The sequence below is a fragment of the Lissotriton helveticus genome, chromosome 2_1 (genome assembly GCF_964261635.1).
Source record: "Lissotriton helveticus chromosome 2_1, aLisHel1.1, whole genome shotgun sequence".
NCBI classification, from domain to species: domain Eukaryota; kingdom Metazoa; phylum Chordata; class Amphibia; order Caudata; family Salamandridae; genus Lissotriton; species Lissotriton helveticus.
Genome location: NC_136059.1, coordinates 543,422,454 through 543,999,169, shown reverse-complemented (window position 1 = coordinate 543,999,169; position 576,716 = coordinate 543,422,454). Strand labels below are relative to the sequence as shown.

The 576,716-nt window shown below is 45.3% G+C and overlaps 1 protein-coding gene and 1 long non-coding RNA gene across 2 annotated transcripts; both read right to left on the bottom strand.

The window, feature by feature from the left end:
- Positions 1-14,883: 14,883 nt before the first annotated feature.
- LOC144819419 (uncharacterized) lies at positions 14,884-116,728 on the bottom strand. Its single transcript, XR_013607357.1, has 3 exons — positions 115,881-116,728; positions 15,412-15,600; positions 14,884-15,001 (listed from the first exon to the last, which is right to left on the bottom strand). It is a non-coding gene; the product is annotated as an uncharacterized LOC144819419 (long non-coding RNA).
- A 165,999-nt stretch (positions 116,729-282,727) lies between these two features.
- ARSB (arylsulfatase B) lies at positions 282,728-550,232 on the bottom strand. Its single transcript, XM_078675211.1, has 8 exons — positions 549,737-550,232; positions 503,740-503,926; positions 454,351-454,541; positions 428,914-429,121; positions 364,170-364,413; positions 316,611-316,681; positions 298,995-299,123; positions 282,728-283,148 (listed from the first exon to the last, which is right to left on the bottom strand). The coding sequence occupies exons 1-8, from the start codon at positions 550,034-550,036 to the stop codon at positions 282,883-282,885; spliced, it is 1,596 nt and encodes a 531-aa protein (XP_078531337.1). The 5' UTR covers positions 550,037-550,232; the 3' UTR covers positions 282,728-282,882.
- Between the last annotated feature and the right edge of the window lie 26,484 nt (positions 550,233-576,716).

The window sequence follows — 576,716 nt, the reverse complement described above, 5'->3', positions numbered from 1 at the left end:
GGGGAGCTGAGAAAAAAGGGGGGTCCCAAAACGTGTTTCCTCTATGTTAATTTCCATTGGAAACTTTAGACAAGGCTACAGGTCGAACGGGTGAACAGAATTACCCCAAATTTGGCAGGGAGAAGGGCCTTGGTCTAGAAAGCACGCTTTTGATTATTTGGTGTAAATCCGTTTACTTGTTTTTGAGAAATATTGAAATTTACAGATATCGATATTTGGGAATTCTGCCATCTGATTGGCTGAGGCGTTACAAGCTTGCTGCTTATTGGTTGTGAGCGCTGCAAGCGGTTGCAACTAGGAAGTGTTGGCCGCCATTTTGTGATTCCGTTGAAGCGAGTAAGGGAAAAAAAGACAAAAAAAGTAGGAAAGGAGGGTAGGACCACTGTAAACTCTGTAGGGGAGTGTGAAGCGAAGTAGTCACTCCTACCGGTCTGAAAGTACGGTGTTGGTCAGAGTGACATGGTGCTGAGATGATATGCTGCTACACTCGGGTATGAAACTGAGAGCCTAAACCGTAAGCTCATTGTTGTAAAGTGATGTGCTTTATTCTTTGTAGCATACGTGTGCAAGTAGTGTTAGTACGCGTGTATTACATACAGGGAGTGTGAAGCGAACTACTGACCGCTATCGTGGGTTTATACTATACCGGAAGCGGGAAGCGAAGTGCTCACGCCTACCGGTGTGAAGACTTGGGGATCAAACCGAGGTGATTGCTGTAAAGGGATGGGCTCTGGGCACTGTAGGAAACTAGCCACTGTAGTATAACTGTGTAAGTAGTGCGTTTATAGTATATAGGGAGTTGGTAGCAAACTACTTTCTCCTACTGGTCTGAAGACTCGGGGATTAAACCGTGAGCCTAAATCGGGAGCTCATTGCTGTAAAGTGATGTGCTCTGGGCGCTGTAGTATACCTGTGGAAGTAGTGTTAGTTTTTTTTTTTAATATATTTTTATTGCAGAATCAGGAAGAAAAAACATCCAACAAACCAACCCGTACACCAACAGTCCCCATCACACAGTGCAATAATAATACAGTACACAGCCGATCGGCCCACATCCCGGAGGCTGGGCGGCGTATCAATAAGTCAGTACACTGGGGGTACCTCGGTGCATGCCCTATTCGGGACACAGGTCAAGTATAACACTTCTTATGCGCTTTTATCCCACAACAACCAACCCACAGTCTCCATCAGAGCCCAGGCCACTCTAATGTCATGTCACTAAAGCATCATAAGTACTATCCTGGGCCAGTCAGTTCTGGGAGGTTGCCGCTAGTCGGCATACCACTCCTCCATACAACTCCCTCCCAGTGCCCCCCCCCCCCCAAACTGCTGCTAATGCGGGATCCACCACCCCGTACTGCTCCCGGGTGACAACTATCAGGAAGCTTCGATAAGCAAGCAGCCACACGGAACCCTTGGGAAAACTAAGCAGTGTCCTCGCTTTCGGTGAGATAGTCCCTCAATGCCTGCACCACCAACTCCCAGGACCGCGCCAGTTCCAAGCACTTCTCGTTGCCAGCCCTAGTCGCCTGGCGCATTCGTAACACACTCTCACAGCTCGACCACCTCACCAATTCATTCTTCCACCTCCGTACGGACGGCCCCTCTTTAGACTTCCAATGCCACGTGATCTCACGCTGCGCCAGTATCAGTCCCAACCCAATGAATTTGCTCGTAACCTTGGTCTTTTTAGTATGAGGGAACCAAAGAAGTAGGCATGCGGCCATGTCAAAATCTACCTCCCGATCCGTGCCTGCATTCAAGAGGTCCCCTATCTCAGACCAGTAGTCCCCCAATTTCGGGCAACCCCACAGCATGTGGTCAAGATCCACCCCAGGTTCCAGACATCGCGGGCACATGGCATCAAGCACCTGGAAATGTCGCCGCAGCCTCTCCGGGGTCAAATACGCCCTATGGAGCACAAAATAATGCACCTGTTGGAATCTCGCATTCCTCGTCCCCTTCCAGGTCCTGTGGAGCACCTGACCCCATACCGAGTCCGGGATTTGCCTGCCGATGCTGGTCTCCCAACGCGACTTCAGTTCAGCCAACGGGGCCAGACCCTCATTTAACATCCTATTGTGGAGGCAGGTCACCGCCTTAACGGTGCCCGCGGCCATCACTACATATTGGCACACCGTCGTCACCTCCGGCTCCGTCAATCCGCCCCCCCAATGCCTCTGCAGGGCTGCAATAACCGCCGCGTGCAACAGGAAGGTACTACTCGGCAGGCCGAATTGCTCCTGCAAGGCTCGGAACGGGGCCAACGCCCCGTCCACATAAAGGTCACCTACCATCTGCAGTCCCAGGTCTTCCCACTCTAACAATTGGGACCAATCACCCCTGTGCGGTAAGGCAGTGAGAAATCCCAGCGGAATCTCTGGCGCGTACGGTCGGCGCTTCCCAGCCCTCTTCAGGTGCCTGTTCCAACATAACCTGAGCGTCCATTCCTCCATCGTGAGGTCCCTACTGGCCAGTCTCTGTTGCATCACGATGGATGACAAGACGTACCTCCGAATGCCAACCTCCCGGCCATCGTCAGGTCCCCTGAACTCTCTGGCCACGTTCTGTGTCAGGACCTGGAGCTGCGCTGCCAGATAGTATAGCTCATAGTCGGGGACTGCCACCCCACCCTCACATTTGGGTCTCATCAGGGTGGTCAATGCCACCCGTCTGCGGCTACGGCCCCAGAGAAAGCCGGTCACCAACGTCCTCAGCTCCCGAAAGACACCCTGCGGGATCCACACCGGAAGTGTTCTAAAATAATAGAGGAGCCTCGGGAGTGCCACCATTTTCAATAGCGCCACACGGCCCAACACAGATAGCGGGAGAGAGGCCCAAAAGTCCATACTGCCTCGTAGCGCCCTAATGCAGCGCCCCACATTCCCTTCAAGGAGGTCCACCGTGTCATGGTATATACGCACTCCTAAATAAACAAAACAAGAGGGCTCCCACACCACCGGCCTCGTGAGCTGTGGGCAGAGCGTGGTCTTCCGCAGCGGAAACACACAAGTCTTAGTCCAGTTCACCCTGAGGCCTGAGAGCCTCCCGAACCTGTCCAGCATGTCCACCGCACCCTCAAGAGCCCTCCCAGAGTCTGCCAGATACAGTAACAAGTCATCGGCATACAACGAAATATAATGCGAGTCGAGCCCCAGCGCAATCCCTTCAAAAACAATTCCCTGCCTCGCCTGCGCCGCCAGCGGTTCCATTGCTAGAGCAAAGAGCAGAGGAGACAGTGAGCAGCCCTGCCTCGTGCCCCTGCAGACCGGATAAACCGAGGACACCAAGGTCCCCAACCGCACCCTCGCCTTAGCCGAAGAATAGAGCACTTTCGTCCAGCCCCGGAACCCCTCCCCAACTCCGAACTTCAACAGCACACCATCCAAAAAATCCCATTCCAAACTATCAAACGCCTTTTCAATATCAACCGTCAGCACTACCGGGCCTGGGTCTGCCAGGGCAGCACTATCAATAACCCCAATCAGCCGGCGGATGTTCATCGAAGTGCTCCTCGAGGGAATGAATCCCGCCTGATCCCTATGCACCAAAGAGGTCATCAGTGGGAGGAGCCGGGTGGCCAGGATGCGGCTCAAGATCTTGTAATCCACAGTCAGCATAGACAACGGACGGAAGGAAGAAACATCCAATGCATCCCTGCCCGGCTTCAGCAAGGGCACAACCAGCGCCTCCGTCATAGAGTCAGGCAGCCGCCCCAATTGTTCCGCTTCCGCATAAACAACCTGTAGTCTGGGAGCCAACACTTCCATAAATTTGGCGTAGAACTCGATCGGCAACCCATCTACCCCAGGAGTTTTGTTCCGCGCCATATGACTAATCGCCCCTCTGATTTCCGCTAGTGTTACAGGGCCCCCCAGATCCCGCGCGTCCTCCTCATCTAGTACCGGTAGAGGGATCTGAGCCAAATAATCGCCTATGTCCGCGGCATCCACTTCGAGGTGGCTGGTGTATAGGCTCGCGTAGTAGGACTGAAAGCGCCCCAGGACCATCGATTGCGAATAAACCACCTCCCCATCCTCCTGGCGCACACTCATAACCGGACATCCTCTAGGGTTCGGATCAACCAACTTCGCAAGGAGCGTGCCCACTTTATCTCGCTCGTCATGCACTTTCACCGCATACAACTTATAATCATAGCACCGCAGTCTCTCTGTCTCTGTCGCCACCGCCTCCTTAGCACGCAACAGGCTAGCCTGCAGCTCCGGCCGCTCGGGCCGCCACCGTTCCACCCCTCTCAGCACTGCCTCCGCCTTCGCGAGGTCATTCAGCACCGTACCTCTCACAGTCAGAAACCGACCCATACACACCCCCCTCACCACCACTTTCATCGCGTCCCATTCATTCGCTCTGGTCTCTGTCGACCCAGCATTAACCGTGAAGTATTCGTCTATACCCTGTCGGACCGTGTCACAGAACGCCGGATCCTCCAGCGTCTCCGGGCGAAGTCTCCACGAAGGGACCGCCGATCTCGCCAGCTGCCATTGCACAGAAATCAGCAGTGGGTTATGGTCCGAAATGGTCCTAGACAAATATTCAGAGTGAGTCACCGTCAGCGCCAGAGACTCACAACACAGCACTGAATCCAGTCGAACATGCAGATCATGCAGGGCAGAGTGAAAGGAGTAATCTCGAGTTTCGGGGTGCTGCGCCCGCCATACATCCACCAAGCCCCACCTCTCCTGCCAGTCCCGCCTATGAGTTGCAAGTCTGCGCACTGGGGAGTCAGCTAAAGGCGGGTGCGACCTGTCCAACAGCACATCCGAAATAGAGTTAAAATCCCCCGCTAGCAATATCGGGCCCGCCAAATAATACGCCAGTGAGCGCGACAATCCCTCAAAGAAATGTGCTTGATCAGCATTGGGGGCATAGATGTTACACAGCACCACTTCCCTGCCACACAGCCTCCCCTCCACCACCACATAACGACCCTCCGGATCAATCTTCTGACTCGTGACCTGGAATGGCGTGCCCGCTCTGATCCATATTAACACCCCTCTGGCGAACGCCGAGTAAGTCGTGCCGAACACCTGACCCCGCCACCTCCTCTGCAACGCCCCACACTCCTGCTGTGTCAAGTGAGTCTCCTGAAGCATCGCTATCTGAACTCCCCGCCTCACCAAGTAGGCATGCACCTTGTGGCGCTTAACCATAGTTCGAATTCCCCGGACATTCCATGTGACACATTTTAAATTAGGTAACGTCCCCATAGAGCATCAATCCCAACAGTGGCGCTCGCCAAGAACTGTGACCCGCATTGCAGCAATTGAACAACCCCTTAGAAACACACCCCATAACTCCCACTCCCCCCTCCCCAGGACAGGGCCTAATAACCCAGCTTCAGCCCCGTTCCAAACCTCAAACACCCAACACATCACACTAATCTGTGGTCGACACCACAGAAGACCTTAAGGGTCTAAAGAGGGCTATGGGGCCCCGAGCCAGGACGACAGAGCAACCACCCCGCGCCTACAGTCCCATGCTGCTAATGCAGCCCCATACCTGGCAGTCCAAACGAAGTCAGGAGCGTCCAGACCCGACAAAAGTTCAGCAACCACGAACTTCATCCATTAAAGATACCATCCGAAGTCTGCGGGGTAACCTCTGGCCCCTGCGCTCCCCCCCCCTCCAAATCTTCGTCGCCGGTCTTCTCACCTTCACCGTCCTCCTCCGATGCCGAGCCCCTGGAGGCATCATCCCGTTGTGAGCCCGTGATGGTCGCCGTGGCCTCCAACGCACTCTTCCTATCTGCAAGTATTTGCGCCTCACGCTCGGCCCGTTGGCGCCTATTCCTGGAGCGGATGCGCTGCGACTTCCTGACCCTGACCGGCTGCTCACGTTCCCTGGCGGGCCGGTGAGCCCGATCCGTACCTGCACGATATAGTTCCAGCCAGGACCACGCTTCGTCAGGCGTCTGAAAAAAGTGCGTCCTCTCATCCACGATGATCCGCAGCTTGGCCGGGAAAAGCAAGGAGTATTGAACCCCTTCCTCTCTCAGCTCTTTTTTCACCGGCAGAAAAGAGGCCCTGCTCCTCTGTACCTCCTGCGTATAGTCCGGAAAGATCGTCACCCTACTGTTGTCCACCTGGAAGGGCCCACAATCTCTCGCCCTTTGGATCAGCAGATCTCGGTCTTTATAGTGCAGCAGTCTGGCCACCATCGGTCGAGGTGGTCGGCCCTCCAGAGGAGGCCTCGCGGGCACCCTGTGCGCTCTTTCCAGAGAGAAGAAGGGGGAGAGGCCCTCCGGCGCCACCACCGTGCGGAACCAGTCCTCCAAGTAGGCTATCGCATCGCCTTTCTCAATTTTCTCTGGTAGCCCCACTATCCGCACGTTGTTCCGGCGGTTGCGGCCTTCCGCGTCCTCCGTGCGGCGCTCCAGATTCGTTAGTCGCCGGATAACGTCATCGATTTTATGCTCCGCCGTAACCACCGCCGGTTTCAGCTCCTGGAGCAGCAGTTCATTGGATTTCACACGGTCAGAGAGCTTGGAGTGGTCCGCCCTCAGCAGGCCGAGGCCAGACGCCACCTGCGCAATGTCTTGGCGCAGCTCATCCTTCGTGGCAGTGATCGCGGCCAGGATAGTATCAAGGCGGAGGTTCAGCCTCTGTTCCTGTGTTGAGGCCTCCGTTGGGAAGCCGCCACTCGCATCCTCCGACCCCCGGCTTCCCTTTTCAGACGGTTCGGCGGCGCCATTCCCCTTCGCGGCCATCTTGCATGCAGGGATCCAGCCTCCCAAGCCGCTCCCTCGGAGAACGGCGAGGCGCACCAGAAACGCTCAGCGGGGTGTCCCAGCCTGCGCGGTCCACCAATCCCCAGGCAAGGGAGAATGCGCGGCGCCAACTGCCCTCACACCCGGTCAGTCAACAGTATCCAATTCAAAGGAGCATCCCATGCCGCCTCAGCCTCTCATAGGGCGTCTGCCAGGCACCCCAGGGCCAGGGGGAGCAGATTCCGCCGAAGAGGCCGCCAATCAATGAAGTGGGTCCCAGGGCCCGCCGAGCACACTGTCCCCGGCAACACTGGTCACCGCAACACACCAAGCACAGCCCAGCACTTCGCTATTAGGTCGGCGCCTCCGTGCCCTCCACCTGGCAGGACCCGCGGCAAGGTCCAGACCCACGGCGTGTGCCTCTTGATCCGGGATGCGTGGGCGCCCTGGGCGGTCCCTCTCTCAGTGCCCCAGCCGCTCGCGGCACTTCTCCATGCGCTGTCGGCCCCCACTGCGGGTCGGCCGGCTGGCGAGCGGCCACACAGCAGTGCCTCTGCCGGCGCAGTGCACTCCCAGGCGCCGCTCTCGCCTCGATCGAGGGCCCGGGGGGGGGAGGGGGCCCCTCCCACCGGCAACACCTCCAATCCTCTCCGCAATCCGGGGCCCGCTCCGACGGGTCACCGCACCATCCACCGCTGCTCGGGGGTGCCGCAGGCGCCCGACGCTGCTCCTGCGTCCCTCACCGCTCCGCCTTCGGAGCTATCTCGCAGTGTGTGCCGCCATCTTGCCTTTGTCCTCTCGCCGGAGGGAGCCGAGCACCGCGGCCTCCCGCACACAGCATCCAGGGCTCCGCTCGGGTTCAAACGTTCCCCAGTAGGGCAGCGGCCCCTCCGGTCCTCAGTCCCAGCCACCAGGCGACCCGGGGCAACGTTTAGCAGGATAAAGGATGGGACGCGGCGCGGAGCAACTCGCTCACGCAGCCATCCCGGTCGGCGCCGAAACCACGCCCCTTGGAAGTAGTGTTAGTTTACGTTTATATAATACAGGGAGTGGGAAGCGAACTACTCACCCCTACCGGTCTTAAGACTCCTGGATGAAACCATGAGCTCATTGCTGTAAAGTCATGTGCTCTGTGTAGTATTCCAATGTAAGACATAGTAGAATGTTAGTATGTAATTCTACTAGAATGTAAGTATGTAATGTTAGAATGTAGGGCTGTCATGAGAGGAACCTTGGGGAGTTTGTACACGGTGCTGGAGAAGACGGTTGCCTTGCTGTCTGCTCCTGTTGTTGGGTGTTTAAGGTGTCTTGTTTTCCTGCAATAAATCTACTATCGGATCCACTGCTGTCTGTCTCTTCACTACATAAATTTGACGACGAGCGGGAGAAAGTAAATAGAAGGCAGCACTCACCAATACTTCAAAGTTGATTGCATTGTGCTGAAGACCCGTTTTCTTTGTGCAGCTGTTTCTACTCATCCCAGGGCCGTTGACTCATTGAACTATGTCATCCGACCTCTGGTAGGATTTCTATTTTTAGATTTTGCGCTTCCTCCACTACACTCTGGTCGCTGTACTACACCTGTGTAAGCAGTGTTAGTATGCGTTTATGCTAACCAATGGATCACTGTCCTAGGGAGTGCGACCTCCCAGGCGCAGCTCATACAATATTAATAGGGAAGCTTATAAAGCGCCTGGTTACGCACACCGGCGTGTCCCCGCGCTGTAGTGAGTGAAAAGCTACACGCCCTCAGCTGTGCTCCTATCGCCCCAATTTTATTGAGAGAACAGATGTGTTTTGAGCTGTCTTCTAAACCTGACCTCCGACGGTTCCAGACGAAGCTCAGGCGGGAGTTTGTTCCAAACCTCGCTGCCAAAAGCCGGAAGGATCTGCCCCCCATACGGGCCTTTTTGATTTTAGAGATCACTACCAGGCCAGTTCTTGTAAATCTGAGGGACCGGACAGGCCTGTAGGTTTTAATAAGGTCCTGCAAGGGGCTCAGTCCATTGCCCCTAATAATACGATGGCACATGCACAAGGCCTTAAACACGATTCTCCTCATCACAGGGAGCCAGTGAAGAGCCTCCAAGGCAGTCTTCGAGGCCGCTCTTCTAGGAAGCCTCAAGACCAGTCGGGCTGCCACATTTTGCAGCACCTGCAGTCGGTCTAGACTCCCAACCGTGGCACCTAAATACAGCAGGTTACCATAGTCTGAACGCGAGGTAACAAGGGCATGCACCAGCGTCCGTCTAGCATCAGTAGGGAGAAGGTCCATAATATTACGTAGACCTTTCAGGACACCAAAACACGTCCCAACCACACGACTGATCTGCGGTGCAAATGTGAGGTCCGAATCTATCCATACGCCCAAGTTCTTAGCCTGTTGACAAGGCATGGGGACCGGTCCTAAGCGGGATGGTCACCATGCGGAAGACCACACTGACGCCGCCCCCCCCCCCCCACCCCAACACGAGCACCTCTGTCTTGCTACCATTCAGCTTCAGGCAGTTGTCAGCCATCCAGGAGGCAAGCTCCTGCATGCAAGCTCTGAAATTGGGTGCCGCAAGATGAGGTGTCGGTGACAGCGAGATGACAAGCTGTGTGTCATCGGCGTATGACACAATTCGCATTCCATATCCCTCAACTATACTTGCTACTGGGGAGACATACAGGTTAAACAAGGTGGGACTCAGGGCGGAGCCCTGGGGCACACTCTGATCCAGTTTGATCGCTCTTGAATAGTGAGTGCCCTGTCTGACCTGAAACCCACGATTCGTCAAGAAGGATTGAATCCCTTGCAAAATCCGGCTAAATTGAAGATCATACTTAAGGGTCAGACGAAATTTTTTCTTTCAGAAATTAAAGCCAAGGAATATTTGGACACTTTATGATGCTCTATGACATAATGCATATTTTTTGAGTTGGCTAAGCGGTTGTATTAGAGTATTCTAGGAAGATCAGTGTCTATCTTTTCCTCTTTTGTGCTTTTAAAGAGATTTCATATGTATGAACTGTTCTCTTTCTACTCCTGGAGGGGTCTCTAGGGCAGGGGACGCGGTACTCCATCTGATCCAGGAACTGGTAGTTCCTGAGCCTCATATGTTGGGGAGGGTGGGGGGGGGTTCTGGTTGGGAGGGGGGTGGTGGGGTTGGGGATGGGGCTGGTGGTGGGGGTGTAAGGCAGAGGTAGTTACTAGTGTGTGGACATCAACACATATATTACGTTTGGTTGATTTTTTTGGTCCTTTTTGGCTATTGTTACAAGATGGATAAGAAAATAAAATGTTGTACCTTGAATATTAACGGCCTTAATGACCCGAAAAAAGTAGGGGTTCTCCGCAGAATAATACAATTTTTAGGTGTCGATTTCTTGTGTATACAAGAAACCCACGTTTCCTGGGATAAACGAGCCCTTTTAAAAAATCTGGGGCTTGAACTCTTAGTCACCTCTAAACAAATGGGTGTTAAAAGAGGCATTGCAATCTGTATGAAGAAAGGGGTGGGGGGGATGCCTCAGAACTCTAGCGGATAAATGGGGAAGATGGGGCCTTGCCGAACTAGTTGTGGAAGGACATAAATTTACCGTTTGTTGTATTTATGGTCCCAATCTGGACGATAATGAAGTTTTCAACATTGTTAATGCAGAAATTTCAACCTGGCCACAGCCTATAATCCTATGTGGGGATCTGATTATTCACATCGAAGCGAATTGGAATATTAGGTCTGAGAGGAAATATTGTGGTCGTAAAATGAGGACTTATAGAGCTTTAAGAGAACTAGTACTAGGAAACGGGCTAGTGGATGTATGGTATAAACTTCAAGCTAATGACCCTGGTTATACTTTTTTCTCGATCCCTCATCGAAAGTTTGTCCGCTTAGATTATTTTTTTGTTTCTTCTTCATTAATGGAGAACGTGAAGATCGAGGTGTTACCACAATTGGTTTCCGATCATAATCCAGTTATAATGGAATTATCTTTACCCTCTAAATGTGTAAGACCTAATATACAGTGGTCATTTCAGAGAAATCTACTACTTGATGAAGAATATCTTCAATTTATGGCTGGAATAATTATGGATTTTTTTGAACGGAACAATGGGACAGCATCGATACAAGTTGTCTGGGATACCTTTAAATCTATTGTTCGGGGGGAAACAATCAGTTATTCCAATTACAGACGTAAAAAGAACCAAGCCGATTTTAAAGATAGATTAGATAAAGTCCGGGAGGCTGAAGTTAATCTCGCTTCTGCCCTTAGAGACAGGCAAGGCTCGGATGAGGCTCAGAGATGTCTAGTGATTGAGCGGTCCATTTTGTACTCATATGTTGCAGACCAGGTAGCGGTCAAATATAAACAACATAGAGCTGAGTGCTATGAATATAGTGAGCAGACAGGGAGGTTCTTAGCTCAACGGCTCAGACAGAAAGCAACGCTAAATGAAATAATGGGAATTAAAGACTTAGACAGAGTATTTCAGGAGACTAAAGCAGGGATTCTAAAGGCATTCAGTAGTTTCTATAAGGTATTATATAACGATACCAATAACGAAATTAATAAAGATAGTGATCCACTGGACTATTTGAGGTATATAGTAAATACACCGCTGATCGAAGATGACAGATCTCTTTTATCAGCTCCTATTATATGGGAGGAGATTGAGAATGCAATTCTCAGTCTTGACGCCGGGAAAGCAATGGGGCCAGACCAAATCCTTCTTGAATTTTATCGTACCTATAGGAATATGCTTAAACCAGAGCTACTTAAGATATTCCATCAAGCTTTCCAAGGGAATCCAACTAGCTCATGGTCCTCGGCTACAATCGTAGTTTTTAGTAAGAAAGGTAAGGATCCCAAAGAACTAGGTTCATACTGACCAATATCCCTCATCACAGTAGATAGTAAGATTTTTTCTAAAATTTTGGCCAATAGATTAAATAATATGATGCCTGATTTAGTATCTAAGATTCAGCACGGCTTTATCAAGAATAGAGACACGACAGATCATATAAGGCGTGTCATTTCTCTGTTGGACTGGGCGCAGGCCACGGAATCTCCAGTCGGGGTTATCCTGCTGGATGCTGAAAAAGCTTTTGACAGGGTGGACTGGAGATTCCTGTGGTCTGTTCTGGCCTGGAAGGGCCTTCCGCTAGAGTTTATTATGGCCATACAGGCGCTTTATCATAGCCCTAAAGGAGCGATTCGTATAGGTACAGAAATCTCTGATTTTTTTTCGATCACTAGGGGGACAAGGCAGGGCTGCCCCTGCTCCCCTTTATTATTTGCACTCTATATAGAACCATATTTGAATAAACTTATTAAAGAGACAGGGATTCCATCAGTAAAAGTGCAAAATGCTGATCACAAGGTCTTCGCCTACGCAGACGATGTTGCCATTGTGACTTCAGATACTGCTTTAGCTATACCTAAAATCATAGAAATGGCACAGGAGTTTGGTCTATTATCAGGTTACAAGCTTAACATCTCTAAAACTCTAATTCTACACTCATCTGCCGGTCAACCGACAGGTATAGCTTTAGCTCCTAAAGGTACATACCTTGGAGTAACTATTTCGGCTAAGGTGGAGGACATAGTTGGGCTAAATTTGGATTCATCATTAATTTCTACAAATAGGACATTAGAAAGGCTAAATAATTTGCACTTGTCACTTTATGGCCGTACAAATGTGGTGAAAATGCAGATTTTTCCGAAATATCTTTTTTTTTTTCATACTATACCACTTCTTTTTCCTTCTTCCCTTTTCAACAAAATTGATCGAATGGTATCTAGGTTTTTATGGGGTTACCATCGTACCAGAAGGTCTTTAAAGTGGTGTATTTTGCCGAAATTGCGTGGCGGCCTTGGGGTACCGAGCTTCCGCCTTTATTATTGGGCAGTTACACTTAAACTTATAGGGATTCTATTATTTCATGATTTCAGTCTAGAAACATCTATGACACCATCCATATATGAAATGCTGTTGGGGGAGGAGGTCAGACAATGTTTGGTGACATTTTTTGAACCGAGCTATTATAAAAAAAAAAAATTCAAGATAATGATATCAGTATTTCAGATATGGAAACAAATAAATAAGAAGTTTCACCTTTTACCAAAGCTCAATTATTATACGCCGCTTTATGGGAATAGCCCTCTTTCTGGGATCTTTGCGGATTCCGCTATGCATCGGTGGCAAACCTCGCAGGTTTATCTGTTGGGGCAATTATATCAAAATGGTTCTCTTGCTTCATTTGCAGAATTACAAGAAAAGTTTGGACTTATAAGGGGTGATTTCTTTACATTTTTGCAGATCCGTAGCTTTCTGGAAACCAATAATTTATTATATACTGACTTAATGCAGACAAAAGATGTTCTAGAGAGTTGTAGAAAGAAAAATCGAATCGGTGTCGTTTATCAACTGCTGTTAGACAGGATGCAAGATGATTTAGTCTTTTATGCGGAGAAGTGGCAAAAAAACTTGGGAATCAAGGAAATAGATGTCTCTAGGGCCTTTGAGATATGTAATAGGGTCTTAGTTAATGGTTCTCTTAAAAGTCAGCATTTTATGTCTGCTTTGGATTTGTATTATACACCGTCAAAACTCGCTAAATGGAAAGCACTTAAAGGTACAAACTGCAGTCGCTGTGGGCTCTTTGCTGCTGATCTAAACCATATGTTTTTTTGTTGCCCTAGGTTGATGCAATTTGTATTTAAAGTTCAAGAATTTCTAAATATTGTGATGAAAACTAATGTGATTCCATCACCTGCACTTATAATTTTTGGAATCCAAACTGAATCTGAAGTGTTGTCGGCAGCTGAAGAAGGTTTTCTATTTATAACCATGGCTGTATTTCGATCTTGCATAACCTCACGGTGGCTAGATAAGGACCCCCCAACGTTTAGTCATTGGCAATCTAAATTGTTAAATATAATAGGATGGAAAAGGCTGTTTATAAATTTAAGGGACGGAAAAGAAAGATTTTTGCTAAAAAATTATGGTCCCCAATTGAAACTTGGATCTGAAAAAGCTATTGATGCAACAAATGTTAGGCCTCCCCTTAGTAGAAATATTCTAATGAATTCGTATGTGCCTTAGTGTTTTATTAGGCATTATCAATTGTTTTTTTGTTTCCTTTTCCTTTTCTTTCTGTTTCTTTATTTATTGTTGTAACTGTATTTGTAAATGTAACTTACCTCTGCCACAAAAAACTAATAAAAATATTAATAAAAAAAGAAGAAGGATTGAATCCACTTTAGCGCCGTAGCTGAGACACCGCCCTTATTCAGACACTGCAGCAAGGTGAAATGTGCTACAGTGTCAAAGGCTGCGCTCAGGTCCAGGAGGATGAGAGCCATAGTCTGTCCCTCATCCACTCCTTGTCTAATGGTCTCAATGGCCACAAGCAGAGCTGACTGTTGAATGGAGTGATCTAAACCCATACTGCGTACAATGTCCCGGGGTGTGCATCCGCAGGGCATTTATGTTTGCTATTAGAGGGCGGGTGCATGGCTTCCACCCTGTGATAGCAAATCCTTGTTTGACTAGTTGAAGCGAGAGGAGGAAAACCTTGTTATCGCTTTAAAAGAGCGGATCTGGATGGTAAAAATGTAGGAAAAAAAAGCGGGATCTCACTCGTTGATTTAAATTAGGCTCTTGGTGGGTAATGTTCAGTGGCTAATCCTAATATTATATTTTGGGGCACTGTAGGACTGGGGATCTTAATATCACATGTAAATTAGGTGTGGAAGGGCACAGAGATGTTTTGTAGCCTAGGGGATCGCCACCTTCTTGGGTATTGTTTACTAATTGTTCGGGGGGCTTCGAGGCCAACTGAAGTCCGTGGATTGCCCCCCCCATGGGGCTTTACTTAAATATGCAGGGTGGGCCTCTGCAGTCCCTGAAGTCGCGGTGGTCCCAGGCAGTGCCTTATAGGTTCTGTAATCACATGGGAAGTACTCATGGTGATACATGCATAGAACCCTTGCAGTTGTAGAATTACGCAGACTTCATTTATGTAATAGTCTGTTGGTTTATATTTTGTAGGTGCACCGCAAAGTTACAAATGTTTTGTCTCAAAACCTCCTATAAACAGACGATTTTCACAATAAACTAAAGACAAGTGTTGTCAGAAAAAGAAGACCTATACATTCACTTATTTATTGGAAAAAATAATCTTTATTAAAACAACACAAATAAATGGAAATGCATGTTTATTAGAACAAACAACAGTATACCATGAAATACGTGGGTGGGACTCCTCCGGAAGCAGCATACAAAACCTGAAAGACAAAAATGAAACATAAATATGTGTGCTATGTAGAAGAGGAAAAGAAAGGTAGTCCAAAAAAAGGAAGATAGTGAGAATGGGAGGGAGAGGGAGTGGGTGGAAGGGAGAAGGGAAGGGAGAGTCAAAAGAACAGAGGGAGGAAGGGACAGAGTGTCGGCCTATTGCACCCAGCCCTCAGAGTTTACATCCCATCACCCATTTGTCTAGGATGCAGGGGTCCGCGGCAAAGAGTGTGGTCGAGCAAGTCCTTAAAATGAAACATATGAATGAGGCCAGAGATTACATTATTAGCTACGGGAACATCACTTGTCTGCATCTCTGCACCCATGGTGCTGCACCCCAGCACCATCCCCCGCACTGTGTTCAATTGTAGGCCCTGCGCACTGAGGCTTCACAGCTCACCTGCCACCATCGGTGTGTCCAACGATGTGTTGGTGCAAGCTCCGAGTCGGGGTACCTTTGTAGGGTGGGAGGGCAGGTCTCCGGTCGGGGACGGTGTCTTGATACCACGATGGAAGGCGTCAGAATGCCAAGGGCATCATGACGGGTTGAGCACCCGCTCCACCCATTTTGGCTCAATCAATTCACTGTCTGAAAAGGGAAAAATAATTTAATGGTGGAAACGTCTGGAGGTAAATGAAGGTTTATTTCAAGCTTAATAGAAAACACCAGTTGAGTGCATCCTTTGTTTTTGGAGTACTATCTACCAACTGTTAATGGTAATCGTGGTTCAAAGAGGAGTTGGAGTGCACAAGAATACACAAGGTTAAATAATAATATGTTATGCTAACGTTTACATACAAAGGAACAGAGGGCATGCTAGAAGCATAATGTGCACGTGTAATGCAGTGGCGGAAGCCTGTGTGCATGTACACTTAGTAATGAGCTCACTACAGTGCCCTAAAAGCCAACGCCACGTGTCTTTAGGGCAGCGCTGCCCGCTGGCTCAGGCCTACAGTACGGTCCAGCAGGTCCTTAAAATGAGACAGAGATGAGACTGAATTAGGTCAGAGATCACATCATTACGCATGGAAAAAAAATTTGTTCGGACCTGCGTACCCAGGCTGATGCACCCTACCCCTCCCACAGCACCGCGCTCTACAAGTGTCTGTAGGGTAGTGCTGCCCACTGGTTCAGGCCTACAGTACGGTCCAGCTGGTCATTAAAATGAGACAGAGATGTGACTGAATGAGGTCAGATCACATCATTACGGACGGTCACATCGCTTGTTCGCACTTGCGCACCCAGGCTGATGCACCCCAGCCCCTTCCCCCGCGCTCAATTGTAGGTCCTGCGCACTGAGGCTTCACTGCCCACCTGCCACCATTGGTGTGTCCAACGATGTGCTGGTGCAAGCTCCGAGTCCGGGGTACTTTTGTAGGGGAGAGCAGGTCTCCAGTCGGGGACGGTGTCTTGATACTATATATATATATATATATATATATATATATATATATATATATATATATATATATATATATATATATATATATATATATATATATATATATATATATATATATATATATATATATATATATATATATATATATATATATATATAGAGAGAGAGAGAGAGAGAGAGAGAGAGAGAGAGAGAGAGATAGATAGATAGATTGATTGATAACCCTGTCTCGTTTCACCACCCTACGCATAGCTTTATCTCTCCCCTTTTCTTCCAGGCTAGTTTCATGTTAACGTCCTAGAGTATTCCTACCCTGACACATTCGATGTGGTCATATGTTTACAATGACAGAATATTGCATGTGAACCTTTATGTCAGCATTAAAAAGGATGTACTGTAAATAATGTTGATGTATAGAGCTAAAACAAAATCTGTTAAATATTGGTCATTGAAAAACAGCAACAGCTAAAGCTCAGTGAAGGTGGTTCCAAGATAAGAAGAGGTTGAATCAAGATTAGCAGAAGTTATTTTGGCAGACCTCCACACAAAAGGTCATTATTTGCTTCCTCTTTCAGGAAAGCCCATGCATACAAGCCAATATTAGTGACAGTGGCACTTATGCTGTCAACCACACCAGACATCAACAGAGTAAATCAGCAGCAAGGAGATAAAAGGCCCGATGGACTTCAAGGGTGTTCCCAAGATAGGACAGTCTGCTTCTGCTGCTATAAATAAAAACTCCATTTAGACTAAAATGCCTTTGTACCTTCATCATGTTCATTAAAGATGTGGCAGAAAAATTGACGCTGTCACTTGTGGAATAAATAGGCGTTTAACAAGGTTTATGCTCAGCTTTGCTTTCCTCGTTACTAGAAGTCACATTTTTCCACACAGGAATTTATTTTGAAGGGAGATATTTCCTCTTTCATTTCCTGTTTAACGAACAAAAGGAAAATCTCCAATAAAATCTGCACTATTTGCAGGGCCCGGAAATTCTAAAGTATGCAGTGGGAGCGGCCTACCCACAACAAGGGGTGGGCAGATAACCTCATTATATCCTCTTCCTGATTAATCCCTTAGGTACTGAACTGTGGCTAAGCAGCAGAAGTGATAAACAGGCGTATTCTAGTTTAGGAGCTGTGTGTGGGCGGCCAGTCACGTTACACAAAAGAGAACTTCATAATATCTCTCACAACACCGTGTGAATTAAAGCCACGAGGACTGGAAGAAGGATTGATACAGGGTGACCCCTTGTCTCATAATTCCCAACTCTGAATGAATGAACGAATAAGGTCTTTATTGCTTGATTAACAAAAATCATTGCAATTAAAAACATCTTAGTAATCGGACAATATATAAAAACATTAACACATGCAGTTATAGCCCAATAATAAAACGGTTTGTGAGCATCTTTTTAAAACGATGACAAAATATTCTTGACAATTTATAAATACGTTCATATTTATGCAATAAAGCCAATTAACTTTATATTCATTTTACAAATAAATTATAGAATCTATCAGACATAGGCTGGATCATTATATATTAAAGTGCAAACTTGCAGTAAACAGTAGTTCCATTGAGCAAACAGGTTATGAAAGGGCATCAATAATTTCTAAAGCAGGGTAACTTCCTTATTTGCATTTCTAATTTTTACCCTAGCAGCATAGGCACTAAATTCTACAAAAGGCCGTACAGTGCAAATAAGCAGAAAACAATGCATTCAAGATTTCTCTTGAAGCCATGGGATTTAATTATTATTCTATTTTTTAATTTAATGTTTGGTAAGTTTGCGAACACAATGTGCAGAATTATAAAAATTTGAACCTTGTAGACATAAATAGTATCATGGAAGCGCAAACAATTTTCTGCATATCATTAACAAACCCCTCCCCAAACCCCACCCAACTCCCTCTTTCAGAAAGTACAGCATTGCAATCTTGTGAACAATCTACATAACACCTTTCAGCCTACAGGGTGTTGAAGGACCACGCGTATTTACATAACAGTCTAGGTGAGTGCACATTATATCTATTGCAGGTCCGGGTTTTGAAGCAGAAACATAGAAAGGGGTACCCAAAAGTCTTTAGGTGGTGAGGCGGTGGGCAGCTCCTCCGCATAGATGCCCATTTGCTCTTTGCAATACACCAGGTCTCAAATCCATTTCCGAAGAGTTGGAGAGGACTTAGCCCCCCAATTCATTGCAACTGCACACTTCGCAAGCAAAGTAGAGATTGCGACTATTCACCTATTGCAGGGTTTAAGCTTTTTCACCAAGCCTACTAGGCATAACTCTGGTACACATGCAATGTTTTCTAGAGTTACTTTTGAGAGCACCTGTACAACCCTTTTCCAAAAGGCATATATTGCAGGACAGTCCCACGCCAAGTTTCAGTTCAGTTTAATCTTTATTTTGTTGACTTGCAACATAAAAAATGCAATAAAATATGACAAAACATGATAAAATTCACCATATATACAGCTTACAGTTCATTATGGTTCAGCACCCCGCTATAGGAGCAACATTTCATCATATTTGGACACACAGAATACAATTTTATATTTGGCGCAAAAAATGCATAAATATGTTAAAATGTTTAAAATCACATTAAAAAAACATTAAATTGATTATAACAACCGGGAGTTTGAGAAGACACAAATGGCTAGGCATAATTCATGATTTATAAGATATCAGGATGGCACTTTTCCTTATTTAAAATGAAAGCTTTAATTTCCTTCTGGTATAGTAAACGGACAATAGAAATTTACTGATTCCGAACACGAATACTTGGCTGGTGTCCGTGCTTAGGATCCTACCAGCTTCCCTATGCGAAATAGAACCAATGTTGCGGCACAGAGGGACAATCCATCTTTTCCTCGCCTTTACATAACTAGGGCAGAAAAATAATATATGATAGATATCCTCCCTTTGATTGTTGGTACATATGCTGCAGCAGTCATTATCTGTCTTCCCCCAACTTTTCTCTGTTACTTTAAATCTCAGCGTGCCATATCTAAATTTCAAATACAGAGTTTTGGCCAGTGGTGGCTCGATTTCATCTAGAAATTGTTCAAAAGATGCCTCATTTTTTACCATAAGGAATTTTTCTGTAAGAGGACCATGTGTTCTTATGTACACGGAATCGTTGCTCACGTATGACCAAAAAGACAGTTTGACTATTTTCTTAGAAACTGAGTTTAAAGAACCTGGCTCGTTCCAGAAGTGCATTAATCCTAGCTTGGTTAGCCAGGTTTTTACATGTTTAAACCAAAAGATTTTCCTGTCACTATCAAGTTCAAGGACCTATTTCAAGCCATTTTTATAATCTGATAGTTCAATTGTTGTCCATAGTCTGACCCACAACAATACTGGTCTCAATATTGCATGATGATCTGTGTGTTTAATGTTTAAGTCAAGAAATAGGGGAATAAGCGGAGTGTTATTAGGAATTTTTAGAAGACCCCTAATAAACTTATTCTCAAGTACTTCAAAAGTTTTCTTACATACTGGCCCCCAAATTTCCGCCCCATACAGTGAGGCTGATTGGACCTTATATCTAAAAAGCTCCACTGCTGAGGTGACCGCCTTATTGACACTTTTATTGTGTCTCTGCAATATGGGAAAACAATTTTGTTTAAACACCAGTTTTGATTTCTCTAGTTGTGGGCCCCATCCCATTAAAGAATCTAGCAGGACTCCCAGACATGTAAAGCTATGTTCGTAGTCTAATTTTTGTCCGTTTAACATTAAATTCCTTTTAAAAGTTTTGTGCGGGTTTAGTGCCATGTATTTAGTTTTTTTTATATTGATTTCTAGTCCTTTCAAAGTACAATACTGTTGGAACCTGTCTAAAAGGGTCTGGAGGCCGCGTGGTGTTTGCGAAATTAAAATTGTATCATCCGCAAAAAGGAGGGACGCAACACGTTCCCCTCCTAATCGGGGGGCGAATCATTCTCACAATTTTCCATATAGGCTGCAATGTCATTTACGTATAGGGAGAAAAGGGTGGGGGCCAGTACGCATCCCTGGCGTACTCCCCGTTTTATGGGGATTGGGTTTGTAAGTTCCCCATTTGGTCCCCACCTAACTTTAGCATAATTCTCCTGGTGCAAGCCCATTATGAGTTTTAACAATTCGCCTGGCAGCCCTTGCCTATTCAGAGTTTCCCAAAGTAGATCACGGGGAATTAGGTCAAATGCTGCTCGCAGGTCTACAAAGGTCACATACAAGTGGCCCTTGCGAATTATGACATATTTCCAATACAAGCAGCAAAGCCTAAATACCTGGTCTAAGTACTTGTTTTGTTCCTAAACCCCGCCTGATATTTGGATAAAACTGACTCATCCTCCAGCCATGAATTTATTCGATTTAAAATATGTCTAGCATAGATCTTCTGTGTTATGTCTAAAAGACTAATGGGGCGATAATTGGCTGGATCGCCACGATCCCCTTTTTTAAAAATGGTAATAATTTCTGCGCCGTTCCATGTATCCGGAATATGGTTGGTGGCTGCAACTATATTAAATAGATGGTTCAAATAGGGTGCCCAAACCTCAACATTGCACAGATAAAGATCGCCCGGAATTTTGTCTAGTCCGGGCGCCTTCCCTTTCTTTACCATGGCAAGTGCTGTCTCTGTTTCATGTATATTAGACACTACCGGGTGAATATTGGCTGGTATTATGACAGTGGGTGCATCTGTTGCATCAACACCAGTTAAAATTTTGGCTTCATATAGTGATGTGAAATGTTTTACCCATGTGTCCTCATCTAGATAGACCTCCCTAGAACCCTTCTCGCGGTTGTTTCCCTTAGCTGCTATTTCCCAAAATTGTCTCTGGTCCTTGTTTTTTGCGGCTGTTAACATACTGAGCCATATTTCCTCATCCCAGGAGGATTTAGCTCTTGCAATAATTCTATTGTAAGCCTTCCTTTTATCCCTAATTTCTAATGGACCTTCCCTTTTAACAGCATTGATCAGTGCAGTTTTAGCAAGACGGCATTCCTTGTTGTACCAAGGTTTGCCTGTGGCTTTTACATTGGTCATGCCTGCACCTTTTTTAGGTATTTTAGTGAGGAGTACTAATAGTTTGCTGAAGAGGGATTTATGCAATTTAATGAAATCTTTGGGGTCATAGCTGTGCGGACAGTATATGCTTAGAGTGTCTGCAAATGTGCTGTATATATTGGCTAATAGGTCCTCTTTTTCCAATACATAGGCCCATTTAACCGCCCTGCGATTATTACTAAGGACAGTGTTGTCTTTTATAGATGAGGATACTGAGCTATGGCCTACCTCCGTAGCTTCCGACCCCTTTAACATTCTTTGTTGAAAGCTTGTTTCCAAAGGGAAGTGGTCACTTTCATATCTCTTTTTAACATTTAGATCTTCTGTGAAAGGCCACAGGTCAAGAGAGACTATGACAAAATCTAATTTACTTTCATACTCATGTCTCTTAAAAGTAGGGGCTTTCGGGCTATCAGATGGCATGCGCCCATTACATGCTCTCAGGCCATGGGAAGTCAACAACCTTGTAATCTGCAAAGCCAATGCGGTGCCAGCCACCATTCTATTTTCATTCAGGGCTGGTATTCCATTGGCAGTGTCCTCGTCTTCGAACAATTGTGCTATATCTGTAATTGGTTCGAAGTTGCAGTTCAGGTCCCCACATAGGATGACACTTGCGCCTAGTCTTAATAAGTCCATAAGTGAGTCTAGCTTCCCTATGCACAATGATTCCTTATGGGAAGACTGGGGGCTGTTGTATACGTTAAAGAGGTAGATCACCCTATTGTCCGCTGTAGTTACTTCCAGACCGAGAATGTCTGGGGAATCAGTGTTAAGCATTTTTATGCCTATTTTGAGAGATACACTGATCCACACTAGTAGACCTCCAGATGCACGACCTCTTGTGGAAGGCACAGCCTCTATTTGATAAGTTTTATAGCCAACCCTGTGCAACTGTACTGTGGCCCATGTCTCCTGCAACACACAGATATCAAAGGAATTCATATATTCATTCCAGTCGGGATCACATAATTTCGCACGCACCCCCGCTATATTCCATGAAACAAGTGTAAGCAAGGGGGGATCCCTCCTTTGGACCATAGAGCGCTGCAGGTAAGACAGCAGTCGATCTACTAGTATCTTCATCTTTACTTGGACCAACAACACCTAAGCCCACCATAGGACCACTAATCACTTTTTCTTCGTTATATCTTACTATACATGGGTCCTTTTCAATTCCTCTTACATCATCTCTACTTTCTAACCTTATTTCAGGTATAAGCAATGGGGGTCCCTCTTTTCTCCCAAGAGACCCTGTGGGTGGGATAACAATCAAGCTACTATTCACATCATCAACTGTTGCAACAGTACATAGCACTGTCTTTGAACAACCAGTACCCATTTCTTTATACGACCTTGTGGTGTGTAGAACATTTTCAATCCTCCCGACATCCTCTGCGCTCTTTAAACATCAATCACATTCCTCCATACCACTGAATGCCTCAAACCTATTTGTTAACTCTAAAGGAGTAAATGGCATCAAGTGGGTCATGTTACCATTTTCTCCTATATTGCGGCTTGTCGGTATGGTATTCCACCCATGTGTTGCGGGAGTTGGAGCTGACTGGAGCATGTATGCGGGATTCCTGGCAGTCTCCATGTAGGAAAAGTGGTTGGTAAGGTGGGTGTTATTATTTAAATGTTGGGGGGGAAACACTGTGGCTCTTGGATAAAAATACGTCAAGGGACGTGGTATAATGCAATTATTTTCGTTACCAAAAGGCCAATTCAGAATGTACTGAACAGCTTTTCTGTCCCTGAAGTTTATAACAACAATGTCACCCCCTATATCCTTTGTTCTCCCACCCAGCCAAGACAAGCGACGAACATGGACTATTTCACCATTCACCTGGTTAGGTTTAGGTCTATACAATGATAGCCAGTGCATGATCTTGTTTTTTAGTTGGGAATAACCTTCCCGTTTGCCACTTGGGAGTTCTGGAACCCCGGTAAGTAACCACGTACGGTAGTGCTTCCGGCGGGAGTTCCATAGGTGGTCTCCTAGCCTGTCCCCCTCTTACATAGTTGATCTCATTCTCTTCTAGTCTTGGGGGTCTATTTGTAATGATACTTGGTTCCCTTACCTTGGTATTGGCTGGAGTATCATTGTTACTGATCAATGTTACGTTAGATTTACCCATAGTTGTTATTAGCTGTTTAGGCTTGGATTTGTCAGGAAATTTGCTAACAGATGATGACGCACCTGCGAGCAAAAGGTTAGAAGCAGCTGGAGTTGCTGCTATCTGATTGATGCCAGTAGTAGAAGATGTTACGACCACCACATCTTTTGGCAGGGTATACAGTGACGTAGCAATTTTTTGGGGGTGTGACACTTTCATGAGCTCTGGTGACCTGACAGAATTCCCAATTGTTGTCAAATCCCCCTCTATTTTTCCCAACCTTAATTCTATTCCCTTGAGTCTTTCAGCTAAGGCGAGCATATAGCTTCGCACAATTAGTTCTATGTTGTCCAAAAGAGTCTTCGGGGAGGCTGATTGCTGACCTTCTTCCATTGGAATATCCGTGATATCTGGCTCTATGACAGCTTGGGGGAATGGTATCGGGAATGTTGGGATGGTAGAAACAGATGCTATCGGTTGCTTGATGGCAAGTTCTCCCTTAGTCATGGTAGTAGCAGGGTTCATTTTCGTCCCAAATTCCGTGTGAATTAATTTGGGCTTACTTGTGTTGGTTATTTTTCGTCTCCTTTTAGGAGGTGGAGGCCCATATATTTTTTGTGGCAATGGCCCCAAGATTTTACCTCTCACTACCTTGCCTGGTCTAATTGTAGGCGAGATCATAGTTTTGGGAGTTTTAGGTGTACCAGGGAGGTCATTTGTCACAATTGGTAGTTCTGGTTGAGTTTGCGTAGGTGACACAGCAGGAGCTAAGCATTCTTTAAGTAGTAGGGGCACACTAGCAGTTGGTGATATGTTGCCTGTCAATGAGATGTTCAAGTCGTCTTCCAAGGTGACAGACATTATAGGTTCAGAGAGGGTCCTATTTTTAATACGTTCAATTGAACGACGACGGTCTGCCCGCCGCTCTGCTAGCAACAGTTCTTTATTGCCCTCGGGAGCAGATTTAAGAAAATAGCCATCCAGGGTCCGGTTTAGCATAACCCCATTTTTTTCCGATCCAGCAAAAGCAGGGCTAGTAGCAGCTGTGGCCATAATGCAAGGATAACAATAGCGGGCTATGGTATGAGATTGATCACTACTTACTCCGATAAAAATCAAAGTCCTCAGGCCCAGCCTAGCCTCTTCCGGCCGTAGAGGGCCCGCCCTTTGCCCGGGCTTCGCCCCGGGCGCTCCCGCGACACGGGGAGTGCGCGCAATTTCAAGCGCCTCCGGTGGCGGGAAATGACGATGGCGGCTCCTGCCGCAATGCCCCCAGGGAATTGTAGTCCTGCGGCCGCTGTGGTGGTGTGCGGCGGCGGGAGGACTGCAGGCAGCAACAGCGATGTCCCAAACAGCGGGAACACAGAGCACAGCAGGTCGCCCCAGAGAACAAGGTGAGCAGGGTTACACCCGCTCCACCGGGGTTACACGCCAAGTGTATAATGCCTGCTTCATCTTGCCCACATCGCACACATCTTGCATACTCTCGTAACCCGAATTTCTTTAGTTGACTGGGGGTATAGCACAGCTGATGCAAATACTTGAAATGAATAATACGGAGATTACAATTCGCAATCAAACGACCAGTCAATTCACAACAATACTCCCAGTTTTTTAGCGTCAGTGAGGATTCGATCATAGCATTGCATTTTTGTAGCGGAGGGGTCTACAAGTTCATTCTCTCGCTTGGATGCACTGCGTGCATAAATAATATAAGGGCAAGTCAGGTGCCTCAAATCCACCCCGTTCAAAGGGTTGTGTTAGTGTATTTCAACCACAGCATGGCTGTTTTCCAGCCTACACAAGCGACAACAGACAGGACTGAAGTGATTTGAAGAGTACCATGTTAAGTTGGCTTGGAGTGTTTACAAATAGATATAGCAACTTGGGTAGAATTGTCATTTTTACAATTGCAATTCTATCCGCCAGCGAGAGAGGTAGGTGGGTCCACCGTGTTTTTAGAAATGGCTCGCCCATAGTTCATGGTCAGTACCACATTGGGGTCTCTATGTATCCGTATTCCTAGATACTTCACCAGGTCGGTTTACCAGGACAACCGGAAGTCCAGCGCTGTTTCCTGAGTGCCAGCTGTCAGTTGGAACACTATGGATTTAGCCCAGTTAATACCTAGGCCTGAGTATCGTTCAAATACGATGTATTCATGCAGCAGAACTGGAATAAATGTTGCTGGTTCGCGGACATATAGCATCATATCATCCGCATAGGGAGCGACATCAAGTGGTCGCTGCCTAAACCTCAATGCAGCATGCCAATGCTTTTGATGAATTTTGCAAGCCACATGCTCAAGCGCTAGAGAAAACAACATCGGGGATAAGGGGAAGTCTTGTCGAGTGCCTCTCTTAATTGGGAAGGCCTCTGAGACCCATCCATTTACCCGTAGTCGGGCCACAGGCTCGGTATACAATAGGCAGATCCATTTTCTTTTTTTAAATGGCGGCATGGCCATTCTCTGCAACACTGTGAACATGTACCCCCACCGCAGTGAGTCGAAGGCTTTTGCAGCATCCAATAACACCACAACTGCCTGAAAATCTGACTCTAGTTAATGAAGCACAGCAAAGACCTACGCAAGTTATGAGCTGTGGATCTTTTAGGGACGAAGCCTGACTGATCTGGGAGGACCAACTTTGGGACCAGTGGTTGCAGCCTGTTTCAAATATTATGGCCAAAGTTTTAGCATCAATATTAATAAAAGATAAGGGTCTATATGACTCACATTTATTTGCTACTTTTTCAGGCTTTAGCAATATGACTATTAGTGCCTCTTACAACGTGGGAGGTAGTACACCTGTCTCATACGCTTCGGCGTATACATCCAGCAGTTTTGGCGCTAGCTCCTCGATGTAAGCCTTGTAGAACTCACTTGGCAACCCGTCAAGGCCAGATGCTTTCCACATGGGTAGGGACATTATAGCTTCCTTCACATCTTCCACATCAAAAGGCTGTGTAAGATACTCCCTCTGGCCCTCTCATATCCACCCAAGCGCAACATCATCTAAATAAGCAGCGATCTCTGCCACACTCACTGGCGACCTTTCCCCATAAAGATCAGAGTAGAAATCTAAAAAATCCTACTAATATCTGATGTGGAATGTTGTGCAACTCCCTCCCCATCCAGCATCTCTATATCATTTTCCTGGCCCTTCGGCATTGCAATTTTATTAGCCAGCGAGCGACTTGGCCTACCACCCTTTCCGTAATATCTCGCCTCACATCGTCTGGATCTGTGAAGGAGTTCCTGATCTGCTGTTTGATTATAATATATAACTAGGTCTCTGATTTTGGCTAGTGTTGCTGCTGTTGGCCTCACCTCAAACTCCCTTTCCAATACTGTTATTTGCATTGCCAACCCTTGCATTCTTCGGCGAAGATCCTTCAGCACCCCTGCCTTTTCTCCCTTTACACTCCCCCTTTATCATCACTTTAAAAGCTTCCTTCAGTGTCCCCGCAGTCTCGACCGATCCCTCATTTTTGACAAAGAAATTCCTTATTGCGTTCCCTATGGTATCCCGAAAGACAGGATCCATGAGAGAGGACTGTTGCAGTCTCCGCTGAAATGAGGGCTTCACACATTCCGGGACCTGTAACTCCAGCATCACAGGGGAGTGGTCAGAGAGCATTTTTGTCAAGTGTGTAATTGTGACTGTCCAGAGACATGCCTCCTCAGATGCCAGCCAACAGTCAAACCTGGACCATGACCCATGCACCGCGGAGACTAAAGTGCTCTCCCTTGTGGTAGGATTACGAAGTCTCCATATATCTCTAAGCCCTTTAGCATCCATCAATTCCAGCAATACCAGTGAAGCCTGTTTTCCCCGCCCTAATGCAGCCTTTGAGCGGTCCAAATCCTCATCTATGCACAAATTAAAAGCTCCACCCCAGAGCACCACAGCGGGCGGGTACATAGAAATCCTTCTCCATACATCATTAAAAAACCCAGGGTCAGCAACGTTCGGCCCATACACATTGGCCAGCAATACCATCGTGCCCCCAGCCTACCCATGACCATTGCCACCCTGCCCTGATTGTTTGCCTCAGATCTAATCTCAGTAAATGGTGTTCCTTTTTTTACTATTATCAACACCCCTTTGGAGTAAGAAGAATACGACGCAGCTACTCTCACTCCAGCCCACTTAGCTCCAACATATTTCTCAGTAAGTTTAGTAAGATGCGTTTCCTGAAGGAAAGCGATTTGGACATTCATCCTATCCAAATAGGCTAAGACAGAGCACATTTTTTGGGGGTGGTTAAGTCTGGGTAAATTCCATGTTAAAAGCTTTATAGTACTACAGAGACCTGTAGCACATTTTTACATTGTCTGCACATTTCCACTCGGGTCGTGAACGTAAATTGTAATCTATACAAGCCACGTGTTTATAATACTGCACCTGCTGCAAACATCTCCCACCACCCAAACCCCACCCACTTCAGCAACTCCAACATGCTAAAGACATTCCCTTCAAACAAAGACAACCCCCCCAGCGACAGAGCGCCACAATACACATATGGTGCACACCCACTGGGGAACACTAAAGTGCTATATACCTCCCGACTTAGCAGGAGGTGGCTGACCTGCCAAATCTTGCTAGAACCTTATTACAATTATAGCTCCTGTCCTGTAGCATTATTATGAGAGCACCAATTAAATGTAACCCTTACAAATCATGATCTCACATGCAGCACCCTGCAGACCACCATCTCTCCATGTACGTAACATACATTATAGTGAAAGAGTTACTGTTCGTCATCGTCGGTGTCCTTAGAAGCTTCTCGCCTGCGGCGTTTCAATGTTTTGGCATATTCTAGTGCAGCTTTTGGGTAGTTGCACCCTCTTGGCCAACCCTGAGGCGAGCCGGATATAGCATGGCATAGGGAATGTCTTCTGACATTAGGAGCTTCTTTACTGTTGTGAACTCTCTCCTGGCCGCTGTATCGTTGTCGTGAAATCTGGGAAAAAGGCCAGTGAATTACCCTAGTAGGTAAAATGTCCTTTCTCTCTGGCCGTACGCAGGATAGAATCTCGTTCTCTGTAGTTTAACAACCTAGCAATGATGGGGCGCGACGTTGCCCCCGGGAACAGTTGCGCCCCTAGTGAGCGATGTGCCCACTCTACTATTAGCATTGGAGATAAGTTGTCTGCCCCAAGTATGTCTTTGAACATTGTCTCCACAAATATCTCCATTTTACCAGTATTTGTTGATGTAGGCAGCCCGATAATTCTGATGTTATTTCTTCTAGATCTCACCTCCAAATCTTCATTTTTTGCTTAAATTACTGCCAATACCTTTTCCATGTTTAGCGATTTGTCTGAAAAGAAATTTTTTGACTGCAACCTGCTCAGTTTCCTCACCTCAAACGTGAGACGCGGTTACGACTTGTCCGTTTTTTCCATATTCCGTTTGTGTACACTTTTTTTTTTATGTGATCTTGGCGTTTGTGATCAGTGCCACACATACGTCACGAGCTGTCTGCACTCACCCACACCCGATTCACAACACTTCTTTCTGCGTATAGTGGCTTAATTCGCAGAGAGCACCACATCCACGCCTTTGCATTCAGGAGATCACCCTACTTCTAGCACTTGAAGTGCGACTAATTATACATGCTTCACCCCCTTGCGTGAACAGCTGTGCCCCTACCACGATAGCAGCCTATAGCCGCTTGTAGCTACACACATCTTTGCAGTCTATTCTTTGCTGTCCTTTAAGCACACCTCTATATCGCTGCTTCTAACTTGCAGGTTGTGTATTTTATCCTGCTGCGCACAGTAGTGCCTTTTTTTGCCGCACTCGCCTCGCGCTATTAGCTTGTCTTAGCTTTTATTAACCAAGGTGGACACACAAGCGGGGCCCAGTTCGCAGGATCCAGTTCAGGCCGCGCCACTGTCCTAGCCCTCCCGGGCTGCAATGCGGCCGCCGGACCTAATCTCCGCACACTTCACCCAGCGCAGTGCCGATCTGTACCGCTTCATTTTTTGCGCCACATTGGTCAAGCCTGCCTCACCAGCACACAGGGCTCCACTGCCACTCTCTCAGCAGGCTCCACCGCAGCGGCATACGGCACCAGGCGGCCAGTTGATCCCAGCTCTCCCTCGCACCTCACCTATGGGTATTGCGCCGCCTGCGAACGTGTTGCTGTTCACTTCTAGACGTTTCTGCTCCATATTTCATGCCGGGTGTGTTTCAACCTGTCTTTTCTGCCATTTTGCCTGCTTGGCCTTACCAGGATCACCACCCAGATTGCTCGGGTTCCAGTTCTTTCAGGGCTGCTGACTTCCTCACGACTGTCCAGGGCCATTCACATTGCCAATGTGTCCCTTTGGGTATTCTCAATTCCCTTTTTCTGCCCTTTTTCAGGGAAATGGAGCACACCTCTATATTGCCTCTTCTACCTTGCAGGTTGTGTATTTTATCCAGCTGCCCACAATATTACCTTTTTTGCCGCACTCGCGGTATAGGTTTGTCCGGCCTTTATTAACCGGGGCATATGCACAAGCGGGGTCTAGGCCGCAAGATCCAGTTCATGCCGTGCCACATCCCTACCGGGCTGCAATGCGGCCGCCGGGTCTAATCTCCGCACACATCATCCAGCGTGGTGCTGATCAGTCCCGCTTCAGTTTTTTTGCCACACCAGTCCACAGCACTGCAAGCCCCATGGGACAGACCAGACCGCCTCGCTAGCACACAGAGCTCTGCCGCTGCTCCCTCAGCAGGCCCTACCGCAGCTGCATACAGCACCAGGCGGCCAGTGGATCCAGCTCTCCCTCGCACCTCACCTCAGGTATTGCGCCACCTGCAAGTGTGTTGCTGTTCACTTCCAGACGTTTTTGCTCTGTATTTCAGGCTCGATGCATTTCAACCAGTCCTGTCCACCATTTTTCCTGCTGGGCCTCACCAGGATCACCACCCAAATTTCTTGGATTCTGGTTCTTTCAGGGCTCCCGTCTTCTTCACGACTTTCCAGGGCCACTCACATTCCCCAATGCGTCCCTTTTTGGTGCTCTCGATCCACCTTATTCCAGCAGGATTTTAGTCGGATAGTGGATCGGCCAGCAGAGCTGCACAGTTATGCAGCCATCTTGCCGTGCGCCCTCTAGCGCGCCCATGGGATTTAACTATGATACATCTTGAACAGTCAACACCAAACATTTTTGGCAGCAACTAAAAACTTTATCAATTGGCATAGCAGCGGAATCGACTCACCCAATAAACTGAGAATAGGGCCTGGCGAGCCGATCTGACCCCAACCTTCAAAAATAGGGATTCTAAAACGATACGCCGTATTTTAAGCAATTTGGGACACACACATACTATATGCAATAAAGATTCACATGGCCATCCACAGAGTCTACAATTTGTATCAGGCCACTGCTGAATCCAAGAGGGCGTACCTTCCTTAGTCGGGTTTATTCCCATTCTTGTTTTTAAAAATTTGTTTTTCATTTTTGCAGAGAAATGGGCATTGAGGTATGGCAGGAAGGGTAAAAACTGGTATGACTTAATCACATACCATGCATGAGTTTTTGGAGCTAAAACAGTTTACCCTTATTAAGGGATTTAGCTTTAATTTGTTTTTTAGGATCAATTTATAATTGGGCATTTTCAATTCATGAAGCCCAATTTGCAGGCCAATATCATGTGGTCAAGGTAAAATATGGAATCTCCAGGTAGCAGCATAAGCAGATTTTGTTATTTCTAGCCAGCAGTTTTTCGCTAGGGAAGCAGGGGTGGAAGAAAACATACATACATTTCAAAAAAGCCACGTGACACCAAGCACTGTCTTTGGAGACCAAACTCCAATCTAATTTCAGCTTGACCCACTGACTTGGGAATCCCAAAAGTTGCTCTGTAAGTCTTGACTACTAATAAATCCAGTAGCTTCGCACCTTTGCCCCTGGTAATGGGTGAGCCATTACCAGGAAGAAGTGGAAGAAATGGTTGATGTCACAACACTCTTTTTCAGTACAGTTAATCTTTCCATTTACGTGATTTAAAGAAATCAAATGTAGATTAACATCACCAGAAACCATAACACCGGCTTCTGAGTGCTGGATTATTAATGTACTTAGGATATCCCGCAAGACATACAACAGTGTAGTCTTATTTTTCCTGGCACTTAGATATACATTAAGTATAATTAGACAAAAATCATTATTCTGTAAAACAAGGCATTGTAACCAGTCTAAATCAAGATCAACCACTTCTGCTACTAAATTTAGGTCAGCCGCAATGTAGCACGAGAGCCCGCACTTTGCACGGCCTGACTTATTAGTATGCGCTGCCGGGAGATTATACTCATTTAACCCAAGCAAGGGTGTCGCTTGTTCTTTCCATGTTTCTTGGAATGGTAAAATTGCTAAATTATTTAAAAATAGAGTTGTATCTGAGTCAGACAGTAAATGGGCAGCACATGCACATTCCATGAACAAAGTCTCAATTGAACATCTTTATCGGTTGAAGCTAATAACATTCAATTCTCTTCTACTCGATGCACATTTGCAAGGTTAGCTGGTAGCCAAAACCAATCCTCCACTCGCATAATATTTTTAGATAACCATTCCCAGGTACGCCTTCCTGTTTGAGTATTAGTAATCAGCAGGCCTGCGTTGCAATATGATTTATCTGTTGGACCTGTTGCACCTCTAAGTACTGAATTTAACTTATTACTTTCCACCTTTATTCTTCCTTTTCCCACCTTAGAGGCCAATACCTCTAAGATCGGGGGTATTTTAAAGGAATCCAATTCCTAACCTTAATACCACATTCCATAAAATACACACTTGAGTCTTGGATTTTAGTCACAATTTCATTAGTCACAATTTCATTAGTGATCCAAGTTGTTATAGTGGACTCACAACGTGAGTTAGGTTGTATTTGTTTGAACTGCACAGAAAAAAGATCACTGGTTTTAATACATGATAAATCAGGAATGGTTGAGAGTATTTTCAGGATTAAAGTCCGATTAAGACTGTCATGTGTACCCCGAGATTCATACGGGGAATGTAGTACTAATTCCCACCTATTAGGGGTATTGTTTTCCTGTATAGTATGTGAGATCTTATTGGGCCTGGTTTGCTATCATTAACCAGATAGTTAATTAGGTAATGCTATATTCTTTAAGGGGTGTTAGACTCTGAGTGGCACAGGGCTTTATCAGATCTGCTGGACTGAACCTGTGTAGTGTGTGAACTACTTGATTATGGGACGGGAGCATAATCTCTTTATGTACTTGTAATTTAAACTCAGGTTGAGGATGAAAAATGATTTCTCTACCTGCGTATCCCAGTGTCTGCTTACTCTCACTCAAAATCTGGGGCTTGCTGTCATACCTAAACACACCTCCATTATTAATGCCGACTGTATCAAGCATCGTCATACCGGTGGAAGTGAGAACTTCTTTTTTACTACCCTTTACAGAGGGCTGAACTTCGCTGCTCAATTCAGGGTTCTGATGCTTCAATAGGTCAGAAGGGGACGCCATACCCTTGTGGGGTCTTGGTATTTCCGATTAGCTGATTTAAAAATGGGGTAACAGTCCTTGGATTTTGCGACTGACTTCTTAGCTTTATTCGAGCCTTCTGCAACCTTTTCCTAGCCCTTTTCCGATAGTTGGGGAACATAACTAGAGCCATCTCCTGAGCTTGAACATATGGAATGAACAACCTGGATTGTCTCCGTTTTTTCTTTTCCCTGAAAAGCTTGACATTCATCGATTATAGAGTGGCGAGGCCCAGACATACCTCTGACTCGCCATCAATCTACCCTGGTGCCCCAGTATTATCAAGGGGCACATCTCGCTGAGGTTGTTGCTGCTTCATTATCACAATGGGTTCCAATTCGTTATAAAAAATGGGGGATCGTTCCGGATAATATTTCCCAACTGTTTTTTTTAATTCTTCAATGAGTGACCCTACTATTGTCGGGAGGTCAGATACTGTATCTAAAATGTGTGAACATGTGCATCTGATTAATTGATTGTTGACCTCAGTCTGAGCCTTAACCCCACCAAATTTGTCAGATTTTGTAGTTTTGTATCAATGCCCGCCACATAAACTGCTAAAGTATTTAGTAGTTCCACCTGTATATCAAGCTTATTTGAATGAAAATGTAATGCTGTCGTTACTGGGTTCATTGTGTTTATCAAATTTTGCCAGACTCCATCATTATCTGCACTTTTATGTTTAGCAGAACGCTCATCAGTTATAGTAGAAACATCATATTTATCTAGGAACTAGAGGTCTGCAGAGTTCAGGGAATTATCTACTTGGGCTATATTCTTTAGATCCTGTTCAAAATGTGTAGATTTACTCTTTAAAGGGACTAAAGTTAGATGAACAACCCTGGACCTGTTCCCCATCACGTAACCCAGGACTACATGGATTTAAGACATTCGTATTATTCGGTGACTGAGTTCTAAATGTCCCTAGACTCTCGCAGACACTCTTAGTCCCAGTCTTAGGCAAACAAGATTTAAAAGAGCTATGGTTAGCTTGAAATTCACCCAAGCAGATAACAGAAACATCACAGTCGTTTGAGGCCTTATTACACTCGGTTATATCCCAAGGATTATCTTTCGCCTGGAGTGCACAGTTTATTCAGGGCAGCAAAGTACTTTGAGTTGACAACATGTTTACCTGACTGTCTTCAGTAGCATAATGAACTTAAGCTTTAGCTACAACTACATGCGAGTTACCCCCTCTATATTGGGTATTTGTTGCCGCAGATGCAGTCGAGGTCAAACATGTAAAAGCAGCAGACTCTTTCAAGCATTCTCTCATATTCCGTGACCCTGGGATAGGGTGCCATCACAAATGGCCTGAACTATTGATAGACACATGCTTTTAGGTGCAGGCGTAGACAAAGCCGCATCGGCTTCACATTGGGCTTCACATTGAGTTCTGTCTGACTGTTTAAAATGCTTCATTATGCTGGGCTGAGAGGTGGTTCCCCCACCGGTGGAAGTTTAATTGTACATTTGACCCACAACAGTTAATGTACACTCCGGACTTGATGATGGCCAATTACCGACTGATAGTTCCTCAAGATCTCTACCATGAACCTGCATTATATCCTTTTAGGAACTGGATTGAGTTTTCCTTGCAGCTTTACGCATTTTTTGTAGTTGATCTTGAAACGAAAGGTGCATTGGTACGCTTGTGCGACCTGATCTCATGATATGAGGCTTATTACTCCGAGCAGGCAGCAGGAAGGCAAATATCACAACCAAAGCTCTTATTGTGGACCGACAGAATTTGAAACACTGGTCAGCTCAAGACCTTATTTATACCGCAGGCCACAAGCGACAGTCCTCCTCCTCTCGCTCGTTCCTCGTGCCCCACCTGGCACACACTGCCAGAAAGGTAGAAATGAAAATATGCCACAGGAACCCCGCCTCCCCCGTACTCAGCAACCTCGATGCTTCCAAAGGCATGGGGAAAGGGCAAGGGCAGAGGCCAGCTTTGGAATTCACTTTCTTTTCACTCGCCTCGCCCCTGCTCCTTTCACCCCTCACACTCGGGGGGAGAGGCAGGGAGATACCTAATGACTGGAGGACGGCTCCGACTCTGAATGTAATACCAGTACACTGTTGGACCACAACCAAGATTGGACCGTTTTGGCAGCCTGAATGAGCTTTGCAAGGACTGCTAAGGTCATTTGCCGAATGGACCAATGCCCTCATCATCCTACATTCTCTCAGAGTCCTAGGCCCCAATGACAATAATAGTGAAACATGTGTCGGCCAAAGCTTTCGATTTGTTCAAGCCTTTTGGTTAGCATCTAAGTATGGCACAATATATGATTTGCCAACTACTGCATAAAAGTATGGATTTCATGGAAACTTGATGTCTTAAGATACTCGTCTCAAAATTAAAAAATAAATATATAGTATAGCAATTTAAGAATAGTTTATCCTGGAAGCTTAGTGATTTCTGGCACTTTCAGTGTCTCGCAAGTTCACAGCAACGGAGTCAAAGCCAATCCCAGTGGCAGCAGAAGGTGACACCACCAAAATTGAAACATAGCATGATATACATGCAACATAGGTAAGCGCTCTTCTTCAAATGCCCTTTTTTATCATTTTTCTGAATGTAAAAGAATGTCACGAAGGTACAGACAATCCTGTGTCACTTGAGCCCATGATTCCCCCGTGAGCTGTTTGCATGTTCACTCTACAGCTTGACATTTCTCTGCAATATCAAGTAATCTGTCCTCCACAGGGGTAGAACAGAGGCACAGACCTTTGCTGACCATCCCATTATGTCAAAGCTAAGAGCTCGACAGCGCAGGTCCACGTCAGCTGGCTGTGCCAATTTGAAGTTTGTTCCTAAGCAAAGGTGCACCCTTAGAGAGGGTAGGCTCACCCCAACTCTCTGACGTGGTGTGGGGGGCCACCACAAAGGCATGATCCATCACTCTATGCATAGTGCACCAGTCTCCAGGTCTAGCAGGAGCCGGAGCAAACTGACAAATGAAAATCTGAGACTTCATCCTCTGGTCTCTCCAAAGGCTTTGTGGGACACTTCTTGCCTTTGCCAAAGGTCCTCCACCCTTGGAGGTGACCTGACTGAACCACAGCCATGGCAAGACCTGTAATCTCTGCTGTGCCCCGGCAAGGGAGGATGGATTTGCCTTGTTTGCAAGGACAACCCTGTATATGAGAATACTCTCCTAATCTAGTGCCCAGATGGATAAAATCAGCCTTTACATCTCCAAGATACAAACTACACCCACCTGCCCAAATTACACAGCAACCAAGGAGTCAGTTAAGCTGGCTTGAGTACCACACATGTTTTGATCTTTCGTAGTTTTGGATCCATTTGTATACTTCTTATGTCACATGCCACTTCAGGACAAGGACATTCAGTCTGGAAATGTATTTATTTTACACATTTAGATAGTGTATGTGGACCCATGCATATCAGGGCGCTTCACAGAGAACAATGTTTATACCTTAGGAGTCAATGATGAGAAAAGGAAACATGCTAAAATGCTAGACCATAAGAACATTAAAGACAAGGTACCATCTCAAGCACACTTGTTTGATGAGTTGATGAGAATGTGACTCAATAGACGGGCTTTGAGATGTTTCCATAAGGTAGAGACTGGAGTTAGTGTTCTTAGTTTAAGCAGTAACAAGTTCCAAATGGAATTGACAGCTCCAGAGAATGATTGTGTCAGAGACACAAGAAGTCCTCCAGTTTGGATCTTCCAACAGAATGAGTTTTGACCCCTTGGTTCTCTTCAGCATCCAGAGATGTGAAGTAGTTTGGTGGCATATGGTGAATTATCATTGTGGATGGCTTTGTGAACAAGGTTGCAGATTTTGAATTGTATTTGCTCTGGAATGGAGGCCCGATGTGGTCCCTCAGAACAGGGGACTAGGGTCATGTTTCTTTACTGAGTTTATTAACCTGGTGACGGAGTGAATTGCAGCTTTGAGAGGGGTGATGTAAGTGGTCGGTTGCCTTCCACAATGGTATTTGCAAAGTCTAGTCTTTACATTACCAGTGCATGCATGCATGTTTTAAGGGGGCTGGGTGACAGCAATGGTTGAATTATCTTACGTTTTTGCCAGTGAAAGTTAGCTGTTATGGCAGTATTATCTATATATGAGATTATTTCACAAACGGAGAGGAGAATTCCTCTAGGCTCCATGGATTGAGTACTGACGAGTCGAGTTTGTTCTTGTTCGACTGGATAATAACAGGAATTCTATCTTGGTGGGGTTGATCATAAATCATTTATTTATAAGTGTAGTATAAATAAAACACCACCCTTCTGCCAACAGCATTTGTTTCGGATTTTCGAAAAGGTGACTTAGCCTGGCTTCTTTCCAATGCTTCCATTAGAATGGGATGAAATATACACGGGCTTAGATTCTGCGTCAGGGTTCCTTGGATGTCTCACGCACGCTCCAACTAGTCAATTTCCAACATATTTGACAGAATTGACCGTACATAGCATGAGCCCCCATCATGCATATAATGAGAGTGCTGGTTTTCATCTGCACACTATGTGAAAGCAGAGTATTGAAAACATAAGGATGTTATACCATGGCATGGCCGGTATTTATTTGTTGTTTAATTTAATACTATTATAAAGCATAGTGCTTATTTATTTTATTTTATTCAAAGCGCTGTGGATGTGCCAGAGTCTGTACTAGGCATGCAGGGCAATTGTACAAAGGTGGGCCGGGTTCGATGTATCTCAGATGCAAACCCCGTTTCCATCCATAGGCATCAATTGTAGGTGAGGGGGTAAATTAAGTACAGGAGATAAAACATCTGTGTGCTCACTAAGTTGAATAGTGTAATATAGCGCATCACGTTCTCGTATAAAGTAAGTTGCACGTTCCAATGTTTCATATGAATATAGGTAGTAGGGCTGGATGTGAATCCACCAACTATTGTTAAATGTTGTTGTATTGCCTTTCGGCTCAGACAACTATATAAAAGTAAACAAATTGTCGAAACCATTTGTTGTGAGCTCTTAAAGTAGATCGTTGTTTGCTGCTAACTCTGCTCACATACAGTTCCTGCCAGTCATTCGCTTGCATTATTCGCCCACCAGCAAAGCACGAGGCATACTTGAAACCAGGATCAGTACTGGCACAAAAGGTCAAAGGACCCTCAATGGTAACACACTCCAAAGTGCTGCCCTGGAGAACGAGAGCGCAAACAGTGCTGTGCACTTCCTGTGACCTCATCACCCTCCCCCAGGGACGGGAGCCAAGTCCTGACAAGTGGAAATGTGAGGTGTATTACATTTTCTTTAAAAGAATGTGACCCTTCGAAATGCAAAGATGATGGGTTGGTGTGTTAGTTATTTATTAATTAAAAGTATTTACATAGCATGGACACAGCTACACGGGCGTTATCAGCAATAACAGAAAGAGTGTCAATACAAAGGGTCTAGAAAGAAAGAAGAGAATTAGATCAGTGGAACAGAGAGACAACCACGTTTTAAGGTTGACTCTGAAGAGGTGAGTCGCTTTATTGTCACGGTTTGATTGGTCGACAATGTGATAAACTTTGGAACTCTCTTCAACTCTTAAATTCCAACACTATCATTAGACAACTCTGTGAGATATTTAACCTCCCATTATTTAAGCTACTAACAATGGAGTTTTACTGGTGAAATAAAAAAAAGTCTAATTTGAAGAAGGATTTTGTTTAGCTTAGAGCATTTGTGGTCTGATGCATCAAAGGGTTTTACTCATTCTGTGCCTATGGGGAACTGCTTAGATACATTAGAGCCACAGTTTTCAATGTTTAGGTTTCAATAATGTGCCAATGAGTCATCTTATTCTTGGAAGAAGTTTCTTTTCATAATTGACAATCATTGGATCATTTCATTGAGACCTTTGTTTCTCACTTCAATTCAATTGCTCTGAATGAACTGCTTCCTTCGAAGGATGCAAAAGTAAAATCATCGACAGTATTAAATCACTCCAAATAGTTTAAAATATGACTTGCCCTGGATTTCTTTTAGAAATTCCCTGTTTATTTGGTCTTCTTGTGTTTACATTCCATACAGACCATAAGGAAGGACTCTGAATTGTTCTTTGTTCTTTAATGCCTTTCAGCGGTAAGTTTCTTGTCTCCTACGTCAAATTTGCCAGAGAAAAGTAATCTAGACCAGATGACATGAGCAACAGGCCAAATGAAAACGAGGTTAGGTTACACTTCTACAATATCTCAAAGTGTATATAGTGCTCCAGTTCTTCGGTTTTACATCACCTGAGGAAAAAGACCTATTAGGTACTGTTCTTCTTCGTGCCCTAACCTACGTCTGCCCAATCATTCAGTAGGTCTTGATGCCTGGAGTCCCCCAGCGGAGATTTGCAGACTTGGTACAGCTAAATGCACACTTTCTATTGTGTCACCGTCATAACTGAGGTCTCTGTATAGTTGTGCCGCAATCGAGGACAATGGTACGTAGAAAAGCAGGTGTAAATTGCAATAAAGTCCGTCACCCATCTCCCCCACAAATCTGACTGGCACCTGTAGACATCACACAATGGATTTCAAACCACATCTGGCTTCTCAATGAAATTTCCTTTTATGTGGTGCAATATAGCACTTTTTTGATACAAGATGAGGTCTCCAAGCACTCTGAACTGAGTACGCTAGAATTTACCTTATGATATGGAGCTAGGTACTGGGAGTACTGTCTCCAAAAAGTGGACCTACCATTACAGAACAGTGACTTAGCAATTACCCGAACAGTGGGTGTTCAAAGGAACTACAAAGACGTACACGTGGTGATATGTAGATTATATTTAATGCCAGAGGGACACCAGAACAATCCTGAGGAAGTCTGCTGTGACATCTGCAGTGTGAGACGAAACACAAGTTGGCGAGGGGCGAAACTGAAAGATATTGTAAATATAAAGACTTTTGATACCACAAACTCAGCATTGACTCACTTCAGAATGCTGTGAGGCCTTATCTTGTACCATTTGGACTTGTTCCAGCAGGGAGAGCCAGGGTGGGGATATTTGATAGCATCTTCAGATACAGATATTTAGAAGTGTTCCATTACTGTAGGGTGTGCGCTCTTATCCCAAACCACCAATCCTGGTTATTATAGCGCGTTTTTGGTTGAGTCTGGATTGAACAGAGCATCATCAGATAGCTTCACAATCCATAGGCTAAGTCGTCTTTCACCCGGTGGTGGCTGCGATATATATTGCTGCTCCTCAAATAGTCTAGCTACCTGTCTGCTGATGTCAAAGGTGACCCCTCAGCCTGGTTTTGGTTCCATGTGTGAATTTATAGCTCCAACTAGTTCTTGTTGTCTGTCAGACATTCCTTAATATGCTTTTCAGCTCAACCCCTCTTGGAGTTTTAAGATTCCGTCTTTCTGGCACTCTACGTCCTTCATTCAAAGTGAATAATGATGGGAGGTCTTGTATTATTTGCAAGCCATGTGTTTACAGCATTCATCAATCTCAACAGGTAACAGTGCGTCCTATCCACATCTTCCCTGGCACACACACATTGTCCACACATGCGCACGACATCTGCTGTGTACATGAGGAATTATGGGTTCAGTGATGTGTTGCCTCTCCCGTGCCACTCATGGAATTGTCCCTTCTCAGGACTCAATGCCTTCTTCCACAATTTAATGATAGATGGCTGCATCACTGAGATACCCTGGCTAAGTGGAACCAACATAGATTTTTTCATGGGGAGCAAACAGAATGGGTCTCAAGGGTGGGGATGGAGCGGTGCTGGGCCAGAGGTCTGGAGTGGTAGAGAGGTGCCCTGGGTCAAAGGTGCACCTAAAGGAGTGGGTCTCCTCAAATGCCTGGTTGCAACTCATCAGCCCCGCCCCCCTTCCACCTCGATATACATTTCTAGCAGTTGCATGAGGTGCAGTTTCCTGAAGTGAAGCTGTGGAGAAGTTGGCATGATAGTAGAATGGATATATTTGTTGGTTTAGCATAATAGCTGTCTGCTTCTACCGTAGTAATGTAAGCGTGATTGCAATGTATCCATGTGGTAAAAAATAGACCTTAGTTCTTAGCACAACTCTTAAGTTTATAGCATATATATTTAGTTGTGGTGTTCTTGCTGGCCATGCTCAGCAAGTGGTTAATATTGCTGCAAGTGTCTTTAAATATTACAGGTTCAAGCGCTGGGAACGAGACGAAATCCACAAGAGGCATTCAGCTTGATGGGTGCACGTGGGACATCGCACCTGAAAGCCAGTGTGAGTAGTTTTGTATTGTTGAGGGTTTTTTATTAGTAAGGTTCAACTCAATGACAAAAAGAATCCAGTTGAAGGCACTTACAGCACATAACAAAACATAACATACAATTAAAAGAAGAACCCAACCCACAAAACATAGTTTCTAAAATAGATAAAACATCCAAAACACTAAGAACCCCAGCTCACAGCAGACCAATAAACAAAATACTCAGGAAGCACATAAAATATATTTTTTTAAACTCTACTGCTACCCATGACTAAATACAGTAAACATCCTTAAACGCACAGATTGGTAACTAAGAAAATACTAAAATAACCTGGATACCACAAACAGTCTCAACATCAGAAGGAACTACTAAAGTGCAAAGCTTTATTATATAAGAATCTTACTAAGAGATGAGCTACTACAGTGCATACAGGACTCTGGTTAAAATGATGAAGGTAGGAATCAAAAGGATGGAAGGAAGCAGGCAGCAGGTTCCAGGGTTTAGTGCCTTCCGCTTACAGCGAATGGCCACAAAACGTCACGCCTAGGCCATTTTAAGGTCGGTAGTTAGTTTTATTTTCTTTGCCACTGTGGATGATTACAATGATCGCTCCTGTACCCGATAAAGAATCTCTGTCTGTTTATATAACATCAATTGATATCTATCGCATTGGTGTCTGCCAATACTCTCTTCCTTGCATGTAAGAAAGTGGTGCCATGTTGTGTGTGCGTCTGCAGGTGTTTCTGTTGGGCTTTGCTGGTTTGATCCTGGTACGTATAATTCCATTTGAAGGATAGGGGTTAAGTTGCTCTTTTTTATATTCAACACAATGGTTTCTTTTATGGCTAATGCTTGCAGAACTTGCATGTATACTTCTCTGCTTTTGAGCCCGATTCATAAATCAATTTGCCCACTGAAACACTTCTTAGGTTTATGGGAAGGATGGTGGGTGAGGCAAGCAGTCAAACATCTAGGAACATTAGGGTTGTGGGTATTCACATCACCCTTGCAGATACTTTCCACCATGAAAAATGCATATAAGCAATAAGTGCATTCCTAGGTCAGGTTAAGAATAGGAAGGTGTTACCCTTCATATAGAACCGAAGTGTAGGGAAGGTGGATTCTTCCTAAGAGAACATTGTTTTCCCATGAGAAAAACAAGAAAGAGGAACAGGAATGAAATAAGAATTATACAACCATTGTAGTGCTACAGGAAATCTACAATTGCCCTAGGTTTGCTTAAGAATTCCTTGGCTTTATTTTCAATTCCTGATAGGTCGAAGATTTGCTCCAAACATAGGAGCAATCTTACTGGAGAAACCAACCTCACCACAGCCAGACACTAACAGGGTAGAAAATGTCCAGAACATTTTAACAATTCCTCCTGGAAATTAAATCAGAGGTGGGGACCATCAAGCCAGACTTTAAGATTTTCTATAAAGAACAGAAAGAATATGTTACTTCACTTGGACCATGAGTTGAGGACTTCGAAAAAATATTGGATGAGAGATCAGAAGAGCAGTATTAAATGTGGGGAATATTCCAAGAGTTGCAAAATTGGAATTCAGAATTACGAGATAATCACAAAGATCTAGAATACAGATCACATAGAAATATTATCCGTAGAACAGGCATTCCATGGAAAGTCACTCAGTGAGAGATTGGAATGCTCCCACTGAGATGGGATCGAACCCACTGTGTCAGACTGGGGCGCTTTGGAGCTACAAATAAGTGGATCGATTGACATTCCACATAAAATGGATAAACTGATGATCCAAGGCTAAAAAACTTCCTTTTGTTTCAATAGAATCCCTATCAGTGGGACCACTCCTTTTGACAGATATTTGTCTGGGAAGAAAACAAAATAGTTGCTTAGACCCTCAAAACAGTAAAATATGTCTGAGGGATAATGTAAAAGACTAAAACGAGTCATTTGGCTTGCACACAAAGTGAAATCCTGAGAACCACAAACACAAGATGGCATTGGGTAAAACCAAACAGTAGCCAGATGAAACTCTCATCAGATGATAATGCAGCATCCCGGGCAAAGGTGCTGCATTTCAGAAGCGCCGGAAAATCAGAGGCAGGAAACAGAAAATGTGGGCACTTCTGCCTTGAAGGCATGAATGAAGCCCAAGATACAAAGGTAGTTTTCAAAGTCAGAGATGGACATAACTACCTAGCAGGAAACCGGGGGACAATGAAAGGCTTAGCAGGATCCACATGGTTGGTATAATGGCTTTTCTTATTCTAGAACTGGCATGCCCAGAAGGGTGGACTTCTTTATTAAGTTGCAGATGACAGGGCTCATCCCATTGTTTATTTATCGAGCTTGCTTAAAGTTGTGTTTTTTTATTGGGATCGTCCACTTGATCATAAAGTATGTACACACTAAGAATCAGATAAACCAAGTACTTGCTGGAAGTCCTCCATTCTGCCTGAAGAATGGGACATGTGCAACCATGTTTTTTTAACATGACAAAATGTTTAAAATGTGTTACTTTTAATGCCAAAAAGGACTTAACATACCAGCCAGGTACTGTTTTTGCCTCAAATCTAGGTGTTAGGAAATGACTATCCTCACGCTCCAGCAAAACAGCGGGGTGGCAATTCTGATGGGTCAAAATGCTCCCAACAAAATCCTAGACATGATCTCAGACAATGCAGGCCATTCAGTCAAGCTATAGCTTGGATGAGGTGTACTGATATGCATGGTACCTACGATTTAAACACCCAACACACTGGAAGAAATGTCTTATAACCTCCATTGTGACTGTACTGGACGGGGCAACATGGTACCTGAAAATTTGAGGAGACTTCAGCTTTGTTATGGATGTGATGAGAGAGAGGTCCACACTAAGACTAACACAAAACAGCTTGAGAGGAAGTGGATGAGCACCGCTGGACTGATCGCCGCACGGAGAGCTCAGCACCCTGACGCTGTAGATTACTCATTCTATTCAGCTGCACACAAAACACACGGTAGACTACATTTTCTCATGGTGGCATTGTGACTCCTCCCCAGGGTAAAAAACAAAGAAATAAGCTCTCTTAGACCATACACTCAAAGAGAAAAGCATTACTTTACCAAGTGGCTCACTGAATAACAAAGAGACAGGGTACAAAAATATTCAGGGATAGGTTCACAGGAGAAAAAAATCAGAAGCCATTAAAAAGTATTTGTTAGAAAACAATAATGTAATGTTTTCTCAGTGAGAGCTTTGTCAAGACTGTTGGACATAAACAAGGCAGAGTACTCAGGGGCGGCTCCTCCGTTATGGTGGAGGAGCAGCGCCTCCCCTGCTGAATGCCAGTAGAGGCAAACAACAAAAATAAAATGATAATAAAACATCTTTATTATCATTTTATTGTTTGTCCTGCAGGCTGCGAGCTGAGGGAGGACCGGGGCCATCCATACTAACGCTGCAGCACCATGGAGGATGGGGTGATGGTGGGCGCTGCTAAACGTGCATGACGGTTTGGCCGGCCCTCTAGGGCTGGCCAAACCGTCATGCGCGCTTAGCCTTTCTCCTACCCAAGCTGTGTTGTACAGCTAGGTGGAGAACCAACACAGGCTCCCATTCAATGTCTGAGCGCCGAACCAGGATGCTTAGACCAATCCCCAGCATGACAGCAGCGCTGGGATCGGCATCTGGGAGCCTGCGCAGTATGCAGCAGTTGCTGGACGTCCGGGAGGCAGGGATCAGCAGCAAGGTGGCGGCCCTCGGAGCAGGTAAGTGCAATTTTATATATTTGTAATTTGGTCTTTTTTAGTTTGTATTCCCCCTTCCCCCAACCCACCACTTAGGAATATGAGCGATCACTGCTGAGGATACTTACTACTGAGAAATACACAGAACTAGCACAGTGGAGGCAACAGAGCAGGAAAATTGATAGCTTGGAAACTATTAGTCAAGAAGGCACAAGATAAGATAAATGGCATGAAATAATCTGCAAGCAACCTACACTATGAAGACAGAGGCTCAGCTAAATTCTTGAACACCTTTTTATAGCAAACTGTACACTACTAATCACAACTCCCCAACTACTAGCTCAAACACATGATCAAGTGACATATTTGGACATCTTAATCACGATGGAAGAAGAAATTTAGAGCATAGACAATCTGAAAATGGCTACATCTCCAGGTGTAGTGTTTTATCTAGGAACCTAAATCGATATTTCTATTTTATGCCCTTGTACGGTTATAATCAATAATATCCCTATAAAGGCATAGGAATCATATCCATATTTAGTCGTAGCCCATGCAGTCACATTAAGCAAGGCTACTTCCCCGGACTCCTAGAAAGCACAACGAGTTCTCTAAACAAACCAAACCTCCAGCAACCTGGGAAATCCCCCTTGCTTTTGTTTTGATTTCGTCCTAGAACTCCGGTGAAGCACTGTAAGAACGGCCAGTTCTTAGTGACATCTTTATTGACGTCTTATGTCCAACCTTACGTCAAACCCGGCACCTTTCAGGTATAAATATACCAACGTTGCCTTAAGCAAACACACGGTGGTGGTTTTGGAGCAGAGCAGCTATCTACTTGCCCGAGAGCCCAGCTGATGTGAGAGCCCACGGACCCTGCCCCTCCCCTTTGACGCACTGAGAGAGACGCTGTCTTTTCTCCTGCCGAGAAATCCAGCTCCGGTGTTTCCAGATACCTTCGCGGGTTACTGGGATATCGAGTCCTGGGAGAGAGATACAAGACCTCCTGCTTTCTATTACCCAGGTACGGAGCTGACTAAAACCTTAGAGAGAATTCTTGAGTCAGATTCTTGGCAAAACCAACTTAACTTAAACTGCTACTTACTTACTCCTTCCCACGTATTAGGCTTAGGTCAGGTACACCGGGGTAGGCGTATTTAGAAGCACCAGTTGAGTACGTTAGTCAATGTATATATGTATGTATATAATTTACATACTATTTTAAAGTATCATATGGCTCAGAAACCATATCAATGCTTTTACAGTATTATTTTATAATCCTCCTTTTACTGTACCCACTTTACTTTACTACGAGTATTGCAATCGTGGCAATTCATTTCTCTTGCATGAGAAAGAAGACTGCTCAATAAATAACACCTTTTTATTGAAAACGCCTGTCTCTCTTTTCTCCACACTCTGGTGAAACTAAGTATGCACACTTGACTGAGTGAAATAGCTGTCTATTGTTTTCACACGACTCTAGAGATACACTCTTATTCTGGGGGAGCAAAGTTGTCATGTTTGATGGTTGTCAGAAGCTAATCCCTTCTTGTCTATCCAGGGAGGTTAAACTCCTCCCCGTTTATTCGAGAAAGTTTCTAGTGACCTCTGAGCTAGCAGGCAAACCTTAAGTCTAATATAGTCAGTGGAGACCTAGTCGACCTCAGTCCTACGTCTACACTGCTGTTTATATTATTCCAATGCGCAGAGCCTATTGGGAATATAGGAACTACACTACATGGCGCCCAACGTTTGGTAAGGCGATAAATCTAACGCAAGACGTTAGAGTAACTCAGTCGTGCTTTTTCACACAGAACCCCTTTTTCCCGTAAATACTCCAAAAGACGTCTGGAGTGGGTAAAAGGTTAAAATCCGCCTGAACTTAGTAGGAAGAGATTCCTATGTATAGTTTTTGGTTTAGTCAACGTTGAAGGATACAGTGTTCCAAAATATTGTTTCCTTGAAACTTGATCTGCAACAAAAGACTTTCTGTCAGTAAAATGCCTGACGGAAACGAAGAAAGAGATGCTACAGCGTCTCAACTGTTGTTGGAAGACACAACTCTCCAACAGAATGACCCGAATGTTATACTCATTCCGGTCAACGTAAGAAGAACTATAACTATTAAACTTATAGAAAACGGATTGACATCAAGAGGTGGTACAGTCATATTCGTGATAGAGGCCCATGAATATCGGCAGACAGAGGTATTCTATTCATGGATAAACTTTCCAGCAGCAAACGCTGTCACACACGACTTCCACTATTACAAAATAGAGGAACCTCCGGAAGAGTACACCCCTTTCGAGGAGGTGGAAATACCATTAAATTACCAAGAGCACCTGCTCTGGTTTAAAGGCGCCCTAAAACATAATAATCACATCACCAGGCTCGGTCCACTAGGTAGACCAGGAGCAACGTGGCCGGTTCTAGCCAGTTACACACCACATCCAGACATCGAAAAGATGTCAGACCGGGAACTTTTAGCCCAGCTAAAGGTACTAATTAAAATACATAGACAATTAGTCCAATATGTAATGCGGACTTCAACATTCCAACCAGCTATTAACATTCCACAGCTGACCCCTCATCAGGGGAACACAAACAAAATAACACCACAGAACATACAAATCATGTCTGGGTAAAGTACCCGTAAAACGGGAACAAATTCCATTCTGGTTAGCACAAAAAATCACTCAAATAGAGGCAGTTTTTCCAGATACTACCCCTACTGAGAAACACAGAATTCTGACTGTCTTCCAATGGGGATCGCACCACATGTGGAGGACTGTGACACTTGGGGTACAGTTTTTGCTTCCATTTACACGAAAACACATGGTGTTCCGTCCATGGCGGTAATACCAGATGTACTAAGACAGATTCAAAATGAATACGGTCCAGAACCTGCTTTAACTCTGGGTATGAAATTACTGAAAGACTTCAAGCAGGGCTCGGCTATACTTTTAGCCAACATAAAAGGAGAAGCAGCATCTGTGGCGATCCGCCAGAAATTGAAAGAAACAGATATAGCAGACCAACCATTTGAACTTGCCAGCAGAATCATAGAAAAATCCTATGAAGAACTAAGAAGAGATAGTTTGGGTGGGAAACCAGTAAAACCCCAACTAACTGAAAATCCTGAAAAGATATTTATTAAAAATAATCTAAACACTCCAAAAAAGAGCTGGGATGGAAATAAACAATCCACTCCCAAAGAAAAAAGATTCCAGTCCAGAGGAAGGTCTCCTCGGCGGAGAGAAAGATCTCCGGACCAAGGACACAAGTCTCCCCAGAGGGAGCCCTCTGAGAAAAGATACAACCTTAGAAATAGGGATAATTTGAAGAAACCTGATAGATATCAAGATATTGATACACGCCCCTCTCGATCTTTTTAGACTTCCTCGCAGAAATCGGAAAGAAGAGGACGGTCAGAACACAGGGAAGAGCACGTCAAGTCCAAAGACAAGGAACCTGCTCAAAGTAAAAAATTACAATTTCCAAGAAAGAAGGTAGCCAGTATTAAAATAATCAAACATGCCGAGGATACGGAGGACACAGCTGAAAAACGGAGAGTGGGCCCAGACAATGCTAGACAGCGCAGCAGAAGTGACAATAGCTCGCAAGAACCTGATGAATCATCTGGAGACAGTGGACACGAATGAATACATTCAGGTGGAAACTGCAGATACCAGAGTTAGCAAACCTCATAAAATATACGAAATAACATTACGTATAGAGGGAGATAAGACTAGGAAATTAAGGGGTCTATTTTGGGATAACCTTTCCAAAGGCTATGACATCCTTTTAGCTGAGAAAGACTGGCCACCAGAGTTTGTCAGGGAGTGCTGTGGTAAATAAATAAATAATACCCTATTTTTGACTAGACATATATCATAACAGATAGCTCAATAAATAAGAGTCAAGATTCGAGGTAGTAGGAGTTTTGCAGGTTTAATACAGCGTAAGGACAGGAACAGGACAACCTGCATAGGAATAGGATGGCAGGGCCCAGCAGCTGCTGGGGCTGGATCTGGGATGAGCGCGCTGACTTCTAATAACAATACATGAGCATATATACATAACGCAAACACATAGCATTACATTGCAGTAGGCGTAGCAGTGGGTGGAACAGAAGGCGTGACGCGTAGCAGTCGCGAAAGATAAGGGTAAAAAGAGGTGTAACAGGGCGTATACATAGACATGTGATGCAAACGTAACAGAATATGTCATGAATGGGGCGGAAACCATGGAGGGGGCTACCTAAGGAGCCGGGACCTCTAACCTGATGGTGCGCGCAAACTGGCAATGACGTATCACTAGGAGAAGCTGGGGGCTATGAACTCTGTGCTAGGAGCAGAGACTGAAGTCTGGAGAGTCAGGGCGACATGTACCTAAACAGTATCTAGTATCTGATGTTTAGAGAACATGTTGATATAAACTATAAGTCAGGAGAGGAAAGGCTAACTTGATTCTAAGACTGGACCATGCATTATTCTACATGTAGTGCGTGATGAAGAATATTAAATGACCATTGAATGCAGTATTTCTCTAACGTGGAGACGTGAAGGCTAGACAATGACGGAAACTATTGATGCAGTTCAGTAGTTTTAGGAATGCAGAGAAGGAGGACTGAACTGATAACTGGAACTATAACATACTTTTGGCAGACTCAGAGGCTGAGCCAGGCTGGGCCGGGCACTGCAAGGCAGGAAGTAAGTGAAGGGTCGAGGATACAGGTGGGGGCTGTATCGCTCCTCAGCGAGGCTTCAGGAGACAGGAGCTGAATCTGGTGTCCAGGCCCTTTTGAGGCCTAAAACGGGGACTTTATAATAGAATAACGTGCACACTGAGAAACGTGGCAACGTAGCTTTACATAGGCCTGATATTCGTATTATTCACGAGGACTGGAAACTGGCATACTAGAGGGGGACACAACTGTAATTGCGTCATTAATCAGACATGGGGAGTACATATGCATATTTAATCATGCACACATAACATATGATGGATGACACGTAGGGACACAGAACATAGCAAAAATTACTTTTCCACATTCCCTCCTTGTCACTACGTTTCCATCAGGAAACATCAATATTCATGATACCATCTATCATTTCATACAGTATCATTTGCTCGTCTCGAATTATCCTGGAACGGGATTTAGAACGGGGCTTGGGACTAGGAATACAAGAGGTAGCACAAATGCCGCAAATCGCAGGGCCACATTGTATACAGAGGCAGCAGCTGAATATGATCGCTACTGCTATACCTAGAAAGGACAAGACTTTCCATCCCCAGGCGGAAATTATACCCCAGAACCAACCGGACCATGTCCAGGTGCCTGGATCTTGGTGTATCAGATGGGCAATTTTATGGAGTCTGGTTATAGCTGAATAAACAGACGGCGCGTTATTTGGAATGAAAATGCAGCAACTAGATCCGATGACTCTACAAGCCCCGCCCCTATCGGCCAGTATGACGTCAAGAACGAGACGATTTTGCAAAACGACAAATCTCATAGCAGATTGCTCTTCAGTTAAGTTACCTAGAGCAGAGGCAGTCTCATTTATTACAGCTTCAAGGGTTCTGGTTAACCTACGGATTAGCTTACTGTTCTGGATAGGTCCTATAAAGAAGAAGAAACCTTTATTGAAATCTGTATACTGTTCTAGAGTAGTTTCAGTATAATCGACAATTGGGGACTCCCTTCTATGTCTAATGTGTACTAGATGTGTATTTCTATGATAATCAGGTGGGGCTAGGAAAACTGGTGGCAGTAGGAAGGCAATGTAACAGGTTCCCTCCCAATCGAGGGGCAGACGAACATATGCAGTTTGACCACAAATAAAATATGAATGACGTGAAGCTTTAAAAATAGATTTCCCACTGTCACTATACTTGACAATAGTAGTACAATCACTATGTCCTACATGTACGGAACCATTATTTCGGACACATAATTCGCCTTTGACTGGTAGTACTGAAATAGCAGGTAAGTCTGGAGTAGTATCAGACTGAACATTCAAGACCATGAAATTCGAAGAATAATTACCTAAATTATACACTTCATTTTCTAGATCTAAACCTGTTCGGTGAGGGAGACCTTGCTTGTCTGGGAAACATGTACTGTTAAGAAAAGACATATCTGTTGAGGATGACGTTAACGTGGACCATGCTCCACACGAACCATTATGTGAAAAAGGATAAGGAAAGAGTGGCAGAACTCCCTTCGGTGTCTGGAAAGGGGGGAGTCGACCACACACCCAACAATTAGTGGCATTGCTGGTCTGGTGTGAGTAATGTAACATGCGGATAAAGGAATTATTTCGCATGGCGAGGCGGTAGGAGAGTTCATGAGGAGGCAGATCACTAAACGTGTGCTCTACTGTAGCATTAGCAGACTTATTTACATGTGAAACTGGGAAACATAGGTAAAATGCATAACTGGTGCAGGAAATCATAATGCTGAGAAATAATATGAAACATAGAAAACCGATACATCGGATTGAGTTTTGACTAACTCTCTCACTATGGGGGTCTATTTTATACATGTCAGAAACAGTCTAACCGTTTCACCTAGGGGAGGACTTAGACAATCAAACTGACTGACTTATTTTACTAGACCGTAGTTTCTGTTTATACTCCTGCTGCGGAGTTTTCTCTAACAGGGGAGGGGTTGTAGCAATGTCTTTTGCGGGACAGTCCTTGAGAACAATGCTTTGGCAATCCTTCAAATCCTGGGAAATGTTCTTTAAGACGGGTTTCAGTCCATTAAAAAGTTTGACATGAGAAAGGTGCACCCAGCCTTTGCGTCCTTCCAACTTCACGGCTGTACGGGTGGTGAGGAGGACCTGTCGGGGCTCTTTCCAACGAGGCTCCAGCGGACTTGATCTGTCAAAGTTGCGGACCATCACCATGGATCCTGGAACGATTTCGTGCGGTGCCACCTCGGTATTGTCTGGAAATGCGGCAGCAACCTGTGAACGACATGAGTTGAGGGCAGACATCAAGGAAGCTAGGTAATCTGTCAGCATATTACTTGAAACATCGGTAATACTTCGGGGTCTAGGAGTACCCCACATATTAGGGGGGCGGCCGAAAACGACCTCATACGGGGACAGACCTGATCTGGAATGTGCGACCATGCGCATATAAAATAAAGCGACTGGCAGAGCTACTAGCCAGTCCACACCCTTCTCTTTACACACTTTGGCAATTTGGATTTTCAGGGTCTGGTTATGTCTCTCAACGAGACCGGCTGCTTCAGGATGGCGTACACAATGGAACTTCCACTGGTACCCTAGCAAAAGGGAAACATGCTTCATGAGTTCAGATGAGAATGGCTGGCCGTTATCAGAATATACGACTCTAGGGAGTCCATAACGAGGGAAGAACTCACGAACCAACTGCTTGGCAGTGGTCGCGGCTGTGTAATCTGGGACTGGATATGCTTCTGTCCATCTGGACAAAGCGCATACAACTACAAGGACATACTTGAAACCTCGACATCGCTCCATCTGAATATAATCCATCTGGAGGACTTCAAAAGGGTGGTCAGGGGGCTGGAATCCACCTTGTTCCACCGGGACACTTTTACCTGGATTAAACTGACAACATATCATACAGGTACGGACTTTCTGCTTGGCTGCAGCTCGTAAATGCTTGTTGAACCAAATGTTCTGGATACTGTCTAACATAGCTTTTTCTCCTAAATGTGCTGGACTATGTGCGGTATTAATAATGACTTGAACCATAGAGTCGGGGAGAAACCATGTGGCTCTACCCTTCGTTACCCATCCTTGATCTGTCTGGACCCCTCCTTGTTCGGACCATTTCTTGATTTCTTCGGGAGTAGCATGTAACTGGATATCTATGACATCTTGTGTAGGGTCCTTAACTGTCATACATGTAGTCGGATCTGGAGTATGTGTCTGATTAACTGGAATGTCTGGAGTCTGTGCTGTAAGCTTGGCTGTGCGGTCTGCTAGATCATTACCTTGGGAAATAATGTCAGTAACTTTCGTATGTGCTTTGCACTTCATGATAGCAATAGATGTCGGTAAATGTATGGCATCTAACAGAGCTTGAATAAGGAGACCATGCTGAATCTTGGTTCCATGAGAAGTCATGAAACCTCTCTCCTGCCAGAGCACTCCGAAGTCGTGTACAACTCCAAATGCGTAACGTGAATCTGTGTAAACATTAACTTTCAAGTTCTTGGCGTGTATACAGGCTTGTGTCAGAGCAACTAGCTCTGCTGCTTGAGCGGACAGAGTGTCAATACGGTGTGTCTCAATAACTTTGGTGTCAGTAGTCACTGCATACGCGGCGACTAGTTCTCCTGTACTTGTTCTCATACATGAACCATCCACATAAAGTGTCAGGTCAGGATCTGATAACGGAATATCTGTCAGATCTTGTCTTGGCTTTGTCGTAATGTTAACTACTTCCACACAGTCATGTGGGTCAGGATTTGAATTAACTGATGGTAACAGTGTAGCAGGATTTAAAATGTTGCAGCGTCTGATTTCTATGTGTGGCTGGAACAGTGTCAATTCATAACCTGTTAAACGTGCAATTGTCAAGTGCTGAGTTTGTGTTCGGTTTAAAAGAACTTCCACAGAATGTGGAACTTGTACTGTCAAGGTATGTCCTAAGACTATGGAATCACTTTGTCTGATAGCTAGGGCTGTGGCTGCAACTGACTTGAGGCACGCAGGCAAAGCCTGGGCTACAGGATCTAATGTGCTCGAAAAATAAGCACAGGGCTTGTATTGTCCTGCTTGATCTTGTGTGAGAACAGATAATGCTGTACCTTCACGTTCAGTGACGAAAAGTGTAAAAGGCTTACTGTAGTTCGGTGTCGCTAGAACTGGAGCTTGGCATAAAGCTTTCTTTAACTCGTTGAAACTAAGTGTATGTTCAGATGTCCAAGGGAGGACAGTCGATACGGCTGCCTCCTGTGTCGTTAACTGTATCAGTGGTTTGGCTAGAAATGCATACTGGGGAATCCATTGTCTGCAGTAAGAAGTAAGGCCGATAAAGGCACGTACCTCCTTCTGGGTCTTGGGCTGAGGAAGACTCGCTATTAACTGGATACGGTCTGGTGTCAACTGCCTACCCCTCTTGGACAGTAAGTGTCCTAAGTAGACCACTTGCTGGACACAGAATTGAAGCTTAGAAGGGGACACCTTGTGCCCCATCTCGGCTAGAAAATACAAGACTGTAAGTGACGCTCGCTCGCAAGCACGTTCAGAACGGGCTGTGATCAGTAGATCATCGACGTACTGGAGCAGGGCAGTGTCAGTTGGCATGTGAATGTTGTCTAGTTGTCTCTTGAGTGCTTGACTGTAAATACTAGGACTTTCCGTGAAACCTTGAGGAGCTCGTGTGAACATATAGCTCCTTCCATTTAAACAAAATCCGAAAAGAAACTGGCTGTCTGGATGAATTGGAACACTGAAAAAGGCGTTCTTGAGGTCTATTACTGTAAAGAACGTGGCTTCGGAATCAATGGCTGTCAATAGAGAAGAGATGTCTGGGACAACTGGGTACTGCGGAATAATACATTTATTAAGCTCTCGTAGGTCGATCACTAATCGATATACTGGGGGTGCATTTGGATCAGTGCGTTTCATAACTGGAATGATCGGAGAATTACATACATTGGAGTCAGTTTCTACAACCACTCCTTGAGCCATGAGCTCGTCAATAATTTTGGATAAGGCTGCTACAGCCTCAGGTGGCAATCTGTACTGTCTGATTCGTGGTAACACTACACCTGGCTTGAGAGTCACACGATAGGGTGTGATTTGCATATAACCTACATCAGTTGGACCTTGCGCCCATAAGTGCTGCGGAACATTAGACAGTCTTGAATCAAAATCTCGTAATACATAGTGACCCTTAAAGTCACGTAGGAACAATCGTATTCCCTCTGGGGAACAGCATATAACTGCACCTAACTCTTTCAGTGTCTTAATGCCTAATAGGTTTTCTGGACATGACTTAGTAAGTAACAGATCAGTAGTGCGGGACAATGGACCTACTTCTAGAGTAACTGGCTTTGAAATCTCATTTACGATAGGTTTTCCTGAAAATCCAAGGGAAACATTTCTTGAGCCTGAGAGCGGAGCCCCTGGAACTTCGGCATGACTAATTGTGGTCCTACTTGCCCCTGTATCAATCAAAATCTTTCTGTCTTTCCCTAATACTTGACTGTGAACATAGGGACCTTCTTGATCTACAGGTATCTCAATGAGAGGCAAGCCTACCTCCCTCTCTAGGCTGTTTCATGAATACTGCTGGTACTCTGGATACTCAGACTGTGCATACTGGTACATCTGCGATGTAACATGCTGTGTTGCAGCGATAGGCTGCGGTGCGGTAACTGTCTGTTGTGCATTCTGTGGCTGAGGAGTCTGTGAAACTTGCTCTTGTCTAGGCGGACGTGGTCTTTCTTTAGTCTTACCAGTAGCTATGTTGTGTTTCAGAACTGCACACTCATTTATAAAATGACCTGGCTGTTTACAATAATTGCAGTTCCCTTTAACGGGAGCTGCAGGATGACTGGCTTGATTCGGACCCCTCTTCTGACTGTCTTGAGGAACAGATTGTGCAACTAGTACTTTCATTTTCGTATCTTTCATACGTTTTCTCTCGTGTTCTTGCTCTTCCCTGATTCTATTCTGGTGGTACTGGAGCATCTGGAGCATCTGGGACGGAGTATTAGCTTGCCAGGTGCTTTCGACTTTCAAAACTCGATTTTTAACTTGTGGGCTTGAATTCTCGACTAATTTAGTAACAAAAAGGTGAGGGTATGACTCACTACTTGTCTTGAGGCCGCTGTTGATACTGAAACATTTTTCAAATCTAGAATAAAAATCACTAATATCTTCCTCTTGTTTCTGTTTACAGGCTGAGATTGCATCCCAGTCTTCTTTTCTAGTTGTCAATAATCTGGGTAAAACTTGAATCAATAATTCTGGTAATTCTTTACATTTCTCTCCTAGACCAGTACCTGGTACTCGTGCCTTGTCTTCAGCTTCTAGAACTGCCCAATCGATCTTTTTCTCTCCCACCTCCCATTCTTTTTCCTTTAGCTTTTCATACACCCCTGCGGGCAACAGGACCTTTAACATTTTAATGATATCTGGGTAAGTGTATTCTCCCATACGGAGCATGTCTTTTAATTCTCTATGGAACCCTGCTGGATCTTTGTCATGACAGGGAATTAATTTCTTCATTTCGAGGAGTTCCATCTTTGTTATTGGAGTGTATACAAACACTCGTTGCATTTCACCATCCTCTGTCTTAACTGGATGCACTTCTCGTAACGGGTTCTGTCTTTCCATGTAAAATGGTTTACTTTCTGGGGGTGAGACATGAACAAAATGCGGGTTCAGAAACGTTCTATATTTGTGGCGCTGTTCTAGAATGACACTAATTAAATCGGTACCTAGACCTCTCCATCTATACTGGAGTAACTCGTTCAGGATATCGTGTAACGGACCTGGATCAGAGTGCTGACCCTCATACAGAGTAATGAGGTGCTGGATCATATACATACCCACCAGTCGTTGCTCGGCTGGGGGCAATTTCAGAAACATCTGTGCCACTATTTCGTCTGGAAAAGTGGTAGAATCAGTAATCCATCGGACTGCTGATCGGGCTAGTTCCTGTTCATGCATGGTACTTAACTCACTGTAACCGATTCGTGATTTTAGAATGTGATCGGTAGCTTGGAACACTTGTTCTAGGGAACCTTGTTCTGGTGCTGAATGATGGAAAATTGACTTGTGTTCTAGGCGTAAATGGCGATCTGGAAATCTAGATTTTCCTACATACGCTATTCTGGCGGGATTCTCGTCCTCTACCTCTTCAGTATCAGAGTTACTTTCTTTCTCGCTTACTTGTGCTGCTTTACGTTGTTCGTGTATCTTTATTATTTCTCTACGGATTTTCTTGTACATACTCTCCATGGCACTAATGGTATTGTGCTTACCCTCGGCTATATTATCACTCCACTTTGTCAGGGTTTTCATTTCGGCCGGATCTTTAGATGGGTAATCTTGTTCTCTTATTAGACAGTTAATTAAAAACTTTAATATCATACGCTGGATCTCAGCTTTCCTTTGAGACATGGCATCACTAATACTTTCTGGATCATCCCCTGTACGGATGAAACGATATATTCTGTCTAGATCTTCTTTCATATTGGGTAGGGTGACTAGATACTCGGTCACCCTCCTTACGCGTACTGAATATAAAACCATATTATTCTCGCCTGGGACTGGGTCATAGGCACATTCGCCAAGGGCTTGCCTGATTTCTGCAACAGACTTATTACTCTTGGGAGTACGCTGTGATGCTTGAGCATGTAATTCGAGTGCTGATAAACGCTTGCGTGGCGGCGGGGTTTGAGGAGGACCTCCTCCTGCGGCCCCTAGACTAGAATCGTCGACTGATATTCTTCGTGGCGGAGCGGGAAATTGAAATGCTGGCTGGACCGGGGGTACCGTAGCAGGTACTGTATGGGGTGCCCCGGTGTCTGGAGGAGCAGGATGTGCCTGATTTACAGGGACTGGCGGAGCGCGAACAGGATTTGCATATTCTGGGACTGTGTCGTCCAAATAGGACGAAATAAAAATATCAGCTGCGGTCTGTTTGTGAAGTAGCTTGGTCGGAACTAGTGGTGGCGGGAAATTACTGGATGCCTCCGGGGTCGCTTTTGGCAAGCCCTCGGCAAGAAGAGGATACATACCCTTAATAAGGGCATGCCTCTGTCTGTCTGACTGTTCGGCTTTGACTTGTTCACCTATCTCGATTAATTCTTTTTCTTGGGCTCGCTCTAAGGATTCTCTACTTAATTCTGACTTTCTGATTTCTTTTTCAGTTCTTTTATGAGCTTCTTTGCGCCATAACTCAATGGCATCTTTCTGTGACTGTCTGGCTTTCTTTTTCCATAATGCTTCTTCTACTCGCATGATGCACTCGGCATCCCATGTACCCGATACGGGCCATCTATACTTTTCTTCTAACTGTTTGGTATACTCTACCCATAAATCTAGATACAATATGGCGCTTATGCCATGCTTCTGATACATAAAGTGACCTGGACTGTCCCTCGGCGGAACAGGAACTGCTTCTTCTAACAAACCCTTTCTAGTTTTTAGCTGACGTAATCTCGAAAAGAGAGACATTGTAAACTTGAATCGGAACACAATACAATACACGAGAAACAATAACAATTTGGAAAACAATTCAGGCATACCACGACATTGGAAATACATTGAACAACATCATAACATAACAGTTCGGACAGAATATTACCTGGAATACTGAGAACAGAAACACAAGAATTTCTCGAGAACGGAACAGACTAGAGTTACTGGATGCACTGCTGAAACAGTACGGAACATACCGGTCCCATAAAGGGACGCATCAAGACCCGTATCCACCTAGATGAACACTTCGTTTGTGAGTCTGTGTACCACCAACCCACGGACCAGAGTCAATTTAGATTGACCCTGTCTAGATACTACCCCAGTAATGGTACTCACCGGGCAGCAAGAACGGAAAGCCTCGGACTGGACTGCTACGACGACGGACGACGAACTTCGGACTTCAGTTACGGGTGGGCCTCCGGATACCTCGGACCTTGGACTCTTGGCTTGGGCTCTGGTCGGGACTCGCCGCGTTCCTCCACCGTCTCGTTTGGATGCTGGACCGCCTCCTCCGTCTCCTCCGTGGGCCTGAGGGATACTTGAAGCAGAAATATCTGCCGGTGCACAGAAGAGTTCCGTCACGACTGCAGAGGGTCAGGGGGTCGGCGTGGCTTCACCGACGCGTGGGGAAAGGGCAAGTCCCTATTCGGGCGCCATTATGTGGTAAATAAATAAATAATACCCTATTTTTGACTAGACATATATCATAACAGATAGCTCAATAAATAAGAGTCAAGATTCGAGGTAGTAGGAGTTTTGCAGGTTTAATACAGCGTAAGGACAGGAACAGGACAACCTGAATAGGATGGCAGGGCCCAGCAGCTGCTGGGGCTGGATCTGGGATGAGCGCGCTGACTTCTAATAACAATACATGAGCATATATACATAACGCAAACACATAGCATTACATTGCAGTAGGCGTAGCAGTGGGTGGAACAGAAGGCGTGACGCGTAGCAGTCGCGAAAGATAAGGGTAAAAAGAGGTGTAACAGGGCGTATACATAGACATGTGATGCAAACGTAACAGAATATGTCATGAATGGGGCGGAAACCATGGAGGGGGCTACCTAAGGAGCCGGGACCTCTAACCTGATGGTGCGCGCAAACTGGCAATGACGTATCACTAGGAGAAGCTGGGGGCTATGAACTCTGTGCTAGGAGCAGAGACTGAAGTCTGGAGAGTCAGGGCGACATGTACCTAAACAGTATCTAGTATCTGATGTTTAGAGAACATGTTGATATAAACTATAAGTCAGGAGAGGAAAGGCTAACTTGATTCTAAGACTGGACCATGCATTATTCTACATGTAGTGCGTGATGAAGAATATTAAATGACCATTGAATGCAGTATTTCTCTAACGTGGAGACGTGAAGGCTAGACAATGACGGAAACTATTGATGCAGTTCAGTAGTTTTAGGAATGCAGAGAAGGAGGACTGAACTGATAACTGGAACTATAACATACTTTTGGCAGACTCAGAGGCTGAGCCAGGCTGGGCCGGGCACTGCAAGGCAGGAAGTAAGTGAAGGGTCGAGGATACAGGTGGGGGCTGTATCGCTCCTCAGCGAGGCTTCAGGAGACAGGAGCTGAATCTGGTGTCCAGGCCCTTTTGAGGCCTAAAACGGGGACTTTATAATAGAATAACGTGCACACTGAGAAACGTGGCAACGTAGCTTTACATAGGCCTGATATTCGTATTATTCACGAGGACTGGAAACTGGCATACTAGAGGGGGACACAACTGTAATTGCGTCATTAATCAGACATGGGGAGTACATATGCATATTTAATCATGCACACATAACATATGATGGATGACACGTAGGGACACAGAACATAGCAAAAATTACTTTTCCACAGTGCCCTCATGGCGAAGAAATGATTATGCCTGCCTTCTCACATCATATTTCAATTCATAAAAAATATACATATGCAAGAAAATGGGCAGTAGCCCAAGCTCCTGCATTATATAAAAATCATGTAGGATGGGATGAGGACTCTCCTCCTCACAAAATCCAGTTAAAATGTCAACCTACTGCACAAAGGCAGAATCCAATTAAGCAAGAAGCTAAAAAGCAAGTCAGGGAGATCTTAGATCAACTTGAATACCAGGGGGTGATTGAAACATGCACCTCACAAATGAACAATCCTTTGTTTCCTGTCTCCAAACCAGACGATTCATATCGTCTAGTTTTGGACTACAGACACCTTAACTCATGTTGCAAAACATTTGCAGTACAAAACTCACACAGTGCAGCACTAATGAATAACATCTTGCGCAAAAATTACAAAACAACATTAGACATCTCTAATGGATTCTTTTGTCAAAACATTGCACCTGAAAGCAGGTATTTGACCGCTTTCTCAATAATGGGGTTGCAGCAAATTTCTGTCGACTCCCACAGGGATTCAAGAATAGCCCAGGATTATTCTCAGCAAGGGTAACAGAGTTACTACTAATATATGATGATGAAGCATTATCATATTTCGATGACATCTATCTAACAGATGATGACTTGGATACTCACTTGAAAAGAGTAAACACCATAATACTTGGGTTTGCAGCAGAGGGTTACAAATTCAACTTTAAAAAGTCACGAATTGCCCATCTAACTGTCCTGTTCTTAGGATATGAATTATCAAGTGAAGGCAAAAGCCTAGCAGACAATTTCTTAGAGAAATGCGCTGTACTCCAAGCACCTAAAACGCTGAAGAACTTACAATCAATACTAGGTTTCCTGAATTTCGGAAGAACTTACATTCTAAATTATGCAGAGAGGGTTAAACCTCTCTATGAATTAATAAAACCTGATTTTAAACCAATCAATTGGACTCAAAAACACACAGAAATTTTGAGATCATTACAAACAGACATGTTAGCTAAAACAAAATCGCAAACTCGCGATAACACACGCAACCTTGTAATCCGAGTCACCCCAGGAAGATGCGGATTCACGTACCTGACCTCTAATGAGGGAGAAACGGTACCAATAGCTTACAAATCACATTTGTACACACAAGCTGAAAAAACATCCAGTCTTGCGGAAAACATTGTAAATGCGGTTCAAACAGCTGTAGCAAAAGAAAGAGCCCAAGCCGAAGGCAAAAGGATAACTGTTTTAACAGCAGAATCAGCCTTTGAGGCATTAACAAGCCCACGTAATTTAACTACAGTGGCATTAGATCCAAAATGGATACAATGGGAAAATTCTCTTGCTACAGAAAAAGTGAAATACTATTTTGACCCGAACATGAAAAAATTTAAATATCTAACATATGAAAGAGAATATCCTCTGCCAATCGAAATTCTGCCTCTACAACTTTACGCCTGTGTAATATATACAGACGGAACAGCACAACCCGCAGTTGGGGGTAAACAAGCTTACAGTGCTGCGTGTGCGGTTGTTAAATGCTGGTGGCACGATGGAAAATTGAAACCACTTGTCACTATAACTCAATCGGTAAAAGATTGTACAGCTCAACGAGCTGAACTACTAGCACTTAAGATGGCGCTTGATATTGCTGATCGTGAATTCCCGACACTAATAGTGTGCGATTCGCATTTCTGCGTCAAGTCTTACAATAATGACTTGCAGAACTGGGTTCAAAACGATTACAAAGATGACACAGGTGCCACAATAAAGCATAAAAAGCTTTGGGAACAGGTAGTTCTTTTACAGAAAGAACTACAAAAGACTCACGTGATACATACACTGAGTCATCAGCGTGATGGCGTTCACGTTGCAGGGAATTCATTGGCTGACACAGCCACAGCGGAAGCAACTAATCCGGCTTCCGTAGCCACAAAAAAGCGTTCAGAAAAATACATAGACGGGGAAACCATGCTGGCGGTAAAAACTTCTTCAAAGGGTGACTGTGCAGCACTACCCGTGAACTATCCACTCAATTATACATACATAATTGATGCAAACTCCGTTCCTTTTGCTCGAATCCCTGGAGTGGGGGATAGAGTAATTCCAAACACGAACAGGAGAATCTTCTTGATTCAAGAAGCACATAAGGGATTAGGTCTAAGGCACCAGGAGATCATGAAATCTCTGAAAGAATTACAATCAGAATACTGGTGGCCGGGGATGAGCCTGCACAACTACAAGTTTGCAATGGGCTGGTAAAACTGCAACAGAGATCGCAGTGGCGAACCAGCTGGAGTAATGCCAGGACCCTTCTTTTAGAAAGCATAAAGCTATCTATACGCAAAATCCAATAGGAGAAATGCGTGCCATTTATGTTTAAGACTAGATTCACTTAAAATGTAGACACCAGCGCTCGGCTGATGCCAGAACTGTTATAAAAGATTTGCGAGTCTATAACGGCACATACGCAATTGGCATGCTACATTCTGACCAGGGTCCTGCTTTTAGCTCTCGAGCTTATAAGGAGGCCATGACCAGCATGGGCATTGCATTGCGGTACTCTTGTCCCTTCCATCCTGAGGGAAATGGGATTGTGGAAAGAAAAAAACGGGATATAAAGCAATCTATAACGGCGAGGGTATTAGGTTCGGGTGATGGGTGGGTCCAACATTTAACAAGTGTCCAACGTAGTCTTAATAATCTGCCAAGAAAGTCTCTAAAAGGTTTCAGTCCGTACGAACTATTGTTCGGTACTAGAATGCATATTCAGGACTTAGATAGTCAGACTTCAGTGGTAGAAGAAAAATGCTTTGATATCAAAGATCGTTTGGCTATTTTACAGGACTTAAATGAAACAAGAAAAGGCCTGAGCAACGTAAAGTTAAAACAGCAGCCAACAGCCACTGAAGATAAACCACCTGTCCCAGCAAGGCCTGTCTGGATTCCAAAGATTAGGGATCTGGTCAGAGAGAAGATCGCGGTGAAGAAGGAATTTGGGCCTTCTTACAGAAAAGCAGTACCTGTCTTAGCTGTCAGCGGAACAAGATCAGTTGTACTACCGCCCCTTGCTGGTAAAAAGGAGAACCGAGTTGTATCCATCGACCTGGTAAAACCACAATCATGTGGCCAGTATTAAGTAGTAGGCCCAGTGGACTCCCAAGAAATAGCAGAGTACCAAAATTTGCTACAATACAAGAGGTTCAAACTGAGAGACTAATCACATTTGATAAACCTGCAGTGAATAAAAAAGGACTATGCAACAATGCCATGGAACTTGTGCCTCTTGAAACCCAAATTGCAACAGTTCGTCAAGAAACACCAGTCTACAACGATGTAGCCTCAGACTGTGCTAATGAAACAAAGAAAATTCCAAAAGCAAATGAAAATCCGGAAGCGATTCCAACAATTGACAGAACTGCATCTGGCTACTTCATCGATTTCGATAACTTTTCTGAAGATCCAAGCGAACCGGAAGAAACGCCAGCAATAAAAACTTTTAAAGACAAAGTAATAGAACTCTTTCATCAACTCAAAGAAACCTATCTGATTTCTCCATGGATTGAATTTTGGATTGTGTTAGGTGTACTTTTCCTCCTGCTTTGGCTCATCATGGTTCTTTGTTTGGGAAAATTCATTGAGGGAAAATACAGTACAATGGACACAGCAAGTCAGAACATCAACTTGGTCCTAAAGCCACACAAGTCATCTCACATCGAGAAAAGAGAACTATCATCAGTGAATGTCACAGCCAATCCATTACCCGGTGGGGTAGCTTGGGACAAAACGGATTACGAAATCTATGGCCCGTCGAGCTCTTGAAATATCCTCACCATTTCAAGGTTTCATTAAGTGACTTTGGAAAACCAAGCACATTCTCTGATGATTGGGACTTTGAAAGTATTAATGATATGATGTCAGATTTAGTAATGTCAGCAAAATGTACAGAACATGATAACTTACAGGGTTCATCTAATTATGAAGAAATGTACTGCTACAATCACTTAGCACACCATTATTTGCATAAATCTGCTCAACCTAGGAATGTTTTTAATTATAATCAATGGGAACATTGTGCAACTCCACCAAAAGGTAGTTCGAAAACATTTTATGAGAAATTCCCATACTTCTCAGGGTTTAACACAAGTGACGCAGAAACGTTTTATTTCAAAATGTTAAATAAGACAGGAATGAAAACAATGCTGACAAACACTAAATTAATCTATTCGGAAACATTTTATGAAAAAATGACTACATTTGGTTTTGATTTTTGGAAAAACAACATTGAAACAAAAACCATCTGGGGTACCAAAGATTGGCAGGTCCAAGGTTTAGAATCATTGACCAGGCCAGACCCTAGATACTCCCAGAGACAACATCCAGGGATAGTTACAACATACAGTGTAGGAAAACTCTGCCTCGAATGGCTACAGAAATCCACACTGGCTGAAATTAAGCAACACTTGACTTTACTTAAAGACGGTGCCGACTTGCGTGATTATATAATGGGACCACGCAAACAGCGTCAAAAACGTTTCATAGCGGCCGGTATATACGCTGCATACAACGAAGCTTGGAAAGGAACGTAAATTGAAACAGCAGAAAAAATACGGGAAATTGACCGTATTAATTTGGAAAAATCACTTTCTGTTGTGGACAATGGGTTAATGACTCTGTCCTCCAGAATATATTCACTGGACAGTATTGTATCATCTGCTATTGATATAATTGAGCAGGACTTACTAATGTTACAACACGGTCAGTCCCAATTACGTTCTATTGTACAGCTTGGCTGGAAGTTGCAAAATCTGCGTTCAGGCTACGTACCATGGCGTTTAATCAACACAACGTTATTATTTTCTATCTTTAACCTTACTGATAAACAAATCAGTTTGGCACAAAAAGGAGCAGTCTATACGATTCTGAGCATTGAAAAACTTGAGAGATTACCATTGACAATGTCAGAAAGACCTGTCATTGAATGGATAATACACGGAATAATTACAATTCCGATAACAACTTTCCAATTTAAATACTGTCAAGAGTATATACCAGCGGGCCAGTATGAAAGATTGGGTAAAGGGTACATTAAGTCATCATGGAAATTGCCTTACACACACACATGTTATAGTGAAAAGGAACAGAGTGCATTTCTTAGTGGTAACAATTGTAAACGATCACTAAGCGGTATACTTCTGTGTCAAGGTATTAACTTGCATGGGGCCTGTGAGGGGACTTCAAATAACCTTTCGTGTCACCAGCATGGCACACCTGCAACACAAATAGAGCCATTCTTTAGACGGCTTTCTAACGGGAGCTATATTCTAATAGTGGACCACAGCTGTTGTGGCATGGTGCCAGGAAAAGCTTATCTCGTGCGCGTTAGTTCCATGGTCACTTGCTGTATGCAAGTATTGTATCCAAACAGCACTCCAGATAGGCAGGCAAAAATGTGACCTTCTTTGAATATCTCTTCTACTAGAATTGATACTTTAAGCAGAATGAAGTATGTTCTTTTACAGACAACTGTGCCATTAACGTCAGCAAAAGAAACGTATGATCTGCAAGTTGCAAGGACAACGGCTGAGATACATACCCTTTTATCAACAAATTGCCCCGTGCATTTCGCAGAAATGCTAAGCCAAATCCTAAATATGTCTGATACCAGTGGAATCCCACATATATTTAAGACAATTTTTTCGGGACTGTTAACACCCTTCAAAACAGTTCTGGGCATTTTTCCTAATTTTGTCCATTCTGTCTTTGGCGGCCTACCACTCCTTTTGGGACTCGTAGCAGGAATTTTATTTTTGATACTTCTGCTCCGATATGGCAAGCCAAGTTGCAGATAAGACTCCAGCAACGATGGAAGAAACGATCCTAGCTATACGCTATCGGGACCGCATAACTAAAGCCCTTGGATTAGCCCGGCTAAGAGGTCTGAATATGACCTGGTTTCTTTCATTCAGACCCATCTGGCAGAATTGCATCTTACCTGTGCTTCGATGTATGCTATGCGGAGAAGAATGCGTGTTGGACGTCTGTCTTACACTACCATCAGCAGTACCATTGGATACAGATACTTTGCTAAGTCCTGTAACGGCTCATGCATAGTGTTGTCCCCAGCGGCTACCCATTCTGATGACGGCATTCGTTGAGACTTCACCACTACGATTAGGGAGTAGTGAAGTACGAGAGGAGAGCAACATCACCCAGGTACGACCTTCTGTGAGCATTGCTGATCCTGACATCGACAATAGCAATCATGCTCAAGACTGCACAGTTGCGGCATTTTCCAACTTGGTCGAACTTTCACCTGAAGCGGTAGACCACTTTTTTGAAAGTCTGTCTGAAATGATGTTCTCCCCTGAACAGAAAGAATAACTTTTTAAGCAACAAGCACACAGCGTTCCCTGAACTCTGAATTCGGCCTTGAGCTTTGTTAAACAAAGGCTACTGAAAATATTCGGAACTATTTTTTTTCTTCCCCTGAAAACAAAATTATTATTTTCCAATTCAAAAATATTTACCTATTTTCTGGCACTCATTCACTGCTTAAAGTAGAACTATTCTTAGAGAACAGAGCTTCTATTTTTAGGAACTCTAGAGACAATATATTACCTCAGCCTCTAGCACATTTACAGCGACTGTATTTATATGTGATGGAATGGTTTCGACCTTCTTTTCTGTATTAAGAGCCATTTCATGTGTAATTTTCGCAATTCATTCGGCTGATATTGCATCTTTTCTACTGAATGATAACACTGCTTGAAAAGCGTACGGTACCTATAATCAATTTCGTGTATTTATCATTTACCATTTCGAATGCAAAATATGTATTTTGGTGTAGGTTGGAATACACATGCACCTTTAATATGTTTACTATTGCTTAGTTTATAGTAATGATGGACATTAGATCGTGGAGTGGGTGTAGTGTTTTATCTAGGAACCTAAATCGATATTTCTATTTTATGCCCTTGTACGGTTATAATCAATAATATCCCTATAAAGGCATAGGAATCATATCCATATTTAGTCATAGCCCATGCAGTCACATTAAGCAAGGCTACTTCCCCGGACTCCTAGAAAGCACAACGAGTTCTCTAAACAAACCAAACCTCCAGCAACCTGGGAAATCCCCCTTGCTTTTGTTTTCATTTCGTCCTAGAACTCCGGTGAAGCACTGTAAGAACGGGCAGTTCTTAGTGACATCTTTATTGACGTCTTATGTCCAACCTTACGTCAAACCCGGCACCTTTCAGGTATAAATATACCAACGTTGCCTTAAGCAAACACACGGTGGTGGTTTTGGAGCAAACCAGCTATCTACTTGCCCGAGAGCCCAGCTAATGCGAGAGCCCACGGACCCTGCCCCTCCCCTTTGACGCACTGAGAGAGACGCTGTCTTTTCTCCTGCCGAGAAATCCAGCTCCGGTGTTTCCAGATACCTTCGCGGGTTACTGGGATATCGAGTCCTGAGAGAGAGATACAAGACCTCCTGCTTTCTATTACCCAGGTACGGAGCTGACTAAAACCTTAGAGAGAATTCTTGAGTCAGATTCTTGGCAAAACCAACTTAATTTAAACTGCTACTTACTTACTCCTTCCCACGTATTAGGCTTAGGTCTGGTACACCGGGGTAGGCGTATTTAGAAGCACCAGTTGAGTACGTTAGTCAATGTATATATGTATGTATATATTTTATCTATTTTAAAGTATCATATGGCTCAGAAACCATATCAATGCTTTTACAGTATTATTTTATAATCCTCCTTTTACTGTACGCACTTTACTTTACTACGAGTATTGCAATCGTGGCAATTCATTTCTCTTGCATGAGAAAGAAGACTGCTCAATAAATAACACCTTTTTATTGAAAACACCCGTCTCTCTTTTCTCTGCACTCTGGTGAAACTAAGTATGCACACTTGACTGAGTGAAATAGCTGTCTATTGTTTTCACACGACTCTAGAGATACACTCTTATTCTGGGGGAGCAAAGTTGTCATGTTTGATGGTTGTCAGAAGCTAATCGCTTCTTGTCTATCCAGGGAGGTTAAACTCCTCCCCGTTTATTCGAGAAAGTTTCTAGTGACCTCTGAGCTAGCTGGCAAACCTTAAGTCTAATATAGTCAGTAGAGACCTAGTCGACCTCAGTCCTACGTCTACACTGCTGTTTATATTATTCCAATGCACAGAGCCTATTGGGAATATAGGAACTACACTACACAGGGATGGATGGTCTCACTCCTAGATTTTATCAAATGTTTTCTACTGACCCCCAATCTTGACTAGATTGTTTAATTGTTATTGTTATTGTTAATATGGGCTTGTATAGCGCCAACTCACCGGCAGGTCTCAGGGCGCTTTGACCACAAAACATAACGGCCTAATCAACGTCAGGGAAGAAAAACAAGCTAAACTAAGTTCAGCGCTGCCCTAAACAGAATGGTCTTTAGGGTCTTTCTGAAATGAAGCCTATTTCCATCCCTACGAAGGGCTTCAGGTAGTTTGTTCCAAATCCTCGGCAGCAGAACCGAAAAGGCTCTTCCGCCTTTTGTGGCTAATTTAAACCGGGGACACACCAGCAATTGAGCCTCAGAAGACCTTAGCCTTCTTTCAGGTCGATAGATCTCCAACCTTTCCTTAACATATGCAGGGGCTTGGCCATAAATAGATTTATGGGCTATGCAGAGACTTTTAAAAACAGACCTCTGTGTCACTGGTAGCCAGTGAAGGCTCTGCAGCAATGGAGAAGCATGAGATTTCCGTGGAAGTTTAAAAATAAGTCTTGCTGCATCATTTTGAACCACCTGCAATCTGTTAGTTAATGTCTTTGGTAGGCCCAGATAAAGAGCGTTTCCGTAGTCCAGTCTCGAAAGTATAGTGGCCGAGACTACGGTACGGAGCATGGACTGGGACAAAAGTGGGGCTAATTTACGTAGTTGTCTTATAAGACCGTTACAGACTCCTACAACGGTAGAGACTTGGCTCTTCATTGAAAGAGCACTATCTATCTTGATGCCAAGGCTTTTTACCGAATCGGCTGGTTTAGGGGTAGAGCCCAATTCCTGGGGCCAATACAAGTCACTCCAAGGGGAACAAATGGATGAGACTATCAGCACCTCAGTTTTCTCAGGATTAATCTTCAGGAGGTTACTCGACATCCATTTAACTGTATATCTAAGTACCTCCTGTGCTTGTAGCTGGGCCCGTTCAGTGTCCTCCATGCTCAATAGCAACTGAGTATCGTCCGCGTAATTAAATACGCGGCAACCCATCTCAGTCAGAGTTTTTATTAAGGGTTGTACATACAGGTTAAATAGGAGGGGAGACAATGCAGAGCCCTGAGGGACCCCACAAGTAAGTTCTCCCACTCCTGAAACCATGTCTCCCAGCTGAATTCTATGGGTTCTCCCCAACAGAAAGGATTCCAGCCAATGATATGCTGAGTCCCGAAACCCAAAACCAGCAAGCCTATCCAAGAGTAAAGGATGACTGACAGTATCACACGCTGCTGACAGATCTAAGAGTATCAGCGCGCTTGGTTTTTTACTGTCAGCCATCGTTCTTAAATCATCCAACACCGAGAGCATAACCAACTCGGTGCTGTGATGTGCACGAAACCCTGCCTGCATCTCATGGAGAAGATGGTTAGACTCCAGAAACGATGTCAGGGATATCAACACATGTTGCTCCAAAACCTTGGACAGGTATGGTAGCTGGGAGATTGGTCTGTAATTTTTCAGCACTTTGGGATCAGCCCCTACTTTCTTTATTAGTGGTTTCACCCTAGCTTCCTTAAAGCTGGCTGGTAGTCGGCCTGTATCTAGTGATTTATTCAACATCGATAGGATGTGATCCTCTAGACTAAGGCGAGCTAGGCGAAAAACACTTGGGGGACATGGGTCCGCTGGAGAGCCTGACTTTATTTTCCTCATCAGGGCTTCAAGGCCTAATGAATCTAGCCGGGGGAAATTAGACATATAGGTTCCCACTAGAGTTTGAGATACCTGCGGATCTATAGAGCCGGTGGCATTATTTTTTATCTCATTCAAAATGAGGTCGACCTTGTCCAGAAAGTATGTCAAAAAGGCATCACGGCTAATTGTGGTGTCCATATTTTGAGCTCTCTTTGTTAATTCGGCAAGTATCCTAAAGATTTCCTTTTGGACATTATCCGCCTCGTTAATCCGCTTTTCATAACAAGCATTGGAAATGCAATAGGTCTCGCAGTAGTAAAGTTTGAGCTATAGGTGTTATTTATTTTTTTGTTTTTTATTTATGTGTTGTTTTTTCTAAATAGCTAAATTAATAGCTTTCTTCTTTACAAAGCCAATAGTTATAATTTGTGTAAATGTGACACCTCTAGCATTTGTAAAGCAACATGTTTTGTATTAACGGGACTTATATGTGACTTATATGTATTGATATAAAAAAAATCAATGGCTTAAAAAAAAAATTCATAATTAATACGTAAATAAAATGGATTTTAATTTATATTGCCAATATAAATTAAAGTTTATTAAATATATTTAGTGAAGATGCTGTGGTTGCGCTGAGTGAGGGTGAGTGAGGGTGAGGGTGAGTGTGCGATTGAGGGTGAGTGAGGGATTGAGGGTGAGTGAGGGTGAGGGGTTGAGGGTGAGTGAGGGTGGGTGAGGGGTTGAGGGTGAGTGAGGGTGAGTAAGGGTGAGTAAGGGTGAGTGAGGGTGAGTGAGGGTGAGTGAGTGAGGGTGAGGGGTTGAGGGTGAGTGAGGGTGAGGGTGGGTGAGGGTGAGTGAGGGTGAGGGTGAGTGAGGGGTTGAGGGTGAGTGAGGGTGAGGGGTTGAGGGTGAGTGAGGGTGGGTGAGGGGTTGAGGGTCAGTGAGGGTGGGTGAGGGTGAGTGAGGGTGAGTAAGGGTGAGTGAGGGTGAGTAAGGGTGAGTGAGGGTGAGTGAGGGTGAGTGAGGGTGAGGGGTTGAGGGTGAGTGAGGGTGAGGGTGGGTGAGGGTGGGTGAGGGTGGGTGAGGGTGAGTGAGGGTGAGGGGTTGAGGGTGAGTGAGGGTGAGGGGTTGAGGGTGGGTGAGGGGGTGAGTGAGGGTGAGTGAGGGTGAGGGTGAGGGATTGAGGGTGAGGGGTTGAGGGTGAGTGAGGGTGAGTGAGGGTGAGTGAGGGTGAGGGGTTGAGGGTGGGTGAGGGTGAGGGGTTGAGGGTGGGTGAGGGTGAGTGAGGGTGAGTGAGGGTGAGGGTGAGTGAGGGGTTGAGGGTGAGTGAGGGTGAGGGGTTGAGGGTGAGTGAGGGTGGGTGAGGGGTTGAGGGTGAGTGAGGGTGGGTGAGGGTGAGTAAGGGTGAGTGAGGGTGAGTGAGGGTGAGAGGGTGAGGGTGGGTGAGGGTGGGTGAGGGTGAGTGAGGGTGAGGGGTTGAGGGTGAGTGAGGGTGAGGGAGTGAGGGTGAGGGTGAGGGTGAGTGAGGGTGAGGGTGAGGGATTGAGGGTGAGGGGTTGAGGGTGAGGGGTTGAGGGTGAGTGAGGGTGAGGGTGAGTGAGGGTGAGTGAGGATGAGGTGTTGAGGGTGGGTGAGGGTGAGTGAGGGTGAGAGTGAGAGTGAGGGTGAGGGTGAGTGAGGGTGAGTGTGAGGGGTTGAGGGTGGGTGAGGGTGAGTGAGGGTGAGGGTGAGGGGTTGAGGGTGAGTGAGGATGAGTGAGAGTGAGGGGTTGAGGGTGAGGGGTTGAGGGTGAGTGAGGGTGAGGGGTTGAGGGTGAGTGGGGTTGAGGGTGAGTGAGGGTGAGGGTGAGTGAGGGTGAGTGAGGGTGGGGGTTTGAGGATGAGTGAGGGTGAGGGTGAGTGAGGGTGAGTGAGGGTGAGGGTGAGTGAGGGTGAGGGGTTGAGGGTGAGTGAGGGTGAGTGAGGGTGAGGGGTTGAGGGTGAGTGAGGGTGAGGGGTTGAGGGTGAGTGAGGGTGAGGGGTTGAGGGTGAGTGAGGGTGAGTGGTTGAGGGTGAGTGAGGGTGAGTGAGGGTGAGGGGTTGAGGGTGAGGGGTTGAGGGTGAGTGAGGGTAAGGGGGTGAGTGAGGGTGAGGGTGAGTGAGGGGTTGAGGGTGTGATGTTTCGGGTGTGTGACGGTGTGTGAGTGTGAGTGAGGGTGATTGAGGGTGAGAGGTGTTGTTAGGCAGAGGGTGTGTGACGGTGTGTGAGCGTGAGGGTGTGTGAGGCTGAGTGTGAGTGAGTGTGAGTGAGGGGGTGTGAGGGTGATGGGGGGTGAGGGTGAGGGGGTGTGTGTGTGTGTGAGGGTGAGTGTGAGCGAGGGAGTGTGAGTGTGTGTGAGTTGTTGAAGGTGAGAGTTAGGGTGTGTGAGGGTGATGGTGTGAGGGTGATTGAGGGTGTGTGAGGGTGAGGGGATGAGGGTAAGGCTGTGTGAGGCTGAGGGGTGTTGATGGTGAGAGAGTGTGAGGGGTGTGAGTGGGTGCGGCTGTCCGGTGTAGTGAGTGTGAGCTTGTTGTGAGGGGTGTTATTTTTTGAGGGGAGTGAGGGTGTGTGAGTGTGTGTGAGTGTGAGGGGGTGTGAGTGTGTGTGAGGGTGAGTGTGGCGGGAAGAGGGCATCAGCTGGCAAACCAGAGAGCTCCCTCAGACCTTGGAGCGCCAATTGGCTCTGAAATGAAAGGCCACTTCGCCACACACACAGTGTACACACTTCCAGCTGCTGAAACGTTGTTCATCTGTGCTTTCACACTTGTAATCAAAAGCCCGGGCCAACCGCGTAATGGCCCGACCACTCACGTCTTATTCCAGGCCGAATTGTAATGCAACAAACATTGTGGGGGTTGATCGTGTGTCTTGTTCTGCAGAGAGCTTTCTGTTTTCACAAGCTAGAAAGAAACCGGGACCGAAAAAAAACTTTAAAGTATGTGCCACACAGCTGTTCAAAAACTGATACGCATGGTTTCATTCTTCTTGAACGCAGTTATCATTTGAAAAACTGTAGTTTTCTTGAAAATCCAATATTTAAAATGGGACGAGTCGCAAAATACATAGAATAAAAAAGTTAATTTTCGAAATGCATTGCTTTACACATCTGTTTTTCACACGACTTTTAACGTGCATACCCATTGATGCAATTTAGGGTTGCATGCATGTGTCTGTGTATATATTTATATATGTGTACATACATGTTTACATTCATGTTTATTTTCCTGCAAGCACACTCACACGCTTAGACAACCTTCATACATGTTAATGTATCTATCTACTACGTCGAGTATGTGAAGCCGTGTCTTGCAGGCAACGTGAACAGTCCTAGCGTGTTTGTAGACTTTATGGTAACCGATTTGTTATGTGACCTTGAAGTCGTGTGTAATATATAACAGGCATGATTCTTTTTTTTTTTTTTGGTTTGTCTGCAAGAAAACGTTTATCACCTCCACGTGGTCGATGCAAAATCATGGCCCGTTGGCTTTTGAAACTTTTAATCTTGGAGGATTCGCTGGTTATAATGGCGCGGTAGCATATTTTTTTCAACACAGGCTCTCCATCCGTGAGAAAATATAATCTAAGATTTGGATCTCAGAAAAGCATATAGTGTAGCTGGAAACTACATCACGAGAAGCGGAAAGTGCCTGTTATTTAGAGCAGGCCAAAATATTGTTGTGGGACAAATTGTACATTCACTTTCTCTGGATCCGCGAGCCTCCTGTGAGCGTTCGGACTATCGCGAGCAGCTTACTGGGTGAAAATTCGCCGGTCCGAATGGACGTGCGTTATTTAATATACTGCTGTAAATTGCACACCCAAAAAATAACAAGACGGCAACATCATTCTGTCTCAGGGCTATAAATAGGAGTAAGTGCACGAAGAGAACCTGCTAGGGTGGAGGGGGGGTAGGGGGGAGCAGGGTATGCATTTATCTTTGTGGTTTTCCATTGCGCGAACAGGGCGCCAGAGAGCTTTACAAAACAATCAGCTTACTCAAACCAATGCAATAACAAGAGAAACACCGAGCACGGCGTCAGTGTTGGCATTGCTGGGGGGTAGGGGGTAAGTGGTGAACTGTGTGCAATTTGAAGATCATGGGTCCTGCGCTCACTAATGCAGCTCTCATTGTTAATGTGCTGTAACTTTCGTGAAAGTTGAGGTGTGTTCTCTAAAGGGAATGACCAAAAAAAGTGTAACTAGAAATCCTTTCTAAGATGCATGGCCTACGTAAACAAGGCGGGCAGGGGAGGGGGCGGAGCGGGGAGAGCAGCATGTGGGTGTTAAGAAGCCGGGCCTTTGAAGTGAAGCTAAGCTTCACTTCAAAAGGTGTCGGAGGAATGCGGGAGAGAGGAACAGATGGCGATTGCGGCTGTGCACGCGCTTTTAAGCTCAATGCACATGCGCATTGAGCTTAAAAGTCACGGGCACTGCAAGGAATCGCCACGATTCCTTGCTTCTCAGTTAAAAGTTGTTTAAGCCGCAATAGGCTCGCAAGCTCGATGCGCATGCGCATCGACAGGCGAGACCTAAAAAGTGGCCTTGGCTTCCTGTATGTGTTTTTTATAGGTGTGAAACAGTTTTCTGTATTCCTCATAGGATTTATCATCTTTTTTCTTCCTCCAGACTCTTTCTACGTTACGTAGTACTTTCCTATACTCCCTTAGAGTGGGGGTGAACCAAGGTGCGCCTTTCCCACCACTATTAATCTTCTTGGGCTTCTCTGGAGCGATCTGATTTATTGCTCCAGTTAGATAATCCATTAAAGCATTACACTCCTGATCTACATTAGCATCAGGGTTTATGGGTTGAATGAGATCCGTAAGTTTAGTGGTCAGCGATTGTAAATCAACATCTTTCCATTTACGGATCATTTTAACTTTAGGTGCTGGTTGCAAGGGTTTCATACCAATAGGAACATCACAATAAATCAGATGATGATCTGACCATATGCAGGGAAGCACTTTCACTACGCTAATTTTAGGATCTAAGGTCCATATCAGGTCAAGAATATGGCCCTTTGTGTGCGTGGGGAAGTTTACCAACTGTTTAAGGCCCAGAGAGGACATAGTAGTCTCTAATGATTTGGCTGCAGAGTCTTTCTTTTCCTTGTCCCAATGGAGGTTGAAATCTCCTGTGACTATTATATTTTTGTACCGGGAGCACATATCAGACATGGTGGACATGAATAGGTCATTAAAAGCCGAGGTGGAGTTAGGTGGGCGATACACAGTGAAAATGGTTAGACACAAATTGTCAAACATAATTTTCACTGCAAGCGTATCAGCCAGATCTAATGTGTCTGCCAAAATTTTGGTTACAGTAAAATGTTTTTCATTCCATGATACTGAGTGAATAGCTCCCTTCATAAGTGAAGCATGGTCACTGTCATAGATAAGCACGGAAAAGACAGCACACTTTGCAGCTCATAGAGATCAGAATCTATAATAAACATTAACACAAAGATCTACACTAGCATCTTAGCATCAAGACTTAGCCCTCCACAACTTTGGTCTGATAGACCTAGAACAGTCCTGGGTCATACATGGAAGACATTGAAGAGACGGCAGCAAACTTATTCTGCAAACTATTGATAACTAATATAGGACCTACTGATGAGCACTACTTCTCGCTCTACATGCCGAGAAGGAATTTCGTTGGGTTACCTGGATGTTTCTTGAGGACTCACTTGAGAAATTTGGAATGGATTCTACATTTAAGGTATGGATTCTTGTCTATACAAGAATTCCTCAGTTTTATCAGATTCAATGGGAATTGCCTCCCTATAGTTGTGGTACGGAGAGTTACCAGGCAAGGTACCCTCATCTCCATTATAATTTGCCTTATCAATGGAATCTCTAACTGAGAGAATAAATGGAAATGAAGAAATACCAGGTGTTCGAATCAGGGGGATTACTACCAGATGATTATGTATGGTGATGAACACGTTGGTACCAAAAGACCAAATGCCAGTGTTGCAGACTCGGTTTCCTTTTCAGTGGTCGGTGGGCAAAGATTAATCATATAATACGACAAAATATTCAACCAAACTATGCATCTCTACTGAAAGAAATACAGAAAGAACTACAAGCTTGGCAAATGGCGGATTGCCATGGCTTGCAAGGCTGGTTGTAGGTAAAATGACAATGCTACCAAAAAATGCTAATCCTCTTTCAGACCCTGCCTCTGCCTTTGCCGTCTAGCCTAATTCTGAAGCTCCAAAGGCTTTGTTTGGGATGGGAGTAAGCCAAGGGTAATCAGAAGACTTATGACTCGGCAACCTGTAACTGGAGGCCTGGGACTCCTCTGTATGATTACATGCTGCCAAGGATCCGTGCCTAGTAGAAGCGGAACGAACGGAGTCAGGAAAACAATTGTGCTTAATTACCTAGGTAACTGCAGGAACACAAATATGGAAAGTACCACGGTGGTGCAGTTCACTCCACAGTTGGGGTCTCTATTCCTCCCTGGTAACTAGGGCCCTCCTAGTGGACAAGCTGACACTAGATGGGATTCTCTCCTCACAATTGTCTCCCTTCATATCAATTCTGAGAAACCTGAAGTTTACCCTAACTCTAAAGGAGGACTCTTGCAATGAAAAGAGGGTGTGAGGCTGTGTCTGGGTAGGAGAAGGAATTAAGCCTTCAAACTTAAACCTTCTGCTTCTAGCAGGTCTGGTATTGGGTAATGCATACATCTATTAAACCATACACAACCAGACATACAGAGAAGTTGTAAGATGGCAAGAAAAAGAGTTTCGGAAGCTTACAAGCTGCTCTAACATTCCTGACGGTTGTGTAAATCCAGGACCGAAAAGATGGGAAGAAGAGATTGGACGTGAACGCATCGAGGAGGAACAGGAGGCAGAGTGATTGTAAAGACATACTAGACATGATTGACACGACTTTCCAAGGAATATTCAGATTTCCTGCTCACTACACCCTTCTGGACCTCTCAAATAGACAACCTTTCGAACTACACTCCTTACGGGGAAACAAACTTCACTTGCACTATCTGCAGCCCAACATGCAGTAGTACTTTGGGGTAGATGTATTGTCCCCGAACTGAGGGATTGCTAACTTAGCCTAAGGGACCTTCTGGGCCTAGTAAAGTTACCCATGAAATTGGAACAGAAGGGAGAAAGAATATTTTTAAAATTCCTTGAGCCCTCGTCTCATCCTTATCAACAGAATTTAGAGAACTTACCTGGCCCACGTTCTTCCAAGTACAGTGACTTCTCCCATCAGCCACATCACAAATGTCTTAAGCGCTGTGCTGGAATGGATGGATACAGAACAGTTTACATATTCAACATAGAAACTTTATGATTGAACATGCGCCTACGCCTAGCTTATTTTTCTTTAAACTGCTGGATGCTGAGGAGTAGTGGTGGGAGTTTGAATTTTTATGTTGTTATAATGACGAAACCATGATTGTTCTACTTTCTGTCATACACTGTTTCCACCACCTCTGGGTGGAGGTACAATGCATGTATACCAAAACCTAAATAAAAAAAAGATTTGATCGATAATTTAATATTCTAAAACACTCACTTCGAATCAATTTTATGAAACAAGTTAAACATCTCAGAGATGCATCGCAAAGAAAGCCACAGTGAGCACAACGTATGTCTCTGTCCCCTCCCATATCCTCGTCCACAGAGTGCAAACCTTAGGCGCTCTGATGGACTCGGTTCTGCTTATTTATTTGCAGTTATCTAGGGGGCAAACGTAGCCCAGGGGCATCAGAGCATTCTACAAGAGAGCAGGAGTTGAACTGCGGAAAACAGTCAGCATAGGCACACTAAGCACGAAAAACACTGGCGAGTTCAATCAGTGGAAATTGGGCAGTGGGGCTTGACGCCAAGAATGAAGTGGGGACTTCGAGGTCTTAATCAAAGAGTCTTTGAAAGAGGAGGATTTTTAAGTTCCTTTACATACTTCCTGAGGACTGTCAGATGCAACATTGTTGCTTTAATGGGGGAGGCTTCAGGAGGAGGAATTCTGCATTTCTTGAGACCTGTCAGGCATCAGAGATGTTTCAGTTTCTCAGCCAGTTAGGTAGGTGTGCAGAAGTAAAGGGCTTTATAAGTGATGCAAACAGCCTTAAATTGTGCTCTTTCATGTAACTGCGGTGATAAAAAGAGTACAAATAATCAGTTGTACAAACTCAAACATCTCAATATCAAATTGCTTGAACAACAGTAATATGATGATCGGTGCTCAACCCAAGAACCATATCTGAAAACTGAAAGTCATACAAAAACCAGGCTGTGGCCCGACTGTGCAAAGACAAACTGTATTTCAACAGCCTTAAAAATCCACCTGCAGAGCCAAGCACAAGGCACACTTTAGAACATTACCCCCTCTCAGTACATTCTAGTTCTTTCACAGCCCCATAGGCTTTGTCTGCCAAGCAAAGCTCAAATGAATAAAAGAAAGAGGCATATCATCAGGTGTTGGACAACACGTGTAGCATTTTCAATTTAACAATTACAACCCAAACAAACAACCTCATTTTCAAAAGAGCTGAAATATCATTCTTTGCAAATGCCTTCTGAATCTGAACTAGTTGTGGAAGAATGACTCCCTTTGTGCTGAGGAAACCTATACTGCCTGCATAAGAGACTCTACAGCTTTGTGAAAATCTGATTGGCAACATCAGTTGTTCTATGAATTTGCAGATGGAAGTGGCTGCAAAAGGACAATCTGCTATTCAACACGGATACTTATAAGCAGAGTATGTGGCAGATATAAACCCCTATTTTACATCTCTTTGAGTACACTTTTTTTCAATCCATACACCATTGAGGAACTGGTTGTCTACATTTGGCACCATACGTAAGCTCTCAATATGAGAGTGAACAGTTAATGGGTCTTGTATTACTCACCTGCCACCAAAACCCCCGGGAGATATAATTACCAGTCTAACAGTATATCCTGGAGTTAGAAAAATTGGCTTTTTATGAGTTGGACCCCGAGGTTCCACTTAGGAAAGCAAACTAACTGGTGTAATCAGATTTAATACATCCAATTTCCCCGGTTACTCCTCACTCCTTAATGGATTTTTACCCAGAGCATCACCATGTAAGTGTCTGAAACTGTAGTGTTTCTTGATTACTTGTATTCTCCGATGGTCCTTGTAATTTGTGTTACCAGGCCTATCATAGATTACAAGTAACCCATAATAAGGGCTTTTATCAAGAGTCTTTCACAATTCTACAGTCAGAGCAGACAATGTTTCACAGGAATAAATCATCATGCGTATGTTTTAGTTAAAAGGAGGCCTAATTGATCAGATCAAATTTTAGGGTTGGTGTGGTATTGTAGGGTAGGGTTTTATGTTGCTGACCCACTGGAAGCTCAAGCCATCCTTGAGTCTATGTACTGGTGAACAGAGTGCTATGTATAATCAGACACAGATACAGGAAGAAAACAGGAAATGAGAATAAGAGAGAAATTACCCCAACCCAGGAAGTGAGTAGGCTTGCATTGCCAGGAAGTTAGCGGTCTAGTGTTCCTGCCCGTCTCAGCTTCCCTAGTCCCATGCTCTGGAACTTCCAGCCCTTGGGTGCCTGTCGCCCAATCTGATTTGTGACACTCTCTGTGGTAACGTTGATTATCTAAAAGGTCCTGATCAAGAGTTACAGTGTTAAAAAATTATATGTAGTATTTAACATTCAATCGGATTTACAAAATCTATCAAATACATTTTGAATGGGAAAGGAACTGGGGAACCGTCTTAATCATTTCCCTATTTATACTAAATTATTTTGTTTAGTCCGTAGTCTGCCCACATGTAATTGCTGAATAAATATTTGAACAGAAAACCTGAATAGGATTCAGAAACATCTGCTTCAGCTCAACCTTATTAAGACTTTCCCAGCAGCTAGTGCAGCAGCTTCATTTAAAGGTTTAACTGATCTTAAGAAAGTGAACAGGGATTCTTTCCCCTTATGTCTTGTATTTGAAACTTAAGATCTAGTGATGCAACCACCAGATTGGAGAGATGCTGGCACAGATGACATGGAAACGACAAGCTGTAAGAATCAGGCCTACAGGCCATACCGTACGTGTTTGCTAAGCAGCGATTGTGCGGACCTATTGGTCAAAATTATTGTTTTTTGAGAATTCTTCTTTCATTTAGAAGTTTATTTTTTAAATACATCAGCCGTGAAACAAACAAAAAAATTGTGCACTATCGTAGTTAAATCTACCAGGGAAATGTGATTTTCATGAAATATTCTTTCCTTCAAACCACATCTATTAATTACCGTATTTTCTGGCGTATAAGACGACTGGGCGTATAAGACGACCCCCTACTTTTCCTTTAAAATATAGGGTTTGGGCTATATTCGCTTGCTCATAAAATGACCCCGGCGTATAAGACGACCCCCAACTTTTGAAAAGATTTTCAAGGGTTAAAAAGTCGTCTTATACACCAGAAAATATGGTAGTCTTCTGCATGATTATGAGTCATTTCACTTGTATTGTGGTCAAACACAATCTGCAAACGCTGTAAATATGTGACAACCAATCTCGGTGTATTCATCCTTGCACTTGCCAAGTTCTCCTAATTATCTATGTAAATTTAGCTACGGTACAATAATTAAGAAAATCACTTCAAGCCTGTATTTTTCCCCTTGTTAGTACATAATTCGAACTGTAAATATAAGAAGAAAACACTTTAAAATTGGATTATCCCACTTTGCCTCTTCTTGGTTTCAGTGATCACCATGCCACTTTAAGGGTATGCAAAACTAACACTGGAGAGTTTATTTTGTTTTCAATTTCGAGGTTTCTGTCTTCAATTTGGTATATGAGGATGAGTGCATTAAACAAATAGTAAGGCCTACTCCTTTAGATTCGTTTTTCGCTCTAGTTTGAGTCGTTTTTGTCAGATCATGAGCTCAGTGTTTTTATTGTATATTGTCTCATCTTATTTATTATATGGGTTATCATTTAGATTTCTAGGAAGTTTTTTAATCGAATTTGTATTTTAACAAAGAAATGTACTTCTGAATTATATTCTGGGCTATAACTTTATTTTATTGATATATGTATTTTTCTTTTTGAATAGTATCTGCTTGTTTTTATTACACTTTCAAAGTATATTTTTAAAGAATGTATTATTTTGTACCTTTTATGGTTCACTTGAGCCGAAATTAAGGAAGAATAATGATGCCTTTAAAATGTACTCTGGGCTGCCTTAATGGTGCCTGACTTATAAGAAAAGCCATGTAAAAATATATATATATATATATGCTTACATAGAATGTTCTATGAAAGTATCATGTCCAGGTCGTTGCAAAATCTTTAAACATAAACAAATGGCTGGCATTTTTTTCTGGGAAAAGTGGCACCCCTAACTGCCAGTTAACTGTAAAGTGCTCTACTGCAGCCTCTGTGATTAATCACCTGCCTACTCACCTTCATAAAGGATCCTTCTATTTGACAGAAACCTTGGTTAATCACCCTCGACCATACTTCAGTACTCTCTCCACCATGATCTGAACTACCTTCGTTATGAGACCCCCACCATCTAAACCGATGCTTAAACAGTGTACGACCTTCAAAAACTACGGCATTTGTCTCATGTGGTAGCTTCTGCATGCATCCACTGATGTAAACGTCTGAGTTTAATTACTGTAACTGTAACTTGCTGTAAGCCATCTATTTTGCTACTGTTGTAAGATGCTCTGATGCCTTTGGGCCATGTCCATGCTATATAAAATTGCAAAAAAACACAGAAAACAGGGGCAAGATGTACTCCTGTTCACCATAAAGGTCTCGACTCTGATCTCCGTATTCTACCTGTGGCCAGTACTTACTTTGTAAAAGAATAAGTGCCTGGGCCTCATGATGTGCTCAGAAGCCTACAGCTGGTGCTATCGGGGATACGGCTTCTGAGTCTTGTCCCGGAAGACCACGAAGTTATTGGCCCAGCACTCGAGAAGAGATTCTGTCAGTGATCAATTGACTGAAAACTGCAAAAACTTCAGGCAATTGATGGTCAAGGCTGCCATAGCAAAGCTGATCATGCTCCCTAGGTGCCTATATACATTCAAGGGCACTCTATATGTGATTCTCAGACATTACTTTCAAATTATAGATACTCTTACAATTAATCTGTTGTGGGCAAGCAAGCGGAAACACGTCTGATTGTCCACACATAAAAGGACCCGGGATCAGGGGGGACTAGAGGTCCCCAACATAGTACTATACTATATGGCAGCTTACTTACAGCATGCGGTCCACTAACTGGACCCTGATGACAATTGGGAGAAAAGACTACTGCAATGTTCTCATGATGGAAAGTCACTGCCTGTCTTGCTGATGAGGGGGAGGATAACCCCAGACGCAGCCAATATTATATGCTAAGTGTGTGGGAGGGGGCACAAGAGTGCTATGACCAGCCCTGTATGCCTTCGATATGCCACAGTGGTCCCTACAGCCGTTCCTTAAAATGGCACAATCCATGGCAGTACAGCGGTAGAAGGATTAGGGCTGTAACAAACTTGGGGACCTGTATCCTGGCGGACGGTTTGTCATGAGGGAAGACGTCAAAGACCCCGTTGCACTGGCAATAGGACATTACTTATGGTATGCAACGATCTCTGCAACAGCATGTGACCTGTGGCTAACCTTTCCGGAAGCACCACAACACTCTGGTACCTTGGTGACATTGCTGGACATGGCAGGGGGACTCAGAATGATCTCTCACATATACAGGCACTGCGAAAGGACATCCCAGGGGAGACACCTCACATCCATGCTCAATGGAAGGGGGTCCTAGAGGAACCTAAGACTGCAAAAGACTGAGGCAGCATGAGAGGGTGAGGACGGTTAGCTCCACATTTAAATTGATACAGTACAATTATGTGTATCAAACTTATCTTTTCCCCAAAACATTACATACAATATATAATACTCATGATGTGGTTTTGCTCGTCCCTGCCATCTTCCTGGCAGGCAGTGCTGGAGAACCTTAACAGAGCCACTGGTTGAATTATACAGCCGATGAGACAGGTATTGCCGGGGCTGATTCCCCTTCCTTCTAGTAAGAAACTTAGTAGAAAGTTTGTTCTGCTTGGCCCACTGTTAGCAAAACACTGCTTAGCTATAAAATGGCTGGGGGCGGAACCCCGAAGATATGTTGAGCGGCTCAGAGATGTTCAGAATGGGCAATGGCTGAGGAGGTACGCATAAAGCATGTCCGCAGGGAAAAAAAGCTGGAGGATGATTTGAGGGAATAGGCAGTCATGCTGTCCGATTTAAACAAGCATTGGCATAGCCAATAGGTCTCGCTTGTGGGACCTTATAAGTATTTCGTTACAAGGATATTGTGCTGCAAAACAAAATACTTATAAGGTCCCACAAGCGAGACCTATTGGCTATGCCAATGCTTGTTGTTTTGTTTTTTCATTTTAAGACGGACCGGTTTGTTGTGCTTTGTCCTCGAGCGTGAGCCCTTTTCATTAAAGGAAAATGCAAGCGACGTGCGTTAACTGAGATTGGACACAGAGCTTGGTGCAGGAAAATGCCTGAACACAAGGGCGAGTGTTCCCAGTGTTTTAGTCTGTGCCGGTGTTTGCAGGTAGGGGACGCCGGCTCTCATCTTCGGGTATTTTGACAGTGCAAGACGAAAAGGCAGGGAAGGGGAAGTTGACTAATGGAGAACGCGGAAATGAAAAAAGTACCGTCGTGAGTAAGATAAAAGATAGTGTAAGGTTGTAGAAGAGGCTGTAGTAATTTGTCAAGAGATTCACATGGATATGTGGGTAAACTCAGGTTACAACCTGCATTTCCTTGATCGGCAGCTAGTAACTTATTCTTTTGATCGAATCGTGTGTACTTTAAAGCCATAACCATTACAAGGAGCCCATTTATGAAACTTAATGAAGGCAGGCGTGGCCACTCGTTGTATTATTGTTTTTGTTTGAAGTAAAATACGTGCAACTCTAATATAGTGTTCACGCACGCTTAATGTTTTGACAGATTGCGCAAACGTGCATGGTGCGTGGGTGATGTGTGTTCAGACCACATTAAGTCAAGCGGGGAAGGAGGATTACAACCATTTTCCATCTATTGTTACTTGACCGCATGAACACCACACTTACTGAAAGTAAAATTACACATTTATTACATTACATGACAAATACGGCGTTAGTGTGCGTGAGAGACAACTGGCCGACTCGCCGAGGATTTGTAAGCCGATATTATAGAACAAGGGATGAGGGAACACGGCCTGGGGGAAGCTGGCTGGGGAGGGGGAGGAGAAATGCAAGGAAGGCTGTGTGCGGCGTAATTAGGGGAGGAGAAGCCGAGAAGCCGCAGAGCGCACGCTGGGCGAAGCCCTTTGATGTGCTGTGCGGCAAATGGAGGGAGGCTGATGCGCGTTCATGTTTGAACACGTGGTTCACATGAACTGCATGAAAACGCCAGCAAAAAGCTGGTGGTTTCACGAGAATTTTCGCCACTTGAATTCTCGCTCCGCTCGATGCACATGCGCGCATCGATAGGTCGCGAGACCTAAAGAACCCTCACAGAATACGCTCACTGGGGAACCAACAGTATAACACGCCAGAAAACTACAACATTGTCATGGTGGAGGGGGGTGGATCGGTTCCATTACGAGCAGGGATGTGTCCCAGGAAAGTGTTTACACCATTCTGATGCAACATGCTTTTGTTTATTCCTATGCCATGTACAAGTGCAGGGGTAGGGAAGTAGTTGGAGATTCGTTTAACTGGTCCTAATGAGGATTACATCAAAATTTCACAACGTATTTCTGTTGATCATGGCTGCTGCATATTGTATCCTGTGACACTCTAATAAAGATCATATATTTTTTTTAATTTGATGAAAGGGAGATTGTCATCTGGTCCCAACAAAGACGATGCAATTAAAATGAGAAAGGAAATGGAAATGATGCAGCGGAAGGACGTTATACATTTTCCATACACACAACCTTACCTACCACAAATCAAAATACCACAGAGTTTGGCCCAAATAAACTATTCATAACTAATATCAAACCAAATACCTTTACTACAAGTTTCCTCTGATCTAGCTAATAGGGGCTAGGATAATCAGAGATGGATGGACACTCCATCATGAGAACTTAGAATAAAGACATTCTAACAAGCAATAATACATGTAAATATCAAATGACTCAACACTAATAAATGGCATACACATGAATAGTCATAACTAGTGAAATCTTTATATAGGCTTCTAGTTGAATGGTCAAGGTACAAAAATACATTAGATTAATTTAATATTGGTTAGCAGTTGAATACAGGTAAATCACAATACATCACAGCTCAGAGCAAAATGCATCTTCGATATAATACCTGGAGAGAGAGAGAGAGAGAGAGAGAGAGAGAGAGAGAGAGAGAGAGAGAGAGAGAGAGAGAGAGAGAGAGAGAGAGAGAGAGAGAGAGAGAGAGAGAGAGAGAGAGAGAGAGAGAGAGAGAGAGAGAGAGAGAGAGAGAGAGAGAGAGAGAGAGAGAGAGAGAGAGAGAGAGAGAGAGAGAGAGAGAGAGAGAGAGAGAGAGAGAGAGAGAGAGAGAGAGAGAGAGAGAGAGAGAGAGAGAGAGAGAGAGAGAGAAGAAAAGAAAAAAGAGAGCACAATGCAATAACAGAATGCAATCGAGAATCATGCAAACCAAAGAATCGATTGCCGATTTATCAGGAATGGGTACTTGACAAGAGACCAGTAGGACGCTAAAGTGCAGCGTGCAATAGCCGGAGTCTTTAACATTTCAGCCAAAAGGTTTAGCCTGCTCAACTTCACCAGCTGGCAAAGAGCAGGTGAAAACAGGAGAGTTCAGTTCAAGGAAGTCAGGGTTCAGACCAACAGCATGAAAGACCTATAGAAATGTTTGCAAGAATAGCCCCCAGTCCTTTTCCCACTGGGCAGTCATACTCCCAACCATTCATAGTTCCATCCCACAAAGTAGCTTTTGCTCAGTTTGCATGATTTCCATTGGTCAAAGTCTATGGTCTGTCCATGGGGTGATTTTTACCTTACCAAAATGATCCAGAAACTATACGTAATGTCATTGTCCATGTTCATTATTTTACTAAAAGTTCAATTTCATTCCTCCTCCGAACTAGGTAGTTCATTTGTATCTTATCATGTCTGTTCCCAAGCACTCTCTTCTGAGCTTGCAACAAAGTTGACACAATTTTGTACTAACAGTGAGGGTGATATTTATTCGAAAACTAGAGAAAGACATTTTAGAAAAAGTCTCACAATGGGCAATAAAGACAGGTCAGCATATTCTAGTCTTTCCCGATAGAATTGATGGCAAAAATGCATTTTAAGGCCTATGTGAAGACATGCTAAATCATTATTATTTACTGAACGATATCAAATATTTAATTGTATAAAGATGATTCTATTTCCCTTTTGATTATACCATTCAATGAAACTAACATTCAAACACCATTTTATCTTCAATTAAACATGACCTCATTTGCAAATCATTTATAAATGATCAAGCACATTTCTCTTAACATTTGAAAATTGCAGGTTTTTCATAATAGTACTGCTACATGAGCAGAAATCAATTTATTCATGTTTTACTTCAGTTAATCCATTGTATCTACTAAATGAGCACTTATTTTAGCATTTTTTGTTAAAGGCTACATCATTACGTCACACATTATGACATTTAAAGGTTTTCATAGCACATTATTGATCGTGAATTCATTAACGTTATTAGTTTTCTCTCTCACTCATGAATAATTTTCTTCTCATTCCGGTTTGCAACCGTTCTGCATGCTTTTACGAAGCAGATTGAACTCTCACGAGGCTTACGAGTCACATTGTTAGTCATATTTCTTAAGCATGTATTAGTATCACACTATCCAATAAGCAGGAATTGTTCGAGGCAAATCACACTAAGAGAATTACGCTCCATCAGAAACATGCCTCGATATTTGGATGACAATGATATTTTGGACAGGGCAATCTTGAAAGAATTAGCAATAGACACCAATAGCCAAAAATACAGCATCTTAATGGAAAAGTCAAAATACTGTCCCTCATTATCACCAGGTAACAAGATCAATATATTTTTCATAGGCTGTTCTTACGGATCGAGGGTAAAGAGAAAATATGATAAAAAATTAACACATAGCATTGAGAAATTTGATGGACAATGACTCAATCGTGATAAATCCGTCCGATAAAGGGGCAATATTTTCCTCATACACAAAGAAGATTATATTAACGAAGCGCAAAGACAATTGCAGATTACAGCAACTCCAGAAAGCTGGCTACAAATCCCATCAATCTAATGACAATCACCCTCAACAAGAAGTTGAAGCAGTGGAATGAGGATTTATTAATAAATGATGATGAATACAAATTCATGTTGAATGAATTCCCTACGGTACTATCTATTTCTTGTGTAAAATTAATCAAATTCTCTGCAACCCCCCAGGCAGGCATATAGTATTGGCCTGTGACTCCCTGTTTGAGAAAGTTTCAAATTATGTCTATTATTTTTTGGCACCCATTGTTCGAACATTGAGTTCATAGATCAGAGATACAAATGACTTCTTGTGTATACTGGTACATGTAGAAGTGGTCGGAGTCTGATATAAACAGTAGCAAATATCTCAAAACATCACAAATTTTTCAGTGAATCACTTTCATTATATCCAAGCCACAAATGTCACTCGAAATAGAACAGGTTCATACATTCGGTGCATATTTATTTTGCACATGATAACTTATAAAATGCGTAAATTCCAAACTTTAAAGTAGAAAATATTGCAATTGGTGCATTGACAATATAAATGAAATTAGAAAGAGCACATTTCTATACAATAAACACATTCAGGTATGTCGACGCGCTCACGGTGCATAGAGAAAGGGTATTTAGAAGGGATGGGTGTGTGGGGGTAGAAGTGGGGACCGGGTAAAGGTGGTGTGACTAAGTTATAATCACAGTGAGAAGTGAAAGCCTTTACAGTCTATATACAGATCAATGGGTTCCAAAATAATCTCAAGCATAGGTTCCGTGATCATCCATTATTGAGTCCTATGCTTGGAACGATAAACAGTATCGGTTGTCGACGTTTCGACCCCTTAAGGTAAGGGTGATTCAGAACCTCAGGCTGGGGTCTTCATCAGGACGTGTGGTGTGGCAGGAGCGCCTATAAGTAATGCGAAAATAATGAGTGTATCTAATACTCAGATAAATCATTGGATGCACTCGAACTAAGGTGGTAAATTACCTACTTTTCATGGGTCCGTGTGGACCTTGAGCTTGGGACCTTCCAGGGTTCCTAATTTGTATGGTAAGCCTGTAATTAAGTGAGAAGATCATAGTTACAGTGGGCTGTCCAACAAGTGGATAGGGCACCAGTGTAACAACGAGACAATTTAAAATCAAAATCAAGGGGAGCACTTACTGGGAGCTTTTCGAAAATCCGGTTAAATTACGTGGGATTCTTTGGCCAACTGGACCAGCCGGTCCGTGGAAGGAATCCGTATGTCTCTGAAAGTGAAAAGTAGCAGAGGATCGATCTCAGTGCAAAAGCCAAATAATTAATTAACTGCCAATGCCGCATTGTAGTTACTTGCTAGTTGCGCGGTATCGAGCGTGAGCTAAAGGAAAAGAAAATACGGTAAAAATGTTGGGCCATCATGCTGGAAATTCATTAAGGTATGCCATCACCACTGGGTAGGGAAACGGTGTGGCAAACTGCTCCAGATGGAGTTAAGGCTGTGTCTGGTTCCCTGTCCACAGGGGCGCTCAAAAATAAGCGCGGGTGAATGCCAGTTTTAGTCCTGACTGAAACGGCGGTGGTGGGGCAGTGAAAGAAAAACCACACCGCCGGAGTTGGTGACTAATAATCAACTTTACTGCGCGTTGGGAAATGAATCATACCGTGATACATTCTACACGGTATTGTAACACAGACGGAACCGTGAAGCCCTCTGTGGAGCCTAAAAGACGCGCTGGAAAGCGTCAAAGGCTCACCTGTATTTTTCGCAGGGCTGGTCTGTCTCGCACGTCTCCTCCGGCTGTCAGCAGTGAAAAGAGCCGCCTCGAGGTGCCGGCGCTAAATGCTGCTTGGGGGCTCGCCGGGTCCTGGCCAATCACCAGCGAGTAAGCCCAGGGAGCGAGAAAAATCGTTTTCCTTGTTGGAACTCAATGCCAATCACAAGGGGATGCAGAACACATTCGTGTATGATATAACAGTATGCGTACATGAGCCTTCAACAGAGTAGAGAGCTCAATCACTTGGGGTGTTCAAGTTGGTTATAAGTTGGTTAAAAAAGGGGGTTAAAAAAGGGCTGCTTTGTGAATGATTAGACAAATCGGGTGACGTACCAAGGAGAAATGAACCCGAGTGGTATACAGTCAATGAAATAACATAGTGATGTATCCGTCCATGTGGATAACCCAAATTGTTGCGTGACTGAGAAACCACAAGACTGAAGCTGCATAAGGTGGCGCAATCAAAACACAATTTTACAGTAGATATTAAGAAAGGCCACTAATTTGCCTCAACCAATTACAGCCATCAATGACAGGCAAAGCAGTACAAGAGTATGTGCCCCACGTATTCTCTAGATTGCATGCTATAGTTATTTAGGTTGCAATGGAGTATAAAATGTCAAATGGCTCATTGTTTGGGTAGATTAAAGGTTGAGCTGGAGATGTCACTATTACATCATGAACTCGGACAGCAAATTGTTGTGCAAAAACAATTATATCGTGTACATTCGCTTATACGCCTTAACCCAATAAATACAATAATCTGTGATGTACATAGCAGTTCAAAAACATTTGCCCAACGTAATTACAAGGCCAGCCTCATGTTGTGATTATTTGGGTTGCCAAACAGTAGATAACCAAGTGGTTCACGATCTAGGTAGATTCAAAAGTTGAAACAGAGTACCCCATGGTCTATCAAGCCCGGGACTTGGTCTATAGTGTGCTTTCTAGCAAATGGTACACATTCCTGGTTCAATCTGGATCTAAAAGAGCCATCTGGGAGAATGTTGTTTCCAGTTCATTTAGGCCATGTTGCACAGAGTTGAAAGATTGCATCCATTTACATTCACGCACATTAAGGATGGCATTGAGATTCCCACCCCGTGGACCCAGTGTGATTTTTTCAATGACGACCCACTTGAGTGACTCTGGTGTATGTGAGTGGTCTTGAAAGTGTTCTACAAGGGGGGCACCCGTTGTTTTGCACCTTATCCTGCTGCAGTGTTGTAGCACACGATTCTTTATCTTTTGTTTAGTTTGGCCTATGTAAATCATTCCACAGGGGCAAAACATTGCATAAATCACCCCCTCGGTGTTGCAATTCGTGAACGACTTCAATGTCACAGTCAAATCATTGTGTGTTACAGTTTTAGTCTCTAGACACATTGAGCAGGCCTTGCAGTTGCCGCATTTGTGGTTACCCAGGATGGCAGGCAGGTTCCACATTGATTGTATCGTGGGGGCTACCGGGCTATCCAGCATGGAGCAAACTACAGAGTCTCTAATGCTCTTTGCTTTTCTGAACGCATGCATGGGTAGATGGGGCATCTGAAGAGTCTCTGACACGATGTTCCAGTGTTTGTTCACAATCCTGCGTACTGCATTGCTCTTACTACAGTAGGTGGTCACGCAGATCATCTTGTCCTCCAATGGTTGACGCTCCTTCGGTGACAGCAAGGAGTCTCTATTACTGAACCATGCCCTTTTACGTGCCCTTTTAATCAGTCTCCTCGGGTATCCTCTTTCTAAAAGTCGGAGGATAAGTTCATCCGATTCGTGGAAATAATCATCCTTCATCGTGCAGTTCCTCCGAATCCTGAGGAACTGTCCGAATGGCAGATTGTCCCGAAGGGCCCGGGTGTGGTGGCTGGAGTACTGCAGAAGCGTGTTTCTTTCTGTCGGTTTTCTATAAAGGGTGGTATAAAGTAGTCCTTCCCTTTCTTTGATGGTGATATCCAAAAAATCGATCGCTTCATTACTGCACGTGCTGGTAAACTGAATGTCACCTGATTGGGTGTTGAGCCAGTGCGTAAAGGCCTCCAATTCTTGCTTGTCACCTGCCCATATGATCAGTATATCGTCTATATACCGACGGTATTCCAAAAATTTTTCATGATATGGATTGGTTGGACAAAGGATCCTGTGTTGTTCATACTCATTCATAAAGAGGATGGCCAGATCTGGGGCAAAGGCCGCCCCCATGGCTACGCCTTTCATCTGCATGAAGAAATCGTCTTGGAATATGAAAAAGTTCTTTGTCATTGCAATCTCAAGCAAGTCAATGATAAATTCCGTGGGTACTTCTGCTGGTTGTGGTCTTGATTCCAAAGCCCTTCGTATAGTTGTCAGCGCCGGTTCTTGGGGGATGCTTATATACAAGGACACGATGTCCATAGTTACCAAAAGTTGTTTCTCTTTGTCAAAAACGCGTTGGTCTATCAGGTTGATCACCTGCATCGTGTCCCTCAGATAGGTAGTGGTGGCTTCTGCCAAAGGCTTCAGGAAGACATCAACGTATTTGCAGAGGGGCTCAAGGATGGACCCACATCCTGATATAATCGGTCATCCAGGGGGTTTCCTGGGGTTCTTGTGGACTTTGGGTAAGACATAAATCGTCGGTATCCGTGGTTGGTCCACATTCAGGTAAGCATGTTCTTTCTCAGAAAGGAACCCGGCTTCCTTTGCTTTGGCCGTGATAGCGAGGATCTGGCGTCTGATCTCGTTGGTTGGGTTAGTTGTTAGTGGCCGATAGCTCACATTGTCCCTCAGTTGTGAGTATATCTCTTGTTTGTAGTCCTCCGTCCCCATGATGACAATTGCTCCGCCTTTGTCCGCCGGCTTGATGACCAGCGATTTGTTGTTCTTGAGGCCATCCAGAGCTGCCCTTTCACTCTTAGAGATGTTGTGTCTTACATATGGCCTTTCCTTCCACATCTTGAGTACATCATTCATCACAAGGCTTTCGTAAGTGAGAATTCGATGGTTAATCATGGCAGTGTGGGGTGTGAAGGTGGAGGGTGGACGTAGGTTGGTAAAAGATCTGGTTTGGGTAAATGGTTTGTTTAGGAAAAAACTCCGCAAGCGAACCTTCCGGAAGAATCTCGTCAATTCCGTTTTGATGGTAAATAGATTCCCTTGTGAGGTCGGGACGAAAGAGAGGCCCTTACTCAGCACTCCTGTCTCTGCAGGGGATAGTATCTGCTGAGATAGGTTCATAATGGGGCTTACTCTGGTTACCAGCGGTACGTCTTCTTCTGTGTGCTGATTTCCCCGTGGTTGGCCTGCTGGAATCTCACCTGCTTGCTGTTGTAGCCATTTACCCAAACCAGATCTTTTACCAACCTACGTCCACAAGGCGGAGCAATTGTCATCATGGGGACGGAGGACTACAAACAAGAGATATACTCACAACTGAGGGACAATGTGAGCTATCGGCCACTAACAACTAACCCAACCAACGAGATCAGACGCCAGATCCTCGCTATCACGGCCAAAGCAAAGGAAGCCGGGTTCCTTTCTGAGAAAGAACATGCTTACCTGAATGTGGACCAACCACGGATACCGACGATTTATGTCTTACCCAAAGTCCACAAGAACCCCAGGAAACCCCCTGGACGACCGATTATATCAGGATGTGGGTCCATCCTTGAGCCCCTCTGCAAATACGTTGATGTCTTCCTGAAGCCTTTGGCAGAAGCCACCACTACCTATCTGAGGGACACGATGCAGGTGATCAACCTGATAGACCAACGCGTTTTTGACAAAGAGAAACAACTTTTGGTAACTATGGACATCGTGTCCTTGTATACAAGCATCCCCCAAGAACCGGCGCTGACAACTATACGAAGGGCTTTGGAATCAAGACCACAACCAGCAGAAGTACCCACGGAATTTATCATTGACTTGCTTGAGATTGCAATGACAAAGAACTTTTTCATATTCCAAGACGATTTCTTCATGCAGATGAAAGGCGTAGCCATGGGGGCGGCCTTTGCCCCAGATCTGGCCATCCTCTTTATGAATGAGTATGAACAACACAGGATCCTTTGTCCAACCAATCCATATCATGAAAAAATGTTGGAATACCGTCGGTATATAGACGATATACTGATCATATGGGCAGGTGACAAGCAAGAATTGGAGGCCTTTACGCACTGGCTCAACACCCAATCAGGTGACATTCAGTTTACCAGCACGTGCAGTAATGAAGCGATCGATTTTTTGGATATCACCATCAAAGAAAGGGAAGGACTACTTTATACCACCCTTTATAGAAAACCGACAGAAAGAAACACGCTTCTGCAGTACTCCAGCCACCACACCCGGGCCCTTCGGGACAATCTGCCATTCGGACAGTTCCTCAGGATTCGGAGGAACTGCACGATGAAGGATGATTATTTCCACGAATCGGATGAACTTATCCTCCGACTTTTAGAAAGAGGATACCCGAGGAGACTGGTTAAAAGGGCACGTAAAAGGGCATGGTTCAGTAATAGAGACTCCTTGCTGTCACCGAAGGAGCGTCAACCATTGGAGGACAAGATGATCTGCGTGACCACCTACTGTAGTAAGAGCAATGCAGTACGCAGGATTGTGAACAAACACTGGAACATCGTGTCAGAGACTCTTCAGATGCCCCATCTACCCATGCATGCATTCAGAAAAGCAAAGAGCATTAGAGACTCTGTAGTTTGCTCCATGCTGGATAGCCCGGTAGCCCCCACGATACAATCAATGTGGAACCTGCCTGCCATCCTGGGTAACCACAAATGCGGCAACTGCAAGGCCTGCTCAATGTGTCTAGAGACTAAAACTGTAACACACAATGATTTGACTGTGACATTGAAGTCGTTCACGAATTGCAACACCGAGGGGGTGATTTATGCAATCTTTTGCCCCTGTGGAATGATTTACATAGGCCAAACTAAACAAAAGATAAAGAATCGTGTGCTACAACACTGCAGCAGGATAAGGTGCAAAACAACGGGTGCCCCCCTTGTAGAACACTTTCAAGACCACTCACATACACCAGAGTCACTCAAGTGGGTCGTCATTGAAAAAAATCACACTGGGTCCACGGGGTGGGAATCTCAATGCCATCCTTAATGTGCGTGAATGTAAATGGATGCAATCTTTCAACTCTGTGCAACATGGCCTAAATGAACTGGAAACAACATTCTCCCAGATGGCTCTTTTAGATCCAGATTGAACCAGGAATGTGTACCATTTGCTAGAAAGCACACTATAGACCAAGTCCCGGGCTTGATAGACCATGGGGTACTCTGTTTCAACTTTTGAATCTACCTAGATCGTGAACCACTTGGTTATCTACTGTTTGGCAACCCAAATAATCACAACATGAGGCTGGCCTTGTAATTACGTTGGGCAAATGTTTTTGAACTGCTATGTACATCACAGATTATTGTATTTATTGGGTTAAGGCGTATAAGCGAATGTACATGATATAATTGTTTTTGCACAACAATTTGCTGTCCGAGTTCATGATGTAATAGTGACATCTCCAGCTCAACCTTTAATCTACCCAAACAATGAGCCATTTGACATTTTATACTCCATTGCAACCTAAATAACTATAGCATGCAATCTAGAGAATACGTGGGGCACATACTCTTGTACTGCTTTGCCTGTCATTGATGGTTGTAATTGGTTGAGGCAAATTAGTGGCCTTTCTTAATATCTACTGTAAAATTGTGTTTTGATTGCGCCACCTTATGCAGCTTCAGTCTTGTGGTTTCTCAGTCACGCAACAATTTGGGTTATCCACATGGACGGATACATCACTATGTTATTTCATTGACTGTATACCACTCGGGTTCATTTCTCCTTGGTACGTCACCCGATTTGTCTAATCATTCACAAAGCAGCCCTTTTTTAACCTCCTTTTTTAACCAACTTATAACCAACTTGAACACCCCAAGTGATTGAGCTCTCTACTCTGTTGAAGGCTCATGTACGCATACTGTTATATCATACACGAATGTGTTCTGCATCCCCTTGTGATTGGCATTGAGTTCCAACAAGGAAAACGATTTTTCTCGCTCCCTGGGCTTACTCGCTGGTGATTGGCCAGGACCCGGCGAGCCCCCAAGCAGCATTTAGCGCCGGCACCTCGAGGCGGCTCTTTTCGCTGCTGACAGCCGGAGGAGACGTGCGAGACAGACCAGCCCTGCGAAAAATACAGGTGAGCCTTTGACGCTTTCCAGCGCGTCTTTTAGGCTCCACAGAGGGCTTCACGGTTCCGTCTGTGTTACAATACCGTGTAGAATGTATCACGGTATGATTCATTTCCCAACGCGCAGTAAAGTTGATTATTATTTACCAACTCCGGCGGTGTGGTTTTTCTTTCACTGCCCCACCACCGCCGTTTCAGTCAGGACTAAAACTGGCATTCACCCGCGCTTATTTTTGAGCGCCCCTGTGGACAGGGAACCAGACACAGCCTTAACTCCATCTGGAGCAGTTTGCCACACCGTTTCCCTACCCAGTGGTGACGGCATACCTTAATGAATTTCCAGCATGATGGCCCAACATTTTTACCGTATTTTCTTTTCCTTTAGCTCACGCTCGATACCGCGCAACTAGCAAGTAACTACAATGCGGCATTGGCAGTTAATTAATTATTTGGCTTTTGCACTGAGATCGATCCTCTGCTACTTTTCCCTTTCAGAGACATACGGATTCCTTCCACGGACCGGCTGGTCCAGTTGGCCAAAGAATCCCACGTAATTTAACCGGATTTTCGAAAAGCTCCCAGTAAGTGCTCCCCTTGATTTTGATTTTAAATTGTCTGGTTGTTACACTGGTGCCCTATCCACATGTTGGACAGCCCACTGTAACTATGATCTTCTCACTTAATTACAGGCTTACCATACAAATTAGGAACCCTGGAAGGTCCCAAGCTCAAGGTCCACACGGACCCATGAAAAGTAGGTAATTTACCACCTTAGTTCGAGTGCATCCAATGATTTATCTGAGTATTAGATACACTCATTATTTTCGCATTACTTATAGGCGCTCCTGCCACACCACACGTCCTGATGAAGACCCCAGCCTGAGGTTCTGAATCACCCTTACCTTAAGGGGTCGAAACGTCGACATCCGATACTGTTTATCGTTCCAAGCATAGGACTCAATAATGGATGATCACGGAACCTATGCTTGAGATTATTTTGGAACCCATTGATCTGTATATAGACTGTAAAGGCTTTCACTTCTCACTGTGATTATAACTTAGTCACACCACCTTTACCCGGTCCCCACTTCTACCCCCACACACCCATCCCTATTAAATACCCTTTCTCTATGCACCGTGAGCACGTCGACATACCTGAATGTGTTTATTGTATAGAAATGTGCTCTTTCTAATTTCATTTATATTGTCAATGCACCAATTGCAATATTTTCTACTTTAAAGTTTGGAATTTACGCATTTTATAAGTTATCATGTGCAAAATAAATATGCACCGAATGTATGAACCTGTTCTATTTCGAGTGACATTTGTGGCTTGGATATAATGAAAGTGATTCACTGAAAAATTTGTGATGTTTTGAGATATTTGCTACTGTTTATATCAGACTCCGACCACTTCTACATGTACCTGATTAACTGACCCAGGTCAGAGAGTTCTTAGGGTCTACCCCGTTGTAACTCACCACTTCTTGTGTATACTGGCACACATTAGTTGGAATGGAGATTTTCTACTAGTAACTATCGATGTGGTATCACTTTAAACATTTATTAGACATGAGCTGGGATTAAAAGCATGTGAATACTTTTTGAAACAACGTAATGTTGAAGAATTGCAGTATACAAAAATGTTATTAATCATAAACGAAATGTTGCTTGACCAACAATGTGTTTTTGTTCAATCATGAGGTATACCACCAACAATATGAAACTGCAATGGGCATTTTAGTTCAGTTCAGTTCAACTTTATTTCGGCTAATATAGCCATAAAAGCAGGAAATACAAAAACAACAAGCATTGGCATAGCCAATAGGTCTCGCCTTTGGGACCTTATAAGTATTTAGTTGTGCAGCACAATATCCTTGGTGCAACAACATCAACTGTTGCATGGATAAACACTTATAAGGTCCCAAAGGCGAGACCTATTGGCTATGCCAATGCTTGTTATCTTAGAAACATGCTGAATGAGGAGTGTTTTCGTAAAAACCCACTTGTTTAGTTTGTTACGATCTTGTCCCTTGATTTGCTTCTGCCTGCAGCACCAGGACACTCTCTGAGTAGCCATGCGCTCTAGAAGTGTGCACATTTATTAATTATTTGATGCATTCATATTTTGATTAATCAATACCACCTTGATTTTTGTTTACTTTAAGCGATTAACCTTTAATAAATCTTCATAGTTTGAAACTTAAATATTCTCTGCCTTTCTTGTGGAACCTAATGTGCTTCACATTTAATGACTGTATTAATTGGTTGACCAGAGTCAGTTGTGAAATTGAATCCACCTGATAGGGCTTTATGGTCTTGGATCTTGCACAAAGAAAAAACGCTAACACACTCTACCATGCACATGCCATATACTTTCTTTATCGTCCTGTAGCTTCTGTGATGGGGAAGCAATGAGAGGAATGTGAGAAGCTGCTAACGTTCAAGATTTCAGCATCAGATTTGGGTTGAATTCCAGTGTCTCCCTTTGAATTAATTGTGAATTCCTGGGTATGGTTGTTTTCCCATGGTATTGGTGTAGGGAATACAGAAGGGAGCAAACAGAGAGAGAGAGGAACGTGGTAGGAACTAACAAACGGGAGAGATTGCAACACGTAAATGGGGGAGAAACAAACGGGTGAAAAAGGAACACAAAAGAGGGATTAGCACACAAGGACATGGATGAAGACCAGAGGCAAAGAGCGCAGCATAGGGGGAAACGCACAAAAGGAAGACGTCAAAAAACAAGGAAGAGGGAAAGAAAGGATGGAGGCTGAAGGCACGCTGAAGGGCGAGGGGGGAGAGGGAGGCGAGGGAGGGAGGAGATTGAGAAATGCGAGAAACGTGTGAAGCAGGGGGCGGGGGTAGCGGATACCTTTGAAGTGAAGCTAAGCTTCACTTCAAAGGCTTGTTGGCACAGCGCACGCTGGGGGATGACTGTGGGAGGGGGGCTGGTGTCTGTGCACGCGCTTTTTATGGCAATGCACATGCGCATTGAGCGAGCTTTCACGGGCACTGCATGGAATCGCCCGATCTCGGTAAGCTCTGTTTAAGCCCCTTTATATCTCGCTCCGCTCAATGCGTATGCGCATTGATAGGTCGCGAGACCTAAAAATGAAACATTTACAGACAAATATATACAGTGCCCTTTACCAACAATTAATCACATGAACAGGTTACAATTAATAGAATGGGGCAAAGTAACAATTGATCCAAAACAAGTAAATTTACAGTACTGCATTAAAAACTTGATCATTTAAATAAAAAGGTTATTTCCATGATTAAAAAGCCAGACTAAAAACCAGAGTTTAAAAACTTTGAAACCACACATTTTACAAAGGGTGAACTCAGTGCATTCTGCATTGGCTAATGCTGAATGGAGAAGGCTACGGGCTCCAATATTGCATTACAGCTTGTATCCAAGCCGTTTCCTGATGAGATACACGTTAAACAAGAACCTACTTATGCAAAAAACTACCAGTTGTGAGGTGTTAGACTTAATGATACGCTCTGCCTCTTTGTACGACCTGACACCCATATTTTTACAGAGGAGTCTAATCCAACGGTGCCTAGGTAACTTATAGGCCGAACAAAAAAACAGTAAATGGGCATCGTCTTCCTTTGCCTTTAATGAGCAGAGGGTACAGAGACCATTATCATTTTTACCTCCCCAATTGCATGATTTAACATCCGTCTGTAGTACCCCATATCTAAGTTGCAAGTATAAAGTTTTTGCTAATGGTGGTCCTATCTCATCCATGAATGGTTCGAATGCAGCGTTATCCTTTATGATCAAAAATTTCTGAGTCAATATTCCAATAGATGAACTATGGGATAGCTCGTCGTTGACATATGCCCAATAAGTAGACTTTAAAAGCTTTTTGCTCACCAGTGACATATTCTGGGGTTCGTCCCAAAGATGGGACAGCCCTAACCTGGTACACGAAAGGGAGATATGTTTTAACCAAGCGATTTTCTTGTACTCATCAATCTGAATAATTTCTATCAGTCCACTTTTATAGTTACACAGCTCCGGGGTTGTCCATAACCTTACCCAATACAACATTGGTCTAAGGGCTGCTTGGTAATCTGTCCGTTTAAGATCCAAATCCAAAAACACTGGAACTAGGGGAGTTCTGGTTGGTAATTTAAGTAATCTATGCAGAAAGTGGTTTTCTTCCCTTTCAAGGTTGCGTTTACAGTTATGCCCCCAAACCTCGGCACCATAAAGTGCCGCTGATTGGGCCTTTGCCTTAAATACTTTAAGTGCCGGCGTAATGGCTTTAGAATAACTAGCTCCATGCACTTTTAGGATGGGCATCGAACTTTGCTTAAAAGATAACCTACTTTTTACTAGATGTCCCTTCCATGAAACCCTTCCATGAAAGGTTACTATCCAACATAATGCCTAAGTAATTGAAACTCCCCACATATTCCAATTTTTGATTATTTAGAGCCAAATTCTTCCTAAAGGACTTTTGCGGGTTTAAGGACATATGTTTTGTTTTAGATGAGTTTATTTCCAACCCCTTCTTTACGCAGTAACCATAAAATGAGTTCTCCAGATTTTGAAGACCCTTCGGAGTCTGTGAGACGAGGATTGTATCATCGGCAAAGAGTAATGCCGTAATCGCCTCATCTCCTAGCTTCGGGGAGAACATATATATACATATATATATCTACCACCAATTTTGTCCTGCTCGAAGCGTGCACTTTGCACAGCTGGTGCGCGTGGCGAGGCTGGACTAGCCTCGAGCTTCCATTTCTCACCAAACAAAATTTCATGCAGCACTCTCTCAGGGGATAGGTTACAAAATAGTTTATTTCTTTAACAAGCCATTATTCCTTCCGCCTTCTTCGATTTTCACAGGATTTCTTTCAACCTGGATCTCATCATCCACGATGCCAGATTTTCCATGTTGGATTTGGTATACTGCAGCAGCCATTCGGCCAAAGAAGCTTATGTCTGACATATTAGATTCCAGGCAGAATTCTGAAGTCCTGCTGCCAAGCTTTGAACTCCGTGCTCCACACGACACAGTCTCAGTTACCACTGTGACGGAGTCCTGATGAAGGCTTAAGCCGAAACGCGCGCTGTCTATCAACAAACCACCAGTTCTATGACATCAGCATAAAGAAGGATGATGTTAATATTGATTGCATAACCAAGCGTTAAAGAACACTGTTAGTCTCTTACATATTGTGAAATTGAGGAATAGTGCTATTTGATGAACCTATGAGTATAAATGTGATACTAAGGGTTATAGAAGACTGTTAGTCTCTTACATGTTGTAAAATCGAGGAATAGTGCTATTTGATGAACTTCTGAGTATAAATGTGATACTAAGGTTGCTATGAACAAAAACAAATAGACATATGACAACTGTTAAAAATGATAGACGATGATATATTTTTGTAAGTAAAAAAAGATAACATACATATATATATATTATTTTTTTACTACAAAAAAAGGAAAAAAGTGAATAAAATGAAATATTTTCATTAAAAAATTGTTGGTTTTGGTAGTAATGTTGTCTTCATGCATGTCTGGAATTGATATACCTCTAATGTGTTTAATATTGCCTTACCTAGGTGTTCCCTTTCCCATAGTGTATTCACTTTCCTTTACTGTGTCGGGCATCCCACAACCCAATTCATTGAATGCTTTACACCACTTTAATAATATTCAGAATACCAGTAAGGAATTAAACTAGTATTAGAGGGAGTGGGCTACAGTGTAATCATTTTATTTAAGCACACATGTTAATATAATTTATGCTTGAAATTGAAATTGAAAATAATTTATAACGCGCAAAACAATAACCCGGAGGTATCAAGGCGCCTAACCATAAAATCAGAAAGTAGAACCATTCATCCATTACACATAGGCTTGCAGGAAGAGGCGAGTTTTAAGTGCACCACGAAATGCCTGTAACGAGGGCAAGGACCTGAGATACAAAGGGAGTTCGTTCCACCATTTAGGGGCAAGGGTGTAAAAGGCCCTACCACCCCATTTGGCTCTTCTTATGCGAGGGGCTGACAGAAGCAATTTCCCGGAGGAACGCAAGTTCCTTCCAGGGATGTAGTTGGAAATGATGGAGCTTACTCCCGAGTCACTGTTTTTTGTGATGACTTTATATGTCATACACAGGACCTTGAACCGTACTCGGTATTCTACCGGAAGCCAGTGCAGTGTTTTCCTGGCTAACGTAGCCGAGGTACGTCTGGGAGCATCCAAAACAAATCTTGCTGTGGCATTTTGAACCACCTGTAAGCGCTGCAGGAGGCTCTGTTTTAGCCCCGCGTACAGCGCATTACAGTAGTCTAACCGTGAGCCTATTAATGCCACAGCTACCTGTTTTCTGGATTGTAACGAAAGATATTTCCTAATCCTTCGCAGGGTGTGAATTAGGCCCCAACAGGTGGAGATGGTTCTGCTCACCTGTCCATTCATATCCAGGACTGGGTCTATCATCACCCCCAGATTCTTGGCAGATGTTGTGGGGGAAGGGCAAGCTCCAAGCGAGTTGGGCCACCAGCTGGCTGACCAGATGTTGTTGTTCCCTCAGAACACCATCACCTCAGTCTTCTCCCCATTCAGTTTAAGAGAGTTCTGAATCATCCAGTGACCAGCCACCTCCATACAAGATCTAAACTTGGAGGCGGTCTGCACGTCTGAATGGGAGAGAGAGACGAGGATCTGGGTGTCGTCAGCATAGGAGACTACCTCCATCCCGAAAGATCTTATAAGTCTGGCCAGTGGGGTCACATAGATATTGAACAGGGTCGGACTAAGAGCCGACCCTTGAGGGACCCCACATAGCACAGGTCGGGATGGAGATAGAAACTCACCCAGTTTGACTCTTTGCTCCCTCCCAGCAAGGAAGGAGGTCAGTAGATCTAAAGCTGCTCCCCCCACCCCCACGTCCCTCAGACGAGATGTAAGTACTGAGGGGGAGAGGGTGTCGAAGGCCGCAGTCAGATCCAAAAGGACCAGGAGGTGGTCTGGCCCCCATCCACTGTCCTACGGATGTTATCGAGCACAATGGTGAGGGCCGACTCGGTGCTATGTTCCCTCCTGAATCCGTGCTGGGAAGAGTCCAAGCAGCCCGAGCATTCCACAAAAACCGCAAGATGCTTGTTCAGATGTGCCTCAAGCATCTTTGCCGGAGCGGGAAGCAACGAGATTGGACGGAAGTTTTTTAAGACCTCCGGGTCGAGGGAGGCCTTCTTTAGCAGTGGTTTTACCACTGCCTTCTTCCACTCCAAAGGGAAGACACCATTTCTTATAGCTAGATTCATTATTTCTAGCAGCGGTGGTAAAAGGGTCTGCCTACACTGCTTGATGATTTTCAGTGGGCAAGTATCCATGGGGGAACCAGATTTGATCTTATTAGTCAAGATTTCAAGATCCTTCAGAGTAAGAGGTGGAAAGGAGTCCAGGGTGCCCAATGAAAAGGGGTCGGTGGCTAGCATATTTATCTCGGCCATGGCAGTAGGCACACTAATACAGGCTCTTTGTTTTTCAAGAGCTAGGTGGATGTCCTCTATCTTAGTGTGGAAAAAAGAGGCAATCCTATCGCATAAATCCTGCGAAGGTACGACGGGGTCAGGGGCTTGTAGATTGACATGGGAGTCAACAATTTTGAAAAGCTCCTTCGGTGAGGAAAGCGAGGATGTCAGGGTTACAAAGTAATCCTGTTTAGCCTGCACGATCTCGGCCTTATATTTCCTGATAAGGAGTTTGTAAGCCTCTTTATTCTTGAGGTCCCAGCTGCTTTACATGATCCTGCAACATGTAGCATTTTTTTTCATATTTCAATGGCTGTACTGGTTTGTAGAGTAAATTTAACAGAAGATTAGAGAATGATGTAATCGGTGATGTCATCAATTATGTCATTTGAGATGCCATCAATGATGTCTTCAATTATGTCGTGAAGTTAGTTCGTCTTCTCTGGCCCCAGCTGGGTGACCAATTCAGACAGTATGAAGGTCTAGGGGGTGTGGAAATAAAATCTATAATTATGCCCCTTCGCTGCCCTCTGTGCGATCTAATTATGCCCCTTTGCGCGATCCCCTTTGCGGATTAATAATTGCCCACATTAAAAGCCGGCACCATTTTGTTTTTAATTCACCCTTTGGTGTCCCAAGACCCCGAGCACGACACCCCTGCACCTGGCCTTCCTCATTTTCACCATCTGTCTCTGTGGTTTCTGCCAAGTCCGGGAAACCAGTACATGAGTTCCTGCTCCCCCGCAGAGATGGTTCATGTTTCTGACATGAAGCACGAGCACAAACCCCCAAATGAGGAAGCCTCCCCCTTCCAACTGTCAGACTATTTCACATCGCAAGTCCCCTCACGAAGCCTAAGACACGCCCCCATTTCTTCACACTCTGCTCCTCTTGCTGATCTTTGTTCCTCTATCTGCCACGACCTGTTTGTTCCTCTATTTTGCCTCGTGACCAAGACTGTATAAATATTCTGCTGTTGAAAATAAAAACACCCCACTTCAAGAGAGGGACTTGAGAGATTGCTCCTGTGCCCGCTTGGTGCTGGAAGCGCTCCCCTTAACTCGAGTTATTGGTCTTCTCCTCCTTTATTTGAGCACCACGGACTCCTCGCTTTGCATTGACAAGAAATTATGATTTATTAAGCATAGAAATTCAGAAATGAGGTAATAAGTAAATTTAATTTACCACATTATTTGGCGCCCGGAACAGGGACATTGCCTTTCCCCCACGCGCCGGCGATATTGGATCCGGTACTGTCCCCTCCTGACCGTTGACGGACTTCAAAAGTGCACAACGCGGGGAATTCCCGCTAACTCCCTCGCGGCGAAGAGGGGGACCGACTGCGGCCCAGCATCCACACGTGCGGTGAGGAAATAGCGGAACGTCCTGAACCAAAGCACAACCTGCGAAGCAGACGAGTCCGAGGTTCTACAAATCCCACCTTGAAAATGCGCGCCGCGTTTTCCCACAATCTTCAAGAGGCCTTCCAGTTATTTTTCGGTGAGTACTGCTGAAAAGTATAAAAACTAACCCACAGCTTTTGTGGGGGCGGTAAAGATACGCGTTTTGTTGGTTTCTCACCTATCTTTGGTGAGGACTACTAAAACTAGTATAAAAGACGGACTCACTACCTTGTGGGCACGGTAAAGATACATGTTTTTTGTGGGTTTCTCACTTATTTTGTGAGGACTACTAAACTAGTATAAAAGACGGACTCACCTAGATATTTGTTCTGTTTGTGTTTTTCTCACTTCTAAAATCTTTGAAAGTCTTGCCATCATGCCTATTTTCTCGAAAATACGTAAGATGGCAACCAAAAGGAGTATTCTTGAGAAGGAAATTCCCCTTCCTCCTCGGGATACTCCAGGACACTTCATGTATGTCGGTGCACTTATTTATTGTGATCTATGGGTAGAATATACTAAAGACCTAGAACTCAGATATAGATGGCCTGAAAATGGTAGTTTTGATACGGAGTGTATTATGAAATTAGAGGAACAGTTATGGAAGAAAAAGAGAGTCCGCCAGTCACAGAGTGACTCAGTAGAATTATGGAGAAAAGAAGCCCATAGGAGGCAACAGAAGGAATTGCATAAAGTTGAAAAGGGTAAGAGAATGCCAGAGCAGGCCAAGAAAGAACAGTTACAAGAAATAGGGAAAGAAGTAGTATGTGAAAGGAATAAAAGGGAACAATCAGCCATTTCTACTGGTTTTTATCCTCTATTGCCATCTGCACCTAAAAACCTTAACATTGCATCAGCACAGCCTACAGCCCCACTACCAGAGGATACTTTTACTAATTTTCTCTTAGATACTCCACCACCCTATGAAGTTCCAGTCATTCAACACCCTCTGCCTCCGCCACCCCTTTCACAACATAACGCACCACCTCTCACTCCAGAAGGGGGTGCCGTAGGTCCAGACCCAGGTAAAACAATTCCCGACTGCCCCTATGACCCGACTCCGAGCAACACAGGGGAGGCGGGCCGAATAAGTAAAATACTTCATGACTCCTGGGAAGAAATAAGACATCTACCAGCAATTGACACGTTTCTTCAAGCGGCCTCCGAGTTTCTTCGTACTGGAGAGAACTCAAGAGCCATTAACGCTATGACTACAAGAAGATCACACCCTGTAAAAATGCACATGTATAGGTTCCTCCTTTGCTGTTTCATAAAAACACATACAAGCAGAGGAAAGAAATGTACCAGTTTCACTTTTTGACTTATTAGATTCCGCATCCGACCACACTAGTCTAGAACTTATAAATGATGCACTAGACAGGTTCACCCGTAATGTGACCCGTATTCTGCAAAACTTGCAAACAAATGAAGAGAATAAGAAAATTGAGGAGGAAATTACTGAACCTACTGAAAAAGTCCTACCCGTTCGTTCTTCCGCCCCTAATTCACGAACACCCCCGCCTACATTCCTCCAAGGTCACACTTGAACGGTCATCTCCAGATGAGTTATTTGAAAATACATCCAATGCATTAGGCTACTGGTTAGACCAGGAACCTCCGCTTACACCGGAGGAGGAGGAAATAGCCAGAACTGCGACCCTATGGGTCTCTCAATATAAGATATATGACAATGATCTCATAGCCCAGCTTTTTCTAGCATTACCACGCTCACATCAAAGATTAGCAAGTCTCTACATGGTACAACATCTCATCACACTCAATGACACTCATTTCAAACATGATCCAAGACTCGAAGATTTTCTGTCTGACTGCGCTGGTAACATGTTCCTCCACAATAGTTCAGTTTTTCTCAACACATTTATAGATTTTAGACAGAAATACCAGAAAGTGACTGGATATAGATCTCCCCATAATACGTGTGGATCAACTAATAGACTTCCTCAAACACGCCAGTTCCCCATGAGAGAGGTCCACCCCAGAGCTGACACAAATGGAGCGCTACAACGCATCTTCATTTATGTACCCTTGCCAAAACTTGAGTTACTAAGGATGAGAGAGATGGTTCCCTCCCACTCAAAGGATCCTGCTGGATTCTTTAAGGAATTAGGAGATGTATTAATGATGGGAACATATACTCTTTCTGATATCACAGCAATTCTGAAATTATTGTTGCCATCAGGTATATATGACAAACTAAGAGAAAAAGATTGGGAAGTAGCAGGTGAACACATTAGATGGACTGAACTGAGTAGCAGGTCAAGGTATAGGAGACAGACTAAAAGCACTTCCTGGCACTATTTTAAAGGTGCTACCACAGTTACTAACAGTGAAAAAGGAGGACTGGGATGCCATTTCCTCCTGCAAACAGAAACATGGTGAAGACATAGGAGATTATTACACTAGACTTGAAAAGTGTTTTGCGGTAAATAGCGGCCTTACGCCGACAAGTGAAGCTTACCCGCATCTGTTTGTTTCCAATTTAGTAGATAACGCCTTGCCAGCCATTAAGGACAGAGTACTAAAAGTAGAAAGTACCTGGCAAGCATACACCTCCACAGGTGTTACAAATGCTACAATATCACCAGAATCGCATTAGGGATGAAGAAGAAAATGATAAGAAACGCATGAAAGACACAAAGATGAAAGCATTAGTAGCCCAAACTGCACCCCAGCGTCAACAGACACCAAGTAGCCAGACAAATATAAAAAGCACTTGTAATTATTGCAAAAAGATGGGACACTTCGATAAAGATTGCCCTGTCTTAAAGCACAATTTGGCTACTGGTAAGACCCAGCCACGCCCATATCAGCCAAAACAGAATGGTTCCCTAGACAGTTCAACACCTTCAGTTCCACTGACAACACAAATGGCCCAAATGAATATTATAGACAGCGCCTACACTGAATATTACCCAGATTTCTCATGATGTTGCCCAGAGAGAGAAGATGACAAACTGCCTCTAATCCCCATTCCAGTAGATCAGACAGGTCCATTTATAGAGGTCCGACTTCTTGGGGAGGATAGGAAGTTTCTGCTAGACACTGGGGCCAGTAAAACAACAATAAGCCATCAAGAGGTCCCAGAAGCTCCTCTCTCGGGTTCAAAAAGTATTTCTCTGGGTTTCTCGGGACAACCTGTGACAAACGTCACGTCAAAGCCACTGCCCTTGCAGGTTGGTCCCCTCATGACAACTACAGATCTTATATTGACAAAATCATGTCCAGAAAACTTGCTTGGTATAAAAACATTGAAAGAATTAGGAGCTGTCATTGTTTGCTCACCTACAGATGTCAGACTATTTCTGCGAGATTTCAAGGGCCACTACACAAGTAGAGAATTAGATGAGTGTTTGAAAGATTTGCCACACACCCTGTGGGCCACTGATTCCACCACAGTAGGATGTATGGAAATAACACCTCACAAAGTTACACTGAAAGAGGGAGCCCAACTACCACGCATAAGGCAATACAAAATTCCACCTCAGGCTGAACAAGCATTAATGTTAATTATTCAGGACCTAATACAGTCAGGTGTGATTAAGGAAAAAACTTCTAACATTTGCAATTCCCCTGTTTTACCAGTTCATAAAAAAGTGGAACCAGGAACACCACCTGTCTACAGACTAGTGGAGCTCAATAAATGTGTCGGTCCACAACACCCTGTGGTTCCAGACATCTCCACCCTACTCACAGCCATAGATGCGGAAGCAACGCATTTTTCAGTCATTGACTTGAAAAACGCATTCTTTAGCATACTTATTCACCCAGACAGTCAATACCTTTTTGGCTTCTCCTTACAAGGACGAAGTTTCCAATTCACAAGAGCTCCTCAAGGTTTCACAGAGAGTCCAAGCGTATATAGCCAAGCATTAAAAAGACAACTAGATACTGTTCAAATGCCCACGGATACAGCCATACTACAATATGTTGAGGATATCCTCATTACGGCCAGATCTGACGCAGCATGTGCTGAAGCATCACTACTAGTACTAGAATTCCTAGCTGCAAATGGCCATAAAGTTTCCCTATGTAAGCTCCAATTTTGTTTACAGCAAGTGGCATACTTAGGGCACTTGCTGTCAAAGGAGGGTAGGCAGCTTACACAGGAACGCATCCAACTCATACAACAAATACCACAACCAACAACACAGAAACAAGTTCGAGCTTTTGTTGGTCTCACCTCATATTGTAGACAGTGGATCCCACAATTTGCACTCATTTCCAAACCGTTAGTGCAGCTGACAACACTCGAAGCTGGCGCTACTCCACAATTACCCTGGACAGATGAACACACGCAAGTCTTTCAGTCTCTTAAAAAAGCTATGTGTCAAGCCCCAGTGCTGGCAACACCTAATTACACCAAAGATTTTACATTATTTGTAACAGAAAACTCAGGTACAGCACTATCAGTTCTGACCCAACTTCAAGCAGACAAATATAAACCATGTGGTTATTTTTCAAGCACATTAGATCCAGTAGCACAAGCATTGCCTGCATGTCTAAAATCAGTAGCAGCTACTGCACAAGCTATTAGACAAAGCGATTCTATTGTATTGGGACATCATCTGATAGTTCAGGTCACACACGCTGTAGAACTTCTGTTAAACAGAACACAAACACAGCATCTGACAATAGCCAGACTCACCGGATATGAGATGACACTTTTTCAGCCACACATTGAGATTAGACGCTGCAACATTTTAAACCCAGCAACACTGTTGCCACTGACCTCTCCTACTGAAGAAATTCACGATTGTATTGACATAATTGATTTAGTGACCAAACCAAGACCAGATTTACAAGATACTCCCCTTGCTAAGGCAGAAATGACACTCTTTGTTGATGGTTCATGTATGAGACTCCCCACAGGAGAATTAGCAGCAGCCTATGCCGTCACAAATGGTACAGACACTTTAGAAGCACACAAGATAGAGATACTGTCGGCACAGGCAGCAGAACTCATAGCCCTAAGACGAGCATGTCACTTAGCAAAAGGAAAGTCAGTTAACATCTACACTGATTCACAATATGCCTTTGGAGTTGTACACAACTTCGGTACATTATGGAAAAAGAGAGGATTTCTCACATCACATGGGTCCAGAATACAGCATGCTACACTCATCACTACCCTCTTAGAGGCCAGTCAGTTACCAGAGATAATCGCAGTGCTAAAATGTAAAGCGCACACAAAAGGAACAGATGAAATATCAAAAGGGAATTATTCTGCAGACAGTGCAGCCAAGTTAGCAGCAAACACAGAATTAAGTATACCACACCGCCAATATACAATACGAGACCCCTTTTCTGACATCCAGGATGTCCAAAGTCACGCCACACCACAGGAACTGCTAGAATGGAAGGAAAAAGGAGGGGTCCTTACAGATCAAGGCTGGATGACACCTGAAAGAGCAGTATGGTTTCTACCGGATGCCATGGTACAGGTTATGGTAAACACCATACATGGACCAGCGCACCTGGGAGAAAAAGCAATGTTAGACAGCATACAGAATATATGGCACAACAAACATTTGAGAGCTGCAGCCAAACAAAAAGTTAAAACGTGCATGATTTGTAATCAGTTTAACCCAGGAAAAGGCACAAAGGTGGAACAGGGAGGATTCCAACCCCCTGACCATCAATTTGAAGTTCTCCAGATGGACTATATCCAGATGGAGAGATGTAGAGGTCACAAGTATGTGCTAGTTGTAGTATGTGCTCTGACCAGATGGACAGAAGCCTATCCCGTCCCAGATTACACTGCAACGACAACTGCTAAGCAACTAGTAAGAGAATATTTGCCGAGATATGGGTTGCCCCTCATCATCTACTCAGACAACGGCCAGCCCTTCTCCTCTGAACTCATGAAGCAAGTGTCTCTTCTGTTAGGGTACACTTGGAAGTTTCACTGTGTAAGACATCCTCAGGCAGCAGGTCTAGTAGAAAGGCACAACCAAACTTTGAAGACAAAATTGGCCAAGATATGCACTGACAAAGGCGTGGACTGGATGGTAGCCTTACCGGTTGCCCTCTTCTACATGCGTATGGTAGCCCATTCCAGAACTGGCTTATCTCCATATGAAGTGGTCTTTGGCAGACCACCAAATATGTGGGGTACGCCAAGGCCTAAAAGAATAACTGATGTTGACAGTACTATGCTGACTGACTACCTGGCTTCCTTGATGTCTGCACTCCAATCTTGTCGTTCTCAGGTTGCTTCCACCTTCCCTGACAAAACCAACCCGGAAGAACACGCCATCCGACCCGGGGACTGGGTCCTCGTGAGGAACTTCGACCGGACCAGTCCCCTCCAGCCCAGGTGGAAGAAGCCAAGACTCGTACTACTAACAACACGGACAGCAGTGAAGGTCGAGGGCAGGAAGGGCTGGCTCCACGCAAGCCACTGCTGGAAACATTTTGGACAAAAAGACACTGTTGCTGATGGCCCTGCCAATCCCACTGACATTGTGACTGAACAATCTTTATTGCCTTTGGAACTAACCCCACAACAGGATTACAAATCAAAGTTAAGGTCTGCCATTCGGACTCTGGCTAATTAAGTCCATTAGGCGTCGGTCCAGTGGTGAAGCGGTTGGAGCATGGGAATGGATTTTAACACCTTGACTATGTGGGAGAAAAAAAAATGAACTCTAGAAAAAGACATAATGGTCCTATTATATGTTTGACAGTATTATTTTTCCTCATGGCAGTTATGACGTGTCTTGGTTGGATTCTCCACACTGTTTTTCCTCCAACACAACACACCTCTCATACACCCAACAGCACTCAGGAACACACCTATCACGACCTACCCCCTCATGAACAAGCCCATAGACTAGCCTTGCGAAACAATACCTTCATACAGATGCTACACCACACTCAGCAGGCCAGTAATAGCACCAATTGTTGGATATGTGGCCGCATCCCACCTCATCAGAAAAAGGGAGGGATGCCTCTTTTTCCTTTCCCATTCTCTTATAATGGAACTTGTGAAGCCTGGTTCGCCCTAATAACAGCTGACGATACTACCCCCACCTCCTGCCCCGACGGAAATAATTCATGCAAGAATGGGTGGCCTTGGGGGGATTTAAACAAGGTACTCAATACTGCCTGTTACCCTAATATTGTATTGTATTGTATCTGGGTTTTATATCGCGCCAACTCACCGACAGGTCTCAAAGCGCTTCTGACCAAGTACAACAACAGGAAAAAAGGTAGAAGAAATGCGGGAAAACCCGGCCTGTCTTACGGGAGTGTAAACGCGTCCCTGAAGAGTAAAGTCTTCAGGGATTTCCTAAAACGAAGGAGATTAGATTCTCTACGAAGCACCTCCGGTAGCTTGTTCCAAATGATGGGGGCTTGGACTGAAAAAGATCTACCACCTTTAGTTGCCTAATAAGGAGGGAGATCCTCAGGCGACCGGTACAGTCCTGTGAAGAATACAAGCACGGGAACATGACCATGTCCTACAAGATGTTAAATACCAAACCTAAAAAGAATGCTGGTCCCCCTTCCATCTCGGTCTCACCAGTAAAAGGACACCTGTGCATCCAGAAAAATGGCTCTGTTCCATTAGGACACAGTGACTGTCATACCACTATAAGTTTTGAAGACAGAGGAAAGTCCTCATTTCTAGCATCTCGCCATACTTATTTCATCTGTGGCCAAACGGCCTATGTGCAGCTGCCCTTGAACTGGGGGGAACTTGCTATATAGCATTCCTGTTACCCCCTGTCTTTGTGGCCCCATCCACTTACCACCGAGACCTCCTAGTGCCCCATGTCAGACATAAAAGAACGATCGATACCTCCTTGGTTGACCAAACGGAAACCTCATGGGAACAGTATATAGATTTTAACAAAGGGTTCTTCTTCTTTGTTGGCCCTGTACAGAACAGCAAGCTTATACGCAGGTTGACAAGGACCTTAGAGGCTGTTGTAAACCAGACGGCGTCTGCCCTGGGGAGCTTAACCCAGGAGCAGTCTGCCATACGATTGGTTACTCTCCAAAATCGCCTTGTCCTTGACATCATCTTAGCTGACAGAGGCGGAGCCTGTAAAATTATAGGCTCTAGCTGCTGTATATTTATTCCTGATAATTCCCCATCTGTATACACGGCCATAACAAAATTACACAAGATAGCCGTAAGTTTACATCAAGAACCTGGCACTTGGACGTGGTCTGACTGGTTCTGGAAGATAATATCGTCCTGGGGATGGCAACTGCTGTCAGCAGCAGGTATAATATTCCTGATAATAACTGGATGCTGCCTTTGCATCCAATGTGGTCCTGCCCTGTGCGGTCTATGCGCTGCAAAATGCATTCCTAAACCACTTGTCCAGCAGAGAGAAAGGGAAAGAATCATGTTACAAGAATGTATAAATGATCTCATGCAAATTGAGATATAATGTAGGTACACTCTGGGGCAAGGAGGGAATGTGGAAATAAAATCTATAAATATGCCCCTTCGCTGCCCTCTGCGCGATCTAATTATGCCCCTTTGCGCGATCCCCTTTGCGCGATTAATAATTGCCCACATTAAAAGCCGGCACCATTTTGTTTTTAATTCACCCTTTGGTGTCCCAAGACCCCGAGCACGAGCACGACACCCCTGCACCTGGCCTTCCTCATTTTCACCATCTGTCTCTGTGGTTTCTGCCAAGTCCGGGAAACCAGTACATGAGTTCCTGCTCCCCCGCAGAGATGGTTCATGTTTCTGACATGAAGCACGAGCACAAACCCCCAAATGAGGAAGCCTCCCCCTTCCAACTGTCAGACTATTTCACATCGCAAGTCCCCTCACGAAGCCTAAGACACGCCCCCATTTCTTCACACTCTGCTCCTCTTGCTGATCTTTGTTCCTCTATCTGCCACGACCTGTTTGTTCCTCTATTTTGCCTCGTGACCAAGACTGTATAAATATTCTGCTGTTGAAAATAAAAACACCCCACTTCAAGAGAGGGACTTGAGAGATTGCTCCTGTGCCCGCTTGGTGCTGGAAGCGCTCCCCTTAACTCGAGTTATTGGTCTTCTCCTCCTTCATTTGAGCACCACGGACTCCTCGCTTTGCATTGACAAGAAATTATGATTTATTAAGCATAGAAATTCAGAAATGAGGTAATAAGTCAATTTAATTTACCACAGGGGTCAATGGGTTAGATCTGGACAGTTGCCTGGCCATCAGAGCACTTTTCAGTCCGGTTACAAACTTTGCAGCACAAATACCATACACTTTAATGGAGTGGTGCATTATGAAAAGATGCTCCAGTTGCTGTGCGGTCGACCGGGGTGCCTTTGTGGCGATTCCTCGGTACAAGGGTGATATACGGTAACTTGAGCCACAGAGGTTGGGGTCCCACGATGTTCTCTTTGAGGCAGTAGAAGGCAAGCTCCTATTGGGCACAGCAGTTCGAGTGAAATTGTTTGGTGAGGGCTAGTGTCCCTCTTGGGCAACCAATCTAGACTTTGACGACACTCCCGGGCTTGACTGACTCAGGCGCAACTTGTTCTTGTTGAGTATTGGTCTCTTGGGGCCCCAAGCGGCATCTAGCAGCAAATTTTATCTGATGGCTAGCGACTTTCTGGCTTGTGCTTCATCAGCTCTTTTGCCTCTGGAACTGGTCCTAGGAGATCAGCTAACTGATCCTTGTAGTCCCTGCTTTGGTCTGGGGCACATCTTTTCCACATGCCAGGAGCCACCAGGGCCAGACTGGCTACTGAGCTTTGCTTAATAAACAATGCAAAACAAATGCTTTAAAAAGTAGGCTTTAAAGCTATTTGTTTTGCATTGTTCATTTGGAAGTGCCTGCAGCTCCCCAGCAATAAAATCATGCCCCCTGCAGTGAACCTGGGCCCCACCCTGCCACCCCAGCAAAAAACGCCCAGTTGCCAGTCCAGCCCTGGGAGCCACTGGCACAGTCCGAACTTTGCTAGCACAAAAGTGTAGCAGGTGCAGTACAGCAGATGGTGTAATCTCTCTTTGTGCAGTCCTGGAGCAGCAGGGCAGTTCTTCTTCGGTCCTTGTTCCAAATCCATCATGACATGAGGTTCAGGAAGCCAGGGGTGCTAAATTTACCCAGGAAAGTGCCGAGAGGGAGCCACACGGCCACTTGCCAATGGGCTACCAGGTTCCCTCCCTTCTGGTGATGACTTTCAGGCAATGTGTGGCACTTAGCAAACCCAGAGCGCACTATTTGGACTACTGCCAAGATGTCAGTACCCTTCCTCAGCTGTTAGGAGCTTGGTAGCCCACCCAGGAGATGTGGCTACTTGTGGGCTACATGCCTATGGGAAAACCGGTTTAGGCACTGGTTTAACACCTCTGGCCCTGCTTCCAGCTTGTATTCCTAAACAAAGGGCAACTCCTCAGGAGTGTTACTGTCATTTGCCCACCAAAGGTGTCTTTCCTTTTAAGCTTGCCTTTCGGGCTAACAACCAGAGTGGCTTATTGCAAGGGGGAGGTGACACCTCTCCCTGCAGTGGGCTTCTACTGTTTTTAGGCCTGGGAGTCATTCACACAACTCCTCAGACGGGCCGAATGCTGTGAGGCTACTGGACGAGCTGGGTCACAGAGTGGCAACTTTCTAAAAGTTGCTTTACTTTAAACATTAAATTTGACTAGTGTATCAGGTCAGGTTTAATGTCACAATAAATTTGATACTTTACAGACCCCAGTTAGTTAGTCCCATTCAGAAGTTATCCAGGCTGGAGTGCCATCCCGAAACCCTGTATTAGCCAATAGGTCTACTGACTTTTCCACAGCAAAATTACAATCTGAGGGGTTTTGCTGCAGGTACATATAGAAAAACACATCTCCCATTTAATAATATACCGCTCCCTGCCTTAGATTAGAGCTCTCTAGGTCTTCCTTAGGGGAGACTTACATACATTATTAAGGGAATAGGTGGTTGCCATTGGTCAGAATGGCAAAGTTGAACTGCCAGTGTAAGTCAGTACTTGCCAATTGGAGATAGCCAATTTGACACACTTTGAAAGGGGTTAGAACACTGGCACTGAGGTCTGGTTGCAGGCCATAGTGGACTATAAAAGTAAAAAAAATCAGCATCAGTCAAAAAATGTTGGGGTTTACATGCAAAACGAGGCATAACTTTACAGTCAATCTAGTAAAATATAACATAAACACTTATGAAATATTTGAAATAAATGTCCGAAAAAGGTCCGTACAACAGGTTTTGCAAATGTTATTGTGAATTGGGGAGCCCTCTGTTTCCTGTATGTTTTGCGCTCCATCCCAAGCTGTCCTAAAAGGGTGAATTCAGTGTTTAAATATGCTCAATTCATGTTGGGCGCAGTCCACTCCTAAGTTTTTAGACAACAGCTCTTTTCATGTTGGGATTTTTCGCTGTCACAATTCTCACCCCAACAACTGCAAGTCCCAGAATGCTACGCGCTGTTGGCTAAAAAGTCAGGGCTGGAAGAATGGGGTCATATATGGCGGAGCTGCACTTAGAGACGCCTCGGTCATTCATTTTCCGCATTGTTATTGGCATTGTTATTGGAGCCCCTTTGTTGTGTTTTCCTGGGTGTGTTTCATGATCGAGAGGTCCATGAAGGACAATAAACACGGGGGATCTGTCCAATGATCCTAGTCGCCATGGCTGGTGCCGTTGCTTCTGCTCTTTGTATTACCTTGTTTTCGTGGCTGCTGCCCCCACGCTGGCCCGCCCGGGATCATCCGCCGGCTGCTTCTCGTTGGCGGCCGCCATTGTTATTGGAACGGCTTACGAGTGTCTGCCGGGCTTCCGGTGCTCTCTGCCGCTCGGCTTCACGGCGCTATTGTTCCCGCTGAGCCCTCAGCTTAACATGTTTCACAGCTGTATCCTGACACGGCGTACCACTCCAATCAGCCCCAGATAGCTCGGTTTGGGTTGGATGACATAAGTGGCAAAACACAAACGCAGGCCCTGCTCACCCATAATAACCAATGGAGAGAGAGGGCTGGCGGACATCAAAGGCGACAGAATACGACAGTGGCCACGAGGGCCTGATGGGGACACAATCCGAATATTTATCTATGTGTCCCTGCCTGCAACAGGCGAGCTCCGGTAACGTCATATGTGCGCTTTGCTTTGAAACCGACTAAATAAAAGCGACTAGCATTTCGTAGGGACTTGAATCAGATATGATGCTGTGATTCATTTATCGTTTTTGCCAGCCACGTACGCAGGGACCCTCCCCTAAAGTCTTGTGAAGTTCTATATTTGGAAGTGTCCCTGATATTTGGATCACAACGCACAGAAGCCAGGCCACAGCTCCATTTGATGTTCCTGGTGATTAATGACTGCTGATTGCCCGCAGAGGAGTTTTTCGTTGTGGTCGCAGCTGTGGCAGATGCGGTCGTTTATACACACATCCTCCCAGTGCAGAGGGCGGTCACAGACATCTTGGCGGCCTTCCACTTCCAAAGTCAGTGCATCTGTGCACAGAACAATTGCAGCAGTGAGCTCATTATTTTGTTACCCTTTCGCAGCGCTATAAATATGGTAACCAGTCGCTTGTTAATTCCAAAGTCGCACTGTGAATTATTAGAAAACCCACAAATGCAGTTTTCTCAGGACTGTATCTTTAACTACAATGAGGGTAACTCAAACAATGGTATTGTATTTATGTAGTAGTTTTAAAATCCTTTGGAGGCCTACAGTGTTTTCCTGGGTGGTCCGGTTGTATTATTTCCATCGTGTTTGTAGGCGCCCTTTGGAGAGCATAGTTGAAAGGGTGATTGTGGTTTAGCGCCTAGATACCCTCGCGGATAAATCCTATTTGATGATGATGGTTTAGCCAGTATGGGACATGTTGGTGGGATGAGTGAGGTTTGATGATCCGGGTGCAGATTGCGCTGAGTGTCTGTACATAACCCTGGGAGTTGCAGAGAGCAACATCATCATATGTAGAAAACAATCAATCAATCAGGATTTGTAGATTGCGACTGATCCTGCTGCAGGATTACGCTGCTTGTTCCTATTGGTTCAGCATCCAGCTCTTGAGGTTCTTTCTGAACTGCTGGAGCGATGGTGAGGCTCTGTGATGCAGGGAGAGGTAGTTCCAGGTCTTTGCTGCCAAGTGGGAGAAGCAGTGGCCTCTGCTGTTTTCCAGGTGAACGCGTTGGGTTGATGCTAGTGAGAAGGATCCAGAATGGAGTTCCCTGGTCGGTTGGTGGAAATTCACTCGTTTGTTGAGGTACATTGATCCGTCATTGTGTAGTGCCTTGTAAGCGTGGGTGAGCAGCTTGAACTGGCATCTCTTTGAAATTGGTAGCCAATGGAGTTTCCTGAGATGAGGGGTGATGTGCGTCTGTCTAGGGAGGTCGAGGGTGAGTCTAGCTGCTGTGTTCTGGATGGTCTGGAGTTTCCTCATGAGTTGAGTGCTGATTCCTAAGTAGAGAGTGTTGACTTAGTCTAATCTTCTGGTGATGAGGGCTTGCATGATAGATCGCCTGGTTCTGGGTGGGAGCCATCTGAAGACCTTCATGAGCATTCAGGCGGTGAGGAAGCAAGCAGAGGAGACAGCGCTGACCAGCTTCTTCATGGATAGCTGGCTGTTGAGGATGATGCCGAGGTTGCAGGTTTGTTCAGTGGGTTTGGGAGGTCACCATTCATGTTATAGAGGGCGTCCTTGATGTTCCCGAAGATGAGTACTTCTGTCTCGTCTGTATTGAGTTTGAGACAGTTGTTGTTCATCCAGACAGCCACATCTTTCATGCATATTTGTTCCTTGTCTTTGATGGTCTTTGGGTCGTTAGTCAAGGAGAGGATGAGTTGGGTGTAATCTGCATATGAGATGATGTTGAGTCCGTGGATTCTCACGAAGTTTGCCAGGGGTGTCATGTATACGTTGAAGAGGGTGGTGCTGAGAGATGAGCCTTGAGGTACACTGCATGTGATGTTCTTAGGGAGAGAGGAGTAGGAAGGGAGGATGAGCGTCTGCATTATTCCTGTGAGGTAAGATGCAATCCACTTGAGGGCTGCTCCTTGGATTCCGATCTGATGGAGTCTGTTGATCAGTGCGTGGTGGGATACGGTGTTGAAGGCTGCTGAGCGATCGAGGAGACTGAGGGCTGCTGTTTCTTCGTGGTTTAGCGGGGAGGCCCCTAGCTCCAACGGGCCCCCACGGCACTGAACTCTGGCCGGGAGAGCTCCTGATTGAGCCCGGAGAGGGCCCCCCTAAGTAGCGTGCAAGGAGGCCCTCTCACTTTTCGTTACGCCAGTGGGTATAGCAGCATTCTGATGTTATCCATGGCTGTGACTAGAGCTGTCTCGGTGCTGTGGTTTGCTCTGAAGCCGGATTGGTAGGGGTCCAGAAGGTTGTGGTTCTCCAGATGTCTAATGAGCTCTATGGTGATAGCTTTCACGATGATCTTGGCTGGGAAGGGGAGCATGGAGATGGGTTGGGAGTTTTGTGAGTTCTCCTGGGCCTGCGGAAGGTTTCTTCAGCTACAGCTTCACGTCTGCATGTTTCCATTTCTGGGGGAAGTGGCTGTAATGATCGAGGAGTTGAGGACCTTGGTGAGTTCTTTGCTGATGGGTTGCTTGCCGATGTTGAAAGTGTGGTAGGGCAGAGATCTGCTGGTGTTCCGGAGTGGATGGATCTCATGAGGGACGCGGTTTCCTTATCAGTCAGGGTGTTTCACGAGGTGAGCTGGTGTGGGTGGGTGTCAAACGGCGTGAGGAGGTTGATATAGTACTCAGTGGGGTGTTGGGGTGTGAAGTCTTAGAAGATGGTGTTGATTTTGTCGTGGAAGAAGTCTGTGAGGGCGTCGCAGAGATCTTGCGAGGGTGTGATGATGTTTTTAGTTGCCATGGGGTTGGTGAACTCCTTGACTATGTTGAACAGTTCCCTGCTGTTGTTGGAGTTGTCACTGATGCTGGTGGCTAAGGCTGTCTTCTTGGTGATTTTCAGGAGGTGGTGGTATAGATGAAGGTGTCTTTGAATAGTTTTCAGTCCTCGAGGGCCATCTTCTTTTCTTCTGTCTTCAGTCTTGTTTCTGCGTTTTCAGTTCTACCAGGAACCAAGGGGGGCGTTGTGTTAGTTTCTTGGGGATGGTGGGATTCTTTGGTGCGACTTCCTCAGTGTTTGCCGTGATGTACTTCACAAACATTTTGGCCTCTTGTTCTGTGTCTTCGGTGGTGGTGGGTAGGCGGAAGTTGAGGGCATTGGTCCATTGTTGCTCTGATACATTTGACCAGCTTTGCTGTGTCTCGCTGATTGTGGAGGTGGGGGTGTTGGGGGGTTCTGAGATGACAAAGTAGACACAGTGGTGATCGGTCCAGGTGAGCTCCTCAGTGTAGGTGTATTTTACTCTGTTGTTGGTTGAGAAGATAGGGTTGAGCATGTGTCCTGCGATGTGGGTGGGGTCAGTGTCTAGTTTGAGTCCGAGGTTAGCTATGCTTTGTAGGAGGTTGGCCGTGTTGGCGCGGTCTTTGTTCTCAAGGTGAAAGTTGAAGTCTCCTAGGAATATGTACAGATTTGAGTCAATGGCGAAAGGGGCGATGGAGTTGGGGTTTGAGTTGCAAAGGACAGGGCGGGGTCCCGGAGGTTTGTAGGCAAGGGTGCCTCTTATGGTGGTTTTGCTGCTTGTTCGGAGTCGGAAGTAGAGGTGTTCTATGTAGGGGATGGAGTCATCTGTGGTGGATGAGCATTCAAGATTCTCTTTGTAGATTATGGCGCTGCCTCTGCCGTTTCTGTTGGATCGGTCTCTGTGAACGATCTTGTATCCTTTGGGGGTGACTGTGGTGATGTCCGGAGCGGATGCGGGGTTCTGCTACATTTCTGTGATGAAGACAGAGGCTGGGGCGTGGGTCGCGATGGTATTCCAGACTTCTACGGCATGTTTTCTGAGAGAGCATGCGTTGATCAGCAAGCAGTTGATCTTTCTGGAGGTGTTGGCATCAGCCTTGTTGGTGTGTGTGTGTGTGACGCAGGGTGGCTGATAGTAGAGGCATGGGTGGTATCCGTGGTGATGCAGGTGAAGCTGCAGTTCCAGCAGGAGAAAGGGCCTTCAGAGTTTGTGGGGGAAGCATGGGTGCAGTTGTTGGTGTCCTGCCACCCGGGGTTCAGGACTTGAAGTTGTCCGAGGTGAATTGGTGGCAGTCCGTGGGGGTTGGGGTATGGTCCAGGCATGCATGTGGCGGGCCCTCTGCGCACATCCGCTGTGGTCTACATGCCTTAGGGCAATGGGGTGCTGAGGAAGGCGGGAGGAAGAAAGTGGTGGAGACTTCAGCGGGGGGAGGAACTAGACACGGCGGAGGATAGGCCCCTGCAAATTTTTGACCACATAAGTTATCCACGCCAAATTTGCATTCTTTTCTTCCAACATCATGGGGATTTTAAAGGTACCCAGGGTTTCCAGAAATTAGCCAAAATACAGCAAATGTAATATTTTTTTTTTAAATGGGGAAAAAGTGCTGCTGATGAAATCGTCTGGTTTTTTCCCTGCAAATGGTATCAACAAGTGGTTTGTGGTGCTGAAATCACCATCTTCCCAGCTTCCAGGGACTGACTGACTTTTGTCAAAAAAACTAAATGTTTTACACAGTTTTGGAATTTTACGGGGACATAACCTATTTCTGCTATTTTTTGTGCTTTCAACCTCCTTCCAGTTAATGGTAAAAATGGGTATGAAAACAATAATGGATCCTGGAAAGCTACACATTTCTGTAAAGTAGATACAATTCTGAATTCAGCAAGGGGTCATTTGTGTAGATCCTTCAAGGTTTTTTCTTAGAGAAACTAACAGTTGAAAATAGAAAACATTGAAAATTAGTTGAAAAAAGCCATTTATGCCAACGTTTTCACCTGTAACTTCTTTTAATTATGAAAAAGTTTTGAAAGCGATATACTGTTACATTCGCTGGACCCTTCTAGTTGTGGAGATATATAGGACTTGTAAGTTCACCAAGAACCCAAGGAACCAAGAGCCAATAACTGAGCAGCGTCTTGCAATGGTATTTTATTGTGTACCGGATATTTAGCAATTCATTTTGGAAAATATAAATAGTGAATAATCGGTATGAAAGACACCTATGTATTTCTGAAATGGGAACAAAATATAGAGTTGAGGGCCATATGAATCAAGGTACCAATTAGCGATTCTGTAATAGCGATTTTTAAGAAATCTCTATTTCAGAATCACTAATTGGTATGTATCAAGAAATGTGCAATTTTTTAGCGATTTCTTGATATTCCTTAATTGCGAATTCGCAAGTTGCGAATTTGCAATTAAGGAATACTTTCCCATTCATTGCTAAGGGCCAGGAGGCCCATAGGAATGAATGAGAAGTTATTCTCAATTTGCGATTCGCAATTTGCTAATCGCAAATTGAGAATAATTTCAAGGGTGCAGGGATGTCCAAAGGTCACCCTGTTGCACCCCTGAAATATGCATGGGTGCACATGTGGCGCACATACATGCCCTAAGGGCATGTATGTGCGTCACATGGCACTTTGAAAAATACAAAAATGTGCATTTTTCAAGGAATTCGCAACTTACCACCAACTAGAAGTTGGTGGTAATTTGCGATTCCTTACGGCCATTTAGCAATTTATTTTGGCTTCTTACATAGCATTTAAGGAATCGCAAAATTTGCGATTCCTTAAATGCAATCGCAAAATAAGGAATCGCAAATTTTGCGATTCCTTACTTTGCACCGGATTTTCCTTCATACATATCATTTTGTGAATATGGCCCTTAGAAACAGTAGCTATTTGCACTTCTGCGAAATTGAGGATACCCAAACTAGCATGTGAATTATAGGATATTTTTCAAAGTGACTTCTTTTTTACACATTGCCTTACATTTGGAAGGCAGAAATGCATCAACAGTCAATAGGTAATAACAGTTGCTCTACAATTCTGTGTTCCCCTAAGTCTCCCAATAAAAATGGTACCTCGCTTGTGTGGGTAGGTCTAGTGCCCGCGAAAGGAAACAGCCCACAAGGCAATGTGGATATATCACATTTTAACAGTGAAAACTGACCCTTTTTTTGCAAAGTGCCTAGCTGTAGATTTGGAGCTCTTGCTCTGCCGGCACCTAGGGAAACCTAGCAAACCTATACATTTTTTACAACTAGACACCCAGGAAAATCTAGCATGGGGTGACTTGTGTGGCTCTCACCAGGTCCTGTTACCCAGAATTCCCTGCACACCTCAAACTTTGTAAAAAAATATAATAATTCCTCACATTTCTGTGATGTAAAGTTCTGCAATCTGTGTGCATCCACAAAATTCCACCCACCTAGCAATTGCCCACGTCTTCCAATAACAAGCATTTACAATGCAATGGTCTTGGCATCATTAAAGGTAGAGCTATTGGCATTGCTCATGACATTTCTTTTTTTTTCTTTAAATCATAAATAAATGGCATTGTCATTTACATTGCCAATACACAGCACTCTGCACTCAACAGCACACATCACTCTGCACTCAACAGCACACAGCACTCTGCACTCAACAGCACTCACTACTCTGCACTCACTACTCTGCACTCACTACTCTGCACTCACTACTCTGCACTCACTACTCTGCACTCTGCACTCACTACTTTGCACTCTGCACTCACTACTCTGCACTCTGCACTCACTACTCTGCACTCACTACTCTGCACTCACTACTCTGCACTCTGCACTCACTGTGATGGAATTGTTGGATGAGTAAAAGAGTGGCTGGATGGACTGCATGAAAGGGTGGGAGGAAGAACGTAAGAATGTATGTGTTGAAGGATTGATGGATGTGTGAAGCGGCAGATGGACAGATCGATGGATTGATGGATAGAATGAATGGGTGGATGGATGGACTGAGTGAAAGGGTGGATGTTTGAAAGTATCGATGGATGGATGATTAAAAGGATTAGTGTAAAGATAGATGAGTGAAAGAATGGCTGTAAGAATGGATGAGTGAGAGAGTCGATGGATGAATGAAAGGGAGGATGTATGGATGAAAGGCGGGATTTATTGACAAGTGAAAGAATGGATGGGTGAATGAAAGGATGGGTGAATGAGTGAAAGGGTGTTCAGAGGAATGGAAGAGTGAAAGGATTGAAGGCTGGGTGAAGGGTGGATGGATGAATGAGTGAAAGAACCAGGCAGCCCACACACACCCTCCATAGGCCACCTGAAGCGATGTAGAACCAGGCCCCCGCCACCTGAAGCGATCTAGAACCAGGCAGCACACAGGCTCCCACCCACCTGAAGCGATCCAGAACCAAGCTGACCCCCGCCCCCAAAGGCCAGCTGAAGCACACACACCCTCAATAGGCCAACTGAAGCGATCTAGAAATAGGCAGGCCACAGGCCCCGCCCACCTGAAGCGATCTAGAACCAGGCTGTCACAGACCCCCACTTCCACCCTTGCCTATCCTTACTTATCCTCTTCTCCTTGTCTTGGTGCCACGAAGGTACCTGCTCATGGTTTTTGGCGCTTAATAATCCACTCACATAAATAAGTCCACATTTTCGATCTCGCCATTTTTATGTTTAGAAAAAACACTAATTCACAGCAACAACGTCATCCCCGTTAAGAAAGTGTCTCAAACCCCTAGTTTTGTGCGGTAACAGTCGTCTGCCGAGCCATATTACAGCCAACAAACCTTCCAGGAATTATTAGGTAACTGGGTACAAGCTAGACCGCCCTGTGTACTCTGGGTACTGATGGGGTCAGAGGTCATCTGAAGGGCGTTGGGGGTTCGTTGTTGGCACAGAAGGGCAGAGCAGGCATCCACAGAAGCTACACACACACACTTTTCTGCAACAAAAGCAGTAAAATGAAGATATTGCCATCAGTCCGCATGCCAGGCTGTACCCGAGGGCATCGTCTGTGACCTTGTACCGTCCTGGTATCCCCTGCACGGCCTCTGGGGGTGTGCAGGGCGTCTGGGAGGCAGTCAAAGCGGCGTGTAAACAGAGGCCCCGCCATCTGACCCTGAACCCCAGACCCTGTAGGGGCTTCAGCGGCAGAGTTTGAGGCCGATAAACCCGCTCTGAAATCCCAGCGCCCAGACTAGGCCGCATCTTATGATAGTGGGCGTACGACTTTGTCACTACTGCATATCAGATCTAGCTCTGCTCGTGCGCCAAGAAGTGGACAGAATCCTCGAGGCGAGGACTCCAGGGCCGGACAGACGAGGTGGTACGAAGGAGGCCCGTTCCAAGCAGGGGCAATGCCAGTGTGTCCGGCACTCCAGAGCAAGGAAGCTCCCCGGCCGCTGGTTGTATCGTGAAATGCAACAATAACCAGGGTTTGCCTCTGGGCCCCGGTGCCACTGCACCTGCTGCACCTATGGGAGCCGGGCCTGGTGGCTCAGTGAGACTAATGCGTCCACTGGAGGGGCGTGGGTTCAATCCCGGCGGGTCCACTCAGCCTTTCATCCTTCGGAGGCCGATGAAATGAGTACCATCGAGTTGGGTAACAATAAAACATCTGTTAATCAGCGTCAAGATACCCTTCTGAATGAGCGTGCGATTTACAAAATACACATGTTACGTTAAAGGAAGCCGTGTCCATCCTCCCATGACGTACATGGTGCCAGCACGTCCTGCTGCTTGAACCTCGCCCCGTGCACAGCTGGCCTCAAAACAGGAGGAAACAGACATGAACATATCTGGGTTTCACAACAAGACTGACGCAAATAAAAGTGCTGCTTTCGATGACCTCACGGTGATGAAAGGCGGAGCCAATCTTTGACGAGATTCCACCCTACAGGTCTGGTGGTTTAGAATGTCTCAGCTCACACCCTTTCCAGCTGTGCGGTCTCACTTCTAAGGCGTTTACCTGCCTGCCGTATTACACGGTGAACTACAAACCCCAGGGTGCACTGCGTCAAGTACGTCAGGCAGGGTTGGTCCGGTCTTAAGTCTTCAAATGTTGATCCCTTTTATTGGAATAATTGAAATAAAAGGCTTTGGAAACAGGAGGGGCTAAGTCTTTCATTCAGAGACATCTGCCACTATGTAATTACGTCACATTTAGAGTGATGGTCTTTAAATGTATGCCAGGTCACACAATCTTTATAGCCTGGTTTTCAGTCTGTCCTTCTAGTCACCTCTTGTATCACCCTTAACCCCAATTCTTCCAGACTGGAATGTTTCGAAACGGGAACTTCTGACAGACCAGACATCTTTGTTCGCGTTGCATGCTGGTACTTGTAGTGTCACTCGACCCATTATTTCCCTATGCATAAAGGACTGCAGCTACCAGCATATGGTGACCTGAGCAGGTTTAGTAACTGTCACACCTGACAGGGGACACCTGGAGGGACCTAGGGCCACACAGACCCTCAACATGACAAAGCAAAATACAGCAGATACGACATGAAAAGAGCGAGTGTGAGGCTGGGGGGTAAAGCCAGGGACAGCGGCACATCGTCACCCAACGACCCCTCTCCGGAGCGGGACGGAGGAGAGCTGCGGGCGGAGGGAGGGGGGGGAGCACGACAGAGGAGAGCTGCGGGCGGAGGGAGGGGGGGAGCCGGACAGAGGAGAGCTGCGGAGGGAGGGGGGGGAGCCGGACAGAGGCGAGCTGCTGAGGGAGGGGGGGAGCCGGACAGAGGAGAGCTGCGGGCGGAGGGAGGGGGGGAGCCGGACAGAGGAGAGCTGCGGAGGGAGGGGGGGAGCCAGACAGAGGAGAGCTGCGGAGGGAGGGGGGGAGCCGGACAGAGGAGAGCTGCGGAGGGAGGGGGGGAGCCGGACAGAGGAGAGCTGCGGGCGGAGGGAGCGCGACAGAGGAGAGCTGCGGGCGGAGGGAGGGGGGGAGCCGGACAGAGGAGAGCTGCGGAGGGAGTGGGGGGAGCCGGACAGAGGAGAGCTGCGGGCGGAGGGAGGGGGGGGAGCCGGACAGAGGAGAGCTGCGGAGGGAGGGGGGGAGCAGGACAGAGGAGAGCTGCGGAGGGAGGGGGGGGGAGCCGGACAGAGGAGAGCTGCGGATGGAGGGGGGAGCCGGACAGAGGAGAGCTGCGGGCGGAGGGAGGGGGAGGAGCGGGACAGAGGAGAGCTGCGGAGGGAGGGGGGACGAGCAGAGCAGCTCTGGAAACCACCACCGTCTTTCTCCGAGGCAAAGCAGAAATGCCTCGGAGAAAGCATGGTAATTTTCGCATTCGGGGGCGTGTGTTTTGTTGTTCTGAGTGACGGGTGACGTCACTGGCGAAAGAAGAGCAAAATGTACGCCCCCAAATCCGAAAAAGACGGAGCCTATTCGGAGGGACAGCTCTCTCCTCCAATGGCTGGCCTCCATTTAGGAAGCCAGCCAATGGGAGAGAGGCAAAAACAGAGGCGGGACCAATAGTCCACACTAAGCAACATTAAATCTCGCTGCTTCCGGTTCTGCCTTCGGCAGACCGGATATTACCTCGACCTAAAAATGGTACCTCACCTGTGTGGGTAGGCCTACTGCCCACTACAGGGAACGGCCCAAAATGCAATGTGGACACACCACATTTTTACAGTGAAAATTGGTCCTTTTTAGGTCTCGGCTAGCGTAGGCTGCGCACATGCGCAGCCTCGCTGGCGAGATTTTATGTTTCTTAGTAGTGAAATGAAATGAAATGAAATGAAATGAAAAAGGTACTTCTAAAGCGCACTGTGGCCAAGCGGCTTCCTGGCGCTGGGGATCAACTCAATGTCTAACCAGAGGGCACGGAAAAGAGGGGTTTATTCTGGGAAAGCCTGGAGAAAAAAGAAAGTTTTAAGGGCTTTACGAAAATGAGAAAAGATAGGAATAGAGCGGATAGAGAGAGGGAGAGTGTTCCAAATCTGAGGAGCCCGCACAGAAAAGCGTGTGCCACCTGTGCGGGATTTGCGGAAGCGGGGGACGTGAAGAAGAGAAAGGGATGAGGACCGAAGAGTGCGGGTGGGAACGTGAGAGGAAATCAGAGAGTTAATGAAGTGAGGAGCAGAACGGGCATGCGCCCGAAAGGCCAAGCAGGCGAGTTTAAACTGGGACCTGAAATGAACGGGGAGCCAGTGGAGGGTTTTAAGGGCAGGGGTGATGTGGGAGAACTTAGGAAGACGAAGAACCAGCCGGGCCGCCTGGTTCTGGATGGCCTGGAGACGGCGAGTCTCGTAGGCTGGAATGCCGACATACAGGCCATTGCCATAATCCAGGCGGGAAGTGATAAGGGCAGTGATGATGAGTTTGAGGGCATCAACAGAAAAAAAACGGGAGATTTTGCGGATGAGACGGAGGGAAAGAAAACAAGAGGATACAACAGAGCTGATGTGCGCGTGCATGGAAAGATCATTGCTGATCTTGATGCCCAAAGTCCGGACGGCAGAAACAGGAGAAGGAGGGGGACCAAAAGAAAGGGGCCAATGGACTGAAGACCAGGGATTAGAAGGGCCACCAGTGAGAACAAGCTCAGTCTTGTCAGGGTTGAGCTTCAAATGATTGAAGCTCATCCACTGAGAAATAAAGACAAGGGTAGAGCTGAGCTTAGAAAGGGAGTGAGGGGGGGAAGAGAGGTCAAAGACGAGCTGGAGGTCGTCCGCGTAATTGTACACCGAGACCCCCAGCTCAAGAAGCGAGGAAATAAGAGGGCGGATGTAGAGATTAAAAAGAAGAGGAGACAAAGAAGAGCCTTGAGGTACACCACAAGTGACGGGAAGGGGGGGCGCCGAAAAGTGAGAGAGATGGACAGCCTGCGACCGTCCCTGAAGGAAGGAGGTGATCCAGGAGAGGGCAAAGCCCTGTATGCCCGCTGCGCTGACACGGTCAAGAAGGATGGCATGATCGACCGTGTCAAACGCAGCGGACAGATCCAACAGGACTAAAGCCTGGGGAAGATTACTGTCGGCCTTGCCCTTCAATTCATCCAGGACCGCAAGGACCACGCACTCGGTTGAGTGGCCTGGTCGAAAGCCAGCCTGGTGAGAGGCCAGGATGTTATTCTCCTCTATGTAGGAAGAGAGACAAGATGTCACATGGCTCTCAAGAATTTTCCCTAGGTAGGGAAGAAGAGAGATCGGCCTGAAGTTCGATGGAAGGGAAGGGTCCAGGCCGGCTTTCTTCAGGATAGGAAGCACGATGGCGGACTTAAAAGAAGAGGGGACAGAGCCCAAAGCCAAGCAGGAGTTAAGAAAGGTAAGAGGGGGGGTGGGACAGCTAGTGTAGAGGGTTCTAAGAATACGGGCAGGAGCACAGTCCGCCGGCGAGCCAGACTTGACCTTAACCAGAAGGTCAAGAAAGAGCTCTGGTGTAATAGGCTTAAAGTGGTCCAAAACAGAAGGGGAGGGAGGGGAGTGATCCGGCACGTCAGGATAGGGCACGGTCGGAATGTTGGCCTTAATGTTGATAATTTTATTGATAAAAAAGTCATTCAAGGAATGACAAAGAGATTGAGAGGGGGCAGGAGAGAGACCTGCACGGTCAGATGTGGCAAGGCTGCGGACCAGTGTGAAAATCTCGCGAGATTTATTTGCCGAAAGGGCGACGCGGTCCGAAAAATATTTCGACTTGGCGGCTAGGATGGCTGACTTGTATTTTAGAAGAAGAGCCTTATAGTTCAAACGAAGAGTGGGACAGTAGTCACGACGCCAGCGACGTTCAGACCGCCTGAGCTCTAATTTCAGGGATCTGAGGTCGCTGGAGAACCACTTATGGGCGTCGTGAAGGCGGGCCGCTCTGATCTTTTTAAGAGGGGCGGCCTGGTCGCAAGCCGAAGAAAGCCAAGTGCGGATAGCATCCGCCTGATTTTCCACAGAAAGGTCGGTCAGGGTAGGGGCCTATAGAGACAGGGAAGAAGAGAGATCATTAAGATCAACCTTATTCCAGCTCCGAGCCCAGATGTTTTTGGGCAGAGGAGCTTTCTCAGGTTGAACCAAGGGGATGGAGAAAGAGATCAAAGAATGGTCAGACCAAACACAAGGGCAGATCGAAGAGACTGTGGGGTTACACCGTAAGGACCAAATCTGGTCGAGAATGTGTCCATGGGTGTGGGTAGGAGTCGAGATGTGCGATAAAAAATTAAGGCAACGAAGAGTGGCAGAGAAATCCTTGGAGGAAGAATCCTCCCGTGGGTCACCCGGCCAAAAATTAAAGTCCCCAAGCAGAATTAGTGAGGAGTTATTTACGGCCAGGGTGGCCAGGAGATCCTGGAGAGAAGATACAAAGGAGGGCATGTTGTGAGGAGGGCGATAAAGAAGGATCACCGTAAGGGGTACCGGAAGATTTAGGGAGCGGGCCACCAGAAGCTCAACGCCAGAGATACAGGGGTGTGAAAGAAATTGGAACTGCAGGGTGCGGCGAGCTATCATCGCCACGCCGCCCCCAGCTCTGCCATCAAGGCGGTCAGCGCGGAGGGCATAGTGAGAGGCGGGGAGAATAGCAAGAAGGTCTGGGAGTGAATGAGAGGAAAACCAAGTTTCAGTGAGAAAAAGAAAATCCGGAGGGTCGGTGTCCAACAAATTAAAGAGAGCGACTTGGTTTTTGACAGCAGAACGCGTGTTGAGGAGAATAGCAGAGGCAACGGGGAACCGGGGGAGACTCGAGCAGGGAAGGGCATAGGAGGAGGCACAGAAGAGATTAAAGAAGGGGATGAGGACGGGGTCGAACCAGAGGGAGGGGAGACATAGATGCCGTGGGAAGATAAGTGTAAGGCTACAGAGGGGGTAAGGGAGATAGAGGCAGGGATAGAGGAGAGTTGTGCCGAAGAATATACCAGAGAACGGGCAGGGTCTGTGGCCCCTGGTCCCGGCCCGTCGCGGACGGGCGCAGACGGGCTTGCCTTAGGCGCGCCTTCGGCGCGCAAACGGCGCGCCCGCTGCGCCCGTCCGCTGCGCGAACGGTAGAAGCACATGATTTATAGTGCAGCCAAAGGGCGTGGCCAAAGAGTGGGCGTGGCCGGGGGAGCGTCCGCTGGAGGCGGCAGGAAATTGAGTGCGGGGCCGCAGCAGCGTCCAAATCGGCTGCGCGGGACAGGGGGTCGAGGACAGGGCCCCCTGAGACAAGGTAAGGGAAAAAAGTTTAAAAAGCGCAAAAAGCGCGAGCAAGTGAGGGTGGTGGGGTTAAAAACAAAGGCAAGCTAAGTGCTCCCGCGGTAGGCAGGGAGAGATCCAATCGACTGCGAGCTTGTAGTCAGCTCCTATGTAGCTACAAGAGTGGGCGTGGCCAGAGAGTGGGCGTGGCCGGGGGAGCGTCCGCTGGAGGCGGCAGGAAATTGAGTGCGGGGCCGCAGAGGCTTAAACCCGCCCCTCTTCTCCTTTGGCTGGCTTCCTAAACTGCGGCCAGCCATTGGAGAAGAGGTTTTAGTGATGTCATTTTTTCCAGCTAAGCCCCGTCTTTTTTGGATTGAGGGGTGTTTTTTTCGTTTCTTTCTCATTCTTCTCCATTGGCTGAAATGTAACAACAACAGTCATTCCAGCCAATGGAGAAGAGGGGAGAAAGAAAAACACGCCACCCAGTCTGAAAATGACAGGGCGTTTCTCAGATCCATTTCTGCTTGACCTCGGAGAAACATGGTGGTGTTCATGACGTGGTCTGAGGTTCAGCTGAATATGATCGGCGCGGGTGCCACCCCACTATTGGCTGCATCCCCTGCTCCTCGGTTACATCCCCTGCTCCTTGCAACGCCGTTATTCTTCAACCCCCTATACTCCAGCAGAAGGCCCTCATCACAGTTTTAGCAAGGCTGGCCTGCGAGCGGAGAGGGCGGTGCAGCGACTGCTGGCTCTGACTGAGGCGAGGGGAATCCATTCACTCCAGCACTCGAGAGGGATTTATTCTCCGCCGTTCCCCAGCTCCTGCACGTCCCTTTACCCTCATATCCCCGGACCCGCCATGTAGCGCTGGAAGGGCAGTGTGGCAATAGGTCACCGGCGTCTCAGTGGGCATTGGAGCAGCGGTGGCCCGGCTCCTCGTCCAGCACGGCATGAAGGTGGTGGGCTGCGCACGCAGCGTGGACAAAATAGAGGTAAATCATCATCAGGCTTCGCATTTGCAAACACAGCGTTGTGGGGTTTTCTGGAGCCGAGTAGGAGTATATTTTGAGGGATGGGAGGGCATTACTGGGGCTGGAAAGGATGTCTCCGGGCCCCGTGAAAGGGCTGCCGACAGCGTTGCCCAGGTCCGCCCAGCTGGGAGGCGGCGCCCCGGCAGCTCCATCCCTTCAGCAGCGCCCCTTGTCTGCCACACAGATAAGCTGCAGTTCCCAATAACAAAGGCTAGGGGGCGTGCGTCGGGTGCCGCCGGCAGGGAGGGAGGCCGGGGACAGGGGGACCGCTTGCCACTCCGGCAGTAGAGCCCAGCGGCCCACGGCATGTGAAGCAGCAGCGCCCGCTGCACGGAGAGGAGTCCCGGTGCCCACGGTGGCATTATCAGTGGCGGGGTGGTGCAGCAGTCCGACCGTGCCGCCATCTGTGGTACTGTGGGGGCTGGGCAGCAGCGTGCCCCTTCTCCCCCCACCATGACCCCGGCCGCGGGGGGCTTCATCTGCAGACGCTCGCGGGAGGTGAGCGCATGTGGTGTGTGCTGAAACGGATCCCTCCATCGGACCCCAAGCAGAAGTACAGTGGAGAAAACCCATTAAATGTTTTATTTCTTTTTTAACGCAAAATGAGTATTTACCTTTAATGGGCCTGGTGACCTCACCCCCAGAGAACCCAGTGTGTAGCCAACCTCACCCTCAGATAACCCTGTGTGTAGCCAACCTCACCCCAGAGAACCCTGTGTGTAGCCAACCTCACCCCAGAGAACCCTGTGTGCAACCAACCGCACTTTGCATTTTTGGGACTTGTAGTTTAACGTTCTTGCTCTATCGAACTCCCTAAGCAAGGTGCTGTTGGCTGAAAAGTGAATGGAAGGTGTTGTGTCACATGGGGCACGAGAACGATGTTCATCCGTTACTTCATGCGAGAGTGTGTGGGGAGAGGCGATCAGTACCAGTGAGTGAGTGTGATGTCTTTTGAACAGCACAATACTCACTGAACAGGCATCTTGTTTATTTCTTGGCACACAAAATGAAAAATACAATAACTTTCTGGGGCAATGAAGGGGTGTGCATTCCGGCAGTAGTAAAGTGGAGCGACGAGGGAGGAAAAGAGGGAGAGAGTAGACCAAAGGACCCCCTTGATTCAATGAAAAGCTGGTGGATGAGAGAGCAGCCATGAATCGTGATGAAAGGAGACTTGAATCGCGATGAAAGGGAAGGCCAGGAGTGACAGTGGGCATGTGATTACATAAGAAGAGTGTGAAAAATAATAATAGGGTTGATGCACAGCTGTGATAATTCTCACGTTACTCAATTTTTTGTAATGTTTTAGGTGCTCCACAAGTGGCGTCGAGTGTCCTACGACGTCATCTATAACATATGATGATTGTGGGGCCAGTGGACCACTGGTCCCATCCTTATGTGCACACTAATATTCCTCTCACACAATGGAGGTTTCACACACTTTTTAGTCGTTCAAAAATGTTTCATTGTCTTTTATTCCCATCAAGTATTTTTTGAAGAAATTCAACATCCAATATTCAAAACTTGATTGTTTTTAACATCTCACAATCCTTTAGTCAAGTCCAATGCATTTCGGGCCCAGACTTTGGCCCTTCATCAGGGAAAGGACACTATGAATATAAAACATAAACAAAAAAGCAAAAACAATCTGTCACTAAATATGTATACAACTCTATATTCTGGGGTTGGTGCATATGATGCTTGGAGTGTGATAAAATCACATGTGTAAGGTTAGGTGATCACCTTAAAAATCTAATAGCCCAAGTGAAATAATGATGACAGTCATGGCGGGTCTCTTACGTGATTCGCAGTTCTGTTAGGGCGCAATATGTCTCTGTGTTGAAAAGAAAGGGGGGAGCACGGTGTAATACACTAGCGTGATAGACGTAGTTCAAAATTTTAGCATGTTAACCATAGTTCCAAAATTGCTTAGCTAACGGCTAAGTGAGACTAACCTGCAAAAACTCGTCACGCTCGGTGCATTGATCTTCTGGTTCAGGACGCCGGTCAACACGGAAATGCCGGTTGCCGCGTTTAAAGCACTAGAAAAGTTTCGATCACATGATCAGTCGCAAGTGTAGATAGACTATGTATTGGGAATTAAAAAACGCAATACCTGGTCCTGTATATATGCCAGTGATGAGGATAAGTGTATTATCGTCATATATGAAAAAAGATTCAAATGTGCAAGCGCTCTATCTACGATATAAAAAATAATGGAAGTATATAAGAAAGGAAAATGAACCACACTGACGGAGGTTCGAACCGGTGCGGTGTGAATCTCTGAGCCCAAGGCTCTGTGGATGTGCTATAAGATTCCTTGGAGCAATGTGATGTCAAATGCTGGTGTGTACATACAAATGTCAGCAAACATAAATAGCTTAATTACAATAACCTAAATTAATAAATCATTCATCATGATAAAATAACATAACATGGCACAGGAATACTATGTCGCAGTATTGAGCAGTATTACAAGTAACACGAAAGTTCAATCCTGTCATTTAAACCCATAGGCTTCTGGGTCGACAGTTTGTATATCCAGGTATTCTCTCTTTGGAGCAGATATTTTGTGTTGTCTCTGCCTTCGGTTTTCAGAATGGTTTCCAATATAATAAACTTAATTTGGGAAATGTTATGTTTCAGTTCAACGAAATGAGTTGCCACTGATGACTTCATATTTTTGAGGCGAATGTTAGACTTATGTTCCGTAAGTCTAGTTTTGATTTTTCGTTCTGTTTTCCCGACGTATAGTTTACCACATGGGCATTTTAAAGCATATATGACATTGCTTGAATCGCAGGTGGCATTCACTTTGAGAGTGATTTCATGACCTTTCATGGGATGGTTAATTTTAGTTCCTTTGATGATATTATTACAATTCCCGCAATTGTGACAAGGTTTAGTGCCATCGTATTTCCTGATAGTTGTTGATCTGTATTGTACCAGTTCTCCTAAGTTGGGTGCCCTGGTAAATGCAAACAACGGTGGTTCTTCAAAAATCTGTTTAAAGTCAGGTTCCAAGTTCAAAAGTGACCAATGTTGTTGTATGATTCTTTTAAATTTGGTGCTGGAGGTAGAATATTTCGATACTACCACAATGCGAGTCTGTTCTTTTTTTGAACTAGGTTGAAGTAGTTGTTTCCTGTCTTTTTGTGAAATCTTCAATTTGGATTCTTCAATAATATTCTCAGGATATCCTCTCTTTCGAAATTTGGTGGCAGTTTCTTCAATTCTAAATGTCATCTTTGCTGGGTCTGATGTAATTCTTTTTGCACGTGCCATCTGGGAAAAAGGAAGATATTTCTTTAAGTTAGGTTCATGAAAACTTGTAAAGTGGAGCATGTTATTTCGATCTGTAGGTTTTGTGAAAAGATCAGTTTCAAAACCATGTGGATTAATCGAGACTTTGACATCCAAAAAGTTAACTGATTTTTCTGATATTTCCCATGTTACTTGAATTCGTTCATCAACTTGGTTGAGGTCAATAAGGACCTTCTCTAGTTCATCCTTGGTATTTTTCCAAATGATGAAAATATCATCAATATAACGTTTTAAAAGTTTCAAGTTGTCTGTCCATTTGTTGTTGGCAAAGATGTAGGTTTCCTCAAAGTATTGCATAAAGATATTGGCATATGCTAGTGCCGCCGAATTGCCCATCGCCATTCCAATAAGTTGTAAATACCAATTGTCTTGATTTTTAAAATAGCTGTGGTACAGTATAAAAATCATGAGTTCCATCAAGAATGTTTGGAATGGTATTTCCAATTCTGTGTTTAATAGTGCTTGTTCAATGGCTTCTATACCCAATGAATGGGGTATGGAGGTATAGAGTGAACGTACATCCGCTGTGCAGAGTATCAGTTTCTCTTGCGGTTCAAATGTTACATCTTGTAGAGTAGAGATAAAATGTGTAGTATCTTTGATGTACGTTCTCATAGATTGTACTGAAGGTTGGAGATACTTATCCAAAAATTGTCCAATTGGTTCATGGAGACTACCACATGTGGAGACTATAGGTCTCATGGGGGGATCCATCATATTTTTGTGAATTTTAGGAACCATCCTCAATGTTGGACTCTTAGGATGAAGTTTAGTGAGAAAGTTCTTGGTCTTTTGATTGATTATTCCATTTTCAAGTGCTTTTTCCAAAATGGCTTGAAGACTTCTCATAAATTCGGTTGTGGGATTGTTATCCATTTTCATGTAGGTGGTAGTGTCTGAGACATGCTCCATCACTTTGCTGTCGTACATACTACTATTCATGATGACAAGTGCACCGCCCTTGTCAGCTTTAGTACAGACGATTTGGCTGTTAGTTGATAGTCTTTTCAAGGTGTCCAGGTCTTTTTGCGTGATGTTTCTATGTTGCTTATTAGAATATTTGATTTTCCCAAGGTCTTGTTTCACTCTGTTTTCAAAAAGGTCAAGAGTCTTATGGCTAATAGGAGATTGGAAAGTGCTGGATGCTCTTAGGCCTAAGAGTTGATCCGACTCTGTAATGGTTTGTTGGGGTAATACATTCTCGAAAAAATGACGTAGTCGGAGTTTGCGCATGAGTTTAAAAAAACGTACTTCTATCTCAAGATTGTTTGTCATGGTAGTGGGTACAAAGGACGTACCTTTCTGCAATAGTTGGATTTCGTGGTCCGTCAGATGGTGATCACTGATATTGATGACCAGTTGTTCTATGTTGTGACTTTTTTCCCTTTCTTGTCCTTGATGGTCCCCGTTGCGCTTCTCGTTGTAGGTGGTTCTGTGTCCTTTTCCTTTTCTTTTGTTTTGTCCTCTCCTGGGTCTCCTTTTTGAGATTGGCCCTGTTCTAAAAAAGAGTTGGGTTCTTTCTGTAGACTAGTTGTTGGTTGTTGAGATTGTGTGTTGTCCACAATTTTGGTTGTTCATTGTGTTCTCCTGGTTCTTTGGGTGGTATCGCTATCCGATGATGAAGTCTCAGTATGAGAGGTATACGGTTTATTTCTTCTTTTCTGAGCATAAACTTCGGCCCATGTATAGACCTCTCCAAGTCTGTAATCAAGAGTATCCCTTTTATATTTCCGTATCTTGCGTTCATTAATGTCATTGGTATGTTTATCCATTTGTGTTTTAATGTCTTCTAGTATGGTATTTAATTCTTCCTCAGACAACATTTTTGATAGTTCAGTTGATACTTCGGTGATCTCCGTGGTACGTTCTTCAAGTATTCCTGATAACTCTTCAATAATAAGGAGGATCAAGTCCAATGAACATTTATTTAGGATTTCGTACCATTTTTCCTGGAATTTTTTGGAGTTTTTACAGAGGGATGGTTTTAGGGCTATTCTGAGGCCCCTTGGTATGCGTTGATTGCGATGATATTTCACTAGGGTACTTGCATGTAGTTGCTGGTTAATCCGTCTCTTAGTTAGATATATTAATTGTCTTATGTGCTGCTCTTTAGACCGAGTTGTAGTTTCCTGTGCATTTTCTTCCCTAATGAGCGCGTATATACGGTCTGCTTCATCTGGTTTAAATGCAAATGTGGAGGCCCTAGCCTCCGTGCTTTTTGAGATTTCATCAAAGTTACTCATTGTTGTTTTTATTTGCGTGCTGTCGGTCCTATTGTGGACACAATGAAATATAATGTGAAAAATAATAATAGGGTTGATGCACAGCTGTGATAATTCTCACGTTACTCAATTTTTTGTAATGTTTTAGGTGCTCCACAAGTGGCGTCGAGTGTCCTACGACGTCATCTATAACATATGATGATTGTGGGGCCAGTGGACCACTGGTCCCATCCTTATGTGCACACTAATATTCCTCTCACACAATGGAGGTTTCACACACTTTTTAGTCGTTCAAAAATGTTTCATTGTCTTTTATTCCCATCAAGTATTTTTTGAAGAAATTCAACATCCAATATTCAAAACTTGATTGTTTTTAACATCTCACAATCCTTTAGTCAAGTCCAATGCATTTCGGGCCCAGACTTTGGCCCTTCATCAGGGAAAGGACACTATGAATATAAAACATAAACAAAAAAGCAAAAACAATCTGTCACTAAATATGTATACAACTCTATATTCTGGGGTTGGTGCATATGATGCTTGGAGTGTGATAAAATCACATGTGTAAGGTTAGGTGATCACCTTAAAAATCTAATAGCCCAAGTGAAAAAATGATGACAGTCATGGCGGGTCTCTTACGTGATTCGCAGTTCTGTTAGGGCGCAATATGTCTCTGTGTTGAAAAGAAAGGGGGGAGCACGGTGTAATACACTAGCGTGATAGACGTAGTTCAAAATTTTAGCATGTTAACCGTAGTTCCAAAATTGCTTAGCTAACGGCTAAGTGAGACTAACCTGCAAAAACTCGTCACGCTCGGTGCACTGATCTTCTGGCATCACTGGCATATATACAGGACCAGGTATTGCGTTTTTTAATTCCCAATACATAGTCTATCTACACTTGCGACTGATCATGTGATCGGAACTTCTCTAGTGCTTTAAACGCGGCAACCGGCATTTCTGTGTTGACCGGCGTCCTGAACCAGAAGATCAATGCACCGAGCGTGACGAGTTTTTGCAGGTTAGTCTCACTTAGCCGTTAGCTAAGCAATTTTGGAACTACGGTTAACATGCTAAAATTTTGAACTACGTCTATCACGCTAGTGTATTACACCGTGCTCCCCCCTTTCTTTTCAACACAGAGACATATTGCGCCCTAACAGAACTGCGAATCACGTAAGAGACCCGCCATGACTGTCATCATTTTTTCACTTGGGCTATTAGATTTTTAAGGTGATCACCTAACCTTACACATGTGATTTTATCACACTCCAAGCATCATATGCACCAACCCCAGAATATAGAGTTGTATACATATTTAGTGACAGATTGTTTTTGCTTTTTTGTTTATGTTTTATATTCATAGTGTCCTTTCCCTGATGAAGGGCCAAAGTCTGGGCCCGAAATGCATTGGACTTGACTAAAGGATTGTGAGATGTTAAAAACAATCAAGTTTTGAATATTGGATGTTGAATTTCTTCAAAAAATACTTGATGGGAATAAAAGACAATGAAACATTTTTGAACGACTAAAAAGTGTGTGAAACCTCCATTGTGTGAGAGGAATATTAGTGTGCACATAAGGATGGGACCAGTGGTCCACTGGCCCCACAATCATCATATATTACATAAGAAGAGGACATACAGGGAGCCTTTAATGAAAGAAAATACGTGGGAGGAGAAGAGAAGCACCGTTGTGATGGAATCAAAAGCAGAGAGAAAAAAGGAGAGAACTGGATCTTGTGATGAAAGGAGGAGCAGAAGGAGAACAGAGGAGACAGCGAGCCTGTTGAGAAAAGACAAGCAGGAAAGCGGGACGTCAACCACGGAGCCTGCAATGAAAGGATTGGCAGAAGGGGGTCGAAAAAGAGGCACCAGTGATGAAAAGTGAGGAGGAGCGACAGAAGTCGGCGAGAAAGGGTGGCCGGTGGGGGCAGGGGAAGGAGAGGAGGTGAGGTGAGAACCAGGAAGAATATGATAAAAGTGGGGACGGAAGGGAGAGGACGGGGCTTTTCTTCAGTGCGTGGGGTTGTTCGTGGAGAGTATATGAATTCAATTCGATCACATATCATTGGATATCTCCTACCAGTCAGTATCTGGGAAACTGCTCGCCGCTCTCGCGATATGATGTCACGTTTTATCGTATGTTACATGTGATGTGGTGTTTTCTTATGCGGCTCCGTTATATGTTATATTCTACTGCGTTACCTTAGTTTGTATGACACAACACTTTGTGGTGTGCTTTGTGTAGTCTTATGCTGTGTTTCGATCTGTTGTATGAGCTATACATTGCGCTTTATTGACTATTGTGGTGAGATGTATTTACTGTTGGGCCAGACCGTCATGTCACACATCTGGACGTCTACGAATACACTGTTGCAGAGTTTGTGAGTGAATAGGCCTAGCAAAATTTATCTACTACATTTGTATCCAATTATAGTCCCCATCTTCTGTTTAAAATGGCAGGAAGAGCCATTTTAATGCCCCCTAGTACTGGAGGTGATTGTCAATTCTTGTGTGTGTGTGGCTCTGTGTGTGTATGGCTCTGTGTGTGTGTGGCTGTGTGTGTGTGTGTGTGGCTGTGTGTGTGGCTGTGTGTGTGTGTGTAGCTGTGTGTGTGTATGTGGCTCTGTGTGTGTGTGTGGCTGTGGCTCTCTGTGGCTCTCTGTGGGTGTGGCTCTCTGTGGGTGTTTGTGTGGCTCTGTGGGTGTATCCCGCCACAGTCTGGTCTTGTTTGGCCTTGTTTCCCGCCGCCTTGACTCTGAGTCCCTACCGCTCGGGCTACTCTGCCAGTCCACGCTGTAGTCCGGCGCCCTCAGCTGGTACACACTCCAGCTCCTGGTGTTCCCGACAGTTGTAATGGGCCCCGGCAGGCAGTAATCCTCAGGTGCTTTAATGGCCCTCCTGGGGCGGCTGGAGCGGCGCCAACAGGTTCTTGGCGCAGTTCGCTGTATGCCGCCTGCACTCCCCCCAACCGACCGCCTCCGCGTCTCTGGCAGTCCCCCGTAGGCCACAACCTCCCGATCAGGGGCCCCAGCCGGGTCCTCCGCCGCCCGTCGTGCACTTCAGGTCCGCCCTCCGCTGCACTCCTTACAGCTCAGTGCGTGCCTGCCACCCGCCGTCTGTCAGCTCAGCCAGGAGTGTCCCCTCCACACCAACTGACCAGAGGGGGCTCCACACCCGGGAACACAGCTCCGTCTCAGCTCCGGGGGCCGCAGGTGTTTGAGCAGGGAATCACAGCAGTTCTCCACCCGCCGTCTCAGTATGTCTGGGCCTCCTCCCCCGGCCTCTGCGCTCGTATCCAGGCAGGCGCATGCGCGAGGCCCCGTCCGGCTACTCCAATCCTCGCCAGACATTCTCCACCCCGTCCGCCAGTAGGCCACTCGCCCCCACGCATCAGCTGCTTCCGCCCGGTCACTGGCGGACCAGGACCTCAGGCCTGCGCCGCCTCCTCACTGCGTACCAGGGGCGGCCTTAGGCATGTGCAAGCTGTGCACCTGCACAGGGCCACCAAACCCCAGGGGCCACCACACCAATATATATCCTTAATATAATAATCCTCTGAGGATGGATACATATTTGCGTGGCGGCCCCTGGCAGGGATTTGTTGGCCTCCGGCTCTGTTCCACTTCCAAACACCCTGATTCACCCTACCCCCCCCTACTCTTCACTGGCTTCAGCGCTCCGCCCCGCCCGGACCCCCTCTTCCGGGGCCCCCTACCTACGCTCCCTGCCCAGGGCCGCCATGAACCTAGAGCCGCCCCTGTGCGTGCTCTCTGCTGCACTGTGGGCAGCCCCCCGGGGGCATGCGACCGCGGGCCATGTTCGCGCCTCCACCGGTCAGCAGCAGCACCTTCATCATAGCCCCGTATCTCCGCCTCTGCCCCCTGGATTCGGGCCGCTCCACTTCCCAGTGGCCTCGCACCGCTTTCCCCGGCCTGCTCTACGTGCCCAGTCTTGGCACAGAGCACCCCTGCGGGATAATTGTAGGATATTCAGGGCCACGTGGACGGAGCTCTAAAAGGTCGCATCCGCCATGTTGGCCTGCTAGCCATGCCCCCCTTTTATACTGTATCTTATCTAAGAATGTCTGACAAAACCTATATACATCAAGATGTAGACGCATTCTTATGAACAAATACGGTAAAAACATGTGAATTCAGACTACCCTGCTTTGGCTGTTCTTCTCTGACCTTAACATAGAGATACCAAGGCACTTGTCCCAGACACATCAAATGTTTTAAAGATGTCATTGTCTGAGTGACTTGAGACTTTCACTGGTTCTTGGAAAGATAAGTCTTTCATCAACATCTGCATCAAAGTTAGTAATGTTTATGGTTCTGCAAAAATAGAGAAAATGGAGTCCCGGCATTCTCAAGATGAGGTTGGGCTTTTATATTAGTGAAGTTGTGTAAGTATCTAAAACCATACGCATGTGTACCTTATTCTTGCACAGATTGCTCGTGTAGGGTTAGGAGATTAAAAAAAAAATCTGGTTTATTCATCTTTCATTCACTTTTATTGCAATAAAACGTGTCTTTTGCATGTCACTTTTTTCTATATGCTTCTTTTGAGCATTTTAAAGTGATGGACGCACAACACCTCACTTGTGTTTGGTACTTTTAGGTGCAATTTATGTGTTCATGTAAGTGCAGCAAAGTCATTTGCTAAACTTTATACATGCGCAAAAAAGATATTAATATTCCCGGGGTTCCCCCAGTTTGTACTGAGAGTCTATGATGACTACTCCTTTGGAACTCCCTCTTTTATGCAATAAGTGTATGAATTATGGGACTTTTACTTGCAAGCACCGATTGTAGGTGGGCAAAACTTTAAACTCCACCCGCAAAGTCAGCTGTTAGGACACTTTCCCTTCGGGAAGACAGGTGAAGTGTCCCAGCTTTGAGCTCAGGCAAAGTTTAGCTACACTCATCTTCTATAGCCTGCAATGGGATACTTGCCTCAGGGTGGTAGGACTTCAAGCTACAGGGAATTGTTTTCACTGTTGTCACTGAGGGTGAGTGTCAGTGTGGAAACACAACGGCCACCTTCTTAGCATTCTACGTTGCAAGCATTCCCGGTGGTGGACATCCTACAGCCTGGGATGGGGAGTACAAGAAATGACAGGAACATTTTAAGAGTTTTGCTTTGCAGCTTCCAACACCCCTATCCTTGAGGCTGTAAACTGTCAGCAACACAGCGGAAGTTGTCGTCGAGATCACCTTACACACTCTAAATGGTTAAAAAATGAGAATGTCAGTCTAGAGACTTTAAATGCTGAGTAACTGCCAGTGCTGTTCCAAATTATTGCTAAGTTTCCATGTGAACAGCAAAGAATGGGGCAACCCCCCTTTCTAGTAACTACCATGTTAACACTGTGAGGCTTACAAATATTTTCAACTTACAATCATTTTAAGGTACCTTGAATTTTGCTTTTTGGTCACAGCGCCTCTTTGAAAGGGGAGAACATCTTTCGATACATCAGGTCTGTAGTGTCTAAAGTGACTTGCCCCAAGGAGCACACACATCAGAAGGTGTCGCAGTTTATCTATTTTTCTTGAAAACACCCATTCTGTTGTACCCATCCCAACATCAGTCTAATGAGAACCTATTTTAATCCGAGGGAGACGCAGAAAGTTAAACGGTGGCAATGGCAATGTTTTGTCAATATTACAAAGTCTCCCATGGGCAATGATCAAATGTCACCAACTACAATGGGGCAGTCGTAGGAGACTGAATACTTTATACATGTGCTGCTTCGGCCCTTTCCTTTCTCCTGTTCTTATTCACATCTAGTCCAGTATTAAGTGAGCCTGGGTGAATGTTGTGCTATACAAGTGTCACTTTGATTGTAGCAGACTCTCCTCAATCACTGTCAACGGTAATACTGCCTTTCACTTTGGTCAGAATAGGAGATGGAAGCAGGGCTGCAGGGACTGCGGCAGCACCCCCAAAATAACCATGCTGGAGCTTAGAAAACAAATGAGAGATACAAATGTATTTCAATTTTGTTTTTATCTTGTCACATTTGTTCAAAGACAGGTCAAATATTGGGCTGCATCTTCAGACAGAGATTGGTGTTATTTTTCTTTCTCTGACTGCAAAGTTAGAGAATTTTGTAAAGTGAACAATGTGACAATCTTGCTGAGGAACAGGGAGTGTGAAAGGCAAGGCTGTAGGATATCAGTTGTTTTCTAACACACAACATTTTAACACCTGCACATTAACTGTACAAATATTTCAAAATATAGCAGTAGTTAGGAAAGCACACACATAAAGCACATTTGTTTTGTAAGTCTGAAGTGTGTTGGAAACAAGGATTTTAATAAGATCAAAACAAATCAAGGGACGTCACGTGGTAATGTGCAAATGATAAATATTCACTGAAACCCAATTTCCACAAACATTATAGCTTTTGTGCTATATAGTTTTACCACTAAAACTGCAGTTCAGTGCAAATGAAGCACTCATTTTGACTGAAAATTAACTGTCAATGACAGTGTGCTACCACACTACCATTTAGAAATATATTTGTAACAGTGTGTTTCAAAATCCACCACGACTACACACACCCTTACCAGCTGAATGGATGTTGCTCATTTGTTCTTTGTGTGATGCTTGAATTTTTCACAATTCCTGGGACTTTACAGATGTAAGATTCATGGCAGCCCCCCCACTCTCAGAATTGTTTCAGATTAAGTGACACTGCTGGTCACTTAGGGCCTTATTTATGAGAAGTGTTGTATCCCTGCGACAAAGCAGTGATGTGACATTTTTCAGTGCACCCTCCTTGCGACACCATTGATGCACCATATTTACAGTACAGCGCATCATGTCGACAGCAGTTACAGATAACGTTAGTATTACTGACGCTTCTATAGGCACAAAAGTGACGCATTGCTGGGGTGTGTCTGAAAACAGACGCAACTCCAGCAACATGGGCTTTCATATGAAAGGGCCTTCGTCACCCTTACGCCTGCCATGAGGGAGGCGTAAGGTTTTGATGGAATGGCATCCTAGAAGTTGCGCACTGAAATCCTATAGATTTCAATGCGCCACTTTTACGAGGTTTTGATGCGGGGAACACCCACCCTGCATACATTATACCTGCTGCTGTTATAATGTAGCGCAGGGGTTTATGAAGTGATGCATCTGCCTAGATGCGTCACTTCCTAAATATGGAGCAAAGTGGCGCATTATTTACGCCACTGCAGCGTCACAAAAAATGACACAACGGCTGCGTAAATGTGACACAGGGCCTCATAAATAAGGTCCTTAGTCTGTCCTCCATCAGGGGAAGGGATGACCATTCCTGGTGTTGGCTGGCTCTTGGCTCATTTCAGTGCGTACCCTGTCAATTTTGGAGGCAGGGTGGACCATTGGGGCACCCTTCAGTCTTATTCTACGAGGCACTATATGCTAGCTTCTGATCATGCATGTTAAGATATTACAACCTTGCCTTTCAGAGCCTTCCTGAACCTTCCTTGCGCTTCCAGGCTAACTTGCTCTTGGATGGTCCCACACACCTGGCTTGAAATATACAGAGATTATGACAAGCCGCACAAGTTTAGGAAGTAAGATCACACCAATAGAGCGCGAAAGTTTGACGGTGCCCCCACAGCAGCGTCATTGAAGTTGTCTTAACTTATCAATGAACTTGATGTAAACTGCGAAGCCTATCTATAGTTTTGATTTTTTCCATTTCCACACACATATTTAAAAGCTGTTCATACTTTCCATGACATTTATATGTTTCCAAATGCCTTCATCAGTTACTTAAGACAAACAAATCTGAAGGAAAAAGATGTTTTTCAGGCAAACTGTACCTTACTTTCAGAACGTTGCGACACATGCTGGAAGCGACTTAAGAAGATTCTGACACAACTCCTTGAAAATGTGGTCCAGCTTCTGGGAACTGTTAATAATTTACTGATGCTGAGAAATGTTTACAGGCTTGAGCCGCAGTCTATTTTGGCAGAATGTTATCTTGAGCAGAGCATCTTTCCAGAAAGACTGGAGATTCTGAACTCCGGACTCAGCTTTTGTTCAAATCAGCGTCGGTGGCTGGAAGTCGCCATCACCGTCATCGATGCACCATGTTTACAACGTGTTAGTGGTTAGGCCTTCAGTCCTTAAAGGACTGCATAACATAAGACGGGTTCCAGACACAGATTCTTAAGGATAAGCGGCCAATGAGCTAGAGAGAAGATAGTAAAGTCACTCGCCAACACCCCTCATGAGAAACAGGTAGAAGGGGCCTGAAAGAACACATTTGACCTCCTGAGGCGGAAGCCGGGAGAGACGCATTGCTAATTTTAAAAACTTTGAGTGTAATTTGTTGTGATTTTAAGACCAGATTTACCTCCACTCTCCCCTGGGCACCCCCGCGCAGCGGTTTGAACGCTGCCGCGGGATACTTTCTCGTGTTGCCGCTATTCCACGGGACACACAGGCCACGCCCACTACCATCAGGCCACGCCCCCCGTTCAGGGTATTTAAAGCGCGCTGAGCACAAGCGCGAACAGAACACATTTGACCTCCTGAGGCGGAAGCCGGGAGAGACGCATTGCTAATTTTAAAAACTTTGAGTGTCATTTGTTGTGATTTTAAAACAAGATTTACCTCGACTCTCCCCTGGGCACCCCCGCGCAGCGGTTTGAACGCTGCCGCGGGATACTTTCTCGTGTTGCCGCCATTCCACGGGACACACAGGCCACGCCCACTACCATCAGGCCACGCCCCCCGTTCAGGGTATTTAAAGCGCGCTGAGCACAAGCGCGAACAGAACACATTTGACCTCCTGAGGCGGAAGCCGGGAGAGACGCATTGCTAATTTAAAAAACTTTGAGTTTAATTTGTTGTGATTTTAAAACAAGATTTACCTCCACTCTCCCCTGGGCACCCCCGCGCAGCGGTTTCGAACGCTGCCGCGGGATACTTTCTCGTGTTGCCGCCATTCCACGGGACACACAGGCCACGCCCACTACCATCAGGCCACGCTCCCCTCCCTACCTCCTATTTAACATGTGCATTTACCGGACGCGCAGCGGACGTGCGCAGCGGGCGCGCCGTCTGCGCGCCAAAGGCGCGCCTAAGGCAAGCCCGTCTGCGCCCGTCCGCGACCAGTCCGCGGCCGGGGCCAGGCATGCTGTCAGTAAGGGTGCTTACGAGGGTAGGATTGTGCGGTCGCGGGAAGACCTGTGGGCTCTTAACACCGCGGCTGACTGCTGCGCTCATAGGACAGACCTTGGGACTACCGCCCTCCCTCAGGCATGTGGGGCTTGCGGGATTTCATTAGGAGCGTTGGCTGATGTGAGGGTTGAGGGGCATTCTAAACCCAAGCCACTGATTAACAGAGGCTTCAGAGCTGGCATTCTGAACTGCAGATCCCTTGCCAAGCATGCAGATGACATCTGGCTGCTACTGGAAGGTCATGAGTGGGATGCTCTGTTTCTAACAGAAACTTGGCTGAATGAGGACAATATGACCGCCATCGCGCTGGCAGTACCCTCAGGGTATAAAATATGTCTTTCTAACCGGACAGGCGGAAGAAGAGGTGGAGGTGTGGCGGCTATATTTAAAGAGCAGCTTACACTAACATCCTCCGCCCCTACCCTGATTCAGGGACTGGAGGGGCTACACTTCTGCTTTCAGGTGGGACCTCAGCTATCCCTAGCGGTATTAGTTATATACCGCCCTCCTGGTGGGGAGAATCCCAACCTGACAACTCTGATGGATACTATCGTTCAGAGCTCCCTCCTTTATCCTCAATTCCTCGTTGTCGGGGATTTTAACATCCATATGGATAAGGAGGACTGCGCCCCTGCAGAGATATTGAGGTCCACATTAAATGCAGCCAATCTGAGACTTATCAACGATGGCCCCACGCACAGAGCGGGCCATACGCTTGATTTAATTTTCTCCAATATCAACAATGTGGTGGCAGAGGCGCCATTAACGCTAGTCTGGCAAGACCATTCACTTATTCCATTTAAACTAAATTTAGCGGCTGACAGACCTGCGACAAGCAAGTGCTCCTTTATGAAGAGACATTGGAAGAAGCTAGTCCCTGCTACCATGGGCCCAGTTCTGGCTCAGAATATACCTACTCTTACTTCGAATGTCAACACAGATGCACAGCTGTTTAATGACTGGATCGGGAATATGGTGTCATCCATTGCACCGGCAACACACGCAATATCCAAGCGGGATTCCCCTTCCGCTCCCTGGTTCCCACAGGCCCTTAGAGTAGAGAAGGCAGCGTGTAAGAGGCTGGAGAGGCTTTGGAGGGCAAACTACGGGCCCCTAGAAAAAGCCCGATATAAGGAAGCATCCAAAAAACTGCAGAAGGCCGTGAGAAAGGCAAAAAAACTGTTCTATGCAGAATCAATTCAGCAGGCAGAACACTCGAGCAAAGAAATCTTTAAGGTGGTACAGTCCTTCTTTAAACCCAGGTGTATTGAGAGGGAGGTTCCCCCGTCGACCACTCTGTGCGATAGCATTTCAGATTTCTTTGACTATAAAATTAGGCAAGTCTATGACTCCTTCGGGCCAGAGAAGAAAACAGTGAAGTCGGACCTGGCTGTCAAAGTGGTGGATGGTGAAACTTTGGCACAATTCCAGCCGATAGCTCTGAGCATGGTTATGCAGGAATTAAGCCGCTGTAAGTCAGGGTCACCGGACGACCCCTGTCCACCTAAACTCTGGAGCACTATAGCTGACTTTGTGGCTCCCACAATACAGCAGATTTGGAATATGTCCATCTCCTCCGGGGTGTTTCCGAAGTTATGGAAACATGCCCCTCTCCTGCCGCAAAAAACAAAAACAAATGGGGATCCCAAGGACCTTAGTAATCTTCGTCCGATTTCTCTGTTGGCAGCGCCGGGTAAAATGCTGGAGAAAGTAATCCAGCGCCAGTTAAGTAAATTCATTGAAGAAAACAGGATATTACATGAGACGCAATCAGGCTTTAGGCCCGGCTTCAGCACCGAGACCGCACTAATTGAGGTGGCAGAGTCAGTGAGGTGGACGATGGATTCGGGAGACTCAGCGATGCTGGTGCTCCTGGATCTGTCGGCCGCTTTTGATACGGTCGACCACGCTAGGCTGCTGATGTGGCTGGCTGAGATAGGCATCCAGGACCAGGCACTGGGGTGGATACAGTCGTATCTGACTCAGAGAACACAGAAGGTGGCGCTGGGGACCGTTTCTTCAACACCCAAGGTCCTCAGCTGTGGCGTCCCTCAGGGATCGGCACTCAGCCCACTATTATTTAATATATACCTGGCTCCACTTTTTACGTTGATTGCCACTTGGGGGGTCAAGGCAATCTCATATGCCGACGACACCCAACTGGTGTTTCCATATTCGGAGGTGTCGGAGGCGTCCTTTTCGAGTTTCAAGGGCTGTCTCCAAGATGTTGCATGCTGGATGAACTCAAACAAATTAAAACTTAATGCAAACAAGACGGAAGTGATCTTTTTTGGCAAAGGCCACCCTCAGAACTTTGGTGGCCGGCAGAGATGGGACAGGCCCCTTCGCCTAGCCAAACGGCAAAAAATCTGGGGGTGCGGTGGGATGTCAGTTTGTCCTTTGCCTTGCACATCCAGCAAGTAGTTGGCTGCTGTCTGAGTAAGCTGAGGAATCTTCGCAAGATTCTGCGACTCCTACCAGAGGGCTGCCGAAAAACAGTAATCCATGCCACAGTGACATCTAGGCAGGATTACGCAAACGGCCTCTATCTGGGCTTACCTAAGTACCTCATTCAGCGGTTGCAACTGGTCCAAAATGCGGCTGCGAGGCTGTTAATGCGGATTCCTTTCAAGCATTCGGTCTCTCCGCACCTTCTCTCACTTCACTGGCTACCAGTAGCCAGTAGAATCAAATTTAAGGCACTTACGCTGGCCTTTAGAGCTCTGTATGGCACCTGCCCAAATTATCTGAAAACTCGACTGCCGAGATATACCCAGGCCCGCTCTCTTCGCTCCAACTGCCGCGTTCAGCTTGTAGTTCCACGAGCAAAAAGGGCTCGGTTGGGAGGACGAACTTTTTCTGCCAATGTGGCGGCACTCTGGAACATCCTGCCCCCAGCGCTTCAGCAGGGCCCCTCCGAGCTCTACTTTAAGCGAATGATGAAGACCTGGCTTTTCACCCAATCGCGCTAGGCGCTAATACCCTAGTCCTCATGGTCAAACCTGTTCTTTTAGCGCCGGGACACCTCCTTGTGAGGTAGCTGTTCGCGCTTTATAAAATGCCGTATTATTATTATTATTATTATTATTAAAGGCGACCCTGGAAGGCTGAGCAAACTCTAAGCAATTATTGGCGGGCATCCTAGTGGTCCAAATACCAACGAGTCCACTGAGCCTCTCATCCTTCCGAGGACAATAAAAGAAAAAGAGTAACAATGAGTTGGGTAACAATAAACACTTAGGGCAGATTTACAAGCCGCTTGCGCCACTTCTGCGTCATTTTTAGCATGGGAAAAGTGAAGCACAAGTGGCGCAAGGACTTGTAAATCTGCCCCTTATTATTCAGCTCATAATCAACAAGAGAGAGAGGGATATTGTAGAGAAAACACTCTTGGTCCGCCAATACGTAGTATAAACAAAGAAAGAGTGTGACTACTAAAACATCAAGAAAGGGAGCATGGGGATAGATATATAAATCTATTTAGATTTATATAGAAGGCCCTCACTCACCAACCTGGTTGGTGACATGCTTCATCATCGGGCCCCACCGGGAGAGACCGAGTGCCTCCCCGGTGTGCTTTGACGTCAGAGTTACTGAGGAGCTGGTTTTTTATGTTTGTGAAGGGTGGAAGGGTGACACTGTGATTTACTTACAAATGTCTGGATTATGTCACAAAAATGTTTTATTAGGTGGCCAATCAGACATATTAAAAACAAGGTGTGGGAAGGGGGCCAAATAAATTGTTCGGCTACTTCCTCTTAAGTGGGGTCAATATGTTTCTGCCATCGTGGTGTTAGTTACCTGGCATTCGTCAGGACCTAAGAGTTGTACCTCGGCAGTATGGGCGTGCTAAGGCCCATCCTGACCTGAGGACGTGAAAGTGCAATTAGAAGAAAAAGGGGATGATTAGCCTCTAATTTAGAGTAACCAGTTGCACGTTTGATGTGAGAAATCCTCACACCATGGGTCTCGGGACATCGCCAGACACCCGCTTGGTACCTGTGTGTAACCCTCAGATTTTTCACGAGCCTGCGCATTAAATGTACATGTGTTGCATTATGTAGTTTAAAAAATGCATTCTTTACATAGGATGGAAAGTAGCTGAGCTCGGGTCATACAAGGTTCCTTTATCATGGCAATGAGCGTAAATAAAGTGGGAGGAAATTCTGGATGAATGTCACTCTGGCTATTGTGCAACAGGAATTCAGATCAGTTAGTATGTACTTAAGCATTACAGACCGCTGCTGAGGGCCATAACGGTTATTAAAGGCCATCAACCCCAGTTACAGGCCGAGCCACAGGGTAAGGGCCTTTTACTACTGTTACAGCTCGAGGCCAGAGGGCTTTAAATCTAAGGCTATACTTTTCTGTATTACGAATGGAGAAACTCAGGGCCAGATGTATCAAGATACACTTTTGCGATTCTCAAATAGCGACTTTTAAGGAATCGCTATTTGAGAATTGCAAAATGGTATGTATGTAGAAATTCGCTATTTTTTAGCGATTTCTTAAAATTCCTTAATTGCGATTAGCAAATTGCTAATCACAATTAAGGAATAATTTCCTATTCATTTCTATTGGCCAGGAAACCCATAGGTATAAATGTGAAATTATTCTCAATTTGCGATTCGCAATTTGCTAATCGCAAATTGAGAATAATTTCAAGGGTGCAGGGGTGTCCAAAGGACACACTGTTGCACCCCTGAAATAAGCATGGGTGCACATGTGGTGCACATACGCATCACATGGCACTTTGAAAAATGCAAAAATGGGCATTTTTCAAGAAATTCGCAAATTACCACCAACTTGAAGTTGGTGGTAATTTGCGATTCCTTAGGGACAATTAGCAATTTTTTTTGCATCATACATTGCATTTAAGGAATCGCAAATTTTGCGATTCCTTAAATGCAATCGCAAAATAAGGAATCGCAAATTTGCGATTCCTTATTTTGCACTGAAATTTCCTACATACATACCATTTTGCTCAAATGAGTTCGCAAACGCCAAAATTCTGCGAATTTCGGCGTTTGCTAGCCCATTTGAGCTTCAAACATCTGGCCCAAAATTCAGAGATTCGAATCAGGCCCCGAACAACTCCATTGTGGTGAGAGGATTCTCTCAGAATTATATTGTTTTCATTGAATGTACAGTTTATCAGTTCTTTTGGAATTACATATAAAACCCATTATGCAACTACAAAACTACTGCCTTGAGAGCCGCCATGTATATGCACTGAACTGACTGCTTGCTGCACAGATGCCAGGCCATTTTGAGTGTGGCCTGGATAGCCGTGTGCATAATGGCACAGCACTCGTCTCCTTCATGGCCACGGATCCTTCCCTAACTTTGGAAGGTGGGCAGAGGGGCTCCAATCCAAGGTCACAGGGTCCCTATGATAGATGCTCCCTCACAGAGCCTGCTTCGAGGGATTCGGCGTGCAGTGTGCCCACGCCCCATGGGTCTTACCTCTGCTTAAGGTCCATCATTGGGCCATGCGCTGGGCATAGGGACATTCCTTGATTTACATGGGGAGTGTCCCCATGCAGCGAGGCGCTTCTCCTCGGGAACATGTGGGCCCTGGAACAGCGCCAGTGCATCCAACAAGGCTGAAGGGACCTTTTGGGTTCTACTATAACATGAAATTGTACAAAGGGATGCAAGTACAGCAGTCTTGCTATGATAATTCCGCGATGTCTCCAGGTACAGTTTGTGTCAGCCGGCTACTGATCCTATAGTGACACTATCCCAATATAGAAATACATTGTATCTGCACAAATCAGTGAGAACCATAGTGTTGCAGCGTCCTTCCGTAATGTTGTTCCATGACTCCTGCCACGTGGCAGATGGCTCCGCTTCCGAAAGGGGCGGTGTGGAGGGATTTGTCCCCTCATTCCACACAGGCCCACTGCTGGGCACTTCTGCCAGTGCCCGCTGCATGCAAGGGGGCTCAAAGTCATAAGCCGCATGGAAGTGTGCATATGAAAATCAGGCTTCACCCTTTGGTGCCATCCACAATAAACACAGCTTCTGCACTACTCTCCTATGGGTAGTCCCACATGAAGACCGTCTTCCATAAAATGTGGTAGTAGGTCTTGCCTTCAGCATGACCCGCGAAATCATTCTTTTCTAGCTGTTGGGTTCGGTAGGACCATCCCTTATTTGAGTAGGCGTTGCCTGTATGGCAGCCTGAAGTGGGATTGGTAGGGGAGTTGGATTACTCTCGGGCTAGGAGGCTTCCAGCCACATCGCCAGCATGGGGGGGTCTCTGTTGCTCTTCCGTCTGTTCAACATTGTACACCAGTGCGAAGGGGCATCCTTCGAAGGCTTATTCTGTGAGCGGTAAAGCATCCAATAGGGTACAGTGCATTTTGCCAGGTGTAACAACAGACAGGCCAAACCCGTGGGGCAGATTTTCTATAGAAAGTTCAGATTTCCATCAGACAGGAAACATCGGGAAGGAAAGCCGGCCCCTGAGTGATGTTTGGAATTAAACACTATTTAGCACTTTCTCCAATTCTTCAAAAACTTTAGCACATTCCTCCCTCCTCCCTGCCAAACTTGTTACATGTCTTGGTACTGAGTTTTATCATTGTAGCCAAACTATTCATCGAACAAAAATGGCTGGTAAGTAATTTGCACCAGGCCTTATTGAAATTGACTATAATTGCCCTGCCTATGTGAGATTTATTGGTTTTGCTAATGTTTTTGAGCTATGTTGCGAATGGCCGAAAGTAATGTAAACAAGCATTTGCATTGCAATAGGTCGCGCATTTACGAGAGTTTGAGCTATTGGCATTGTTAAATGACAATAGCATAAACTCTCGCAAATGCGAGACCTATTGCAGTGCAAAATTTTTTGTTGTTGTAAAACTCCCCATGCTGCGCTTTCACATTAATGAAGCCTGCGCCCCTTTCTTTAGACGAGCCGCGTCTAAAGAAATGTCCACGGCCGCCATTAAAGTGAAAGTGTGGTATGACGCGTTTTTACAAAAAAAAGTATTTTTTGTCAAGTTGGAAAGCAAATGTTTCTTTTGTAAAATCGCCCCATGCCGCGGTTTCACTTTTTTTTTATTTTTATTTTTTTTTTATTTTTTTTTAAAACCTTTATTGTACAAAGAAAGCTCACAAATACGGGCCTACAACCCACGAGGGCTGGCCACCACATGGTAGATAACGTAATAAACGAAAAACAAATTCTCAACAGGATATGTCACCAGGAGCACAGGAGAAACAACAAAAGGCATCGAGCAATCAGCAAGAACAGGACAATAAAAGGTTAATTTTCTAATGCGGGGTGGGGAAACAGAAGAACCATGGGCCGTGCAAAAAACAACCAGGGAGGGGCCGCGGCAAGCCGCCATCTTATGATCACAGAATGACAAAAGAGGCCATACAAACATAGCTATCAAAGAGTATAAACATAATCGGAATATAAAGAAACGACAATGGCATCAATCAAACCGCACCTACCCGTCGCCGCCCCCACCCAAATTGAGGAGACATGATCAAAAAGGCCCACATAATAAAGCGGTTTCACTTTAATAGAGGCCGTGGACCTTTCTTTAGACACTCGTCTGAAGAAAGGGCAGCGGCCTCCATTAACGTAAAAGCGCGGCATGGGCGCTTCTAAACAAAACAAACAAAAGTGATGTGATGTTGGTTCTTTACAAATAGAATATAACACACAAGCTCACAATATAAGTGAATAAAAAGAAAAAAAACATGCGTACATGTTCAGTGCCGTAAATAAAACAAAAGCGAGGCCGCCACTGTGGCGTCCTGTGCTATAAAAATAATATATAAAGAGTTAGGAGAGAGTGTGTCTTGCCTACAACAGCAGGCATGTGAAAATCAATTAAAGAAATAGTGCTCGGAGGCTGTAATTAAAGCCTCCCGAGTAACAACACATGTAAGAGGTCCATCCTTATTGGAGGTAACAAGATGAGAAAAGGCGGTACTAAGGAGGGACTACTAAGCCTATCGACCAATGAAAAGCCACAGTTTACACAGGACAATGACAAAAGCCAATGAATATATATATATATATGGGCGGAGAGTTGGCGGAGCTTCAAGTCCATACCTGAATACAGCATGCCTCGCAGAGCAGCGAATGCGCTGCCCATGCTCAGACTAAAAGGCTGTATGACACATCCATCGTTGTATGCATTATAGGTCTTTTTCATTTTCAGTTATGCTCCACTGCAGCTAGCACTGCTGTATTAAATGGCTAAAAAAACATTGGCACGGGGGCGTGGCCTGGAGCCGAAGATGGTGGACGCGTAGTTCTAGAGCTCCGTCCATAGCCCGAAAACACTAGCAATATATCCTGCAGCCCCATACGGCAACCCGCCTGATTTCTACACCGGAAGCCCCCGGGGGGGTGCTGGAAGCAGCGGAGCGGTGTCTTTCCACTCGGCCAGCAGCACATGAGCGCTACGTCACCGGACCTTGCAGCGGCCTTCGGGACGAAGCGAAGCCCCGGGCTCAATTAGGTGGCCTGCCCGGCTTGCACTGCACCATCAGCGCGGTCCAAACGGGGCCCCCGAACAGAAGTATTTGTGGACTCCAGCGGAGGCTCCGGAGCACGTACAAACACCCTCGCATGTCCGTGGCCCTGCTGACTGCCTTCCAACACTGCGCACTATCCGGCTGCCCTGCTGTGAGACCCGCGAGACACGCGGGAACCTTCCCGGATCGGATTGCCTGCTCGCCCTTCTGCATTGCGGCGTCTGCCCTCGGCAGCACTGGTTGGAACTGCAGGTACAGTGCTGCCGCTCCCTAAATCATCGGACCGGAGAGCCCGACTCCGACCGAACTTTTCTGAGTACACCGGAGCTGTGGTGTATTGTCTCTCACCGGCGCCATTTTGCCAGCACAGCCGGGCAGTACCCTCAGTTCCGGGACTGCGGCGCCCTGAATGTGAGACGGGCCTTAAATCGAGGTGTTGCTTCCCTCAGACCGAACATTTTGCAGTGTGGGACACACCCCCGAGAGCCCGAGGAACTACACCGGCCCATTGCGCAGAAGTACGACGTGTGCATTGCCGCCTGGCCGTATACTCCCAGCATAGATGCCCATCGCGCTCCTGTTCAGGATTCCGCGTCGCGACTGACAACACCTGGGGCCACACGGTCTCTATTCATCTACTCCCTGGAAGCAGGGGTCACGACTGCCTGCTGGCCCCAGTGGACGTACAGGCTCCCCAACTGCAGTGCAGCGCGCATAGACCCTATATAAGCTCTGCCCTCTTTGACCACTACACCCTGTATCCCCAGTGGCCGTGGACTACGTTGTGGTTGGTCTCCGGAGCAGGCAACGGCGCCCGGAGGTGCCCATTACAGCGCCACCCTGCACACGAGATCCATGGGCAAGCACAGGGGCAGGACCCATGACCAGGGAGCCGCAATGGACATGCAGTCCACGGGCTCTGAGGACCCACTGGCCTCCTCCAATGTGGACATCATCCCACCGACCGGAAGGGGCTCCCAGGATGCAAAGTTGGACCTCATCCTAAATGAGATACGCGCGACGCGCGAAGCCCTGGAATCACGAATAGACAATATGGCGACGGGACTATCACTATTGAGGGCTGACCATAACAAGCTGGCAGAACGGGTAGCGGAACAAAAGATCACACTGAATGACCTTGTGCCGCAACAGACGGAACACTCCACGAAGTTGGAGGGTGTGGAGAAACAACTTAAACAACTGTGGGATAGAGTGGACGATGCCGAAGGGCGGGCCCGTCGCAACAACGTCCGCATCCTAGGCATTCCGGAAAGAAGCGAAGGGAGGAACCCTACCCAGTTTGTGGAGGACTGGCTACGGCAGTTAGTGGGCCAGGAAGACCTCACTGCCCTCTATAGTGTGGAACGGGCACACAGGATGCCGCCGCGGCCCCCCAAACCTGGAGCACCCCCTCGTCCTCTGATCGCACGTCTCCTTCACTACAAGGATCGTGACACTGTCCTGCGGGCAGCCAGGGAGAAGGCGCCGATACGTTTTGAGGACAAGAACATCTCGGTCTACCCTGATTTCACTCCTACTGTGCAGCGTGCCAGGTCCACCTTCATGAATGTAAAACGCAAACTAAGAGACAGAAACATGAAATATGCGCTCCTGTTCCCTGCACGGCTCAAAATTCTACACGACAACAGATCCCACTTCTTTGATTCGCCAGAAGAGGCAGAAGAATGGATGGAAGTCACCCTAACACCGCCGGCCTCACAGGACCCGTTTGAAGATCGCCAGGGCGAAAACCACGGGAACCCTCCGGCTCAACAGGACAAAGACCCCAGCCCGGGACAACACTCTTCCCATGGTGTACCAGCGCAGCCGCACCATTCTAGTGCCCTCACAGACGGACACCCATCTTCATTACAGCGACAACGGCTAACGGAGGAGGCCTTGGCAGCACATGACGCGGAAGCAGCTGAAGACAGACACACCATCACCACTGACACCCATACTGAGGTGTCTGGTTCGGTTGACAGCTTGCCGCTCTTCCCGAAGGTCACAGCCCAGTTGGCGGAGGAGTTCTGAACTGCTGCAAGTATGCTCCCCTCCGGGCGGTAACGTATGACTGTCTCCCCCCACTTGTATGGTAAGCGGTGGGTTGCATGGGGGGCCTATTCAAGGGTGGGCTATTGAACTAATGCAGGCCGCAGAGAGAGAGACTACTGACAGAGGCCTGTCACCCCCGGAATGCATACAAACTTAACTGACTTGTGCCCACGTTGGGCACCATGGTTTGGATCTCGGGCACGTTTGCCTGGGGACCCTTTTGTTCAGGGAATTCAGGGTTGTAAGACACTCTCATCCTTTCGCGGAACCGGACTACCATGGGTACCCGGGTTTTTCACCTGGCTGCATCTCATAGATGGAAATGGGGCCGCTTAATAAATACCAAATGTGCACTTGGAACGTGCGTGGCATGGGGGCAGTTCATAAACGCCATAGGATATTAGCCCACCTTAACCGCAGGGGGACACAGATTGCTTGCCTACAAGAGACGCATTTGAATGCTGCTGAGAATATGAAACTCCGCAAGAAATCGAGGGGACAGCTCTTTGCTACCTCCTATTCTGCGTTCTCCAGGGGGGCGGCGATCTGGTTCCGCGGCTCTGTTCCTTTCCAGTTGCTGGAACACAGAATCGATAATGAGGGGCGATATGTATTTGTGCGGGGGCTGCTGGACGGGGAGGCTCTTGTGTTTGGGTGTGTGTACTCGCCGAACTCGAATCAGGCGGAGTTCTTGTTGACGGTGAACGGGGTACTTGCAGACTGGGCGGATCATCACTTGTTGATTGGGGGGGACTTTAATGCTGTACTTGATGTTGCTTTGGATAGGTCACATCCCCCTTTGCAGGCAGCTGAGAGTAAAAAACAGGCGGAGGCTCTAGCGAGATGGTCCGAGGGCTGGGATCTGACAGACGTGTGGCGTAGCGCACATCCACGAGACAGGGAATATACCTTTTTTTCACCGCCCCACCAGCTCCACACCAGAATCGACCACATTTTCTGTTCCCGTTCCCTAGCGGCTTCCATAGTCCAGACCCAACACATGGGGAAAACTCTGTCTGACCACAGTCCTGTAGAACTCACCTGGCAGTGGGGTAGACGTCTGACCCCCATTCCAACTTGGAGACTATCTCCAGATCTACTTGAGGACTCTGTATTTCGGGCCTCCCTGTCTGACACTATAGTTACATACTTTTCCACAAATACTAACACGGCCAGCTCCCGGCTAGTAGAGTGGGACGCCTTTAAAGTTTGCCTAAGGGGGGCGGCAATGGCTGCTGGGACGGGTAGGAAACGTGAGGTAATTGCCCAATTGAAGGAAGTGGAGAACTCACTTGCGCCCTTAGAGAATGAGGCAGCTGGCACCAATGCACCCTTCACGCCACTACAGGAGGCTCACATTAGACATGCGGAACTACTGGAAGACCTGAGGCTCCTAGACTACAAAGAGTACACGAACAGGCAGCATACACAGGCGGATAGGGCCGGCCCCCTGCTAGCTCGCATTCTACGTGACTCCCCAATTCATCATCCCATCCTGAATATTCTGGATCAGGCGGGCAACCCAACTAACACCCAACTCGGGATTAATACGGCGTTCAGGGACTACTACATAACACTTTACAGCCCTCCGCAGCCCCTATCCGAAGATGCATTCGAGACCTTCATGAGGGACCTGACTCTACCTCAACTCACTGAGAGTCAGGCCAAAGACCTGAAGCGCACCATTACGATCGCTGAAATTAGGCAGGCGATAAGAGCTCTCCCCAAGGGCAAAACCCCTGGTACGGATGGCCTACCGGCCGACTTTTATGCGACATTCGTAGACCTCCTGGCACCGCGCTTGCACACTATTTATATTGAGGCCTTACGGACGTCGTCCCTTCCACAGTCATCAATGCAGGCATTGATCACATCCATATTAAAGCCTGCCAAGGAAGGGCTGCAAATGGCAGATTATAGGCCACTTTCCCTCCTCAATACTGACTCCAAGATATTGAGCAAGGTACTGGCAGCGAGGCTTGTGCAATACGTACCGCAACTGATCCACCCGGATCAATGTGGTTTTATTCCGGGTCGTAGCACGGCCATGAACCTTAGGCGTTTAGCACAACTGATGCTCGGAGGCGGTGGAGACGTGCACTCAGAGGGCTGCATATCTCTGGACTTGAAACAAGCGTTTGACTCCCTTAGGTGGGACTTTATGTTCGCCACCCTGTCCAAATTCGGGATACCCTCTGAATTCCTTGCCTGGGTCAGATTGCTGTATACCGTCCCCACGGCTAGAGTACGCACCTCTGGACTTATATCGGCTCCTATAGCCATAGCAAGGGGCACCAGGCAGGGCTGCCCGCTATCCCCCCTCCTTTTTGTCCTTGCCCTTGAGCCTATGCTTTGTCGGCTTCGATCGATGGCTCCCCACTATGGAATACGCAGACACGGGACTGCACATATTGTATCTGCTTACGCAGATGATATTATATTGTATCTCCGAGACCTGAGGGGAGACCTGAGCTCTGTTTCCCAGGTCTTCGAGGACTTTAGGGCGATCTCTGGTCTGACCATAAGCGAATCCAAGTCCTATGGCTACACGTTTGCGGCAACAGGCTTGATTACTCCCTTACCCTTCGCCCCTCATGCATTCCAGATGGCGGAAACCACCTTTAGATACTTGGGGATGCAAATCTATAGGGAGTCTGACCTGATGATTGACGGAAACCTTGGGAGGGCCATCAGAGCACTGAAATCACAGATTCAATTCTGGTTGACACTTCCACTTTCCATACCCGGCAGAGTAGCGATATCAAAGATGGTGATGCTTCCCCGTCTTCTCTATCATTTCACCAACTTACCCTACCTGATCCCAGCAGCGACATTTAAGACCCTTGACACTCTCCTTACAGAGCTCATATGGGGGCACGGCCGCAGACGTATAAGTTTGTCTAAGTTACAACTCCCCTCTGGCGCCGGTGGTATGGGCCTGCCGGACTTTAGAGCTTACAACTATGCGTGTCAGCTTCAATGGCTGGCTTACTGGGTGGCTGGCCGCAATCTCCAAGAGATCGGCATGTCGGAGGAGGACTACGGTAGAGGGAGATTACACATACTACTCCTACCCAATTCGGACATGCCGAGAGATGCCCCACCACTCCTTAGACTAGCGATCCTTTACTGGAGGAAGGCTCTGAAATACACTTCGCCTAAGTCATCCTATGCCCCCACTATCCCACTTCTGGGCATTCCATTGGGCACAGGAGCTCTCACGGTGACCGCACTAACCACATGGCATAACGCGGGAGTATCGCATGTGGGCGACCTGTTTACAGACGGCCACTTGTTGTCCTTTGAAGACTTCAGAACCACACAAGGCATACCTGGGGGCTCATTCCTTCTGTACGCCGGTCTTCGCAATTATATCACACATACATGGTCACCTGAGGGACAGGAACCTGACACAAACCCCCTCACTAAGATGCACTATCTAATGGGATCGGGTGCACATCTGACGAGATGGCTTGCTGCTGGCATCAGAGAAGGGAGGACATTCCCTCTCTCGTTTCTCAGGGAGACATGGGAGGAGGATATTGGTAGGCCCCTGAGAGACAAGGAATGGGACCGAATACTGCAATTTCCCAGAAAGGTAGCCAGGAACCCCAAGTTCAAATTCATTCAATTAATGCTGTTGCATAGAGCCTACCTGACCCCACACCGCATACATACGATGTTTCCTGATGCTAAAAGCAATTGCCCCCGTTGCGACACTGAAGATGCATCACTGATACACATGATGTGGCAATGCCCCAAGTTAGGATACTACTGGACCACGGTCCATGCATCACTTGAGAGCGCAGGGGCCCTGTCCCGATCTCCTACATTAGAAGGCACGCTGTTGGGGCTGGGGCCCTCCCAGCGCAGCAGGACAGTGGCGTCACGCTTTGCAGATCTGGCCCTATTATTAGCGAAGCGAGCTATCACGATGAGGTGGAAGTCACCTAAACCACCCAACCCTGAATTATGGAAGGCAGAGGTAGTGCGCTGGGGCAGGGCAGAGGGAGAAGCGCTACAGCGCGAAGAATACAGAGGACTACGGAAAAGGCCGATCTCACTGGACTGGTTTGTCACGTTAGGGGAGTTTGAAACGGGGGATGGTGGGGAAGACGGGGATAACAGTGACGCACCGAATGTGGAATGAAAATGTCCGGAGCCGGAATTTCCTCTCATACACTGTCACCGGCTGTGATGTATGATTATGGGTTGAGGAACATCCAATCACTGGCTTGCTGCCTCGCACCGACTAAGTGTACTGAAAAAGAGGCTACATGTTGTACTATTAAGGGTGACCCAGATAAATGTTCGTTCTATTCACTTCATTAGATAGCTGCAAAGAGAGTGTCGGGAGGGTTGTTCGAGGGTGGTGGGAGGGTTTCTGAAAAACAGGGGTTTGTTTAACTGCGACAGTTCTGATCGCCACAAAATGTAAAATCGAAATGACAAAGCAACATATTTGTTTTAAGCAGACATATGCATGGTTTACCTTGATGTACTGAACCTGAAATGTGTGTAACTGCTTCCCATACTATGCTAATAAACAGATTTTCAAAAAAAAAAAAAACATTGGCACAACCAACAGATCTCACACAGTTGAGATCTATTGACTTTGCCAATGCTTGGTATGAAATGCCATATGGTAAGTTTTAAGTACTTATATATTGTTTAGAATGGCTGAATTGCTAATGTTGTCGAATGGAGAATGCCCTTGCCAAAGTGTTAGAGTTTCCAGATTCAAATGCTTTTTAAAACCATACAAAACTTGTGAAAATATGCCATATAAATGCACTGAATGTAACATAAGTTGTATGGAAAACAGAAAAGTCCGATAGGATATATCTTTAATTACAGTGATGCTTTAGGCTATGTGTTACTTTGGGTGCAATGGTTACAAAAGAACCAAAAAAGTACTCCCTACTGCTTGTTTAGTAATACAATAAAGCAATAATCAGTGTTCAATGTGTTTCCTTATGCCTTTGGCTCCTGTGCCACTGCACCTGCTGCAACATTCAAATCATGACCCTAGTTACCTGCAAGGTAGTTACACTTGTGACTGCTTGTTTAGTAGGAAAATATTGCAATAGTCCGTGCTGAGTGGGATTCCTAAGCCTTTTGGCCCTTGTGCCACTGCACCTGCTTCACCATTGAAATCATGACCCTAGTGCCTTCAAGAACAAAGGATGATTTTTATTTTATTTAACAGAGTTTTATATAACACAAACTTGGCCCAAATGTATCGGCTATCAGAGATCTTTACACGAGCACCAGTTACTTACATGAGGACACATTCATTTTTGTTAGGCACGGTGAGATTAAGGGATTTGCCCCGATTCACAGACTCGAACCGGGTTACCCAGATTTGAGGTCAACCGCCCTAGCCGTTAGGCCAACTCCTCTCCCCCAAAATTGTTTATATCCAGTAATATATGTGTTCTGAAAAATGCACAGTTGCAGACTGAATACATAATTATTGTATAGGTAAACATAACCACAAAAGGTGCCTTTAAACTTATTCAACTCTCCAAAACGAATTGCCACAGATGTCATAAACAAAGCATATGCTTTACACATCATAGCAAAACCCAAGCATTATTAAATTGTGTTACAATGTGGGCGCCTCTTTCCTGTTAAAAGATCGTATCCTGTGCTTGACAGTAAATGGGCCATTAACAGGGTAAATTGCCCAAGATCGCCATATGTTAGTTAGGCTGACAGACAGAAATTTCTTTTTTTACTTTATTTCTAAAAAGGCAGTTTTACAAAATAAATGGACGCAACAAAAAAGAGGAATTTTGCAGAAAAACATGCAAATGTTTTGTGCAGCTGAAGAATGAGATACCGTTTGAGATGGCTATGTCTAAAATAAAATAAACAAGCATTGGCAAAGCCAATAGGTCTATTCTTTTGGCTTTGCCAATGTATTTTGCTGACTCTGTTCAGCATTTAAACACAAATAGTGGCATGCCGTGGGTGGGGCGGTACCTCATAGGCCTCTGCAAGTGAAGCAAAGTGGACTCTGCCCCTCTTCCGAGCAGGGCACAGCACCTGTGGAGCACCCGCTTGCGACCAGCCCTCTATTGGCTATGATTGACAACACAGCGGGGAGACCTGCAGAAAAGTACAACAAAAAGCACAGCGGGAAGTAAAACAACACGGACAATGGGAGGGGGCGGGAACACAAGTAGTAAAGTGTGAGAAAATCCTCTGTGGAGCTCTAACGTGGAATTACTTTAACCTACAGGTCAGTCCTAGAAAGAACAGAACTTTGATGCAGTTTTGTTCCTGCTGAGGAGGCGGTAAGAAACTCTTTCGAGGGCTGTGAACTGCAAAGAAGGCTTTTGTCCAGCCCTAGGCTCGATATACTTGTCCATCTGATATGGTAAATCCTTGCTATTAAGTGAAAGGATCACCTGTGCTTATGAAATGGTTTTTATAAAGAAATCAATTGTAGGAAGTTGAGCTGAACAACTAATAATGCCAACGTCCGCGATGCATCGTTGACTCCTCCCCCATACCTCACATTTTGATTAATTGCAGCAGTGTTTGTTCAGGTTTCAAAGTCTCTTCGTGTTTTGCTGGGCCTGGGAAAACTGGACTGTTTTTCTAATCCACACAACAGGACAAGATTTATATACTGCTGTTTCTTCCGACGTTGTTGGATTAATTTTGTGTGACATGTTCTTTAGCAAGGCCATAATAAAGGATCACTGACATTATATCGACCACAAAAATATCGAGATACAAAAATATCGAGGATAAAATATCGAGGGACAAAATATCGACTGCCTATCTTCAAACAGGTAAGTACTAAAATATCGACTCCAAAATATCGAGTTACAAAAATATGGACTGTCAAAATATCGATTTTTTTAAATGTCTTTAAATTAAGTTAAAACTAATATAATAATAAATATATTTAATATAAACTTAGTAAAAATGATTATAGAAATGTAACATTAATAAATAATTAATATAAATAAATAAAAATATATCACAAAAATAATACATATATATATATATATAAAAACATATTATTAAATAAACATATATAATATTTTTACCGTAGCATAGCAAAATGGTTAAAATTTATTGTTACAACTCTAGTGAGTTCAACAGTAGCAAAAGCGTTGGATAGCGTAGGGGTAAAATTTACTATTCCCACTCCAGTGGCTGCAACAGTAGGGAAAGCGCTGGATAGCGTAGGGGTTAAAATTACTATTCCCACTCCAGTGGGTGCAACAGTAGGGAAAGCGTCGGATAGCGTAGGGGTAAAAATTACTATTCCAACTCCAATGAGTGCAACAGTAGGGAAAGCGTTGGATAGCGTAGGGGTAACAATTACTATTCCCACTCCAGTGGGAGCAACAGTAGGGAAAGCGTTGGATAGCATAGGGGTAAAAATTACTATTCCCACTCCAGTGAGTGCAACAGTAGGGAAAATGTTGGATAGCGTAGGGGTTAAAATTACTATTCCACTCCAGTGGGTGCAACAGTAGGGAAAGCGCTGGATAGCATAGGGGTTAAAATTACTATTCCCACTCCAGTGGGTGCACCAGTATGGAAAGCGCTGGATAGCGTAGGGGTTTTTATTACTATTCCCACTCCAGTGGGTGCAACAGTAGGGAAAGCGTTGGATAGCGTAGGGGTTAAAATTACTATTCACACTCCAGTGGGTGCAACAGTATGGAAAGCGCTGGATAGCGTAGGGGTTAAAATTACTATTCCCACTCCAGTGGGTGCAACAGTAGGGAAATCGCTGGATAGCGTAGGGGTTAAAATTACTATTCCCACTTCAGTGGGTGCAACAGTAGGGAAAGCGCTGGATAGCGTAGGGGTAAAGATTACTATTCCCACTCCAGTGGGTGCAACAGTAGGGAAAGCGTTGGATAGCGTAGGGGTAAAAATTACTATTCCAACTCCAATGAGTGCAACAGTAGGGAAAGCGTTGGATAGCGTAGGGGTAACAATTACTATTCCCACTCCAGTGGGAGCAACAGTAGGGAAAGTGTTGGATAGCGTAGGGGTAAAAATTACTATTCCCACTCCAGTGGGTGCAACAGTAGGGAAAACGCTGGATAGCGTAGGGGTAAAGATTACTATTCCCACTCCAGTGGGTCCAACAGTAGGGAAAGCGCTGGATAGCGTAGGGTTAAAATTACTATTCCCACTCCAGTGGGTGCAACAGTAGGGAAAGCGCTGGATAGCGTAGGGGTTAAAATTACTATTCCCACTCCAGTGGGTGCAACAGTAGGGAAAGCGTTGGATAGCGTAGGGGTTAAAATTACTATTCCCACTCCAGTGGGTGCAACAGTAGGGAAAGCGCTGGATAGCGTAGGGGTTAAAATTACTATTCCCACTCCAGTGGGTGCAACAGTAGGGAAAGCGTTGGATAGCGTAGGGGTTAAAATTACTATTCCCACTCCAGTGGGTGCAACAGTAGGGAAAGCGCTGGATAGCGTAGGGGTTAAAATTACTATTCCCACTCCAGTGGGTGCAACAGTAGGGAAAGCGCTGGATAGCGTAGGGGTTAAAATTACTATTCCCACTCCAGTGGGTGCAACAGTAGGGAAAGCTCTGGATAGCGTAGGGGTAAAGATTACTATTCCCACTACAGTGGGTGCAACAGTAGGGAAAGCGCTGGATAGCGTAGGGGTTAAAATTACTATCCCCACTCCAGTGGGTGTAACAGTAGGGAAAGCGCTGAATAGCGAAGGGGTTAAAATTACTATTCCCACTCCAGTGGGTGCAACAGTAGGGAAAGCGCTGGATAGCGTAGGGATTACATTTACTATTCCCACTCCAGTGGTTGCAACAGTAGGAAAACGATGGATAGCATAGGGGTAAAAATTACTATTCCCACTCCAGTAAGTGCAACAGTAGCAAAAGAAAAAACATCATAAATAAATATAATTATTAGAAATATTATTACCAATTAAATTTAATTTCCAATACCAATTACTTTTATTTACCAATTAAATTTTATTTAATGGACAATTATTATTTAATTAACAATTTTAAATAATTAACATAATTAATTAATTATTATTAAATTACTTCCCACCCTATCCCCCTATAAACTCACAACCCACTACAGAAATTAATTTACTAAATATTAATTATTTATCAATTAAATATTTATAATTAATTACCAATTATATTTTAATTAATTACCAATTAAGAATTAATTAACAATTATTAATTTACATAATAAATTAATTAAAATTAAATTACTTCCCACCCTATTCCCCTATAAACCCACAACCCGCTACAAAAAATAATTTAGTAGAAAATAATGATTTATCAATTATTCAATTATAATTATTTACCAATTAAATTTTAATTATTTACCAATTAATAATTAATTAACAATTATAATTATTTTACATATTTAATTAATTATATATAAATTACTTCCCACCCTATTCCCCTATAAACCCACAACCCGCTACAGAAAATATTTTACGAAAAATTAATTATTGATCAATTAATCAATTATTATTAATTACCAATTATATTTTAATTAATTAACAATTAATAATTAATGAACAATTACTATTATATTACAGATTTAATTAATTACATTTAAATTACTTTCCACCCTATTCCCCTATAAACCCACAACCCGCTACAGATTTATATTACACAATTATTACAAATTATTAAAAACTTACCTTATTTTCGATATTTTTGTTGTCTATATTCTATCTAGTCGATATTATGTCTAGTCTATATTTTTGATTCGATATTTTGGCTATTAATATCGATAGTAATCGATATTTTTGTAGTCTATATTATGTCTGGTCGATATTTTGTCTAGTCTATATTTTTACCTCGATATTATGTCCAGTCGATATTTTTGCATCGATATTATGTCTGTTTACCCATAATAAACTATACAAATTTGCAAAATACCTTCAAGATTGTTCTTTTACATCCTCAGAATGACTTTAACCTGTAGCATAGTAGTAAGGATGTTTACACCAAAAGTTGTGTTTATCTTCCATTATTTCTGATATGACTTTAATTCTGATTTGAGCAAATCAACGTTTCGGGAAATATTTTCAAAATTGAGTGGTTTGACTTGTCTGTGCACTTACTGTTAAAAAGAATGAGAATAAAGGATCAACCAATAGTATGGTGGGAGGGGGCTGGGAAGAAAAACAACATGGACAATGGTAGAGGAGCGGAAGCATGTTAAACATGGACAATGGGAGGGGGGTGATGACTAAGGGAATGCGGACAATGGGGGGGGCGAGAGCATGTTGCACACGGACAACGGGAGATGGGTGGAGCAAAGAGAATGTGAACAATGGGAGGGGGTGGGAACAAAGGGAATGCAGACAACAGGAAATTAAAAAACAAGCCAAGGCAAAAGAAAAAGTAGTGCGGGTACCAAAACATATGGCCCGTACCGATAGGATCCATGCAGCAGGGGGAAATGACAGGGTGGAAACAAAACAGCCATGAGGCGGGACAAATGTATTCTATCCATTAACCAAAACTATGGCATTTAGAAAGGCAGACTGAGTAACCAATCACAAGCGGTGGGCGTGTGGTGGGTGTCCCCTAACTTCCCAGAGACATTACAGCATGCTTCGCAAAGCAGCGCATGCACGCTGCCTATAGGCTCAGCATAAAAAGGGCACAAGCAGCCTCCATGGAAAAAGTACGCTGCAGTCCTCTTTTCTAAAAACGCCCTCACTTTGAAGTCAGCCGAATGCAAAATAAACACCCGGCAGCAAATGTGGCTAGATAAGAACAAGATTTAAAGGCCTGTTTATTACAGAAAACGAGTTTGTGTAAAGAATACTGTAAATACAGCTTTAGCATGGGGAGGTATGAACTCAAGCTGCACAGCCTAAAGCAAATAAAGCCAGCAAATGGAAAGGCAGAAAACAGGAGTTACCAACCACAAAGCCAATAGCAATCCACAAGCTGAATGCATTCCCAGATCAACTTTTTGAAAGTGCCAAAGATGTCTTGCGCATAGCTTGACAGCTGTGCAGTCTGGTAGGCGGTGACCTAATGAGCGCTCCCGAGACTGAGATTCTGGTAGCAGCATCCCAAATAGAAGCATGGCCAAGTGATCTTTTTCCTGCACCCAAGCGCACAGTCTGTGAAAAATCTGGGGTTCTGTGCTGACAGCTGTTGGGTTTAGTACACCATGCAGCATCAGAATTAAATATACTGCAGGCTGAGGTGTTGAACACACGGAATTCTAGCATGAAGAGGTGGCACAAGAGCTGTTGGTTGGTGCAAGTTATAAAAATGACCTCTAGTTCACTTCAGAAGAAGTTACATCTGAAGAGATCTGAAAAACAGCAAAGTTCAATCAAATCGGAAGTTTGGGAAATATGGAGTAAACAAAACCAGACGGTGGCCATTTTAAGATGATCCAGTTCCTAACTGCCATTGTCTCATGTCCTTTGCATTATTCCATATGAAGAACTGCTGCGTCCATTGTGTTACGGCTCAGTTCAGGGTATTGGAAATCATTTGGAAAAGAGGGTGCCTCAACTCCCCTACCTGATCATGTTAGTGTAGTTAGTGTACAAACTGAAGCGTAAGTGGTAAACACAGTCAGGGCTCTACGTTAAACTTTCTTTTTTGTAAACTTTTTCATTGATTTTACTTCAAACAGGTGGTAAAGCAGCCACCAAACTGCACCTAAAGTTGTGAAGCATCAAGGCAAGATGGCGTCTGCAAGCCAGAAGTATGTGTGAGAGGCTCCGCTCGGCCACCCCAGCGTCTTCTGTACCTGAGGTCTGTAGCGGCTCTCGGCAGTAGTTCCCTCGGACACTCGGCGATTCTGGCAATCCAGGCGGCCCCCAATGCTTCTGGGGGGGCGCTAGTGGTGAGAGGCGGTAGCGTTGTGCTGCGAGGAGCAGTGAGTTGGCGCGGCGGCGTGGGTCTCATAGCTCCGCGGTGCTAGGCGGAGAGAAGCCATGGAGTGAGCGGTGGGCGGAGCACGCCGGGATTTCATTCTGCCTAGACTTTCGGATACTTTCACAACGAGAGCTTTGTCTGTGCATGTCTGAGACACCGAAAATCACTGGATCTTACTGGAAACTCAACTTTTCAATTTTCAAAGAATATTTTACGTGTGCTTTTGATAGTTATGCTGGTGCTATCCGATTAACAAGTAAGTGCTCTCTGAGAGCTCGGAGCTCTGAGCTGCTATACTAGCTAATTTCTGTCCTTATTCACTTATTTGTATATAGACTTTAGTTTCTGCTGGCATTTTGTAAAGGCGCATAGAACTCTATTCGTGGGATGTATATTGCTTATAGATACGACTACTGGCTCTGCTTTCCCTTCTATGTGCTATGGGACCGAAAACAGCCCGCGGCGGGAAAACCAGGGCTACTGGAGAAAGCCAGGTTGGGACTCGTGCTGCCCTTGCCGCAAAACTATCACAAAACGCAAATAATAAAGAGGCTAGCAGTAAGGACTCTGAAGTAGATAAATTGACTACCCCCAAGATTCCACAAATGTTCCAAACTGCCTCAGGGAGAAAGGTTGCGACTTCTGTGGTTGGATCTGCCGATCTCTGCGATGTTGACGGAGATACTACTTTGGTTGAAGCACTTGAACAACTCGAAGTTTCCTCAGCTCCGCTACAGAGCTCTTTGTCATTGGCGATACAATTCGTGGCCGCTAACAAGATGATTGGCAAAGTGGGTGAAGGGGGCGCACACAGTGTCGTTAATGCGGCTAGTGTGGATAATGCTGTTGGCGGGGATGAAGTAACTGACCCAGTGAGTAGTAAGGACAGCGAATTCTACTCCCTTTCTGAGCAATCAGACGGAACAGATCCTGATGGTGATTTAGAAGAAGAGGATGATCTTTCAATGCTCGATGAGGTTGCAGAAGACACTACGCCTATTACGAAAGCTACCAAACAAAGCGAGAACAGCTCTGGCGATGCAACTGACGACGTAGATACTGTCAGGAAGCAGGGTGCTGATAGGGATATGGACCACTCTGCTGAACTCTCTGATTGGGCTCTCTCAGGTGGCGAACCACTCTTGTAGAGATTAGACCTATCTGAGCAGGCTAGTGGTGGTTTGGAGACCACTAGTCAAGTTTCACTAGATGAGATTTATAGGTCTATCTCGGAACACAGGCTGGAGGCCCGTGCAGAGCATCTAAAAACCCATACTGCTTGTCGGAAGTTGCAGAATACTGTTCGACGCCTGGACAAAACTTGGAATGACTTCACAGACAGAATGGTAGAGGCTGAAGGGCGTATCTCCACACTGGAAGATCAAGTGGCAAACCATAAGGTAGAAATTGCAGACATTAAGGCGCATAAGGAAGATGTACACAACAAGGTCACTGATATGGAGAATCGACTGTGTTGCAACAATTTGCGCATTCTTGGGGTCCCTGAAGGTTTTGAGCAGCAGGATACTTGCAAATTTGTAGCTGAACTTTTCGGGGAGGCCTTTCCGGAGGTGAAAGAGTGCAATTGGTCCCGGGAAATCCAACGGGCGCATCGATTTCCATTTCGCCAACGAGCAGCTAGGAGTGGGCAAGCTGTGCAACATCCACGTGCCATTTTGATTTCACTAAAACATTTCTTGGCAAGACAGACACTCTATGACCTTGCTAGACCCGAGAAAAAGAGATCCAGAAAAGAGACTGAATTTTTTGTACGTCCAGATTTCTGTCATTCCACTGTGGAGAAACGCTGGCGGCTTCGTCAATTAATTGCACCATTTCAATCTAAGGGCCTGCTGGGTGGGAAGGGTTAGTTGGGGTACTCACGGGGTATGGAGTTGGGTAGTTATTGGGTTAAGGGTGTAAAGGGTAAAATGTCAGTTCATAGCATGTGCTGCAAGGGTGCAGGAATAATTCTATTTTTTACTGTCTATACTAACGACCTGCGTCAATTATGGGGTAATGGCTAGTAATAGTTTGCGTATATGTTCGTTTAATGTATGTGGATTGAACAATGTGCTTAAGAGAAAACATGTGATGCGGAAGCTTCGGCTAATTAATCCTGATATTATATGTCTTCAGGAAACCCATGTGCCTTGGAGTAATCGTAAGATATTGACCGAACTGGGTTATACACTATTTGTGGCATCAAGACAGGCTACCATGAATCACGGGGTGGCAATCCTGGGGCGCCAAACGATAATTGCCACTGGTAAAGAAAAGGCTGATAGTGTGGGACGGTGGGCAATCGCTGAGTGTATTGTTGGGGGGGTCACGACCACAGTATGTACTGTATACGGCTGGAACTTAGATGATACTGAGACTCTGGATTTATTAAATGTTGAGCTTGCACTGTGGGGTACTCTAGCTATAGCGGCCGCAAGCCGCATGTTTTTAGGGCATTGCGGCAATTACTGTCCCAGCATGGCTTAGTTGATGGTTGGTCATTGGTTAATCCGGGGGACCCTGGTTATACGTTTTTTTCTTTCCCCCATAATAAGTTTGTTCGGTTGGATTATATTTTTTTGCCTAGATTATTAACTATTGGGGCACGCATGCAGGTAATGCCGCGGATTACGTCAGATCATGGCCCTGTTGTTATGGATTTGCCTCCCTTTAATATCCAGCGGGCACAACGGTCATTTTCATTCAGTAAGAAATTAATAACTGACGAGGAATATGTATGTCACATTCAAGCATGGGCTAAGCAGTTCCTGGAGTATAATAGAGGCACAGCTACTCAAACAGTGGTCTGGGATTGCTTCAAGGCTGGGATACGGGGCGAAACCTGTAGCTATGCTTGGTCTCAACAGAGGAAACAGAAAGCTGTTATGGAAAAACTGTTGTTAGATTTAAAAAAAGCCGAGCACGAACTTATTCAGGTCATTAGAGCACATCGCGATAGCCAATCTGCACAGACTAGGGTTGCATGCTTTAAGGCAAAGATTAATGGGGTTTGGGGTCAAGATATAGCAACTCAGTATAAAACTAACAGAGCTGAGAGATATGAGTATGGCGAATCTGTTGGTAGATGCCTAGCTCAAAGACTTCATGGTCGGCAAACATTCCAACTTATAGAGGCCTTAGAGAATGACCAGGGTTGCCTGGCCGAGACGATGGATGGCATAATGCATGTTCTCGAACAGTACTACAAAGAATTGTATACTCAGGAATATCTATCCCAAAATCAGATTGATCAGTTTGTGTCTAGATTTGATTTATCCGTGGTTAGGCCCATTGTAAGAGAGGAATTAGATGCCCAATAACTAGTTTGGAACTAGAGACCGAACTTAATGATCTTGCGCCTGGGAAAGCAGTCGGCCCGGACAAACTCCCTTTAGAGGTATATCGTTTGTTATTTTCTATCATTAAAGAAGATATGTTGGCCACTTTTATCGCTGCTCAAACTGGCACCCCTCCTCCTTCGTGGGATGACGCAAGTATAGTGGTGTTTAAAAAGAAAGATGAGCCCCCACATCTTCCAGGATCATATAGACCCATATCATTAATCAATGCAGACGCTAAGATATACTCTAAAATTCTTGCCACTCGTTTAATCCAAATCGTTCCATCATTGGTACCCTATTATCAGCATGGGTTTCTTCCTAGTAGAAATACTGTTAATCATCTGCATCGCGTAATTGCCATTTTGTATTACGCGTCAGCATTTCATAAAAATATGGGCTTGGTGTTTTTGGACGCTGACAAAGCTTTTGATCGTGTGGCATGGGTATTCCTATGGGCTATAATGGGTAAAATGGGGTTTGGGCCCCAATTCTTGCTTGCCTTACAAACTATGTATAAACGCCCAAGGGCCAAGATCTGTGCGATGGGCAAGAATCATCTTTTGTCTATGTAACCCGGGGTACAAGGCAGGGACGTCCATGCTTACCGTTATTATTTGCTATCTATATCGAGCCATTGCTTAGAATGCTTGAAACTACCCAGAGTATACAATCAATGGTAGTGGGCGATCATCATGTACGGGTTCTAGCTTATGCTGACGATATTGCGGTCGCCACATCTGACCCAGAACAAGCTATACGTGAAATTGAAAACGTGACACAAGAATTTGGTAAACACTCTGGGTATAAATTGAATATCTCTAAAACCCAGGTAGTGTGCACTGCTGGGCTATGCCCTAATGATTCACAAGTTACACAGGAGGTTAAGTACCTTGGAATTAAAATCAGGATGTCGCTCCAAGAGATAGTAGCCGTGAATTGGGCTGATATATTACGACCAGTCAAGCGACAGTTAGAAAAGGTCGAATGCCTACATTTAACGATGGTGGGGCGACGTAATGTTTTAAAGATGTGCATACTACCCAGGGTGCTGTATTATTTTCGGACTGTACCGCTGGAGCTGTCACGTGCACAATTAATGCAGCTACAATCCATTACGGATAGGTTTATATGGGGCTGGAAGACTGCCCGCCGGGCTTCAAAGTTTATGACATTACCGCTTTCAAGAGGTGGATGGGGAGTCCCGAATTTTGCTTTTTATTATTTAGTTTGCCTTTTCCAGAATATGAAAATTCTGGTGATAGGGGGAGAGACGCCGGTGTTTGAAAGCCCTAATATTTATTTGATGTTATTAGGATGTCAATCTCGACAAGGGCTGCTTTGATTTCTCGAACCAAGTTATTATAAAAGAACTAGATTTAGGACCGTATTAGCGGCATTTAAAGGTTGGAAGTGGGTACGTAAAATCATTGCTCTCAATCGTATTAATTTCTATACCCCTTGTGATTCAATAGAACTTCTTCCCTCAATATTCTGGGACACTAAGATGCGGACTTGGGCGGATAAAGGGCTTGTCTGCTTAGGTAACATGTTTCACCCAGGCCTTGTGTTTTACATCTACTGACATTCAAGTCCTCGCTAGGTTTGGAAAATCTGTGAGACTTTTGAACAATCTTCTATTACCTCCCTTGGTTGCCATGCTTCCTCCCCCTCCCCCTCAAAGACTCATTACAGACTTTTTCCGTCCTTTAGCCCAGCACTCTCTGTCTTAATTATTTTATTCGGCCAAGCATAGCAAAAAGCTCACATAGGCAACTATAATGCTGCTCCTCAATAAGCATATTGGTCTCTAAGCCTTGAAAATTGTTCTTTAGCCTTGTTTTTATTTGATAAATGTGCTAAAAGCTACATTTTATATTCGTGCTAAAGTAGACTTTGTTTAGCAATGGTTTTAAGTAAATGTGCTAAATTAATAAAAACTTGAAACTTGAAACACCCAGGCATTATGGTTACATTTGATAAGTTAAAGGATAAATATACGATTCCTCAGAATGATTTTATTAAATATTTAAAGCTACGCTACTTTATTTTCAAGCACCGCAGCATTTTGCCCATAGGCACTAACGTTTTCCTCGAAGTGTTGAACAAACCGGCCAAGATTGGGACTTTATATGATAGCTTGTTGTGTACGCAGCGTGATGATATTGATGGACAAGATGAAAAATTGAGTATTAGACTCGGTACTCCTGGCCGATTTGTTCAAGAATCTATCGACATGGCCGGCAAAATTACACTGATGGCTAACTTACGGACCCAACATTATAAAACTTTGTTTAATTTATATCATACACCGGCTAAGATGAGGAAGTGGGGCGACATGCACAATGGGAAATGCTATAGGTGCCAAACCGATATGGCCGATATTGTACATATATTTTTTGATTGTAGAGTGTTGGAACCATTTTTCTCATCTGTTGCACAATTTCTGTCAAATATTTTAAATGTCGATGTGTTGATATCTAGAGAGATGATGATATTCAGATTATGTAAAGATATGGATACTCTGCAGTTGTACTATCCATATCGGTTCCTTCTTTTCATGGCCATGGCAGTCGCCCGATTATGTATCGCTTCCATTGTGGCTGAAGCCCGATGCGCCCTCATACGAGATGTGCTGGGCAAAGTTCTATAATGTATTCCATCTAGAATTTAATCTTTACCGCATCAAATCACTTAAGAAAAAAGAACTAGGGATTAAAATTTGGCAGCCTATGATTTATCATTTAGAAAGTGAATGCCCAGATTAGCTGTTATTTGTTTTTGATTTATTTATTGAATCATTGTTCAATCGTCCTGTTCTTTCTTTTTTCTTTTTCAGTTGATCGATGTCCATATAGTTTGTAATTGCTTTAACTATGCTATGAACTAAATAAAAAATTTAAAAAAATAAATAAATAAAATAAAGTTGTGAAGCATACTGGTTACAGTAGTAATGCTAGCAGAACCACCATCCTTTGTCCCAGTGGGGTTAAGATTGAACCCTTCATACACTTCTAAACATGCAAGGATCTTTCCCCATTCAGTATTGGAGCAACCCGCTGCTTCCCCCAACCGAGGATTCCCGCTCGTGCCTCCCACTAGGGGTCAGTTCCTTCAGCATTCCTTAATGGGCCCCATAATTTTACCAGACTTCCTTTGGAAGCAGTGTAAATTGTACACTAGGTTTTCATCCTTCATGCCCCAGTTCAAGTTGGATTCCAAGAATGTAGCATCGGGATCTTATCTTGTCCTCAAAGTCAAAGTGCACCAAGTCTCGCCACCATCAGGGCAGTATTTCAAAACAGGAAGGGCATAAGCAGTCCAGGATTTGTTACCCCTGTATACCCAGGGTTAGCAACTGCAAAGTGAGCTCTACTGTAAATTCCAGGACTACTGACAGCCTTCGGCCAACTTTGCCCCTGTACTCCTGGATCCTTGGGCAAACTCAAATGGTGTGTACCTTTCTGTCTGCAACCTCTTAAGCGGAGGTCTGTATTGGTCTTCCCCATGCAGAACAATCTAGTCCCCGTGAAGGAAGCTCTGCAAATGAAATTTCAATTGGATTAACTGGAATCTGGCCATTATGACTATCTCCCGTGGGCACTGGCAAGCCATCCCCCAATCGTCACCCTAAAGTCTCGTTAGGTCCCTCTTCCATTTATCTCTAAGGCTGTCTAAGGAGGGAAGACTGCTGTGTAAGAGAGCAGTAGGGTATAGGTTGGACACTGCGTGGGTTGTCAGGGGAAGTCCCAAAACCCTATACTCAAGGAGAGTCTTATTTGGGGTATCTTTCAGGGTCTCTATGTGGTTTTGCAAGAGGGATCTTTGTTGCCTGTAACAAAGATACTGACTGCCAGACACTCATATTGCTCCTGCAGTTCAGCGAAAGGTATTATCTCATTCCATCACCAGATGGCGGCAACCTTGGAGATTCCCAGCAAGTCCCATTTTCTGTGGCCCTCTATGTTTTGGTCTGCCTTCAGTACCACAGAATCTTGGGGTTTCTAGCATCAGTTTGCCCTTACAGTCCAGGGCCTTGGTTGCTTTAAGCCATATCTTTACCCCCACAGCAGTAGGTGTGGCTAGTGGTGTCATCCCCCTTTCTCATGTAATCGTCAAATGTATCCCTCCGGATCCATGGACCATCTATCAGCCACCATGGAGAGTTCCTGTTGAGAGGAGAAGGACCCGTCGTTGATCACTTGCAGTTGTTTCACCCAGTAATATAGGCGTAAGTCGGGGAGTGGGATTTTGCCCTCCATGGGCATTCTGGTAAGGGATGTCCAGGCAATCTTCGATGTCCCACCCTCCCACAATAAGCCTTGCCTTACATCTGTGACTGCCTGGAAAAACCCATCAGAGACCTCAAATGGGGTGTTTTGTAGAACATAAAGGAATTTTCAGCAGATAAATCCTTTTGTATAAGGCAGTATTTTTGTGGGGCATGAGCAGTTTTGACTTTATTTTGGAGGGAAGTCCTAAGCCATATATAAAAAAGGTGATGGGCCCGCCTATGCTGATGAATCCAGCTATGACAATCCTGTGACTGCGTCTAAAAATTTTAAGCACCTGAGGGTAGCTGATTGGATGTTGATATTTCATATGCTTCTTGCGGCAAACCAGGAAATCGGGGCACGCTGGAAAGATGTGTCTACCCGGTATGGTGACTTGGACCCGCCAGCTGTGGAACCTCCTGGCAATGGAGAGTCTTACATATGATATACAAGATGAATGCACCAAGTTTAATGCAAAATGGCATCCCCTAATAGGTCACCCAATGGAAGAGTCCCAGGACTTGAGGTGCCCTTGTTCCAAAACAAGATGGGCGCCGAATAGGAGCTCTACCTAAGAGCTCCCGGTTTGGGGTTTACCGAAACAGTAACTTTACCCCTGTTTACCCCCCCCATCCAACCTCCACCGACGCCTACCATCTTACCTAACAATGGTATATCAACTGACTCATTTTCGTAAGATCCATACCTTCAGAGGCGATCTCCAAGGATACAACGTGCCCTCTCCTCGTCCTCCTCGCCGATCTTCGCCTGTTGCCGTGCCGCCGAGCCAGACTTGGGCCGAGATCCAGACTGCAGAGATCTTCTGCTTTGTCGGCATGCAGTGTCAGGACATCCTTGGTCGGACCAGTGGAACGGGGATGGGGTCCTGCTCCTGCCGACTGGACGTGGGACAACCTCTGCGGCTCTGAGGGTGACCTCATGACTTCAGATGTTTTCCTCGTTGCTTCCCGGCAGGACCTGTCTCCCCCTCCTGGCTCTGGCCCTCTGAACAGGGACGTGGTGCTACTATGGCCTTTCAGACTGAGGACATTTCTCGCCGTTCTGTGGACTGCCTCCGGCTTCCGTCTGGTATCCAGGCTTTCCAGAGCCAAACACACTAGGCTGGAGCGTCTTGGAGTGCTCCCCCCTCTGCTTACACCCAGGTTCGGGCCCTGTCCCCCCGGACTCGAGGTGGGCTTCTGCTGACTGGGCCCGCAGTGTCTTCTGGTCCGGCCCCTATGTATCGGGCGGCAGTCTCCCTCCTGGTCCTCACTACGAGCTGTTTCTGGAGCTCGACCTCCCACCGTGGCCTCCTGGACCCACGACTGTCTCGCCCTCCTCTGCCCGCCAGGACAACCGTTGCGCTGCCCCCCTAGCGCACCAACTCAGGTGAGGTTTGTCGGCTGCCTCAGCCCCCATTGGGATCCGTTTGAATTATTCATAAAAATACATTTCAGGCCAAGCGAATAGTTGCCTCTTCTCATTAGTAGTTTACAATAATTTGTATCACAATTTAATCATTTCATGCATTGAGTCACAGTCACAATAATCAACATTAATTGTCATGCAGGACAAGGGGCCTGCATAGAAATCAGAACAAACATAGGTGTATATAGAAAAAGTATTCACTTTATGTATTTTCAAAATAGGGTACTTAAAAAATATATACAATGAAACAAGAAGGTGACAATATGGATTCAAACTCCTTCACTGTAACAATGGTGGGCACTTTTCTTCTCCATTTGAGTTAATACAAATGATGGAAGAAAAAGCGTAGGTCGACATTTCGGTCTCTATTTTTTCATAGACGAGACCATCCTCAGGACTGAACAATATTATAACAGTTGACTCCTATGTTAATGTAGAACAAAAATAATTACTACTTATTCTACCATACATCGAATTTAAAAACATACCTATACTATATCACCCGTAAAGCAAAAATATACATATGAATTTATGAATAATCCAAATAGATTGTAAAACAAACCCCTTGAAGGTACATTTACCCTTTCATTTCATTTTTGCCCGAGCCCTCAAGGGTATATTGGGGTGCCCATTTCTTCACAGTACCCATTGGGATCCGACACTCCTCTCCCTTGGTTGCCCCCTCTGATGCTGTCACTGGGTGCGCAGCTGACGCCGCCTTCCCCTTACCTCCTGTTGCCCCTGTTGTTCTTCGGGCAGGCATCCCTGCAGCCTCCTGCTTTTCCGCCTTGGTTACCTCCTCAGCTGCTGTCGCCGGGTGCGCAACCGAAGCCGCCTCCCCTGGACATCCCGCTGCCTCTGTTGTTCATCGGCTAGGCCCCTCTGCGGCCTCCTGATTATCCGCTGGTTCTTCCGGCCCTATGCGGCCCCGGTCTCGAGAGATTGCCTGAACTACAGTGCGGCCATTTTGTGGTGGGGCCTGTTCCCCTGAGACCGAGGGGACTCAAGATGGCGACGGAGGGATAAAGTATTGCATCAGTGTCCCAATGTCGCTCTACAAGATTTCGTGCGACGTGCCTGTCTTTGGTTCTCTTGATGAGGCACCCCCTACCAGGTTCAGCTGGGATGGCGGATTTCTGGCCCCTCCTGTGAGACCGAGCATTCAGGCGTCGGTCCAGAACAAAGGTCCGCAGGGTTGGCTTGGATCATGACCACAAGTCTCGTCATGTGTGTGTGCTTCTGGCCTGGAGTCGTTGTTGCACCCGCTGGTATCCCAGCCACCTGCTCCCACCTCCCCAATATCTTCTGCACCTACTGAGAGGATTCAGGCATCTTCGGTGTAACACTGGTTCCTACACTCGCCCTTTGCTGCAGAGCCAATTCCACCAACTCTGATGACTTCATGAGACGGCCATTAGATTGTTCCACTCTCCCTGGCTCCCTCTATTACTGTGAAACACTGCCACTTCGCTTATCCTCTCCCAGAGAGGGCTCTGAACCGTGACACCTCCCCACAACTCCTTTTGACTGGTGTTAAACGCACCCAGCAACCACCTCTCGCTCGGGGGACGATACACCTACTGTCTTCGTCCACGGTCCGTAGGACCAGTATCTGTACCTGTGACTCGATCCCTCAAGGTGTTGGTAACCGGCACGATCTCAACCCACAAATTAGCGGATGGTCTTCCACCAAACATACTGTAAGCCTCCTCTCACTGGCATCTCATGGCCTCCCCAGCTCCCTGTGCTTGATCCTTGCCTCTCACTATTTAACCTAACCTGCTGACAGCACTCAGTCCCACAAACCTCTCCCACCAATATTCCGGACTTTTTGGCCGAATTGGAACCTTGATACTTCCTTGCTACCAATGACTACCAGCCTATGCTATTTATTTTGCAATCTATAATGTCATTTATTTTGACTACTGCCTAACTATTCTTCCATAGTGGAACTACTGACTACCTTAAAGTTTGGTTTGAACCCTATGCGCTCTTTTGTATTGTTTCTCATTGTGGTTTACTTCTATTGGCTATGATTTAAGTTACTATCTGCTTTACATATTGTTCACTATCTGTTGCCACTATCTCCCTTAGTTTTTTACTAAATCCTCAATGTCTCTTTTTGTCCCTCTTTGATTATACCATTGCTCCCCCTTGCCCTGATCCCTCTTCCTTCCCCTTATTCCTACCTGTTCCTACACTTGGCCAGGTTTTCCAATATGTGTATTGACTGATTATCCCACCTGACACCTACTTACTGCGTCTTCTCCCTCCAACACTATCCTCTTATTCCTTCCCCTAACGTGGCCCCCCTTTGGTTCTTACTGTATTCGCTCACTTTCACCCTGCCCCTATTCCGACCCCAACACCTCTCTCCACCCCACATCAGGTCTTGCCCCATCCTCCTTCCCCCTCCCCTAGCCTCCTTAACCCAACTACCATGCTGCCCCTCACACACCCCCTCATTACAACAGACTATAGAATCAATCCACAGGACTTACCCATCACTAGACATGGCCCGAACTCTTGGTCCATCCTCTACCCACCTAATCTCTCCAAAAATGCTAAGAAAAACTTCAAACACACACTACTTATAGGTCACCATGAAACCCTATTTGTCGATAACTACCTTAGCCTCTCTTCCATAATTAAAACCAACTAAATATTTTACTCCAAACGTCCCTCCAAATGGAAAAGCATTTTTCACCACCACCTCCCCATCACTAAATCATGTAAAATCCCGTATGGTTTTAAAATGTCCACCTCCCCTTCCCCTGCTTTAATCAGCAAAATAGACATCTCCATTTTCAAATCCGGTAACATCCTAAGCCAAGCTTCAGAAAACCACCTCCCCATCTTTGAACAACATTTCAGCACCTTATACTGCATACTATCCATCCAACCTCCTAACACTTTAACCTCCGAACAGATTGATGCCCCCTCTCCCTCCCCTTCCTTGTCCCCAACCCCTCACCCTACAGGTACTTATACTGTGTGTGATGACTCTCTAACCCAAACCTCCAATTACCCACCCTCGCTAGCAACCCTCCCTCATCTGGACACCTTAACAGCATACCCAGTCTCCCAAACCCTTTCTCTCTCTAATGACTCATCCCCCCACCACTAGGCACACCCCCTCCCTCACTTCCTCCTTCCAGTACCCCCTCCCAAATTTCCTGTTATTCAACTGCCTGTACTAATTTCACCTTCTCCAAACTGCCTTCCCCCCTTAGCCAGGATGTTATTAGCCAGGATGTTATTTCCCCTCTCTCCCCTCAAGACCCCTCACCACCTCAGAACACTGACGATGATTTTATACACTCCCTTTCCAACTACACGGACCTCCCTTCATCCAACAACCTGAGAACGCCTCTCTACCACCCCCGACCTCCCAAACCACACACTCCACAGACGGTTCTCCCAGGAAAACTCAGATCCTAATCTAACACAGACCCTATCTAACATTGGAAGCTATCTTCTTACCTTGTCGTCTTAACTCACCCAGCTCAGGAAAGAGCTTTCCATGTCGTCTGAACTCTCTCAACTCAGGAAAGATTTTAACTCCCTCTCCTCTGAAATCCTCCTTATCCGCGCGATCTCCCCAAGCCCTGACACACAAAACACCTCCAACCTTCAACAGTGGAGAACCTTCCCTCGCTGCAACTGTTCACATCGACCCCTTGTGCCTCAAGCCTTCTATCCCCTTCAGACCTCCTCGAACTTTGTAACTCCTACCTCCTTAAATATCCAACTGACCCTCCCACACCCCACTCTACCAATCCCGTGATCCTGGGGACGTGCAAAATCCTTACCTCCCCCGTCTCCCCTAGACCCCCTACACAACTTACCGCTATCCAAACATGCCCTCCCCCTATAAACAACCCGAAACCCCTCACATGCATGCTGATCAATTGCCGCTCAGCTGTCCAGCATGCGACTGAAATAGCTGAAACCATCCTACTCGAAGGCATTGACATTGCTTTCCTAACGGAAACTTGGCTCAAGGTCCACTCTGCATCTATCCTTGACCTAGTCTCCCCTACTGGTTACGCCATACTCAGAAAGATAGACCAGATAGAATTGGAGGTGGTTTAGCTATCATCTTTAAAAACAAACTTCAAATCTCACTTGTCAAGAACTCTGACCCTGCCACCTTTGAATACCTTGGAGCAGGACTTAAAATGTAGGGTGCCCCCCCTATTCGCCTACATAATATCTACCATCCCACTTGCGAATCCCTTCGCAGAGGAACTTTCTGACCTCCTCTCCCAATCCTCATTTTCCAACTCTAAAAATCTCTTCCTTGGAGAATTCAACCTCCAATGGAATGATATCAAAGACCCTGCTGTTAATCTCCTCATGAATCTTCTGGAGATTAGTGACCTTAAACAAATGTGTCACTCTCCAACTCACACCAAAGGGGCTACTCTTGATGCCATCATCACCAGTAATGATTTGGCCTCCCTTTTACAACATCATCCCCATCGACTGGTCCGACCATCACCTCATCCTCTTCACAATCACCACTACGCCCCCCCATCACACCAAAAGCATCAAACACAAGAAATTGACGAGAAACCTACATCTTATCCCCCCCCGGCGAACTAGAAATGAAACTCAAAGCCCAATTCTTGCTCGCCCCTTTCTCCCAAAACACAAACGCCCTCACCGATCATTATAATAAATCAGTTGCCGAGGTCCTAGACCAAGTGACCCCTCCCAAACTAAAAGCCCAAAGAAACATACCTTCCGAATCCTGGTTCAACTCTGATCTCAACAACGAAAGACGCTCTCCTGGGCAGCACGAAAGAACCTGAATGCAACACCCATCCCCCTCCCATCTAGCCCTCCTCCGATCTGCTAGGTCCAACTACAAAAAACACATCCTCAATGAAAAGGCCTCTTTCTTCTGCACGCAACTAGATAGGGCTACAAATAGACCCAGAGAACTATTCAGCATCGTCAAAAACCAAACATCCGCTGCCCCCCAAAAGCTGATGGCCACAAACGAGAAATGCGTAGAAATTGCTAATTTCTTCTCTGATAAAATTACTAAAATAGATCAATCCTTCCTCGTAAATCCCCCTTTTCCCAACCCACTACTTTCTTATGAAATTCCTCCTGGATCTCCATCCCCATCAAATGCCCCTCAGGTCCCTTCCTTCACTCATCAGTTTCCTTCCCACCTAAATCCTACCCTTTTCTCACCCAGCAACAAAAAAACAACGCCTCCTGGCATAATGTTCACCCTGTCACAGAATATGAAGTCTATAATATCATCTCTAAGCTTAAACCATCCTCTCACAGCAAAGACCCTATGTCCTCTAACCTAGTCCAAGACCTTAAACATATTATCATCGACCCACTCTGGACCACCAGTATAAACTCATCCCTGACCACAGGGTGTGTTCCCGCCTCCCTCCAACTGGGTCAAATCACACCCATCCCCAAAAATCCCAACGCAGATCCCAACGACCCAAATAACCTCCGACCTTTCTCTAACCTCCCTCTTCTCTCCAAAACCCTTGAAAAATGCACCCTGCTCCAACTGGATAATCACATCAACACTTTTGACCTCTTTGACTTAATGCAATCCGGCTTCAGAAAAGGATGCGCACTGAATCTGCCATCCTCGATATAGTGGACGACATTTATCATTCACTCACTTGACAATGGCGAGTCTTGCCTACTCATTCTCCTTGACTTTTCGACTGCTTTCGATACAGTTAACCACGCTGCCTTACTTAACCCTTTTTAAAGTCCGCTTTGGACTCAATTGCCATGTCCTCAACTGGTTCACCTCCTTTCTCCAACACATAACCCAACAAATCAAAATCAAGAACTGCCTTTCCAACCCCACTCCAATATCCCTTGGTATCTCCCCTGCTTCTTCAACCTCATCATGGAACCCCTCACCCTCATTCTCAAACAAGCAGGATTCAATTACCACCACTATGCCGATTACACTCAACTCTACTATAAGATTAAATCCCACTCTGATGTCCTGCACGTAAATGACACCCTGACCAAGATCCAATCTTGGTTCCACCACAATCATCTCAAACTCAATCCTAAAATCATTCTCTTCTCCCCTAAAAACAACCCACTCCTCATACAAGACTGGATATCTGACCTTAATGCTCTCAACTGCTCTCTCACCACTTGCAATTCAGTTAAATCTCTAGGCATCACCATTGATAATGGCCTTTCCCTTACCTCTCACATAAAAACCACAGCCAAAGGAGCACTCTTCACTCTCCGTCATCTCAAGAAAATTAAACCCTTCATCCTGGCAGATGACTTCAAAACTGTTGTCCAATCGCTGGTACTGTCGAGAATAGACTATGGTAACGCAATCCTCGCTGGAACAGCCAAAGTCCATCTTGAACCACTCAAATCTGTGCTCAACCTAGCTCCTAGACTTATCTCTGACTACAAACATTTCAACCACATCTCCCCCGCACTTAAAACCCTCAAATGGCTTCCCATCGAAAGCAGATCCACCTATAATGTTGCATGTAGCACAAAGCCCTTCACGAATACTCATCACGTTACCTCTATGACAAACTCCACAAAGCGGGCTGCGCTTGATCGACAAGGAGCACCAACGCCATCATTCTTATCCCCCCTCTGTTAAAAAAGAAATGCACACAAGCTCGCTTTTTCCATCTGCAACTCCCTGCCAGAAGACCTACGCTGTAACCCTTCCTACATCAACTTTAAAAAAGACCTCAAATTGTACCTCCTCAACAAATATTGGGGTCAATAATACCTACCTCTGACACCGTCACCCACTCTGCGCCCCATCAGGCTCTCCCCTTTTGCCCTCCAATTCTCCCCCCGTTCTCCCTCCTAACTCCCCTCCCTCACGCTACTCCTTCCCCTCCCCCTAATCCCCCTCCCTACCTCTAACTTTAATTTTGACATCTAGCCTCCCGCACTGCATCCTACTGATCTTCCATTCCCCTAACTTCCACTCTCCTTATCCCCCTCCTTTATCTTCTCCTGTTCACCTCCACACACCCACCCTAGCCTAATTACTCCCTACACACTTGAGCTCATTATTTGACTTTTGTAAAAAGCATTCCTATCTGCTTTCCTTATATTGGTTCTTAATGCAATGTTTTTGACTAAATGTGTCGATTACTGTACCTCCTCAGACTCCTGTAAAGCGCTCTGATACACCTGGGTCTAGCCAGCACTATATAAAACCTTTAAGATAAATAAATACATAAAAAATAACTATCACGTTGAGTTTCTTGAGATTTCGTCTCTCAGAGGGCTGAAGGGATGCGGATGGTATAACCTTAAGGGAGATCAGCCCTGTACTTCTCATACCAAGGACCCTTTAGGGGTAACTTCCTGGAAGGAACATAATTTATGAATTACAGTACCGCGCCGTTAAGGGGGGGGCTCAGGATTAAAGAGGGTGGTATGTGACATGTTAATTAATTTATTTTACTGCAGCTTTAGATGTCTAATATTAGTATTAGCGCATTTTTGGAAAATAATAAAAATATTTGAACAAAAGAGAAGGGTAAACCACTGCCTGCCAACACCTCCACCACACAGACTATGGCTAAAGGTGGGAAAGTGGTCCATCACAGGCATACTCAGGCTCAACCTGCAGGACCAAACACAGAACCCCACCCGCAACCCTCTGCAGGGTCTTACATAAAGCTGCCATGGTCTATAAGGCTGTGTAGAGCTGTCATGAGGCCATAGGAAAGGGCTGTGCAAGCAGCAGGAGGGCAGGGGCCCTACGAGAGGAGAGGTCAGGGTGCTCGAGGAAGATATATTGATGATTCGGCACCATGAAATACAAAAAAAGGCGATAAGTAGAGAATTTGGTGGTCCCCGTTATCACCCACGGCTTCTGAGCAGAAGCACGTACATGAACTCCCTGATGGTGGCAGTGAATGCACCCTGAGGGGCTCTACATGAGAGCACGACAAACACCCACCAACAACAGCACATTCAAGATATATTAGGTCAATAGAGAGTATGGCAACTGTGACTGCAGTTGGAGATGGCCTACTGATGCCGGGATGTGGCAAGGGATCTGGCTCAGGTCACTTCAGCCCCAGATGGGTTTGAGGCCGTGCATGCACGTGCCAGTGACCAACACGAGCCGGCAAAGGAGAGCGAGGAGGCATCGAGACTGAGCAGTTTGTCACTCAATGACATTCAAACAACAGGACGCTGGACCAAGAGTCCCAGTGGAGAGGCAGAAGAGGGGTATAGTCCACCACAGAAAGGCACCACAGAATGGCACAGTCCACTGCAGAAAGGCACAGTCCACTGCAGAAAGGCACAGTCCACCACAGAAAGGCACAGTCCACTGCAGAAAGGCACAGTCCACCACAGAAGGGCACAGTCCACCACAGAAAGGAAGGCACTACAGAAAGGCACAGTCCACCACAGAAAGGCACAGTCCACCACAGAAAGGCACAGTCCACCGCAGAAAGGCACAGTCCACCGCAGAAAGGCACAGTCCAACGCAGAAAGGCACAGCAGAAAGGCATAGTCCACCGCAGAAAGGCACAATCCACCACAGAAAGGAAGGCACTACAGAAAGGCACAGTCCACCACAGAAAGGCACAGTCCACCACAGAAAGGCACAGTCCACCACAGAAAGGCACAGTCCACCACAGAAAGGCACAGTCCACCACAGAAAGGCACAGTCCACCGCAGAAAGGCACAGTCCACCGCAGAAAGGCACAGTCCACCGCAGAAAGGCACAGCAGAAAGGCATAGTCCACCGCAGAAAGGCACAATCCACCACAGAAAGGAAGGCACTACAGAAAGGCACAGTCCACCGCAGAAAGGCACAATCCACCACAGAAAGGAAGGCACTACAGAAAGGCACAGTCTACCACAGAAAGGCACCACAGAAAGGCACAGTCCACCACAGAAAGGGTATACAACCTTTACAACGAAACTTTTACAACGAACTACCATTACAACGCAACTTTTACAACGCAAACTATTACAATGCATTGCTCTGGGGGGCGCTCTAGGATAGGGAATAGGTTAATTTACTATCCAATAACCTTCCCTACTATCCACGGGGACTGGAGTTGGAATAGTAAATTAAACTATTCACTATCCAGTGCCCAAAAGCATTATGCGTTGTAATGGTATGCGTTGTAAAACTTACGATGTAAAGGTAGGCGTTGTAAAGGTAGGCGTTGTAACGTCATACATCCCACAGAAAGGTACAGTTCACCACAGAAAGGCACAGTCCACCATAGAAAGGCACAGTCCACCACAGAACGGCACAGTCCACTGTAGAAAGGCACAGTCCACTGCAGAAAGGCACAGCAGAAAGGCAAAGTCCACCACAGAAAGGCACAGTCCACCACAGAAAGGCACCACAGAAGGGCACAGTGCACCACAGAAAGGCACAGTCCACCACAGAAAGGCATAGTCCACCACAGAAAGGCACAGTTCACCACAGAACGGCACAGTACACTGCAGAAAGGCACCACGGAAAGGCACAGTCCACCACCGAAAGGCATAGTCCACCAAAGAAAGGTACAGTCCACCACAGAACGGCACAGTCTACTGCAGAAAGGCACAGTCCACTGCAGAAAGGCACAGTTCACTGCAGAAGGGCACAGTCCACCACAGAAATGCACAACAGAAAGGCATAGTCCACCACAGAAAGGCACAGTCCACCACAGAAGGGCACAGTCCACCACAGAAAGGCACAACAGAAAGGCAGAGTCCACCACAGTAAGGCACTGTTCACCACAGAAAGGCAAGTCCACCACAGAAAGGCACAGTCCACCACAGAAGGGCGTAGTCCACCACAGAAAGGCACAATCCACCACAGAAAGGCACAGTCCACCACAGAAAGGCCAACTGTCAACAGAAGGAGGAAGAAACAGTGAAGTCACAGCTATTGATGCTCTGCTATGCTATGTCAGTAAAAACAGTCAACAGATTTTTTTTTTTTACTGTTTTTTCATGTCAGTGCTTTGGACTCCCAGAGCATATAAATGTGAGTGTTATCCTTTCACATTTGTAAATGTTATTATTCATACAAACAGTGGCCATGTCTCATTACCTCTTGCTTTAATATAACCTGTACTTCCCTGAGAAGGCTTTGGTTGTGATATCTGGCTCGTGTACTGTGAAGACAGTCCTGAGGATGTGGCAGTAACGCCGGAGCTGCTGACTTTGGAGCCGGGGAACCAGGTTCCAGTCTCTGTATTAGCTCAACATTCTGTGATTCTGGGCAAATCACTTAGGATGTAGGTGGCTCATTACCGGTCGGTAAACCTGAAATTCGGTAAATGTCAGGTTTACCGACCGGTATTGAGCCATTACCAACGTGGGTGATGATTCGGTAAATACAGAATCGGTATTTACCGATTCTGTATTTACCGAATCATTATTTACCGAATCGGGTATGTAGGAAGCACATTTAAGAGTGCTTATGTGCTTTAAGGATTCGTTATTTACCACCAACTACACCCTGCCACCCTTGAATGTGATCCCCCTATTACCGATTCGGTATTTACCGAATCGGTAATAGTGAATGGCTTCCCATTCATTCCTATGGGCCTACAGGCCCATAGGAATTAATAGGAATTACCGAATCGGTAAATACCGATTCGGTAATACCGAATATTACCGAATCGGTAATATTTACCGAATTTTTAGCTACATACCATTTACCGATTCTGAAATACCGAATCAGTAAAATTCGGTATTTTAGAATCTGTAAATAGTATTTACCTACATATGGCCCATAATCTCCCCGTGCCTACCAACATTTTTTTATCCCTGTGTAATATAACTCGTGCTCTTGTAAAGCTCTCCAATACTGCCGGGTCGAGTTTGTGCTATAACAAACTTAAAAAGACAGCCGGAGAGACCAGAGTGCTTAAACATGTAGGGATCAAGGATATTGCCAGGGTTCCACATCAGGAAGTCTGTTATCAGGTAGCCAGCGTTGCACTATATTGCTTTCCAATGTATGTTGGGGGAGTGAAGTTGTTTTGTAACTGCAGTACAGATATTCAGTGGCAAAGGTTGGACAGATAAATACATGCGCCTCATCCACCCAACATATTACCTGCTGTAGAAAAGTGCAATTTCATTCTTCTGAGTGTTGGTGAAGACAAAGTGTGTATTTATACTCGTGAGCAGGGCAACCAGGAAGTCGCGTCACACCGGAATAGGGCACCTGCTGTAGCTCCATGTCCTGAAAACTGCTCACGGCCAGAACTTTCAGAGACCAGGGGACATGCGTTGGGGGTCCCTACTTACCAAGGATCTATCTCATCCATTAGTTCTAATACCACATGACTGCTCTGCTTGTGCATGCCAAAGGTCTCCTCAGTTTGTTAGAAGATTGTGACTCTGACCTTGAATCTTTTCTCCCGTCTCCTTCAGTGCTCCCAAAATCCTCATTCTACTCCCCATAACACAGGTGCAGCAATTCTGGTGGGAATGAAATCTAGGTCTATTTTTATACTTTGTATCCTGGAGGAAAACCTATGCGGCTGATCTAAAAGCCGCATATACCAGGTCCGTTAAGCTCTACCATCGAGCTATCTGCCGTGCTCGTGCGGCCTTCTATGCCACCGAATTCCGGAACAGCCCAAATCCGTCAAAGGCTATTTTTAAGGCCGTAAAACAACTTATGGCGAAGCGGACCACCACTACGACCGTAAGCTCCCTTTCCCATTGTGAATCCCTTGCATCCTACTTTTTGGGGAAGGTCCAAGCTATTTATAGGACATTCCCTAGCATAGGGTCCACTGCGGAAAGTATTAATCGGGCCCACCATCAGACCACACTGCTTGTTTTCCCCCCCCTGACCTTGGATGGTTTTGACAAACTTGCGTTGCAAGTTAAATCTGGGTCTCCATCTGACCCAGTAAGGCCTGCTCTCTTCCGAGACCAAGCTTTTATGGGGCGTACAGTTGTATGCTCCCTTGTCAATCTCTCCTTGGAAACGGGAACTGTACCTTCTAAGTGGAAACAAGCCGTGGTGTCCCCGATTATTAAAAAGCCCACCCTGGACCCCGCTAAGCCTGAAAGCTATCGCCCCATTTCGTTGCTGCCCTGGCCAGCCAAGATCACTGAAGCCCACGTCAATTTGGCCCTGTCTGAACATCTGACTCGGACCAATGCCCTCGACCCCACACAAAACGGATTCCGCGCTGGGCACAGTACGGAAACTGCGTTACTTGTGATGGTGGAACATCTCCGGGCAAGGTTGGATGCTGGTCAAACGGCGGCGCTTATTTTGTTAGATCTTAGCACCGCCTTTGATACGGTAGACCACAGCATCCTCCTGCGTCGGCTCGAGGAGACTGGTATTGGCGGTCTGGTATTGCAATGGTTCCGCTCCTTTTTAGACGACCGCTCCTTCTGTGTTGCCATCCCTCCCTTCAAGTCCAGCTACCAACCACTGGCCATGGGGGTTCCGCAAGGGTCCTCGCTGAGTCCCACGTTGTTCAATCTTTACGTGAGACCGCTGGCTGATGTCGCAAGGCAGTGGGGCCTTACTCTGGTCTCATATGCCGACGACACTCAGCTGGCGGTTACTCTCAGCGGGGATGCGGAAACTGAGGCCCCCAGGTTTCAGTCCGGACTGAAGGCGGTGGCTAGTTGGCTGACAGGCAACTGCCTTCAGCTAAACGCCACTAAAACAGAGGTGATGGTCGTCGGGAAGGGAGTGGAGCTGTGGGGTGACCACTGGTGGCCCCCAGAGTTGGGTCCCACTCCGGTCCCGGTATCGGAAGTGAAAAATCTGGGGATATGGCTGGATGCGGGCCTCTCCTTTATAGGCCATACTAAAAGAACTGCGGCCTGCTGTTTCGGTCTTCTGAGGGGCTTGAGACCTGTTCTCAAGTTCTTTGACGCCCCGACCAGGCAGCTGGTGATCCAGGCCACTATCATCTCTCGCCTGGATTATGCCAGCTCTCTCCTGGCTGGGGCCAACCAGGCTGAACTAACCCGTTTACAACGGGTTCAGAATGCTGCGGCGAGGGCGATTGTTGGCCTACCAAGATTCTGCTCAGTGACAGGTGTCCTTCGCTCCCTACACTGGCTCCCGGTTAGGAAGCGTATTCTTTTTAAAGTCTTGTGCCTCGCTTTTAAAATCTTGAGAGGTACAGGCCCGGAAATCCTGTCGAATTGTCTGTCTTTTTACGTTCCTGCCCGATGCCTCCGCTCTCAAGGTCTGGCCCTTGCGGTGGTTCCCAGATTCAGGCTTAGCCGCATGGGAGGCCGTTCGTTTAGGGTAATGGCTGCGTCAGCATGGAACTCCCTGCCTGTTGAAATCCGCTTGCTGGAGGACCTGCTGACCTTCCGGAAGGCGATAAAAACCTTCCTGTTTTAGCTGTTTCTTAGTCCCTGTTTTTGTTTTAGCTGTTTATTAGCCTTTTTCTGCCTCCCGTTGTGTTACGGGCTACCTTGTCTCTGCGCCAGGACGCTCCTTGGCTGGAGTATCTGTGCGCACAATAAATAGACGTAACATAACATAACATCACCTACTTCCACTTGATGGTAATTTACAGTGCAATATGCATATTGCGGAAGTTTCAAACATAGTGTTAGCATATCGTATTTAGGTAAACACGTATTGCTATTCGCAATTTCATACTGCAGAAACGACTTGATTTTGTGGGTTGCACACGCTGCACTTCTATGTTTTAGTAGTCAGTAATCAGTTATAAGCGGCTGGTTTGCGATTCGCTAAATGCTCCCACATGGGTCCCTAAGAATTGTACATCTTTTTCTGCCCAGTGATCACATTTTTACTATATAATACATTTTGCATATCTGCGATTGAAAATATGTATCAGGTTACCTAAAAAAGTTAGAGGGCCAACCTCAACTGTGTTCAGTACAAGGAAGAAAATGGAAATAAGTATCTTACTTTAAAAACATTTTAGCCAGGACTACATGGAACTGAAAGCTTCATCAGCACCACTGGAAAAGGGTCAATAAAAGAAGCATCCATTTTTCTCAAGTTATATTAATTTGAACAATGATTAGCCTCATTTGGTGGGCGATTAAATCTAGCTGATAAGGACACTATGGCTTTCTCAAAATGTCAGACGAGAGGGTCGACCTAATTATTTTAAATGATTGCTTAAAATGTGCTGCAGTTTTTTCTTAGCTTTCCTTCTTTAAGCTTCCAAGCTTGTTACATGTTGCAGTGGCACTGCATGCATAATCCTTTAATTGGAATCCGTGTAGAGCTTAAATGTGCATTTTCCATCACTAAACTGAAACAGGCTGCATTTATTTCAGCCACATGGATACATATTGCACAATTCAGGACAATAAAACCCAGACTTTTCTTTGTAGCCGACCCACCCCCCCACCCGACAACCCAATAACCCAATGGCTATGAACCAAGTATTTTTTAACATTTTCTATTTTTGGATTGGTGTCTCTAAATTATGCCTTTTTCTGTGTGTGTGCGAGAATATGCACGCTCTGACATCATTTGTCACGTCAGTCTCCATTAAATTTCTTAAAATGTTCTCTTCCTTGTTCCCAGTCCTAGGGTTCAGTGGATACTAACACCATAATATTCCTCACCACCTGCAACCCTTAAACCTCCCCGAAATAGCCCCCTATTCCAATCTGTAAATTTTTGTCCATTGTCCCCACACACAAGCCAACTAGTAGTCCTGTTTAATTATTTTCCCCTGCTCCTACCTCATTTAACGACTCCCAACTTTCACAGCCGCCAACAAGGTTCCACCAGCTTCTCCCCCTCAACCCGAGCTGGCTCGTCCAGACTCAATCCTCCCATATACCCTCTATCTATGCACTGATGCAGCCAACCAGGAAAGCCCTGCCCCAGGCATCTCCCTGGTCCGCCCGGTCCTTCTCCTATTCCTCACCAGTACTTAGGCCCCATAACATCTTTCTCCAGCATCCTGGACAGGACTTCCTGCCTTTTCAACAAGTGATCGGCCTTCCTCAGCAGGGACAAGTGCACAAGGTGGAATTCTTGCCTTTTAAATGCTGAAGTGCTTCTAAAGCAAAACCTTCCTGAGATCAAAACCCTCCCACCTCCCTGTTCACTTTCTCCTTGCTTCTGCGATAACCACCAGCTTTGCCGCCCCCTCCCAAACTCACTGTTGTATGCACTCACTCCAAATTACAAGTGTATCTGACCCTAACCTGTTCCATAAACATAAACAATCCTAAACCTGGAATCCATTAAAGAGCATTCTCATTAGATGATTTAAGAATAAGTCAGGGCAGGCTCTTCCTTTCTTTAAAGAGGGATGCTAATGTTGGCAGGAGCTGCCACCACAGGACCAAAATGTGTCTGCCAACAAACGTCTGTAATAATTAAACAGAACAATCATCAAACTACCAGCACATGGCTTGCCCACCCCCCCCAATCTCATTCTGCTTCTACTATCCCTCCCCTCTTCAGCATTGCAATACTCCTCCTACTTAAACATATGCACTGCAAGGTTCTCACTACCATCTTCCAACGCTCTTGATCTTGTCCCTTTAAAACCCAACTGATCTGCCGTTGTCTCTAATAAAACCCTAAAGGGTGGGTACCGAACTGATCTGCCAAAAAATCTAACTAGCACAATGCCCTTCACATCACCTGAAACAACTGATAACACAATCAAGTCTTCCCGCTCTAGTCTTTAAAAACTGAACAAAGCCACTCAGCCATCATGGACCTAAAATCCAGAAAAACCTTTACCAGGCAGATCATGTAATTTCCACATTCTCGTATACAACCACCTCACCACCTGCACCTGATCTGTCTTTGAACACTGTACACATCCTCACCGTGTTCCTTTCTAGCTACCTCCTCCCATCACAAGCTTTCTTCCCTGTTTCTTCCCCATCAACTCTGACTTCCCAAATGCCCCCAAAATCATCCAAATCTTATTCAAGGGAAATACATTATACAATAGTAGAGAAAACAAAAGTCCAGCGGTTTTCACACCTAGTTCAGCAATATCTGACAGGTGACTGACTGCCTCTCGGCCTCACCCACTCCTCCAACATCATACATCCCGGCTCCCCTGACGTTGGCTCATAACCAAACTACTTGCCATAGAAGATAACTTGCTTGCAGAGATCCCAGATGGCCGTAATTCCTCCTTTCAACTGCTATCTATGCATATGTTTACTCCTATTACGAATTAAATCCCTCAAATAGGGAATAACTGAGCTTAGAGAATTACCATGCAGTATTCACCATAGTTTTCCCTTTGATGAGGGGTATAATGCCGATATTTACCACCTGCTGTAGCAGCCAAAGCCTCGTCTGATTTTACCAACTGGAATTATCAGCCAGTAAAATACGGTGTTACTGTCCCGATACCCCAGTGCACGAATACTGAACCAGTCATAATCAAGCAGAGTGGAATGCCATGTGGGAATTCTACTTCTCCAAACTCATAATAAAGTTCTCCATCTCTGCCAATTCCTTTAGTGTCAAAACCCAAACAATCCTCCCTCTACCCACCAACATGTTGCAAAATCTTCCTTTCATGCTTCTTCAGTTCCACAAAACTCGCACCACCAAACCTGCCCGTCCACTCTAAATGACCACTCCCTCATAGCCTGTACACCCATCGTGCATTTTTCAGCATCATCTCCTTGTTGCATTCTAATGCTGTCAGCCCCCTAACTCCTGCAGGTGGCGCCACACTTTCTGCCCTTGGTTCTGCCTCCCACTGCCGCACCCACTTCCACCCGCATCCACTTGCTGTGGTGTTATTCTATGTTTACAATGTGGAACAGTGTCTTCATGCATGTGCATACCACCAATTACCAACATCCTACACACGCCACTACACTTAATTACAGTAGATGCAAAATCAAAAACAATATATGAGGGTGCCGGAAAGTGCCAGAAACTCTGGAAACATGACCACACTAAGCCAACACTGAAAGCACTTCATTAGCTCCAAGTCGAAACAGGGGTCAAGTTCAAGGTCTTGTTGTGTTGTCCATAAAGCATCTTGAGGAAACAATCCAAAGTACACTCACCCTTAAAACCCCCCATCACTCAACCACAAACCTTTGCTCATTGACCCACACCTTATAAACCCAAGAATCCTTCTAATGCCTCAGGTATGCAGGTATGTTTTGAGAGTCTGCCCTATGCTATGAAATGCGCTGAATCAACATTTGAGAACCAAACCAAACTACATGTAGTTCAGAAAACACCTAAAACAGACTCTTCACTCTACAAACGTGCCAGCAGGTGAAACGCTGCAGCGAAAGGGTCATGATTGAAGAAAGGCGAAAAGGCCCCACCTCACAGGTCCGAATCAAGCATCCCCACTAAGCCATGAATGTTTCCCTGTCTTCAGTATCATAAAATAACCAAGGTAGACATGCAGAGCCACAAACAACTTCTGATAAATATATCGGAAATATGTGCACAAAGTCCTCATTTGCGTAGAAAATTCCCAAACGAATACGCTGTGAATTTACTCTTACAAACTGGATTGTCGCGTGAAAATGTCTGCTGGTGCGATGGCGTTTCCCTGTGGGTCAATCTGCTCTTTGAGTGGACGTGTGACCCTATTTCTACCCTTGGAGAACAAAAGCAAATGTTAGCAAGTAGGAATCCCCTTGGGATTGAAGTTTTCAATCGCAGACATGTACCTTACTGTTGATGTTAGTGGCTCTGCATGTAAGTACCGCAGGGAACCTGCCCCAGCCACAGCTTCCCAGGAAAACTCCAGTAATCCCCTCATTTCTTGAAAGCCAGGAACGTACCTAAAACGTCGGCATACACCTCGACGAGTACATTTACGCTTTCAGCACTGACATTTTGTGAGTTGAACCCTTAAACGTTAACAATGTGATCTCTAGAGTTTCAGTCATCAGGGGTCTGCATTTCTAGAACTAGTTACATTGCACTCAAATGCTTCTAGGCGTGTCAATCAAGCACAGCGTACTATCGATCCACTTGGATATCATGCTTGGGACAAAGGAGGCCCTACTGTACATGAGAGGGATATTACAAGTCATGGGGAAGAGTTGGCAAAATAGAGGAAGGAGGCAGAAGGCCTAGTTCCTTCATTTAGTCACAGAACTCCAAGGTCACCTGCAGATTCAGTATGATAGGGGTAATGTATTTCTTATAAAACATAGTTACACCATCGTACTTCTCTCAATCCTCCTAAAATCCTTGCTCACATTCCCCTCCTATGAGATATACTTTGAGTATAGGTATGTAGAATATATGTGAAATATACATCTTAAGCAGTTAATTTTAAATCACTTTCAAAAGAGACTGTATTTCAGAAAGTTTGGAAACTTGTAGATAGATTCCTACTTTCTTGTAATGTAGTTAGAGCGGAAAGAGCAGAAATAATAGTTTTCCCTTTTTGCTTATACAGCAATTATAACTTTGCCTTTTGCGCAGTCTTCTGATTATTGCAGCATGCGTTATGGAGTCACTACTCCAGTGGTCGAAGTGGGCGGGATCATAAGGGCACATGTGCCCCAACTTTTTAAATTTAATAGAATCTGTTACAGTGGCAGCTATTAGGGAATGGTGCTGGGGAGGGATGGGGGTGGCGGGGGACACAAGGAGGTGAGAAAAAAGAAATAAATAAAAAATAAAACGTATCTGCTGGTCGCAGGTCACCAGCCGGCGCCTCGCTTCTGACGCAGGAACCAGGAAGCACTCAGACTCCCCTAACCAATCACAACATTCCATTACAGAATCATTGTGATTGGTCTGAGCGCCGTGGTTCGGAGCTCAGAGAGGGACTGGGCGGCTGTGCATAGTCTCTGCCCAGGCTGTGCAATACCGTCTGTGGAGAACATGCAAAGTGCGCATGACGGTTAGGCCAAACCTCATGCGCACGTAAGGTGCAGCAACCACTCCTTCTCCCTCTGGGTCACAGGAACCCAGTCCTACCCCACCCCAACTTAACCTGTCTGCAACTGCAAGCTAAATACTAAAAATAAAATGATAATAACATTCCGTTATTTTCGTTTTCATTTTTCTTTGCACTCCTCTTAAAGCATTGGGGTGACGCTCCTTCGCCTTAGATGTAGAGCTGACGCTGATTCTGTTCCCTTACTTTTTTAATTTAAAAAATTTGTCCTAGAAATAGCCAAAGCCTATAAATAAGGCTCGGTTGTGTGTGGCCGTTTGGAGACGGGAGGACGGGTAGAGAAGGAAATGGCCACTGTCTTCTCCTTCTTGCCCAGAGAAAACAAGGACTGTGTCCACTACTCCTTCTTTGCTGCTGGCAGCTGCAACCCCCTCTCTCTTTCTTCACTCACTCTCTTTGTCTCTGTCCCGCTCCTCCTCAATTGCTGAAAACCGTGACTTCAAGAAACGTCGTACCCTCTTTTACTCTCCTCTCTTTCATTCCCATGTGAAATGGATAAAAAAAAAAGAAACACTTTAGCTGGAAATGTCGTATTTTTCTGACATTTTTCTATTCCAAAATGCAGCCTCGGGATGGAGGGAAAAAGAGTTCAAAATACAGAAACTAAATAAAGCAAGACAGAGTGATTGCAAGTGGCCAGATTGGTTTCATTCAAATCGAAACACATTAGCGCCCATTTTACGGAGTTTGCCAATGAAGCAATACTTTCGTTTTCTCATCTTTCTTTGAACAGCACTGTTTACCCCGGGTGTGGAAGCGAACCATTCCTGGAGGTACTGCAATACCTAGTTGATGCGTAGAGTGGAAAATGTTTAATGTGATCCTTATCAACTGATTTCCTTATTTCAATGTATAAAATGTGTACCGCGCCGATGTGGTCTTTTTAAACCATGCTGCTTGCGTTTTGTAAGGGTGTAAGCAATGGACATTGAAACGCATCCCTTCCGGGCCCTATAATCATGTCTTTAACATTTCAGGCAAAAACACTTATTGATTTGTAAATAATGAGTGTAAAAGCATTAAGGCAACCATGTTGCTCCTGCTTACATTTCACAGGCTTTACTTAATCTTGCATTCCCTATGAGTGCTTGCTTTTTCCAGGATGTTGGTAACTTTTTTTCAGGCAGCATATTACTCGTGTCTCTTCCATAATTAGAATTGAGTCACATCCAGTTGTTTATAACGGGGCACAATTGGGTTGTAGCCAAAGGCAGTGCGAGTTTCTCTCAATGGGGCAGTTTGGTGTTCAGTGGGGGAGAGAATGTGGCACTATGGCCAGAGCTGCCGAATTTGAAACCGGACAACCAGGTTCAGCCTTCATTACCAGTCCCCGACACCACTCTTCTGAGGGCGCACATTCCCATGCTAGAACCTAGAAAGCCCCACTAGACTTTTGAAGCTCTGGTGTCTTGGCACAAGCAGGTGGACCCTAAGGTGACAACTGTGAATTACCCTTGAAGTCCTGTCCACCACAATCCATACTGATGTTCACCTCTAGTCTTGCGGGCAGGTCTACTAAGCAGCACACCCTACAGCGACAGTGACTCTGTCATTGAGGTCACAGGACCGTTCAGGTCAATCCGCAACACACAAACTTACCCCTATTGGCCTTGTTTCAGCAGTAGTAGTGCAACTTACCAGGGATCAGCAATACAGGATTTGCACGCATGCCAAAGTAAGTTCGCAAACCCGATGGTCTGTCTGCTTCATTCACAACCACTTTTAACATGTGCTGCCTGCTTTGGGGCCACTGGAATTATGAAGCAATGGAGTTGTTGTCTAAATCATGCAGTTAAAAAAAAGGGTGCAGCATAATGCGGTACTTTTTCTGATACTTTAATATTTTGACATTTTTACATATACTAACAATCTCTTCAAAGATTTTGCCTTATTAGTAACAGTGTAACATACAGATGTAGCAGTGAGAAAGGTGACCAGTCAACCTTTGTAAAGGCCCCTTCACTTTGCAGTAACACAAGTCACATTTTGTAATACCTTTTGATCTGGTTGAGCTATGAACAATTTTTTAGTTAAAATCGTCAGATTATACAGCGGATTATGTATTTTTATGTGGCAAAAACGGCAAAGCCCTAATTATGTGGGAAACATTTGCAAATTAGGAAATGTTGCCAATCATTTTTTAACTGCTCATGTGGAAAAAGGGAGGAGAAGTGCTGATGACAGAAACTGCATGGCTCAGAGACAAATGACTTGCGATTCCACTTTTAAGTGTATTTGTGACATTATGTGATTGGAAGCGTAGCCTACTTTGTGAAGGTATTTTAATGTGAATAACTCATATTAAACCTTAAATAAACATGTGTATCCATTGGTTACATTAAATGGCGTAATAAGCTGAAACTGGGCAGTCAAATGGCAAATACAAAAATTTGGGATGTTGTGCTCTATCTGGCCACACCTCTAACTCCGCCCACTGACTCAATCCTCAGGTTAATCCTGCCCTCTGATTCTTCGCCCACAGTTTTTTCACTCCACTTCGACCACTGCAATATTCAACTGCAATACTGTAATAGGAAAAAAAGACAGGTTTAATACAGTGATTGCATGCCTTGACATTTTATACACATATCATAAGTCTACTACAGCGTTCCCTTCTAATGGCACTGCCAGAATATATTAAAGACCTCCCTATTATGATTCGCAGATTTGGGGCAATGGAGTTTCTATGGAGGAAGTTAGGGTGGCTGTACACTAGAGCGGTGGGAGGAGACCCCTAATCAAAGAGTGGCTTAATGATTTGATATTGCAAAAACACTTTTTCCTTGTTCTACCCCAGATGTCTCAAAATAAAGCGAGCTGGATTCCAGAGTATAATGTTGCCAAAAATGACACAATGAAAATTTGCCATTGTAATTTTCACAGTACTAATTTACTACTTGAAGCCACAGAAGGCTGGTCTATATGGCACAGATTTTAATTTTATGGCCTTACTCTTTATCAAATAACAAAAATGAATGCTGGGTCATATAATAATGATATTGTTGATGGCATGTTTTTCTTTTCTCTGAAATCCCCCAAAAGTAATTTTTGTTTGCATGGGAGGGGTCATAAATTGGGGACAAATACATCCACCTTAGGGCCTTTTTTACAAGTTGTCTGTTAAATTCTAATATTTGCGGTAACTCCTGTCATCACACATATTGAATTTACGAGTACTGCAAGAAAAATTGCATTCCCCTGGATACATTTTGGTAGGTCAAGCCTGCTGAAATTTATCAATGCCCGGTAAACAAGGGGACATGCAGATAATCCACCTGTTATTCCCCATTATTGGGTATTCATCACACTGGATACATTCCGACTCACGGAGTAGGATCATTTTGCTTTACCAGTCCGCTCGGGCCTTCACACTCGGTTGCCGGCTGAGGTGATGCCTCTGTGGTGTGCAGCCTTTTCATTCTTTTAGTGGAGTACAGCCATAGTGGGCATCAGCACTTTCCACTGTGTGAGTAGTCACTAGTTGACGAGAAGTGCTCTTAAGTCAAGGGTTTTTGCTTGCCCCTTCCTGGTTGACACAAGTAGCATAGGTAGCAAGGGGTGTCGCACATGCCTCAGTGGTTCAGGGGTCCCCAACAGGGCACAAATCGGGGGTCCACGCGGGTGGACGGCGTCCCCCCACTTCTTTCACAGGGTGGATGCCGTCCACCCTGTCATGTTGAGCCACACTAAAAATTTCCAAACACCAGTACACATTCAGCAGCGCCTGTATGTTGTTGTCTGCTTTCGATCACAACAACGTGCAGGCGGGGACGGGGCTCTCTTATTTCTGACTCCTGCTGGGATGCTCGGCCATAACAAAGGCCGAGTCTCAGGGGTCATCAGGCCTCCTTTTGTTGGAGTTTCCTGGCTGGCAGCAGTCAGGAGCCTCACAGCTGATACAAATGCAGCAGAGGGGAAACAAAGGCTCGCACCTTGTTAGCACTTCACACATACTTAGGAGAGGCAGCTTTTCACTTTGATCAGGCTTTGAATAGGAGATTTGCATGCACTGTTAGAACGTCAGATGTATTGATCTTTCCCAGTATTTGCACAAAATAAATTTCATTTATATAGGTTTATTACCTTTGAGGAGGCGTTATAATAAATTAAGTATCACTATTTCTTTTAAGGCACTATGGCTATAGAAAGCTTAACGCTGATAAGAGTTTATTTTTTATTTTTTTTATTTTAAAGACCTTTATTGGTTACGGCACGTGTCGTACACAGCACATGGCCTACAACCCGCAGGCCGGCCGCTCGAGATGTCAAGGAGAAAGAAAAAGTCGTATCCCGTATAACACAGCCATTCAGCCGACAACCCGGAGGTCCGGCGGCGAAATAGTTCAATAGTGCGAAACAAAAAGAAAAGGAGGGGATCATCTGAAGGAGAGAGTCATCTCACATCCCTAGGAGAGCCCCACTGTATCCAGTAGTGTGCGTAGTCACCATGCCCTGCTCCGCAACATCAGTCATTCGTGTTCCCAAGAAGGTCATAACACAACCAAGAACTCAAAAGAAACCCCTCCCCGCCCCCCCCCCCCACCCATGCACGTCTATCCCCTCTCAGTTCCAAAATGCCCGCCATTACCTACATCTAAGTCTAGACTATTCTGCTGCCCCGTAAGTACCCTAATGGTCAAAGCTCTCAATCCTGCGCCTAGCCGCATGCCAAGGGGGGGGGCCTGATCTAACCTCCCGCCCCCTAACAACCGGTTATTGCTCTAAGGTGCTAAACAAGGGCAACCCCATTCCTATCCATCAGCCTCACAAACTCCCACCCCCCTGGGTCATCATCTAGGACTGCTCTGTCAAGTCCGGAACTATTCCGCTTCAACAGATTGCACTACTCCAAGCGCTCCCCCCTCCTCAACTGTCTCTTCTTCGTCCGCTACGTCTACCTCCCCGGCCTGTAGGCGCGTCTGGTAGAGACCCCAGAAGTTCTTCGGACGACTGGTTGGTGGCAATGGCTCACTGTAATGCTCCTATTGAGTGCAGCAATACAGCATATCGTATGCCCATCTTTTCACCGTGGGCAGAGGCCCTCTCATCCAGCACAATGCTAACACGCACCTGGCAATCAGCATTCCCATGTCCGCAAGGCGCCTAATAGCCACCGGCAGAGGTTTGGAGAATCCCATTAACGCCAACGCCGAATCAGGGGTCAAGTCTGTTCCAAGGATCTCGTTTAATTCCGCATAGAAGCCATTCCAATATTTACTGACCACCGGACAAGTCCACGCCAGGTGCAAAAAATCCGCGACCTATACGCGGCAACGTTCACATTCCGTCGTGTGCCGGAAACCATATCTATGCAATCGCTCTGGGGTATAATAAACTCTCTGGAGAAATTTAAAATGAATCAATCTATGCCTACCGTTTAGCGATATCCTCTTCGTGCTCGTGCAGCAATATCTCCACATGTCGTCATCGACAGTGGTCTGCAAGTCCTGTTGCCATGCGGTCCTGGCTTTCATGTACTGATGCTCTCTATGTGTCATTGCAGCCTTATACAGCGCAGTCACGAGCTTGCGCGGTGTCTCTGCCTTAATTACATACGTAAGTTCCGGAACCTCCGGTGGCTCCGCCAAATCAGGCCCCAGCAATTCCAGAAAAGCGCTGCGTACCCTGTGATACTGGAACTTCTGCAACAGTGAGCTATGGGCTATATCCGTCTCCACCTGGTCCCACCCCTTATCCTTGCCATCCAAGAACAAGTCTCCCATAGTTGAGATGGCCAGGCTGTGTAGCGCTTGAATTACGCCACGCTCTGTAAGCGGCGAAAGCCAGAGGGCCCATTCTATGGGCATGGAGGGCGAGTATATGAGAGCTCCCCCCTGCGCCTGCAGGAGAGAGTGCCAAACATGATTCGTGGCTGTAATAAAGTCCAATATGCCAGTCCTGCGGTCCATCGGCCGACATATCGTGGCCGGCAGGGGCAGTGGGTCTGCAAAAAGCTGTTTCATCCAAACATGGGGAATGTGTTCATCCCCATGTATCCAAGTGTGGAGGTGTGCCACTCTGTAGTATAGTTCGAGATCCGGGGCCGCCAGGCCACCCATGTTGTATGGAAGTGTCAAAAGAGACCGACGTACTCTGGGCTGTTTGCCCGCCCAGGCAAGCTTAACCATTAGTTGTGTCAGAGTCTGAAAGAAAGCTTTGGACAGCACCATCGGGATAGCGCTAAATAGAAAGAGGAATCTTGGGAGAACCACCATTTTCATGATGGCTATGCGCCCCATGAGTGAAAGGGGAAGTTTGCACCAAGCGTCGATGTCATCTTCCAGTTTACTACAGGCAACCCCGTCATTTTCTCGAAGTAATGTCTCAAGATCCGTGTGGATCCGAACAGCCAGATATCTAACAGGGTCACTGGACCACTGTAGAGGAAATTCCATGTCAAATTGTCTTGTTACCGGGGTGAGTGGGAAGGGGACTGATTTTGACCAATTGTCCTTCAAACCAGAGAGAGCCCCGAAGTGAACAACCTCTCTTAGCATGGAGGACAGGTTGTGCTCTGGGTCGCGGACATACAGCAAAGTGTCGTCAGCATATGTCGAGACAACAACCTTGTAAGACGGAAAGATGACCCCTTCATGCCCATGGTATTCCGGCAAGGCACAGGCCAGTGGCTCAGCCACCAAGGCATATAGCAGGGGAGAGAGGGGGCATCCCTGTCTCGTTCCTCTGCCGATCTGAATAGGGTCAGTGACCAGATCTCCCAAACGAAGTCACGCTGTCGGCTTATGGTACAGAGCCCCCTATCATTTGGAGAAACGGCTCGCCCACACCAAACCGCCGCAACACCAGGGTCATGAATGGCCACTCGACAGAGTCAAAGGCCTTTTCCATGTCCAGGTAGACTGCCACTGCCCTCGTGTCCTGCCGAACATGCTGTATGGTGCCCAATACCGTGCGTATATTATACGTCAAGTGTCTGCTGGGGATGAAACCAGCCTATTCCGTCCGGCGCAACCAACTCATGGGCCAGGAGGGCGAGGCGAGTCGCCAACACTTTAGCATAGATTTTGGTATCCACGTTCAACAATGAGAGAGGTCTGTATGAGCTGCACTCACTGGGATCCTTCCCTGGCTTAAGTATGGTAACTATGAGGGCCTCTCTCATCGAAGGTGGCATGGCGCCGTCCAGACAAATGTCATCAAAAAGCTTCGCTAAATGGGGAAGTACTTTATCTTGAAAGGCTTTATAAAAGGCTACAGTCAGCCCGTCGGCTAACGGCGCAGTGCCAGAGCGCATGCTCGCTAGTGCCTCTGTTATTTTGTCCCGTTCTATGGGTTGCATTAGGAATTCACAATGAGTATTGGTGAGTTGCGGCAGATCGATGTGGTCCAGATAATCAGTCGCCTCATCAGTGAGGTCCCCCCCTTTAGTGGAGTAAAGATCAGAGAAGTACCTCCTAAATTCCTCCGCAATGTCTGGCTCTCCAGTCACCCCACGTTCATCCGTGGTTCGCAGTTCATAGATGAGGGACTTCCCCCTATTCCCCTTGAGTAGTCTGGCTAATAAAGAGCTCGATCGTTCCCCCTCCCCATACGTGCGCGCAGTGGCATATTTCCCCATATGCTGCACCTCTCTGTCAGCTTCCTCGTGGTATTCGGAGATCAGTGTTTTGATTTCCTCGGTCACCGCATCACAGGGTGAGGCCCGCTGTCTTTGCTCAAGGGTCGTCAGCTGTTTTTCTAGTGCCGCCAGTCGCTGCCGGATGGACTTAAGCACGCTAGAGTGCTTTGACATTGCCACACCACGAACATAGACCTTAAAGGCCTCCCATACAGTGTGGAAACTGTCCACAGAACCTATATTTGCCTCGAAGAAGATATCGATCACCTCCGCCAGTTCGCCCCTGAACACTGGGTCTAGCGGCGAGTAAGGTGGGAAGCGCCAGGTGAATGGAGGAAACGATTTCTTAGGGGATTCCAGCACTAGCAACAGAGGGGAGTGGTCAGACAACGTCCTAGGCAATACTATGCAGGAACTAATTTGGGACATCATGGAGGAGGAGGCCTACCAATAATCTATTCTGGTGTGGATGTTATAAAAAGCAGAATAATGGGTGTATCCCCCCTGATCACGGTGCCTATACCTCCATACATCTTCCACATCAAGTGTGGTGATTGCCTGTTGTATCGCCTGCGCCGCAGCCGAGGGCCTGCGCAGTGGGCCTGCAGACCTATCCAGCGCTGGGTCTAGTACTAGATTCAGATCTCCCCCCCACAAAAATCGCGCATCAGGGTAAGTGCGTGCTACAGCTGTCACTTTGCGAAAAAACTCCGCGGAGTCATAATTCGGACCATAAACGTAAATTATCAACAGGTCAATCCCCATCCCCGCACAGCGGGACACAACAAAACGTCCCTCAGGATCAGCAGTCAAAAGTGTCTGGGTAAGCTTAGATTTAGGGTTGACCCAGGTCAGCACTCCTCTGGCATGGGTTGTTAAGCCCGCAGCAGCTATGTTACCTGCCCAGCCCCTACTAAGGAGCATTCTACTCGTGAGGGGTAGGTGCGTCTCTTGTAGGAGAGCAAGGTCTACCCGTTGTCGCTGTAAATAGTTCAACACCTTTCTGAGCTTGCGGTGGTCATTAAGGCCACGCACATTCCACGTGAGGGCTCGGAGTAAAGCTTGTGGAGCGCTGTCATTCTTCGTAGGCGAGGAAGTAATACGAGTCATACAAGTACAGCATGAACATCAGGTAGTCTCCCAAGGTCTTAACAGGCGATGTGCATAAACAATAAAACCACAATAAACTCCTCAACCCATCCTCTATCAAAAAACAGTCCTCAAACAAACCAACCCCCCACTCACAGCAGACCTCCCCTAACCTGGCCTTGCCGACCCCGAGTCCAACCCACCCACCCTCAATCCCTCCCCTCAGGTACGATGACTCAAAAGAGTCATTTGGGAGCATCATGCGCGGGGGCCGAGGTTGCCACGCCACCATCCACCAATGCTTAAATAAACATTATCGCATCAGCCTCGTATGGCTCCCGCCGTGGCTCCATAACCACACCAACCAGCAGGCAAGGAACCCAGAGTGGCTCCGAGACATTATTAGCTATGAAAAACAGTGCAGAAATCAACATGTCCCCAGCATCTTGGGAAGGAAGACACCATGAAGGTGCCCCCTCATAGAATCGCAGAGACGGTAACGGTCGTAAACACTATTAGCTCAGGCTATTCGTGGAGTACGATCAAAGTCTTGTGTCCCACCACAGAGCAGAGCAGAGCCCCCCACCCCAGTGGAACTGTTCGGCAGATATGGCACCGTCCGCGGACCAGGTCCGAAGCATAGCCTTCTCAGGAGGAGACGACCCCCCTTCGCCTTACCACATCTCATGACCAGCTTCAGCAGGGCCTCTACTCTTGCTCGTCCAAATGGCTATCCACTTCCACCTCCGTGCACTGCTCCGTGGCGTCCCTGCGACGCTCCTTCGCCCAGTTCTTTAGGGCCCGAGGGTCCGTAAACAAGTGTGAGTGGCCTTGTCTGTTAACTCTCAGTTTGGCTGGGTAAAGCATTGCATAATCCAGCCCCTGTTCTCTGAGTTGTTTCTTATAGGTAGCAAAGTGCTTGCGGGACTCCTGTACCCTGGCGGTGAAGTCCGGGTATAATGATATTTCTGAGCCCTCATATTGCAGCGTCTTCTTCTCCCGGGCTAGTCGCAACGCAGTATCCCTGTCTCTGTAGTTGAGCAGTTTTGCGATTATAGGACGAGGCTGAGTACCCGGGCGCGGGCCCAGTGAGCGATGTGCTCTTTCGACGATGAAAACCTGGGAGAAAGATTCTTCCCCCAGCAGAGGGACCAACAGCTTCTCAACAAAGTGTTCCATATTGCCCGTCTGCGTTGTCTCGGGAAGGCCCGTTATCCTGAGGTTACACCGACGTGAACGTGCCTCCAAGTCTTCGGTTTTTTCCATCAGCGCTTGCATCAGTTTTTCCACCTTCTTATGGTCCGTGCCCAATTCCATCTACGACTCTTCCACCTCCGTGAGCCGCCTCTCAGACATGTCCAGCCGCTCTGCATGCTTATCTATTCTCTCCGCCATTCTATCCATCCTGTAAGTCAGGGCATCAATTTTGGAGCCTAAGGCAGTCATGCTGGTCTGTAAGCCTTTCTCCATAGCTAGCAGGATCGTCTTTATATCCGTATTGTCAGCAGCTTCACCGTCTGGATGCATGTCTTCCGTCTCTGCGTCTGCAGCGTCCTGCGACTTAGCCCGGCGCTGACCAAAGGAGAGCTTAGACTGAGTCTTATCCCCTTTACCCATCTCGGGAGGAATTCCAAATCGGGCTCCGCTACGAGTACTGCTCCGGGCACTGCGATTCTCCTGGTCGCCAATGCGTAGTTCAGTCGGGTCCTCAAGCCGTTCACTTTCCTTGGCCCTGAAGTTTACGCAGGCCTCACCGCCTTCCGCCACCTTCCAGCAGTTACAGTTCTCAGCCGTGAACTGTGGGTCCAACCGAGGGCCCCACCATGGGCCATGACCTCACCCCACTCGGCTATTGCGACAGCACACAATCGCAGTCCTCAGGTTCTTGTTCTTACGTGGAAGTTCCCCACTACTCACAGCAGCGGTCGCTGCCCACCAGGGTGCGCAGAGGGGCACCCCAACCGGTGTCTGGCCAGACGCACCAGCCGCAGAGCTGTTCCTCCCGTCTCCTTCTGCAACTGCCGCAGACGCTTCCCTTACTGGTCACCGTGCCCAGAGCAGAGTGGAGTCTCAAGGGCTTCCGCCGCAACGCCACAATGAGGTCCCACCACCTGCTGGCCCAGCAGCTCCACAGCAACGCTGGCGTTAGATGCACTATGCTGGGCTACTCGCCTCTAGCCCGCAGTTCAATATCCAGTCTAGCTCCCAGGTGCAGATGGCATTGTGCACGCCTGTTGGGCGTAAGATGAGGGAGCCTGCACCCCTCACGATCTCCCACCATCCGATAATCGCCGGTTGCGCCTGGAGTCACCGGCAGGGAGAATGCAGCACCACCACCGCTGGGAAGCCCTCGCATACAGTCTTCCTTCGGAGCACTCCTGAATTAGATCAACCTCTGGGCTCAAGCTCTATGCCCCATCCAGCACAGTCAATAGGCCCCTCTCACCGCCGATCCGAGCCACATATATCTGCTCCACCTCCCAATGGCCGCCGTCTCCACGCGCTCCTCTCTTGCGAGGAAAACTGGCGATTATAGCGCCGTGGGGCAGCGCCCAAGAGTCCGGGCAGTGCGCAGGGACGCACCACGATAGGGCTTGCCTCCAGTTCGGCCCCCGCACGGCCGCCAGCCCGCTTGCCACAACCGGCCGTTCAACCTGCTCCGCTCCCGGGTGGGCGGGGTCTGTCGGTCGCACGTACCAGTACGCCCGTCGGCCTCTTAATGTACGCTGAACCCTGCCGCGCACACTTCAGGGCGATCGCGGGACGCCGCGACTCCGAAAGAGCCGCCCCAGGTGCCCTGTCCGTTCACCAGCGCGGGGAGCAGATTTCCAGCTATCGTGCCGGCAGTTGGTGTAGGATAATGTAGGATATTTAAGAGCCACCGAGCGGAGCTCAAGGCTTACCCGGCCATCTTAGTTGCCGGCAAGCTCCGCCCCCCAACGCTGATAAAAGTTAACATTGTTTTATATGTAGCGTACAAAAGTGTGAATCTTCTGTCTAAATCAGGAGGGTTTGCAAGTATACTCGAAATGTGCTCAAATGCACTCATGATACACCTGCTAAACATGTATGTGAGGGCTTAAGATCTGATATCATTTCTTGTGATGCCAGTTCCTGTGATGTCACGCGCTGTGATGTCACACGCTGCGATGTCACGTGCTGCGATGCCACTTGCATACTGATTAACTAGGTTAGTCCCCCCACTTCTTTTTTTAGGACTTGTCCTTCAGGGGTTTCCCCATTCAGCCCAAGGAATATATTTGAAACATTGGAGGAATACTGACCCGTCAGTAGTAAGGGAATGATAGCTTTCATCACCATTCATTTTTTGACAGGTGGGAACGCCCCCTGGAAGTGACGTAGAAGCCGGAAGTCCCGCCCCGGAAGTCCCGCCCCGGAAGTCCCTCCCCGGAAGTCTGGGGCCGTAAGTCCCGGGCCGTAAGTGTAGGGCTGGAAGTGTGGGGCTGGAAGTGTAGGGCTGGAAGTCCAGGGTCTGAGGGCGTCCCCAGAGGGGCAGTGGTGGAAGAGGGGCAGGTGTAGGGTGCGAGTGCCCTTCAAACAGGAATTAATGGCTGTGTGTCAAGGGCTGTAGAGGGCTGGTGTGAGGTGGCTAGGGTTAGCGGCAAGGCATCCAGTAGGGCCTATAGGGGTGTTTAGTGTTGTGGGAGCAGAGACTTACCTGTGTGCGCCATGTTGATCGGGTCAGCAGGGACATGGCTGGGCATGCAGAGAGACATGTCTGGGCATGTCTGTTGGCTAGTTGAGGCTGCAGGCTGATGTTGCATGAGCAGCGTCGTGGCCCATCTGTGGACTGGGATCACTAGAGTGTTGCAGGGTCTTTTTTGGGGGATAGGCCAGCCCCTAGGAGGCGTGTCTGATGGTGATGGTGTTCCTGAGTGGTGGCCTGAGTCGTGGTGGTGTGCCATAGGCATCAGAGGGCTGGAAATCCATTGGCCGCAGAAGAGGCGGGAACCTAGACCTTTTGTTTGCTGGGGCAGTAATTTTGCCGCCTAATTTTAAAAAGGCTCTGATGGAAAATTACAGCAGTTATAAAAATAAAATAAAAAATAATAAATACAAGTGTGCAACTATGGCTTCTTTCTGCGTGGGAGTAATGTATTAGGGCTGATAAACATGGACAGTATGTAATCCAGCAGCTGGGGGCCGTGTAACATGCCAGGGCACTGCATTGTAACATGGTGGAGTGTGCTGCAGCAAGCCTAAACATGTAGTTTTCCATTGCTATATTTTGCACAGCCTAATAGTAAAGTCTCTGGTGTAAAATGATGCCTATTATGAAATGGAAAATAAATAAATAAATAAAATACAAAATAAAATGAAGACAAGTTTTATGCAACTGTGGCTTCTTTCTACGGGGGAGTAATGCGTTAGGGCTGATAAACCGGGGACCCGTATGTAAGGCAGCTGGGGGCCGTGTAACATACCATGGCATTGTTCTGTAACATGGAGGACGGTACTGCATCAGCCCCAGACTGCTATTTTGCCAGTGCAATATTTTGCACAGCCTAAATTTTAAAGTGTCTGGTGTAAAATGACACTAATTATGAAAAGAAAAATAAATAAATATTTTAAGGTCTCTGATGTACAAGGATGCCTGTCATGGAAGCCATAATAAAGGAAATTTTAAAATAAATACATAAATAAAGACATTTGTTGTGCAATTGTGATTTCTTTCCTACGGGTGTGTAATGTATTAGCGATGATAAACAGGGGGGCAAGTATGTAATGCAGTTGTGTAGGCTATGTAACAGGCCTGTGCAGGGTTCTTTAACAGGGTAATGGGATGTACAGACCTAAACTGTAAGGTTGCTGGTGCAGCACCATGCACAGCCAATGTTGAAAGCCTCTGATGTAAGTGCCATTAATTATGAAGGAAAAGTAAATAAATATTTTAAAGGCTCTGATGTAAAATGATGCCTATTATGAAAAGGAAATTTTAAAATAAATACATAAATAAAGACATTTGTTGTGCAATTGTGATTTCTTTCTAAGTGGGAGTAATGTGGTAGGATTGATAAACAGAGGTTAGTATGTAAGGCAACTGGGGGCTGAGTAACAGACACTTGCAGGGTTCTTTAACAGGGTAATGTGTTGTCACAAACCTAGACTGTAAGTTTTCTGGTGCAACACTATGTACAGCCTATTTGAAAGTTTCTTATGTAAATGACACTAAGTATGAAAAGAAAAAATAAATAAAGACCTGTGCTATGCAACTGAGGCTTTGGCTCTACGTGTGAGTGTGGGGACATGGCTGAGAAACATGGCACTCTTATACAGCATGCGTTAGGGTTCAGCAACATGTACAGGCATATTTTTGCAATGGTAAAATAGGCTGCTGCAGCCCAGAAGTGGGATGGACGGAGCAAGTTCCACAAAAGGCGGCAAACCAACCAGCCTGGAGATGTAACCTGGTGAAGAAAAAATGCTTTTTCAGCCCCAAAAAGAGCGGGACGGACCAAAGTTTCATAAGAGCGGCAAAACCAAAAATGTAAGTGTGCTGATGTAACATTTTCAGCGCCTAATTTTAAACCGCCTAAAAGACTGCTAAGACACGAAGAGTCTTCTACGTGGGGAGAGAGCTGGCATGAACTGATAAGCATGGAGTCTTGCAAAGGGTGGAGCCGAGGGTCTGGAAATATGCACAGTCATGATGTTCTTAGACAGGGAGAGGCCGGTGAAAGTATGACTTTTTTAAGGCAGCTTTTAACACCTTGGGAGTGTGCAGAGAAAAAATTGAAATAGGGACGTAACTACACTTGCACTCTGAAATTTGTTGGAGCACCTAATTATATCTTTGCGGGTAAACAGGCTTTGCAGAAGACTACAGAGTTAACATGGCGCAGATGGGAAACAGCCACGCTGATGAAACACACTCTATACTTAATGTAAGTAGCTATGGATTTTGTTTTTATTCTATAACGCAGTTCTGGTATTTGTTAAAAACTTTAGACAAGGAATAACTGTAAAATAAGCATGCATATAGGTATTATTGTAGTACTATGTCATAGAGACCTAACAGCTTTAAGAGGGTAAAAATTACAAATAAAACAATGCCTTTTATACACATACCTTAAGTGTTGGTGGTCTCCGGCATCTGATGTATTACAATGGGCCAGTTGTGGTAGGTGCACTGGCTGCTGCTCTGCGCCCTAGTTCTACCCCAGACACAACATTTTATTGACTGCTTGCCTTCTCCTGCTGCATCTTCTGGGAGCACACTCCTCAGCATACTGATACACGATCTTTACTAAACACAGCCAGCATTCCAGTACTTGTAGTGCTGGCTATTCTCAGTCTCATACTGTTTAGGGGCAGTACAGTAATGTTATTGGGAAATCGACAATGACAGTACTTCCTATCAACATTCTATGCATGTTTGCATTCATTTTAGAAACCTATTGATGTTTTCAGGGTGAGTGTGAAAACATCAGTTGATGCTGTTAGTCTAGTACATTTGTATTTACAGCAGCCAGGATACAAAGTGCACAGCCCAGGGCTCAGACAACACCATTGCATTTAACAATTACAGACATGGCATTACAAACCTCAGCACCCTGCCATTGTATCCCCTTATTTGGCACCGCTGCTATCCTCCTCGTGATTGTCTTCTATTCAATCCACTGCAGTATTGACAACACTTGTTTATTGTAGCTTTACTGCTTTGAATCCATGTCTCATGGATACACAGGTTTTGGCTCTCTTGATCTCAGTTGCAAAAATGGTACGCTGTCGACCATTCTTTGCAGTGGTTAATTTGTAAAAAATAAGGGCTGGGGTTCTTATCAGGAGGCAGCCTGCACCAGCCCATTTCTCCTGTTAGCACAGCCTAAAACAGAACCAACTACCAACCACGAAAGTGGGGAGAGGATGTGGCGTAATGGCCAGAGTTGCTGACTTCAGCACATGGGAACCTGGTTTTAGCCACGGTATCGGCTCAACATCCTGAGATTCCGGACAAATCACTTAATCTCCCTATGCATAAATGGATGTGTCCTTAACTGGTGCTAATAAAAAGCACTGGTGTTGATGATTAAGCGCCGGCTGAGCACTGGAAAACACCAGCTCAAATTAAGCACTGATTCCTATGCTTCTTTGTGCTAGAGCTAAAACATACATGAACCTGTCAATCTGTGGAAACTATTCCTAAATGAAAGTGCCTTGAAGTACATGTGCTGATGCAGGAGTACAGATCCATACTCCCATACACAGAGTATACTCTTGTGTTGTACATTCCCAAAGGTACCATCCGGTGTAGATAGAAAAACACAAACTTCTTTTTGTCCACACCTATATCTCTCACAATTTCAACAACTGGCGCCCCCCGGGTGTTGGAACTAGGGGTGCAGCAGGTGATACAGCACCACCAGACCTGGAAGGAGTTAAGAAAGGTGATGGAAAACAGTGAAGCCTTTCAATCTGTGAAATTTTCAAACAGCATTAGCTGCGTGCTCAAAAGCAGTGAAAGATCAACGTAAATTAAGGAGAGCCCAGAGAACAAAGGTATGCCGCTCTTGTGAGAGTGTGATATCAGATTACAAGAACGAGGCACATAAAAGGCACTAATGTAACCAATAGCTCATTTTTAAAGTTTGCCAACATCGCAAACAAGAATCATTTGAGTCTTTTAATTGGGAAATGTGGAGACAGACATGTGTTAAAGTAGGGTGCGAAAACAAACCAATCCACAAATTATTTTACCCTTGCGTGCATGCATGGCTAAAACCACTCCGATTTATTAATGATCTCTTCTAAGTAACTCATTTCTTTAATATTTGTTTTAAATTGACACAATGTATTCAAATGTTTCATAATATCGCACCATAATGCAAACTGAACCACATTTTCACTAAAAAAGGTCTCAGAATATCATTCACCCGATTCCATCCCTTCAACTCCCCACTTAAAACTTTTTGTCATGCTCATTTGATACACTTGCTTGTTCAGTAACAGAAGGATGCTCTTAGAACACCTACAGTTTTAGTGTGCTGAAGCCCCTGGCCAGCATTCTGAATGAGAAATGTGTTCTAGCATAACTGATGGCTTTTCAGAGCTCATGTGACATTGTTCACCAGATGACCCCTTTCAAGCTCCCTGGGAAGCAGATCCCACGTTGGTTTATGCTGTAGAGCACTTCTGCGTATGAGTCTAGACCTTCCATAATATAGATGACAGAAGATTTTTTGTTTTCCAAATCCTCGTGCAATTAAAAGTGTCTCAGACCACGGTAGACATCCCTCCATTGCCATAACGACCTTTAAAATCTACATACTTAGTGTGTCAAAATAGGACTTTCTGTGGTGTATTGAGCCGAAGACGAAAATGGACTTGGATATCCAGAAAGCGAGGAAGTAAACCTGATACGGTGTTAGTAGCAACGGTGCAAATAAGAAAGAACTCTTTGTTATGTTATGGTAGGTGTTTTTATTTAGCCACCCTACACTGTTTACATGGTCTGTTAACACCCTTAAGTGTTATGGCAGTTTGCTCTCCAACAGAAGGTTCATTTATTGGGGGAAATCAGACTTGTGTATTCCTGATTTGTTGTCAGTGTATTTGTGGTGGCTTTGCTCAATTTGCACCGTGGTGGTGTGTCTCTATCCCTGAGCCTCGAGGTTATTGTTTGTCCATTTGTGGATGTAAGCAAGCAGATGCCTCTGGGTAAGGGCTGAATGGTTTGCATTATATTTTTATATTATACTACAGCTCTGTTTGGCCCAGCAGGGTGAGGTTTTGCTGGAAGGGTTTTGCTATAATAGATGGTTTATACTAGATGTTGAACACCCTCATTTTCTGGGTAAGACTTGTGTCTTGCTGTAACTTGTGTAAAGAAGCAGGTTGGTATGGTTTAGACTGATGTGGTGTTGCAGTGGGTGGTGTAGGGTGGTGTGGGAGTCAAGTGTGTTTTTGGCTATTGTACTACAATGAATTATATAGTAATTACATTGCAATTTAGTGTGGTAAGGTATGGGGCTATGAAGCAATGATATGTTGTGCCAAAGTCTGAGAAAGTGTGGCATGGTGTGGCATTGAGTGTGTTGAGAGTGGTGTGGTACTGAGAGATGTGGTGTTGAAAATTGATGATGATGTGACATGATGGCATATGTTAGTGTATGAGCTGTAGTGAGGTAGACTGAAGTGGAGTGGTGCAATATGAGATTATCTTGTGTGGGATGTTGGTGTTCGCTGGTGCAGTGTGGTGATATGTACTGATTGAACTTCGTTGTTGTATAGTTCTGCTGTGATGTGCAATGTAATGGCTCTTATATGGATAGTTGTGGTATTGAAGGGCACGTTTACTGCATGGTGTGGTGTAGTCTGATGTGGAAGAATAGGGAACGATGGGAGGGGTTGATAGAGGGGTGGGGTGCAATATGATAGCCTGTGATGTGGCTTGGTATAAAGTGTGGGATGTTGTAATCTGGTATAAGTATACTTGTATCCGGTGGTGCAATGTGTAGGATTTTGCATTTTGGTGTGGTGTAGATTGGTGTGGGTACATTTAGTGTGGTGTTAGATTTTGTGGTGCTATGTGGCATATGTGGCATGGTGAACAGGGAGGTGTGTTGTGGTACAGTAGGGTGTGTTGTATACCATAGAATGTATGGTCCTGTGTGGAGGTTTTAAGTCAAGGAGGATGCTGTGAGGGGCGGTGGCGTGACAGGAAGAGTTTTGTCATAATAGAGAGATGGTTTATACTAGATGTTGAACAACCTCATTTTCTGTGTCTGACTTGTGTTTCGCTGTAACCTGTGTAAAGAAGCAGTATGGTATGGTTTAGACTGATGTGGTGTTGCAGTGGGTGGTGTAGGATGGTGTGGGGAATCAACTGTGGTTTTGGCTATTGTACTACATTGGTTGTATAGTAATTACATTGCAATTTAGTGTGGTATGGTATGGTGTTATGTGGCATTTGGTGATGTGGTACACAGACCTTTAAGGTGAGACGTAATGAAATGGTGTGCCAAAGTCTGAGAAAGTGTGGCATGGAGTAGTATTGTGTGTGTGTGTGTGTTGAGAGTTGTGTGGTACTGAGAGATGTGGTGTTGAAAATTGATGATGTGACATGATGGAATATGTTGGTGCAGGATATAATGTGCTGTAGTGAGGTAGGCTCAAGTGGAGTGGTGCAATATGAGATTGTCTTGTGTGGTATGTTGGGGTGTTCGGGGGTGCGGTGTGGTAATATGTACTAAATGAACTTTGTTGTTGTATAGTTCTGCTGTGATGTGCAATGTAATTGCTCGTATATGGATAGTTGTGGTATTGAATGGCATGTATACTGCATGGTGTGGTGTAGTCTGATATGGAACCATAGGGAGCTGTGGGAAGGGCTGATGGATGTGTGTGGTGCAATATGATAGCATGTGATGTGGCTTGGTATAAAGTGTGGGATGTTGTAATCTGGTATAACTATACTTGTGTCCGATGGTGCAATGTGTAGGATGTTGCGTTTTGGTGTGGTGTTGATTGGTGTGGTGTACATTAGTGTGGTGTTAGATTTTGTGTTGCGATGTGGCATATGTGGTATGATGAACAGGGAGGGGGGTTGTGGTACAGTAGGGTGTGTTGTGTTGTACACCATAGAATGTATGGTCCTGTGTGGAGTTATGAAGGCAAGGAGGATGCTGTGAGATGCGGCAAAGTGATGGGAAGAGTTTTGCCATAATACATAGATGATTTATACTAGATGTTGAACACCCTCATTTTCGGTGTCAGACTTCTGTATTATGTAAAGAAGCAGGTTGGTATGGTTTAGGCTGATGTGGTGTTGCAGTGGGCGGTGAGGGTGGTGTGGGGAGTCAAGTGTGGTCTTGGCTAATGTACTGCATTGGGTTGTATAGTAATTACATTGCAATTTAGAGTGGTAAGGTGAGGTATGGTGTTATGTGGCATTTGGTGATGTGGTACACAGACCTTTAAGGTGAGACGTAATGAAATGATGTGCCAGAGTCTGAGAAAGTGTGGCATGGTGTTGTATTGTGTGTGTTGAGAGGGTATGGTACTGAGAGATGTGGTCTTGAAAATTGATGATGCGACATGATGGAATATGTTGGTGTATGATATAATGTGCTGTAGTGAGATAGACTGAAGTGGAGTAGCGTGATATGAGATTGGCTTGTGTGGTATGTTGGTGTGTTGGGTGGTGCCGTGTGGTGATATATGTACTAAGTGACCTTTGTTGTTGTATAGTCCTGCTGTGATCGTGCATGTAATTGCTCTTATATGGATAGTTGTGATATTGAATGACCTGCATACTGCATGGTGTGGTGTAGTCTGATGTGGAACCATAGGGAACTATGGGAGGGGTTGATGGATGGCTGTGGTGCAATATGATAGCATGTGATGTGGCCTGGTGTAAAGTGTGGGATGTTGTAATCTGGTATAAGTATACTTGTATCCGGTGGTGCACTGTGTAGGATGTTGCGATTCGGGGTGGTGTAGATTGGTGCGGTGTACATTAGTGTGGTGTTAGGTTTTGTGTTGCTATGTGGCATATGTGGTATGGTGAACAGGGAGGTGTGTTGTGTTGTACACCATAGAATGTATGGTCCTGTGTGGAGGTATGAAGTCAGCGAGGGTGATGTGAGGTACGGCAACGTGACGGGTTATATGGTCGTAGTGAGTTGCTGTGTGAGATAAAGGGTGGGGGTCTCATTTAGGATTTCCACCCTTGTTCCACAGCCTCTGGGTGCTATCCGGTAAGGTGTGAATTGATCTGGACTAACGTTTTGTGATGCGAGTTGCATTGTGCTGAACACATTATAGTGTGGTGTTAAGCTTACTGATTATATTGTGTGCCAAGTGTAGTGATGATGTAGTATGGTACGGAATTGGTTGGGGGTGGTGATGTTTTGTGGGAGGCAGGTTGATATTGTATAGTCTGGAGGTGTTTTGGAGTGTGCTGTGGCGAATGGTGTTATCATATAGCAGAACAACAAAAACCCTTTAACTTATTTTAGGAGCCCGGAAAACATAGCAGTCTGAGTCGAAGACCAAGTTATACTGGAAACAGAGTTAATTAATTATATAATTACATTTACAATTGGTGTGTTACCACTTCTACGCATGTGCAGGTAGTGGTAGAAGTGGGATTGAGGATGCTTCCGTTGTAGACACAACAGTGTACCAAGTGGCAGTAGGTCAAAGACATTTTCAATAGCTCTTAAATAGTATTCTCAAAAGGCCCTACAAGAAAGCAAGCTTTTTCACATAGCCTTCACGGCCAAACTGCTAGATAAGCACAAAATGGCAGTGCCAAAAATATTGCCTTAGGTAGTCTAGCAGTTGCTAAATCCAAAGTACACCCTAAAGTACCATCTGCCATCTTACAAAAATAGGTTCCAAGGAAGTACTCTACTTATGTATTCATTCATTTTGAAGGTGTGGCTAAGAATGCAGCCTCTTAGGCAAGATTGTTGGGCCAGTATACCTCCTTTATCAGCAGAAGTCCAAGCTGCAAGTCAGGATGCTAAGCCTGTGAGTGCCACACCGTATGAAGATCTTAAATAAGCCATTATAGCGAAAATTGGGCTCAATGAAGAGAATTACTGAGTTGTGCTCAGAGAGAAATGTGGGTGTATAAGGAAATCCCTAGGCATTATTCTTTAGAGTCAAAGACTGAGGAGAAATATGGTACTGATGGGTTTGGCTAGTGAAGGTTATAGATAACATATATATGGAGTCATTCATAGATATTTTACCTTCTAGTACTGTAAGATGAGCAAAGCAACGTACAAGGTTAGGCCTACAGGAAGCCATTAATATAGCTTTCGACAATCCTTGTGCTCAAGATTGGAAATTGGGAAATATCTGAAGTTAACACCCACTCCTAATGTCTGTAAAGGCCCACTTATTTCTCCAAGAATATATATATTTTTTTTCTAATGGCTCATTATTTCCATAATGGAGCAGAGAAGATCACCTCCAAAAATAGGCCACCTTTAATGTTAATCTCTCAAGGACCACAATGCCTTAACTGTGGTGAATGGGTCATCTTGGGTGAGTGTGTCTTAGGACACGAGCATAAACATTCATAAGCACACTAAGCTTCCTTGGCGTGCCTTCCTACTAGTGTTTTCCTAAGACACACTCACCCAAGATGACCCATTCACCACAGTTAAGGCATTGTGGTCCTTGAGAGATTAACATTAAAGGTGGCCTATTTTTGGAGGTGATCTTCTCTGCTCCATTATGGAAATAATGAGCCATTAGAAAAAAAATATATATATTCTTGGAGAAATAAGTGGGCCTTTACAGACATTAGGAGTGGGTGTTAACTTCAGATATTTCCCAATTTCCAATCTTGAGCACAAGGATTGTCGAAAGCTATATTAATGGCTTCCTGTAGGCCTAACCTTGTACGTTGCTTTGCTCATCTTACAGTACTAGAAGGTAAAATATCTATGAATGACTCCATATATATGTTATCTATAACCTTCACTAGCCAAACCCATCAGTACCATATTTCTCCTCAGTCTTTGACTCTAAAGAATAATGCCTAGGGATTTCCTTATACACCCACATTTCTCTCTGTGCACAACTCAGTAATTCTCTTCATTGAGCCCAATTTTCGCTATAATGGCTTATTTAAGATCTTCATACGGTGTGGCACTCACAGGCTTAGCATCCTGACTTGCAGCTTGGACTTCTGCTGATAAAGGAGGTATACTGGCCCAACAATCTTGCCTAAGAGGCTGCATTCTTAGCCACACCTTCAAAATGAATGAATACATAAGTAGAGTACTTCCTTGGAACCTATTTTTGTAAGATGGCAGATGGTACTTTAGGGTGTACTTTGGATTTAGCAACTGCTAGACTACCTAAGGCAATATTTTTGGCACTGCCATTTTGTGCTTATCTAGCAGTTTGGCCGTGAAGGCTATGTGAAAAAGCTTGCTTTCTTGTAGGGCCTTTTGAGAATACTATTTAAGAGCTATTGAAAATGTCTTTGACCTACTGCCACTTGGTACACTGTTGTGTCTACAACGGAAGCATCCTCAATCCCACTTCTACCACTACCTGCACATGCGTAGAAGTGGTAACACACCAATTGTAAATGTAATTATATAATTAATTAACTCTGTTTCCAGTATAACTTGGTCTTCGACTCAGACTGCTATGTTTTCCGGGCTCCTAAAATAAGTTAAAGGGTTTTTGTTGTTCTGCTATATGATAACACCATTCGCCACAGCACACTCCAAAACACCTCCAGACTATACAATATCAACCTGCCTCCCACAAAACATCACCACCCCCAACCAATTCCGTACCATACTACATCATCACTACACTTGGCACACAATATAATCAGTAAGCTTAACACCACACTATAATGTGTTCAGCACAATGCAACTCGCATCACAAAACGTTAGTCCAGATCAATTCACACCTTACCGGATAGCACCCAGAGGCTGTGGAACAAGGGTGGAAATCCTAAATGAGACCCCCACCCTTTATCTCACACAGCAACTCACTACGACCATATAACCCGTCACGTTGCCGTACCTCACATCACCCTCGCTGACTTCATACCTCCACACAGGACCATACATTCTATGTTGTACAACACAACACACCTCCCTGTTCACCATACCACATATGCCACATAGCAACACAAAACCTAACACCACACTAATGTACACCGCACCAATCTACACCACCCCGAATCGCAACATCCTACACAGTGCACCACCGGATACAAGTATACTTATACCAGATTACAACATCCCACACTTTACACCAGGCCACATCACATGCTATCATATTGCACCACAGCCATCCATCAACCCCTCCCATAGTTCCCTATGGTTCCACATCAGACTACACCACACCATGCAGTATGCAGGTCATTCAATATCACAACTATCCATATAAGAGCAATTACATGCACGATCACAGCAGGACTATACAACAACAAAGGTCACTTAGTACATATATCACCACACGGCACCACCCAACACACCAACATACCACACAAGCCAATCTCATATCACGCTACTCCACTTCAGTCTATCTCACTACAGCACATTATATCATACACCAACATATTCCATCATGTCGCATCATCAATTTTCAAGACCACTTCTCTCAGTACCATACCCTCTCAACACACACAATACCACACCATGCCACACTTTCTCAGACTCTGGCACATCATTTCATTACGTCTCACCTTAAAGGTCTGTGTACCACATCACCAAATGCCACATAACACCATACCTCACCTTACCACTCTAAATTGCAATGTAATTACTATACAATCCAATGCAGTACATTAGCCAAGACCACACTTGACTCCCCACACCACCCTCACCGCCCACTGCAACACCACATCAGCCTAAACCATACCAACCTGCTTCTTTACATAATACAGAAGTCTGACACCGAAAATGAGGGTGTTCAACATCTAGTATAAATCATCTATGTATTATGGCAAAACTCTTCCCATCACTTTGCCGCATCTCACAGCATCCTCCTTGCCTTCATAACTCCACACAGGACCATACATTCTATGGTGTACAACACAACACACCCTACTGTACCACAACCCCCCTCCCTGTTCATCATACCACATATGCCACATCGCAACACAAAATCTAACACCACACTAATGTACACCACACCAATCAACACCACACCAAAACGCAACATCCTACACATTGCACCATCGGACACAAGTATAGTTATACCAGATTACAACATCCCACACTTTATACCAAGCCACATCACATGCTATCATATTGCACCACACACATCCATCAGCCCTTCCCACAGCTCCCTATGGTTCCATATCAGACTACACCACACCATGCAGTATACATGCCATTCAATACCACAACTATCCATATACGAGCAATTACATTGCACATCACAGCAGAACTATACAACAACAAAGTTCATTTAGTACATATTACCACACCGCACCCCCGAACACACCAACATACCACACAAGACAATCTCATATTGCACCACTCCACTTGAGCCTACCTCACTACAGCACATTATATCCTGCACCAACATATTCCATCATGTCACATCATCAATTTTCAACACCACATCTCTCAGTACCACACAACTCTCAACACACACACACACACAATACTACTCCATGCCACACTTTCTCAGACTTTGGCACACCATTTCATTACGTCTCACCTTAAAGGTCTGTGTACCACATCACCAAATGCCACATAACACCATACCATACCACACTAAATTGCAATGTAATTACTATACAACCAATGTAGTACAATAGCCAAAACCACAGTTGATTCCCCACACCATCCTACACCACCCACTGCAACACCACATCAGTCTAAACCATACCATACTGCTTCTTTACACAGGTTACAGCAAGACACAAGTCAGACACAGAAAATGAGGTTGTTCAACATCTAGTATAAACCATCTCTCTATTATGACAAAACTCTTCCTGTCACGCCACCGCCCCTCACAGCATCCTCCTTGACTTAAAACCTCCACACAGGACCATACATTCTATGGTATACAACACACCCTACTGTACCACAACACACCTCCCTGTTCACCATGCCACATATGCCACATAGCACCACAAAATCTAACACCACACTAAATGTACCCACACCAATCTACACCACACCAAAATGCAAAATCCTACACATTGCACCACCGGATACAAGTATACTTATACCAGATTACAACATCCCACACTTTATACCAAGCCACATCACAGGCTATCATATTGCACCCCACCCCTCTATCAACCCCTCCCATCGTTCCCTATTCTTCCACATCAGACTACACCACACCATGCAGTAAACGTGCCCTTCAATACCACAACTATCCATATAAGAGCCATTACATTGCACATCACAGCAGAACTATACAACAACGAAGTTCAATCAGTACATATCACCACACTGCACCAGCGAACACCAACATCCCACACAAGATAATCTCATATTGCACCACTCCACTTCAGTCTACCTCACTACAGCTCATACACTAACATATGCCATCATGTCACATCATCATCAATTTTCAACACCACATCTCTCAGTACCACACCACTCTCAACACACTCAATGCCACACCATGCCACACTTTCTCAGACTTTGGCACAACATATCATTGCTTCATAGCCCCATACCTTACCACACTAAATTGCAATGTAATTACTATACAATTCATTGTAGTACAATAGCCAAAAACACACTTGACTCCCACACCACCCTACACCACCCACTGCAACACCACATCAGTCTAAACCATACCAACCTGCTTCTTTACACAAGTTACAGCAAGACACAAGTCTTACCCAGAAAATGAGGGTGTTCAACATCTAGTATAAACCATCTATTATAGCAAAACCCTTCCAGCAAAACCTCACCCTGCTGGGCCAAACAGAGCTGTAGTATAATATAAAAATATAATGCAAACCATTCAGCCCTTACCCAGAGGCATCTGCTTGCTTACATCCACAAATGGACAAACAATAACCTCGAGGCTCAGGGATAGAGACACACCACCACGGTGCAAATTGAGCAAAGCCACCACAAATACACTGACAACAAATCAGGAATACACAAGTCTGATTTCCCCCAATAAATGAACCTTCTGTTGGAGAGCAAACTGCCATAACACTGAAGGGTGTTAACAGACCATGTAAACAGTGTAGGGTGGCTAAATAAAAACACCTACCATAACATAACAAAGAGTTCTTTCTTATTTGCACCGTTGCTACTAACACCGTATCAGGTTTACTTCCTCGCTTTCTGGATATCCAAGTCCATTTTCGTCTTCGGCTCAATACACCACAGAAAGTCCTATTTTGACACACTAAGTATGTAGATTTTAAAGGTCGTTATGGCAATGGAGGGATGTCTACCGTGGTCTGAGACACTTTTAATTGCACGAGGATTTGGAAAACAAAAATCTTCTGTCATCTATATTATGGAAGGTCTAGACTCATACGCAGAAGTGCTCTACAGCATAAACCAACGTGGGATCTGCTTCCCAGGGAGCTTGAAAGGGGTCATCTGGTGAACAATGTCACATGAGCTCTGAAAAGCCATCAGTTATGCTAGAACACATTTCTCATTCAGAATGCTGGCCAGGGGCTTCAGCACACTAAAACTGTAGGTGTTCTAAGAGCATCCTTCTGTTACTGAACAAGCAAGTGTATCAAATGAGCATGACAAAAAGTTTTAAGTGGGGAGTTGAAGGGATGGAATCGGGTGAATGATATTCTGAGACCTTTTTTAGTGAAAATGTGGTTCAGTTTGCATTATGGTGCGATATTATGAAACATTTGAATACATTGTGTCAATTTAAAACAAATATTAAAGAAATGAGTTACTTAGAAGAGATCATTAATAAATCGGAGTGGTTTTAGCCATGCATGCACGCAAGGGTAAAATAATTTGTGGATTGGTTTGTTTTCGCACCCTACTTTAACACATGTCTGTCTCCACATTTCCCAATTAAAAGACTCAAATGATTCTTGTTTGCGATGTTGGCAAACTTTAAAAATGAGCTATTGGTTACATTAGTGCCTTTTATGTGCCTCGTTCTTGTAATCTGATATCACACTCTCACAAGAGCGGCATACCTTTGTTCTCTGGGCTCTCCTTAATTTACGTTGATCTTTCACTGCTTTTGAGCACGCAGCTAATGCTGTTTGAAAATTTCACAGATTGAAAGGCTTCACTGTTTTCCATCACCTTTCTTAACTCCTTCCAGGTCTGGTGGTGCTGTATCACCTGCTGCACCCCTAGTTCCAACACCCGGGGGGCGCCAGTTGTTGAAATTGTGAGTGATATAGGTGTGGACAAAAAGAAGTTTGTGTTTTTCTATCTACACCGGATGGTACCTTTGGGAATGTACAACACAAGAGTATACTCTGTGTATGGGAGTATGGATCTGTACTCCTGCATCAGCACATGTACTTCAAGGCACTTTCATTTAGGAATAGTTTCCACAGATTGACAGGTTCATGTATGTTTTAGCTCTAGCACAAAGAAGCATAGGAATCAGTGCTTAATTTGAGCTGGTGTTTTCCAGTGCTCAGCCGGCGCTTAATCATCAACACCAGTGCTTTTCATTAGCACCAGTTAAGGACACATCCATTTATGCATAGGGAGATTAAGTGATTTGTCCGGAATCTCAGGATGTTGAGCCGATACCGTGGCTAAAACCAGGTTCCCATGTGCTGAAGTCAGCAACTCTGGCCATTACGCCACATCCTCTCCCCACTTTCGTGGTTGGTAGTTGGTTCTGTTTTAGGCTGTGCTAACAGGAGAAATGGGCTGGTGCAGGCTGCCTCCTGATAAGAACCCCAGCCCTTATTTTTTACAAATTAACCACTGCAAAGAATGGTCGACAGCGTACCATTTTTGCAACTGAGATCAAGAGAGCCAAAACCTGTGTATCCATGAGACATGGACTCAAAGCAGTAAAGCTACAATAAACAAGTGTTGTCAATACTGCAGTGGATTGAATAGAAGACAATCACGAGGAGGATAGCAGCGGTGCCAAATAAGGGGATACAATGGCAGGGTGCTGAGGTTTGTAATGCCATGTCTGTAATTGTTAAATGCAATGGTGTTGTCTGAGCCCTGGGCTGTGCACTTTGTATCCTGGCTGCTGTAAATACAAATGTACTAGACTAACAGCATCAACTGATGTTTTCACACTCACCCTGAAAACATCAATAGGTTTCTCAAATGAATGCAAACATGCATAGAATGTTGATAGGAAGTACTGTCATTGTCGATTTCCCAATAACATTACTGTACTGCCCCTAAACAGTATGAGACTGAGAATAGCCAGCACTACAAGTACTGGAATGCTGGCTGTGTTTAGTAAAGATCGTGTATCAGTATGCTGAGGAGTGTGCTCCCAGAAGATGCAGCAGGAGAAGGCAAGCAGTCAATAAAATGTTGTGTCTGGGGTAGAACTAGGGCGCAGAGCAGCAGCCAGTGCACCTACCACAACTGGCCCATTGTAATACATCAGATGCCGGAGACCACCAACACTTAAGGTATGTGTATAAAAGGCATTGTTTTATTTGTAATTTTTACCCTCTTAAAGCTGTTAGGTCTCTATGACATAGTACTACAATAATACCTATATGCATGCTTATTTTACAGTTATTCCTTGTCTAAAGTTTTTAACAAATACCAGAACTGCGTTATAGAATAAAAACAAAATCCATAGCTACTTACATTAAGTATAGAGTGTGTTTCATCAGCGTGGCTGTTTCCCATCTGCCCCATGTTAACTCTGTAGTCTTCTGCAAAGCCTGTTTACCCGCAAAGATATAATTAGGTGCTCCAACAAATTTCAGAGTGCAAGTGTAGTTACGTCCCTATTTCAATTTTTTCTCTGCACACTCCCAAGGTGTTAAAAGCTGCCTTAAAAAAGTCATACTTTCACCGGCCTCTCCCTGTCTAAGAACATCATGACTGTGCATATTTCCAGACCCTCGGCTCCACCCTTTGCAAGACTCCATGCTTATCAGTTCGTGCCAGCTCTCTCCCCACGTAGAAGACTCTTCGTGTCTTAGCAGTCTTTTAGGCGGTTTAAAATTAGGCGCTGAAAATGTTACATCAGCACACTTACATTTTTGGTTTTGCCGCTCTTATGAAACTTTGGTCCGTCCCGCTCTTTTTGGGGCTGAAAAAGCATTTTTTCTTCACCAGGTTACATCTCCAGGCTGGTTGGTTTGCCGCCTTTTGTGGAACTTGCTCCGTCCATCCCACTTCTGGGCTGCAGCAGCCTATTTTACCATTGCAAAAATATGCCTGTACATGTTGCTGAACCCTAACGCATGCTGTATAAGAGTGCCATGTTTCTCAGCCATGTCCCCACACTCACACGTAGAGCCAAAGCCTCAGTTGCATAGCACAGGTCTTTATTTATTTTTTCTTTTCATACTTAGTGTCATTTACATAAGAAACTTTCAAATAGGCTGTACATAGTGTTGCACCAGAAAACTTACAGTCTAGGTTTGTGACAACACATTACCCTGTTAAAGAACCCTGCAAGTGTCTGTTACTCAGCCCCCAGTTGCCTTACATACTAACCTCTGTTTATCAATCCTACCACATTACTCCCACTTAGAAAGAAATCACAATTGCACAACAAATGTCTTTATTTATGTATTTATTTTAAAAATTCCTTTTCATAATAGGCATCATTTTACATCAGAGCCTTTAAAATATTTATTTACTTTTCCTTCATAATTAATGGCACTTACAGCAGAGGCTTTCAACATTGGCTGTGCATGGTGCTGCACCAGCAACCTTACAGTTTAGGTCTGTACATCCCATTACCCTGTTAAAGAACCCTGCACAGGCCTGTTACATAGCCTACACAACTGCATTACATACTTGCCCCCCTGTTTATCATCGCTAATACATTACACACCCGTAGGAAAGAAATCACAATTGCACAACAAATGTCTTTATTTATGTATTTATTTTAAAATTTCCTTTATTATGGCTTCCATGACAGGCATCCTTGTACATCAGAGACCTTAAAATATTTATTTATTTTTCTTTTCATAATTAGTGTCATTTTACACCAGACACTTTAAAATTTAGGCTGTGCAAAATATTGCACTGGCAAAATAGCAGTGTGGGGCTGATGCAGGACCGTCCTCCATGTTACAAAACAATGCCATGGTATGTTACACGGCCCCCAGCTGCCTTACATACGGGTCCCCGGTTTATCAGCCCTAACGCATTACTCCCCCGTAGAAAGAAGCCACAGTTGCATAAAACTTGTCTTCATTTTATTTTGTATTTTATTTATTTATTTATTTTCCATTTCATAATAGGCATCATTTTACACCAGAGACTTTACTATTAGGCTGTGCAAAATATAGCAATGGAAAACTACATGTTTAGGCTTGCTGCAGCACACTCCACCATGTTACAATGCAGTGCCCTGGCATGTTACACGGCCCCCAGCTGCTGGATTACATACTGTCCATGTTTATCAGCCCTAATACATTACTCCCACGCAGAAAGAAGCCATAGTTGCACACTTGTCTTTATTATTTTTTATTTTATTTTTATAACTGCTGTAATTTTCCATCAGAGCCTTTTTAAAATTAGGCGGCAAAATTACTGCCCCAGCAAACAAAAGGTCTAGGTTCCCGCCTCTTCTGCGGCCAATGGATTTCCAGCCCTCTGATGCCTATGGCACACCACCACGACTCAGGCCACCACTCAGGAACACCATCGCCATCAGACACGCCTCCTAGGGGCTGGCCTATCCCCCAAAAAAGACCCTGCAACACTCTAGTGATCCCAGTCCACAGATGGGCCACGACGCTGCTCATGCAACATCAGCCTGCAGCCTCAACTAGCCAACGGACATGCCCAGACATGTCTCTCTGCATGCCCAGACATGTCCCTGCTGACCCGATCAACATGGCGCACACAGGTAAGTCTCTGCTCCCACAACACTAAACACCCCTATAGGCCCTACTGGATGCCTTGCCGCTAACCCTAGCCACCTCACACCAGCCCTCTACAGCCCTTGACACACAGCCATTAATTCCTGTTTGAAGGGCACTCGCACCCTACACCTGCCCCTCTTCCACCACTGCCCCTCTGGGGACGCCCTCAGCCCCTGGACTTCCAGCCCTACACTTCCAGCCCCACACTTCCAGCCCTACACTTACGGCCCGGGACTTACGGCCCCAGACTTCCGGGGAGGGACTTCCGGGGCGGGACTTCCGGGGCGGGACTTCCGGGGCGGGACTTCCGGCTCCTACGTCACTTCCAGGGGGCGTTCCCACCTGTCAAAAAATGAATGGTGATGAAAGCTATCATTCCCTTACTACTCCCGTCATCAAATTTTGCAGCAGAGCATCATCCATGTAAGTTGCGCCAATGCAGGAAGCGGGAGCCAACGAGAGTCACCGACTCAGTGCTCGAGTGCTGAAGTAGTCTCCATCATCTGCTTGTTGCAGTGCTGTGCGGTGTGACAGAGCAGAGGTCACAGGGGAAGCAGTCGGATTTCATAGGATTCCTACATTACAATGATGGCACATGAGTGCAGCCCCCAGTCTGTGACGTCACAGCCAAATGATTATAATGGTATTATTTTTTAGCTCTATAATAATTTGTCTGTTGTGCGCATAAAATCCTCCTGGAATTGCAAACAAGTGTGTTCCATGAAAGTGTCATCTGTGTTCCCAGAGAAATGCTAGGGAAATTAGATTTCCTTAGAACATACAAAACATTAAGTGATGCGGCACACTCCACTATATAAATCGAGTGTAAGTAATGCTAAAAGTGTGCGAAAGGACACCAATAAACCCACTTACTGGGTGCCAGCTAAGGTTTTATTTAAGCAAGCAAAAAAAGTCCCCCAAGGACCCTACTCACCCTAAGGTTCTGAGATTAGATATGGAATCTATTCTGTTTCTTCTGGTACCATGCCAAAAAGATGGAAGCATGCCATCGTTAAGCCTCATCTTAAAAAAATAACTCTAAACCCTGCCTTTGCCAGAAAACTTCAGACACATCTCACTTTTCCCTTTTTCCGCCAAAGTCGTCGAGAAACATATCAATGCTCAACTGACTCGTTTTATAGAAGTGAACAACTTGCTTCATGAGTCCCATTCTGGTTTCTGGGCTCCATACAGCACCGAGTCTGCACTGCTATTGGCTCCAGAATTTCTGAGACCCATTGCAGACAAGCGGCACTCAGCCACTTTGATCATGTTGGATCTAAGTGCGGCATTCGATATTGTTTCTCACTGCAAGGCTTGCACCTTCCTGGTAGTCCATACTCTATACGCCTCGGAAGTGCTACCTCTGGCCTGGGGGTGCCCCAAGGATCTATGTTAAGCCCCAGGATATATGTTAATCCCTATGCTATTTAACATCTATATGGACCCCAATGTGATTCAAATCTTGCATGGTAGAACTGACCCAGTGGATGAACTCTGCTTGAAACTTAATGGCAACAAAACAGAGGTTTTCATAGTTGGAAAACAACCCTCAGTGTGTGTCTCAGGATGGTGGCCGAGGACGCTAGGCTCCTTCCCCAGCACTAAGCCTAAAGTAAAAAATCTAGGACATGGTTTGATGTACAACTTTCTTTTGACTATCAAAATACCAGTCTGTCCAGAAAATGTTTTGCCATACTTAAAATGATTGCAAGATCTCTGCTTTGCTTCCCTTGACTTCTAGAAAGGAGGTAGTTCATAATCTCGATACCGGATTACTCCATCAGCCTGCACATCAGAGTCACCAAAAATAGAATCCTGAATCTGCAAAGAGTGCAAAATGCAGTTGCCCGACTTCTCTTACTGCTCCTGAGACAAGCACGTATCCCCGGCTTTGTCGAAACTTCACTGGATCTCTTTGGAAAAGCATATCATCTTTAAGGCTATGGGCTTATGTCATAAAAGTTTTAACAACAGAGGGCTTTGCAACTTGGTCGACTAGGTGAAACCCTATTCACGTGGCTGTCGTCTCAGATCTTCGTGTACTGCACTCGCGGTGAATCGGAGGGCGAGGAAAAACAAATTATACAATTTTCATATCTTCATGGGTTAAGTACGCACTGATTGCTGTATCCAAAAGGCGGGTATAAAGATAGTTGAAAATAACCTATGTACGTAAATACTCACACAAGGAAACCACGTAATTCATACTTTGCACATGTGCTACAAACGAGTATGAGACTTATAAAGCGATTTGCTGCAAATTTGTATCCCTTACATATGTGAATGGGACTTTTAACCTCTACTGTGACCTTGGATTCTTTGCACCTGGACAACCAGTGTTTTACACTTGATGCACTGTAATTCTCGGTTTTCATAGAATGTACTATACTTTGAGGTTCGTAGGGCGAAGATCCTGCCGTAGACTTTTAAAATCCTAGAAAATGATTAATTTACAAATACTGTCAATCAAGATGATATTTGGAAGTCTTGGCAGGTGGAAAGGGAATTCCAACCCTTCATTCATCCAAAGTTCTAAATGAAACAGGAGCCTGCAGGAAATGGAACACGACGATGTTTTTGGCATGCGCCTGTTCCTATTTCCAGAATACATTTTTTAATTATTTGCCTTGGAAGTAAGATTACCCAAAGTATGCAGTACTGAGTCTGAAGAGAAACTAAATACAGCAATGTTTAACCAGCCATAGAACAAATAAATTCGTAGTTCCAAATATAATAAGATTAGCTCTTCATCCTCCTTTACAAATATCCATATGAAGAAAACACCAAGTAAGCCGCAAGCCACACAACAGGAGCAAAGCCGCCTTTATTGCATCTCTGGGGGATTACAGGTTTCTTCTACAGGAGGATCATGTGTCAGGCACTTGAATCCACACAGGTGTTTCAGAGAGGAATACTGAATCCCACGCAGCCTTCCCTTTAGGTGCATGGCAGGGGGGGAGGGGATGGTGGCCTGAGGAGCTCTCCTTGTTAACCCCTGGCTTCTCTAAGCAACAGCCGGTCTATCATGATCTTCACACTAGCCTCTGTCACAAACGAACAACACTATCTTCTGCTCATCTGCTTTGTGAGTCTAGTTGGGCCTAAATTAAGCTGGGGCAGGAGTTGGGGAGGGGGCAGCAGCTGCCTGTTCAGGTAAGAGCGGTGAGGTTGGTTTGGGTTGGGGGGGATTCGACAGACAACCAAGAGGAAAAAAAAAAAAATTAATTAATTTTCCCTCATCGTCGTTTGTCAAAATCCCCTCCCCCCCAACTTGGCCGCACCGCTCTTACCTGCACGGGCCACTGCTGGGGGACAACCAAGAGGAAAAAATAAATAATTAATTAATGTTCCCTCATCGTCGTTTGTCAAAATCCCCCCCACCCCCAACTTGGCCGCACCGCTCTTACCTGCACGGGCCACTGCTGGGGGGGGGGAGTGTCAGGGGTGTGGAGGTATCTTGGTACCACACTCCCACTTTGCCTGCTGTTTGAGCCACTGAGCATTAAGTATGAGCTTTCAGAAGGAGCATACACATATGCACATTTACTCCATGGGCTGTATCACATAAAGCCAGCACTAGGTTATGGCACACTGCACCTCACTATAAATTAGTCGGAATAGGATGGGGTAGCTGACCACATGTGAAAAATACAGTTGCTCCAGGGTTACATATTTACCACATGTGATAAATACCTCCTATTCTCAGTTTTGAATCAGAAAATTAGGTCAAACATGCTTTTGGATGGAAATGTAGAACCACTGTTTGACACAAATGGTGACACAAAAAAATGCCAAACTGCAAATGTCACCAACATTTTTGTCAGAATTACCACCAAAATACTGTTTTCATAATACGGAGATGGAAAGGTGTTCCTTTTTGGGAAAGTACAGACTTCACTTGCCAACAGGAACATTAAACAGTGCTAGTCAATTTGTGTAGCCCCATGTTAGTTTCCTCACACACGCTTTGGTAACATCCCGAGAACCTGACTGGATTTTAGTTTTGGGTGGGTCAAAGAACCTTGGGGCTCATTACGATGCCGGTCGAACGAGCACCCGACCAACATCACAGTGGGAGTGGAACCACCGGACTAAAAGTCGACCGTTCCACCTGCCGTATTCCAATGTGATCTCCATCACGGCAGTGGGAAATATGCCATTTTCAATTGCAGCTTGTGCTTCGGATGGAAAAGGACTGCAGCACAAGCTGTAAGTGAAGAACCCATATTTTCAAAAATCCATGCACCGCGTGCCGGGCCTCACGATGCATGGATGATTAGGTGGCACCACATGTGCCCCCAAGCCCCATAGTGGAGGTCCAGGGCAAATGGGGGCCCCCAAAGTTCCTTTCCATCTGTCTTTTCATGGCAGTTGGACTGCCATGGAATGGCAGAGGAAAACAGGCATTGCAATCTCTACGTGGTGCCTGAGCAGGCACTGCCCCTATTGGAGGAGTTATGGTCCGACCACTGCCCTAAGGGCTCCTTGAACCCCCCGCGGAAGAAGCGGTTGGTCCTTCTGCGCGATGCCTCCAACTGCCGGATCATAATCTGGCAGGCAGACCGCTTCTGTAGATGTCGGTGGGCCCACCACAGACGGCCTGTCGGTGGCGGTCCCACTGACATTGGAATAAGGCCCCTTGTGTCTTAATTGAGACGCAAAGTGTCAAATAAAGACTTTCCCTCATTTTTTGTTCATAAAATTATGGTTATGTCAGATTTATCTCAATGTGTGCCATATCGAGTGACGAAGCAGACAGGCTTCTTTTGAATGTGATCACTATTTTAATTGATATTTATAGCATGTTTTAAACGAAGTAATATTTTCTTTTATCCCCAAACCTGTATAGCTATGTTCTGTTTGGTGACATTCATGAAGTGCAGTGGACACCTCTTTCCTCTCCTAACAGTTCATCAACAACTCTGAATAACGTCATATTGCCACTATCTCACAGCTCTCTCCTACAACACACCTTCACCAACTTTGGTACCTCCTCCAACACACTACCCTCTCCATCCGTCCATCCACTTCACTTTGTTTTTCGCAACATCACTCCAAGCCATCCTTCACTCCTGCAAGCACGTGTTCCACACCACGAAGGTCAGCACTACTTTTATCCATCTCTTCCTATATCACAGCAACCTTCGGAAGACAATCCACTTGTTTGCTGCAGCAACTTACCCGATGCTCCATAAGGAACAGAAATTAATGTAATCATCCCCCCTAGTCTGGCAGAGCTATTAGCGGCTTCCCCAGGGTGCAGCACTTTTAACAATGGTTTAGGATCTGTCACTAATAACATAACGTGTGTATTTGTAAGCACACATTCACCCCTGACGGAGTATCTTGGCGCTGAATAACAGATATTTATTGTTGCCCAACTCAATGGTACTCATTTTACCGACCTCAGATGGATGAAAGATTGAGTGGACACGCCGGGATTTGAACCTTTGGCCATGAGGTCGAACACAGGCCCCTGCAGTGGATGCATTAGTCCACTGAGCCACAGTGGACTAATGCATCATACAACAGTCACAGTTCAAATGTACATCCCAACGTTATTCAGCTCCCCTTTTGTTGCCACTGCTTCCCTTTCAATGACCAAATAATTGTTTAGGCTGCTGCAAGCAAGCAAGAGGCAAGGCAATGGTTTGTCTAGAACATTACGCACTTGTAGCAAGACACCTTGGATGCTGTTATCTACATTCAGGTAGATTTGTCTCGGAAAATCTAAGGTATCAAGCTATCAGAATTGATACTCTCCTCCTTGACATGATCAAAATCCTTCTACAAATGATTTCCCACTTCGAATGACTTCCATTTGAGTGACATGACTCTCATTGACCAAGTTCTGACCACAAACTTGTTGGCAACATTTGGAGAATTTTCAATCATGCACATGAAACTCCTGAGTTGTTATTAGTTCTCCGGTTTAAGTGCACGTTTTATTACTTTCAGCACATCTGCTGAGGGCTCTCCCCATCAGCTTAAAATGTGCAGTCAAGATAATATCTAAGATCCCGCTCAGGAAATATGCATTTGCCCTCATGTAATGTATTACCGGCAATAACGTGTCTCATTGCTAACTTGTGTGCGTCTACTGTCTCAGCAAACATGAGCATGTCATTCTTAAAACAAATTTAAAAAACATTACATGTGAACGTTTTTTAAGGTGTTTGACATAATGTGCTGGAAAATGCTAGCTGGTCAGCTAGGGTCAAATGGTAAACAAGTGAACTTAAAACATCTAAATACATGCTTTTAAAGCTTTTGATTGCACCTGTAATGGTAAAACAAGTCCGGGCCCTTCACAAGGAACAACATCTCATTAATACTGGGAAATGTAAAGCTTTCTATTTGGATTTTCTTATTGAGGCTACAAAGGCCAACACAAAACTTAACCACCTGTTTACCTTCTTGGTGATTACCAAAAAAGAAAGCAAATCAGAGGCTTCCACTCGTTTAGTGGTTTCCTTCCAAACCACCTCCACCCATATTGCTTTCCCGTCCTCCCTTATTAATATTGGTACTCTTTGTACTGTATTATACACTGACACTGCCTCTCCTTTCTCACTATTTTATGTGCATATCCTTTTAAAGTGCCCAATTTGCCATTAAAAACTAGTTTGGTATCTCCCAAAATATCCTCAAATATCCTCAATATTCATGTCTTCCACCCTCTTGACTTGATAAGGTCCTCTTGCAATACTGTTACTATGCAAGTAATATTGATGCATCAAATCCATAATTATGGGACCCAGCTTAGCCACACACATCTTCCCTTTGATTACCCTACTACAAAGACTGAAGATGGCTACATAAATCCGATAAAGCCACCGTGCTCCTCTGCAAACCCTCCAGAACAAATATGTTTGACCTGAAGTTCAAGTTCAAGTTCGGGCATTTATATAGCGCACTACTCACCCAGAGGGTCTCAAGGCGCTTGGGAAGGGGTTAATTATTTGTCGAATAGCCAGGTTTTAAGTTCTTTTCTGAAGGAGATGTGGTTTTGAGTAAGGCGGAGGCGAGTGGGGAGTGAGTTCCAAGTTTTGGCCGCCAGGAAGGAGAAGGATCTTCCTCCCATGGTGGATTTTCGGATGCGCGGGACTGCGGCGAGGGCTTTATTGGACGATCTTAGTTGGCGGGTGGGTTTGTAGAAGGACAGTCGAGTGTTGAGGCATTCGGGTCCTAGATTGTAGAGGGCCTTGTGCGCGTGGGTGAGAAGATGGAATGTAACTCTTTTGTTGACGGGAAGCCAGTGGAGGTCTTTTAGGTGTCCGGTAATGTGATCTTGGCGAGGGATGTCCAAGATGAGTCTCGCTGATGTGTTTTGGATGCGTTGGAGTTTTTTCTGTAATTTTGCTGTGATTCCGGCGTAAAGTGTGTTACCATAATCCAGTCGACTTGTGACCAGTGCGTGGGTGACAGTCTTTCTTGTCTCGAGGGGGATCCAGCGGAAGATCTTTTTGAGAATGCGAAGTACGTTGAAGCAGGAGGATGAGACTGCGTTGACTTGTCTGGACATCGAGAGAGAGGAGTCTAAGATGAAGCCAAGGTTACGTGCATGGTCTGTGGGTGTGGGTGCTGTGCCCAGAGTGGAAGGCCACCAAGAGTCGTCCCAGGCAGAGGGGGAAGATCCTAGGATGAGCACCTCCGTTTTGTCTGAGTTGAGTTTTAAGCGGCTGTGATTCATCCATTCGGCTACTTCTTTCATGCCTTCGTGCAGATTGGTTTTGGCGGTGTTGGGGTCTTTGGTGAGGGAAAGGATTAATTGGGTGAGGTGTCAAGCCACAAGTCCATAAAGATCTCCTTTGGAAGGATGATATGCATCCCACTGAATACAATATGAATTCCACATTTTTATATTCCTCAAACCTGTTGACATGTACTTCCTTTCCTCTGGTTCCATCTCATTCCACACACCAATACCATCTCCAATTGTTCCTCTTCCACTCCCTACGACCCTGCAACAATCCTATTTTTCATATTCCTCTAATACTTATTAATGACATAGGAACTCTTTAAGCCAGGTCCATGAAAATTGCTACTGCATCTCCATCAACCCTTACAGCTACGTCTTACCCCACAATACTTGCTATGGCAAAGACATCCCTCAAGAAAAGCCTTCATAAGCAATGCAGGTGCACACCAAGCCTGGGTATCAAAGATTCACAATGGAAATGCCAAGAAACATTCAATAGACTTACGAAGTACAGTTTTGCTTAACAAGAAGAGAAGACATCAACAATGTAATTTACTTCCTGAGCAGCTAAGAACCGAGGAGGAGCTCAGAGAGCATGTGGTCATTAGAGCATACTCTCAAACTTTTATTTTGCAACAAAATGTTAGATGGCTTTAAACCTCAATTTTTTCCTGATTTCGAATCAACTACTTTCACATTGAACACCTTCTTCACCCTCAAGAAACACTCCGAAAAGAAAACAAAGCTAGCCTGGTTTCAGTTCTTCCCACTAAGGAAAGTGAAACTGTTCCTCCTAGAAAGCCACTTCAAAACTGCTGTTCAAGTCCTTGTATTCTTGCATCTGAACAGTGTCAACGCCCTGTTCCCCGGTCTTCCAGACTTCACCCTGATCCACCTTTAGGGGATCCTCCAGGCCAGAGCACAGCTCACCATGTCTAGTGCCTTTTGGCATCTCTGTCACCAAGACACCATCAAACTGCAGGCAAGTGTAAAAAAGGCAAAAACACTCAAGATCTGGAACAGCAACACAGTATCCATCTGGAATGCCCCAACCCTGTCATAAAGGAAGAACAGACTCCTCTTTAAAGTACACTACGCCATGATGCAGTAACAGTCCACTTCTGCTCCCAGAACACAGCAACCTCTTCTATCACACCCTGACTGTATCTTTGACCCTGTAATGTGCTCTGCTGCCGTCTGGATAGGTTTGTGCTATAGAAATACTACACACAGTCCATACAGATATTTTGTTACATTTGTTGGCCACGTTTCTTGGGATGTAAAATAGCTTTGTATTTTACTATGTGCTGATCTATTTTTATTAAGCTGAGTTAAATCATAATGCAGAGCCTTCCGTCCATTTATAAACAGGAGCAGGATCTAAGCGCAAGGTAGAATCCACATATAATCTGTATGTAAAAAAAATCAATTTGGGCCAAAACGCATCAGATTTATCCTGAAAGAAAACTAGATGAGGAAAATGTAATTTACAAAGTGAAAAAATCATCCTAAGGGATACTGATATTTCAAAATTCAGTCCCAAATTACTAACATTCTTTCATAACCCACGTCCCTACTAATGAGCTGGAACTTGAAAGTGGGCCAAAAATACATTCAAAATATACAGAAAAACAGATTGGGGGCACAATTTATATTTAAAAATAGTAATGTATTTATTTATTTGATACTTCTTTGCAACAAGTATTGACATGTGTCCTTTGCTGCAAAATGGGCATTGATTTATTTGTATGGTACCACATTTGCAGGAATCAGGACTAATTTCAGGTTTTTAATGTTGGTGTGTTCCTTTCACATAAATACATGTATTTTCTTTCTTGCACCAGAGATTGCCTAGATCTACTTTCTTTGTTTAAAAAAAGCTGGCATGTAATAACTTAGGGTTTCTCTGTTCACTTTGGGGAGCGTATGTGGTCCACAGCTGTACACTTTGGGGAGTGTATGTGGTCCTCATAGTGGGACACTTTGCCAGCCTGAAAGGGCGGGTGTAGGAGTGGGTGATTGGGAGGGATGTGTGTGGATGTCAAGAGAATCATACTACCAGCATTCTGCTCCACAGTGAGGCAGGTGCTTGCTTCGAACGATTTAAGGGATGTTACTAGAACAGTCTGATATCAGAGGAATGGGTTACATAATGTTGCTAATACAGCCGCCATCTCTGTGACTTTGCCTATCAATAGCACAAAAGTATGACGCAAGGGGAGAAGCAATATCATTGTAGGAGGCAAACAATGTGTAGGACAGAGAACTCGTTTTAAGGTGGAGGTTGCAGGGAGGAACAGGATTGGTTAGTCAGACAGTGTAATGTTATGTTATGCCTGAAAATGCCCTTTTGTAGAGTACTACTAATCATTGTTCTTTTTATATTTCCTCCTTTTCAGGAGAACCAAAGAAAACCAAGCAGACCAAGAGGGGGAATCCACCAGCAGCGGCATGGCCAGGGCCCAGCTGGGTGGTGCTGCCGGGGACTCCCTGGCCCCCGAAGCGGTTCCTGCTGCTGCTAGTAGTCATGTTTATTATTTATTTCTTGCTTTTAACTATTTCCACCTATTACGTGTTATGTTCTTCTGTATTTTCCATTTTCCCATCTTCCCTAAATCTATGTTACTCACTATCCCACATAATTCCTTGTGTTTTCTATACTCAATGTTTCCGCAGTTAACTTCCTCCTGTTTGTAGCTTTCTTTCCCTAGCCCTTTTTGCTATGGTGGCAGAAACCTTTCCCTCACCGCTCTTGTACATATCTCCTCTCTATTGCTGTGCAGTACAGTACACGAAGGGAGACTGGCTTTGCCCTCAGCTTTCAAAGTGACAAAATAGCAAAAGACTATGAAGCAAGAGGTGGAGCAGTATCATTTGTTGGAAACAGTGTAAGATAGAGAAACTATTTTCAGGGTTGAAATGAAGGGAGGCAAAGGATTACTTAGTCAGACAGTAGATTTGCTTGTCTGTAAAATGCCACATCCCTCCATGATGAAATAAATATGTAACGTTGAATGGTTGACTACTTGGTTTCTAAAATGTCAAGTAAACCGTTCAAAGCCATACTGTCGATAAAGGATAGGTAACCAGAGTGAGGTATTGTTTTTGTAACTTCGATTTGTTATGATGTCCGAAGGGACAACTCGATGCTCTAGTAGGCAGAAAATGAGAGGGTATTGAGAGAGCAGCTGGTTAGAACAGAAACGTCTTGAGAGGTTTTTTAAAACCGGAAAAACTAGAACATTCAAGAATAAACAGAGGGAGCTTATTCTAGTGAAGCTGGGCGAGATAAGAAAATGCCCGGCCTCCATATTTTGACGTGCAAATGGGTGAAGCATGTAGCAGAAGTTGATTTTTTGATCTTAGATTCCTGTCAGGGAGGTATGGGCAAAGTGCCCTGGAGATATTTGAGGCCTAGTCCTGACCTAGATCTATAAGTGAGGCAAAGGAGTTTAAACAGTGCTCTTTTTAGGGCTCGGGCCTACGTCACACGAAGTGGGGCGGGGCTTCCGAGCTCTAATGTTATAAAAAAAAAAGTTCAGAAAGGGCTGTGGGCTGCCGCATTCCAGAAAGCGCGCGGTTTTTGCGTGTGGTATTCTGCCATGTGAATGGTAATTGGTCCAGGCAAGGCTGTGTTTAAGTAAGGCAGCACGCCATAGGGCTTTGGAATTTTTTCAATGTCCACTTCCTGCATAAAGTGTTCGGACACGCGCAGAAGAATACATAAATCCTCAATTACCAGCTGTCCGAGGTGCCGGTAATTGAAGGCAGATAGTGCTGGGAGCGTGTGCACTGCTGTGTTTTTTTTCCCTTGAGCTCGGTGTGCGCGCCGGCAAACCCGCGCCTGCTCTTTGACTGAGGTAGGCTAAACAAGCATTGGCAAAGCAAATAGGACTCTCCTATACAAAATCTGTTGGTTTTGTCAGGGATATGTTTAGCCATGTTGTACAGCAGGCTGGCTGCTATGCAGCACAGCTGAAAGTAAAAAAACAAGCAAAGTGCTTTGATAAGCACTCGTGCCCACTCACCCGAACTCAAACTTTTAATGTCAAAATAGAAGATCACTTTAATGTACTGCCCTCATAACAGACCCCTTGCAGTAGCTCTCGTTGTCCTCTTAGCAGATCCCTTGCATCTTCCCAGCTATTGCCAGATTCCTCACTCGCTCCCTGTCTCGTCACCATGACTCACTCTCTCCACCCTTTCATAAAAAAAACACTCCACCTCGCTTTCCTCTCACTGGGAGCCTCACATTTACTCTCACAGTCCGGTTACCAGATTCCTACTGCCGTTTTACCAGATCACTCATTGTACTATCATTCAGTGTTCTATCATTACAGACTTGCTTCAGGCAGAGTAGGGAGGGCAGAGTAGGGAGGGCAGAGTAGGGAGGGCAGAGTAGGGAGGAGTAGGGAGGGCAGAGTAGGGAGGGCAGAGTAGGGAGGGCAGAGTAGGGAGGGCAGAGTAGGGAGTGCAGAGTAGGGAGAGGAGAAGTGAGTAGTGAGTAGAGTAGTGAGTAGTGAGTAGAGTAGTGAGTAGTGAGTAGAGTAGTGAGTAGTGAGTAGAGTAGTGAGTAGTGAGTAGAGTAGTGAGTAGTGAGTAGTGAGTAGTGAGTAGTGAGTAGAGTAGTGAGTAGTGAGTAGTGAGTAGAGTAGTGAGTAGTGAGTAGAGTAGTGAGTAGAGTAGTGAGTAGAGTAGTGTGCAGAGTAGTGTGCAGAGTAGTGAGTAGTGAGTGCAGAGTAGTGAGTAGAGTAGTGAGTAGTGAGTAGTGAGTAGTGAGTAGTGAGTAGAGTAGTGAGTAGTGAGTAGTGAGTAGAGTAGTGAGTAGTGAGTAGAGTAGTGAGTAGAGTAGTGAGTAGAGTAGTGAGTAGTGAGTGCAGAGTAGCGAGTAGTGAGTAGAGTAGTGAGTAGTGAGTTGAGTAGTGAGTAGAGTAGTGAGTAGTGAGTAGAGTAGTGAGTAGAGTAGTGAGTAGAGTAGTGAGTAGAGTAGTGAGTAGAGTAGTGAGTAGTGAGTGCAGAGTAGCGAGTAGTGAGTAGAGTAGTGAGTAGTGAGTAGAGTAGTGAGTAGAGTGCAGAGTAGTGAGTAGTGAGTGCAGAGTAGTGAGTAGTGAGTAGAGTAGTGAGTAGTGAGTAGAGCAGTGAGTAGTGAGTAGAGCAGTGAGTAGAGTAGTGAGTAGTGAGTGCAGAGTAGTGAGTAGAGTAGTGAGTAGAGTAGTGAGTAGAGTAGTGAGTAGTGAGTGCAGAGTAGTGAGTAGTGAGTGCAGAGTAGTGAGTAGAGTAGTGAGTAGAGTGCAGAGTAGTGAGTAGTGAGTGCAGAGTAGTGGGTAGTGAGTAGAGCAGTGAGTAGTGAGTAGAGCAGTGAGTAGAGTAGTGAGTAGTGAGTGCAGAGTAGTGAGTAGAGTAGTGAGTAGTGAGTAGAGTAATGAGTAGAGTAGTGAGTAGTGAGTAGAGTAGTGAGTAGAGTAGTGAGTAGTGAGTGCAGAGTAGTGAGTAGTGAGTGCAGTAGTGAGTAGTGAGTAGAGTAGTGAGTAGAGTAGTGAGTAGAGTAGTGAGTAGAGTAGTGAGTAGTGAGTGCAGAGTAGTGAGTAGTGAGTGCAGAGTAGTGAGTAGAGTAGTGAGTAGTGAGTGCAGAGTAGTGAGTAGTGAGTGCAGAGTAGTGAGTAGTGAGTGCAGAGTAGTGAGTAGAGTAGTGAGTAGTGAGTAGTGAGTGCAGAGTAGTGAGTAGTGAGTGCAGAGTAGTGAGTAGAGTAGTGAGTAGAGTAGTGAGTAGTGAGTAGAGTAGTGAGTAGTGAGTAGTGAGTAGTGAGTAGAGTAGTGAGTAGTGAGTAGTGAGTAGAGTAGTGAGTAGTGAGTAGAGTAGTGAGTAGAGTAGTGAGTAGAGTAGTGTGCAGAGTAGTGTGCAGAGTAGTGAGTAGTGAGTGCAGAGTAGTGAGTAGTGAGTAGTGAGTAGTGAGTAGTGAGTAGTGAGTAGTGAGTAGAGTAGTGAGTAGTGAGTAGTGAGTAGAGTAGTGAGTAGTGAGTAGAGTAGTGAGTAGAGTAGTGAGTAGAGTAGTGAGTAGTGAGTGCAGAGTAGCGAGTAGTGAGTAGAGTAGTGAGTAGTGAGTTGAGTAGTGAGTAGAGTAGTGAGTAGTGAGTAGAGTAGTGAGTAGAGTAGTGAGTAGAGTAGTGAGTAGAGTAGTGAGTAGAGTAGTGAGTAGTGAGTGCAGAGTAGCGAGTAGTGAGTAGAGTAGTGAGTAGTGAGTAGAGTAGTGAGTAGAGTGCAGAGTAGTGAGTAGTGAGTGCAGAGTAGTGAGTAGTGAGTAGAGTAGTGAGTAGTGAGTAGAGCAGTGAGTAGTGAGTAGAGCAGTGAGTAGAGTAGTGAGTAGTGAGTGCAGAGTAGTGAGTAGAGTAGTGAGTAGAGTAGTGAGTAGAGTAGTGAGTAGTGAGTGCAGAGTAGTGAGTAGTGAGTGCAGAGTAGTGAGTAGAGTAGTGAGTAGAGTGCAGAGTAGTGAGTAGTGAGTGCAGAGTAGTGGGTAGTGAGTAGAGCAGTGAGTAGTGAGTAGAGCAGTGAGTAGAGTAGTGAGTAGTGAGTGCAGAGTAGTGAGTAGAGTAGTGAGTAGTGAGTAGAGTAATGAGTAGAGTAGTGAGTAGTGAGTAGAGTAGTGAGTAGAGTAGTGAGTAGTGAGTGCAGAGTAGTGAGTAGTGAGTGCAGTAGTGAGTAGTGAGTAGAGTAGTGAGTAGAGTAGTGAGTAGAGTAGTGAGTAGAGTAGTGAGTAGTGAGTGCAGAGTAGTGAGTAGTGAGTGCAGAGTAGTGAGTAGAGTAGTGAGTAGTGAGTGCAGAGTAGTGAGTAGTGAGTGCAGAGTAGTGAGTAGTGAGTGCAGAGTAGTGAGTAGAGTAGTGAGTAGTGAGTAGTGAGTGCAGAGTAGTGAGTAGTGAGTGCAGAGTAGTGAGTAGAGTAGTGAGTAGAGTAGTGAGTAGTTAGTGCAGAGTAGTGAGTAGAGTAGTGAGTAGTGAGTAGAGTAGTGAGTAGAGTAGTGAGTAGTGAGTGCAGAGTAGTGAGTAGTGAGTAGAGTAGTGAGTAGAGTAGTGAGTAGTGAGTGCAGAGTAGTGAGTAGAGTAGTGAGTAGAGTAGTGAGTAGTGAGTGCAGAGTAGTGAGTAGAGTAGTGAGTAGAGTAGATTAGTGAGTAGAGTAGTGAGGTGAGTAGTGAGTAGAGTAGTGAGTAGTGAGTAGAGTAGTGAGTAGAGTAGTGAGTAGAGTAGTGAGTAGTGAGTAGAGTAGTGAGTAGAGTAGTGAGTAGAGTAGTGAGTAGAGTAGTGAGTAGAGTAGTGAGTACAGTAGTGAGTAGAGTAGTGAGTAGAGTAGTGTGCAGAGTAGTGAGTAGTGAGTGCAGAGTAGTGAGTAGTGAGTGCAGAGTAGTGAGTAGTGAGTGCAGAGTAGTGAGTAGTGAGTGCAGAGTAGTGAGTAGTGAGTAGAGTAGTGAGTAGAGTAGTGAGTAGTGAGTAGAGTAGTAAGTGGAGTAGTGAGTAGAGTAGTGAGTAGAGTAGTGAGTAGAGTAGTGAGTAGAGTAGTGAGTAGAGTAGTGAGTGCAGAGTAGTGAGTAGTGAGTAGAGTAGTGAGTAGAGTAGAGTAGTGAGTAGAGTAGTGAGGTGAGTAGTGAGGTGAGTAGTGAGGTGAGTAGTGAGGTGAGTAGTGAGTAGAGTAGTGAGTAGAGTAGTGAGTAGAGTAGTGAGTAGAGTAGTGAGTAGAGTAGTGAGTAGAGTAGTGTGTAGAGTAGTGAGTAGTGAGTGCAGAGTAGTGAGTAGTGAGTAGAGTAGTGAGTAGTGAGTAGAGTAGTGAGTAGTGAGTGCAGAGTAGTGAGTAGAGAAGTGAGTAGAGTAGTGAGTAGAGTAGTGAGTAGAGTAGTGTGCAGAGTAGTGTGCAGAGTAGTGAGTAGTGAGTGCAGAGTAGTGAGTAGAGTAGTGAGTAGTGAGTAGAGTAGTGAGTAGAGTAGTGAGTAGTGAGTAGAGTAGTGAGTAGTGAGTAGAGTAGTGAGTAGAGTAGAGTAGTGAGTAGAGTAGTGAGTAGAGTAGTGAGTAGAGAGTGCAGAGTAGTGAGCAGTGAGTGCAGAGTAGTGAGTAGTGAGTAGAGTAGTGAGTAGAGTAGTGAGTAGTGAGTGAAGTAGTGAGTAGAGTAGTGAGTAGTGAGTGCAGAGTAGTGAGTAGTGAGTGCAGAGTAGTGAGTTGAGTAGTGAGTAGAGTAGTGAGTAGAGTAGTGAGTAGTGAGTGCAGAGTAGTGAGTAGTGAGTAGAGTAGTGAGTGCAGAGTAGTGAGTGCAGAGTAGTGAGTAGAGTAGTGAGTAGTGAGTAGAGTAGTGAGTGCAGAGTAGTGAGTAGTGAGTAGAGTAGTGAGTTGTGAGTGCAGAGTAGTGAGTAGAGTAGTGAGTAGAGTAGTGAGTAGTGAGTAGAGTAGTGAGTAGTGAGTAGAGTAGTGAGTACAGTAGTGAGTAGAGTAGTGAGTAGTGAGTGCAGAGTAGTGAGTAGAGTAGTGAGTAGAGTAGTGAGTAGTGAGTAGAGTAGTGAGTATGGAGTGCAGAGTAGTGAGTAGTGAGTAGAGTAGTGAGTAGTGAGTAGAGTAGTGAGTAGAGTAGAGTAGTGAGTAGTGAGTGCAGAGTAGTGAGTAGAGTAGTGAGTAGTGAGTAGAGTAGTGAGTAGAGTAGTGAGTAGAGTAGTGAGTAGAGTAGTGAGGTGAGTAGTGAGTATAGTGAGTAGAGTAGTGAGTAGAGTAGTGAGTAGTGAGTATAGTGAGTTGAGTAGTGAGTAGAGTAGTGAGTAGAGTAGTGTGCAGAGTAGTGAGTAGTGAGTAGAGTAGTGAGTAGAGTAGTGAGTGCAGAGTAGTGAGTAGTGAGTGCAGAGTAGTGAGTAGAGTAGTGAGAGAAGTAGTGAGTAGAGTAGTGAGGTGAGTAGTGAGTAGTGAGTGCAGAGTAGTGAGTAGAGTAGTCATTAGTGAGTAGAGTAGTGAGTAGAGTAGTGAGGTGAGTAGAGTAGTGAGTAGAGTAGTGAGGTGAGTAGAGTAGTGAGTAAAGTAGTGAGTAGAGTAGTGAGTAGTGAGTAGAGTAGTGAGTGGAGAGTAGTGAGCAGAGTAGTGAGTAGTGAGCAGAGTAGTGAGTAGTGAGTGCAGAGTAGTGAGTAGTGAGTAGAGTGGTGAGTAGAGTAGTGAGTAGAGTAGTGAGTAGAGTAGTGAGTAGAGTAGTGAGGTGAGTAGTGAGTAGAGTAGTGAGTAGTGAGCAGAGTAGTGAGTAGTGAGCAGAGTAGTGAGTAGTGAGTGCAGAGTAGTGAGTAGAAAGTAGTGAGAAGAGTAGTGAGTAGAGTAGTGAGTAGAGTAGTGAGTAGAGTAGTGAGTAGAGTAGTGAGTAGAGTAGTGAGTAGAGTAGTGGGTAGAGTAGTGAGTAGAGTAGTGAGTAGAGTAGTGAGTAGAGTAGTGAGTAGTGAGTAGAGTAGTGAGTAGAGTAGTGAGTAGAGTAGTGAGTAGTGAGTTCAGAGTAGTGAGTAGAGTAGTGAGTAGTGAGTAGAGTAGTGAGTAGAGTAGTGAGTAGAGTAGAGTAGAGTAGTGAGTAAAGTAGTGAGTGCAGAGAAGTGAGTAGTGAGTAGAGAAGTGAGTAGTGAGTAGAGAAGTGAGTAGTGAGTAGAGTAGTGAGGTGAGTAGTGAGTAGTGAGTGCAGAGTAGTGAGTATAGTAGTCAGTAGTGAGTAGAGTAGTGAGTAGAGTAGTGAGGTGAGTAGAGTAGTGAGTGCAGAGTAGCGAGTAGAGAAGTGAGTAGTGAGTAGAGTAGTGAGTAGTGAGTAGTGAGTAGAGTAGTGAGTAGTGAGTAGTGAGTAGAGTAGTGAGTAGTGAGTAGAGTAGTGAGTAGTGAGTAGTGAGTAGAGTAGTGAGTAGTGAGTTGAGTAGTGAGTAGAGTAGTGAGTAGAGTAGTGAGTAGAGTAGTGAGTAGAGTAGTGAGTAGAGTAGTGAGTAGAGTAGTGTGTAGAGTAGTGAGTAGTGAGTGCAGAGTAGTGAGTAGTGAGTAGAGTAGTGAGTAGTGAGTTGAGTAGTGAGTAGAGTAGTGAGTAGAGTAGTGAGTAGAGTAGTGAGTAGAGTAGTGAGTAGAGTAGTGAGTAGAGTAGTGAGTAGAGTAGTGTGCAGAGTAGTGTGCAGAGTAGTGTGCAGAGTAGTGAGTAGAGTAGTGAGTAGAGTAGTGAGTAGTGAGTGCAGAGTAGTGAGTAGAGTAGTGAGTAGAGTAGATTAGTGAGTAGAGTAGTGAGGTGAGTAGTGAGTAGAGTAGTGAGTAGTGAGTAGAGTAGTGAGTAGAGTAGTGAGTAGAGTAGTGAGTAGTGAGTAGAGTAGTGAGTAGAGTAGTGAGTAGAGTAGTGAGTAGAGTAGTGAGTAGAGTAGTGAGTACAGTAGTGAGTAGAGTAGTGAGTAGAGTAGTGTGCAGAGTAGTGAGTAGTGAGTGCAGAGTAGTGAGTAGTGAGTGCAGAGTAGTGAGTAGTGAGTGCAGAGTAGTGAGTAGTGAGTGCAGAGTAGTGAGTAGTGAGTAGAGTAGTGAGTAGAGTAGTGAGTAGTGAGTAGAGTAGTAAGTGGAGTAGTGAGTAGAGTAGTGAGTAGAGTAGTGAGTAGAGTAGTGAGTAGAGTAGTGAGTGCAGAGTAGTGAGTAGTGAGTAGAGTAGTGAGTAGAGTAGAGTAGTGAGTAGAGTAGTGAGGTGAGTAGTGAGGTGAGTAGTGAGGTGAGTAGTGAGGTGAGTAGTGAGTAGAGTAGTGAGTAGAGTAGTGAGTAGAGTAGTGAGTAGAGTAGTGAGTAGAGTAGTGAGTAGAGTAGTGTGTAGAGTAGTGAGTAGTGAGTGCAGAGTAGTGAGTAGTGAGTAGAGTAGTGAGTAGTGAGTAGAGTAGTGAGTAGTGAGTGCAGAGTAGTGAGTAGAGAAGTGAGTAGAGTAGTGAGTAGAGTAGTGAGTAGAGTAGTGTGCAGAGTAGTGTGCAGAGTAGTGAGTAGTGAGTGCAGAGTAGTGAGTAGAGTAGTGAGTAGTGAGTAGAGTAGTGAGTAGAGTAGTGAGTAGTGAGTAGAGTAGTGAGTAGTGAGTAGAGTAGTGAGTAGAGTAGAGTAGTGAGTAGAGTAGTGAGTAGAGTAGTGAGTAGAGAGTGCAGAGTAGTGAGCAGTGAGTGCAGAGTAGTGAGTAGTGAGTAGAGTAGTGAGTAGAGTAGTGAGTAGTGAGTGAAGTAGTGAGTAGAGTAGTGAGTAGTGAGTGCAGAGTAGTGAGTAGTGAGTGCAGAGTAGTGAGTTGAGTAGTGAGTAGAGTAGTGAGTAGTGAGTGCAGAGTAGTGAGTAGTGAGTAGAGTAGTGAGTGCAGAGTAGTGAGTGCAGAGTAGTGAGTAGAGTAGTGAGTAGTGAGTAGAGTAGTGAGTGCAGAGTAGTGAGTAGTGAGTAGAGTAGTGAGTTGTGAGTGCAGAGTAGTGAGTAGAGTAGTGAGTAGAGTAGTGAGTAGTGAGTAGAGTAGTGAGTAGTGAGTAGAGTAGTGAGTACAGTAGTGAGTAGAGTAGTGAGTAGTGAGTGCAGAGTAGTGAGTAGAGTAGTGAGTAGAGTAGTGAGTAGTGAGTAGAGTAGTGAGTATGGAGTGCAGAGTAGTGAGTAGTGAGTAGAGTAGTGAGTAGTGAGTAGAGTAGTGAGTAGAGTAGAGTAGTGAGTAGTGAGTGCAGAGTAGTGAGTAGAGTAGTGAGTAGTGAGTAGAGTAGTGAGTAGAGTAGTGAGTAGAGTAGTGAGTAGAGTAGTGAGGTGAGTAGTGAGTATAGTGAGTAGAGTAGTGAGTAGAGTAGTGAGTAGTGAGTATAGTGAGTTGAGTAGTGAGTAGAGTAGTGAGTAGAGTAGTGTGCAGAGTAGTGAGTAGTGAGTAGAGTAGTGAGTAGAGTAGTGAGTGCAGAGTAGTGAGTAGTGAGTGCAGAGTAGTGAGTAGAGTAGTGAGAGAAGTAGTGAGTAGAGTAGTGAGGTGAGTAGTGAGTAGTGAGTGCAGAGTAGTGAGTAGAGTAGTCATTAGTGAGTAGAGTAGTGAGTAGAGTAGTGAGGTGAGTAGAGTAGTGAGTAGAGTAGTGAGGTGAGTAGAGTAGTGAGTAAAGTAGTGAGTAGAGTAGTGAGTAGTGAGTAGAGTAGTGAGTGGAGAGTAGTGAGCAGAGTAGTGAGTAGTGAGCAGAGTAGTGAGTAGTGAGTGCAGAGTAGTGAGTAGTGAGTAGAGTAGTGAGTAGAGTAGTGAGTAGAGTAGTGAGTAGAGTAGTGAGTAGAGTAGTGAGGTGAGTAGTGAGTAGAGTAGTGAGTAGTGAGCAGAGTAGTGAGTAGTGAGCAGAGTAGTGAGTAGTGAGTGCAGAGTAGTGAGTAGAAAGTAGTGAGAAGAGTAGTGAGTAGAGTAGTGAGTAGAGTAGTGAGTAGAGTAGTGAGTAGAGTAGTGAGTAGAGTAGTGAGTAGAGTAGTGAGTAGAGTAGTGAGTAGAGTAGTGAGTAGAGTAGTGAGTAGTGAGTAGAGTAGTGAGTAGAGTAGTGAGTAGAGTAGTGAGTAGTGAGTTCAGAGTAGTGAGTAGAGTAGTGAGTAGTGAGTAGAGTAGTGAGTAGAGTAGTGAGTAGAGTAGAGTAGAGTAGTGAGTAAAGTAGTGAGTGCAGAGAAGTGAGTAGTGAGTAGAGAAGTGAGTAGTGAGTAGAGAAGTGAGTAGTGAGTAGAGTAGTGAGGTGAGTAGTGAGTAGTGAGTGCAGAGTAGTGAGTATAGTAGTCAGTAGTGAGTAGAGTAGTGAGTAGAGTAGTGAGGTGAGTAGAGTAGTGAGTGCAGAGTAGCGAGTAGAGAAGTGAGTAGTGAGTAGAGTAGTGAGTAGTGAGTAGTGAGTAGAGTAGTGAGTAGTGAGTAGTGAGTAGAGTAGTGAGTAGTGAGTAGAGTAGTGAGTAGTGAGTAGTGAGTAGTGAGTAGAGTAGTGAGTAGTGAGTTGAGTAGTGAGTAGAGTAGTGAGTAGAGTAGTGAGTAGAGTAGTGAGTAGAGTAGTGAGTAGAGTAGTGAGTAGAGTAGTGTGTAGAGTAGTGAGTAGTGAGTGCAGAGTAGTGAGTAGTGAGTAGAGTAGTGAGTAGTGAGTTGAGTAGTGAGTAGAGTAGTGAGTAGAGTAGTGAGTAGAGTAGTGAGTAGAGTAGTGAGTAGAGTAGTGAGTAGAGTAGTGAGTAGAGTAGTGTGCAGAGTAGTGTGCAGAGTAGTGTGCAGAGTAGTGAGTAGTGAGTGCAGAGTAGTGAGTAGTGAGTGCAGAGTAGTGAGTAGTGAGTAGAGTAGTGAGTAGTGAGTAGAGTAGTGAGTAGAGTAGAGTAGTGAGTAGAGTAGTGAGTAGAGTAGTGAGTAGAGTAGTGAGTAGAGAGTGCAGAGTAGTGAGCAGTGAGTGCAGAGTAGTGAGCAGTGAGTGCTGAGTAGTGAGTAGAGTAGTGAGTAGAGTAGTGAGTAGTGAGTAGAGTAGTGAGTAGAGTAGTGAGTAGTGAGTGCAGAGTAGTGAGTAGTGAGTGCAGAGTAGTGAGTTGAGTAGTGAGTAGAGTAGTGAGTAGAGTAGTGAGTAGTGAGTGCAGAGTAGTGAGTAGTGAGTAGAGTAGTGAGTAGAGTAGTGAGTAGTGAGTGAAGAGTAGTGAGTAGTGAGTAGAGTAGTGAGTGCAGAGTAGTGAGTAGTGAGTAGAGTAGTGAGTTGTGAGTGCAGAGTAGTGAGTAGAGTAGTGAGTAGTGAGTAGAGTAGTGAGTAGAGTAGTGAGTACAGTAGTGAGTAGAGTAGTGAGTAGTGAGTAGAGTAGTGAGTAGAGTAGTGAGTAGAGTAGTGAGTAGTGAGTAGAGTAGTGAGTAGAGTAGTGAGTATGGAGTGCAGAGTAGTGAGTAGTGAGTAGAGTAGTGAGTAGTGAGTAGAGTAGTGAGTAGAGTAGAGTAGTGAGTAGTGAGTGCAGAGTAGTGAGTAGAGTAGTGAGTAGTGAGTAGAGTAGTGAGTAGTGAGTGCAGAGTAGTGAGTAGAGTAGTGAGTAGAGTAGTGAGTAGAGTAGTGAGTATGGAGTGCAGAGTAGTGAGTAGTGAGTAGAGTAGTGAGTAGAGTAGTGAGTAGTGAGTAGAGTAGTGAGTAGAGTAGAGTAGTGAGTAGTGAGTGCAGAGTAGTGAGTAGAGTAGTGAGTAGTGAGTAGAGTAGTGAGTAGAGTAGTGAGTAGTGAGTAGAGTAGTGAGTTGAGTAGTGAGTATAGTGAGTAGAGTAGTGAGTAGAGTAATGAGTAGTGAGTATAGTGAGTTGAGTAGTGAGTAGAGTAGTGAGTAGAGTAGTGTGCAGAGTAGTGAGTAGTGAGTAGAGTAGTGAGTAGAGTAGTGAGTGCAGAGTAGTGAGTAGTGAGTGCAGAGTAGTGAGTAGAGTTGTGAGAGAAGTAGTGAGTAGAGTAGTGAGGTGAGTAGTGAGTAGTGAGTGCAGAGTAGTGAGTAGAGTAGTCATTAGTGAGTAGAGTAGTGAGTAGAGTAGTGAGGTGAGTAGAGTAGTGAGTAAAGTAGTGAGTGCAGAGTAGTGAGTAGAGAAGTGAGTAGTGAGTAGAGTAGTGAGTAGTGAGTAGAGTAGTGAGTAGTGAGTAGAGTAGTGAGTAGTGAGTAGAAAGTAGTGAGTAGAGTAGTGAGTAGAGTAGTGAGTAGTGAGTAGAGTAGTGAGTGGAGAGTAGTGAGCAGAGTAGTGAGTAGTGAGCAGAGTAGTGATTAGTGAGCAGAGTAGTGAGTAGTGAGTGCAGAGTAGTGAGTAGTGAGTGGAGTAGTGAGTAGAGTAGTGAGTAGAGTAGTGAGTAGAGTAGTGAGTAGAGTAGTGAGGTGAGTAGTGAGTAGAGTAGTGAGTAGTGAGCAGAGTAGTGAGTAGTGAGTGCAGAGTAGTGAGTAGAGTAGTGAGTAGAGTAGTGAGTAGAGTAGTGAGTAGAGAGTAGAGTAGTGAGTAGAGTAGTGAGTAGAGTAGTGAGTAGTGAGTAGAGTAGTGAGTAGAGTAGTGAGTAGAGTAGTGAGGTGAGTAGAGTAGAGTAGTGAGTAAAGTAGTGAGTGCAGAGAAGTGATTAGTGAGTAGAGAAGTGAGTAGTGAGTAGAGAAGTGAGTAGTGAGTAGAGTAGTGAGTAGTGAGTAGAGTAGTGAGGTGAGTAGTGAGTAGTGAGTGCAGAGTAGTGAGTATAGTAGTCAGTAGTGAGTAGAGTAGTGAGTAGAGTGGTGAGGTGAGTAGAGTAGTGAGTGCAGAGTAGTGAGTAGAGAAGTGAGTAGTGAGTAGAGTAGTGAGTAGTGAGTAGAGTAGTGAGTAGTGAGTAGTGAGTAGAGTAGTGAGTAGTGAGTAGAGTAGTGAGTAGTGAGTAGAGTAGTGAGTAGAGTAGTGAGTAGTGAGTAGTGAGTTGAGTAGTGAGTAGAGTAGTGAGTTGAGTAGTGAGTAGTGAGTAGTGAGTAGAGTAGTGAGTAGTGAGTAGAGTAGTGAGTAGTGAGTAGTGAGTAGAGTAGTGAGTAGAGTAGTGAGTAGTGAGTAGAGTAGTGAGTAGAGTAGTGAGTAGAGTAGTGAGTAGTGAGTGCAGAGTAGTGAGTAGTGAGTAGAGTAGTGAGTAGTGAGTAGAGTAGTGAGTAGAGTGCAGAGTAGTGAGTGCAGAGTAGTGAGTAGTGAGTAGAGCAGTGAGTAGTGAGCAGAGCAGTGATTAGAGTAGTGAGTAGTGAGTGCAGAGTAGTGAGTAGAGTAGTGAGTAGTGAGTAGAGTAGTGAGTAGAGTAGTGAGAAGAGTAGTGAGTAGAGTAGTGAGTAGAGTAGTGAGTGCAGAGTAGTGAGTAGTGAGTGCAGAGTAGTGAGTAGTGAGTAGTGAGTAGAGTAGTGAGTGCAGAGTAGTGAGTAGTGAGTGCAGAGTAGTGAGTAGTGAGTAGAGCAGTGAGTAGTGAGTAGAGCAGTGAGTAGAGTAGTGAGTGCAGAGTAGTGAGTAGAGTAGTGAGTAGTGAGTAGAGTAGTGAGTAGAGTAGTGAGTAGAGTAGTGAGTGCAGAGTAGTGAGTAGTGAGTGCAGTAGTGAGTAGAGTAGTGAGTAGAGTAGTGAGTAGAGTAGTGAGTAGAGTAGTGAGTGGAGTAGTGAGTAGTGAGTGCAGAGTAGTGAGTAGTGAGTGCAGAGTAGTGAGTAGAGTAGTGAGTAGTGAGTAGAGTAGTGAGTAGTGAGTGCAGAGTAGTGAGTAGTGAGTAGAGTAGTGAGTAGTTAGTGCAGAGTAGTGAGTAGAGTAGTGAGTAGTGAGTAGAGTAGTGAGTAGTGAGTAGAGTAGTGAGTAGAGTAGTGAGTAGAGTAGTGAGTAGTGAGTGCAGAGTAGTGAGTAGTGAGTAGAGTAGTGAGTAGAGTAGTGAGTAGTGAGTGCAGAGTAGTGAGTAGTGAGTAGAGTAGTGAGTAGAGTGCAGAGTAGTGAGTGCAGAGTAGTGAGTAGTGAGTAGAGCAGTGAGTAGTGAGTAGAGTAGTGAGTAGAGTAGTGAGTAGTGAGTGCAGAGTAGTGAGTAGAGTAGTGAGTAGAGTAGAGTAGTGAGTAGAGTAGTGAGGTGAGTAGTTAGTAGAGTATTGAGGTGAGTAGTGAGTAGAGTAGTGAGTAGAGTAGTGAGTAGAGTAGTGAGTAGTGAGTAGAGTAGTGAGTAGAGTAGTGAGTAGAGTAGTGAGTAGAGTAGTGTGTAGAGTAGTGAGTAGTGAGTGCAGAGTAGTGAGTAGTGAGTAGAGTAGTGAGTAGTGAGTGCAGAGTAGTGAGTAGTGAGTAGTGAGTGCAGAGTAGTGAGTAGTGAGTAGAGTAGTGAGTAGAGTAGTGAGTAGAGTAGTGAGTAGAGTAGTGAGTAGAGTAGTGAGTAGAGTAGTGTGCAGAGTAGTGAGCAGAGTAGTGAGTAGTGAGTGCAGAGTAGTGAGTAGTGAGTGCAGAGTAGTGAGTAGTGAGTAGAGTAGTGAGTAGTGAGTAGAGTAGTGAGTAGAGTAGTGAGTAGAGTAGTGAGTAGAGTAGAGTAGTGAGTAGAGTAGTGAGTAGAGTAGTGAGTGCAGAGTAGTGAGTAGTGAGTGCAGTAGTGAGTAGAGTAGTGAGTAGAGTAGTGAGTAGAGTAGTGAGTAGAGTAGTGAGTAGAGTAGTGAGTAGTGAGTGCAGAGTAGTGAGTAGTGAGTGCAGAGTAGTGAGTAGAGTAGTGAGTAGTGAGTAGTGAGTAGAGTAGTGAGTAGTGAGTGCAGAGTAGTGAGTAGTGAGTGCAGAGTAGTGAGTAGAGTAGTGAGTAGTTAGTGCAGAGTAGTGAGTAGAGTAGTGAGTAGTGAGTAGAGTAGTGAGTAGAGTAGTGAGTAGAGTAGTGAGTAGTGAGTGCAGAGTAGTGAGTAGTGAGTAGAGTAGTGAGTAGAGTAGTGAGTAGTGAGTGCAGAGTAGTGAGTAGTGAGTAGAGTAGTGAGTAGAGTAGTGAGTAGAGTAGTGAGTAGTGAGTGCAGAGTAGTGAGTAGAGTAGTGAGTAGAGTAGAGTAGTGAGTAGAGTAGTGAGGTGAGTAGTTAGTAGAGTATTGAGGTGAGTAGTGAGTAGAGTAGTGAGTAGAGTAGTGAGTAGTGAGTAGAGTAGTGAGTAGAGTAGTGAGTAGAGTAGTGAGTAGAGTAGTGTGTAGAGTAGTGAGTAGTGAGTGCAGAGTAGTGAGTAGTGAGTAGAGTAGTGAGTAGTGAGTGCAGAGTAGTGAGTAGTGAGTAGTGAGTGCAGAGTAGTGAGTAGTGAGTAGAGTAGTGAGTAGAGTAGTGAGTAGAGTAGTGAGTAGAGTAGTGAGTAGAGTAGTGTGCAGAGTAGTGTGCAGAGTAGTGTGCAGAGTAGTGAGCAGAGTAGTGAGTAGTGAGTGCAGAGTAGTGAGTAGTGATTGCAGAGTAGTGAGTAGTGAGTAGAGTAGTGAGTAGTGAGTAGAGTAGTGAGTAGAGTAGTGAGTAGAGTAGTGAGTAGAGTAGTGAGTAGAGTAGTGAGTAGAGAGTGCAGAGTAGTGAGCAGTGAGTGCAGAGTAGTGAGCAGTGAGTGCAGAGTAGTGAGTAGTGAGTAGAGTAGTGAGTAGAGTAGTGAGTAGAGTAGTGAGTAGTGAGTGCAGAGTAGTGAGTAGTGAGTGCAGAGTAGTGAGTAGAGTAGTGAGTAGTGAGTAGAGTAGTGAGTAGAGTAGTGAGTAGTGAGTGCAGAGTAGTGAGTGCAGAGTAGTGAGTAGAGTAGTGAGTAGAGTAGTGAGTGCAGAGTAGTGAGTAGTGAGTAGAGTAGTGAGTTGTGAGTGCAGAGTAGTGAGTAGAGTAGTGAGTAGTGAGTAGAGTAGTGAGTAGTGAGTACAGTAGTGAGTACAGTAGTGAGTAGAGTAGTGAGTAGTGAGTGCAGAGTAGTGAGTAGAGTAGTGAGTAGAGTAGTGAGTAGTGAGTAGTGAGTAGAGTAGTGAGTAGAGTAGTGAGTATGGAGTGCAGAGTAGTGAGTAGTGAGTAGAGTAGTGAGTAGTGAGTAGAGTAGTGAGTAGAGTAGAGTAGTGAGTAGTGAGTGCAGAGTAGTGAGTAGAGTAGTGAGTAGAGTAGTGAGTAGAGTAGTGAGTAGTGAGTATAGTGAGTAGAGTAGTGAGTAGAGTAGTGAGTAGTGAGTATAGTGAGTTGAGTAGTGAGTAGAGTAGTGAGTAGAGTAGTGTGCAGAGTAGTGAGTAGTGAGTGCAGAGTAGTGAGTAGTGAGTAGAGTAGTGAGTAGAGTAGTGAGTGCAGAGTAGTGAGTAGTGAGTGCAGAGTAGTGAGTAGTGAGTAGAGTAGTGAGTAGAGTAGTGAGTGCAGAGTAGTGAGTAGTGAGTGCAGAGTAGTGAGTAGAGTAGTGAGAGAAGTAGTGAGTAGAGTAGTGAGGTGAGTAGTGAGTAGTGAGTGCAGAGTAGTGAGTAGAGTAGTCATTAGTGAGTAGAGTAGTGAGTAGAGTAGTGAGGTGAGTAGAGTAGTGAGTAAAGTAGTGAGTGCAGAGTAGTGAGTAGAGAAGTGAGTAGTGAGTAGAGAAGTGAGTAGTGAGTAGAGTAGTGAGTAGTGAGTAGAGTAGTGAGTAGTGAGTAGAGTAGTGAGTAGTGAGTAGAAAGTAGTGAGTAGAGTAGTGAGTAGTGAGTAGAGTAGTGAGTGGAGAGTAGTGAGTAGTGAGCAGAGTAGTGAGTAGTGAGCAGAGTAGTGAGTAGTGAGCAGAGTAGTGAGTAGTGAGTGCAGAGTAGTGAGTAGTGAGTAGAGTAGTGAGTAGAGTAGTGAGTAGTGTAGTGAGTAGAGTAGTGAGTAGAGTAGTGAGTAGAGTAGTGAGTAGAGTAGTGAGGTGAGTAGTGAGTAGAGTAGTGAGTAGTGAGCAGAGTAGTGAGTAGTGAGTAGAGTAGTGAGTAGAGTAGTGAGTAGTGTAGTGAGTAGAGTAGTGAGTAGAGTAGTGAGTAGAGTACTGGGTAGAGTAGTGAGGTAGAGTAGTGGGTAGAGTAGTGAGTAGAGAGTAGAGTAGTGAGTAGAGTAGTGAGTAGAGTAGTGAGTGCAGAGTAGTGAGTAGTGAGTAGAGTAGTGAGTAGAGTAGTGAGTAGTGAGTGCAGAGTAGAGTAGTGAGTAGTGAGTAGAGTAGTGAGTAGAGTAGTGAGTAGAGTAGTGAGGTGAGTAGAGTAGAGTAGTGAGTAAAGTAGTGAGTGCAGAGAAGTGAGTAGTGAGTAGAGAAGTGAGTAGTGAGTAGAGAAGTGAGTAGTGAGTAGAGTAGTGAGTAGTGAGTAGAGTAGTGAGTAGTGAGTATAGTGAGTAGAGTAGTGAGTAGTGAGTGCAGAGTAGTGAGTAGTGAGTGCAGAGTAGTGAGTAGAGTAGTGAGTAGTGAGTAGAGTAGTGAGTAGAGTAGTGAGTAGTGAGTGCAGAGTAGTGAGTGCAGAGTAGTGAGTAGAGTAGTGTGTAGTGAGTAGAGTAGTGAGTGCAGAGTAGTGAGTAGTGAGTAGAGTAGTGAGTTGTGAGTGCAGAGTAGTGAGTAGAGTAGTGAGTAGAGTAGTGAGTAGTGAGTACAGTAGTGAGTACAGTAGTGAGTAGAGTAGTGGGTAGTGAGTGCAGAGTAGTGAGTAGAGTAGTGAGTAGAGTAGTGAGTAGTGAGTAGTGAGTAGAGTAGTGAGTAGAGTAGTGAGTATGGAGTGCAGAGTAGTGAGTAGTGAGTAGAGTAGTGAGTAGTGAGTAGAGTAGTGAGTAGAGTAGTGAGTAGTGAGTGCAGAGTAGTGAGTAGAGTAGTGAGTAGAGTAGTGAGTAGAGTAGTGAGTAGTGAGTATAGTGAGTAGAGTAGTGAGTAGAGTAGTGAGTAGTGAGTATAGTGAGTTGAGTAGTGAGTAGAGTAGTGAGTAGAGTAGTGTGCAGAGTAGTGAGTAGTGAGTGCAGAGTAGTGAGTAGTGAGTAGAGTAGTGAGTAGAGTAGTGAGTGCAGAGTAGTGAGTAGTGAGTGCAGAGTAGTGAGTAGTGAGTAGAGTAGTGAGTAGAGTAGTGAGTGCAGAGTAGTGAGTAGTGAGTGCAGAGTAGTGAGTAGAGTAGTGAGAGAAGTAGTGAGTAGAGTAGTGAGGTGAGTAGTGAGTAGTGAGTGCAGAGTAGTGAGTAGAGTAGTCATTAGTGAGTAGAGTAGTGAGTAGAGTAGTGAGGTGAGTAGAGTAGTGAGTAAAGTAGTGAGTGCAGAGTAGTGAGTAGAGAAGTGAGTAGTGAGTAGAGAAGTGAGTAGTGAGTAGAGTAGTGAGTAGTGAGTAGAGTAGTGAGTAGTGAGTAGAGTAGTGAGTAGTGAGTAGAAAGTAGTGAGTAGAGTAGTGAGTAGTGAGTAGAGTAGTGAGTGGAGAGTAGTGAGTAGTGAGCAGAGTAGTGAGTAGTGAGCAGAGTAGTGAGTAGTGAGCAGAGTAGTGAGTAGTGAGTGCAGAGTAGTGAGTAGAGTAGTGAGTAGAGTAGTGAGTAGTGTAGTGAGTAGAGTAGTGAGTAGAGTAGTGAGTAGAGTAGTGAGTAGAGTAGTGAGGTGAGTAGTGAGTAGAGTAGTGAGTAGTGAGCAGAGTAGTGAGTAGTGAGTAGAGTAGTGAGTAGAGTAGTGAGTAGTGTAGTGAGTAGAGTAGTGAGTAGAGTAGTGAGTAGAGTACTGGGTAGAGTAGTGAGGTAGAGTAGTGGGTAGAGTAGTGAGTAGAGAGTAGAGTAGTGAGTAGAGTAGTGAGTAGAGTAGTGAGTGCAGAGTAGTGAGTAGTGAGTAGAGTAGTGAGTAGAGTAGTGAGTAGTGAGTGCAGAGTAGAGTAGTGAGTAGTGAGTAGAGTAGTGAGTAGAGTAGTGAGTAGAGTAGAGTAGTGAGGTGAGTAGAGTAGAGTAGTGAGTAAAGTAGTGAGTGCAGAGAAGTGAGTAGTGAGTAGAGAAGTGAGTAGTGAGTAGAGAAGTGAGTAGTGAGTAGAGTAGTGAGTAGTGAGTAGAGTAGTGAGGTGAGTAGTGAGTAGTGAGTGCAGAGTAGTGAGTATAGTAGTCAGTAGTGAGTAGAGTAGTGAGTAGAGTAGTGAGGTGAGTAGAGTAGTGAGTAAAGTAGTGAGTGCAGAGTAGTGAGTAGAGAAGTGAGTAGTGAGTAGAGTAGTGAGTAGTGAGTAGAGTAGTGAGTAGAGTAGTGAGTAGTGAGTAGAGAGTAAAGTAGTGAGTGCAGAGTAGTGAGTAGAGAAGTGAGTAGTGAGTAGAGTAGTGAGTAGTGAGTGCAGAGTAGTGAGTGCAGAGTAGTGAGTGGAGAGTAGTGAGTAGAGTAGTGAGTAGTGAGTGCAGAGTAGTGAGTAGAGTAGTGAGTAGAGTAGTGAGTAGAGTAGTGAGTAGTGAGTGCAGAGTAGTGAGTAGTGAGTAGAGTAGAGCAGTGAGTAGGACATCACAGGCAGCAGCTGTGCAAGCTTCTTACACTCACAAGGAGACCACAGGCAGCTGAGTTGCAAGCTTCTCCCACTCACAAGAAGGACATCACAAACAGCAGCGGTGCAAGCTTCTCACACTCACAAGAAGGACATCACAAACAGCAGCGGTGCAAGCTTCTCACACTCACAAGGAGACCACAGGCAGCTGAGGTGCAAGCTTCTCCCACTCACAAGAAGGACATCACAAGCAGCAGCGGTGCAAGCTTCTCACACTCACAAGAACGACATCACAGGCAGCAGCAGTGCAAGCTACTTACACTCACAAGGAGATGACAGGCAGCAGAGGTGCAAGCTTCTCACACTCGCAAGAACGACATCACAAGCAGCAGTGGTGCAAGCTTCCCTTACACACTCACAGCAGGTACTGTGCCAAGGCAGCAACAGAGCAAGAGTCCCTTACAAAGAACAGGCACAGCACAGAGATGCACAATGCAATCTTCTCATACTCACAGGCAGCAGCGGTGCAAGCTTCTCACACTCACACGAAGGACATCACAGGCAGCAGCTGTGCAAGCTTGTTACACTCACAAGGATACCACAGGCAGCTGAGGTGCAAGCTTCTCCCACTCACAAGAAGGACATCACAAGCAGCAGCGGTGCAAGCTTCCCTCACACACTCACAGCAGGTACTGTGCCAAGGCAGCAGCAGCAACAGAGCAAGAGTCCCTTATAAAGAACAGGCACAGCACAGAGATGCACAATGCAATCTTCTCATACTCACAGGCAGCAGCTGTGCAAGCTTCTCACACTCACAAGAACGACATCACAGGCAGCAGCAGTGCAAGCTTCTTACACTCACAAGAAGGACATCACAGGCAGCAGCAGTGCAAACTTCTTACACTCACAAGGAGACCACAGGCAGCAGAGGTGCAAGCTTCTCACACTCACAAGAAGGACAACACAGGCAGTAACGGTGCAATATTCTCACACTCACAAGGAGATCACTGGCAGTACACACCACATGAACACACTCCATAACACATAGCAACAATACATTGGCATTTACAATGCCATTAGCTCAAACTCAAATAAATCCGAGCCCGATTGCATTTCTAATGCTTGTTTTAATGGGCAGCCAGTGGAGTGCACTAAGTGTGGGGATTGACAGAGAACGTGGGGGCAGATTCGGTGCCCATTCGGGCAGCGGTGTTTTGAACCTACAGTTTAGCTACCAGCGATCCATTCATGGCAAAGAACAGAGCATTGCTGTAATCCAGGCGGCTGATGATTAATGCCTGGATTAGTGTTTTACGAGAACTCAAAGGAAGCCACGGAAAGACTTTCCTAAGAAGGCGCAGTATGCCAAAGCAAGTACCGCAGACAGAAATGATCTGGTCTTTCATGGACAAAGTGAAGTGTACCCAAATCCCTAGCAGTTCTGCTGGGCACAGAGGCCGAACCGAGTTCTGTTGGCTAATAGTCATTCGACCAATAGAGTCGGGCTTTACCAAACAAAATAAACAACTTGTGTCAAATAACGTGATGGTTACAGGTATTTAAGGATGTGTGTTCGTTTTGTCTAGGTCCAGAAGCACTCCAGGCTCCTGAGCAGGGACTGGCCTGCGGAAGGGGATGGAGTGGCTCCTGGGATGAGTGGTAAGTCATTTTCTCAATGACAACTACTACATGTGTTAAGGGACTCGTTCCTTTCTTCTAAGCCTAGTTAGAAACCCATACAAAAGTCTCCAGCCTCCTATGTTTCTGTCTCTTCCTCTCTACCACTCAATTGGTAGAAGAAAAGGTGCAGTGCACAGTGCTCACTATCACTTCTCCCATTCTTTCTGTCCTAGACATCCCAAAAATTACAATTCGATCACTGCATGTATTTCTTCCACAGTTTCTGCTTAAATTACAACTTTCATGACTTCCATTACTGTTCCTTCATTTACCTTCCATTTAGTATGCGACTAAGCCCACTCACTAGTACATGACTCTAAATCAATCCATAACCAAACCTACCCTGACCCCAGCAACGACATTCCTGCCAATGCCGGCAGCTAAGTACCTAGCTACCCAAGCAACCCCCAAACCACCACAACAGATTCTCTCCTCCTCAGACAAACAGTGCGGGACCTGCAGACAATTAAGCGGGGCTTTGTGAGATCAGGATGGGACCGACAGTTGGGCAAGGGTGGTTTTTTCTAACTTTTTTCAGGTTAGGCTGGGGGTGGATCTGCTGTAGGATTCTGTTCTCTATCCTGTCCCATCGCAAAGCAATTGCCGCACTGTATCCATCCGCTTCCCTCTCTCTAGATTTTAGTCTTTCCCTACCTCAGCTCCCTTGTTATTTCAAAAGAGATATAATAGTTCAAAGATGCAATTGTAATGCTATTGCATCACTGATGGAAAACGAGTGCCCAACTTCTCTCCCACCTTTTCCCTCTAAAGTTATGGAACTTCATGTGGCATAGGAATTAGGTCATCACCTACAGGAGACTAAATTCCTTGATCCTCTTCAGTCTGACTTTCATCCAGCACACAGCACTGAATCTGTCAAGCTCTCTGTGCTTGACGGCTTGTAGTGTGTGAAGGGGCCAAATGATAAATGTGAGCTTTGGTCCTGGATCGATCAACAGGCTTTGGTACGGTCGACCACAATCTATAGGTCGGCCATATGGAAGCTGCTGGCTTACAAGGCCCGGGTCTTGACTGATTAAATCCTATCTGGATATTGTACTCAAACTGTCTGTCTCTGCCCATTTAAGGCCACCGCTGTACATGTGAAATGTGGGGTGCCCCAAAGTTCCCCCACCACCTTCATAACCCGTATATTAGGCCATTAATCGAGGAATAAGGGAACAAAGACTCCAAACTTTACAACTATGCAGATGACTCCCAAATCCTATTTTGAATAGATGGTTCTGCCACCTCCCAGGAAAACTTTCAAAATACAATGCGTTTTATCTGGGAATGGATTGGCAACAAGTAATTGAAACTTAATGCAGAAAAAACAACAAAATAGTAATTCCAAATAAAAAACCTGCCTCTGGAATTAGCTTTACTTTGCCTCCTAAATGGACACTGTCCCTATTCCCAAGAGACAAGCCAAAAGCTTGGGAGTCATCATAGACAGCGAGCTAGCCCTGAAACCTCACATTAATGCAGTCATATACTTTTGTTGTTTTTCTGGGTTTTTTCATATTTATAAAAACCAAAAAGATTGCAAAGGTTCTTACACAGGAAGCTCTGAAATCAGTAATAATGGCATGAGTCATATCTAGATTCGACAAAGCAAACTCACTATACATTGGCCTCCCAAAACTCTGCTCCATAGACAGCAGGCTTTCCAGAATCAAGCAGCTGGACTGACTCCTCTGTTATGGAACCTTCACTGATCGCCTTTGGAAAAGAGAATGAGATTCAAAATATACTGCCTTACTTTTAAGGCTCATTCTGGCGAGGGCTCCCAGTTTCTAACTAAAAAGAGTAACAAGTACACCCCGTCCGGGTGCTTAATGGCTTTGCCAACTAATTGCAGCACTTCATTATGCAGCACTTTCACAGCAACTGTGGAAAAATAGGTCAGGCTGGGAACCTTCTATTTTGGGCAGAGTGCCTCCACTAATTCCAGACAGCCCTCTCCTTCCACAAAAGAAAGGGGAGGTGGCCAAGTGTTAACATTTTAGATAGCCTTCCGATATATAAAATGACTTTTTGGTGGTTTTAGCGGTAGGGTGACTCCTTATTAAACAAAGCCTTAATAGTAGGCTATTATTGCCGCGCTACTACTGCCACAAGTGACCTACGGGTACCAGCAGCAGGTAGGCTGCTTGAGCGCTCTGGGGTGACAGTAACAGTATTCCTCTGTCCCTTGTGCCATGCAAGGTTGCTGCGGCTGATGATTGCACACTGTTGGGGAGACTTACAGGGCTGCTTTATGAAATACTGCTGCTGGCATCCTCTTCTTCCTTGTCACCACATTCTTATATCACTTCAGCTGCTTCTTCTCCTTCACCACTATCAGTTATGCTTTTAGGGTGCACTTCCCACATGATTGCAGTTTGTTTTATACAGATGGGACCGCATAATGCCGATCAGGGGCCCTATTATGTATAGGGCGCACTTACCCTGTTTGCACCTTGGTGCACCTTAAAGCAGGTGCGCCGGGTGCAAACAGGGAAAGTGGGCCTAATTACATAACTCGTGCTGCCCTGGGGGCAGCACATTCAAGCAACTGCTCCATGTTTCACTGTGCAGGTGGCAATCCACCTGCACTTTTAAAGGGGATTAGAGATCTCCTTACAGGTGGGTGAAGTCAGTGACTGCACCCATCTGCAAGAGGATGTCTGGGAGGTCCATTGAACCCTGTTTTCCCGCCAGAGGACTGCAATCAGAGGGCGCACGGACAGTGTGCCACCCTTTAGGTCCTGAGAGCTTCTTTGCCTCTGCGCCTCTATCTGTAATATGACGCGGGGCAGAAAAAAGGGATTCCCTTATTTTGTTCATTTGCATGGGGCCACGCCCCCATGCTAATGAGGAAACTCCCTCTTGAGAAAGCACTTTCACTGTATGTGCGCCAGTGCTTTTGGTATTACAGAAGGGGCCGCACATACCAAAGTGCCCCTGGGGTGTACAAAGCAGGCGCAGACTCCTGTTGGGCCCCCAGGGCACGTCTAAAATACGCCTCCTGGCTTACTATGACACATTTTCTTGCAGCAAATGAAGCATTCTGCAATGTGCTCCTCATGCGGGCTAAGCGTAAATAAGTCCCAAACTGGGGAGGAGAGCTCTGTTATTGTGCCAACGCCCAAGAGCTGGAGGTGAAGTTAGGTGGTTTTGTTGTTTGCCATTCTGTAGTACATGCTGCGACTGTTGTGTAGGGTGGTGGTTGTGACTGCAGGTTTCAGGGGTCTTATAAATGTGTAAGTAGGTGGTGTTGGTGGAACCACATGCCTCTGAGCTGGTTGAATACAGATAGCTGTACTTCCTCTGTGCTACTCTCCACATGGACGCTCATTATCACCTTACTCACTTACAAGACTTTCAAGTACCTTCCTTTTGCCTGGTCTCTCATGACTGGTGTCTGTATCAGACTCGGTCGGGTCCAATCCATATCCAGATCATCAGAAGAGGGGTGGGGAGAAGATGCAGAGTGTCCTTTTTAGGTTGCGCCTGGCGTCCACTGCGCAGCAGTGTTCGCGCAGGCGAAATCTTTTGAGTTTCAGTATGGGGCTTTAACCTGCCTCTCTGTTCCATTGGCTAGCTCCGTAAATGGAGGCTAGCCATTGGAACAGAGATGCGTCAGTCATTGTCCGAGCAGATTCATGGGCGTTCCGGCGATTTTTTCGCTCTCCGCCCCTTTAACAACGTCATTGTGGCGGTGGGCGGTTGTTTTTTTTTTTCCTCCAAGGTCTTTTTTTTTTCATTCCTCCGAAGATGGAGGCTGGGCAGTAGCTTACTTGGGAAGCTCCGCAGCTCGGACCCTTTTCTCTGTACTAAATATAACCGCTCGAGTGTGACGAAGATGATTCTTCAAAAGGGTAAGGCCATTTCTTAAAGCGAGCACTAATAGCCCTTTCAGGCCGACCGCCGACGGAAGAAGTCCAGGTGAGTGCTTGGTTTTTTTCTTCTTGCTTTCTGCCTTTTGATTGTGCCCGTTCCCGCCTCCCCTCCCGCTGTCCATGTGCCCGTTCCCGCCCCCCTCCCGCTGTCCGTGTGCCCGTTCGCGCCCCCCCCTCCCGCTGTCCGTGTGCCCGTTCGACTCCGTGGCATGTTTACCTGCCGATCCTTGCTTATTATACCGTTGGAGGAGCGAGAGGAGAGTTGTGGCGGCAATGTGTAAATGCAAAGTTTCAGCTAGGTTTAAAATTGAGGGTGTTTCCGTCCTTCAGAGGAGGACTGGGCTGCTGGGTGCGCAGTTTCTTCCATTTTATTCTGGTGCCGCCTTCTTCCCTGGAATCCCCTGCTACGCCAGGGGGGCCTGGAGGCCTCAATGGTGTGACTCACTCGGGTAGGCATGAGCACCCTAGTTACTCCCCCCCTCCACCTGCCCCACTGCCCAGCATCCTCCACTGCCTCAAGCAATCTTCCACTCGCAGTAAATTGGCAGTCTGTTGAGTATACCTGGGGCTTAAAAGTGCATGTCTTTTTGCAACTTTTTCGCTTTTTTCTTGGACCGTGAATGAATTTGCAAGCTGCTTACTGAATACCAACATCTCTCTAAGTCACGACCACCAGCTGTTAATTTGAATGGTGAAGCTAACTGTCGTTTGCCTCAGGCCCAGTGTCTAAGGCCAGGAGCCAAAGTGGGGGACAGTGAAAATGGGTGCCTCCACGGATGCGGGTATAACAACGCTTGGGTGCAACGACTTGGCGTATTGCAGCAGCCACGTCACGTTGCACCGCCCTCTGCCCGTCTCCTGCTGCCTCCTGTTAATAATGGGTGATAGGATAGTGGGGCAACCCCGGAGAGAACGACAGCAGCTGTGTGCGTCTTTCTCCTAGTTCTCAGACTTTGCAATGCGGTAATGACACCTGGCCGCTCTCCTCATCTGATCCGCTCACTGCTCCTTTCACTGTTGCTTGTTAAAGCTTTTTGTGTTTGTTTTTACATCGGTCAGGCAGCCCTGAGGAGGAGTAGAGAGCAGACACTGGATGTTAGAGTGTCTATGCAGAAGCATGCGCAGTCAGACGTCGGCGCACAGGTTGAGACTGGCATCGCGTTAATCAGCGGCAGAGCCCGCAGCGCCCCCTAGGTTTAGACCCGCCAACCCTAGAGCTCTGCAGCCTGGGTCCTCGCTGGCTAAGAAGAGATACCCTCAACACTGGGGAATACGAGCAGGACGTCGCCTGGCCAGGAGAGCTGCATCGCATTGAAGTGTCCGGGCTTCAGGTGAGTAGCGGACGGGGCCCAGTCGTCGCTCCAGGCGATGGAGGTATCGGTGAGGAGGGGTCCTGGGCTGTCACTATGAGAGGTTGAGTAAGCATAGGCAGTAGTTCTCAAAGGCAGGCTGCTCTTTATTTACATTGTCTGCAACAGCTCCTCTCAGCAGTTGTAGCACCGGGTCATTCGCAAAGAATAACTGAATACAGCGGTTTTTGCATTCGCTTTTTATATGATGGAGGGCCAGGTCTCTCGCTTACTTCACAATATCCTATTGTCCCCAGAATATGGCAAAGGACCGTATCACTACCCTCTTCCGCCCCACAACCCGTAGAGTTTCCCAAAGACCCACTTTTAGTGGGCATGAGTCCCATAGCGTCCTGTACCCTAATTCACTACACACCAGGATTCATGATCAGAGCATCTGGAAGTTCGCAGTCACCCGGTGGGGGGCGCGATGCCTCACACCTTGTCAATGGAGCCTTTCATGTTCGCTGTTCTGATTACTTAATACCCACTCGCTTACAGTGAGACCCTGTCCCACACACAGCAGAGCGGGTAGAACCACATAATATGAGAGTTCTCCGATTGCTGCCAGTTCCATTAGTGCAGCCTTTTGCCCTTCATAATCCTATTGCACGTTGTTTTTTCTACTTGCCAATTATCTAAGCATGGTATAATCTGAACCATTTTTAATTGGGACTACTTGCAGCGGCAGAATAAATTTATCACAGCCAGCAAGTGGTTCCTCATTTTAACAGCGGTGACCAGTTTTCTTGCGTTCTGGCTATTGCAGGGGTTTTAGGTGCACACACTCACCTGTTACTTTCAGACATAGATGAGTGGTTGAGTAGTTTGTTCACATATACGGCACTCGATATAAGTTGGTAATTTCATTTTCATAATGTGGGTGTTTTTCTCTGTTTGTTTTGTCACGACAAGGAGAGAGCGACCGATGATGAGAAGTGGGTAAACTGGCAATCTCAGGCCAGGAACCCCCTCGGGTGTTTCTACAGTGAGGCGCTCTCTCTGTGTCTCCACATTTTTTTGCACCTTTGTTCCACTTGTGGGAAGTAGATATGACCGTAGTAAATTATTTAGCATACACACCACGGCCTGTAGATGAGTGTTCAAGTATACACTACGTGAGTGAGAGTTTGACCCTTTGTGCAACTCGACCCCAGGTCTGTTTGACTCATTGGTGTTTGTTGGCGGAGGCACGTGTGACTCCAAGCCAATTTGCAAACTTCTCGCAGTCTCAGTTACGTTCTCTGTGTCTCAGTACTGTGTGTGAAGTTTTGTGCATCTGCACACAGGCAAAATTTTAAAAAGCAGGAAGTTAGTGAAGCACTGGCAGTCTGCATCTAGTCAGTATAACACAAGTGAAGTCAGCATTATCAACATACCAAATGCTTAACAATAGTGTACCCAAACAATGTATAAAGTAAATATTCTTCTCATGAAATTAGCGAGGAAAAGGTTAGTTTGTCTCTCTCCATGACTTATGGGAGAGGGTAAGTGAAAATCAAATAAATGAATTAAATAATTACTGGTGTCCCTCCAGGGCCTTGGGACTCCTATCATAGGCAGTAGGGTGCAAGGAAAAATTAATAAATGAATTAAATTATTGCAGGTGCCCATTTAGGGCCCATAGAAGGCAAGGTAGTGGAGGGCAGGCAAAAAGCAGATAGATTTAAATAATTGCTGGGTCCCTCCAAATAAATAAATTAAATTATTACTGGTGTCCATGGCAACTCTATGGGAGATGGGTGGGGAACATGCAAATATCAAATAAATGAATTAAAAAATTGCTGGAGTTCCTCCAGCACCCTTGGGGCCCCTATGGGAGGCAGGGGGTGCAAAAAAAATCAAATAAATTAAATAATCGCTAGTGTCTATCCAGGGCCCATGGCGACTCTATAGGATACAAGAGGTGGCACGCAAATATTGAATAAATGAATGTAATAATTGCTGGTGTCCCTCCGAGGCCCTTGGGTGCCCTACGTGAGGCAGGGGGTGCAAGGCAAAAGTCTAATAAATGAATTATAAAATTGCTGGTGCCTCTCCAGGCCTCAATGGACCCTTATGGAACACATGGGGTGCAGAGAAAATCAAAAAATTAATACAATTATTGCTGGTACCCCTACAGAACCCATAAGGAGCTGAGAGGCAAGGGCTGGGGGTAGGCAAACATTTAATAAATGATTAAAAATAATGCTGTGCCCTTCCAGGGTCTATGGTGACAATATTGGAGTCAGGAGGGGATCAGTAAAAATTGAATAAGTAAATAAGCAAAAAACACTATGCTATAATCAGCTACAAGCACAAATACAAATATAAGAAAAAAATATATGATTATCAATGTTCCTAGCAAATGGCTTTTAAAAGTGGTATATAAGGGTTAAAACACACACTGGTTGAACAGAATGGTGGGAGATAGCTCACCCACCACATGGCCACTGAAGAAGGAGGCCTGGAAAACAAAGATAAAATGGCCACCATACACATACCCACTCCCTGGCTCCACAAAATGGTGGCCAGTACATGGCCAGAAAAAGAGGCATAGAGAACAAAGATGAAATGACCACTCCACAAACACTCCCTAGCAACACAAAACTGCCATTGGAGCATGGCCAGCAAAGAATGAGGCACGGAGAACGAAAAACATTTGGCCACTTATGGGAAAAACACATACGCTGCCTAAGCAAAATGGCCACCACAGCATGGCATCCAAAGAAGGAGACATGGAAAACAAAGAACACAGTTGTCCGATTGTGTCTGGAGAACCGTCCCAACAAAAAACATCATTTGGCATTGCAGGGATACGACTTCGAAGACCTACAATATTTACCCAAAATGGGTCTGGGAAGACACACGGAAATACTCTTTATCCACCACTATCAAATCTGCCATGCCAAAAACAAAAATTAAATTAACTTTAAAAATTCCCCATCCACAACCAGCCTAAGGCGACATCAATTACCTCTTCAAAATAAATTTAGATGTTGCAGAAAAAATAAAATGCAATTATCAACTATGTTACACAAACTCAAACTCACAAAAAATGAGTGCCAAGCACAGTGGGAAGAAGTTAGCTGTGAACAAAAGAACATGTCTGGTTATTTGGGCCGCAACTGCAGAAGCCACACCCACCCTATCAACTAACAAGCACATGCAGACAAAACATAACCTACATTTTACATTTAATACAGGGCCATCCACAAGCCCCTAAATATTTAAAAAAAAATAGTAAAGGAGCAGTAGAAGGTGAAAAACATATTAAAAATACACCCAAGGCCTAGTGCAGGGCAGACTACGCCCCAAAATGTAGAACAATAACATTACAGTAAAATGATAAGCAAGTAAGTAAATCGTTTTTTTTAAACCCCAAAAGAAAATGGGTAAAAAGTACATTTAATCATAGGCCTTCACCATCCAAAAAATGAGTTAATTCCTCTTTGGAATCAAAATGTGACCCACGTGGTCCGTTCGGGTAAAAATTAAACTCGGAAATATCGTTTCTAGTTGATTTCCCAGCCACTGGTTTTCAAAACACTGACGCTCAAATTAGGATTTGTAGTTTGGTACTCAAAAATTACCCAAACGATGCATTCTGGTAAAAAAAATGTTCCCGAAATAGTTGTTGAACTTCTGCTCCTGTTGAGCGTTTGGTTTTTAGTTTGGTGCTCAAAAAATACCTGAACGTTCTGTAGGGTAAAAAAAAAATCTGCCTGTTGTCTGCCGCGTTAAGGGAACTGTCGCTCACGTTGGGAAACTGTCACTCATGTTCAATAAAGAATTGTTTCCCCACATATCACTCTACGATTTCTCCCCTAAAGGAAGTGTTTTTACGTGAAGTGATGTAATATCAGTAATTACGCGTGAAATTAGTTACGAGAAATGACACCAATTACGCTGGCGTAACGAAAAGTTGGCACAGAGCTAATCTTGACAAACAAAATGAATCAATATTCAAGACGGAGGCTCGAACGGACACAGCGGAATCTGGGAAACCTATGAAAAGGCTCAACGTTTAAGCTAGAAGAGGTTCCTGTGCAAATGTACCTCTGGAGAACAATGCTGTGAATGACTGGGGTGGAAAAGTTTTTAAATTAATTAAGCGCATCAGGGTGCAAGGTCTTGGGCTTTCCACAAAATGCGGGAGATTCAGTCGGGTAACGCAGGCTTCTTACAGAGTCTGTGCAATCGACAGTAGCAGCGCTTTAAACGGGCCGGTACTGTCCAGTACTGAGTACCAGCACTTTTTTTGTTTGAGAGGGAGTGTACCGGCACTTCTCAAGAGATATGTAATACTTTGAATTGGAGAGTACCAGCACTTCTCAAGAGATATGTAATACTTGGAATTGGAGAGTATCAGCACTTCTCAAGAGATATGTAATACTTTAAATTGAAGAGTACCGGCACTTCTCAAGAGATATGTGATACTTTGAATTGAAGAGCACCGGCACTTCTCAAGAGATATGTAATACTTTGAATTGGAGAGTACCGGCACTTCTCAAGAGATATGTAATACTTTGAATTGAAGAGTACCGGCACTTCTCTAGAGATATGTAATACTTTGAATTGGAGAGTACCGGCACTTCACAAGAGATATGTAATACTTTGAATTGGAGAGTACCGGCACTTCACAAGAGATATGTAATACTTTGAATTGGAGAGTACCGGCACTTCTCAAGAGATATGTAATACTTTGAATTGAAGAGTACCGGCACTTCTCTAGAGATGTGTAATACTTTGAATTGAAGAGTACCGGCACTTCTTAGAAACAAACAGGTTTCATTTTTCCATTTGAAGCATTGGCCCAGCAGCCTTGATGGGGAAAGGGAAGAAGTTCAACAATCTCTTGGTTAGAAAGGCATGAGCTACTGTTGCTTTCACAGGCTCGTAGCACCCCCAATTGATTTGAGTTATTCTCTATATTGAAAATGAATAAAAGTTGATTCTTAAAAATAAAATGAGGAAAGGCTTGTTACCCTCACACTAATCCACGGTCTGATTCTCTCTCGTTACCTAGCAACAGACTGACGTAACGTGCCTGGTTCTAATTTTGAATTAAGTGCAAGAACACAGATGCGAATTTACATTTTTGAAACTATGGAAAATCCTAATCAATTCGGGTTCATTCCCTTAGAAAATAATCTATGCCGAGCTGGAGCCATGCCCCAGCTGATATTGATTATTTGGGCAAATGAAGAGAAGATGCGAAGTGCCTCCTCGCCAGGCTGGGGGAAATTCACCCATCCCATCCCCGACCAGGAGCATGTGATCTGCTGTGTGCTGCCCGGGCCTGGAGGGAGCCTGGAACATGTTTGCAGCTCAATGCTGAAAGAATTAAACAGCGCTGGAGGGCTTCTTGGAAGTCCAATCGCAAAAAGCCTACATTTATTCAATACAGATGTCGAAAATGTCTTCTTATAAAGCAGCAATCACAAGGCTGCTGCAGATGACAGCAGTAACTATGCCTGGACATGATTTTATTATTTTTTTAATGAATGGTGGATTAGAAGAGACATAGTGAAGCTGTACACAGAAACTTAAATAAAATGCTGTGCGAACAACACATACATTTGTACTTCAAAGTAGTCAACGCACAGATTCAGTTTCAATTACACACAAGGATGAGGATTTGAACCATGAACACGTAACTAAATCGACATTTGCTAAAAAGACAAAAAAGGATGCACTGTACTGAGTTACATGTAATGGAGAACGCATTTGCATTTTCTTTCAAAGAGTTTTGAAGTAGGAAAAGCTTTATCTTGGCTAAGAGAACGCAGCACCAGACAGTGGAGGAGATGCAACCATCAACCAGTGATCAGATGAGGGGATTGTGGACACACACTGGCGGGTCTCTCAGGTTGTGCTCAGGGAGAATGGCAAGAAGTGGTTTTGCTGGAGGCAGCATGTCATTGAGGTGGAGGTGTTGCAGGGCAACAGAAAGTGCTGGAGAAGCAACACTAAAGGTATGCTCCCCGCCTGCTTGAGGAGGACGCTCTGGCATTGGGGTTGTTATATTTGTCACCCTTCGGTTTATTTGCAATTGGACTGGTGGTTATAGCCTGCAGGGCTGGCTACATCTTTTTTTTTTTGGGCGAAGCTAGGATCTGCTCTGCATCACACTAACTGCACAGTGAGATCTTTCTTCATTTCGCTACAACCACCCACAGGGCTTGCGGACACTCGTTTCTCTGCTTTAATCCTTCACCATCCTACCTGCAAGGCTGGTATATTTGATGCTGACTTGAGAGTAGGCCCCCTCTAGGTACTGCCTGTTAGAATGCGTATAAAGCTTGATCTTGGTCGGTTTATCCTGTGTAACCTTGCCTCGCCTCTTCAGGCTGTACTACTCATGTGCCTCAGTATAATAATGCTTTGGGCTTTTATTCAATTGTACACAAAATATTGTGACATCCCAGCTGATTTTAAATAAACATAAAATACTTGCCTTGTAATGTACGCAGCGTGCAAGCTCAACTCTGTATAATGAGACTTGGACGCAAAGTTTTTTTTTTTTAGCACTTTTACATTTTGAAAAAAACATGGACGTTTTGCATTCTGCAGGAGTGTTTTTACATAAACTGGTTAAAATCCAGAAGTTAGGAAGAAGGGTGGTGATTGAATACTTTAATAATTTGCTGAAGTACCAGATAAGCGCTACCATGCATAACCAGGATATTACCAAAATGCCCCCAATATGTCAAACATGGTCACTATCATGCCAAGGATAGGCACAACGTTGTCAAGAATTCCCCTTATAGCTTGTAACATTATGCCAGGATCTACAGTAAGCCACCAATCAGTCTATTGCCACCTCCCCCACAAGCACAAGCAGGCACACATAAAAAGAAGACACACATTAATTCATGCTTACTACCACACACGCACTCATGCAAATGCACCCATTCACATTTGTACACAGACCCCTAGACATAGTATGACTCTCAGCCACAGTCCCTATCATCACAGACCTCCTGGGCAGTGACTGGGGTTCTGGCTTTTGCTCTTTTCCTCTTGGCTGTGTTCCATCCTTAGATGGAGGCAGCAACAAGTGGCAGGAGGACAGAGATGCAGGCCATAAAGCTGAGTAGCCACACTGTGTTAGGTCTCAACAGGATTAAAGAATTGGAGAGCTGGCTGGCTGCACCTCGAGAAGGGTGATAAATGATTTGCATATGGCTGGGTCCAAACTGAGGTGGCATGGTGTGCAAAATAATGATGGACTGGGATGCGGCCCTGAGTAATTACCAGTGGCTGAGATTAATGCAAGCATTCCATCCATCACTTTTGTGTATATTTTAGTGTGTCGACACATAAGTAGGACGGGTATGCCCAGACATGGGTCCCATGCACATTGACTGAACAAAGCTATACCTGGCTGATAAGCCCTAACTAGGGTGAAACCGGTCCTTGTTTGCTTGCGTTCCGGTGCAGGGAGGACCTGGCCTGACAGTTCAGATTGGACTGTTCCCTTTGGACCATGGTCAAGACTATTTAGCATGTGGCTGGGTCCAACCTGAGTTTGCTTTGCATGGTGTACAAAGTAATGATGGATTGGGTTGCGGCCCAAGTAATTTTCCAGTGCCCGAGATTAATTCAACCATTCCATCCTTTACTTTTTTGTACACTTTTACTTGGGGGTGGGGCAGACTAAGACTAACCCAAGGTGTGTGACGGTAATGGATAGTAAGGTTGCCGAACTCAATGTTATCCCTTTTTAAACCAAAGGGAATTGTCCCTGTACTTTATCCGCTTTACGCCAAACTACCTCCTATCAAACAATCTTATATACAGGCGATGTATTATTCGAACCAGCATAAGGCAAAACTAGACGGGAAACAATGGACCACTGCAAATAGTTGTGAAAAGGTAGGGGGTGTTGATTCATGATCATATAATCAGTCAGACTAGAGGTGCCAGTGGTTGCTTTACAATGCCAGGCAAGGTGTTCCTTTAACATTGTGGTTTTCGCCCTGGAGTAAAGTAAAATAAGGCCAGTTGGCCAAGTTGTAGATCTCGCAATCTGAAGACCTGGGTTATAATCTAGCTTTAACAGTTTACCAAAAAATTTTGCAATTCTGGGACAACCACTTTTAACCTCAGATTGTAAATATGTACATTGAAAGTATGTAAAATTCAACTACACATAGTATTGCCCTTATGAAGTATCCGCACTCTTACAGATCACATCTTGATGTTTAATCTGGATTCATCTGCTCCACATACCATTCTGTCGTGAGTACAACACCTCACTTTTCAGATGACATGACTACTAAAAAAAGGTGCTCCACTGGTCTTTGGAGCTAGATCTGCACTATATCAAATACCTAAAATAAATCTTCTCCTGATGCCATCGAGCATGAGCCTTTTAGAATTAGTGCATGTTGTATACATTTAAGAAACTCAGTTCTGCAAACACAGAGATGACTCAATCGTGGCCAATCAAATTCTGCCTGCCTCATCAGGCCCCGCTCCTGCGCTAATGCTATTTGTCTGTAGTTTGTTCTGATTACCTAGCAACTGACTGAGGTAAGATGATTCATCTGGGTTTTAGCATTTGCATTCTGTAAAATGCTTTCATTATCTAGCATATTCTCATAGAGAACAAGTACAAATAGCCACAGCTCTCTCTACACTGGAATTTGCTACTAGTGCTTATCTTTAGTGAGCCCATTTCTTCGAAACAAAAACCTGTCACATGCAAAATACAGCTTCTCCATTTAATTCTCAGATTCAGGGGCTCAATTAACTATCAGCAGCAGAAACAATCAAATGGGGATACCTGTGTGCAGTCTATCGTGCCAACCAATGAATATGTCAATTTATTTCTGCGGTAGGTTTAAAGTTTGTGTGCCTACTCATATCTGTACTTTGCTTCTTCACTCCTCTGCGCCCCCAAAAATTTAGAAAGTAAGAATGGGAGGTAGAGCTTTCTCTGTGCGAGCTGCCCAAATCTGGAACTTGCCTTCTTCAAACCTTATCTCTGTTGACGACCATCTGCCTTTCCAAACCCCTCCTCTTCTCTCAGAACTACCTTACTGTGTATCCTTCCGCGGCAGCAGATTCTAGTTAGAGTTACTCATCAGTGCCCAGAGGCTGTGTCAGTGGTGAAAGGAGCCCTTCACGAAACAGAACGCAGAACCTAGGTAAGTCTTGAGTAGAACAGGATGTTTGTCCCTCATTCTGCTCTATTTTGAAGTGAACTGGAAATCTCCCAGTGAGCAAACAAGAGAGCTCAGCGGGGCACTTACTGTTCAGTTCCGTTCATAGCTTAGAGGTAACTAGACTGAATTTTAACAGAGCTGCCGAGAATTCTTTCTTTTAATAGCTGATAAAATGTGTAGCGCTGAGTGAGACAATAGTGAAATAGAGTGCTAACAAAAAGCTAAACTGTTATACGAAAAACTATAGATTAAAGAAACAATTAATACATATTTAAATAGATTTGGAATCCAGCAGTAATGAATCACCAGCCGAGGAAAGATCATTAATTTCCATCTGTGAATGATGGCAATTCAACAAAGCATGTAGCTTTAAGTATTAAAAGTAGCTCTTATGTAGGATCAGGCTAGCCAACAATGTTGGGGTACAGCAAACAATGAATCCCTGGCGTGGGTCCAAGCCATCTCTCTCCAAAGAAGACTGGTCTGAATATAAGCTTGAACTTGTGATGTTAATAAATTTGCCTTCCTCTTTGAAAGGGTATTAGATATTTGACGCAAGTTACTGGCCCTGAAGAAACTGTTCTGAAGATGGCAGAGGGTCTTCAGGCGTTTCATTTAGGTGGCATTCTAAAAGATGCTACGCAACGAATAACCAAAATATTACTAGATAGTAGTAACCCATATTACTAGATCAACATTAGGCGGTATTACAATAAACCCGTGACCTATGGGATCTAGATCTGTACATTCCAATAGGTTCTACTAGGCTTTGCATAAAAACAGGTTCAATAAAAGTGGAAACCAAGAAAGAAAGGTAATCACATACTAACACGTTAAAAAATTAAGCCCTAAAGTGGCCCTTACATGGTGTAAATTGTTACCAGCAGCATCGAGGCAATGTGCCGCTTCCTGACTGAGTGAGATCCTGATGTATTATGTGCTTGTTTTAAGATCATGTATATTAAAGTGATCCTCCTACTCATTTTTTTTTATAATCAACTTTATTGGTTTTTTAAACAGGGAAAAACCAGCAGTAATAAAATACAGCATTTTGCAGCAATTGTAGGACGTCTTTATGTTACCCATACAGGAAAGGCTTCATGTTACCTATACAGGAAAGGCACCTGGAATACATAATTACAAAGAAGAGGACAAAATAAAGTCTTACACATTGCTCGCCATCCCATGAATGAGGTATTATCATTCTAGTGACCCCAACCATTTGCCCCAAACTTTACGATATTTCGCCGTGCACCCTCTCACCTCGTACAAGTCCAATCCTCTATGCCATTTTGTTAGGGTAGGTGAGGCAGGAATCAGCCAACTGACCGCAACGTCCCTATAGCTACCATCATGGCTGTGTTTAGAAATAATTTGTCAACTCTAGACCCGTCCAACCCATCTGTGATTTCCAGGAGCACATTTAACGGCTTATGCGGGATCTCCCAGTCCAAAATCTCTGCAGGCTCCTTCTCTATGGAGTCCCAGTATCATGTAATGACGGGGCAGTTTCATACCATGTGAAAAAAATCTTCTTGGTCCTGGTTGCAGCGTAGGCATGATGCATTGGAGGCGTTTTGGTGTTAGGTTTGCGGTATGTAAGTAGTATAGTTGGACCAAACGGAATCTAGCGGAAGTGGAGACAGTTTTTGGTGCCATTAGTGCGTCTCGCCAGTCTTCTTCCAGAGGCCCAATCCATCCCTCCCACAGATCCCTAAGTCGGTCTATCGTGTTAGGGGTGTTATTTGTTAAGGATTGGTAGATACAGGCGATCCCTCCCTTCCCCAAGGTACCTGTCAAGGTGTGCGCCTCGGTGGACTATATTCTGGCAGTGAGGTGCCATTTGATATGTGACTGTGGAGGGTGTGGCGTAGCTGCAGATACCTGTAAAACTGAAAGGAGTGTGGGGAATATTGGGTTTGTAGGTCTTGGAAAGAGCGCATGTGATCACCTCTCCATACATCTCCGAGTTGTGAGATGCCAATAAGGTCCTAGGCCCTGAATCCTTCTAAGCTGCTGACCTTCTGGAGCCGGGAGCCTTGCCAGAGCGGCATGTATTGGGTTAGCTTGTTCGACCATTGGGTATGGCGCAAGGAGGTGTGCCAGGCCAGGAGAACCCCCTCCCGTGTCACCATGGGCAAAGATCTAGAGACAGGCCCCCTGTACATCATCTCCTGGATCCTGGGTAGGCCCAGATCCTCAGTTCCAGCCTGTATGCCGGATCCGACCAGCCTCCGTTGAACCAATCATGCATCGTAAGTAAGCGGGTTGCCAAATAATATAGGTATAGGTTAATAATGCCCATTCCTCAGTCGAAGGATGGGATCCGGCATTAGGACAGGGCAAAACGAGGTGTACGACCATTCCAAAAGAATTTAGTGGTCAGGCTATCTAGTTCCTTAAACCAGGTTTGTGGGAAATGAAAAGGTGTGTTCTGAATTATGTATAGAAATCTGGGCAGTATCATCATTTTGAAGGAAGCGACTATTCCCAGAGGGTTCAGTGGTAACGTCAGCCATTTGTGGAGGTCAGCTCGGGATTTCCTCACCAATGGGGCCACATTAAGCGACCACGCAAGGTCAGGAAGCAGCGCCACCCAGATTCCGATGTATTTAAAGGATTGCTTCCTAATAGGTATTGTGGATTACCAATCGAAGCAGTCTCTCGAGACGTGGAGAGGAACCAGGACGGATTTAGTGGGGTTTAACTGGAGGCCAGAGACCTGTCCAAAAAGATGCAATGTCTGAAGACAACGGGGTCCAGACTGGGCAGGCGCGGCCAGAAAGAGCAGGACGTCATCCGCATACAGGGCGAATTTGTCCTTGTCCGAAACAGGCCATTTCCAAACCCTAATTTGGTCACCAGATCGTACAAGGCATGCTAAGGGTTCCATCGCTAAAGTGAATAGGAGCGGTGAGATAGGACATCCCTGCCTCGTCCCCCTTCTAATATGAAACGGCCCTGACAATGCCCTGTTGACAAGGACACGTGTCTACGCTCAGGTGTATAGTACCTTGAGCAAATTACGTGTTAAGTGTTGCCCCAGGCCCATCTCAATCAGTACCTCTTCCAGGTACCGCCAGTCTACAGAGTCAAAAGCCTTCTCAAAGTCAATGAGAAGAAGTGTTAAGTAAGGGGTCAGTGACTGGCGGTGTGCTAAAGCTAGGTGGAGTAGTCTGAGGCAATGCCTAGTACCTCGAGATGGCATAAATCCACACTAGTCAGGGTGAACCAGTTTGGCAAGACAGGGCCCCAGTCGATTGGCTAGGACCGATGCAAATATTTTAACTTCTGTGTTAATGAGAGAGATGGGGGCAGTAGCAGAGCATAGCACTGAGGGGGGCTGGGATTTAGGGATCACTATTATGGTGGAGGCGTCTGTTTTCGGCCGGAACGAGCCACTCTCAACAACTTCGGTGTATACATCCAAAGGGCGGGAACGTGTGTTTCCCGATAGGTCGCGTAGTACTCCTGAGGGAGCCCATCAGGGCCTAGAGTTTTGCCTGATGCGGTACGGGATATGGCGTCATTAATTTCCTCCCGAGTAATGGGGAGGTCCAGGACAGCGCCTTTGGCCACAGTGAGGCGAGGGAGAGAGATGCGCTCTTGGCGGAGCAACTCAGGGAGGGAGAGGCTTGGACGCTGCTGGGAGTAAAGCCTAGAGTAGTGGGCAACAAAACTTTGGGCCATCGTCGTGGGTGAGCAATGGAGAATACCGTCTGAGTTTGTAATCTCTGAGCTTATGCAATTAGCCATGGGGTATGTGGCCAGTCAGTGTAAAATCTTCCTGTTTTTGTCCCCCCACCCATATACCCTAGCTACAGAGGAACTTCACAGTAGCCTAGCTGCCTTCATAGAAGTCTGCCTAATCTAATCCCGTAGGAATGCCAGTCATCTGTCCTGTGAATTATATTTCTGATCTCGTGTTTGGTTTTCAACGAAGGTTGCCTGGGCTTCCAAGAGAGTGATCTGGTTGTTCTGTGCTAGCTGTTTGAGCTTAAGCTGGCCTCTGGCCAAGCCGTGAATGGTGGCTTTGCCTGCTTCCCACAGAGTGCCCGGGGAGGAAACAGAGTCTTGGTTCGTGAGAAAGTATTGCTGGAGTTCTTTATCTACAGTTTCCTTAAAGTCTTTGTCTTGGAGGAACCAAGCACTCATCCTCCAAATCAGGAGCAGCGTGCCCGGGTGGCCCCCCTCTCCCAAAAACATGGGCAAATCGTCAGATTTACCCCAAAGAAGGATGGTATTGTCTCAAATTTTCTGATAGTCGAGGGCGGGCATGAAGATATAGTTAAGTCGTGCATGTGTATGATGCACAGCAGATGTGTGTGTGAATTGTTCTGGGGTTGCCGGACCCTCCAAGCATCGCAGACTCCCAGGGTGCTTGCGTAGTTTGCTAAGAGCTTAGTATGGGAGGATCTTGTGGCGGATGGGGTGTTTGTGGTATCAAGGACCGGATGCATAACTGCATGAAAGTCACCTCCAATGATTGTCATCTCGGAGGATAGAGAGGCGATGAGTTCTGCGGTGTGTTTGAGGGTAGGAGTGAGCAGTGATGGTGGGGAGTATACAGACATTAAATTAAGGGCTGTGCCTCCTGCGGTACCTCTCAGGGCTATAAAGCATCCCAGGGGATCATGAGTGGCTTTGGTAAGTACAGAAGGGAGATTGTGCCGCATGAGGATTGCCACACCTCTTGATACCCGCCTGAACCCTGAATGCCAAACTCTGTCATAGTCGTATCGTGCCAGAAAGGGGCAGTTGTTTCCTACGAGGTGGGTCTCTTGGAGTAGTAGTATGTCAGCTGCTTGTTGTTGTGCTTACCACAGGACCGATGTCCTTTTAACTCTGTCCACTAGCCCATTGACATTCCATGATATTATATGGAGCAGGTCCCTGCCATTACGTGTGTCTGTCATGGTGGGTAGGAGTGCAAATGAGGACTCGTGGGAGGTGAGCTAAGCGTGGGGTGCATTGCATTGCTTTGCATGCAAGCTGCTTTGCTACAAGTGCGTCTCTGCAGCTTGGGCTTTGTGTGCACATGTCATTTTGCTGAAGAAGAGTGCTGGTGCGGCAAACAAGGTGTATTAACAAGAAACCGGGACAACAGTCCCCCCTCCCTTCCCTATCCCCCCACCCTATATTTCAAGAAAGGAAGCATCTGTCGACCCTACCAACCAATACAAAATACCTAACTGAAACGCTTGGGTGTGGAGATTCGTGGAGGACCCCTCCTCACATAAAGGATATTTTATCGCAGCAATCAGAAGAACTAGAATTGCGGTAAACGCGGCTATCAGGAATGAGCCACATCTTATGTTTCAGGCAGTCACCGCTGCTCAGGGTTGGCAATCATGGAGTGTTGGACTCCGAGAGAGGTCCGAGTCTGCCAAGTCCACTGGAGAGGGTCAAGGCGATTCGCTCCCAGGATCTGAATGACCTGCTGAACCAGCTCGAGGTGGGGAATGGGAGTTGTTCGATAGCTTTTGGATGCAGTCCAGGGCCCAAGGAGGATTCTGATCTAGCCTGGCGCGTTCCTCATCCCTTGTTTGAGCGTGTCCGTCTGCTGCTTGGCTTAGGCGACCCCACCCGGGCTTCCTTGGTTCGGGCCTTGGAGGATCGGTCTTGGGCGTTCAGTCTCAGATGGCGCTCCTCCGTCAGCCACGTCCAGGTCGCCTCTGGGGACTGAAAGAAGAGTGTTTTATTCTGGAACACTACTCTGAGGCAGGCTGGAAAAAGAAGCCTGTATTGGAGGTCCAAAGCACGGAGTTTCTGTTTAACCTCAACAAACGATTGTCTTTGAGTTTGGACCTCCCGTGTATAGTCGGGGAAGTTCATTATTGATTGGCTCTGGTACGTTAGGGATTTTTGCTTGCATGCTTTGGCGAGGATGGAATCTCTGTCCTTAAAATTGAGGATCCAAGCAATTATCGACCTATGTCCTGCTCCCGGCAGAGGTTTGGAGCCAGAGAGCGGTGGGCCCGCTTGATCGTAAACCACGGGGAGAGGGAGTCTTTGGGCATCCATGAGTGTATCCAATGCTCAATGAAGTTGCTCATCTGCCCCTGTTCTGAGTCCTCCGGAAAACCAACCAGGCAGAGATTATTGGTTCTCATCCTGTTTTCGGCATCCTCTGCTCGCTTATGCAGTTCCTTAGTGTGGGTCTGTGTTCGACGCGCAACTTGATCTTTTAACTGGTGGATGTCGTCCTCTACTGTGGAGATATGGGACTCAGTTTCTTTGATTCGGACAGTCGCATTGCGGAGGTCATGCCATAGGAGTGCCATGTCGACTCGGACCTCGCCAATTTTGTTCTCTACCGAGGTTTGCGAGGCACTAATTGCTTGAAGGATGGTGCTGAGGTCGGTGGCAGTGGGGGCGCACTTTTCTATGGATCCGCCCGTCGCCCCGGCCTCCGTGGTCATGTATTGATCCTTTTTGGTCCGCTTTTTGGGAGGCTTCGGGCCTCGGTCCCTCCCCATAGCAGCAGGTAGTTATTCGCCCCCACCCCGAAGACCAGCGCCTCCAGGTGTTCCCAGTGTGACCAGAGAAGAAGGCGCCTCAGGCCGCAAAAACATGAGTAAAGCAGGGGAGACCAACCAGGTCATGTAATCAGGGTTCAGTCTCTCTGAGACCGAGAGCGGCAGGTGGATGCAGGACAGTGGATGACCACTTGGGCCTCGGCGGCTCTCACGGCCCAAACGGTGCGCCCCCACCACTGTGCGATTCTGCAGTCGACCTCTCCGCAGCTAGATAGCAAAGTGTTGCTGCAGCAGGTTGCTCAGGGGGTTGGTTGGCTGATCACCCCTGCACACTGCCACCACCTGCACCCACCAGGCTGGGGGAGGGCCGGGGACCGGTCGCCTCTTGTAAGTTGGTGAGTCAACAGGTCTCACCGGGCCACCTTTTGCCCACAGGATCAGTGGGGGGGGGGGGACGCAGTCCATGAGTCCCTCGCTGGCCGAAATGGCAGCCGCACCCTCAACCCTGTCGCACTCGCCTGTCAGGCGTAGTCGCCACAGGCCCAGACTGCTCAGGGGAGCCAATTGGTTCTTCACCCTGTTTCAGGGTTTGAGGCCCAGGGTCCAGGTCCCACCTAGTGTCAGCGACCCACCATTAACAGCGTGGGCTCCCAGGAGGCTCGTACAAGCATCATAGGGCCCAGGGTCGCAGTGGCTGCAGGCAGGGTCTTCCTTGGGCCATTAGGCCTCTGGGCCGTAGTACACAGGAGCAACTTAAAGTGTGCCGGGCCTTCCGTAGTCAGAGGATGAGGGAGGCCTCAACGGAGACTCCCGTTGCCCAGTAGAGACAGCCGATCCGCCCCGGTTCAGACCCCCCTGCTGTGAGCCCGACCAGCTGCAAGTCATTGGGGCCGCTGCTGCCATTGTTCCCAGCCCGAAGGATGTGCTCAGAGCAGGCCTCATCCTCCCCGTGCCACAGCTCCGGCCCTCACCAGGCCGCAAGAGGTCCTGGCAGCTGGTGCTCCTCCGTATGTCGGCGGGACCACAGAACCGCAGGTGTCTGCAGTCCAACATCTTGTGTAGGCCCCAGCGGCTCAGGCCGGAGCTCGAGACCGCCTTGTGTCCCAGGATCTCGGCGTAGGGAGGGGGGAAAACCCAGTTCATGGGTCTCCCGCCGCCTGCTGCCTGAAATAGCAGCCGAACCCCCACTCACGACCCATCCGGCAGCCGGCCGCAGCAAGCCTGGCTCATGCCCCAGCGCTGAGGTGCAGCTGGGGAAGGGAAGGCCCCATTGCAGGCCGAAGTTCTTCTAACCTGGATGCGCGGAGTTGGAGCGTCCCGCGACTTCGCACCTCGACCACAGCGGGTACGTCACTTAGTATTCAGCCCATCAGCTGGGGAAAGAAAGGCCCCGCCGCAGTCCGCAGGTCGGAGCTCTTCTCACCCGGATGTGCAGAGTCTGATCGTACTACAACTCCGCACCTCACCCACAGCGTGTAAGTCACCTAGTATTCAGCCCGTCAGCTGGTCACATTGGAGGGGGCCCCGGTCCGCAGCATGGACACTCCCCTTGTCAGTCCCGGCATCTAGGCGCAGGCTACAGCTGCGAAGCATAGGGAGCTTGTGCCGCCATCTTAAGTTTGAAAAACCAAAGGAAATGATGGACGGAGCGTTGACAATACAAGCACTCACCCCCAGTCAACTGATCTGGGTTTAATGCATCACCATTCTTTAGCCCACTCTGCCACCCCAGTTCAGACATGGCTATATGCAAATCAGTCTGACCCTGTGCCTCATGGGAACAGTCCAGCCCGAACTGCCAAGCCATGGCCTCCCTGGACCGGAAACAAGCTACCGAGGACCAGTTTCTGGTATTTCAGCCTTCTTCAGCCCGGCTTGCTTGAATCCAGTGGCAAAGTGAGCAAGGGACTCACGTCTGAGCATACCCTGCCAACTTATGGCAAACAAAGAAAAACCAAAGGAAATGATGGACGGAGCGTTGACAATACAAGCACTCACCCCCAGTCAACTGATCTGGGTTTAATCCATCACCATTCTTTAGCCCACTCTGCCACCCCAGTTCAGACATGGCTATATGCAAATCAGTCTGACCCTGTGCCTCATGGGAACAGTCCAGCCCGGACTGCCAAGCCATGCCCTCCCTGGACCGGAAACAAGCTACCGAGGACCGGTTTCTGGCATTTCAGCCTTCTTCAGCCCGGCTTGCTTGAATCCAGTGGCAAAGTGAGCAAGGGACTCACGTCTGAGCATACCCTGCCAACTTATGGCGAACAAAGTAAAACCAAAGGAAATGATGGACGGAGCGTTGACAATACAAGCACTCACCCCCAGTAAACTGATCTGGGTTTAATCCATCACCATTCTTTAGCCCACTCCGCCACCCCAGTTCAGACATGGCAATATGCAAATCAGTCTGACCCTGTGCCTCATGGGAACAGTCCAGACCAGTTTTGCATTTGTCACCCCGAGTGGGATGGGTATGCTCAGACGTGAGTCCCATGCTCTCCACACCACTGGAGTCAAGCTATCCAGGCTGATGACAGCTGATAGCCAGAAACCGGTCCTTGGATGCTTGATTCCGGTCCAGGAAAGACATGGCTTGGCAGTTCGGCCTGGACTGTTCCCATGAGGCACAGGGTCAAGGCTGATTTGCATATGGCCATGTCTGACCTGGGGTGGTGTGGAGTGCAAAAAACGATGGATTTAGGCCCAGATCTCTGTACTGGGGTGAATGTATGACATTGTTCTGCATTCTGTCCATCAATTGTTGTTTTTACAGCAGCCATCTTAAGTTTGGCATAGCCCGGAGATCAGGGCACAAGCCAGCCGCTGCACCCATGTTCACTGTATTTCTGCCTGCGATGGCCAGCACGTTGTGGTAGGATGCAGGTGGCAGGTTAGCAGGGTGAGTGATTGCCGATGGTGGCAGATTCTGGAGCAATGACAGAGGGGTCCGGAGCACTCTTAGAGTGAAACCGCCATCTTGACGCTTCAAGCCACGCTCAATCCCTCTTATTCATTTAAGGGGATCATTTAGCATTTTGTGGATGTGGGCCATCCATCAAAGACAACATATGCGCCACCTGCCAAACTTGTGATCCGTCTGCTCCATTTAGAGGTGAGGGAACAGCTTGGTTTACATAGAGCACTGGCAGCCTACAACATCACAGTTTAATGTTCAATACAAATATGTGCTTCCGTTACATGGTAAACCTTTGTAAAAGCACAGAAGGAGCAACATGACTTTCTTTACAGAACTATTTACATTCTTTAATTAAGAAATAAGAAAATGGACAATCACATAAACAAGAACAGGCAATTCAAAGCAGCATCAGGTAAAACTATGAGATCACACTCCTAACAACTTTTCATTTTTGTCTCAAGTCAAAGTGCAATGGTCTATTCCCAGGGTCCCCAGGCTCCAGTGGCTCTTGGATCACAGCGCGGATCATCATCAGGATAACAAACAGGTACTGAATGTTGATTGTAGTAATGAAGTCGGGAAAGCAGCTTCCTAACCAAATGGGGGTATTTTTCTGATAAATCATTCCTCTCCTGAGGATCCTGAAGAATATCAAAAAGCCATAACTTCTTTGTTGGTGGATCAGGTGACCAAGGCGTCGAATAGTTGTAGAAAGAAGGCGGTGGAATCCAGTGATCACAACCTAGAGCAGATTTGAAAACAAGAAGTATAAAATTAGTTCAGAACAATTGCCAGAAGCATTTCCTTGAAAAACGTTTCTCTTTTTCCATCACTGCCATGGATGCACACCGCGGTCACAAGATATGTAAACCCTTCCCCTACGGCATATATTGGGAAATACAGACAGAGATGCAGACCGGAGTTCAGAATGCTGGTGTAAAATAACAGTTCAAAACTCCAGGTCTGAGCTACATTACCAATACAAACCAATCTTCTTCTTTAGTTGACGTACTTGCTCCACTCTACTCAGCATTGGATAGCTTTGAAACATTTTCTTATTTCAAAGATGGGTCTCAGTTGTGGCTAGGTTCTCAACTGTGCCCGATTTGCAGGCCTCCTTCATAACATAAATTTATTGTATTAGCATTGATCCTGACTAATATGTGCTCCTGATTAGAAATCTTAGCAACTTATAACATTAAACCATCATTCTGATTATAGAATTGATAGTGCAAGCAACCCATAAATAATGTGTCTAATCCGATGAATACATGCTCATATATATGGGCTAGATGTACGAAGGTTAGAATTAGCGATTTTCTGATTGCAATTGCCTGCGATTCACAATTAGGAAATCGCTATTCCTAATGTATGAAAATCATTTGAGTTTCATTAGCGATTCCTAATGGGTCACAAATAGACCTACCTCATGCATATTGATAAGGTAGGTCACAATTTGCAACACACTACGATTCACTGCCACCACATGGATAGTGGCCTGCTGGGGTCACCGGACCACAATGTCTGCGAGTACTTTTAAATAAAGCAATCTTTTGTTTCATAACTGCAGCCTGTTTTACTTAAAGGAAAACAGGAGAAGTTTAAAAAGAAAAAGATGAGACCACTGCCTACTCTTAAAAAATATTTTTGCGACATTCCCTTCCCATTGTGATGGTTTAACACCACTTTTGAAATGGTCATAAAATATTACTGCTTTGCGACCGGAATTCGGTCGCAAAATATCAATACATACGATACCATTTCAGTATTTGGAAGGGACGCCCAAAACATGCCCATTTTAGCTACCAAATCTCATTTTGCAATTTGTACCTCAGAAAAAGCATTTTCCGGGTCTCAAAAATGCTTTGTTTATCTGGCCCTTACTTCCTAACAGAAATATCTTCCCAGTGTACATCTCTTCCTCACACATTTCTGATACTTATACTGATACATCACCTTATATACTTATAACCGTTCTAGACAATCCACAACACAACGTATAATATCCCAGCACACTCCAGATTATGGGTCCCATTCACAAAGGTATTTTTGGCCATAAAAATTATACATGGTCTCGCGTTGCATGGAGGATTGCTTACAAAAATTGACGGACCTCACCACAAAATGGCACCGTTTATATTTATCTTGGTGGGGCAGATTGGACACTATTAAAATGATGCTTTCCCCCTTGGTTTTATTCACAATTTCCAATATCCCTTTCTCTATTCCTTTATCTTATTTCAAGAAAATTAATTCCATCTTATCTTCATTCTTGTGGGGACGCAAAAAAGCCTGCATGTCCATATCTAAATTAACGCGCCCAAAAGCAGAGGGTGGGGTAAATTTCCCGAATTTTTCTTTGTATCACAAGTCCTTTTTATTACATCAGGCCTCTAGATGGATTGAAGACTCTTCCACATTCTCTCCCTTGTGGACAACGCTAGAATTGGCATATATCTCTCCTTATTCTTTTTTGGAATACCTTTCTTTCTCTTGTCCACCGCAGTCTATTTCCACTCCGATTCTCAAGTACACTTATAAAATCCTGCCATCTCCGTTGATCTCTTCCTTTTTTGACCAACCTATTTGGCATAACTCATCGATTTTAATTAATAATAAACTATTTTTTTGGAAGTCTTGGAGAAGTCGTGGTATCATTTGGGTGCATCAATTATTCCAGCAATTTCGTATTATTTCTTTCTCAGAAGCTATGGCATCCTTTCATCTTCCTTCTTCTTTTCGTGTTAAGTACCTTAAATTATTACAAGCACTTCAATCAGCGTATGAATTACACATCACGTTGCCTTCCACGTCACCTCAAGAGTCTCACATCATTTCTCAATTGCGCTCTCAACTTATCAGAGGGACTAGGGCGTCCAAGATTTATTCTCTGCTACACGCTCCAGCATCACCACGCACAAAAACTAAAGTAGAAGAAGCTTGGGAAGTGGACATGGGTATCTCATGGTCTTTTGAGTTATGGGATAAGTTATGGTTAAGGTTACGGAAATCCTCCAGGGCTGCCAATACTGTTCAGACTTTGTTTTTGATTTATAATCGACTCTTACTTTCCCCACTTATTCTTAGTAAAAGATACCCTGCCTTGTCACACACATGCTGGACTTGCTCTACACCACACGCAGATTCGCTACACTTGCTTTTCAATTGCAATCCGGTTCATACCTTTTGGGTTAAGGTGTGGTCTCAAATTAACAATATCTTTTCCACTACACACCCGTTCCATGCTTCACATATTTTTTTAGGTAGTATTTCCCCCATTTGGGATCATTGCACTTTCAACATAAAAATAATTGACCTGCTTATTGCAGTAGCTTTTCAACAGATTACTAAGGCTTGGAAAGATCTCACTAAACTCTCGTATCAGGCTTGGTGGTATGCTGTATGTTACAACCATAGGCTGGACACAACTTTTGTTTATCCACTCGTTTTGGCTCCAAAACGAAAACAGTTGTGGGACCCAGTTGTCTCATTTTTTGACACTTGTGCTCTCCGCTCTCTGCCTCAATCTCCCTTTCAACAGGAAGTCGCTAAACCTCCTTGAGTTCCCTTCATTCTTTTATCTACTTTATATTAATAATTATTCTATCATTCTTTCGTATATCAACAAATTACTGATTGTTGCATATTTCATTATAGCTGGTTATTTATGCAAGTTCTTTCCTACGGATTGTCTCTTTTATTTATATTAATGTATGCTTTATCTTTACATTGATGTTTTTAAATTGTACAAGTGCTTTATATGACTGTTAATAAACTTTATTCTGAACTTGAAGAAATGGGTGAAAAAACTGAAATTAACGCCTGGGAGCAATTCACAAAAGAATTCCTGGCTGGTGTGAATTGATTTACTATTTTGGATTACTCTGCCAAAAGTGCAGATACATCCGGTGTAATAAATCCCATGTAAAGGATGGGAAGCGGGCATTACAAGCCATGGGTTACTTAGTAATGTGATGCCCACAAACATGTATATTTGTGGGAGTTCTCAAATTCTAATCCATCTTCTTCCCACAGTGGAAATTGTAAGGCAACCGATGGATGAGAAGAGGAGAGGATCACCCCTAGATTTTGTAGGGTTTTTCATGGAAGCACTTTCTCCAAGAGGAAACATGTTAATTATACACCCAAATGATCAACAAGATGAATGGTTACAGAGAAAATCAGAAAGAATTTCAAGAAGACCGGAAAGACTGATTGAACAATGTTGATCTATTTACTTTATCTATATTGTTTATTTTGTTTATTTGTTTTGGCGGGGAGGGGGGAGAATGTAGTAATGTGTAAATGATATAATGATGTCATTAGTTCTAAAAGAATGTTAAGACTTGAGGAATGCACAGTGGGCATTTATTTGATGTACCAGGATGAATATGGAAGCGGATTCACACGCTCCATTAAAGGATATTACTAAATAATATTCACTGTGTCTGGATGACTCTTTTACAATGTTTACCTTAGGGACAAGGAAACAAGCATGCGTTGGCAAGGAGGGGCAACAGGACAAGATGCCGGGCTTCCAGTCTGAAATTAGCACAAAGGGAGGCTGCAGGTGAAACGATCACACAAAAGGGCTGTTAGGGGGCTGGTGCATACAGAGGAACTGCAAGGGTGAGACAGAGCAGCGCACAAAGGTGCTCCAAGGAGGCATGGGGACACAAATAGAAGCTGCAGGGTAGAAGCACAGAAAGGAAATGTAGGTGGGGCAACTGCATACGGAGCAACTGCAGGGAGTTGGGGAGTACACAAAGGGGCACAAAGGGTGTGACGGGCACAGAGAGGTACCAGGGGTGCACAGGAACGGCTGCAGACAGGCAGAGAGTACACAGGTGTGTTGCAGAGGGTGTGGAGCCCACATGTACAGGCTGTTCGGGTGGATACAGAGGAACTGCAGAAAGGCGAGAGCATACCCGCCATCAAACATTTACACAACCACAATGTCCACACAATCATAAATTTACACAACGCCAATCATACAGCAACACAAGCCACAACAGACAACCACTCACACATCTCATACATTCACATCATATACCAACACACACACTGTACATTCATGCAAGCAATACCATAAGACAGCACACCAACCCTTACGCGTCCAAACTCAAACAACATCATAGGCCAACAAGCCCGCCATCATACACAGCACACCTATTATCAATCAATCAATCAATCAATCAATCATTGCATTTCTAAAGCGCGCTACATACCCGTGAGGGTCTCAAGGCGCTGGGGGGGGGGCGCTACTAATCTAAGAGCCAGGTCTTGAGGAGTCTTCTGAAGGCTAGCAGGTCCTGAGTCTGTCGTAGGCTGGTGGGGAGAGCGTTCCAGGTCTTGGCGGCGAGGTAGGCGAAGGATCTGCCGCCGGCGGTGGTCTTCCAGAAACGGGGAACTGTGGAGAGGGCGAGGTTGGCTGAGCGGAGGCTACGGGTGGGGGTGTGGAAGCTGAGACGGGTGTTGAGGTATGTAGGTCCGGTGTTGTGTAGTGCCTTGTGTGCGTGGATGAGGAGCTTGAAGGTGATCCTCTTGTTGACGGGGAGCCAGTGCAGGACTCTCAGGTGGGGTGTGATGTGGCTGCGTTGGGGGACGTTAAGGATCAGTCGTGCCGAGGCGTTCTGTATTAGTTGTAGTCGTCTCAGGATCTTGGTTGTCGTTCCTGAGTAGAGGGCGTTCCCGTAGTCGAGTCTGCTGGTGACGAGGGCCTGGGTGGCGGTTTTTCTCGTATGTCGGGAGGGATCCATTTGAAGATCCTGCGGAGCATTCAGAGGGTGTTGAAGCAGGACGCGGAGACGGTGTAGACTTGTCTGGTCTTGGAGAGGGTGGAGTCGAGGATGACCCCCAGGTTGCGTGCGTGGTCTGTGGGTTCCGGGGCTGTGCCTTGCAATGTGGGCCACCAGGAGTCGTTCCAGGCTGATGGGGTGGGTCCGATGATGAGGACCTCCGTCTTGTCTGAATTCAGCTTCAGTCTGCTGTCCTTCATCCAGTCTGCTACGGCCTTCATTCCTCTATGGAGGTTGGCTTTGGCGGTGTGGGGGTCTTCGGTGAGGGATATGATCAGCTGGGTGTCGTCAGCGTAGGAGATGATGTTGAGGTTGTGTTGTCATGCGACGTGGGCGAGCGGTGGGATGCCGCAGATCTCTGTGGTTTTCGAGCGGAAGGGTGGGAGGCGGACGCTCTGAGTTCTGCCGTAGAGGAAGGATGTGGTCCAGGACAGGGCCTTCTCTTGGATTCCGGCGTCGTGGAGGCGTGCTGATAGGGTGCGGTGGCAGACTGTGTCAAAGGCTGCTGATTGGTCCAGGAGGATGAGGGCGGCTGTTTCTCCTTTGTCCATCAGGATCCTAATATCGTCAGTGGCGGCGATGAGGGTGGTCTCCGTGCTGTGGTTGCTGCGGAAACCGGATTGATAAGGGTCCAGGATGTTGTTCTCTTCGAGGTAGCGGGTTAGCTGTTTGTTGACAATCTTCTCTGTCACTTTTGCCGGGAACGGGAACAGGGAGATGGGCCGGAAGTTCTTGAGGTCCTTGGGGTCCGCCTTGGGCTTCTTCAGAAGGGCGTGGATCTCGGCAAGTTTCAAGCTTTCCGGGAAGGTTGCTGTCTCGAAGGAACTGTTGATTGTTTTCCGGAGGTGGGGCGCAATGGTTGTGCTGGCTTTGTTGAAGACGTGGTGAGGGCAGGGGTCGGATGGGGATCCGGAGTGGATGGAGTTCATGGTTTTAATGGTGTCTTCGTCGCTGACGTTGGACCAGGCGGTCAGGCGACTGGTGCGGGTGGTGGTCGCAGGGGTGGTGGACTCTGTGGTGGGTGCGGGGGTGTCGGAGTTGAAGCTGTCGTGGATGTCGGTGATCTTGCGGTGAAAGAAGGTGGAAGGTGATAGGTTCACACATCTAACCTCATACACGAGCACACCAACCACAACACATCCACACAACCTCATACACGAGCACACCAACCACAACACATCCACACAACCAACATCATATGGCCTTACACCAACCATCATAAGCTAACGCACCCATTGTCATAGGTTAAAAAAAAACATTTGCTAACACACAAGAGCAAACAAAAAATGAAAATCTCTAAAAACAGTAAAAGTTGCCAAAACATCCACCATCATACACCAGCACACTTTCATACATCACACAATTAATCCCATATGACAACACACCAACCTCAGAATAACCATACAACCAACATCAAACGTTCTCACACTCGCTATCACACACTAAAACACTCACTGTCATAGGTCCTCAAAATATATCATTGCCATTACACAAAAGCAATAAAAAGAAACAATGAAACTCCCTAAAAATCTAAAAGTCAAAGCGATGTAAAGATTCACAAATATGCTAACCATGGGTTGAACAACAAATACAAAGTTGAGAAATTCAAAAGTAAAGGTGCTGCCTTCACCTCATATTACAGCCCTTCTCTACTAATTCAGCCATTACGTCTGACCTGATTATATAATTGTTGCAACTATAAATAACAAACAAATATTAAGCACATCAACACAAACATACCCAGTATCATCCGTCTACAAAACCAACATAACATGCCAAAATACCCACCTCCAGACATGCTTCCACCAACCATCATATGGCAACACAAGCACGTCATATGGCCACTCACAGAACCTCATACATAATTCTCTTCCAACCACCAATATATATCCACACATTCATCACAGTCACATACCACTAACACACTTCCATACACCATCAAATGCCAATACCAACCACAACCACCATTAAATGCCTGCTCAGCCAATGGTATGTCCCACACACCTGCATTGATGCATGTCAGATTATCAAATACAAAAATATTGTCCTATAAAAATATATCCAGTACCAAATTATCCTGTAGGTAGGTATTTTAAAGGAAATAGAGATTTACTATTCTTAACTTCACACCTATGTACGTTAAAGGTATACATTGGGAAGTTACATATATGTGGAGTTAAGAATAGTAAAGTTACAATTACTTATATGTACTTACCTTCACAATATTTTCGTATTCAATATACTGACTACAGTATTTTCACACCACCACCCATCAACATAAGTACATTATTTCAAAATTAAATACCCAAGCATTTGCCAACATACATCCACAGTCAGACACCAACACACCTAACATTGTACATCCAAACACCCACCATTGTATATGCACACATCCAGCACCCCACCCACGGCTCGCAGGGCGGGCAAGAGGGGCATGACGGGGCACGGGTCGCAATGTAAAAAAGTAAAATGAACGCCTGGTCCTGCGTCTCTGCTCCTGCTCTCCTGAGTTAGACTCCAGGAACAAGAGGCACAGCCAGGCTCCCCATACCAATCGCAACGCTGCAATGCAGCTTGTGATTGGTCTGAGCGTCATGACACAGCGCTCATCCAGGAGATGGAGGGGTTAGCATGTTTCCTCGCAGGCTGTAATGCAGCTTGCCTGGAGAAAGGGAAAGTGCACATTACTGTTTTTGGCGGCCCGAGAGGACCGGCCAACAGTCATTGCGCACTTACTACCACTCCTCCCCTGCTCAACAGCCCCACCCGTCCCCTCACGTAAAGCTGCCACAGCAGGAGGACAAGATCAAATGATAATAACATTACGTTATTATCATTTTATTTTCTCCTTTCTATTACTGCTTCAAGGCAGTGGGGCAACACTCCTTCGCCTTAGCAGAGGAGCCGCCACTGGCTACCACACAGAGCATGCAAATCCACCCAATCTGCATTTACCCGTGCTGTACATTTTCACACCAAGACCAGAGTTACACCATCATGCATCCTTTTACAAACTTATAATCATATTCACTCAATCTCACAAACATTTTTCAGAGGAAATGCTTTCTTAAGTATTAGCAGGGGAAGGCAACAAGGTAGATTTAGTACAGTTTGTTTACCACACAAAGTGATGGTAGCACTTTAACTTGTGTATTTTTGTGAACCCACTATTAACATATTAGCCAACTTTAGCTCCCTTTCCGCTTATGTTTTTAAGACATATACATATCCGTATAATAATCTAATATTTTATGATTAATACATGTAACAAGACACTGCCATAGTTGCACAGGTGGGTGACATCTCACGTAACTCACGGGGCCATACCTCATATTGGCTCACCAAGCGGCTAGATTAAGCCAGTGCTGTGTTACAGGTCCGGACACGCCTTAAGATATACAAAAAGAATTGTGTACAGGATACAGCACATAAAGAAAATATGTGTGAGAGCAAGGAAAGTACCTCACGGACGTGACACCCGAGGGGGTTCCCGGTCTACAAATGACCGGTCTACCTACTTCTCATCATCGGTTACTTTCCTTGCTGGGAGGATGAAAAAAGTGCAAGAAGAATGTGCACAAAACAGAATAGAGAGACAGAGAGGGAGTGTACAAATACACTACCTGGGAGGACAGAGAAAAGTGTTCAAGAAAAGGTTAACAAGTACCTACACCCAACACCGACAAACATGAAATATAAAATGGTGAGGTTTGGCTGGCTGAATCAATTTTATTCTGGTGCTGCCAAGCTTCACCTTCTAAAAAATGGTTAAATTGATACCATTCATTGTTATGACTGGACCGACATGTTTCATTGCCTTGTCATTGGCAATTTCGTCAGGGCAAATGGTTGGGTCTCTATTCTTAATCCTCCATTTTTCATATGGGAACCTGTACACACACACACATTTAAAAACAGAGCACAGCAGTGGTCAGATGGTGAGTCAATAAAGGCCTGTGTACACTTCACACTAAAGCTAGTGGCAGCAGATCGCTGCAATTACCTTATGCTCGCAAATACTGGATATACCGTCGAGCATCAGAAGGACGGCGTGTCAAAAGATTACGAATCCGTCTTGGGGACTCCTCGATGTGAGTCACCTATATAAAAACATATAGCAATCTAATTTCATACATCATGATGTCCACAGTTATATTCGTTATTCCAAGGTACTCGTGGGGCAGGAAAGACTCCCTATGTTATTTCTAAAGTGTGCCATCAAGTTATCCAGCGGTGACAACCGCCACAATTGCGTTACAACCTGGAAAACAGGTGACGGTATGTTACTGACATCACCAGATTGGTAATGTAAAAACTGGTGGGGGGATGAGTTGTCTGCAAGTTTAACCCATAGCCACGCGGGGGTGCCGATCACCTGCCAGGTTTGTGAAGTTATTAAGAGGAGAAAAACGCCCACCGCTCTAGGTGAACACCCGAGCGGGGGTGCCTACCAGTACCGGTATGAATTCTTAGCAACTGGGCCAGGACCGAGTGCAACCGAGCACAGTTACCACATACCGCTGCCGAGTCCCTCCGGCACTTCCGACGTCTCACAATCCAAACCTGGATTGGGACGCGGAAGTACCCCGGCCGGGGCTCCGCCCATCACGTAACGTGGCGGCCATCTTTAGAAAGTAATGAAGTCAGACTCGGGGTGAATACGATCACCTAACTTTATTCATACTGCGCAAGTAGCAATCAACATTGGACCTTCTATTCAGAACATTGTTATAGGTCCTGGGTTAGTCAAGCCAATCAAGAGTGCCAGCGCTAAAAAGGACAGGCGCCGTGTAAACTGGTATCAAACCACCCAGTACATGAATGGAAGTGCTATGAGGGCAGTCTATGGGGTTTAGAATCGTGAAAACGACAGAGGCAGGGGGAGCTACGTTAATGCCAAAATTACTGATACTGTCAGACGTCCCAATCTCAATGCAGGTTTTTTTAGAAAAATGCCCCAAACAGTATATAGTAACCAAACAAAAGGCTTGGATCGCACAATAATGGAGGGCTTGTTAAAGGGGGCCACATATATGTTGTTTACAGGATCTACGGGGGTTACCCCCAGTGTCTAACGTCTGCTCACTTTGTTCCATTCAATGGAATCGTTAAGACCCTCTTTGTCTGCCTTCTCTAGATAGATCCATCGTGCTTCCTTCCTTGCCAGTATTGCATCTAGGTTGTGTGTGTTGCCCACCACCTTCTCCAATACTGTCCATTTTAAGTCACTCTGCCCATGATTTTTTTCAGTGAAGTGCTGTACCAAACGTGTGGTGAGTTTCTTGGCTCGAATGGTGCTTAGATGCTCCTGAATGCGCACTTTCACTTTACGTGTGGTGAGACCTATATACTGCAACCCACAACTGCAAGTAATTCTATAAATAACATGTGTGGTATTGCAGTTACTGAATTTGGTCAGGTACCAGGTCTTGCCATTGTGTAATGTGATCTCTTTAGTAGCGGTGGTAAGTGGGCACACAGAGCACCCACCGCAAGGATAATGGCCCGCCGGAATGGTCTTAATTTCCGGGCTGATAGTCACATTCCTCGTATGTACCAACTTGTCGCGCAGGTTGGCTGCCCTTTTGAATGCAAAGCGAGGAACTGGCATCTTGTCATTAGGAGTGTCCAATATGGTCCAATGTCTACGGATAATCTGTCTAATTTTTGTGGACAGTGGGTCAAAAGTGGTCACAACAGGTAAGCACGGATGAATGATTTTTACATTACGTTCAAGCAGGGCATCGCGTGGGGTATTCAGAGCCCTCTTGCGTGCATGTTTGATAACTCTGTTCGGATACTGCCTCTGCTTTAACCTGTTGACCAAACCAGCGGACTGGTCCACGTATGCCTCAGTTGTGGAGCAGTTCCTGCGGTATCGAAGAAACTGACCTACCGGCAGGTTATCTCTGAGGGAGCGTGGATGAAATGAGTGGTAGTGTAGGAGAGAGTTTCTATCCGTGTCTTTTTGGTGGACCGTGGTGACCAGCTTATTCTCCTCCACTGATATATCCACATCCAGATATACTGCCTTACTGTTGCTGATTGACCAGGTGAAGCGTAGGCTTTCATCAGCTTGATTCAACCAATCAAGAAATAGACGTAACCGGTCCTCTGTACCTGTCCAGATACAGAGGACATCATCTATATATCGTCTCCATTCCTGGATGTTACTTAGGAACGGATTGGAGGGATGATAAATCACATTCTCCTCAAACTGGCCCAGATAAATGCAGGCCAGGCTCGGAGCAAATGTAGCCCCCATGGATGTCCCAGACGTCTGTAAGTACAGTTGTCCTTTGTACTCAAAAAAGTTCCTCGTGAGGGCTAACTCAATGCATTGGAGGACAAATGACACAGGTGTGTCATAGAACCATTCCATCGCCTCCAGGGCTCTAGCTGCTGCCACCAGCTTAGCGCCCTGGGGGATGCTAGTGTATAATGATTCGATATCGATCGTGACCAATAGTTGGTTAGTGGGGTCAAAAGTCATGTCCTTCAAGATGTTCAAGATATCTGTAGTGTCCTGCACATATGATTTCTGAGTGATGACTGCTTCTCTGAGGAAGAAGTCGGAGAATTGAGACAAGGGTTCAAGAATTGATTGTATACCAGATACGATCGGACGTCCTGGCGGCGGGCGCTGTGGCTTATGGATCTTCGGCAAGCTGTAGAATGCCGGAACACGGGGATTTACATTAATAATGAAATCGGCCTCCTTGGTGGTAACCCATTTCTTGGATACCGCATCTGCCACCAGGTTTTTGATGGTACTGGCGAGTTCCTGGGAGGGGTCGCGCATTATGGGGCTGTAATTGGTGCGGACGGATAGAAGTCTAAGTACCTCCGTCTCGTAGTCGGCGGTGTTGAGCACGACCACCGCCCCACCCTTATCCGCTGGCTTGATGGTGATCGCCGAATTCAGTTGTAATGCTTTTACGGCTTGCCAATCTTCTCTGGTCATATTATGGCCCTGATGGAAATGTGTTTGCTGTTCGAGAGCCTCCACTTCGTGTAGCACTCGTTGCTCGAAAACTGCAACCTCGGGGCCCAGAACTGATACTGGGGGACAGAACGTAGAAGGGCGGTGTAAATTCGTATCAAACAGTGATAGAGGGGTCTTTTCTTTATCATGGAAGAATTTATGCAGCTTGATCTTGCGCATCATTTCGGACAGCTCAGTCCTACAGAGAAATGGATCATGTTGGGGTGTGGGCACAAATTCCAATCCCTTATTTAATACTCCCTTTTCAGTAATCGTGAGTATGTAGCTAGATAGATTAACTACGATGTCATTCTCCGGGACTGGGATAGATGTAACTGGCTCTATCACTTCTGAAATGTGCGCCCCCTGCTCCGTGTCACGCTGGGTGAAAAAGTCTGCCATGTTGGTGGTGTTTTGCCCCTGCCTCTGCCTCTCTGGGCCTGACCGCCTACCCCTCGATGGCCTCCCGAGCCCTGACCTAAAAAAGCTCGCAATAATGCTCCTAGGTCGTCTTCAGGTTTGCCACCTGTCGCAAAGTTGACCCGGTTGCCAGTAGAGGTAGTGGGACGATCTGCTGCCTCCTCGTCTTCGCTGCTGGTATTATCGAATTGCCAGTTGTTTGGTGTGCGTCTATATCCCTGCTGACCCCCTCGATTGGCTTGTTGTCTGCCCCTCCTGGACTGATATTGGCCCCTGGGTTGTTCTTGTGGTCTCTCGTAATACTCGTCCTCTATATATGGGAAAGCCCACTTATGAGTGTGCAGTTCTAGATTCTTTTTAAGGCCTATTATTTTCTGATTAACCATATAGGCTTTGTAATCAGCCAGATCACCTTGGATGCGGGCCAGTTGGTCCTTCGCATCCAGCAAAGCACTGTTGTTATTAAGACTGTCTTCTAATTCCAAAATTTCTACCAAAAGCTGGTTTGGTCAACAGGTTAAAGCAGAGGCAGTATCCGAACAGAGTTATCAAACATGCACGCAAGAGGGCTCTGAATACCCCACGCGATTCCCTGCTTGAACGTAATGTAAAAATCATTCATCCGTGCTTACCTGTTGTGACCACTTTTGACCCACTGTCCACAAAAATTAGACAGATTATCTGTAGACATTGGACCATATTGGACACTCCTAATGACAAGATGCCAGTTCCTCGCTTTGCATTCAAAAGGGCAGCCAACCTGCGCGACAAGTTGGTACATACGAGGAATGCGGTGGGTGCTCTGTGTGCCCACTTACCACCGCTACTAAAGAGATCACATTACACAATGGCAAGACCTGGTACCTGACCAAATTCAGTAACTGCAATACCACACATGTTATTTATAGAATTACTTGCAGTTGTGGGTTGCAGTATATAGGTCTCACCACACGTAAAGTGAAAGTGCGCATTCAGGAGCATCTCAGCACCATTCGAGCCAAGAAACTCACCACACGTTTGGTACAGCACTTCACTGAAAAAAATCATGGGCAGAGTGACTTAAAATGGACAGTATTGGAGAAGGTGGTGGGCAACACACACAACCTAGATGCAATACTGGCAAGGAAGGAAGCACGATAGATCTATCTAGAGAAGGCAGACAAAGAGGGTCTTAATGATTCCATTGAATGGAACAAAGTGAGCAGACGTTAGACACTGGGGGTAACCCCCGTAGATCCTGTAAACAACATATATGTGGCCCCCTTTACCAAGCCCTCCATTATTGTGTGATCCAAGCCTTTGTTTGGTTACTATATACTGTTTGGGGCATTTTTCTAAAAAAACCTGCATTGAGATTGGGACGTCTGACAGTATCAGTAATTTTGGCATTAACGTAGCTCCCCCTGCCTCTGTCGTTTTCACGATTCTAAACCCCATAGACTGCCCTCATAGCACTTCCATTCATGTACTGGGTGGTTTGATACCAGTTCACACGGCGCCTGTCCTTTTTAGCGCTGGCACTCTTGATTGGCTTGACTAACCCAGGACCTATAACAATGTTCTGAATAGAAGGTCCAATGTTGATTGCTACTTGCGCAGTATGAATAAAGTTAGGTGATCGTATTCACCCCGAGTCTGACTTCATTACTTTCTAAAGATGGCCGCCACGTTACGTGATGGGCGGAGCCCCGGCCGGGGTACTTCCGCGTCCCAATCCAGGTTTGGATTGTGAGACGTCGGAAGTGCCGGAGGGACCCGGCAGCGGTATGTGGTAACCGTGCTCGGTTGCACTCGGTCCTGGCCCAGTTGCTAAGAATTCATACCGGTACTGGTAGGCACCCCCGCTCGGGTGTTCACCTAGAGCGGTGGGCGTTTTTCTCCTCTTAATAACTTCACAAACCTGGCAGGTGATCGGCACCCCCGGGTGGCTATGGGTTAAACTTGCAGACAACTCATCCCCCCACCAGTTTTTACATTACCAATCTGGTGATGTCAGTAACATACCGTCACCTGTTTTCCAGGTTGTAACGCAATTGTGGCGGTTGTCACCGCTGGATAACTTGATGGCACACTTTAGAAATAACATAGGGAGTCTTTCCCGCCCCACGAGTACCTTGGAATAACGAATATAACTGTGGACATCATGATGTATGAAATTAGATTGCTATATGTTTTTATATAGGTGACTCACATCGAGGAGTCCCCAAGACGGATTCGTGATCTTTTGACACGCCGTCCTTCTGATGCTCGACGGTATATCCAGTATTTGCGAGCATAAGGTAATTGCAGCGATCTGCTGCCACTAGCTTTAGTGTGATGTGTACACAGGCCTTTATTGACTCACCATCTGACCACTGCTGTGCTCTGTTTTTAAATGTGTGTGTGTGTACAGGTTCCCATATGAAAAATGGAGGATTAAGAATAGAGACCCAACCATTTGCCCTGACGAAATTGCCAATGACAAGGCAATGAAACATGTCGGTCCAGTCATAACAATGAATGGTATCAATTTAACCATTTTTTAGAAGGTGAAGCTTGGCAGCACCAGAATAAAATTGATTCAGCCAGCCAAACCTCACCATTTTATATTTTATGTTTGTCGGTGTTGGGTGTAGGTACTTGTTAACCTTTTCTTGAACACTTTTCTCTGTCCTCCCAGGTAGTGTATTTGTACACTCCCTCTCTGTCTCTCTATTCTGTTTTGTGCACATTCTTCTTGCACTTTTTTCATCCTCCCAGCAAGGAAAGTAACCGATGATGAGAAGTGGGTAGACCGGTCATTTGTAGACCGGGAACCACCTCGGGTGTCACGTCCGTGAGGTACTTTCCTTGCTCTCACACATATTTTCTTTATGTGCTGTATCCTGTACACAATTCTTTTTGTATATCTTAAGGCGTGTCCGGACCTGTAACACAGCACTGGCTTAATCTAGCCGCTTGGTGAGCCAATATGAGGTATGGCCCCGTGAGTTACGTAGTCTGAGATTTATAGCATGCAGGCTGAATAGGGCTTTTTGTTTCAGATTTGTTGAGTGGGGGGCTGCCCTAGATAGCCTTTCTTCCCCTTTCATCCCCTTTTGATTGGGTGACATCTCACCACAACTGATTTTCTAGAAGTTAGCTGACTGACTTACCTGTCCTGAATTTAAGGTGTGTGTTATACATTAGCTACACCGGCTGATTAATATATGCACCACATATATCTACTGCATAGCTCATACAAATGCACTCAGAAAATATACAGCATGAACAAGAATTGTTGGCAATTGTTTATCAGAAATAACCAGGCAGCCTGTATCACCAAAGTATTCATGTTTAGCAATCCAGCGGCAAGGAAATAATAACAGAGTATAGCCAAGATAACTGAACATGTTACTTTACTTACCGGGATAGCCAGTGAGCAGTTTCCATTGTCCATGTCGTATCCCAGCATGGATGGATATATTGAAAAGTGAATTTTCCCAGAAGGATGGCTGGACATTATCTGCAGATTCTCTGATGTGCCCACCAGGGCCTGTAAAAGAAAGCATATTCCTAGGTTTTAGTCTTTGTGCATGGGAATGGGCCTTTAATAAAAAGGTTTATGATACTAATGCCAGCATAAACTGGAAAATTAACTTGCTCTGAGACATGTCTTACAAATGTTGCAAAGCCACAATCGATATTCATGTTAGAAAGTTATTTTTGAGACAAGCTGCTTTATTTGGTACTCTGCAATCTGGAGAAAAGTTAGAGAAAACGACCAAGATATGGAGAGTTGTTGTAGTCAAGGCACAATACAATGATTGCGTGGACTACAGCTGGAGAAGAAGTAGGAAGAAGGGTAACATTTTGATAATAACAAATGAAGTAAAAACAGGAGAAGCGTTAGCTAACCCTTGGGACTAGAAAAACAAAAGCATTAAACAAGCAACCTAGATTACAAAATGAGCCAAGAATGAAGTGAACCAAGCTGTGGGGGTCACAAGTTGAAACACCAGGAAGAAGTGGAAGATCCCATGGCAAGAACTTTCATCTTGTTGGTGTTCAGTGTAGGTAAACTGGCATTCACCAACTGATTACCACAATAAAGCACATGGCTTGCAATTCATTAGGGGGTACGTGCACTGCCTGTCCACAGCTGACAAGATAAGTAGTCAACCAAGCTAAGGTCTCGTCAAGGACAGTTGTTCGGAAGAGGCAAACTAGCAAGAGATGTTGGAGGCCTTGGAGTGTTCTAGTAAGATCAGGATAGTCAAACCACCAAATGCATAATGATTCTGAGGTCATCTGAAATAGAAACCAATGCAGATCTGGTGCTGTGATGAGGGCAGAGACCTGGCTGAATGGGGTGCAGGACTGAACTGGCCTCCAAAAATGGATTGCTGAGGATTGTAATAGGTAAAGGTAAAAACAAACCTGGCCTGTATTTGCTGAGAATAGATATATAAGCAGTGGTCTGCTCAAGTAAAGGCCCAACCAGTGGTTAATTTCTATTTGGTACAGGCTGAGCCAGAGACATGGTGAGTTGCAGAGAGCATTAGGAATAGGGCAAAGAGAGTTAGTCACCAGGTGCAGCATCTGACCTGAACTGGGTCTAATAGGGGAATCAAATTGAATAGAAACTGTCATCAGGTGTGAGTAAGATGAAATCAAAGAGCAAACGCTGTGAACATGAAAGTTGTTGTGGAATTGCGGAGTAAAGAACTTAGATACAATGCAATGTAGTTCAATTTTACAATGGAAAAAGATGGAGTGGGTCTACATAGGTCTTGGGAAGGGGGATCTGAGAGACAGCATCACGATTATTCCATCAAAGATGTAAGCATTGTAAATGTTCACTTAGATGAATTCCCTTGTCTAAGATGAAGGAAGCTCAGTAAGATGTATGTACACGTATTACTTATTTTTATTAACTTCTCAAAACCACACTTTTAGCCCTCACTCTGAAGTGGCCTCTAACCAACATGCCATGCACACTTTTGTTTTTTGGAGTCTATTTTGGCACATTTAAGTTCTTCAGAGAACCAAATGTGCATTAAAGCCTGAAGTATGGTCACTGGCAGATTTTAGAGTAGAATGACGGGCCTGGCACCATGAGCCGTTAAATAGTCAGAATGTAAGATCACTCTGAAAGAAGAGAGACACCCAAGGTAAGGAAAAGTTAAGCTGATCAATTTAGGTCAGGATCGTTTGAATAACATCAGCAACAAATCTCTGTTATAGAAGATTCTCAAAAAATGATTAGCTTTCGTATGGAAGAATTGAGCCCAATGGGTCCCACGATCTACACTACTTAAACCTATTACAAAGGGAGGGTTACATTTCGTCAACATTAAAACTTATCTTCAGGGGGCTCAGATCCGGCCACCTTTAGAATGGAATCACAATGCTGAAAATAAGGGATGGGTTACAATCAAATCAAATGTTTTGCCTACCCCATCATGCTACTACTATGGCTCCCTCAAATGGTGCGCCATGGAATCATTACCATCTTAACATCCTCCCTAATACTATTTGAATACTGGCAACAGAAGACCAGAAAGAAGAAAGAAAGGTACCACCATCTTCCCTTCACCCTTTGATGCTCATTATACATAATCCGACTTTAAGATCCCAGGTTTACTTTGGAACAGCCCTAACCCCCATCATTGGCAGACTTATTTTCCAAAGGTACACTTACCACCAGAGAAGAGTGTTTAGCTGACTGGAGTCTTAGCAGGGCAGACTTTTTCTGTGTTATGCAACTTCTACATTGGACAGTGTTGTACAGCTTGTACCTCTCCGGTGAATCTGAGCGTTTGATGAACAACAAAAATGTCAGGATTGTGCCAGACTGATTCTGTGCACACCCTCGGGATATGTTGGCCTGTACCCCTGCTAGCCCACAGTTCACCATCTGGATCCTTAACCTTACAGGGTAACAAATATGTGTGCAACCTCAGAAAATTACAACCATGATCCCCCAAGGAAATTGTGATAACATATTTAGAACCCTTTAGTTTAGACTCCCATGCATACCCAGAGAAATACACAACAAATACTCAGCAAGAGGTTTCAATATTTATTGAAGCATTGTGATTCTTGTATAAAATATGTGGGCTGCAATAATCATTAGAATAAAGCAGAATAGTGTAATTAGCATTATGAGAACAGTTAAATGGATGAATGATTCCACCATTGTGCTATAACAGTGAATATATACGGGCATATATGTACTGTGTATAGCACTGCCTAACCTAGTTTGCCCAGGGTGGGTGATCTGCCAAATCCCTGCCGGGTGGTCTAACTCCCCATTGCCTGCGGGTAAGTGTCATAAAGCTGTCCGTCTTGGTGTAGAGCTGGATATCCTTTGTGTTGGTAAACAGGAATCATCTGAGCTGGAATCCCGGCATTCAGTCACCTCGCAGTAGCAGCTGAGTGTTCCTCTCCCTGGGTGGTCCTGTATATATAATAAACGGCACCCTTGTGGTCATGTCGCAACCCCTGTCATGCCACAATTGTTTATTCTAGTTTATTCTAGTTTGATAGCTTTATCGCCTACTGGACAATAACAATAATGACATCTGCACAATTAGTTTATCCCTTCTACTGAATGTACAAGGTGTCGTAATAGTGTGCCTCCGAAGTACAAATTTAAGCAATGCAGATTCAGTGAATGTATCCTGCATTGTCACGCACGCAAAAGTATGTTAAAAGTCATTGTGTGTAAAAGAGAAGGCAACTTAAGAAACATGAGCATGCAAATGGTGGTGTTCCTCACCAGGACTATCCTGACCACGTGACAACAGAATTCAAAAGAATTACTACATTAGCTATCAGGAGAACACCCCACTTGAAAAACGTTTTATAAATAAGCAGATTCATGAGGCATAACTTGGCTCTAATGCACTTTTTTACACTTAACTACAAAGGACAAACATAAATATGTTTTGAATTGGGAGACAAACTTGGGAGAGAAGATTCCAGAGGAGAGTTGGGCTAAAATATGGCCGCAATACTATCAATATTTGTTTGCTATAAAGCGGCGGTACCACCATAGGAGCAGAGGAGCATTCCCCCCACACGCACTACTGCAGAAAATTGAAAAATAGAATGCTAATAAATCATTCTTATCTTATCTTATCTTAATGGAGATTTATATAGCGCTCTGTCACCATAAGTTTCCTGGCGCTGATTGGGTGCCGAGAGATGTAGAGGAGGGGAGCTAGCCAGACTGTGTGAAAAAAAGACTGGTTTTCAGGAGTTTTCTGAATCCCAGAAGGGAGTTGGAAGATTTAAGTGGAAGGGACAGCGGGCTCCAGAGTTTGGGGGCCAAGTGGGCAAATCTACAGCCACCAAATTTTTGGAGCTTAATTGGGGGTGCAGCTAAGAGATGGCGATGAGAGGACCGTAGGTTGCGTACCGGACAGTAGGGAGTGACTAAGGATTTGAGGAAGGCAGGTGAAGTTCCAGACACCGCTTTAAATGTAAGGCAGCCGATCTTGAACGCAGCCCTCTGTTCGACCGGCAGCCAGTGGAGTTTGCGAAGTAATGGTTTCGCCGACTGCCACTTCGGGATTTTATAAGCCAGTCTGGCTACCTGATTCTGCACAATTTGGAGCCTATGGAGAAGATATTTGGGTAGGCTATGGTACAGAGAGTTGGAAAAATCCAGGAGGGAGAGCACCAGGGCCATCAAGACTTGTATCAGGGCCTCAGGTGTGAGGAGATGGGAAACTTTCCTGATTTTTCTGAGCTGAAACATGCAAGATGATACAACAGCACCCATCTGAGGCTTAAGGGAGAGCTCTGTCTCTATGATGACCCCGAGACTCTTGGCTGACTTCGCCGGGACAGGCGGGGAGCCAACTCCGCCGGCCAGAACTGTGGGCCCCAGTAAGTGAGGCTGTTGCCCGGGAGGATTAGCTCTGTTTTCCCCGGGTTCAACTTGAGCTGGTTACGGTTCATCCATTGCTAGATGTGTAACATAACCGCTTGACAGTCAAGGGCTGCTTTAGGAGAGTTGAGGGGGAAGATAATTTGCAGATCGTCTGCATAGTTGAAGACGGTAATGTCCCACCTCTTCAAAGAATGGATGAGTGGTTGGAGATAAAGATTGAAGAGCAGGGGGGACAGGGAGGATCCCTGGGGCACTCCACAGGTGGATGGCTCATTAGCGGCCACAAAAGGGCCTAGACGCACCGCCTGGGTTCTGCCTGTCAAAAAAGATTTAATTCAGGCCAGAGCCAGGCCCAGGATGCCGGCTTGTTCGACACGGTGAAGAAGGATGTTATGGTCAACCGTGTCGAACGCCGCCGACAAATCCAGTAGGACGAGGGCCTGAGGAGACCCTTTGTCGGCATTGCCCCTTAAAGTATCCATAACTGCCAGGATCACAGCCTCGGTGGAGTGGGCAGGTCTGAAGCCGGCTTGATTAGATTCGAGGTTGTTGGTACGCTCGATGAAGTGAGAGAGGCAACTGGTGACATGTGCCTCCAGGAGTTTGGATAGGTAGGGCAGGAGAGAAATAGGCCGGTAGTTGGCGAGGTCCTCCGGGTCTGCTCCGGGTTTTTTCAGTAGGGGTACTAAGACAGCCTCTTTGAAGGAATTGGGTACCATGCCTGTTTCAAGGGAGGTGTTTAACAAAGGCAAAATGCAGTCCGGCAGAGCCAGGCAGATTTTATCATCATTGTTTTTTTTACTACCTGACGAAAGGATTGTGGGGCGGGGCCAGGGCGTCATTGCTGCTGATTGACAGCAAGGAGGAGTGGCCACTTCAGTTTGAAATGTGCATGTAGATTTGGCCGGCTATCTTACTATGCCCAGCCTGACATTCGCAATTCAAAGTTCTCCAACCCAGCTGTCTTAGATAGCTGGGGTGGAGTGCAGACACAGGCCTCCACTGCCTTTTGGAGCACTGGGGCAGCCTGCTCCAGCCAATCCAGATGCTTCAGTCATGCTGCTTAACATTGTTAACAGCATGAGAGCAGAGTCTTGATTGGATAAGGTAGTTGGCTGTGTGATGTTACCTCGTGCTCCGAGGAGTCTGAAGCCAGGAACTGGAGAGCATCAGGTGCTGCAGAATCAGGTAAGTGAAACTTAATTTTTTTTCTTTCTTAGATGTTTATTTTAATGTATGTTTTAATGTAATTATTTAATGTATGTATGTTTTAATGTATGTAGCGCCTCACCAATTTTTTTATGTCACCAACCGCCACTGAGCTACGCTGGTACCTATCCACCACCTGCGTTCCCGCTGTGAATAGAGGCTCCAACTTATGTTGGAAAAATTTCCTAGAGAGGGGCACCTTTTCCACAAGTAGTGCTCTTGTACACATGTTCAAACCTTTTGGAAAGAAATCTGATTCCTTATAAGGCAAGCAAGGGGAATCACATTGCCACTGAAACCACTCATGGTACTTTTAGGGGACCCCGGTGAAAACAGCGTCTTCCCACTCACCACTCCAAGGGGTAAGCTAATAGAACACCTCCTAAGATATCATTAGCACAGTTCTCGAAACAATAAATAACTCTGCCCATGAATGTATGATGTAGTGAAGTTTGGAATATTTAAACCAATGGTGATTAACCTGAGGTTTGGGAGCCCATGGGGGTCTGTGAAGACTACTTAGGGGATATGCAACTGTTTAGAAAATGAAACAATACTAGCAGATTAATACGGTGTATATAAATAAAGATTTTGTTTTTTTAAATGTTCTGTGAATATGATGGATTTTGAAATTGGAAGCTTGAAAGTAAGTTACTATCCTCAGATTTTTCTGCGGGAACAGTGCACCTGCATTAAACAGAATATAGTATGGATAATATGAACAATGAGTTGCCTCAATTGAATCTAGGTAAGCTCCAACCTAACCATTAATTTTCTTATATATATTTTTTTGTGAATTAAATAAAATATTTCATCATTTGTGTATTTGTTTGATAAATGCGTTTTACCATATTTTGATGTTATGTTTAGCAGTTTAAATCATCGAAAATGCTCAAGCTGGTGTCCCCAGCTTCCAGTAATGACTCAGTGGGGGGGTCCCCTGATTCCAATAATGATTCCATTGGGGTCCCTGGGTCCCAGTAAGGACTAACTGGGGATCCACAGGAGTCAAAAGTTCATATCTATGCCATGGAAAATTATCGGCAGTGGTTCACGATAGGCTGCACAAATTGGATTTAATATGGTTGTCATTCAAAACTTACATGAAGAGAGATTGCACAAGACACCTGTATTCAACCAACGCACCAGATATACTATACACTGGAGGTCTAAGTGTCTTTTCCACATCTACCTCCAGCTCCTCAGAAGTGGAATACGCACTCTCATCGCTTGACGAGGGTTTCATTCATTGTATGTACTACTTATAAAATTGAATGTAAAAAAAAAAATACTGATTGCTTGTGAAGTTTTGCTCGTATTACCTGAGGTGTACCTTCAGGACTAAACTTGTTATTATAATATGCAGTATCAAAACTTACGAATACAGGATTTAACCAATTAGCATTCAAAAGAGTAATTACACTACTTCTTTCTGCTTTATCTATTTCTTGTATAATTAATTTCTTGACCTTATGTGGACTATTCATTTCACCTAGGTTGCTACTAACATCTGTTCTCATGAAGCCCCTTCATCGTTGATAAATTTAACAGGTTCGAAACGTTGAAATACCTACTGCTTAGGTCACGTCTCAGCTAGATACCAAAGACTCTTGAACTGTTATTTTAACCGTGAGATGTCTACAAAAGTTTTGAATGAGAACCTTAGAGTAGATTGTCACTGTGGACTTTATTTGTATTTGGTCACTTGTTTCACTTGTACTGCACAGTTCTTGGGAGCACCAGCCCACTATGATCCCTATACGTTTTTATTCTATTATGTGGATATATGCTGAAGTATACTTTCTGATACAATGATTTTGTGTTCTAACATTTATTGGTGTGGGGCTTGCATGACTCCTCCCCAAAAAGTTAGAAAATATTTTTGAATGACTAAGGACTTGTGTGTTACATTACCCATTTAACCAGGTTCCAAATGTGACTTGTTTACCCCCTTTATCTCTTTGTACTAGGAAAGCACAGGAAATAATGTATTTCTGTATCATTTCCTGTATTGTCACCTAATTATTCTGATATCCATTTTATCGCACTTGAGCAATTTTATAGCGCTCAAGACTCCACTGTGGAGCGCGGAAGCGTATTTTCAGACAGGTAGTATGCTACTTTCTGGGAGAGTGCTTGACAGGCAGTGTAATATTTGTTGTGTTGCTCTGTGGGAAGCATTTTGGTATAAAGCATGAAAGACGAGGTACTTTTATCTTGTCTAGGGGTGCAGTGTCTAGCAGAGTGATCGCGGAGAGGTGTAAGAGATAGGCATGCAAACTATAATTATATTTAGGGCGACAACATACAGACGGCTACAGAGTGCCTTCCAAGTTAGAGGAGCAGTGGAATGCCGTGTGAGTGTAGATCAAAAATAAAGAAGGCTAGTATTCACAAAGCAGACATGCTGTCAAATGCGTAAAATGAGGGTAAACGGGTAAGAATGGGAGTTAAATCCGGGAAACATCCTTTACAACGCAACTTTTACCACGCAGTGCTTTTACATCGCAACTTTTACAACGCAAACCATTACAACGCATTGCGCTGGGGGGCGCACTAGGATAGGGAATAGATTTAATTTACTATCCAACACCTTCCCTAGTGTCCACGGGGACTGGAGTTGGAATAGTAAATTAAACTATTCACTATCCAGCACCCCAAAGCGCTATGCGTTGTAATGGTATGCGTTGTAAAAGCATGCGTGGTAAAAGCATGCGTTGTAACATCATACATCCGTTAAATCCATGAGCAGTAGCCATGCACATTTTTTAATGCAGGGGCATTGACAAACTGTTGTAGAAATAAGCATGGAGAGAAGTTGGTAGACTGAGCAGATACTACACAATCTTTAAAGACCCCGAGATTTGGCATACTCCTGTTAGGACAAACGTTTGAGCAGGGCTTCATGCCTCAAGTTCCTCCCATGCTCCTCAAAGCAGAGGCACACCAGTCGGACAAGCCCTAGTTAGGTCATGGGTTACAACCTAGAGCAGGGTCTTCAAACTTTTTAATGCCGCCCACCCTCCCCCGCGGGGAAAAAAAATCATCAGGCCCCCGTCAGAATTTTTCACAATTATTCTATTAAATTGTATCTATTAACAGTACCCACTGTGTGTGGCTGGGAGTTTTGAAGAATTTTTGTAGTCCCTTCCCCTTTGTCACATATTCCCAGCTAGGATATTAGTGACAACAGATATTAGTGATGGCCCATTACAGAGCATAATGCATAATTTTGGCCAGAGCTTGGAGTCCCCCGGATCACCTGAGGCCCTCTGGAGGCCCCCTTCCTTCCCCCCACCCCCACACAAGTTTGAAGGCCCCTGCCCTAGAGCGACAGGCACCTTGCACCTGTGAGGGTGCCAGAGAAAGCACTCCACACATCTGGTCCTTTGTTGCAGAAGATAAAACACCTCGAGTTCTCCTAAATCACTTTGTGGATTATTGAAAATTCGGGTGCACATCCTCTGTGATCAACAGCTAATGAAGTCATCCTTTGCTGCCATCTTTTTCATTCTACCTTTCGCACGTATGTTTCACCGATTGTAGTCAATTTATTTTATTTTTTTAGAAGTTTTCAGGAAGCACCTATCATTTTTCATTCTCTGTCCGATTTCTCTTATTGCCCGTATTTTATTTTCCTACCTGGGTCGCCTTTTAGCTTCCTCTCATCTTCTTGACAGGTTAAGAATTCGTGGTCAATAACACTTGTATGCGTGTATATTTATGTCTTTTTTTCTGGAGGGCCCTTCCTCTCTTAGGATACTAATCTGATTTGTGCTAAGACCCTTTTGGTCTCATTAGGGCGAAGCAAAAATGGATGCAAAACATTTTGCGTACATTTGTATGCTAACACAGATATCAGAGTGCTACTTGTACTAACTCGAGGTTATGCAGTGGCTACTGAAGACATGTTAGATGTTGAAATTAGGACATAGGAGGCCTTACAAGAAAGGGTATCAGCTCCCCTAAGAAATAATAAACTTTATAGAAGTAATTAAACTGGGGCTTGCAATGGGATTTGGACAATACTAGATCGTTGTTCTTACCACCCGCAGACCCTAAGGATAGCGGAGACTGTGGTCATTCCACAACCGCAGGGAAGTAGTTACTCTGGAGTGGGACACACAGTGTTCTGACTTTCACAGTTCAGTCTGGCAGCCGTGTAGCATTCCATCTTGTCCAATATATTTCCTACCCAGGGATTATGGCCCTGTCGTGATGCTTGTGCAGTAAATGCCACACTTGTATATAAAAAAATCCATTCAGCCTGACTGGTGGATTTAGGGAAGTGAGTGACATGTATACGAATAGCCTCCCTTCGACCCTGTGATCTGCCAGTGGCTGGAGCCTAACTCACTGATATTGTATCGGAGAAGGTGTGTATCCTGGCCGCAAGACCCAATCAGTTCTCCTTTAGACGGTATATTATAGGGAGGACACACAGACCACCGAGAAGTAAGGATTTTATTGCACAAAGTACACGTCAGACTCAGCCACATCTACACACATGCCGTTAGACGTGTTGTGGTGCTGTCTGCTTGGTTCCCACACAACAACATAGAACATACTTAAGAACAAACATCCCACCCCAACAAAGACTAATACTATAGATTTCTCAGAACACTGACCACACCTATTCACAACACAGACCCATCTTACCACATATAATACTTAAACTGTAACCTACCATTTCTCTTCCTCCTTTCAACACCCCATGCATTCCACCTATACAATGCCACCCACACACTGGTCTTAGAAAACCTATAGGAACCGAAACAGGATTGTCCTGGCAACTGCATCTTTCTTGTCACCTTCCTTCAGGTTCCTTTTCTTCGTTCTACAACCGCACTTTGCTCCACCAGCTTCTTCTCATCCACTTCTACTTTCATTCCTCTCTCCATCAACCCTGACTGAGTTTCTTCAGTGTTTCTACTTCCCATCATCTAACATGGAATTTGACCAGCGGTGGAAATAATGGCTGCCTTGTTCAACCACGACATGTGTGCATCAACTCTTCTTCAGTTTAATCTGATTAAAAACCAACAGTCCGGTTTTTATTACCAACCCAGTTGTCCTTACCCATGAACCCCGAGGTTCATTCAAGGCTGTTCTTTGGATTCAACACAAAAGCTCCTGCATACACATGTATGGGGACTGAATACTAGTGTTAGTTATTTTGATCTTGGGTGTACCCACATGAGAAACACATTCTCAGAGGTCACAATCACAACCGCCGTTGTGACTCTCTCCACAAATTCCACCTATAATGGCCTGTATTAATAGTCCGTTATAACTAGGGATACTGCCCAGACCTACCAATTACACTTCTCTAACCAATGAAACTTTATATTTTATTTTCCCAAGCAACCACTTGTATATTAACCCCTTGCATGCTGCCGCGATTCTGCGCCTCTATGGCACATTCCGATCGCGGGTGCAGTCATGACGGCCGGGAGCCGTCATCAGCACACGAGCACTGTGTGCCATGACGGCTCCCGGCCATCATCAACATGCAAGGGGTTAAGCCTATAGAAAGGCACCTTACTTACTGCCTGCATGTTGTTGCTACTGTCACACGTAGAACTTAATGAACTCTTGTGCTTCAGTCTGAGACTGACCAACAGTTCAATTCCCTTATCCCTTGATTTGAGTAACACTCAAGGAAGTGACGTTCATGCATCAATGTTTAGGTCTGTTGTTAAAACGATATGAATGATATTTAAGAAAAGGGACTTTCAGCCAACCCCTTTCATCCAGTGATCGGATATTGTGTCATTCACATTCTCCTTCTGCCATTACTACACGGAGCAATATTTCAGGCTACTTCAGTCATTGGCTAACTACACTGTGAGTGACGTCATTCTACCCTTTCACATGGAGCACATCCATATACAAAGTAGCTCCCATCAGTGCGAGGGACCACTATGGCAATGTATGCGTTATGAGACCAAAACATGTTTTTGCTTTTAGCCAAGGTTTATTTTTCCCCTTAGATTGAGGAGGGTCAGGCAGCTTCCCCAACAATAACGTTTCACAAAAACAATGACAAAATAAGCACTGACAATGCCTAAAGGCTGGTAGCAAACACCAGCCGCATTGGCTTTGCCAATACTTGTTTAATAGTTTCTCTGACTCATGCTGGTGGTATAGTAACTACACTGTCACATCAAACTCAACATACCTGTGTGCTAGCCATCTTCATCTATAAAACCATTCTTACCCTTCTGTAACATCACTGGCACATCTTCCTACATCTACCTTCAGGGCCCTATTTATTTCATCATTCTCTCACAAAGTTGGAGGTCATTCATATTTGCTGATACATGTCATACACTTAATGGCAACTCATTCCTTATCCTCTCCACTCCACTCCACTCCACTCCAAGCTTCTTTTCATACTTTTACACTGTGACCGAGAATCAGCAACAGGCATATTACTTTCTTTGGCATATTCCATAGCATAAGTAAGTTCTTTAAAATTCATTAACCATTTTACTATTCTGTGGATAACTTATCCTGACCCTCTTGCATACAACAGCTTATGATAAGTTTGTAATTTATATGGCATGCCCTAAAGTAAAATAGAGAGATATGTGGAATTATGAATGGGTAATAATGAGAATGTTTTTCACCAAGGGGTTCTGAGTCACATCAAATAGATAACGAAAATAGTATCATCAAGTAGTACCCCAAGGGGAAAAATATCTCTGGTACTCACTTTTTACATATGTATAATTTTATGTTATCTATGACCCCCAAACATATCTACCCCTTTTTTCAACTGCTATACAGGGACTGAGGAGTTATGTGGAGTCAAACATAACATTACTTCTCCTTCCAGTCCAAAATGTAAATAAGTATAACAGACCTCCTGCCACCCAACCCAACGCCCTCTGTACCATCCCCACCTCCCTCCTTCCGAACCTGATGTATTTGTCTTTAATACCTGTGAACATACATATAGACCACAGTGGACATAGTGCAGCCATAGAACTAGCAACACTTTCCATCACCTGGTCCCTAGAAAAACTGTGCACCAATCTCAAATTATGCACCCTCTTTCCAAAATGTTTTCCAATTTGGCATTAGCTGCAGTGTAAGCCTTCTCAGTGGTCACACAGTTAATGTATCAAAAATGTGCGGTCAGAGATTGTCTGTAATCCTACACACAAACATACCATTGACCATGAGTGAAGACACCTTGGAGTACAATAATGTGCAGGCACCTCATGAGTTACCCTGAAGGAAGAAGTCTTTGGATCCCTATACACCTGCAAATGTACTGCAAATACAAGTCATCAAGCCTAGATGCTAATCCTTCACCAGGATACTACCTTCCCAGACTAGATAAGCCAGTAGAGGCACCATATTACAGGGACTAACTTTCCCTACACACAGCTATTAGAAGACTACAATACTCACTATTTTTTATTTATAAAGTTTATATACCGAGAACATGACCCGTGAGGGTATCAGAGCGCTTTACAGATGATCAGAAGGAAGAAACAGGAAAGCAAACAACAACATAATCAAGAAGGTACAGACTGTTTAAGCTCACATATTGAGGAGAGTTACCTCCATAGGACCAAGTCGATAAGACAACAAACATGATCCAACATTCGAATGAAAATCATGAGTGTCGATACCGAGTCAAATTGTGAAACCAAGAGCGGAAATTTGTTCATAAGTAATATTTTAACCTCTTTTTTGAATGATGCAGCTGAGGGGAATCAGTCTGATTTCAGGTGGTAGGGTGTTCCAAATTCTCAGGGCAACACCTGAGAAGGCCCGGTTACACGTTTTCTTTTTATGGAATTTCTTTTGTTTAAGCAACAAGGTGCTGGTGCTCATCTAGAGGATCTGCATCCACCAGATGATTCTGATTTTTGTGCCAAGCCCATTGGGATGTTGTAGTGTAATACTTCATGGGTCGTGCAGGCAATTTTTAACTGTATCCTTGTCTCATTTGGGAACCGGTTTAGGAATTTTTGATCTGGAGTGATGTGGTTTGTTTTGTTTCTATGATGAGCCAAGCAGCAGTGTTAAGAGAAGCTCCTAAAGGCGCCAACTTGGATCTAGGAAGGCCACATATGGCAGCACTTCCATAGTCCAGCCTGGGAATAACTAGGGCTAGAACCGCTGGCACTGAAGTTTCATGGGGGAGGAAGTGTTTTAATTTTCTTAAAATGTGAATTTGGTAGTTCACTCCTTTGGTGGCAGTACTGGTGTGCTTCTGCATGTTCAGGTCCTTGTCAAGTGTTATTCCTAGAGATCTCGTGGACTCACTAAGGTGTAGTGAGCAGTTACATGCGTCATCCATAATTTGATTTGAGGAGAATGTTTGGGTGGGACGATTAGGAGGAATTTAGTTTTGAGGGCATTTAGTTTGAGGTGGTTGCGGGTTAGCTAGTTTTTTTTTTGTAGAGTTGTGTTAAGGGACCTAATATCTTCTGAGGAAGAGAATTTCAAGTACAATTGTTTTTCATCAGTATACATGTGATAATGAATGATGGAAGATTTCAAAATTTCAGCTAGAGGCTCAATGAATAGGCTGAAGAGAGTCGGTGAAAGAGAGGACCCCTGTGGGACCGCTAACGTGACCGGTGTGCCATTGGACAGGGACTGGTTAACCTTGATTCTTTGAGTTCTGTTGTGGAGAAACAAGGTGAACCAATTTAGGACGGACCCTGATAGCCCCATTCTCCATTCTAGTAAGTTTAGAGGCTTTCATGTTTAACCGTATCAAAAGCAGACTATAGGTCTAGGAGGAGTAGCAGGCATGATTAGTTCTGCTTCAGCATTATTAGCACATTGCCCCCTACGTGCGGTAGAGCTAATTCAGTGCTGTGGCCTTGGCGGGAGCCGGATTGGAATTGATAATTAAGTTGGAATTGTTCTATATTGTTGCACAGTTGGATCGGGACACATTTTTCATGGAGCTTCGCCAAAGTCGGAATGTTGGAGATTGGGCGAGCGTTGTTTAGGTCCGAGCAATTTGCTGCGGGTTTTTTCAGACTAGGGGTTAACTGTCCTACTTTTAGGCAGTCTGGGATAGTGCCTTGACATTTGTATATTTTCCTTACATTCATAGCCTAAATCAAAAAATGCACATTACAGTTTTTCTAAGATTTGGAGTATGTTTTTCAAGCACATGTGAAGAAAAAGAAAATCGATCTATGGGTATGGACTTAAGGAATATCAGAGGAAATATTAGAGAATACATGATTAAAGATCTGCTCACAATGCCCCAAAATGAAACTGGTTCTAACTGAATGCTTACTCAACATTTAAAAATATTAGCAACAAGTAATTGCTGGGCGTGTGCATCAGTAAATGGATCACTGATTCATATGATTTGCAACAGCTTGAAGGTAACATCGGACTCTGCCTCTTAAACTTTAATAATTCTAATATGTTGGTAGAAGGTGGCTTTCCAGGGCGGTCATCATAGATAATAAATTCAGTCTGAAATAAATGAAATAGATAAGATATGCATATCTAAATATAAAACAATTATCATCTGTAATACTATACATGAAATATGTAAATGCAAAAACCGGGGAGTGTTCAATGAGTTACATCAGTAAGTGTTAATCGTTTCACTAAATGCAGTGGCATTGTACTTGTTTTCCTTTTTTGGGACCTTTTCTCATTAATGTAGGTGTATGTCCTCACAGAGTCCGGAATCCTATTTTGATAGTAACTAGAGGTGGAAATGTGATTTAAATTTGAAATATTAACTTATACTTAAAGTTTACATGTACCACATTCAGTCTGAATTATGCCTGTAATTCCAATCTAATGACCAAGTTACTTACCTTCAGTAACGCCTCATCTCATAGAGACTATATCTAGCCGCAGATTCCTTACCCCAGAATCTCCCAGGCATCAGACTGTGTCAGGAAGACCCCTTGTGAGCAGCACCCCTGCACGGCGACGGCTGGTGTTGTTCGGCTCCACGTGCATCATCGGCGTCATCCACACAGAAAGTGAAGAACACTCTCCACTGTTGTGGAAACTTGCCCCTGAAAGGGATTAGCGCTGTCCCTAGAAATCCGTTTGCGGGGAGGATGGGTGGGTCAGTAAGGAATCTGCTAGGCAAAAGATGTTCCTCTGTACCAAACGTCTGACAACAAACATCAAGTGACCAAGTGACGTGGATCACAGACAGAGCCAAAAGAGCAGAACCCCCACTGCAAACCCCCAGGCAGAAATGACCCATTGCAATATGATTAGGTGGGAATGTCACAAGGCTAGTCCCCCCTTAGGGAACACCACCATAAGGATACCCATTAACCTCCAAGCCGCGCACTCAACAAAGGTGACTCAAGAAAAACTATCCCACAGAAGGGAATCTCCACAGGATGAATCGCAATCGCAGATCATATAATATGGAAGCGCGAGGAGGCCAAGTAGCTGATTAATTCTGTGCTATAAAATTACCAACTAATGTAGTATAACATAGCAAATGAATCACTGCTTCAGAAGGAGTAATAGTTATATGCCGTTTAATGGTTCTGTGTTATTTAGTATTGGCAGCATTCAAAGTGACATTGGGTCGTTGACGGATTAGGAATTGCATTCCCTAAAAGTAGGGCAGGTGTTTATACGAGTGATGTTGTGCAGACAGTTCCAGTACCAGTCAGATCTGAAACTTTTGTGATGTCATTATTGGAACACTGGAGATGGTGCTGAGGTGAAGGAGAGTGCGAGTCAATTGAGAACTGGAAGAAGAGGAGGTAGGATTTGGCGAGGGAAGAGGTGGATGCCAGGAGCTGTAGGTAGATTTATGTGGACCTCATGGGAATCTTCATACGGGTGTCCCCTAGGGTAGTTATTATTTGTAGAGTCACTAAGGGCCTCTCTCAGATTTATTCTGAAAGAGGTCTCAGGATTCAGAGACTGCAAATGGGTTTCAGTATTGTTTGGGAAGATTATTAATTTGGCCTGTCAGAAAATGAAGGAGTAGTATGTTGTGTGAGAGAAAGGGGAGAGGATGTCGCCTAATGGCTAGAGCGGTCAACCTCAAAGCTGGGGAATCGGGATCAAGTCTCGTCAGGAATGCTCAACATCCCATGATTCTGGGAAAATCAAAAAGAAACAAAAATGAATGGGTCCGTCTGTAACGCATCTGGTGCTCATGTAAAGCGCTCTAATACCTTCGGGTCAAGTTCGCGCTATAGAAAACTCCCCCCAAAAATAAGTGTAGACTGGACACACCAGGGGCCTATGCGAACCTTTGGAAGGAAATAGGTGAGGAACCCATTCATATAAAGTATTCCCTAAAGCCTTGGGAATTTAGTTAGTACCAAGTGAGGTATTATCACCATAAACTTGTGAGGTCAGTCAAATGTAAGAGGAACCTTATTCATGGACCTAACTCAAACCGATTTATAAACATTTATTAGTGGTGATTTCAATAGAGTCATATGCCTACATAGTGCTTAAGTTGGAAATGTTCCGCTGGAGTTAGAGACGCAAATATATATATAAAGTTAAGCCAAGCAGAGATATAGACTTCAGTATTTGAGTTACCCATTGAACATGTAACTAAAGAATATTTACACCCAACACAGATGATTTACTGTTGCTTTAGTTCTTCCAGTAAAGCGCACTGTCTTCATTAAGTTCAGCAATGTTGTCTTTGCCTCTCGTGCACAGAATGTATACATTAAAAGAAGTAGGATATATCAGGGGCCACGGTGGATCGACTATATTAAGTTTAATTAAATAAGTGCCTAAAAAAAGTGTTGTAACAGAGAACCAAAGAAACATCATGGGGGTCAGAGGGTCTTACCCTTAGACATGTTAGAAAATGAAACAGCTGTATTAGCAATTTTATAGAGGGTGTTCCTCGCCACCATGGGTGGATATGAAACATCAATGAATATCATACAGTGTGGCAGATAACAACAAGATTTTCATACTTACATGCACCTTGATCCATATACGTGGGGTCGATATTGTGAAGCAATTCTACTCTGGGAGAAGGAGTTCCTTCACTAGAAAAAATAAATTGTGCATTAATATTTTTCTATTGAGCTTGCCAGAAATGGAATCGTCATATTGTAAGAATTAGTAACTGTGTCAAACAAGAATGTAAAGTGTGTCTTTAAAAGGTCTTGGAATTATAATTTGCATTACAATTCTAAATAAATTCTACAGCATATATACGCAAAACAAACAATTTCTAAAAATCCAATATTGTGCCTTACAATCTTAAAATCTGTACTAAATGTACTGTAGTCCATATTCCAAATAATATTTATTTATTAGTACAACAGAAGTAAGAATGCAGTTTTGCAAAACATTACATTCAAGAATCAAATTGGAAATCCCAAAATATCATATATATTTTTTAACATGGTGCTCACATGTCTCTATGTTCAGATTACTTAATAAAACTCGGTATTATTAAAGTAGAGTTATTCACCCCTATAGGAATATGTGCCTTGATTCTTTGTGCCAAATAAATATTTTGAGTCCAAACACTATGAAGGAAAAGCTAATGTGCAATCTTCCTGTACATGGAGAATTCTATGCACTTAACCAAATAATTATAAATCCCATATACTGACACGCACACAGAGCAAGATAGCAACAGGTGACCGGTTGTATGTCGTTACAACGAATTCCGTTGCAACGCATGCCTTTACCACGCAAAGATAGCAACAGGTGACCGGTTGTATGTCGTTACAACGAATTCCGTTGCAACGCATGCCTTTACCACGCATGCGTTACAACGGAATTCATTTTCCACGCATCACCTTTACCACGAATATTCCTTTACCACGCATAGATTTACAACGATTTTCATTGTAAATTTATGCATGGTGAGGGCATAGTCGTTTTAAAGGTTATACCTCTCCCCTTACATGACCCCCGACCCCCACTCCTTATAATTACCCCTGCCCTTAGCCCTTAATCTTTTTTTTTAAACTAAAATTCCCCTTACCTTTTTAAGTCGTCTCCTCTTCATCTTCATTTTAGTTGGTTACGTCGGTCGTACGTCGTAAAGAGGAAGCGGATGTTTATTCCAGCTTCTTCTCTAACGACGCAGATTGCTTCAGCTTCGGCACTTAAGGTTCGGTTTTTTTTGGCGGGGGGGGGAACCCCCAACCCCCCTTTTTAATCCCATGCTTGATTTTTTTATTTTTTGGGGGGAGACCCCCCAAACCCCCCATTTTTATTTACCACACATGCCTTTACTATGTTTCTCGTAGTAAAGGTATGCGTGGTAAAGGCTGTCGTTGTCACCACGCATGCGTTGTTATGCATGCGTGGTAACGGTTTTCGTGGAAACGGCCGCGTTGTAGTGGCCGTTTCCCCAGGTGACCCATCAAAAGATATAGATCCTGGTGCTGTTTATCTAGGGGAATGAGGTATAGAGATGAGCTGTGGAGTATTACAGATTCTTTATACATTTCACCAGAAAGAGCTTTTGCATCACAAAATGGAAATTCTATTACACATACACCAAGTTCCAAGCAAGTAAAAACTGGCCATCGAGATGGGGTTCAGTGTAAAAATGTATTCAAATTCGATCATAAATAAAAACAGGTACAATAACAGCGCACCACCAAGCCACAGACCACCTAAGTTTCACCCTCCTCCAAGAGCTTTCTCTAGATGTTTAAAGGATCCCCTCTACTCCCATTCAGAAAACCCTTCTCTGAACCAACTACAAATAGGTGTGTTTAATTAAGATTGGTCAAGTAGTCCCAAAGAATACATGCTTCAAAAAGCCTGAATGACAAAATTGGGGAAACTGATACCATGCACATCCATGAATTTGATCCCAGTTTGCATTAGTACAGAGACATATATGTATCCTTAATTGAAAATAACACCGAACAATAACCATATATAAATATCGCAATGTTTAAGAGTGACATATAATGGTAGAATCTGCCTATGCACAAGTTACAATTACTTTAAGGCATGAGTTACAGTTACTTAAAATAAATCTATGAAGAATTTCAGTGATTTCGGTAATATAAAACGTTGGGATTTGACCAACATCGTCACTTACCTATAACACACATATATATATATATATATATATATATATATATATATATATATATATATATATATATATATATATATATATATATATATATATATATATATATATATATATCCTTGTGGACTACGGTATATCGGAAGCACAATCCACCAAACAAAAATTCGTATTCTAGAACACCTACGGGCCATTAATAAATGTGACTCGGCATACCCAGTGGCCAGGCACTTTCAGAAACATCATAACAGTAAAAGTGACCTGATATCATTTTTTTGCCATAGACCAAGTCCCGATGAATGTAAGAGAAGGAGATAGGACTATGAGGTTAAGAAGATTAGAGTCCAGATATATAATTGACATCTGTACTAAAGCACCGGGGGTCTCAATTATAATGAAGAAATGGCAGTACATCTGGGGTAAAGGGATGTTTATTACCAGAGGTGTGGGTTTTGCTAACTTGGTAACAGAGAAGAAGAAAACAGAGATATATCATGTGTACCAGTTTGGAATCAGAGTTCGAAGACATATGGGAAGATGTACAGGTTGTAAATAGATATTGTAAAATAGAGATTGTAAGAAACAGATCAGCACTTTATTTGCAATATGAATCAGATACTCACGGTTTATTTATTCATTCAAACATTGGTTCTATGGGGGTGTTGTATAGTATTGAAACTGAATAAGTTTGAGATGTATGTTTTGTAATTTAGTTGGGTTTATGATTTTGGGTTTTTCCACACACATGTTTTTTCTAGAGAGGACTTATGTAACACTTAGCCCATTCAGGGCGTGATGTTTTATAATGGCGAGGGACCATGAATTGTCAAAGAGCATTAAGTATGCCCATTCAGCGCGTAATAGGAATGTAAGTTAATTCAAATGTAAGGAGTTAACGTAAATATAAGATATATTGAACATAGTATCATTAAGACAGTGGACTGATGTATATATGTAATGTGTATGTATATACTTTGGTTATGTTACATCGTTCCAAGATGGCGCCACTTTCTGTGTAAATACATTTGTCCTATGTTTATATTAATGCGCGAGCAGGAAGTGATCACGGTGTGAATATATAAAATATGGCCGTTTCAGGCGTCCCCTCGTACCACCGAGGTAGGCAATAGCCGAAACGCGTATGGTGCGTTTGAGAGTCGAAATAAATCTATGACTCCCCCCGCGAGTGCTGTGTCTTAAGACTTAAGGAGACGAGAAGCGTTATATATATATATATATATATATATATATATATATATATATATATATATATATATATATATTACATATGGTATTAGATGGAATTCCAGCCAGTGTGCATCTTGCTAAGTCGGGAACTTAATGTTAATGGTGTAACTTATTTTTCAGGTCTAAAGAAGAGGAGAAACCATACATTTCTCGACAGGAGTGTGTAGTGACACAGGATGAGATAGCTATTCTAAACATTGGTAAGAGGTGTGAGTGTACATGCATTCTGCAAGATATTCATGTTCCCTTGTGTTCAGCTTTCAGGAAAACCAGGTTACCTATTGAAGCATAGAGAGTTGGTTACACAGAGATAATGCTAAGGTATATCGATTTACAAATGCAGTTACATTTAGTATTCCTATGAAATAACATCTCTTTATAATAGACAACTCTTTATCTTGCAGAGCTGGACGACAATCTGCAGACCTCCTTGACACCAGAAGTGCTGAAGCAGAGCTGGGTGTCCTGTGTCTCTGTTTTCCCTCTTGTTTTATTTTATTTTCCCCACTTCTACCAATGGTTATCATCTCTTAGCAGATGTGGTCATTGGTGAAGATTGTGAGAAATAGCAAATAACATTGCTTCTGTTGTATTCTTTACTATGTTTACAAAGACCAGCACAAAGCTGTGCTGCCATGCACTCTCTCTTTGATCTGCCCTTATAGCCCCAATGGAGTACTTCGGTCTAGTGAACTGAATCTTGCCAATATCCCCAGAGTTAGATTGACTAGACAGGGTGAACAAAACTTTAGGTTTCTAGGATCTAATCTATGGAATTCTCTGCCCCTCCAGCTTCACCTCTGTAATTTTTATGGGACATTGAGGAAGATGCTCAAGACCTATCTTTTCTAGCTTTTGGGTCGAGATTTTTCCTTTCACCACCAGCACTGGGAAACCCAGTTGGGCTAGCAATGCGCATTATTAAATAAATAATAATCCTGTTCACAAAGTTAGTGCAAAATTATCACCTAGTCCACTTTATCGTCTAATCTAAGCGATAAAGTCAGGCACTCCTCAAACTCAATTGTTAGATGTGGTATCCAAGTTACAGAAGGATACCAATTTGTTATGGCCTGAGAATAAAGCTTTACAATCAGAACTACTTGAAGTTAAGCAAGAAATGTGGTGCCAGGCACCAAGAGTTTAAGTCTCAATCAGATATATAACTGTAAGCATATCCATCATACCCGTAGCGCCTTTCGAGAGGCTTACAGGGGATCCAAAGATATTCACACTATCCCTTATTCACTTTAAATTTAAATTTCTATATAAAATAATGGCTTTTCTGGGTGGCACAGCCAAACTGGTGTTTGTTTTGCCATAGTTGGGTGAGAATGCTGCTAAATTGACTTTTCGCTTGGTGGCTTGGCAAGATGGCTGACAGGACGTAGTTCCCTGCAGCTGCCGGCCGGCCCTCGTAAAATTCTATATCATTCCGACTCCTGGGCAGCTTATGCCCTGTAAATCTGGGGTTCTACTACCAAACTGCCTTGTTGGCATGTTGTAAGGCACTTTTGGAGTGGCTTTGGTTGTGTTTGAGGCTCCTGGCTGAATGGTTGTCGTGGCATATGGCAGAGAGAGGGTCTGCCCTTTTGAGAGCTGGCCCTGTCCATAGTACGGGGCCTGGATGGTGAGCGGGCCTGCCCTTCGGTGACCAACTAGAGTTGGCGGACTTGCTCGGGGAAAATAAAGATGCCTGTGGGCTCCCTACCTCCGATCGGTGGGAGCAGGGGTGACTGAAGGTGAGGCGCCTTAGCGCCTGGAGCCAGACATGGCCCAGGATGGCCCTGGTGTGTGAGGGCCTTGGCAGATTGCTAAGGTGCACAGCGAGCTACCCTTGCAGGCAGTGAAGGAGAATGGAGTCCCGGCCCTGGTACTGGCATGTGATCGACGACCGGACCACGCCTGCAGCCTGGGAGCTCCCTGACACCACTTGGAAGGGGGGCCTCTGTGGCCCTCAGCCTGGTTGGAGCTTAAGGAGGCCCGGAGGTGAGAGTGGAGCTCATGGTTGCGCCAGCACCAATTGCAGGGATTGGGCAGAAAAGCACTGGGCACAACGCAGCATGCCGGAGAAGAAATGAGAATCTCGCTTGGGTCAGGCAGCTGCATGCTAATCGACTGGATGGGAGGACTTGCTGGCGAGGGGCCCGCGCTGCAGAGGTGTGAGACCTGGCGGCCCTTGGAGGGTTGGGCTGCATGTGGGAGTCCAGCAGCACCCTTTGAGGCATACGATTTTGCCGTTCCCGGCTGCGGGCGTCGGTTGGATGGTTTATTGCTGCCCGAGGGTATTGGAAGCATTTTGGCCCCGATTAGTACTCTGCTGTGGCTGGGGGCTCTGGTGGGAATTTGCATCTCAGGAGGTGAGACAGAACAGCACTGGGGAGACATCGGTCCTATCCTGGGTAGGCAGGGTGATGAGGGCATAGTTGGCGGCACCACGTGTGGCTTCCGGGGCGTTATGAAAAACACTTGCTGCTCAGGTTGAATGCTGGCAAAACTTTGTTCTGCTGGCTTATAGGGTCACTGAGCTGACCCCCCCTCCTAACCTTCCCTGGGCAAGGTGCGAGCAAGTGCCCTTAATGTGGAGACTATAGCTGGGAGTCTTCCTTGTGAGTTGAGCATGGGGTGGCAGCTGGTTTCTTGGCACTCTTCATGGGGTGTTGCAGCTGGGTGGATGACCTCCTAATAAGAGTGGGTGCTGGGTCCCTGTGGTGCCCTGTCTAGCCTGAGTGGAGCCCCCTGGTAGGTGCAAGATGGGTAAGGACAGACAGCTGAGGGCCTTGACCACCACCATCATTACCAAACATACTACCCCTCGTAGGTGTCTCAGCGGCTTGTTCGACAGGCAGGGGTGGATTCGGCTGCCGCTTCTTCGGAGCAGGAGCGTGAGCCCTATTTTGCTGATCTTCTTCCAACCATTCACGGGTCATGAACAGTTTTGGAGTACAAGATAGAGACAGTGTCTATTGGTGTTAAGTTACTTCGAGCTTATCTGTGTAAATAGGCTGAGAAAGTGACAACCGTGGAGGTGTAATCAAAACGCTCCTAAGTGAGGTGGCTTTGAAGCAGTAGCTGTCCAGGATGACCACAATCACAGGGGAGATAAAGTTTAAGGTGAAGGCTGCGGCTGGTCACTCTCACTACAGTCACATCCATCTCCTGGGCTTCCCGGAGCAGGCCGATGGCACCTCGGCTGAAGAATGTTTGGAGCAATGGGTGCAGCAGCTTCTAAGGCCACAGGGGCTTTCGGATATTTTTGTGATTGAGAGGGCACATTTGCTCCTTGGCTGCCTGAATTCTGGGTGGGATGGGGATGTGGTGGAGTCCCAAGTATGTGACTGTCTAATACATGCATTGATGGGTGAGGTACAAACCGCATCTGTTCAGGATAAATTGCTTATGGTTACACTAGGTTTGTCCAGGAGAGGGAGGCGTTGTTTTACGGTTTTGTGTTGTTACATTTGGATTGTTTTTTTCTTGTAGCATGGTGAGGTTGTCACCTAATGCAGAGCAAAGAGGCTCATCGGCCACTATCACTATGTACACATCAGTAGCGATTTCAAGATACTAACCTGGAACATCCTGGGGTGGGAACATATGTCAAAAGGTTTAGGGTATTTTTCTTCTTTAAATGTCACAAGGTACACATTGTATGTTTTCAGGAAACACACCTCCATGTAGTAGAGGCTGAAAGGGGGCAGAAGACATGGAAAGGGCAGGTGTATCATGCTTCATATTCAACCTATGCCAGGGGGATGCTGATCTGGGTTGACTCGGAGACTCGCTTTACCCTCACCTATATGGAAGTAGATGTTGAGAGGATGGTGCATTGTTTTACAGGGCCCTTTGGATGGCAAAGCTGTATCTCTGGTTAATTTATATTCCCCCACTGTGGATTATCCCTAGATCTTCTTCAAAATATAGGAAATGTTAGGGTCAGACCTGGATGGTCCGATATTGTGGTTGGGGGACTACAACTGTATCCTGGATGGTGAGGCGAATAGACTGTCAAGTGGTCACATTAGGCCCGAATAGAAACTCCACTATTTGACACAAATTTCCTTGCTTGGCTGTGCAGGATAATATTCTCTGAAAAAGGTTTGCTTACATTTCGTAGGCATATTATCAAATAACCTGAACATTCTGTACAAGGGCTAAGTTCACTGCCCTATATTGTTGTTTGTTATTGTCCGTTCGGCAACTGAGCTATCATAATAGAATCAATAATAGAGGCCTGAAAGGGACTTCAGCATGGCACCATGGGAGATGTTTATTATATAAATGACATCACCCCCTTGTTTAGTTAAGGGGTCATTTTGCTGGCACTCAGAGTTCACCACATGCCGAAATTCAAGCCCAGCTGATTCCTGTTTACCTCATGCGAAGGATGAGTCATAGCTCACAAGACCGGCCTCCTGATGACACTTACCCCCAGATATGGGGAAGTTAGATCGCCCTACTGGGATTTGGCAAATTCACCCCCCTTTTCCAAGAACACTAAGTTAGGTAGAGCTAAGTAGGAGTAGAAATTACAGTACTCATAAGCACACATATATTCTGTGTAACAGCTAAATGGTTAAATTGTTCATCTTCTTCACCATTCTTCTATTGGTGACAACACTATTCAGTTTCCTTCTATTGATTATTGTAGAACACATATCTTACTCAAGAATCATAATGCTTCAATAAATATTAAAACACCATGTTGTGTATTTCTTGTGAATCTCTTTGAGTATGCATCAGTTATCAAATGAAAAGGTTCTAGAGCTGTTACTACAATTTCCTTGGAGTGTCAGGGTTGTCATGTTCTGAGGTTACACATTCCATTCCGTACCTGGTTAGGTTGGGGTACAGATGGTGTGCTTTGAGCTAGCAGGACAAAGGTCAACATATCCTGATGGTGTGCGTGGAATCGGTTTTGACACTTATGTTGTCCAACAAACGAACAGTTTTTACTGAGAAAGTTTAAGCCGTATGACAAGACAGCTCATACGAAGCCAAGGATGATTTCGGCACTATAAGAGATGATGGGTAATTTTGGGCTCTGGAACATCTGGAGGGCGTTTCACCCATTAGACAGGGTGTTTACCTGCCACTCACTCACTCATGGTACTCACAGTAGATTAGATAGGATTTATTGGCCGGTATATCAACTGGTGATGTGCTGCAGGTGACATATTTCACTCACTTTTTATCAGACCGGACCATTCACCTGTACTCCTGTGAATGGGCCATTGGGAGGAGCGCGGGTGCCGCTGCGATTATGGAGGCTTCCAGTGGAGGTTCTGTCAGACGGTGTTGCAGGCACTGACGGACCACATGGAGACTAATTGGGGCACAACAGGGTCCTGTTTTGTAGAACGGGAAGCCATGAAGGCATTTATGAGGGGCCAATGCTTGAGATTGACCTGTAGGGTCTGTAGGCAGCTTCATTGGGACCTGCACCTGGAGGAGTGTGTGCTGGTGACAGAGGCAGCATCTGTCTAGTTTGGAGAGTCAGAGGTACGAGCGGAGGGCCTGGTGGAGTATCGCCGAGAAATGGGATAGGTCGAATGCATACACATGTACACAGTATTGGCAGTGCCTACATCGGGAGGGTAATAAGCCAGGTAGGCTATTTGTTTAGCTGGTAAGAAGGTTGGTGAGCGCTACTCCTATGATTCATCAGATAGGCAAAACCGGCGAGTTAGCGGCGACACGGGAGGCGGTTGTGGGCACTTTCCAGTGACATCTGAAGAGGGTGTACTGCGAGGGCGTTCTCATCACACTGGATTGAGTTTGGGTGTATTTGAAACCTCTAGAAATTCTCACGCTGGGGAACGCCTTTAAAGGAGAGCTTGAAGAGGATATTATGCTTGATGAGCTGCAGGTACTACAAATACTACTAAAACATTAAGCTCTTGGAGGGTTCGAGTTCCCAACCGCATTCTATCAAGACATTCTCAGTAGTGTTGTCCCAAAAACTGCATGTGATATTATTGGAGGCCAAGAAGACAGGGGTGCTGCCGCCCAGACTGTGAGAGGGCCTTATATGTATGATGCAGAATCCAGCTGGGGAAGTGCTATGTAAGCTGCTGACTAACCATCTGCGCCTGACCATGAGTGGGTTGGTACATATCGATCAGTGCAGCTTTATTCCCGGTTGCAGTACGACCATGAATATGTGTTGCATGAGGTGGAGGGTGTCTGGGAGGAGATGGTTTTGGCCAAAGGCCTACGAGAATTGGATGTCCAATGCTTTGGACAAGGTAGCGCCTTGGACACTCAAACCTCCCGTAAGGCAATCTAGAACTGCTCCCTGGTTCTCAGAAAAACTTAAATTGGCTAAAGCCAAATGTAAAACTATGGAACGGAGTTGGAGGCAGAACTATGCTCCAGAACACAAAGTACGTTATGGAACGGAACTAAAAAAATACCAAAAACTGGTGAGATTAGAGAAAAGTATCTATTTTAAGAGTAGAATTGAGCTAGCGGTTAATCCCACCAGAGAACTCTTTAGTATTTACAAAGAACTTACGGTCCCATCCAGACTTGAAGCTCAAGATACTTACTCTAATGAGATATGTGATTCTGTAGCTGATTTCTTTGTTGACAAGGTCGACAAAATTCATGCCACCTTTAAAAATAGCGTCGATCTCTCATGCAATCATGAGGATGTAAGAGACAGCTCCACAAAGAAATCCCATCTTACATGTTTTAAAACACCTGAAAGACATGAACTATTATGTATTGTCAACAGTATACAATCTGGCTCTCCCTGCGACGCGTGCCCGCCGGCACGGTGCAAAGGAGTCATGGAGAGCACATTAATTGACCATATTAGCCACATGGTGACACTGTCTTTCCAGGAATGTCATGTACTCGACGCGTGGAAAACAGCTCAGGTTATTCCTCTAAAAAAGAAACCCAATTTCCATATCTCTCAACTCCAAAATCTCCGCCCCCATCTCCCTTCTTCCCTTCTGTTCAAAAATCGTAGAAAAGGTGGTTAACAGGCAGCTCATGGAATATCTTGAGGAGGAAGCCCTCCTCCATTCCTCACAATCGGGATTTAGAACTGGTTACTCAACAGAGTCAGCCGTTCTCTATTCCACTGAGTGCCTTAGACAGATAGTGGATGAAGGTGAGACAGCAGCGTTGGTTTTATTAGACCAGAGTGCAGCTTTTAACACCGTGCTGCACACAACGCTGCTGTCTCGTCTTTCTGAGAAGGGGGTGGCGGGATCAGCCTACGCTTGGCTACGATCCTTCTTGGCCAATAGAAGTTTTCAGATGCACTCCCCACCCTTCAAATCTTCCCTCCGGAAAGTGAGCCATGGGGTCCCCCAGTGCTCAAGCCTGAGCCCTACCTTGTTTAATATCTATGTGGAACCCCTGGCTCACGTAGTGGAGGCATTTGGCGTGGGCATTGTTAGCTATGCTGATGACACCCAGCTGATGTTTAAGCTTACGCCCAACCGCAGAGAAGACGCCACTAACTTTTCTAACTGTTTGTCATCAGTGGCCGCATGGATGAACAACAACTGCCTGCGCCTCAATGGCGAAAAAACAGAACTACTGGTGGTTGGGAAAGCAGCATCAGCATGGTCTCGCATGTGGTGGCCCACTGAATTGGGCAGTCCACCCATTCCTGTGGATTCGGTAAGAAACCTTGGTGTAATGCTGGACTGAGATCTCTCCTACAAGGCCCACGTCAGCAAGGTGACTGGTAGGTGCTTTGGCATATTGAGGGTTCTTCGGAAGGTATTAGATCTCCTTCCTACTGGAGCCAGAAAAACTATTGTCCATGCCCTGGTGTCTCCGCACCTTGACTATGGGAACGCTCTGCTGATAGGGCTGAGTAAGAAAGGCCTTCACCAACTTCAGTGCGTGCAGAACGCTGCCGCACGCCTTGTGCTCGGGCTTTCGCGCAGAGCTTCTGGGAAGACCGCTCTGGCCAAGCTCCACTGGCTCCCAGTCAGTGAGCGGATTAAATTTAAAGCTCTTTGTTAAGCGCACCGCATCGCCCAGGGCAAGGGCCCTGATTACCTAAAGAACCTCCTCATTGCACATCGCCCCACTCGGAACTTAAGATCGTCCGGTGCGATGTTGTTTAAACTTCCCCGTATCATCAGGGCCAGGATGGGTGGCCGTTCCTTTAGGCACTTGGCCTCTAAACAGTGGAATGAACTCCCGCTTCATCTTCGAATGGAACCATCCGAATTAAGATTCCGGGGGAAACTTAAAACGTTTCTGTTCCCTATCACGTAAACCTTCCCTCTTTTTGGCTTGTTAACATCTGCCTCCTGAAATTTAGCAGCAGTCAGCGCGGGGACACACTGTTCTTTGTGTAGCCAGGCGCTTTACAAATGGCTTATTATTATTATTATCATTATTATTGAGAAGGCCTTTGATATGGTAGACTGGGGGTATCATCTGGGGGTCCTGCAGGCTATGGGATATATAATAATCCACATTTGTAAAGCGCAAAATCACCCGTAAGGGTCTCTAGGCGCTGGGGGCCGTTGGGAAGATTAGGCAAGCTATTGCTCAGAGTCACAGGGTGCTGGGCTAATCTGCCGCCGGTGCCGGGGATTGAACCGTGATCCCCAGATTCCGGAGTCAGTCGCCCTAGCTGCGGTGCCACACCTCTTCCTGGGATTGGGATCTTGGTTTCAGGCCTGGATACACTAATCCGGGAGACAGGGTTTCGGGTGGGACATACATGTTCTGCTCGTTGGGACACTGAGCGTGGAACCAGTCAGGGTTGACCACTTTTGCACCTCTTATTCGCCTTCGCAATGGAGCCGCTGGCTTCCAGATGCGTCAGGTCATGCATTTTTTGGGTATTGAGCTTGGGCAGATTCATCACTTTATAGCTCTGTTTTCAGATGACGCCTTGTTTTATCTGTGCGCCCCCAGGAAATCTTTGGCGATATTGCTTCAGCTTTTACAGGCCTTCAGTGATGTATCAGGTCTCCGCTTTAATAGGAAGAAGTCATTGTTGTTCCATCTGGCGGCATTGATGGGGGTTCCGGTGGAGCAACTCTCTGATCTGGGTCTGCAGTGGGAACATGAGGGATTTCGTTACATAGGGGTTGTAGTGTAGCTCCTATTTTCCCAATAGGCTCTGCGCATTGGAATAGTACCTACAGCAGTAAAGACCTAGGCCAGACGTTAACTAGGTCTACTACTGTCGAAACTAGACTTAATTTTTGGGTTTGCCAGCTAAGCTCAGAGTTCGCTAGAAACTTTCTCGAATGTTCAAGGAAGGATGAACTCCCCTGATTAGACAAGAAGGGATTTAGTTTCTGACAACCATAGAACATGACAACTTTGCTCTCCCCTAATCAAGAGTCAATCTCAAGAGTCGTGTGAGCACAAGGCAATTATTTTACTCAGTCAGTACGTGCATTCTTAGTCTCATCAGAATGTAGAGAAAAGGAAGAGACGGGCGTGTTCAATAAAAGATGTTATTTATTGATCAGTCTCTTTTCTCGTACAAGAGAAATGGATCGATATTATTGCAATACTTATAGTTAAGTAAAGTGCATACATTAGAAGCAATAGTATAAAATAATACTGTAAAAACATTGATATGGTTTCTGAGCCATATGATGTTTAAAATGATTAAAATATATTTACATACACATATACATTTGACTAAACGTACTCAACTGGTGTTTCTAAATACGCCTACCCCGTGTACCTGACCTAAGTCTAATGCGTGGGCGGGAATAGAAAGTTACAGTTTAGTTTAAGTTTGTTTTTGCCAAGTGAATAACTAAAGAATTCTCTAGGAGGGGTTATTCAGTTCTGTACCTGGAATTTAGGATGAATGAGGAATGGTATCTCTTTCTCTGCTCTCGATATTCCAGGCTGCCTGCGAGGGCTGCCCAGAAGCGCCGGTGCTGGGTCTCTCGGCTTGAGATAGCAGCGCGTCTCTCAGCGCGTCAGGAAGGCGGGGCTGCTGCCTGCGGGGTCTGCTTCTGCTCTCGGCTTCGGCAAGTATGGCTGCTCCGTCTTGTCACCACGCGTGTGTTTGCATAGGGCAAGGTCGGCAATATTTATACCTTAAAGGTGCCGAGATTGACGTAAGGATGGACATAGGTACGTCAATAAAGATGTCATACGACTTGTTCGTTAGCACATTCTTTACTAAAGTTCTCTGTGAAATCAAAACAATGGCCGCACGGATTATCCAGGTTGTCATAGGTTTGATTTGTTATGAGAACGTCGTATGCCTTATCAGGGGCTGGAGGAATATTGCTTGTCTAATTAGATCTCAAGCGTTATGACCTAATCAGATAACACGTTCCTGTGCTCCCTGACACCACTTGGAAGGGGGGCCTCTGTGGCCCTCAGCCTGGTTGGAGCTTAAGGAGGCCCGGAGGTGAGAGTGGAGCTCATGGTTGCGCCAGCACCAATTGCAGGGATTGGGCAGAAAAGCACTGGGCACAACGCAGCATGCCGGAGAAGAAATGAGAATCTCGCTTGGGTCAGGCAGCTGCATGCTAATCGACTGGATGGGAGGACTTGCTGGCGAGGGGCCCGCGCTGCAGAGGTGTGAGACCTGGCGGCCCTTGGAGGGTTGGGCTGCATGTGGGAGTCCAGCAGCACCCTTTGAGGCATACGATTTTGCCGTTCCCGGCTGCGGGCGTCGGTTGGATGGTTTATTGCTGCCCGAGGGTATTGGAAGCATTTTGGCCCCGATTAGTACTCTGCTGTGGCTGGGGGCTCTGGTGGGAATTTGCATCTCAGGAGGTGAGACAGAACAGCACTGGGGAGACATCGGTCCTATCCTGGGTAGGCAGGGTGATGAGGGCATAGTTGGCGGCACCACGTGTGGCTTCCGGGGCGTTATGAAAAACACTTGCTGCTCAGGTTGAATGCTGGCAAAACTTTGTTCTGCTGGCTTATAGGGTCACTGAGCTGACCCCCCCTCCTAACCTTCCCTGGGCAAGGTGCGAGCAAGTGCCCTTAATGTGGAGACTATAGCTGGGAGTCTTCCTTGTGAGTTGAGCATGGGGTGGCAGCTGGTTTCTTGGCACTCTTCATGGGGTGTTGCAGCTGGGTGGATGACCTCCTAATAAGAGTGGGTGCTGGGTCCCTGTGGTGCCCTGTCTAGCCTGAGTGGAGCCCCCTGGTAGGTGCAAGATGGGTAAGGACAGACAGCTGAGGGCCTTGACCACCACCATCATTACCAAACATACTACCCCTCGTAGGTGTCTCAGCGGCTTGTTCGACAGGCAGGGGTGGATTCGGCTGCCGCTTCTTCGGAGCAGGAGCGTGAGCCCTATTTTGCTGATCTTCTTCCAACCATTCACGGGTCATGAACAGTTTTGGAGTACAAGATAGAGACAGTGTCTATTGGTGTTAAGTTACTTCGAGCTTATCTGTGTAAATAGGCTGAGAAAGTGACAACCGTGGAGGTGTAATCAAAACGCTCCTAAGTGAGGTGGCTTTGAAGCAGTAGCTGTCCAGGATGACCACAATCACAGGGGAGATAAAGTTTAAGGTGAAGGCTGCGGCTGGTCACTCTCACTACAGTCACATCCATCTCCTGGGCTTCCCGGAGCAGGCCGATGGCACCTCGGCTGAAGAATGTTTGGAGCAATGGGTGCAGCAGCTTCTAAGGCCACAGGGGCTTTCGGATATTTTTGTGATTGAGAGGGCACATTTGCTCCTTGGCTGCCTGAATTCTGGGTGGGATGGGGATGTGGTGGAGTCCCAAGTATGTGACTGTCTAATACATGCATTGATGGGTGAGGTACAAACCGCATCTGTTCAGGATAAATTGCTTATGGTTACACTAGGTTTGTCCAGGAGAGGGAGGCGTTGTTTTACGGTTTTGTGTTGTTACATTTGGATTGTTTTTTTCTTGTAGCATGGTGAGGTTGTCACCTAATGCAGAGCAAAGAGGCTCATCGGCCACTATCACTATGTACACATCAGTAGCGATTTCAAGATACTAACCTGGAACATCCTGGGGTGGGAACATATGTCAAAAGGTTTAGGGTATTTTTCTTCTTTAAATGTCACAAGGTACACATTGTATGTTTTCAGGAAACACACCTCCATGTAGTAGAGGCTGAAAGGGGGCAGAAGACATGGAAAGGGCAGGTGTATCATGCTTCATATTCAACCTATGCCAGGGGGATGCTGATCTGGGTTGACTCGGAGACTCGCTTTACCCTCACCTATATGGAAGTAGATGTTGAGAGGATGGTGCATTGTTTTACAGGGCCCTTTGGATGGCAAAGCTGTATCTCTGGTTAATTTATATTCCCCCACTGTGGATTATCCCTAGATCTTCTTCAAAATATAGGAAATGTTAGGGTCAGACCTGGATGGTCCGATATTGTGGTTGGGGGACTACAACTGTATCCTGGATGGTGAGGCGAATAGACTGTCAAGTGGTCACATTAGGCCCGAATAGAAACTCCACTATTTGACACAAATTTCCTTGCTTGGCTGTGCAGGATAATATTCTCTGAAAAAGGTTTGCTTACATTTCGTAGGCATATTATCAAATAACCTGAACATTCTGTACAAGGGCTAAGTTCACTGCCCTATATTGTTGTTTGTTATTGTCCGTTCGGCAACTGAGCTATCATAATAGAATCAATAATAGAGGCCTGAAAGGGACTTCAGCATGGCACCATGGGAGATGTTTATTATATAAATGACATCACCCCCTTGTTTAGTTAAGGGGTCATTTTGCTGGCACTCAGAGTTCACCACATGCCGAAATTCAAGCCCAGCTGATTCCTGTTTACCTCATGCGAAGGATGAGTCATAGCTCACAAGACCGGCCTCCTGATGACACTTACCCCCAGATATGGGGAAGTTAGATCGCCCTACTGGGATTTGGCAAATTCACCCCCCTTTTCCAAGAACACTAAGTTAGGTAGAGCTAAGTAGGAGTAGAAATTACAGTACTCATAAGCACACATATATTCTGTGTAACAGCTAAATGGTTAAATTGTTCATCTTCTTCACCATTCTTCTATTGGTGACAACACTATTCAGTTTCCTTCTATTGATTATTGTAGAACACATATCTTACTCAAGAATCATAATGCTTCAATAAATATTAAAACACCATGTTGTGTATTTCTTGTGAATCTCTTTGAGTATGCATCAGTTATCAAATGAAAAGGTTCTAGAGCTGTTACTACAATTTCCTTGGAGTGTCAGGGTTGTCATGTTCTGAGGTTACACATTCCATTCCGTACCTGGTTAGGTTGGGGTACAGATGGTGTGCTTTGAGCTAGCAGGACAAAGGTCAACATATCCTGATGGTGTGCGTGGAATCGGTTTTGACACTTATGTTGTCCAACAAACGAACAGTTTTTACTGAGAAAGTTTAAGCCGTATGACAAGACAGCTCATACGAAGCCAAGGATGATTTCGGCACTATAAGAGATGATGGGTAATTTTGGGCTCTGGAACATCTGGAGGGCGTTTCACCCATTAGACAGGGTGTTTACCTGCCACTCACTCACTCATGGTACTCACAGTAGATTAGATAGGATTTATTGGCCGGTATATCAACTGGTGATGTGCTGCAGGTGACATATTTCACTCACTTTTTATCAGACCGGACCATTCACCTGTACTCCTGTGAATGGGCCATTGGGAGGAGCGCGGGTGCCGCTGCGATTATGGAGGCTTCCAGTGGAGGTTCTGTCAGACGGTGTTGCAGGCACTGACGGACCACATGGAGACTAATTGGGGCACAACAGGGTCCTGTTTTGTAGAACGGGAAGCCATGAAGGCATTTATGAGGGGCCAATGCTTGAGATTGACCTGTAGGGTCTGTAGGCAGCTTCATTGGGACCTGCACCTGGAGGAGTGTGTGCTGGTGACAGAGGCAGCATCTGTCTAGTTTGGAGAGTCAGAGGTACGAGCGGAGGGCCTGGTGGAGTATCGCCGAGAAATGGGATAGGTCGAATGCATACACATGTACACAGTATTGGCAGTGCCTACATCGGGAGGGTAATAAGCCAGGTAGGCTATTTGTTTAGCTGGTAAGAAGGTTGGTGAGCGCTACTCCTATGATTCATCAGATAGGCAAAACCGGCGAGTTAGCGGCGACACGGGAGGCGGTTGTGGGCACTTTCCAGTGACATCTGAAGAGGGTGTACTGCGAGGGCGTTCTCATCACACTGGATTGAGTTTGGGTGTATTTGAAACCTCTAGAAATTCTCACGCTGGGGAACGCCTTTAAAGGAGAGCTTGAAGAGGATATTATGCTTGATGAGCTGCAGGTACTACAAATACTACTAAAACATTAAGCTCTTGGAGGGTTCGAGTTCCCAACCGCATTCTATCAAGACATTCTCAGTAGTGTTGTCCCAAAAACTGCATGTGATATTATTGGAGGCCAAGAAGACAGGGGTGCTGCCGCCCAGACTGTGAGAGGGCCTTATATGTATGATGCAGAATCCAGCTGGGGAAGTGCTATGTAAGCTGCTGACTAACCATCTGCGCCTGACCATGAGTGGGTTGGTACATATCGATCAGTGCAGCTTTATTCCCGGTTGCAGTACGACCATGAATATGTGTTGCATGAGGTGGAGGGTGTCTGGGAGGAGATGGTTTTGGCCAAAGGCCTACGAGAATTGGATGTCCAATGCTTTGGACAAGGTAGCGCCTTGGACACTCAAACCTCCCGTAAGGCAATCTAGAACTGCTCCCTGGTTCTCAGAAAAACTTAAATTGGCTAAAGCCAAATGTAAAACTATGGAACGGAGTTGGAGGCAGAACTATGCTCCAGAACACAAAGTACGTTATGGAACGGAACTAAAAAAATACCAAAAACTGGTGAGATTAGAGAAAAGTATCTATTTTAAGAGTAGAATTGAGCTAGCGGTTAATCCCACCAGAGAACTCTTTAGTATTTACAAAGAACTTACGGTCCCATCCAGACTTGAAGCTCAAGATACTTACTCTAATGAGATATGTGATTCTGTAGCTGATTTCTTTGTTGACAAGGTCGACAAAATTCATGCCACCTTTAAAAATAGCGTCGATCTCTCATGCAATCATGAGGATGTAAGAGACAGCTCCACAAAGAAATCCCATCTTACATGTTTTAAAACACCTGAAAGACATGAACTATTATGTATTGTCAACAGTATACAATCTGGCTCTCCCTGCGACGCGTGCCCGCCGGCACGGTGCAAAGGAGTCATGGAGAGCACATTAATTGACCATATTAGCCACATGGTGACACTGTCTTTCCAGGAATGTCATGTACTCGACGCGTGGAAAACAGCTCAGGTTATTCCTCTAAAAAAGAAACCCAATTTCCATATCTCTCAACTCCAAAATCTCCGCCCCCATCTCCCTTCTTCCCTTCTGTTCAAAAATCGTAGAAAAGGTGGTTAACAGGCAGCTCATGGAATATCTTGAGGAGGAAGCCCTCCTCCATTCCTCACAATCGGGATTTAGAACTGGTTACTCAACAGAGTCAGCCGTTCTCTATTCCACTGAGTGCCTTAGACAGATAGTGGATGAAGGTGAGACAGCAGCGTTGGTTTTATTAGACCAGAGTGCAGCTTTTAACACCGTGCTGCACACAACGCTGCTGTCTCGTCTTTCTGAGAAGGGGGTGGCGGGATCAGCCTACGCTTGGCTACGATCCTTCTTGGCCAATAGAAGTTTTCAGATGCACTCCCCACCCTTCAAATCTTCCCTCCGGAAAGTGAGCCATGGGGTCCCCCAGTGCTCAAGCCTGAGCCCTACCTTGTTTAATATCTATGTGGAACCCCTGGCTCACGTAGTGGAGGCATTTGGCGTGGGCATTGTTAGCTATGCTGATGACACCCAGCTGATGTTTAAGCTTACGCCCAACCGCAGAGAAGACGCCACTAACTTTTCTAACTGTTTGTCATCAGTGGCCGCATGGATGAACAACAACTGCCTGCGCCTCAATGGCGAAAAAACAGAACTACTGGTGGTTGGGAAAGCAGCATCAGCATGGTCTCGCATGTGGTGGCCCACTGAATTGGGCAGTCCACCCATTCCTGTGGATTCGGTAAGAAACCTTGGTGTAATGCTGGACTGAGATCTCTCCTACAAGGCCCACGTCAGCAAGGTGACTGGTAGGTGCTTTGGCATATTGAGGGTTCTTCGGAAGGTATTAGATCTCCTTCCTACTGGAGCCAGAAAAACTATTGTCCATGCCCTGGTGTCTCCGCACCTTGACTATGGGAACGCTCTGCTGATAGGGCTGAGTAAGAAAGGCCTTCACCAACTTCAGTGCGTGCAGAACGCTGCCGCACGCCTTGTGCTCGGGCTTTCGCGCAGAGCTTCTGGGAAGACCGCTCTGGCCAAGCTCCACTGGCTCCCAGTCAGTGAGCGGATTAAATTTAAAGCTCTTTGTTAAGCGCACCGCATCGCCCAGGGCAAGGGCCCTGATTACCTAAAGAACCTCCTCATTGCACATCGCCCCACTCGGAACTTAAGATCGTCCGGTGCGATGTTGTTTAAACTTCCCCGTATCATCAGGGCCAGGATGGGTGGCCGTTCCTTTAGGCACTTGGCCTCTAAACAGTGGAATGAACTCCCGCTTCATCTTCGAATGGAACCATCCGAATTAAGATTCCGGGGGAAACTTAAAACGTTTCTGTTCCCTATCACGTAAACCTTCCCTCTTTTTGGCTTGTTAACATCTGCCTCCTGAAATTTAGCAGCAGTCAGCGCGGGGACACACTGTTCTTTGTGTAGCCAGGCGCTTTACAAATGGCTTATTATTATTATTATCATTATTATTGAGAAGGCCTTTGATATGGTAGACTGGGGGTATCATCTGGGGGTCCTGCAGGCTATGGGATATATAATAATCCACATTTGTAAAGCGCAAAATCACCCGTAAGGGTCTCTAGGCGCTGGGGGCCGTTGGGAAGATTAGGCAAGCTATTGCTCAGAGTCACAGGGTGCTGGGCTAATCTGCCGCCGGTGCCGGGGATTGAACCGTGATCCCCAGATTCCGGAGTCAGTCGCCCTAGCTGCGGTGCCACACCTCTTCCTGGGATTGGGATCTTGGTTTCAGGCCTGGATACACTAATCCGGGAGACAGGGTTTCGGGTGGGACATACATGTTCTGCTCGTTGGGACACTGAGCGTGGAACCAGTCAGGGTTGACCACTTTTGCACCTCTTATTCGCCTTCGCAATGGAGCCGCTGGCTTCCAGATGCGTCAGGTCATGCATTTTTTGGGTATTGAGCTTGGGCAGATTCATCACTTTATAGCTCTGTTTTCAGATGACGCCTTGTTTTATCTGTGCGCCCCCAGGAAATCTTTGGCGATATTGCTTCAGCTTTTACAGGCCTTCAGTGATGTATCAGGTCTCCGCTTTAATAGGAAGAAGTCATTGTTGTTCCATCTGGCGGCATTGATGGGGGTTCCGGTGGAGCAACTCTCTGATCTGGGTCTGCAGTGGGAACATGAGGGATTTCGTTACATAGGGGTTGTAGTGTAGCTCCTATTTTCCCAATAGGCTCTGCGCATTGGAATAGTACCTACAGCAGTAAAGACCTAGGCCAGACGTTAACTAGGTCTACTACTGTCGAAACTAGACTTAATTTTTGGGTTTGCCAGCTAAGCTCAGAGTTCGCTAGAAACTTTCTCGAATGTTCAAGGAAGGATGAACTCCCCTGATTAGACAAGAAGGGATTTAGTTTCTGACAACCATAGAACATGACAACTTTGCTCTCCCCTAATCAAGAGTCAATCTCAAGAGTCGTGTGAGCACAAGGCAATTATTTTACTCAGTCAGTACGTGCATTCTTAGTCTCATCAGAATGTAGAGAAAAGGAAGAGACGGGCGTGTTCAATAAAAGATGTTATTTATTGATCAGTCTCTTTTCTCGTACAAGAGAAATGGATCGATATTATTGCAATACTTATAGTTAAGTAAAGTGCATACATTAGAAGCAATAGTATAAAATAATACTGTAAAAACATTGATATGGTTTCTGAGCCATATGATGTTTAAAATGATTAAAATATATTTACATACACATATACATTTGACTAAACGTACTCAACTGGTGTTTCTAAATACGCCTACCCCGTGTACCTGACCTAAGTCTAATGCGTGGGCGGGAATAGAAAGTTACAGTTTAGTTTAAGTTTGTTTTTGCCAAGTGAATAACTAAAGAATTCTCTAGGAGGGGTTATTCAGTTCTGTACCTGGAATTTAGGATGAATGAGGAATGGTATCTCTTTCTCTGCTCTCGATATTCCAGGCTGCCTGCGAGGGCTGCCCAGAAGCGCCGGTGCTGGGTCTCTCGGCTTGAGATAGCAGCGCGTCTCTCAGCGCGTCAGGAAGGCGGGGCTGCTGCCTGCGGGGTCTGCTTCTGCTCTCGGCTTCGGCAAGTATGGCTGCTCCGTCTTGTCACCACGCGTGTGTTTGCATAGGGCAAGGTCGGCAATATTTATACCTTAAAGGTGCCGAGATTGACGTAAGGATGGACATAGGTACGTCAATAAAGATGTCATACGACTTGTTCGTTAGCACATTCTTTACTAAAGTTCTCTGTGAAATCAAAACAATGGCCGCACGGATTATCCAGGTTGTCATAGGTTTGATTTGTTATGAGAACGTCGTATGCCTTATCAGGGGCTGGAGGAATATTGCTTGTCTAATTAGATCTCAAGCGTTATGACCTAATCAGATAACACGTTCCTGTGCCGTAGTGTGACTGCGTCAGATAACGGTATCTGCATCATGGGGGATTTCTTGCCTCATGGGCTGACTGTTAGTTAACTAGCTAGTAAGTTTAACCAGAATAGGGTCAGGAATAGGGGGATCGAATCAGAACCTATAGAAATACACGACACCCACTCCACGCTAACTATGGTCATATCTACTAATCTATGCATAGTATAACATAGTACAACATACTATAGAGTATAGTGTATACCTTACCACCCCAAAATACATAAATGCATTTCGAAATTTTCAAATATACTGAAAAATTGCAGTCATATATATTGTATGCACTTAAGCTATGAATTAGATGCAAAAGTGAACACGCATTGTTATGCATTATTGATTGTTGGTATATGAGAAATACACATGAAATGGCTCTTAATATGGCTATACAGAAAAAAAGTCGAAACCATTTCATCACATAAAATCTATTGCGAACATACCAGCGGGCAGCTAAAGTCTATAAAGTCTATAAAGTATCTAAAATAGAAATCTTAGTTCTCTAGGAATAGTCTCTTACTTTAAGCAGAAAATCAGTGTCCCGGGAAAAAATATATAGAAAAATATTTTAGGGGCTTGCTGAAAAAAGTTGCTGTCCGTGAACTGGATTGTAATTGTTCATGTGACTTTATTTTTAAAGTTGAAGGCCGAATTCAGGGAACGCCGTGTGCGAGTTTACTCAAAAGTCTCTATTTCTGTTCCGGAGAGAACATCATATCATTCAGGCTTTCGAAAAAACTGTCAACAGCTTCATGGGAAAGTTCCTCTAAGTCGGAAATAGGGGTAACCATGCATTCATGCGCATGATTGTCTCCATTGACATTCTGATTTGCATTGCTGACAGAAGGTCGTACCTGTTCGATGCTGCTTTCATCTTGAACTTCACTACTCTTCAATCGCAGTGGTGAAGATTCCAGGAATGCCGTCATCAGAATTGGCAGCCTTTGAGGGCAGCACAGTGCGTGAACCTTGGTAGGAACCAACAGTGTATCTGCATCCACCGGCGCATCCGATTGTAGCGTCAGACAGGTGTCTAACACGCATTCTTCTCCGCATAGCAGACACCTTAGTACAGGTAAAACACACCTTTGCCACATTGGTCGAAATGATAGAAACCAAGTCATGTTTAGGTCTCTAAGCCGGGATAGTCCCAGGATTTTTGATATCCGGTCCCGGTATCCAATGGCTAGGATCGTATCTTCCATTGTCGCGAGAGTTTGATCTGTGACATGGGTTGCCATAACGAAAAATAAGGACTAGGAATAGGATTCCTGCAATTAGTCCTAGGATCAGGGGAAGTCCGCCAAAAATCGAATGGACGAAGTCTGGAAAAATACCCAGTATGGCTTTGAATGGTGTTAATGCCATCGAAAATACTGTCTTAAATACCTTTGAGACCCCTGTGGTATCAGAAATATTTAAGATTTCGCTCAGGATTTCCGCGAAATGTACGGGGGAATTAGTTGATAATAATGTATGTATCTCTGCAGTCGTCCTTGCGACTTGTAGATCATACGTTTCTTTAGATGACGTGAGCCTTGTAGGCGTCTGAAGAAGCACTGTTTTCATTCTGCTTAAAGTGTCTATTCGAATAGAAGTAATTTTCAAACTGGGCCATGCCCTCGCCTCCCTGTCTGGAAAGGAGCTGGGGAACAAAGAACGTCCACAGCACTTGACCTTCGCCGTCGTAGTGACGAGATAAGGAGTCCCGGGCATAAGACTACAGCATCTGCGGTCTACAATAAGAATGTAACTCCCATTATAGAGTCTTTGAAAGAATGGTTCTATTTCAGTTGCAGGTGCGCCTTGCTGGTGACATGAAAGGTTGTATGAATTCCCTTCACAGGCTCCGTGCAAACTAATACCGTTACACAGAAGCGTGCCGCTTAGTGACATAGCACAATTGATGCCACTAAGAAACACTTTCTGTCCTTTGTTACTGACACATGCATGTGAATAGGGCAGGTTCCATGTTGTTTTAAGGTACCCCTTTCCCAATTTCTCGTACATGCCAGCCTGTATATATTTTTGGCAGTATTGAAACCTGAAGGTTGAGATTGGAATATTTATGATTCCGTGGATTATCCATTCACTGACAGGTCGTTCTGACATTGTCAACGGTAATCTTTCTAGTTTTTCAATGCTCAAGATTGTATAATCAGCACCCTTCTGCGCCATACCGATTTGTCTATCAGTAAGGTTAAAGATTTGAAATAATGACGTTGTGTTGATTAAACGCCAAGGCACATAGCCTGAACGCAGATTTTGTAACGTCCAGCCAAGCTGTACAATAGAACGCAATTGTGACTGACCATGTTGTAATAACAGTAAGTCTTGCGATAATATATCGATTGCTGAAGACACAATGCTGTCCAATGAAAAAATTCTGGAGGACAGAGTCATTAACCCATTGTCCACTACAGAAAGTGATTTTTCCAAATTAATACGGTCAATTTCCCGTATTCTTTCTGCTGTCTCAATTTGAGTAACCTTCCAGGCCTCATTGTATGCTGCATATACAGAGGCTGCTATGAAACGCTTTTGACGCTGTTTGCGTGGTCCCATTATGAAATCACGCAAGTCAGCACCATCAGTAAGTAAAGTTAGGTGTTGCTTAATTTCAGGCAGTGTGGAAGTTTGTAGCCATTGAAGGCATAATTTGCCCACACTGTAGGTTGTTATTATCCCTGGGTGATGTCTTTGGGGATATCTAGGGTCTGGCCTGTTCATTTTGAAACCCTGTGTTTTATTCAGGAATCTATCTTGACAGTTATTTGTATCTGTGGGCCAGATCAACCATTGTTTCCAATCAGAATGTGTTCTGTTTTGGTTAAGTATATGGTTTATGTCTATTTCTTCATCTGTTTCAGAGTTATTGCTAAACATTGTTGGCTTTGGAATAGACAGGTTATTTAAATCTTTGATTTTGGCTAAGCCAAGACAGGTGGTTTGTTGAACGGTGTCATTTAAAAATATCATTTGTTCTGGGATCATGCAGGCTCTAAACAAAGCTTCTATACCCTGTACTTGCCATTCTTTTGTACCCCAAACACTTTTCAAATCAACATGTTTGTCCCAATAATCAAATCCAAAAGTATTCATTTTTTCAAAGAAAGAATCTGAATATATCAATTTTGTGTTGGTTATCATGGTTTTCATCCCTGTCTTGTTTGACAATTTGTAATAAAATGTTTCAGCATTAGTTATGTTAAAACCTGAAAAATATGAATATTTGCCATACACGGTTCTAGAGCTCCCTTTTGGAGGTGTAGCACAATGTTCCCATTGATTAAAATTTAAAACATTTCTAGGTTGTGCAGATTTATGCAAGAAATGGTTACCATAATGGTTATAGCAGTACATGCTGTCATAATTTGTAGAACCCTGCAAATAATCATGTTTTGTAAATTTAGCAGACATTACTAAGTCAGACATCATATTGTTTATACTTTCAAAGTCCCAATCATCAGCAAATGAGTTTGGTTTTGCAAAGTCACTCAAGGAGATCTTGATTTGGTGTGGATATTTCAGGATCTCGACCGGACCATAAATTTCATAGTCAGTGTTGTCCCAGGCTACCCCACCAGATATTGGAATTGCTGTGAAGTTGGCTGAAGAAAGTTCTGAAGAAAGTTCTCTTTTCTCGACGTGTGAAGATGTGTGTGGTTTGAGGACCAAGTTGATGTTCTGACTTGCTGTGTCCATTTTAGCATATTTTCCCTCAATGAAGCGTCCCAAGGTAAATACCATGATGAGCCAAAGTATGAGGATAAATGCACCAAAACCCACCCAAAATTCAATCCATGGAGAAACTAGATATGTTTCTTTCAGTTGTTTCAAAAGTTCCTTCGCTTTGTCTTTAAAGGATTTTGATGATGGCTGTGTCTTTTGTTCGCTGAAGCCTTCAGACGAATCATCGAAGTTGATGAAGTAACCGGATGCAGTTCTGTCAATTGTTCCAATTGGTTCAGGATTTTTGTTTCTTGCATTTTCACTTGGTACTTCTGTATAGATTGGTGTGTCTCTGCTAAATGTCTTTATTTGGGTTTTCAGAGGTCTAAGTTCTATTGCATTGTTGCATAGTCCTTGTTGTTCTTCTGTAGGCGTTTCGAATGTGATGAGCCTCTTTGATAGGACCTCTGTACTGGTAGCAAACCTTGGTGTTCTGCTACTTATTGGGAGTCCACTTGGCCTACTGTTGGTTATCGGCCACATGTTGTGGTTTTACCAGGTCGATGGATACAACTCGGTTCTCCTTTTTTCCAGCAAGTGGCGGTAGTACAACTGATCTTGTCCCGTTGACAGACAATACAGGAACTGCTTTTCTGTAAGAAGGCCCAAATTCCTTCTTTACCGCGATCTTCTCCCTGACTAGATCCCCGACTTTTGGAATCCAGACAGGTCTTGCTGGGACAGGTGGTGATTCTTCAGTGGTCGTTGGCTGTTCTTTCAACTGTATGTTGCTCAGGTCTTTTCTTGTTTTGTTTAAGTCCTGCAAAATAGCCAAACGGTCTTTGACATCAAAGCTTTTTTCTGTTACCACTGAAGTCTGACTATCAAGGTCAGAGATCAACATCCTAGTTCCGAATAATAATTCGTACGGACTGAATCCCTTCAGAGAATTTCTTGGCAAGTTATTTAGACTACGTTGGACACTTATTAGATGTTTGACCCACCCAGCTCCCGAACCTAATATCCTTTCTATTATAGATTGCTTTCTGTCTTGGTTTTTTCTTTACACCATCCCATACCCTCAGGAAGGAAGTGAGAAGATTCCCGCTGGGCTGTGCTCATTTGGCCATTCTTTCCCCCCCCCAGGCTGGATTGCCTGAGAAAAAGAAAAAAATGGTCGAACGTAGCATGCTCTTAGCGTATATGCCATTTAGACTCGCAAATCTTGTATAACAGTCCGGACGTCAGCCGAGTGCTGTGGATCTACATTATAAGTGGGAACTAGCCTGTATATGTTAATCGCAAGCCATTCTTTTTAGTGGTGATGTTATCTGCCTTGATACGACGAGGTATTAAACTGCTTCTCTCCCCACTGCGATCTCTGTTGCAGTTTGGGCAGTTTTTTACAAACATGGTGTAGTGCAGGCTCATGCCTGGCCACCAGTACCGTGATTGTAATTCTTCCAGAGAATCTTTTAATTTAAGGTGTCTGAGACCCTTGCCCATGTGTGCGTCTGCGATTAACAAGTTTCTCCTGTCCATGTTTGGAATCACTCTATCCCCCACTCCAGGGATTCGAGCAAAAGGAATGGAGTTTGCATCTATGATGTATGTGTAATTGAGTGGATAGTTGATCGGTAACGCCGAGCAGTCGCCTTTTGATGACGTTTTTACTGCCAGCACTGTTTCGCCGTCAATGTATTTTAATGTACGCTTTTTTCGATCTACGGGAGCCGGTTTACTGGCTGCCGCTGCGGCTGTTTCAGCCAATGAATTCCCTACAACGTGAACGCCATCACGCTGGTGACTCAGTGAGTGTGTCACGTGAGTCTTTGGTAGTTCTTTTTTCAAAAGAGCTACCTGTTCCCAGAGCAGTCTCTGCTTTATTGGTGCATCCGTGTCATCTTTGTAATCGTTCTGAATCCAGGTCTGCAAATCCTTGTTATATGCTTTGACGCAGAAATATGAATCTGACACTATAAGTGTCGGGAATTCGCGATCCGCATTATCTAGCGCCATTTTCAAAGCTAATATTTCAGTTTGTAGTTCTGAATTAGTTTCTACTGAGTGTGATTTTGTTAATAGAGGTCTTAGTTTACCTCCGTGCCACACTTCTTTTGTAATCTCACATGTGGGATTGTATGCATGTTCTCCCCAAACGGAGGGTTGAGCATGTCCGTCTGTATAGATTACACAGGCGTAATGTCGTAGAGGCAGAATGTCGATTGGCAGAGGATACGTTTTTTCATATTTTAGATTTTTTAATTCTTCTAGTTCTTAAAAGACTGTTAACCAGGCAATACTTGATAATTCATATCCTCCGTACTGGATTTTCAGATGGGCAATTCTGGACTTTTTGAAGTTGAATTTGTAACCCTCTGCAGCGAAACCAAGTATTATGGTGTTCACTCTTTTCAAGTGAGTCTCCAAGTCATCATCTGTTAAGTAAATGTCATCGACATAAGATAATGCTTCATTATCATATAGTTGTAGTAATTCTGTTACTCTCGCTGAGAATACCCCCGGGCTGTTCTTGTACCCCTGGGCTAACCGACAGAATTGTTTTTGAGTGCCATTTACTGAAAATGCAGTTAAATATCTGCTCTCTGGTGCTATGTTTTGACAAAAGAATCCATTGGAGATGTCCAAGGTTGTTTTGTATTTTTTGCGCACTATGTTATTCATTAGTGCAGCACTGTGTGAGTTTTGCACTGCAAAAGTTTTGCAACATGTGTTAAGGTGTCGGTAATCCAAAACTAGACGATATGAATTGTCTGGTTTGGAGACCGGAAACAAAGGATTGTTCATTTGTGAGGTGCAAGTTTCAATCACCCCTTGGTATTCTAGCTGATCTAGTATTTCATTTACTTGTTTTTTAGCTTCTTGCTTAATTGGGTACTGCCTTTGTGCAGTTGGTTGTGATTTTAACTGGACTTTGTGAGGAGGAGAATCCTCATCCCATCCTACGTGATTTTTATATAAAGCAGGTGCTAAGGCCACTGCCCACTTTCTAGCAAGTGTATATTTTTTATGAATCGGTATTTGATTCGAGAAGGCAGGCATAATTACTTCTTCGCCATGAGGGCACTCCCTGAAACTCCGGTGGCCAGTCTTTTTCAGCTAGAAGGATGTCATAGCCCTTGGATAGGTTATCCCAAAATAGTCCCCTTATTTTCCTAGTCTTATCTCCCTCTATACGTAATGTTATCTCGTATATTTTGTGGGGCTTGCTAACTCTGGTATCTGCAGTTTCCACTTGAAGGTATTCATTCGTGTCCACTGTCTCCAGATGATTCATAAGGACTTTGCGAGCTATGCTCACCTCTGCTGCGCTGTCTAGCATTGTCTGAGCCCATTCTCCGTTTTTCAGTTGTGTCCTCAGTATTCTCGGCATTGTTAACTACCTTGATACTGGCTACCTTCTTTTTTGGAAATTGTGATTTCTTTTTCAGTTGAGCAGGTTCCTTGTCTTTGGACTTGGCGTGCTCTTCTGATCGTCCTCTTCTTTCCGATTTCTGCGAGGAATTCTGAAAAGATTGAGACGGACGTGTATCAATGTCTTGATATCTATCAGGTTTTTTAATATTATCCCTATTTCTAAGGTTATATCTATTCCCAGAGGGTTCACTCTGAGGTGACCTTTGTCTCGGGTTTGGAGATTTCTCTCTTCGCCTAGGAGACCTTCCTCTGGACTGGAATTTCTTTTCTTTAGGATTGGATTGTTTATTTCCATCCCAGTTCTTTTTTGGTGAATTATTATTAAAAAATATTTTTTCTGGACTTGTAGTCAGTTGCGGTTTTACTGGTATTCCACCTAGACTATCTCTGCCTAGTTCTTCATAGGATTTTTCTATGATTCTGGCAATTTCAGCTGGTTGGTCTGCTATATCTGTCTCTTTTAACCTCTGGCGGATCGCCACGTTTGCTGCTTCACCCTTTATGTTGGCTAGTAATATAGCCGAGACCTGCTTGAAGTCTTTCAGTAATTTCATACCAAGAGTTAAAGCAGGTTCTGGACCGTATTCATCTTGAATTTGTTTTAGCACATCTGGTATTACCGAAATGGATGGAACACCGTGCGTTTTTGTGTAGATTGAAGCAAAGACCGTACCCCAAGTGTCACAGTCCTCAATGTGTGGTGCGATTCCCATTGGGAGACATATAGTCAGAATCCTGTGCTTTTCTAATGGGGTGGTGTCAGGAAACACCGCCTCTATTTGGGTGATTTTCTGTGCCAACCAGAATGGTATCTGTTCCCGTTTAGCTGGAACTTTACCTAGGCAGGATTGGATGTTCTGTGGTGTGATTTTATTTGTGTTCCCCTGGTGAGGGGTCAGCTGTGGAATTTTAATCGCTGGCTGAATTGTTGAAGTCCGCATTACATACTGAACTAATTGTCTGTGAATTTTTAGTAGTTGTTTTAGCTGTATTAATAGCTCTGGTGCAGTCATCTCGTCGATGTCTGGATGTGGTGTGTATCCGGCTAAGACCGGCCACGTTGCTCCTGGTCTTCCTAAAGGACCGAGCCTTGTAATGTGATTATTATGTTTTAGGGCGCCATCAAATAAGAGCAAATGCTCTTGGAATTTGAGTGGTACTTCCACCTCCTCGAAAGGAGTGTACGTTTCAGGAGGTTCCTCTACTTTGTAATAGTGGAAGTACTTTGTTACAGCATTTGCTGCTGGAAAATGTATCCATGTATAGTATACCTCTGTCTGCCGATATTCGTGTGCCTCAATTACGAATATGACTGTGCCACCTCTAGGTGTCAGTCCATTTTCTATAAGTTTTAAGGTTATAGATCTCCTTTTGGCGACCTGGATGAGTATTATATCCGGGTCTGCTGTTTGCATGGTAGCATCAGCATCTGCTATTTCAGTAGCTAATCTAATTGCCTCTCTTTCTCCATCACTGTCTCCCATTTTACTGACAGGATGGTATTATTTTTATTTGCAGATCAGGTTTCTTTATGGAAACAGAGATTAGGTGCACAATATTTTGGAACTGTTTTATCCTTCAACGTTGACTAGACCAAGAACCGTACATAGGAGTTCCCTCCTGCGAGGTTTTGGAGGATATAATAACCTTTCACCCACTCCAGACGTCTTTGGAGTATTTGGGAAAAGGGGTCTGAGTGAGAAAGCACGACTGAGTTACTCTAAATGTCTTACGTTAGTTTTATCGCCCTTTCCAAACACGTTGGGCGCCATGTAGTGTAGCTCCTATTTTCCCAATAGGCTCTGCGCATTGGAATAGTACCTACAGCAGTAAAGACCTAGGCCAGACGTTAACTAGGTCTACTACTGTCGAAACTAGACTTAATTTTTGGGTTTGCCAGCTAAGCTCAGAGTTCGCTAGAAACTTTCTCGAATGTTCAAGGAAGGATGAACTCCCCTGATTAGACAAGAAGGGATTTAGTTTCTGACAACCATAGAACATGACAACTTTGCTCTCCCCTAATCAAGAGTCAATCTCAAGAGTCGTGTGAGCACAAGGCAATTATTTTACTCAGTCAGTACGTGCATTCTTAGTCTCATCAGAATGTAGAGAAAAGGAAGAGACGGGCGTGTTCAATAAAAGATGTTATTTATTGATCAGTCTCTTTTCTCGTACAAGAGAAATGGATCGATATTATTGCAATACTTATAGTTAAGTAAAGTGCATACATTAGAAGCAATAGTATAAAATAATACTGTAAAAACATTGATATGGTTTCTGAGCCATATGATGTTTAAAATGATTAAAATATATTTACATACACATATACATTTGACTAAACGTACTCAACTGGTGTTTCTAAATACGCCTACCCCGTGTACCTGACCTAAGTCTAATGCGTGGGCGGGAATAGAAAGTTACAGTTTAGTTTAAGTTTGTTTTTGCCAAGTGAATAACTAAAGAATTCTCTAGGAGGGGTTATTCAGTTCTGTACCTGGAATTTAGGATGAATGAGGAATGGTATCTCTTTCTCTGCTCTCGATATTCCAGGCTGCCTGCGAGGGCTGCCCAGAAGCGCCGGTGCTGGGTCTCTCGGCTTGAGATAGCAGCGCGTCTCTCAGCGCGTCAGGAAGGCGGGGCTGCTGCCTGCGGGGTCTGCTTCTGCTCTCGGCTTCGGCAAGTATGGCTGCTCCGTCTTGTCACCACGCGTGTGTTTGCATAGGGCAAGGTCGGCAATATTTATACCTTAAAGGTGCCGAGATTGACGTAAGGATGGACATAGGTACGTCAATAAAGATGTCATACGACTTGTTCGTTAGCACATTCTTTACTAAAGTTCTCTGTGAAATCAAAACAATGGCCGCACGGATTATCCAGGTTGTCATAGGTTTGATTTGTTATGAGAACGTCGTATGCCTTATCAGGGGCTGGAGGAATATTGCTTGTCTAATTAGATCTCAAGCGTTATGACCTAATCAGATAACACGTTCCTGTGCCGTAGTGTGACTGCGTCAGATAACGGTATCTGCATCATGGGGGATTTCTTGCCTCATGGGCTGACTGTTAGTTAACTAGCTAGTAAGTTTAACCAGAATAGGGTCAGGAATAGGGGGATCGAATCAGAACCTATAGAAATACACGACAGGGTGATGGTGGCGCATACTGAGGAGTAGCAATTGAGGAATCTCTCCAGGCTTTGGTGCAGTTCTGGAATACACTGCCGCTGTCTAATGAGTAGGATAGCAGTGGTTAAGATAGTGTTATTGCCCCACTGTTTGTAAAGCACCCAGAACTCATTGTCCCTTTTACAGGCCGGAGTGTTTTGGAGGCAGAGTGTCCTGCCCACCTCTCTTCTGTGGGCAGGTAAGCAGAGTAGAGTGGCTCGCAGGATGCTCATGAGAGGTTGTGAGGATGTGCCAAGCCTATAATGTTACTACTATGCATCCCACATGCAGCACGAGGACGCGTAGTTTGATGAGGTGGGGTAATTGGGAGAAAGCATTGTTGGCTGGAATGGTGGGAGATGGTAAATTGCCGGAATTGTTGATGATGGGCTCGGGTGTGCCGGCCGGGACTCCATACACTGTGCGTCAGAGAGTGGTCACAGTGGTGATTAGGAAGGCTCCTTTTCATAAGGCGGTACTGATCTGGGTGTTTTCCCCATTCTAGTCCTGGCACAATGGGGACTGTTAGAAGGGAGGGGATTTATTTCCCAATTCTACATTTCTCACTTTTGAAGATCTGCAGTCTCAGTTTGGACTCAGAGCTGGATGGCCTTTGCACTACATGGGTATATCTGAGTCAGCCAAACAGCTCTGGTTGTCTTTCTTGGCTTGCGCTTGTCTTGGAGGTACTGGGTGCTTTGCTATTGTCAGGTTACGGCGGTTATCTTGTCTCCTTGATGTGTAGGGTGATGCAAGCGGATGTGGTGCATGGGGAACTTTAGGTTCGGCATGCTGGGAAAGTGGACTTGGGGGCTCGGATGTGGATACGGCCAGGGTATGGGTGTTACTGAAATCTGTCTGTGGATATGGCAGATTCATTCCATTTAAACTTTTTACATCATACATATATGACACCAGTGAGCATGGATAGGTTTAATTCAGACCTGTCATCTGCATGCCCCCAATGTGGCTCTGTGGATGCGGATTTTATGCACTTGGAGGTGTCCATTGATGGGGGACTTCTGGTCTGTGGTGGTGGGTAAATTGCTGCGGGGAACTGGCCTGGCATGTGACCTCCCTCCTCAGCATTGTTTATTGGGGAATATTGTTTATCCCAGGAAGTGTAAGATGGCCTACCGCTTTTTGCAGTTGGCTCTAGTGTTGGCAAGGCAGAGGGTGGTCATTACCTGGATGGGAGTTAGGGCCCCGACAGAGGACCGGTGGGTTTGGATGTTTCAGAATGGTCGCTTGCAGAGGAACTACATCTTCAATGGAACCGCAGAAATGCACAACTACAAGCCGATCTGAAGGTTTGGCGGTGCTTGTGACAGATTTCTGGGCGAGGAGGACGGCGAGTCAGAGGATGGTCTGGAGCATAGCGGCACATCCCTAGCCAACGGGGAGGGCCTAGTAAGCACTGGTTGAGGGACAGTGATGAACTATTGAACCCTGATAAGTGTTACTACTGTGGTTCATATTGTGTACTGATATCCAACTATATCCGTGCCATCACTGAGAATATGATTTTATAATTGCTAATGATTCATAGCGATACATTGTTAATTATGTCACTTTGTTTTTTGTGTTAGATGAAAACGATAAAGGTTTATTTTCTTTTTAATTTACTTTTTGTTAAAAAACAGAAATGAGCAATTGTAGTATAACGTATCTTCTTTCACTGAGCAGATGTAGGAATTGTTTAGTAGAAAGTTACACATTCTCTCTTTGGATAATAAAGTGTTGAACTTTAAGTAAGGTCATTAAGATTTGTTGAGTTATATTACTATGTTTGATCATTTGGTAACTGTGACTTTTTGGCCTTTATATTTATTCAATCAGGGGTTCCAACTGAACTGAAAGATGTCCTGAATAGGGAGTGAATTCCGCCAGCTAAGTGTGCGCGGGTTTATAGACTTAGTGAGACATTTAGATCACTGTCTTTTTGAATGCCATTCAGTGAATACATTCAGTATTCCTATTAAATAACATCTCTTTCTTTTCAGAGAAAATTAAATATGTATGTCTTCAGTTAGAAGGTCCAACTTGAAAAACTATTGAACACATATATGCAAGTAGGCATCATAGGGGGCCCTCTATCAAAGAGAGAAAAAAGATGCACACTGAAATTGTGCATGTATTGTGGAAGGACGGGGCATTTTGTAAAAGACTGCTGAATTAAACCCAGAATAATTAAGAATAAAGTGTTGGCTTTGTTCCACCTTGGTAGTGAGAGCTCATAGCCATATATAGGTAGCACCCCTGAACACTAACCTCAGTTTATAACAAATCATTTTGTGTCCCTAGACGTGGAGCACCATAAACAGATTAAGAAACGTGACTGTGTGCAGAATATAACAAGGTGCTCCATTCCACAAAAACAGGGAGGAGGGCAGACAACGAGGAACCAGAGGTTAGAGAACCCATTAAAAAGAGTGTAACTGGAAGTAAGTAACTTATTCATCTGCTGGATATTTCTAACCTCAAAGCAGTACCTCTCTCAACGTGGATAGTCTGAGGAGTGGACTTTACACCAGGAACTCCTGTAGGACCGAGCAAGAGAAACAGCACTTCCTGCTGACCTGAGAGTCTACATAGTAATGTCTGGTGAAGTGGTGGATGAATGCCCATGTAGTCGCCTGGCAGACAACACCTGCCGTTTACTAACACCAATGAATGAGGAACCCCCTTTTTCTTGGCATCTGTTTGATGGGCAAACTAGTAAAAATAATAGCACTTTTTTGGGATAGTTTCATGAGATTTCACAAACGGTGGCAAAGGTATTAGCAACACAAATAAATGACATTTCCTATGGAAACATGATCCTAATTATTATTACCCAGAGGTGTCTGCTACAGGGTTATATATATATATATATATATATATATATATATATATATATATATATATATATATATATATATATATATATATATATATATATATTATATATATATATATATATTCATAAAGCTTCCCAAAGGAAAATGCGGGCACTCAAATATTCCAATATTCTTTTTCTTAAAAGCAGGCAAACTCGTTTTGGCCATCATGCCTTTATAAATGTCTGTTACACGAAGTGAACGTCTTTGTGACCGCTATATTTGAACTCATCACAAAGGACCCCCAGTGTCATGTAAGAAGAGAAAAAGGACTGTTGCCATTCAAGTAACTTCAAACCAATCAATTCTTCGGCCGCTATCTTTGCATGTTGCATTTGCAATTTATTCGAATAGAAGTGCCCACGTCTCCCCTATACATGTTCTTGCCAAATAATTGTACTGTTATTAGCCTAAAATAGAAATATTATCGGGAAACAGAAAGGCAACTTTTACTAAGCTGACATGTAGATGGCTAATGTATTGCAGTCCTTTCTTACAATAATGCATATATAGGTGTTCAAAATCCCTATGGGGATTTCCAAACAGCAGCCGAAGTGAGTAGCAAACTAGTTATAAAAATGCTGTGAAGATTCGTCGAATAGCGCCAAAGTTATTAGCAAAACAACAAATGCTTTTCCTATGGAAACTAGGTTCTAACCATAACTACCTACTGGTGACTTCTAGTACACTCCACTCTGCACTATAACACTCTACGGTATTACACTGTACAACACTTCAATCAGCGCTATTCCATTGTATGCTACTGCACTGTATGACACTCCGCTCTACGCTATTCCACTCTACGCCACTACCCGCTCTGCTCTACGGTATTCCGATCTAAACCCCTTCACTGTACCTCACTCCACTGTATGCTATTCCACTCTTCCCCACTCTACAGCAGGCAATTGTGCTTTATTGTACACTATTCCACTGTACGCCACTCCACTCCACGGTATTCCACTGTATGTCACTGCACACCACTCCACTATACACTATTCTACTGTACACCACTCCTCTCTACGCCACTTCAATGTGCACAACTCCACTCTGCCCTACTCCAAATTTCGCAATTCCGCTGTACACCATTCCACTGTACGCTATTCCATTGTAGGCTACTCCACTATAACCCATTACTCATTAGTAACTTTATTTCGGTCAGATGACCATAAAAGTGCACATAAAATACATCAGCACAATCAATAAAACAATAAATAGTCATAAAATGTTAAAACAGAATTAAACTACAAGTTATCACGATAGAAATAGAAACAATAAATAGAACAGTTAAGTTAAAAAAGTTTGTCTTCTACGCCACATGCTAAGAAGATAACGGGAAACCGCAAACACAATGGGAGGATGGGTATCATAAGTCAATATCCTGCAGGCCTGTGTAAAATGCAAGAATCCCAAATTCTTACAGATAGGGATCAGCCAACATTTTCTGATTTCAGAGTAGGCAGGGCAGAAGAACAGTACATGAGTTACATTCTCATTTTTGTGATTACATGCAGGGCAAACTTCATTTTTATCTTTTAGCCATCTAGATGTAAAAGACCTGATAGGTAAAGTGCCGTGTCTTAGCCGGAGATATAACTTTAGAGCAAACGGCGGTTCAATTTTGTCCAAAAATTCCTCGATCTTAGATTCAGATTTGACTAAGAGGAATTCAGAAGTCAACCTACCCAGTGATGTAGAGCTCAATAGTATCTGAGCATTCCGCGTGCGTATGTGAGAAAGAAGTTCCTTCTTTGATGTCCCTAGGCAATAATTCTCGGGGTTTTCCCACAGTCCCAAAAGGCCTAATCGGGTACTAACCGCACGAATGTGCTGAAGCCAAGGGATTTTTTTATATACAAGAAGAGGCAAAATCTCAGAGAACTCCGCTCTATAGGCGGCCAGTTCGGGGACTGACCACAACCTCTTCCAGTACATAATTGGCCTTGCACTGATGATCTCTTCTATTGGAACCATGCCAAGGTCCAATTTAAGAGGGATCAGGGGCGTACTAGATTTCTCACAAAAGAGTTCTCTACCGTTTTGAGGTTCATTATCTGCTTATGCCCCCAAAGTTCAGCCCCATAGATTGCCGCCATTCTAGCCTGGCAGCAATATATTTCCAAAGCAGGGGACACCGGCTTAAAGGTTGACTCCCTAAAGACTGTGCTTATACCTCCCGCAAGCTGGGATAACTTAAGTGTAGACTTAGCAGTCTGCACGTCCCAATCAAAATTCTCAGTTAGGGTAACACCCAGATAAACGAATGTTTTAACCCTTTCAAGGGGAGTGCCATGTAAGACTGGATTTGGGCGTACCCGCTTAGGGGGATTAAAAATCATGAACTTGGTTTTTCCCAAATTGATTTCCAGTCCCCGAAGCTCACACAACTCCACAAACCCGTCCAGTGTTTTTTGAATGCCCGATGATGTTCTAGACAACAACAAAGTGTCGTCTGCGAACATCAGAGCGGGCACTCTACCCATGGCCAACTTGGGAGCATCGTTGTTAACCACACCATTCAAATGTTCCACAAGGCCATTGATGTAGAGGCTGAATAGTGTGGGTGCCAACACGCACCCTTGGCGAACTCCTTTTTGGACAGGGAATTGGTCTGTGAGTTCGCCATGCCTACCACACCTGACCTGGGCAAAGTTGCTTACATGAAGCCTAGATAGTACATTTAATAGGTATGGCGGAAGTCCCAAGTCTGCCAGCACCTTCCACAGTTATCACGCGGAACCAGATCAAATGCCGCCCGCAGGTCCACAAACACAAGGTAGAGGCTGCCACCCTCTACCTTTGCTGTTTTCCAGTGCAGAACCTGCAGGCGAAATTTCTGGTCTAGGGTAGATATACCGGACCTAAAGCCTGCCTGAAATATAGAAAGGATCCCATTCTCTTCGATCCATCCAAGAATCCTATCAAGGATGACCCTCCGCATCAGCTTTTGTGATGTGTCAATTAAACTGATGGGTCTATAATTAGAGGGGGTTAACGGGCAGCCCTTTTTAGTATAGGGACAATTTCTGCTCCTAACCAAGTGGGGGGCAGGTAATCTCCCTGCAAAATGCCATTAAATAAAACGACCAAATAAGGAGCCCAGATTTTAGGTTGTGTCCTAAATAGATCCCCCGGAAGTTTATCCAATCCTGTGGCCTTATTAGGAAGCAATTTACCTATGGCCGTCTCAACCTCGAGCAAAGTGAAGGGCTCGATTGGAGCGAGGAGCGTAGGGGCTTCAATCAACCGTCCACGCTCCTCAGCCCCATCGACACCATGCAATTACTGAGGTTCAGGGGTATTAACAAGCGAGGCATCGAAATCAGGTATACCATATAGAGCAGCAAAGTGACTTTCCCAAATTGTGGGAGCAATGTTGGGAGCGAGCGCCTGGGTATGCCCACTGAGTCCAGTTGCAACTATGGACCAGAATAATTTGGAATCTTTGCACCTAAGTGCAGATCCCATCTCCTCCCACATTGTGGATTCCCATTCCCTTTTCGCCTCACAGATTGCCTTTTTATATGTAGTGCGATGCACCTTAATGGCCTCACTATCATTAGTTTTTAGTGCTATGAGCAAGGCCTTTTTGGCCTTCCGACAGGAATCGTTAAACCATCGGGAAGTCGAAGTCAGGGGATTGTTTGCCTTTCTAACAGGGTAAAGGATATCTTTCAATATGGCAACCAGTTGGTTATGTATTTCAGTTGCCCTGCCCAAATGGCCAGATTTCCCCATCTCTTCAATGAGCGGGATAATGGTCTAATATAATTCAGCATGTTTAGTAATCGACGCTTGTAAATCAGGCCATTTAACCCTACGCCTACAATTTGTTATTGTTAGTGGCACAGTGTCACAGTGCTCAACCGAAGTAGAGGCTTTCAGACCAAAACTCCCTGGTTTTAGGGACAAGACTAGGGCATTATGGTCACTGTCAAACCTTTCAATAACCCTAAATTCATGCAGCCTATCCCAATGCCTAGCCTCAATAAAAATAAACTCGATTATTGAGGTCTGGTTTAGTCGGTTAAACGTGGCTCTCCCTGGTCTGTCAGGCTCCACCCTCCCATTGCATGCTCGTAATGATGTAACTAGCGCAAATGATTGCAATTGCAAAACGAGAGGGGTCCATACCTTGACCTGAGGGGACAGTGACTCTGGGATAGCCCAAAGCAAATCCACATCGTCTGGATCACCGAAGTTCGGGTCCATAAGGGGTTCGAAATGACAATTGAAGTCTCCACCCAAAATTAATGTGGTGGAGGAGTCAATCGAATACATGAAGGTCAGCAATGTTTCAATAACTTCTGACTCAAGACCCCGCCTGACTGGCCTTGAATATACATTAATCAAAGCAATATTTGGCCCATTGGGCAAAGTCAACAAAACACACTGGACATCCAATGAGTTAGTTGGGATTGGTGTTGCCTTCACTCCCAGGTGTGTGCCAACCCATATGGACAACCCGCCCGAGGGCCTACCCCGATCACCCATACTTGCCAAAATATCATAAGTTGCAAAACCATGGGCTACACTTTCTTTTAACGCCCAGGTTTTTTGCAACATACAAATGTCGTGGGAGGCCATAAAGGAGCCCCACTCTGGAATGGGCAATTTACTCTTAAGACCCGCCACATTACAGGATAAAATTTTGACTTGGCCATCAACCGGATCTTGCTTGGTATGTTCGAAATCTAAGGGATCAGGAAAATCATTGGAAGCAGAGGAGCAAGCTCCTACACCTTGGTCAACTTCACATTTCAGTGGGTATTGATCATCAGAAAAAGAGACAATTATGGGCTGGGTGGTTTGTTCGGTGGCCAACTCTTTTGGAGAGAGAAAGATTCGATTTTGCATTAACAGCTAAGTTATCAGTAGTAAGTAGCATATTAATGAGAGGCACTGTTTGTCAATCGCAATCATCAAAGCCTGAGAAAGCATTGAATCTATTTGCCACTTCCAGCGGGGTAAACGGCAACAGATGTTCCATCATCCTATTTCTATTTCCATAACTCCTAAATGGTACAGTATCCCACCCAGGCAAGTCATCAAAATTCACAGGGTTAAATGCATGCATCCTTTGCCGTTTGTTGAAGGGCATAGTGAGATTAGTGTGCAAGCAAGATGGTGCCCCGGGGTATGTTATAGGGGTCTCTAAGGATCTTGGATAGAAATAGGTCAATTCACACGGAACAATTGAGTTTCCAGCATTCCCAGGAAACCAATTTAGAATATATCTAACGGCTTCAGGATCTCTGAAATTAATTACAATTAGGTCTCCCTTTATGTCTTTAGCTCTGCTTCCCAACCATTGGAGTCGCCGGACATGGAGGATATCACCATTAATATTATAGGGAAGTGGCCGATTTTGGCTAAGCCAGTGTATAGTTTTGTTTTTTAACTGAGAGAACCCTTCCCTCTTTCCATCTGCTAATGTGGGGACTCCCGTAAGGACAATCACATAAGGTACCGCTTCTGGGGGTAATTCAACTTGACGGCCCCTGTGGTTCCCTGCCCTGACGGGGCTAGTGCTTCCCCTCTCATCTCGATTTTCTCCTGTGTAAGATTTTTTATTATCTACCTTCTGTACTTGACTAATATCAAGAGATGACGATTTTTGGAGTACATTGGAGGGTATTGCCGTATGCTGTTTAGAGCCTGTAGGCTTGTTGGATTTATTTACACTTTTATGAGGAGCAGGAATAGGAGTTAGCAATGTTGCTACAACGGGCGGTGCTGGCTTCGCGAGGCCCTTGGTTGACCCAGCTTTGTTACTAATAGCCAGCTCTAAATTCCCTAACCAATGCTCAATCCTCTTCAATCTCTCTATTATAGGCAATACAGAGGACCTAATTAAATGTTCCAAGGCTTCCAATGGGGCAGCAGACAGTGCTTCCATTGGTAGACAATGTGGAGGAATGGCTAAGCCTGGTGACGTTAGTACAGGTGCTGTAGGGACTTTTGGAATTGGTACAATTGCTATGGGGTCTGTTAAGGTTGGCACAATTAATTCGATAGCCTTTGTGGTTTTACCAAAATCAGAATGATTAATCTTCGTTCTTGGCGGGTCACCACCCCTCTTCCGTCTTTTACTAGGTGGTGGGCCAAGAACTTTAAGCATCCCTGATTTCTTGTTCCTCTTCTTAGCAATCCTAACTACTGGAAAAGGTGGCTCAACTGGCACATCTGATCCTATGGTAGAGTTACTACTAGGAAGAGATATGACATTTGTGTACAGATCGTTGGACACATTAGGTGAGGGAGATGTGTCTCGCAGGAGCAAGGGAATGCTATCTATTAAAAGCGGATCATCAGTTTCGATATGGGAGCTTACATCAAGTGGAGTAGTATGTTTCACAAGGTTCAAAGGTGGTCTATTTTTAATACCTTCAACAGAGCGTCGCCGCTCTGCACGGCGTTCAGCCAATACGCTCTCCCTTTCTATGTCAGAAACAACCTTAGTGAAGTAACTATCCAATGTACGTTTACTAGCTCCTCCTGGCTCCACCAGTGGTTTTTTTTCGGGGTTCAAGGACATAGTTACACAGACAAAGAGCACAAACAAATAGACCTTAGAAAAATATTAGGGAATAAGCCCAGCCCGGCCTCTTCTGGCCTCTTCTGGCCTTAGAGGGCCCGCCCTTTGCCCGGGCTTCGCCCGGCTCGTCCCGCGCCCTTCCCGCGATGCGCGTTTCCGGTGCTTAATTTGAAGCACCTGGTCGGCTCTGGGCGATGTTCAAGGTCCCCCACTGCCTTATGGGAGATGTAGTCAATTAGGCAGTGACTACTCGCTGGTCCCAATGCGAGCATTTCCCGCGAAGCGGGAAACGCGAGCAGTAGCTACTTGTGGCTACTTGTGGCGTCCAGTGGGGTTCTTTAGAAGTCAGCCCCTATTCCAAAGTCCTGCTTTGGCTGCTGCTCTCACGCTGTGACTCTGCAAAAGAGGTTTCCCAAAAGTTCTTCCTCCGGTGCTTAATTTGAAGCACCTGGTCGGCTCTGGGCGTTGCCGGCGATGTTCAAGGTCCCCCACTGCCTTATGGGAGATGTAGTCAATTAGGCAGTGACTACTCGCTGGTCCCAATGCGAGCGTTTCCCGCAAAGCGGGAAACGCGTGGAGTAGCTACTTGTGACGTCCAGTGGGGTTCTTTAGAAGTCAGCCCCTATTCCAAAGTCCTGCTTTGGCTGCTGCTCTCACGCTCTGACTCTGCAAAAGAGGTTTCCCCATTACACTCTATGCTATTTTACTATATACCAGTACACTCTATGCTACTCCACACTACGCCACTTGACTGTACCCCGCTCAACAGTACGGTACTCTGTTCAATGCTATTTCACCGTATGCCACTCCTCTGTACGCTACTCCACTCTGCCAATCCACTGTATGGTATTCCACTGCCCGGCACTCTACTGTATGCCATTCAACTCTAACCCACTCCACTGTATGCTACTCCGGTCAATACCTCTCCACTGTAAGCTGCTCCACTCTACGCTTCTACACTGTATGCAGCTCCACTCTACCCAACAACACTCTAAACCATGATACTCTATAATACAACACTCTTTAACATGAAACTGTACCACAATGCACTCTATGTCACTCGATTCTACTCCGCTCTACGACCCTCTACTCTACGCCTCTCCACTTTACCAAACTCTACGCCACCCTATGCTACTTTACTATACAACACTTTACTCCAGTCTATGTCACTGTACAACAGTGTAGTCCACTCCACTCCACACTATAACAGTCTACACAACTCCCTATGCGACATTCCACCACAATTTACTCCACTCTATAGCACACTTCTTCAGTCCACTCCACACAATGAGACTGTATGCCATTCGACGCTACAACACTCGATGACAGTCCACTTCATCACACTCTACCACACTATGCTGTACTCTAACTCACTACACAATACTATACACTTCTCTATGCCACTCCACTCTATGACAATTTCCCGTACTCTATGACAAGCCAACCACTCCACTGTACAACACGCCACTCCATTCTATTAAGCTTTACTCTATTATATGCTATGCCACTCCACTCCACTCTACTCTACTCAACTCTACTCTACTCTACTCTGGGGCACTTTACTATACAACATGCCACTCCTCTCTATGATGCTTTACTCCACTCTACGCTATTCTACTCGACTCCACTCTATGACATTTGACCCCGCTGTACGACACTCCACTCTATTCCACTTCACTGTACAACATTCTACTCTATACATGTCCCCTCAACAGCACTCTACTACACTGTATGCAACTGTATGACACTGTACTCCACTCTATGCCAGTACACTCCACTGTACAACACTCTACTCTACTATGAGACTTTCCAACAGTCTACAACACTCCACTCCACTCTACTGTACGAGACGCCACTCCATTTTTTGACACTTTACTCTACTCTATGCCACTTCACTCTACTCTACTCCACACCACTCTATTCTATGGCACGCAAATCAACTCTTATTATATTCCACTCCACACTGCGTTATGCCACCCCAGTCTACTCCACTGTACGACACTTTACCTCACTCTATGCCACTCTATGCCTCTCCACTGTACGACACCCTACTGTACTCTATGCAACTCCACTCTACAACACTGTATGAGTGCTTCTCTATGACACTTTAGTCCACTCAATGCCCATCCACTCTATGGCACTGTACAACACTGTATGACACTACAAGACACGCCATTCCACTCCTGTCTATGACACGCCACTCCACTATATGACACAGAACTCCAATGTACAACACGTTCCTCCATTGTATGACACTGTACCACAGTCCACTGTACGACACACCACTGTATAACACTCTACTGCACTATACTCCACTCAACAACACAGTACTATACAACACTGTATTCCACTGAACTCCACTCTATGCCACTGCATTATACAACACTCAATTTCACACCATGCCACTGAATGATACTCGACACCACACTCGGACACTGTCCTCCACTATACTGTACAACACTCCACTTAACAACACTCATCTGAATGACACTCAACATTATGATTTGAAACACATTTTTATGTACAAATTAAAACCATTTAAATTCAATGAAAAAAACAAAGGTTGAAGCTAAGTTATAGTTAGGAAAACTTTATTATTCTTTCTATACAAACCTAACTTAAACTATACAAACATTAGAAATTCTAAAATTATGGTCAGAACCTAAATTTAGAATTTACGCACCACCTTCAAAATTATTTGTCACATACCGACGTACACAGTCTTGTTGCATCACTCACCCCACTACAAGAATTATAACTTGCCCCTTCTTCATGCACTAGTTACACTCTTGCATATTCTATCACTTATACCATGTTAAATGATAGCATTCATAAGACCACTTCTGATATTTCAAATCACATGGTCGGCGAAAACACAGGGCATGGTAGATTAGCAAGCATATATTTATTTTTGTTTGGAGGTGTAAATATAGTGCATCAGTAGTATAGTGATTTTATGCCTCTTCAGCATCATCTCCATCATATGGGGCTTCTATGGCACCTGAACCTGGGCCAAAGTGGGCCTCAAGTCACTAACATACTGGGCAAAGACATGGTCACTCTCAGAAATTATTCTACCACAACTGGCTAAGCCTTAGCAATCTAATAGCAAGAAATTGACCACGATCTAGCCAAAACCTAGGTCCGGATCTGAGGTCAGGAGTTAGAGCGAGCGCCATTGGGCCGAGGGCTGACCTGATTGGAACCAGAATGCCCTCCAGCAAAGGACAGGAGATTTGGTACAGCACTGGTGAGGAGACCAGCAGAGGTTTAAGAGGGTCATAGGAGGAAGTTCAACTTGGGAGCTGGCAGATTTCTGGGGCCTGAAAGCACACCTGGGAACGCTGCAGCACTGCCTCCTTGAAGGTTTCTACCTGCTGCACAGTTGAGACTGGCCTGGGAAATTCGTGGCTCAAGGGTTGCAGGTGTTGAATGGTGTCAGACTCTGATAACAAGGGCAGAGTTAGGCCTTTAAAGTACCAATAATGCGATCTCTCCCTGGAGCGGAAACAATGGAGAGGACCCCTGTCTGGACTTCTTGTGTTTGCAATGAGATCTGTCCTTAAGTTTCATCTCAGAATTACCCAAGTAAGGGGACCTCAACTGGGATTGCTACTTGGAGAGGGAACAGCCAAGCAGGACCATTTCTTGTGCTAGGCAGTATACAGCTTTGCCGCCGCCTCCCTGATGACCTTTGGGTGTTTGAGAGCATTTGCTCTATGACTTCGAATCCTGCTTGGTTCTGAGATACCAATCACCACAGGTCCTTAACCAACACCTGCTTCCTGTAGTATTAGTACGGCTTCAAGCCTGTAGTCTTCAGGACAGCCATCCCTAGAACACGGTCTAAAAATGTCACTCTAGAAGTCAGTACAGCACAGATTCATTGCGGGTACAGACCCTTCGATCAGTGCCAAAGGGCCCGGAAAAAAGCAACCAACGTTAAGAGACTGGCACCTGGAGCGATCCAATACGAAAATGATCTGCGGGCAGAAGTATCCATAGGAACATAGTCTGACGCCCGGTGGAGCTGCTCTGTTCACCTAATGAGGAGATCGGCCTTGGTTCATCCCCTGACCGTCACCTACCCAGCTGGACCTTGGGCACAGTTTCTCCCGGTCTCCCTGTCTCACCCCCCCTCCCCATCGTATTTCTGCAATTCTGCCTTTTCCTTGTCTCCTTTCTATCTATCTTTCTGACTGATGCCCGTTGGAGCTAACTTGACAGCTATAGGGGAGACTGGCTGTGGATTACCTCCTCGGCCGTCACCTACCCATTCGGTCTTTGGGCTGACATTGCTTGTCTCTCTAATCCCGTCTTCCATCTCGTCCTCTCCCTTCTCACTCCCCCTCTCCCCCTTTCCTCTCTACTTGTCTCTCCTTCTCTCCCTTTAATGTGTTGCATATATTTGATGTAACGTGTAATTGTTATCATTGTTGTAACATTGCTGACCTTATGTAAAGCGCTCTGATACCTACGGGTCTAGCCAGCGCTATATAAATCTCTTTAAATAAAATACATACTTTGTAGTTAAGAGTTCTGTTTCACTTGTGTGAATATTGCTCATAATCGCCTGAAATGTTTTACTTTCTCCAGGTGTGGTACATAAACCATAAAGCTCGGCGGCCCTATGACAAAACCTAGCAAAAAGGACTGCGTTAAGCCTTTCTTCAAAAGAACGTGACAGGAGATTTTTCTTCTAAAAGGCAGACACAAAGTACCGAACTACTGCAAAGGACGAAGGAGAAAGAATAAACAGGCATTGAACAAACCCACTGTTGAGCCAACATCTGGCGCTCGACTAATCGCAGTTCCTGCAAAGCCCGCGTCCTCCTTCCTCTGCACAGTGGCTCACGACTTCATCGTCCGAGCTCCTCACTCGAACAGACTGTTACTAACAACAAGCCTACTATACTGGCAAACTGGAATCGGATATGGAGTATAGCTCTTTTGTATTCGCCTCGGGAATCCCAGAAGTGTGTTACTGTCGAAAAGACTGGAGCCAATGCCCTCCACCAGCAGTAAATAGGAAACAAATGTCTCATTAACTGGAAATATGAGATGCCCCGCTGGGAGGGCTGCTAAAAGGCTCTAAAGACCCCCGTGTTATTAGTAACACATTCCCATTTCCTCCCTGCACTGTTTGCACGGAAAAAATGCATTAACAACTGCAGCTCTAAATATTGCTACACCATCAATTTAAAGAAAAAGCACAAATCCCTATGGAAAAACTCAACATTATTACTACTGTGAGGCTTAATCGAGAATCACTAAAGCAGAGGGGAATACCAAGAGGTGGTGTCCTTTCTTCACACCTTAGGGCAGAGGTCTTCAAACTTTTTGATGCCGAGACCCCCTTGTAAAACCTTTTTAGGCGTAAGGACCCCCTTCGGACAAAAGTTTCTAGAAACCGGTACTCCTCATCATCAACTTTTGACAACCATAAATGCGCCTGTTAGACCTCATCACATCCATCCATCATTCATCCATGCAACCTTTTATCCATCCATCCACCCTTTCATCCTCCCATCCATACATCCATCCTTTATCCATCCACCTTTTCATCCATCCACCCACCCTTTCATCAATCCATCCACCCATCATTCATCCCCCCACCTTTTCACACATCCATCCATGCATCATTCATCCATGCAACCTTTTATCCATCCATACATCCATCCACCCTTTCATCCATCCATCCTTCATCCGTCCACCCTTTCATCCTTACATCCATACATCCATCCTTCATCCATCCACCCTTTCATCCATCCATTCACCCATCATTCATCCACCTAAGGCTTAGGGGCTTGCAATGTCACCTTACCTTATAGTCTGCCACACGTCAAAGCCATCAAGAGGCTTGCTGCCATTGGTGGAGCCTCCAGCCAAGTTCACCAGAGTTGGCAACCAATCAGATATGTGGATCAACTCTTGAACGGTGACTCCTGTCTGTTTCAGCAAAGGGCTGGTTACAAAGCCCACACCTCGGACTCCTCCCTCCCACAGCGTCAACTTCCTTCCTCGGAGTGGCCAGTTGTTCCCGCCGTACAACGTCTGCCCGCCATTATCTAATAAAAGATAATAAAAACACTTGAAACTGTTTTTAAAACACTATGCATTCTCAATAACAAATACATAGAAGAGGAGTTCATAATTTAACACAGGAATACTACTAGACTCTACAGGCCAAAGCTTAGAGCAAAACGTTTAACTCCTCCATTGGCATGTGGCATTTGGTTCCATTATGTGGTCATTTCTGAGCGATAAAAGATTATTCTTGAAATACCGCTCCACACAGTAGGTCTACGGTAATGTTTATTTTTTATTGCAAGCATTTAACACAAAAGAGGAAGAAAAGAGAAAACACGCTGCTATCAATTAGTGGGGGCCATGTGCTGGCAATAAGCATTTTAAATTAAGAAACAAACTGACCATCACATATTATTTTCCACAACAGTATGGGTGCTAGCGTGCAGGCAAGTGCCTTTAGAACAGGTAAAGAAACCCTTTTTAAGTTTGATGTTCATCACAGGAAAATATTATTCTGATTAGTTCAAAGAAAAGTTCATTGACTTTGATTTTAAGACAGTTTAAATACACAAAAAGGATAAACTTTGCACTTAAATGCAAGCGAGTCAGTAACTGAAGCGGGTAGAGGGCCTTGATGTATGTATGCACGCTGTAGCTCCACGAAGCAAGATGTGAATAACTGTTGAAAAGACCAATTCATCTAGAGGGATAATCCAAAGATCCTCTATATATGTATACAGGGATATATATATATACATATATATATATATATATATATATATATATGTGTGTGTGTGTGTATGTGTGTGTTTTGGCCCAATATTCTGATGCATGGTATGACTTTCCAAGTACCACATACCTGTTACATCTAAGTCAGGCCTGACTGTATGCCAGCATGAGAGCACCAACTGTTTAGAGTGTGTGTACTTGTGTCAGGCATAGGGCTAGGAAAGCGAGCATTTTGAATGGTAATAATAACAGTGTTTGCCAGATCATCAAATTATTTTCAGAGCTGTAAGTTGACAGTTGCAATAACAAAACAAAGAACTGAATTTTTTTGTCTCCGAAAAGCTGCAGGAGTGTGCAGGGCTGCAAGGCCATTCGGCCTGGCACAAATTAATGTGCCTGCCTCTGTTACAGAAGCACGGCTAGGGATCCGGAGCAATAATATGTATGAGAAGCTGCACAGGGGTTCCGCCTGCTCTCTCCATAGACAATCATTGGAGGAGAAGGTATAAAAAGTACTGAGGATATGTGTGGGGCAGACATGAAGATTGACAGTTAGTGGGACATGCCAAAGTACCACTTATGGACTACAGGCTAGATGGCTTTCTGAGGTTGCAGGGATATTTACATGGATTGGACTATAAAGGGATTTCCAATAACCGCACAGCTAGTACAATAACCTTAAGGCTGAAAATACATATGTAGATATTAGGCTGCACCTAGACAGCCACAATGGACAGAGATGGAATGTGTAACGTAAACATGTTGGCAGCATTTTCAACATTCACCTTGTTTGACATCATGACTGGGGTGATTACCGTGATTTTTACCATAATTCTGAAACATAAGATTTATGTTTTTTTTTTTATATATTCTTTTTATTTGCAGGATAACAGTGCACAAATATTACAGTACAGTCCAGTTCGAATTGGCATTTGTTCTAGCGATACATTTCAGTAATACTGGACTAGCTCAAATTACCTTTTCTTATTTTCTTAGTTTCACACAACCCCCAACTCTTCCCGCCCAACTCCCCCCCACCCAACATCCCTCCCCAGGCACTTCTATGGAAGCATAGTGTGTTATCTATACATGGTAGTACAATCTGCATCAGTCTCTTAATTTCTCCGTATCTTTGTCACAAAGCCCACTGGGTCCCTATAAGCCACAAGTCAGCCCTGGCTGAATGTCTTCCTGTACAGTGCACCTGTGTCTGCGCATGAGCTGCTGTCCCTTGCCATTCGGAAGCACAAGGGAGTCCAAGTAAGCAGTATTCCTATGTCATTCGACCCATTTCAGTCATCCACAGACGTGCTCCCGGTGGTATCATCCACATCAGCCATTTCAAAGGATATCATTACAGTGTTCCATTCAAGAGATATAGGAACCCTTCTCAAGCCTTTCCGCTCTTCGGTCTGTAGTGCCATACCTTCGGCCTTACCCCACCTCACTACTTCCGCTTTCCACACGTCTGGGTCAGGTGGCCTGCTCGATTTCCACCTCATGGTAATAGTACGTTTGGCCATTAGCAGTGCGAGGTCAATGAACCTCGTGGCCACACTTTTCTTACGTTCAGTGGGTCCCAGGATATAATGTCGTATTGTCTGTGGGGGGACACTCTGTGTAGTGCGGCGTGTATTGTAGCCCAAAAATATCCCAATTTCGGGCAATCCCATAGCATGTGTATTAACCTCGCATCCGCTATTCCGCACCGAGGGCAGGAGTCTGGCGTGGCGGGGAACATTACATGTAGTCGGTGAGGCGTGAGGTACGCGCGGTGTAGGATCATAAGTTGAATGAATTTAAACTTTGGGTTCTTTGAGACTCTCTTGGGGAATTTAAGAACACACTCCCACTCTGTGTCTCGAAACGCTCGGCCTGCATCCCTCTCCCACACTTCACGCAGCGGCTGCAGCGATATCGCCCTCCCTGCACGGATACCACTCGTAATCCATTTTGTTAAATTGCTCCCTGAACCCATCAGGTACAGCATCGTGTGTAGTGGGTTTACAATTGGTTCGTTGCCTTCCGGTGCCCAATTCCGTGTGATGTAGCCGCGCACCCCTCCATATAGTAAGAACATCCCCCCAGGCGCGTGGTGTGCTGTGCAGAAGTCTTCAAAGGTCATCATGTGACCATCATTGAATAGATCGCCCACCTGTGTCACCCCGGCATCCGTCCACGTGGTGAGCGCCCGTGCAGACAATGTTCCCGTCCCCAGTGGGATCCCCAGCAATGGTATTGTGGGAGCGTAGGAAGAGGTGGGGGACGTGTATCTCACAGCCCTCCTCCAGCAGGCGATGGCCATCTTGAGCAAGGGAGGAGAGTGCCCAGGGATCGCCGTGTTAGGCAGCAACAGCGTGTGTAGGGCACCCTTTCCCCGGTCCTCTTCGGACATGCCTATTTCATGCAGGTTGCGTCCCGCTAGCCAATAGGCCAGCCACTGTAATTGGCACGCATAGTAATACGCCAATAAGTCCGGAACCCCCATCCCACCAGCCGCCGTGGGTAGCTGGAGTTTTGCCAAACTTATGCGGCGTCTACCCCGTCCCCAGACCATCTCCGTTAGTATGGTATTCAAGGTTCGAACCACAGCAGCGGGAACCATAAAGGGCAAGTTCGTAAAGTAGTAAAGGAGTCTCTGGAGCACCACCATCTTAGAGACGGCCACCCTGCCTGCCACCGACAATGGTAGTGCGGTCCAAAATTGTACCTGCGACCTCAGTGCTGCTACAGCCTGACCCAGGTTGCCATCAAGCATATCTGTCGCCCTTCTATAAATCTGTAACCCCAGGTAGCGGAAGGTTGTCTCCGCCATTTCGAAACTATGAGGTGGGAAGAGCAAGGGGGCACTTGCCTCGAGGGCAGTGAAACTGTACCCATACGACTTAGACTCGCTGATCGTAAGGCCTGAGAGCGCACTGAAGTCCTCAAAAAGCTCGGGGATGGGGTCCATTCCCCCCTGTAAGTCCCTTAAATAAAGGATGATGTCATCGGCGTACGCCGATACCACATGAGTTACACCTCCCCTCCTGATGCCTCTGTGCTGCGCCTGAAGCCGAAGTTTACAAAGAAGTGGTTCCAGTGCTGTAATAAATAATAGCGGGGCTAGCGGGCAACCTTGCCTCGTGCCTCTCGCTATGGCTAATTGAGGCGATATACATCTGTTCGTGCGAACCCTAGCAGTAGGGTGGGTGTACAGTAATCGGATCCAAGCAATAAAATCAGCCGGGATCCCAAACCGTTCCAACGCTGCGAACATGTAATCCCACCGGAGGGAGTCGAAAGCCTGCCGCAGATCCAACGAGATACAGCCCTCGGTTGCCATGGGTGAACGCTCGTGAAGCATGAGTTGGCTAAGCCTCCTCAGATTCATCGCCGTGCTTCTGCCCGGCACAAAACCACATTGGTCCGGGTGGATCAGGCCCGGAATATATTGTGCCAGTCTCATCGCTAACACCTTGCTCAGTACCTTGTGGTCGGTGTTCAACAACGACAACGGTCTGTAGTTAGCTAAACTTAAACAGTCCCTACCCGGCTTAGGCAATGAAACAATCAGAGCCTGCAGTGTGGACTGCGGTAACCCGTCTGCTTTCCTCGCTTCGTTGAACACCACGTGTAATCGCGGGGCCAACAGATCTACATACGCCCCATAAAACTCCGCCGGTAGGCCATCGGCTCCTGGGGTCTTGTTCCGCGGGGGTGCCCTTATTGCCTGTCTTATCTCTGCAACCGATATGGGTCGCGCCAAATCCTCACTCTGGGTCTTTTCTAGGCGCGGTAGTTCGAGTCCCGACATGAACTCCTCAAATGCCTCATCAGACATACGTCGATGTGGACCGTACAATGACTCATAGTAGTCACGAAAGGCGGCGTTTATATCGAACTGTGTCGCCACTAGCTTCCCAGTTTGATCCATAACCTCTAACACAGGAGTAGGGGCCGGGGCATCTCGCAATAATCGGGCCAGTAGGGGTCAGGATTTGTCTGCGTGGGTATGTTGTCTACATGTATATTCCCTGTTATCCAGGACACGCAGTTCCTCCAACAGCTCAGCGTGTTTAATGTGTCCCTCCTGCAAAGGTGTAAAAGGCAAATTCGTACCCGCAGCCTCCCTCTCCAACATGGCCAAACGGCCCTCCACATCACTAAGCTTCTCCATGACCATACGCCTCATACCCGATCGTGTGTTCATTGCTTCCCCCCTTATATACACCTTAAATGCATCCCACTCTATTTGGCGCGTGCTAGCCGAGCCACCATTTATGTGGAAATGTTGTGCGATGCAGTCCGCCATGGTGGCTTTAAAAACAGTGTCCTCCAGCAGTTCTGGGGACATACGCCATGTCGGTATCGGCGTGGGTATCTTGCCCCATCTCAGCGTGACTTCGACTGGATTGTGGTCCGAGAAGGTCTTACTCATGTGTTCTGAGACTACCATCTCCCCCAGCAATGTTGTGTTGCAAAACATGTGATCTATTCTCGTGTGTAAACCATGGGGAGGGGAAAAGAAGGTATACTCTCTGTCCGTCAAATGCATGCATCTCCAAATATCCGCCAGCCCCCAACCCGCTGCCCACTGAGAAAGTGCTTCTGCCTGCCTCCTGCTTTCAGTAGCCTGCAGTGGTGGGTGCGACCTGTCCAGTGATATGTCTAGGACTGCATTAAAGTCTCCTCCAATAATCCACACATTTGCCGACCAGTCAGCTATCGCTCTGTTAAGCGTGTTAAAAAAAAAACCCTGACCAACATTTGGTGCATACACACAGCCAAGCACAACAGGGGAGCCATCCAACAATCCCCTGATAAGCACATACCTGCCCTCTGGGTCTAGCCTCTCTTCCATCACCTTAAAGGGGACTGAGTTCCTGATCCATATTGCCGCCCCCCGGGAGAACACAGAGTAGGTAGTAGCAAACAGTTGCCCCTTCCATTTCTTGAGCAGTTTCGCACCTTCATCCCTATTCAGATGCGTTTCCTGTAAGTATGCCACTGCAATACGTCTCCTATTCAGTTGCGCTAGCACCATATGCCTTTTATGGATTGAGCTCATACCTCTCACATTCCAGGTGCACATTTTGTAGTCGCTAAGTGACCCCATGGCTGTCTGCGACAATTAGAACCAGTGTACCCCACCATGTTACCAGTATCCTTGCAAATGCTGCCGTGAGTGCCCCAGCTACAAACATCCCCAAAACATCAAGGTCCTCATTCAAAGAACTATGAGGTCCAAACACTGGCAACCAACTGGGGTGGCAATCAAACAGTACCATTGCTGCGCCCTGGGGGTGTGGTCCCGCTCTCCCTCGCCTGGGCCCCGCCGGAGTCCCTGCGGCATGCCCTGGCAAGTGTTCGTACCCCCGGCCCCAGGTATCCCGCCCAGAGTCCTTCATGCATTCTGTACATTACCAGTCAGAGTCCTCCGAAGCTCCATTAAAGTTCATCCGCCTCTTGCGCTGTTATTTTCGGAAAAAGTTGCAGGCTGTCTGCAGAACCAGACACCTCGGTCCTGGCATCCGAGGCGCTATCTAGGACCTCCGCGCCGCCCGCGTTGTGTACACCCAGAGCAGCCTCCATCAGCCGAGCCCTCTCCTGTGACACCCGCAGTCCAGCCAGGGCGTCTGGCCCGCTCGTTACCTCCACCTCCTCGTGTGTGTCACCCAATGCAGGCCGCTTCTCCTCCCTGCGCGGTGGACCGTTCCTCAGCTGTCCCTCCACGAGAGGGTCTTGCGAGTTGGGCGGCGTCAGCGTCACCTCCATCCATTCCGCCGCCTCCTCGGCCGTGTCAAAGAAAAGCGATTTGTTGTTGTGAATTATTTTCAGGCGGGCTGGGAACAGCAGAGCGTATTTCAGGTTCCTATCCCGCAAGCGTCTCTTCACACTCAGGAACGTAGACCTGGCCCTTTGCACCGTTGGGGTGAAGTCTGGGTAAATCGATATAGTCTTGTCCTCAAAGCGTATGGGCGCCTTCTCTCGTGCCACTCGGAGGATTATATCCCTATCTTTGTAGTTGAGCAGGCGAGCTATTAAAGGACGAGGTGCCGCTCCTGACCTTGGTGGTCTACCTGGTATCCTATGCGCCCTCTCCACGCTGTAGAGGGGCGTAAGTTCCTGTGGCCCCGCAAGTTTCTTCAGCCAATCCTCTACGAACTGCGTCGGATTCCTCCCCTCACTCCGCTCCGGAATTCCTAGGATTCGCACATTGTTGCGGCGCGCCCGCCCTTCCGCTTCGTCCATCCTCTCCCATATTAGCTTCAGCTGCTTCTCCATGTTTTCCATTTTCGTGGATTGCTCCGTCTGCTGCGGTATCAGCTCGTCCAGAGCTACTTTATGTTCTGTGACCCTCTCCGCCAGCTTGTTATGATCAGCGCGCAGTAGAGACATACCAGTCGCCATTTGGTCCATGCGCGTTTCCATCGCTTCCCTGGAAGCCCGTATCTGTCAGGATAAGGTCCAGTTTGGCCTCCTGTGAAGTCTGGCCCGTTGGAGGCACCATCTCAACATTGGAAGAGGCCAGTGGGTCTTTTGAGCCAGTAGATTGTTGCGTCAGGTCAGCGCCCCTTTCAGGCATCTTGGCCCTGTTCCTGCCCATGTTTCTCGACGACAGGATGGTGGTGTTTGCGCCCCCGGGGGACTACGTGCCAGTGTACAGTAGGTCGTGCCTCAGGTATCCCGCTTGCGCCGGTCTCGACTCTTCTACCGCCTGTATTCCGTGTGTGGGCGAAGTGGTGTGGTATCGTCAAGCCGCTCACTTGGCGCGCCTATGGTGATATTGAGCCTGTGTCAGGAGACCCGACCTGGACCCCAGAGGTGGCTGGCCGTACCGCGCCCAGGCGAGTGCGTTATACAAGTACTAGTCTCTTGTCCGGGCGCCGTTCGGGGCAGGATCGGCTGGCCACGCGCTTCCCCGCCGCTACCTCGATGCTCGTGTCCGTGCGGGCCCTCCGCACCTCAACGGGGTCCACCCCTCGCAGGCAGGAAAGCCAATGTCCCTCCATCTGGCTCCCTGGGGGAGCACGCGGCGGCGTGTCTTGTCCGCCCGCAGACCCTGCAGGGCTCCGCTGCCGCGGCGAGAGCCGCCCCTACCTCACCTGTCCCAATGTTCGGCAGTATTCTCGGCGTCAGCCGCACGGCCTCCGGCACCGCCGGTATCACCAGGGGGGGCCTCCCAGATGCTATGTCCCGAAGCTGGCCTCCGGGCAGAAAACAGTATGGCCGCCTCGCCGCCCGGCACCTCTTCAAGGACTGAGTCCTCTTCTGACGACGCAGTGTTCTCTCCGCTATGTCGGGCCTGCCCCTCGTGGGCGCCCGGCAATGTCGTGGTTCCGCTCGCCCGGCAGCTTCCCTATTCCGCCATCGCGGTTCTCCCACAGTGCCGGGCGGCCTCTCACTCCGCTGTATCTACGGCGTCGATGCGTGCCACTGTTACAGCCCCCAGTCCTCACCTCCTGGACCGCCGGGAGTCGTCGGGGGGTTGGGTACAGCGTGGGTCCCAGAAGTTGCGGCCTTCGCTTCGCCCCGTCTCTCTTCTGCTCGTTGTCCCCGGCTAGGCTCTTCCCACTCCACTTCGCATCAGGCAAGGCCGCTGCCTCCCCGTCCCCACCGGGCCCCGCTCGGCAGGGCAGCTCCGCGCGCTTCCAGTGTCTCTCCGGCTGATCGCGCCGGGGGTGCATGCCAGGTGTTTGGGCAGGGTCCCGGGGGGTCGGCGCCGGTACCACCCTACCTCTGCAGGCAATCTCCCGTCAGCTCCGCCTCTCGTCAGCTCGGCGCCCCCGGCAGGTCGTCCTCTCTGCGGGCAAACACCTCACTCGAGGCCGTGGCTCCTGGTCTGACAGCAGGCCTCTCCCGCCTCGGACGCTTCTTCGTCTTGCAAGTTGTTTTGCCGGGCACTGGACTCCGACCGGACTGCCCACCAATATCACCGCCTCATGCAGACCCGGGCGGGTCGTCGGGGCCATCAGTGTAGCAGGATATTAAGCTAGTTTTACCGGGCAGAGGACGGAGCTAATTCAACAAGCGTCCGCCATGCTCGGCTCTCGGCCACGCCCCTCCCGAAACATAAGATTTATGTATGAATAAAAATGCATAATAAACATCAATCGAAAAACAGCAACAACTTCTTGCATCTCTTGTTTCAGGGTGGAGATCCATGTCTTTAATACAATACTTCCACCTGTACATGAGAGTTACACTGACTGGGTTGCCAGACTCCTGACACTCCTTATGCATATGGGGATAACCCGGTTGTGGTGCGGAGTGAGACACACCTGTCCATTCTACTCTCCAAAGAAGGTACGAATTGTCTCTCAGGGCTCAGAAAATCAACCCAGATGCCCCCGCCCAAAAGACATGCTTTCACAACATTATGTCCTAAGTTCTGCCCTACAGCCAGTCAATATGCCTCCCAAAAAAGGCATATCTACCTACTACTCCCCTGGTTGCTATATTTTGGACATAACATATTCTATTTGGCAATCAGGTGGGGAAGATAATAACATTATTAACATAAAATAAAATCGCCAAGGGGTTTCCTTGGCCCTGTAATTCATTATTCTGGTGACTGCTGGCCTGGGAGGCGCACCTGCAGGTGAATGTCATGCTGGAATGCGATGGGCGCGCTGCACCGGCAAGTGTGGAGACAACTTGTCAGGGGCCACTACCATCATCAACCAAGATTCAATGAAATGCACTGGGTCTACGCCTTCTGCCCCCTAATTCAGATATTATTGTGGCGGGACCGTTCCTCAGAGTCCTCCTCTCTAGCCTCAAGTTCTTGAACTTTGACAGTGAGGAATCATCCGTAACCTTCCAGGTCTGTCAGGGGTGACTGGATATCATCGATTTCATTTTGTGTGTGTGTAACTTGGGCCGACAACATACTGTGGCTGTCCCACAGCAGGCCCAATTCGGTCACCACTGCATCAACTCTGGAATGCAGGTCCTGCCTAGTGTCAGCCATAGCCTCAAAGATCTTGTCCAGCTTCGTGTAAGTATGCACCATGTCTGAGGCATCCAGCGCTGGGTCTAGGTCGGGAGCGCCAGTGGCATCCACAGCCGGGCGCCCCAGACATCGGTCCCCCACAGACAGTGACAGCACCAGTCAGGGGTCCCACCAACAGGGAGATCAGACATGATGTATGATATTGTCAGTTCTTGTGGACCCACCAGACCCCCAGCACCTCTCGGAAAGGAACAGGCGGGGCGGCACGTGCAGTACCAGCTGAAGAAGGCCTTGATAGCCAAGTAATTCCTTTGGGTGCGTTCTGGCTAGAGCGGCGATCCACAGCAAGGCACCTGTTGATAAGAAAAACTATGAGTAGGATATATCACTGCATTGGGGCACAGACCACTCAAGGCGCGGCCCTCGTGCTCCTTCAGTCACCTCATCCTATCAGTCTGGTTGTCAGTGCCCCTCCACCGCTCAAATCTCTCTGTCCTCTTTTCTCCTGTACCCACACCGGAGGGGGCCGACAGGTAGTTGTGTTACTGGGTGAGGGAAGGGATCAGTCCAGTGCCAGGAAGGAGCCACCCTGGACTCGCAAAGGCCCATAACTTCACCGGTTAGTTTCTCTAAAAAAGCTGGGCATCAAATGAACTCCAGCCCCTTAACATTGTTAGCGGTGAACCTTGTCTCTTGCTGCAGTCACTACTGCATGGGTGGTTTTAATTGACAGAGAAGACCTTTCTTCCTCCTGCAATGCGGGAGTGTTGCCTTAGCGGCCAAAGGCCGTTTCAGGCGCACCCATCTTCGCTGTCGTTTGTGTGAAGGGCGTTGACGGGAGACTCGCACCCTCTGCGGCACCCAAAGTGGCCTCCACTTGCCAACCGGCAGTGTCACCACAGCTAGCGGATAACTCTGCGCAGCAAGGAGGGAACGGCACAGTCTACTGTGCTCTTACAGCCCCTAGTGGGTCCAGGGGCCTCATCGCAGCCCAAGATCACAGGCCGCAGTACTCACATTGTGTGAGGTTCCTCAGGCACCCTCCTGCGGGCCGGATCACTTCTGCCCCACTCCGGCGTCCCAGGCAGGCATCTTCGTGTCAAATGCACGCTCGGTGGGGAGGGGTCACCTCCTGCAGTTGTCCTGCACAAGGTGCCGATCCTTAGCCACTTAGTCGATGCCTCCCCATAGTCTTCGGAGCTGCCCTGCTCACAGGCACTTCTCATGCATGGCAGGCATGTGAGGTCAAGGTCAAGCAGCTTCATGAATACTCACAAGAAACCACAGACTACAGGATAATGAATAACCCTGGGCGTAGTGGGCGTAGCGGGGCTACGGGGAGGGCCACGGAGTTGAGAATAAACTCTTTGGAGCTCCGCTATGTCACCCGCCTCCCAACCCCCCCTATTAACAAGCCCGGGGATGCCACGGCCACGGTAAGTGGTTTTTCTTTACTGTAAACTCTTTTTATTTAAGTTTTATTCACTTGCTAATAGGGAGGTGGGGGTGGGAGGCGGGGCTGGCTAACTCTGCTCTGCCGCGGAGTGTGCGGATATTTGCCTACTCCGCAGAACACTGAGTAGGCAAATCTCCGCAAACTCCGCCGGCAGAGCGGAGGTCTCCACCCGGGGTTAATAATGAAAACAGCAGGTTTTAATCCAAAAAGGAACAAATATTAAAAAACAAACTCAGAAGACGCTCACAGAAGGCACGACCCTCAAGAGCTGGAAGAACCAGCCTGCAGAACAGCTTCAGCAAAACCTCCCCCGCAGAAGGACCACCAAACACCACCCGACAGTGATCCATCAACATGTGCGGAGAGGACCAAGTAGCGGCCCTACAGATATCCTCAGTAGAGAGCCCAATTAAAAAGGCCCAAGAGAAAGACAAACCCCGGGTAGACCGACCCTGAATCTGGGCAGACACCTCCGATCCCTGGGAACCATAGGGCAGCAAGATCTTCTGCTTAATCCACTGACTCAGCGTAGAGAGAGAATGCTTATGACCAGAAATAGGCCCAAAAGTGACAAACAGGCTATCACAGTTACAAAAGGACAACGTCTGTTCCAAATACACCAGCCCTGCCCGCCGGAGGTCTAACAGAGAGAGACAAGTATCCACCACAGACTCAACGACCGGAGGGACAGAAGGCAAAATTACCTCCCTGGAACAGTTGACAACTGACAGAACTTTATGCAGGAACTTCGGATCGCAACACAATACAGTCCGGCAAGACACGCAAAAAAGGGGAGAGAGAAAAAACGAACCTAGCTCCCGAATCTAACCAGGGGACACTAGGGCCACCAAAAACACAGCCTTCATACTGAGGAACTTGACGTCCACAGACCCCCAAGGGCTCATACGGAACTCCCTGGAGGGCATGTAAAGCCAAAGGAAGATCCCGCGAAGGGCAAAACAAATCACCCTAGGATGTTGCAAAAAACAACTCCAAAAGAGCCGGGCCACTAAAGGAGCCAGACCATCCAACTGAGGACGGCGGAACGCCTGCAAAGCCGCCCACTGAGCCCAAAGCGTAGAAGGAGCAAGGCCAAAGGCAAAGCTATCTAACAGGAAATCCAGCACCCTCATCGGATACACAGTAACCAAGTCTAAGCCCTTAGAAACACACCACCGAGCGAAGGAACCCCAATGGGGGGAATAAGATTGAAGAGTCGTCGGGAGCCTTGCAGCAACTCAACCACCTCCATGGAGCAGCCCCGAGACAAGAGGCTCACCCTCTCAAGAGCAAGGCCTGAAGATGAAGACGACGCAGAACTCCCACAGGCAGAGGAGGGCTCCGCAATGGATCTGGAAGATCCAGGATCGCCCAGCATTCCTGGACGGCCATTTCTCTATGGAGAGGAAACCACGGGTGGCGAACCCAACCGGGCACAACCAACAGAACAAATGCCATGTACAGGCGAATCTTGACAGGAAGCCTGAGCAGTATGCATCTTGCAAGATGAGGAATCTGGGGGTAATTAAAGGTCTTGCTTCCCCCCCCTTTGCTCGCCTTACCGCTGTGATGGTGTAATGGCCAAGGTAAATATATTAACATTGAATGTCAGTGTTATGGGCACAACGTGTAAAAGGCATGCAGTGCAGCAATATATCTGATTGCTTTGTTACAAGGGACCCATATAGCAGAGGGAAAAGATGACGGCTGCCGAAGTGATGGCGAAGCCAGCGCTACAGTACTACATTCTCAGGTTTTGCCCGCGCAGTCCTCAATTGGGTTGGACTCCCGGGTCCCCTTCCAATGCACTGTGATGGAGGTGGATCCAGAAGGACACTAGGATCTAGTTGAGGGGGCAGTTGGATGGCAGACCTGTCCTGCTGGGAAGCCTATACGCTCCTAAGGTGGTAACCCGAGCAATCAAAGGAATCAGAGGCAATGTGTAAAGCTGGGAGCCCGGCCAATGGAACGATATCGCATCCACCTACCATGCCTCAGGGCATGGGAGGATCAAGCAGAAGCAGGGCAGGTGAGCATTGGCCGCGTCTGCGAACAGATCCACCTCAACTGCAACATCTGGAACAGCGCCCCTGTCAGGGAGATGAAAGCCATGGGGGGAAGACCTTGTTCAGGCGATCCATCACATGGCTCTTTCCCCCCAGGAGATAGACCGCCCTGAGTGACAACACAACCTCCTCCGCCAGGTCAGGATTTGCTGCACCAGGAACCACAGAGAGAAAACCCTATAACCCTCCTGGTGATAGAGGTAACTCACCACCACCTGATGTCTGTTCAGACCGGAAAATGGTGCCCCGAAGGACCTAAGCAAACCCCAGACAAGGCAAATGAAAGCCCTTCAGTTCCCGGAAGTTGAATGAGCAACCTGCCTGTAGGCGATCCCAAAGACCCCGCACCAACCGGGAATCCAACATCACCCCCCAGCCCAACTGGCTGGCATCCGTTGTCACCACCCAGGATGGGGACACCTGAAAGGTGAGACCCCTGGACATTTTGGACTCCACCATCCACCAACCAAGATTAAATCTAATCTTAGGAGGCACCACCACTGGCAGATCTTAATCTGCAGAACTAGGGGCCCTTTGGGCCAAGAGATGGTTCACCAACGGGTAAAGATGTAGACGAGCCAAAGGCAGAACAGTTATTGCCACAGATATCAAACTCTGTACCCTCAACCACTGATGAACAGGGGTGGAATCCAATGCCAGAAGACAACTCAGGTCCTTCCTCAAGGTTGCCCTCCTCCCTGCTGGTAAAACAAGCCCCTTGATCATATTCAGGTGACTCCCCATAGACACCAAGTCCTGAGTCGGGTCCAGATGCAACTTTTTGTGGTTGATCAGGAACCCCGCCGTTTCAGGACCTTGCAAACCCTGTGGAAAAAGAGGCAGAGATCAGCCAGTCATCAAGGTACAGGAACACCTGAATCCCCTCCCTGTGCAGGATCCCAACCAATGGGCCAAAACCTTTGTGACAACACTCAGGGCAGAAGACAAGCCAAATGGCAGTACCTGGAAGTGGAAGTGCTCGATTCCCACACAACACTTTGAGGAAATGCTGAGAAGACGGGTGAATGGGCACTTGGAGGTAGGCATCGAGGAGATTAATAGAAGCCACTAGTTCTCCCTAAACCAGTAAAGGAAGAATCTCCTGCAAAGAAAGCATTTTAAATTTAACATGAGAGATAAAGGAAATCACCTTCTTTAAATCCAGCACTGGACAGAAGTCCCCAATAACCTTTCGCACCGGGAACAAAATGGAGTAAACTCCAAGACCTCTTTGACAGGCAGGATTTCCGAAGAATTACCTCTTTGCTGATAAGATCCTGAATGCCAGCTAAAAGTGCCTTTTGCTTTGGCACGGCTGAAGGCAAGGGAGTGAGAATGAGAGTCCCGAGGAGCGGAGTTGAAGACAATCGAGTAACCCTCTCTGACAATCTGTGGAGCGCACTGGTCTGAGACTGTTTTCTCCCAAGTTTTTATGGAAGTCAACAACCGACTCCCCACAGGAGCCTGGACCACAGGAACCCTGGGATAGTCAGGACTTGGATGAGGGGGTGGAACCACCATACTGTTGAGACCGGGATTTGTTGGAGAACGGGTTGCTCCGGCTGCGACATCGCCCTCGAAAGGGCAACCCCATCCACCCTAGGAGTAGCAGATGGACCAAAAGCCCTCTTGGGACTAAAGAACATCCCTCTAGAAGGACGGACAGGCGCCAATACTTTCCTGTCCTCGGCGGATTTCTTCACGCTCTCCTCTAGGGAAGAACCAAACAACTTGGTCCCTGAAAAAGGGATCTTCATAAGAAGGGCTTTCTGAGCTGCCTCCGCCTTCCAGTGACGTAGCCAGACCTGGCATCAAGCTTGAATAGCCCCACTCACAGCAGTGGCTGCGGCACCCAAGACATCAAAAGATATCTCAGACAACAGCCTTGTTTGTTGTTCCTTGACAGGCAGTGTAGGTAGAACGTCAGCCAGGGATGATTGGAAATCTTCCAGCGGGGAATGAACTGTAAAGGAGAGGTAGGCGTAAGCTCCAATGAAACATTAGCCACTGCATAGGACGGTTTGACTGCTGCCTCCACTTTCTTATCGACCGGGCCCGAGGGGGAGGCATCCTCCGAAACGATGGACGCATGAGAGGATAGCCCTGCCATCAGGGAGTCCACTTTAACGGCAGAGAAGAAATTCTTCACAAAATCCTGAATGGCGAAGCGCTTAGAGAGGTAGCCTGGAAAGGACTGCTTGTCCACATCCTTCCACTCATTGCCAATCACCCTCTTGACAGAAGGATGCAATGGCAGGGCCTCAGGGTCCCATCTCTGGTATTGCATAAAAAAATAATCCGCCTGCTCCTCCACCGGAGGAACAGAGAAAGCCAGGTTATCTTTAATGTGCTGTAGGACCCCCTTCAGTTCTTGACCCTGCACGTCTGCCCCAGAAATCCTTCTTCTCACCCTCAGTGCAGGTGGAAGGCTCCGGCGCTACTTCTTATGAGAAGGGGGCCATTGCACTCTTTAAAAGCCGCAGCCAAAGCAGCCTGAATCATGGCTTGAATGGCCTGGAGTGAAGGGGTATCAGCAGTGGGCTGGGAGCTGGACCAAGCCTTCACCGGAAGAGCATCACCAGGATCCATTGGTTAGATTCCCTTCAACAGGGATAGCACCCTGAAAAAACCCAGGATAGAACCAGAGGCTCTATCCTTCATCAGAGTAAATCCTTGATGCACTCCCAAATGGCTAAATTCAGGAAGCTGGCTCGAGAACTGCAATATGAGCCTTTAAGTAAGGAAAAACAAAAAGGAACGTAGTTGTGAAACAAACACAACTGAATATTTGAAGGCACTCATTGAGAAGCAACCCTACCCAACGTGGGAAGTCGGCCATGTGAATCGCCGCCCTCGGGAAGACAGGACAGGCAGGGAGAACACAGGTCCTAAAACACTCCGATCGCACTACTGCAGCACCGGCACAAAGAGATGCTTGGGAGGGTGTATCATGACTGACACACGCCGTAAGCCACATCGGCACCCGACAGCCCCACTTCCCTGCTCTGGAGAGTCTGCAGCACAGAACCAAAAAAACAGGAAGTGGGGTGGATAGGCCCTCCCCTTGTACTGTGTCAGGGGTGACGGTGGTCACCCTTGTTGGGGAGGCATGGTATGTAAATTGCTTTGGAGGGTTCTGGTGTGGAGCTGAAGCTCACTTCGTAGCTCTGGTGGCGAGGAAGACCTACGAGGAGGTAATGTACCATTGCGCCGTTCATGTGACTTTGAGGGCTGCTTTTTCTACTGTGCTGATTTTCAAGCAGAATAGAATCCCATACAGTAAAACAGCAGAATTTGCACATGAAAGTTATTTTACCTTCTTCCTTTTACTCCACAGGGAAACAATGTTTCCTGTTGAGACAGCCCATTCCCTACACCTGCACCAAATCTAGCTGTGATCGGATCCTGAGAGGGGGAGCTACCCCTGCTCTCGGCTGTAGTAAATCAACATATCCAGGGTGGGAAAGGTTCATATTACGATGTGTGAACGCCCACAAATGTACATATTTGGTGGGGGTTCACAAACTCACAAGGTTAACCATGCTTTATAATTCCCACTTTCTACACCCTGCATGGAATTTACTACTGCAGATATCTCCACACTCATGTCAGTGAAAACCACAGTAGCATGCCCATTTACGCCTGCTTGGAATTCTTTTGTGACTTTCTGTAGGCATAAATGGGATATATATTCGGAAATATCTTTGTGAAGTGGGCTCAATATCTTTTAACGGTTTAAAATTCTATGTAGCACCATATTGCAATAGTTTGCTACATAGAATTTCAAGCTATTTTATATTTAACATTATGACCATTATTGAGGTTTATAAAAATCCGGCTTTTCTAACACTTTGCTTGAAAGTCTATTCCTGTTCTTAAATATGAAAGAAGGAAACGTGTCAAGAAGTGTCCTTCATTCAGAGATCTAAGCCTGGCAGCTGCAGGGAAGAAACATGAATTTGAATTCTAGAAGGTCAAGTGCACCCTGTTAGCATTCATGACAAAGAGGCATATGTACTTTTTGAAGAGAAAAATAACTAACATTTGAAATGCAGTATGTTTCGCATTTACGAGAGTTTGAGCTATTGGCATTGGAAATGAAAATGCATTTTTAAAAAACAGATATATAAAAGGCATTTTCATTTACAATGCCAATAGCTTGAACTCTAGCAAATGCGAGACCGATTGCATTGCAAATGCGTAGGAGGGAGCTGTCCTGCCGGCAAGAGCAGGCAGGACAAAGCTTTTTGAGAAAATAGTGCTTGAAGGCTGTAATTGACGCCTACCGAGCAACAACACTCGTAACAGGGTGTGTCCTCATTGGACATTACAAAATGGGAAAAAGTGGTACTAAGGAGGGACTACTAAGCCTATGGACTGATGGAAATCCACAGTTTACAATGGACAATGAAACAAGCCAATACAACAAGCATTGGAAATGCAATAGGTCTCGCAATAGATAAGTTTGAGTTTTGGATATGTAAAATGTCAGTTATTTTGTTTTGTGTGAGTGGTGTTGCGCGGGTGAGTGGCGCTGCGCGGGTGAGTGGCGTTGCGTGGGTAAATGGCCTTGCGTATGTGAGTTGATTTTGTTTTGTGTGAGTGGCGTTGCGTGGGTGAGTGGCGTTGCGTGGGTGAGTGGCCTTGCGTGTCTGAAAGTGGTGCTGTGTGGGTGAAAGTGGCACTGCGTGGACGTGAGTGGTTTTGCGTGAGTGAGTGGCGTTGCGTGGGTGAGTGGGGTTGCATGTGTGAGTGGTGTTGCGTGGGTGAGTGGTGTTGCGTGGGTGAGTGGCGTTGCGTGGGTGAGTGGCGTTGCGTGTGCGAGTTGCATTGCGTGTGTGAGTGGCATTGCGTGGGTGAGTGTGGCGTTGCGTGGGTGATAGTGGGCTTGCGTGGGTGTGAGTGGCGTTGCGTGTCTGAAAGTGGTGCTGTGTGGGTGAAAGTGGCACTGCGTGGGTGTGAGTGGCTTTGAGTGAGTGGCGTTGCGTTGGTGAGTGGCGTTGCATGTGTGAGTGTTGTTGCATGGCGGAGTGGCGTTGCGTGGGTGAGTGGTGTTGCGTGGGTGAGTGGCGTTGCGTGGGTGAGTGGCGTTGCGTGTGTGAGTGGCATTGCATGGGTGAGTGTGGCGTTGCGTGTGTGAGAGTGGGCTTGCGTGGGTGTGAGTGCCGTTGTGTGTCTGAAAGTGGTGCTGTGTGGGTAAAAGTGGCACTGCGTGGGTGTGAGTGGATTTGCGTGAGTGAGTGGCGTTGCGTGGGTGAGTGGCGTTGCATGTGTGAGTGGTGTTGCGTGGGTGAGTGACGTTGCATGTGTGAGTGGCGTTGCATGTGTGAGTGGCGTTGCGTGGATGAGTGGGTGGCGTTGCGTGGATGAGTGGCGTTGCGTGGATGAGTGGCGTTGCGTGGATGAGTGGCGTTGCGTGGATGAGTGGCGTTGCGTGTGTGAGTGGGGTTGCGTGGGTGAGTTGTGTTGCGTGTGTGAGTGGTGTTGCTTGGGTGAGTGGCGTTGCGTGGGTGAGTGTGGCATTGCGTGGGTGATAGTGGGCTTGCGTGGGTGTGAGTGGCATTGCGTGTCTGAAAGTGGTGCTGTGTGGGTGAAAGTGGCACTGCGTGGGTGGGAGTGGCTTTGCGTGGGTGAGTGGCGTTGCGTGGGTGAGTGGCGTTGCATGTGTGAGTGGCGTTGCGTGGATGAGTGGCGTTGCATGGATGAGTGGCGTTGCGTGTGTGAGTGGTGTTGCGTGAGTGAGTTGCGTTGCGTGTGTGAGTGGTGTTGCTTGGGTGAGTGGTGTTGCGTGGGTGAGTGGTGTTGCGTGGGTGAGTGAGAGTGGGCTTGCGTGGGTGTGAGTGCCATTGTGTGTCTGAAAGTGGTGCTGTGTGGGTAAAAGTGGCACTGCGTGGGTGTGAGTGGATTTGCGCGAGTGAGTGGCGTTGCGTGGGTGAGTGGCGTTTCATGTGTGAGTGGTGTTGCGTGGGTGAGTGACGTTGCATGTGTGAGTGGCGTTGCGTGGATGAGTGGCGTTGCGTGGATGAGTGGCGTTGCGTGGATGAGTGGGGTTGCGTGGGTGAGTTGTGTTGCGTGTGTGAGTGGTGTTGCTTGGGTGAGTGGCGTTGCGTGGGTGAGTGTGGCATTGCATGGGTGATAGTGGGCTTGCGTGGGTGTGAGTGGCGTTGCGTGTCTGAAAGTGGTGCTGTGTGGGTGAAAGTGGCACTGCGTGGGTGGGAGTGGCTTTGCGTGAGTAAGTGATGTTGCGTGGGTGAGTGGCGTTGCATGTGTGAGTGGCGTTGCGTGGATGAGTGGCGTTGCGTGGATGAGTGGCGTTGCGTGTGTGAGTGGTGTTGCGTGAGTGAGTTGCGTTGCGTGTGTGAGTGGTGTTGCTTGGGTGAGTGGCGTTGCGTGGGCGAGTGTGGTGTTGCGTGGGTGATAGTGGGTGTGAGTGGCGTTGCGTGTCTGAAAGTGGTGCTGTGTGGGTGAAAGTGGCACTGCGTGGATGTGAGTGGCTTTGCGTGAGTGAGTGGTGTTGCTTGGGTGAGTGTGGCGTTGCGTGTGTGAGAGTGGGCTTGCGTGGGTGTGAGTGCCGTTGTGTGTCTGAAAGTGGTGCTGTGTGGGTAAAAGTGGCACTGCGTGGGTGTGAGTGGATTTGCGTAAGTGGCGTTGCGTGGGTGAGTGGCGTTGCATGTGTGAGTGGTGTTGCGTGGGTGAGTGACGTTGCATGTGTGAGTGGCGTTGCGTGGATGAGTGGCGTTGCGTGGATGAGTGGCGTTGCGTGGATGAGTGGCGTTGCGTGGATGAGTGGCGTTGCGTGGATGAGTGGCGTTGCGTGGATGAGTGGGGTTGCGTGGGTTAGTTGTGTTGCGTGTGTGAGTGGTGTTGCTTGTGTGAGTGGCGTTGCGTGGGGGTGAGTGTGGCATTGCGTGGGTGATAGTGGGCTTGCGTGGGTGTGAGTGGCGTTGCGTGAGTGGCGTTGCATGTGTGAGTGGCGTTGCGTGGATGAGTGGCATTGCGTGGATGAGTGGCATTGCGTGGATGAGTGGCGTTGCGTGTGTGAGTGGCGTTGCGTGTGTGAGTGGTGTTGCGTGTGTGAGTGGTGTTGCGTGTGTGAGTGGTGTTGCGTGTGTGAGTGGTGTTGCGTGTGTGAGTGGTGTTGCTTGGGTGAGTGGCGTTGCGTGGGTGAGTGTGGTGTTGCGTGGGTGATAGTGGGCTTGCGTGGGTGTGAGTGGCGTTGCGTGTCTGTAAGTGGTGCTGTGTGGGTGAAAGTGGCACTGCGTGGATAAGAGTGGCTTTGCGTGAGTGAGTGGTGTTGCTTGGGTGAGTGGCATTGCGTGGGTGAGTGGCGTTGCGTGGGTGAGTGGCGTTGCGTGTGAGTGGCGTTGGGTGTGTGTGGTGTTGCGTGTGTGTGGGGTTGCGTGTGTGGGGGGGGTTGGGTGTGTAGCATAGACTATTAGAGCGAAAGGGAGAAAGAACGCGAGCCAGTAAGACAAATTGGGAGAGTAAACAAACGATGCGCGCTCTGTGCTGGGTGAGGGGGAGGGCCATTAGCCTGTAAGAACTCTGGGCGAGATCAAAGGAAGGGTGGGAGGGACATTGGCGAGCGAGGGGTGAGGGGGTGCAGCCTGGTGAGCTGAAGTGACAGCAGAGAAAACACAGATGCAAGATTTACAAAAGCCAAACATTATAACAATCTGGGAATACTCGTTCTCGAGTGCGTTGCAGCTATCACGGACTGCATTTGTGCTGAAAGAACTGTTCTACTACTGTTACACATAACACATGATTTACAAATATATCTGTATATTGTACATTGGTGGGCCACTTGCGAGATCAAAAGATGCTTTAAAGACGAGCAGCGAAATTGATTTATGCCCGGTTTCAGTAACATTCAGCTATTGCACCACTTAGGTGACAGGATAAAACAAGGCAGTGCTGGGAGGGGGGCTGCGCACCAACTGAAGTGCTCTGGTTGCACGGCCTGCGGCCGTGTGAAGTGATAAGCCTTTGAAGTATGTCACGGCGCCTGAGGGGAGAGCAGAGAGAAGAGAAGGCTTGTGCATGAGCGTGCATGAGCGGCCATGAATAATTAGGGGAGGAGAAGCCCTTTGGGAAACTGAAAGTACGGCCGGCCTGTGGCCGGCCATGAATAATTAGGGGAGGAGAAGCCCTTTGATGTGCTGGGCTGGCGTGAATGCGCGTGCTTGTTTGCTCACGTGATTCACGTGAACTTCAAGAAAACCGCAGGAACGAAGCCCTTAGTTTGAAGATGTTTTTGGCTACTTGAATTCTCGATCCCTCAATGCGCTTGCGCGCATTGTAGGTCACGAGACCTAAAAAGTGGGCGGAGAGTGTGCGGAGCTACACGTCCATACATTAATACAGCATGCCTCGCAGAGCAGCGCATCCGCTGCCCAGGCTTGACCTAAAAAAGTGTGGCAGCCATGCACTCACAATCACCGGTTTCACTCGTGTTGCAAGATATCTCTCATGTGCTTCTCCTTCCCGTCAGTTTTGCTGCCTCCGACATGGTCTGTGTTGCTTTCACACTTGCGTGTTTCCCGCCAACCCTGTGTTGCCCTCCTGCGTGATCTGCTTTTCGCCGCCCCTGCTTCCTCCCTGTTGCTTCCTCTTGTTTCTCCGTTGCCCTCACAGGCCCACTGAATTTGTGTTTATTGGTGGGAAATGGGAGTGAGATCAAGCAGGAAATTGCTATTGGAACATCCCACTTAAAAAAAAAAAGCTCTTTTGGGCTACTTATTTTTTATTTCTTTTTCTAATTTACCATTACATCTCAAGTGCATGCCTCCAAATTAACGTGGACGAATCATCACGCCTTTTGTTTATTTTGTTGCTTTACTTTCGGCATTGCTCTACAGCATTACCAGAAGACACTGGCACAGCACAGTGTCTTGTTGGATTTGCCAATGCTTGTTATAGGGGCAATTTGGTAGTGCATGTAAAGAGCACTACCAGTCTACCTATCTTTTTGCACAAGCATTTTCTTACTGTGATTAAGGATATGTGCAACACAAAAAAATCCTGTTTTTTCATACGTATGCGGCAAAGCAAACATCTCTGCGACCTTCCTGAAGTTGCAAACATTTGCATAGAACTTGGCTGGGGCTGCAATATAAATTTTCCAATCTTGCACACCCTTACAACCACGCAGGGCAAAAGTGCGTGGGAGCACAATGCCTGCCACTGAAGTATTTAAGTGTCGAATTAGTAAATACTTTGCTTAAGATATGTAAACCGCGAGGTCTTCTCACATTATGGTAATAATAAGCATGTTAATTTGGGTTCCTTAGTATATATTGATTTGAGAATTGCTAGAGTACTAAAGCATTATCGAAAGATATTTAACTAGAGACATGAGAAAAAAACATAAGAAATAAAACCGTATATGTGAAGACTTCTTTTTACATGAGTAAGCTTGAAACACAAGATACGGACCTATTTGTGTTTACCTGTAGGATAACGGTAAAAGAAATGGAATAGTAATGTAAAACACACAGTGCAGAGATTACTTCACAGGCTGATACTAAGCAACAGAATCGCTTTTTGGTACTGACTGCGGAGATTGCAGGGCACATTCCTGACATAAATCTGCCCTTTCCACTTACTTGGTTATTTTGATGTTGAGTGCACTCCCATCTTTTTTTAATTAACTCAGAAGAAATGCAAAATAAAGAGAGGTATTGCGCCCTATTTTCCTGATGTTCTCTATGGGGTATCACAGAGGACATGCTTGTGTGTTGAATTAATTGATCAATTGCAGAGGTGCCCCTTGTCCCTGCTGAATTTCCGTGTCCATTTTCCATAAACTCCAGTATCTTGTTTTCTTGTAAACATGCTGGTTTATTTCAATTATGATACCATATTATATATACATACACAGTGGTGAGTCAGTTTCCGTAGTGTTTTTTTTGTTTCGCTAATAACTTTGGCGCTGTTTGACGAATCTCCACAATACTTTCTCCCACTGTGCTCAATGAGATTACCCATTTAAGGACTTACGATGACCCACAAGTTGAAGTCGAGACGTTGATAGGTAAACATTTGCCACTGAAAAGACACCTCCTCCAAGGCACTACACCTGTTCCTCTGATGGGTAATCCCAATAAGGTGAATGAAAAATTCAACTGACTGAGTAATGCCGTCAATGATGTCATCATTGCCGTCATCAATTATGTCATGTAATACGCTAATGGTCATGTGCAGCCATAATCAGAGCAAGACGGGTGCGCAAGTTCTAGTTTGTTCAGTAAGCTACAGCTGGTGAATTTTGCATGTTTTTTTTGTGTTTTTTGTTTTTTAAATACTTTTTTTGTTTTATTGCAACATCAAATTATGACACCACTTTAACCTTTGTTTAATTTCAGTTTTTATTTATTGTGAAAGTTAAGATCTAATTAACATACCGAACTATAAAGTCACTTTAACCTTTGTTTTTTTTTAGTGAATGTCTGAGGTTTTTATTTTTTTTACCGTATGGGAAGATCCTAATACCATACCTAACTATAATGTCACCTTAGCCTTTGTTTTTTTCAGTGAATTTCTGGGTGGTTTTGGTCCTCTTCAGCCAATTCCATCATTCAGTATGGATTTTGGCAGCACGCAGACGGGGATGGAAGCAGGGTCGGGCCTCTAGAAAGCTACTAGTCCTTGGTTGTGCCCAGCATTGCACAGGAGGAGGTTGGCTGCAGGGCTTGCACACTCATCCCCGCCACAGGCAGCCAACCTGCACAGTGGGAGATTGACCACAACACCTGGCCACTCACCAGGCCTTGTGACCAACTGCCCTCCGCAGATCCCCAAACCACATTTTGTTTATTAATTTAATTTTTTTGCCTGTACCGCAGAAGTACACATGGTACCACGGTACTGTGCAAGCTTCCCTCGGAGGAGCTTGTACTGTTCCAGGGGGACACCGCTTGAGTGATGGCTCTCGTTGGAGTATCACAGTTCTTGTGGGATTGAAAAAAAACCTTTTTTAGTTTTTGGCACCTCAAGGGCTCAACGGGGGGGGGTCCCTGTGGGTCCCCCGATACTACACAAGTGTCAGGGTGTCATGGTGTCCCTTTCCTGGCCCTAATATCACTTTTTTGGATCACATTCAGCATATAGAGACCGAGACCCCTAAGTCCTGTGAGGATGGCTGCAACATTTGTCTCTGGCTTGTAGGCAGCCCCTCAGATCTTTCAGTACAGAAGGACCAGCATCACTCTTACGGTACCGAAAAGACTGACTGGAGAAAAGGCTTGCTCGGCCAATCAGAGAGCCCTATGTTTTGAATATTTGGGACCGCTGGACTCCGGTGGGACCAACTGTTTAGCTATACCTATTTCTAACTCCTTCATGACCACCCCAAGCACCACTTTAAACGCACATTTCTTGAAAACTGCTGAATGGATTTACACCAAAAATATATATATATATATATATGTTTCCCAAAGTGCCTTTGCGCAGCCAGAGGGCACTCGACAACCATCCCACCATCCGGTTTAATTTGCAGGCTGCCTCTCATATCCATCCATCATTTATTCTGGCAACACGTTTCAAGACACTCGGTCTCTTCTTCTAGGGCTAATTCCAAGACACATCTGAGGGCGAGCATTGATGCAAATCAGCTTTCATTTTATTTCATTTCCATTTTCGTCCCGCCCCCAATGGGCGTGTGCTAGTTTTAGGCATTATGGGACATGTCGTTTTCAGTGCGCGCATCATTAGTCCTTTTAGTAAGTTCAAATGTGCTTTTCAATTTACTGTCTGTTTATTACCTTAGTGTGTGACGGACATAAGGCAGCCTTAATATGCAAGGGACGTTGTGCTTCAGGTCCTAAACAGTGCAGGACCTCAGCCTCACCAGCCGGTAATTGCAGTCCTGACCGGTTGACGATGGGGCTGCTTTCCGCGGCCAGACCGCCGCGTTTAATTTATGTTTCCCAAAGTGCCTTTGCGCAGCGAGAGGGCACTCGACAACCATCCCACCATCCGGTTTAATTTGCAGCCAGCCTGTCATATCCATCCATCATCATGGTGAGAAATCCACTATCTCCAAGATGCTCTCTAATTTGTACATTCTTTGCTCTAAGGTCACACACCCACTTGGATCTATTACCACAACACTCCCTTTGTGCTCATCAAAAGTCTTCCAAGTCTTCAAATATCATCCGTTTTCTCTGGAAGTCTTCTCACGTTCCTGCCTCCATACAAACATCTCTTCGATTTTAGATATACAAAAGTAAGGGTCCAGCAGAATGTAACACGAATGCAGTGTAAAACTCGACTAGGCATCAACAGTGATCTTAATCGATCTTTTTGAGCAGGGCAATGATACTTTGGGTAAATGGTGATAGCTCATTCACAATACAGCCATGTTGCGCTCCTACCTGTCGGAAGACGCATTTATGGACCCAAGCTATTTGGTGCTGGATATTCAGTAAAGGTTATCATCCCACGCCCCCTAGGGGCAACCGACCCGGCGGCCTCCCAAATTTGAACGGTGTACTTGTGCCGTCTTCTTAAAATCATTTGGCTCCAGTGTTCAGCAAACAGAGTTGCAGTGTTTACCTTCCCTCCACCTGAGGAACTTCTTTGAAAACCTCTAGATCCTCTGTCCCATGACAGCTGATTGAAAACGACAAGTACCCTTCATTTAAAGGAACTGGAGCCTGTTGTTCACCCTGGATTAGCTACCCCTATTGGACCCATTACATCGGAACGCCTGTCCCACACCCTGTTGTACATCATCGCCCTGATGAAGGTGTAGCCCCGGCTGGGGCATCACACCGAAACACGCGATGGCGTTTTTTGAGTTGTGAAGCAGGATTGTTTTCCATTCTCAATCGAAGTTTTTTCTTCCTTGCTGCTACCCATCTGTCTGATGACCTATTTCCATCGTGTCATCCCACCATCTTGTGGCGCATATGTACCCCTTTGATTATGCGTGTGATTGTAGTTTGATGTATGAATAAGAATGGAATGTGTGTGAGTTTTGAACGGTGTGTGTGGGACCACCCCTGTCCTTGATAATGCCTCTCATTTTTTTAATGAAGTTAACTATGTTTAAATCTGGTATGTACCTTTGTCGTCCTATGAATTGAACTTTTAAGATTGAACAGAAGTATTGATTATAAAAATATTACAAAGTTTATTTCCCTCTTTTTTAAAAAAAAGACACACCTGGATAAAATTGATGAATAAAGTGATATATTTTTATGAAACAAGTTTTGTCGACTTACAAGTGATAGTTTTGGGCGTGTAGTTATACTGTTCCTTCCATGAGCGATGTTAGCTTGAATGAGTGTGTGCTTGGTGTCTAGGTGGACATATAGTGAATAGTATTAGCCTTAGAATTCTTTCCAAAGGAAACATTTTTGTTAATAAGGCACACAGTGGACGCAGAAAGACTGGCGGAGCCACCTACAATAGGCGTTTGTTAAGAGTCAATGTGAGCAGGAGTGTCTGTCTACACTGATATATGATAAATGGAAGCCTAACTTCAATTTGCTTAATAGGTTTTGACGTCTCTAGTCACCTGAAATAAGAAAATGACAAAGCTGCTTATCTGTAATAACATATTACAGGTGACCTGTAACATCATAATATCAGCTGACAGAGTCTGCAGCCAAGGTGAAAGACAGATCACAGAGCATCACTGCAGCTGCAGTTTAAACAACAAAAAGGGTAAAAATCTTCATTCGTATGATCTATTTTTCTAAAATGCACATTGATCAGCAAAATAGGGTTTATGTTTGGCACATAGCTCATTCGATGAAAATAAAATTATGCCTGAATGTTACTATTCGACTGGGTTACAGCCCTCAGGGCTGGACCGGCTACCGGGCGTTTTGGCATGCTGCCGGGCTGGGGGCTGATGTCACTACGGTGGGGCTAATTTTGTTGATGGATACCTGCGTGTGCTTCGAATTAAACAAAGCAAAACGAATTTCGTTCAGCACACGCAGGTCCCCATCAGTGAAATCAGTCCCCAGCTCGGCAGCATGCCAAAAAGCCCGGTAGCCAGTCTGGCCTTGACAGCCCTTTTAAAAAATCATTAACATTATAATGATTCCGATTTGCTTTGCCACAAACAACTGCTTTTTGGTGTGCTTCAGCCAATCACTGCTTAGGTACTTGGGCATACTAATGTGCGTGGCAAGGTGTGGTGCCTGGTTTATTTCTCGGCCACTGCCTGGCGAGGGTGGCATTGAACATCTGTGCTGATGTGCGGGAGTGGCAGCAGGCCGAATGGAAATGGACCAGGGCCCCCCGCGACGCCAGTGCATCAAACCTGAAGACCAGAAGCATGAACCTCGCTCACGTTTGGCCTCGTAAGAGTGACATACACACCAGTTACTAGTCACTACATTCAGCCACTCACTCACTCAGACGCCACCCGGCGGTGGCTTCTGGTGCTTTACGAAAACCCCAAATAAATATTTTGGGACTCTACTTTAAAAAAACAAAAATAACATGTAAAGAAAGTTTAATAATGTTTCCATGTTCAGCTTCTCTAGGGACACCGAGTATTACATACATAAAAGTAAGCAAATACCTATAGCTACTATGAAGGGCCCTCAGTTGCGCGTGATCTACTGCGGCTAAATATCGTAATGTGCGTGGGCCTTCTTATAAATGTGCTGAGCCTATCTGATCTAGTTAAAGAAAATAATAATTAGTCGCACATTTCATATACAAACGATTGTAGATACTTAACATAACGCGTGGCTTTTCTGACCTCTTGTGGCAACTGGATGACACTGCAACCACCAGCCTATGAATAAATGACAAAATAACTCGCCCCTGAGCAATGCTCTCCTACCAGTAGTAACAGACACTTTAAAGCAGACACAAACACCATGGAAAATAGAGAAAATATACGAACAGTCCGGGATCAAGTGCACTGTATGGAACAAAAAACAGAAGGGCGCAGTCATAAACATTTAGTTAAACCACTTGTTATAATTGCGACATGATCACAAGTCAGAAGGTAGGCGTAGGCACCCAGGTAGCGGCGGTGGCCAGGAGTCCAACTGAGGCGATTTAGGGAGCAAATTTAGGCCCACGACGTAATACGTAGAAGACCACTCGATGCAAAAAAAGCAGCACCCGATACTGGGTGTGTTGACCCATGATTATAACCTCGCCAGTAAGTAATGAGACTAAACACAAGCACTGGCAAAGCTAATGTGGCTTTCTTTTTTACTTTGACAGTGCAAATCGATTGGCTTCCCTACTACTTATACGTATGGAGATCAGCATTCACAAAAAGATAAAGAATATGGTTATTGCTAAAGCTTTAAAAAACAACAACAACTAAAAAGAAGCAAAAAAAGCGATGATCTATATGGACATATGCATGCATCATGCATGACCCAGCATAATGACCAAATCACACGCATGCAGGAGTACACATGAGAACGCGGCCATCATTTTGTTTTTTTAAATTTACCATTCCAAAACGGAAGTGAATAAAAAAAAAAAAATGAAATGCACATGAAAGTGCCTTTTCAGGGAAGCAAACTGCATCTTCTACCAGTGGAGCGGGTGGGAAGGTAAAGTGTGCTGGATGGAGTGTGTGTGTGTGGGGGGGGTAAAGGTAGCTTGATGGGCAAGAGAGGGGTTGGGCAAATGAGGTGATGCAGGTTCAAGTAACAGAAAAAGTACAAAATAAAGTCAAGTGGGACATGGGGGGACGTGGAAGCAACAGACTTGCTGACTTGGTGGAGGGCAACATAGACAGCTCTTAGTGGTCGATTCTTCTCTCGTTCGGAAAGCATACCGCACGACTCAGTTATTGAATGCTTTCAGTACTACTCGGATCAGGAGAGTCCAAATGAACGAGTACGATGCATTTGTATGCATCCGGATATGATTTGATTGGGGTCCCATCGGCTTCAATGGGAGCGTGTGTTCCGAAAGAGAACACAGGCTCTCATTGACAAAATGTGTGGTTGGGGACAATCGTGCACCATGTGACGGGCAACCCTTGGTGTCTGTCACACTGTGCATGGTTGGGTAGAGGGGACCCATGGGTACCTCCACAGGCCCAATTGAGAGGGCCCCGGTTGAAGGGGAGCCTGCTACGGGCCCCAAAGACTGATTCCGGCAGCCTTTTCGTTCCAGGCAAACCAAATCGAAAAGGCTGTTCGAATCGTTCATCATACTTGCTCGATCGGAAACCAAGTCCATAGAGCTGTACTAATTGGCTCTGGAAAGGCCCTATCTCTACAGATGCCTTTTGGAACTGATTCGGTCAGCGCTAAGGGTTTCCAAGCATCGTACTTTGTCGTTCGGAATTGGGAGCGAGTCTGTCGGAAACAAGGGCTCCGGATCGGTTTAGGCAAAGCTGAATCTGATTCAGAGCCCTTCCGACCGATATCGGAATCGACCCCTTAGGGTGAGACGTGAATGAGGACGCAACACATGGGGAGAGGGCAAGAAAACCCAAGTGCTCTCAGAGTGCTGAAAGCAAAAGGCGCAAGCATTGGTAATGCATCGGCTTCACCTATGTGATGAATAAAGGGCTGATTTAATCAATCATCGCCCAGGACGAAGGAAAGAGCTCACTGACAAAGAGCATGAGAATGGAGAGGATATGGTGCAGCAGCCAGAGCTACTGACTCGAGAGCTGGGGATCCCCGTTCAAGTCTCCAAGGCGCAACATTCTGTGATTCTAAACAAATCACTGAACCTCTCCGGGTTATAAATTGCTATATAAATATGCTGCAAGAGCAAAAAGAGGCAAAGATTTATGAAAATAATAGATCTAAAGCGAATGTTAGCAGTATTTCGGCTATGGGAAACTGATCAGAGAAGCCGACTTGGAACAAGTATTGGTAAATGCAGAAAATATGGTACCTTCAATAGAAATGGAGGAAAAGTAAGTGCCGCTCACAGGAACCAAAGAGAAGATAGGAAAGAGGGGAGGCAAGATGTAAACCCCTTTTAAGTTTATATTAAAAACAATGGATTTGGCAAGCGCTGAGCAGGTGAAACCTAAAAAGCAGTTCCCTGAATGTGAGCAGTGGAAGGATACAAGTCATCCAATCAAAAGGATGGTAAATAAGCTATAAATGGACAGAAACACAGAAAGGAAGGAAAGCGTTTGAATAACAAGCAAGCAAATGAGACTGACAAGAAAGGCAACAAATATTAAGTAATGGGATGATCTAAAGCCCACTAACACAGTGGCGGTTCTACCATGGGGGCGTTTGGGCGCCGCCCCCCCTGTTTTCTCGCCGTGCGAGAAGGCAGAAACAAATGGTAGTTATTTATTTATAACTACCATTTGTTTCTGCCTGCCCTTCTCGCACGGCGAGAAAGCAGTCAGCTTCCTGGTTACTCGAGCCTCAGGGCAGGGGGGAGTGGCTTGGGGGAGTGGCTTGCCCACTGTTGTTAATACTGACTGTTTGGACAGCCTGAGAGGCTGTCCAAACAGACAGTATTAGCAACAGTGGCAAGCCGCTCCCCCAAGCCTCCTCCCACTCTCCGTTCTGCAGGATGCAGACTAGGAGGAATGACGCGGCTAGGGCAGCCGACCGAACCAATCAGCGCCGGCTGCCATGGAGGGGAGGGAGGCTGCCTGCAGCCTTCACTGACGAGAGCCACACCACGTCAGACGCAGCGGCGGCATTCAAAATCCAGGACGGCGGGAGCAGTCTCGGGACTCGAGTCGGGAGTCAGCGCGGGAAGCCAAGGTAAGTTTTTTATATTTATACTGTATTTTTAATGCAGGTAGACCACTCCTTAACAAGTACCCTGAGAAAAGTAACTATGCAGATCAGTGCACCTGATTACAAAGAAGTCTGAACAGTGCGGGCTAACATTACAGGACCGCTCTCTATTCGGCTCCATGGCGGGGGGGGCGCGGGTGTGGAAACTGAGGGGAAAGAACTTGGCAGACGTCTGTGTCGCTGCAGCGCTACCGGCTAATTCTGTAAACAAATAAGTGTACTGCGAGCTCTTCGACGTGATTTAATGTTGCAGCGGAACATAGAGCCCCATCCTTTCAAAGACATTATTATTCATTGAATAAAAACCACTTTATGAACCGCGAGATGACATACCACAATCACCACGGGCACCTTAACGGCGAGGAGCACGAAAAGGCTGTTTATCCAGATTACACATTCCTCTAGACTAATACCCTGTGCTGGGCGCAGCCAGCCTGCATCCGGAATTAAAACTCATGCCCACAGCAGTGGTATGCGTCGCCCCTGGCTGCAGGGTTCCGCCTTTTCACCGGTGTCATTTATTGTTAAGACACAAAATATAAAATAAAAAAAATCAAGCATGCTGTGCTGTTGACTGAAATAGACTGGTTGAAGGTGTCGCACATAACACGGGGACATTATACAGCTTTTGTTATGTCAGCCTTGAGGGGAGAGCGGGTGCCAATACAGGACAATAAGATATGAACTTTTCTCCACCGCCAATTTTACGCCTCACCAATTTCAAATGTCACCAGCCGCCACTGCACTAACAGTATTGGTAGTGTCCACCATAGGTGCAGATGAAACTTAAAACGTGAGCAGATGGCTTTCCCCCCATTTTATTTGTTTTATTACCCCTTGAACGCTGTTGTGCAAGGCAATTACACATGGTCTAAATGACCCTGGAGATATTTTTGCTGTGGAGGAAGTGTCACCATATGGAAAGACAAACACCATATGCACATATAGAAACCTACAAGCATCCCCTTAAGCACTACTTCAGGTACAGCGAAGAGTCTCCACTTCCTTAATCAATATTATCATAGTTTCATCTTATCCGTCTAAATAACCAAAAAGTTCAGATTTTCATAAATCATTCATTATATTAGGCTTGAGTTTCCACAGTATGACAAAGTTCTAGGTGTGTGGCAGCTTTACATTGGCTTGACAATCCTGTGCACCCCCGATCCCCAATACATTTCAGGCCTGAGGGGCTTTTGGTCGGGGAGGTGAAGGGTGGAAGGAGTGTACTAAAATCAGAAGAAAACAATAACACAATTAAATATCTTGCATGTAGAACATTGCAGCAATAATTTCTAATCATAAGTTTAGATTAGCACATAAATTAAATAATCAAAATCCATTGTATCAAAAGCATTTGCTTGTTTCTTTTATATTTCATTATTTCTAATTATCAATTTAAAACAATCCGAAGCAAATCAATATGTGGTTAAATCAAGTGCTATCCTACAACCTACGGGATGTGTCCATGAAGGTCGGCTAATATCCAACAACCGTATGAATCTAAGCTAATTTTCATAAAGGTAACTACGTAATAATCAATAATGAAGCATTCTCAAAATACAGTACCACTCAAACATTGGGTTAGCACCTCCTCGGTCCGTCCTTCACAAGTACAAGACTAACTTAAGAGAAGTAAATCCATGTAGAAAAACATGGTAATGTGAGAACAGCGTCTCGACTAATAGATAGAACAATATTAACCCCAGTGGTAAATTCGCACATCCATGCAGGTAAGAAGTTAATCCTCCCTTTCCTGGGAGGATCAAACTAACCACAGACGTTTCCCTAATTTCTCCTACCCCAATAACTCTTTCGCTGCTTGCGTCGGCCAACAGCTGTCGTGCGCACTACCTCTGTAGTGTTGCGCACAACCGTTGGACGACGGGGTCCGCCCACTGCGCTAAACCGCCGCACCGCGGTGGAATTGCCGCCACGGTTAAGCGGATAAGTAGGCTTCAAGTTATCTCCTCAAACTCCCATGTCCAAATACAAACTCCCTCCTAGGAGATCTCACTACTTATTGGCTCCATGTTTGGAGATAGAAACAGGATTTGCCTCATGTGTCCGATGTATCAAAAAGTGTTGCCATAGTGGCTGGAGAGGCATCGCTAAAGGAAAGCACAGACACTGGGGAGCAACCAAGACACAAATAAAAACTGACCCACTTAACAAAAACAGAATATAAAGAAATTTGTTCACCCAACCATTTACACTGTGCTAACCTGAAACCACACCAGGTAAAGATAATTTGTGGTCACTGAAATGTTAGCAGGCATTAGGCAAGCGACAATTATTTGTGACTAAAATCTATCGATCTCTAAGTACACCATTAGTGTATCATAACGAGTTATGATAGTTATACTCCGATGTTATGACTATTCTATAGCTGTTAGGGAGGCACCGAAGAATGCCCAGAAGGAATATAAAACAAGCATTTGCAATGCAATAGGTCTCGCATTTGCGAGAGTTTGAGCTATTGGCATTAATCGATCACATCAATCAAATGATCACACTATCCTTTGAGGATTGCTATGTTCCAGAAGCATGGAAAACTGCTCAAGTCATGCCACTAAAGAAAAAGCCCAACATTCATATATCTCAATTCCAAAATCTTCGACCAATTTCCCTTCTCCCTTTCTGTGCTAAAATCATAGAAAAAATTGCCAACAAACAGCTTATGGAGCATTTGGAGAAAGAAGCTCTTCTCCATCCCTCCCAGTCAGGATTTAGATCAGGCTACTCGACTGAGTCAGCAGTTCTATATTCGACTGAATGCATCCGGCAGATAGTGGACGAGGGCGAGACGGTGGCGTTAGTCCTATTGGACCTTAGTGCAGCATTTGACACCGTGCTGCACTCAACGCTGCTGTCTCGTCTCTCGGACATGGGAGTAAGGGGCCCAGCGCTGGCTTGGCTACGCTCCTTCCTGACCGACAGAAGTTTCCAGCTACACTGCCCACCCTTTAGATCATCTCCTCGGAAGGTGAGCCATGGGGTTCCACAGGGCTCAAGCTTAAGCCCCACTTTATTTAACATCTATATGGAACCCCTGGCACGCATTGTAGAGGATTTCGGGGTGGGCATTGTAAGCTATGCTGACGACACCCAGCTGGTTTTCAAGCTAACGCCAGACAGAAGAGAGTATGCCACCAATTTCTCAGAATGTATGTCAGCAGTAGCGGTCTGGATGAACAACAACTGCCTTCGTCTGAATGGCGATAAGACCGATCTACTGGTGGTCGGGAGAGCTACGTCTGCGTGGTGTCATGCATGGTGGCCCAGTGAACTGGGGAATTTGCCCACCCCAGCAGAGGCGGTCAGAAACCTAGGCGTTATGCTGGACTCAGACCTCTCTGGTAAGACCCAAGTCAACAAAGTAACGGGAAGATGCTTTGGCATTTTAAAAGTTCTCCGAAAGGTGTTGGATCTTCTTCCCACTGAAGCCAGGAAGACCATAGTCCATGCACTGGTGACACCCCATTTAGACTATGGGAATGCCCTCCTGATTGGGCTCAGTCAGAAGGGCCTACATCAACTACAATGCGTGCAGAATGCTGCCACACGACTGGTGCTAGGACTCCCAAGAAGAACTTCTGCTAGAGCGGCCCTATCCAGACTCCACTGGCTTCCAGTTAAGGAGAGGATTAAATTGAAGACCCTCTGTTATGCCCATCGCATTGCTCAGGACAAAGGTCCTGAGTACTTAAAAAATCTCCTTACTATACATCGTCCGATTAAGAATTTAAGGTCATCTGGCACGATGATTTTCAAACTCCCCCGCATCATTAGAGCTAAAATGGGAGGAAAATCCTTCAGGTACTTAGCCTCGAAACACTGGAATGCACTCCCGCTCCAATTGCGGATGGAGCCTTCCGAACTGAGATTTAAGACAAAATTGAAAACCTATCTGTTCCCAAACATATAACCTTCTCTAAACCTCTATTACCACAGCTCCTCTGGAATTCTGTATTGTACTAGCAGTCAGCGCGGGGATACACAGTTTTGTGCAGCCAGGCGCTTTATAAATGTTTTATTATTATTATTAAATGACAATGCCTTTTATTTATGTGTTTTGAAAACTTGTAAACAGTGTGTAAATATGCACTTTGTACTTATAGAAGCAATGCTGGCAGTAAAAGAGGCGCAGTTACTGCCAGCCTTGCTTCTCAGAAGCAAGGACTAGAAACACCGCTTGCACGTTTTCAAAACACATAAATAACCAGTCCTCTGCCAGTCGTTGTTTTTAGGTGTGTACAATCAACTGCCCTCCAACACCCGTACCAGCAAGAAAGCCAGCTGGTTCACTGAAGAGTTCCAGGCCTCCAAGCGAACCTGCCGAAAACTAAAAAAAAACAGGATCCGTGAGCAAACACCGGAAAGCTACATAGCCCACAAGAACTCCACCCCCAGACACCACCACCTCATCAGATCCGCCAAAAGGACCACCCTCAAAGACCACCTAGACAACAACGCACACAACACCAAAGAGCTCTTCAGCATCGTGAAGGATCTCTCCAACCCTAGCTTCAACACCAACGACATCCTACCTTCAGAAGACCTGTGCGACTTCCTTGCCATCTTCTTCCATCGCAAGATCGCAGACATCTCCAACAGCATCAACGCCATGACCACCCCGGCAATCTCTGAAACCCCCGCTCCCACAACCACCACCCACACCAACCGCCTTCTCTCCTGGACCAACATCAACGACGACAACACCATCAAAATCATGAACACTGTCCACTCCGGATCCCCGACAGACCCTTGCCCACACCACATCTTCAACAAAGCCAGCAGCACCATCGCACCCCATCTCCAGAAAACCATCAACATCTCATTCGAGACAGCGACCTTCCCGGAGAGATGGAAGCATGCAGAGATCAACGCCTTACTCAAGAAACCCAAGGCGGACCCCAAGAACTTCAAGAACTTCCGGCCCATCTCCCTTCTCCCGGCGAAGGTTATCGAAAAGGCCGTCAACAAACAACTGACCTGCTTCCTCGAGGAGAACAGCATCCTGGACCCATCCCAATCCGGACCCTACTAGACATCGGAGAAACCGCCGCCCTCATCCTGCTGGACCTGTCAGCCGCCCTCGACACGGTCTGCCACCGCACACTACGAACACGCCTCTACGATGCCGGAATCCAACATCCTCCTTCCTCTCCGGCAGAACACAGAGCGTTCGCCTCCCCGCCTTCCGCTCCAAAGCCACCGAGATCATCTGCAGCGTACCCCCAAGGCTCATCCCTCTGCCCAACGTCTACATGGCACCGCTCACCCACGTCGCACGACGGCATGACCTCAACATCATCACCTATGCCGACCCCAACCAGCTGATCCTCTCCCTCACCAAGGACCCCCACACCGCCAAAACCAACCTCCACAAAGGAATAAAGGCCATCGCCGACTGGATGAGGAGCAGCCTACTGAAGCTGAACTCGGACAAGACGGAGGTCCTCATCCTTGGATCCGCTCCCTCGGCCTGCACTAGGAACACCCCCAACACCCACCCACCACGGACGCAACCTAGGGGTCATCCTCGACTCTACCCTCTCCATGATGAAACAGGTCACGCAGTCTCCTCCTACTGCTTCAACACCCTCCGCATGCTCCGCAGGATCTTCAAGTGGATCCCCACCGAAACAAGAAGAACGGTCACCCAGGCCCTCGTCAGCAGTAGACTGGACTACGGGAACGCCCTCTATGCAGGAGCCTCGGCCAAACTCCTGAGACGGCTCCAACGCATCCAGAACGCCTCCGCACGCCTGATCCTTGACATCTCTCGCCGCAGCCACATCACACCCCACCTGAGGGGACCTGAGAGACCTGCACCTGCACTGGCTCCCTGTCAACAAGAGGATAACCTTCAAACTCCTCACCCACCCACACAAGGCACTCCACAACACCGGACCAGCCTCTACACTACACTCACACCCGCCTGCTCCGCTCCGCAGACCACACCCTCGCCACCGTCCCCCGCATCCGTAGAGTGACCGGCGGCGGCAGATCATTCTCCCACCTCGCAGCCAAAACATGGAACACCCTCCTCATCCGCCTACGGCAGACCGAAGACCTTTGAACTTCAGAACACTTCTCAAGACCTGGCTCTTCGAACAGTAGCAGCAACCCCCCCCTCCCAACCCCTCAGTGCCTTGAGACCCTCATGGGTGTGTAGTGCGCTTTACAAATGCTTGATTGATTGATTAAATCAAAACTACAGGTGCCAAAATTCACTTGCTTGCTTAAAAAAAGTGACGGACTGCATGATTGGTGACATCGAGTCATCTAGGAGCCTTGCGTTGGATACTTGAGTACCAAGTGGAGAAGTGTGGCTCAGGGGTTAGAGGCAGCAGACCCGGAAGCTGAGATCGGTCCTGGACCAGGGTTCAATTCCCCGCCTTCGCGGGGTCTTGGGCTAAAAATTCCACGGACTCGATAATTCTCGCCCCGGTGCCTCCTCGACTCACGGGTTCACACTCTGCGACTCTGGGCAATAGCTTGCTTAATCTCCACAACGGCCCCTCGCGGCGGGATGCCTGACTTTCACCTTGTGGATACCCTGCTATCTCACAGGGGAATACCAGGAAGGGTTCCCTAAGCAAGCGCCGGGAAACCCACTGCGGGTAGCTGTGCGCTATATAAGCTCAACTACATTTACATTTACATGTCATATAATTCTTTAATATTTTACTATACAAAATCTCTTGGGTGACAGGTGGGGTATGTGTTCTATATTTGTATTTGGGGAGTCCCGTTAGGTGGAACCTCGTCAGACTGAGGGTCTGTTTGCTATCGTAAAAGTATGCATCACTGGTAATAACTGGGGGGGGGAGGGGCAGTGAAACCTGCAGGATGTGAAAATACATGACTGGTGGGCTCTAAGTGCAGGTAGATAAGAGATATCAGATAATATCTGATGAGCAGATGTTGGAACGAACTCCATAGGGTGTAGTGCCGCTAAAATTGTGGTTACTTAGTGGGTATGATGTCTACGTCCGGTGCTGGAGAAGGGGTGATAGTTGGCTGCTTGCTGATGTTTAGGCAAGATCACTTTGCATTCTGTGAAGTGTATTTTCAGATCACGGGCATATACATTCCAGCGAGATGACGTGGGAGCACTTTCCATCTAAATACAGGTGAGTAATAATGGTCAGGTGTGTGGAAATTCGGCGCATGATGGGTGTTCAATTCAATATACACAGCAAGAGGTGAATGGATAGAAATGCGCGGTTACAAGTATAGAACTGTCAAAATGTAATAACGGCATTGGAGATCGGACATCGAACTACGTGTCCAACATTAACTCCCTGTTGAAACGTGCTGGTCTGGTTGCACATTTTTAAGGAATTTAACGTGAAGCTGCTCAGTTTCAAAATGTACAATTTGGGTCAGTGAGAGAGGGATGGTGTCTGATGTATGTGTAACAACTGGGGGAGATGTCCTAGGATAGGTACCAATGGGTGCAAGACGTGAGAGTTGGAGATACAGCTATATGTTCCCCGGCAACATGATGCTGACAGGAAGACAGTTCACACCCTGCTACAACTCTCTCCTTTCACTCACCTCGGGGGCCACATAAGATATAAAAGTGGGCTTAGCAAGTTTCGGTCCTCCGACAGCTCTGAATGACCCCAAATTCACACAGGAAGCCAGGTGTATACGTTACCTTTTCCTCCACTACTGCCTCAGCCCTGCCCCGCCCAACACAACCCACAATAAACTGACGGACCGTCGCCATACATGGATACAGAAAAGGGACTGCAACGACAAAACTCAAGGCAGCCACTGACTGTAATAGAAAACGTCCTAAATGCCGAAGGTATTCGCCACCATAAGTCACAGCAAACATGGAATCGAACCTGTGGTGCGCACGCACCACAGAGGAGCCGACATGGGAATCAAAACCAGTGGTGGCTGCGCACCACAGAGGAGCGGGGGCGAGGGAGCCTGTCGTCTGTGCCGCGCTGATGCGGGTGCTAGACACGGACGGGAATGGGCGTTGCAAAGGCGGGATATGCGCCCGCGTTTGCCCGAACGTGTGCCTTTTTTTTTTTTAAAGACACGCGAAAGCAAATGGCTGTCGGCGAAAGCCTGATCACACACACAAGCGTGTAGTCAGCTTTCAAAACACCCTTACAAGAGGTCTCGCGCTACGCGAGCAATGCTGTGCACTGCTGTGCACTGCAACGCTAGGCGAGAGACCTAAAAATGGCGACCTCTGCCAAAAATGACTTTTATAACAGCGAAATCATGGGGTCAGGAAACTGCTAGGGAGAGGTTTCACATTATCTGTGATTTTACTGTTCTGAAATGTGCAGCCCCTTCAAGCAAGGTTGGGCCGCAGGTCAGTGAGTTGCCTCCACTGACCAACAATCTGGGTCAGAGCACACTTCTGGACCGTTTGGAACCTTCGTCTTTTGAACATTTTGCCACCAATGCCAGGTCGACTTTGTCTGGTTCACACATTTACCCCATACCCCCAGACCAGTGGAGTGTTCATTAGGATCCTTGGAGTTCTACTACTGGAGGTCTGCAATGATACCCCGATTAGCAGACATGTACTAGAAGTATAGGAGAAAGCTTCGATATTGCCATTACTGAACAAACAAGCATTTACAATGCAATGGTTTCGCCTTTGGAAATGTTAGAGCTATTGGCATTGTAAATGACAAAATTTGTATTTATGTGTTGGTTTTGAAAACAGATAAATAAATGGCATTGTCATTTACATTGCCATTAGCTTAATCTCTCGCAAATGTGAGACCTATTGCATTTGCACCCACATACACACAGAGCCACACACACACACACACAAAGGCACACACACACACACACAGAGCCAGCCGCACACACAGAGCCAGCCGCACACACAGACACACACACACACACAGCCAGCCACATGCACACAGAGCCAGCCATGCACACACAGAGCCAGCCACGCACACACACAGCCAGCCACGCACACACAGAGCCAGCCGCACACACACACAGAGCCAGCCGCACACACACACACAGAGCCAGCCGCACACACACACACAGCCAGCTGCACACACACAAACAGCCAGCCGCAAACACACACAAACAGCCAGCCGCAAACACACACAAACAGCCAGCCGCACACACACACAGCCAGCCGCACACACACACAGCCAGCCGCGCACACACACACACACACACACAGCCAGCTACACACACACACACACACAGAGCCAGCCGCACACACACACACACACACACAGCCAGCCGCACACACACACACAGAGCCAGCCGCACACAAACACACACACACAGAGCCAGCCGCACACACACACACACAGAGCCAGCCGCACACACACACATAGAGCCAGCCGCGCACACACACACACAGAGCCAGCCGCACACACACACACAGAGCCAGCCACACACAGAGCCAGCCGCAAACACCCACACAGAGCCAGCCGCACACACACACACACACACACACAGAGCCAGCCGCACACACACACACAGAGCCAGCCGCACACACACACACAGAGCCAGCCGCACACACACAGAGCCAGCCAAGGCTGCAAAGAAGATAAAAAAGTAACTGGGTAATATAAAGGAGGTACAGGAATATGAGTAGTAGAGATTAAAAAGGTGTGTGGCACATGAAGAGGTCTGGCAACAGGTTATGAGGTAAAAAGGCTGAGTGGGTGTTAAGGAATGGGTGGGATCTGCAGAGTGGGAATGAAAGTTGTCAGGGATGGAAGAAAGGAGCCCAGGCTGGGGTTCAGGATGAAGGGAAGAATAGCAAGCGACACAGAAGGCAAGGAGCAGCATTAGCACTCCATGTGACCTCACACTGATTTTGGTAATAACACCCGTTTTTACAAGTCTTTGGGTCATTACTATATAACATATATAAAAATATAAAAACGCATACATAAATAAATTACTGAGAAAGCGCTGTCTAAGACGTCAGGCTTCCCTTGTACGTACACGGGCATTACATATACGCTGTTTAATGTGTTTCAATGTTTACTTCATGTGACAGTCTGGCAGAGACTCCTCCGGGGCGCGGGAGATATATGGACCGGCCCAAGGTAGTGACTAACAGTAAAACTCCGGGCATCGTCCCTTTTAAAAATTCAGAGTGATTTGTTGGCGCTAGGACGGGGAGGTAAATCACTGCCCCCCACCTGCTCCGTGGAGCAGGTCTTCGAGGGGACGGCGCCCGGCAGATCCGTGCTCGGAGTTAAATTAAATCCATTTCATGGCACTTCCATTTTACGGCTCTCCCACAATATATCCGTCCAGTCGAGGGTTTATGGGCAGGGCATCATTCTAAGGACAATGGAGTCCTGACAGACTGTGTCCCACGTGATATCACGCCTTGCAAAGATAGCTCAGTGGGTTAGCGAGGCTGCTTAAAGAGACGCTTCCAAGGGTACCATGAACCCTCATAAGAATTGGGCCATCACACCCGCGGGTAGGTAGAAAAGGACAGCCTTACATAGGGTGCGGCGGACCCCTCATAGCTCTGGACAGGTGCCACTGCACCCATGCTGCTGCTCTCAGTCTCTGATGCAATATTATGATACCCAATCCACTCTCCTCCACGGAAAACAGCGAGGAGGCAGGCAGTGCACAGGACGGTACCACCAGGAGTCCAGGTGATCGTACTAACTTCCTGTGCGAATGTTGCCCCCTTGGGGCTGCCGCAAGCCTTTGTGGACCCGAACTAGGGATGCCCCCTCACCCCGTACCCCAAGAGGTGCGAAGTGAACTCTTCCGACAACAGCGTTTATTTGTAAAATGCAGGTCGACTACTCCCCCCTCCCCCTCCCTTAATGGCGCGGAATAACAGAAGATTACACACAAGTCTCACATGTCTCAGAGAGTTTATTACAGTGTTTGAAAGGGAGATAGATTAAACCTAGTCAGAAGGTAACAAAACAAGCACTGGCAAAGGCAATAGGTCTAGCTTACCAGAGCTATTTACCATGTCAATGTTTTTTTAGCCAGTGCAGCTACAGTGCAGCATGGCTAGAATTAAAAAAATAATATAATAGGTGTGTTGCAGTTTGAAAAATGTTTTACTGTGAAATTCCCAACGCACGAAGGGTCACACGGACAGCGGGAGGGGGGGCGGGCACAAGGACAGCGGGAGCGGTCTCACGGACAGCGGGAGGGGGGGCGGGCGGGCTCACGGACAGCGGGAGGGGGTTCGGGCAGGGGGGGTGCATCCTTCTAGGGCGCGCGGCAGTTTCTCTTTTGTGCTGCACTTTGGCCTGGGGCACATGAGACGGGATAAACGAGACAGGATACACGCACAAACACAGCAATGAGACACACAAAGGGGAGACGACATAAGACGAGATACCCGAGACGTGCGGGAAAGGCACGGACTGCGGGAGGGGGGGCGGGAAAGGCACGGACAGCGGGAGGGGGGGGCGGGAACGATCAAGCACTCACCTGGACCTGGACTTCCTCCGGCGGCGGTCGGCCGCAGAATGGCCAAACGAAACATGGAATACAAAAAAAATAAACCCCGCCCACCGCCGCATGACGATCAGAAAAGGGTGGAGAGCGGAAGAAATCGCGGGAACGCCCACGAATCTGGTCCGGCCATGACGGACAGATCTCTGTTCCAATGGCTAGCCTCCATTTATGGAGCTAGCCAATGGAACAGAGGGCGGATTCCCAAGCCACATAGTATTCTCATTAGGTTTTCGCCTGCGCGAAAAGCTGCGCAGTGCGCAGCTTTCACTTAGGCGAAACCTAAAAAGCTGGAGCTGATCTCTCCATTCTCTCTAACTTACGTACAATTTCTTTGTTACTTTTTGCTGTAAAGACTCTGGAGAAATATATCAACCAATGCCTGTCTGGGGACTGGGATACGGACAGAAGGCCAGAGTTTAGATCCTGCCCAAACTGGCTTCCGCCCTTCATACTGCACGGAACTGCCCTGTCAGCCATGATTCACAATCTTCGTATGCAGTCCACAGCTTTTGATGTAGTATCACATACCCTTCTACCTCACTGGCTACAGGAGATTGGTATTAGAGGGAAGGCACTAGAGTGGTGCAGATCCTATTTCATGTTGAAGGTGCAGGCGGTTTATTTACCCCATATATAAGCTACTGCAGCAAGGATTCCCGAACACTTTGTCACAAATACATACATCCGTTGGTGAAGTTAATGAGATCTTATGGCCTCCAATGAATGAGCTACGCTGATGATACCCACATGATCATCACTCCAGATAGGTCGGGATCAAGACAGCATGACTGTGAATGAATGAATGAATGAAGTGGGATTTACACATGCGCGACTTAGCCACCATGGGCGTCAAGGCGCCTAACACCAAACTAGCTGAGGCAGAAGATGGATAGAGCTTACTGATATGCATTAACAAAGCACCAAGTTTTCAGAGCCTTCCTAAAAAGATCCAGTGAGGGTTGTGATTTAATCTCTAGGGGAAGTGAGTTCCATAGTTGGGGTGCCAAGATGGAAAAGGCCTTACTCCCCCATCTAACCTTCATGGAGCGAGGAACTGCCAGTTGATTGAGCTCTGAAGAGCGTAGGCATCTACTCGGAACATATCGAGTGAGCCGAGATCCAAGCGCATCAGTTGGGCCGGCCATAAGGGCACGATATGTAAGACAGAGGAGTTTAAAAGATACTCTCAAGATGATAGGGAGCCAATGAAGACTCTTCCTTGCCATGGTCGCTGAGGACAGCCAGGGCAGGGCCAAAACAAATCGTGCCGCCGCATTCTGTACGACCTGCAAGCGCTGTAGAAGGCCCTTGTTGGCTCCGGCATACAGGGAGTTACAGTAATCAAGCCTTGAGCCAACAAGGGCGATTACAACCTGCTTGCGTGCCTGCGGGGGGAGATAGTGAAGGATTTTCTTCAGAGTCCTAATAACACCCCAGCAGGTGGCCACAGTTTTGTTGACCTGGGCCTCCATAGATAGCCGAGTGTCAAAAATGACCCCAAGGTTCCTGGCAGATTGTACGGGAGTGGGGCAGTTGCCTAAAGATGGAGGCCACCATTCCCCTGACCATATGTCCTGATCTTTACCAAAGACCAGGACCTCTGTTTTGTCACCGTTCAGCCTTAGAGAATTGAAAATCATCCATTCTGCAACAAGTTGCATACAGGACCTAAAGTTAGAAGCGGTGACAGTCACAGAGTGGGTCAGGGACACCATAATCTGCGTGTCATCAGCGTAGGATCAGCCTGGCTACAACAGAACTTGCTGAAATGTTATTCGGCCAAGACGGAGGTCCACTGGATTAAATATTCTCACCCCCATAGTCCGCTGCGATTGGATTTTTGTCCACCTTCTTGGCACGTTCTGCCCACTCATACTAAGAAAGTAAAATATCTGGTGGTAGACCTGCATCCTGAACTCTCACTATCTGAACATGTTAAAAATGTGTCAACCTGTTTCTATCTCTTGGAATTTATCAGGAAAATTCTGCTCTTTCTCCCACAGAAGGAGGTCCATCATGTGGTGATCTAGGTTACCATGTTGAGTCTCACGCTTAAGGGGGTCGGAGCTAGCCGCCATAGCCTGAGGACAGTTACAGAGGGTCCAGAATGAAGCAGCCAGACTGGCCCTCGGACTTGCAGGTTTTAATTTGTCTCAGGAGTCTTACTCTCCACTGGTTCTCATTTGCAAAAAAGATAACATTCGAGTCTTTGTGCCACGATTTTAAAGCTGTCCATCTCATTGGACCGGACTAACTATCCCCAAAAAGTAACCAATTATACACCTTCTAGATGCCTATGGGCCTCAGAGGCATTATTGGTCATTATCCCAGTTAAGCGGTCTCGATCATGGGGCAAATGTTTTGCAGGTAGGGCGGGAAAACTGCAAGATGAGCTCCCTCTTAAGGTTTCCATTTTACTGAATTTCAGGAACGCCTTGAAGGCCTTGCTTTTCAAGAATTAGGACACTTCCTACTGTTTTTCTTGGCTTTGTTAATGCTCAGTTTTTAGCACCAGAAAACTTCAAGGTATTTGCTGCTCTGAAGAAATTAAATAACACAAATAATTAAATAACACAAAATTAAATAACACAAAAAATAACATACTATTAAGTTGAATCCATTTTCGCAGGATTTCAAGCAGGACTGCCATGCCCTCCAACAGAGTAGAGAAACAGACGGCAGCAGCCATTTGTCTCTGACACTCTAATAACTACCTGATAAGGGTGTTGCTTTCGCTGATACTCTGCTTACCTAGTGTTAACTTCAAGGACACACGGTGGTAAAAAGAAGTAAAGCAGTTTAATTATACCCAGAACAATGAACCCTAATCTTACTCAAATATACGGAACAGAACAAAATTAATCTGGTAACTCCCAAGACTAAGGAGACAAAAGCAGGAAAAATAGTAAGAATGAGCAAAATCAAGGCTCAGCCTCGACATGGTGATTTTAGGTCAGCAAGTCTGAGAGTTTAGTAAAGGTGAAATACCTAATATAGGAGAGGTCTGGAATGGTTTCCTTCAAGAATGAGGACGTTGTGAAGACTTCTCTCTTTATTAGTGTCCGGGTTTTAATAAAGATGTCCTACGCTAACTCTGCCTTCCTCACTTCCATCGGGGTTCACCGTCCATGCCTGAAAGATGAGAGGAGCATCGCTATCACTTCTGTCAATGCAGTAGGGCGGGTTGCCTGTAATGAGGGTCAGTAGGGGCATGGAGTATGGCACCGGCGTTCTGTAACAAACATAAGGCTCTGGCAGTTCCAGCCTAATGGAGTCTCCCCGTAGACCCCGAAACGGCCATAACCTTCACTTCTGGGCACCACTCTGCCCTCCACAACCCCGCTTGCAAGACCCTCCAGTGGAACTGCTTAAGCCAGGGAAGGAAGGTAGTGTGTATAACAATGATTAAGAGAGTGCAGCATCCTATCAGGTTGTTTGCTTCCAACAGGTCGCCCCGACCTTTACCAGGTCTGCGGGTGAAAAACGCACAAAGTAAAAAGTCCAACAAACCAATTGAGAGATATGCACGTCTTCTTTCCACACACTAGAAGGGTCCTCAGGCCCATATCCATTCCAATCAACAAAGAATTGTAGGACTTGACCTTTGTCTCTGACATCCAGATTGTTTTGCATTCTGGATTCTATTTGGTCTGCAACTTGAATAGGTGAGGCTTGTCTTGCTTTCATTACTATTCAAAAGATTGATGAATGAATTTCAGTAACGACACATGAAAGACAGGTTAAATTTGGAGGTGTGCTGTGTTGGGATTCCAGGCTAGCGGGAGGGACATGGGGCTCATTCCTATTGCTCTTCTTACCTTTGTGTGTGTGCCGCGTACATGATTGGGTGCAATTGCAGGGAGTACAGTAACAAGGCAGTAGGTACTTAAAACCCCGCATGTCTTCACGTCTTTGCTTGGTTTCTCTTCCGGTTCTTGTCACAGAAGGTCTTTGCCGATGACGTCCTTGGCATGCTCCTTGCCTCCTGGAACTTCGCCCTGCTCAGGATTGCCTTATCGGGATTTGGATTCTGATGTTCAAATGGACTTCTGTTAGGATATTCCCCATTTCTTCCTGGATCGTGTCCATTTTGATTTTCGGTTACTCTAGGGTGAGTACGGGCCGATTATACCACTGCGTTCCAATCTCCCCTAGGTTTTTGCTTCCTGTTTAGGGCTCGCCTATGCAGCGCGCATGCGCTGAATATGAGGAGACCTCTTGGAACCGATTGGCTTTTTCGGCCAAAAAGGTGCACGCATTGCATTGCTTTTAATGGCAACGCGTGCAAGTTTGGTGATTCCCTTGCGGAGGCGAGCTTTGGCGACATCTGCTTGTAATTAACTTGCAAACAGATTGTGCCGCTGCTCGCTCCCGCAAGGGAAACGCTGTGCAAGCCTAGTTTTATTTATTTTTAAAAAACTGTATGATCGCGCCACCCGTGCTTTACTTTAGTTAAGCGCGGGTGCCACGATTGTTGAAAAGTAAAGAAATAGATTTTTTTCTATTTCTTTACTTTTGCTACAATCGCGGCACCCGCGCTCTACCTTTAACAATGTAAAGTAAAGCGCGGGTGTCGCGATTGTAGCAAAAGTAAAGACATAGAAAAAAATCTATTTCTTTACTTTATCAACAATCGTGGCACCCGCGCTTAAGGGGGAAGGGGGTCGGAGCTAACCCCCATAGCCTGAGGACACGTACTGCTTGAGCTCCTCTCTGCCCGCGATCCCCTGCCTGCTCCAGGCTGCTGCATCTGCTCCCGCCGACACAGAAGTGGTGCCTCCCAGCGTGGATGATCCTTTAGTGTGGAATGCTTTTTTAAATTTGTTTTAAAAAATAGTATGATCGCGGCACCACGCTTTACTTTAGGTAAGCGCAGGTGCCGCGATTGTTGAAAAAGTAAAGAAATAGATTTTTTTCTATTTCTTTACTTTTGCTAACAATCGCTACACCCGCGCTTTTCCTTTAACCATGTAAAATAAAGCGCGGGTGCCGCGATTGTAACAAAAGTAAAGAAATAGAAAAAAATCTATTTCTTTACTTTTTCAACAACCACGCTTAAGGGGGTCTGAGCTAACCGCCATAGCCTGTGGACACGGACTGCTTGAGCTCCTCTCTGCCCGCGATCCCCTGCCTGCTCCAGTCTGCTGCATCTGCTCCTGCCGACATAGAAGTGGTGCTTCCCAGCGTGGGATGATCCTTCGGAGTCCCGATTGCTGGGCTGGGTGAGTGGAAGAGACGTAGCAGGTCAGAGGACTCCGGGTCCTGGGAGCTTCGTATTGCCTGCAAGATGGTGGCCCCGCAATCCTAGCGGAGGCCACAGTGAAATGCTGCCATGGCTTTGGCGCAGATTCCCCCCCAGCCTCTCCCCTATGGCCCATGATTCTTCTTGCTTCTCCTGAGGGGGAGGCATGCAGTGGACTGGGGTGCCTCTGGGGGATCTTGACTGTTGTTGATGCCGGCATAGGGACCCCTGGACAAACAGGCCACCTGTTTTCATTTGGTGCTCGTCCCTGGCATTTACATTGCCCGGTGAGAATTCTGCGACCAGGCTCACACCCTGATTGTATTGGCGAGCCCTACAGATCACGGGGTTTGCTTTATTTTATCTACATACCATTTTCTCTTTTTTCTCTGTTGTTCACCTGCCTGTCAGTTTTGCGCTGGTTGCTTGCCCCTTAAAAGGTCCCAAAGGCAAGACCTAGTGGCTATGCCAATGCTAGTTTTGTTTAGCTATCGCTGTCATTATGGGATTGTTGGGCGTTTTCACGCAGTGTGTCCTAAGCCTGTGACAAAAGGGATCCCTTTTTCATTTTTCATAGTTACTGGTTTTTTTTTACTATATACATCTTTTTCCCTATTTTTTCTGTTGTGGAGAAGGTGGTAAACCGGAAATATTGGGCTCTGGACTATTCTTCTTTTGATTCTACCTCCCTTATGTGGCATTACAGTACATATACCGCTATTGCATGGAAATGGCCTTAAGAGAATAATCCTTCCCTCTAGGCCACAAGACTATCAGGAAGTGGTGAGCGATATACCCTTTTGTTATGTTGTGCACCTGGTCATGTATGTATGGTATTGCTTGTAGCGCTGGCTGTTCTTCCTGTGTATTCCATCCTCCGTTGAAGAGAGAGAGAGGGGAGTCCCGCCGTGTTTGTTTTTCTTTCCCTACTTTTCCCCACCTTCTCCCTATGCCTTTGTCTGCTGTCTCCATGTATTGTATATATGAAGATCAGTGATTGCGGCATGGGTAGCGGATTGGGATATTCTTCACTTCTACAGTGTTCGGCACAAGAGAGGGTGGTGGCAGAACATGCTGGTAATGTCAATGTGATGGCTTTAGGGTTATGGGGTTTATCACCTTTTCCACAGGATAAAGATTAAGTATTTGGGTGTCAATATTGAAGGGACTCAATTTCAAGTTGGCAGTAACCAACTACACCAGTTGTCGTATTGAAAAAATGGGCTCCTCTAGTCTGTTCAAAAAACATCATGCATCTTATTTTGCAGCGTGAAAATAATGTATTTATACCCTTTCCTTAAGAGTTTTATAACGTCTTGTACTTCAGAAATCAATTACGGAGGCATGCCAATGGCATGCCTATCTGCGCCCGTCCACGCCTGGACCACACTCAGCGCAGGAACCCTGGTCCGAAGGCCACTGGTCCGAAGGCCACCCACAGCTACACCGTCGACGAACTCTATGTGGTCAACGCTGGACACCACCATGAAGGCAGCTGCCGAGCCACACCTCAGTCCTCAGTGGTCCCCTTTGGCTGCTCGCATTGCCACTTTACATGCCTCCACACAGTTGCTCCCACACACCACACCCCTAACAAAGTCAGAACTCAAGACCCGCACTCAGACACCACCACATACCTACCATGCACAACAACACTCACTCGCATGCATGTTCCTCAAACCACTATCGAAAACAACTTCGCCCACTGGACCCCAGGATCCCGCACCCACTTCAGCAACCTCCTCAACGAACCCCTCGCCATGGGAACCAAAGACTTTATACTCCTAGGCAATCTCAACTTTCATCTCGACAACCCCATGGACTCCACTGTTCAGGCTTGCTTGAAAGTCTTCAGCCTCAACCAGCTCGCACAAGGCCCTAACCACATTGCCTTTGCCGGACACACCCTGGACCCCATCTTCTCCTCCAGAGACAAGGTTAATGTCAGCTATATCACTCCCCTCACATGGATCGACCATTACATTGTCCACTTCCTCATAACATGGCCACCAACCACCGCTATGGAGTCTAGCAACAACCCAAGCCGCTCCTGGAAGAAAATTACAGAAATAGAAAGGCCCTCCGCCTAAACTACCTAGACCAACAACCTCATCAATGACACAAACAACTTCAAAAATTGGATCACTGCCTGCAGCAATACCCTGGCACCCATGAAAAACACCAAACCCAGAAGATCCAACAAACAAGCTGGCTGGAACAATGCATACGTCAGAGAATCCAAGAGAGTTTGCAAACAACTCAAAAGAAAATGGAGTACCACCCGGGGAACCAATGCCCGCACTCAGACACCACCACATACCTCACCTCTTGAATTCCACAAGAAGCTGAACCTGGATTTTCAATTAGTCTTCCGAGACTGCCAGTAATCAGGCCCAGCCTCACCACACGCCTACACTCACCTACTCAGTGCCTGGATACCCTCATGAGTGACAAGCAGCGCTCTACAAATCCAACTTACATTACTTGTAATAACAAATATGCATAGGATCAGGATGAACAGGAAGGGGCTGTAATAATCCTTTAGGGTTTTGATAGATGATTTGTATCTGGCACATATAAAACAACTATCACATCTCCTTCTACAACTTTCTTGATATGTTTCCACCATGCATAAAATGGTTCCAGAGGTTTTCTTGTTCCAAAATGAAGAGCAGCACATCTGTCATGACACTATTCCAATACAATCTGTTGGCTCTCCAATTAAGACAACCATCATTGGCGGTTGTGATAGTACAAATGAAAGTACAAACCTTTATACACCGAATGAGACAGGTGCATGTTTTAGTAAGAGAGGGACACTTTTCTTTTCTCAAAATGGCTTTAGGTCCGGATTTATTAAATTTCTTCAACACAAATGCCACTGTATGTTGAATCCTGGTATTGGGATCCCGCTGAGAAAGAACAACTTTACTGTTCTGTACGAGGCTTCTACAATATATGCTTCGTAACTGTTTTTCCCATGTTCTCTTTATTTTATTTACCTACATCCCTGCTGCAATCTCTTTCCTAGTAGAACATGTACACATATTATGTCCTGGAGGACCTGTGGCTGTTAGGAAACTAAGCTCACCTGTGGTGTTCTCTTCCTATATCCTCGATTCCTGACACTCATTTCTCACCTTGCTTCCTTCACGAGGAAATGAAGGTGCTGCACTGCAGGCACTCCTTCTCCACAGTAATACCCAAGGATGGATACACGGAGCTTGAAAGGTACCCAGCAACATTGGTTCAGCTTTCTACCCTCAGAACATTTTTAAGAAAGAACATTTTCTTTTTCCCCCGTTTGTATTCCGCAAACGTTGCTTCAGTTCTAGTACTCAACTAATAGGCGAGGCTGTGTCCTGAATATTATCAAGCCATGAGCAACATCGTTTAGCAGGTGTCCAGAAAAGGTTTAGAAACGTGCAAATAGTATGTATTCCTTTACAGACCTGGTGAACAGCATTCAAGGTGGATTCCTGGAAGTCAGATATACCCAAGTATTTGCATTATAGCGATGCTATGTAATGTGCACACATGCAGAAAAGCTGTATAAAGGACACATTAGTAAAGTAGCCTTTTTTTGCACCTTATGACAGTTACAGTTAGACCAAGTGTGTAACCTACAACAAGTGTACTTTTCACGAGACATCGTCTTAGTATAAAATAAACCAGAGTAAAGATTAGGCTTCTGGACCCAGTTACCGCATTAGCACGTTTTCGAGATTCCTCATCTGTATAATTTTATCTGAGCTTGGCAGGCCTTGCTGGAGTTATACGGTGTGCCACGCAGAGAGAATTCCTTTTCCGGTGGCACAATGGGAGGGCACAGGAGCGTACCTGCCCTTAGCGCAGCAGGTGCAGTGGCACCGGGGCGCAGAATCCTGAGGGGCCCATTGGACCCTGATTATTGCTGTATTATATAATTAAGATAGCAGTCAGAGGGACATTTCCTTCCTTGCACGTGACCCCTTGACACACGGACTACACTACCGGTAGGGCACAGACCTCCTGTGTTTAATAAGCCATTACATCCCTGAATTTGCTTGCAGTACACAGTGGCCTTGGTTCGCATGTCTTATTAGACGTGAGAAAGCCAGCATGACAGAAATAATACTCACATGAGAACTACCGACAGGATAGACGAATGATGGGCTCATGTGCAGACATTCCCCAGTGTTGCAAACTGGTGTCTGGGGCAGATGAAGCATTGTATAGAGAAAGATGGTTAAACCAATACTGCTATGCTTCGTAGAATAAATCCCTGTTTCAATATACCACTTTCCTGTCACCATGTCGGGTGAGGTGGATCGGGCCACATGAGGAGAGAGATGGTCAGTTGGAGTTGGAGCTGCTGAACTAGAGTGAGCCTGAGGGAGGCGCCATTGGATTGCAGTGGGAATGGAGAGCAGGAAAAAAAGAGAAACCCTGAAGCAGAGGCCGGTGCCTGATGTCCCAAAAGAAAGGGGCTTTTCTAATCTCTACCTCGATAGAGGCTGGTGATCTGGTCTGGGTTTGGAAGGCAGAGGAGCAAACGACAAAACAGCATTAGGTAAATATAATAAAACCTACAATAGCGGAAAAATTGGTTTTTTCGGTGTAGAGAACCATCTTTGCTTCGTGTTAGTGAGGGAGCTTGTTATTCAAAGATGTCCCAAATACAAGAGAGTTGAAGTCTAGAATTGTCACTCATTTCTGTTCTCTAAACTCATCCAAGTAATTACATGAACATACAGACCTTGCTGACCCCCTCACTTCGGCCCCCAACATCGCCTCAGCCGTCCTTCTTAGATGTAGGATCGCTACACAAGACAAACAACACAAGCACAGGGACGGAATCGTCATTATCTACCAGGACACCTTCTACTGCAGAACCTCCATGGTTGCATTCCCCAACAACAAGGAATGCGACAATTCAAACTTCACATCAGAGCTAACTTCACCTTAAGCGGCAGCCTTATACACAGACCACGCATCAACGTCATCAAAACCATACATGCCAACATTTCAGAAGAGCAAAGAGGGAGATTTAAAAAAAAAAAATCGGGAGAACTGAGCCTTGAATCGGGTTACTGGCATCTATGGGCTTTGGAAGCGTACTGCTGCAGGATTGGACATTTGAAACACAAAAGCACGTTTTTTTCATACGTTTCAGAAGCATGGAGCGCAATGGCAGGCAGAAAGGGGGTGATATGCAAGTGTTGTGCACCGGCCTGGCAGGTTGCTGGCAGTGCATGCTCCTCCCGCCTCCCGCCCCACCCCCCTGTGTGACAGCCCGGGCTAAAACAGCTTCCTGTGCGCACACATACAGCCCCCCCCCCAGTACTTCACAGGTCTTTAAAAGACCATTCCCTTGTTAATGACGCTTTGTTGCTTTTTCACCCCTTCTAGAGCCCCTGCATGGCCACTCTGACTATTGCTGGAAGAATTGGCACTTTACACAATACCAAGCCCTGTCATGTCAGCTGAATCCCCGAGGAATCGGGTTTTTGCTTGCAGGAATCGGGAGGCGGGAGACTAGCCTTCAAATCGGTAGTCTCACGCCTGAATCGGGAGGGTTGGCATGTCTGCAAAACCGTCCCAGACTTTGTCGCAGCCCTAATCCTTTACGCATCCTCCGGAGACCTGAATTACTGCCTGAAAGACCACACCAATCTGAACTTGAAAACACTACTCGACAACCCCAGAAACTTGGGCCTCACTCAGCGAGTGAAAGGTCCCAGGCACACTTACGGACACCTCCTGGAGAAGTGTGGCTCAATGGTTAGAGCGGCAGACCCTGATGCAGAGGTCTAGCCGGGGACCAGGGTTCAATTCCCCGCCTCAGCGGGTCTTGGGCTCAAAATTCCACGGACCTGGTAATTCTCGCCTCGGTGCCTATTCCAATCATGGAGTCCCACTCTGCAACTCTGGGCAATAGCTTGCTTAATCTCCACAACGGCCCCCACAACGCTAAGGATGCCTGGCCTCCACCTTGGGGGTGCCCAGGAGTGGACACCTCACAGGGAAAGCCAGGATGGGTTCCACAGCGGTATTCGTACAAGCGCCTTGAGACCCTTGCGGGTGAGTAGTGCGCTATACAAGTATCAATTTACATTTACCTCCTGGGCCTGACTTTTAACCCCCTTCGACAACATCTCAGTCGAAAAGCTTACACTGATCACCTGGACAGACCATGCACTCATTAAATTCAGCATACCCGTAGACCTACTGCCACCAGACCAGCCCACCTGGAAAATGAAACAACATACCGAATAAAGACTGGACTACCACACTCAACACACATCGGCACAAACACAGCAGCAACCTTCCCGAAGCCATCAACAAATTCAACTGGATCACCACCTTCGCTGAGACCCAAGCACAGCTAAGCAGCACGTTCCAGACCCCAAACAACTTGGTAGAAATGGTAGACTGAGGAGCTCAGGATGACGAAGCACCACTGTAAACAACTGTAGCACCGATGAAGAATGATCCAAGACAACATAAACAGGAGCACCTTCAAATCTGCGCTAAATATCCTGCCGCAAACAGTTACAGGACACCAAATTTACCGCTATAGCAGACCACATCTGCACCAGCACCAACAGAAGCAAGGAGATCCTCACCATTGTGGAAGATTTCACTTCGCAGGGGACTAACCAACACCATCACCCACTCACAGGACATCTGCAAAAAAAAAACAATCTCTCCCACTTCTACTGCAGCAAGATACCCTCCATACACAGCAATTTCAACCCTCAAGCGGGCCAGACCTTGCAATATGTCTCCCAGTCTAATCCAAAGAAACAATTAAGGCCATGTGGCCTGCCCAAACCACTGCTACCATGCAGTCCATCCATCCGAGGCCTTACCGGACCCTGACCCCTACCGAGGCTTCACCAAAGGACTTCAACTCATTAGTGCAGTACTCACACCAATCCTGAACAGCTTCGTTTCCTCAGCCACCTCTTCCGAAACATAGGCAGATGCCACAGTCCTCCCACTGCTCAAAAAGCCCGTCACAGACTCATTGATGCTCGTCAACTACAGATCTACCTCATTACTACTGTAACAGCTGAAGTCTGGGAGAAACTCATCAAAAGACGCCTCACCGACCACCTCAACGAGAACCTACTTTGGCACAACAGTTCAGATTCAGACCCAACCACAGCACAGAAACAGCCCTAATCGCCATCACAGATAACATACAAATGATCCTGGACAGAGGAGAAGACACAGTGGCCATCATTCTCCTGGACCTCTCGGCAGCCTTTGACAAGGCTTTATCAGAACACTTTGTCCCCTTCAAATTGTACTAGAAAGGCAACACAGTCTTCAGGGAGGTTTGGAGAGGATGGGGGAGAAGGGTACTAATGTGTTGTCTTATAATGGGTGGGGTGAGGGAAAGGGGTGAATGAAGAACTAATAGAATGAGCAGCGAGAGGGAGAATAAAAGAGCCGTAGCAAAAGTGGTGAGTGGAGGCAAAAGGAGGATGCTAATAGGGGATGGGGGCTGCAATGTCGCTATCTAGGATTAGCACTGAGCTTTTGTTAGCACCACGGTTCCTTGTAGCGCCTAACTAATCCCAGATTGAGGTCACGGAACCAACACTTTGGTAATTAATGTATCACACCCAATGACCTTGTCAACTAATTTGTGGCTCGTCAAAACGACCTCCACAGGAGAAAAAAACTACTTGGCACAGAGCACCTTTCAATTCATTGCAAAGAACCCCGTGAAAAACAGTGACCTGATTGTTGTAGACCTTTGGTAAATGCTACAGGAAGGCCCTAGCTCTTCATCTTTTATCTGTGTCACCTATGAGGGGTTGTAAGGTCTTTGCAATCTGATAGGCAAGAAGCAGAGTAAAAGACAGGATATGACGCAGTGCTTTGGTACAACATAGCTGCATGCCCGCTCCTATGTACACACAGAAAGCAACTGCTCTCCACCTCCCGTCCCCAATATTGATACTGAAACAGACACCTAAGATGCTGTGTAAAAGACAAGACGACCATCAGTACTGAAATGTCTAGAGAACCTCCCCTCACCTGCCCGTTTTGCCATTTATAGAGCAAAGTTAAGGATAGCTCATGATAACTACCTGTAACTGTTGTTGATATTCTATTTCCCCAGTGGCAACTTCAATCAAGGAAACATGAAGGTACAAGGAAGTAAATCAGTTCAAGAAGCCCACGACAGTGAATCCCAGTGTTGGTACAATACACAAAGCAACACTAAATTAATCAGGCAATTTTCAGAGCTAGGGAGGGAAAAGCAGTAAATTAGGCTTTTGTACAAGAGTCATGAAGGGAAAATAAAGGTTTAACCCCCAAGGAGATTGTAAGTCAGTAGGTCAAAGGGTTTAATCAAAGATAAATACCCAAGTCAAGAGAAGTCCTCTCAGCAGGTCTGGCGTCCATCAAGAATTAAGAAGTTGTGAAGACATTTCTCTTTTGATAATCCAGTTTTTTAATAAAGAGTCTTTTTGATGACTCCGTTTTCCCCTCTTCGTCTGAGCCCTGCCCACCATGCATGGAATGGTGAATTGGGCATCTATGCCCCTCCCTAGTAGGGGCAGGAAAAGGGGAATGCTTGTCTTGTGATAGTATGGCAATGGGAAACGGCCACCACCCGCCATTTCAAACATGAGGATCTGGCAAAACTAGCCTGATAACAACTGCTTGCAGACCCCCAAAACGGTCACACCTGCCACTTTAGCCATCCACTTCAGCCTCCATGATCCCACTTGGGAGTCCTTCCAATGGAATTGGATAAGTGATGAGTGGCGGAAGGAAGGCAGTGCTTATTAGGACAAGTGTAAGAGAGTAGCCTCCTAACAGTTGTTCAAAGGTTGGAGCTGAGCATCTAATTTGAGGTGAAAATGCAGAGGAGAGATAGGCACTGCATCCTCAGTTTTATCACAATTGAGTTTGAGCCAATGAACGTCCATTCACTCTAACCTCCAACATGCATTGTGTGAAAGATAGTGCGGATGCCAAATCTCCCAAGTTCCACCCACTTGAAAAACAGGAGACAATCTCCACACCGACATCAAGAGGCGCAGAAAGAGAACAATCAACTGGGTATACCACAACAAAAAAGGTGAAGTGACAATACGGACAGTGGGATGTGAACCTTCGGAGTATGGTCAAAAAGTAATGCGCTGAGCCATCTCATTTCCCATACTTTGATAGAATATTCCTTAATTTTTTTTTTTATTTCCAAAAGACGAGCAAGCAGATTCCACACTCTAGGTCTTCCCTGCAACAAACAACGGTATTGTGATTGTAAGTGATACTGCAAACACGAGAAACACAGTCCAGTTCCCTCTTGAGAATTATATGACACGGCAAGAGTCTGATAGTAAAAGCCTGGTGCAATTGGTGTATCTGGAAAGTTGTGCACTGGCTTGTGTTTTTTGAAGCACGCTTTACCAGAGACAATCCTGAGAGGATAACCACATCCCAGGGTTTTAAGTGGGCCGGGTCCTGCTGGTGCTCAGCACAGGCAGTTCTTAAGAGCAGGTGCTGAGACGGTTCCCTATCGGGCTCTCCTTTTTTTACCTTCACCGTCAGGGTGAAAAAAATGCTTAACTCTGCAGCAGTACCACCCTTCGCTGCCATTGATGTACCTTCAAAAAGACTCATTGTAGTTCTTTCACAGTCTCATCACTTCAGAACTGAAGCATTTTCAATATTATATACAGCAAAGCCATAGATGTTGCTTATTTATTTTATGCAACTAACAACCATTGACAAAGCCAATAGTCCGGTCTCGTAGTTCTATTGTTACTTGATGTATCATGACAGAAACAGCAGCATACCAGTCGGTCAGCACACTATGCTAAACACATATTTTTAGCTTAGGTGTTTTTAAGCCACGCCCTTAATTACATCGGTCACGCCCCTTTGAGAGACCCCTCGGTTTTTTCATCCCACTTAAATACCCTCCACAGCCTAAACTTCATACAGAAGAGCTCAGGAACACATGCAGAGTGCCACCAGAGAAGAAGAGACGAAGACTGGAGACTGCACGCGGTCAAGTTGGCGCTCAATTCTAGGCCGAAAGCGTGCTCCTCACAGGGTGGTTTTACATCTGCCTCTGAGATCAAGGCTAATCAGCCATTTCTCTCTGTGTGGGACTCGGCTAAGCAAGTGCGGCCACAGTTCCACCTAGTCTCTCCTGGCGGAAGGAGCGGCAAGTCACAGGTTCCGCCCCAGTGAGGTACACTTGAGGGACGGGTAAAATGGCTGCAGAGCGTGTGCGTAGTGTCACTTGGGAACGTATGAAATTAAAAGGAGTGAACAGTGACTGCCACGGTTCTTGTAAGGAGCCAGCGTTGAGGAGGCCCGCTGCTCAAGCAACTTATGTGCCACATGTACCATCACTTCCGGTCAGTGCAACCCCACATTTCCTACGTACATTGCGCCCATTATCACTGCTGGATGGTAAAGGCAAGTTGAATAAAGGGTAACAACGTGCCTCCAGTGCAATAAACGAATGCTTGACGGTCCATTCACTGCAATGGAAGAACGTCTAGTTTTTGGTAATTGGGTCCATGTGATGAAACTTAAGGAATTTGTATGAGGAATCCACCTACCACTTCCTTCCTGCCTAGATCTCCTATTTTGTAATACTTTATTCAAAAAAATATTTCATAAAAGTACAGACATTCAAACCTACACAAGTACATAAACAGTATTACAGATATTACAAATCCCATTACATTTAAGATAACATTTACTTAAGACAGATAATAAATGATTTACTTAAGACAGATAATAAATGAAATGGAACATTTATAAAAGGAGTTTTCTTACTAATCAAGCATTGGGTAGCAATTTAGACCTAGTATACCAAGCACTTGCCAAGTATTTAGCGACCCCACAAACAATATACATAGAAAATGTATTTGTTGAAATGATGCGCAAAGCTGTTCTGTAGTCCCTAACTCGTAGCTCTCTACAAACCGGCTTCAGCCATTTTGCTCTAGCCTGCTTGTAAGCAATGCATGCAAACAAAAAATGGCCAAGGGATTCTTTGGGACATGAACAACCTGGGCATTTTAGGTCAGATTCCCTCCTGTCCTTCCACCCTTCCATGAACGTGTTAAGAGGAAGGGTGCCATATCTTAGTTTCAGGAACAAAGTTCTATCACGTGGAGTCTGAATAAAGTCCAAAAATGATTCTAACTTCCTGAAGGGCTTGTGTTCAAGGAAGTTATTCGTCAGTGTACCCCAGTTTGGGTTAATTAGTTCCTTTGCCTCAACCCAATCCCAATATAGTTTTTTAACAACTTGTTTCGGGGAAGGGGGGGGGGGGGGTTGAGTGGTCCAAGAGTCGCCCAGACCTATAGATACCACCAGGTTCTTTAATTTGTTCAGCCATTTTATTTTATTGGCTATATTCAAACTAATTAGCTCATCCAGCACTAGAGCATATTTAACTAGTTCGGGGATTCTTCTGAGGCGCACCCAAAATAACAAGGGGCGAATTTGGACTAAATCAGAGATCGATCTTTGGCCCATGTAAAAAAATAATGGTTTCAAAGGGGTCGATTGGGGCAGCGAAACTATGTCTCTCATGAACTTGTTCTCAGCCACTGCCAATACTTTGGTATTCTCCAGGCCCCAAAGTTCAGAGCCGTAAACTGCCGATGCTCGAGCTTTCCCCTCATAGACTGCCAAAACCGGGGCTATAGGTCTACTAGTAGAGAGGCGCTGGTTCTTTAATATCGCCCCGGAAGCCCTTTTAAGATTTAAAACCATTTTGGATATATGGGAGTTCCATCTCATTTTATTACAAAGCCTCACTCCGAGGTAATCAAATTCATCCACTACCTCGAGAGGGGTGCCACTCAGGGAGAGATTAGCCTTCCTATGCTTTTTATTAGCGGATAATACCATCAACTTGGCTTTAGAGGTGTTAATTGTTAACCCTCGATCTTTACAGAAATTGCTGAAACGGTCGAGTAATTTCTGCAAGCCCATAGGGGTTTTGGACATCAGGAGGGTATCGTCAGCAAAGAGGAGTGTAGGTGTTTTCTCCCCGGCAAGGACGGGAGCATCCTCTAGGGTCCTCCCTCAGATGGTCCACCACCCCATTTATAAAGAGGGAGAACAGGGTCGGAGCCATCACACATCCCTGCCTCACTCCTCTGTTGACCGGTACCCTCCCTGTCAGTTGGCCCTGACTTCCCCAGCGAATCCTTGCATAATTTCCTTCGTGGAGTTTAATAATAAACTGTAGCAGGTAGCCGGGGAAACCCATATCAGATAGGACTGTCCAGAGTTTGGTGCGTGGTATAACATCGTATGCTGTTTTCAAGTCTATGAAAGCCAGGTATAAGCTACCCGTGGCAATTGTTACTGACTTCCAATAGACTGCACAGAATCGAAAAACCTGGTCCATTGCACCGATGTTACTCCTAAACCCTGCTTGGAAATGGGACAGAATGTCTTTATCCAAGAGCCAGGCTTCGGTTCGATTTATGATGACCCTGCCAACTACCTTTTGGATGGTGTCTATTAAGCTTATTGGTCTGTAGTTGGCAGGGTCCTCTCTATCGCCTTTTTTATATATGGTAATGACCTCTGCACCCTTCCAGGATTCTGGGACCGGGTGACCAAGCTGTATTAAATTCATTAGACATGCTATGAAATCTGCCCATAATTTAGGATCATGCAGTAACAAATCCCCCGGGAGGCCATCTGGTCCGGACGCCTTCCCAGGCAATATTTTTAAGATGGCATCCTGTACTTCTCGCTGAGAAAATGAATGTTCCTTGGGATCTGACTTCATACAGGGCTTGCTTTGAAATTCAGTGAATGGGGATGTCGTTGATCCTTTAAGGCTATCCTCACAATATAGATTTAAAAAGGGGGAATACCATTGTTGTTCAGTTATGTGATTTAAAATTGGCTCTACCCCCCTTATATCGAGAGCATTAATCAATTTCCAAAAAATAATGGAATTTTTCCCACGGGCTGCAGCCTTAAGCTGCTGCCAGTGCTCCTCCTCCCAGTCTTTTTTAGCTAATATTATACTGTTACGGTACTCCTTTCTAGCCATTAGGACTGCTACCGGGTCCTTACTTTTAATCGCTAGAGTAATAGCTTTTCTTTTTTCCCTACAATTTGCCGTGTACCAGGGGTTACTCTTTAAAGATTCATGAGTGGACCTTGGGTTCTCCTGGGGCCTTTTGCAGAAAAAGGCTCCTAGTTTAGTTATTACATTTTTATAGGAGGCTAGCAAATTAGGCCCGTCAGTGTTAGGTGTTGCTAGAGCCATGGCTAAGAGGCTACAGGTTTCTACTGAGACTAACTCTTTGATGTTTTTAAGTTTCTCCTCTTCACACTTGACCACATTCCATTTTAATTTCCGATTACTATTAGTGGGGAAAACCTCCTTAGTAATCATCAATGGTTTTTCGATTGTATCAATCCTGTTTTCCCATTGAATTTTCATGCATAATGGATTATGGTCACTATCTGAAGATTGCCTTACCTCCATGTCTACTAGGGCAGACCATGATTGTGTATCTAGACGAATGTAGTCAATTCGAGATGGGCAACCCAGCCTATTATAGGTCATTGCACCATCGCGATCCGACGCGGTCCGTCCATTAAGAGCCCGTAAGTTATGTTCTAATACCAGAGCATTCAACTGGATTGCTCTGGATGTCCATTTCTTAATGGGTACGAGAGCTAAAGGAGGTATAGACTGTCTCCAGTCCTCTGAGTTTAAACCCAAAATCTCTTCATCATCAAGGGGTTCAAAAGTACAATTAAAATCCCCCCTACTAGTATTTTCGATCTGGGTGGTAGTTCTGATAACCTTCCATCTAGCAGCTCTATTGTTGGCGAGGCAACCCCGCCTTGAAGCCCTCTAGCATAAATACTGAAAATTTCAAATTTAAAACCCCCGGACTGATTTATAAGGGTGATATACAGAATGTCATTAGAATCAGTTTTATGGAAGGTAACGGCACAATTCAGGTTCACCTTAACCCAAATATGGAGGCCACCAGACGGGCGACCTTTCCCCGCTGTGACTGCAGGGATAAAAAAAGTGGAATAACCGTTTTTGTATTGCGGGGACAGGCACCAGGTTTCTTGAAACATACATATATGGAAATCGTTAATAAAATCATTCCATTCAGGGTTAGCAAGGTTTTTCTTTAGTCCTGCTATATTCCATGACAAAATGTTGATGGGAGTAGAGACTACAGATGCTGCCCTAGTTATGCCCAAGGTGCTGGGTTCTAGTTCTCCTGGGCCTTGACTAGAGTTTCCTGAACTGGCTGTACCAACCGTGGCTAAATTAGTTTGTTCTCCAATGGTGACTAACACTTCCCTTTTTCCCAATTGACCAGAAGACTGGGATGGGAGTCAATCGACTCCCTCCAGACCACTGAAACGATTATCACATGGAATTGGATAATTAAGCTGTGGGCCCAACCAGTCCTCAATAAACTGTTTACCTCCATTGGTGGGCCTCCCTGCACCTTTTCGTGTTATGTTCCAACCTCCGTTACCATCCCCACCCCAGTTACAAGGGTACTGCCCCCCCAGGTGCTCGGGTCTCATCCTATCTCTTTCATGGTTAGGTACCCTCAACCAACTCCACCTATTGTCGCAATGTTCCGGGAACATGTAGAAGTATGACAGAGGTTTAACCATAATCGTGGAATCATTTTTACAACGAGGCCCAGAGCAAATGTACTCCACTAATCGTGGGTCTTCAAATGTTACCACGACACAGTCTCCCTGTAAACTTTTCTTGTCTCTCCTACCCATGGGGCTCTCTCTACCATAAGCATTTTATTGTTAATATTAGGTGGGGGAGGGAAGTTTCTATTTAACCAATAGCAAACTTTGTTTTTAAGTGCCCAAAAGGGTTCAGAGGTAGCAGGTGCAAGCTCCGGGACGCCTGTTAAAACTAACACATAGGGAGAAGCGTCAGGTGGTAAACTAATGTTCCGCCGTACCCTGGGTTTCTCAAAATGAGAAGAGGGGGGATTAGGGACTGAGGTAACGGGGCCAGCTGGTTTCTGAGGTTTGGTTGGAACAGTGGGAACTGAATGAATAGAACAAGCTTTATTATCCTTTTGGGAGGGGGTTTTAGGCGGGCGTTTCTTAGAAGTAGAGTTAACCCCTGCAGAATGAGTCTTAGCCAAAGACGGGGGATTGCCAGTGGGAGCTGGTGTATTAGAATCCCCTTGGGCAGTATTTCCCCCTTGGGTTTAAGTTCCTGACAAAGGGCCTGGAGCTGATATTCTATCCCTTGGAGTCTAGTCTCCAGGGGCAAAAGTAAAGACCTAATAAGGGCAGTTAGAGAACTTAAGAGTGGTGCATTCTGGTCCTCCAAGTCTTCTAAAGATTCATCAGGCCTGCTATTGTCAAGGATACTGACCAGACTAATGTTCGAAACTGTATCATCTGGAATACCCATTGGTAGGGGATGAGAAACATACTGTGCCTTTACATTCCCTGAGGTTGAAGCCAGGGAAACCCTTCCCTCCTCAATACTACCACTGGTGCAAGCCACATTTCCTAAGGAACCCAGCGTGTTTTGGTTAGTTGAGATTAGACCAATCACCTGGGGGGATATTTGATTAGGAATGTGGGTTGCTCCTATCAGTGTATCTCTTTTGGTTTGGGTGTTCTCCCTATGAACCGAAGCAGATGTAACTACTAAGTTGTTGACAAGGGGGGTCGGTATTGGAGAAGTTAATAAGGACACGGGAGAAGGATCTAGAAGGGGTGTTTGGGGCCCAATAGAACTGAGGGTCACAGATGATTCATCCTGCGAGGGAAGTGGGACAGAGTTATTCATAGCTTTAGTTGGAGTACGTGCGGAAGCTATGCTCCCTAATGACGACCTTTTGGCCTGTGCAAGGTCTTGTGATACCCTCCTTTCCATAAGTCAATACCCTGATCAATTAGAGAATTTGTACGTAAAATAAAATTATCTAATGTGTTAGTTAATTTTTTGTTTTTGTTTTTTGCTCCTGCCGCAGCCTGACTGCGGGTTTCGCGGGAGGACATAACTTTTTAAAACAATACAACTATCAGCATAAAGCACAATCAGGTTTATACCACATAGGAAACAAAAGAGAAAACCACAATGTTACTAAAGCTAGATGAGACCAACTAACCTAGCAAAATATGGGACAAAGACTTAAATGGGTCTATACACAATAATAGAATTATACTTGCAATTTAGCGGACTCGAAATGATACAAACTGCAGGGGACCTGGCCCAGTCCAGTCTCTACAGTCCTTGGAAGGCCTCAGAGGGCCCGCCCTTTGCCCGGGCTTAGCCCCGGGCTTGGTCCCGCGCGCGTCCCGCGAGCGCGGGGTTAAGTGGATTTAAATAAGGGAGTTGGGGGCGGGAAGAGACACCAGGTGCACTGTGGTGATGAAGCGCTAAGCACCCTGGGTCTCGCAGTCCCTGCCCCAACAGCAACGGCGGTAAAAGCCCAGAGGTCCTTGATAATCAGGCTCCAGATGCAGGGCGGTCCGTGGAGAAGTTCAAAGCAGAGTCCAGCAAAGGTTAAAATAGAGTCCAGCTAAAATATCCCCACTTCAAGGCTGCGAGCGGCTCCCGCGAAGTGGGGGCCGTGAGCCGTTTATAGCCGCGAGGGAGCTGGGGGCGGGAAGAGACACCAGGTGTGCTGTGGTGATGAAGCGCTAAGCACCCTGGGTCTCGCAGTCCCCGCACCAACAGCAACGGCGGTAAAAGCCCCGAGGTCCTTGATAATCAGGCTCCAGATGCAGGGCGGTCCGTGGAGAAGTTCAAAGCAGAGTCCAGCAAAGGTTAAAATAGAGTCCAGCTAAAATATCCCCACTTCAAACTTAATAGTTCCTATATAAAGGCACTTTTCACCATTATGTCAAAGAGCTAACATTCCATGAGACTAACCTGTCGAGAAGATGAGCACTGTATTATCCCACAGTTCATTCTTCTTTAAAGCTGCAGTAACATTCCCCACAGCTTCATCCATGAGGGCAACCATCCCAGCATAATGCCGTCTGTTTTCATCTTTGATAAAACTGTACGGTTTCATGTACTCCTCCGGGACTTGAAGAGGTGAGTGGACAGATTGTAGGGCCAGGTAGAGAAAAAGAGGCTGGAAAACATGTGGATGCATGTGAGTAAGTAAATGAGCATAGTTTCCTTTTTTTTTTATCATTGCAAGAGAAAAAAAAAACATTTCTTAATTACAACCATAGTATTAAGAGTATCATTATACGTAATTAATACAGAGGAGTCAGTTATTACACAATTTTCAAAAGAAGAACAGATATCATAAATACATATTGTGGTGGTCTTAGCAGCATTTTTAAAGTCAAAACTCAAATGAACGTTCCCCAAATTTTCTCTCGTTTTCTTAATGAGGATGGCCCCCTTATCTTTGCTAATGATAATTCCATAGTATAAATTTCACCACTCCATAACATGCGGAGGTTTCGAAGAGATCCAAGCCCTAGCGATTGTCAATCTAGCGCAGGCAAATAAAATAGTGTTCAGATCTTTATGAGGACCGTTTACATCCTGTAGATCTAATAGAATCATATGAACAGAAAAAGGCGGAAATATAATTTGCTTCTTAATAAGAACACCTTCTATTCCTTTCCAAAACTCCGACAGAGCGGGGCAAGTAAAGAGCATATGCTCCAAATTAGCAGCGATCAGGTCGCATTTAGGGCATTTAATGCGATCACTCAATAGATTTCTTGATGGCCTGCTGATGATTCTTTGAGGAGTATAATATAATTGACAACTAGTTCTGTACAATTGAAGTCTTATATTGGAAGACTGGACCACCTGATTAATTTGACAAAAAGAGGCAGATATCTGATTTGGTGTTATATTTATCCCTATTCTAGTGGTCCATTTAGCCGCCAGCTTGCAACAATCATCACCTTTCATCTGAATTAAGTGTCTATAGCTTTTGCTAATAAGTGATTTAGTCCGATCAGAGTACAAACAGTTTAAAAAGTCAGAATGATGAACTTCGTTGATTTTCATTTTCCGAACTAAAAAATCCTGAATTTGTATATATTTAAAATACATACCATCATTTAATTTGTAAAGAGATTTTAGTGAAATGAAATCAAGTAATCCTTCAGAACCATAAAGATCACCTAGGGTATTAACACCACAGCTGGACCATAGAACCCCAGCTCCATCCGAAAAGATTCCAGGAAGTCCTGGATTGCCCCATAAATGTAGTTCTGCATAGAAAAAAGAAATCCTACCATAAATCCTTATCAAATTCCAAATTCTTGTAATATCCCTGGCAGTCTTAAACTTAACTCGCTTATAGTAGTTCGGATCGTGGACTCTAGATAGAAATTGTTTACAATCAGGGCCTAACATAAACTCATGAAAAAATAATAAGTTTTTATTTTTAAGCAAACTTCGAATACGAAAAAAAAATGTTGCATAGAAATACAATCTAAAATCAGGAAAGGTCAGCCCTCCTTTTTCAATTGGGAGTTTCAACAGCTCGATCGATCTGCAAGCTTTTTTGTACCCCCAGATAAAGCTGCTGCATATCCCATCGAGTTTTTGAAAAGAAAAGATTATTGAGGCATAAAGGAATTGATCTAAATAAATACAAAAATGTAGGTACAATTTTCATTTTAATTAAATTAATCCGTCCGACTAAACTGAGTGGTATCTTGTGCCACCTTTTTAATGCAAGAGTTACTCCTTTTAATAATAAATTATAATTAAGTGCGATTATTTCGTCAATATTTGCAGAAATTTTCACTCCCAAATATACAGTATTTGTACACATACCTTGAACAGGAGCCAATGGTTTCTAATTAGCAATGATCTGTGTTTTATCTAAATTTAATTTGTAGCCAGAAATAGCCCCAAACTTTTTTGCTTCCCTAGTTATCCCTGGAATAGCTTTCACTAAATCAGTAGTGAAAATCGCAATGTCGTCCATGTACGCGGTTATTTTTAAAGTGTTCCTACCGTGTTTAAAGGGGACGCTATCTGTTTGAGACAAAAGCGCATTTAAGAATGGCTCCATAGAAAGAGCAAACAGCAAGGGTGACAGAGGACACCCTTGCCGAGTACCCCTCGCTATTGGAAATTTAGATGAACTCATGCCTGCATAACTTATTTTAGCAGTCGGGTAATCATACAATGACCGAATCCAACCAAGGTATCTATCCTGGAAACCAAAAGTTTTAAGTACTGCCCATAAATAGTCCCACCCCACTCGGTCAAATGCTTTCTCAGCATCCAGCATAACCATTCCAAGTGGGGTGGACTCAGTTAGTGCAAAGTCAAATGCAGTAATAGCCATATTAACATGGGCGGTAGTATATCTCCCCATTACAAAGCCATGCTGCTGTACATTAACCAGCTCCGGCATACGGAGAGCTAATCGGGTAGCCAAGATTTTCGCAAATGCCTTAGCGTCCGCATTGATTAATGAGATCGGCCTGTATGACCCGCATTCATCTGTAGGCTTTTGTTTTTTAAGAAAAAATACAATTTTGGCCGTTTTCCACGAGGCAGGGGCTTTCCCTGTTTCCCCAATTGAATCTATGACTAAACTAAAAAGAGGGAGTAATTCCTGAGTGCAAATTTTATAAAGTTCGATGGGGAGCAAGTCTTCTCCAGCTGCCTTACCAGAAGGGAGAGAAGCTGTAGTGTAGTTCCTATTATCCCAATAGGCTCTGCGCATTGGAATAATACCTTCAATAGTATAGGCCTAGACCAGACGTTAACTAGGTCTACTACTGTCGATATTAGACTTAAAGTTTTGGGTTTGCCAGCTAGCTCAGAGTTCACTAGAAACTTTCTCGAATAGGCAAGGAGGAGTTGAACCTCCCTGGATAGACAAGAAGGGATTTAGTTTCTGACAACCATAGAACATGACAACTTTGCTCTCCCCTAATCAAGAGTGTATCTCGAGAGTCGTGTGAACAAAAGGCAATTTATTTTACTCAGTCAGTACGTGCATTCTTAGTCTCATCAGATTGTAGAGAAAAGGAAGAGACGGGCGTGTTCAATAAAAGATGTTATTTATTGATCAGTCTCTTTTCTCATACAAGAGAAATGGATCGATATTATTGCAATACTTATGGTTAAGTAAAGTGCATACATTAAAAGCAGAAGTATAAAATAATACTGTAAAAACATTGATATGGTTTCTAAGCCATATGAAGGTTTAAAATGAATAAGATATATTACATACACATATACATTTGACTAATCGTACTCAACTGGTGTTTCTAACTACGCCTACCTGACCTAAGTCTAATGCGTGGGCGGGAATAGAAAGTTACCGTTTAAGTTAAGTTTGTTTTGCCAAGTGACTGACTAAAGACTTCTCTGTGAGGGGTTATTCAGTTCTGTACCTGGAATCTAGGATGGATGAGGGATGGTATCTCTCGTCTCTGGCCTCGATATTCCAGGCTGCCTGCGAGGGCTACCCGGAAGCGCCGGAGCTGGATTTCTCGGCAGGAGAATAGACAGCTTCTCGTTCTCAGCGCGTCAGGAAGGCGGGGCTGCGCCAGCGGGGTCTGCTCTGCTCTGGGCTTCGGCAAGTCTGGCTGCTCCGATCTCGTCACCACCGCGTGTGTTTGCATAGGGCAATATCGGTAATATTTATACCTTTAAGGTGCCGAGATTGACGTAAGGATGGACATAGATACGTCAATAAGGATGTCATACGACCAGGTCGTTAGCACATTCTTTTGCTGAAGTTCTCGGTGAAATCAAAACAATGGCCGCAGGGTTTTTCCCAGGTTGTCATAGGTTTGATTTGTTTTGAGAACTCCGTATGCCTTATCAGGGGCTGGAGGAATATCGCTTATCTAATTAGATGGCAAGCGTTATGACCTAATCAGATAACACGCTCCTGTGCCGTAGTGTGGCTTTATCAGATAACGGTTCCTGCATCATGGGGGTTTTCTGCCTCATGGGATGGCTGCTAGTTAACTTGTTAGTTTGTTAACCAGAATAGGGTCAGGAATAGGGGGATCGATACAGAACCTATAGGAATACATCACAAAGCAATTGTGAGCCGTATCTCTGTGGGAGTAATTTTTGATTCAAGTTGACTGACTTCTTCTCTATCTTGGTGATCCGTTAAATGAGTATTAAGATATGAGAGTATATGATCATTAATAGGAGATGTTTCTGGAGTATATAACCTGCTGTAGTATTTAACAAATTAATCGAGTATCTGCTCTGGCTGGCTATAAGTTACCATGTTAATATCCTTAATAACCTTAATAAAAGTTTTAGCCTTCTTGTCAGCTACCTTGTAAGCTAACACCTTCCCGATTCTATCGCCACTTTCGTACTGCGACAGATGGTATTTATGAAGTTTCGCACTGTATGTCTCCCTTAATGTCTTTTTAGTAGCTGACTGCAAGTTCGCCAATTCCATTCTTAACTCAACAGAGTTAGAATCTCCTTGCAGAAGAGCTGCTGCCAACCGAGTTTCCAAAGATAGCATGTTAGAAGTCATAAATTTAACCTCTTTCTGATGCTCTGAATTCTTTTTAAAAACATATTGCTGGGCAAAGCCCCTTATACTAGCTTTACATGCATCCCAGACTGATATTACAGCAGCAGTGTTCAAATTAATCTCAATAAATTCAATAATATGCCCTTTCAATTGAGAAATAAAAGCTGCGTCCGAAAAAAGGTGTCTAGGAAACGTAAATTGCCGAATTCCTTGTTTCCTAGTGGAAATATTGAATTCTAACAAAATAGGGTTGTGTCTGATGTAACTCTTGGGCATAATTCTATAATGCAGCTATCCAAAATTTGTATCTGTAGCCCAAACCATATCTATCCGGGAACATAATTTGTGAACCCTATTTATCAACCCACTCTCAACCCCCCCACCCCTTAGTCCCTTCGAGGAGAGCACCCCTCTATACCCTACTGCCGTTGAAGAGGCAGCTCTACAGAGTGGCAGCCGGGAGGCTCCCAACAGCAGTCCCTACAAAGAACCTAGTAATAAACCATAAGAGAGAGAGAGAAAAAGAAAAAAAGAGAGAGAAGAAAAAAAAAAGAAAAAAAAGAAAGGATTTCTCTCCATTTAAAAAAATACGAGAAGAGGTCAGGGGACAAGAGGAATGATAGAAAAAAAGAGAATTAAACACAATAGCCTCATTACTAGTAATAATAGTTATAGTGAATATGCATTTTTTTCTTCTCTTCCCTTTTTTTTCCCTTTATTTATTTATTTATTTGAACCCGCTAACTATATTGTTTGATCGCACCGTTTTAATTTCTATGCGGGTATTTCCATGTATATACAACTAAGCTATCCCATTCCTTGCACTATATCTACCAATTATACTTCCATTGGTATTCAAGTACTTAATTTAGTGAGTGCCAGCTCAGCTTCTTTCAAATCTGTGAAAAAATACACATGGCCGCTCTTGATCACCTTAAGACGGGCCGGCTCCTGCAAATATACATCACATCCAATGGATTTGAAAGAGTCAATGATCTGACGAAGCTTCCATCGCCTATCCATAGTGCTTTGCTCAAATCAGAGCGAGCGAAGAATGTGACATTTTCCACTGTGACAGGAGTATTAGGTCTAGCTTTTAATGAGACAGCCTGTCTCAGTAGAAAATTGCCAAAATAGATCAGGAGGGGGCGTGGGAACTTGCTTACCTTGTTTTTTTGAAAAAGGAGGTAATCTATGCACTCTTTGAAATTGCGAGTTCCAGTCCCAATCTGAGAGATCTAAAAAAGCCTTCTGAAACAGTTTAACGACATACGCCCTTGGATCTGCTCCTTCAGACCCCTCAGGAACCCCAAAAAGTAGAAGATTTTGCCGTCTTGCACAGTTTTCCATGTCCTCCAGTTTAGTTTCCAAATCGGTTAATCGCTCCGTATGCTGATTGGTTAAAAATTCTGTTTGCACCACTCCCTCCTCCACATCAACAATTCTCTGCTTTAGCTCTTCAATTTCCTGAGTAACCCCCCCTAATTTGCTAGTCCGCTCTAGTAAGGATTTCTGTAGTTTGTTATTATCTTCCCTTAACTGAAGGAAATGTTGTTGTCCTTCTTGTCGATGGTCTGTAAGAGTCTTCAATATTAAGTCCAAAGAAGAAGAGGTGGGATGATCGGAGTCCAGCAATCCCTCAGAAGCAGATGATGCGTTAGTACACGTTGGAGCCAGAGTTGGAGCTACAGCATCTGAAATAACATCTGAAATAGCAGATCGGTTGGTAACTGTGACTAGGCTTTGAGTATCATCAGCTATACTACCACATGCCTGATCCATGCGAACCGATTCAATACCAGCCTGAGCAAGAGTAGGGATAGGAGACGTCACGTCGTCCAACCTTGAGGAGGGATTCCCACCATCTCTAACATTGATGTCTTCCACAGGGCTAGCGCCCGACAATCGCAAAGCCATATTCTTGACCCCGCCCTTTGCTTGAATCCATTTTCTTATAGGGCTTTCGTCCCGAATAGGCTTTACACCTAATTTAGCTGGGGAGATACCGAGATTAGAAGAATTACAGTTGCCTTTCTTGAGTCTAATTTTCGCTTTTATTTTTCCTTTTTTGCGTCAAAGAGGCTTAGCAGTGCCCATGCCTGCAGTAGATCTGCATGTCTCATCCTCCTCATCAGGAATTTCATCATACTCCGCACTCAAGCTCTCCTCTGACTCTTCTATAATTAAACCACCAGTTTCAAACGCGTTAGTTGCTTCATTAGATTGTTCCTCTCTACCAGCGCCAGCCTGAACGCAGAGTTTGCCTGCTAAATCAGTAACTGTATTGGTTGGCTTGATAATATCTGAGCTTGTTGTATTTAAATTCACCCCCAGATCTGTATCATCCTCCTATCTTCCCCCGGAAGTTATGCCAGTTTCACCTTCTGTATCTGCCCCGACTCTATCCATACTTTTAACGGGGTTAATTTTCTCCATCACTTCGACAGACGTCTCAGTACAATTAGACGATGTTTTGCCTCTATCACACGTGTTATTAGCCGCTATTGTTCCCCCTGCTAATCCAGTAGCTACTATATCTGCGCAGCCAGTCACCGTTACAGTAGCACTTTTGGGGACACTGTTGCCATTAATGCTTCCCAAATTATTACTACAGTTCAAGTCGGGGATGACAAACAGCGGGGCACGAATAAATTGCTTACCCGCTACAGCCAGTGTTTTGTCTGTGATAGAGGGATCGGTTATATCGGCAGGCATTCATTTTAAGATTGATGTCTCCGGGTTCGTGTTTTTCCCCGCTCGAGTGGCTCTTGTACTGACTTTCGGAACCATTCTTTTCACCTCCGATACCGGAGCTGTATTAGGAACTCCCAGTTGAAACGGCGTCCGCAACGGTGTCTCCCGCAGTTAAGGCTTAGCGGGGCAGTAAGCAGATTGAAACCCGCCCACCGGACCAGCGATCCACAGGGCGGCCGAGTGCTCGGCACTCTCAATCCGAGCAACCACCGCCGGCTCCAGTCCCCGACGAGGCGCAGCATCCGACAATCCTTCTCGCAGGCTTCTGATGCAAACAGCTAAAATTCAGCAGAGACACGGCAGGAACACGCCTGAAACCCTGTCTCAATCGCGGTCTCTTTAGCGTAGCGTAATCTCTCTCTCATATTCTCCCGATGTTAGGGATGCGGGAACCTCCGAAGCTGCTACCACTCCAAGGTGGCATCAGTCCGCCATCTTGATTCTCTCTCCCGACCCACCCGTAAATGAGCATAGTTTCCAACAGTTATTTCAAAACTTTGTGAATAGCTACCCTATGTGCACACCCACATACACCTGTACACTTTATGCCAAAATAATTAAACAATTCGTGACTGAAGAGCAATCAATTTAATTAAAAGCTTACTATCTCCTAATAGGTTTTAACTTCTCCTTAGTCAATCATTTTCATGTGTGTCCGTACATTACTTTTTGTTGTCTTACTTGCTGTGTCAAAATTATGTTTAGCTGAAAGCAAATGGATGGTATTTAAGAATAGCAAGTGAATTAACTTAACCAAAAAATATTGGGAACTGCTTTTGTTTTAATTTCTGAAGTCAGAGCTTTATGCTGACAATCAGCATGACACTTCAACTTAACATGTGGATTGTCAGCAAAACAAAAGAGGTTGTTCATTTAAAGAAAACAAGCAGTACCAAAGCCAAAAGGTCTCACCTCGTGGACCTATTGGTGTTGCCAATGCTGGTGCATGTGCAAAAAGAAAAAAAGAACAAGCATTTGCAATGCAATAGGCCTTTCATTTGCAAGACTTCAAGCTATTGGCTTTGTCAACAGAAAACTGTGCGCCGTGCTGAAATATAAAGCACAGTGCCCATGCTGGAAAGATGAAAGTGGGCACCATGTTGAAACAAAGCACGGCACCTGCGTAAATAAAAGTTACACGCATGACGGCCCATGATGCGGACGCTATGGTAATACATTTTTTTTTAAAAGGAACATGATATCAGTCTTTCAATGCACAGAACCCCCACCATGTGTTCCTGCACGACTCTCTTCTCTGCTGGCAGGTGGGCTATGTGTGAGAGCTGCAGGCATGTTGTAGGAGCAAGAACAAAAAAAACCAAGAGGAGGCATAAGAATGAACCTCTTTTCTGTAAAGGAGAGGTAAATACCAAAGGTGCTTGCTAGCCTAACTTCTGCACTGCCCCCATTTCCACATACGCACTAACTTGATTTCCTTGAGCACGTTAAACTACGCTGTTGTCGGATGAAACGCTACTGCATGACATGAGAGGTTTATATATATGCAAACAATCTTTCAACCTGTACCAAAAGCTGTAATTTTACTATCAAATTACTAATTTAGTGAAAACAGACCTTCAACTTGACAACTGCTTTTCCATGTCTTTGTGTTTTGGAGTGGCAAGATTTGGCTGTAGAAAAGGACCTGAACGGTTCCCTCCTCTACATTACAACATGGATGGTCATATCACTGCTGTGGTTTTTACTAGACATCAAAGTAGAGTCCAACTTCATTATTTTAATTTAATAAATAATGAGGCTAAGTGGTGCATTGGAGTAATTACGGAAATAACTGAAGTATTTTGTCATATGCGCTCAAATTTCACAGGTGTTCCATGCTGGTTAATAAAAAGCAATCAGAGTGTGGTTCCGTGAATTCTGAACCCGTTTTATAAATAGTATGGTTTTGTTACGAATTTTATAGTAGCGAACCGTAACTGATGAGTTCAGAAAGTACGAGTGATTTCGTCATGCTAGACCTACAGAATCGGCACAGAAGGGGGTGGTGATGGCCGGGCTGAAGAAGGCTGGAATGCCAGAAACCGGTCCTCGGAAGCTTGTTTCCGGTCCAGGGAAGGCATGGCTTGGCAGTTCGGGCTGGACTGTTCCCATGAGGCACAGGGTCAGACTGATTTGCATATAGCCATGTCTGAACTGGGGTGGCAGCGTGGGCTAAAGAACGGTGATGGATCAAACCCAGATCTTTTGACTGGGTGTGAGTGTTTGATTGGTTCTGATGCTCCGTCCATCACCACCCCCTTTCAGACCTACAGAATCACCATGTATGTGAAGATTTCGTTCTGAACCCTGGGTTCCATTTTGTGTGTGGCAGCCATTTTGTGTGGTTGCCCTCACATAGGCCAATTACTATGGCCGAGCGAGTCTTTACTACACGTACACTTTAGCTGACTTCTGAACGACCTTAGCAAACAGACCTCGCTGCCTAAAGCTGACCTGACCGAACGAGTTCTGTGCCCTAGAGCTGATCAAGATTTAGGATCAGAGCACAGGACATTGTAAAGTTTGATATGCACACACACCTGCCTTATCTTGCTCTAAATCTGTTTCTGTTCTTCCTTTATGGCTTCTTTTATGGCACGGGTTGTGGTCTTTTTATTATGGGTGTCGTTTGACCATTGTGAGAAAGAATGTTGGGCTTTTCCTCTATAATTAATGGTGGGCTGGGCAAACTAGAAGGTGGGTTTGTCGTTATACAATACCTTGAGTTGTGGTGACATGTGGTTGGTTGAACTGTAAATAAGGAATGTTTGCCCGAAGCACAATATTTGGTATAAAAAGGGATGACTCGCTTTGTAAACTTGGAGCAGTCTCCTACGAATATACGCCATTGTACTTCGTGGACCTCTGTTTCTGGTTGCAGCCAATAAATTTGATCTTTGACGTCACCAAGAAGTTTCCGCGTTTCTGTAGTCTGAGACAGGTGAATCCGAAGACTTTAGGTGTGTCCCCTGGCACCGCTGGGTCTTAAATAACCCGGTTCTTCAGTTGGCGCCCAACGTGGGGCGACTTCAGCGGTACCGGTCCAAGCCTGAGGTTCGTGAGGAGCTTCGTGAGGAAATTCTGGAGGACGGCCACCACTTCATCGACCCCGGCATGTCAAATGTGGACTGAAGGTGTTTTCTGCGAGGCTTCCCGCTTCCCAACGGCTACGAAGGACTGCTGCCCTGACTGTCGCCCTGTCTTGGACCCTCGATAGATCCTTTGTAGAGCGAGACGATAGACGGTCTTCTGGTGGCATGACAGATATTTGGTTAAGTATAAGTGGGTCGCTCCCACTAATTTGCTTGGTTCTTGGTCCTTGGTTTGGTTCTTGGTATTGGTTCTTAGTTTTGGTCCTTGGTCTTGGTTAATTCGGCTGCTGCAGCAATCGAAGCAGAGGGGCTCGTACATTTGCGAGTATATCGATAATCGATAACCCCTTGAAGTTGGAAGCTAGATTAGTGAGCGAAGATGCCTGGTCTTAGCAAGATTAGAAAATGGTTTAGCTGTAGTTGCAACAGGGATTCCCGATTGGAGGACTCGTGTCCGATACCTCCGGTTGGAACTCCGACTTATGAGCTCTATTCGAAACATGGTGTGGGCCCTATTACTTATAATGAAGTCTGGATCCACTACACTAGGAAAGATGGTGTCTTACGATGGCCCCAATATGGTAGTTTTGAATTAAATATTCTAGATAATTTGGAAGCAGCGCTATTTAAGAAGAAAGCCCGGCCGGCGATGTTTGACTCTTTCCGCCTTTGGCGAAAGGAAGCCAAACAGAGAGAAATTAAGCAAGCGAAAAGAGATAGGAGAGAGAAGAGTATATCAGTATTACAAGCTGCTAGACAGTATAAGGATGATGGAGAGGAGCGCGCTAATGAAGTTTTAGACAGACAACGTTGCATGGCCATAGATAAATGCTACCCGGCCTTGCCGTCTCCTCCTCCGAAAACGATAGAAGATCTTGAAAAAGATTCTTTAATCTTTCATTTATTAAGATCGCCTCCTCCTTATGTACAAGGTGCTACTGCGCCTCCATTACCACCGGTTGTTCTACCTTTTGTTGTTCAACCTCCTGCTGTTGTTCAGCCACCCAGTGTTCCATCGATAGTTTTGTCTTCTCCGGTGCAACCCACTCTAGGGTCGCCATCTTTGCTACCAGCTTTGTCTCAAACTCCTTTGCCTTCTACTTCTACTTCTGTTTCTCCGACTCCCACTGTTTTTACGCCTACATCTTCTTTGCCTCAGAATACTTGTTCTCCTGTTCTTATGTCTACTTCTTCTCCTTCTGTTCGAAAACGAATGACTGAGACTGTTGTGAATTTATTGTCTCCATTGTTTGGGTCATTGAATATGACCCCTGTTTCGGAACATAGGCAGAGTCGCAGTCAGCTTCCTAGTTCTGAGGAACGGACTGCGTTGGATTTGTCGGCTCGTAGGTGGATTTCGAATGCTTCAAGGTATGATTTGCCGACAGTTATGGATGTTTTCTTCCAGTGGGAACCGCCTAAACAAAGGTATGTTTTTGATGTGATGTGTTCTTTCCTGATTCAGGAATGGGAAGATAATGAGTTGGGTCCGATTCCGCAGGATGTGCTCCATGTTCAGTCAGATTTTGCTAAAGGGATGATAGTGGACACTGATGTCACAGAAGCTGTAGAGACGATACTGACTTTTAGATCTAGACTTCCGTCTCAAATGTTGTACGAACCTGATTCCTCTGTTAGAAGGAAAGTGAGACAGTATCCAATGAGAGAGGTTCCTCCACTTTGGAGAGAAGGAAATGCAGCTGCTAATCTGCCTGTTTTGCCACATTTTCAGCGAGTGTGGGTACATATCCCTTGGAAGAGAGCAGAGGTCTTGGCTCTTAAGCAGACCTTACCTGACCCTCGTAAGAATCCTGCTGGTTATTATAAAGAATTGTCTCAGACAGTAGATGCTTGTATAATGAATTTAGCCGACATCGATATGTTGCTGGGTAATGTAGTTCCGCAACCCTTGTGGGCGAAGATTCGTCATGAGAATCATTCGCAAGAGTTAGGAGATACTTGGGCGAATATTGTTGCTGCAGATGGTCGACAAGTAGGAGGTGCTAAACCTGAACCTTTAGTTGCAGATTTACCTGGTAGAATTATTACTCTAATGAAGACGATGATGCCTGCTTTACGAGTGAATTGGGACAAGTTAGCAGCATGCAAGCAGAAGAAAGACGAGAGTGTGTCTGACTTCTTCACTAGGTTTGAAGAGACGTTTCTCGATCATAGTGGTCAGGATATGAGTACGGAAGGTGGTCAGAGGTTGTTCGTGGATAAATTTGTTTTAATTTGCTTCCCGAACTTTCTAATAAGTTGAAGGATTCTGAGAGTTCATGGGCCGTTTCTTCGTCAACCCAAATATTGGCTACTGCCCAATATTACGAGAATAGGGATAAGGATGAGAAGGATAAAGTGGAGAAGAAAACGAAAGATTTAAAGACGAAAGTTCTTTTGCAGCAAGCTTATCTGCCACATCAGAATCAGCCTCAGTTTCAGCAACCTCCGCAATTTCAGAGATTGTTACAGAAGCCTGAACCTTACGTTCAGCGAGTCTTTCCTGATCGTAATCAGTGTGCCTATTGTAGAGAGGAAGGTCATTTCAAGAGTAGTTGTCCGGCTTTGTTACAGCGTGCGAATGGTGCACCTGGTCAGAGAGGTCGTGGTGGTTTTCAGCAAGTGCCTAGAGGAAGAGGTCGTGGAATGATCCCTCAGAATGAGCGTTCCTCTTCCTTACAGAATTCTGCGAATTATTTTGATAGACAGAATGTTCCGAGTGGTCAGTCTCCTCAGTACTATGTTGAGGATTACTATGTTGAAGGTGAGAGTGCTGGTTATAATGATAGCTAGGACAGCCATGGACAAAGTAAGGGAGTAGTGTCAGTTCCAGTAGATCAGAGTGGACCGTATGTTCAAGTGGTTACATCAGGTGTAGTAGAGCCGTTTCTTTTGGATACTGGTGCGACAAAGAGTTCTATTATGCATTCTAAACTCCCTGGCGCACCTTTGTCTGGCTTAACAAATGTTTCCATAGGATTTTCAGGCGCCCCAGTTCGTAATCCGGTTTCTAGTCCTTTGTCTCTTTCCATTGGCCCTTGTGAATTGGAAGCTCCACTTATTCTAACGACTGGTTGTGGTGAGAATCAGTTGGGTTTGGATTTGCTGAAAAGATTGTATGCGACACTGCATTGTTCTCCTTCGGGAGTACAACTTACACTTGGTCAGAAAGTAATTTCTCCAATGTATTTGTCTAAAGATTGTTTGCCACCAGAATTGAGTTCGCTTCCTGAAACGCATTGGGCTACAGGTCCGAATGATGTTGGTCTTTTGTTACGCTAAAATCGAATGCTAAGTTGCCTCATATACCGCAGTATAAAATCTCGAGCGACGCTGAGAGAGCTCTTTTAGCGATTGTCTATGATCTAGTCGAGAAGGGTGTGGTTGAGGAAACGAGAGGTAACTTATGCAATAGTCCGGTTTTGCCTGTTCTTAAACGTACAGATGTTTCTCAGTCGCCTGTGTACCGGTTTGTGATCGACCTCCGAGAGTGAACAAGATTGTCGTGCCACAGTTTCCTGTGGTACCCGATATCACTGCTTTATTGACTGATTCCTGCTTCGGCAGCTTGGTTTTCTGTCATCGATTTGAAGAATGCTTTCTTCAGTATTCCTATTGCTGAGGAGAGTAGGGATATTTTTGGCTTCTCATTAGGAGGACAAAGCTTCCGGTTTAAGAGAGCTCCACAGGGTTATTGTGAAAGTCCTTCAATCTATAGTCAAGCGTTGAAAACTCAGCTTGACGGGTTTGTGTTACCAGTTGGTTCGACTCTTATTCAGTACGTCGATGATTTGTTGATTACGGCGGATGACCAAAAGACTTGTAAAGAGGCTACTTTTTCGTTGTTGCAATATTTGTCTGACCTGCATCATAAAGTATCGCCTTCGAAGTTGCAATATTGCCGCCAGTAGGTAACCTACTTAGGTCATCTCTTGTCGAAGGAGGGAAGGAAATTGACCCCAGAAAGAATTCAAGCAATTGCGCAAATGAATGTGCCAACGACACAGAGAGAAGTTCGTGCCTTTTTGGGTATTACATCGTATTGTAGGCAATGGATCCCTAATTTTTCTTTGTTAGCGAAGCCTCTGTTAGCATTGACTGTGAAAGATACTCCGTATCCTCTTCCTTGGTCTGAGGAATGTCAGAAAAGTTTTTCGGAATTACGTGACGCATTGTGTTCGGCTCCTGTGTTGGGTACTCCAGACTACAGTAAGCCTTTCACGTTGTATGTCCACGAGAGAGAGGGATGTGCGTTGTCAGTGTTGACACAACCTTTTGGGGACAAGCAGCGTCCATGCGCGTATTTTTCAGCAACGTTAAATCCTGTTGCTAAAGCATTGCCGAGTTGTTTGAGAGCTACAGCCGCAGCTGCTGTTTCTATTCGACAATCTGCTGGTTTGGTGTTGGATAATACGCTGATTGTGATGGTTCCGCATGCAGTGGATACCTTATTAAATAGGACTAAGACACAGCACCTTACTAGTGCACATCTTTCAGGCTATGAGTTGACACTGTTGGCTAGTCACGTTCACATCAAGAGATGTAACGTACTGAATCCAGCTACGTTATTACCGATCTCTACAGAGACGGATGCTCAAGAACAGCATGATTGTTTTCTTCGTACAGAGGAAGAAACAAAAGCGAGAGTGGACTTGAGAGACACTCCTTTTGAGAATGTGGATGGTACGCTGTGGGTTGATGGTTCGTGTTTTAAGCTTCCGAATGGTGAGACGACTGCAGCGTATGCTATCACAACTTTAAATACAGTTGTTGAGACAGCACGCATACCACAGAATTCTGCGCAAGCAGCAGAATTGATTGCACTGACTAGAGCGTGTGTGTTGTCCGAAGGAAAACGAGTGAATGTTTATACCGATAGTCAGTATGCGTTTGGTGTTGCTCACAGTTTTGGGCGTTTGTGGAGAGAGCGTGGGTTCCTTACTTCCCATGGAACGAAATTCAGCATGGGCAGTTAGTGAATGAACTTTTGGAATCTCTCACTCTCCCAAAGCAGAATGCAATTGTGAAGTGTAGTGCACATAAGAGAGTTGTGGACGATGTTGGTTGAGGGAATGCATTCGCGGATGAAGTAGCGAAGGAAACAGCGAAGGATATGATGAGCCGTATGTATGTTGCAGGACCAGCAAAATGGGTTATGGCTGGTGGAATGTGTGAAGATACGATAGAAAGTGTGAAGACGATTCAGGCTGAAGCTACAGAAAAGGAAATGAATGTTTGGAGAGAGAGTACGGGTATGTTGGATTCTACAGGTTGTTGGATTGAGTTGTCGGAACATCAGCGATGGTTGTTGCCAGATGCGTATGTGCTCCCAGTGGTTACAATGGCTCATGGGTTGGCTCACATAAGTTCGAAGGGAATATGTAAGTTGTTGGCTCCAGTTTGGCAAAATGCTGGAATTCCGAAATGTGCAGAGAACGTGGTGAAACATTGTATGATTTGTCTGCAATATAATCCTGGTAAGGGAATTCCAACTCCAGCTGGTCATTTTGCTCCTCTGACGTATCCGTTTGAGGTGATACAGTTAGACTATATTCATATGGAGAGGTGCAACAATTTGAAATACGTTCTTGTGGTTATGTAAGTCCTAATATTGCTCTTTTTAATGCCGATAAAGGATCCCAAATATCTCTGTCTTACGGTCAAGAGCTATCAAATATCTAGTCAGGAATAAGTACGTATACATCTGTCACTCGCTATCATGAAGAGCGTGTACTCTCACTCTGGTGTCAAAATCGCCAACTGGCCTGTTGGCATTAAAAAGAGCAATATTAGGACTTACATAACGCGATTACATTGGAATACTGGGATAAAACCGTGGATATAAATAAGTGAAGACTTATACACGTTGTGATTTTGTTTGGCTTGAAATCCGATTTTTGGTTATATCAATGGAAATTATATGATCAGAGAAATACTCGAACTGCCCTGAAGAAGTCGAAAGGCATGATATTAATGCCTGACGAAACACGTGTTGGCTGCCAATTTTGATGGAAAGAAATATGAAATAAAATTGGACAGATGCTGTAAAGCAACAACATACCTTGGTGTTACAATTGAAGTGACTCTCCCTATATGGAATTTTGGGATTGGAAAACTTTGGATATATACGAACAATTGGACTGTATTCATCACGTGTTGCTCAGCAAGGAACTATTTTGAATTGTATACCTGGAATTGTTATTCTGGGTTTGTAGGGAAGAGGGGTGACCTTCCTTTCTTTGCTTTGAAGCATATATTACTATTGTGAATGTTATACTGAATGCCATATTCTTGTTGAGCGCCTATATATATGCCTGGTCATCTCATTATATTTATTTAATCATATTTGTAACAAAATAAAAAGATAACAGTCGTAAAAGGGGAAAAACAAACTTTTGTTTTATGTGCTGATACGTTTTCTCTCATCGAGAATGTAAATGCGTCGTGAACTCAGGCGTGGGAGGCTGTATTGAAGCCAGTGACCATACTGCTGTTTCAGTAATATTTGAAGAATGCCTTCCCCTTTCAGGGACCATCCGAGAGTTCTACTGGATTTGGTCTAGAATAGATTAGAAAAATGACGATGTCCCGGTCTGTAAACGTACATTTGAAGATGTTTTCTAAACAAAATACACTTTTCTTATTTAATTGTAAATGCATATTCCCTATTGAATATATGGAATATGCATTTACAATGAAATTTTAAAAAAAGTGTATTTTGTTTAAAAAACATCTTCAGATCTGCGTTTACAAACAGGGCTATCGTCATTTTTCTAATCTATTCTAGACCAAACCCAGTAGAACTCTTGGTTAATCTGGAGTTAAATTCCACCAAGTAAAAATAGAGCCACTCGGTGTTATCATTGCATACTGGAGGAAAAATACACCCAACAGGCAAACACGCACGCCGAAATTCATTTAATACACCCCTGTCAACCCTCTCCCCCTGTCTGCCAGAACCCTGCCTACCCTCTCCCCCCTGCCACCCTCTCCCCCTGCCTGCCAGAACCCTGACAACCCTCTCCCCCTGCCCCGGATGTCTCCCGTCTCTTGTTTTATGCCTTGTGGCTGGCCCTGCGCTAGGAGTGCCCGTTCTGCCCATGCTTGCTCCCTTCGTGACCTCTCCTGCCCCCTCTACCCATGTCTGTCCCCTTCGTGTCTTGAGACTGTCACTTCTTTCCATGCCTACTCCCTTCGTGTCCTGTGACTGTGTCTTCTATCCATGCTGTTCCCTTTGTGTCCTCAGACTACCCTTCTCTCCATGCATGCTCCCTTCGCGCACTTAGTCTGCTCCTAGTGTCCATGCCTGCTTCTGTCGTGCCCTCAGACTACCCTTCTGTCCGTGCCTGCCCCATTCCCCTGACTACCCCTTCTGTCCATACCTGCATCCGTGCACTCTGACTGCCCCCTCTGTCCATGCCTGGCCCTGCGCCCTCATACTGCCCCTTCTGTGCATGCCTCCTTTCTTCATGACCTCCGACTACCCCTTCTGTCCATGCCATCTCCATACGTGCCTTCTGACTCCCCCTTTCCATTCCTGTTTCCTTAAAGCGGCGGATTTTACACGATTATGCAGGTGGCATTTCTAAATTTCTAGCGCTGCCACTGCAATTTCCCACATCGTGCCGTGGCGCCCCTGGCAACTCATAGCGGCGCACCGGGGTGCCGCGGCGCACAGTTTGGGAACCACGGCCATTGGGAAGCGCAATCTGTGTCGCTGACACTTTTGTACATTGTAAATTGCGACTCGCAATCGAGCACAAATTGCGAGACGCAATTTACACTGTTCGAACATCTGGCCCATTGTTCTTTTATGGCAATCTTCATTGATGTCATGAGCAATGTCCCACTTCGCTGGTGGAAAGGTCAGAAAGATTTTACCAATAGATCAGCATGCTATAGTTCCACAGAAACATCTTCAGCGTGGCTGGATACTGCTGCTACGTCCCAAGGGTCAACAGGGCATCTATCTGCTCGCATAACATCCTTCTTCCATAAGGTCTTTAAAAAATATTTTGTATCAAATATTTACACTCACTTGTGTTTATATTTATGACCTTTTTCACAAAATCCAATTTAAATTAATCCAATCTAATTTGCAGACAGGGTACCAAAGCTTGTTTACAATTCTTTAATGGTACCTTCCCAACAAAAGGTGGCCCATGACTGTACAAGTACAAATATTGCAAAAGAGCTCCAGACGACTATGCATGGGCAGGACGCATATGGATGGCCTCAATGCAGATTCCCTGAAGGAGGACGAGGGGCTTTTCTCACGGCCCCATGAAAAGGGGCTCATGGGTGTTCCTGCGGGATATGTTCGTGCAGGTAATCGTTGGCTTACTGAAAAGTGCCAGTCCTCGTTTGAAAGTGCTGCAAATGTGTGACCCAAAGTCAGCATCAAACGTTTGGAGGGGTGGAACTGGCAGGGTGACAGGCCTGCATTTCTTTCTTTTTATGTCACCTCCTTGCACTCTGCCACGAGCCAGACAGCTCGGTTTCTAAGCAGACCCTCCTGCAGATATGCACCTGAGAACCGTGCATAGCCACTCGCCCCACCGAGCAGCCCTGTGCATCCGGGGCGCTTTGTGATGACAAATTTAAAGAACCCACAAGTCCTCCCCACCAGCAGCATGCGTCCAATGAGGAGGCTTTAATGTGGGGGGTGACCGCTGCCAGGGGGTCGCATCTTGCCTTAGGTTTCCCATGCGCATCTTTCCTGCGCTTGCACTGCAGACTTTGCAGGGACCTCATTCCAAGAGGTGCACAGAGCTCTGGTGTTGTAGGGGGCCTGCCCTACAGTCACACCCAAGCTGGACTCAAAGGGCTTCAGCCCCCCAAGTCTCATCCCCCCATCGTATGTGGCAGCCCAGGGATAAGAGCGCTTCCTGGGCACACACGCAGCCGCACCCGAGCACTTCGCAGCTCTTTAAAAGACAATTTGCAGGTTAATGAGGTCTTGCTGTCATTTCACCCCTTCTAAGAGCCCCTGCAGCTCCACTCGGCATGTTGCTTAAAGCCACATCGTGCCGCGGCGCCCCTGGCAACTGATAACTGCACACCGGGGCGCCGCGGCGCACAGTTTAGGAACCACGGCCATATGAGATAGTGTTTGGTCGTCCGGCGAATGTTTGGGGAGTGCCTCGTCCGAGAGAGTACAGCAGTATTGAATACCCTATGTTGGTGGATTACTTACATGACTTGACTGCTAAATTACGTGTTCTCCACCAACAGGTCTATGACACTTTGCAGACAGCTACGACAGATCCAGGCCATATACTTGAACCTGGAAATTACGTTCTGGTGAAAAACTTTCAGCGCATGAAGAACCTGCAGCCTAGATGGACAGGCCCCTATCTGATTTTGCTAGTTACTAGAACCGCTGTTAGAGTAGCAGGCAAAAAGAACTGGGTGCATGCCACCCATTGCAAAAAAGTTCCTTTGCCTTTGCCATATGATCAGTGGGTAAGGGATGGTATTGCCAATTCTGATTGTGAGAAGGTCCCTAGATTTACCCCGTTTAGTGATGCTCATTTGACATGGACAAGGTCTGAACGCGAGGATGATGACATTCTGCAAGCTGCTGTGCCGCCTCATCTGAAGATTGACACCACCAATCCGGATTTGTTATTTAAGGACCGGACTGTACCTGGCAGAGAACGCTATGATTTGAGATCAAGAAAGACTGTACCTATGGACAAATAAAACTTCTTTTTTTATATAGCGAATCTACATTTTGGCAGATCAGGAAACTTTTTATTTTTGTATTTCGAACTCCCATCTGGGTTCAGCTGTGGGGTCGTGGTACAAAGACTTTGGAGTGCAGGCTGTTTAGACACAAGGTTGGCAGTTCTGATTGGTTCAAGGGAGTTCCCTAGACCGACAGATGCATTCCTTAGCAGAAGAGAACCAACTGCCGCGAACAGCAACGGTTAGAGGATGGAGTTTTTGATGCTGCCCAGAATGTTAGAAGAATGGACTCTAAAGTTCGAATATGTACATTGATTCATAGCAAATGTTTTTTAACAATGTGTGTTCTAATGTTTTTGAGTATTGTATTAGCTTGTGTGGGTTTGGTTTTCTATGCCACACAACAGCCGTTTGCACCTACTTCCCAACCTATGTCTTTTTCTACTACTGTTTCTTTACATTTGTTTCACCCTTTACCTGAACATGAACTGATTAGAAGGTCAGAGCTCGCTAATAACTCATTTGTGCAACTCCTCCATCAACACCAGTTAGTAGTGAACACCACTAATTGTTGGGTGTGTGGTCTTATGCCACATACTGTGGATAGAGGTATTCCTTATCTGGTTTTGCCGTTCAGTTATAATGGGTCTGTATGGGCATATCAGACGATGTTTATATATGCCAATGAAGTCTATCCCCTGCGTTCCATGAGAGACAATGCGAGCAATAGTGCCTTAGTCAAGGGAATAACAGATATGATTAGAGACATCGATACATATGAGATATTCCCAAAGATGAGGTGTTAGCTTATATCGGATGGAATGTTACTGGATATAGTGTTAGTCTGAGCGAAAAGCATAGACGAAAGAGGTCACCTCCGATTTGGATCGTACCCCATTGTGGTCATTTTTGTCTGCAAGGGAAGGGCAAGAATCCGAGAGCTCAGTTGGGGAAGAGTGTTTGTACTCAGACGTATGTTTTTGCGTCTCAAACTTCCCCACCGTTCTTAGTAGCTAAGGGCACATATTTTGTCTGTTATGATAGAGCGTACACATGGTTGCCCCCTGATTTTTCGGGAACATGTTATGTTGCATACTTGATACCCCCTACGTATACTGCTGCCGTAGATTACCACAGAACGAGAGTTGGTAGAGGTGTCTTCAGTAAGGAAGATACTGCAGGACAAGAAGTGGGAGACTTCTTCAAGGGTTTCCTACCGTTTTGGGGACCTATGGCGAATAGTATAAACCTGCGACAGTTGACGCGAGTGGTTGAATCCACCATAAATGAGACTGCCGGTGCCCTTAGTAATTTGACTGCTGAGATTCAAGCGGATCGCCTTATGACGTTACAAAATCGTATGGTTTTAGACGTTATACTCGCAGATCGAGGTGGGGTATGTAAAGTGATCCAATCGAGTTGCTGTGTTTTCATACCAGACAGTATACCAGGCCATTTCCAAATTACATAAGATCTCTGAGTCGATACATGTGGATAAAGGAGATTGGTCGTTGATTGGATGGTTTTGGGAACTGTTATCGACTTGGGGATGGAAGATTCTGATGATCATTGGGATGGTTTTAGCGATTCTACTCTCATGTTGTCTTTGCGTACAGTGTGGCCCTGCCATATGTGGCCTCTGTGCTAGTACGTGTGTGAGAGGATCGGTTTCGAGAGAAGTCCTGAGTAATAGGATGATGCTCCAACAACATCTTGATGATCTGATGAATATTGACATCGATTCAGATACAGACTGAGTGATTGCCTATGTAAGGGCAAAAGGAGGGTCTGTGGTTCCGTGAATTCTGAACCCGTTTTATAAATAGTATGGGTTCGTTACGAATTTTATAGTAGTGAACCGTAACTGGTGAGTTCGGCAAGTACGAGTGATTTCGTCATGCTAGACCTACAGAATCACCATGTATGTGAAGATTTCGTTCTGAACCCTGGGTTCCATTTTGTGTGTGGCAGCCATTTTGTGTGGTTGCCCTCACATAGGCCAATTACTATGGCCGAGCGAGTCTTTACTACACGTACACTTTAGCTGACTTCTGAACGACCTTAGCAAACAGACCTCGCTGCCTAAAGCTGACCTGACCGAACGAGTTCTGTGCCCTAGAGCTGATCAAGATTTAGGATCAGAGCACAGGACATTGTAAAGTTTGATATGCACACACACCTGCCTTATCTTGCTCTATATCTGTTTCTGTTCTTCCTTTATGGCTTCTTTTATGGCACGGGTTGTGGTCTTTTTATTATGGGTGTCGTTTGACCATTGTGAGAAAGAATGTTGGGCTTTTCCTGTATAAGTAATGGTGGGCTGGGCAAACTAGAAGGTGGGTTTGTCGTTATACAATACCTCGAGTTGTGGTGACATGTGGTTGGTTGAACTGTAAATAAGGAATGTTTGCCTGAAGCACAATATTTGGTATAAAAAGGGATGACTCGCTTTGTAAAGTTGAGCAGTCTCCTACGAATATACGCCATTGTACTTCGTGGACCTCTGTTTCTGGTTGCAGCCAATAAATTTGATCTTTGACGTCACTAAGAAGTTTCCGCGTTTCTGTAGTCTGAGACAGGTGAATCCGAAGACTTTGGGTGTGTCCCCTGGCACCGCTGGGTCTTAAATAACCCGATTCTTCAGTAGGAGAGCGTGTCCTGCCTGCAATAGCAGGCAATTACTGAAATAACTGAATTGTTTTGTCAGTTGCGCTCAAATTTCACAGGTTTGCCGCGCTGGTTAAAAAAAATGCAGTTGCGGGACAGCGTGTTCTGCATGCAGCAGGCAGGAGAAAGTCATTTCAGAAAATAGTGCTCACAGACTGTAATTAAAACATCCAGAGTAACAAGACATGTACCGGGCAGTCCTCATGGGAGGATACAGCAGGAGAGAAGGAGGTACTAAGGAGGGACTACTAAGCATATTGACAAATCAAAAGCCACCATTTACAAAAGGACAGTAACAGGAGGCAATTGAAAAGATGGGCTGAAAATGAGCGGAGCTTAAAGTACATTCCTGAATATAGCATGTCTCGAAGAGACAGTGCAAGCAATGTCTTGGATTAGATATGCAGGATTATGTATGAGCATTCATGTGTCACCACACCTGCATGAGCAAGCATAATGACACAAGTGCTATTTTCTCTTTTTTCTTAATTTACCAATCAGTAAAACGGTGGAAGCCACTTGGAATAGTAAATTTAAAAAATGGAAATGTTTTAGCACAAACGCATTTTTGGAGTGCGGAGCAGTGGTAGCCAAATGGACCTCCTAGGAAAAACAAATAAATAGCAAAAACATTTTTTTAGGATGAAACAGAAAAATGGGTGGGGAAGCCACAGGGGAGTGGCCGGAGAGGTAAAGCAATGCAAAGTGAGCGAAAGGAGTGACGCAACAGGGACTTGGATGGATGTGGAAGCTCGGGGAGTGGTGGGAAGCGGGTGGGGACGCAATAGGGAATGGATGAGAGAAGGAAGCAATGGAGAGTGGGAGGTGGATCTGTAGCAATGGAGAGTGGGAGGAGGAGCTGAAGTAATGGAGAGTGGATAGGAGGGGGTGAAGCAACAGGTAGTGGGTTGGGTATTGATGAAGCAATGGAGAGTATGAGGAAGGGGGAAAGCATGGGGAGTGGCTGAGAGGGAAAGCAACTTGGATGGCAGGAGGCGGCAACAGAGACTGGATGGGGTAACCAACAGGGGGTGGATGGGTGGGGACAAGCAAAGAAGAGTGGGGGGGGAGGGAGCAATGGGGAGCTAAGCAACTGCAAGGGGCAGAGGAAATTAAAGAAAAACAAAGGTGAGGGACAGCACATGATGACACAAAGATTGAGCTTGGGGGAACTTTGACAGGAGAGAAGCAAATGAGAGGGAGAGAAAGAGAGATCGAGAGCACAGCATGAAGAAGAGATCTGGAAAACACATAATTCTCATGGATTGCTTAACAAAAAAGAAAAAAGTAGTCCCTAAAAATAAGCAGTGGAAGAAATGAGTTAGCCAAAAAAAAGGATGGTAAAAATGCCATGCTCGTAGGGACGGACAAAAACACAAGAAGAAGATAGCAAGCCACTAAATAAGAAGCAAGTAAGTGAAAGTGACAATAAAGCCACCCAATGTTGAGTAATGTGGGGATCTAAGCTCCATGTAAGCTCTTGGTAAGCCCACAATAGGTCTTTCACAATTAGACAGCTTATACTCTCTAGTCGACAAGGCCTGAAAATCTAAAAAGGCCTTCCTAAAACCCAAAGGCTTTTGAAAAAAAGGTTTCAAACAAATAACATCTTGGTATAAGTAGCAGACGACTAGGCTAGCTGCAACTGGAATCTGCAGACGAATTGGAATGGCAAGACAATACGCTCTACTTTCCTTTTTCATGGTAAATGTGAAATACATCACAAAAAAAGCATACTAAAAAGCATCTGAGCCAAAGGGTTTAAAAAACACTTTAGCCAGGACGGGGCACAACATGACACCCCCCCCCCCATGGACTGCAAGAAAATAAGCAAAATATAATCTTTTCAATGCGTAAAAGTGACACAAACATACACATGAATGAAAGGCCAGGGCCACTATGGTAAGTGTTCTGGACTGCATTCCAACCCATCATTTGTATGCCCACCATGCCACCTCAGTTTGAAGAGCGATATTTACAAAACAGTCATAACCCTGCTTCAAAAGGAACAGTCCAGCCGGAATTGTCAGGTGCTCCCGGGCTCGGAGCACCAGAACCCCAAAAACGATTTCACACTGATTGTGGTTCTTCAGTCTGGTGTAGCCTGGTTCCAGTTGCACAGTGAGCATGAGACACATGTCTGAGCATACCTTTGCCACTTAGAGCAGTACATCAGATATACAAAATGTGAGGACATGAATGCTGGCAATTTGACTAACACCTGCCAATCACTCAGGGTAGCATTCCAACCGATCGGTCTTTTGTCTACCATGCCACCGCAGTTTAGACCCCAACACATGCCAATCAGTCTGGACCCTGTTCCAATAGGAACAGTCCAGTCCGAATTTCCACGCTATATCTTCCTAGAATCGGAACACAAGCAACCCAAGAGGGTTTCGCTCAGATTGGGGCTCTTCAGTTGGGTATAGCTTGGTTCTAGTGGCACAGTGAGCATGGCACTATTTAGAGAACATAGTCAACTAATGCAAATAGACTTGACAGGTACAATGTTGCTCTAGTGCACATAGGCTTCCTTAGTTCATTTCATTTCCATGTAAATCATCAGCAAGCATTACAAATATCACTGATCCAATTGCAGAGTCTACATTTTTTTAAAATGAGAAAAAGATGGTAAGGGAAGTTCCGTACCTTTGCAGGCTGGTGGTTAGCTATTAGATCAATGGCTCTTTCTGTAAATATATTCGTAGAGTACATATTCTCAAAACCAGTCGCAATTTGTTCTCCATCTCGCAAATCAAGAGCACATAGTGTTACATTTAGTTTCGCAATGGGGTAGCAGCGGTGATGGGTATAGTAATCTTCCGATCCTGTAAGATAGCCTGCAGCAGAGAGATGTACACAAAAAAAAATCAGACAAGAGTCCTGCCAGCATGCAGAGTTTATTCCTAATGTATTCTCCATGATGTATAATAGTGCACAATATTGCAAGATATCGAATCATTTGGTGGAAACTGAAATACAGTTTTAAGTTTCAGAAAGTACTGAGACAGAAATAATGAGTCACCCAAAGTGTTACACGGATGTTAAGAATCTTAGGATGTTAAGAGCCTGAGGAATGCAAAAATGCGAAAGGACAGACATACCACCAGAAACAAGCATTTGCAATGCATAAGGTCTCGCATTAGGAAAGTTTGAGCTATTGGTATTGTAAATGACAAATTTTGTATTTATGTGTTGGTTTTGAAAATAGCAAAAATAATAGCTTTGTCATTACAATGCCAATAGTTATAACTTGTGACACCTATAGCATTTGTAATGCAATATGTATTGTATTCACGTGACTTAGATGTATTGATATTACAAATAACACTGGCATTTAAATTTTTTAATAATTAATACTTAAATAAAAGTTATTGTAATTTATAATGGCAATAGCTTAAACTTTTGTAAATAACTTTTGTGAAGAATATGTTCAGTGTATTTTATTGTGACGAAAATCCAAGAACAGAAGTGAAATACTAACCTCTTTTTGTGACATTTTTAATAAAGCTTGAAACATTGAGAGAACATATTTGACCCAGTTGTTGTTGAATGGTTGCACAGATTGATGCTGTGGTGGCGCTGAGTGATGTTGTGGTGGCGACTAGTGTTGCTGTGGCATTCAATGATCCTGTGGTAGCGCATAGTGATGTTGTTGTGCCCCTTAGTGATGCTGTGGTGGTGCTGAGTGATGCTGTGGTGATGCGATAGATAGAGTGAATGGGATAGATAGATAGAGTGAGGGCGATAGATAGATAGAGGGAGGGCTATAGATAGATAGAGGGAGGGCGATAGATAGAGTGAGGGCGATAGAGAGATTGAGTGAGCGAGATAGATAGATAGAGTGAGGGCGATAGATAGCTAGACAGATAGAGTGATGGCGATCAGTATCTAGATAAATAGATAGATAGAATGAGGGCGATAGATAGATAGATAGATAGATAGAGTGAGGTCGATAGATAGATAGCGTGAGGGCAATAGATAGATAGATAGAGTGAGGGCGATAGATAGAAAGAGAGATAGAGTGAGGGCGACAGATAGATAGATAGATAGATAGATAGATAGAGTGAGGGCGATAGATAGAGTGAGGGCGATAGATAGAGTGAGAGCGATAGATAGAGTGAGAGCGATAGATAGATAGATAGATAGATAGATAGATAGATAGATAGGAGTGAGGGAGATAGATAGATAGGAGTGAGGGCGATTAGATGGATAGAGTGAGGGCGATAGATAGAGTGAGGGCGATAGATAGATAGAGTGAGGGCGATAGATAGAGTGAGGGCGATAGATTGAAGGCGATAGATAGATACATACATAGATAGATAGATAGATAGATAGATAGATAGATAGATAGATAGATAGATAGATAGAGTGAGGGCGATAGATAGTGAGGGCAATAGATAGATAGAGTGAGGGTGATAGATAGATAGTGAGGGCAATAGATAGATAGAGTGAGGGCGATTAGATGGATAGAGTGAGGGCGATAGATAGATAGAGTGAGGGCGATAGATAGAGTTAGGGCGATAGAGTGAGGGCGATAGATAGAGTGAAGGCGATAGATAGATACATAGATAGATAGATAGAGTGAGGGCGATAGATAGATAGTGAGGGCAATAGATAGATAGATAGATAGATAGATAGATAGATAGATAGATAGATAGATAGATAGATAGATAGATAGATAGAGTGAGGGCGATAGATAGATAGATAGATAGAGTGAGGGCGATAGATAGAGTGAGGGCGATAGATAGAGTGAACGCGATAGATAGAGTGAAGGTGTTAGATAGATCGATAGATAGATAGATAGAAAGATAGATAGATAGATAGATAGATAGATAGATAGATAGGAGCTAGGGAGTTAGATAGATAGAGACAGGGCGATAGATAGATAGTGAGGGCAATAGATAGATAGATAGATAGATAGATAGATAGATAGATAGATAGATAGATAGGAGTGAGGGTGATAGATAGATAGTGAGGGCAATAGATAGATAGATAGAGTGAGGGCGATAGATAGATAGATAGAGTGAGGGCGATAGATAGTGAGGGCAATAGATAGATAGAGTGAGGGCGATAGATAGATAGATAGAGTGAGGGCGATAGATAGAGTGAGGGCAATAGATAGATAGAGTGAGGGCGATAGGTTGAGTGAGGGCGATAGGTTGAGTGAGGGCGATAGGTTGAGTGAGGGCGATAGGTTGAGTGAGGGCAATAGATAGATAGATAGATAGATAGATAGATAGATAGGAGTGAGGGAGATAGATAGATAGATAGATAGAGTGAGGACGATAGATAGAGTGAAGGTGTTAGATAGGGCGATAGATAGAGTGAAGGTGTTAGATAGATAGATAGATAGATAGATAGATAGATAGATAGAGACAGGGCGATAGATAGTGAGGGCAAAAGATAGATAGATAGAGTGAGGGCAATAGCAAGATAGAGTGAGGGCGATAGATAGATAGAGTGAGGGCGATAGATAGATAGAGTGAGGGCGATAGATAGAGTGAGGCCGATAGATTGATAGATAGATAGATAGATAGAGTGAGGGCGAGTAGATAGATAGAGTGAGGGCGAGTAGATAGATAGAGTGAGGGCGATAGATAGATCGAGTTAGGGCGATAGATAGAGTGAGGGTGATAGATAGAGTGAAGGCGATAGATAGATAGATAGATAGATAGGAGGGAGGTAGATAGATAGTGAGGGCAATAGATAGATAGATAGAGTGAGGGCGATAGATAGAGTGAGGGCGATAGATAGAGTGAGGGCGATAGATAGAGTGACGGCGATAGATAGATTGATAGATAGAGTGAGGGCGATAGATAGAGTGAGGGCGATAGATAGATAGATACATTGATAGATAGAGTGAGGGCGATAGATAGATCGATAGAGTGAGGGCGATAGATAGAGTGAAGGCGATTGATAGATAGATAGATAGAGATAGATAGAGTGAGGGCGATTAGATAGATAGAGTGAGGGCGATAGATAGATAGAGTGAGGGCGATAGATAGATAGATTGAGTGAGGGCGATAGATAGATAGAGTTAGGGCGATAGATAGAGTGAGGGCGATAGATAGAGTGAAGGCGATAGATAGATAGATAGATAGATAGATAGATAGATAGATAGATAGATAGATAGATAGATAGATAGATAGAGCTAGGGAGATAGATAGATAGAGACAGGGCAATAGATAGATAGTGAAGGCAAAAGATAGATAGATAGAGTGAGGGCAATAGCAAGATAGAGTGAGGGCGATAGATAGATAGAGTGAGGGCGATAGATAGATAGAGTGAGGGCGATAGATAGAGTGAGGCCAATAGGTAGATAGAGTGAGGGCGATAGATAGCGTGAGGGCAATAGATAGATCGATAGAGTGAGGGCGATAGATAGAGTGAGGGCGATAGATAGATAGTGAGGGCAATAGATAGAGTGAGGGCGATAGATAGAGTGAAGGTGTTAGATAGATCGATAGATAGATAGATAGAAAGATAGATAGATAGATAGATAGATAGATAGGAGCTAGGGAGTTAGATAGATAGAGACAGGGTGATAGATAGATAGTGAGGGCAATAGATAGATAGATAGATAGATAGATAGATAGATAGATAGATAGATAGATAGATAGATAGATAGATAGAGTGAGGGTGATAGATAGATAGTGAGGGCAATAGATAGATAGAGTGAGGGCGATAGATAGATAGATAGAGTGAGGGCGATAGATAGTGAGGGCAATAGATAGATAGAGTGAGGGCGATAGATAGATAGATAGAGTGAGGGCGATAGATAGAGTGAGGGCAATAGATAGATAGAGTGAGGGCGATAGGTTGAGTGAGGGCGATAGGTTGAGTGAGGGCGATAGGTTGAGTGAGGGCGATAGGTTGAGTGAGGGCAATAGATAGATAGATAGATAGATAGATAGATAGATAGATAGGAGTGAGGGAGATAGATAGATAGATAGATAGAGTGAGGACGATAGATAGAGTGAAGGTGTTAGATAGGGCGATAGATAGAGTGAAGGTGTTAGATAGATCGATAGATAGATAGATAGATAGATAGATAGATAGATAGATAGATAGATAGATAGATAGATAGATAGATAGATAGATAGATAGATAGAGACAGGGCGATAGATAGTGAGGGCAAAAGATAGATAGATAGAGTGAGGGCAATAGCAAGATAGAGTGAGGGCGATAGATAGATAGAGTGAGGGCAATAGCAAGATAGAGTGAGGGCGATAGATAGATAGAGTGAGGGCGATAGATAGAGTGAGGGCGATAGATAGAGTGAGATTGATAGATAGATAGATAGATAGAGTGAGGGCGAGTAGATAGATAGAGTGAGGGCGAGTAGATAGATAGAGTGAGGGCGATAGATAGATCGAGTTAGGGCGATAGATAGAGTGAGGGTGATAGATAGAGTGAAGGCGATAGATAGATAGATAGATAGATAGATAGGAGGGAGGTAGATAGATAGTGAGGGCAATAGATAGATAGATAGAGTGAGGGCGATAGATAGAGTGAGGGCGATAGATAGAGTGAGGGCGATAGATAGAGTGACGGCGATAGATAGATTGATAGATAGAGTGAGGGCGATAGATAGAGTGAGGGCGATAGATAGATTGATAGAGTGAGGCCGATAGATAGATAGATACATTGATAGATAGAGTGAGGGCGATAGATAGATCGATAGAGTGAGGGCGATAGATAGAGTGAAGGCGATTGATAGATAGATAGATAGAGATAGATAGAGTGAGGGCGATTAGATAGATAGAGTGAGGGCGATAGATAGATAGAGTGAGGGCGATAGATAGATAGATTGAGTGAGGGCGATAGATAGATAGAGTTAGGGCGATAGATAGAGTGAGGGCGATAGATAGAGTGAAGGCGATAGATAGATAGATAGATAGATAGATAGAGCTAGGGAGATAGATAGATAGAGACAGGGCAATAGATAGATAGTGAAGGCAAAAGATAGATAGATAGAGTGAGGGCAATAGCAAGATAGAGTGAGGGCGATAGATAGATAGAGTGAGGGCGATAGATAGATAGAGTGAGGGCGATAGATAGAGTGAGGCCAATAGGTAGATAGAGTGAGGGCGATAGATAGCGTGAGGGCAATAGATAGATCGATAGAGTGAGGGCGATAGATAGAGTGAGGGCGATAGATAGATAGTGAGGGCAATAGATAGAGTGAGGGCGATAGCAAGATAGTGAGGGCGATAGATAGATAGAGTGAGGGCAAAAGAAAGATAGATTGATAGATAGAGTGAGGGCGATAGATAGATAGATAGATAGATAGATAGATAGATAGATAGATAGATAGATAGATAGATAGATAGATAGATAGATAGATAGATAGGATAGATAGATAGATAGAGTGAGGGTGATAGATAGAGTGAGGGCGATAGATAGAGTGAATGTGTTAGATAGATCGATAGATAGATAGATAGATAGATAGATAGATAGATAGATAGAGACAGGGCAATAGATAGATAGTGAGGGCAAAAGATAGATAGATAGAGTGAGGGCAATAGCAAGATAGAGTGAGGGCGATAGATAGATAGAGTGAGGGCGATAGATAGATAGAGTGAGGGCGATAGATAGAGTGAGGGAGATAGATAGATAGATAGATAGATAGATAGATAGATAGATAGATAGATAGATAGAGTGAGGGCGAGTAGATAGATAGAGTGAGGGCGATAGATAGATAGAGTTAGGGCGAAAGATAGAGTGAGGCCGATAGATAGATAGAGTGAGGGCGATAGATAGATAGACAGATAGAGTGAGGGCGATAGATAGACAGATAGATAGAGTGAGGGCGATAGATAGACAGATAGATAGAGTGAGGGCGATAGATAGATAGATAGATAGATAGATAGATAGATAGATAGATAGATAGATAGATAGATAGATAGATAGATAGATAGATAGATAGATAGTTGTGTGTGTGGTTGTGTGTGGTTGTGGTTGTGTGTGTGGTTGTGTGTGTGTGGTTGTGTGTGTGTGGTTGTGTGTGTTATGCTTTGTTTTGCTATGCTATGTTTTGTTATGCTATGCTATGTTTTGTTGTGTTTGGTATGCTATGTTTTGCTAGGCTATGATATGTTTTGTTTTGTTATGCTATGTTTTGTTGTGTTTTGTTAAGCTATGCTATGTTTTGTTATGCTATGTGTTGTGTTTTGTTATGCTATGTGTTGTGTTTTGTTATGATATGTGTTGTATTTTGTTATGATATGTGTTGTGTTTTGTTATGCTATGCTATGCTTTGTTATGTTATGCTATGTTTTGTTATGCTATGCAATGTTTTGCTATTCTATGCATTGTTTTGTTATGCTTAGCTATGTTTTTTTGCTATCCTATGCTTTGTTTTGTTATGCTATGCAATGCTTTGTTGTGTTTTGTTAAGCTATGCTATGTTTTGTTGTGTTTTGCTATGTTTTGTTATGCTATGTGTTGTGTTTTGTTTTGCTATGCTATGTTTTGTTATGCTATGCTATGTTTTGCTATGCAATGTTTTGTTATGCTTTGTTTTATTATGCTATGCTTTGCTATCCTATGCTTTGTTTTGTTATGCTATGCTATGTTTTGTTGTGTTTGTTATGCTATGCTTTGTTATGCTCTGTTATGTTGCGTTTTGCTATGCTATGCTTTGTTTTGCTATGCTATGTTTGTTTTGTTATGCTATGTTTTGTTATGCTATGCTTTGTTATGCTATGCTATGTTTTGCTATGCTATGCTTTGTTATGGTATGTTTTGTTATGTTATGCTATGTTTTGTTATGCTATGCTATGTTTTGTTTTGCTATCCTATGCTTTGTTTTGTTATGCTATGCTATGTTTTGTTGTGTTTTGTTAAGCTATGCTATGTTTTGTTGTGTTTTGCTATGTTTTGTTATGCTATGTGTTGTTGTGTTTTGCTATGCTATGTTTTGTTATGCTATGCTATGTTTTGTTGTGTTTGATATGCTATGTTTTGCTATGCTATTATATGTTTTGTTTTGCTGTGCTATGTTTTGTTGTGTTTTGTTATGCTATGTTTTGCTATCCTATGCTTTGTTATGCTATGCTCTGTTTAGTTTTGCTATCCTATGCTTTGTTTTGTTATGCTATGCTATGTTTTGTTGTGTTTTGTTATGCTATGCTATGTTTTGTTGTGTTTTGATATGCTATGCTTTGTTATGCTATTTTTTTATGCTATGCTAGGTTTTGTTGTGTTTTATTATGCTATGCTTTGTTTTGCTATGCTATGTTTTGTTATGCTATGCTTTGTTATGCTATGCTTTGTTATGCTGTTTTGTTATGCTATGCTAAACGTTGTTTTGTTAGGCTATGCTATGTTGTGTTTTGTTATGCTATGTTGTATTTTGTTATGTTATGCTATGTTTTGTTTTGTTTTGTTATGCTATGCTAGGTTTTGCTATGCTATGCAATGCGATGTTTTGTTATGTATGCTATGTTTTGTTGTGTGTTGTTATGATATGCTATGCTATGTTTTGTTGTGTTTTGCTGTTTTGTTATGCTATGCTTTGTTTTAAGTTATGTTATGCTATGTTTTGTTCTGCTATGTGTTGTTGTGTTTTGTTATGCTATATTTTGTTATGTTATGCTATGTTTTGTTATGCTATGCTATGTTTTGTTTTGCTATCCTATGCTTTGTTTTGTTATGTTATGCTATGTTTTGTTGTGTTTTGTTAAGCTATGCTATGTTTTGTTGTGTTTTGCTATGTTTTGTTATGCTATGTGTTGTGTTTTGTTATGCTATGCTATGTTTTGTTATGTTATGCTATGTTTTGTTATGCTATGCAATGTTTTGTTTTGCTATTCTATGTTTTGTTTGTATGCTATGCTATGTTTTTTTGCTATCCTATGCTCTGTTTTGTTATGCTATGCAATGCTTTGTTGTGTTTTGTTAAGCTATGCTATGTTTTGTTATGCTATGTGTTGTTGTGTTTTGTTTTGCTATGCTATGTTTTGTTATGTTATGCTATGTTTTGTTATGCTATGCAATGTTTTGTTATGCTTTGTTTTATTATGCTATGCTATGTTTTGCTATCCTATGCTTTGTTTTGGTATGCTATGCTGTTTTGTTGTGTTTGTTTTGCTATGCTATGCTTTGTTATGCTATGCTATGTTATGTTGTGTTTTGCTATGCTATGCTTTGTTTTGCTATGCTATGTTTTGTTATGCTATGTTTTGTTATGCTATGCTTTGTTATGCTATGCTATGTTTTGCTATGCTATGCTTTGTTATGGTATGTTTTGTTATGTTATGCTATGTTTTGTTATGCTATGCTATGTTTTGTTTTGCTATCCTATGCTTTGTTTTGTTATGCTATGCTATGTTTTGTTGTGTTTTGTTAAGCTATGCTATGTTTTGTTGTGTTTTGCTATGTTTTGTTATGCTATGTGTTGTTGTGTTTTGCTATGCTATGTTTTGTCATGTTATGCAATGTTTTGTTATGCTATGCTATGTTTTGTTTTGCTATCCTATGCTTTGTTTTGTTATGCTATGCTCTGTTTAGTTTTGCTATCCTATGCTTTGTTTTGTTATGCTATGCTTTGTTGTGTTTTGTTATGCTATGCTATGTTTCGTTGTGTTTTGATATGCTATGCTTTGTTATGCTATTTTTTTATGCTATGCTATGTTTTGTTGTGTTTTATTATGCTATGCTTTGTTTTTCTATGCTATGTTTTGTTATGCTATGCTTTGTTATGCTATGCTTTGTTATGCTATGCTTTGTTATGCTATGCTATGTTTTGTTATGCTATGCCAAGCGTTGTTTTGTTAGGCTATGCTATGTTGTGTTTTGTTATGCTATCTATGTTGTATTTTGTTATGCTATGCTATGTTTTGTTGTGTTTTGTTATGCTATGCTAGGTTTTGCTATGCTTTGCAATGCGATGTTTTGTTATGTATGCTATGTTTTGTTGTGTGTTGTTATGCTATGCTATGTTTTGTTGTGTTTTGCTGTTTTGTTATGCTATGCTTTGTTTTAAGTTATGTTATGCTATGTTTTGTTCTGCTATGTGTTGTTGTGTTTTGTTATGCTATGTTTTGTTATGTTATGCTATGTTTTGTTATGCTATGCTGTTTTGTTTTGCTATCCTATGCTTTGTTTTGTTATGTTATGCTATGTTTAGTTTTGCTATCCTATGCTTTGTTTTGTTATGCTATGCTTTGTTGTGTTTTGCTATGATTTGTTATGCTATGCTATCTTTTGTTGTGTTTTATTATGCTATGCTTTGCTCTGCTATGCTATGTTTTCTTATGCTATGTTTTGTTATGCTATGCTATGCTTTGTTATGCTATGCTATGTTTTGCTATGCTATGCTTTGTTATGCTATGCTATGGTTTGTTATGCTATACTATATGTTGTGTTTTATTATGCTATGCTTTGTTTTGCTATGCTATGTTTTGTTATGCTATGCTATGTTTTGTTGTGTTTGATATGCTGTGTTTTGCTATGCTATGTTTTGTAATGCTATGTTTTGTTATGTTATGCTATGTTTTGTTATGCTATGCTATGCTTTGTTGTGTTTTGTTAAGCTATGCTATGTTTTGTTGTGTTTTGCTATGTTTTGTTATGCTATGTGTTGTTGTGTTTTGTTATGCTATGTTTTGTCATGTTATGCAATGTTTTGTTATGCTATGCTATGTTTTGTTTTGCTATCCTATGCTTTGTTTTGTTATGCTATGCTCTGTTTAGTTTTGCTATCCTATGCTTTGTTTTGGTATGCTATGCTTTGTTGTGTTTTGTTATGCTATGCTATGTTTTGTTGTGTTTTGATATGCTATGCTTTGTTATGCTATGTTTTATGCTATGCTATGTTTTGTTGTGTTTTATTATGCTATGCTTTGTTTTGCTATGCTATGTTTTGTTATGCTATGCTTTGTTATGCTATGCTTTGTTATGCTATGTTTTGTTATGCTATGCCAAGCATTGTTTTGTTAGGCTATGCTATGTTGTGTTTTGTTATGCTATGCTATGTTGTATTTTGTTATGCTATGCTATGTTTTGTTGTGTTTTGTTATGCTATGCTAGGTTTTGCTATGCTTTGCAATGCGATGTTTTGTTATGTATGCTATGTTTTGTTGTGTGTTGTTATGCTATGCTATGCTATGTTTTGTTGTGTTTTGCTGTTTTGTTATGCTATGCTTTGTTTTAAGTTATGTTATGCTATGTTTTGTTCTGCTATGTGTTGTTGTGTTTTGTTATGCTATGTTTTGTTATGTTATGCTATGTTTTGTTATGCTATGCTATGTTTTGTTTTGCTATCCTATGCTTTGTTTTGTTATGTTATGCTATGTTTAGTTTGCTATCCTATGCTTGGTTTTGTTATGCTATGCTTTGTTGTGTTTTGCTATGATTTGCTATGCTATGTTTTGTTGTGTTTTATTATGCTATGCTTTGCTCTGCTATGCTATGGTTTGTTATGCTATGCTATGCTTTGTTATACTATGTTTTGTTATGCTAAGCTTTGTTTTGTTATGCTATGCTATGTAGTGTTTTGTTATGCTATGCTATGTTTTGTTGTGTTTTCTTATGCTATGCTATGTTTTGCTATGCTTTGCAATGCTGTGTTTTGTTATGTATGCTATGTTTTGTTGTGTTTAGTTATGCTATGCTATATTTTGTTGTGTTTTGCTATGTTTTGTTATGCTATGTTTTGTTATGCTATGTTTTGTTTTATGTTATGCTATGTTTTGTTATGCTGTTTTGTTCTGCTGTTTTATTGTGTTATGTTATGCTATGCTATGTTTTACTATGCTATGTTTTGTTTTGCTATTCTTTGTTATGTTATGCTATGGTTTGTTTTGTTATGCTATTCTATGTTTTGCTGTGTTTTGCTACGTTTTGTTATGCTATGTTTTGTTATGCTATGCTTTGTTTTATGTTATGTTATGCTATGTTTTGTTCTGCTATGTTTTGTTGTGTTATGTTATGCTATGCTATGTTTTGTTGTTTTACTATGATATGTTTTGTTTTGCTATGCTTTGTTGTTATGCTTTGTTTTGTCATGCTATGTTTTTTATGCTATGCTATGTTTTGTTGTGTTTTGTTATGCTATGCTATGCTATGCTTTGTTGTGTTTTGCTATGCTATGTTTTGTTTTGTGATGCTATGTTTTGTTTTGCTATCCTATGCTTTGTTTTGTTATGCTGTGCTTTTGCTATCCTATGCTTTTGTTTGTTATGCTATGCTATGCTTCGTTATGCTATGCTATGTTTTGTTATGCTATGCTGGTGAGGGTGTGTGAGGGTGAGTGAGGGTGAGGGTGTGAGGGTGTGAGGGTGTGTGAGGGTGAGGGTTTTTGAGGGTGATGGTGTGTGAGGGTGAGAGGGTGAGGGGGTGTGAGGGTGAGTGGGTATGAGGGTGAGTGGGTGTGAGGGTGAGGGTGAGAGAGTGAGTGAGGGTGTGTGAGGGTGAGAGGGGGTGAGGGGGTGTGAGGGTGAGGGGGTGAGAGTGCGGGTGTGAGGGTGAGGGGGTGTGAGGGTGAGGGGGTGTGAGGGTGAGTGAGGGTGAGAGGGTGAGTGGGTGTGAGGGTGAGTGAGGGTGTGTGAGGGTGTGTGAGGGTATGTGAGGGGTGTGAGGGTGAGGGGGGTGTGAGGGTGAGGGGGTGTGAGGGTGAGGGTGAGGGGGTGTGAGGGTGAGGGTAAGGGGTGTGAGGTTGGTTAAGGGGTAGTGAGGGTGAGGGGTGTGAGGGTGGTTGAGGGGTAGTGAGGGTGAGGGGTGTAAGGGTGAGGGTGTGAGGGTGAGGGGTGTGAGGGTGAGGGGTGTGAGGGTGAGAGGGTGAGAGGGTGTGAGGGTGAGAGGGTGAGAGGGTGTGAGGGTGAGAGGGTGAGAGGGTGAGAGGGTGAGTGATGGTGAGGGTGTGTGAAGGTAAGGGGGTGTGAGGGTGAGAGGGTGAGTGAGGGTGAGGGTGTGTGAGGGTGTGTGAGAGTGAGGGGGTGTGAGGGTGAGGAGGTGTGTGAGGGGTCAGGGGTGTGAGGGCGAGTGAGGGCGAGTGAGGGCGAGTGAGGGCGAGTGAGGGGGTGAGGGCGAGTGAGGGTGAGTGTCTCCAATGAATGTCGCTGCTTCGCCTTCTTTGAAAATGTTAAGTGCTGCAAATAGAGCATGCCGCCCTAATTATCACAGCATGAGGCCCCAAAGTGATAATTATCACAGCATGCACAGAGGCGCCCCACGCTGCTGGAACACTCAACTGCACATTAATTATAGTTGAGTGCTCCAGCAGCCTGGGGCGCCTGTTGACATGCTGTGATAAGTGGGGTCTCATGCTGTGATAATTGTTACTTGCGGCGCACAAGCTGTTCCACTGTGAAGCGCGTTCACAGACCTGAATCGGCTCGTGCCCATACTACAATCGGCTCGTGCACAGGTCTGTCTCCAGGTCTGTCTCCCTTGGAGGCAAACACGGTGACTATAAGTCTTGTTGGCGGCAGCGCTTCACGCTGCAACGCCAGCGAGACCTAAAAAGGTACCCAGTGAGGTTTTATTGTGCATGAAGAGAGGAGTAAGAAGGGACATGTATGAGGGGTGCCGAGCCTTGGTTCTGGTGGTACGCATCCATGACAGATGTTTAGGTTAACCACAGACAATGTGAAGGAGTTTGATTTAGATTCATGGTATGGAGATTATCGCATATAGATATCCTGAAAATGTAACACAGATCCAATATTCCTTCAAAACTCTAGGAGTTATTTTGAATTGGCATTATTAAAAGTCACTGAGGGACAAGGTAGCCTGAAGCACTGCACAGTTGGTTGCTTGCTGACTGCTCACTCACTCAAAATAACTTTATTTGCTTTAAAAAAAACAATAAAGTTAGACAAACATACATTTCACTTTAAAATATTCATAGCCTATTTGTGCAACAGCTTAAATAAAATCAATATAAACAAACGTTTCAAAGCATTCAAACAATTAAATGAAGGATATAAATCTTAATGGCAAATACTTGGTGCAACAGTTCACGCTGTCAATCCCAAAATGTCATTAATATATCAAAATTGTTATTTACGAGAATTTCTTTTTTCTTTTACAACATTCACGATCTTCTATTGTGACTCGTAACGTTTTCTAATGGCGATTGCAACTTTAATAACATTAGTCAAGGCAGTGCAAATATCAAGGGTAGCCAAAGAGTGCAAGACATTAAAACATTCAATATAAGTATAAGTACACTCAAAAGTGGGGCTAGGAATTTTCCCCTTGGCTCTTTGTAAAGGGGGAAGAACAACAAAAATTGCATGGTGCTTTGAGCTGCCAAATGGCGAAGGTGTGAGTTTATCGACCCAACCTGATTGTTTTGGGCATGCCACTTAAAAGTGCAAAGAGCGTAAACAAAATCTGGTTAAAAGAAATCGGATATGGGCATTGGTGAGAAAAGTTATATAAAATTGCTATTGTGCAGGGAACAGACACAAGAGACCTGGCACCTCACCTTGCGAGCGGCGCTCGGTTACCCTAGAATAGTGCGCCTCTTTTATAAGACTTTCACATTTGTGTGGGTACTATCAGGGTTATCATAGTAGTGCCCCAAACCTATCTCATGGAGTTTAGCTCTCACAAATCTGAGCCAGGGGATCGACAAGGCACTATCAAGGTTAATACTGTCCTTAATGATGTCCCTTGTAAACATTAATATCTCACACAGCCACATTTTTGCCCATAAAAACAGGGAGGGGCAATATCTATTTGATCCTCTAGAAATTCAAGCCCTAACTCACAATGGCAGAACAAGGAGGGGGCACTGTTTGGGGTCATCAGTAGTCTTTTAATTAACACAGCATACATAATGTTACCATCCTACTGTATGTCAGGAGGCTAGGATTCTTGAAGTAAATTCTTTTACCGTCTCTCGTTGCAGATTTTGAAAGGTGAAAAGTAATTCCAGTAGCAGTGGACAGGAGTGGCTGAATAACAGGGAACAGCTGGCGAGGGAACGCCAAGCTGATGAACCGGAAGGAAAAATGCGACCCAAGAAGAGAAGACTCCTTCTGTGGCAGCAATATTGCATCGGAGACGTCTCGGAAACCAGGAGTGCGGGAGAGGTTAAGCAGAAATCTGTGACGGAACGTGAACAGCGTTCCATTCACAGACTTCCCCTTTTATCTGCACTTGGTGCCGCCCCGCCCGCCGATTTCCGTTGGGGAGCGGAGCGCACTTGACAGTACATTCCCCCCAGAAACCACTCTACAGGCTTTGGTCTATTAGGATAACGTCTGTGGAACAACCACAAAAGCCTAGGGCATGAACATGAATAGCAGGTTCCCAAGTCCATTCCTCAGGCCCATACCCTTTCCACTTTATCAGATACTGCAGCCTGCTTCTCACTTTATGGGAGTCTACAATACATTTCACTTCGCATTCAGGTTCGCCTTCAATCAATACAGGGGGAGGTAGCACAGGGACCACAGTCCCAGTAACCACAGGCCTCAGTTGAGAAACACGAAAGACAGAATGGATTTTCAAGGAAGCAGGTAAGTGTAATTTCATGGCAACAGGGTTCACCACTTTGGAGATGGCATAAGGACCAATAAAACGAGGTTTGAACTTTCTTGTTTCTTTTATATTGATGTTTCTTTTGGACAACCATACTTTATCTTAAGGGGCATAATCAGGAGATGGTCTTCAAAGTCGATCTGCACTATCTTTATACCTACTCTTCACCTCCTCTAGGTTTCTTGGGGCCTTTTTATGTGTTTCATGAAGGTGATTCAAGAATTCTAAGGCTGCAGGAGTGGAAGTTGTAACAGAAGGAGACAAAAGTCCACAACGAGGGGGGAAACCAAAATTGCAGAAAAAAGGAGAGTGTCCTATGGAAGAGTGTTCACCAGTATCATAAGCAAATTCAGCAGTCCAAAGAAAGGTCTCCCATTCCTCAGAAGTGTGAAACAGTTGACACCTCAAGTATTGTTTTATGCACCGATTTACCCTTTCTGCCTGCCCATCTGTCTAGGGATGATGTGGGGAAGAGAGTCTCACATCTATTTGTAACAGTGTACCCAATCCCTTCTGGAATTTAAACACAAATTGGGGGCCCCGATCTTATACAATAATGGATGGAAGGCAGGGAATCCTTAATATGTGCTGTATAAAGACAGAAGCTAGTTCTTTAGAGTAAGGTAGACTTTTCAAAGGTATAAAATGGAAACTTTTTGACATTTTGACAACCACAAAAATGACAGTATGTCCTTGTTTAGTGGGTGGAAGCTCAACAATACAATCCATAGAGATTGAGTGCCACGGTGTAGGAGGTATGGGCATTGGAGTTAACAGCCCCACCAGGACTTGGTGTGAGCTCTTGACTGGGCACAAACAAGACACTGATGAATGTAAGGTGAGTGTCCTGAACCATAGATGGCCACCAAAAAGATCTTCTAAGTAAGGCAATAGTTTTCTTATAACCTGGATGTCCTGCTAACACATGTGAATGACACCAGTAAAGAACCTGTTGCTGTAAGGCTTAGGTAGGGAGCACCATGCCTCTTTGAATGTATAACAGATTCTGCATTTTCACTCCCTTGTGTTTGTTTTTATACTCCTTTATTTTCTCGGTGTCTTGTGCATAAAAGCACCTCTTTCAAAAACGATTCTTAGGAAAATATAACTCCGAAGATACGCTCGGGACGTAAGATAAGGAGTTGGTCGAGAGTGTTCTGAGTATCGGGTATATCATAACGATAACATGACAGGGTATCTACTTTACCCTGTTTCCTGCCGGCCTAGAACTGTATGATGTAATCAAAATTGCTAAAATATTGTGTCCACCGCTACTGTCGAATGGACAGAGTCCCAGCTGCTTTCAAGAACTGTAGATTTCTGTGATCAGTGATGACTGTACCAGTATGCAAAGCCCCTAACAGGTAATGACTCCATTTTTCAAAGTCTTGTTTAATGGCCAATCACCCCTTGTCTCCCATAGAATAGTTCTGTTCAATAGGTGTGAGTTTGTGTGAATAAAAGACAACAGGGCATAGCTGTCGGGTTTGTCTGTCTCTCTGGGATAAAACACTTTGAATGGCCACCCGTGATGCATCTTCTTCAAATATAAACAGTTGAGAGGAATCAGGATGCTTCAAGATGGGGCAGCAACGAAAGCAGTTTTTAGAAGAAGAAAGGCTTCCTCAGCGGCTGGCTTCCAAAAGAAAGGCATCCCTTTTCTCAGGAGTTTCGTGATGGGAGACGCCAAAGACGCAAAGCCATAGATGAAACGTCTGTAGAAATTGGCGAAACCTAGGAAACTCTGCCCTCCCTTCACAGTGCTAGGAGAAGGCCATTTTGTAATAGCTGAAACCTTTTGGGTATCCATTGTCACTCCCTTTGAGGATAACCCAAAACCCAAAAAGGTTTTTACAATAAAGCGAAATTCACATTTGTCTACTTTAATATAGAGATTGTTGTCTCAGAGACGTTCCAACACAGTATTCACATGTCCTTTGTGTTCTCTCATGGTAGAGGAACAGATCAAAATATCGTCAATGTATGCAATGGCACTCACATCCAAAACTTCTCTCAAAACTTCATCATTGAAAAATTGGAAAGCAGCAGGGTCATTTCAAATCCCAAAGGGAATGACCAAATAGTCAAAAAGTGCAAAATTGGTATGCAAGGCTGTTTTCCATTCATCTCCCTCTTTTACCCTCACTGAATGGTATGCCCCCTTCAAGTCCAGTTTCGTAAAGATGGTAGCGGCTTTTACCTGATAGAGTAGTGACTATATAAGGGGCAGAGGGTACCTGTTCTTTATGGTCACATGGTTTATGGCTCAATAGTCTATGCACCACCAAAGACCTCCTTCCCTCTTGGGTATAAAAAAAGGGGGGAAGAAGTAGGAGACCTACAAGGCCGTATAAGCTCCTTTTTTAACATGTCATCCAAGTATTCCCTCAAGTAGATGTTTTCTTTCTCGGACAAAGCATACATTTGACTGCAAGAGAACTTAGCTCCAGGAACTAAATGAATGTGACAGCCGTACGGACGATGAGGCGGTAGGACAGAGGCCTTTTCTTTCTCAAACACCTCTCTTAGGGGGTGATAGCAGGAAGGTAATTCAGGTGAGTTAGAGTTAGTGGTCACAATATGTGTTGTGATGGTGTAACACTCTTCATGAAGGATAGCATACAGAATTCAGAAGAAAAAAACTAATATTGATCTCTTCAATTTAGATCCAGATGATCATTAACCAACCCAGGAATTCCTAAAATTGTCTGGAACTGAGGAGAAGAAATGAGATCAAACTGAACTGTTTCCTGGTGGCAATTATGAATACAAAGCTCTGGTTCTGTAGTGGTTTGCGTGACAGGTCCTGATTTTATAGTGCTCCCATCAATAGTCTTTAATATCACTACTACCTTTTTGAGTTCGACTGGGATTGTCATATGTTTAACCCATGGCGAGTCTATAAAATTCCCTGTTGCCGCACAGTCTAACATGATTTGGACATCTACGGATTTATTTTCCCAGCTCACTTCTGCTTTCATAAAGAAAGCAAACACAAGGAGATGATGGACGGAGCCCTGAAACTTTTCAGACACTCACCCCCAGTCACGGATCTGGGTTGAATCCATCATCGTTCTTTAGCTCACTCCGCCACCCGAATTCAAACACAGCTATATGCAAATCAGTCTTGAGCCTGTGCCTTATGGGAACAGTCCAGCCCAAACTCCCAAGCCATGTCTTCCCTAGACCAGAAACAAGCCTCCTGGGAGCGGTTTCGGGCTAACAGCCCTCATCAGCCAGGCTAGCTTGAATCCAGTGGCAATGTGAACAACGGACCCACGTCTGGGCATACCCTGCCAACTTAGGGCGAACAAAGCAAACACAAGGAGATGATGGACGGAGCACTGAAACTTTCCAGACACTCACCCCCATTCACATACCTGGGTTGAATCCATTGTCATTCTTTAGCTCACTCCGCCACCTCAGTTCAGACTCAGCTATATGCAAATCAGTCTTGGGCCTGTGCCTCATGGGAACAGTCCAGCCCGAACTGCCAAGCCATGACTTCCCTGGATCGGAAACAAGCAACCTGGGACCGGTTTCGGGCTAACAGCCCTCATCAGCCAGGTTAGCTTGAATCCAGTGTCAAAGTGAGCAAGGGACCCACGTCTGGGCATACCCCACCAACTTAAGGCGAACAAAGGAGATGATGGACGATGCACTGAAACTTTTCAGACACTCACCCCCAGTCACAGACCTGGGTTGAATCCATCATCATTCTTTAGCTCACTCCACCACCCCAGTTCAGACACAGTTTTATGCAAATCAGTATTGACCCTGTGCCTCATGGGAACAGTCCAGCCCGAACTGCCACTGGGTCAAGACTGATTTGCATATAGCTGGGTGTTTCCTTTGTTTCTGGTTCAGGGCAGACCTGGCTTGGCAGTTCGGGCTGGACTGTTCCCATGAGGCACAGGGCAAGACTCATTTACATATAGCTGGGTCTGAACTGAGGTGACAAACTGAGCTAAAGAATGGCGATGGGTTCAACCCAGATCTGTGACTGGGGGTGAATGTCTGAAAAGAATTAAACACAGTGAGCAAACCAAAGTAAGCATGTACCACGACGTGAACAAAAACAAAGGTACACATGGGACTAAAACCCATTAGAACCCAACGTGAGTTCGTACTCATTAGCAGCATAAAACATTGGACTCGTACCCATTAGAACCTCAAAGTGGTGGTTAGAGCATGAACAAAACAATAGAATGCATGGGACTCTAAGCCATAGGCAATAGAAAAACATGGGATTCGTACCCATTAGAACTGCGTAGATGGGACTAACACCCACTACAAACTGCGTAGATGGGACTAACACCCACTACAACAAACAAAGTGTGAAGCACAAGGTGACTTACACACAATACATAACTATGGGACTAACACCCATAAACTGTAAAAAAAGATGTTGAATTGGACCAAAACCCATCATACTGAGATAAAGGGGAGACCCTAAAAACCACTGCTCGTGTAGAGGAAAAAGTGAAACATGTAAAAGGAACTGACCCCACTAAAACAACGAAAACACATGAATATTAAACATATTAAGAATCCCACGAGTGAGAGAAATATATCAACTTGAGCAAAAAAAAAAACTAAAATATAAACCAGCAACGCCAACATACAACAAGTATGCATGCTACATAAAAATGTAACACAAAAAGCCAAATTGAGCATTGAAAAATCAAAATGTAGATGGGATCCCCAATAAAAATTAAATGACCACAAGCTGGTGTAATGTTTTGTACACAGAACAAAGAAAAAGTTCTATAGTAACTGGCCCACGCCTCATAACAGACGAGAACACATGTGAGTGAATACCCAGACGAATCAGCTTGCAAGATATACACAGCTAAAAGTGAACTCGGGATCAATACATTAAATGCAGGAGCACAATCATGTTGCTAAATGAGACAAGTGGCACAATAGTTACGCTGGGAACTGTCATAAAGTCCTCCGGATCGTAGAGAAGACGTTAAACAGAGTCAGGTCCGGTAGAAGGAACATTACTGTTACCTCCATCAAGGAAGTCCTCTGTTTTCAGATTCCCCGGATTGCTGATTAGTTGAACCCAACCGCTGTTTCAGAAACACTTGCTGGTAGACCGTGCACAACAGAATAGCGATTGCCTCTGCCAAGACATCAAGACTGTAAAAACAAGCATTTACAATGCAATAGGTCTCTCATTAGGAAAGTTTGAGCTATTGGTATTGTAAATGACAATTTTTTTATTTATGTGTTGTTTTTTAAAATAGCTAAATTAATAGCTTTGTCATTTACAATGCCAATAGTTTTAACTTTCGCAAATGTGACACCTATAGCATTTGTACTGCAATATGTGTTGTATTTACGTGACTTAGATGTATTGATATTACAAATAACAATGGCTTTTAATTTGTTTAAATAATTAATACTTAATAAAAGTTATTGTAATTTATAATGGCAATAGCTTAAACTTTTGTAAATGACTTTTGTGAAGATTATGTTCAGTGTACTTTATTGTGACGAAAATCCAAGAACAGAAGTGAATTATTAACTTTTTTTGTGACATTTGTAATAAAGCTTCAAACATTGAGATAACATATTTGAACCAGTTGTTGTTGAATGGTTGCACAGATTGCTGCTGTGGTGGTGCTGAGTGATGTTGTGGTGGCGACGAGTGATCCGTTGGCGTTCAGTGATGGTGTGGTGGCGCATAGTGATGTTGTGGTGCCCCTGAGTGAAGCTGTGGTGGTGCTGAGTGATGCTGTGGTAGTGCGATAGATGGATAGAGTGAGTGCGATATATAGATAGAGGGAGGGCGATAGATAGATAGAGGGAAGGCGATAGATAGATAGTGTGAGGGCGATAGATAGATAGATAGATGGCAATAGATAGGTAGATAGATAGATAGAGTGAGGGTGAAGGAGTGAGGGCGATAGATAGATAGAGTGAGGGCGATAGATAGAGTGAGGGGGATAGATAGAGTGAGGGCGATAGATAGATAGAGTGAGGGCGATAGATAGATAGATAGATAGAGTGAGGGCGATAGATAGAGTGAGGGCGATAGATAGATAGATAGATGGCAATAGATAGGTAGATAGATAGATAGAGTGAGGGTGAAGGAGTGAGGGCGATAGATAGATAGAGTGAGGGCGATAGATAGATAGAGTGAGGGCGATAGAGTGAGGGCGATAGATAGATAGATAGAGTGAGGGCGATAGATAGAGTGAGGGCGATAGATAGAGTGAGGTCGATAGATAGAGTGAGGTCGATAGATAGATAGAGTGAGGTCGATAGATAGATAGACTGAGGGCGATAGATAGATAGATAGATAGATAGATAGATAGATAGATAGATAGATAGATAGATAGATAGATAGATAGATAGATAGATAGAGGGGGATAGATAGAGGGCGATAGATAGAGGGAGGGCGATAGATAGAGTGAGGTCGATAGATAGATAGAGTGAGGTCGATAGATAGATAGAGTGAGGGCGAGAGTCTGTGTCAGTGAGTCTGTGTCAGTGAGTCTGTGTCAGTGAGTCTGAGTCAGTGAGTCTGAGTCAGTGAGTCTGAGTCAGTGAGTCGAAGTCAGATAGTCTGAGTCATTGAGTGTCAGTGTCAGTGTGTCAGTTACAAAATTTTAAAGACACGTGTACCACGAGTTTTTTTATAATATGTGCAGCTCACTAATATAAAAGTAATAATATATTTAAAAAAATGTGAAGGTGGTTCACAAAGACTTGTCTGAATTGGATCTAATAACCTACCGCAAACAAACTTTTAAAAAAATGTGAATTTCTGCTCAAGAAATCTTGATAAATAAATGCTTTTCATCACTTTCGAAAATTAATGCCATTTCAGCTAATATAAAATTAAGGCGCACTGCATGGCAGGGTCGATAGCCGACCTGTAGGCATTAGCTGACAGCAGAAGCGGCACAATAACTGCTTTACATAATAATGCAAATGTAAACTGATAAAGGCACGAGCTCCGAGAGGTCGCAATTAAAGGTCAAAGTGCCATTTGCAACCCGATTGGGTTTTGGTTGGAAAAGAGACAGAGAACGGGCGAGGATATTAGGTAACTGTCTCATTTGCATTGACGCCTCTGCTGTCTATTGCCGTCTTGACAGTGACGTGTCCTATGAGTCACAGCTGGAGTGGCGGCACATTACGTGTTATGGCAGCTGACGTGAACGTTCTACCTTAGAACACTGATAGGTATTTCCCATTTAAATAACCAACTTGAATACAGCATATCAAGTTCAGTGGAGGGCAAAGAATACATTTAAAATGAAAGAGTGAATGATGATAAAAGGAGTATCCACTCGTATACTGCCAGCCAATTCCCTTCACTGACCCGGTGCGCATGCGCATGGCAACGTTGTTATTCAATTCAGATCAAAGGACCATGCAGGGCTTTTAGCAGCATATGGTCCCGTCAGTCATACACGAGCAGAACAAGCATTGGCGAAGCCAAAAGATCCTGCCAGTGCAAGATCTACTGCCTTTGTCAATGTTATTTCAGCCATGTTGTACATCAGCGCGGATGCAGTGCAGCTAGGCTGAAAGCTGTTTTTAATTTCAGCCAAGCTGCACTGCATTTGCGCTGCTGTAGAACATCTTTTAAATAAATAAATGTTAAAAAAAAACACAAACACTTAAAGGACAGTCACCCAAAAACCACAATGCAGGGACAGCGTAGTGCGGGCGGGAGGAGAGGGGGGCGGAATGTTAAAAAACAACAATGCACGGACAGTGGAGTGTGGGTGGAGGGAGAGGGGGGTGGAATGCATGGACAGCGGAGTAGGGGTAGAGGGGGTGGGGGGGGGGGAAGCGCCGGATTGGCACAGACATCAAATAACCTGTTGAACTGTATGTATTTGCAAGTACCTCGAGTTGTGTAAGCACATGCTTGTGTAGAACATGGTTTAAATAAATAAATGTTCAGAAAAAACACAAACACTTAAAGGACAGTCACCCAAAAACCACAATGCAGGGACAGCGTAGTGCGGGCGGGAGGAGAGGGGGCGGAATGTTAAAAAACAACAATGCACGGACAGTGGAGTGTGGGTGGAGGGAGAGGGGGGCGAAATGTTAAACAAGGACAGGGTGAAGGGTGGTCCTGATGGAGCGAGATTTGGAAATAATTTTATTTCAACTCGTGAAGTCATACTTCCATAATTAAAAATAACTCTATTAACGTTTGGTGCTGTGTTTGTATTAATTCAACCTAGATTAAAGTTACATTACACGCGGGATATTAACATGTGTGCTCATAAACGTGCATAATTGTTGCATCTTTTGTTCGTGCAAATTAATTTTGTCCTTTGTCATGTTATGCTACTTAAAAAAAAACAGCTGCAATTAGTTATGTGCTCGTTTTGCTTTCCTTGTCTATGTGGTGTCACTCTATTTTCTATAGGTGCATAAAGAATTTCGATGGATTTAAAGAAGATTGGTAGATATGATGCTGCTTTATTTGTTTGCTTTTGGCTAGGTAATTTAGACTAATGGGTTAATCATTAGTAATGTTGGGTGGCAACAGAACAAATAATATTTCCTACATTAATTATTCTTTTGTGTTTGTTTATATATTAGTGAACGTTAAATTGACTGCTTTTGGGCCTAGTTTACTCGAGTTTGCAAATAATTTCTGCACGGAGCAAGAGAGAGTCCTTTCAAAGGAAAACTTCCTTTCGGTGGCAACAATTGAAAAGCGTGGTGTGTTTCTAGCAGTCTCCTACTCGGACAAGGCCATGGCCAGGAACCGGCAGGAGGAACATTTGATAACTTTGCATCCGAGGAAGCAAAATGATATGATGAAAATTTTTATGCAAGAAAATGTTGCAATCTGAGGAAGCCTCGGAGTTCGAATACTAGAGACAATGGACTCTAAGAAAGTGACGGAACTGATGTTTTGAAAATGAACCAATGGGACTCCGACTTTTGCAGAAAGAATTACTTTTACTTAGATTAGCTTAGCGCAGAAAGGTATAAAAATTCATCCCCTGTAGAAGGGTCACGCTGCTGCTTTTGCTGACCTTTGGAAGAGGGTGTCGTGCTGACGGACTTCACTTGGAGCATGTAAGAACCCTCAAAGACTTTACTTTATTTCCATTTATTTAGCTTACTTAGGGACTTAGGGTCTGAAAAATGCTAAACTGATAAATACTTTTGCAATAATAATTTTGAAACTTATAATGTTTTTACTTGCAATAATTCTAATAAAAATGCTTTAATAAAAATTACATTTACGAAATCATAATAAATAGCTAATAAAATCTTACTTTTGAAAACAAGCTGGTCTTGACATTTCTAGGGTTCAGGTTACCATTAGCTAGATTCTATCACCATAAGTGGCTTAATAAATAGTTAGGTTTATTGAAATGATGATATCCATTTACCGCGGTTGTAAATAAATGTAAATAATTTGTGAATAGGTTAATTAGGCCACTTGGTTCAGTTGGTCATAATATGTCATGTTTGATTAATGGGCCTTTGTGTTTAATTAGTGATTATTAGTGTAAGTTGTAGAGTTGGGTAGAGTAATTTATGACATATTTTCTATAGGCCGCTGGATCAATTACCTTGGTAGCAGAATTTGATGGTTGCTATGCTTGGTAGCAGAGGACGGTTGCTATGGTAACCAACATATATGGTAATTACATAGGATCGATGTCTAACATATGTTGAGTTCGTTTTCGTGCTATATGTAAGGTTTTTTCCAGCAGCGTGAAAATTCCTTGTTGTACCGGTACAAATTAGTGTGATGAAAAGGTAGTCACACAGCACATTTGATCTGTTTCAGAGTAGTGGTATCGCTGTGTATCACAAGTGTTGTCGCCGTGCAACACAAGTTAGGGTTAGGAGTGAGTGTTGTATAGTGAGGATTATCTAAGAAATTTGAGCAGCATGAGTATAGGGACAATGAGCCTGTTGTAAAACTCACTGTGATAAGAGTAATAGTATATATTCGAGCTTGAGTGAAGGGTAAGTTAACGCCGGTGTATGATTATCTATAAACAGGTGAGAGTCATGTAAGGATAACATACTTAATATCTATAAACAGGTGAGAGTCCTGTAGGGATAACGTTGTTTATTTTACTAACGGTGCATGATATCTATAAACAGGTGAGAGTCCTGTACGGATTTCATGTGTGTTTGATTAGGGATACTTTCCGTTTGAAAGTGCGTAATTGTTTTGTAAGAGTGTTCAAGTTAAACTTTGAATTGTCACTTGGATGTGCATTCTGAGGGAAACGAGTTCATTATTACTTGTTTGAAGGATAGAGTAAAAGGATTACTTTATCGGCAAATGTATATTCTGTGAAATAGCGTCGTCTATTCCACGTATAGAATTCATGTATGATTAAAATTCTATCACTTTATTAGAGAAACAGACAGATGAGTCTTTCTTGTGGTTGTTGAATTAATTTTCATTGAAAAAGCGTTCTTAAAATGGAGCTGTGAAAAGTTTTTGTAAAGGAGGGGTGAACGCTGAGAGTGAGACACGAGAAACCGCAGCAACTGTGTACGTCACACGGTTCGCGCAGTGATTGGGTAGCATACGTCACAGGCTGTGTTCTGATTGGCTCTCGTAACTCTGACGTGCTGTAAACTGATTGGTTCTTTGGGAAAGAACAAATTTTATTGGTTGAGCAAGGTAGTGACGTAGCTCAACTCTGATTGGTTTGTTGGTGTGTCTCGCGTACGGATTGGCTAGTGTTACGGAACATCCAGGAAATATTTTATGATCATTTCCTTCAATTGGATTTGATTTGAAAAATGAGTTATTATTTTAAACATGTTGAGAAAAAGCCTACAATGCTTCAAAGGTTAAAAAAAATTTATTTCACCTGACAAGAAAATAAAATCGCGAGGTGGTAAATTGCTTCATAAATACAAAACAACTGCAGCGTATATGGAAGGTGAATATGGATATCATACTGTTTTGTGGTTTGATGTTTGGAAACATTACACTAAAGACGACGGTGTTTTGACTTGGCCAGAAGATGGTTCATTTAATATAAAAATGTTAAGAAATTTGAGAGAAAAAATGAATGCTCTTATTCCTAAACCAAGACCTACTCAATTTGAAGCTTTAGTTGAATGGGAGGATGAAATGTTTCAACTTCAAAGAGAAGCAAGTGGTATTAAAAGACCTCCGAAAATACCAAGCTATAGACGTGAGACACATGAAGATAGAATGCGAATGTGGAGACAGGGAGACATGTGTGATGGTCTCTATTTAATTAGAGAAATGGTTTTAGGATCTCCTAGTGAAAAAAGATCTGAAAAGAAAAATAATGTAGTCATAGAAAGTGAATCTGAAGATGCAGTTTTAGAAGAAATTTTTACTTCTAATAAAAGAAATGAATCTTTGAGACCTCCTCGATCATGGTCTACTCCGATGGTTTCTACTGAAACTACACCAAGTGCTCCTCCTATTAATGAATCTCCAAAATGTACCCTAATAATTCAGAATCTTTTGAGACTCCAGAAAAATCAGAAACTGGGACAAATGCAGATGTTTACATTGGGGGTAAACATTTTTCTTTAATTCCAAAAGAAAGGGAAGCCCCTAAAAATTTAATGAGACAAATTAGGGATGAGGAAGTTGTAAATTCTTCAGAATATTTACGATCAAAGGAAGAATTAATTCGACAAATAACTAAAGGTATGGAAGCTGTAACTGTTCCAGTAACTATTGGTCCTGTTGAGCCTGTTTTTGAACAAAGAGAAAATAACAGGACAAGTTTAACGATTCCTTTAAATGCAGAAGTTCAAAAGGTTGCTGAAAAATTTTATTCAGATTTATCTGAAATTAATCATGAGAAAACGAAAATGCCTGATTTAAACTTTCAATGAAGGTTCTTTTAACAATTCACCAATGGGTGCAGAATCTGATGCTGAGACTTCTGAAAGAAGAGGGTCAAATTCAAAACTTGATGTTGCAAAATTAAAAGCAAATTTAGAAGAAGAATTAATAATTGGTACAATTGGTTCTGACAGTCTAAAATTTTGTCGTGATGATGAACTACTGTTCATCTGCAAGAGTATTCAATGGAAAACGAAGAATAAGCAGACAAAAGAATTTTGGAAAGCATTATAGATTAGATTTTACAGAAAAAGACATTGAGAATTTGAACTCAATAGGAAGAATAATGCACATAAAAGATTTGATTGTTTACATCAAAAAGCTTGGTGAATTGAGCAAATGGAGAGTAAAGTGGACTAGAAAGAAGGAGGATGAAAAATTAGAGAAATTATCAAAACAATTTCCAATGAGAGAAATTGCTGGTGGAGGTTATGTTCATGTTCCTTGGTCGAGACAAGATATTTTACTTTTCACTAATGATTTTCCAAGATTAAGAGAGAAACCTGTTGAATGGTATCGACAAGTAGACAGGTTTATAAAAGTTTCAAAAGTTCTGTGGATTGATCTAGATGGATTTTTCGACATCGTTGTTCCATCAGATCTTTGGACAGAATGTAAAATTGCTATAGGTTGGCCAAAAGAGGAACCTGAGCGAATTAAAGAAACCGGTGCTCCAGCTCCAATAGTAATGGATTTTTATGGAAAAGTGATTTATTGGTTAAAACAAAAAATTGCTCCAAAAGAAGTGGACTGGGTTAAAATAGATCGAACTAATCAGGAACCTAAAGAATCAGTTCATTCATTTTACGAAAGGTTACTACTAGTTTTTAAACAATACAGTGGCTATGAAAAATTAGACGAAAAGGATATGAGCCATTTTATCTACAGATTTGTTTATGGTCTTAGACCTGAAGTTGGAGAAATGATTAGAAATAATATTGTCGGATGGCAATCGCTTTCAGTTGACGACATTTTGAGAAAAGCAAAATACTGTAGTGATGAGTTAGAGGTCAAACAAAAGAAGTTGAAAGAGAAAGCGATGTGGGCACAAGTGAAAGTGGCTGAGCAACAAATTGCTAGTCTTGAAAATAAAAATGCGAATTTTATTCAAAATCAGAACATGAATCAGGGTCAAGGGAAATTTAAGTTTAATAATAATAAAAGATATAGTGCTAAAATTGATGATTTAAAACAGAAATTGCCTTGTTTTAATTGCGGCGATATTGGACACTGGAAGAGTGAGTGTAAAAACCCACCCAGAAATTTTAAAAATCCATTGTTAAACCCACAGATGCAGAACGATGTTGATCTGCAGCAACAGCTACGTTTGCAGCGTAAACTGAATGACCTGAGTCTTCAGCGACAGCTACAAAATCAATTGATTCAACAGCAGAATCAAATTCCAGAGCCTCCTTTTCCTAATTCTGGGGGAAGTCAAAAATATAATCCAGGTGTGGGATTTGAAGGAGATGATCAGGTAATAAGGAATCAAAGACAAATTGTGCAAAATGCTTCAGGACAGTTTTTGTTAACAGAGAATCAAGGAAGTGATTCTGATGATTACTTATGACAGTGCCCGAGAGAGGGGGAAGAGTGTGTAATTGGAGCCACTCTTGAGGTTGACCAGTCTGGTCCATTTGTAAATGGAAAAGTTAATGATGTAGACATCACTTTTCTTGTGGACACTGGTGCTACCCGTTCTACTGTTAGATCAGTGGAAATTGATAACCTACCTCTCTCTGGGGAAACCATCCAAGTAGTCGGAGTAAGTAATCAACAAATTAAAACTGATTTAACAGATCCAGTGCAAGTTGAAATTGGAAATTTTAAAGACAAATATAGATTTGTGGTTTGTAATAGCAGTCCAGTGAATTTATTAGGGAGAGATATATTGTGTAAGATGAATTGTAGAATATATTGTTCTCCTGATGGAGTAGAATTACAAATGATGGAGGAAGATGGTTTGTATAGAATGACAATGATGTTAGTAGAAACAGAAGAAACAAAATTGTTTCCTGCTTTTGAAAAAGAAAACCTACCTGTAGAACTAAAAGAGACAGTCAAAACTGAGATTTGGGATTTGACTGGAAATGAGATGGGTCTGATGAAACATATCGATCCAGTCAAAATCTCATTGAAACAGGGAATAGAATTTCCAAACATTCCTCAATATAAAATGAAAGCAGAAACTATAGAGGGTGTTATTCCAGTGATTGAAAAATTCATTAAACAAGGTGTTTTAAAGGAAATTGAGAGTAGCCCTTGTAATTCACCGATTATGGGAATTAAAAAATCAAATGGAACATATAGAATTGTTCAAGATCTAAGAAAGATTAATCAAATTGTAATTCCATGTTGTCCTGTTGTTCCAAACCCAGCAGTCATTTTATATCAGATTCCACATGATGCTGAGTGGTATACTGTCATTGATCTTTGCAATGCTTTCTTTACTGTTCCTTTACATCCAGAGAGTCAGGAAATTTTTGCTTTCAGGTTCCAAAATAGGACCCTCGCATGGTGTAGAATCCCTCAAGGGTATACAGAGAGTCCTTCTACTTTTAATGAGTTGTTGAAGAGATCTTTAGAAGATCTAAATCTACCTGGCAGATCGACATTGGTGCAATACATTGACGATCTACTAATTGCAGCAAAATCGAGAGAAAATTGTGTGACAGACACAATTGTACTTTTGAATCATCTAGCAGATGAAGGACATAAAGTGTCTCCTGCAAAATTGCAGTTTTGTAAACAAGAAGTGAAATACCTTGGACATAGAATTGCAAAAGGAATGAGACAGGTAACAATTGAAAGAATTAAAATGATTCAAGCAATGCAACCTCCAAGAACTCAAAGACAGGTTAGAATGTTTCTAGGAATGGTTGGTTACTGTCGACAATGGATAAGTGGATTTTCAGTAATTGCGAAACCACTACAGAAATTGACTAAATCAGATGTAAAAGATCCAATTGTTCTTAATGAATCTGAGTTGGAAGCTTTTGAGAATCTAAAAAGAAGCCTATGTGAAGCTCCAGCTCTAGGCATGCCAAATTATGAAAAAGATTTTGAACTGTATTGCAGTGAAAGAGAAGGATGTGCATTGTCTGTACTAATTCAAAGACATGGGAATCTGAGAAAACCCATTGCATACTTTTCAGCAGTTCTTGATCCTGTTGCTAAAGCTTTACCAGGTTGCTTAAAAGCAGTTGCAGCAACTAGTGTCAGTTTAGAGCAAAGTGAGGGGATTATAATGGGGTTTCCTGTAAAAGTCTATGTTCCCCATTCAGTTGAAATACTCCTGACAAGGAGTAAGACACAACATCTGACTAGTAATAGATTAACAAAATATGAGAAAGTTATTTTAGGAGCAGATAATGTTTCTATTGCAAGATGTGTGAATTTGAATCCTTCTACATTATTGCCTGATTCTGAAATTATTGATGAAATTGATGTGGAGCATGAATGCTTGGATGTTATGGAATATTGTACCAAGCCAAGGCAAGATATTAAAGACGAACCTTTGCCTGAATCAGATTTTGTCTACTTTGTGGATGGCTCTTGTCTAAGATCAGAGGGAGGTGTTTTAAAAGCAGCATATTCAGTCTGTACAGTTGCAGATGTTGAAGAAGCATCATGTCTTGAAGGAATTCGTTCAGCACAGGTGGCTGAATTGATTGCTTTAATTCATGCTTGTGAAATATCAAAGGATTTGAAAGTTACCATAATAACTGACAGCCAGTATGGATATGGAGTTGTGCATGATTATGGACAGCTCTGGTCACAGAGAGGCTATTTAACTTCAGCAGGATCTCCAATTAAAAATGCAGTATTCATAAAAAGATTAATAGATGGCATTCAATTACCAAAAGAAATTGCTGTCGTAAAATGTGCAGCTCACAAAAAGGGTGAGGATTATATCACCAAAGGCAATGCTTATGCAGATGAGACAGCTAAGTATTGCGCAAGAAATGGTTGTGCATATAATCGGGAAAGGAGTAAAGAAAGTGATTCGAATTCATTGATGCTAACAACAGTGGTTGAAACTTGGCAGGAAATCAGAGATTTACAAAATGAAGCTGATGATGAGGAGAAAAACACATGGTTAAAAGCAGAATGTAGACCACGAGATGAAGATGGAGTTTGGACTTACAAAGATGGCAGAGTAGTTTTACCTAATTGTATGATTGCTGACATGGCCAGATTGTATCATGGCCCTGGTCATATTGGAAGGGATTCTATGATCAGACTTTTTAAAGAGAGACATGGTTTAATACCAAATTCAGAACAATTGCAGAATCTCTTTGTCAGAGGTGTTAAACTTGCCAACAAATGAACCCAAATAGAAAATCAGTTGTAGGTACAGGAATAATAGGTCGGGAGGGTGGCCCTTTTACCAGATTACAAATGGATTTTATTGAAATGCCTTTACACAATTGTTTAAAATATGTTTTGGTGATTGTGTGTTTGTTTTCAAGATGGGTGGAAGCATTTCCAACACGTCATTGTGATTCGATTACAGTGGCAAAATTGCTTCTTCGAGAAATTATCCCAAGATACGGTTTCCCTGTTACTATTGAGAGTGATGGAGGGGGACATTTTGATAATAAACTTTTGAAACTGATTTGTGAAGCTTTACATATTGAGCAGAAAATACACTGTGCATACAGACCAGAGGCATCTGGAGTAGTTGAGCAGATTAATGGAACGATCAAAAACAGGATTGGAAAAATGTGTCTTGATACAGGTATGAAGTGGACTGATGCTCTTCCACTTGTTTTAATGTCTCTAAGAAGCATACCTGATAAAAAGACAGGTCTGAGTCCTCATGAAATTCTTATGGGTAGAGTCATGAGACAAGCTTTTGTACCAGTAGGGAAATTGTTGAGCATTAATGACAGTGCTATTTTGGAATATTGCAAAAGACTGTCTGACGTAGTTACTTCTGTGTCTAATCAGGTGGGAACTGAAGTACAATCAGATGACAAAGTACAGACACATGATCTGAGACCTGGAGATTGGGTTAGAACTAAAGTACATCGAAGAAGAAATTGTCTAGTTCCAAGGTGGCAAAAAGCTAGACAAATAATTCTAGTAACAACGAATGCAGTAAAGTGTAAAGGATTGAAAAGGTGGATACATCCAAGTCATACTATTCCAATTCCTACTCCTGAAAACTCTGATGAAGAGAGTGATTCTACAGATGATTCTGATTCTGAAGTAGAAGGTGAAAGAAATCCAGATTCTGAAGATCGACAGAGAGGTCGACATCTGGAAAATTTGCAAGTGAATGAAGACTTGAGCAGAAAAGATTTGGAAATCATTGAAATAGACTCTGAAAGTGATGAAGATCTGTTAAAAAGAAATTTAGCAGAAGAGTCTGTCAAGAAAGTAAATGGAGAAAAGACTATTGAAAATTTTGAAGACAGAGAAGCTGAATCAATTGAAATTTCTGACCAGGAGAGTATCGAAAAGCAGAAAATAAGCTCTGGAAGGAGGAACAAGAAACCGGAAACTGGGAAGTTGAAGGTGATTGAAGAGGAGGAGGAAGTCGAATTACCAAGTACCAGTGATGGAAGACAGAGTATAGTTCCTAACAGAGTAAGACTGCCGATTAGAAAAGTTCCTGAGTCAAGAATAGAAATTTCTGATAGTGATTCTGGAGAAAGTGATGTTGATGATCAAGAAGGGAGAGTGAGAAAAAGATCTTGGAAGACTGAAACAAATATAGCAGAACCGAAAAGAAAAATCTTGAGAAAAGGAGAATCATGGCCAAGTGAAAATGGAGGATTGAGATTCAGGTTGATTAAAAATTCAAAGGAACAAGTGAACGAAATCACTAGTCAAAAAGAGCCTGAAAAGAAAGTTGAGAAAGGGAGGAAAATTGAAGTAGTGACTAGAAAAACAAAAATAATTTTGAGACCTAATCAGAAATATAAATCTCCTGAGTGGACTTATCTGATTATTCCTCCTGTTATTGAAATTAACAGCAGTAGTCAGGAGGAGGTTGAGGAAATTAGTGACAACGATTGAAGTACTAATCTGATAAAAAAAAATTGGGTTTTGTTTATGGCAAAAGGCCGAAGAAATTGTGTTAGGTGACACAAGGTCGAAGAAAAGTTGTTTAGTTGGAAATTAACTTGTGACATTAGGTCGAAGAAAAGTTGTTAGAGGATATAAAAAATAAAAAAAATTTTTAAAAGGGGGGTATATATTTAGTCTGAAATTTAGATAATTTTAGATAATTTTAACATTTTGTTTTCTTTTATTTCCTTTTTGAGATAAGATTTTAAAATGTTGTTTTCTTTTATTTCCTTTTTGAGATAAGATTTTCCAAAGATGCCTTATGTTATGGAACGGAGTACTTCAAAGTGTTCCATTTTTAAGAAATGCTGTAAGATGACTCTGGTGTGTGTGCTCATGTTAATTCTGCTCTGGTTAGTTTTGGCTGTTGTCATTCCTTTTGAGATTAGTAAGGATTTATATAAAGTTAACATGACAAGCAAAGCTTCAGTTAGTCAAGACAAACATAGTGCAACAGATATAGCTAACAAAGTAATTGATCACAAACCTGAAATTCATCAGGATAAATCTGTTAGTGATTTTTCAAGCAATTCATTCTCAAGGCTTTTGGGAGAATATGTTAAGGTAATAAGTGTTAAAGATTGCTACGTCTGTGTAAAATTACCTGCTTCTGTTTCTGAGGGAGTGACATACAATATGCTTCCTCTCACATATGGGATAACTTGTAGTGTGTTAGCTAGCTTATTTTATCAGACTGGTCGCTTAGAATATTACTATTCAAATTTTGATGAGATTTTTGCAAATTTAAAAATTGAGGGTGCTTGGAATAAACATAAAAAAGCTAAACAGATGAGGGAATTCTTTTTAGTTACTAAAGAACTCACCTATGAGTATGCTTACAAGAATAATTTAAGCTGCAAATTAAGAGCTGAAGAAAAGTCTTTCCTGAATCTTGTTGAAGAGAGAAGAGCAATTTATAAGAGAAATGAAATAGTCAAACAGACTAAATCTAAATTCTGGCAAAAAGAGGATGAGAAGCTTAATGGCAAGACTTTTGATAATGTTGCAATACACATAGACAAACCAATTAGTGGTAAGCTTTGCATTAGAAGGGATAATACACTTTTTGATAATTATTTTGTAGGTGCTAGTAATTGTGAGGACACTTATCAAATTATGGGAGGTTGGGGATTCAAAGGTGGCAAAGATCCAATTTTTCCTAGGATTTACTTTATTTGTGGTGATAAGGCTTATTATAACCTTCCAGATCATTGGTATGGGACATGTTTTGTTGGGCTTGTTTTTCCAAAGATATTTCACGTTGACAGAAATGTAGAAGGAGTGTTTAAAATTAATAATCATATAAATAGATATAAAAGAGAAAGTTTTACAGAAATTTTGGGAGATATTTTTGAAGCAGTAATACCTTTAGTAGGTATAACCTTGAATGCAGGAAGGATCAGAAAATTATCCACAATAGTTGACAGATTGTCAACTGACACAGCAGATGGTTTCCAATTAGTGAATGTTAAGGTCATTGCAATTAGATCTATGGTGATGCAAGATCGCCTTGCGTTAGACATACTCCTGGCAAAAGAGGGAGGAGTCTGTGGTATTTTACATGTTCAGCACTGCTGTACTTACATTCCTGATGAAAGTAAGAATATTGAGATGTATATCAAAAACATCACAGAAATGCACTCAGAAATAGTTCCCATAGAAGAGGATGATTTTTCAGAGCGACTTACAAAGAGATTCCAGGCTATTAAAACCTGGTTTCAAGAAATTGGTGGTTCAGTTCTTGGCAAGATTTTAACACCTTTGTTTGTAATAATATTTATAGTAATTTTGACAAAAATTAGTTGCATGTTACACAAGAGAAAGAAACACATGAAGGAAAAGAAACACATTTATATGATCAAAAAGGAACAGGAGAAGGAAATTGAGTTACAAGAGTTACGTAGAGCTCAATATGATAGTTGCAAAGATTTTGCAGAGACTAATTTTTGGAAAATACTAATACAAAATGAATTCGAACCATTTTTGGTTAGTCAAAATTTTACTACATTTTGGGTGTGGTGTGGTGATTTGTTAATCACCAGATGAGGGAGTTGATGGAGCGAGATTTGGAAATAATTTTATTTCAACTCGTGAAGTCATACTTCCATAATGAAAAATAACTCTATTAACGTTTGGTGCTGTGTTTGTATTATTTCAACCTAGATTAAAGTTACATTACACGCGGGATATTAACATGTGTGCTCATAAACGTGCATAATTGTTGCATCTTTTGTTCGTGCAAATTAATAAATTAATTTTGTCCTTTGTCATGTTATAACTAATTGCACCTGTTTTTTTTTTAAGTAGCATGCGCTTGTTTAGCTTTCCTTGTCTATGTGGTGTCACTCTATTTTCTATTGGTGCATAAAGAATTTCGATGGATTTAAAGAAGATTGGTAGATATGATGCTGCTTTATTTGTTTGCTTTTGGCTAGGTAATTTAGACTAATGGGTTAATCATTAGTAATGTTGGGTGGCAACAGAACAAATAATATTTCCTACATTAATTATTCTTTTGTGTTTGTTTATATATTAGTGAACGTTAAATTGACTGCTTTTGGGCCTAATTTACTCGAGTTTGCAAATAATTTCTGCACGGAGCAAGAGAGTCCTTTCAAAGGAAAACTTCCTTTCGGTGGCAACAATTGAAAAGCGTGGTGTGTTTCTAGCAGTCTCCTACTCGGACAAGGCCAAGGCCAGGAACCGGCAGGAGGAACATTTGATAACTTTGCATCCGAGGAAGCAAAATGATATGATGAAAATTTTTATGCAAGAAAATGTTGCAATCTGAGGAAGCCTCGGAGCTCGAATACTAGAGACAATGGACTCTAAGAAAGTGACGGAACTGATGTTTTGAAAATGAGGTGACATGTCACTTGTCACTCGTGAACCAATGGGACTCCGACTTTTGCAGAAAGAATTACTTTTACTTAGATTAGCTTAGCGCAGAAAGGTATAAAAATTCATCCCTTGTAGAAGGGTCACGCTGCTGCTTTTGCTGACCTTTGGAAGAGGGTGTCGTGCTGACGGACTTCACTTGGAGCATGTAAGGACCCTCAAAGACTTTACTTTATTTCCATTTATTTAGCTTAGTTAGGGACTTAGGGTCTGAAAAATGCTAAACTGATAAATACTTTTGCAATAATAATTTTGAAACTTATAATGTTTTTACTTGCAATAATTCTAATAAAAATGCTTTAATAAAAATTACATTTACGAAATCATAATAAATAGCTAATAAAATCTTACTTTTGAAAACAAGCTGGTCTTGACATTTCATGGGTTCAGGTTACCATTAGCTAGATTCTATCCCCATAAGTGGCTTAATAAATAGTTAGGTTTATTGAAATGATGATATCCATTTACCGCGGTTGTAAATAAATGTACATAATTTGTGAATAGGTTGATTAGGCCACTTGGTTCAGTTGGTCATAATATGTCATGTTTGATTAATGGGCCTTTGTGTTTAATTAGTGATTATTAGTGTAAGTTGTAGAGTTGGGTAGAGTAATTTATGACATATTTTCTATAGGCCGCTGGATCAGTCCGAGGGGGAAAGCACACAAAGAAACAATCGGAGGAGAAAGCAGTAACGTTACAAAAAAAAAAAAAGGAGAAACACGAGAGACGGCCTGCGGCCGTCAAAGTGAAAGTGGGGGAGGAGAAATGCGACACGGCGGGAGGGGGCGGAGCGGGGAGAGCGGCATGAGGGTGTGAAGCAGCAGGGGCCTTTGAAGTGAAGCTAAGCTTCACTTCAAAGGTGTGGGAGGAGTGCTGCTGGTGATTGACTGGCGATTTGATGATGTGCACGCGCATTTTAGGTCAATGCGCTTGCGCATTGACCTAAAAGCGCACGGGCACAGCATCAAATCGCCAGTGGAATCGCCAGTTAGGTAAACTCTCGATAAGCCCCTATATATCGAGCTCCCGCTCAATTCGCATGCGCATTGAGATAGGTCGCTCGACCTAAAAACACAGGTGTCACGCCAGCATGAAGAGCGCTGAAACCTCTGGATGCAGAAGAGTTTGGAGAATGCTGCCACTGTCGTGACCCGACAGATAGGGCGACAGCCACCAAACACAAGATGGCGGCACGTACCAGGCAGAGGTGTCAGGTGGCTCCAGGTGCGTGTGTGCACCCCACGTTGAGAAGCAGCGCTTGCGGATGGAGGGATGGAGAGAGAGAGAGAGAGAGAGAGAGAGAACGCTGCTTGTAACGGAAAGCCATCACTCGTGCAGTGAAGAGTCGCGTGGAAGGTAACAGTTTCCTTTTTTGAATGTTTCTTATATTATTTTAAATCCGTTCCATGCTACCGAGAAGGTAATAGACAAACCACGGTATCAACCAGCCAAAGTTCAAGAAGCCTCATGCGTCCGCCGGTGCCGATTGCACATTTCGGAAAAGGGGGTGGTGATGAACAGAGTGTCTGAATTAAGCAGACCACTCTTACCCAGTCCAAAGATCAGGGCTTGATCCATCACCGTTATTTAGCTCACTGCCCCATCCCAGCTCAGAACCAGGCTATATGCAAATTAGTCTGTCCCTGGCCCAGTGCATCATGGGAACAGGGCAGACCAAACTACCAAGCCAATTCTTCACCAGAAAGGAGACAAGCTACCGGTGACCGGTTTCTGGCATTTCAGCATAGTCGGCCCGGCTTGCTTGAATCCTGATGGAGCAGTGAGCAAGGGACTCATGTCTGAGTATACCCTGCCACACCTATAGTGGCCAAAAACGATTCAGAAAAGGGGGTGGTGATGAACAGAGTGTCTGAATTAAGCAGACCACTCTTACCCAGTCCAAAGATCAGGTCTTGATCCATCACCGTTATTTAGCTCACTGCCCCATCCCAGCTCAGAACCTGGCTATATGCAAATTAGTCTGTCCCTGGCCCAGTGCATCATGGGAACAGGGCAGACCAAACTACCAAGCCAATTCTTCACCAGAAAGGAGACAAGCTACCGGGGACCGGTTTCTGGCATTTCAGCCTCGTCGGCCCGGCTTGCTTGAATCCTGATGGAGCAGTGAGCAAGGGACTCATGTCTGAGTATACCCTGCCACACCTATAGTGGCCAAAAACGATTCAGAAAAGGGGGTGGTGATGAACAGAGTGTCTGAATTAAGCAGACCACTCTTACCCAGTCCAAAGATCAGGGCTTGATCCATCACCGTTATTTAGCTCACTGCCCCATCCCAGCTCAGAACCTGGCTATATGCAAATTAGTCTGTCCCTGGCCCAGTGCATCATGGGAACAGGGCAGACCAAACTACCAAGCCAATTCTTCACCAGAAAGGAGACAAGCTACCGGGGACCGGTTTCTGGCATTTCAGCCTCGTCGGCCCGGCTTGCTTGAATCCTGATGGAGCAGTGAGCAAGGGACTCATGTCTGAGTATACCCTGCCACACCTATAGTGGCCAAAAACAATTCAGAAAAGGGGGTGGTGATGAACAGAGTGTCTGAATTAAGCAGACCACTCTTACCCAGTCCAAAGATCAGGTCTTGATCCATCACCGTTATTTAGCTCACTGCCCCATCCCAGCTCAGAACCTGGCTATATGCAAATTAGTCTGTCCCTGGCCCAGTGCATCATGGGAACAGGGCAGACCAAACTACCAAGCCAATTCTTCACCAGAAATAAGACAAGCTACCGGGGACCGGTTTCTGGCATTTCAGCCTCGTCGGCCCGGCTTGCTTGAATCCTGATGGAGCAGTGAGCAAGGGACTCATGTCTGAGTATACCCTGCCACACCTATAGTGGCCAAAAACGATTCAGAAAAGGGGGTGGTGATGAACAGAGTGTCTGAATTAAGCAGACCACTCTTACCCAGTCCAAAGATCAGGGCTTGATCCATCACCTATAGTGGCCAAAAACGATTCAGAAAAGGGGATATGCTCAGATGTGAGTCCCTTGCTCACTGCACCATCAGGATTCAAGCAAGCCGGGCCGAAGACGGCTGTAATGTCAGAAACCGGTCCCCGGAAGCTTGTTTCCTTTCCAGTAAAGAATTGGCTTGGTAGTTTGGTCTGCCCTGTTCTCATGATGCACTGGGCCAGGGTCAGACTAATTTGCATGTAGCCAGGTTCTGAACTGGGATGGTGCAGTGAGCTAAATAACGGTGATGGATCAAGCCCTGATCTTTTGACTGGGTAGGAGTGTTCTGCTTAAATCAGATACTCTGTCCATCACCACCCCCTTTTTGAATCGTTTTGGCCACCACAAGTGTGGAAGGGTATGCTCAGATGTGAGTCCCTTGCTCACTGCACCATCAGGATTCAAGCAAGCCGGGCCGAAGACGGCTGTAATGCCAGAAACCGGTCCCCGGAAGCTTGTTTCCTTTCCAGTAAAGAATTGGCTTGGTAGTTTGGTCTGCCCTGTTCCCATGATGCACTGGGCCAGGGTCAGACTAATTTGCATGTAGCCAGGTTCTGAACTGGGATGGTGCAGTGAGCTAAAAAACGGTGATGGATCAAGCCCTGATCTTTTGACTGGGTAGGAGTGTTCTGCTTAAATCAGATACTCTGTCCATCACCACCCCCTTTTTGAATCGTTTTGGCCACCACAAGTGTGGAAGGGTATGCTCAGATGTGAGTCCCTTGCTCACTGCACCATCAGGATTCAAGCAAGCCGGGCCGAAGACGGCTGTAATGCCAGAAACCGGTCCCCGGAAGCTTGTTTCCTTTCCAGTAAAGAATTGGCTTGGTAGTTTGGTCTGCCCTGTTCCCATGATGCACTGGGCCAGGGTCAGACTAATTTGCATGTAGCCAGGTTCTGAACTGGGATGGTGCAGTGAGCTAAAAAACGGTGATGGATCAAGCCCTGATCTTTTGACTGGGTAGGAGTGTTCTGCTTAAATCAGATACTCTGTCCATCACCACCCCCTTTTTGAATCGTTTTGCACATTTCAAGCATCTTGTGTCACTCCCAGTAGTGGTATAACACGCCATGTAAACTGCATAAAACAACATGCCACAGAAACGTTGCGTCTCCAATCCACAGCGTCAGCTGCAATGTTCCTCAAACCATTTGCTGGCAAACAAATAAAACAGCTGAGGCACAGTGTGCAACAATTTCCATACCAGTGAATACGGACTGTTGACTGTGCAGGTGAAATGTTGACCATTCCATATTTCAAATAGGTGGAAATATTCAGACCTGCTGAATCATGGTAGCAGGAAATCCAAGTATTTGAAGCAAATTAATTACACCCTGGCTGGGGCTGTCCGTTTATAAAGGCACAGGTGGAGTGCACAGAATCACACAAGCTGTCACAGTAGCAGGAATACAGAATTGTTTAAGCCAAAGAAGTATGTGCAGGCTGGGGCTGTCCGGTGTAAAGGACACTGGTGGGGCTGGCACGCCTTGTACCTCAAAGTAGGCTTTATCTTGGTTGTGTAGGTTTTCTTTAGAGATTTCTTCTTTCAGAGTCCTTTTAAAAACACGTGTGAGTTTTGTTTCATGAATCGTCACCAAAAATCTGTAGTGATGAAGTCTGTAGCCAGAGAGTAGTTTCATGTAGAATGATTAAGTACAGTTACAAGTAGATGAGTTGTAGAAATGCAGCTCCACCAGGAGCAGTCTGCCTGCTGGTCAGTCCATACTCTAGCTAATACACTAAAGTAACCAGGCACCCCCAACATTCCATTCAAGACCATCACACCAACATTCCATGCATCACATTCACACTGGCTGAGCAGCTAGGGAGAAAATAACCAAATAAATATAATACAGATTACTACAGTGGCTTTATCTATTTCCAGTCCTGAAATGATTGGGTTGTTTCTGTCACGGTTTCCCCGGCCGCTGGTAGATCACTGTCTGCCTTGCTGAGAGAAGCGGTTCGGAAGACCGATGCGCAGAATTACATTTCCCAGCGATACTTGCGGGTCGTGCAGCGCGTGACGCTACGCAACATGGAAACAGGACTAGAGACGGCTGCAGAGGAGCCGCGGTGCCGATAATTGTTGATCCTGTGATCGGCGGACTCCCTTGGTGTTCCTACGTTCCTTGGGTATTGTGGTGAGAGTGCTATATAGCACTGTTTCCCTGGAGATCCTGTTGTCTGCTAGGACGAGCTGATAATTCGTCCCTGTGATCCTTTGTGTTGTTGAAGGATATCTGCTTGTTTCCTCCAGTTATCCACGGAGGTACTTTGCCCTGACAGTATTTACTGACGTTTCGCTTCTCTGTTGGCTGAGACATTTGTTCGGGTCTCTTGCAGAGGAGTGAGTTATCTGGTATTGACTTACTGGATGTGACCAGGATTTACGGTCACATTATTCAGTACTTTTTGGTTCCTTTTGTACATTTGGGCAACGTGATTACTCTGTTGGTACCCAGAATAGAGTACCAATTGTTTCATACTTTTGCTTTCTATGACTATCAAGAGTTCTTCTATGGGGAGCTGACCTTTGGATTCGTATTGTCAACTGTTCGGAGGGATAATATGGTTATCCTTGGGTTACATGCTATCCTTCTCTGAAACTGAACTAAGAATAAGAAGGTTATTGTTCTTGGATTTCTCTTATTAAGATACCGCCTTTTGTTGTTTATCTTACTTTAGGAGAGAGGTCTAGAGGGTATTTTGCCAAGGTTGGCTAGGCGCCCATTCTTCCTTTCATCATATGGGTAGGTGCCACTGAGAGATGGTTACTGAATGTATAATGTTTATGTTGCACAAGTGATTTGGTAACACACTATTCTCAATGCCTTTTGTTTTGCCAACTAGAACATGTGGATGTGAGCGTGCCATTACCCTCTACCCTCTTCACTGATATAGGCTCAACTGATCTTCTTTTTCAGGTGAGGGATAGGAGATGGGTGTCAAAGGGGTTTCAAATGCTAGGTCCTAAATAGTATACGAGTTGTTGTGCTTACACTGTGTTTTGTCTCTTCCTCAGATCTCCCTCCCTGCTGTCCCCATCCTTACCTTTCCCCCGCTTGATCTCCCCAACAGTCTGTGTTGTGTCCTAGCCAGACTTGGGGTTATCTCGAGGTGGGCCCCCTTACAGCATCAATACAACCCGGGGGATTATCACTGAGGAGCCTGACAGTTGCCCACAATACATGGCATAGCTCCGACTGCGATACACAGAACCGCTTGCGCAAGTAGTGGTAAATGGCCATACTTCACATATCTTTCCTCTCAGATGAGGAACACAACAAGGATGTCCTTTATCGCCATTGATCTTTGAATTAATGCTGGAACCTCTGGCAACTTGGATAAGCGGGGATCCGCTTATCCGAGGGCTGCGCTGGACAGAGGGATGGCTGGGAGGATAAAATCTCCTTACACGCGGACAACATACTACTCATGTGGCGTGCTGCACTCCTCCATATGTAGGATTATACAAATCTTCACAAACTTCCAGAAATACTCCAGTTATACCATCAAATGGTCCAAATCCGTGTATTTATTCTGCCTGGATCTACTCCAAAGCTGCCACCGGACTGCGTAGTGACAGTGGTTACTGATGGCTTCCGCTACTTGGAGATCTATGCTACAACCAATCCAGCCCTTTTCTACAAACACAGTCTGCTAGGCCCCCTAACATGATTGCAAAGTGATATACGGCACTGGAATACGGCACTGGAGATCTTTGTCACCGTCTCTGTTACGCTGAGCAGCCCTTTTTAAAATGATGGCACTGCCACAATTCCTATACATCCTTCAAAACACGCCATTCCTGGCTTTGGACACATATTTTACCGCCATAGTAAGTGCGATGAGAACCCTACTCTGGGATGGGAAGCCCCTGCTCATAGCAGCACAGAAACTCACAAAAGGATGGTACAATGGAGAATTCGCTCGTGCATTTTAGACTAAGGGACATTTGGTCTCCGCTGGTTGCTTATCTGGCGGCGAAGCAGGATAGAGCATTGCATGTAGGACGGGTCAATTCTCAAGACTATGATCCTTGGACTACTCTAGGTCTGCCTGCTGTGAGCTGCGACCATGACTTTAGAAGTGGCTCTGGGCCTGAGCCACGTTGCATCTTTGTAGCATCAGGTGTTTTCTTTGCGTTTCCTGGGCACTGCCAGGTTGTTAGAGAGCTGCAAGCTGTGATGCTAGGTACTGTGATACATGATTGTATCAATATGCTGTGTGCTACTATATGTGTCTGGTTATTCGCTTACTATGTAACCGTGTTCTTATCCTTATTGTATTGTAATTTGTGCAATGTTTGGTCCAATCACTAAACCAACAATTAAAAAATTTAGAAACTGGGGAGGTACCACTTTGCTCACACCATTATACCTACAGGACAAGCCTTTTTACCCGTTACCTGTAAATGGAGAATTGTCTACTGACCTCTTTTTAAAATGTATGTCTGGCCAATGAAACCGGGTCCTTTGCTCCAGCTATGTTAGAAATGGTTGTTGCATATATTTCTACATTATAGATCTCTTCTAGGGTGAGCAGGTGCCTTGTTTGACTGCTGAGGCACAGGAATACATTTTTGGATCTTCTGTGAGGATAATACAAAAGATGGAGGTTGGAGGTAGCCTACCAGAGAGCAGTGTGAATTCCAGTATTCCACCAAACATTCCTGCGGTCCTTCGAAGTAGGACGGACCATAGTGTGTGGAGGACAGGAGACAGAGGGCCCATTCGCCCTGTGTCCGTGAGAGACGCCTTAAACTTTGTGAATGGTCTTGAGTAATCGAATTGGCTGTTGTCCTTGGACCCCTTCCCCGTTGCCGCACAGATTTCCTAAACAGGAATTGTTTATTTTTTCAAGCAGCACTGCTTATTTAAGGACACGTCCTGCTTTAAAATAAATAAATATTTTTCCATTTGGGTATGCAAACACAGGAATGGCGAGTACTGTTCCTTGCAGGCCCCCCTCTCTGGTTCTGGAACCAATGACAGGCAGACTCAAATAGTAACTTGTCTAATTAATGTTCATTAAGCAGATCGTTCGGTGAATCCCTGTGACTGTGGAGTTTGCGGTCTATTTCTGACAGCCTTCTTCATCAACTGGTCTGTTGCTGTGTCATTCACATTTTTCTTCCGCCCACTACAGTGTACCGCCCATTTTAGCCATTGGGTAACTTCACTGCAAGTGACTCATTGTGCTCTTTCATTGGGAGCACATCCACATACAAAGTAGTTCCCTTCAGTGCCAGGGGCTACTAAAGCAATGTGCATTGTTTGAGACGCAAAAAATATGTTTGCTTTATGTTAATTTTTACATATTGTTGAGGGCTGCACAGCTCCCTCAACCATAATGTTTTACATAAACCAGACAAAACACAACAAGCACTGGCAAAGCCAAAAGGCTGGTAGCCAATGCCAGACCAATGCTGGTTTTGTGATGTAAATAACACCGAACTAAGGTGCTCCACGTGTCTTCAGAACGGCTAAATTGTTCTTTATGGCTTTTGTCAATCAATACACTGCCCTCAATGCCCCTTTTTACAATGGCACGCCTTCCTGAGTCCTGACATATTAAAAACCCTTTCTTGTCCGTTTAAGCACAGAGGGGATTTGCAACTAACCACGAAGACACGTCTTTTATTGTTAAGTACCGAAGGGCATTTTTAGATAAAACTTGATACGGACTTTCCTGTTCGAACCAGTAACTGGGCTACCAGACATTCTTTCGCCACGTGCCATTTTGAACATCATCATCACCCAGTAACTTGAGGAGATGTTGCTGGAAAACTTTGCTGCAGGTCGTGGAGTTATTGCCAATTTATAAGTCCAGGTCCTTAAGACAATGGAAATGGTTGTGACAATAATACAGGCCACTTCTTCATCAGAGCTAGGCCAACTAAAGCTTGGGAAGAAGGCCACTAGATACGGCAACTGTACCACTAAATGCGTCATATGAGGCAGCCTATTAATGATAGATTTATGTAATTAATGTGCTATGATATTTTGAGAACTATCTGGTTTGGTCGAAGTCCGACAACAGAAAGGAATTTTCACCTTATATATTTTTAGAGTGAGGGACGGTCAAAGGCTGATGTGACAGTGCTGGAATAAAATTAACCGTGTGGATTTCTGTGTGATTTGTCACGAAACGTGTTGGAATTTTCCATCTTATCAGTGTGTTTAGCACCTGATTGATGGGTTAGTAAGCAGAGGAGATTTTTTTTGATGAGCCTACGTTTAATTTAAACACACGTTCGTAAAAACAACTACTGCACCAAAGCCAACAGATGCCCTAGAACACATACAAAAATACGTTAAAACCGCAGCAGAAAAATAAACCACATATACTGAACATCTTCGCATATATTATACAGCAATTTGCCCACACTTCCACATCGGTCTATTGCTGGACACAGTTGCAAATGAAAGCTAGACGAAATGTGGAAAATCCATATAGTCATAGCTTCCCAGTTAGTAACATTCCATGACTAGTCATGTATTCTGCACATCATCTTGTGGTGTGGAGCCAAAACTGGAAACACTGGGAATGGGCGGGTGCCTCCACCACCAGTTACACAGGCCAACCGTCAACGTCTTTAAGGTGGGTTTTGCTAGTGCTTTGCGCGTTCAGATGATGAACGGTGGACAGCAGTGCTGGTCTGCAAAACAAGTGATTTTGTTTAAATGCTTTGTGGGTGCTGTAGTCCAGGGCACAAGTCCTTTAAAAAGAAGTGGGGGGACTGACAATATGCAAATGTCCTCATGACGTCACGTGCTGAACGTTTCCTGGTGTCTGACAATTACACCAGGACACGTTCAGCATATTTCTGTGGCCCAGCTTCTTGGCAGGGGGGACGGCGTCCACCCTGTGAAAAGAGTGGGGGGACGCCGTGTTTCTGCTTGTACCCCCAACTTGAGCCCTGCTGTAGTCCCAATACAGAAGGAAACCCTCTGAAGTCTCCCACACTGACACGCTTCCTGTAGCAGGACCTCCATAGAAAGCCTTATAGCAGTGCTATGAATGGGAGTTCCGTTCATTTGCAAAAACGCACGTATGAGAAATCAGCGAGGAAGGCACTGTAATTAATTGTCTAACAACGGGTTTCTCCATGCGCCTTGAAACATTGGCCCATCTTACACAACAGGTGGCAGTAGCAGCAACTTTGCGGCTGCCCACGGCCGCCGCAGGGGGCCGCCCTTCAGAGGGCGGCCCCCCTTAGATCAATTTGGGCACTTCCCCACCCCCACTCACTACTGCGGGACTTCAGGAGGAGTCCCCTCACAAGGCACGCCAGACACGTCATGTCCGGGACGCGGTGGGGAGGGTATTTAGGCCTCCCCCCTCCATTTTGGGATAGCGCTGATTGGGTTTTTCACAGTGCTTGGTTCATCAGGCGGGCGGTTCAGCTGCCTGCCCTTGGATTGCCCATAAGATAACCCACCATATTTGCATACTTTTGTATGGAATAAACCTGCGGCAATATTTTCTCCAAACAAAAGTTGTGTTGTGTATTTATTCATGCATACCTATTCTGCTGTGGTGTGGGTGGGGTCTTGTGCCTATAATGGAACTATGCATTTCCATTGGTACGGAGTATCCCTGTTGCAGAATGGTTAGCGACGATGGGTGATGTGCTGTTAGCAGCATTTTTGTGCAGGCATCTTTCATCCAGGAGGCCTCTCTACGGCAGTGCAAATTAACACCATTTGCACCCCCGCCCGCACTCCATTGTACGTGGATTTTTGCCCCCCGCCCGCAATACTCTGCCGGAGTTCAGTAAACAAGCATTTGCAATGCAATAGGTCTCGCGTTGATGCGACTTTAAGCAATTGGCATTGTAAATGACAAAGGCTTTTATTTAGGTTTTAATAACGAAAACAAAAATAAAAGGCATAGGTATTTGCAATGTCAATAGCTCAAACTTGCATAAACGTGAGACTTATTGCATTGCAAATGCTTGTTGAAGAATAGCTGCAGTGTGATCCATCAGTAGACAGTAATCTGCAAAGAACAGCACCTGAATTCTTGCACAACTGAGGCACAGAGGAGGAGTGGGGAGCAGTTCCAGATGTGTGAAGAAAGTTGTGGATAAAAATGTAAGCAGATAAGGGGGCTATATTGTCTCACTTCGGAATGGCAATATATCCTGACAGTTATCTGTCACTGCGGACATCCTTACTGTTCTTAGGAGATGGCAGGCAGTGGACATACAATATATGCTAAAGGGGCTCCTCTTTTTAATAGCTCTACCACTTGTGCCACAATTGAACACCTTGGAAAAATTAAGGAATGTGCAATGGGGTGCGATTAGCATTTGCCATCACACTAAGCAACCTTCTCTGAAGCCTATTTGGTATGACTGCAATATGTTGTTGACAACTGACCACTGAAATAATTGTAATTGGGGGCCAGTGTGGGCTACAACCCTCTTAAGATAAGTGCTCTTGAGATGTAAGCGAGTTAGGAGAGTATCCTTTATGAGGGTCGGTGAAGGGTGTCTACTGGGTGTGAAGCATGCAGAAGAGAAACAAAGAACTACTAAAACTACTATCTGGTAGATCCTTGGTTTTATTATTGTCCACAGTGGGTCAAAAGTAAATAGGAAGAGGGGTTAATTCGACCTAATAAGTGAGGTCAACATGGTTTCTGCATAAGAAGCACCCTAGAACATGAGGTGCAGAGGCATTCATTAGGGCCAAACTTGTCTCTACTAGTGAGACTTAAGTGAGAGTAGAGACGTAACCAAAACAATACATAGATATACCCAAACAGGGGTAAATAGGTTTTCATGAAAGTTTACAAACTCAGAAACCTGCGCATGTCAGGAAACAGAAAACACAAACATAATTATAACATATAGCTCGAATTGGTGAAGGAAGTGAGGAGTCCAGCCAGCCACAGGATCAGACCTGAACTTGTGGTGTCATAAATAAAAGGTGTACCACACAGTACAGGAGGCCAGTAACCACAGCACACAGTTTCCAAGTATTGGGATGAATACAAAGTTCTTATCCATGGTGAGTTGGAATGCCACTGCAACTTCAAACAAAGCATGAGCAACCTATATAACCCACAGGAATAAAATATAGGGAAAAACTGTTGACTAATAAGATGGAAAAAAACATATTGGGAAATACAATGGATGATAGGGCTGCGATATACAATCCTAGTCAAAGAAACGACTGGCAGTATACCAGCATGTTTCATGAAGTGTCAGAATAATATTCATGTCTATCTGATCTTAACCGGATCTATATAGCGATAACATTCTGTACTCTTTAATTGGAAACCAGGTACATCTAATTCTGAGGACTGAAGTAGCAGCAGTGAAGAATCAGATTCAGGCCATTAGCAACCACCAATGTTCCAGACTTTACAACCTCCAGCACATAGATATGGCTCTCAGATGCCATGATTGCTTCCACACCTTTGGCCCTATCCTTTGCCCTTTTCAAGTCAATGTCTGTACACCTCCATATACTTAAGACTCTTTTACTAGGAAGGGGACGAAGAAATGCAAGAAGGAGTTGGAAAACACAGAAGGCACACTGGAGCCCTCCACCTTCACCACAACAAACAAATAGCTGCACTATGGATTATCAAGCCATTACCTGTCTCAAGACCAACTAGCAGTCATTCTTAGTGCCAGGATCCTAACACAAAAAGAACTTCACATCCTTAACAAAGGACTGGGTTTTGAAACCACCAATCACTGGGACAACTTTGAGAACTGCACAGAGCTAGCAGGCTTCTTTGGGAAGATCCGACTCAAGATTTATATTGATTCTATTGAGGAGACGGATGCCACTGGATACAAGATTGACCAAGTATACATTCACGCCTCCACCTCAGAACATCCCTTCAGAGGTGCACACCTTTGAACAAACAGTGTTGAAAGATTTTGAGAAGGCGGCTAGGAACCACAAACGTCCTTTCTTTTATCGATCAAACAAAGAAATGTCGATCATTACGAAACTTACTAATGATCCTAAAGTCTCAATTAAACCAGCAGACAATGGTGGTGTGACTGACCTTGTATGCACCAGTGACTACAGACAAGAATGCCTACAACAGTATTCTAAATGTCATCTTAGAGAGAAGTGTGGCTCAGGGGTTAGAGGCGGCAGACCCGGAAGCTGAGATCGGTCCTGGACCAGGGTTCAATTCCCCGCCTCTGCGGGTCTTGGGCTCAAAAATTCCACGGACTCGATAATTCTCGTTCCGGTGCCTACTCGACTCACGGGTTCACACTCTGCGACTCTGGGCAATAGCTTGCTTAATCTCCACTATGGCCCCTCGCGGCGGGAAGCCTGGCTTTCACCTTGTGGATACCCTGCTGGGGTTATCTCACAGGGGAATACCAGGACGGGTTCCCAAAGCAAGCGCCTTGATGCCTTCGGGTGATACGTGCGCTATATAAATCGCAATACATTTACATACATACATTTACATCTTAGAAATACATGATAGAATGTAGTTATAACTTTTCTATACATCATTTACTACAACTTGCGAACATTTAGATATTTGTCTTCTAAAGGAATAGAGTTTGTGGTCACAGTTACTGTGAGATTACCATGTATATATCGGATTCTAACCTAATAATGCAGGTTGCACTAAAGACAGTTGGCGAAAGTATACACATAATACTAAATATGTAATAAGAAAGTACTAGTAAATTAATGCCATTAAAATGTATCTGATACCAGTTACCGAAATAGCTATCGAATCCTCTTCGGGTTGGTAGACAGTCTTTTCTGTACATGCCAAGATGCCACTTTCCCACCATGTGTGTAGCATAACCTGCTTCCTTGAGCATTTCCGGCAAAAGTTTCTCATCCAGTGGGATGCAGTTAGGCTGGCAAGGCCAGATGAGATCATGCTGTAAGCCAGTGTGAATCTAGGTAAAACAGAGTCAATCCATTACCAAATGCACGGCTACACATTTGAACACAGTTCTTTTTGCCAACATTTTTATAAGTTATGCCAAAATAGAATAATGCAGTGCATTGGAAATAAAGGTCTTTTCAGTTTATGCTTGTGAACAATATAATAAGCAAGATGTTACAAAAAATTGGTGGAATATTCTGTGGAAATGGGATTGTTTTACCTCAAGTAATAAAGTAGGTTATTATATGGAAGGGAGCCTTTCTTCTAAGGGAACAGCTGCAGGCACTGGGTGGAAGATGATAGAACTGGAAAAGCAAAGATAAGGAACTCAAGAAAGGGGGTCTGGAAGTAATCACATTGCAGGGTAGATTTAGCTTATGAGGCCTTTGTCTGATACCTCAGGTGCCTGCAGGATGCCACATCAGTCTTCACACAGTCCATCTTAAAGGGATTTTGTAACATACTATCCACACTGGAATGATAACAACTAATAAACAATAAAGGTTATAAGCTGTCCCCACAGATCCCTTCAGTTTACACAGATCTTATTAGAACTCGCTAACCAGAGAGGCATATGGCCATCACACTGAGGAAGGTGTTTGCTCATGGGCACACTCGCAGGGAGTGCTACGCACTGGATGTCGCCAATGTGAGAAGTGGCCTTTCCCCAGTCTACGAAGCTACCTCATGTTCTCTCATTACTCTATCCTATTCCAAAATGTCTTTGACAATGCTTATGGTTGGAAACCATGTTCCTATTTTTCTCTGAACTTCGCTACTGTTGACACATTTCTAATGGTACTAACATCTGGGAGGACTGCCACCATAATCATGTCCTGCACAGCAATGATCGTCTCAAACAGCATTCTGAATTTGCCTCCGAAGTAATGGTAGGGTTCACTGTCTCAAATACATTTGTTTCTTTGTTGGCCTGTCTCTCGTTCATTTGGGCTTTCTCCAGTTGGCCTTAAGGTGAAGCAATGTACCCCTTGTTTGAGAAGTTGGTGGTGGGCAACTACTCTTATATTTGGTAGTATTGTTCTACCGATACCTCTATTTTTTGTATTCAGCTACAAGCCCCATTACATTTTTATGGCTTTACGTGTTTAGTCTCTCACGTGGCCCCACAAGGGGAGGCGACAGGACAACACCGGGATGGTCCCCATCCCATCAGGCACTCCAATATTCTAGCCTGTGCCCCAATAGAGCATGGGATACACCCCATGGTTACTATACATGTTACCCCCACAGGAAAATTTGACACCGTTCTTGAACAACATCCTAAAAGTGCTTATTCTCACATATTAACTTCTTGCCACATAGTCTCTCTCCTCTTTTAATTTTGGCATCCCGACAGACGGACTCAGGATATTTTCCTTTATTTTATGGGTCGCTTAAGCGCAGCTTACTTTAATCGGCCAAGCGCCGATGAACACATACACTTTTACGTCTACTTCCAATTTTTGATCCAGCTAGGCATTAACAAAGACGCCCCTGGGTCTTAGCATCAGTCTACATACGTAGCGCTGTGTCGGTCTTTTAGGTCTATCACCCCCACAGACGCTGCTCACCACGACCTCGCAAGTGCTCCCATCTGTGGAAAAGGAGACTACTTAAACCCCGCCTGACCCGTGACCGTGATCATTGGAGTCCTGACGCCGGCCCAGTAGGTTTGAACGGAGGGTCTCGAGCTTTGACGAAGTAAGTAGGAACAAGCATTAGAAATGCAATCGGGCTCGGATTTATTTGAGTTTGAGCTAATGGCATTGTAAATGCCAATGTCTTTTTGCCATGTGTTATGGAGTGTGTGCATGTGGTGTGTAGTGGAAGTATCTTGGTTCAATTGTAATTTTACCAATGGTGGCATGCTGTGCTTTATATGAATATGTTTAAAAGTAAAGTGTACCATACTGCGATTGCTTGGTGGAAAAGTGCACTGCCGGCTGGAGGTGTGTGTGCCTGGTGGAAGGGTGCACTGACGGCTGGTGGGTGTGTGCTTGGTAAAAGCGTGCACAGATGGATGATGGTTGTTGGTGTTTGTGCATGGTGAAAGCATTCATTGACGGCTGGGGGTGTGTTGTTGTGTGTGTTGTTTTCTGTGTGCTGGTGAGTGTGTGGTGGTGAGTCTGTGGGGGTGAGCCTGGGGAGTGAGTGTGGTGGTGAGTGTGTTGTGTTGAGTGGTGACAAGTGTGTGGTGTTGAGAGACTGAGGTGTGTGGTTTGTGTGTGCGTTATGTGTGTGTGGTGTATGTGTGTGTGGTGTTTTCTGCACACTCACACACTGCCCCTACACATTCACACACTGCTCACCCGCACACTCCCAATGTCACCCTGCATAGTCACACACTGTTTACCCTGCACACTCATTCTGCACACTCACACAATGTGCACCCTGACACACTGTCTCTGCAGTCACTCTGCACTCACTGTCACTCTGCACTCACTGTCACTCTGCACTCACTGTCACTCTGCTGTCACTCTGCACTCACTGTCACTCTGCACTCACTGTCACTCTGCACTCACTCTGCACTCACTGTCACTCTGCACTCACTGTCACTCTGCACTCACTGTCACTCTGCACTCACTGTCACTCTGCACTCACTGTCACTCTGCACTCACTGCCACTCTGCACTCACTGTCACTCTGCACTCACTGTCACTCTGCACTCACTGTCACTCTACACTCACTGTCACTCTGCTGTCACTCTGCACTCACTGTCACTCTGCACTCACTGTCACTCTGCACTCACTGTCACTCTGCACTCACTCTACAGTCACTCTGCACTCACTGCCACTCTGCACTCACTGCCACTCTGCACTCACTGCCACTCTGCACTCACTGTCACTCTGCACTCACTGTCACTCTGCTGTCACTCTGCACTCACTGTCACTCTGCACTCACTCTGCACTCACTCGACAGTCACTCTGCACTCACTATCACTCTGCACTCACTGTCACTCTGCACTCACTGCCACTCTGCACTCACTGCCACTCTGCACTCACTGTCACTCTGCACTCACTGTCACTCTGCTGTCACTCTGCACTCACTGTCACTCTGCACTCACTGTCACTCTGCACTCACTGTCACTCTGCACTCACTGTCACTCTGCACTCACTCTACAGTCACTCTGCACTCACTGTCACTCTGCACTCACTCTGCACTCACTCTACAGTCACTCTGCACTCACTGCCACTCTGCACTCACTGCCACTCTGCACTCTGCTGTCACTCTGCACTCACTGCCACTCTGCACTCACTGCCACTCTGCACTCACTGCCACTCTGCACTCACTGCCACTCTGCACTCACTGCCACTCTGCACTCACTGTCACTCTGCACTCACTCTACAGTCACTCTGCACTCACTCTACAGTCACTCTGCACTCACTGTCACTCTGCACTCACTGTCACTCTGCACTCACTGTTACTCTACTGTCACTCTGCACTCTACTGTCACTCTGCACTCACTGTCACTCTGCACTCACTGTCACTCTACAGTCACTCTGCACTCTACAGTCACTCTGCACTCACTGTCACTCTGCACTCACTGCCACTCTGCACTCACTGCCACTCTGCACTCACTGTCACTCTGCACTCACTCTGCACTCACTCTACTGTCACTCTGCACTCACTGTCACTCTGCACTCACTGTCACTCTACAGTCACTCTGCACTCTACAGTCACTCTGCACTCACTGTCACTCTGCACTCACTGTCACTCTGCACTCACTGCCACTCTGCACTCACTGCCACTCTGCACTCACTGTCACTCTGCACTCACTCTGCACTCACTCTACAGTCACTCTGCACTCACTGTCACTCTGCACTCACTGTCACTCTGCACTCACTGCCACTCTGCACTCACTGCCACTCTGCACTCACTGCCACTCTGCACTCACTGTCACTCTGCACTCACTGTCACTCTGCTATCACTCTGCACTCACTGTCACTCTGCACTCACTCTGCACTCACTCTACAGTCACTCTGCACTCACTGTCACTCTGCACTCACTGTCACTCTGCACTCACTGTCACTCTGCACTCACTGTCACTCTGCACTCACTGCCACTCTGCACTCACTGCCACTCTGCACTCACTGCCACTCTGCACTCACTGTCACTCTGCACTCACTGTCACTCTGCTGTCACTCTGCACGCACTGTCACTCTGCACTCACTGTCACTCTGCACTCACTGTCACTCTGCACTCACTGTCACTCTGCACTCACTGTCACTCACTGTCACTCTGCACTCACTGTCACTCTGCACTCACTGTCACTCTGCACTCACTCTGCACTCACTCTACAGTCACTCTGCACTCACTGTCACTCTGCACTCACTGTCACTCTGCACTCACTGCCACTCTGCACTCACTGCCACTCTGCACTCACTGCCACTCTGCACTCACTGCCACTCTGCACTCACTGCCACTCTGCACTCACTGCCACTCTGCTGTCACTCTGCACTCACTGTCACTCTGCACTCACTGTCACTCTGCACTCACTGCCACTCTGCACTCACTGTCACTCTGCTGTCACTCTGCACTCACTGACACTCTGCACTCACTGACACTCTGCACTCACTGACACTCTGCACTCACTGACACTCTGCACTCACTGACACTCTGCACTCACTCTACAGTCACTCTGCACTCACTGTCACTCTGCACTCACTGTCACTCTGCACTCACTGTCACTCTGCACTCACTCTGCACTCACTCTGCACTCACTCTGCACTCACTCTGCACTCACTCTGCACTCACTCTGCACTCACTCTGCACTCACTCTGCACTCACTCTGCACTCACTGTCACTCTGCACTCACTCTGCACTCACTGTCACTCTGCACTCAGTCTGCACTCGCTGTCACTCTGCACTCAGTCTGCACTCACTGCCACTTTGCACTCTCAAACTGCACTCTAAAAATGCACTCTCAATCTGCACTCTCAATCTGCACTCTCAATCTGCACTCTGCACTCTCAAACTGCACTCTCAAACTGCACTCTGCACTCTCAAACTGCACTCTCAAACTGCACTCTCAACTCTCAATCTCCACTCTGCACTCTCAAACTGCACTCTGCACTCTCAAACACCACTCTCAAACTGCACTCTCAAACTGCACTCTCAAACTGCACTCTCAAACTGCACTCTCAACTCTCAAACTGCACTCTGCACTCTCAAACTGCACTCTGCACTCTCAAACTGCACTCTGCACTCTCAAACACCACTCTCAAACTGCACTCTCAAACTGCACTCTCAAACTGCACTCTCAAACTGCACTCTCAACTCTCAAACTGCACTCTCAACTCTCAAACTGCACTCACAACTCTCATGCTGCACTCTGTAACTGCACTCTCAACTCTGAAACTGCACTGCACTCTCAACTCTCAAACTGCACTCTCAACTCTCAAACTGCACTCTCAACTCTCAAACTGCACTCACAACTCTCATGCTGCACTCTGTAACTGCACTCTCAACTCTGAAACTGCACTCTCAACTCTCAAACTGCACTCTCAACTCTCAAACTGCACTCTCAACTCTCAAACTGCACTCTCAACTCTCAAACTGCACTCTCAACTCTCAAACTGCACTCTCAACTCTCAAACTGCACTCTCAACTCTCAAACTGCACTCTCAACTCTCAAACTGCACTCACAACTCTCATGCTGCACTCTGTAACTGCACTCTCAACTCTGAAACTGCACTCTCAACTCTCAAACTGCACTCTCAACTCTCAAACTGCACTCTCAACTCTCAAACTGCACTCTCAACTCTCAAACTGCACTCTCAACTCTCAATGTGCACTCTCAACGTGCACTCTCAACTCTCAGTCTGCAATCTGCACTCTCAAACTGCACTCTCAAACTGCACTCTGCACTCTCAAACTGCACTCTCAAACTGCAATCTGCACTCTCAATCTGCACTCTCAATCTGCACTCTCAAACGGCACTCTCAAACGGCACTCTCAAACGGCACTCTCAAACGGCACTCTCAAACGGCACTCTCAAACTGCACTCTCAAACTGCACTCTGATTCTGCACTCTGATTCTGCACTCTGATTCTGCACTCTCAAACTGCACTCTGATTCTGCACTCTCAAACTGCACTCTCAAACTGCACTCTCAAACTGCACTCTCAAACTGCACTCTGATTCTGCACTCTCAAACTGCACTCTCAAACTGCACTCTGCACTCTCAAACTGCACTCTGCACTCTCAAACTGCACTCTCAACTCTCAAACTGCACTCTCAAACTGCCGTCTCAACTCTCAAACTGCATTTACAAGTTGTGAAATGAATTCTTTGGCAGACTGTTCTAAAAACGACATAATCAAAGTATGTGTTCCGAGTTGCTAGACTTGGGGAGTTCTACAAACTTTCCTACCAATGTTCTTTACTTTATAAAAAATAAAAACAATAAAACTTAGCACACTTCCTCTTTTGCCATCGCGCAAACGCTGCAACTAGCAGGATACCTAGATTCCATTCGGGGTTTCTCCCAGAGCTCGGAAGAATAGAATTTAAGTCAAGAACGGAAATCTACTTCTGCTGCTCCGCCTTTCAGCACGACGGTCAATATACAGTCCCCAATGTTGATAGGGCGCGAGCATCTGTATCAGCCCCACGCAGCCCTCGTGACACGCTTTGCCAAGCGCGTCTTACAAGCGCAGTCAATTTTCTCGCAAACACCAATCCCATTAGGAAAAACAATACCAATAAAAACCCCAAACGAAGGTCCGTAACTGCAAGCAAACAGTTACCTCACCTTTCGTTGTGTCAACAACTGACGGGCTCCTTGAATCATTCCTTTAAAACTCTGCTTGCTGTCTGAAGGAAGTAACAAGGCGCATTATTCAGAGAGAACAAAACTGTTGGAAATTCGTGTGTGGAAAAAAGTTGACGCAGGCGGTATGGGAAAATACAAACAATACAGCAGGCTGTCAGACTATGCTGAAGTTCAACACCGCTGCAGGACTCTGCCCAGAAAGCAAACAGTTCTAAAAGGCGCTGCCTGCCAGCTTGCTATTCATTACCTCAGCTCCGAAAACAAAAGCTGCTGCAAAGAAACACATTATAAACTTGAGAGAACAATTCCATTCACACCGGCCACGAACCATTCCAGAAAAAAAATGAAACTGAGATTAAAAGAACAGCCCATGACAGAACGTCAGACTCTTGTTCTTGAACTAATGAAGCCCTTTCCCGGCCTGGCATGGAGCAGCTGCGCGCTGAGCGCTGCTGAATGGTGAACGCGCCCGGCCATCTGGATTCACTTACGGAGGCACCCTGACAGCTCCTAATTATAATTAATGTACTTCTTTGCGCGCACACGCACGAAAAATGCTACACATGCCTGACGAAAACGACATTTAGCCTATCACTTCAAGGCTATTAAAACGACACCACAACCAAGACGAATCACTGGCCAGATGACATAACACACTAAGGAATGTGTGGAATTTGTCTCGCCAAAGCCCTAGGAGATACTTTTTTTTTCTCTTCTTTAACATTAGGATCTCGAAACTCCTCCCACTTACGTGGGCGGAGGCCGAGCCCTAAAAAGGGAGGTGTTTACGTGCTAGTCCTATCCCAGCACGGACAAAACTCCCGTAACTGCAGCATGAGTTGTGCTTTGAATGTCCGTCTTTTGTTTCCATGATAATATCAGTGTGAGACTACAAGCCGGACCCTCACCCGTGACTCATGGAGTTTCTCTCTAACAACATTAGAGTAAGAATGCCTGTATATTTCCCTAAGCACAAATGTCACGAATAATTTTGTTTCGCTATTAATTCTATAGCACTGTAACACATATTATCTACACGGACATTATGCATCACATTAAGACACGTACCGCATAGCACCACCGCTATTTCTCCGATTATAACACTGGCACGCCGGTTTGTTATATTTGAAATACGCCGGTCCCTAGTCACACATGCTGAATGTATTTTTCACAGAGACAAACAAACAAAACACAAAAGTTTAACACCTTCGCTGCGGCGGCTATTCCGCCACAGCGCTAAGGGGGCGGGGGTGCGCGCGGCACGCCCATGCTGGTGATGGAACCGCTCCGTCACCAGCCTCGGTTGAGCTGTGCTCATGACGGAGCGGTTCCGTCATATCCCCGCCCAATAGAACGCGCAGGCGCGAAATCAGCGCCACGCAGGCGCGTCGGGCGGGCCATGACGGAACCGCTCCGTCATCAGCACAGCGCTACCGCAGCTGATGACGGAGCGGTTCCGTCATCAGCGTGGAAGTGGATAAGAATTCAGTTTCAATGTGTTTTTTACCCTTACAGGTACGAAACTAGAGGAAGGCATCCTCTTACCCATATCGCACCTTAGCGAGTGCGTCACTTAGTTGACCATATACAACTGATAGACCAACTTTTTATTCTAACTTTTCACATAAAGGTCCTGACGAAAGCCAGTTTAACGTAAGGCCTGGCTGAAACATGTTGACCACACTGGATGTGGGGGCTCATAATTACCTCCACTCACATTCTCCGCCTTGCTTTTAACACTGCCAAGGGCCCATCATTAAACGAACCCTTGTGGACACTGGGACCCTTAGGACAGTTTTTAAACTCACACTCATAACACCATCACCACACTCTCACTTAACAAAAAACGCTCTGCTGTAAACAGTTGTCGCAGCACACCCGAGGCATACTCGGTGCCCGATGATGAAGCATGCCACCAACTAGGTTGGTAGGTGAGAGCATCCTAAAAAACAAAAGTCTTGTCCCTACCTTGAAAAACAAATGTTTTTCCTTACACCCAAACACACACTCTAAACTTTTGAACAATAGCTAGTTCTTTTTGATTTTCATAACATTTACATGTTTAGTGCTTAGCAAGTCCAGATACTGCTGAAATCCCTTGTCTCTAGAAAGGGGCATTGGAGTCTTGTTTTCACGAGGGTCTCATGGGTCGCCAAAATCTTCTTGAATTTGAGAGTCACTGTTTCTATGGGGGAGGTGGCTACCATCCCACTTCAGTGTATCAGGTGCATTCATCTACCCCAACCAGTGCTATGTTTCAGTTAAGCATGATGTAGAGGTCGAGACTCAGTTTGGGCCGGGGGGCCTGATGACCTGCTTCAAGAAAACTGGAGATGGGTTGAAGGGCTGCCTGCCAATACCCAGGATGTATACCCATTCTAAAAAATGTCTTACCTTTTCTGGGGTAGGCAAAGGGCAGAGAGAAGGTAGTGAATACCTACAAACACTGAAGTTTGTAAGTATACACATTTCACGAGGCATTTCAGCATTATAACAACCACTTCCCACCTACTCCCTACCCATTTAGTCATAAGAAAGTATCCACTTCTAAGACGCCCAGAAGTGAAGGTCACTCTTGAGGAAGAACTTCTTGGGGAGAGAAAACTCAGTAGAGGGAGAGGAGTCATCCGCCTTGGTTGAGGGTGCAGTGGTGGTGGACCAGGACTCTGTTTCCCGGTGCTTCCCAGAAAACTGGAAGTAACAGCCATAATACTGACGGGAAGATCCATGGCCAAAGAAACAGGACTGAATATCCGTTGTTCTTCCTTATTACGGTGCACTTACTACCGGTACAGAGGCTTTTTTTGAAATGTATGTCCCACTGGGCCGGTGTTTTCCACACCGGATACTTTACTCATCTCCTGGAATGAATTTCTCTACAATATAGATGCCATTTTTTTACCACTTGCTAAATATCTGATTTGTGAATAGACAATTGTGAACAAAGTACACTTAAATGGAAGCTGGCAAGAGGGCTTTTTTTACTCCTGCAGAGTAACAAAGGGTATGCCTACTGCCTAAATCAAAAAAGGCTAGACAACGTCCCTTTGCGGAAGCTGCTGCATTATGCCTCAGAAAATCATAATGTATCAGACATCAACCAAAACATTGGAGGCCACTTTGGAGGCCATACAAAAAAAATAGCCACAGTAAAATTATAAACTGGATCAGTGGAAGAAAAAACCTGAAACAGCAAACAAGTGGCAATTGATTAAAAGTGGTATTGCTTCATTTAACACCAGTCTTGACACAACTGAAGTAAGATTGCCATCTGTCAAACAAAAACTAGCAGAATTACTTGACCATTGGAACCTACTTAGGAAAATGACAGACTTTGGGGTAGGAATCGCAGAAAAAAGTTAACTTCTCAGAGACGCTGGAGAAATTGTAAGCTAAATGACAATCACATTTCTCAACAAATTTCATCTCGGAACACAAGAAAACTGCCACTCGATCCTCCCCTAGAGTTTCAGAAGTCATACAGAACAAGCATTTACAATGCAATGGTTTCGCCTTTGGAAAAGTTTGAGCTATTAGCATTGTAAATGACAAAATTTGTATTTATGTGTTGGTTTTGAAAACAGATAAATAAATGGCATTGTCATTTACATTGCCATTAGCTTAATCTCTCGCAAATGTGAGACCTATTGTACCCTACGGACGAGCTCAGCAGACAGCAATTACTAGCATACACACACACCCCCAGAGCCACACAAACACACCCAGAGCCAGCCACACACACACACCCAGTGCCAGCCACACACACACATTTCTGCAGTGAGGGTGAATATGCAGTGCTGCAGAGGAGGCCCCAGTGTGCAGTGCTGCAGAGGAGAAGCCAGTGTGCAGTGCTGCAGAGGAGGCCACAGTGTGCAGTGCTGCAGAGGAGGCCACAGTGGGCAGTGCTGCAGAGGAGGAGACAGTGTGCAGTGCTGCAGAGGAGGCCACAGTGTGCAGTGCTGCAGAGAAGGAGACAGTGTGCAGTGCTGCAGAGGAGGCCACGGTGTGCAGTGCTGCAGAGGAGGAGACAGTGTGCAGTGCTGCAGAGGAGGAGACAGTGTGCAGTGCTGCAGAGGAGGCCACAGTATGCAGTGCTGCAGAGGAGGCCACAGGGTGCAGTGCTGTAATTAGAGTCGGTCTGGGCAGTGATGTAATGATTATCACCTTGCAGTGTTGCCCTCTAGTGCAGTGCTGCTGAGGGGGTACTGTTTGTAGTGTGGTAATGAGGATTATTCTGTGCATTTCTCCATTAAGCGCTTCTTTGTGTAGTACTGCACGGAGGGCTGTTCTGTGCAGCCCTGCAGTGAGGGTCACGCTCTACAGTGAGGTCTCTCCAGTGCAGTAATAATGGCGGTCCCTCTGTGCAGTGCTGCTGTGGGGGTGTCTTGGTATACTGGAGGGATGCTGTTCAGGCCTGCAGTGAGGGTCAGGCTCTACAGTTCTGCAGTGAGGTCTCTCCAGTGCAGTAACAATGACTGTCACTCTGTGCAGTGCTGCGGAGAGGGTGTCTTGGTATACTCGAGGGACGCTGTGCAGCACTGCAGTGAGGGTCAGACTCTACAGTGCTGCAGTGAGGTCTCTCTAACGCTGCAGTGAGATCCCTGTCGAGTGATGCAGTGAGGGCATAGTCTGCAGTGCTGCACTGAGTCAGTGCCACCATGTGCATTGCTACAGTGACAGTCACTCTGTGCATACAGGCCAACATTTTAGAGGAGGGAGGTGGGAGAGTCTAAAAACACAACCGGGAGCATGGATTTACCCCTTTCACTTCTATTGAAACAGATGCTGTTCAGGCGGGAGACAGCCTAAAGAAAAGCATTTTTTTGCTCCAAAAATCGATAGCATCCCGCCGGAATCGGGCCCACGAGCATGCATGCTCTGTGTAGAGCTGCACCGTGTTACCCCGTAGAGTTCTGAGGGTGAATGTGCAGTGCTGCTGTTAGGATCACATTGCCCGAGTACTGCAGTGAAAATGACTCAGTGCAGTGCAACAGTGCAGCAGTGATGTTGTCTGCGTGATGTGCAGCGCTGTCTGTTTCATGTTGAATGTTCCTCTGTCCACTTCAGAAATAGCCTGAGACCTTGTATGTTGTGAAGAATGATGGGCAGAGGCCAGACTGAAGGAAAGGAATGTTCGGGTTCCAAATTAGAGTGAAGTGTGTCCCCTTATTTCTTGTCTTTCCTTCTCCTAGTGCAGGAATGGATAAGTCACTGAAGGTTGGAACAAGGGCGGAGAAAGAGTGGTTGGCTGTGCCCGGCCGGACGGCGGAGCAAAACCCGGCCGCCGGGCGGAGCACAAGGGCGGGGGAAGAGTGGCTGGCTGTGCTCGGCCGGACGGCGGAGCAAAACCCGGCCGCCGGGCGGAGCACAAGGGCGGGGGAAGAGTACAGGAAAGGCTAATAACCTCGGAAACACAGATTCCGAAAAAAGAACGTAAATAAACGGACATAGACCTATGCTGTCCCGGAGATGGAATTAAGAGTACAGCACTAATGCAATCTCCAAACAAACGAACAGCCAGGGAAGTAACCGCCGACAATAGCAGTCACACGGAGCACAGACAGTGGGAGGGGGGGCGGGAACGGACAGCGGGGGGGGGCGGGAACGGGCACACGGACAGCGGGAGGGGGGGCAGGAACGGGCACACGGACAGCGGGAGGGGGGCGGGAACGGAGAGCGGGACATCGCGCAACCCACCCCTGAAAACGACACTTTAAAAATGGCGAAAACAAAGCTTGAAAAAAATAAATAAATAAACAACCGCCCACCGCCGCGTGACGATCGCAAAGGGGCGGGATGAGTAAAAATCGCGGGAACGCCCACGAATCTGCTCGCAGAATGACGAGCAGATCTCTCTTCCAATGGCTAGCCTCCATTTATGGAGCTAGCCAATGGAAAGAGAGGGCGGGACAACACACACATACTGTAAACATTAGATTTCGCCTGCGCCGAAAAGCTGTGCAGTGCGCAGCTTTCGACGAGGCGAAACCTAAAAAGGACGAGAAAGCACAGCAGAAGAACAGGACCTCCGCAAAACATCGACTACTTTTTGCAACATCAGGAGACATAACAAGTGATAATGTCAGCCAAAATGATGACGCTTTTCCGTTCTGAGATCAGAAGATATACATTTTGCAAGAATCTTCATATGAAACAAACAAGAAAATTAAAAGGGTTTAGGGGTGCGTGGAACATACACAATTGTCTGCTACAGCCACCTTTATTGATAATTAATTGAAAAAATTAAGCAATTTGACCACCAAGAAAAGCAAGAAACACCACTGGGTTCCGATAATTAATCAGCCATGGCTACTTCTCATAAGGGTAATGGTCCACAATGATCACAGTCAAAGAGTGACCTATCAACATACACATCACAACAAGAACAAAGGGAACGGTTAGAAGAGACATACGCCGTGGAGCATCTGATGGCAGTACAGAAGGACAAATGGAGGCAGGAGAAAAATCAAGATTGTTTCTTAAAGACTAGTGAATGCTCATGAGTATCCAATTTCTGCAATCAAGTGTGATGACAATGAAGTCTCTATAAACTGGTTTGATTAATAAGGCAAAACATGTTTGAGAGGTTTTATACCACATAGACATGTGATTTGGGGGAGGAGGGGGATACCCCTACATTTGATGAACAACTGTTTTCATGCTCTACTGACCAGAGTTATACAGTACTCAGTGCAATATGTACTGTCTCAATATCCAGGTATAACATTACAAGGGGGAACCACTTAGCTAACTTTCTGGTTGTTTCTTATATCTATTGACATTTGTTGTATAATGTTAGATACTAAACAATGATCAATTCTGATCTCTAGTATCAATAGAAAAGCCCAATTTTGTTTGAGTTGTCAAAAAATGGGTACTGCGATTGCAACACTGTTCATATTTGGTAAGTTTTTCGAGCCCAGATGCAGTACAGTATTAATAGGTGCCTCGCCCGATGGTTACATTATTCATTTCATGTCCTGATGGCTAACCGGAGTTGCATCATTTAACTGCCCATCAATTTGCCCGTACAACGGATTCTTATTTTGATTTCTCCTTTTCTCTTATGGCCCTACCAAACCACAGTTAGGCTTGTTTTAAATAGCAATTCTCCCTACATTTTCCCTAACTACTGTAACCCGAATAATAATTTTTGGTGCCTATATCTACTCTACTCCTAAGAGTGACAAACACTCACTGGTTTGTTCCCATACCATGACCCAAAATGGAAAACGAAAACCCTAAATTTACACATAAGCATGTTAACCCCATTCCGAATACTTAACTGTCTGTGCATGAGGGGGACACCATACCATCCTTGGGAGACTTTAGGTCCCCAATACTTATCTACTTGTAACACTCTGTTCACAAATCCACTGCAGGGAGATCTGCCTGTACAACATTGTGGGGCAGTACTGATTACTGGCCAGCTTGGAAAATGGGTACACATATATTTCAGGAGATTCTATGCTTGAGTGTAAACGGTCTAACATATGCCATAAAAAGGAAGAAGTTTCTCTCCTTTCTTGACACCTATAAGAACACGGAATAATATTTAGGAGGAGTAGTCACTCACCTTAAGGAATAACAACACTAACTTGTCAGAGTGAATCATAAAGCCACTAAATTGCCCTGATCCCAAGCCCACTGGTAGCTTTGACCCATTGTAGTTAGGCATAACTTACGGCTATGTGTAAAATTTATATATGCAAATACAAAACAGTAATAAAGTCATAACACTAAACAATAAAATCACCAAACCAACTTAGAAAAACAGAGTACATTTTAATGAACACAATGACACCAAAACAACAACAATCCAACAAGGGGAACCAGTTATATAAGTTTAAAATGTTTTAATTAAAAACAGCACTTGGAAGCAGTAAGTGGAAAAGATAATGTTTGGTACACCAATCAGGACGGCCCATTCAAGAATTTTACCTTCTGACTAGTATGCAAAATTGAAGACAAAAGATGTTAACAGGGCATGGCAGCAGGTCATATGCGGAAAGATCTCACCAAAGTCAGATAGGCATTGAGTGAGGTTTAGCACGGCTCTGGCAGGAAAAGCTCAGAGTGGAACAAATAGAAATGTTATACACAGAGAAGTCATCGCGTTTGCCGGATGCTTATGGTGCTTTCAACTGGTTCCAATTTCTAAGACGTAAAATAGTCTCTTTTCTAGGGCTTATATCCCTCCAGTGGGGCAATGGGGCAGGCTGTATCTGAATAGGGTTCTAAGTGGCAGGATGCTCTCTTACCAAGGTCATGCTGAAATAGAATCACTACTGCAGAGAAGCTCAAGGAGGAACAAACCTGCTTCTTCTGTCCAGGGAGGTCACGCCTTCACGTGTTTGACTCTGGCGGTGGGTCGTGGCGCTCAGGAGGTATAAAAGCCCAAAAGTCGCATTTTGCAGGAGAGTCTTTTTTCCCTCAGCTCTTCACCTAAGGCTCCAAGACGTAGGTCTTTTAGAGCATGATCCTGCCAAAGCTTTGCAGGGTCTAGGGCAGGCCCAGTTGGAAATGGGTAATTCAACTGGTCAAAAGGAAGCCAGTCCAGTCCTTCAGGGCTCCTCTCAGGTCGCTGCATGCAGGAGCCAGTCCTTTTCCAATCGTCCAGAAAGTGTTCTCAGAAGGGTGCTTGGGGTGCCACATTTATGGTGTGCCCCACCTAGTAGGGGTGGAGACTTCTGGCTCCTCTTTAACCAATGGAGTAAAAGTTCACAGGATCAACGCTACCCACTTTTGCATCAGTTTCTGTTTGCCATACTGCAAACAACCTAGAAGTGCACCTAACTTCTACTTACTGGAGAAAACCTTCCTCCCTTGTGCACAGCCTTTGTGCCCACCCAGAGGCGTGGCCAGGGAAATGTGCATTTTTCTCCTCTGTGGTTACTCGAAAGGGATTTTTGGGGTAGCTAGCTTTCTACTGGATATGGTGCCAACCTGACCTAGGGGACAAACGGCTGCCTTCTCCAGTCCTCACTTTGAATTTACTTGTGAAAGGACAGGCCTCTTAACAAGTTTATGAAGTAACTGGGTCCACCGTACTGGTCTTCCAGCAAGGGAAGAAAAACGCTTCCCCATAACCATTATTCCCGCCCTGGGAGCAGTTTTCACACCTCATTAAGACCAAGCACTGACTAAGCACCTGCTTTATAGCTAAGGTTTCCGGTTTTCAGTTTTTTACTGATATTTACAGATAAATACAGACAGAAAACAATACGTTTTCTGTCTGTATTTCTTTTTAAAAGCGGGAAAAATACTGAAAAAGGTGCTTCATGTGAGAAACTCTCCTTGCTGTCTTTCATGAATTCTAGGCAACAGCAGAGCAAGCAGACAGCATGGAGGGTTAAAGTACAGGATGAAACTTTCTTAAATACAGGCATATGTTAACACATATTTGTAGTATGATGGTAATCTGTACCTACGAGTGTAGTCTTGTTATACGTGGCTGCTTAGTTTGCTAAAGCATAATAATAATAATAATAATAATCCACATTTGTAAAGCGCGAGCAATCACCCATAAGGGTCTCTAGGCGCTGGGGCCATCGGGAAGATTAAGCAAGCTATTGCCCAGAGTCACATGGTGCTGGGCTAATCTGCTGCCGGCGCTGGAGATCGAACCGTGATCCCCAGATTCCAACGTCAGTCGCCCTGGCCGCGGCGCCACACCTCTCCCCATGAGGCTTAATGTTTTAGTGCACGTCGAAGAGTTATATAAATGCAGACATATATCATTTTATAGCTACATTTATTATTGAAATACAATATAAATACTAATAAGATGGCCCAAAAATAAATATGGATACAGACGGAAATGTTAAAAAATAAATACCAAAAAAACAGGAGCACTATTTATAACTAATGCAACTTAACCTCCTTTTCCCTAAATATGTGTTAAAAATCTAGCTTCACCAATTAATTGAACATTTAATGAATATGAAAAATAGTCTTTGAATGACTTTTGTGACCGTTTCCTGTCAGAAGTTACAGATTAAAGTTTATTATTTGTACTTTGACATTTTTTAGGATTCAGCTACAGCCCTGCCAGTGCAAATTGCTTTTGAGTGCCTTGTCAATGGAGGAACAGGACTATTTAATGGCGCCTGTGTTCCACTTTAAAATATTAGGCACCCTACCTTGTCAGCAAGAAAGTGTACCTAGGGGTGACTTATTCATATTTAAAAGGAGAGTTTCCAGCCAGTGAAAAAGGGTTATTTTGAAAAGTCTAACAGCAGGTTTTTAGGCTACCACAGTCAAACGGTGGATGGTACGTTATGGGCTGCAGTCCACAGATGGCATTTAACGTCCAAGCCCTCAGTTCATTTTCTACATCATTTACTAGGGACTTCAAGGGAAGTTAAATATGTCAATCAGGGATCAGACAATGCAACCTTGTTCAAATTGGAAGCACAGGCAGGGGTCAACAGAGCACAGAGTTCAAAGTCCAGCAAATATTGATTTCAGAGAAAGGCAGAAAATCTAGGGTGACCATGCAGAAAAGGCAGATTTACTACAGTCCCACACACCCAGACATAGCCTTACTTCAGGAAATGCATCTGTCCTGCAAAGAATCTGAAAAACTAAAACAGGACTGAATTGGTAAAATGATACAGATCAAGAAGGGATAAGTGCAAATCTTGGTGAGGAAATCACTACCTATGAGAATGTTATAAACCCAAAGTGTCAAGCTGTTTTTTCCAAACTACAAATACAGGATTTCACAACAGTAGTGCGATCCAAATAAGTCCCCACAGGGTAGAAAGGTGACTTCTTCTCCAATGCTTCCTCAACACTTCTTGCCAAAGGGAAATCTAGTGTAGCGGTGGGAGGGTACTAAAATATGGTTCTTGATCCTTGGTTGGATCGATCATGGAGGTCTGACGTAAGACACCCCAGAAACATATACTGCTGGACATTATCACCAATCAAGCTTTTGTAGACCTATAGAATCTGATTTATCGAGTGGAGCGAGAAATATACTTTCACCTTCTGTGTTTAGAGGACTTGTTCTTGTATTGATTTTTTGTTATCAGGATGATTATTGTGTAGTGTTTTTGATGCCACAATTATTCAGAACAGCACATGGATCATGACTTCATAATTCTACATTTGGACGTCTTTTTCTATGCCCCCGTGACCTCTTGGTGTCCAGAAATAAAATGTCCAGGGATAAAACTGCCAAATCTCTTTTCTTACAACATACCTAAATGATAACGAGGGCTCTGTTATTTCAGCTCGGACTCTATGGGTGGCTGCGAAGGCCTATGTAAGGCGAGTGATAAAGAGAGAGTCTCCCACTATTAGAAGGAAAGAAAAAAAAATCACAAATTCAACTAGAAAAATATATTGCCAGACTCACTTGTGCTTCTAATGTATCACAAATTAGATGAAACTGCAAACCCTAAACAGATAAATTCAATATTAATAAGTTATGTATCTCCAAAGCAGAAAATTCACTTACATGCATTAAACATAAGCAATATGAACACTGAGAGACAATGGGTTGTCTACTGGCCTTACAGCTTAAAAATACTGAATCTAAATAAACCATTCCTGAAATTCTATTTGTTCAAGGGGGCCTTCTAACCAACCCCTATAGAAATCAATCAATCAATCAATCAAAGCATTTATATAGCGCGCTACTCACCCGGAGGGTCTCAAGGCGCTGGGGGGGGGGGGTCCGCTACTGCTCGAACAGCCAGGTCTTGAGCTGCTTCCTGAAGGCGAGGTGGTCCTGGGTCAGGCGGAGGCGGGTCGGAAGGGAGTTCCAAGTCTTGGCGGCCAGGTAGGAAAAGGACCTTCCTCCTGTGGTGGCTCTTCGGATGCGGGGGACGGCGGCGAGGGCGTGGCTGGTCGATCGAAGCTGGCGTTTGGGAGCGTAGAAGTTGAGGCGGCTGTTGAGGTATCCTGGGCCTTGGTTGTGTAGGGCTTTGTGTGCGTGGGTGAGGAGCCGGAAGGTGATTCTCTTGTTGACCGGGAGCCAGTGCAGGTCTCTCAGGTGTCCGGAGATGTGGCTGCGGCGGGGGATGTCCAGGATGAGTCGTACTGAGGTGTTCTGGATCCGCTGGAGTCTCTTCTGGAGTTTGGCGGTGGTTCCGGCGTAGAGGGAGTTGCCGTAGTCCAGACGGCTGGTGACGAGGGCCTAGGTGACCGTCTTCCTGTTCTCGGAGGGGATCCATCGGAAGATCTTGCGTAGCATGCGCAGGATGTTGAAGCACGACGAGGAGACGGCGTTGACTTGTCTGGTCATGGAGAGGGAGGAGTCCAGGATGAAGCCCAGGTTGCGTGCGTGGTCTGTTGGTTTGGGTGCGCTGCCCAGGGTGGGGGGCCACCAGGAGTCGTCCCAGGCGGAGGGTGAGGATCCTAGGATGAGGACTTCAGTCTTGTCTGAGTTCAGTTTCAGGCGGCTGTTCGTCATCCATTTGGCCACGTCTGTCATCCCTTCGTGCAGGTTGGCTCTGGCGGTGGTGGGGTCGTTGGTGAGGGAGAGGATCAGCTGGGTGTCGTCGGCGTAGGTGATGATGTTGAGGTTGTGCTGGCGTGCGATGGCTGCGAGGGGGCTCATGTAGACGGTGAAGAGTGTTGGGCTGAGGGAGGAGCCTTGAGGAACGCCGCAGATGACTTCGGTGGCCTCCGATCTGAACGGGGGGAGGCGGACTCTCTGTGTCCTTCCGGCGAGGAAGGAGATGATCCACTCCAGTGCCTTCTCCTGGATTCCGACGTTGCTGAGGCGCTGTACTAGGGTACGGTGGCAGACGGTGTCGAAGGCCGCGGAGAGGTCCTGGAGGATGAGGGCCGCCGTTTCTCCGTTGTCGAGCAGGGCTCGGATGTCATCGGTAGCTGCGATCAGGGCGGTCTCGGTGCTGTGGTTGGCCCGTAAGCCAGACTGCGAGAGGTCGAGGGAGCCGTTCGTCTCAAGGAAGGCGGCCAGTTGCTTGTTGACAGTCTTCTCCATGACTTTAGCCGGGAACGGGAGCAGCGAGATGGGGCGGTAGTTCTTGAGGTCGGTGGGGGTCGGCTGATGGTTTCTTGAGTAGAGCGCTGAGTTGGGCGTGCTTCCAGCTCTCCGGGAAGGTGGCTGTGTCGAAGGAGGTGTTGATGATGTCCCGCAGGTGGGGTGCGATGACAGTGTCGGCCTTGTTGAAGACGTGGTGAGGGCAGGGGTCTGTCGGAGATCCGGAGTGGATGGAGTTCATCGTGCGGATGGTGTCTTCGGTGCTGATCGGAGTCCAGGCGCGGAGGGTGGTGGTGGGGGGCGGTGGTTCGGTCGTGGCGTGCGTCGGTTGAGTGCTGAAGCTGTTGTGGATGTCCGCGATCTTGTTGTGGAAGTAGGAGGCGAGGGAGTTGCAGAGGTCTTGCGACGGGGTGATGTCGTTGTTTCCGGCGTTGGGGTTGGAGAGCTCTTTCACGATGTTGAAGAGTTCCTTGCTGTTGTGCTCGTTGTTGTCCAGTCGTTCCTTGAATGCGGTTTTCTTGGTGGCGTGGATCAGTTGGTGGTGTTTTCGGGTGGCGAGCTTGAGGGCAGTCATGTTGTCCGGTGTTGGGTCTCTGCGCCAGGTTTTCTCGAGTGCTCTGCAGTTCTTCTTGGAGCTCTTGAGTTCGTCGTTAAACCATGGGGCTTTCTTGCTGCCGGATCTGCTCGGTGGGGTCTTCAGAGGGGCGAGGTCGTCTGCGCAGTCGCTGATCCATTTCGTGAGGTTGGTGGCGGCTTGGCTGGGGTTCGTTGTGCTGGTGGGAGGCTTCTTGCTCAGGGAAGACGCGAGCTGGTAGGCTGTGATCTTGTTCCAGCTTCTGCGGGGGACCTGTTGTTGGTGATGGTGGAGCGTGGTCCTTTTGAAGCTGAAGTGGACGCAGCTGTGGTCCGTCCAGTGGAGTCCCGTGGCGTGGCTGAAGGCGATGTCCTTGCTGGATGAGAAGACGGGGTCGAGTGTGTGTCCGGCGTAGTGGGTGGGGGTGGTTACCAGTTGCTTGAGTCCGAGGTTGGCGAGGTTGTCCAGCAGGGTGGTGGTGTTGCGGTCGTTGTTGTTCTCCAGGTGGAAGTTGAGGTCCCCGAGGAGGATGTAGTCAGCGGAGAGGAGTGCGTGCGGGCTGATGAAGTCGGCGATGTCTTCGCTGAACTGTGTGCGTGGTCCCGGGGGTCTGTAGATGAGGGTGCCTCTGAGGGTTGTCTTGGGGTTGATGTGGATCTGTAAGTGCAGGTGTTCGGCGGGTGCGAGGGTGTCGTCGGTGTTGGTCGTGATGCGGATGGTGTTCCTGTGGATGATGGCGATGCCTCCTCCTGTCTGGTTGACGCGGTCCCTCCGGATGATCTTGTAGCCGTCCGGGATGGCGATGGCGATGTCGGGCGCTGAGGAGGCGTTCATCCAGGTTTCCGTGAGGAAGGCGACGTCTGGGGCTGTGGTGTCGAGCAGGTTCCAGAGCTCGACGGCGTGTCTGTGGACGGAGCGGGTGTTGAGCAGGATGCACTTCAGGTGGGTGCTGCTGGTGTTCGACTTGGTGGGTGCTGGTGTGGCTTGGGTCCGGTTGCAGGTGAACTTGCAGGAGTGCCAGCTGAAGGGTCCGTGGGTGCGTCTCGGTGTGGCTCGGTAGCAACCCGGGGTCCTGCCAGTGTTGAGTGCGATGAGTTCGGTGGCGTCGTAGATTCGTCGGGTCGGCTTCCGACGGTGGGGGCCAGGGGTCCTGGCACTGGGCGCGGTCCAGGCGCGGACGGGCGCAGACGGGCTTACCTTTGGCGCACTATCGGCACTCCCGCTGCGAGCGTCCGCTGCGCGGTCGCTGAGGGGGCGTCATAAGTAGGGGCCGTGAGGGAGGGTCGGCCGGGAGGCGGGAGGCGGGAGGCGGGAGGGCCAATGGGAAAGCAGGGGAGGCGGAGCTACGGGTCAGGGGCGGGAATCACGGAGGTGACCGGGCCGGTGAGGAGCGGGGGCAGAGGCGGCAAGCTGCGGGCAGAAGGCGAGCCCGAGGAAGAAGCGGAGGGCAGCGGCGTGGGGGAGGTGAGCAGAGGTCTCGGCGATCAGGGAGCGGCCAGGCAGCAGCTGAGACCTCAGGCAGGCGAGCGAGCGGCAGAGCAGCAGGTAGGCAGGCAGGCGAGCAGCAGCAGCGAGGAGGGAGCGACCGCCTGCGAGGGCACAGGGGTCACAGTGAATGACCCGGCAGGGACCCCTTAAGTAGGGGCCGTGAGGGAGGGTCGGCCGGGAGGAGGGAGGGCCAATGGGAAAGCAGGGGAGGCGGAGCTACGGGGCAGCGGCGGGAATCACGGAGGTGACCGGGCCGGTGAGGAGCGGGGGCAGAGGCGGCAAGCTGCGGGCAGAAGGCGAGCCCGAGGAAGAAGCGGAGGGCAGCGGCATGGGGGAGGTGAGCAGAGGTCTCGGCGATCAGGGAGCGGCCAGGCAGCAGCTGAGACCTCAGGCAGGCGAGCGAGCGGCAGAGCAGCAGGTAGGCAGGCAGGCGAGCAGCAGCAGCGAGGAGGGAGCGACCGCCTGCGAGGGCACAGGGGTCACAGTGAATGACCCGGCAGGGACCCCTTAAGTAGGGGCCGTGAGGGAGGGTCGGCCGGGAGGCGGGAGGCGGGAGGCGGGAGGGCCAATGGGAAAGCAGGGGAGGCGGAGCTACGGGTCAGCGGCGGGAATCACGGAGGTGACCGGGCCGGTGAGGAGCGGGGGCAGAGGCGGCAAGCTGCGGGCAGAAGGCGAGCCCGAGGAAGAAGCGGAGGGCAGCGGCGTGGGGGAGGTGAGCAGAGGTCTCGGCGATCAGGGAGCGGCCAGGCAGCAGCTGAGACCTCAGGCAGGCGAGCGAGCGGCAGAGCAGCAGGTAGGCAGGCAGGCGAGCAGCAGCAGCGAGGAGGGAGCGACCGCCTGCGAGGGCACAGGGGTCACAGTGAATGACCCGGCAGGGACCCCTTAAGTAGGGGCCGTGAGGGAGGGTCGGCCGGGAGGCGGGAGGGCCAATGGGAAAGCAGGGGAGGCGGAGCTACGGGGCAGCGGCGGGAATCACGGAGGTGACCGGGCCGGTGAGGAGCGGGGGCAGAGGCGGCAAGCTGCGGGCAGAAGGCGGATGCATCTGTCTCCTCCTGCACTCTATACCACTATGATCATACAGATACTAATGAACTGGAGGAAACGATTATCGCAAATTTAGGGCTGTCAGTGCTTTCACCTGTGCATAGACAAATTCAGGAAGGTGATATCGCCGATAAAGAAATGGCAAAAGCTATAGATGAGGTGTCAAAGCGAAAGGCACTGATAGAGGATGGTTTCCAAAAAAGAACTTTATAAAACAACAAACCTAAAATGGTGTCTCTAAAAAACCCAACCTGCCCTTGATGAATATATAGGTGGCAATCTACGGTGACCTTGCTCATCCGTGAAAATGGTTGAACAGAATTAACATATGAAGATGAGAAAGCCTAGAGAACTTCACACATTCAAACATTTATCCAGGAAGAGCAGTTTATACCCTTTTGACAAATGCCCTGTCCATCCTTGCTGAGAGCGGGCCAGCTATGCTTCCTCCACACTTACTGTAGGGGTACTCCCTTCGCTTTGTCTTGCCAAATGGGATCACTTGAAAAAGATAAGAATGCTATACGAAAGAGGACGATCAGCCATTTCCCATAAATCAAGCTCTCCACCAACTCGGAATTACAGGATTGTAAGATTTTAGTGGCCTAGAGTCAATTACACTAAGTTTTGCTGCAGTCATTGTAAAAGTGGAAGTAGCATTGTTGAGGGACAGCTGATTATGGTCACCAATTAGGCTTAGAAGTGCGCCAAGAGAACTCATTGTTCATCTGTGTAGTGCCTTACTGGGGCATTCTGAGCGTATATTTCAGTTGTACTAAATAAATTGCAGAAATCGGAGTATGTAAGGCTTTGTTTATTATTAAGGTATATAAACAGAAGCCTGAATGTAACTGTATGAGGTGATTGTAACTACAGTTAATGGACTAATATGTAAATTAGTCTATTAGCTCAAGAGCTCCAAGAAAAACTGCCGAGCCCTCGAGAGAGCCTGGCGCAGAGACCCAACACCAGACAACATGACCACCCTCAAGCTCGCCACCCGAAAACACCACCAACTGATCCACACCACCAAGAAAACCGCATTCAAGGAGCGACTAGACAACAACGCACACAACAGCAGGGAACTCTTCAACATCGTCAAAGAGCTCTCCAACCCCAGCGCCAGAAACAACGACATCACCCCATTGCAAGACCTCTGCAACTCCCTCGCCTCCTACTTCCACAACAAGATCGCAGATATACACAACAGCTTCAGCACACAGTCAACGCTCCCTACGACCGCACCTGCGCCCCCCACCACCACCCTTCTCGCCTGGACCCCGATCAACACCGAAGAAACCCTACGCACGATGAACTCCATCCACTCCGGATCTCCAACCGACCCCTGCCCTCACCACGTCTTCAACAAGGCCGACTCCATCATCGAACCCCACCTACGGGACATCATCAACACCTCCTTCGCCACCGCAACCTTCCCGGAGAGCTGGAAGCACGCCGAACTCAACGCTCTACTGAAGAAACCATCAGCGGACCCCACCAAACTCAAAAACTACCTCCCCATCTCGCTCCTCCCGTTTCCCGCCAAAGTCATCGAGAAGACCGTCAACAAGCAGCTGGCCGCCTTCCTCGAGACGAATGGATCCCTCGACCCCTCGCAGTCTGGTTTCTGGGCCAACCACAGCACCGAGACCGCCCTCATCGCCGTCACTGACGACATCCGAGCCCTGCTCGACAACGGGGAAACAGCAGCCCTCATCCTCCTGGACCTCTCCGCTGCATTCGACACTGTCTGCCACCGCACCCTAGCACAGCGCCTCAGCAATGTCGGAATCCAAGAGATGGCACTAGAATGGATCACCTCCTTCCTCGCCGGAAGGACACAGAGAGTCCGCCTCCCCCGTTCAAATCAGAGGCCACCGAAGTCATCTGCGGAGTCCCCCAAGGTTCATCGCTCAGCCCCACTCTCTTCAATGTCTACCCCAGCACAACCTCAACATCATTTCTTACGCCGACGACACCCAGCTGATCCTCTCCCTCACCAACGACCCCGCCACCGCCAGAGCCAACCTACACGAAGGGATGAAAGACGTAGCCGAGTGGATGATGAACAGCCGCCTGAAACTGAACTCAGATAAGACGGAAGTACTCATCCTGGGATCTTCGCCCTCCGCCTGGGACGACTCCTGGTGGCCCCCTGCCCTGGGCAGCGCACCCAAACCAACGGACCATGCACGAAACCTGGGCTTCATCCTGGACTCCTCCCTGTCCATGACCAGACAAGTCAACGCTGTCTCCTCGTCATGCTTCAACACCCTGCGCATGCTACGCAAGATCTTCCGGTGGATCCCCACCGAGACTAGGAAGATGGTCACCCAGGCCCTCGTCACCAGCCGACTGGACTACGGCAACTCCCTCTACGCCGGAACCACTGCCAAACTCCAGAAGAGACTCCAGCGGATCCAGAACGCCTCAACAAGACTCATCCTGGACATCCCCCGACACAGCCACATCTCCGGACACCTGAGAGACCTGCACTGGCTCCCGATCAACAAGAGAATCACGTTCCGACTCCTCACCCACGCACACAAAGCCCTACACAACCAAGGCCCATGATACCTCAACAACCGACTCAACTTCTACACTCCCACCCGCCAGCTTCGATCAACCAACCACGCCCTCGCCGCCGTCCCCCGCATCCGAAGAGCCACCACAGGAGGAAGGTCCTTCTCCTACATGGCCGCCAAGACATGGAACTCCCTCCCCACCCACCTTCGCCTCACCCAGGACCACCTCGCCTTCAGGAAGCAGCTCAAGACCTGGCTGTTCGAGCAGTAGCGGACCCCCCCCTACCCCCAAGCGCCTTGAGACCCTACGGGTGAGTAGCGCGCTATATAAATGCCTTGATTGATTGATTGATTGATTGATTAGGCATAATTCCCTTCAAAGAACGGTAGCACACATCTTAATACAGACATATATACCCTGTGGACTTGTCCCTAGGCGCCCTTATGCCCTTCAAACTGTCCTACATGCCAGAGCCAGTCAGCTGTCGCCCTCGAGGAACTCCGATCACATTACTCCAATCCTCCAATTACATTGGCTCTCTTTTAAGGCTAGAATAACAAATCTGTCTATGGCAACTCTACACCATACCTCTCCAACCTTCTCAAGCTATTGAGCAGTATGCGAGACTTTGGAAGCAATATCATCCTTCTTCTGATGACCACTAACTTCAAAGCCTGCTACTCTGCTATGGAATACTTTCTATGCGGCTCTTAACACTAAATACAATCTGTACTCTTTCCGGCAACATCTAAATATACACTTGGACAGACTCTACCTGGTGCAAAAAGACAAAAGGGTTTGACTGTCATAGTGATATTTTTGATTAGTAAATAATGTGTGCAAAACTAAATTAAAATGTTGCTATACAATCAAAAATGCTGCATTTGGCAAAACTGTATTTTTTGACAAACCAAGATCTGACTTCGGCCTAACCTACATCCTTGATTTTGCTGTAGCCATGGTGTGTGTTGTTTCTTGTCTCCTCCCACGTAACAGAATGCGCAGAAATAAATGTTCTGTTGACCTTCTGTTCTCAGTGACTCAGGGGGAAACAGACTTATAAGACTGTTCAAGGTCATTTCTGCCTGTGTTTCAGAGGATCTATTCATAATATGATCTATTCATTATAGGAGTATGTCGTTGATTTGAGTGTAGCTAGATTTGTACTGTCACATATAAAGAGTGGATGTATTCATTATAATTCAGGGAATGAGACTAGGATGGTGTTAGAAGATGCTGCATTACATTCTGGATTCTGATTCGTCTAACTGTGTAACAAATTGATCACCTTATCAGTGACAACATTTGAAAGAGGTGAGGCATAAAAGTCACGGGCAACACAATGGGGCGAGCGAGCTCGACCCTATGAAGGGGAGTTCGGGGGGGGGGGGGGGGGGGTTCTAGCCCCGAGAAAATTTGGGGAAAAGTGCGGGCAAATGGTGCATTTTCAGGCACATTTCAGAAAGCAAGAATGTTAATACACCATTCTATATATTCGCACCTTTCATCTTCTCCCTCATTATCTTTCATTCTTTCCGTCATCACTCCTACTCCTACCCAGAATTCTGAACTTAATCCTTCTTATGCTTAATCAAATGTCACATCTCGATTTGCTCCTAGTCCTACAGTTACTTCTACTTATACTTACACAAATTTGTACCTACTCAATCCTTTTACACCAAATCATACTTCTAATTAGTCTAACACTGCTTACTCCTTTTCTTGCTTATTCCTCTTCTTAATACTATTCTGACGCTTCAAATACATAATGTAATAGCAGTGAAGGCTCGCAAATGATACCAAATGTAAACTGTCCAACTAGATAGGTACGGACTGGCTGTAACCCGACTGAGGCAGAAGCCTTCTTTCATGCGCGAGTATCATATTACTAGAAAAACAATTTTGGTGAACATAATCAACTGTTTTAAAAGAAGCACAAACACTATTCTTGCTTCCAAAACAGATGGTAAATTACATCCCGTTTTGGAAGCAAGAGGGATTTTGCTTCTTTTAAAACAGTCTATCAATCAAGGCCAGGCCCAGGGGGAGTCGAGTAGAGAAGACACATTTAAAGTGTAATTAAGATCCGTGCGCCACTAAATTTACTAGAAGCCCTGGGAATTGTGGATACTTCATATGCGAGTGGCTCTGGCAACGGGGTGTGAGAGAAAAAGACACTGCCAATGTTGTTGGCCATGCCACCCTTCACTCACATGCTGAGCATACTGCGGAGGCCCACAGCCCTGCCCTAAAATTCAAAACATCCCAAAAATTATAGTCATGTACCCTGGACAGAACATGCAATACAGCGTTCGGAATGTAGAAGATATATACACAAGGCAGGAGGATATGCTTGGTTGGGGCAGATCGGGTAGGAGTGGCTTGCACCACTCTGTGTGCCCTGACTGCTTGACGCAGTCATGCGCACAGTGAGTTAACACTGACAACAGCTGTTATTTGATAGGGAAAACTCTGCCTTCAGTACTTATGAGGCTAGTAGTCGAGCACCATTACATTTAGTGATATTAACAACCATTATGTACAGCACTTAGAAATTGCCGAATAAGGGGGTACCGAAAAAGTTATCTTACACCACTAATGCTAACACAGTAGGTCTAAACTGCAATCCAAACGGTCTCCATTTTCATATAGTAAACATGAACGAAGGGAAAGAATCTAATTTGAATAATTTAGCTGAGGCTCTTGTGCCCCAAAAGAACACCTTTCATTTTTAACAGTCGCTGCTTGTAATTCTGGGGGGGGGGGGGGGAGAGTAGAGTGCGCATGACTGCGTCAAGCAGTCAGGGCACTCAGAGTGGTGCAAGCCACTCCTACCCGACCTGCCCCCAACCAAGCATATCATCCCCCCCGCCCCCAACCTAGCATACCTCTGCCTTCTGCTTTCTCGCAGTGCGAGAAGCAAAAATAAAATGGCATTTAAAATGCCATTTTATTTTCTGCTTCTCGCACTGCGAGAAAGCAGTGAGGCGGCGCTCCTCCGCCCTAATGGAGGATCCGCCGCTGCACCTTATGCTGAATTTTGTTATATAAGACTCTGACTCTATAAGAATTGACCCTTGTAAACCTGCTCTTGCTTAGAATTCAAATATTTTTACTTCGAGACTTTACTTCATTTGTTGCATTACAAACAAACAGCATTTGTAAAGCTTAAAGCTGTCACCAATCGGGGTATATCTGGCACTGTGTCTCCGTCTACGAGCCAGGTCTTGAGTCTCTTTAAGAGGTCTGCTAGCGAGGGGGCTGCGCGGAGCTGGAGGTTGTTCCAGGTCTTGGCAGCAATGTAGGAGAAGGACCGGCCACTGCTGCAGTGGATGCGGGAGGTGTGCAGGAGGGGGAGTGAATAGGAAAGCAGGTGTCTAGCGGGTTGGTGGAAGTTCAGTTGATGGTTGAGATAGGCAGGTCCTAGGTTGAGGAGGGCTTTGTAGGCGTGCGTGAGGGTCTTGAACTGGGATCTTTTCTGAATGGGGAGCCAGTGGAGCTCTTTTAGGTGAGAGGCAATGTGGGTTCATTTGGGGAGGTCCAGAATGAGTCCGACTACAGCACTCTGTATGGTATGGAGTCTTTGGAGGATCTGGGTGGAGATGCTGATGTAGAGGGCGTTGCTGTAGTCAAAGCAGCTGGTGACAAAAGCCTCAGTGACGGCCTTTCTTTTGTTAGTTGGGATCCATCTGAACATTCTGCGGAGCATGTGAAGTGTGTGGAAGCAGGAGGAGGCGACTGCGTTAACTTGTCATTTCATGGTCAGTGGCTGTCAAGGATAATGCTGAGGTTGCGTGCATGATTGGTGGCAGTGTTTACAAGTATACTACAATTGACAATGTTGATTTGCTTGCTGTTCATTAAATCTCTTTAGGAAAACATTGCCTTGTATGTTCTTGAGGACAATCCTGAAGCCTGCATTGGCACTTTATCTTAAGATTATCTGATAAGATAGTGTCAACAGTTGTATGGATTTATAATGTACTGCCTTTTACTGTTCTCAATATTTTGATTTTTATTATGTTTTATTCAGACTGATTTTTGATAACCTAAACAATTAAGCCGTTACCTACCTACCAATCTTTCTCACTGTGACATCACCATTTTCACACTGTCCCCCCAAGCATATATGAAATACAACGGGTAAAACACTTGAAAATATACATTTTGCTGGACGTTTCTCAGGCAATTGCTTAAGGAACACATCAGCAAAAGGATTTATGAAGGTAGGCTGTGCAAAACGGTTCAGGAATTTCCCTAGCCCAAGTTTGGCAAACGCGAATGTTGCTGCCACTGGCAGTTTACCCAAAGGGTGCTGGTTTAATAGGTTGCAGTGGTTAAACCACTGGCAGACCTCAGCATTTTGACCAGGTGCTGCACCGAGGATGGGTGTCACACAGTCTGATGCATAAGCATTCAATACCTTTCAAAGGGGTTGACACCTGCATGCCTGTCTACAGCATAGTTACCTAGGCTGTGGTGAGGCTGTTCCAAATAACAATGGCTTACCAGGTTACTACAATTTCTCAATAAGTGGAAACCAAAGATTCGTTACAGGCAGGCCTTGGAGTGAGCGTAGGATTTTCAGAGGGCTGATGTGGAATATCACCTAAGTGAGAAGACTGTAAGAACTCATATACTCACTCATCTACCTATACATTCCGCTCAGTGAGTTAAGCACCTGTTCCAGACATCACTGTAACCTGCATGTCACTCATGCCTTAACTGTTCATGTTCTGTCACTGATGAAAGTTTGTACAACTCTGTGATACTAAATTTGTTCTGACAAAACGGAAGATAGCAAATACTTTCTTGTGTGAGAGAGGTAAGATTGCTATTCAAATCAAATTTCAAAGCTTTATTCGACAGCAAGTCATAAAAGCAGTTTACATCCTAACGCTACACAATAAATACTAAGCCTAAAATTCAAATTTTAAAACACACATTAAACACTTTTTGCTGTCACTTCCATTACTCAATATGAAATATTCCATCAAGAATCGTTATAAAATTGATCATATATAAAAACCATGGTAACAATAATTCATTAAACTGCGTCAGATAGTTGAAGGTGCGGGTGCGAATAGACCAAGCCCATCCTAGGAATTTTGCAACAGCAATCGCAAAGTAGGGTGTACAATCTGTTTCCAGTATTCTAAGCGCCTCTATATGCCTGCGTGTTCCTAAATTATGACACACTGGTTTTATCCATTTTCGACGTGGGCAGTGATAGAGCGGGCAAACAAACAATAAGTGAGAAACATTCTCAACTAAATCTTTGCAATAAGGGCATTTCTCATCCCGGTTCGCAGACCAATTTTGTGTAAATGCATTTAGGGGAAGAGTTCCAAATCTGAATTGAAAATACAGTTTTCTATAGAACGGTTTTTCGATAATGTCCCAATAGAGTTCACAGGATGGTACTGTTTTAATATCAAGAAACCGTCGGGTTAATTTGGAGTTGGATCCAGTACAAAAAGCAGATGACCGAACCATGGCCCAATACATTTTCTTCAAGATGATCTTCGATGGAAAGCATGATGCATTGGTATTAGCCCATAGGTGGTCTAGATCCAGCTTAGATAATAGGCTCCGTAATTCTTTAAGCCACAAGATGGTATGAAAGCGTTCAGCATTAATAATATCCGCTACGGCGGCAGAATAATGAGCTAATTCCGGCGTTGTCATTATCTGTCTCCAATATAACAGAGGGCGTAGACGAGCTAAGTCCTCAATACTTTTCCTGCCAAGATCAAGCAACAGAGGAACAGTGGGAGTGCTTTGTGGTGCCCCCACTAGGCGCCGCAAGAACCTATTCTCTGCCAATGACAGGTCCTTCAGATTAGAGAATCCCCATAATTCCGATCCATACAGTGAGGCACTTATCACCTTCATGTTATAAATTTCTAAAGCAGGGGTTATTAGTTTAGTCAGTGAGGCTCTATGTTTGAGCGCTACTACACCCGCTAACTGATGGAATTTTAGAATTGCCATATCGATATGATTTTTCCATCGCATATAACCCTGAAGGGATATTCCTAGATATGTAAAGGCCTCTACCTGCTCTAATGGGGTACCTTTAAAAGTAATTGAGCCTTTCAATGTCTTCCTCTGGTTCATACACATAAACTTGGTCTTAGAAGTGTTCAACTCTAAACCCCGGTTTTCACAGAACTCACCAAATGCATTCATTGCCTTCTGAAGCCCACTAGGAGTTTGTGATACTATCAGCGTGTCGTCCGCAAACATGAGGACTGGCACGCGAGCCCCCGCTAGTACTGGTGCATCGGTGGGTGACCTTTTTAAGTAGTCCACAATACCATTAATGTATATGGAAAACAATGTGGGGGCCAAGATGCACCCCTGTCTGACCCCACGTTCTACAGAGAAGGAATCAGTCACTTCACCCTGAGCCCCCCACCTTATTCTAGCATAGTTATTTTTGTGCAAACGGACAAGCAGTGTTAGCAGTTCTGGACTTATACCAGCTTCAGCAAGCACACTCCAGAGTTTTGGCCGGGGAACTAAATCAAAAGCTGATTTTAAATCAACAAATACGGCATAAAGAGGGCCATTGATCAAAGTCACATTCCTCCAATAGAGGGCTATAAAGTAAAAGACCTGGTCAATTAAGCTTGTCAGGGGGCGAAAACCAGCTTGATATGGAGACAAAATCTTTTTTTCAGCTATCCACGATTGCAGCTTATTCTGCACTAGTCGGCCCATCAGTTTTTGAGCTGAATCTATAAGACTGATGGGTCTATAGTTACTGGGTAGCGATTTGTCACCCTTTTTAAAAACTGGAATTATTTCCGCACCCTTCCAGGAATTCGGAATCGGTGCACCCTGGGCCACAGAGTTGGCTAGCCATGTAAAATACTGACACCATGATTCCCGATGACTTAAAAACACATTAGCAGGAATGCCATCCATACCTGGCGCTCTTCCCCCTGTCACACAGTCCAATGCAATACTGACATCTTTTATGGTAAATACTTGACAGCTGTAGAAGACCGTGGGGGGTAGGGTATAGCAATCTGCAGCTAGGTTACAGGCATACTGGGGCTTGAAGAAATCTATCCACAAGTTTCATGCAACATTATTTTGTGGGGATTCTGCTGCCCCTCCTCTGTCCCACTTAACAATTGCCCAGAATTGCTTTTGATCTTTAGCAGCACAAGCAGATTTCAAGTCAAGCCAATGATCCTCGTCCCACTGTTTCTTAGCTTTTTTTGGGGCTTTTCTATATATGTCCCTGGCCTCCCTCACTTCTGTGATATTCCTAGACCTGCGTTCCATACTAAGATTCTGACGGGCTGTTCTACAGGATTAGTTATACCACCCTAGCTTAGGTGACTTTCTCATAACCTTATTTTGTTTGATTGTTTTCAGAAAGAACCCTTGAAGCCTAGTAAAAAAATTAATGTGAGCCTCCGCCATAATTTCAGAGAAATTTGGTTTATTACTGTATAATTTCAGATTGTTTACTTCCTCAGCCACTACTCTCTTAAGATCCTCAATCTTCTCTGGATCTTCTACCAATCTACCCCATTTTACATGGCGCTGATTGTTTGAGGAAACTATATCTAGGGTCACCTTGTCACCCCTCAGACTTGGTTCTCTCGACCCTAAATTAATTTGGAAATCCATGCAAAGAGGATTGTGATCACTTTCAATTCTAGTTTTTACAATCATGTCTTGCAGTCTATGCCAATCCCTGATATCCACCAGGAAGTAGTCTATTCGGCTAGTTGACCTTCCATTATCAAATGTATTACTCCCTTGACGATCTGATGGAGTGCCCCCGTTTGCTGCTCTAAGACCCCTTGCTAGGCATAAACTCTTGATTTGGATAGCCACAGCAGACCATCTCTTGACCACGGCCAATTCGAGCTTGGGAACTCCCCATTTACTATCGTCCTCTGAGGCTAAAATATGGTCCTCTTGTCCTAGAGGTTCAAAAGTGGTATTAATATAACCCCCTACTAAAATAGATAGCTGGGTTGGCAGCAATTCAAGCTCTTGGTCAAGTACAGATATTACTTCTGATGTATTCCCACCCCCAACCCCCCTGGCATAAATGTTGAAAATAGCCAACCCTTGGCCGTTAGCCCACATAATGTTAACTGGTAATATGTCGCTTGATGGAAGGTTCCTTTGCTGGATTTTACAATCTAATGATTGGCGTACCCAAATTGTCAACCCTCCAGATGGGCGCCCTTTAGAATTTTTTATAGCTGGGATGTAGAAGTTAAGAAACCCTAGCCGATAAACTGGACTCAGTGACCATGTTTCTTGAAATAAGATAATATCATGTTGGTCAATGAAGTCACACCATTCTGGGGAAGTCAATTTGTTAGCTATTCCGGCGAGATTCCAAGAAAGGAAGATCAGCCTTGTCTTATCTGGAATTAGACATGCATGGCCAGGAGGTGTCAACCTGTCTTGTCTTAGAGACACCAAAGCATCTTCGGGGTCTAGATTAACAGGGGGGTGGTCTAATGATTCAAAACGAGAGACTATACGCCCATGACCAGTATTACTCTCCAAGTTACTCACAGTCAACTGTACAGGGACTTCCCTATGTAACCCAGTTTCGTTTAAATAGGGTAGACACACTGCCCTTGTCAGCGGTAGTACAGAACCTGTCACGCGCGATTAGATCATTGCGTTCGGTGATTTCACCCCAACCAAGTCAATCGCATTCATTAAGATTGGATAGTGCTGAAAACCTATTTTCTAGGCTCACGCCCCAGTCACTATTTTGGCCACCCCTACCTCTTCCCTTTGCCACCAAATTCCACTTAGTCCTCAATATACTTGGATTCAAAACAGTTCCTCTTCTAGGATAAAAGAATTCAAGAGTAAGTGGGACTATGTCTGCAGTTCTACGTTGAGGGGGGAACAAATTTGGCAGAATGTTGGGGAGTACATCAGGCCCTGAAAAATTCAACACTACACAGTCACCCCCAAACTTTTTTGGGCTGTTCCCTATCCAATCAACTCTTCTTGCCGCAACTAATTCCCCCCTAACTGCTGCTTACCCCACGGGGATATTACCATGTTCTTAGATAGCCAATGTGATGCTTTACTTAGCAGAGAGGGTGTAGATTCCATCTGGCCAGGTTTTAGGGGTGGTACATTGGCCATGACCAAAACAAGGGGATAGGCCTCTACGATGAGCTCTACTGGACCTTTCTCTGCACACATAGCAGTTTGTCCCGCTAGCCTTGCTGTGAGACCATCTTCAGATAATGCATGGCCCCCTACCTCTTGATGGTGAATAGGGAGAGGGTTAGGTACTATTGTCTCTCCAACCCCCCACCGTGGGCCCCATGGGTGCTCTTTTTGACTCAGTTCTACATGCCACTTGATTTGGTATATCCCCCACCTCCTCGATGGTCTTCTTTAGAAGCCCCCCTAATCTGTGAACCTCTTCTGTTAACTGATCAATTTTTGCTACCAATGGTTTGATGATCCCATTCATCTTCGAATCAAACATGCTCACTAATTTCTTAAGTTGGTCATCTCCCAAGATTGTACTCCCCCCGTTCTCCCCCCTTCCTTCGTCCATATCACAATTTTTTATTTTTGGCGGTGAGGCTGGTCTTTTTCTACTCGAACGTAGCCCACCGCGTTTAGGTTGACCCTTATTGCACCCTCTGGTGACTCTAGGTGCAGGCACAGGCACTGGGGGCGGGGATTTTTCCTCTGCTGTATCTGGGTCATCCTCATCTACCCTTTCGGACACAACAGTTGCCAATACAGTCAGTGTGAGAATGTCATTATTGGTCTGATCAAACACAAAAGCGTCATTACTAGTATCCGAGTCCAGCAAGTCTACTGGAATAGGATCAGGCAAGGTGGTAATAGGTGAGGGGCTCAGGCCCAACGAGGACCTTCTCTCACTATAAATTTTTGCGACAACCTGCACTTGGTAGATGTCCATGGTGTTATTAGGTACAGAGGGAGTCTTTTGCTTAGACATAACGGCCTATTCTAATATGTAAGACTGCTTGCAACGTAGTAATATAGTGCTGAAGGATAGGTAGCAGTCCCAAAGTCAATATAAAGTTAAAATCCTCAACAATGATGCAACAGTTTTCAAAAATTTAACAAAGTGCGAAGTAGTGCAACTCACGAGATTTTCGGGCAGGGGAGGGGATTTGGCCCAGTCCAGTCGCGTCCTGTCTCGGACTGTCCGCCCTTTGTCCGGGCTTCGTCCGGGTGCTCCCGCGCGTGACTCGCGGGGCGAGAGGCGTTCCTGTCCTTTAACGCAGGGGAGAGGAGTTGGCCTAACGGCTAAGGCGCTCGACCTCGGACCTGGGGATCTGGGTTCGAGTCTCGGTAATGACACCAAAACCTCCTGTGATTCTGGGCAAATCACTTAATCTCCCCGTGCCTAAAAAAAAAAGATTAAAAAAAAAATATGAAAGTGTGTCCTCATGTAAAAAAAAACAAAAAAAACAACAAAAAAAACGTAACTTGTGCTATGTAAAGCGCTCTGATACCTGATTCGGTTCGGGTCTAGTCCGCGCTATATAAAACTCCACAAAAAAAAATAATAAAATAAACGCGCCTGCAGGTGCTCTGGTGACGTCACTCTCGCGCCACAGCCGCCGGGGCACCTGGGAAATGGAGTCCCAGCGGCGGCGATGGTACTGGTGGGCGCGAGAGCGACGAGCCGTTCCCCTCACGGCAGACGGTGATGGTCGAGACGTAGGAATATTGGCCGTTCCCCTCACGGCAGTCAGGCAAGTCCTTGAAAACACATTACAGCAAGATAGACGCACCTGCTATTCTATTGTCATGCTGCTACTATTCATTGAGAAACTAGAGCTTGCATTGTTGTAGCCCAAATACATTATTATGTTCAGGATACCCAAGCTGTACCTGTCCTCTGGCCGAGGGATGCTTGCACCTTTTCTGTCCATGGTGTAGTTGTTATACTACGAGAGGTGTTTCCACTGCTGTTTCCCCAGCTCATAAAAAAATACAAAGGATAATTTGAATGCCCTTGCATAAAATGTGCAGGCCAGTCAGAGGCTTTTTTGGACATAGGGAAAAACTAATTGCAGCGCCCTGACCCAGAGACCTTAGCCAAAATGTGTGACCTTAGGCAATTATTGTTCTACTCTCTGCTTCATTTTCAGTGATTCTCGCATATAAGAGAAACTTGAAATAATTTAGTTCAGAATGTGCACTGTACAAAATCCTCTTGTATGTGGTTTAATAAACCACAATATTGCTGCATCTATGACAACAGTAAGGGTGCTGTATAGGAGGCTTAGGATAACTAACTTTCCTCTTGGGTCACTAATAAAACTTTCATCAGGGCAGAAGGAGGAAAGAATGCAATATCCATCCGGGTTCTGAATTGCACAATGTCTAATCAGGAAACATGGTTTCAATCCCAGCAACAAGTCTGCCCAAACAGTGCTTGTTTTAATACATGATGTGAGTGAAAGAGTAAACCAAGCAAAAACAAGGAGATGATGGATGGATCACTAAAACTTTTCAGACAGTCACAGATCTGGATTAAATCCCTCATCGTTCTTTAGCTAACTTCGCCACACCAGTACAGACCCAGCAATAGGCAAATCACTTGACCCTGTGCCTCATAGGAATAGTCCAGCCCGAACTACCAAGCCAGGTCTTCTCTGGACTGGAAATAAGCAGTGGCGGCTGGTGACATTTGAAAGTGGTGAGGCGTAAAATAATTGTCGTACTTCACTGTTGCGAGCAACCCCCACCCCGAGAAAATTTTGAGAAAAAGAGTCGACAAATGGTCCATTGTCTAGCAAATTTGAGACATTAAAATAACAGTAATACATTTAAATGACCTAACACATGTCACCAGCCGCCACTGAATATAATGACTTTCTCAAGTAAATGTGCTGGAGATGAGACTCCCAAAAGAGTTGATCTCTTATTTAAATAAGTTCATGGCACACATACTTTGAGATGAGGAGGTATAGTTTAATTCTATAATTTTTCCTTGTGCAGATGGGCTCATTATGCAATATGTGACTTCAGCGAGCCCCAAAGAAAAATTAATTCCCAATGAAGTCTGATTTTGGATTTAAAGAGTTACTTAAATATTGAACACTACCACCTGCCTTCAAAATGGATATATATGCGCGTTCTGGCTTTATTGGTTGGAGACCAGGGGTATCATGTGGAGTCCATACTATGGGATTAGTGCCTGCTGTTGCTTAATTTGTGCCAGTAGTTGCAGGTGGTGGGTGCTGGCTTCATTTGTGGGGACTGCAACTTATTTATCATCAACAGGCTTGGCCCAGAGCAAGGGTGATAAAGTAAGAAAAGGTATAAAAACGGAAGTAAAGCAAGGTAAGAAACAGAGACAAGGCGATAAAGCAGGGATGCAAAAGAACCCACGAGTCAGTTAAACAGACAGGAAGTACTGGGTGGTGGAAGGGAGAGACATTAGGTGGAATCAAGAATAGGCAACATTTTTAGAGGGGAACCCCAGCATGTGGGAGAGCTGGCAGCAGGTTTCTACAGGAACTTTTTTTTGCAGTTTTATATAGCGCGAACTCGATAAGGGTGCTTTACATGATCATCAATTGCATTACAGACGGACACATTCATTCTGAGATTAAGTGACTTGTCCAGAATCACAGGAGATTGCGGCCAGACTCATAAAGTCTTTAGAGCCTTATCAAACCACCCAAACGTGCTTGGCTGCCAACTGAAAGCTACAGTGCCTCGGCTTCCCACTTAATAATATCATACGGCGAAGCCTACTTTCGGTACTTCCGCTGAAAATCCCATGATCATTACCGGAACACGACAATGCGGACTGCGGTAGAAGGAGGCCTACATGGGGGGTGCCCGCGTCAGAAAGGAAGGAACGCTCCATATCCTAGGAGATAAGTCTCTAGAAGGTGGGCTAACATTTATAGCCACATAATAGATGTCACCTTCCCGCGCTCGTTGTGACTGACTCATTTACTAAATCAACCATCTCACGTGGATTTATGGCTCTTCAATGGCGGGATCCAGAGGCGCCGATACTTTTACATCACCTACGCGTAATAATGCGCTCTCGTTCTTGATGTGAAAAATGAAGGCCCAACGAGGCCCATTAGCACACCGTTTTATTTTCAAATTATAGAGAAGCTATCTGACCCGGTGGGGTAGTGAAAATCTATAACGGCTTTTCTTGAATGAGGGAGGGGTGGGGGGCGCTAACTGTTATCCCTCCAGTCAACAAACAATATGCAATGCCGGAGTGAGGTTTTGTTATTACACCAGTGCTTTAAACGGGTCAGTACTCACTGGTACTGAGAACCGGCACTAACAAATTTTCTAGCCCTCATTGCCAGCACTTTTCTTTAGTCAGGGCGAGTACTAGTACCCTGATTGATGTCACCTTTAGGCTCAGGGCCCGTATCCCCTCCAACGCAGGACAGATGCTGCTCTGCTTCCAGATCTCGCAATAACACTGAGCCATGAAGTAAACTTTTGCAGAGATGCTGGTAAAGTCCTGTGGCGCCCCTTTGTATTTCCTCACACTGCAGGGGTTTGAGAAGGCTTGCGTCTTGATGTGATTAACAGAGCAGGGTCTAGCCAGACCTTGCACTGTTGATTAGGCGTGTAACGACCATTCAGCTGGAAATGCTTTATTTTTTTCAGCGCAGGAGCTGCTTTCCCTTTGTGTGCCCCATCAATACTAATCGCTGCATTTACATAACAGCAAGGGATCCATGGGTGTGAAAGTAGCCCTGTCCAAAGAGCAATGCCTAGCAGGGAACAGTGTAGCACTCTAGAAAGGAGCTCCCATGACAACTGGCAATGGATCTGGCTGGGGGAAAACAAGATGATGAACATAGAATGAAGGGGAGGGAGGTATGTAAAAAGGTGAGGTGACAGCTGAAGTGAGGATTGGCACTTTTTTCAGTTGAAAGTACCAGATATTTGTTCAGCTGTTCAATTCTAAAATCGGGGCTTAAAAATTGCATTTTACCACAAATTAGTGTAGAGTTCAAAATCTGCTGCATTTCTTGTTAACTTTCATCATATTATATATATATATATATATATATATATATATATATATATTCACTGAAAAAAACATAGGTTTCAGGTACGTTACTGTTAGAAATTTGCATTTATAAAACCTTTGAATTTCACTGAAAAAACCATAGGTTTTAGGGAAAGTTATAGTTAGTTGGACATTTTACTCATACCAAATCATAGAAATTCTCCCGTTATAGTTAGTTCAGCTAACTATAACTCGCGCCCCCGTAATGCACTGCCGATGACGTCACATATTACATCACTCATGACATGTGGGCATAGAAACAGAAACACTTGTTAGGAAGGATACTCCATCTGAACCAATTATGATTGCATTATGATTATACAGATGCCAAACAGCGGTCAGTGGACGGGTGGCACGCTAGGGTGAATCTTTCTGATTTGTGCACCTGCCACCTGAAGAAGGTTTTGCCCTGTTTTTGGGGACTGTTCTTGTTATGTCTGGGCGTACACGTTCCAAAAATGCTGAATGCAGTCATCCACTCCTTTAGGTCTGAATGCAATCACAGGCCCTGCAGGAAAATACAGAAATATAAACTATTGAAGACACATTTTCTAAGGGCCCCCCGTGCCCCAAGGGGGTGTGACCCCACAACATCGGCAGTGGGATCGGGCATTTTATCCCTACAATGCTCTTTCTTCAGTTTCAGCAGCATTCTCATCACTTTTCCGCTCCGAATTAAACAGTCCATATATGTGATCGCAGATTTCTATGCCAACGTTTTTCAAAATCCCTTTGTGAATTTAAATACGATGACTTGTACTTTATTTCTGCTTCCTTATTTGTATTTTCTACGGTATTTCAAGCCTTCTTATTGTTAAAGCTTTATCTAAAAGCTGTAAACGAATTGGATTTGAAATATTTGCTATGTTTTATAAATTACCTACTTTATTGAGTCAATTGTCACGGTCCGTTTATAAAGTGGGAGCGCTGCAAGTTGTGCTTACAATCTACTTTGTTTCTTCGTCGATTAAATATGAACAAATCGTAGTTCAAACTCTCTTATCAACATTTCTACACAAATAGAAAAGACCTGGCAAGCGCGCTGCCATCTAGGGTTATCGCGTGTGGCGTCTTTTGGGAGGGGTTTGAATAATTAAAATAAAATAAAACTCACCGCCCACGCCGCCTCAGCTGTCTGTAGCGTTATGGTCGACCCTCAAAGACAGGCTGAGGTACTGTGTGTGGTAAAGATTTACTTTATTTATAATTGCTAATAGAGCGCCGGGAAACACGTCCGCTATGCTCGCGGGCTCCGCTCTCACTGCCGCGATGGAGGCGATGCTCTACGTCATCGCGTTGCAACGGGATGACTGGAGCGCAACACTACATATCTCCCTCCTTTATACACCAACACAATGAAACCGTATTGTCTTCAGAGTCTATTTGCTTACTAACATATTCACCTCTCCCATCTCATAGTCTCTATACTTCGCCGGCCTTACCACTGTTCTGCCAGCACGGGTGCATCTCACCGGGGTTCTGGGGATGTTCCCTGGTCCATCTTGGAGAGCATTCGACCCTGCATTATCTCCATCCTTGGGTCCCCTCTTCATTGTCACTTCACGAGTGCTCTCCAAGCGCTCCTGTGAGTCTTGATCTTTCCTTTCCCTTTCCTCAGTCTCCCTCACGGCGTCTTCTGACGTGTTCTCTTCATCCCCCGAGCAAAGTGCGGTACAAATTTACTATAAAACTCGGCCATCCCTAGAAAGGAACGAACGTCCTCTTTGCTTTTCGGTAACGGCGCATCACAGATGGCTTTGGCGTTGGCTTGTTTGGGCTTAATTCCTTGATCACTGATCTCATAGCCTAAGTAGGTGACTGAGGACATTCCAAATCGACATTTATCCCATCCCGCTGTGAGACCATTGCGGGCCAAGACATGCATCACTGTGGACAGTTTTGTATCATGGTCCGCTCTGTTTCGGCCCATTATCAAGATGTCATCTTGAAAATACTGTATCCCCTCTGTGTCCTTGAACAGCCTATGCATAAGCTTCTGGAATACGGCAGCTGCCAAAGCAAGTCCAAAAGGCATCCTGCAAAATTGGTAGCATCCGAAGGGGGCTATGAAGGAAGTCAACTTGCGGCATGAATGATGTAAGGCAATTTGATGATACGCCGAGGTAAGATCGATGGTTGAAAACCATTTCACTCCTTTCGTCTTGGCCAACATCTCGTCAATCCTTGGTAGTGGGAACTTTTCAACAATTATATTCTTATTGAGTTCTTTCAGGTGCACACATAGGCGTATCTTGCTGTTGGGTTTCTTTGCTACGACCAATGGAGCCAACCATTCTGCACTGTTTATTGGCTTGATGATGCCATTGTCTTCCAGCCTCTGTAACTCCAGTTGCACCGCCTCTCATACTGCCATGGGGATATTTCTCACTTTGTGGCATACAGGCTTGGCTTCCGCTTTGAGGTCAATCTTATGCGTGAACTTTGTCAGTTTTCCTAATTTGCCATCAAATACAGTGAAAAATTCCTCTTTCAGCCTCGAGACATCTGGCTGTCACTCTGCGCTCGTCATCAGAACCTGCGTGATGCCTCCAGGATTCAGTTGTATGCCCAACTCGCCCTGGTCGACCCATTCTAAGACTGAGGGCCCTTTCTCTGCTACATAAAGCTTGCACTCTGCGCTTCGATCTTCAAACACAAATTTCAAGACTCGATATCCCACCATGGGGATGGGCTCTCCCGTGAACGTGACCGGTCTGATGTCTGGAGGTTCTAGGTGGGGTCCCAGGTGTTGCTTGAAGAGTTCGTCCCATACTTTGCGTTGTTTATCGTGTACGGGGACCCTGAGTCTGCCACCATCTTAATTTGTATTCCTCCTATTGACATTTCGCATTGTGGTGTCTTGGAGCGGGTGCAGTCAATGCCTAGTATATGTTCCTCTATGCATAACACGTTGTCTTCTTCTTCAATCTCTTCACCTTCATTGTCTGACTGTTGCACAACATACTTGACTGCCGGCCGTTTCTGCTAACGGCGACACACTTTCTCGTAGTGCCCCATGATTCCGCAAAAGATACATTTGGCACGGAAAGCTGGACAACGTTTGTCATGGCTCGCATGGGAGAGGCTCCCGCACCTGTAGCGCGCATTTTTGTTCTCACTTGTGGGCTTCTTCCCGGGTGATGTTCTGGGCGCATATCTGGTAAGATTCTTCGCATTTCCTGCTTCGCCTTTGCCCCTGTCGGGTGGGTCTGCTTCAGTGACTTTGTTGACCATGGTCCTTGTGGCGCCTCTGCACATTTCTGCACCGTTGTCTCTCTTTGCCGCCTCTGCACATCTCTTTGTCAGCTCCGCCTTCTTTACCATGGCTATGACCTCCTTCAGGGATGCATCTCCACTCACCCAGAGCTTGTCTTGGATTGTGGTGTTCGTGGTGTGCATGACAATTTGGTCCTTAATAAATTCGTCGTGTAAAGCACCGAACTTACAGGTGATCGCCAGCTTCTTCAGTGCCGCCACATATTCGTCTATGGACTCCCCCACTGCTTGTTTCCTCTGTTGGAAGTTGTACCGGTCTATGGACGTGCATACCGCCGGTCTGTAATGATCATTCAGGTCTTCAATGGCATGCTGGAAAACGTCATCATCATCCGCTTGACGCGTTTTTGGTACTAGATTCTGGAACACCCTGATGCCTTCTGGGCCTAGGTTGTGGAGTAGTATCCTTCTCTCTCTCTTGCTGGGAAATGTCTCTCCACTCTCATCTTCCAGCGCCTCCAGGTAGTTCATAAAGTATTCCCTTCAATCCTCCCACTTCATCGATGGATCTCCTGGCTTCGATAGGAATGGAATTGGCGTTGTGAGCGAGGAGGCTTGGGCACATATGTTTGCCTGCCTTTCTGGGAGTTCTTCTTCACCTCTGGGGCTTCCTGGCGCATTTTACCTGTTTTGGTGCGGTGGGCTCTTTTGAGGTGTAGGTCCTCCCCCCTCTCTGTGTTGAGCTTGCTCCGCCAGGGCCCTGGGCAAGCAGGCTGGTTGTTGAAAATGCGGTGCCTGGTGTCGCCGTGCACCGACACTAGCTCTGCCACTCCGTCCTTCTTTACTTTCTCAGGCTGACAGCTTCACCGCAGTCTTATTCTCCCGCTGTGTGGCGTGTGCTCCGACGATTCGTGTTAGGCGTGTTTCTCTGGCTGTGACTTACGCCTGCCTACATGTGCTTGTCTCCCCTTGTGCATTCTTAAAGGTGGCTCACCTGCCTGTGGTCATCCAGGCTCTCAGGGTGTGTCCTCGTACTTATTTTTTTTGTTTTATTGTGCCCCTGGGTGGCGGTCGCGGTGGTTCTCCGCTGACGCGCTATGCTCCGCGCGGTGCCTGCCTAGTGGTCTCCTGCTGCCTCGTGGTCTTTATGGGTAGGTGGTGGGGCACGGTGAACTTCAGTGCCGCTCAATCCCCGATCCCGTCCTCATTGCCAATTTGTAGCGTTATGGTCGTCCCCCAAAGACAGGCTGAGGCGCTGTGTGTGGTAGTTTATTTATAATTGCTAATAGAGCGCCGGGAGACGCGTCCGCTATGCTCGCGGGCTCCACTCTCACTACCGCGATGTCGGCGACGCTCTACGTCATCGCCTTGCAATGCGACGACTGGAGCGCACCACTACACTGTCCTGCCGGGTCAAGGGCGTTTTCCAGCAGCTCTCATCAGGAGGAAAGCCACTCAGAGGCAGCCTCCCTCCCCTCCGCCAATCACAATGCTGCAATGGTTGCGTTGTGATTGGTGCGGTGCAGGCACACAGCGCCCCAGCCAGGCGCCTAATCAGAAGCCCTTTCTGTATGTAGACTGCCTACATAGAGAAAAGGGAGAGTGCCCATGACTGATTTGGTAAGTCCCAGGCCGACCAAAACAGTCAGGTTCCACAACAGTGGGGAAGCCACTCCCCCTGCCCTAGAGCAGGACTACCCACAACCAGGTATTTCTGCGATTTCTGCTTCTTGCACTGCGAAAGCAGGGTGGCCACGCCCCTATGAAGGAGCCGCCACTGGTAATAAGCATCCTGGGACCAGTTTTGGGGTAAGACCCTTCATCAGCCAGGCTAGCTTGAATCCAGTGATAAAGTAAGTAAGGGACCCACATCTGGGCATACCCTACCAACTTAGGGCGAACAAAGCAAACACAAGGAGATGATGGACGGAGCGCTGAAACTTTTTAGACACTCACCCCCCAGTCACATATCTGGGTTGAATCCATCATCGTTCTTTAGCTCACTTCGCCACACCAGTTCAGACCCAGCTATATGCAAATCAGTCTTGACCCTGTGCCTCATGGGAACAGTCCAGTTGGCAGTTTGGTCTGGACTGTTCCCATAAGGCACAGGGTCAAGACTGATTTGCGTATAGCTGGGTCTGAACTGGTGTGGCGAAGTAAGATAAAGAACGATGATGGATTCAACCCAGATCTGTGACTGGGGGTGAGTGTCTGAAAAGTTTCAGCGCTCTGTCCATCATCTTTTCGTGTTTGCTTTGAAAGAGGGAACCCTCATGAAACATGTGAAGAGAGTTTACTTTTGTTTTTTAAGCATGAAAATCTTTGAAACGGGTGGGCAACTTTGTAAAATCTTAAAAGATAGCTTGACAAGTAGCTCCATGTCATATACAACACCTTCAGCCAGTTTTGCCACTTTAGCCACCAGCAGTTTGCATGCTGGGGTTTAGATCCCATAGTGTAGCTGTTAAAAGCAAAACCACAAGTCCCACAATGCAAAATTATGTTGGCTGGAATTTTTTTTGAATATTATTCTACCTTGAAGTGCCAGAGCACTGAGTTGTGACACACATATTAAATGTAGGTCCTGGCTTTCTGCATTTTCTTCTTGTTGGCAATGATGGATTAAACAGCCTAGTGGTTGAGAGGGCAGAGACACCCTCTCAGATGCAAATTGCAGCATCTCTATTAACGGGCCAACATCAGCACTCCTTATATATTTCTATAGGCATAATGACCTTTCACCTTACTCTACAGCCCATCGTAGCATTGTGTGGTTATTTATTTCGCGGGCTCACAACACCGCTGTGTACGTGATATATATCCTGTCTGAAACAAGTGTAGCCCAGGGTGCGGTTATAGTCCTGCGGCCGCTGGGTTAAACTTTAACAACGCTGCACGGTTGAAACATGTTCACCGCTTCCTGATGCGGTCACGTGAACGATCAAGTGACTCAAGCACGTGGGCTTTGGTTCACCATCACTTCCATCAGGCTAAATTGCGCTAGCAGTTGTTATTAAACTTTCGGCGTGGATCTGCATACGTGACCGTACGCAGTAGTACTTAAGAGCTGTTCTCTGCAGTGTGGCGGTTCTAGTACTAAGTGAGATCATTTATCCCACACAGCGCTAAAAGGTAAACTCCCGCCTCAAGGCGCTCCCGCCTCTCACCTGGTATCGGCCGGTCAGGAGCTGGCTGCGGGACGGGGTGCAGATGGGCTGCACGTAGTAGCTGCCCAGCCGCACTCCCTGGGCGGAGAGCTTGTCCAGGTGAGGGGTCTTGATCTCGGAGCCGTGGAAGCCCACGTCGTTCCAGCCCAGGTCATCGGCCAGGATGAAGACGATGTGAGGAGGCTGCGGTCCCCGCGCCGCCCCCGGGAGCGGGCGGGAGGCGAGGACCTGGAGGAGGAGAAGGAGGAAGGCGCGGGAGACACGTGGCAGGGGCAGCCGGGCGACCCGCTCGCGCCTCATCTTTACGAGGGGCAGGAAGGCGCTAGGCACCGTCGTGATGGATGACAGCAGAGGAGGCAGGAAGGCGCTAGGCACCGCTGTGATGGATGACACCCGAGCAGGCAGTGCTTGCAGTCTGTGTGCACAGCTCCTGCAGCCGCAGAATTTAACCAGGAACTGCGAGCACCGTTTGCAGCAGGGCCCGCCCCCTCCTGCGTGTATAGGATGTGGGAGCTGGCGCGCGAGCTCTCAAACTCCTGTGAGTACACCCTTAAGTAGAGGTGCGCAGGCCAGATAATTCACGGGCTGAGCCGACCCACAGGTCCGGCTTGGCTCTGTGAACCACAGCACGGGCTGAGCCAACAAGAATCGTCAGGTCATCATAATTTAGGTCATGCCTTGAACGTCTGTTATGCATTTGACCTCTGTGCTGATGTTTAAAGTCACTTACGTCAAGCAGGACTTGTACCGGTTTCCCCAGGACGCTGGAAGGGTTTTGTGTGTGTGTGTGGGGGGGGGGGGATATTCTTATTGGGGGGCGCTTTTGTAGCAGTGCAGCAGTTTTGAAAAAACTGCAAAGTTCCTTTTATATATCCAGCAGTCTTTGGGCAACAATAAACGTGTCATGGTAACTCTTGTGAATAATGTACCTGCTGGAGAGAGAAGGACGTTTTGTCTGGTGGAAGCTTTGACTCTAATGTAGCACAGAGGGTTACTATTATGCCTGCTGCAAAGGGTGTGTACCGCTCAATCCCCGATCCCGTCCTCATTGCCAATTTGTAGCGTTATGGTCGACCCCCAAAGACAGGCTGAGGCGCTGTGTGTGGTAGTTTATTTATAATTGCTAATAGAGCGCCGGGAGAACAGTATCTTATGTGCATAGCTCATTGGGTTACTGCTTTTGTCACAGAGATTTTTTTGTTGCTGTACAATTCATAATTTACAATCATAATCTAGCACAGTGAACTATGCACTACGAACTAAGAGTTGTATGCAAACTGCATGGTACAGGTTAGAAAGTTATGTTTTCATTAACCCAATGTCGCTAAAACAGGGTTGTTTGGCTAGCAATACATTCGTATTATTAAGGTCAACCCTTACTGCTGTGTTATGTTCTGAATCCTGCCTCCGCTTCTCCAGACTAAGCAATCTGAAAAATGCCTACCAGTATGGATGACATGAATCCTACACCCTGTAGTCCCCTTTGTCTTATGTAACATTTTCTATACACTAATTTACACATGTATGATTCATTGCCAGGTCTAGCCAGCGCTATATAAAACTCTGTAAATAAATAAACATCACTCACAGTTCTCTGACATCCTACACTGATTGATATGAGAGGTTCTTTAAAACAAATGAAATACATGTGAGAGAGAGGCTGGGGGGATATGAGAGGCACTTTTGGAGGGTGATAGTGAGGAAATCATTGAGGAGGCATGTTAGAATTCCCAAGATCCCTGGTTGGCTGAGGTAGGCACCTCAGGCCAAGCAGGGACCCCTGAGCCCCAACGTTAGGGAAAAGACAGGTCGCCTCCAGAGATAGCCCCGCTCCACCCCCTTAGTAGCTTGGCACGAGCAGCCAGGCTTATCTTCAAGGCTTAATGTGTAAAGTATTTGCAATTATGCTCACAGCATTCCAATGATGATACCACATAGACTCCACACAAGTTTCATAGAAAACAAGTATATGTTTATAAAACGAGATACAATGCGGCCACACAATACTAAACCAACATATGCGCTGGGGTAATGTTCCCCCTGGCCTAGTATTATTATTGAGCTAAACTAAACATTCCTACGTAATCCTAATGTCGTAATATGCAGTTCAATATGGAACAGTCAGGTACCTCACAACATAAGAATAATGCAGATCGTAATACGGTTATCTGGTGATTTGTACTGTCACTGTAATGCAATGCATAAAGCAACAACGTGATAAACTGCTATGCCCCTGTAATGCAATGCATACCGTCCCCCTTCAGGTACTCTGGTGGGAAAAAGCAATGCAACGTGTAATATAGTTATCAGGCAATTTGTTATGCAAAACTAATGCAATGTGGAACACATATATCCAACAGTTCGGTATGCAACACTAATCCAATGTGTAATACGATAATCTGTCAGATCGTGGTGCAGGATTCAGACAAGGGGTAACACATCTATCGGGCAGTTCGTTATGCAAATCTAGTGCATCGCCAGACTCCACGACCTCAACTTGATCTCGTAATGCCGACGACACCCAGCTGATCCTCTCCCTCACCAAAGACCCCCTCACCGCCAAAGCCAACCTCCACCGGGGTATGAGGGCCGTCGCCAACTGGATGGAAGACAGCCGGCTCAAACTGAACACGGACAAGACAGAGATCCTCCTACTCGGACCCAACCCCTCCACCTGGGACGACTCCTGGTGGCCCACCTCCCTGGGCGCCGTCCCAACACCAACCAACCACGCACACAACCTGGGAGTCATCCTCGACTCGAAACTCACCATGGCCAACCAAATCAACGCAGTCTCCTCAACCTGCTTCTACACCCTCCGCATGCTCCGAAAGATCTTCAGATGGATCCCTACTGGCACACGGAAAACCGTCACCCATGCCCTCATCAGCAGCAGACTCGAATACGGCAACGCCCTCTACGCCGGAGCCCCGGCCAAGCTCATCAGCAGACTTCAAAGAATCCAGAACGGCTCGGCACGCCTGGTCCTCGACGTCCCCGCCGAGACCACATCACCCCCCACCTGAGAGACCTGCACTGGCTCCCCATCAACAAAAGAATCACCTTCAAACTCCTGACCCACGCACACAAAGCACTCCACAACACCGGCCCTGAATACCTAAACAGCCGACTGTCATTCTACGTACCCAACAGAGAACTTCGCTCAGCCGACCTCTAACTGGCCACGTCCCACGCATCCACAGAACTTCCTCCGGGGGAAGATCCTTCTCCCACCTAGCCGCCAAGACTTGGAACGCCCTCCCTCTACACCTACGGCAGACAGACGACCCACAGACCTTCAGGAGACTACTCAGGACCTGGCTCTTCGACCGCTAGCTGCAGCCACCCTCCCCAGCGCCTTGAGACCCTCAAGGGTATGTAGTACGCTCTATAAATCCTTGATTGATTGATTGATTGCAATTTGTAACACACCTATCAGGCAGTTCGTTAGGCAAACGAATACAATGGGCAATACTGCAAAACAGGCAGTCCGTTGTGCAGAAATAAAGAAATGCTTTATACAATCATCAGAGACTCCGCTACACAGAAGTTATGCAATGCGTAAGTTACTCCAGCACCGTTCACGGTGCCTCCGGCGGTCTTTCCGCCACTCGTGCTTGCTTGCGGTTAGTCTCCGGCCACAGTTGCCCCCCCGCACGGGTAAGATAGAACACAGTAACTGCCGCTTCGCACTCAGGCCCCGGTGCGGCCACTCCCTTGGCACACAGGCCTCAATCCGAGCCAAAGCAGAGGCTCACTGCAGAACAGAGAGAGAGAGGCCGAGAGCGTCTTCCTCTGAGCCCGCGCCCAGCCCCAGGAGTCGACACGTTACCTGGGGGGGGCACGTACCCACTCTCCTCCCCTTGTCCAGCGACTTGGGCCTCCGATGCAATCTCTGACTTTCCAGGCAATGGGAAGATCCTAGGCTGCACACTACACCCGCACTCAGAGTCACTAAGACTCACAGAAATTCCGGATGAACGTTAACCAGACAACTCCTCACGGGGGTCTCAGGCTACGCATGACACACTGAGACAGACAGATAGACAGAGACAGACAGACAGATAGACAGAGAGAGACAGACAGGCAGACAGACACAGACAGACACAGACAGACAGACAGACAGACAGACAGACACACACACACGATCTTCTTGTGCCCATAATCGCAAGGTACAACTTGCGCAGGTCTCCGGTAGTAGAAAGCACAAGCACTCCACGTCACTGAGAAACACTTTATCCTCTGGTGCCCCCGATCACAGGGCACCTCTTGCGCAGTTCTCAGGCAGTAGAAGGTACATGCACACAGTGTTGCTTGAGACACACTTTATTTCTCGGTGCCCCCGATCACAGGGCACCTCCAGCGAGGGTCTCAGGCTGCGAACAGCACACGCACATAGCATCGCTGAGGCACTCTCGCTCTTCTGGTGTGCACGATCATGGGCCAATCCACACGAAAGTCTCAGGCAGCCCCCAAGCACACGCACACAGAGTCGCTGAGACTTTCTTGGCTCCTCAGCACACACGTTCACAGGAAGAACCTCTCGGAGGACTCAGGCTAGACAGAGCACACGCATACCGCGTCTCTGAGTCTCGTTTGGAACTCCCGGTGCCCAAGATCACAGTGCACAACTTGCAAAGGTCTCAGGCTAGACAGAGCACACACACCCACGGCGTATCTAAGAATCTTCTCTGGAAACTTTTGTGTTCCTGTGTTTCCAAAGAGGGAGCCAGCTCACCTCAGGCCCTTGTGGATAGTTACTTCAGGACACAGCAAAGTTCTTCGAGCAGGGGGACGCAGCACACAGCAAGATCCCTACAGCCTTTGCTTGGTTAAAACAGCAAACTGCAGGCCAGCCCCAGATCACACAGCAAGAGCAGTCCTATCCAGCAGTCTATTCAGTTGTTTCTCAAAGGTTCCTCTTGATCCAGAAAGTAGCTCTAGTCTTGTTCACACTTGATCAAGCCATTCTCCAAAGTTCAGGGGCTTCATCTCGCATAGTTATACCCCTTGTTAGACCTGGCACCTTGGCGTGAGTCTCCCTTCCACTTTTTGCTGATGTGCCTCAGATGTTTTGCTGGTGTTCGTTGCTCAGGGCACTGCGCCACGGCCAATCCGTGCCGCAGTGCAAGTGCTCCCAATGTAAAGTGTATGTGTAATTGATTTCCACGATTGGCTATTTGGTTTACTATCAGTCCCCAGTAAAGTGCACGAGGAGTGCCGGGGCTTGTAGATACAAATGCTGCTAGTGGGCCTGCAGCGCTGGTTGCACCACCCACAGAAGCGGCTTCATAAGATGTGTCTCGGGTCTGCCATTGCAGACCCTGCGTACAGTCTCGTACTGTCACGCTGACTGCGCAAATACCCACACTTGCCAGTCCCTGAACCTTCCCTAACCTTCATATCAGTCACCCCTATGGTAGGCCTATGGGCAGGGTGCATTGTAAGCGTAAGGTAGGACAAGCCTAGAGCGTGGCATGTCCTAGTAGTGAATTACCGCCCTTTTCGTTCTTCACTATTGAAGGGCTACCGGTTCTCTTAGGCCAAGATGAGCCCGTCGGAACTATTACACGCTATAGTCCCGGCAGGCTCAGGGAACACGGTAGCACGTCGAGTTTAGTATGCCTGAACTCAGAATAATAAAATACTTCCTTTAGTAAGGTTTATTTTAATATCCTGTGTTTGCAAATGCTACTTTTAGAAAGTTAGCCTTTGCTGGCCTAACTGTTTCAGCCCGCCTCTGCCAGGATGTGTATCTGCTGTCTGGGTTTGTGTGAGTGACAGGGCTGGGAGATTCCCGGGGACAGTCGGGAGCTCTAGGAGGTGAATAGGGTGCTTACTCCAGGATGGGTGGGCGGAGTAGTCCTTGACTCTGTATAGGGTTGTGCTCCACCACCACAATGCTGGCTCCACCTCCTGCGGAGCGTCTGATGTCTCTGCCCTGCGCCCTGAAAGAAGACGGCAGCGTCCTGTCAACAGAGTACTCCAAAACCGGGTTGAACTAGGCTCAGGCCCCCTGGCATGCAAAGACAAAAGAAACACAGTATAAATATAGGAGCTCCGCTCCTTACAAATCAGATCCAGTTTTGACCACGACAAACCTCTGCCTGACTAGATGGACCAAGAGAAGCTGAAGGATGGAAACCAGTCTGTATCCTGTAAGACTGGCCTGCAGTGGTGCCTTGCTGAGAATGGAGAGGAAAGGACCAGAGAGGACTTTGTAGAGTTGTGCCTGAAACAATCTCCAAGGGCTTGATCGAGAGCTTGCCCCCTGAACGAAACCCCAGGACCATTGGGTTCTACTCTGCTTGTGCCCGTCTGCTGTTGGGCCTTAGTTCTTATTCCCTCGCCAGAGTTGTGACTCGGGTGCCTTCGCCCCCTCCCAGGTCGTGACAGCTTGGAGCCAGGTCACCCCGCCATAGAGAGCCCCGCTCATCCCTGAGTCGCTCTCCGCTTCAGTGCCGGGCAGCCCGCTCTCCTGTCACCTCGCCGCTAACGGAGCGCGTTAGGTGCCTCTCATCTTCTCCCGCCGGAATCTGCACGGAGCGCATTCCATAGCCTCGGACGGTCCGTACGTCGTAACGTACCCAACTGTCTCGCTTTGCCCTCCTGCATACCTGGGCTTGTGCCGCACCTCAAGAAAGGCCTCCCCGTACAGTGGTACCGGAAGCCTGGTGCTGCACCCACCTGACATAGAACGCGACGCCCCTCATAGATCCACGAGTACGACCCGGCGTGCTAAGAAGTAGTACGTCCCGCAGGCCTAAACGGCACATCGCCCCGTGAGCTGCATCGACCCCGGATCACCACAACCCTCCACAGTCCTGCTCCCCCGTCTCGCTCCTCGAGGGGGACCGAGTCGGAGAGATCCTCTGGAGAACCGTCGGCCTCGTCCTGGGTCCGCCCTCACCAGTAGCCGCGCCTGAAACGCCTCGGACTTCCACAAGCAAGGTACACTTGAACTCCGTCTCGAGTTCATATCCGATCCAGGGTCCGCAACGTTCTTATTTCCCTGTCATCGTACCTTGCTGAACAACAAACATTTGAAGACTAAGCTTGGCTATTGTAATCTGGTGGCCTCAAATCGCTAAACGTTATTTTGGTCTTGTGATAATCGTGCTTGAATCTATCTTTTATATGAAGTATACGTATTTTTGATACAACCATACGACTGGTGTCCCTTTGTGTTGGGTCAGTGGGTTTACTGTGTGTGATCATAAATGCTTAACTAACTATCGCCCTGAGGATTAGCCTTGTCTGCTCGCGCCACACTACCTAGAGGGTGAGCAGGGTTATTCGAAGGAGTAGTTCCCTTGCCCTGACTGGAAGTGAGGGTCCCTGCTTGTCGCAAGTGCATACCTGTGCCAACCAGAGACCTCTGGTTCCAACACCCCTCAATGGCTTTGAAGTCTTTCTGTTACAGGGAGCACTGACCCCTGCTCAAACCAGTTCTGGGTGCCTCCCTACCAGTGACACCTTCTCCCTTTGATTAGTAAGGATCTGGATTCTCAATCACTCAGCAGGAGATGGGACAATTGTTTTATAGCACCAGCCCAGGCCTCTTCACCTCTAGGCCTACTCCCTGCCTACACACCAGATTCAGGTCAGCCCGTGCTGTCTCGCCTCATCCCCTGGGTCAAAACATTCCCCAGATCCTATCGCTTTCAAATCCAGCCAGTCAATCCACAACCAGGTAGAGACACAGAGAAATGTTTAAAGCACAGAACCCAGCCAATCCTAAAAGTGGCTTACAATCACACAATGCAAAAACCATCTTCATAAAAAGATGTGTTATTGCAGGGTAAGTTATACTTAACTTCACCTTTTCATCTTAAGTCCTTGGGGAGCTAGGCTGAAAAAGATATTACACTGCCTCCCCATTCTATTCTAATGGGCAAGTTGGCCTTTCAGTAAGAAATGGAGATTATTTCACTGCTGGGACATGGCACACACTGTGGTACATGCCACCTTTCACATGCACTGCACCCTGTCCAAGGGGTACCCTAGACCTACCAGAGGGGTGCCTGATGTGTATGGAAAGGAAAGGGCAGGGTCTGGTAAGTGCATGCACTTACCAGAACAACATGGCAGTTTAGGAAACTACGCGCAGGCTCTGCAACGCAAGGCCTGAACTCCCTTTCCAAGGCTTCTTGAGTGGGTGGCACAATAAGTGTGCAGGCCCACCAGTAGCATTTGCATTACTAGCCCTGGCACACATAGTGCACTTCACTAGGGACTTTACTAGTAAAACAAACATACCAATAATGGACAACCAGTCACCATTATACTTTACCCAGGGAACACATGCACTTTGACACTGTTTAGCAGTGGCAAAGTGTCCAGATCATCTAAGTTGGCAACACATGTCAGAAAAAAGGTCTAGGGGAAAAGCAAAAAGTTTAGGGAACTTTAGCCAAAAAAGGCCAAGTCCCACAAGGCCCAACAAAGATTGTCTTATCCTGGTGCACAGAAACACCATAATTTCCTATGTTTTAAAAGCTAATACAACTGAATGTATAAAGAAAAATGTGCTGTATAATGCACTACATTTTCTTGGGGAGAGACCCCTTTTGTAGTGGTGAGGTTTGCTCGCTGCACTTGCTATGCACTGTAAGGTAGCTGGTCTGACAACATTTCCCAGGGCTGTTTTGGGTTCCCTGTCCAGCCCTGACGGAGGTGCTCTGAATCTGAAATGGAAGTAGAGGGTGCACTGTTTAACAAAATATTATTTAAAAAAATCCAAATCACATCTTAGAGATATTTATTTGCAATGCTATAACCAATTGAAATGCATCTTGCATGCTGGGATTTTCAATCCCATATATATTATGATAGAAGCAGAACTACTAGTCCCTGAAGTAAAATTTCAGTTGGTTAAAAGGTAGTAGTAGCTGAAGCTAGGACTCGTTAAGCATTAGTCAAATCACAAGAACCATGGGAAGTATCCATGGTGGATAACAAAAGGCTATGGCGCATCATGGATGAGATTGCCTCCGAACAGAACCTGTTATATACAGAAAAGCCACCCCTGTAATTTTTTTAAACATTTACTAGTCTATTGCATGTTATAATTAATTCATCCTACTACTGGACGCATACAAAAGTGTGATGAGATGTTGTCACACACCACCAGGTGTTATGCTTCATCATAGGACATCCCCATGCTCATCCAAAACCCAGTTTGATGAAGAGAGGACCTACACCCTGTATTCAGGGAGACACTTCTAACTACATACGGAGTTGTGAGAAATATATACTTAAAAAAAAAATGTGGTAACCTCAGTTTGGCTTTTATATTATATGGAGTACCGCTTGGTATTCACAACTGAGTGTGGGGAGTAGGGAAACTAGTACCCCAGCCCCACTAAACCGTCAACATGTTTCTATCAGACTCAGAGTGCATGGCATTCATCAGGACGGACACCTGATCCTTTAGTAGCACATACAAAGTGTACATGCCACTATGATGGTGGTCTAACCCTTGTCGCCACCCTACGTTCCTAGATCCCTTGGGTACCCTAATTCAGGGTCATCCGGGTTCCATGGAGGAAGGGCTCAGGAACCTTTGTAGACACACATACACCAAGGTGCGTTCCTCGCCGGCTACCTTCTGGTACTGGCTCCTTTCACCTGATGATCGTAAATTAGACTGAGGTTATCACTTTTGTTTTTCAGTATATATTTCTCACAGATCGGTATTTAGTTAGAAGTGCCTCCCTGACTTCAGGGCATAGGTGTGCTCTTCATGAAACAGGGTTATTGAAGAACATGGGGATGTCCTATGATGAAGCATGACACCTGGTTGGTTTGTGAAGACATTCCATCACATTTTTGTGTGCGTTCAGTAGTAGGTTGAATTAATTACAACATGCAATAGACTAGTAAATGTTTTAGAAAAGCACTCAGGTGGCTTTTCTGTGTGTAATTTGTTGAGCATTAGTCCCTTTAAGCAGTGGCGGTCAGTAATTTTAGCGAACTTGGGGCCACACACTCACACATTCACACATGCTTGCACACACACACACAACCAACACTCACTCACAAATGCACGTGCATACACCCACTAAACTTCAAAAACATAAAACCTACCTTCACTGCAGCTGCCGGAGAGTGAAACTTTGTTGGTTCCTAGAAGGTTGGGACTGCTGCCTCCTCTCATTGGCTGACCTTTCCCTATTTCGTCATGGAGTGGGATGCGGTCAGTGAGACTTATGACCCAACGCCACTCTGTGATGAGGTGTCACTGATTGACACTTGTCCCTGAGCACTTCAGGGATTGAAACTGAAGCATCCAGGTCAGAGGCACTTAGTGATGCTCCCTCTCGTGACGAAGGGTGGTGGGCCTTGAGGCACTTTTGCTGGGCTGAAGAGGTTGTGCCTACAGGGCTGTGAAATAGTCAGCCTGGTTTTAATATGGAATATGTTGATGCTAATATGGAAAATGATACAGAGTAGATTTGTACTCGAGCGGCAGCTTTCTCAACACGGACTGGTAGTTTCTCATTGCGAGCGGTCGCAAGCATACGCGACCACTCGCAATGAGAAACCTGACCTCCCCGCGTTGAGAATCTCGCCGGGAGGTTTATTTTCCACGCTCTGGATCGGCAACTTGGTGTTGCTGATCGCGAACGAGGACAAAGTCTCGCCGGGATGTTGATTTTGCTCGCTTGCGGTCGCCAACTTGACGTTGAGGACCGCGAGCAAGCAAAAAATGCCGCAATTCGCGTAGTAACGCTAACTACGCACGCTCCGCGAGCGTAGTATAGTACTACGCCCAGGGTTAAATAAAGCACACATGCCCGGGGGGGGGGGTGCCACGCTCCTAAAACACCATAAAGTTAGGTGCCACATGAGTTAGGGACATATAGCTAATTAGAACACAGCACACTCCGTGATGCTCCCCAGGCTGGACACCTGGACACATTACAGACTGTCCACATTGTGTCCATGTAAGGGAGAGGCCCAACTGTATTTTCCATTAGACAGTTAATTTATGACTCCAAAGACGACAACTTACATTCCTCACCATATATGGATCCCCGGAAATCTTCATTACCTACGTTGAGCTGTATAAAAGAAGGCCACAGACCAATTGTAAATTGCGACAGTTCTCAGACCCTGTGCCTGTAACTCTTCTCCCAGCCACTATGTTTAATTAAACAAACTGTTCCGGTTTTGCCAAACATCTCTTGTTTCTTCAAGGTATTTCATGTTCAAGGAACATTAGCAAAGTTCAGCCCAGGAAGCCAGGTGCCTGCACAACCTATTTATTAATTCATTTACAGAGTTTTATATAGCGCTGGCTAGACCTGGAGGTATCAGAGCGCTTTACATGAGGATCAGCGAGTTATAAGTTACAAAATTACATCAGTTACAGGAGCGAAGTATAACCTAGGAGAAAAATAGAGAATACACAATAACATGGGTTATTAGCGCATAGCATAGCCAAGACACACATCAAATGGGGCATGGAAGGTAGGGGGGATTGGTAAAAAGGGGTAAGGAATGCATAATCGGGTCAGGCAGACCTTAACAAAGCGCATGCCAACCTTCTGGCTGCCTGACCTGAACAAGAAGAGTGTCTGTCAGGCTCACCTTTGTGCAGCCTTACATATAATCTTCTTGTCAGAATAAAAAGGTGGGGATCGGTGAGCTCCATCTCTATGGACAGGCTATGGCTGCCTTTCTGGTTTCCGTAAACTTATGTGCAATGCAGACAAGAGGTTAATGTTTTGCAGATCACACTGCCAAGTGCTGTAATCCCAAATGTCTCATCTCAGCTGTGAGCTGTGGTGATAGGGCAGAAGGAGTCCAGCTGGGCTGGAGAGAGTGATAGCGGATAAGATAAGGATTGCACTGGCACAGTGTTAACTTGGTGTGAATAGGGAGCACTGCTAAGTCCACCCAAAGGGAACTTTATTTCGAACTGAGGCAGAAATTAGAAATTCATTAACATTGCATTGACAGTGAAGCAACAGAGTGGAGTAGATTGCCAAACCTTAAAGGTTTATTAACAGATAAGTAAAGTCACAATCTCCAGTCAAATCAATTAGGCATAAATCGAATTTCACCTGAATATGTCATACTTGAATATAATCCAAGCAGTTCAATTAGTAATGCAGATATTTCAATATGAAAGGTAGCATATGTAAATCAAGGAAAATCCTTTTTTCCATAAAGGAAACTCCCTAATTCTAAGATGAGGCTGTGTGCAGGTCTGTGAAATTTAGCAGCAGCGGGTGTCAGCAAATATAGCCTTGAAAGAAGTACCAGATAAATGTTCCAATAATAATAAGAAGGAATGTACTTGCTCTTGAGAGTATCTCTATGAGCAGAAAAGGCAGGAGCACTGGTCTCGGTAAAAGATAAAGGATGTCCACATGCAAATATAGACAGATTTAAGTGATTTCCCGTAACATGCTTCCTACAGTTAAAACATTACATTTCATCCAAATGATAATCTTCAGGTTCAGGACCCAATCAAAACCCAGTGTTCCCTCCGTGCTTGATGTCCGCCTCCTCACTGATAATGTAATTCCAGCTTCTCCCATTCCGACCTTCACAAGATCTCACAAAGGAGTATTAAGCTCCTCAGTTTCTCATCCACAGCAGGTGTAGAAATCACTGTCCAAACCAGCGAATTGCTATTCTACGACCTTCAAAATGTAAGCCAACAAAGAATACTATTTTAAATGAGCACACAGTGACTCTGGTATCTGAAACAGAAAAATGTTATGCACAGCAAGCAGAAATACAACGTTTATGTCAAAATGAAGTGCGGCACCTAGGCCCACTAAAGTCAACTTTAAATGTAAAATTGCTAACTAAAGTTAATCAAAATAAATGGTTCATCCTGCTAAACTAAATATTATATTTAAGTCATATACAGAAATAATGAATAAATAGTCTGCAAATCATTTAGGCTATAGTTATGCAGGTTGCAGATAAACATATATTTTTAGCACAAGTAAATGATGATGACAATTCCCACCTCTGATGGCTCTGGGATGCATTGTCAAGACACCTACTGTGTTCCCACAGGGCAGTTTCAGAAACTGTCCGCTGCTCCTTGTGCCTAGATTCCTCTAGCTTCTTCACGTCATCATATATATAGCACTACCTTTCTTGTAATTCTTCTAGTTTTGTCTTAATTGGCCTCTGTCCACCTGATCTCTCTCCATCATCCCATTGTGGCTGTTTTCTTGTCCCCTATCCATTCACGATCAAAAACAAGCAAATGACACAAACTGCAATAATCAATTTATATCTCACTATAGCTCCTAGAATCCTGCTAGCAAGTTCACTAAACCATTTGCCTTCTGCAGAATATCCCTTCCAGTTGTATCCCAAGCACCAGTTTCTTCTAATTCCTTCAAATCCTTTGTCACACTTGTTATGTTCCTCGTATACTTGCTGATCTCTTTGCACTTGTCTGGCACAAAAGTGCTATATTGTTGAGCACGTAGCATTTTGCAAACGCCACCATTGCTCTAATAGCAACTAGTTTGGTGTTGATAACCAAACTTGCACTCAATATGCAGGTTGCACGTTTATGCACCAGGGTAGACCTCTTCCTAGTCTTCACATTATTCAAAATTCCACCTACAGATGGTATCATAATTCCAAAAATATCTCCTACTATTTGCAAAGCACTACGCTTAACTCTCCCAGGAAGCGCAATTTCTTGGTTTATCATTTTCTGTACATGATACACCTCAGTAATACTAAACCTAATTTCAGCTCCAAAACCAAATTGAAGGAAGCTTATAATAAACATACTTCCCCAGATGTAATGAACAGCAGCAATAACAGAGTCATTTGCAGCTAATTTATGCTCAGAAAAATCGAAAAGTCTGAATCTATGTGAGCATTCACTCCACCCCAATTTCAACTGAATGAGAACAAACCCTTTTTTACTCGTAAAACTTAACTTTCCATGATTTTCCCAATCAAAACTCAATCAATCAATCGAAAGTCTTCGAAGTGCAACTACTCACCCAGGACGGTCTCAAGGCGCTGAGGGGGGGGGGGTGGGAGAGAGGGGGTGCACGCAGCTCCTTGGCACTTACGGAGTAGTGTCGGGAGGCCAGGTAGGTCCGGAGGTCTTCCAGGGCCCGCAAAGTCATCCAGGGCCCACCAGGGTTCGTGCAGTTGCTGGTCGCTCAAGGTGATCCGGCGAAGAGCCAGATCTTGAGGTCCTTCAGGAACTTGGAGAGAGTGGGTGTCTGGCGGAGGTGGAGAGGGAGGGTGTTCCAAGCCTTGGCCACGAGCAGGGAGAAAGAGCAGCCCCCTGTTCTTGCCTTCTTAAAGCGTGGCTCTGTCAAGAGGGAAAGCTGGGCTGAGTGGAGGGATCTTTGGAGTGCAAGGAACGAGAGGTGGTGGTTCATGTAGGCAGGGTCGGTGTTGTGGAGAGCTGTGGCGTAGGTGAGTAGCTTGAAAGTGATTCTCTTCTGGACGGGGAGCCAGTGAAGGGCCCACAGGTGGTGTTGCAGTGGTGCGGTAGGTTAAGGACTACTCTGGCGGTGGCATTCTGGATGATCTGGAGTTTGCGGGTGAGGTTTTTATTGATCCCGGCATAGAGCACGTTGCCGTAGTCCAGTTTGCTGCTGATAGGGGGGTGGGTGACGGTTTTCCTGTGTTCTAGGGGAATCCAGTTGAAAGTTTTTCGTAGGAGGCGAAGGGTGTGAAAACAGGAAGAGGTGATGGCATTGATTTGGCGGTCCATTTTGAGTTCGGAGTTCAGAATGATTCTAAGGTAGGTTGCGTGATCGTGGGTGGGGTTGGGTTCCCGAGGGTGGGGTGCCACCGGTCGTCTTTCCAGGCTTCGGGATGTGGGCCTATAATGAGTACTATGGTTTTGTCTGTCTTCAGTTGTATGTAGCTGTTCTTCATCCACCCGGCGACAGCGTCCATTCCTTCTTGAAAGTTGTGTTTTGAGGTGTCCAGTTTGTTGGCCAGGAAGAGGATGAGTTGAGTGTTGTCTGCTTACAATATGATGTTGAGTCTGTGTGATCTGACGATGGTTGCGAGTAGGGCCATGTAGACGTTGAACAGGGTGGGGCTGATGGAGGATCCTTGGGGGGACTCTGCAGGTGGTCACTGTGGGTTTCAAGAGGAAAGTAGGGAGTCTGACCCCCTGCGTTTTGCCGGAAAGGAATGAGAGGATCCAGTCGATGCTCATGGGTGCACATCACAATTTCAGGGGTGCATAGCTGACAAGGTTTCAGATTGCCATGAGTGACATTTTCGTAATTTTAGAGTAATTTTGAGTGACATTTCTATGACTGTGAGTGACACTGTCTCGCAAGCAAAATCAAGCAATGATGACAAGGGAAACACATAAATATCAGAAATTACACCCATTTGAGAAACGAGAAACTAAGTTAACTGCTGCAAACCGTAAGAAATATAAACAACTTCCCTTTGTCAGACTCTAGCCAAAATGCAGATAAAAGTTAAAGCACACTGAAAGACATTCATAATGTAATTGTAATCAGCTGCGTGACTCGCAGACTCACACACAGCGACATGAGCAGTAAGCACAGCTGCATTAGAAAGCTGAGAGTAGAAGACACGCATTTAGGTCACAACTAAGCAGGCAGCTGTAATTTATGGAAAGGCAACATAATTTACATGATCCACACTTTACACGTACAAGTGGATGAGTGGTTCACCTATATAAAAATGCATTAAATAAAATAAATAAATACATCATAATAAATGTTTGCACTGTCTGTTTCCATTAGAGTAAATAATGTTAGAAATTCTTTGCACTTTAAGAAGACGCCCTAATAAATCAAAAGTGAACTGTGCCATTTAATTGGGCACCAAGAAAAAGCAAACACAGGCAACGATATTAAACAAGACGCTCTAATAAATATTTGTTCCCTATGGGAGATGGTTTGCTGGGCTGTGATAGCTGATCGGGCCGGGCACACTGAGGGTTTCTGAATTAACTATGTGAAGAATCGACCTTCATGTGCTGCTTCTAACTTTTTCCCCTCTGCTTGTGAGAAGAGAGGCCTGCCGCCGTCAAGAACAGGGGAGGGGGGGCACCTTGACGACGAAATAAAACAGTCACAAACCACTTCAAATACTTGCTCTCCCAAGGCTCGACAGAGAGACTGAGGTGCATCGGAACACAGGCCATGAGGTTATATCAATATAAAATAAACACTGACCTGACCTGACTCGGAACACCAACACCATCGACTGCAATTGGCGGCCCAGCTGGCCGCAAGCAATGATATGCTGAGTACCACGGACTGACTGGCTCAGTCCTGCGGCAATGATTCTGCTGCTCAGCCCTGATTGCACACAAGATGATGGCGCCAGAGTGGCCGGGTCTGGTAGCAGCCGCCGGATACCGCAGGTTTGCAAGCTACGAAAAGTAAGGCAATAATGTTTGCAGCAGTCAACCATGGGGACGGGATCACGATTGCTCCAGCGGCCAATTTTGATCTGCGTAGCAGCCTACCCACTCCCACGCAGGAAGCAGGAGCCAGACCCGCCTAGAGTCACTTGTCTCTCAAGACACTAGTTAGCAATTGCGCTCTGACCCGTCCTCCTCTGACGTCAGGGATATTGCGGCGAGTTGGTGTATTTGTAACATAACTGTGCTATAGCTGAGCCAAAGAGCACCCTTCGTTTGCTGGCAGCAGTGCACACCGCGCGCCGCCACTGCAGCTTATATGGTGCTTTATGTGATTATAGCAGCACTCCCCGCTTTACAGCTGAGGCTCTATAATGCGTGACTTTGCATTTCAGTGCGGTGATGCGGATCACCACATTGAAATGCGTTAGTGTCACTACTGATGCGTGATACTTGGCAGAGCTGGGGGTGCAACAGGGTGTCCTTTTGACGCAGCCCTTGCACCCTTGAAATTGCATGCGCAATTTGCCAGTGGGCTCATAGGAATGAATGGGGAGCCATTCCTTAATTGCGACTCGCAATTGAGGAATATTTAGGAATCGCTACTTATATAGCGATTCCTACATGCATAGGCTTTTTCAAGTCCGTAATTGCAATTCTTCAATAATCACAAATAAGGACTCACAAAATCCTACCTTGATGCATGTACCTGTAAGTCTTTTGATCAGCTCTGATGATTCCCAAATCTTGTCAATCACATTGTGAAATGTTTTAAGAACTCTGATTGGCTGATTAAGGGTTCTGCATATTTTTTCCCACCATCTTCAAACTTGTGAGTCGGCATGACCTCCAAGTTCCGGGCTGTGGAAAAAAAAGCCCAGAGCCGTTGGGGGCATGGGCGTAGGAAGTGTTGGGGATGTGAGGGATATATCCCCCCTCACGCTCCCCCTCCTAAGATTTTGTAGTGGGAGGGACACGGGGGACAAGGGTGGGGAGGGACAAAGGGACAAAAGAATTTCCCCTCTCTCTTCTGTCAGTTGCAGGGCCATTTTCACGTCAAAGGACTAGTGCTTTGACGTTCCAATAGCCCTGCACTTGACCTGTGACCTTCCCTTTTTGTTGTGCTGCAAAGCTTCAGGAATTTTTTCACACCTCGCCCTCGCCGCCACCACAGCTACAAGCAATCTGTACTTCTAGGACAAAGGAAAAGAGGTCTTTTGTGGATAGCTGTCTGCATCCTTACCCTCCTCAGCCCAGACGATAGCTTATTTGACTGTTTCACACTGCGCAATTCAGCCACTCAAAGCCAAATGTTTTGTTGAAATGTTTATTTTGAGCAGTTGAAACTAGTTTTGGAAAATGAGAACAATTAGCATCAAACATAGTCTAAGCACACATCTTGCGCTGTACTTGAGTCAGATGTATTGGTATGTCCTAATATGTACACAAATAACAATTTAAATACCACTATTTTGTTTTATTTCTGATATAGTGCTACTCAATCCAGGGTGTAAGAGCACTTTACATTACACATACAGATTATAAATTGACAATAAATCATGTGTGTGTAAATCAATATACAGAATGTGTTACATAAGATAGTTACAAGGTGTAGGAGTCACATGTCCTTTCCTTCATAGTTCACTGTGCTGTATTAGAAGGATTACTATTTATGAACTGCAACTAACTAAAGGATCGCTGTGTTAAAAGCAATAACCCACTTAGCCAACTACATAAAATAAAAATCTGTCATCTGTGTGTCACATGATGTACTTTGTAGGAGACATATTAACCATCTCTGCTACTTTGATTAAAAACTTGGACTAGACAATAGACCTGTCTCTCCAGCAAGAGCATTGACCTTCAAAGTTATCTTATCATTATTATTATTTCCTGAGATTTACTGGGTACATAAAGATCTATGCAACAGGTGCCTTTACCCGATAAGATATTTTAAAATGCAGACTTTGCAGCCAAATAAGCAGAACATATATTCTGCCACGGTTCTCCTTTTTACCAATTTCTTTCTGGCAGTGTTTTAATAAATAAACGTATAAGTGGATTCCTAGATCTTACGCCATGGTTGTATCACTTTATTTGGCACAACTCTGACGCAGAATATAATTTGATAAATATTGCAATGCGCTCAAATGTTCTCATGATAGACCTGCTTTATTTATTTATTTATTTTATTAAATTTGTATGAGCGCAACAGCTACCCAACAAGGGTTTCCCGGCGCTAACCAAAGGAGCAGCAGAGTAAAAAACAACCTACTGGCCAAATAGCCACATTTTTAGTGACTTTCGAAACAAGAAAAGGTCAGAGTGCATGCGCAGAGAAAGAGGAAGAGCGTTCCATAACACGGGGCCCAAATATGATAAAGACCGCCCACCCAAACGGGAAAGTCTTATCTTCGGGACCTGGAATTTAGCTTGCGTGGCAGACCGAAGAGTGCTGCTACCTGCTTAACATATGTACGGTCTTAGGGGCAGATTTATGTTAACTGGCGCATCCCCAGTGATGCGCCAGTTAATGTGCGCCACAGTGCGCCACAGCTCCGCCACCCATAGTCCGCCGCATTTACAATGCGGCGCACCATGGGGCAAAAACGGCACAGATGCGTGACGCATCTGTGCCGTAAAGGCGGCGCATTGCTGGAGTTGCGTCGCAAGCGCGATGCAGCTCCAGCAAGGCTCGGGGGTGCCCTATCTGACCAATGCTGCATCAAGACTTACGCCTGCTTCAAGCAGGCGCAGGCTTTTGACGCAGCATTGGCGTGAAAGTGACTGAGTGAAATCTTATAGATTTCACTCAGCCACTTTTGCGAGGCGCACCTGCCCCGGAACGCCCACCCTGCGCCGGAACGCCCACAAGCGGCGCAGGGCTTTACAACGTGACGCATCTGCCTAGATGCGTCACGTTGTAAATAGTTCGTAGGGATGCGCTATGTTTACGCCGCCTTGCGTGACGCAACAGCGGCGTAAACGTGGCGCAAGGCCTTCAAAAATCTGCCCCTTGGAATCTGATGTCATTTGTGATCTCACTTCCTGTGGGGTCATGGGTTGTGATGTCATACTGCCTAACTTGGTTAGTGCTCCACTTCTTTTTTCAGGACTTGTACCCTGGTGGGAGAAGTATATTGGAGAACTGGTGGAGCTGGTTGTAGGAGGCTGGCTTAATATATGGTGCACATTCTCAGGAGTAATGCACCTTGCACTAATCCAGGCAACCCATATGGTGATTTTAGTGGTCTTTGATAACCATAGAAAGCTCTTAAAGTGGTAGCTATGGATTGCAGCCTTCAGGCTTATCTTGAAGAAGTGTAAAACAGCATGTGTTCCTACTTTTAATTGACAGTGTAGATGAGATGAAAAAGAACCACACTGTGTTTTACAAAAATAAATCTATTACACAACACCATCATGAACACATTGGTATATCTCCTACCCAGAGATATCAACAATACACACAAGAATACTTCAAAATAATCAGGTAAGTAGCACAAATATACACTGGTCTCCAGGGGAAGACGCCTGTGAAGGAGTACGTGGAATCCAAGAGTGGATTCTTGAAGAGGAGAACCTGCAAGCAGACGGGACAGAGTCTATGCCACTCAAAAGTGCCCAAAAGGCACGAAGCACAATGCGCACTGATGTCGGGAGGTTATGGAGTGAAATCTGTGACCTTGTCATTGCCGCGGTGCGTACCAGGCGATGCTGAGGAAGCTAAGGAGTCGTCTCACATTGCGTGTCGGTGTCCAGGTGTTCGGTGTCCAGCGGAAGCACCAACAAGCCTTGGTAGTCTCAACTGGCGTTGTAGCAGGGATTCCGTTCTCCTACAGAACTGTGCATAGAGACTTGGAACCTCAGTGAATTAGGGTGTGCCAAAACTCACCTCAGTACCCAAAATCCCCTTACCGAGCTAGCCACAGTGTCTCATTGGTCGTTACAAACTCCCAATGTTAAGACAAACCAGAACATGAACTTAGAATACCTCAGGTCACGTGGAATATATGAACACTCTTTCGTTATACACTCATTTCAAACCAGAACGTGGAGTAAATGAGGACACGTGTACATTTGAAATATTTATTTACAAATGCCGTGTTCTCAAACGCAGTATCTTAGATAATACAAGCAAATATATTATAAGAAGCAAAGTTATCAGCATAGTTACTAGTCCATAAAAGGCAAAAGGTGACAACATGCTAAAATGTTGAAATGAATAGGGTTTAACAACACCTAATTCTCACCCTCCCTATCTAGTATATTATATTATATCTAAGAAGGTCTCTTTGGGGTTTTAGCAGGGCGGCCCCATACCTCAAGATCCTAGTGTGAAGGGATCACATCATCTTCCACCAGCCCTCTGCATGCGAACCGCATCAAGTGTGTATCATGTGCTCTAAGCAAAGCAATATAAAATGCGCCTAAAGCCAGATTTTGGCAGCAGCTGCATTTATGTTATGTCTAGGAAGGTGCTAAGATCAGACCTCACAACAATACTGTGTCGAATTATCCTTGAGACCTCAGCACTCACTGTACAGACATAGTTTACCAAGCAAAGCTGATATCAGAGCAACAACATATTATTCTCATGTAAATCACAACGCTCTTCTAGGCTGAAAGCTAAAACAACAATTATGTGTCGTGTGCAGAAGCAGCAAAAGGTAAAATGGCGTTTAAACATTTAATAAACTCATGCTAACCTAACACGGTATATAGGTAAGCAGTAACTAGATGACATCCCCCCATGATCCGAGCACGGATAAGATAAGATAAGATAAGATAAGGCAAGGTGCATATCATGAAAGCAGAGTTCAAGAACGATGAGCCATGTCAAAATTTAAAAACGGTGGAAAAAGTTTTCATAAGTCAATTAAAAAAATTTCAACTTGCCAATCCATTGTTCACTTTCACTCAAGTCAATAGGTCTGGGTGGTGAAAAATGTATGCACAACTTGCCAAAAAAATTATGTAAGTAGAAAACGGGTTGTGATCAAAAACCTGGAAAGCCTTTAGGACAAGACTGAATATGCAAAATATGCAGCAACAGCCTCCAACATGAAGTCACTGTCATCATCCGAAAACAGTTCAGCCATCCAATTTAGTAGTGGGAAAGAACATACGTGCTCTTCCAGTACCGGAGCCTCTATCACCATCAGAGGACAACTCGGTGGGTTCTCAATAAAGCTCTGTGCCAAGAAATCTTGCGCTGCTGCGAGTATGTTCCAATGACCCATTAGTCCATGCATCGCTGCCAAGGCCATAATCCTTTCGCCAGAACAAACCAACTCGTGAGTAACTAAGGGACTCATCAGACGATTAAAATCGACGTCAGGAGACACCGTCTTGCAGCGACACAAATCAAGGGCCCAGTCGAAATCGCAGCTCAGGCAATGAAACACAGGCTGGACACATGTGAAATAGGAAAATCGAAACGATAATCCATATGTCGTGCTTAATGTCGCAAGCGGCAGCGTACCATAGTATTCAAGCATCCTGTTGCAAAACAGTGCCCGGTGGGGCTGTGCGGTGTGTAACACAGGATGGGCATCCATTTTTAATAAAACAAAATATCACCAGAACGCCTGCAGCCAGTGCCAGCAAAACCGGGAATCCACCAAACAGACTTGAAAATATAGAATGAAAGAAAGCAGGAATGACCCCAAATATTTTTTCAAAGGAAGTCACAAGACCACTGCTAAGTATCTTAAAAAAGTGTGCGAGCCCAGAAGTGGAGGACGTGTTAAAGATTGAATGAATCAGCTCGCTGAAATGCAATGGCAAATCAGTATTTAAAAGAGCCTGCACTTCTGTACGGGTGTTAGCTATGTGAAGTACAAAAGTTTCGCGAGCCGAACTCAAGGCCACTTCTTTTTGGGACAAAAGGGCTCTTTTTCTACTCATACCATTGAACTCTGCCGTCAAGGTTGGGATGCGCGGCCAGATGGAATCATCCCCGTTCCCATGCGGTGGTGGGTACAGAACATTTTTGCAGCAAACCACACGTTCAGATACAGTCACCACATAAGCAACACCTTTAATTAACCCACAACAATCTTCATTATTTAAAAGTAAATAGCTGCCGTTTGCCAGTAATGTGAAAGTGGGGACGATTGCGGGAACTGGAGTCCCTTTCAAAACACAGGCTAAATTAGGCCGGTCCTGGTTACAAGAACCGTGTAATTGAATGTGTCTATACATTAAGGAGTGATCTGGTGTCTCCGTACACTCCTCCCCTTTTAGATACACTTCTTGTCCGTCTTTTAAACATCTGTAAGTAAATGGGAGCGACCAGGCTTCATGGAGAAATTAACTACCCAATGGTTCATATCGGCCTATAGCAATATATCGCATACAATTTGTAAATTTATACAAAGCAAACGGTAATGTGATTAATCCGTGGATAAGCCACATTGCAGAAGCAGCTTCTGCCACAGAGAATGGTAAGGATTCCAACCTTTCAATATGTAACATGGAGAAAGATGCATCTCGCATCGAAAGCAGGCGTTGCTTCTCAGTTAAATTAAAAGGGGCAAAGAGGGAGGACACGTTCATGTAATTCCAAGGCACTTTTCCAGATTTAAGCGTCTGCAGGGTCCACGCAAATTGCATAATGGAACACAATTGATTTTGACCATGGTATAAAACAGACACTTCATCCTGCACAACATCTACAACAGAGGACACAATATTATCTAACGTGTAAATGCGGGAGGAAAGCATGTTAATACTATTATCTACAACTGCAAGCACCTTTTCTAGATTAGCTTGATCAATAGCTCTAAGGCGTGTTGCCGCCTCAATCTGTGAAGTCTTCCAGATTTCATGTAAATCGCATATATCCATATTTTTGATCTACCACTAGCCGGGCCTTTTATGAAATCATTTAAATCTACATCATCATTCAGCTTGGATAGATGCAGTTTAACCGCAGCCAAGGTAGAATGTTTCAGCCAATTTTGACATAATTTGCCTACTGAATAAGTGGTGACAGAATGGTCAGTTTCAAAACGTGGATCAGGCCTGACTTGTGTAAAGCCATCAGCTAAACCCAGAAAACGATGCTGGCATGAATCAGCACTCCTGTGCCACACCAGCCAACCTTTTGGATCCAAACTGGATATGTTAAAGCAGGAATTTAGCAATAGGGTTTGTAACTCTCTGAGCGTAAATTTGGTAGTATTACCCCAACCCGAATAGTCTTCCAAATCAGGGAAGGAAGGAGTAATCAATTTTTTAGAAGTAGCCAATCCAAAGCAAGTTGTTTGTGAAATTGTCGAATTCAAAAACAACATATGATTTGGGATGAGACATGCACAGTGCAAGGCCTCAGTGCCTCGTACCTGCCAACTTTTAGAACCCCAAATGGATTTAAGGTCAATGGTGTCCTCCCATAACTCGTAGCCTTCTACAGCTAACTTGTCCAGAAAGGACTTCGAGTACAACAACTTAGTATCGGTAAGTCTAACCTTGGACATGTATTTCTGTGTTATTTTAAAATAAAAAGACTCGGGATTGGACTGATTAAAGTCATTAAAATAAGTGTACTTTTTCAAAAAAGTACTTGAACTGCCTTGAATAGGCGCTGGGCAATGCTCCCACTGAGTATAATTTACAGTATGCCTTCTGGAATTAGTTTTATGTAAGTAGTGATTGCCAAAATGTTGGAAGCAAAACAAATCACCATAATTAGCAGATTCAAAGTATAAATCCTCAGCATCAAAGGCAGCATAATATTTCAAATCAGAAAACAAAGCCTCTACGGCCTGAACATCCCAATCATCAGAACGTATGTTTTGTTTTACTACATCCCCCATGTTAACTCTGAGCACATTAGGGACATTAACAACCTCAGTAGGGCCATGGATTTGAAATTTAACGGCATCCCACACAATCCCATCAAGGACAGGCCAAGCAGTGATGTTAACAAAAGTCAAGTCTCTTTTCAGTCTGTGTGCTGAATGCGATGAGGAAAGGGGTGCCAAAGTACTATTTAGATGTCAAATGCATGTTCTCTCCTCGAAAAAAATAAAACACAAAACCAATTGACATAAAAAGGTAAATTGAAAAAAGTACCAGCCAAATATATGTCCAAGGGGGAATTAAAAAATGTTTCTTAAATAAACTGGCATATGTTGCAAAACGTGAGGGCTTTTTCGAGTTACTTGAAACAGAGTCAAATGAAAATCTGGATTCTGTGGCCAAACGAGTTTGTAAATCAGGCATCGATAAGTCATTCGGGTAAGTGTAATCAAGTTCATCAACGTTATCACCAGGCAAAGTACTTAATAAAGGACTGGAAATTGCAGGCATCGCGAGAGCCACCAGTGGCTCAGGATTAGAAGCAGTGGCCAAAACAGAATTTCTCACAATCAAAGGACAGGAGACTGCCGGTGTCATACTAAGAAGAATCAGCCACTCTGTGTATCGTGACATTGTCAATTGAAATAAATCTGTTTTCCTTACGACCTGAAAGCGGTGGTAAAATGACTGTTCTTGTGCCCTTCACGCCAAGCACAGGAACCGGAGCTCGATAGGAAGGACCAAATTCTTTCTTGTTATCGAACCAGTTCTCCAACTTGGGGTAGCCAGCCAACTACCGGGATCTGCAACGCATCATCCGATGTGGAGGGTAAATGTTCCTCTGCAAGACTGTCTCTGGTCTTTTGTAGATCCTGTAAAACATTGCAATGTTCATCTATGTCAAAGGTTGTGGCGTGGGCCACGCAGTCTAGACCGTCAAGGTCCGGGACGTACATCTTGATACCAAAGAGCATTTCGTATGGGGTCCGCCCACCCAGAGACCTTCTAGGGAGATTATTAAGAGCACGCTGCACGCCATTGAGATGGGCCAGCCAGTTTCTGCCAGTGCCTATAACTCGAGCTGTCAGTGATTGCTTTAAGTCACGGTTCATTCGCTCCACTACACTATTACCCTCAGGTCTGTACGGAGACGAAAACTTGACTTGGACCCCCATCGATGTCATGGCATCCTTGTACGTCTTAGAGGCAAAAGCAGGACCCTGATCCGAATGGAAGGTACCACAGGCAAAAATCCCTACAAAGACAAGCAAATCTCTTATGACAGTCCGTGAATCTGCGCTGCGATGGGGCCAGACCCACACAAAGCGTGTGCATGAATCAACTGCTACTAAGATGTACTTATACGCAGTATCAGACGAAAAAGGACCGCAGTGATCCAAATAAACGCATCCTAGTGGTTTATTGGATATGAACAACTGTCTGCGGCGGACGCGCAGCAGTCGAAGGCTTAATCTGCAGGCAAATGTCACATTGAAGGACATAATCGCGCGTCTGTTTGTACAGTCCCCGCCACCAGAAACGTTGTTGTAATTGAGATACAGTGGCCGAGACCCCCGCATGCGCAGACGCCACACCTTCATGCGCCGCTGTAATCAATGTAGCTCTGCGGTCCGAGTTGGGAATCAACCGCTCCCCAGCTTCAGGAATTTTCACATAAGGAACCTTATTGGGACTTAAGTGGTATGTGTACTTCGAAGGGAACCCCGTAGGATGTTTGCCTCCCTTCTCAGTGTCAGCAACAGCCGCCAAGATATCATCATCAATCTTACTTTTGGACCGTGTAACTGCTGCAACTAAATATGTCGATACTGCAGATTTCGCCGCCTCATCAGCAAGCGAGTTACCAACAGCGTGAACTCCAACACGCTGATGACCGAAAGTATGAATTACAAACACAAGTGGCAACTGCGCTTTAAGCTCAGCCACTCGAACCCAGATCATTTTATGTTTTATTGTGCTACCCTTGGAATCACGAAAGTCATTCTGAATCCAAAAGAACAAGTTTTCATTGTAAGACTGGACACAGTAATAGGAATCACTCACAATAAGAGTCGTCACACTAGGATCAGCGTACTCCAATGCAAGCATCAGAGCACGAAGCTCTGCCAATTGTGCGGTGCAGTCCCCTAAAGTCTGCGTGTGCACTACTCTGGACTTGAACTCATCGTTCACCATGGCACCGACCAAAATGGCGCATGCGGAAACGTAGGCATGTTTAGAGCCATGCGCAACCTGCGCCTAACCATCAGTGTAAATGATGCAATCGAAATCTTCCAAAGGTCGCATAGCTAAGGTAGCTGGATGAACAAATTCATACTGTATGTACTCCTGCGACCGCAATGAGGCGTCAAAGATAAACGTGACATCCGTGGATGTCAAGGAAGCAGCCCATTGAATCCACCGAGGGTGCAAAGCTTTAGAATTTGGTACACTGGCTTTAGTAACTGCCTCCAAAAGAGGACAGGGGGTAACAACCAACATGCGTTTTCCCTGTGACAGTGCTCGTTCCTTAAGAATCGCCATCTGCACAGCCATTAAAACTTTCTCCACAGTAGAAAACCGCATTTCAGCCGAAATGTACAAGTGTGACTTGTAAGCAATAGGTACTGTGTCACCTTCATTAAAAGTTAGGTATGTGAAACCCACCGTCCAGGAATGATTCTTATCACCAGGTTGGTGTGGTTGTCACGAGTCAGTAAGAATTTAGAAGCGAGTAGATCAGCCTGCAAAAATTGAAAAATAGCAGAGTGCTCAGGCAGCCAGCATGATTTGGAAAAA

Coding starts and splice junctions, on each gene's coding strand:
- ARSB (XM_078675211.1), bottom strand. CDS start 550,036: ATGAGGCGCGAGCGGGTCGCCCGGCTGCCCCTGCCACGTGTCTCCCGC. Junction 316,682..364,169: donor GACGTGTGGCAGACTATAAG/GTAAGGTGACAT, acceptor TATTTTTTCTAG/TGAAGGAACTCCTTCTCCCA. Junction 299,124..316,610: donor GTATATGGATCAAGGTGCAT/GTAAGTATGAAA, acceptor TTTCTTTTACAG/GCCCTGGTGGGCACATCAGA.